This window comes from Tursiops truncatus, chromosome 20 (assembly GCF_011762595.2).
Source record: "Tursiops truncatus isolate mTurTru1 chromosome 20, mTurTru1.mat.Y, whole genome shotgun sequence".
Classification (NCBI taxonomy): Eukaryota; Metazoa; Chordata; class Mammalia; order Artiodactyla; family Delphinidae; genus Tursiops; species Tursiops truncatus.
The window spans coordinates 31,809,885-32,386,600 of record NC_047053.1 but is presented as its reverse complement, the minus strand read 5'-3'; the positions used below and the strand labels follow the sequence as shown (position 1 = coordinate 32,386,600).

The 576,716-nt window shown below is 43.7% G+C and overlaps 7 protein-coding genes, 1 long non-coding RNA gene and 1 pseudogene across 40 annotated transcripts in view; 2 read left to right on the top strand and 7 right to left on the bottom strand.

The window, feature by feature from the left end:
* SYNRG (synergin gamma) overlaps positions 1–2,296 on the top strand; it is a 92,801-nt gene extending 90,505 nt beyond the window's left edge. For 7 of the 9 annotated variants that reach the window (XM_019945381.2, XM_019945380.2, XM_073797155.1 and 4 more), the window contains 3 exons: positions 105–215; positions 570–605; positions 1,618–2,296. In XM_019945381.2, the coding sequence (XP_019800940.1) occupies positions 105–215; positions 570–605; positions 1,618–1,749 (279 nt within the window). In that variant the 3' untranslated portion in view covers positions 1,750–2,296. The remainder of the gene's footprint in view (positions 1–104; positions 216–569; positions 606–1,617) is intronic. The other 2 variants (XM_073797157.1, XM_073797156.1) reach the window with 1 other exon arrangement.
* A 3,541-nt stretch (positions 2,297–5,837) lies between these two features.
* DUSP14 (dual specificity phosphatase 14) lies at positions 5,838–31,759 on the bottom strand. 3 transcript variants are annotated; one of them, XM_004310334.4, is made up of 3 exons: positions 31,602–31,759; positions 8,226–8,308; positions 5,838–7,144 (listed from the first exon to the last, which is right to left on the bottom strand). In XM_004310334.4, exon 3 carries the CDS (start codon positions 7,050–7,052, stop codon positions 6,456–6,458), a length of 597 nt encoding a protein of 198 aa, XP_004310382.1. In that variant the 5' UTR covers positions 7,053–7,144; positions 8,226–8,308; positions 31,602–31,759; the 3' UTR covers positions 5,838–6,455. The 3 variants fall into 3 exon arrangements, with proteins under 3 accessions (XP_004310382.1, XP_019801069.1, XP_073653260.1); XM_019945510.2 differs by lacking the exon at positions 31,602–31,759 and adding an exon at positions 31,037–31,055; XM_073797159.1 differs by lacking the exon at positions 8,226–8,308 and having other exon boundaries at positions 31,602–31,748.
* An 11,455-nt stretch (positions 31,760–43,214) lies between these two features.
* Positions 43,215–90,363, bottom strand: TADA2A (transcriptional adaptor 2A). Of its 5 annotated transcripts, none has more exons than XM_033848210.2 (16): positions 90,238–90,363; positions 88,100–88,227; positions 79,624–79,730; positions 78,173–78,232; positions 69,375–69,466; positions 66,447–66,604; positions 65,163–65,251; positions 63,529–63,601; positions 57,298–57,361; positions 55,913–55,956; positions 52,570–52,680; positions 50,775–50,846; positions 48,626–48,758; positions 47,792–47,835; positions 45,584–45,657; positions 43,215–44,055 (listed from the first exon to the last, which is right to left on the bottom strand). In XM_033848210.2, the coding sequence occupies exons 2-16, from the start codon at positions 88,122–88,124 to the stop codon at positions 43,870–43,872; spliced, it is 1,332 nt and encodes a 443-aa protein (XP_033704101.1). In that variant the 5' UTR covers positions 88,125–88,227; positions 90,238–90,363; the 3' UTR covers positions 43,215–43,869. The 5 variants fall into 5 exon arrangements, with proteins under 5 accessions (XP_033704101.1, XP_033704102.1, XP_073653928.1 ...); XM_033848211.2 differs by lacking the exon at positions 90,238–90,363 and adding an exon at positions 89,871–89,889; XM_073797827.1 differs by lacking the exon at positions 50,775–50,846.
* A 12,746-nt stretch (positions 90,364–103,109) lies between these two features.
* C20H17orf78 (chromosome 20 C17orf78 homolog) lies at positions 103,110–121,131 on the bottom strand. Its single transcript, XM_073797893.1, is given in 7 exon segments — positions 103,110–107,461; positions 110,441–110,558; positions 111,158–111,282; positions 112,257–112,406; positions 115,132–115,210; positions 115,212–115,417; positions 121,047–121,131. Coding segments are annotated over 7 exon segments (840 nt in total). The 3' UTR covers positions 103,110–107,384.
* Positions 121,132–124,017: 2,886 nt separating this feature from the next.
* LOC141277364 (uncharacterized) lies at positions 124,018–129,315 on the bottom strand. Its single transcript, XR_012328640.1, has 2 exons — positions 124,523–129,315; positions 124,018–124,137 (listed from the first exon to the last, which is right to left on the bottom strand). It is a non-coding gene; the product is annotated as an uncharacterized lncRNA (long non-coding RNA).
* Positions 129,316–129,476: 161 nt separating this feature from the next.
* ACACA (acetyl-CoA carboxylase alpha) lies at positions 129,477–407,331 on the top strand. Of its 14 annotated transcripts, none has more exons than XM_073797819.1 (56): positions 129,479–129,603; positions 151,021–151,067; positions 154,072–154,324; positions 179,447–179,579; positions 180,893–181,031; positions 189,801–189,910; positions 190,885–190,966; positions 192,123–192,221; positions 194,310–194,416; positions 197,528–197,638; positions 203,462–203,671; positions 207,174–207,344; positions 208,343–208,504; positions 209,150–209,313; positions 213,088–213,238; positions 214,456–214,559; positions 216,362–216,443; positions 216,904–217,049; positions 218,422–218,572; positions 218,748–218,882; positions 219,236–219,382; positions 220,176–220,364; positions 220,909–221,009; positions 221,768–221,856; positions 226,629–226,753; positions 233,912–234,025; positions 235,308–235,421; positions 236,676–236,765; positions 238,676–238,794; positions 249,654–249,677; positions 252,315–252,458; positions 253,236–253,332; positions 254,232–254,339; positions 259,323–259,379; positions 259,626–259,670; positions 266,263–266,304; positions 267,617–267,832; positions 269,539–269,694; positions 272,042–272,245; positions 276,800–276,955; positions 278,511–278,657; positions 293,494–293,763; positions 298,859–298,956; positions 303,281–303,401; positions 303,970–304,080; positions 321,036–321,179; positions 321,766–321,886; positions 325,050–325,146; positions 328,266–328,362; positions 329,585–329,720; positions 336,473–336,650; positions 338,365–338,477; positions 350,680–350,834; positions 351,495–351,665; positions 358,402–358,538; positions 406,918–407,331. In XM_073797819.1, exons 3-56 carry the CDS (start codon positions 154,098–154,100, stop codon positions 407,114–407,116), a joined length of 7,116 nt encoding a protein of 2,371 aa, XP_073653920.1. In that variant the 5' UTR covers positions 129,479–129,603; positions 151,021–151,067; positions 154,072–154,097; the 3' UTR covers positions 407,117–407,331. The 14 variants fall into 14 exon arrangements, with proteins under 14 accessions (XP_073653922.1, XP_073653920.1, XP_073653919.1 ...); XM_073797818.1 differs by lacking the exon at positions 129,479–129,603 and adding an exon at positions 129,805–132,248; XM_073797820.1 differs by lacking the exon at positions 129,479–129,603 and adding an exon at positions 150,062–150,777.
* Positions 158,434–159,289, bottom strand: LOC101322403 (non-selective voltage-gated ion channel VDAC2 pseudogene; annotated as a pseudogene).
* On the bottom strand, positions 375,885–478,763 carry AATF (apoptosis antagonizing transcription factor). Of its 6 annotated transcripts, XR_004523969.2 has the most exons (14): positions 478,528–478,763; positions 477,309–477,500; positions 476,536–476,607; positions 474,447–474,872; positions 473,852–473,989; positions 440,954–441,068; positions 439,206–439,410; positions 438,493–438,657; positions 436,390–436,473; positions 414,274–414,341; positions 411,964–412,044; positions 403,778–403,849; positions 379,256–379,473; positions 375,885–378,192 (listed from the first exon to the last, which is right to left on the bottom strand). XR_004523969.2 is itself a non-coding variant. In XM_033848207.2 (13 exons), the coding sequence occupies exons 1-13, from the start codon at positions 478,616–478,618 to the stop codon at positions 379,410–379,412; spliced, it is 1,773 nt and encodes a 590-aa protein (XP_033704098.1). In that variant the 5' UTR covers positions 478,619–478,763; the 3' UTR covers positions 379,185–379,409. The 6 variants fall into 6 exon arrangements, 5 of the variants coding, with proteins under 5 accessions (XP_033704098.1, XP_033704099.1, XP_033704100.1 ...); XM_033848207.2 differs by lacking the exon at positions 375,885–378,192 and having other exon boundaries at positions 379,185–379,473; XM_033848208.2 differs by lacking the exons at positions 375,885–378,192; positions 403,778–403,849 and having other exon boundaries at positions 379,185–379,473.
* Positions 478,764–483,883: 5,120 nt separating this feature from the next.
* LHX1 (LIM homeobox 1) lies at positions 483,884–489,482 on the bottom strand. Its single transcript, XM_004310339.4, has 5 exons — positions 489,313–489,482; positions 487,223–487,449; positions 486,849–487,126; positions 485,322–485,487; positions 483,884–484,926 (listed from the first exon to the last, which is right to left on the bottom strand). The coding sequence occupies exons 1-5, from the start codon at positions 489,480–489,482 to the stop codon at positions 484,547–484,549; spliced, it is 1,221 nt and encodes a 406-aa protein (XP_004310387.1). The 3' UTR covers positions 483,884–484,546.
* Between the last annotated feature and the right edge of the window lie 87,234 nt (positions 489,483–576,716).

Genomic DNA, 576,716 nt, shown 5'->3' with positions numbered 1-576,716 from the left:
GTGGACTGAATTTGCTGCTGGACCTGTTGGGATGTTTGATCAGGGAGTGAAACCAGCAGCGTGTGGAATTCCTGGCTTCTTACCCGTTTATCTTGTCCTCACAGCCTGATGAAAATTCACTGGATTTTTCCTCTTGTATGCTACGGCCCGGGATTAAAAACGCTCAGGAGCTTGCTTGTGGGGTGTGCCTTTTAAACGTGGACTCCAGGAGCCGGGTAAGTCACCTGCCTTCCCCCCTCCCCTGCACGGGCTGCTTCCCTGACCGACCCGGGAGGCAATCCCATCTGGCCCTTCTCCGCAAGGTCTGTGACCAGAGGAGGGGAGTTTATCAGGCCCTGAAATCTGACCACAGAGCAGACATGTTCTTTCAAAGGGGCAGCGGGGGGGAGCTGTCGAGGGGTGGAGGCAGCTCCTGCCTTTCTAAGGAGTGGGCTTGTTGGCACGTGCCTGCCCACCCTCTGCACAGTGGGTTGGCAAGGAGAAAAGGTTAAACCTGTAAGGACTCGTTTGGAGGCCAGAGGCCCTGTTCTGGGAATTTTGTTGACCTTATGGTTTCAACGTTATTTCAGAAAGAAGAGAAGCCTGCAGAAGAACATCCTAAAAAAGTATGAACCAGTTATGCGTTATCTTAGCGTCTCCATCTTAATTTTGAGTGTGGAAGGCAAATTCGATGATTCCACTGCCATCCTGAGCTGTTCCAATCATGGATCCTTTGCTGAGTCCTTTTCATTCCCATAGTGTTTGATTCGGTCAACTAACATGTCCGTGCGGGTCCACTTCCGTCTGCTGTGCATGCTTGTGGCTCATAGCTGGCTTCTGGTGTTGCGGTTATTTTCCTCTGGGATGAACAGGGTAACAGGAAGAGCAGCTTCTGGAAGATGAAGTGGTAGTGACACACAGAATGAGATCAGAGAGCTTCAGGACTTGGCCGTTAGCAGACAAAAACAAATTGTTTGGGGTTTAGAGCTTTATTTATTTGTTTACTTGTTGAGCTTTACAAAACACCCCGGAAGTGATTGAGGTTAGGCCTGGCTGACTGTAACTTACTGGTAAGCATTATTCATCTGGAAATCATTCTGCTGTGTTTAACATCTTTATTTTTTACAAATCCTATACCTATTTGGACTTTTTAATGATGTCAGTTTGGTTATCAGCTCCGAATGGCATTAGACCCTAAGAGTCTTTAATCTTTCATTTGCTTTCATGATAGGACTGTAATCAGCCTCAGAAACGTAAGGGATGGCATGTTATAGTCAAATGCCAGCCTCAGGGAAGGGCTGCTTTCTTCACAGAGATCAAAATGATCCCCAGCCCGTGGCTGTTTTTGTCCAGTGTCAGGACCCCTGCCGACCCTCACAGCCTCTGTCTGCCTTTTCTGGGAACAATTTGGCCTCCTTTTGCTGAAACTGGGTTTAACAGTAAAGATATTTTTATACCTTTAATTAGCGGCGAAAAACTTTCTCGCTTGAATTCCTGTAGCCACCTGCTCAGCTTTTGTGTGTGCGCCAGTTTGGCCTCAGCCTCTGTGAGCTGGAGAGGGGTCCGTGCCGGCTGCTGGTCAGTGCCCAGGTGTGGAGGGAGCCTGACGGGCCCCCCATGTGTGTTTCTTCCCTGTAGGCGTTCAACTCGGAAACGGACAGCTTCAAGCTGGCGTATGGAGGACACCAGTATCATGCCAGCTGTGCCAATTTCTGGATCAACTGTGTCGAACCAAAGCCTCCCGGCCTCATCCTGCCTGATTTGCTCTGAAATTTCCTGAAAGCTCCTGTGGGAAGTACTGCCTGAGTTTGTTTATTTTCCATCACACCCCTTGGGGTGACAGGGACCAATAAACAGAATGCGAATGCTGCAGAGCTCCCCCCACCGCCATCAATCTACGTGAAGAAATCCTCAGGAGGTGGCGGGGGAGGAAGTGCTGCAGAAGTTCCCAGTCTTTCCCCCCAACGACCTTTGCCCCCAGGTTCCCACAGCCAGTCTTTGGTATTCGAGGTAAAACTGCTCTACCCAAACTGCACTGGAAGTTTGCTGACTTATCTCTAGTTCTCTTAAGATGTTTTAAAACATGGACCACAATTTTCTTTATCTAAGGAATATTTGCTGCTGCAGTATTGAAACTGTGAAGAATTGACATTTGAAGAAAAATAAATTATTGCTATAGGACTGGAGTTGGAAGGATGTTTTGATCCAGTGTTTGTGTGTATCTAGAACACTTACTGTTCTGTGAAGTAGAATGCATTTATCCGCATTTAGTTTGTTAATATCTGAAATGAATAAAAAGGGGGAAACTGTGATTAAACTGGTATTCTTTTTATAGAAAAAATTCTGTTTCTCTCCATTGGACAATGGCAGGTGAGTGAGGGCAGACTTACCAGCTTTACTGTCGCAACCGACCCAGTTCTCTACTCTTTTCGTTCATTTCTAAGACTGTCAACTTATAAGAAAACTTTCTCAAAACATGCCTGGGAACTTTGCAGTGAGAAGAATGTTCGTTTTGACAGAGGCCTGAACCTCAGTGTATCAGGGTGAATATCGTTGCCCTTAGGCGCCTTCAGTGAAAGCCTTGTTTTACCTCACACACAGACTGTGAACGTGATACTTTTTTCAGATGAGATTTGGAAAGCCAGCTGAATGAAATCTCTTTGCAGAGGCCTCTAGCCAAATTTCCAGAAATGACTGCACAGGGACCAATACCGCAGTATCTCTGTGAGAGACCGGGAAATTAATTCAGGGTTAGAAGGTGGAGCTCCTGGCCTAGCAAGGAGAAAAGTAAGGTGTGTATTTGTGGTAGAGGCACATGACTTAGAAGCAAAGGCAGGAAACTGTTCAAAAACAGCACTGAATTTTAGAAGGAAAAGGCTTATGCTCTCTGGTATAGGGAATTTTCTTTGCCACTTAAAATGAATGCATAAAATCAGGGGGAAAAAAGCCAAGTGGTTAAAGACTGTTATTCCTGGGAAGAACCCGCCAAACTAGGACACGTTTCTCTCAATTGTTAATTACGTGCTTTACGAAGAGATTTTGAATCTTGGGTGTTTCACTTTGTATGGCTTAAGCTCTCTGACCTAGACTTAGTTTTTATTTGTAAACTGGAAGAGTTGGTTTTGTCTGTGTAATTGCTGCTTTACATAATTAATTAGATCATTTTCCCTCCTGAGGACAAAACTTGAGGAAATTGTTTTGTTCCACCTTACTACCTCTTACTTCCATCCGCTCCAAGAAAGGTAGACATTTTCATTCCCGAGCTCCTGAAGAGGCTTCTGCTTCACCTGGCTGCGCGCCCGAGTGCACAGAGAACTGTTGATGAGGTAAATCTGTTTTTCTCATTTGCTCCAGGTGATACCATGTCCAGCTACTAATGCCTGGGACAGCTGTCTCTGAATCGTTACCTTTGCCCTCCACAGAGTCAGTGGGTGTTAGTGACAACACAAGTGGGCTGGTTTCTAGCAGGTTTTGCCTGAGGCCTCTGGGTTCCACTTCAGCCTGTGCAGCACCTAGGGTTTCAACACGGCACCAGATTTCAAGCAGCCTTCTAAGTGGTCTCATACATTCCATGATAGACCATGATAAGAAAATCTACCTTTGCGACAAGAAGTGTCTCGCAGTTGGACAGAATTTACATTGCAGAGACATTTTTTGGAAATGCTGTGTGGACTACTGTTCTGTCACAGTGGTCCATATTGATGACATTTCAAAAAGTATGCTCACCTGTTAACTAGATTGGCTTCCATTTCTAGATATATTCCAGAATGCCTCAGATAAAATTCCTAAGTATAATTACTGCTGACCTTACCAAGTATGATAGGTTTAGTCACTCCATGGGAGGTGCCAGGGGAAAATACAGCAGACATCAATAAAAAGCCTTTGCTATAAAGAGTATTCACTACTTTCAGTATCTGTTTAGTACTGGAAATGTTTTATTAGATCCACCAGTAAAGATTTGGGGAGTGTGGAATACCGTTGCATTGATTTTCTTTATGCAGGTTTATTAAAATGAGTCAACACTGCATGCAGCTTCACCTCAGCGCTTGCTAGCCAAGAGCCCAGTGTCCTTGGAAACAGTAACCAAGGTTACTTACTTGCATATAGTGCATTGTGCAAGCTGCTTCACCCCCTTCTTGAGTGGCAGTTGGTAAGCAGTTTTGGTGTATTTTGCCTTTAAATTTTTTATGGCTTAGCGTGTCATTTTTGTCTGGACATGCTCGAGGTAGAAGCAGCACAGGGTATATTAGGATATTATCCATGCTTTATTTTTCCTGTGGCTACTAGTTAGTTCATATAGGTTGCATATTTTAAATTATTTGAGTATCTTTTGTGTGCATATGCATAATTCTTTGCTGATTTACAGATGCCTTCGACTTGCCTTTTATTTAATGACTAGCGTGTTCTTAAGATTTGAAATTACAGGGCCTTTATGTTATAGAAATCTGAAATGTTTGCTCTGCACTGGGGATCACTACAAAATATCCCGTCACACCTTGGAGGTCACGTACCTTCCTTCGTGACCTTTAGCTAATAAACTCCAACATTTAGATTGGAAAGGTGTTAGGCTTCCCAAGTGCCAAGTTACATCCCAGTAGCGGCATTTGCCAGGATTTCTGCAGGAACTTTTTCTTAATTACCAAGAACATTCTCTTGCTGTGTACAATTTGAGTTTTGCACATTTATCCAGAGACTACCAGACTTACTAGAGTTTGCCTCCATACTGTAGAAGCCGTAGCCTCCACAGCCAGTTTGTTTTTTCTGATTGATTTTTGATCATGTGCTGCTGAGGCATTTATGGGGTGCTCTGATTTCCCATAGAAACTATTAATTTCATTCTAATTTTCCCTTCTAGACAGTAATGGTGCATGCTTATAAAAGTGGACAAAGTGTATAAAATAAGAAAAGGTGGAATTTAGAGGGAAACCATTGCCACAAACCAGGTAAAATCTGGAGGATATAATGTATAGAAATATGTGGCCACTGGCATTATATGTAGGGCTTCTTGCCAAAAAGACTGAAAATCTAGGAAATTTTTCTACAGATAAGCAAGGAAATGAAGTAAAACAAAGCCGTTGCTGGGACAAGCAGCTCCCCTGTAAAAAGCAAGGAGCAACCTGCTAACACCCAGTGGTTTCCCAGGAGCGTGCAATAGAGAAGAGCTAATAGAAACTTCTACCAAGTCCCAGCCAGTTTCTGGGGGCTTCCCTGGCGGCGCAGTGGTTAAGAATCCGCCTGCCAATGCAGGGGACACGTGTTCAAGCCTTGGTCCGGGAAGATCCCACATGCCGGAGAGCAACTAAGCCCATGTGCCACAACTACTGAGCCTGCACTCCAGAGCCCATGTGCACAATGACTGAAGCCCACATGCCTAGAGCCCGTGCTCCGCAACAAGAGAAGCCACCGCAATGAGAAGCCTGTGCACCGCAACAAAGAGCAGCCCCCACTGGCCACAACTAGAGAAAGCCTGCGCGCAGCAACGAAGACTCAGTGCAGCCAAAAATAAATACGTTTTTAAAGTTTATAAAAAAACAAAAAAAGTTCCTTTGATGGAGGACTCACTGCTTTGGTGCCCTCCAGTTCCCAAGAGACAACTGAAAACTGTACCTTTTATTAGAGTGTACACTGTGCTGTTTTCTACTGTTCCAACACTGTGAATGAGGTTAATACCTGCCCATCTGCAAGGATGGGCAGTGCTGACATGATTCAAGTGGGATGTCTGATTTAAGGAGTATTCATAATTATCACAGGAGCCGTATTTTAATAGCTGTTGGAGAGCATCTTTCTTCCCTCATCCACACACATACACACACACACACACACACCCTGAAATTCTTATCAGTAAAAATTCCAATATGTTAAGCAGATATATTTATTAAAAATAATGCTAATATAGTCCTGGGGCACACTGATTCCAACAGAGTGTTTGCAGATTCCATTATAATTAACAGCTAAATAATAAAGGCTTGTTTTTTAACTTACAGAGTCACTAAATAATAGGAGGAAAGGAAAGAGGGCTGATCCAGTAGAGACTGACACTGGTATCAATGTTCCCTAAGCATTTGTTTGGTCGGCAGCCTTGGGCAAAGCTTGTATCTAAAGGGTTAATCGGGGCCCAAAGTGATTTTTTGCACTGAGCTCCTCCCATGATGCCAAAAGGCATGGGATTGAGAATAGAGCAGAACCAGTTTATTAAACTGTTCAAATTGTTAAAAAGGATTAAAAGCCAGTTAAAGATTTTCATAAACACTATTCCAAAATGTTAGTTTTAAAAATGTCAGTAGCCATGTAAGCATTCCCCTTACGTTCCTCCCCTCCCTCCTTTCTCTCTTAAGATAGACATGAACACCCAGTGTAAAAAACACTTCAGGGAGAACCAAAAGTCAACCGTTTGGAAAGAAAGGTGAAGAGGGGAGCAGATGCGTGCAGCAGATGCTGGTACTGCTCAAGGGGCTGCTGATGCAGGCTTTGGTGACTTATATCCCCCAGTAAGGCATCAGGTGTCGGGACTCCTTCTCGTAAACGTCTGGAACTATGCCATAAGGTGTCTGTACCATTTTAACTGTCGACTTCCCAAAGAGCTGGCGCTCGTAGTCTATCAGCTGCCTCCAGAAGCCCACGTTGGGCCTGATGACGGGCCTCCGGGCTTTCACCCAGGTGTACGCCTCCAGCAGGCACACGTTGTGGTATTTCATCAGGTATGCGATGCAGAGCGTGGCCGAGCGGCTGACCCCTGCAGCACAGTGCACCAAGGTGGCCCCGTGTTTCCTGCTCACGCTGTGGATCTTGTCAGCCACGGTGTCAAAGTAGAGTCCAATGGGGGCATGAGGCATGTCAGCCAGAGGCACTTTAACATATTCAAACTGGGGCCAGTTGAAATTGGGGATCTCGATGGTAGCATTAACAATGCAGGTGATGCCACGAGCCTGGAGGAGGTGCCGGTTGGAGGCTATACTGCCTCTGCCCAGGAAGAGCGAGGAAGTGATTTGAGCAATGCCTCCTATGTCTCCCTCAGAAATCATCCGAGGGGCCATGAGAGTCCGTGGTAGCGTGCTGTGACCTCTGGAGCTCATGAAGACGCCAGCAGTCACACTTGCATCATTGGAAGTAAGACCAGAGTGTTTTGTTTTCCTCCACCAAGGAACTGGAAATTACAGTCACTTTCCTGCAAAATACAGGTATATATCAGTACTTTAAATGCTACTGATTCATCACAGCCTTCTGCAGTGTTTGTGGAATGGGAAGGTAAAAGGATTAGAAATGCTTATTTTCTATAATAGTGTGTGCTTTCCAGGACGTAGACAAATCATTTTCATCGATTAACAGTTAGGAAAAGTAGTCTAAGATGCCAATATGCAAAACCAATGTAAAAGTCAGCACTCTGGTGATTTTTTTTTTTTTTAAAGGCACTAAATAGAAAGTCATCCTATTTTAGGAAAAGTTAAAGACAGAAAGAAGCCCAACTACTCCCTGAACAACAACCTTGCAGGGTCTTGCTCTTATTGAAGGGAGTGGTGTTCCCTGGTAATCAGGAAGAAATCAGAACTTGTGATCCTTTCTGTGGCCATGTTCTTTCATATACTTCTCTTGCCTACCTCCACATCCATGATGGCCATATTCTCCTAAACCTAAATCTAGACATAGAGATCGTACATAGATTATACTTACAAAGTATAAAAACGATATCGCTTTAGGTAATACATCCAATGCGTGGCCTTTGCAGACTAAAGAGATACTGAATTGGGTCAGTTACAGAAAAGCCAGGACATATGGTCACCTTAGCCCTTTATAATTTAAAAAACAGCTAACTATCATATTTGTGACATTTGAATACCTGTGCTATGTCATTTCCGTGGAAACAATCCTAGGCAATTTGAAGGCCATGGTCTCAAAAATTCATTCGTCTAAGTTAATGAGCATTTTAGCTGACCTGACCCCGGGTGTGGCTAAATTACTTCACCTTCCTCAGCCAATTCTAAGCTCCAAGATGTATCCCACTGGCTTAAGATGTATTGGAATTAAAATTTAACATTTGAACATCGATATTCTTTCATTAGTACAGTAGTTATTATAAAAGACATTCAATATTATATAATCTCTATGTAGTCTTTCATACCACTTTATAGTCTGTGCCCTCTGAGAAGTGTGCTTATCCCCACCCAGGGTACCGTAGGGATGCCCACGGTGATTTCAGTTAGACAGGAACATCCCCGGTTCCGCAGACTGGTGATGCTGGGACTACTCACTTGAGGAGTCTGATTACTCTGGCGTCCTGCGTCTGCAAAGTCCTAAGTGAGTGAGTGCTGATGAGAGTGGATACAACTCAGATCTGCAGAAAGACAAAGAGGCAAGAATATGGTCAATCAGGAAGTTCAAAAGAATTCCTCCTGGGTTTTGTTTGTTTGTTTACGGTACGCGGGCCTCTCACTGCTGCGGCGCACAAGCTCCTGACGCGCAGGCTCAGCGGCCATGGCTCACGGGCCCAGCCAATCCACGGCACGCGGGATCCTCCCGGACCGGGGCACAAACCCGCATCCCGTGCCTCGGCAGGCGGACTCTCAACCACTGCGCCACCAGGGAAGCCCTCCTCCTGGGTTTTTACTACGAAATTGGGTTTGACTGGAATAAATCTAGGAAGTGGAAAGCATGTTAAATATATCTCCATGTGCCTGTAAAGAATGTGCCAGTAAGAAATATCAACCCAAGTCTCAGATTTCTGTTAATGACACACAACCCACGGTGTGAAAAATATTAAGTGCTGTTTTGGCCACAACCGAGATGAATTTGAGAGGAGATTCAGAGACTACAACATGCTGAAATGTAAGGCTCTGCTCACGGGGCCAGCAAGAGATGCAGAGCAAGCTGGACTCTCTTCCCTGTGCCCACAGTCCACCTGGCAGTGTGGGACTGTCTGCAGCGTGCTAGATGCTACAGTGGGCGCAGCAGCCAGCCAGCTTTGCGAAGAGCCGTGCTGCAGAGGTGGCTGCAGCTCTGAACGTCAACTACAGGAGGTGCTGGTGGTGGACAGCAATTTGAAATTGCTTTCATTTTGTATTCTCTTCCAGGTTGGCCCTCTTATTTACTCATTTATGTAACGATATGAACACCAATCAGTATCATTAAAAATGTGTTCCTTCCCCAGTGGCATGCAAATCAATGAAGTTAGAACACACCCTCACAAAACATAACTCAAAATGGCTTAAAGACTTAAATATAAGACATGACACCATAAAACTCCTAGAAGAGAACACAGGCAAAAACATTCTCTGACATAAATTGTACCGCTGTTCTCTTAGGTCAGGCTCCCAAGGCAACAGAAATCAAACAAAACCATAAACAAAACAAAACGACAACCTACAGACTGGGAGGAAATATTTGCCAATGATGCCACTGACAAGGGCCTAATTTCCAGTATATACAAATGGCTTATACGACTCAACAGCAAAAACACAACACAACTGAAAAATGGGCAGAAGACCTAAATAGACTGCTCCAAAGAAATACGGACGGCCCATAAGCACATGAAAAGATGCACAACATCGCTAATCATTACAGAAATACAAATCAAAACTACAATGAGGTACCACCTCACACCAGTCAGAATGGCCATCATCAAAAAGTCTACAAACAATAAATGCTGGAGAGGGTGTGGAGAAAAGGGAACCCTCTTCCACTGCTGGTGGGAATGTAAACTGGTGCAGCCACTGTGGAGAACAGTGTGGAGGTTCCTCAAAAAACTGGAAATAGAGTTGCCATATGACCCTGCAATCCCACTCCTGGGCATATACCCAGACAAAACTATAATTTGAAAAGATACATGTACCCCTATGTTCATAGCAGCACTATTTACAATAGCCAAGACACGGAAACACTCTAAATGTCTATCGACAGATGAATGCATAAAGATGCGATACATATATACAGTGGAATACTACTCAGCCATAAAAAAAGAATGAAGTAATGCTATTTGCAGCAACGTGGATGGACCTAGAGATTCTCATTCTAAGCGAAGTCAGAAAGAGAAAGACAAATACCATATGATATCACTTATATGTGGAATCTAAAATACAACACAAATGAGCATATCTACAAAACAGACTTACAGACATAGAGAAAAGACTTGTGGTTGCCAAAGAGGGGTGGAGGGGAAGGATTGGGAGTTGGGGATTAGCAGATGCAAAGTACTATGTACAGGATGGATAAACAATGAGTTCCTACTGTGTAGCACAGGGAGCTATATTCAATATCCTGTGATAAACCATAATGGAAAAGAATATATATAATTGAAAAAAGAAGTGTTCCTCCCCCGTATGTCCCTCTGCCTTTCCCACGTAACCACTGCACTTAAATTTTCATTTTTTTACAGCTCTGTTGAGACACAGCTGACATACAATTTGATGTACAACTTGATGAGGTTTAACACATGTATACACTCAAGACACCATGACCTCAAAATGATGAACATATCCGTCACCCCCAGAATTTCCTCATGCTCCTTTATAATTCATCCCTCCCTCACCCTCTAGCCCCATTCCCAAGCAACCACTGATCTGCTGTCACTACAGTTTACATTTTCTAGACTTTTATACAATGGAATCATACAATGTAGGGTTTTTCTGTTTGGTCTGGCTTTTCACTCAGCATAATTATTTTCACATTCATCCACGAAGCTGTGTCTATCAACAGGTCATTCCTTTTTATTGCTGACTAGTATTCCATTGTGCAGATACAACATGGTTTATCTCTTCACCTACTGATGGAAATGGGTTGTTTCTAGTTTTAGACTAGTACAAGTAAAGTTGATGTAAACACTCATGTGTGAGTGTGCATATATGCCTTCCTTTCTCTTAAATACCTATAGGAGTGGGAGGGCTGAGCCCTATGACGTGCATATTTAACGTTTTTAAATAGTTTTTAAAAAATAGTTACAGCTTGCAACCTAAGAGGCAGGCTTCTAATTAAACACACATATAAGGGTCTACTGTAATCCTCTCCAGAGACCTCACAGGGCAGGCACTGTCTTTGTGCTGTCCCTCTGCTGTGTTCCAGAGCACCAGTGTTTCTCAGAGAGTAGCTTCTATGTGTGTCTGGTGCCCTGGCTTTTGTGGCTGCCACCCAGGGGACACCTCTTGATCACCCAGCTCTGGGGGCAAACACAGTTCTTGGCTGGCTACCAACCCTGGGGCACAACACAGCCAGCCAACTGAGACACACCCTCAGTCTTTCTGTGAAAGAGGCCTATTTGCTTTTCCTGGAGCTTCAGCCTAAGGGGCCAGCTTCTGCTTTGGCACACTCTGGGGACAGAAGCCAGTGGATGCCATCTGTGTGTTCACCCTCTGCCTCACTCCAAGTCTCTGGTATCTTCCAGAAAGGAACTTGTATACTCATCTGGTATCCTGATTTTTGTCACTGCTGCCCAAGGGACACCTCGAGATCACCTGGCTCTGGCAGACAGTGGGACTTACTGCTAGTCATCCCACAAGACTGTATATTTACATACTTTAAAAGCTGGTGACTGAGACCCTTCCCTATAGAATACTGACAGGTCTGGACCCACCTGCAACTACTGGAAGCCACTAAAAATAAAATAGTCTGGACAATCACAAAGGTTTGAGAGACAACCAAGATTAAGGCAGGGCTGAATGGTAAGATCCATCTCCTACACAAGGTCACTCCTCCAAGACTGGGAGAGGTGGCTCTTTTATCTAATGCACAGAAACCAACAGGGAGAGTCTAAAATTAAGATGAAAAAGTAGAGGAATATGCTCCAAATGAAAGAACAAGATAAAACCTCAGAAAAAGTCGTTAATGAAATGGAGATAAGCGACTGACCTGTTAAAAAGAGTTCAAAATCATGGTCATAAAGATGCTCACTTAACTCGAGAAAAGAATGGATGAACACAGAACTTCAACAAAGAGACAGAAAATATAAGGAAGTATGAAAAAAGTCACAGAGCTGAAAAATACACTAGAGGGGTTCAACAGCAGAGTAGATGACAGCATAAAAAGGATCAGTGAACCTGAACACAGGGCAGTAAAACTCAAACCACTGGAGCAGTAAAAAGAAAAGAATGAAAAAAGTGAAGATTGCTTAAGAGACTTATGGGATAACATCAAGCAAACCAACATTTACATTATAGGGGTCTGAAAGAGAAGAAAGAGAGAGAGAAAAGGGATAAAAACGTCCCTGACCTAAGGAAGGAAACAGACATCCAGATCCAGGAAGCCCAGAGAGTTCCAAATAAACCAAACCCCAAAGATACCCACACCAAGACACATTATAATTAAACTGTTCAAAGTAAAAACACAAGAGAATTTTAAAAGCCAGAAGAATACAACTAGTTATGTACAAGAGAACCCCCATAAGACTATCAGCAAGTTTTTCAGCAGAAACTTTGCAGGTCAGAAGGGAGTGGCATGATATATTCAAGGTGTTGAAAGAAAAAACTTCCAGACAAAAATACCAGCAAAGTTGTCATTCAGAATTTAGAGTTTTCCAGACAAGCAAAAGTTAAACTGGCCTTACAAGAATGAACGCAACTTTTTAAAGCTGAAAATAAAGGCCACTAATTAGTAACAGGAAAACATATGGAAGCATAAGTCTCACTGATAGAGGTAACTATAGTACACTTTAGAAAAATATAACGTAAAGGTGGTATGGATTAATTACTCATACAGCTAGTATGGAGATTAAAAGATATAGTAGTAAAAATATAATAATTAAGGGATATACAAGATAAAATGGTGTAAAATGTGACATAAAAAACAAAAATGTGGGGGATGGAGGAGTAAAAATGTTGTGCTTTAGAATGAGTTTAAACGTAGACTGTTATAAGTTGTTATGTGTAAGCCTCATGGTAATCACAAAGCAAAAACCTATAGCAGATTCACAAAAGATCTAAGAAGAGAAGAATCTAAGCATACCACAAAGAAAATCATCAAACCACAAAGTAGCAGAGCAAGAGAAGAAAGGGACAGAGGAATTACAAAACATCCAGAAAACAACCAAATGGCAGTCAATAATTACTTTAAATGTAAATGGACTAAATTCTGCAATCAAAAGACAGAAAGGGCCTGAATGGATTAAAAAAAAAAGAGACATGCTGCCTACCTCAGATGTAAGGATACACACACTCACTTCAGATGTAAGGACACACACAGACTGAAAATGAAAGGATGGAAAAAGATATTCCATGCAAATGAAAACCAAAAGAAAGCTGGGGTAGCTATAATTAGACAAAATAGACTTTAAAATAAAGAGACAAGGGCATTACATGATGATAAGTGGGGTCAATCCAACAAGAGGATATAACAGTTGTAAATATTTATGCATCCGACATAGAAGCATCTAAATATATAAAGCAATATTGGGACTTCCCTGGAGGTCCAGTGGTTAAGACTCTGTGCTCCCAGTGCAGGGGGCATGGGTTTGATCCCTGGTCAGGGAACTAGGTTCCCACATGCTAAGATCCTGCATGCTGCACCACACAGCCAAAATTTTAAAAAAGTAAATTAATTAAAGCAATACTAACAGACCTCAAGGGAGAAACAGACAACAGTACAATAATATGGGACTTTAATACCCCATTTTCATCAATGCATAGACCATCCAGACAGAGTATCAGTAAGGACACATCAGCTTTAAACTACACATTAGACCGGGTAGACTTAACGTATATATACAGAACACTTCATCCAAAAGCAAGAGAATACACATTCTTCTCAAGTGCACATGGAACAATCTCTAGGACATATATTAGGCCACAAAACAAGCCTTAATAAACTTAAGAAGATTGAAATCACATCAAGCATCTTTTCGAACCACAACAGTCTGAAGCTAGAAATCAATACAAGAAGAAAACTGGAAAATTCACAAATAAGTGGAGATTAAACAACATGTTACTGAACAACCAATGGGTCAGAAAAGAAATCAAAAGAGAAATCAAAAAAATACCTGAGACAAATGAAATTGGAAATACAGCATACCAAAACTTATGGGATACAAGAAAAGCACTTCTAAGAGGGCAGTTCATAATGATAAATGCCTACACATCAAGAAACAAGGAAGATCTCAAATAAAGAACCTAACTTTAGGGACTTCCCTGGTAGCACAGTGGTTAAGAATCTGCCTGCCAATGCAGGGGATACGGGTTCGACCCCTTGTCTGAGAAGATCCCACATGCCGTGGAGCAACTAAGCCTGTGTGCCACCACTACTGAGCCTGCACTCTACAGCCCTCGAGCCACAACTACTGAGCCCACACTCCACAACTACTGAAGCCCGTGCGCCTAGAGCCCGTGCTCTGCAACGAGAAACCACCACAATGAGAAACCCACACACAACGAAGAGTAGCCCCCGCTCACCGCAACTAGAGAAAGCCCACACACAGCAATGAAGACCCAACGCAGCCAAAAATAAATTCTTTTTTTTAAAAAAAGAACATAACTTTACACTTCAAGGAACTAGAAAAAGAACAAACAAAAACCCAAGTCAGTAAAAGGAAGGAAATAACAAAGATCAGAAGGAAAATAGAGACTAAAAAGACAACACTATAGAAAAGATCAATGAAACTAAGCGAAACTCTTTGAAAAGATAAAATTGGCAAACCTTTAGCTAGACTCAAAAAAAAAAAAGACAAGAGGACTCAAAATCAGAAGTGAAGGAAGAAATTTTTACAACTGATACTACAGAAATACGAAGGATCATAAGAGACTACTGTTAACAATTATACACCAAGGCTGAATCATGACGAAAATCTGAAGACCAATAACTAGGAAGAACATTGACTCCATAATCAAAAACCCCTCAACAAACAAAAGTACAGGACACAGTCAGCTTTTCTGGTGAATTCAACCAAACATTTAAATAATACATACTAGGGACTTCCCTGGTGGTCCAGTGGTTAAGACTCTGTGCTCCCAAGGCAGGGGGCCTGGGTTCAATCCCTGGTCTAGAACTAGATCCCGTATTCCTCAGCTAAGAGCCTACACAACGAAGATCCCATGTGCTGCAACTAAGACCCAGCACAGCCAAATAAATTTTTTAAAAAAAGAAAATACATACCAATCCTTAAACTCTTCCAAAACACAGAAGAGGAGCAAACACTTCCAAACTCATCCTACAAGGCCAGCATTACATTACTACCAAAACCAGACAAGGGCACCACAAGAAAAAAAAATTACAGGCCAATATCTCTGATAAACATAATGGAAAAATCCTCAACAAAGTAGCAGCAAACTAAATTCAACAATATACTAAAAGGATCATACACCATGATCTGGTGGAATTTATCCCATGGATGCAAGGATGGTACAACATCTGCAAATTAATCAGTGTGGTACACCACACTAAGAAAAGGATAAAAATCACACGATCATCTCAATAGGTACAGAAAAAGCATCTGACAAAATACAACATCCCTTTATGATAAAAACTCTTAACAAAGCAGGTATAGAGAGAACATACCTCAACATAATAAAGGCCATATATGACAAGTCCACAGCTAACAACATATTCAGTGATGAAAAGCTGAAAGCTTTTCCTCTAAGATCAGGAAAGAGACTGGGATGCCCCTTCCTGCCAGTTTTATTCAACATGGTATTAGAAGTCCTAGCCAGAGCAACTAGGCAAGAAAAAGAAATAAAAAGCATTCAGATCAGAAAGGAAGAAGTAAAACTGTCACTATTTGCAGATGACATATTATATATAGAAAACCCTAAAGACTGGACACACACAAAAAAAGTTAGAACTAATCAATGAGTTCAGTAAAGTAGTATACAAAATCAATATACAGAAATCGTTGCATTTCTATAGACTAATAGTGAACTATCAGAAAGAGAAATTAAGAAAACAATTCCATTTAAAACTGCATCGGGGGCTTCCCTGGTGGCACAGTGGTTGAGAGTCCACCTGCCGATGCAGGGGACACGGGTTCGTGCCCCGGTCTCCGAAGATCCCACATGCCGCGGAGCAGCTAGGCCCATGAGCCATGGCCGTTGAGCCTGCACGCCCGGAGCCTGTGCTCCGCAACGGGAGTGGCCACAACAGTGAGAGGTCCGAGTACCACAAAAAAAAAACAAAAAACAAAAAAAAAACTGCATCAGGAAAAATAAAATATTTAAGGAATAAATTTGACCAAGGAAGTGAAAGACCTGTATACTGAAAACTGTAAGACATTTATAAAAGAAACTGAAGAACACACAAATAAATAGAAAGATATATTTGGTGCTCATGAACTGGATTAGTATTGTTACAGTGTCCATAATACCCAAAGCAATCTACAGATTCTGTGCAATCCCTATAAAATTTCTATCAAAATTATCAAATGCCTATCAAATGGCATTTTCACAGAAATAAACAATCATAAAATTTGTATGGAAACAAAAAGTCCCTGAATAGCCAAAGCAATCTTGAGAAAAAAGAACAAAGCTGGGGGGCATCACACACCCTGATTTCAAACTATATTACAAAGCTATAGTAATCAAAACAGTATGACATCAGCATAAAAAAAGACACATAGATCAATGAAACGGAATAGAGCCCAGAAATAAACCCATGTATATATGGTCAATTAATTTACAACAAAGGAATCAAGAATATACAATGGGGAAAGGACAGCTTCTTCAATAAATGGTGTTGGGAAAACTGAACACCACAAAAGAATGAAACTGGACCACTATCTTATACCATACAAAAAAAACCTCAAAGTGTATTAAAGAGTTGAATGTTAAGACCTGAAACCATAAAACTCCTAGAATAAAACATAGGAGGTGATAAGCTCCTTCACACTGGTCTTGGTGGTGATTTTTTGGATTCGGCAACAAAAGCAAAAATAAAAATGTAGGACTAAATCAAACTAAAAAGCCTTTGCTTTTGTTTAGGAAACTAAACAAATGAAAAGACAACCTATGGAATGGGAGAAAATATTTGCAAATGATATGAACAATAGGGGTTAACATCCAAAATACATAAACTGTGTATAATTCAATAGCAAAAAAGAAACCCCAAACAATCTGATTTAAAAATGGGCAGAGGATCTGAATAGACATTTTCCCAAAGAGGAAATGCAGATGGTCAACAGGTACATGAAAAGGTATTCAACATCACTAATCATCAGGGAAATGCAAATCAAAACCACAATGAGATATCACTTCACTCACACCTGTTATAATGGCTATTATTGAAAAGACAAGAAATAAAAAGTGTTAGCAAGGATGTGGAGAAAAAGGAACCCTTGTGCACTGTTTATGGGAATGTAAATTGGTGCAGCCACTACAGAAAACAGTATGGAGAGTCCTTGAAAAGTTAAAAATAGAATTACCATATGATCTAGCAATTCCATTTCTGGGTATTTATCCAACAAAAACACTAACTCGAGAAGATATATGCATCCCCATGTTCACTGCCAAGACACGGAAACAACCTAAGTGTCCATGGATGGATGAACGGATAAAGAAAATTTGGTATATATACACACCATGGAATATTAATCAGCCATAAAAAAGAAGGAAATCTTGCCACTTAAAACAACACAGATCTTGAGGGCACTATGCTAAGTGAAGTAAGTCAGAGAAAGACAAATACTGTATAGCATCAGTTATACATGGAATCTTTAAAAAAAAAAAAGCTCATAGATATAAAGAACAGATTGTTGGCTGTCAGAGGTGGGGACTAAATGGGTGAACAAGGTTAAAAGATACAAACTTCCAGTTATAAAATAAGTCATGGGAATGTGATGTACAGCATGGTGACTATAGTTAATACTGTACTACATATTTGAAAGTTGCTAAGAGAGCAACTTAATCTTAAAAGTTCTCATCACAGGAAAAAAATTCTGTTAACTATGTATGGTGACAGACGTTAACTAGACTTACCATGATGATCATTTTGCAATATACACAAATATTGAATCATTATGTTGTGCACCTGAAACTGACACAATGTTCTATATCAATTATACCTCAATTTTAAAAAATTAAAATAATTCCAGCTTTATACTGCAGTGGTTCTCACACTTGGCCTGCATCAGAATCACCTGGAGGGCTTGTTAAAACAGATTGCTAAGCCCCGCCCCCAGAGTTTCTGGTTTAGTAGTTCTGGAGATGGGCTCTAGAGCTGCCACTTATTTCCCACGTGATGCTGATGCTGCTGGTCAGAGGACACACTTTGAGAACCGCTGCAGAGGTGGATGCTGTGGTGTGCCACCCAGATTCCCCTTCAAGACTGAGGCACTCAGAATGCAGGTGCCGACGGATCACAAGTCTCTCCCCAGAAACCGCCCGTGCCTGAAGGGAGCTGCCTTGCCCAAGCTTACCACCCCCCTCGTTTGGGGAGCACACCTGCTGACCAATGATACAGAGGTACACAGACGTGAAACTGCATCATGAAGACGAACAAGGAAGTAGTCGCATAAGGAAATGCATGCGGATGTGAGGGTCAGATATGCATGGAAACAGGCAGAACTTTAAAAGAACAGCCTGTCCTGCAGCAGAGCACATTCTCATGCCACTTCCAAGTCTTTCCCTGGCAGAATCCTAAGAGTTTAAAAAGCAAAGTCACCGTGGTAATAAACACACAAAGTTAGGCTTTTGAACTGCTGGTGATAACTCCATCCTCAATGTGGAAGATGCTAATCAAATTTCCAACCAGGTTATCTAGTTACTGTCTAATTAAGAGGGACTCAGTCTCGTGGTCTCCCAAATAATTATACTTTTGGGAAAACCACTTGCCCTCCTGAGGCATGTGTCCCAGGCTCACTGGCCTTTTCAGCAGAAAGGTCTTCATCAAGGGCCATGGGTAAGTGATGGGTGGGCTGAAAGCCTAGCTTACTCAGTTAACTCCCATTCGTCAGGCAGTGATAGGGTACTTGGTGCTGCAGGGAAAAGAACGCAGATTGTGAGTCCTCAGGGCAGAATCCAAGTGAGACAGACATGATGCTCCCTCCCTGCTGCTGCTAGTCAGTCTCGTGCCAAAAACCTGTTTAAAATGCCAAAGCTGAGTCCAAGGTTTAGAAAAACAACTTCTGCCAGAGAGCACTCAGAGGGCACAGATGCTCCTCTGACCAACACTCCCGACCCCTTTTACAGATCGAAAAATACAAGGTTCAGAAAGGGGGAGATGATTTCAACTTGGAGAAGACAAGTCACAGGGCCAAGAGAAGATCCAAGGTGTCTGGATCCCTTGCTCAAGCCCACACACAGCTTCTCTGTGCCTGTGCGGGGGTGGCTGTGGCCTCACTACCTGCCCTACAGGACTCCCGCCCCACCAGCACCTTCAGTGCACGAGGGGCCTTAGATCTGCCTAAGCAGGACATGTTCAAATGCTACACACAGAGAAGAATGACCCCAAATGGGCTGCCCCAGTTTCTCCTATTGCCCAGAAGAGGGAAATACTGCCACAGACAGGTACACCTTTCAGGACCCAGAACGCTCTCCTGATAGCAGGGGGACCTCAGCAAGGAGCAGCCCCAGAGCAGGCACAACAGGAAGCCCTAGTTTGCTTCATTTCTAAGATTAGCAGATTCTGATCATAATGAAAAAAAGAAAACATGCATATTACATCACAGGTGTGTCAAAATCAACTTAATAAATGTGTACAGGAAAACGGAGAAGGATATCTATTAGGAGAGTAAAAGACTGACCATGTTTGAGGGATCAATGATTGCAAGATGCCTTCTGAGTGACAGCACCACTCCCATTGCAGCACACTGGTCTCTGGGACAAGGATGACCAGAGAGAACACCAAGGAGTGTCCATGTCGCTGTCCATGGTGTTCAACTCAGCCCTCCCAAGCTGCTCTGGCAGCTGCATTTACTTCTTGGAGGGAAAAATGCTTTCCTGGCCAGGGGAATGGGGGTGGGGTGAGGTGAAAGACAAAAAAGAGGAGGTGTCCTAAACCAACCCCAGAGAGGTGTTTTTGTTGTTGTTGTTTAACAAGTTATAAGAAATGTCAGGGACGATGCTGGTCTCTTTGAATAACGAACATCAAAGTGCTAAATGCTAATAAGTAAAATGCAGAATTAGTGTCTACCCAGTGGGCCTGTAATCTCAATAATGCATTAAGCTATTAACAACAGCCTGCTCCCTGCACTGGAGAGCTCCTGGAATGTGGCACCAGCGTCTATACCGGCAGCAGATGCAGAATTGCTACCTGGTGTCACAGCCTATTCAGAGCATCCGTCCCACTGCCACAGAAGCTACTTTTTTTTTTTTTTTTAATGACAAAAATCACTAGAATCAGGAGTTAAAGAACTGAAATTCTATCTACTGCTTTTTCTCCTCATGTTGAATAAGCAGAAAAATGGCCACAGTGGTGCTAGAGATGACCATGTAAAATGATCTAAGATATTTTTAGCTTTAGGGATTTCAGAGGTTTCCAGTATATACTGGAGGCCTACATTGTTCTTATTTTTTTTTAATACATGAAAAGCCTACGTAATCACATTTTCTTTTTCCATTGAAGTAAATGTTTATCTAGTTCTTTCAAAAAAAAAAACTCTTAAAAAAAAAAAACTCTTAAAGTCACCCTTTTTAAAAGAGAGGTGGGCTTCCCTGGTGGTGCAGTGGTTAAGAATCTGCCTGCCAATGCAGGGGACACGGGTTCAGCCCTGGTCCACAACTATGAGCCTGCACGCCACAACTACTGAGCCCGCGTGCCACAACTACTGAAGCCCACACACCTAGAGCCCATGCTCCACAACAAGACACCACAATGAGACGCCCGCGCACCACAACGGAGAGTAGCCCCCACTCGCCACAACTAGAGAAAGCCCACGCACAGCAACAAAGACCCAACGCAGCCAAAAATAAATTCATTTTAAAAATAATAATAAAAAATAATTAAAAAATAAAAGAGGCATTTTAGCCTACATTGTTGTAAATAAATACTACTTTTCTCATTACATTTCGTTATTAAATCAGAAATGTGTTCCACTGGGGAAAGAAGTTAAAATACTCTTAAAAATAAAAATCACAGTGTGGCAAAATTCAAGGGAAAAAACTTTCTGACAAAACATTAAGAATAGGGACGTCCCAGGCTTCCCTGGTGGTGCAGTGGTTGAGAGTCCGCCTGCCAATGCAGGAGATACGGGTTCGTGCCCCGGTCCAGGAAGATCCCACATGCCGCGGAGCGGCTGGGCCCGTGAGCCATGGCCGCTGAGCCTGCGCGTCCGGAGCCTGTGCTCCGCAACAGGAGAGTCCACAACAGTGAGAGGCCCACGTACCGCAAAAAAAAAAAAAAAAAGAATAGGGACGTCCCTTGTGGTGCAGTGGTTAAGAATCTGCCTGCCAATGCAGGGGACACGAGTTCGAGCCCTGGTCCAAGAAGATCCCACATGCCGCGGAGCAACTAAGCCCATGCACCACAACTACTGAGCCTGCGCTCTAGAGCCCGCAAGCCACAACTACTGAGCCCACGTGCCACAACAACTGAAGTCCACATGCCTAGAACCCTTGCTCCACAACAAGAGAAGCCACCGCAATGAGAAGCCTGCACACCACAATGAAGAGTAGCCCCCTCTCCCCGCAACTAGAGAAAGCCTGCACGCAGCAACGAAGACCCAATGCAGCCAAAAATAAGTAAATTTATATTTAAAAAAGAATGAAATTCAAATACTGAGTTATATTCATGTTAAAATAAAATGAAATAAAAGATATTCACAAATTGTTCTCAGTTAATCTGGAAAGCTTTAATAATTTGCTGAAACACCTCAACATCTTACATTTGGAGAAGGGGTTGTTTTTGCTTTTCCCACCATATAATTTAACTGATAAGATGGCTGGGAAGAGGATAAATACACATAATACACATAGAACTAAAGAATCTGAGAATCACCATTTTAGTTTGGCCACCGATATTCCCCCAGTGTGTAGCTGTAGAGCAACTGCCTGTGTAGTCGTGACCTGGCTGACACCTTGATATCCTCATGTGGACCACTAGCCCATGAACTGAGCCTAACAAAGGCTGATCATTTTAAGACACTAGCCAGCTGCTGGATGGAGAATATACCACAGTCCAAAGGAGGACACAGGCAGTCCACTTGATGAGAGCAAGGAAAAAAAGCATGCTAATAGTGACAGAGATGCACGTTCTTTAGAAGTTTAGTTCCATACGATAAATTCATCGATTCTCATGTTGGAAACAGAATAAGTAGAGAAAAGAGACTATAAATATCTATAAAAGGTGAACATATGCATTTATTTGGGTATCAGGGGGCAATCTGTTTACATTTGGAATTGAGTTTTTTAGTCTGGTCCTCATCCACCTTGGTGTTTAAGTTACTTGTCACTCATTCACACAACAGTACTTACTGAGTTCATGCCACGTGTTCAACACTATTCTAAGTGCTGTTGGGGACTGTGGCAGAATGTATTGGCGAAAAATGGCCATAACAATACCCTGCACCCCCCATGACCTTCTTACAACGTGACCAACTCAACCAAAAGAGAACAGTAGAAATGACGCTTCAGAGGCTAGATCATAAACATGGCAAACACCTCTCCCTAGTCTCTTGAGACTTGCTCTTGGAACCCAGCTGCCATGCTGTGAGGCAGCCCAAAGAAGCTGGGCAGAGTCACCATGTGGAGAGGTCATATGTGGGTGTTACAGCCAGCAGCCCAGCGGAGATCCCAGCTGACAGCCAGGATCAACTACTAAATATGTGAGTCAAGACACTTCAGTGATTCTAGCTCCCAGCCATTAAGTCACCCCCAGACACTGTGGAGCAAAGACAAGTTGTCCCCACTACAGGAGGTTCAAATTCTTGACCTACAGGAATCTGTGAGCAAACACAGATTCCTGTAGGTCAAGAACAAAAATGATTTTTATACCACTGAGTTTTGAAATGGTGTGCTATGCAGCAACAGTCACTAGAACAGGGATATAAAGTAACAGAAGACATCACCCTGTGCTAGGATTTTATCATCTTCAAGAGACGACACAAGATACACATATAAAACAGATGAGGACTTCCCTGGTGGTACAGTGGTTAAGAACCCGCCTGCCAATGCAGGGGACACGGGTTCAAGCCCTGGTCCTGGAAGATCCCACATGCCGTGGAGCAACTAAGCCCACGCGCCATAACTGCTGAGCCTGTGCTCTAGAGCCCACGAGCCACAACTACTGAGCCTGCATGCCACAACTACTGAAGCCCGCATGCCTAGAGCCTGCGCTCTTCAACAAAGAGAAGCCACCGCAATGAGAAGCCCGTGAACCACAACAAAGAGTAGACCCCGCTCGCCGCAACTAGAGAAAGCCCGCGCACAGCAACGAAGACCCAATGCAGGCAAAAATAAATAAATATTTTTAAAAATGAATAAAACAGATGAATAACAATTAGAGATAGACTAACAATAAGCGAATCAAATGAGTGGTGCAAACAGCAGGTGCTGCAGTAATGCAGAGAAGGCACAGGGTTAAGACAAAGTAAAACAGTCAGTGGTGCTGAAAACCTGGGTTGTTTGTTTCTTGGGGAAGTGTCTCATAGATTACAGTATCATGCTTTTTCTCCAATCCATTTAAAACATGCTGCCATTCTTGCCTTGCAAGAGCCTCCTTATTTTTGAGATTCCAAATGAAGAACACCAGCCTTTTTCTATAGCCCCTCACTACTCACAAAGTGTGGTCCAAGGCCCAGCAGCATCAACCTGGAGCTTGAATGAAATGCATAATCTCAGGCCCCATCCCAGACCTCCAGAATCAGACGCCACCGCTTAACAAGATCCCAGGTGATCTGTTTACACATTAAAGGGTGAGAGACACAGCTCACATTAATCTGCCTCGGTCTGTCCCACTGGACTTGCTGAAGCCAACTCGAGCGCCTGTTTTGTTTAAGCCACACGAGCACGCTCAGCCTCTCACAGATCAGCGTCATTCTGCTGTCATGGTTCCCAGATGAGGAATCAGAGGTAAATGGAGGTTAAGAGGCTTTTCCAGACTCTACACAGAAAATGAGTAACCCCACTGGGACCAGAACCCCTTCTCCATGAGTTGTCCATTTGTTGATTAGTCATACAATCTGACCACAACAGATCAACTGATCTAAGGACTACCAAAATGTACACTTCACTGGGGAAGAAAATAAAAACTGAAGAGACAGAAATTAAGGAACATAAATTTAGTCTGTACTTTATCTATAATCTGGATATTCATCTAAAAAATCCTAAACTGCTAAGTGGTATGAGATGGTCTTTGGGTGTGAAAAGTCTGATCATCCTGAACCCAGAAAATGCTTGCAAAATTCCACAATCACATTTAAGCTTGTTTGGTGACAACTGGAAGCCAATTTGTGCCACAGCCTATACAAATCATACTTTTAAATCTTCAAAGAGTAAGTGGTAAAAATTAAACATGAATCACAGACTCCTGGCTAAGTGGTGAACTTTGATTTGTATAGGTCAGAACATCTAGACCCAGAGTACTTAAAAAAAATCACGTCAGCAATTAAACCCATGGCACGTATAAGTTTGCCTCAAAATTGCGAAAGTCACTACTGCCCTCTGAAAAGCAGAATCATGAAATCTCAGGACCTTTCATAAAGAAGATCTCAGTCCTTAGAAGTTCATTATTACTTTAAGGGAGACAAAAACGAATTTATAAATTAGAATAAAGTTCACAGGACTAAGACCTCAATGGTGAACAGTTGAGCACTCCTTGAGCATCTAACCATTTGATGTCTCACTAGATATATCAACATTTTTAAAATTCAAGCAGTGAGCCTCAGCCTTCTCCCTGCAGGGCTTCTATATCATACCTCTGGCCGCTTCCACATTTTTGGTGCTTTTACACCAAATTAACCTCATTTGTAAACTACTGATGAATTAACTTCCCATTTTTCTTTATAAACCAAAGGCATCTATAATCATCTATGAGAGTTTCTGAGCAGAATAAGATAACCAGGTAAGTCTCTTGCATTAGCTGGATGCTGCATACCCCTATCCTTGCTGAGGGACAGCAGGCCTCCCGAATTCTGAGGGCAACTGGGTGTATCTGAGCCTCCCTGGAGCAAAGGAAGGAATCAAGTTTTTAGCTAAATAGGAGTCAAAGAACATAGCATCCTGAAGTTATTCCCTTGGCTTTAACTGTCTCCTAAAGAAATAGTCTTATACAAAGAGATAATACACATAGTTCTTTGTAGATTATACTACTAATTACTAGTCATATGCTAAACGAGAATGCAATGGTCTCTGAACCTCATTCTACTCTTGGTCAAATCAGGGGCCGACAAACTATGGCAGGCGGGCCATGTCTGCTTGGCCACCTGTTTCCGTACAGCCCATGAGAGAAGAATGGTTTATACATTTTTAAATGGTTAAAAGAGAATTCAAAAGAAGAACACTGTTTCATGGCACATAAAAATTGTATGAGATTAAAATTTCAGTGTTCATAAATGAAGTTTTACTGGAGCACAGCCGTGCTCATTTGTTACACATTAACTGTGGCATTTTCATGCTACAAAGGCAAGCTTAAAAAGGCAAGTTAAATAGTTGCAACAGAAACTGTGGACTTCCCTGGTGGCGCAGTGGTTAAGAATCCACCTGCCGATGCAGGAGACACGGGTTCGAGCCCTGGTCTGGGAAGATCCCACATGCCGTGAAGCAACTAAGCCCATGAGCCACAACTACTGAGCCTGGGCTCTAGAGCCCGCGTGCCACAACTGCTGAAGCCCCCACGCCTAGAGCCCGTGCTCCTAACGGGAAGCCACCACAATAAGCCCGCACACCACAACGAAGAGTAGCTCCCGCTCACTGCAACCAGAGAAAAGCCCGCGTGCAGCAATGAAGACCCAATGCAGCCAAAAATAAAATAAGTTAAAAAACAAAAAAACTGTATGGCCCACAAGCCTAAAATATTTACTACCTGACCCTTCACAGAAAAACATTTGCCAACCACTAGTTGAAATTATGTTATAAAGCCATCATAGTATATGGCAAAGGAATATTTTTCCAAGCGGTTCTAAGGACCCTGCATGAGAATCCTGCATGAGAATCACTGGGCTGCTGGTCAGAAGGCTCTGTGGCTCTATCTGCCACATCACTGTTTACCAGTTAACAGAAGCAACACCCTCTTGTTCAAGAGTCTTCTCCTGTGGCTCTGCAAACTCAAAGACCTAAGGAGTCAAAAAGGCCTGCCATGCTCCACTGATGCTGAAACTGTTCTGGGACAAGGCACCAAGCAGTTGCATATAAATTTCAGAAGGGCCTTTTTGTCCACTGAGACCTCCAGATGGCAGGGGAAAGCTGACCAAACTGGATAGGAGGTTACTCTCTGTCAGGGTAAAAGCAAGAATGGGAAGTGCTGAGGTGAGCGGGGAGGGCCATGGGCTGCACGTAACAGGACACGGCCGTAACCTTGGCACCAGGGCTCCCCGCTCTTCCCTGCAACAGGTGGAAAACAAAGCTCCTCTGTAAATTACAGCCTTTGGAAAAGGATACCACGAAACAAAATTTCTCCCCCCATCACTCAGATTAAGACGTTCTGACACTACTTTTCATCCTCCTACTATGGGTATGTTTTCTTAAAAACTTCTAATTTATACATATGTAGTTTTTAAAATTATGGTTATTTTAGAGAATCTGAAAAAAAAACCTTTAGTATATGAGTAAAAAAGTATTCATGATTTGTAAAGACTGAAAATAGAGCAATTTAGCCATTTTCCAAGATGCCTTACAGAAGAAATTTAAAGGAATTACAAATCTCACGTTCTTTAGACTACTGTTCTTCTATCAGCCCTCCAACTAAGAAAAAGATCTACTTAAGGGTGGGGTTTTTTTTCAGATGCTAATTTATCTTATTATTCAGAGATAATTTCATGATGACAGTTGAAAAGTGTTTTCTAAACGTACAGAATTGTATTTCTGCCCTTAGGATAGAAAGAGACTGTTAGCAGATAACACCAGGCACAGTAGATGCTCAACAAACACCTGAACTTAATAATTTAGTAACTGTCCTGACCTGACCTTCCCATCCCTCCCTATCCTCTCTCCCTTCCTCTTTCTCTTTCCCTCCCTCCCTCTCTCTCTCTCACACACACCCCAGCTTTAAATCCAGCTAGCAACACCAAACACAGGCAATTAAAGTTACCCTGGCAACTGTCTACTCAGAAAGCAGGAACTCTCTATCAAACCCGGTACTACCTCTACTGTCGAGTATAAAGGAAGACTTGGAGAAAAGGACACTTCAAAGATTGTAAAAGAAGCATTTATTCCTGTAGCAAAGAAGCTGTGGTTCCTTTGGAATTGCCAAGGAATTCCTGTGCTGGTGCCTCTAAGGGATCTGCATGTGTACACAACCATGTGAGTACCGGTCCTTAGAGGGTATTTTCACAAGTACTGGCCTGGGTTCCTGCACACATCACACACTAAAGCCAGCACTGCTGGCCTGCACATTCAGAGCTGGGCGCAAGGCAAGTATTCTCCAGCACAATGCAAATCACCACATCAAGGCATCTGGTGGCCCAAGAGGTAAAATTCTTCCAAAATCTTTAAAACTTCCAGGTACTAGACATTTTAATTTTTAATACTTCATTTTGCATATTTAAATTTCTCTATAACTACACATCTGTTTAAAAAAACAAAATCAGTGGAAGGATTCTATTGGGTACCTGTCAGCCACATAGAGTGGAAAACCATCTCTGGCTTTCAGTGGTATGTAGTCCAAACCATACAAACTTAAGTGTATAAAAATACAGTGGCACATGAAGGGCCAGAGGTCAAGCCACCTAGGTGAAATTTATTCATTCATTCAAGAAATAGCCAGACAGGGCTTCCCTGGTGGCGCAGTGGTTGAGAGTCTGCCTGCCGACGCAGGGGACACGGGTTCGTGCCCCGGTCCGGGAGGATCCCACATGCCGCAGAGCGGCTGGGCCCGTGAGCCATGGCCGCTGAGCCTGCGTGTCCGGAGCCTGTGCTCCACAACCGGAGAGGCCACAGCAGTGACAGGCCCGCGTACCACCAAAAAAAAAAAAAAAAAAGAAGGAATAGCCAGACATGTTGTGGTTAAACAGCAAGTACAGTGGATTATAAGTTCAAGGCTGACACCACTGGAGGAATTGGTACAACCGCTTTGGAAAATAGGCATCAGCTAGTAAAGCTGAGGATATGCACATCTATGACCAGCAGTATTCATAACTGCCCTGGGCCAGAAACAACCCAGATGTCCATCAACAGCGGAAGACAAATAGATAACCTGTGGTATATGCATACAAATATGAACTAATTACAGTTACAGGTAACAACATGGATAAATCTTAAAAACCATAAATGCTGTAAGAATTTGAACCAAAAAATTATATATGTGTGTATATACATATATGTATAAATACCCACACTTACATACATATACAGATATATGATGTTGACCCCCCCCCAAAATGGATTTACAAGAATACCTACATTAATTCCATTTGCATAAAAGTGAAAAACAGGCAAAATGAAACTATACTGTTTAGGGTTAGTATTTAGGTGATAAAGCCTGTAGAAAAGAAAGGAAATGACTTTCACAAAAATGAAGCTATTTACTGGCTGGGTTACCTCTGGGGTAAGGAGAGAGGTGGTCATTGGGAAAGAGTGGAAAGAGGGTACTTCTTAACCTGCAAGATGGTTACAGCTGTTTTCTTTAAAATAATTAAGTTATCCATTTATGTTTTATACCCTTTTCTGTGTGTTATAATTCACAATAAAAAAGTTAAATAAATACAATGTTGGTTTCCAGTAATTCAGAACCCTTACAATTCTGGCCTATCTGGGGAAAGAACACTTCCTCTCTGAATATCATTACTGGCCTGTCAGCTTCATGAGGCAAGGACCTTATTTGCCTTCTACCCCACTAGTCAGCACTGAACCTTTCGCATGGCAAAAGTCTCAATAAATGTCTATCTATAAACACTTTTTTTTTGGCTGGGCTGCACGGCTTGTGGGATCTTAGTTTCCCAACAAGGGATCAAACCGAACCCGAGCCCTCGGCAGCGCAGAGTCCTAACCACTGGACCACCAGAAACCCATACACTCTTGATGTGAATTTTGTTTTAACCCACCTCTCTTCTGAAATTACTGATTTGAACTGTGCCCACATTAACATTTCCCTTTCTGTCTTCACCCCAGTCAGGCTTTCATAAATAACTAAAGCTACCATCTTAAATATTCGCTCTGTAAGTTTATACTTAGGTGCTGTTGCTTTAGCAACTCTCCCTGCTTTCCACTCCCTTTTATGCCTCCTCACAAACAAAGAAAAGACGAATACAGTAGATTTTTGTTTTTAATGGGGGATGTTTTCATTTGCAACCAAGAGTAACACCAAGGTTCTTAATGATTTAACTGTTTTGAAGTTAAGAAGGGGTTATTTCTGCATTGCCTGGAGAAATACTACCATGCTATCAGGGTTAATACAACTTTACGACCAGCTGTATTTAAAACACATGCTACCTGTTCTAGACAGAAACCCAGTCTCTATAAACAGGATTGGTTAATTTTATAATAATCTATTTCAATTTAAAAAGTCACTCAGGAAAAAAATAAGCTAGAGGTTTTCAGACTATGCAAACCAGGAAAAAAAATCACTTTGTGCAAACAGACATTTATGAAAATGCTTAGAAAAGTCTAAAAGAATACACACAGACCAATAAAGATACACGCAGCAGTTACTTTTGGGACAGATGCTCAAAAGAAGGTTTTAATCTTATCTGTGAAGTTTTAATATTTTTCCAAACAGAGAATGATTAATTCTTGGTATTGGGAAAAAGTATTTGTAATCCACCTCGCCTTAAAATAAAATCCCAATTGCTAAAGAACCTACCAAACACAGTTCCTTCCCTAAGGAGCAACATTTTAAAATGCTAAAGTTTTAAAGGATTTCCTGTACTTACACACCTGGCCAATTTTTTTATGGTAAGAATATAGATTTATACCATTATATTAAAGAATATTACACAAATCATACCTGCATTCAACCAATGTGAGAGATTTCAGCTAAGAACACAGCATAGATACGTTGGACACTAACGTTAAAAAGCCTTCGAATGAAGTAAACTGTCTCCCATTTTATGGGGGAAAGCCAAAAATATCAAGCATCTACCTCTCCTCCCCCAAGCGTCAGAAGATGAGTCAGAGCTGGAGGCAGGAGTAGGGCCCATGTGTCAAGCCGCCTGTGCAGGGCTCCTTCCTTCCTCCACCAGGCAACCCTCTGCTCCCACCCACGTCGGGGTCCCTGCCTCAGCCTGTCCCTGATGTGAATTCTCAGGTGCCTCTGGTGAAGATGAGGCAGTTATTCATTCTGGGGGCTCCTCCTTCCCTGCATTTCTAAAGGGAACCTGAGAATGGGGGCCTTTAAGAGTCCACAACAAGTTAACAGTCACCAAATGCAGCTCAAGGAAGTGGAGCTTCCAGATACACAACTTTGCAAAGAATACAGCACCTTTGTTCCCCTCATTTTAAAAACTAGGAAACACGCAGAGAGCAGCTGTGACTTGTTCAGTATCACTTAACTTTGTGACAGAGCTGAGTCCCAAGCGTGGAGCTGCTGGCAGCCCCATCCCGTGACTTGTAACTTATCTGTACAGTCTCAGGGAGTACGTTCCAACATTCCATGACATTTCTGAGTGGCCTCATGGACTAGGAATTCCAGGAACTCTGGTCCATATTCCTTTCAGGTGAGTAAAGAATCAGGACTTGTCGTTTTGCCTCCGTTTTCAAATCCGTAAAATGGGAGGTAATGCTTTCTACTTACCTCTCTCTTAAAACTACATTGAACAGCTAGTTAACACGTGCTAAACGCCCTGAGGTCTTGCTGGATGAAAAGCACAAGGCACTTAAAAAAAAAAAAATCCCTACACAGTAGAACTGCATTTTTAAGTCACTCCTCCTTCCCTTGCCTCTGGGATGCCCAGTTACCATAACACTGGCTGGCACCACTGGAAACATCCACCTAAATAAAATATCGTTATACAATCCACTTAAGGCAACTACATACAGCATGCAACTCCTCTCGCACACAAACAACGACTCAACTTCGCTGTGGAGCAAGGGTACTTAGGAGAAATAAAAAGACATGTTAGCACTGTGCTCACCAATCCACCACCGTAGAGAAATACTCAAGTTGAATACTTGGCATTGCTGAAAGTCAAGTTGCTTCTACCAACGCACCAGAAACCTTTGGAAGACGCAAAAAGCCGCCGACGCTCCCGTGGCTCGGAGCGGGCGAATGGTGGCGACGGGGTGAGGAGGCAGAGAGGCCATGGCTGGACCGCAGAGCAGAGGGGTCAGGGAGGGGGAGGGGAACAGAAAGGATGCTCGCGAAGGAACCAGAGGGCTGGGACCCCGGCCCAGGCGTCGCCGCAGTGGGGAAGCAGCCGGGGTGGCGGGGCGGGGGGCGGGGAATGCGCGCCGAGAGCCGGCGAGGCAGGGTCGGGCGGTGAGGAGGGGGCGCTGCGTTGGGCGCCGGGCCTCTCCTCTCCCCGCCGCCCAAAGGATGCGAGAACCGCCCGAGAGCAGGTGGGGGACGCCGGCACAAAGTTTCCAGAGACCACGTTCGCGCAGGCCCTCGGCCATCCGGTCCGGCCAGGGCCCCGGGGCCCGGTCGGCGCCAAGTCCCGCCCGCCCGCTGCCCCCTGCCCGAGCCCGCGGGCCCCATACCGGCTCGCCCGGGCTCGCAGCTGACGCTCTTCCCTCCTGCGCTGCTCCCGGCTTCTGCCGGTTATCCGCCGCGCGCACGCCCCTCCTTCTCCCCTCCGCCCGCGCCCGGGGCGGGCCGCGCGCACGCTCCCTGCGCCCCACCGCCCTCTCCCCAGGCGGGGCGGGCGCTCCGGGCGGGGGCGGGGCCTCGGCGCTAGAGGCAAGCTGCGCGTAGCGGGGCGAGCCGGGGGGCACGCGCGGAGCTGCGGACGGCGCGCGTGCGCATTGTGCCCTCCGCCGCCGAGCGGGGAGTCCGGGGCGCGACCCCGGCTCGCACCGCCCCAGCTGCAGCGGCAGACCTCTGCTCAGGGGGCTCTTGTTGTGTCCTCATCTGTGTCTCAACATACGCCCCCGCTCCTTCCCCACTTCAGCGTCTACCTACAAACTGGGTTTGGGCGTGAGTGCAGGGATGATGAACTAGGGTACTTTCTGGATGTGAGAGGGTTAAAGGCAAGAAAGCAATACAAATGTAAAGGGTGTGAAGAGTGCAATTAGTGACTAATCTCCGCCTCTCCCCCCACCCCACCACCACCTTCGGTCCTGCAAGGGAGAGCCCAGGAGCTGGGACCAAAGAGTGAAGGGGAAATAAATCTCATGGCAACTGTTGGATGAATTTTGCTTGGGCAGGTATGGGCAGTTTCTAACGACTGTGGGAAGCTGTGTTGTCTGAGACTCAAAAGTAGCTATAGATATGGCCATCTTCTGCCTGCCCCGAGACCATCATAAACCACAGGTGACACCTGAGTTTCAAAACACCAGGTCCACAGCCCATGCCTCCAAGGCAGAACTGTAGGGTCTCCGGAGCCCAGGCTGAACGCATGGATTCGTGAAAGGCTTATTTGCTGTGTCACGCTGAGGGTATTTTTTTTTTTAAGAAGATGTTGGGGGTAGGAGTTTATTAATTATTTTTGCTGTGTTGGGTCTTCGTTTCTGTGCGAGGGCTTTCTTTAGTTGTGGTTAAGCAGGGGCCACTCTTCACCGCGGTGCGCGGGCCTCACACTATCGCGGCCTCTCTTGTTGTGGAGCATAGGCTCCGGACGCTCAGGCTCAGTGGCCATGGCTCACGGGCCCAGCCGCTCCGCGGCATGTGGGATCTTCCCGGACCGGGGCACGAACCCGCGTTCTCTGCATCGGCAGGCGGACTCCCAACCACTGCGCCACCAGGGAAGCCCGAGGGTCTTTTTTTAAATGTAGGTTTGTCCATCTATAACATGAGTAGATGCAAAGCGGACTTTTTTCAGCACAATCTTGCCCTGTAAACAACTTTCTCGAGGCTCTGCAGTGAGTCTAACACCTAAGAGTCCCGACTCCACGCCCAACCCTTTGCTCACCAGCCCCAGCTACGCATCGTTGTAAATCATTGGCATCAGAACAGCTGAACACTCAAACGAGTAATCATAGTTTTAGGGGGAAGGATTGGTGAGGGAAGTAAAAACAGCGCTTTGGGTTTATATCCCACCCCGCCACATCCCCCCGCATCTTCAACCACAAGCTTTGGGGATTTTTCATGCTTTCTGGTCTCCAACCGGATTCCGAGTCATCCCGTGGGTACAGGAATATCTAAAAGTTCTGTCTGCTTCCCAGACAAAAATATAACATCAAAGCCATTTTAGTGATAATCCTAAGGGAGTTGAAAAGGCCTAGAATGGAGAGATTTTGTTTATTTTTCCCTTCATAAAGAGAGAATCAAAGCTTTAAAATTAAGCAAAATTAATCTTTCTGCGAGAGAACAACGCAGAATCTGATTCAGGATAACATATTAGGAGTTCAAATCTTGCCTGGGAAAGGCATCTTCCCAGCGCCAAATTGCTCCACCATCAATTTATCTAGTGACTTATTTTTGACATGCCAATACCAAAATAGCAAAATCTCTAATAGAAACGATTGTATGCCGCTTTATTTCTGTTTCTCCCCGACCCCCCCCCCCCACCAAGTCTTCCTTCAGTCAATTCAATGACTCAGCAGCACAAAAGATACATCCCTCTTCAGATTCAAGTTTATTTGTTACACAGAAGGCAGGTTTCCAGAACAACACTTGTTAGTGACAAGGAACTGGGCATTTTCACGCATTCTAGAACTAAGCCTACCATGAAGAATCAAATCCTCATCAGCGAAGAGGAGGGAGAAGGACTAAAATAGAGTTTGTATTGAGTGTGATGTATGTGTGAAGATCTAGAGATTAAGGAAAGTAGGAAGAAGTGCTAAACTCAGTAAGATCATATAGTGACTGTACATATACGTCTGTGGGTAGGGAGGTGCTTTATGCCTTTACAGAATGTGGAAGTGTGGGCTTATAGGTATCTCTACAAAAAAAAAACAAAGGAAGAAAATGCAATTTGAAGGTGTTATCTTCTAAACCAGCACTGTCTGATAGAACTTTGGGGGCTGGAAATGATCCATACGTGCACTTTCCAACACAGTAGCCACTAGTCTCATGTGACTTTTTTTTTAAGGGTTTTGTTGTTGTTGTTTATTTATTTATTTTGGCTGCGTTGGGTCTTCGTTGCTGCGCACGTGCTTCTCATTGCGGTGGCTTCTCTTGTTGCAGAACACAGGCTCTAGGCACGCAGGCTTCAGTAGTTGTGGCGCACGGGCTTAGTTGCTCCACGGCACGTGGGATCTTCCCAGACCAGGGCTTGAACCCGTGTCCCCTGCATTGGCAGGCGGATTCTTAACCACTGCATCACCAGGGAAGTCCCTCTTGTGACTTCTGAGCTCTTGAAATGTGGTTTGTGTGACTGAGGAACTGAATTTTAAATTGTAATTAATTATAATCCATTTAAATGTAAATAGCCACATGAGGCTAGTGGCTACCTTACCGGGCAGCACATTACTAGACTGTAAATAGGTACCTTTAAAGGTGTCGACTGCTTTCGATGTATTAACATCTTAGAGACCGTCTGTTACAAAAGTCTGACTTGTCTATGCCCAGAGAAGGTGTGGGTGCTCCTGACTATGTCTAAATAAGCAGTGCTTTAGAGCAGTGCAGCTTCTGTGCAGAATAAGAGCTGATCTGATTAGACACAGTAAATAGAGGGTGGAAACTTCTACTCTGCTTAGCTTCTGATGTCTGCCTTTCCAAAAATATTCTCCTTAATTGCTTGGGCAATGGCTTCTCCTGAGACTAATCAGACCTTGATGAGCCCCTCAAAGAATAGCTGCATCTTCCATTTGCATCATTTCTTCTGGTTAACAAATTGGCAACAGATTTGATATATCTGTTAGAATTGGGAGACAGCTGTGATCAGGGCTCCCGGGTCTACAGAAGTTAGATTTCAGGGTGCCATCAGGTCCCATGGCTCTGGAACACCTGCTTGCTAATGCCTGTAATTCCAGAGTATATGCCATTAATTGCTACAAAAATGCAAATCCCCCAGAGAAGTAAATCTTTAAGCTATCTTAAACTTACACACGTTTAAGAGGGATAGTGGACACCAGGTATCTGGGAGAAAACTCTACAAATGTGGAAAAGATAAAAGAACTAGGGGGATAGAAGTCCAAACACATATTTCATCTACTATTCAAGCTTGCCTAATGCTTGCACTATTTTATAAGACATAAGATAACACCTTATATAGCTATCATAAGGATTAACTAGATATTATTAATTGTAAAATACTTTAAACTTTTATTTGTAGAGTTTTACTTTATTTTATTTATTTATTTATTTACTTTTTGGCTGCATTGGATCTTTGTTGCTGCTTGCGGGCTTTCTCTAGTTGTGGCGAGCGGGGGCTACTCTTCGTTGTGATGCGCCAGCTTCTCATTGCGGTGGCTTCTCTTTGCTGTGGCGCACAGGCTCTAGGTGCACAGGCTTCAGCAGTTGTGGCTCGCAGGCTCTAGAGCACAGGCTCAGTAGTTGTGGCGCACGGGCTTAGTTGCTCTGTGGCATGTGGGATCTCCTTGGACCAGGGCTCAAACCCGTGTCCCCTGCATTGACAGGCGGATTCTTAACCACTGTGCCACCAGGGAAGTCCTATCTGTAGAGTTTTAATAGTTCTCATGTAATTTATTTTTCCATTAATAAAAAAAGTCACATTACAAAACAAAACAAAACAGGAGAGAGAGAAAGCATCACCCCTAATTTTACTACTTAACGAAACAAAAATTAGCACCTTTTTCTTTTTTTTTTTCTATGCATGATTTTTTTTAGTTTTCTTTACACAATTACAATCATAGTGTGCCTACAGTTTTGTAACCTGAGTTCAAGCTTCTTGAGCTAGGCTTTTATAAGGGAATATTACAACATATCTAGGATGACTAGGTCATTTAATATCTATCTGTCTGAAATTTTCTGCCCTTAATTCAACCCTGGGGCTGTGGCAATGATGCACAGTGATGAAGATTCCAATATAAACAACAACATCCATGAAAAATGCACCTGTGCCTATTTTAACATTTGCTCTGTGTCCTTCAGAACTTAGTGTCCCTCTGTGAGACTTTATCATGGTGTGAATGTACCATTTACCATGGAAAATCAAGGGCTTGTTCAGACCTGGCTGGAGTTAAATGAAAATATCAAAGGCTCAATGAGAAGGGAAGGGAAGGGAGGTGTCAGGTGTAATATATACCTTATCCCATTTATCTTCATCAAACACAGTCAGGTAGGTTTTATCAACCACAGTTCAGATATGAGGGGTTAAAAAACTTGCCCGAGGCTGTATCATTATTAATAGCAGAACAAGGATTAGCACTTAGGTCTTTCCAGTACACCAGGCAGGTAAACAAGAAAGCATATACACCCTTTATTTAAAAAGGAAAAGAGAGGGGTTCAAATTTTTTTAAAAACTAGAATATATTCATGTATTTCTTGAGGAAAAAATTGTTTTAAAAGAAACCTTTAAAGAATGGGGAAATGAAAAATTAAAATATTTCCCCCCAAGAGTTAGTAACCTCTGGTAATAAACAATAATGAAATGGTAAGAGACGTAACTTTAAGGACTTTCTAGGTAATTAATGCCACTTTGCATAATCTCCTACAACACCAAAGAGAAAAAACCTGGTCCCACTAAAAGGAAGTAGATGTCCATATCAGCCCAAGAGCCTGAAGACCGCCTCTCTAGTTATAAATTGTTATAATATTCTGATGTCAAGCCTCCGACTATGCAAATGAAAGAATGGAAGGTGAGGCGTAGGGTGTGTAGCAGTTTCCCAGATTGGTTAGGAGGCAACATCTAACCTACAGTGCTGCTCATCTGCTCTCTGCTTTGCCAAATAGTAGCAAATCTGTGTTACAGGAAGTTGTAAGCCTCAAATAAGTCTTCACCCACCCAAAATGTACACATTGTTGCAAACATATCCCCTGCCGCGTGTCTCCAGAGCCCTGGAAAATGTCTAGCTACATCCTGGATGCTAATCAGGGGTACCTCCTCTCAACAGAGGGCCTCTAAGCTCCCAGCCCCTACATCCGCCCCCTCTTGCCGCATCTGCTGGAAATCCATGGCTTGCCTTCCCCCGCCCCCAGTTTCCATGGAGATGAAACAGTTTACTTTTTTCCCCCCAACTCTAAGCCACGGTTATTTTTAACTGTAAAACTCTGAGCCAGGTCACAGCTGGGATCTGGAAGATGTAATGACGTCTATAGCCACCCTTCTCTCCCACCAACGCCTTCTTTTCTGCAGTTGCTGGGGGCGGAGGCACTCCTGGGAGATTTTGCTCTCAAAAGCGTTTTGCTTTGCATCATTGAAGTTAAACCTGTGCTCACTTCGCTCTGACAGGTGTCTTGAATCTGAAACTATGCACACCCCAAACAAGGCAAAGATCTTCTTGCTGGGGCAGGGGCAGCCAGGTAAGGTTGACATTGCTGTCACCTCCCTGTGGCTAGAGCTTAGATAAGTGCCCTTTGGTAAAAATATATCAAGGTGTCATCCTCTAGGCAAAAAATAAGGGTTCTGGCTCCTGCCCCAGTAGAGTGGCTTTTTCTGCTGCAGCTTGACTTTACTTAAAAAGAGGCTCCAGACAAGATACTGTGTGGGAAAACTGTTCCACCTCTCCAAAGCAAAGCAAGTTCCCATGGGGTAAGGGCTGGGACACTGCTGCCCTCTCTTCCTTTACTGAAAGTTCCTATCAGTCCCCCCCCCCGCCATCTCTGAGGCTCCTGGTACTTGGGAGCTCGTGTCTTCATGGCACTTTGGAACTTTTCACCCTTTTTCAATAATTTTTGGGGAAAAGCTATTAAATTACCCTGAAAATTGCCTTCTTCATCTTAGACAACATCCTAAGATTGGAAACCGAAGTAAAAACATCAGACAGCCTCAACTCAAAGTCAGTTTTCTGATAGGGTATATTGTAGGGGAACATTAAAATTAAGCTTCACAGTGCAGGTCCCATTATTTTTTTTATTTCTTAAAATAATATATATTTTATGTCATGATAATGGGGAGGGTAGGGGCGGGGGATCCAAATCGTTAGCTATCTATCATTTAATGGGAGAAAAGAGGTCACTGCCAGCAATTCAGATAAAGGGAGTGTACTTGGCAGACAGCTCTCTGGGAGGGAGAGGTGCATTGGAAGTGTCATGAGTTGGCACTTGGCTGTCAGTTCACTGAAGTGTGATTTCAGCGTTTTTGCTTTGATTAATAAAGTGTTGGTTTCTTAAAACAATTGTGAGGTCTTCTCCTTTCCACACTTCCTAAGATGCTACTTCTGTTCCACATAACTCTGGACCAAGGCAAGATTATTAGCAAGCTACCTGGAAGCTTTCTGCCACATAAGACCTCTGGGGAGACCAGAGAAAGCTGAAAAAAAAGTGTGGCTTGGTTAAGAATGTGAGATTAATTCAACCAAATGATTAGTTTGGTGCCATAGAAATCCATCCCCTGTGCTCCAAAGTAGAAAATAAGTGCATCAGACTTAACTCTCCAGTCCTGAAAGACACAAATCTGGGCTGGCAAAGGTTAACTAGAGCTTTCAAAGGCAAGGGGAGGTACGGCGATATTCAGGGCTGCATCTATCAAATCAAATTTTTTGTAGCTTTCAATTTGGGGTTTTAAACCTTTTAATGGTCCCTTTCTGCATTCTTATCTCAATTTCCTTATTCTTACTCTTAACTGGGAAGGGGGCCCAGCACACAACGCATACCAAGCAAGTAACTCCTAGTGACAAAGGAATTTTTTTCTTTTTTTGCGGTACACGGGCCTCTCACTGTTGTGACCTCTCCCGTTGCGGAGCACAGGCTCCGGACGCGCAGGCTCAGCGGCCATGCCTCACGGGCCCAGCCGCTCCACGGCATGTGGGATCCTCCCGGACCGGGGCACGAACCCGTGTCCCCTGCATCGGCAGGCGGACTCTCAACCACTGCGCCACCAGGGAAGCCCGACAAAGGAATTTTAATGTCAGATTCAAGACATTCATCCTTCCTTTAAATACCTATGTCTCTTAACTTGTAAGTCTGGTCATTCAAATCAAACGGCAGTTAATCTCAGTGCATCTCAACTGGTAGAAGCCAAGGCAGCAGGCAAACAATGAATAGAAAAATAACTCCCTCCCATTAGATAAACTGGCTTTCCAAGCTTCTCAGAAATGATTCACCTGTCCCCACCCCCTAGCCCTCAAAAGCAGCATACAAATGAACACTCAGTGCCAATGCGTATTTTGTGGATACTTAGGTTCCAAAATACTCCCTAGTTAAGTGCTATTCACTATTGTTCTCTCTCCCAAAGCAAGTATTTGTCAGCACGACCAATACTATTCTAACCAGGCTGCTCTGACTCTCCTTGCGCCCTGAGATCCTGCTCAATATCACTTACATTTCACTAAGAGGGCTGGTTATTGTGCCTGATTGAAGGGAAATTCTTTATCTTAGCTGGACTACCTCTTCTACACAGGGCCACAGACGTAGCAGTGTCCCATTGTACCAGAGGTGGTCCTTTCTGACAGATCGGAGAGGTTACCCACATTTGGCTAAACACATTGGAAAGGAAAGCAAAGCTTCCAGATCAGTACCTCTGGAATAGAAATTCAAACAAATAAAAAGCCAGGTACATGTAAGTTGTGGAAAAGCTTTTTGTGTTAACAATAACAGTGTATATCTAGAAGGTATCTATAAAGACATCTTTAAAAATGAATGGGCAAGTCATCAAAAAATCTACAAACAATAAATGCTGGAGAGGGTGTGGAGAAAAGGGAACCCTCTTGCACTGTTGATGGGAATGTAAATTGATACAGCCACTATGGAGAACAGCATGGAGGTTCCTTAAAAAACTACAAATAGAACTACCATATACCCAGCAATCCCACTACTGGGCATATACCCTGAGAAAACCATAATTCAAAAAGAGTCATGTACCACAGTGTTCACTGCAGCTCTATTTACAATAGCCAGGAGATGGAAGCAACCTGTGTCCATCATCGGATGAATGGATAAAGAAGATGTGGCACATATATACAATGGAATGTTACTCAGCCATAAAAAGAAACGAAATTGAGTTATTTGTAGTGAGGTGGATGGACCTAGAGTCTGTCATACAGAATGAAGTAAGTCAGAAAGAGAAAAACAAATACCGTATGCTAACACATATATATGGAATCTTAAAAAAAAAAAAAGTTCTGAAGAACCTAGGGGCAGGACAGGAATAAAGACACAGATGTAGAGAATGGACTTGAGGACACAGGGAGGGGGAAGGGGAAGCTGGGACGAAGTGAGAGAGTGGCATGGACATATATACACTACCAAACGTAAAATAGCTAGCTAGTGGGAAGCAGCCGCATAGCACAGGGAGATCAGCTTAGTGCTTTGTGACCACATAGAGGGAGGGGATATGGGGATATATGTATATGTATAGCTGATTCACTTTGTTATAAAGCAGAAACTAACAAACACACCATTGTAAAGCAATTATACTCCAATACGGATGTTAAAAAAAAGAAAATGAATGAGCAATATTCCAGAATGCTGTTTAGAACACAGTACTGCTCTCCTGGCTAGAGACCCGTCGAAGTGTTTTGGAGTAAATATGAATTAGTTTTTCCAAGCTTCTCTTTGCAGTTTGGGCCTCTGACTTATCACACTGGACATTTTAGTTCTTATCACATACCTACATATTTCCTAAAGCTGGAATGACTTCCCAACTAGAACTTTGTTATTGATGAATGTCATTGGTCTTCTCCCCTTTCCCGCTAACTACAAGCTGAGGATCTCAATACTCAAAACTGGGAAACTTGTTATCACTCAGCAGCGACTGGTTAATTAACTAAGTTCAGATTTAAAAAGGGGGTTTAGGGTGGGGGGAGTTGTAAACGATAAAAGGATGAAAACTGGAACCCAAGAAGAGATAAATCATAAATAGTTGGTCTCAACAGAGACAGTTGAGGTCTTTGAGCACAAGAAAGGATCATTATAAATTTATTTACTTATTTATTTATTTATGGCTGCATTGTGTCTTCGTTGCTGCACGTGGGCTTTTCTCTAGTTGTGGTGAGCAGGGGCTACTCTTTGTTGCGGAGCGCTGGCTTCTTACTGCAGTGGTTTCTCTTGTTGCGGAGCACGGGCTCTAGGCGTGTGGGCTTCAGTAGTTGTGGCTCGCGGGTCTAGGGCTCAGGCTCAGTAGCTGTGGTGCACGGGCTTAGCTGCTCCACAGCACGTGGGATCTTCCTGGACCACGGCTCAAACCTGTGTTCCCTGCATCGGTAGGCAGATTCTTAACCACTGCGCCACCAGGGAAGCCCAAGAAAGGGTCATTACACGTAAAGAAATTTGTTCTCTATCCCCCACCAGGACAGAGGAGGACGATATGCATAAAATTCCAGCAGAGGGCTTCCCTGGTGGTGCAGTGGTCGAGAGTCCGCCTGCCGATGCAGGGGACACGGCTTCGTGCCCCCGTCCGGGAAGATCCCACATGCCGCGGAGCAGCTAGGCCCGTGAGCCGTGGCCACTGGGCCTGTGCGCCCGGAGCCTGTGCTCCGCAACGGGAGAGGCCACAGCAGTGAGAGGCCCGCATACCGCAAAAAAAAAAAAAAAAAAAAAATTCCAGCAGAAATCTTTAAATTGTAATAAAGTTCCTAGCAGTTAAAGGTCTTTATTTCATAGTTCATTGTTGTTGAGTTTCAGAGTAAACTCTCTTTCTTCTGAGATGATCTGCACCAAGAAGGACCTAAATTAGTGGAGTTGGTTTATGGCCAATCCCATCTAGTTGAAAAGGGGAAGGATGGAATTTTCTTTGGAACATCCTTGCTAGCTCTGGATTTTTAGTAACAAGAAGGGCCTTCCTTTGGTGACAAGAAGATGGAAGGAAATAATGTACTAAGCTAGTGATCGACATCAAACCTAAGCAAGTGCTTTTCTAACGACGCCTTTCAAGAGTACTCCTCACCCAAAATTATGGCTTGATCTTTGAGAAACCCACTAGGATTCTAGGTCTTAAATTTTGTGAAGTTGGGCTTACCAACACCATAGTAATCCTCCTTTCTAAAATCCAGTCATTTGAAATTATAGCCTTATTTTTCTGTCACTCTTTTCAACAATGCCACTTTCTTCATCCAGTCTACTGATTCGCCAGTTTTTCAGACTTCAACTTGTTCCAGGGCTTCTATCAGACTGTCCTGCCATCCGCCATCCTCCCAGCCCTAAGCACCGCAGCTGCTCCTTGTGTACTAGCCAGCTAAATCTCTTGGCACTGTTTTCCTTACTCATCACCCTCCACCTACTACGTCTGGAACAGTCTCCCACTTCCATCTGCCATTTTATTTCTCTCATCTCCGTCTTATCATTGCCTCAGAAGTGCACCTCTCCCAGGAAGCCTTCCTTAATCAAGATCAAGGACTCCTCAGACTACAGCAGACATCACCTGACACAGACGTCTAATGCACTTTTAGAACAGGACTTGCCTTCCAAGGATAAGAGGCAACCCCTTTATAAGCAACTCAGGGGGATGCTGGTGGTAGGATAACGTTTTCTAAGAGACAGGACTATATCAAGAAAACCACAAGCCGCCCTTTTGAAACACTGAAGTCCTTTATTCTATTTCCCTCAGATCCTACGCGTTTCCTTTTCATTCGTTATCCCCTAGATGAAGTCTATTAGCAAACTGCATGCATATTTTCAGCAGTCAAGAAGTTTGAGCAGATACTTCCAACAAAGCATATAATATTTGAATTAGATATTTTGAATGTTGAAAGAATTAAAGAAATCAGTCAGCTACTGGAGGTAATTTGTGCACATTCTGAAGTATTTCTATGTAACTTTGCTTCTAACAGAAAAGGGAAAAACCCTGACTCTGAGTTTGGCTTCTTATTGTGCAGAAAGATTTGAGGACCAAGTTTCAGATGTGGTGGGGTCACTCACCCTCATATCTAGTGAGTTCCATATATGAAAAGGCTTTCCTTTTGTTTTACAAGTAGCTCTTATTGTAGGCTAGCCTTTCACCATTGAGAAATTAGGGTTCAGGTCTTAATCTAAGCAACACTGAGGTTAATTGCATCACCTCCATCCTCAGGGGTCTGGTATCCAGGGAAGCCAAGGGTTAGAATAGGGTGAGCCCAGGACACACGTTACCAGAGACAATGCAGCGTGATGAGGCTTGCATCCAACCCCCTAAGTGTGCTTTAGTTACCAGAATATTTGACACACCCACAAAGTAAGTAGCAAAACATTTTTAATCCATTAATTCTAAAAATAAGAGACATTTTATATCCAGTGCCACCTCCTCAAAAGTCTACTGCAGATTAGACAGCCAGACTTCAACTTACAAAGCCAGACATTAAAGTTGAAGATGCAGTTTGGGACAAGACCATCACGGGGAGATTTTCCTTCTCTTTGCTCATAAACATAAGTTGTCAGCTTAAAAGAATCCTCAGACAGAAAGAGAAAGCTTTCTCTCTCTATAACCTCTTTATTTTAAATCTGTCTGTAATGTTTGAAGGCAAAACAGATAATCAGAAAACCAACCTCCCAAGTAAGTACAAGGATCTGAGCTGGACTCCTGGGACTAAAGACTGGTTTAGTTCTATTTCTACCAACACTGTGATGTGAGGTACTATGGTTCTTGTTTTAGTTACAAGAGGTGTTAGGAATGAATGCCCACACACAATTAATAATAGCTTATCTAGCACATAACTCTGCAGCACAATACCAACAACAGGAGTATTTTAAAGCCGGGTGGAGAAGAAAGTAGACATTAATACAACTTAAGGTTTCCTTTGTTCTTCCCCTCTTTTTACAAGGAGAATTCAGCTCAGAAACAAAACTCCACAATGCCCGTACTGTCCTTTGGCCCACCAGGCCCGGAGAGCCTCAGGCTTTAGTGATGTACCCTTCTCGGATGAGGAAATCATAGATTTTCCGGGTTTTGTTCACGTCTATCTTGATGAGTGCTCTTGCCTGTGCCAGTCGCAAGCCTCCTTGCTTGTTACATTCGTTCAATAGAGCAGATTTGTATTCTAAATAGGCTCCTGGGACCAATCTCACCATCTGACAGAGCTGCAAGACATGGCAAATTTAATAAACATTAACATCTGTCATTCTCATAATTTAATCCAGCAGGTATAGCCAAAATAAAATTTAAAGAGTGACATCAACCTCCAACTATTTATAGGAGCTGCTGGTGGCTAGATCACATTCCAGTTTGTCTTTTCTTTGGAGAGAATACTCTCTAAAGACAGACAGAAAAAGGCAGAGTGTGATGCCGGGAGAGCTCCAGCACCTACCGGCTGGCTCACCTGGGTTTGTCAGGGATACAAGTCTGTGTGCTGAGGAGCGGTGTGGAGTAGAGGCCCGGCACCTTCCAGCTCAGCCAGTCAGGGAGGAGCCACAGGGCACCGTGCGGGTGAGGCTGCTGATACTTGGGTTCCCAAGTATGAATCGCATTATTTTTAGTATCGGCATTAAATCTTTAGTCCCTGATTTTGTGATTACATTTCCTACTCTGGAGGGAGAAGAGATATAGAGACCTTGCTAAGAGGTCGCTTTAACTGCTAAAAAATCTAGAAACCTGGCTCGATTCCAGTTCACCTGCCACTATCCAGAAATGAACAGCCTGAGGTTACCACTTTGTGGGTAAGGATAAAAACTGCTTGAAACTCCAGGCCATTCCACCCTTGATTCAGAATGGCAATACTTCTTCAGCAATACTTGGATATAACATACACCTCCTTCTACTCCCAAACTAATCTTTACTGTTCCTACCGGGTAAAATAAAAGACTAATACTAGCGCCTACTCCATGACTTTTCCTTACTGTCTGACCTGAATTACTGATACAGAGTGGCAGCTGAAGACACTGATCTTGGGAACCATGAAAGGAGCACACAAGGAACAAAAGAGGATCCTCCCTTGGAATGGACTTGAGAGCTGCGGCACATTCTTTTGAAAACGCTTGATGATGACCGTTGTGAGGCTGGATTTAAAGTTTAGAAACGGCCAAAAGTAATATGAAGAAGACACATCCGGTGATTATAATGTAAGAGAAAAGTAGGTCATGGCTTTTTTAATCAAAATTAATGTGTGACTATATATGACGATGAATTCCTCTTTTATGCTTATACACATACTATGGAGACAATTCAAAAATCTTTTAAGTGATGGTCATATTGTTGGAATAACAGTAGAACATCTGAAAATGCCCACTCTAATAGGAAATAATCATTTTCATATACCAGTTATTTTAAGTTTGAAAAAAATTAAATTCACTGACATAAAGCACAGTACAGTATCTAGTACATGGTAAATGCTCAATAAATGATAGTTGCTATTATTTAGATTTACATCTCATATGTTCTTCTCTCAGGAGATGAATGGTGGCTGGGTGATACGGAAAGGAGTCCTTGAGACCTGCTGAGGTCAGCTCTTTAGCACCTAGACCTCTGGGATGGACTAGAGCTGTTACACGCACACGTGTGACATGAACCGAGCAAAACGGGTTTGATCCTATAACATGCTTTTAATGACAACTCAATGAATAACCAGCCCCTACTCTCTTTCTTCTAACCAGCTCCCCTTCTTTTTGTTACCTCCTTTTCTTTTTCGTTCAACTTCTCTGTGCCAGGGAGGCCAGTGAGGTTCAAGGGCGGTGCACTTCGTCTACCTACAGATATAGACAGAAAAAGGCATATATTTCGTAAGAGTGACAGTCCCTCAGGTGTAAAGTGTATAACAAAGTTCACCACAGTCAGGCCAGTTAGGTACAAGATTACTATACACAGCTGTATATATACTCCTCAGGCCTCAGTTTATCTGGCAACACAGGTATCCCAATGTTCACTTGAAAATAAAAACGGTAAGCCACGTGCCCTCTGCTCTGATAAGATACACATATAACCACACATACCTCGGTGTCAAATATGGCTATTCTTCCTGAGCCAGCAGGAGATTCTAAAATCTACGGCCCAGATGTCGTCCAGTTAAGAAAGGTCATACGCTGCCTGCCGTGACAGCTGATGAATGGAAACAACAACTCTGCGCGAGAGACACTTCCTAACCCCTGCCACTCTGCCGGCAGCGCAAGGCAAACATGGTAATTAACCACGTACCATTCGCCTTGAGATCAAAGGCAGAGTGTCAGGCCAGCAAAAGGCCCTTATTTATTACGTGAGGGAATACCTGTTCCTTCCAAAGTAGCCCTGTTTACCTGAAAGATCTGAACAGAGGAATGAGCCACTTATATGGCAAAGTAGAGGCTGAGGTGAACTCACATACCTGAGAAAGAAACCCAAGCGTGAGGTCACTGCCCAGGATAGGAAGCCTGATGTGCAAAACCTTTTGGTTTTGTTTTGAATGTATACTTGAATGAATGGACTGCGTTAAACAAAAGAAAATTCAGGGCAATACGTTACATTTCATGGGGGTTGCTGGTTTAGGTGGTGGAGAGAAAGGGGATGGACTGTTGCAGCCTGCTGTACTGCAAAACAGACTTCTCTGTAATATCAACAAAGGGGATGAGGACTTCTCCATAACTGACAGGCCTAGCCATACCCTAAATGCTCAAAAAGGGAGACTACAGTCATTTGGTGCCTCAGCAAAGTTCCCAGAGGCTGGGTTACGATCAGGGATCCAGGCTTCCAGCTCTGCACTACTTCAGGAGCAACTCAGAGCGTGAAGAGGAGTAAGGGGTCGCCTCAACCTAAACACAGGGCGTGAGGAAGGCAAATGCCCACCTAGGACGCAGCAAAGAGCAAGTGTGCATGGTTCAGAAAACACAAATACCAGAGGAGCTTGGTCACGTCCATTCATTCATTTTAATTAGCCAATATTAAGTTATTTGTATATCTGTATTTAGATTGGGGAGGGGTTGGATGTAAGAAACTTAAAAACTTGGATTTAACTGTCTTGGCTATTCCCTAAAAGACACTCTTTTCTCCTTTAAATATTAAGAAATTATTACTTGAAACAAAGGAATAAATGAAAAAAAAATTATCATCCATAAAGCCGCCTTTTCTGAGCCCTGTCTAGATCCTGAATCTGAGAGATTATGAATGGGATCACAAGGTCTGTTGTTCCAAGCTTCCAAAAAATGGTAAAACTGCAAGTGGGTCATCTTTTTGCCAAGTCCAATCTGTAATCAGTGGAGCAGCCTGTATGTTCTGACCAGGGGAAGTGGCTAATCTACCATATGGAGCAGGGGTGAATGATAACCAAGAAAACAGGCAAAGAAACACCATGATCTTGGACCACAGTTCTACAGCTAATACCACCCCAAACTACCATTCACTGATTACCAAGAACCAAGGATTACCAGATAGCATATGGCTTAATCTTACTCTGTAAACTAACCTCAAAAGACGAAATACCCAAAGAGATAAGAAATAGAAATACCTGAAGTCTCCAACTTATAAAGAAAGTCTTGCTTTTCTGGCAAGTAACATGTTTCTTTGCTCATATAGGATACAAAGCCTCTAATTATCCCCTATGAGACAAATCTCAAAGTTTGTGGTAGACAGCGTCATAGTAAACTAACTGCCCATGAACATTGGTAAAATAGAGAAAACACCTGTCTGGAGTTCTTTCTTCCCCTGTCTTTGTACTCCAAACCTGAGGAAAGTCCTGTTTGGCCATGAATATTCTAAAAACTTGCTTATGTGTATAAATTGGGATAACACTTAATTATCATTCCTCTGCCTAAGCGCCCAGCTCCCACACAGCTGAAGGGATTGCTGGGTTACCATAACCCCTAGAATGAACACTTCACAATCAAGACCTGCTCCAGCCTAAAAAATAATTACCTGAATTCGAAGCCATTGGTACGGAAGGACTCAGGCCAGAATCACTACAGAGAAGAAGAGGAATTTAAACTTATATCACATCAAAGAAAGCCATTTCCAAAAGCCCATGTGAGACTGGGTGACACTTATCAGGTCAGTTACTTTGAAGAGAAGTAATGAGACAGACTGTGTTATGTTTTACAGGATATCCCAACTGTACTACCTAGGAGAGGAAATCTGTTCCAGAGAAGGAAATTGCTTGGATTTGTTAAGAAGAGTTCTTGGCCTGGCACATCACAAAGACCATTCATGGGGAAAGGAGAGGAACATGATTCTCCAATGAAAATCATACCAATAGAAACAGAGGGAGAAAGAAAGCATGGGGAGGGAATTTACTAATTAAAAAAAATAAGGTCAAAGTAGCAAAGTAGGATTCTAGGAGGCCAGTTATGTTTCTCAAAACTGTCAGTATGGTACTGTTTCTTTTTTTTTTGCAGTACGCAGGCCTCTCACTGTTGTGGCCTCTCCTGTTGCGGAGCACAGGCTCCGGACGCGCAGGCTCAGCGGCCATGGCTCACGGGCCCAGCCGCTCCGCGGCATGTGGGATCTTCCCGGACCGGGGCACGAACCCGTGTCCCCTGCATCAGCAGGCGGACTCTCAACCACTGCGCCACCAGGGAAGCCCAGTGTGGTACTATTTCTGAGACTGCCTGCTAAAATTTTCTGAATTCTTCTAGTCACCCAATTATTACTGCCCTGCCGTGTAGGATAGGGTGCCCACAGAATTCTCTGAAAATACAGGTAAAGGCCAAATCCTCCAAGAGGTTGCTCCTTCCCCCTGGAGTAAGTCCTCACATGTCAGCCTGCCGGCGGAGCCACTGCTGGCAGGCGCTACTGTCCTGGATGTACTGGAGAACCTCCGAGAGCATAGTGCGTTTGAGGCGTTCCTCTTCTCGAGTCTTCTTGAGGTGATCATAGGTTCTGGCACCTGGAGGTATTAAAAAACACTGTGACTACAATGACAATGCAGCAGAACTAACCGAAGGGTTTCCTAACTCATCAGCAAACTTCATCTTTTTTAATCTTTAATTTAAAACTTTTTTTGGCCGTGCCGCAAGGCTTGTGGGATCTTAGTTCCCCAACCAGGGACTGAACTCCAGGCCCACGCAGTGAAAGCGCCGAGTCCTAACCACTGGACCACCAGGGAATTCCCAGTCATTTTTAAATTTCCTTTGCAAAACTGCTTCCACATTTTTCTAAGAGCAAAGTCATTTCCCCTAGTTTGAAATCCCTTTTTTGACAAGAAATAAAAATATTTTTATTCCTTTTCTACCTTTAAGACATTTTGGGGAAAAATCCCCAAAACAGAAAATTACAAGGAGTCCCTCATATTTCCATCCCCTAAAAGTAACTTTTAACACTGTCGTATTTACTTCCTGTTCTGTATTTTTCAATCCATATATTTTTCCAAGTCACACTAGTGCTATACACATACACTCTTCCTTAAAAACCAGTTAGAATTACAAATAAAAATAAATCCTCATTGACCAGTACCATTCCTTTCCCCTCTTTCCCAGAGGCAACCAATATCAGGTAGCCCAAACCTGGTATCAGAGCCTTTATATGCATCTTGATAAACAGTTGCATAGTGTTTTCTACATGTTACAAATGTATATAGGATCCAAAATATCACACCAGTGGGTTTCACACAGTGTTCCACAGAGGCCCAGGATACCATGAAAATATCTCAGGGATTACGGGGAAGAGCAAGGGCACCAGCACATACCAGTAGTCCTGTGCTCCACACATGACCTGAACCATCAGACTTCAATCAAAGTAGTTCTACTTTTATCTTATTTATGGATTAGTGCCCCACATAAAATTTCATTTTGTAAACTGTTTCCATTGTTAGAAATAAAGAGCCATTACAGTAGGCTGAACTTATACCCACAGGGCTACTTCTTGTGAGCAGTGGGTGACAGCTTTCAACCAACAGCAAGGAGGAGGAAATGCCGAAGATCATTCCAACAATAACAACAAAATGACAGAAACTGCCATTTACTGAGGATTTACTGTGTGCCAGGTACTGTGCTATGTTTTCATGCATTATCTCTAACTTAATCTTTTAAAAAAAAAAAAATTATTTATTTGTTTGGCTGCACCGGGTCTTAGTTGCGGCACGCGGGATCTTTAGTTGTGGCATGTGGGATCTAGCTCCCTGACCTGGGATCGAACCCGGGTGCCCTGCATTGGGAGCGCGGAGTCTTAACCGCTGGACCACCAGGGAAGTCCCTCTAATTTAATCTTCATACTAACGCTAAGAGACTTGGAAAATTGAAATGAACAGAATTATAGATCTGGTGAAAGAACAGCCAGAATTCAAACTCAAGCTGTCCAAGTCTAGACCTCAGCTCTTAACTACTAACACACACTACCTTCCCTTATGACCTGGCTCTACTACAACTAGCTCCTTAATCACTTTAAACTTTAGTCTCTCCATTAAATGAAAATAACAATAAGTTTGTAACAAGAATTAAATGACACGATCCAGGTGAAGTGCACAGGGTAGGGCCTGGTGCATGGTAAACTGTTACTGCTATGAATATAATTATCACTACCTCAAGTAACTGGGATGCAAGCGCCTAGAACCAGTTGAAGGTCCCTTAATAAGAATGATCAGACTATGCATCACTAAATTTAAAAAGGCTGAGGCTAAAAACTGGAATACAAAATCCTTTTTTTCAGAGGCCACAACGGAATCCTAAATCTAAAACAGCATCTCTCTTTTCTCTGTGTCATAACTTTTATTTCACCTCAGATAATCCATATAATGGTATTTTATAAGGATTAAATAGGTGAAACTTTATGGGAAAGATTGAAAACTCATTCTGAAATGTGAAAGCTTGTTTAAAAAAAAAAACTCCATGGCACCTCAAACAGAGACACCCTCTATGTGCTTGGAAGACTTGCCCTCTGATTTAGCGTGTAGCTTAAGCATACTTACTACAAAAATTGGTAATGCCTGCTGTCCTGTATTCCTGGAGCCTCTTGATTTCCCTTCGGAGTTCGAATTCCACTGTTTATCCCCCCGAAAACAACAAAGGAGAAAAATTGGAAAAACAAAATCAACATTAATGAGCACTTTTACTGTTGAATATTTTCAGTAATTCTGCCTTCTATAAAAGACTGGGTAATTCCATTTGGGGAATCCTAATTGTTGCTAATATCTCATTAGAAATTTTACCCAAAAGCTGACAAAAATGTACTCCAGCTGTCTTTTGGCTTCTGTCTCCAGCTGCTTCCTAGAAAACTTATAGTGAACTGGTTGAATTCATTTAGCTACAGAAGTAATGAATATAATTTTTTAAACCACCAAGTTTCCCTGCTCTATTTATTCTCTGTTAAAAGCTCTAGTCACAAAACCAAATTCTTTTATGAAACCTGTCTCTGGTATTACTTGATGTGGCCCTTTTGCAAGGGAAGGACAAAAGCTCTGGGCTTCAAGTCCTGGATAGCTTCTTTACAGCTTTTCTCCTATAGGAACAAAAGAGCATTGTGTTTTCCATAAATCAAAGATTTCTGCCTCCTCTGAGCACATAGATCAGGTTGCACCACTTGGGTTATTATGTGATAGAACATTCAAATTTGGGTGCTTTGAAACAGAGGATGAAGGAAGAACCTGGACAATCCATGGGGTGTTGTTCTTTGGAGTGACACATAAACCAGGGATGGCACAAACTGGGACAGGAAGTGAAGGATAAATCACACAAAGAATGCCAACCAAACAGGGTGTCTGGTGAGGACAACCAACCTGGCTCAGATACGTGCCTACAATGTCATGCAAGAAATGTCTGCATGATGGGTACACGATAAGAGCCTTCATGAAGTACCTTTCCAGAACTAAACTTGGGGGTCAAACACCTGACTCTCATGAGTAAAGGTATAGACTTAGCCCCCCAGTCCAGATTGTTTTATAGTCTAGGCCTTACTGCCTTAACAACTTCAATTTTTTACAGGGAGAAATCAAATGGTAACTAGATAGAGCTCTCTCAGGGAAAAACGCAAGAAAATGATGGAAGTACTATATACTATCTTGATGAGTCGTCCAACTCTGTCCCCACTTAAAAAACTAGTTTTAATACTAAAATAATTATGAACAAAATAATATGATTTGCTTCAAGGGCTTCCCTGGTGGCGCAGTGGTTGAGACTCTGCCTGTCAATGCAGGGGACACGGGTTCGTGCCCTGGTCCAGGAAGATCCCACATGCCGCGGAGCAGCTGGGCCCGTGAGCCATGGCCGCTGAGCCTGCGCATCCGGAGCCTGTGCTCCTCAATGGGAGAGGCCGCAACAGTGAGAGGCCCACGTACCGCAAAATAATAATAATAATAATAATGTGATTTGCTTCAAAATAATCCAGTTGAGGATGGGAGGGGAGTGGGTGGTAAAGATGAAACTGGATTGGCCATGTGTTGATAACTGCTGAAGTTGGGTGATGGACACATGGGGTTCATTATACTATGATCTCTATTTTTGCATGTATTTGAAAACTCCCATAATAAAAAGGGGGAAAAACTACTAAACTATTGTTTATCTGAGGGGAAAACAAGCCACTAGGCTTTTTAAGCTCTTTTCTCCCACCCCCAAAGTCCCAAATTAATCTCATAGTAATAAAGTGGAAGCAATACAAAAAAATCCACTTATTTATTTACAGAACTTCACATAAAACACACCACTATCTCTACTATTTATATAAAAACACACACACAAATATTTGCTCAAGGTTAAAAAACCACCTACATGCATGGCTTTCAATGAACTTGTCATGTTCCACTGGCCCCACTATCCTTGCAAATCGCCTCATTGTTTCATAAAGGTCTTGGACTTCCTTGGGATACCGCCGTTCCATTACTACAGAGAAAGTAAAGAATATAAAGATCTCTAAGTTTTCTGCATTTTTTTTTTACAAGAAGTAAAATGGAAGAACATTATTCCTAACCTCATATGACTAACTTACCAATGACAGGAAGCAAACTGGAAAGCTAAGAACGCAGCACACTAATCATAATGATAAGAGAATCAGAGTGACTATGACACAGAGAGGTTGTTATCACTGGAGAGCATCTGCACTGCTGAGCACCCTGGAGACCTCCACACCTTGCTGCCTCTTAATCTATACAAGGGCAGGAAGTACTGGCAGTAACGGGAAAGATGATTAGGTCGTGTGTTCTCAGAAACAATGTGGGGCAAAATCTCTGGTATTAACTTCTGCAGAGGGCTTCCCTGGTGGTGCAGTGGTTAAGATCCACCTGCCAATGCAGGGGACACGGGTTCAAGCCCTGGTCCGGGAAGATCCCACATGCTGCGGAGCAACTAAGCCCGTGTGCCACAAGTACTGAGCCCGTGCTCTAGAGCCTGCGAGCCACAACTACTGAGCTCACACGCCACAACTACCGAAGCCCACGCGCCTAGAGCCCGTGCTCGGCAACAAGAGAAGCCACCGCAATGAGAAGCCTGCGCACCGCAACTAACAGTAGCCCCCGCTCGCCACAACTAGAGAAAGCCCGCACGTGGCAACAATGACCCAATGCGGCCAAAAAATAATAAACAAATAAAATAAATTTAAAAAAATAAAAAATAAGTTCTGCAGAACAAGGGAAGTGCAGACATACTAATTCATCTAGAAGAGGTAGATTAGCCTGGAAAAAGTGTGATCTCCTGCACGCTCCACCAAAAATAAAAATCTCTGTAACTACATATCCTCAAATGAGGCATTTATTTCTTCACTTTCTACATGGGTCATTTTGCCTTTCTCTAAACTTAATTAGGTACCACAACTTAATGTACTACTAATGAAGTTATATTTTGATAACTATGATGGAAGCGAAGGGTCAAATATGCCATTTGGGATACCCACATGGGTCAGCAACTTTGAGGATCACTACTGACCAAATTTCTAATAAAAAGAGCTATCAGCAAAAAAGATGGGTAGTAAAACCCACCAATAGTAACTGGTAGGTTGGAGTGGCCAGGAACTCTCGAACTGCTACTCAGTCATTTCAATAAAAGTAACTAGGCTAGTTTTGTCCACTCTCAGGCTAAAGATACAGGCTATCACTTATGACAGTTACTTAAATCAAGTCCTCTTTTCAGATGAATCTCTTTCTTTGCAGGAGAAATTCTTGCCCACAAATTCTAGGAGCTGATTTGATGGGCAGCCACAAATTGATTATTTTCACCACCAAACCCCCCGTCCCCCTCTATAGGGATAATACAGAAACATTTGGAGTAAAACTTTTTAATTTGATGAAAAAAACTCCTATGCCTACATATTAAGGTCACATGTACATTCAGTATAATGGCAACTGAAGACCTCTCAAACCACAACGCACATACCACTTCTTTCTTGGAAGCAACAGAGCTTCCTCTCAGCTCTGTATGTAAGAAATACAGTTAAAAGAATAAAGAGGCTAAACTGACCTCTGTCCACCAGCTGAGAACAGAATTTATACAAGAGTCAAGGTCTACTATGTAATGGTTAAAATCAACTGACCTATCGTGGAAAGCCCAGGAATTCAGACAAAGGAACCCACTACTGTGGCTATCAGAATGTGACCAATTATTGTCTACAGAAAGGGCAAGGGAGATCTGACCTTGGGTTATTTTTGCAAACCCACAGCTCTCGATGAGGACGAGGTTAAATAGGCAATACTGCATACTGCTAGAAGGAATATAAATTGATAAAACCATCTTTTAGGAAACAATCTGGCAGCATGTGTTAAGCATTTTTAATAATCATATTCTTCGACCTATTTAATTCCACTTCTGGGAATCTATCTTAAAAAAACAATTCTAAATACAGACAAAGCTCTATTCACAAACAAGTTTACCTTAGCTTTATTTATAATGATTAGAAAAACACTGAAAATAAGCTAAAGATCTAATAATAAAAGACAGGTTAAGCACTTCATTATATATTTATGTATCTATACAACATATTATGTAACTATTAGAAGTGACATCATCAAAACACCATAATGTGTGTAATGGAAAGTGAAAAAGTAAAGGACATATAATGTAACCTACTTATGACCATGACTCTATTAAATGATACTTAACCCAAGACTGGCTGACCTGAACCCTCCTGGCACAGACTGTCAAACCCTATAAGATTCTATCAATTTAGCATGTGAAGCACAATCATTAGGCACTTTTACAAAAAAAAGTCTTGTGACGTATAACTATTATAAACATATATAAATATTGCAATTATTATGATATCATCATTCTTATGTTCTGAACAAACTCTACAGTGTAGAAGAAGAAAAAGTACAGAGACTCTTTCCGCCCAGCATAGGTTATCGCCAAATATTTAAAAGTAAGGTCAAAGTTAGCAATCATTTAAAAATCATAGGTTTATTTCATCATCATACAATGCTAATGTCTTTTCTGGTTTGTTTGCCCCGACCATGCAAAATAAAGCTATCATTTTCTGTTAATTTTTTTCCATAAAAATATTTTCACAACCTGATGGTCAAAGTTATTTTATGTTTAACATATAATTCCAAAACACAACCCTACCCAGTTCCAGAAAATGATCCATTGATATTCATGCTTTAATTACTATACTAATTTAAAAAAAAAGAATTCTCATGCTAGTGTTATTGACCATATATTAATGGCTTGTAACTCTTACGACGCAACAGAATTGCCCTGAAGACTTTAAAAAAATACAGATGCTGTAGTTCTACCTCCAGAGATTCTGACTTAATTAGTCTGAGGTGACTGTCAGGCATCAGAATTTTTTTTTTTTGCGGTACGCGGGACTCTCACTGCTGTGGCCTCTCCCGCTGCGGAGCACAGGCTCCGGACGCGCAGGCTCAGTGGCCATGGCTCACGGGCCCAGCCGCTCCGCGGCATGTGGGATCTTCCCGGACTGGGGCACTAACCTGTGTCCCCTGCATCGGCAGGTGGACTCTCAACCACTGCGCCACCAGGGAAGCCCCAGGGATCAGAATTTTTTAAAGATTCCTAGGTGATGCTAATATGCAACTTTGATTGAGAACTACTGTCATAAATGATTTGTTTAAAACTATTCAATAATATTGGGAGAAATTTTAAAGTAAGGAAAACTAATACTTACACTGAAACTTTCTAAGGTTGATTAATCCATGGTCTCTTATAATTCTAGAATGAAAAACATATATATGATAATCAGTTTCACATTTAACAATGTTTTCCACACACAGCTTTCATTAGACATCCTAAACACTGCAAGGGGGAATCTTGAGGTCCAGAGAAGTCATTCCCCACAAAGTTCTGCAGGTCAGTAAGTCTCTAGCACAATTTTAGGCTCTCAAGCATCATATATTTTTCCTCTCCTTGGGCACTGCAGATTCTCAATAACTATCTGCTGGATGAATGAACAGATCAATAAGCACTCAAATAGTGAAAAACACGTCTGTAACTTAGATGAAACAGAAGGGAATCTGTGTCCATATCATAAAAATCATCTATTCAGCTTAGGGAAATGATAATTGAGAACAGCCGTTTAAGGGAAATCTGTGATCACACACTCAACATTTACAACTGTACATTCACAGAATGCCTTGAAGCTATTTGAAATAAATCTTGTGCATGTTTAATGGAAGGTCATCATAAAACAGAAGATCTAATAGCGACCTCAACTACTGAGTTCTACAGCACTGTCTAGTTCTAATTCCATGTTTTAAGAGAAACAGAATTTAGGTAAACCATGCAGAGTTACGTGTCTGGAACCTCTGATTTATACCGGAGGTATTCATGACTAGCAATGAAACTTCTCACAAGAACAGCTGGGTAATCTTCTTCAGCGCTTCTTGGAAGCTAACTCCAGACACGCAGAGAGTAAGCTCTACTTCAGATCATGTCTTGGTCCCTCCAGAGTGCCTCCCAAGTCCCATTCCTTTTTCTTGTTGTGATGCCACTGTATCTCTAGTTATTAACACCATGGTAACATGCCTACACATACATACACATCCTCCGCATACCCTTCTCTGAACTGTTAAAGTCTCTGTAATCCAATAGGGGTTTGGGATCCATAATTTCTCAGCCTCAATGTATGTTTTTTGTTCTGTTGCAAAGAGAAGGAATAACCAAGAGTGACTGAAACTTGTTCATAATTTCTTTGAAATCCTTGTATATAAAAGACTTCTCATAAAAACTGAGCAGTTAGAATAGAGCATTATTAAGTGTAACAACTTAATAATATCTTGAATTTTTCTTGTTCCTTTTTTCCTTAAAACACCGTGTCCATATTATTCATTGGTCACCAAAACATCAAGAAAGGGTAAGGAAGGAGGAGGTTAAAAAGCAAGAAAAGGAGAGGTATTATTATCTCCTTTTAACAGATGGAAAAATTGAGATCCAAGGAGGTTAAGTGTATTCCTCAAGGTCCTAAGATGAGCCACAAGTGGAACTTGCTCTTATGGGCTATATGTGGTCAATAGTCCAAAGCCAAAAGAAGGCAGGATGGTTTTCTAGACTTACTTTTTTCGTCTTTGTCTCTCCTTTAACCTGGAATGATAGATATCTACTACAGCCATCTTCAGAGCTATAAACAAACAAACAAACAAACCCTTACATATAAATAAAGCCAAGACAAGAAGAAATCTTTTGCCCAAGCTGTCCTAAACTTTCAACCTCATACTGCTAACTATTCCACACGCACTGGTCTAGGAAATCTGTCTCTTGGAAACAAAAATACCCTAGGATAGTGAATTTCTGTATCAGTAAATTACAGTAAAGTTCTTTTTTCCTAAGTATATGTTTATATGGGATTACGCTATAGATAACAATTTCTGCTTTTTCCTGAACATCTCTTTTGACCATGCTTTCCTATGTATATTATTAGCTTTCATAAAACAGTTCAACAAGGAGTCTGAACTTTAGTAACACATGGACTAGAAATTACATCTGTCAGAGTTTCAGATTAGAAGAAAGAAATACCAAAATCTAGCATGCTGAGCTATGAGCAGATGCACTACATCTGTATATAACTTCAATCACTGGGAAATGACCAGGAATACTTTATCCAGGCCATTCTCCCTTGGGTCTGAGATAAAAATAACATAAATTCTAGCTGGATGACCTGAAGAGATGAATGACCGCAATACTTTTTAAACTTTAAGTATTAAAAAAAAAGTATTAACTATCATGGATCTTTTGTTCATTTCTAACAAGTTCAAAAATTTAAACAACATTGCTTCATTTTTCCTCATAACTGCCCACAAACTAAAAATAATTCAATAATATCAGGTCCAAGATTTAAGGCAATGGTTTTCAAACATTTTTTCAGGTTGCAGAACTCCTTCTATAAATGAACTCTTTCTTGATTTACATGTGTTCCATACAGAAGCACAGGTACCACAGAATGCCCCATACCCTGCCAGTGTTTCCTAATAAATGCTGGGGAATGATAGGCTCTAGAACGCTGTGCTGGTGGAGATGCGCTTTACATAACTATGTGGTGGGAGAGGAAGGAGGCATGGGGAGAAGAGGAACTGTCTCTGACATGCAGTACAACCAAGTACGAGTTTTATAGTGGACTCTACCTTTACTTCTTATGAGAAAGAGAAATTAGGACGTCAACAGTTCAAGGCAGAAAGAGAAGCAAATAAAATAGCTAAGTAAATAGTTAACATCCACTGAGTATTTATCATGTTCCAGGATCTTTAGGTGCCTTATCTCGTTTATCTACTCAATAATAAGATGAGTTCAACATGAAAGAAACTACCTGAAGATCCAGTGGAAGTTAGTGCTAATTTTGACAAAAGATTTCGGTAATTTTTCTAAGACACTAACTTATCATGTTGTTTCTTGAGATTTGTGTGGGAGTGACTTAATTAAACAGAAAAAAAACTGAAGAGACTGTGTTACAGAAAAACTCTATAAATAAATCCTGCTGATAAATGGTTCTGGTGCTTGATCATTTCAGTAGTTTAAACTTGTACAACTGGCCCTGGAGAACAAAGGGAAGGAAGGGAACACAGAGAAACAAATGGGAGAACTGGAATTCTCCCAGAGAAAAATTCACAGTTGAAGCTCTCCCTTGTCTTTATGAAGCACACTCCGATAGCAGCAACTGATTATAAGATCTTAACTGCACGAATAACCCAGGGAGGACCACAGCACAGCAGGCAGAACAGAAATGAGAGGGAGACGCTGAAAGAATGAGAATCACAGGTTCATATTCTACTTAAAGTGAGTGGAGGGTCTAGTAAAGCAGGCAAAGACCGAGAGCTCCTTAGAAACAAACAAACCCAAAGCACCCATAACCTCTCCACCGATGCCAGGCCTCTGAAATCTCAGTTTCGGGGGATGACTAGTCTCCCTGTGACCACACTGGGGACTGATAACAAAGTTTCCAAACGGCTGGCCTTAAAATATTTCAAGAAGTGGGCAGAAGTCAGAGGCAGCTCCTTCCCACTGCAGTGTATTTCTAACATTGTTCAAAATAGCTGGCAACATGTTTCTGTTTTCCTGACAGAAGGCACCTACTGCTTGCTTGGCAAGAAAACCTACTCAGAGGCCTTAACTACAGGGAAGCCAATCAAAAGCCCTACTGCAAGCGCACAAGCACAAACCTGTGACTCAGGTATTCCCCAGAAGCAAAGCTTTTTAAAAGTCATTTCCCCCCAAAGATTTTGGCCGAGATGTACGCAAGTAGTGCTATGAAGGAAAGCCAACCAAGTGACCTAATGGTTGAAGTCAGCAACTAGGAAGCCTTAGCCAAGTCACTTCACTCCTTTGTGCATTTCTCTGAAAGTAGAATGGGAAAATATCGATTTCCACTTCTCAGAAATGTGGTTAAGCTATAGAAGATTAAAAATGTGAAATCTAAAAAGAAAAAAAAAAAGGTTCAAGGTTGTAGAGACATTAAGTATAGCACAGTATTAAGAGCATAGACTCAAGATGGCCCTGCCACTTGCAGGTTACCTCTTGACCTCAGGCAAGTTACTTGAGATTTCTACTCCTCAATTCTCCCATCTATAAAATGGGGGTAATAGTAATAACACCTAACCCAGAGAGTTTTGTGCGGATTAAATGAGTTCATGTGTGTCAAGGACTTAAATGGTACCTGGCAAACAGTAAGTGCTATACGTATTAGCTATTATTATTAATAGCATTCATGTCTAAAAAGTCCTAAACATGAAGCAGCCAAATCACCATCAAGGGAAGGGCACTGCCAATAGGCAGGTAATAGGCACAGTGACCAGGCTGGACCTCTGACTGACTAATTGTTAAAGGCTCTAAAGGCTGACAATACGGACCCAAGAAAGAAAATTTGGGGGGAAAAAGTGGGGGAGTATCCACATCTGGCCAAGAAATTTTACTGAAATTGGCTTTCCAAATAGAAGGAGAGTAAACTGCTCTAATGTGCAACCCTGAGAAGTGCTGAAAACACAGGCCCAGTGCAGAGGAAGGAGCTCTTGATGCCTCTTGCTTGCCTGGGTTATGGGCCAGCGATGATTAGAAGATGCTGCACGCAGGGCTTAGCACCTGTGAAACTCTGAGAAAGAAGAGTCCACAAATTTAGGAGAGATTTCCCCAAATGAAAGCAGATGGAGAGCGATGTTCCCTAAGGAAAAGGAAACTATGCTGTGTGTCTGCACTGACATCCCACAACATGCCACAGGGAGCGCCGAGTTATGTCTTTTGCATCTCTCTCTCTGGACCAATAATTTCTGCTTATTTCAATAAAATACGAGGAGGTGTCATTTAGGGATCTCAGAACCTCCTTATTTTCTTCCTTAGACACTACTTCACATGCAGTATCTTTTGGGGGCTCATTCTGAAAGACTTCTGGTATGGTGGAATGTAATTACATGTCCCTCCATTGTGTCCCAGGCCTCTATAATGGACCATTTAAACCCCCTTTATTAGACAAATTCCGTGAATCACAGCAAAAGTCTTGGGTGAGGAAAAGAGCTTCCTGGCATCACCCAATTTTCTAGATGTAGTCTTTGTAAGGGATGGGATACAAAGCCCAGCCAAACAGTTTACTTCCTTCTAGTAGTTGTAAGTGAGGAAACGTAAAAGGAATGTTATTAATGCTCAGTAATATTAGGAGTATAATGGTATAATGGAATGGCAATAACACCAATCTGAATTATGTACCACGTTTCATTGGAGACATTCACCCTGACTAATCAGCATCATCTGTTCTTTGCTGGCCAGGGACACAAAGAAACAGCATGCAAATTTCCAAGGACTTGCCCAAGATCACAGTGACTCAGAAGCAAGCCTGAGGTTGAATCACTGTCCTGATGTGCACAAAATATGTGCCCCTCTTTCTGTTCTAGGTGTGCATAGAAAGCTCCTTCTCATTCCCTCCTAGTTTCCTTGGGCTCCTAGTCCCCTTCACTGAGAGTTCCAGGAGAAACTGCTGGAACAATATGTGCCCAACTGGACAGTGGGTCATACTGCCAAAGGAGCTAATATGAGAACTTAGAACCATAAACAAAGCATCCCTTTGTGGCACCAGCAAGTCTTCCCTTTGATCTCCAGTCCTGCCAAACCTCTTTATGACGCTATCACCTTTTAAAAAGCACCCATCTAAACATCTTACAGTTCACTACTAGACAGGGAGGGAAAGGAGAGGCAGGGATTATTATTATATAAGCGCTGTTAAAACTACTTATGGGGCTTCCCTGGTGGCACAGTGGTTGAGAGTCTGCCTGCCAGTTCAGGGGATGCGGGTTTGAGCCCTGGTCTGGGAGAATCCCACATGCCGCAGAGCAACCAGGCCTGTGAGCCACAACTACTGAGCCTGCGCGTCTGGAGCCTGTGCTCCGCAATAAGAGAGGCCGCGATAGTGAGAGGCCCGCGCACCACGATGAAGAGTGGCCCCCGCTCGCCGCAGCTAGAGAAAGCCCTCGCACAGAAACGAAGACCCAACATAGCCAAAAATAATAAATAAATAAATAAATTAATTAAAAAAACAAAAAAACAAAAACTACTTATGTATAACAATCAATAACTGATTCTTAGTTCAAATGAATTAGAATCAAATAACTTAAAAGGCTGTAGAAACTGTAGAAAGAACACAAATAACTAAAGTATGTTATAGGTTTGAAATGCTAACTGAAATAAAACTTGCTAATCAATTGCTTCTTTTTGATTTTTTTCCCTTTTGCCCTCACTTAATTACAGAAGGGACCATAAGTGTACCAGCAGAAATTGCAAATCATGCTTCCACAAAGGATGAAGAGTGAAATTAAATACCAACCATTACTACAGTTTTCTTAATAATGTTGAGGCTTAAGAATGAAGACCTTGGATTAGGGCCTGGAGAAGTGATTCAGCAAGTCCCTTACATAGTTGAGCCATGACTGACATAAGAGATTTTGACTTTCAAAAGTTCAGTACTTTTGAGTACTATCTAAAAGAATGATATTTATGAAACTGCTTTTTTGTATTCTGGATAAGAAAGATATAAGCCAGGAAACAATACCATTTTAATTAAAGCTGGTGTGTATGATGAGGAATACTGAATGGCAACCTGCACACTGCCTTCAAGAGAATGACACACGAGGTGAGAATAGACAATAACGTGAATTATCAGGGTTGAAAAGCAGAGATTGACATGGAAGACTGAACAAACACAATGGCTCTAGTGAACGCTAAAGCAGTTTGCTTTAAAGCTTTCCTCTTTTAGTTCAATCTACGTCACTTTGACTTTCCTTAAAGTTGTGTGGGAGAAGAGAAATGAAATTTTGCAAAGAAAAAAACTGCTCAAGAAATATGTAGAGAAAAAACTCTAAAGGTAAAATTTTTATGAGGACTCTTTCTTGGTCCCAGATCTGATGTAACAAATATCTAGTCAGCTCTTCTGCGGAGAGAAGAATAAAACTCCCCTTCAAGTGACAGAGGACCAGTTAATGCAACATGAAAACTTGATTTAAAATGCAACAAGGATTCTAACTTGCCTTTCCTACCTGGGATATACATTTAAGAAAAGCAATGAAGATGTTGTTTAGGAAATACAGAATCCAAAGGAGCATTATTCACCTACTGCATCACCCTCAATTCTGGGCTGAAATGAAACAGAAGATTGGGGATTATTTTAAATATGTAGTTCACTGAAAATGGAAAGAAGGAAAAAAAGACATTCACTGAAAGTCTAACCATCCACTTTTGAAAGCCCTGTTGGCATTAGCCATTTACGTTATAACAAAAGAGTTGACATAAATCCTTAGAGGGTTAATCTTAGATGAGAATTCAGAAGTGCTAAAAATTCAACAGTTCTGAGAAACAAGAGATTTCCAATCTTGGTCTAAAAACTCTTGAACTTCCATTCTTTTCCCCTGCTATGGGAAATTTTGCATAATAAATTATAGTGAACATCTAGTATCAGCAGTTGTTATTGAAGTCCCAAGGTCTTCACCCTGATTCCCTTTCTTTTAAGGAGGCAGTGAGGGCCATTTAACCAATTACCTCAGTGTAGGCTTATCTCAGCCAAAAGAAAGCTTACACAGTCCAAGGGATGGGATATTCCCAACTACCCTTATGTGATCAACATTCTCACCACCATCACAAATGATCTTTCTCATTATGGTCAAATCCCAGCAACAGGGTAAGTTCAGCAACTTAACCACTGTAATTTGGGTCCCATAAGGGGCAGGAGACATGTTTTATTCATTCTTATATTTCTAGCACCCAATACAGTGTCATCACAGTTTGCAATCAATAAAAACACTGGCTGTAATAAAATGTTACCGTGTAAAATGTCCGAGTCATCTTCAACAAAATCAATGTCTCTCAAGTCCCACTCTGCATAATTGTCAAACTCCTGTTTGGGGAAAAAAAATTCCCATCTAAAATCCATCAGCTTTGAGTAATGCCTTTACAGGAGCCATGCTTTAGAAGCAAATACATAAACAAACACTTGCTAAAAAGTACTGAATGGAGTACAAGGCCAGGACAACTGCCATAAGTAAATAAGTCATGGGAGAAAACTGAGAGGCTTTCAGGCAGCAGTGACAGCAAAAAATGAGAAAGTTATGAGTCCAGGAATAAAGCCAAACATATTGTTCTAAAAACTAAAAGTAGTCTGTTCATGAAATCTAACTAAAGAAAACTTAACTCCTACTAGCCCTTCGAGCATTGGGTTGGCCAGAAAGTTCGTTTGGGTTTTTCTGTAAGATGTTATGGAAAAACCCAAACGAACTTTTTGGCCTAACCAATATTGAGGTAAGAAAATTGCCTGCATTAATTCATCTACCTTTTTACCACCATCTAGGGCTCTATTTATCCCATAATATTGCTTACCTAGCTCAGTGGGTAGATTTGTTCATGTTCTATTCAATGACTACAATCTGTAGGGGTAGTGTCTCTGAGGTAGCTCTACAATTGCAGCTGCCATGAACAAAATGCTGACCTGGGTGTGGCTAGCAAAATTGTCTGTAGTTTGCTGAACTTTAATTACCTCCACGAGTACTAGAATTGCGGATTAGGTGATAAATCAAGAGACTTGTGACTACATTCACATGGCTTTTAACTCCAGGGCTGAATGAAGAACATGTAGTTTTTAGACACATTCATCATTCTTTAAAAACTTGTGAATATAGTATAGAGGTCAGCAAACTACAGCCTATAGACCAAATGCAGCCCACTGCCTATTTCTGTAAATAGTTTTACTGGAGCACAGGCCTGCTCATTTGTTTACTATTATCTATGCTGCTTTTGCATAATAATGGCAAAGTTTAGTTCCAACAGAGAATTTATGGTCTACAAAATCTAAAATATTTACTATCTGGACCTTAATAGAAAGTTTGCCAACCCCCGATATAGTACAACCTCGAAACCCCCTAGATGTGGAGTGAAACTTCAGAAATAGGTTTTTGGGGCTTCCCTGGTGGCGCAGTGATTAAGAATCTGTCTGCCAATGCAAGGGACACGGGTTCGAGCCCTGGTCTGGGAAGATCCCACATGCTGCGGAGCAACTAAGCCCATGCACCACAACTACTGAGCCCGCGTGCCACAACTACTGAAGCCCAGGCACCTAGAGCCCGTGCTCTGCAACAGGAGAAGCCACTGCAATGAGAAGCCCGCGCACTGCAACGAAGAGTAGCCCCCGCTCCCCCCAACTAGAGAAAGCCCGCGCGCAGCAACGAAGACCCAATGCAGCCAAAAATAAAAATAAATAAAATAAAATAATTTAAAAGAAATAAGTTTTTGCTCTGAAGAACTTTTACCTTTCTAAAAGAAATATTTACAAATGAGAAAAAGGCACTCAAATGGAGAAAATGTGGCTCCACAAGTTACAGTGCTAGGAAAATCTCTTTTTAGTGGTATGGAACCTATAGGTAAGAGAGATAGCCTCATCCTAAACAAAAACAAGTTTCTCTTACCTCAATGAAATCTGCTCGAGCTGGCATGTATCCCGCCATGTCCCGAGAAAGCAAGGAGTCAAAGGTAGGTCGGGGAGGGTCATCTGTAGCTGAAAGAATTTAGTTTTTCTTAGTTACTTAATAAGATACTAGCATAAAAAAGTGACACAAAGCAAGTCCTAATTTAGACTCTGAAATATTTTTGTTTGGAAAAAGACAGCGTCTGAGAGGATAAATAAAATGCAAGAGATTTTTATAAAGAAAAAGTAAAGAAAGATAAAGTATTAATGGAAACAAATTGATTTCTTGAAAAGGAAACTAAGACTTAGGGAATCCTCTAAGTAAATACAGAAATTCCCTCTTATTTTTGCTTTCCTAATATGAAAGAAAATCAAGGATCTTTTCTTCAGTATTACAGAACTTAAGTATTTACCCTGTCTGCTTCAGCTCCCTTACCCCTTAGGACCAATCTCAATTTACAAATCCCATCCAACTGACAGGCAAAAAACCCCACTGGATTTGGAGTAAGCCAGAATTGAGTCCAGGCTCTACTGTAACATCCACTAGTCCCATGACCTTGTACAAATTATTTAACCTTTCTGAATCTCAGTTTCCTTGTGTGCAAAACAAAAGCACTTGCTCTGCCTGTCTCACTGGGTTGCCATGAGGAAGAAATGGTCGAAGGCATTTGAGAACAAAGTGCTAACATCCAAAGGGCTATCCAAATAGGAGGTATCATCAGGTTTTGAGTTAGTCACCTATGAAACTGTTTCCAGAGAGTATGAGGAAAGAGGCGGGGAAAGAAAAACATTCATATTTCATTACTCGTGCTCTGGGAGTCATTCAGCAAAGATGTCCATTTATAATTCATCATGGGTTTGGTTACGTTTTGTTAGAAGACCCATGAGTCCCTAAGTCACATAAGATTTAAAAAAAAGAAAACGATGGGCTTCCCTGGTGGTGCAGTGGTTGAGAGTCCACCTGCCAACGCAGGGGATATGGGTTCATGCCCTGGTCCGGGAGGATCCCACATGCCGCGGAGCGGCTGGGCCCGTGAGCCATGGCCGCTGAGCCTGCGCGTCCAGAGCCTGTGCTCCGCAACGGAAGAGGCCCGCATACCGCAAAAAAAAAAAATAAATTAATTAAAAATAAAATAAAATTTAAAAAAAGACAATGAAAAGTTTGCTATTATTACCACAACCAAGTGGACAAAAATAACAAATTGCTTCTTGGACTTAACACTGAGATGATTAATTATAATAAGCTAAATACTGAACTCTCTTACTGATACAGGGAGGTACTTACAGTGAAATGGAATGGCTGTGTCAGCAGTTTTTGCCTCCTCTGCTTGCTTCAGGTTCAGCAGGGTAGATGCAAATAGAGGGTTATTGATGAAATGCTTCATGTAGTGCTTCTCACACTCCTCCTTGGTCTTGGTGCACATTTGATTGGCTACATCCTGCCTAGAGTGTGGAAAAAGAGAGAAGGAAGTAGTGCTTTCATTTATACATAATGGTCAAAGCATGGTTTGTTCTTTCCATATTTTAAGTCCTACCTATATAATGCCTGGAACTTGACACCTCCAAACTGATATCAGGGAGCTATCAGCAGAACATTGAGACAAATATAAACATAGTACTAGTGCAATCTGATGTTCCAAATCCTGCTATTCCGAGATACGGAAACAATATTTAAAAAGCCCTTTCCTGGACTTCCCTGGCGGTCCACTGGTTAAGACTCTGCCCTTCCAATGCAGGGGGTGCGGGTTCGATCCCTGATCGGGAAACGGAGATCCCACATGGCCAAAAAAATAAAAAGCCCTTTCCTTTCTACCAAAAGAAAGGAAGACCACTAGAAAATACGTAAGCTAGGCTCCACCGAAAGAATTGCTATAAATAATAATAAGCCACTTCAGAACATTTAAAATGTACATAAGAGTAGTTTTTTTTTTGTTTGTTTTTGCGGTACGCGGGCCTCTCACTGTTGTGGCCTCTCCCGTTGCGGAGTACAGGCCCAGGACGCGCAGGCTCAGCAGCCATGGCTCACAGGCCCAGCCGCTCCACGGCACGTGGGATCCTCCCGGACCAAGGCAGGAACCCGTGTCCCCTGCATCGGCAGGCGGACTCTCAACCACTGCGCCAGCAGGGAAGCCCCAAGAATAGTTTTATATTCACATGTTTTATAGTTTACAAAACACTTCACATGAACAGACATTTCTTTACTACAGCTCTCACGACAGACCAAGCTCTCAGCTAGAAATATTCACAACATAATTTAAATAAATCCTAGTATTAACTATGTAGTGTATTTACTATCTCAATTTCACAGATGAAAAAATGAGGCCCAAAGAGATTAAGAAACTTGCTTAAGAACACAAAGCACATAAGTGACAAAGCCACTTAATTTTTACTTAAGACCTCTGACTCCTGGCCCAGATGATGGAAAGGTAGAGGTGAAATCTCTCCAAGTCTGCTCTCAACTTCTCTCTTCCACAGTACTTCACTTGTCCTTTTCCTAAGCCATTACTATGCTCTGCTTTGTGCACTTCAATCATCTGTACATATATTTTGATTCCCCTACTAGACTATAAGCTTCTTGAGGTCAGGATACGTGTCATAATTCTTGGCTCTAGCATCCTCACCACCAAGCTTAGTGTCTTACTTACTTAATAGTATCTTAGCGGATAGAGAAACAATGGTCTTTTTGTGGTCTTTGCTGAGAAGGAAGGGGGACAAAGAGGATTAGCCTATTTTACAGTTAGAATGGTAGGCAAAAAGTGAAAAACCAGGCCAAAGATAACTAGCAAGCGAATGATCACTTTTCCTATCTTCTTTGGTATTCCCATAGTAAACAGTATTTTATTATACTTAATAAATGTTGAATGAATGGATACGAGCAAAATGTGAACTGAACTCAACTCTCCTTCTTCAAGGCCCTGGACGTAAGGGAGGCAGCACAGTATTATTCTATTAACATCAGGATAGATTATCTACACTAGGAAGTCAGGACAAGGAAGAGCTAGTTAAGGGCCCTTCACTAATAAACTATGTGGTCGTAAGAAGTCATTTTAACTCCCTAAGCTTCAGATTCTTCATGAACAAAATATATTTAAAAATGCCTCCGGGGCTTCCCTGGTGGCGCAGTGGTTGAGAGTCCGCCTGCCGATACAGTGGACACAGGTTCGTGCCCCGGTCCGGGAAGGTCCCACATGACACGGAGCGGCTGGGTCCGAGAGCCATGGCCGCTGAGCCTGCGCGTCCGGAGCCTGTGCTCCACAACAGGAGAGGCCACAGCAGTGAGAGGCCTGCATACCGCAAAAAAAAAAAAAAAAAAAAAAAAGCCTCTGCTGGGACTTCCCTGGTGGTGCATTAGTTAAGAATCCGCCTGCCAAGGCAGGCGACACATGTTCGATCCCTGGTCCGGGAAGATCCCACATGCTGTGGAGCAACTAAGCCCATGAGCCACAACTACTGAGCCTGTGCTCTAGAGCCCACGACCCACAACTACTGAAGCCCGCGTGCCTGGAACCCGTGCTCCTCAACAAGGGAAGCCACTGCCATGGGAAGCCCGCGCACCACAAGAAATACCCAACTCAGCCAAAATAACTAACTAAATAAATAAAATCATTAAAAAAAAAAAAGCCTCTGCTATCTAGTTCACAAAATGAAATCATCGGTGTGAAAATACTCCCAAAAGGTAAAAATGAAAGTGGTGGTATTATTAGTAAGCAGTGTCACCTCACATGGCAACAGCCATGAGTGCTATTCAGTTCTTGCAGGTATCTACAAGCTAAAAACAGGCAATGAGGATAGGCAGTCTGTCAAACTTGAATCTCAGGTAAGCCATGGTTGTCTAAAGTCTGACTCACTTAAATGACGAGGGCATCTACAGCCAAGAAAAATTCAGAGATCAGAAAGGAGCAATAACTAATAAGTCTAAACTTCCCCACTATTCAGAAAGGAATAACCAACCTTCCTTGTGTGGATATGTCCAAAGCAGCCCTTTAGAGCTATCGAGTCATGGACCACTAAACATCTCATAGCCGTGTGAGGCATTTAGGCCTTGGAAAATAATGTGCAGAGGGGAAGAGGACTTGTCTCTAAGTCATGGGTCAATAGAAAAGCAACATATGGCCCCCAAACTCCTTTTCCTGAGGCTCCTCCTTTTACCCTCAACAGCACCTTCTTTTTGGAGCCCACTAGCGCAGGAGAACCCTTATTCCCAAGCTCTTACCAATTTCCAAAGCCACAGTCCATCACAGCTTCTAAAAGGGCCATTTCTTCTTGAGCAGTCCAGCTGGGGTCAAGAACAGGAAAATCTGAGGTCTAAGGAAGAAAAAGTTTGGCCTAAGAACAGACACAGAAATGGAACCCGGCAACCCCAAATGTAATCCTAATTATAGTCAAATGGCTGTCATTCTCATGGTATTGAGAGGTGCCTACAGTACATTCTTATTAGCTGTCCACACCCCCCCACCTCTACTTCCACCATTAGCTACAATAAATATTATCAACCATAAATGCCACTGTAACTCAGGCAGAAATATATGTTTTTTAAACTTAGCAAAAAGGTAAAGATAAGTATTATAGTATGTTCCCATTTAGCTAAGAAAGAGAGGAATACAAATATGCATATTCCTATCATTTAAAATGCAAGAATAAACCATATATTAAAACCAAGTTTACCTATGGGGGAGGGAGGGAGGAAATAGGGTGGAAAGGACAAGGATAGAAGCTGGACCTCTCTGAATATTCCTTGTTTGTAGACTTGACTTTGAAAACATAAACACTGTACATTAACTATTAAATTTTAAAATCACAAGAATCAAAAGCAAAATGACATAAACCTGTGAATTAATTTTAAGGCATAATCACACAGGAAGAAACAATCCCAAGTGACTAAAACACAGTAACTTGACTATTTATTTCTAGTAGAATATACCTTAAAAGTAAAAGGAACTGCCAAAAAAATCTTAAACTGTTTTCAAGTAGTGTTGGTACAGTTGTTCTGAGCTTATTACATGTTGATATGCTGTGGGGTAAAGCAAATAAGTAACTGTATTGGTGTCACTGCACAGTGGGACTTGGAGCTTGGGGAAAAAAAAGAGATGTAAGATCTATGAGGCTATGTAAAACCATGTACTCTTGTTATTTGAATTGAAAGTTTTAGTACGGGGACTTCCCTGGTGGCACAGTGGTTAAGAATCCGCCTGCCAATGCAGGGGACATGGGTTCGAGCCCTGGTCTGGGAAGATCCCACATGCTGAGGAGTAGCTAAGCCCGTGCGTCACAACTACTGAACCTGTGCTCTAGAGCCCACAAGCCACAACTACTGAGCCCGCGTGCCACAACTGCTGAAGGCCGCATGCCTAGAGCCCATGCTCCGCAACAAGAGAAGCCACCGCAATGAGAAGCCCGGGAACTGCAACAAAGAACAGCCTCCACTCACTGTAGCTAGAGAAAGCCCGCGCGCGGCAACGAAGACCCAACGCAGCCAAAAAAATAAAAAATAAATTAATAAATAAATTTAAAAAACAAGAAAGTTTTAGTATGAACTCATGATGTATTTGTCTTAAAACAATAATTTCCTATATAGAGAACTAGTGATTACCAGTCGGGGAGAGGGGGGCACAATACAGGGGTGGAGAAGTGGGAGGTACAAACTACTGGGTGTAAGAGAGGCTACAAGGATGTATTGTACAACACAGGAAACACAGCCAATATTTTGTAATAACTGTAAATGACGTGTCACCTTTAAAAATTGTACAAGAAATTAAAAAAAAAATTCCTATCACTGTTCAGTGAAAAGGTCTAGAAAAAATGACAAACCCAGTAGCAATTAACACTTCTAGTACCCAGTATGTGGTCTCTAAATACAATTTCCCACTAAAGGAACCAGGGCTCCTTGAAGAAAAAGGCAATTCCAGGTTTGGGTAGGAAATGTACAAGATGAGACTGGAACACTTCATTACACTGGAAATCAAAGAAACTCTCAAAGACGAAAAGAGTCCTGTCAAAAGGATTCAGAGGTCAACTTGTAGAGGCTCCCACTGACCAAAAATGGAACATTCTGAATTAATAAGAACTGCAAAGGATTACAACACATTAAACATTCTAAATATCTAGAGGATGCCAGGGAACCAACTCATACTTTGAAAACTAGTAAATAATGGAAATAATTTATCCTGCCCTTCTGTACAAACTTTACCTCAGGGTGACCACATAGATAATAAACTTTCTTTTTATAGAATTATTTAATCTCATAAATTAAAAGGAGTGATAGAATTGAAAGATAACTATGTATTTTGCAATCCCAGAAGAAAAGATCTAAACAATGATCATGAATGAATCTGATATAGCCAGTATATATTAACTACTAATTTATAGGAAACACAGAAGTCAGAGGAACACGTTAATCAGCAAAATCTAGACTGCAGTAACATCCATAAGATAAACCCAGGTTTTTAAACAATCAAACTATATGAGACAAGAGAAAGAGTGAGAGAAGGAGGGGAAGGAGAGGGAGAACCCACAGGATAAATATATGAGGCAATCAACTGGAATGTATGGACCATATCTGAATTCCAAATAGCACTGTAAAAGGTAAAAGAAAAATGATGACACCACTACACATTCACCATGCCCACTAGAATACTAGGATGAAGAAAATGACAATAACAAAACTTGGCAAGCATGTGGAGCAATCAGAACTCTCATACGCTGCTAGCTGAGGTGTAAAGTGATACAACCATTTAAGGGAACTTTTTGACAGTTTCTTAAAAGTTAAATAATCATTTATTTTATGACCCAGCAATTCCACTCCTAAGTGTTTACCCAAGAAAAACGAAAATATACGTCCATAGAAAGCCTTATACAAAAATGTTCAAAGCAGCTTTATTCTTTTTTTCTTTCTTAAAGTATTTTTTAAAAATTAATTTATTTATGGGCTTCCCTGGTGGCGCAGTGGTTGAGAGTCCACCCGCCAATGCAGGGGACACGGGTTCGTGCCCCAGTCCGGGAAGATCCCACATGCCGTGGAGTGGCTAGGCCTGCTCCACAACGGGAGAGGCCATAACAGTGAGAGGCCCGCATACCGCCAAAAAAAATAATAATGATAATAATTTATTTATGTATTTATTTTTTGGCTGCATTGGATCTTCACTGCTGCGTGTGCTTTTCTAGTTGCGGCGAGCAGGGGCTACTCTTTGTTGCAGTACGTGGGCTTCTCATCACGGTGGCTTCTCTTGTTGCGGAGCACAGGCTCTAGACACGCGGGCTTCAGTAGCTGTGGCATGTCGGCTTAGTAGTTGTGGCTCGCGGGCTCTAGAGCACGGGCTCAGCAGTTGTGGCGCACAGGCTTAGTTGCTCCGCGGCATGTGGGATCTTCCCGGACCAGGGCTCAAACCCGTGTACCCTGCACTGACAGGCGGATTCTTAACCACTGCACCACCAGGGAAGTCCCTTTCTTTTTTTCTTTTTTTTTTTGATGTGGGCCATTTTTAAAGTCTTTATTGAATTTGTTACAATATGGCTTCTGTTTTATGTTTTGGTTTTTTGGCCCTGACGCATGTTGGATCTTAGCTCTCCAACGAGACCCCCTGTATTGGAAGGCAAAATCCCAACCACTGGACCACCAGGGAAGTCCCTCACAGCAGCTTTACTCTTAATAGCCCCAAACTAGGCAAAGCCCAGTGTCTATCAACAGGAGAATGGATAAACAAACTGTGCTATACTCATACCATGAAATATTACTCAGTAACAGAAAAGAATGAACTATTATTATATACAACTTGAATAAATCTCAAAAACATGCTGAATGAAAAGAAACCAGAAACAAGAGTACAGACAGAATGAATCCATTTATATGCAGTTCTAGAATATGCAAAACTGATCTATGGTGATAAAAATCAGAATAGTGATTGTTTCAGGTGTGGAGAAGAGAGCAGAGTTTTTTTTAAAAAAGCTTTTTTGAGATGACTGGAGAAATGTGAACTGAGTTACTTTAAAATTTTAAAGTGACCTAATGAGACATTTACAGATGAAATGATATGATATCTAGGGGATTTGTTTCAAAATAAGCTGGAGGGGTACGGGTTTAGATGAAACAAGATAGGGTATGAGTTGGTAATTTTAAGAACCAGTGACAGGTATATGGGAATTTATTACACTATATGTGGTAGTTGATTACAATGGTGGCCCCCAATGAACTTCTAGAATTCACATCTTCACGTGGTCCCTTCCCATTTAATATGGGTTGAACCTGTGACTTGCTTAAGAAGGCCTGGCAGCTTCTACTTTTTCGCCTTTGGTAGCCCTGAACCACCACATAAGAATTCTAGCCTCCTTTCTGGAAAGACCACGTGGAGAGGCCACATGGAGAGGGAGAGGCCCTAAGGCTACCTGGAGAGGAACCAAAGGCCTCAGGCAGTTAAGATATTCCAGTTCAACCAACTCAAGCCATTCTGAGGTACTAAAAGTGAAAAAAACCCCTTGGACTTCCATTCCCAGCACACCATGTGGAACCAATGGAAGCTACTCTCATGGTGCCAATCTGAATTCCTGACCCACAAAACTGTGAGAGATAATAAAATGGCTGTTATTTTAAACCATGAAGCTTTTTCGTTTGTTTGTTTGTTAATTAATCTTTGGCTGTGTTGGGTCTTCGTTGCTGCGCGTGGGCTTTCTCTAGTTGTGGCAAGCAGGGGCTACTCTTCCTTGCAGTGCACGGGCTTCTCATCACGGTGGCTTCTCTTTGTTGCGGAGCATGGGCTCTAGATACGCGGGTTTCAGTAGTTGCAGCACGTGGGCTCAGCAGTTGTGGCTCGTGGGCTCTAGAGCACGGGCTCGGTAGTTGTGGCGCACGGGCTTAGTTGCTCCACGGCATGTGGGATCTTCCTGGACCAGGGCTCGAACCCGTGTCCTCTACATTGGCAGGCAGATTCTTAACCACTGCGCCACCAGGGAAGTCCCTAAACCATGAAGTTTTGAGGCAGCTATTAGAGGCAACAGATAACTGAAACACCATTTTCTGTATTTTAGTATATGCTTGAAATTTACTATAAGTTAAAAAAAAAAAATGACACAAGAAATCCTCAGATCACACGGGTGTTTATAAATTGTTCTATCTTTTGTTAATGGCAAAAAAAATCTGTGATCTGTGAAATTACATTACTAATAAGCAATACATTTTATCTGAGCACGTACTAGGAATATGCCTCACATGAGATATTTCAGATACGAGATCCTAAAGAGAAATTTCAGAGTCTATGTCTGTATTAAATTCAAAATAATCACTCAATCTGGAAAGTACCATGAATACAGGTAAATATGACAACTCATAGTTGAAAAGCCTGTTATTTCTAAAAGAGTATTTTAGAATATTAATTAGTCCTCACCAACTTTACTGTGAGATAAACCAGAAAGACTTCCTACACCAAAAAAGAAATGGGCATGTCAGTTTTTCTTAAAGTTGAATCAATATTATTCAATTTCTGGACCCAATCTTGGCCCTACTGAACCAGAATTTCTAACAGTGAGGCCCAGGAATCTATAATTTTAAGAATCTCCCAGGTGATTCTTATGCACTAAAGTTTAAGAATCACTGGTATAAAGGGTGTGGCTGAAAGAGGTGCCTTGACTTGTTTAAGGTTCTAAGAATTATAAGACAAAAATAGGCAAAGAACTCAGAAATCTTGATTAATGCACCACCCACTACAGCATGAGCAACTTCCAAAAATACAGCACTGTGAGATGGCAAAAGTACTGAAAACCATTTAAAGTTTTCTGAGGCTTCATATGCAAAAAGAAAAAAATCAAGTTTTTAGTGGCTTCGTGTGTAGAGGAGCAAAATTTGGTCATCATTCCTACGGAAGGAAAGATTCTTCTTTTCCTTATCTGGGAATAGATAAAGACTAGCAGAAAAAAGAGGGTATTAGTAACCTCCAAAAGCTCTACAAAATAAAGGACAGAATTCTGAAATGTGTTTGTATGGGTAAAGAATATGTGAGAAAAGGATGAAGTAATCTGAAGAGTTAGGTGGACTTGGAGTGAAACTTCGTGCCGTCAGCATTATGCAGAAGGGATGGTGCCCAGAACAGCTGAAGAGAGCTCATGGTCAGCTTGCCGGCAGTGGATAACTTCAATCTACCCAAACTATACTGAATTATCCTTTAAGGAATTATTTTCACAATTCAAATGAATAAATTTGTATTCTGGTTCTAGGCATTCTTGTGTGAATTTAGGAAGAATAAGCCAACTTTCTGAAGATCCTATAACCCTGGTGAAATGAACTCAAAGCCACAGCTACTTTGACCATATACTCTCCCCCAGCCCTTCATTCATTCTGCAATTAACAAAAGGGAAAAAAAATTCATATGAAAAGATGTTCCACATCATATGTTGTCAGAGAAATGCAAGTTAAAACAACAAGATAGCGTTATATACCTATCAGAATGGCCAAAATCCAGAACACTGACAACACCAAATGCGGACGAGGATGTGGAGCAACAGGAACTCTCTTTCACTGCTGGTGGGAATGCAAAATGGTACAGCCACTTTGGGCAGTTTGACAGTTTCTTACAAAACTAAACATACTCTTACCATGTGATCCAGCAGCCATGTTCCTTGGTATTTACCCAAGGAGTTGAAAACTTATGTCCATAGAAAAACCTGCACATGGATATTTATAGCTGCTGTATTCTTAATTGTCAAAACTTGGAAGCAACCAAGATGTCCTTCAGTAGGTGGATGAATAAATAAACTGTGGTACATCCAGACAACAGAATATTATTCAGTGCTAAAAAAGAAATGACCTATTAAGCCATGAAAAGACATGGAGGAAACTTAAATACATATTACTTGGTGAAAGAAGCCAATCTGAAAAGGCTACACGCTGTATGATTCCAACTATATGACATTTTGGACAAGGCAAAACCATGGAGACTGTAAAAAGATCAGTAGTTACCAGAGGCTGGGGGGAGGCACGGATGAACAGGCAGAACACAGAAGATTTTTAGGAACATGAAACTACTCTGTATGATACTATAATGGTGGGTACACGTCATTATGTATTTCTACAAACCCATAGAATGTATATCACCAAGAGTGAACCCTAATGTAAACTATGGACTTCGGGTGATAATGAGGTGTCAACGTAGGTTCGTCAGTGATAATGTATGTACAGTTCTGGTGGGGGATGTTGATAATGGGGGAGGTTATGCATTTGCGGGGGCAGAGAAATTTCTGTACTTTCCACTCAATTTTGCTGTGAACCTGTAACTCTCTAAAAAACAGTCTAATATTAAAAAATGTATTCCAAATCTTACAATTAGTGAAGAAATTACTTAGAAGACTGAGGGTGTTTAGAAAGAGGCAGGGGAAGGCTAGACAGCTGGCTGCTAAGAACTCTTACTAAGGAGCATTTCTTTGACTAATTCATTATGGACCAGGATCTGACTCTCAGCATTACAGGCCCAGAAACTCACTTAAATAAGACTTCATAAATCATCAGACTTGGAGATGCTGAGTTACCCTTTCTAAACTTTTAAGAGACTGAAGTAGATATGCTACAGCGCTGCGGTATACAGAATTCTAAAGATGTCCCCCAGTGCCCCCAAGATTCCTGTCCCCTGATTATTCAATCAAACACTAACTAGATATTACTGTGAAGGGACTATGCTAATGGGATTAAGGTACTAATCAACTGACTGTAAAATAAGGAGATTATGCTGGTGGGCCCAATATAATCACACAGCCCTTAAAAGTAGAAGAGAGAGGCAGAAGAGTCAGAGAGATTCAGCACAGGAGAGATGAACCAGGAGAGGTCAGAGAGACGCCAAGCATTTCATCAGTAACCCTCAAGGACTTCCTGCCATTGCTGGCTTTGAATACTGAGAATGAGGGCCAGGAACCTCTAGAGACTAAGAGTAAGCCCTGGCCAACAACTAATAAGGAAACAGTAGCATCAGTCCTACAACCACCCAGCAGTGAATTCTGTCAACAACTTGAATGAGAATGGAAGTAGACTGGAAGTGGATTCTCCCGCAGGGTCTCCAGATAAAAACCCAGACAGGTCAACACTTTCATTTCAGTCTTACAGAATCTGGAGCAAACCACTGAGTCTAATGGTCTTCTGACCAACAGAATTGTGAGAGGATAAATTTGTGTTGTTGTTTAAGCTCCTTCGTTTTTGGTTAAGTTGTTATGGCAGCAAGAGAAAACTAACACATGTATCAATGGATTAACCCATGATGTGAAATTACTGTCAAGTAGATGCCCAACCAGCATTCCTTCCTGTAAGAAGAACAACATGGGAGGCCAAATGTAAGAAAACTACTTGGTGACCTAGGAGTTAGGCTCTGATAACTGACAAAGGTACTGTATATAGACCTGTCAAGCATACCACATATTCACTTTGGCTTATTAAAGTGCCCGTTCCTCTGGCTAGATATTGGAAGGACACTGCCAACATCTGCCTCTCATTCCTTCTTTAGAGGCGGCAAACAATCAAATTACAGCCAAGTCTTATTCTGGCCTATAAGTCAGTCTACCTCTTCAAAGTGATTCTGTATATTACTATGTTATTCACCCTACATCCATTTTACAACTTAACTCTCTGAGGGTAACTAATTTTCCCGAGGCTGGGGAGGTTGAGTGCCAGAGATAAATATCACCACTGCCCACACAAACCACATAAAAATACCATTAGCCAAACACAGCGACAACACATTTACTGCATGTTTATCAATGAACTTAGAAAACCACAAACCTCTGATCCTTATATTAGTAAATCTCAAAAAGCACTTCCTTTAAATTCCTTCTAATTTAAACCAAAAATCTGAGTATATAAAATGATTTTTTGGACTTAAATGCCTTAGAAGATCCATAAAACCCTAAAAAGCTTATTGCGCAATGATTACCTAATCCAGAAGTGGGCGAAAGAAAAGTGAGATACTTGCAGATGAAGAAATAAAAAGACTAATTCCCAGTATAATACTTGAAAATGAAGGGAAATTCCTACAACTTCATCATTACCATTATTTCGTAAGTATGATCACTTTGATGTTTCTTGTACTCAAATCCTCGAGTGAAACACTGCAAAAGAAAAGAAAATTAAGTTACCAAAAAGCTACGTTTTGAAATGCTTTCTTAAAGGACAGAAGATGGCTTGGGGGTATTTTACTCTTGTGATGAGTTTTTAAGAATTCATTTAGTCTTGTCTGCAGCCACAACAGGAAGGTTAAGTTCATGATCGCAGCCTTTCAATGGCCCACATAGAGAAAAACAATGATCTGAAAAAAAGAGTTTTTCCTAGGACAACTCCTCCTTTTATAAAAGCATAAGCCCTGGAAGCAGACTGCCTAAATTTGAATCCTGGCTCTTAGCTTATTTCAGCGATTCTAAGACATGTATTATTTCATATTTTAAAACTCTGAAATGTGGATTCATCTTACAATGAAAAGTATATTACAACTTCCATCAGCCATTTTTACACTTTAACATTTCTGAAATTGGGATGTTTCTTTTAATCAACAGCATCTTGGATCTGATAAAATATGGTATTTGCTGTGTGACCCTGAGCCAATTATTTAACCTCTCTTTGCCTGAGTTTCCTTTATAATATAGGGATACTAATCATAGTTACTTCCTAGGGTTGCAGTTTTGATTTAAAGGTTAATTCATGCAAAGTACTCAAGATAGTGCCTGGCACAGAGTAAGCACTTATCATTAGTATTTTTTTTAAACAATTTTTTAAAATTTTATTTATTTTTGGCTGCGTTGGGTCTTCGTTGCTGCGCACAGGCTTTCTCTAGTTGCGGTGAGCGGGGGCTACTCTTCGTTGAAGTGTGCGGGCTTCTCATTGCAGTGGCTTCTCTTGTTGCGGAGCACGGGCTCTAGGTGCATGGGCTTCAGCAGTTGTGGCACGCGGGCTCAGTATTTGTGGCTAGCGTGCTCTAGAGCGCAGGCCCAGTAGTTGTGGCGCATGGGCTTAGTTGCTCCGCAGCATGTGGGATCTTCCAGAACCAGGGCCCAAACCCATGTCCCCTGCATTGGCAGGCGGATTCTTAACCACTGCGCCACGAGGGAAGCCCAGCACTTATCATTAGTATTGCTATCACCACTATCATCGACGAAATAGTTTGTTCCCTGGTTTGTCACCTGCCCAAACATCACTCTTCAGTAAGACAAAAAACAGTGTCATAGGTGCTATCAAAAGGAATAATCCTCCAATTCTATTTCTTGTAGTCCCAATACTTGAAATTTACTGGTAAAAACAGCATTAGGTTGATACAGGGAAGTGGAATATTCAACAGTCTATCTCATCCATCCTGCTCTGTTCCCCAATTTTTCACTGGTAAAATGTGTAATTCAATATTGACTGGAAAAAATAGACTTAAAAAGGTATGGTCCTTCTGAGCAATTGATAGTCATCTCTGAATTTACTATATCCATAAAACTAGGCAAGCCTCCCCTTAAAGAGTTACCTGCAAGCACAGGAAAAAAGGAGGCGGCCCACATTCAGCACACTTGATATAAGGCTCCATGAGGTAGGAGGAGCAGCCTCGGCAAGGTGGCTTATCAGAGGGATCATCTATAACAAAAAGAAGAAGATACTAGCTTCAAAACACCTTATGATTATCTTAAATGCGAGAAGGTGAAAATCTGCAAATGATTACACAAGGTAGTAAGCTGTGCTGAAAAGTTCATGGAGACAAGATGAGCTCATTCCAAGTAAGAAAAAACAAAAATTATGTTCCTTTTTATTTCAGGCCAGCTTTGTTCCTACCTACAGTATATCTACTATTTTAAATAGCATTTAAGTAGATATTGCCCCTGCAGAGAAATTTACAAACACAAGTTTTAACTGGAAGTTTCATAATGCCCACAGTTTATTTTCCCAGGGGAAAATAATGTCACATACCTACATAACACATCTATAGTTATAGATAAAGCCAATCTGACAAAATGTTAATAACTGCTGGGTCTGGGTAATGGGCAATAATTGCTGTACTGTTCTTGCAACTTTCTATAAGTTTGAAATTTTTCATAATAAACAGTTGGTAAAGAAAAACCCTTTAAACATGTCTTGGGATGTACTACTTCATATTTGATTTGGGAGTTAAACTCAGGACAGCTCCCTCCCTTTCTCCCACAGTAAGTAGAGAACAGAGCAGACCTTCCTCCAGTTCCAATGACAGTACTGTCTCCGCAATATCAAGGCAAGGAGTATAATCCAAACTCTCTAAAGTCATAAAAATGCAGATGTGTGTGTGTCCCTGGCTGTCCCAAACTCTGCCACTCTTGAGTCAGGGCAACCTAGCAGAGTTGTTCTCTGTGATCAACAGAAGTCTAAGAAAACAGGCTCTGAAGGTAGAGAAGGGATTTAATCTGTTTGGCCTGGCGCAGAATTTCTCACATTCTGCAATAGCATTTTCCTTCCTAAAGTCCAAGAAACACTCTTCAAGGCACCTTTCCCTCCTGTAAGTGGTGATTATTTTTCTTTTCTTTTGCTTCTAAATGAAGACCTGGAGAAAAAAATGACAGAGGAAAGAAAGGTAATCTTTCTGGCAGTAGCTTCAAATAAACATGTGGAACAGCAACTACCCCATTTCTCCCATTTAAAATTTTGAAATGGAAGAACAAAAATTATTTTATATTAAATGTCAATTTTTACCAAATTACCTTCTTCCTCACATCCTTTTGTTTCTTTTTTTTTTGCGGTATGCGGGCCTCTCACTGTTGTGGCCTCTCCCATTGCGGAGCATAGGGTCCGGACGCGCAGGCTCAGCGGCCATGGCTCACGGACCCAGCCGCTCCGTGGCACGTGGGATCCTCCCGGACCTGGGCACGAACCTGTGTCCCCTGCATCGGCAGGCGGACTCTCAACCACTGGGCCACCAGGGAAGCCCTCGCATCCTTTTCTTTTAATGATATGAGCTTGCTTTTCTTTCCTCAAACTTTCTTCAACAACAAAAAATTGGCCAATGACTGACCTAAAGAGTTTTTAAACCCTCATGTCAAGAAGTAATTGTTTTTTAGAGAAATGCTAATCAAAACTACAATGAGGTATCATCTCACACCAGTCAGAATGGCCATCATCAAAAAATCTACAAACAGGGGCTTCCCTGGTGGCGCAGTGGTTGAGAGTCCAGCTGGCAATGCGGGGGGTGTGGGTTCGTGCCCCGGTCCGGGAGGATCCCACATGCCACAGAGCGGCTGGGCCCGTGAGCCATGGCCGCTGGGCTTGTGCATCCAGAGCCTGTGCTCCGCAACGGGAGAGGCCGCAGCGGTGAGAGGCCCGCGTACATCAAAAAAAAAAAAAAAATCTACAAACAATAAATGCTGGATAGGGTGTGGAGAAAAGGGAACCCTCCTGCACTGTTGGTGGGAATGTAAATTGATACAGCCACTATGGGGAACACTATGGAGGTTCCTGAAAAAACTAAATATATAACTACCATAGGGCCCAGCAATCCCACTACTGGGCATATACCCTGAGAAAACCATAATTCAAGAAGAGTCATGTACCACAATGTTCACTGCAGCTCTCCTTACAATAGCCAGGGCATGGAAGCAACCTAAGTGTCCATCAACAGTTCAATGGATAAAGAAGATGTGGCACATATATACAATGGAATATTACTCAGCCATAAAAAGAAATGAAATTGAGTTATTTGTAGTGAGGTGGATGGACCTAGAGTCTGTCATACAGAGTGAACTAAGTCAGAAAGAGAAAAATACCGTATGCTAAGACATATAGAATCTAAAAAAAAAAAAAAAAGGTTCTGAAGAACCTAAGGGCAGGACAGGAATAAAGATGCAGACGTAGAGGATGGACTTGAGGACACAGGGAGGGGGAAGGGTAAGGTGGGACGAAGTGAGAGAGTAATATGGACATATATACACTACCAAATGTAAAATAGCTAGCTAGTGGGAAGCAGCTGCATAGCACAGGGAGATCAGCTCAGTGCTTTGTGACCACCTAGAGGGGTGGGATAGGGAGGATGGGAGGGAGACACAAGAAGGAGGAGATATGGGGATATATGTGTATGTACAGCTGATCCACTTTGTTATAAAGCAGAAACTAACATACCACTGTAAAGCAATTATACTCCAATAAAGATGTTAAAAAAAGATAATTATTTTGTAAAAGTTCAATTTATAGTTTCAAAAATTTTAGACAATAAAAAGTATAAAGTATGTCATCCTCTATTAACATTCTGATTTCCAGCCTTTCTTCTATGTACATGTGTGTATATTTTAACAAAAGTGGGATACCACACATTTTATAGCCTGTTTTTTCACTTGATAATATATTGTCAACATCTTTCATGATGGTACACATAGATCTTCCTCACTCTTTTTAATGGATGAATAATAGTCCATTATATCTATTTAATCTAACCTAATGGTTTTCAACTGCCTCCTAGGAAGGCATTATGGAAATCTGAGGAGATGCTTTTTTGTTGCCACAATGACTAGGGAGCACTACTGGCACTTAGCAGGCTGGGATCAGGGATGCTAGATATCCTTCAACACTCAAGATATTTTCCTACACAACAAAGAATTGGCCAGTCTCCTGCACAACTTTCAAATGTCCCGCCAGACATTCAAGTAGGTGAAAACTTGCTCATAATGACATGACCTGGAACATAATTCCATACTAAATACAACAAAATGTTTTTGACAGTTTTAATATGTATTGAATTTTCCAGGAAGGCAACTGCATTACGTCAAGAGGAGATTCTACCTTGTTTTATTCAGAACTTCACTAAGAGTTATTCAAGCTTGTGGTATTTGAGTCACCAATACAACACACGTGAATCACTGTGCATTTGTAGTTGTAATATGCACAGTGATTTGACTTACGGGTACAAGCATCTGACTAAAGGCATTATGTTTTCCACTGTAATGTCTAAACATATTGATACATATTATTAAATTACATTATTTATTACAAATCACTTCTCTTTTATTTATCTTTTATAGTATAGTTAGGGCAATATTATTATTTTTTAATTACTTAATTTAATTATTTTTGGCTGTGTTGGGCCTTCATTGCTGCGCACAGGCTTTCTCTCGTTGCGGCGAGTGGGGAATACTCTTTGTTGTGGTGTGCGGGTTTCTCATTGAGATGGCTTCTCTTGTTGCGGAGCACAGGCTCTAGGCGCTCGGGCTTCAGTGGTTGTGGCTCGCGGGCTTACAGCACAGGCTCAGTAGTTGTGGTGCACGGGCTTAGTTGCTCCATGGCATGTGAGATCTTCCCGGACCAGGAATTGAACCCATGTCTCCTGCATTCGCAGGCAGATTTCTTAACCACTGTGCCACCAGGGAAGTCCTAGGGCATTGTTTTTATTTCTTTGAAATCATGGGCATAGTTATGTTATATTATCTATGTATTTCATTTCCAAATAGTAAAAGGGGCTTTAAAAACATTATAAAAAGAAATCACTGGGTCTCATAAGACTGAGAACCACTAATCTAACCAGTTTCCTATTGGTGGATATTTAAGTTGTTTCCAATTTTTCACTATTATAAAAAATGCTGAGATCAACATTCCTGTACACGTAACAGTTCACATTTTGTTCCTCAGGATTTCTATTTTCCTAGAACTAGAACTGTTGAGTGTACAAAGGGTTTCTGATACACATAGCCAAAGTGTCCTTCACAAAGGATTCCAGAACTTTTCTGTAACCTAAGAGTAGGGAAAGACTTTTTACCATCATTCAAACTTCAGAGGCAATAAAAGAGTAATAAATTTGACAAAACAAAACAAACAAAAAGCTCTTTTTTGGCAAAGAACACCATAAGCAAAGTTAAAAAAGCAAATAAACTAGAAGAAAATACTTGTAAACATATCATAAAGGGCTAACATCTTTAATATAGAAAGAACTTTTAAAAATTGAGAGGAAAATAAAAGACCAAAAATCCTACTGTGAAAGTCACGAAGAGATAATTAGGAAAAAAAGAGAGAGATAAAATGGACCTTAAACATGAAAAGACATTCAACTTCACTCATAATAAGAGAAATCTACACTGAGATATAAGTTCTTACCCATCAGATTGGCAAAAATTCAAAAGCTTGATAATATACTTTCTTAAGAAGACTGTGGGGAAATAGGCAACCTCATATATTGCTGACGGGAATGCAAAATGGCACAACTTCTATAGAAGGGAATTTAGCACTATCTAAATAAATGCATCCATTTATCTTTGGACCTAGAAATCCCACTTCTAGGAATTTACCCTGAATATACACCTCCAACAGTATAAGGTTATGCATTAGAACATTATTTATAACTGCAAATACTACTTTGATGTCCAAGCACTAGACAGTAGTTGAACAAACTATGGTACGTTCACATAATCGAGTACTATGCAACTATAAAAAAATAACAATCTCGGAGGCTTCCCTGGTGGCGCAGTGGTTGAGAGTCCGCCTGCCGATGCAGGGGACATGGGTTCGTGCCCCGGTCCAGGAAGATCCCACGTGCCGCGGAGCGGCTGGGCCCGTGAGCCATGGCCGCTGAGCCTGCGCGTCTGCAGCCTGTGCTCCGCAACGGGAGAGGCCACAACAGTGAGAGGCCCGTGTACCGCAAAAAATATATATAAATAAATAAAAATAACAATGTCTATAAAGCAGCATCGTATTTCCACGAGATACTATTAAGTGAAAAAAACAAGGTGCAAAAGAGCATACATAGTATGCTACGTTTTCAGGAAAAAATTAGGGAAAACAAAAGCAAAAACATATACACGTCTGTCTTTGCAAAAAGAAATAAAGGACAGATAAATTAGAAAACAATACCTACGAAGGGTTGAAGGAGGGGGAATGGAAAGGAGTGGAAGAGACCTAGGAAGGAGCAACAATTCTCCAAATATACCTTTTTGCATAGCTTTGACTTTTGGAAGCATACTCATGTTCTGCAAATTAGAAAATTAAACCACTAAATATGGGAAGGGAAAACTGAAAGCAGAAGGAACAGATGAACCAAAAAGTATTTCAAAGGAATATCACAACCACAATGAGGAGGGGAAAAAAAAGAACCAATCCAAGTAACTTATGAACATTTAACAACAGACCTTCAGTCTTGGGTGATGCAGAGAATTGCAAACAAATCCTGAACTTGTTGAAGTGGGTTTGTGTTATGTAGTGGTATGCACCAAGCAATTCTGAAATAATTCTGGATGTATTAAAAGACTGAGCAAATGAATAATCGTGCTAATGCTGGGAGCCAGGGTTTTCACTGAGGAAAGGACACACAAACAAGGAATGTGGTGGGGGTGGGGGGACAAAAAAAGGGCCTAGGAAGGTGAACTGGAGGTTATCAGTGTGAACTCATGATTTCTAAGAAAGTGCATCTATGGATATACGCATGTATATGCAACTGTGTACATATACTGGTATATATGTACGTAGTGTATACCTACCATGTATTTCCCAGCGCTGTGGGCCAAAAAGGCCCAGATGCCAAGATACTCTAGTAGAAATAAGCAATGGCCATATCTTGGTCTCTAATGTCACTCCTTTCTAAAAGGACCAAGGGCTCCTCAGAGAAGTGGCTGATTCTAGGGCTGGGGCATGGGAGGTAGAAGATGCACCTCGAACATGTAGCCATGCCAAAAAGTAAGGAGATGCTCAAAAAAGCGATGGGGCATGTCACAAGGTTGCAAGAGCCGGCTTGAAGGGGCTCACAGTGTTCAAATTAGGACAGTCTGAGAACCAAAGTAAGTATGATAATGAATTATAAACCACTGAAAATAAAGGAATTCATGCATGCATACTTATAATAAATAAGTGAAACAGGAGGTCTCTTGATTATAGTAGAATGCTAAGTGCTAACTAGTAAACATGGAGAGAGTGCTGGATGCAGGGGGAAAAATCATTTTGCGACCATCGTAGTAAAGACTGGATCAGGCAAAAATCATCAATGGATGCTAACTAGGGAGAAATTCTGATGAGGAACAGGATATTTTATGGCCTGAAAGTGTCTCCTTATGGGTTGCTTATTAGACGCAAGAGAAAAAATAGACATTAAACAGTGAAGAACTCAAATGCACACCTTGACTGGGTTTTCTTTTTTTTTTTTTTGCGGTATGCGGGCCTCTCACTGTTCTGGCCTCTCCCGTTGCGGAGCACAGGCTCCGGACGCACAGGCTCAGCGGCCATGACTCACGGGCCCAGCCGCTCCGCGGCATGTGGGATCTTCCCGGACCAGGGCATGAACCCGTGTCCCCTGCATCGGCAGGCGGACTCTCAACCACTGTGCCACCAGGGAAGCCCCCGTTGACTGGGTTTTCAAAATTAACATCGCTAATGAGGAACACAGCAAGACCAGACAAACCCAAAATGAGACACCTCTAGTTTTAAAAAGGGGAGAAAGGGGCTGTATTCTTCAAAAGTGTCAATCACTAAAGACAAAGGCTGTGGACATGTTTCAGTTTAAAGGAGGCTAAAGAGACACAGCAACTTAATGCAAGACCTGAACCCTGACTGTATCCTGTATGGGAAGGAAAAAAACATCGTCAAGGACATTATTGAGTCAGCTGACAAAACTGGAATACAGACGGCAGGTTAGATAAAAGTATTTTATCAGTGTTATACTTACTAAAGTTGGCAACTCTACTGAGGCTAGAATGTACTGAAGTTAGAAGAGAATATCCCTAGTCTCAGGAAATAAACACTAAAGTACTTAGGGGCCATGATGTATGTCCCTAAGCCCTCAAATGATTCTGAAAAAAAAATATGGGGTATGTATATCTACCTATAAATACATATATATGTGAATAAATATGTATATTTATAGATAGAGAACTATGAAAATAGAGTCAAAGGTTTACAAAAGGTGTATGGATATTCTTTGTACTATTCTTATTCTTCCAACTTTCCTGTTTGAAATTGTTTCCAAATAAAAATTTTAAAGTTTAGCTTAAAAATATTAAAAAAAACACTTTTTTAAAATTTTTTAATTATTTTGAAAAGGGGGAGAGAGTGGTTTCAGTTTACACTCCCAGCATGGGGATAATTCATTTAGGCTCTTTCTCTGTGTGAAAAATGAAAGATCTGAACTAGATGTATTGGAAGATTCCATTCTGTCCTAAATATATATAGGGAGTCTGATAAGAGAGTAAATTAGAGCCCCTTTAAGAAACTGCTGAGGGACTTCCCTGGTGGTCCAGTGGGTAAGACTCGATGCTCCCAATGCAGGGGGCTCGGGTTCAATCCCTGGTCAGGGAACTAGATCCCGCATGCATGCCACAACAAAGAGTCCACGTCCCACAACTAAAAGGTCCCACGTGCTGCAACTAAGACTGGCGTAGCCAAAAGCAAAATAAGTAGATGGGAGGGAGGGAGAGAGGGAGGGAGAAACTGCTGAGGAGGATACACCCCAAAAGTGACTTTCTGATTCTTCTCATTGGGACACTACTAACATCTAACAATGGATTTCTATTTCTGCCAAATCTCTTATCTTCAGAAGAAAAGAAAAAGTGTATTTTTTCCTCCATAGTTGTGGCTGCCTGGATTTACTTCACATGTACGCCATAAATCTCTGCACTATTACTGTACTATAGTTTACTCTTAGAATACAAGTGCCAAGAAAGCAGGGGCAGGAGCATTTCCTTTATTCTACCACTCACATTAGTTCTTACCAAGGCGCCTGAAATATGTTATTGATTCTAAAGAGAAATTCAACTGCTTTTTTAAGTCGAACTACGGGTTAATCGTATTATGAATGGTCCACCTGAGCTTAATTTTCTTATAAGACCTTGAGTGTCATGTGCTCAGTTTTGTATCATGTGTTCAGTAGTAGTGGTTGATTTTATTCTGATTTGATACTCATTCCTTTAGGATCAGATTCACATGGCTTCATCTTCAAAGTGCTTATTTTTCTTCTTTGATCAACTTCCACTTCAGTTTGCTATTAATATTCACCTGGGACTTGTTCCCATGGTACTTACTGCTAAAGGAACTCAAACGGTCCATTCCCCAGTTGGCAAAGACTGCTGCTTTGATCTTCCTCAATGCAGGGCTCCTTCAAGGAGATTTCAGAACTGGCCAACACAGACACCAAAGCTGACGACCCCCCCTATAAACAAACAAAAGTGGCACATGGATGAGGAAATACTTTAAAGGGACAAGATAAAGAGAACATAATGTAACTTACTCAACTGTACCACATCCTAGCTTTGTAAGGCTAAGCAAATTTGTTTATCTCTACAAGCTTGTTCCCTCCTCTGTAAAATGGATGATACAATCATATCTACCTTCTAGAGTTGCTGAAGATTAAATATCAAAATCCACATAGATAATGTACCATAGCGCCAGGCCCATAGTAAGCCCTCTACAAAGGCTACATATCTCTAATAAACAACAACTGATTTTCTCTGCCAGGCCTCACTTTTCTCCTTAGCCCTCCTTCCTTTGGGAAACTGACTTTCATATGGCTTTCGTGGGGTTACGAATCCCAATACTCCACCCCCCAGCCCCACAGCAGCTAAAGCAACCAGATCTGTTCTTACCGAAAGCTGAATCTTGAGTAAGGTATCCAAGGACAGAGGGCAGGTTAGAGCTCATTCACTAGCCAAAGAATCTGGTCCAAGAGATCTGGCTCTTGAGATCCCCATCCCCAAGGGTAGCCCAATGGTGTAGGTTTGTTTGTTTGTTTTTTCTCATTTCTCTATCGTTCCAGTAATACTTTAATCTGAATGAACGTCTATTACTAGAAAACTAAGGAATCCTATCTATTACAACGTACATTTTGTTCACTAATTTATTCTTTGAACAGCTATTTAATAGGTATGTACTATATACAAAGTTATCTTTTTGAAGACATAAATGAACTCATATTTCACACGAAGTCATGAAAACATCCCCCCCTCCCTCTATACTCCCATATCTTTTTATCTATCTCTTTTTTTGGCATTTTTCACATTCCACTTTGTGAGAATCACTTCTGAATGCATATTTTCCCCATTTCTAGACTAAATGAAAGCAGGGACTACATCAATACAAATTTGTATGTCTTAAAGCACCAAGCACAGTGCCAAGAGGAAAGAACTCAATAAACACAAATGTAATGGACATATAAATGTTAATTCTACAAAAAGGTTAGTTCATCATTAGTTCTCCTGCAGTGACTTCTTTCACCTGATAGTTTTAGCTTGGGGAATAATTCATCGTTAACTGTATGGGACACTCACATAAAACTGTCAATGAACTTGTCTTTTCCAGGAATGAACTGGAGTGGTTACCCCTCTGCTCTGGTCCCAGGAAAATGAGTTTGAAGAAAATGCGCTTAGTAAGGGGTATTATGCACTCAATAATGAAATAATGGCCAACATTTACTGAATATTTTTCATATGCGAGGCACTGTAGTATCACTGTATGTGGATTGTCTCTGAATCCTTACAACCTTCTGAGGCATGCTGCTTTTTTAAGAAGGGAAAGGAACCTCTGAAAGACTGTCACTTGCACAATGTCTCACAGTTAGTCACTTCAACAGAGGTTAGTAGAGATGGTCAAGTAAAGGATGTATACAGTCTCAAACACTCCACGTTGTAAGCGCAATATTGCAATAAGCGGAATCTTCTTTTTTCCTCTTTCTTCACACAATAGACATTTCTGACGCTAACATCCATGAAAGGATGGATGCTAGTTCCACATTAACATCTGCCAAATTCCAAGAAGTTACCTACTGGAGCCTCAGACCACCTCACCTCTAAAACTGACCTGAAATATCTACTTGGAAGGCCTTCTTGAAAACAAGGGGTAACGTCAGCTAAGAACGGGATTTCGCGTTCCCTTGCAGCAGAGGCAGGAAGAGCCAGGCTGGGACCCAGCGGAGCCGCCCAGGGGGCGGGGCGCGTCAGGCCGCGGCGGGGCGGGGCCCCAGGGCTCAGGCCCGCCCCACGCCGCCCTCCCCCACGGCGCGGCGTGGCCCGCCCCCCTCGCCCCCCTCGCCCCCCTCGCCGCCGACGCCGCCGGGGCCCGCAGTCCGCCCCCAACCCCGCCGCACCTCACGATCCCTGCCTCCCCCTTGTCCCGAGACTGGGGCTCGCGCCCCGCCGCCGCCCGCCCGCAGCGCCTCGTGCCTCACCTCACTTCGTTCCCCTCCTCCGCGCCGAGGAAACGCCAGCAGCGCGCGCGCCCTGGGCTTGCGTGCTCGCTCCCGCGCGGCGCAGGCGCGAGCGGGCCGCGCGCTCGCCGCCTCCGCCCAGTCCCCGCCCCGGCCGTCGCGGCCTTGCCGCGTGCGGCTCATCAACGGCTGCCCCTCCCTCCGTCCCCGACCCTTCCCTACCCGTGCGCTAGCGTCTGGCCTCTAGCAGAGGCCTTGGAGGGTGGGCCTTTGAGCAGCTTGTCTGAGTTTTGAGTCGGACCAGTAATCATTTTTCCCTGGGGGCGCGTTGCTGGTTGCCGCAGGCTTGCCGGTGCGTGGTGCCGTTTGAGCCGCTCTAGAGTGCGGTGAGCTGGAGCGGGCCGGTACTGCCCCGCTTTTGTGTTTTCTAACATTCCCACCCCTCACCTCTGTTGCAGCCTTGAACAAAATCAAGGCTAAGGGACTGGGCCCAAGGACGGCGAGCGGTGGTCGCCTTTCGAAGCCGGGTCTTGCAGTGCTGCTCATGGATTAACCAGACTGCCTGAAAGGTTTAAGGGTTCACAGGGTACGTTTGATTCAGATGCTTCTGGAACGTCGAAATTATCTTCTTTGGAAAGAACCATCTCCTCTTTGGGCTTCAGGGGCCCAGACTGAGGCGCAATGATGAGAGAATGTGGTGGTCCACTCTGATGTCAATCTTGAGGGCTAGGTATGTCCCAACATCTCTTGTTACTACTAACTATTATAATAGCTGCCATTTGTCGAGTATTTTCTGCATGCCAGGCATTGTACAAAGGGGGTTACATACATGGTCCCGTTTCATCTTCAAAAACCACCTTATGGGGTAGACACTAACTATTATTGTCCCCATTTGACAGGTGAAAGCCTTTAGACTCTGCCTTGTGAACAACTTGGGATCACACTGCTAGACCGTGTTGGGGAAGGGGATTCAAACAGTAGTTTAGCTTAACCATCATGCTAATACATCTATTTAGAAGTTTTTCATAAATTTGCTCAACCTCTTATAGAATTCATTTACACTTTATGCCTGTGTGGCCTCTTTACTCATTTTTTAGTATCTGAGTCATACAAGTTCATACTAAAAAAAAAAAAAAGTTAGAATGTTTGCATGAGCAAAAATATGTGAAAACCAGCTCCCACCATGATAGTTAACATTTTGCTATACATTCTTCTAGATATTTTTCTATGCTTCATGTCAATAAATTTAGAATAGTTTTACATTTGATGTATTCTGAAAATCTATTCGTTTATCAAATATTTGATGAGAAGAATGTTCTAGGTGCTGGGAATTCAGCTGTGAACAAAACAAAGTCTCTGTCTCATAATAAGGGGGGAGATTGACATTAAGCAATACACATAATATTATTACTAAATAATAGCTAATGCCCAGTAATGTGGCAAGTTTTTAAAAAAATTAGGAGAAAGGGGATGCTTTATTAGATGGGGTAGACAAGGAAGTCCTCTTAATTGTAAGCAGAAATCTAATCATTAAATGAGGGAGGCAGCTGTGTGGATTTCTAGAGAGAAATCGTTCCAGGAGAAAAGAAATGGCAATTAAAATAGCCCTGACTGCTTGGCATGTTGGAGAAGAAGCAAGGAGAGCAGTGAGGCTGGAGCACAGCAAATTAAAGCAATAAGTTGGATAACAGGCAGAAGCCAGATTGTATATCTGGTAAGCCATGTGGGACTTTAGATTTTATTAGAATGTGATAGAATACCATGGAAGGGTTGAGAACAAAGGAATAATCAGATTTGTTTTAAAAGGATCTCTCTGGCAGTTGTGTGAATAGATAGTAGAAACATAAAAATTGGCCTTTAAATCATTGATCGTCCAGCAGTTGTTCAACAGGTAGTTTATGAACATTGATGTTTCAGCTACACCTTTACAACACCTTCACCTCCGCAAACAGAAAATGGGTTCAAACCTTTAGGACTCATCTTCATGTCTTTCTCATCTAAACTGAAAGTTTTTGAGTCTGGCTAGGGCATATATCCAGATCTGGACGTCACGATTGTCAACAAACTGAATATGAGTCATCAGTGTTGTACTGTTGTGGAAAAACAGTCCCACATAATACTGGGATCTATTCATTAAAAACACAGCATTCATCTGGAAATTACCCTTCCTCTTCAATTGACGTTAGGCCCTCATTAGAATTCTAAGCCCCCATTTAGTCATTCATTGTGCTTAAGAAAGATGTGGAGAAATGAAAATGCACCGTGTGGGTAAGGGTAACAGTGATTAAGGCAGTGTTTTTCTGGGTTTTTGCCTTCAGCAGTGTGGTGGCATCAGGCAAATTTGGAGGAGAAATGAAAGGTCTGTCTCAGATATCTGTTTTGCAATCTGAGTGAAATGACATAAATGAATTTAGAGCTCAGAGAGGCCAGGGCTAAAATGCTATAACCATATTAGAATTGTTTCTTTGGTTGTGTGTCTTCTTTGTAACCTCAGTGCCTGGACAGAAGTGCATCCTGGACAAATATTTGCAAAATGAGCAGGTAAAGGCAAAGGTATGGATGAAGTCACTCAGGCAAGGAAAAGAGCTGTCCAGGCTCTGTAATGTGGCTGCCATTGATTGTCTCCAAATATCCCCACAGGCTCCCCTTGAGCTGCTTAGCTGCTGTGGTTAGAACCAGAAGTGCAGTTTCTGAGCCTTCCTCCTAGTGGAAATGACTATCTGCCATTTCTAGTTACTTGCTATGTCCTGAGTACTGAAAGACTTTATAAACTTTACCTCATCTAATATTTATTTTTCCTGTATCTGAAGTGGCTCTTTGTAGTTTGGTATACAAATACTTTTAAATTAAAAAAATTTTTTTAAATTAATTTATTTTTTAAATTAATTTAATTTTGGCTGCGTTGGGTCTTCGTTGCTGTGTGTGGGCTTTCTCTAGTTGCGGCGAGCGGAGGCTACTCTTCCTTGTGCGTGGGCTTCTCATTGCGGTGGCTTCTCTTGTTGTGGAGCATGGGCTCTAGGCATGCGGGCTTCAGTAGTTGTGGCACGTGGGCTCAGTAGTTGTGGCTCGCGGGCTCTAGAGCGCAGGCTCAGTAGTTGTGGCGCACGGGCTTACTTGCTCTGCAACATGTGGGATCTTCCCGGACCAGGGAATCGAACCCATGTCCCCTGCATTGGCAGGCGGATTCTTAACCACTGCGCCACCAGGGAATCCCCTTGGTATACAAATAGATAAAAACAAAAAGTCTAAAAGTCTAGCCATGCCTTCTAGGTTTCAACTTCCTCCCCTTTAAACTCTAAGATAACCCCAGTCAATGTAAATTAGCCAGAGATTTATGTCTGGGAGCAGAGCCCTTTGATTTGCCAATTGCAGGGTCTCTTAAAGGCAAGGAGTTTCCTGTGATGCACTCAGTAGAGAGGACTTCATGCCACAAAAGGCCTGAGCCTCAAGGATTGCAGCTCTTAGGGCTCAGCCCTTTGAGTTCACACACTAAGGCACTTTCACAGAAGCCCTGGGTCCACCATGGCCCAGCTCAGGACTGGTTCCAGCCTCCTCAGCCTCTGTTGCTGTCTCTTGCATTCAGAAGCATTGCCATCCTCTTGTCCCCATTTGCTCCCCGCCCCCCATATCTTTCTTCTTTTGTGGCCACCCTAGTCAGAGGAGATAGGAAATCAATCCTATTCTTTCCAGGAGTTTCCTAGATTGCTCTTTTAACTTGATCAACCTCAACCATGACCAGTCTGCAGAGGAAGGGTTGAAGTACTCTTGCTAAGCTACTTAAGGAAATGTAAGGTCTACATATAGCTACTTCTCCACACAGTGGCTTGACTGGAGTGCTTCTGCGTAAGTAAGAGGGCCCTAAACATCTCAAAGATGAACAAGAGGGGCAAGAATTCTGCCAAAGGACCTTACTGCATCCCATTTTACAGATAAGGAAAAACAAGGCTCCGAGAGGTAAAAACCACTTGCCCTAAGTCATTCAGTTACTAGGTAGTACAGCCAGAATTAAAATCAGGTCTGTCCAAATGTAACTAATAAACTCCCTCTGGCTATTCAAAGTGAAAAGTTAGCAAGTATTAGGATTTTCGTAATGCCATGGCCATTATGCCAAATTTTCATGAATCCAGCCCTTTGCTACCCATCTCCTCTGCCTCTTCCTCACCCTCACCTTACTGACTTTCTTCTTTTTGGCTGCTCCGTGCGGCTTGTGGGATCTTAGTTCCCCGACCAGGGATTGAACCCGGGCCCCGGCAGTGAGAGTGCCGAGTCCTAACCACTGGACTGCCAGAGAATACCCTCACTGACTTCTTTTTGATCTCCACAAAGCGCAGGATGTCTGTCTGTTGAAACAGCAGGCTTGGGGTAGAATCTAAAAGTTAGGTGAACCAGGAATGTATTGTTGCTGAGCGACTCCTGTTTATCAGGAAAATTTTAAATGCCTGCTAGGCAGCCTGGCTGCATGCCTTTCAGCCTGATGAACGAGGCCTCCACCTTTTGACCTTCAAAACAGGCTCCTAAAGTATTTTGCATCATTTGATGACAGGCAGTCTATACTCTTTTGCAACCAACAAGTGCCTAGTAAGTGTTTGAAATATGAATTGTAAGAAACCTGGCCCAGTTTAATATAATTGAAAAAGCATGTACTTTGAAGCCTTTCCTGAATTTGAATCCTAACTACCTTCAAGAATTTAGCAAACTATTATCTTTCTGTGTCTCTTTTCTCTTCATATGTAAAATGAAAATAATAATACCTAATTTATAAGAGTTTTATAAGGATATGATGATGTATGTGTAGTACCTAGTTCATGGTGGGAGTCAAATGAATTATAATTGTAGTTTTAATGTTAATTCTAGAAGTGCTTCAGAGTATGACCTTGGGGCTTGCTTAGAAGTGTTCTAGGCTAGGTTGGCCAGTGCTCAGCTTTGGAATATTTTCATTATTTTAACCAAGAACTATCTACTGGAAACCTGTAGGCTTCCAAAACACCAAATTAAACAGAATTTTCTTTTGCTACCTGCTTCTTTAGCACCTTCCTCACTATACAAAACTAAAGAGAGTGTACATTATCTCACAGGTCATAGGGCAAATGCACAGTTGCGATCAAGGATGAATAATCCAGGCTTACGTCAAATGCAGGACATGCTCAGGAGCTCTGTCTCATTAAATTGATGTAAATAGTGAACAGACTTATGCATTATGAGCAATTAACTGTAAGACTGTTCTATAGAGTGCTATTGTAATCAAATAAAACTTACAAGGTTAATCTGATGCATATTTAATGATATATGTAATTGTTATTGTGCTGCATGATAATCAGGCCTTAAATGTTAAGCTGTTTACATAAATGGCTGTAACTGGTTATTTTTACACAGCCAAACACATTTTTTAGTGTTTACTCACTTTACTAATTTTCCGGAATCTATAATCATGCCAAGGACAGCAGTTTTCTCTGAAGCCCTTTACTATTTAATCATGCGCTCACACACACATGAACACACTCTTCAAAATGACACAGCAGTGTTGTCTCCCACCTTGGCACTAAAAACAGCTACTGTGCAAGGCTCTTTGTGTACACTTTCTCATTTTAGTCCTTAAAAATCCCTCAAGGGAGGTGTTGTTACTCCCATTTTACTGATGCAGAAATTGACGCTCAGAGAGTGTAAGCAGGCAGCATAGTAGTCATTCAAACTTCTATCCCCAACCTCTAAACTTTATACAACCTCAGAAGGTAATGGATCCCAGCAGAGATATGTCAAGTTTTTTTAGGAAATAGAACGGCTCCTGAGAAATACAGAGTATGCATACACATCCAAAGGAAGAATGAGTCAGCCTGCAAGAGGGCGGGGTTAGTTAGTAATGGAAGAGTTGGAGCCTGTTGAAGCTGACTTTCTTGTGCCCATTCAAGGAAGAGGCTCGGCCAATGAATTTCAAGCACAATCGCTCCAGTATTGGCTATTATAGAGATACTATATCAACCTAATGCCACTGGATATCTGAATTTTAGAAATAACTCCACTTGTTCTAATTCCTTAAGAAAGAATCATACAGAGGTTAAACTAGTGTTTCTCAACCTTTTTTTTTTTTTTTTTATCATTATTGCCAGCCCTAAAGAGCCTTTTTAGACTTTTTTTTTCTTAATTTGCTTTCCCGGATGAACTTTTAAGACCACAGATATGCTAGCTGTATATCTGTTTATGTACTGTATGTATATCTGTACTTTTTACATAGAAAGTAAGATTGTTTTTGCTCCTCGAGAATAAGATTTTTTTTTTTTCCTCCTTCATTGAGAGTGCACAGGTTAAACAATGATGCAGGAGTAATGCAGCTTCCTATATAGGCCTACCTTTAGGTTCGGGATAGTTGTACAGAAGACAGTATTTCTATACATGTGACTATTGTATTTCTCATTATAAATAAGTTGATAATTTTACGTATGAGCGTGGTTAGTATGAATCTACTCCTAAATAATGGAACCATTCTCTATGCGTGGAAAATTTGGGTTTCTAAGCTTGTAAAACAGCCTGAGAGGTCTTCTGACAGACAGCCTGCTAGCCTTCCACAAGTCAACCTCCAGAGCAAACCTTTTTATTTGAAACTTCTAGAGCATTCTTATGTGTTTATTCCTTCATTCCGTAAATATTTATTGAGTCCTACTGTAGGCCGAGGTAGTAGGGATTCAACGACTAATCAAATAATCTCTGCCCTCAAAAAGAAGCTCAGTGACTAGCGGGGGAGACAGATGGGCCTGCAGATAATTGCGATACAAGGTAATATGTGCTGTAACAGAGGTGTGCTAGGTACACTGTGGGCTCCAAGAAGAGACTGGCCAATTCTAGGGAGAATAAAGGGGTAGGTCTTTGGGAAGTGATGAGTTAAGTCTTGGAGAAGAGTGGGAAGGAAATTCCAAACAGAGATCAAATTATTCAAAGGTCAGAAGCATGAGATAGCATGCAGTTTGGTCTGTGTGACTGGAGTACAGAGAGCAAGAAAGGAGGGCCACTGTCCATGAAGCTACAAGGTACACAGAGGTCAGACCATAGCGGGCTTTGGACGTTACTCCAGAGGCCATGGAGAGCCAGTGAGGCATTTTGAGCTGGGGAGTGGTGATATCACTAATCTGGTTTTAGACCTATCTCTGGCAGTGATGTGGACTAATAAGTGGCAAAAGGAAAGGCCAGGAGTTTCAGAAGTCCAAGTAAGAGATGATGAAGGCTTGAGCTAACATGGTTGGAATGGGGAATGAGGAAAAATAAATGGATTTAAGCTGTTTAAGAAGTAATTGGGGGGAAATCCCTGGCGGTCCAGTGGTTAGGGCTCCACACTCTCACTGCTGAGGGCCTGGGTTCGATCCCTGGTTGGGGAACTAAAATCCCACAAGCCACGTGGTGTGGCCAAAAGAAAAGTAATGGAGGAAGGGGAGTAACTAAGGTGGTAGAATTAAAGATGGTTCTCAATGTCCAGCTTGGTTGACTGGGTAGATGATGGTGTCACCAAGACAGGGACCATAGGGCTAAGAGCAGACACAAAGTAGAAAAGAGCAGGTTTTGTTCTGGATATGTGGAGTTTGAGGTGTCTGCAGGTTGTACAGGTGACATTCCGTAGGCAGATTCAAAAGCTAAAGGAGAGATCTGGGACAGAGACACAGATTAGGAAGTCAGCGCAAATCTCGGAATTTTGAAACCGTGGGAGAGGATGAGATTGCCTGAGCTCATTGAATGGAAAAAGAGAAAAGAAAGGTGAAGAGTAGAAACTTGGACGGCAACAACAGGTAAGATACAGAGGAAGACCCCGTAGTCCAGAAAGGGAGAAGTAGATTGAAGAGACAGAAGTGGTAGTAAAGATGGGGGTGGGCAGTAGTCAACAGAGCATTGAGACCCTATAGGACCTAAATAACTGAAAATATAGTGCTTCGCATGTAGTTTAAAATAAAAATATTGGGAGTTCCCTGGCAGTCCAGTGGTTAGGACTTGGTGCTTTCATTGCTATGGCCCCGGGTTCAATCCCTGGTCGGGGAACTAAGATCCCGCAAGCCGAGTGGCATGGCCAAAATAAGTAAATAAATCTTAAAAAAATATAAGCTATAAAATATGTGTAAGGGAAGTCCAACAAAGTTCTGATTTTTCTATGGTGACCTCTTTGATTATATCTTCTTTATTATCATTATTTTGGTGCCACTGATTGCTAGTGCCCTAAGTACATGTTTATTCACCTTCTCAGTAATCTAACAATATAGCACTGAGAGTACATCAAGGAAAATGGATTAGTCAACAGTGCCAAGTACTACAGAGAAGTCAAAGATAAAGGTTAAAAAGTGCTCATTGGAAAAAAGAAAAAGTACCAATTACTCTAGCATTTGGATAGACTTACATACTAGTGGAAGAGGAGCGAACGTTCAGAAGTAAACCAAAATACATATAGGAATTAGTGTATGATGAAGATGGACTACTCAATAAATGGTGTGGACAATTAGATAACCATCTGGGGAAAAAATAAACGTCGGTCTATATCTCACACCAGGATAAACTCCAAATGGATTAAATATTTAAATAAAAATATAAAAATTGAAAACTATAAAAGTACTAAAAGAAAATATGAGAAAATTCCTTTATAATCTTGGTATGGGGAAGGAAAATCTTTCTAACTATGACTCAGAATACAGAAGGCATAAAAGGAGAGGTTAATACTTTGACCACACAACACTCAAAATTTCTGCAGAGTGAAATAACATCTTAAGCAATGTCAAAACATAAATATAGGACTTCCCTGGTGGCGCAGTGGTTGAGAGTCCACCTGCCGATGCAGGGGACACGGGTTCGTGCCCCGGTCCGGGAAGATCCCACATGCCGTGGAGTGTGTGGGCCTGTGAGCCATGGCCGCTGAGCCTGTGCGTCCGGAGCCTGTGCTCTGCAACGGGAGAGGCCACAACAGTGGGAGGCCCGCGTACCTCAAAAAACAAAACAAAACAAACATAAATATAAAATGGAAAAAAATGTTTGCAACTCATATCACAAAGAATAATCCTCCTAATACAAAGAAATAGATAAGAAAGAGATCAGCCACCCAAGAGAAATATCAATGAAGGATATAAATGGACAGGGCTCGTGTGTCGTGGTTAAGAGCATAGAGGTTAAGGCCAGTGACCTATAGTGGAATCCTAGCTGTGTCCACTTCCTAGCCCTGTGACCTCGGGCAAGTCTCTGATCCTCAGTTTTCTCTTCTATAAAATGCAGATAATTACAGCTACTTCCGAGGGTTAAGTGAGCTGAAGGCCAGGCTGGTGCCTCATGGTAAAAAGAAGGAAGGACACAGAGAAGATGGGTCCTAAATTTCTGGTATCTGGGATCCTTGAAATAAAGAGATTCAGGGAAGAGAACCAATTCAACTCCCATCTGTCTCTTCTTTCATTAAGGGCAGTTATTTACTAAGTCCCTCTAAGTGTCAGACACAGCCCTAGGCTTGGGGACATAATGTAAATGTAAGCAAGACAGACATGGTCCTTGTCCTCAATGTAGCTTACCTCTGTAAGCGAGGTGTCAATCAAATGCCACAGAAATACATTACAAACAGATGAATACCATGAAGGAAATGTGCACTATAAAAGGGTATAATGGGGGATCCTGGTGGAGTCTGGGAAGTCAAAGGGGACTCTTCTTTTTTTGGCTGTGCCCCACGGCTTGCAGAATCTTAGTTCCCTGATCAGGGATAGAAGCCTGGCCACCGCAGTGAAAGTGCCGAGTCCTAACCACTGGACCGCCAGGGAATTCCTAAGGGGGGGGGATCTATTAAGGAGGTTCTTTTGAGCGAATATCTGAAAGATGAGTAGGTGTTAAATAGGCAAATAGTGAAGGAAGGGGAGGGTGGGATGAGGGAGTGGAAACAGTGTTCCAGGCAGAGGGGACAGTGTAGACCCTGAGAGAAGGAAGAAGGAAGCTAGTCCACTGTGGCTGAAGCTAGAGTAAGGGAAAGAGTGAGGAGAGATGAAACTGGAGAGGGGGCAGGCTAGACTAGCGAGGGCCTTGACAGTCTTTAAAAATTTTTTTTATTGTGGTTTAGTTGATTAACACTGGCAATCATATTAAGCATTTTGGGTTTCGTCCTGATAGCAGTAGGAAGTCACTGATGTTTTTTAGCAGAAGAGTAACGAGATCTAATGTGCATTGGGGAAAGCTCATTCTGGCTGAAGGGTGGAGAACTGTGTGCAGATTGAAGCAAGGTAGGAGAGTTGCCGCGGGGAGACAGGTTCAGGGGCTGTGGTAGTTCAGACCTGTGAGATGCTCCCTGGCCTACCTGCTTCCCAGAGTTACTTTAGCAGGAGACAAAACTTTTATTCTTACTGTACATAGTAGATGTGCATTATGTGTTAGCTCTTAGTATTATCTGCAGTTAGAGATAAAAGGCTTAAAATTAATCCACCAGGAAGAACGAGTATGTTGGAGTGAAAGGATTTCATGGAAAGGTATAGATACGGGAATCAGATGATTTCCTTTAGATGGGAAGGAGGGAGCTAAAAGGGTAAACAGTGATACCACAGCAGAAAGGAGAGGAGGCCAGACAAAAATCTCTAATGTGATGCTGCTCTGGCACATGGGCTGTCTGTTCTGCCAAAGTTCATCTTCCCTGTGCTTTAGACACTCCTTTAGACAAATAAATATGTTAGGCAAAGGTACTTTATGGCTTATTCTGGAGAGCTGGAAAATAGGCCCAGGAGTTTAGATATTGCTACAGGTTGCACTTCTTTTCAACACCATGGAGTCATTATAAATGCTTAGGAAAGCAATATCTGAATAAATCACTCTGCAATTAAACCTGTGCATTACTTAGCTGGTTTAATTTCAGAATAAGACAATAACAGATACTAGCAGTTTTTTGAGAGCTGCTCATTTCTCTTCCTGCCATAAAGAATTGAATAGCGTTGGAATAGGCTGACAACCCAGCTACCTTATTTTGTCACGTATGTGTTGACAAAGCAGAGTCCTTCAAGGTGGGAGTCCTTGAAGTCCTTCTAAGGAATAGGTTCAGTTTCCTGGGACTTTGAAACATAAGTCCAGTAGCTTTTTAGCCATAGAAGTCAAAATGAAAACAGAATCTTGGAGCCAGAAGGCACTCCCAGAGCTTCAGAGCCTGGCAGGTGTTTATTTATGTGTAAATCAGCTTTGAGGAATACGTTTTATATTAGAAATATACTTTTGATAGTAAATGTTTCAAAGACAGAGGATTCGTATTCAGGAATATCGCCAGGAATACAGGACTTCTACAACTCAATAAAAAAGGCTAACAACACAATAGAAAAAAAGGGAGAGGTTATAAGCAAGCAAGAGAAAACCTGAAGGCAAATACATATATAGAAAGATGCTCAACCTCACCATTAAGCAGGAAAACGCACATAGGAACAACAATGACACACTACTTCATAGCCATCAGACTGGCAAAAATTTTAAAGTCTGAGATTTCCAAGTTAGGGAGGAGGTGGAACTATAGGGACTCTCTTTACTGCTGGTGAGAATGTATTTGCTACAACCAATTTGGAGGACTATATGCAGTCTAGCAAAGTTGATGGTGTATGTACCCTCCAACCCATGAATTCTACTCCTTGGCATATGTCCTAGACATAGACATGTCCAAAAAAAGTTCATTGTAGAAGAAATAAACTGCTGATATTATATGTATAGTTTATAAGTCTTCAAAATAGTGTCTCTCATGTTGGATGTTTGATTCCTCAAGAGAGCAATAAAGACTTTACCCTATAACCTGTGCTGTTTATTCTTCTTTTCCAGTACATTAGGGAGCAGAAGTGACCTGAATAAGTCCTTGGCGAGTCTTGTGGGCATCATCTTATTCTGTGGAGTCCATGACACTATACCCCTAAACATATTCTTTGCCACCCTAGTTCAAGTATTAGAATATAGACTTTAAAATAGGACAGAATTTGGCTGCTATGAATTATTTTTTTCCTTTGGGGCAATATTACAGGCTTCACATTTGTTTATATTTAATTATTTATATGCACTGCTTTTTTCAGAGGATGACTTTAGCAACTTTAGCCACTGGGTGGCGCAAGTTCATAAGAGTCTGGTGAAAGTTTTTGTACTACAGACGGAGGTGCACCAAGTAAGGGAGGGTCAGCCTGTGAAAAGCCTTCTGGAGATTGAAATTTATGTCCTATAGACATGGATTCAAGGAGTGCAGATTAAGAGACATTTTTTGTGTTGGATCACTGGCAAGTCGGGTCAGTGAAAAAGGGAAAGAAAAAGAAGGAAAGGAAAAAGAAAAGTGTTGGGAAAAAAAAGCATTGGAATAAGGAGAAGGAAGAGAAAGATGAAGAGACAAAGAAACATGAGAGAAAAGAATAAGTCTAGAGAGATGAATTCAAGTGTTATCAACAATTGCAGGTTGGGCCCTCATTGGTTTGCATGCACCTGGTAACCAATAGCAACTTTGATGTAAAAGTAAAGGTTACCTCATTTTCTTCTAGAAAGTCAGTTATGCTACCCTCAGCTATCCATTTAGTGGTGTGACATCGTCAGTAATTTCTTTGAATGTCTACTATGAGCATGGTGCTTTGTTGAGTACAAAGTAATGTAGAGAAATAAAAGTTAACACAGACCGAACAGGCTTCAAGCAGAAGAACTAGGAAGTGTACATAAAAAGAGCAACTTGAGGCAGCATGAGGGCCAGGTGTGAACTCTGGGAAAGGAATCCTTTCTGAGAATGCAGGGGAAGAGTGGAGGCAGGAGGGGAGGATCAGAGTGTAAGGGGAGGAAGGCCCATAAGACCATCAACCTGAACAGGGCAAAACAAAGAAGGGCTCCTGACTGCTAGTCCTAAGTACACATAGCCACTCTTCCTTGGAAAATGGCTAGTGTGGGACATAATGTAGGAAAAGTGCTCTAGGTCAGAATCTACTGGACTGTGCTTAAAGAGTCTCCAAAATAAGAGGGAGGGAGGGGTGGGGAGAAAAACGTGTAGGGCTAGAACCACCTTAGGTCCCTCTCTGGTTAGTAACCCCTTGCACTAGCCTGGGTGTGCAGAGAAAGAGGGTTGCTGGCAGCCTGCTCAGGCCTGTCAGAGACCCAGAGAGGCCTAGGTCACTTTGCTTTTTTTTTTTTTAATTTTATTTATTTATTTTTGGCTGTGTTGGGTCTTCATTGCTGCGCGCGGGCTTTCTCTAGTTGCGGCGAGCAGGAGCTACTCTTCGTTGTGGTGCGCGGGCTTCTCACTGCGATGCTTCTCTTGTTGCAGAGCACGGGCTCTAGGCACATGGGCTCAGTAGTTGTGGCTCGCGGGCTTAGTTGCTCCACGGCATGTGGGATCTTCCCAGATCAGGGCTCGAACCCGTGTCCCCTGCATTGGCAGGTGGATTCTTAACCACTGCGCCACCAGGGAAGCCCAGTCACTTTGATTGTTGAAATCACAGGTAGATCTTAAAAAATGAAGAAATGGCAAAACAGAAATATAAAATTGTGTATTTTAAGTGCTTCCTTTGAATAAAGTCATGCTTTTAACACATGCACAAATACAACTATTTACTGAATGTCATTTTGCAATACCATCACAAGTTTAAATTGCAGGTGTCTGTGAATGTGCTTTCTCTGCCCTAAGCAGCTACCTCCTTTAATCTTTGGGCCTATCAAAAAGTACTGGGGTGACTCAGACTCTTAAAAAAGGTAGAATGACTTTCAGTCCTCACCAGCCTAAGACTTGAAAAAAACACAACTTCATACTTGTGCTAACTGGAAATATGATAGTAATATATTAGCCAAAAGAGGGAGACAGGTTTAAAATGGTATGAAGAGTATGGTGGTGTTTGTGTAACATATGTAGCTTTTTATGTATACGTGTATATATTTATAATCTGTAAAGAGATGCATCAAAGTGTTAGTAGTGGTTATCTCTGGGAAGAAGGATTAGCTATAATTTTTTTCTTTTATTCTTTTTACTTTCCAGTATTTTCTAAACATTTTGATAATGAGGATGTACTTTAATAATCAGAAACACAATGTGTGGTAACTTAATGAGAAAGAATTTGCAGTTAAAAACCTTGCTGACTAGTCACTTCCCAGAGGAATAATTGGCTCCCCATAGAAATGGCGTTTTATCAAGTTGAGTCTATAGCTCAGTCTATAGTGGTGACAGGGAGTATTGTGCCCTGCTGTGAAGTGATCTGCAGAGAACAGACTTGAGGACACGAGGCGGGGCAAGCTGGGACAAAGTGAGAGAGTAGCATTGTCATATATACACCACCAAATGTAAAATGGATGGCTAGTGGGAAGCTGCTGCATAGCACAGGAAGATCAGCTCAATGCTTTGTGACGACCTGGAGGGGTGGGATAGGGAGGGTGGGAGGGAGGCTCAAGAGGGAGGGGATATGGGGATATATGTATACATGTAGCTGATTCACTTTGTCGTACAGCAGAAACTAACAACATTGTAAAGCATTTATACTCCAATAAAGATGAATGAATAAATAAATAAATAAATACAGAGGATGCCTATAGGGAAAAAAAGAATAAAGGTCACTTCCCAAGGTCCACGTGGGAGTTCTCCCTTCTCTTCCGCTCTCTCTCTTATCTTTTAGTTTTCAAAGATCTCCACTGGTAAGAGAATACGATATTCAAAATTGTTAACTGATTAGGGAGTCAGAAAATCCTCAAAGGGACCTTGCTTTGGCTGGGGAAACAAGTCCCCAAAGCAAAATAAACAATTTCCATTCCATTGGTGAATCTCTATAAAGAAAAGTCACTGTACATGTTACCCAAATTATATTCTTGCAGTAGACCTAATGAGTGTAGACTCTGCCACAGGTTTTATCTCCTGTTTCTGGATTAAAGGAAACGACATTCTCTGGTGGGTAAAGCCTGGGAAGGTGGGGATGAATGTAGGTATCAGTCTTAGACCAAGAACTTTAAGTATGGAATGTTTTCAATCATCCTCCCTAGTGGTCTTGAGAAGGAGCGGGTTTTCTTCCCCCTATTTCATGGTTAGACTGAGCCACAGATGGCAGGATAAACTGGAGGTGATGCTGTGAATCAGTGGAGGGTGATACTCATTTATTCAAATGCCAGCCTCAGTGGTCTTTCCTCTCCGCCTAACATATTTTCAAAGCATGCTCTGTGGAACTTTGGGGCACCTAGAGGATCTCTAGGGCTTCCTTGAAAATTATCATCATCCATGCTTGGTTCCATCTCTTCTAGGGTTAGCTTGAATATCAAATCAGGGCTTAAGGCTAGATGTTGTACCTTTTTGGACAGTACTTAAAGTGAAAGAAAGGAGGATATGATTTGTATATGTTGTTGTTGTTACCAGAGGATTAAGAAAACAATTACTTAGGAATAGGCACATTTCACCAAAATGAAATGGAATGGTTTCAGACGCATGAAAAGAATCAGGACAACACCCTTTGTATCCCTCATGCCAGTCCCTTTTTCACTGAAGCTCTATTTTAAGGTCAGCTGTTTCATGCCACCATCATAATAAAAACATTTCCAAAATGCAGTTTTTAGAACACAGGTTTGAGTAGTAATTTTGAATTTGTAGGATTAGTTGGGGACTTCCCTGGTGGCACAGTGGTTAAGAATCTGCCTTCCAATGCAGGAAACATGGGTTCAAGCCCTGGTCTGGAAAGATCCCACATGCCGCGGAGCAACTAAGCCCGTGCGCCACAGCTACCGAGCCTGCGCTCTAGAGCCCACGAGCCACAACTACTGAGCCTGCGTGCCTAGAGCCCATGCTCTGCAACGAGAAGCCACCATGGTGAGAAACCTGTGCACCGCAATGAAGACCCAATGCAGCCAAAAATAAAAAATAAATAAATAAATAAATAATTAAAAAAAAGATTAGTTGTTGCAAAAATTCATTGTTAGGTAATACTCAATTAGCTTAACATTGAAAGTATTGATATATTAGTTGACAGTTTTTTACTTAACATGTTTAGAAAATTTCGCAAGTAGGACAATTTATAATGGTAAAACAAGTAGAATATTCTTTGATACACAAAATAGATTGTAGATGTCTCGTTTCATTGTAAAAAGTCATATGCATTGTAATCCATAGTTTTGAGTTTTATGAAAAATTACAATGTATAAATAAAAATCTAATTTCATAATAAATTCTATAAACTGAGCCTTTCTTAAACTGTCTCTTAGCTGAGGTAAGGGAAAGGAAGAAACCACAGCTAAGAAATACAGTAAAATATTGCATTGAGTATTAAAATAAAAACCAGCTGTTTCACTTTCTCACCATACTCATTTAAGTAAGTCAGACTTGACTTACAGCCATGCCTCTGTGAGAAAGAGCACATAATCATGTTGCTCTGGAATCCTTGTTCAGAATGTCTGCGGCTCACTGTGATGGTAAGGTATAATGTCAGACCAACTTTAGGAATTCTGGATTATCAGCAGACCTTGTCTGGATCCTATTTGATTTTGTTTGTTTGCTTTTGTCTTTTGGCTGTGCTGCACAGCTTGCAGGATCTCAGTTCCCCGACCAGGGATTGAACCCAGGCCACAGCAGTGAAAGTGCCGAGTCCTAACTACTAGACCACCAGGGAATTCCCAGTCTGGATCCTATTTGTACGCAGTCCCTAAGTGCTTTGGGGATGAGTCACGAGGAGGACTTTTGGAACGCTTAGGGTCACGTTCCCTTTCCCAGTGTGTGGAGGGCTGCATGTAGTGGCAGAGGCTAAGTCATAAAGCCCTATGAATGCCAGCCTGGGAAAACAGGAGTCCCACCCTCAGCTGGCTGAGAGCCAGTGCGCGTGAGGTCAGCAGAGAGGACAATTGAGGACTTGGTGAATGTGCCACACCAAGGGCTGCTTTGCTCAGTTCCTTGGAGGCTGTGTTTAAACCTTTTGTCAAAGAGAGTAGTGGGTCCATTCATAGTGCTCAGAGGGAAGACTTTTTGTTTTCATTTGATGGGGTGAAAAAAATATCCATTTTTTGTGGGATTACCAAGTGAATTTCAGAGGCTTGTGGCTAAGTCAGTAGCAAAGGCATGAGAGTAACTCTGGAGCCCAGGCTTCCCCCTCATTGGCCTGGCATTACTGTCTGATCGTAATGTCCCTGCTGAAGATACGAGGGTAAGATTAGCAAGAATCTGCCCATACTGATTAATAGTAGGGAGAAGACAATGTAGTATCTTTCATTCAGTGTGTGAGGCAGAGCAGAACTTTTCAGAAGTATGTCTCATGGACCACAGTGATCTCTGCAGCTTTCTTGGGGCTTGATGATTTGGGAGCATCTTGTCCAAGATAGAGATTGAAAGGAAATACGAAAGATAAAGAAGGATGCAAATGGGTATTTCTTAATGTACCAACGAAGAGATAGCTTAGTACTAAACCCTGTGCGCATCATTTCGCCTTTGTTACCCATCGATTCTAGGAAAAGTTATTGTGCTTTACACTGCGAAAGTATCAGCAAAGTGCACTTATGTATGAGAACCTACAGTTTGTTGAAACCAATAACCTCCTAATAAACAGCCCAGCCATCCCTTGTTTGACCGATTTGCCTTGAATGGAAAGGGCCCTGGATGTGCAGCTACTTTGGATCCCAGATGCACAGGGATTCGACTTCATTCCTGGAATCAGGCCCAAACAATCTCACTCTGTTTGAGAAGGGGCAAAGATCTGGGTCAATGTGGACCAAATATTTTTTACTAATCCCATTCCACTCTCATTATACCGTGCCCCACCTGATTTTGTATGTACTTTCTAAATGCTTAACTGTTTATGAACATAGACTCTAAGCCTCTTGAAGGCAGGGAACTTCAAGGCTTTCAGTAAAATTTTGTGGAAGAGATGAATATGCCAATAAATCCAGTATAGGAATTAAAAGACCTGAATTTTAGTTCTGTTTCCACTAGGTGTGTGACCATGGGAAAGTCAATAACCTTTCTAAGCCTTAGTTTAAGTATCAGTAAGATGTAGATACCCACCCTAGCTACTTCCCAGGATTTTATGAGGCTCAAATGAGGCAGTGTGTATAAAATTTCTTTTTTAAAATTAATTCCTTTATCGTTTAGTATCTTATTTTGTTCATGGGAGAAATTCAATCAGAGTTGCTGTTACGTGGCTTCTTCTAATTCTGGACTAGACTTTTTAGTCCCCTTCAGGCCTATTTCTTTCAATGTTCAGTAGAAATGATAATGTTGATTGGATTAAAGAACTAAAAATACACTAAATTATAGAATTATACTGATTTACCTGGGCTCATCATCTAACATTAGCAGAAACAGGATTATAGAAAATATTAACCTAGACCAGAGATGACAAATAAGTTGGCATTGGATACCTAAAGCACTGTGATAAAAAAGATTGATGCCATGCCTGGGTGGAAAGAGTGCCATGCTTGATTTTTTTTTAAAAAAAAATATTTATTTATTTATTTATTTATGGCTGTGTTGGGTCTTCGTTTCTGTGTGAGGGTTTTCTCTAGTTGCGGCAAGCGGGGGCCACTCTTCATCGTGGTGCGCGGGCCTCTCACTATCACGGCCTCTCTTGTTGCGGAGCACAACAAGGCTCCAGACGCACAGGCTCAGTAGTTGTGCCTCACGGGCCTAGTTGCTCTGCGGCATGTAGGATCTTCCCAGACCAGGGCTCGAACCCGTGTCCCCTGCATTGGCAGGCAGATTCTCAACCACTGCGCCACCAGGGAAGCCCCATGCTTGATTTTTTTTAATTGAGATTTAATTTTCATATAACATTGTATAAGTTTAAGGTGTCCAGTGTGTTGATTTGATGCATTTGTAAATTGCAGTGTGATTACCACGGTAGCTTTAGCTAACATCCCATCACGTCACATAATTACCATTGCTTTTTTGTGGTGAGAATGTATAAGATCTAGTCTCTTAGCAATTTTAGAGTGTACAATATGGTGACTGTAATCTCTATGCTGTGCACTAGACCTCTGGAATGTATTCATCTTCCAGTTGCACTATGCTTGATTATTATTATCATTATTATTTTTTGGCTGCATTGGGTCTTCGTTGCTGCACAGGGGCTCTCTCTAGTTGCGGTGAATGGGGGCTACTCTTAGTTGCGGTGCGCGGCTTCTCATTGTGGTGCCTTCTCTTGTTGTGGAGCACGGCTCTAGGTGCGTAGGCTTCAGGAGCTGCAGCACATGGGCTCAGTAGTTGTGGCTCACGGGCTCTAGAGCGCAGGCTCAGTAGTTGTGGCGCACAGGCTTAGTTGTTCTGCGGCATGTGGGATCTTCCAAGACCAGGGATTGAACCCATGTCCCCTCCATTGGCAGGCGGATTCTTAACCACTGCGCCACCAGGGAAGTCCTCTGCTTGATTATTGATATGTGCGGTTGACATGGAACTAAAGAGTGTGTCCCATCCTGGACTATATAATCTTTGAGACCCATTCTCAGTGCTGTAATTCTACAAAAGTGGCCACCTTCTTTAATTTAAAAAAGTATTGGAGACCTCATCTCTTTGTTTCAGTGGGTTTTTAGATGTAGAGAAGGCACCCATCACTTTCTTGTAGTCAAAGGCTGAGTCCATTCCTGGTGGGAAAACTATTTAAAGCAGCCATGCTGAGCCGGTGGTGTGGTGTCTGACTTACACACTAAAGTGCAATATGGATTTATAATCCTGCCAGGAAACCCCAGGGCAGGGAAGAAAGAAGGTGCTTTGCCAAGTATTCAGGCTGTGTTCAAGTGTGGTGGTTCCTGAACTGTGTTGTATGTCAGGGTTACCCGTTGTATGTCAGAGTTACCCAGGGGCAGGGATGGAGACGTAGGTTGTGGGCTCTGAAGCTCTTACAATTTCAGGGACCCTTTTTAAAGAAAAAGAATACAGATTTTAAAAATACAAAATTGGATTCAAAGCCTTTGTGCAGGTCCCGTGGGTCCTGAGTTTAAGCTTCATTAATTTCACAGTAAAACCACCTCTACTTAGGGAGCTTGTTAAAAATCTAAAATAAAAAAAGACTTCTCTGGTGGTCCAGTGAAAAAAAAACTTAAAAATAAGATTCCTGGTCCCACTCTAGCCATTCTGATTTATTATATCTGATGCCCATAAATAGCTATTTTCAATAAGTACCCTATTGTATTATGACCCTGCAGATGTTAAGAAAACAGTAGTACAAATACCTGCCCATTTCCTGACACATAAAAGAATTACCCACATTTGCTGCATAGTTCAAGCAGCTTCCTGTCTCCCAGGATTTATATATTAACCCCATTTTCTCTAGGCAAATGACAATAGCCATACAGAGAACACTTTCCTTTTTGGGCTGAGAGTCAGTCTGGGATTCAGCTACACCAGGTTGCTGGCCTTCCTTTCCTTGCCTTCTCCACAACCTCTGGCATTGGCATAGCTCTCTGGCTCCTAGGCATTGACTCTGAAGGGAGAAAATGACCTGGTATTAACTTCAGGTGGCTGCTGTGCATCTGATTATCTTCCAAACCTCACATCAGGCCATTTAAAGAAAATCATCTCTCTTGTTTTTTTTGGCTGTGCCACACGACTTATGGGATCTTAGTTCCCCAGCCAGGGATCGAACCCGGGCCTGGCAGTGAAAGCATGGAGTCCTAAGCACTGGACCTCCAAAGAATTCCTGAAAATCATCTCTTCTAAGGAAAAAGAAAATATACATTCCTATTGGCTCTATCCTCCCTAGAGAATGCACAAGTACAGCAGAGGAAAGGAACTTGCATTTAGCAAGCACCTCTACGTGCCAGGAGCCTTTCCCACAGAATCTCCATTAAACTTCATAACCACCATGAGAGGCAAATATCATTAGTCCCATTTTAAAGATGAGGCAGCTGCAGTTGGAGAAGGCAAACAACCTTCTCAAAGCCACTCAGCTAGTGAGTGTAGAGTGGCAGGTGTGTCCAGACTCCAAAGTCTGTGCTTTTCTCATTATGCCAGCCTGCCTCTGGGACAGAAGGAGGTCTATTATAGATCAAGCCCAAGGACCCAGTACATCAGCAAACTTACAGGGCATGGGACTTCAAAAATGATGAACACTATAATGGCAATTCCCCTGAACAACAAGGTGACTGCAATCAGAAATTTGACCACGATGCTCCATTTCTGCCTCTTCTCTAGGTCCTCATCTGTGTCTAAAAAGAGAGAGAGGAATAGAAAAGGGAGAAAAGAGAACTTGAGAGAAGGAAAAGATTGACCTTTTGATTTGAAGGTCTCCTGGCTCACAAGACGAATAGAGGCCCAGCCTGATTCAGAGACAGAGGCTGAACTTCCAGTTCAGAGTCAGGAGTGGAGTAGGCATCATGGGCTCTGCTCTAACCTCCTTTGCAGTCTCTTCCCAGAGTCACCTTTACTAGGATTTGGAATTTTTCCATGATCAAGTAGGATTGATTCTTGCACTGCTTTCATGGAAAGAAAAGTTACGCGAGGGAGTCTGTCACCAGCAGCCCTCTCAGGGTCTCTGTCCTTGTGCCTCGACACACATACTGTATGGGATTAGCAAATCACATTTCCTGTGCTCTTCTCAATTTAGTGGGGCATGTGAGGGACAGAGGTAAATTGCCATTGTTTTTGGGTCATAAGCCAAATTTGGGGACAAATGGCTCATGTGCATCTTGTTATTACTAATCTCCTATTTACGTTTCTCCTGTTGGAACTGGGATGTAACCCAAACTGAAATCTTACAGAATTTGAGTCCTGGCCAATTTAGGGAGGGCTCTTTGTAAAAACAATGCAGATGAAAACATGCTTCTTGGTTGTTGTCATCACTGTAACGAGTGCTTAGAGTTTAAATGTCGCCTCTCTATTCACACGATGGCTGGAATTACCCACCACACCAATACCCTTTATGCTGTCCCCGAATCTGGCTACAAGGTGAGCTCAACTTGTGTGGAGGTGAAGGATTATTAATAGTGTCAAGCTACAAACATTTCTGGGACCTTCTTTATAGAGACGCTGATTTTTTTTCCATAAGAAATGGAGTGATTTTCTAATGCAAACTGTGTAACTTCTCAACCTCCAGGAAAATCCTAGGAGACCCAGGCAGGTGTTGGGACTGAAAATGTTTCTTTTTCTTTCCGTTCTTGTCTTACCTCTACTTATTCTGTACCTTGTTTCAGAGGACTAGAAAAATCATCAATCCTTGTAGTTTTCTCTCCTTTTTTCCCAGGAGTTACGAAGGTGGTAGTGGTGGGAAAAGTCTCTGATGAAGCCCCCATCACTGGGTAGACCTTACAGTGGGAGATCCCTGGTAAAAAAGCTATAAAACAACAAAGAAACAATGAAAGGACAACTGAGAAAACTTTATCCTGCCTTTGATTTTACCTGACAAAACCCTAGCTCTACCCAGCTGATATGAACTTATAACTGTGGCCCCATCGATCTGTCCATAGGTTTAAAGTGTGGGCCTTAATAATGCCAAAGAATAAATGAGGATAGAGATACTAATAAGATATGGATTAAATTCCCATGGCGCCTTTGACTAATGTACGTTCAGAGTGAAGGAGTATGGCCATACTCGTAAGGGCATAATGATAATAAGGATGGAGGGTGTAGCACCACTGAAAGTTTCCTTCTTTAAAAAAGATGGCTCCAAAGTCCAAGGAAGAACATGAAGTAGCATAATTTGCCTTAATGACTGCAGCAGGTCTGTCTAGTGGAGTCTTAAGTCAACGACTTTGAGAGAGGTTTGGGGAAAGGGGGCGCTGGAAGAAGGGGAGAACTCCCAGCTTCATGTACCCCTCAATTTCATTCTTTCAGCAAATATTTAAAAATGAATATCTAGTATGTGCCAGGGACTGCTTCCGTACTTTGGATGTATCAGCTGGGTACCTTCTACCATGGGAACAAGCAAGGGGGAAGGAGGGCTGAGGGGGGACTGGGGGAAGCAGACAATAAGTACAGTAAGTTTTATGGTTTGTTAGAAGGGGATAAGTGCTACGAAAAGAAACAAAGTAGAGAAAGGTAAGGGGGCAGTCGGAGGGGTGCGGGTGGGCAGTGGTTGGGCGACCTACAGGATAGGCTGGTTTCATTGAGAAGATGAGAATTGAGCTGCGACTTGAAGGAGGTGAGGGGATTAGCCAAGCAGATGCTGGGGGACTAGGCAGAGGGAAGAGTGTAAAAGCCCTGGGGCAGAGTGTGTCTGGCATGTTTTAGTTTTAGAGGAAGAGCGCAGAGGCCAGAGAGATTGCAGTGGAGTGAGCAAGGCGACAGTCATAGGAGATGAGGGAGTTTCTGAAGGAAATGGGTCCATATCACTTAGGGCCTTGTAGGCCAGTTTGAGGACTTTGGTTTTTGTTCTGCTTGAAGTGGGGATCCGTTGCAAGTTTTTGCGCAGAGAAGTGACCGGATGGCTTTGTTTTTAAAGGATCAGTGGGTTGCTGAGTTGGAAACAGACTGTAGTGGGGGGCCTGGGAGAAGCAGAGTAACCTGTTAGGAGGCTCTCGCAGAATCCAAATGAGAGGTGATGGTGACTCAAACAGCTGTGGAAACGATGGGGTGCAGATGGATGCTGGCTGTGGTCTGGAACCACCTTCACGAGCCTCCCAAATTGATCTAATCCAGTTCCAACAGTGGTTCCTATTCTATTTTTAATGGCCTCCTGTCATTGCCTATTAAATTGAGATCTGTACGTCCTACTTGACTTTTCTGAATTATTCTCCCAGGTCTTAAGTCTGTGTGAAAATGACAGTTCTTTACTTCAGAGGCCAGTGGGCACAGTACCAGGTACTGTACACAAATTATAGGGGAAGTAGTCCTTGATTTGTTTAATCAGGAAGACAGTGTTGGCAAAGATAAGCAGAGACAAAGAGCCAACAGGCTCAAAAGGAAAAACAAGAGAATTATGTGGCATTTTTTTCAGCATAGTGCCAGTCAGTTCTCTGAAGTGACAGCATATGTGTTTCTGGGTCAGATGAGATGAAGATAAATCTCACTCTGGAAAAGTAACATATAAGTTCTCTGAGTTTTGGTTTCCTTATCAGCAGGATGGTTATAATAAAATAATTCTTGGTCTACCTATTTCACAGGAGTGATGTGAAGATCGGAAACAAAAATGAGAAAGCAGGTGTGAAAAACACTTTGCAAACTGAGTGATATTATGATTGAAAGAGGAGGCAAAACCTAGAGATCCTGTCTCTGCATAGAAGAACTGTGCCCTCTAGCCACAGGGATAATGGGATTTCAGTGTGGCATGTCTTCCCACCTCCGGGGAGCCACTGTTTCAAAATCTACTTAATAGGCTTTTCATCCGTCAGTGTAGTTCCAGTTCTGCCCAGCTTCTAAATTAATGTCCATCCCTGTTGGCAGCTCATCTCTTAGGTCTCATCTGCTAGGTAACTGAGTATTAAGGTGGGGCAAGTTTGTAAATACAAGCAGTCTATTCCCAGTGCTGATGGAATTGCAATATTAGCTTTTCTTTGGCTAAGAATATTTGAGCAAGAATTCCCCCACTTTAAGGAGGTCTACAAGAAATGCAAAGTTATGAAATGGATAATTTAGGGGATGATGCTTTATTGCAAAATAATTCATTTTAAATAGGGAACATTAGGTACATTATATTTAAGTGGAAATCTCCTTTAGAGATTATTCTGTAATAATACTAGCAGGTTGAAAGGGCTATTTGAGAGGCCTTACATATTGATGTTGGGCTTACATATCTAGAAATTAGATCATCTTGTCAAATCTCTCATCTGTAGCTATGGAAACTGAGCATTGGAGAAATAAACACTTGTTTGATGTTATTTCTCTTGTATGCCACAGTTTCTCATGGGGTAAACAGACCATAGGAATCAGTTCATACTAATCAAATTCCAAAGAGCCTAATCCATGCACTAAAATGACATTTTAAAAATTTACATAGATTTGCCTAAAGAGAGAGAGGCTAATCCATTTCCTTGAGGCTTTAGCTGCTATTAAGCTCTACCTGCCTCCAAGGACGTCAGCCAGAAGGCAGCGCCTACCTCCATCGCATTTTCCAAGCTCACCTTTGCCTGTCACAAGGGATCCAATCTGAACCTTGGATGTGAGGGTTAGGTGACAGCCCGGGGGGGGGCAGTGCTGTTTCTGCGGGGAACAGCACGACTCTCAGGTTCTTCTGAGTGTGCTTGACCTTTCGCCTTTTTTCCAAATATACAAGGTTGACTTTCACTTTGCTCCTAGAACCAAGACACTGCAAGGTAGCCACAGCCTGATTTAGGATGAATGTGGGCGATTTGGCTTCTGTCCGAGCTTCTGGAAGGAGAAAAGCCAGGTAGGAAAATGAAGCCAGTTCTTAATCTGAATGGTGCCCAGCCAGCCCACTTCTGTTCATGGCCCACTGCTGTACTTTCTTCTCTTTTTCCTTCAGTTCTTCCTCAGCATGTTTCTATGTACTAAATATACAAGCCCTGCCTTTCCCCCTTCCTGCCGTGGGTCCCATGAAGATTGGTGACTGCAGTAAATGCAGCCCAGAGAGATGCTCCTAGGTTGTTTTTTCTAACGCAGAGCCGCTTGAGTGCCGCCTCCTTCTCTTTCCTCACCCCGTCTCTTTGATTTATGCAGCCACGGCTTAGGTAACAACAGTTAATTAATTTATTTATATTGTATAAGTGAACATTTTAGTTTTTAATTTATTTTTTGTTACATGTATCTATTCTTTTTCAAATTCTTTTCCCAATTAGATTGTTACAGAATACTGAGCAGAGTTCCCTGTGCTATACAGTAGGTCCTTTTGGTTATCCATTCTTTTTTGTTTTTTGAAGAACTTTTTGTTTCAATTAATCAATTTATTTATTTTATTTATTTTTGGCTGCATTGGGTCTTTGCTGCTGCATGCGGGCTTTCTCTAGTTCCATTGAGTGGGGGCTACTGTTCGTTGCGGTGTGAGGGCTTCTCATTGTCGTGGCTTTGGCTTCTCTTGTTGCGGAGCGTGGGCTCTTCAGTAGTTGAAGCACACGGGCTCAGTAGTTGTGGCTCGTGGGCTCTAGAGTGCAGGCTCAGTAGCTGTGGTGCATGGGCTGAGTTGCTCTGTGGCATGTGGGATCTTCCTGGACCAGGGCTCGAACCCGTGTCCCCTGCATTGGCAGGCGGATTCTTAACCACTGTGCCACCAGGGAAGCCTGGTTATCCATTTTTAATCTAGCAATGTGTACATGTCAGCCCCAAACTCCCTAACTATCCCCCCTCCCGACACATACACCCTTCTCCCCTGGTAACCGTAAGTTCGTTCTCTAAGTCTGTGAGTCAATAGCAGTTCATTTAAAAATGGGTTTCCAGGGACTTCCCTGGTGTCGTAGTGGATAAGACTCCGTGCTCCGAATGCAGGGGGCCCGGGTTCGATCCCTGGTCAGGGAACTAGATCCCACATGCATGACACAACTAAGAGTTCACATGCCACAACCAAGGAGCCTGCAAGCCGCAACTAAGGAGCCCGCCTGCCACAACTAAGACCTGGCGCAACCAAATAAATAAATACATTTTTTAAAAAACACAAGATAAAAATGGGTTTCCAGAAAGCCTCACAGGGGGATACATAGCTTTTAAACAGGATATTTGAGATCTGGGCTCGGACTGGGGGAGACAAGCATCTTTTAAAGGTAAAACTGTTCAGGAATGGCAAAACGATTTTTCAAGGGCCCATTCCCTACCTCGCATTAGCATAGCCCTTTGAGAGGAAGAGACCAGGCAGCAGTTCCACCTGGCAGCTGCTGTCTCTGAGTTCTGGGGGAAAAAAAAGGTCAGGGTTGACTGGGTACTTCTGCTTGAGAATTCCGGGCACTGGAGAGGGAGATACAGAAGAATGCAGCTCCTTCTCATACAACTTGCACTTGGGGAGATCAGACATTCCCTCAAAAGGACTTCAAGATTTATGCAAGTGGGAGTTAGCCTAGTACAAAGAAAACTGGGTACCAGTCTATTATCCTTAGGGAGAAAGAAGGTAAAAGAGTTAACTAAGTTAATGAAAGACTAACCAACCCATTCCTTCAAACACTGCCTATTATTTCTTCTCCTTCCTATCTACCTTCTTGTATTAAAACTTTTGAAAGTTTAATAAGTGTATCGTTGGACAAGATATCTTTCCAGGTTCCCATAGAATGATAGGTTAAATGATAGGTTATAGTTATTTATGCTTTTTGGCACATAACTCACAGGGTGTTGTGAGTTTTCTTCATTTGTTAAATTTGTTGCTGCTGCACCTTATGCTGTTTGGCCTTAACTTTGGTCAGCTAATTTTAGAGATGAACTGTTTAGGACACTTTGAAAAATCATGTCTTTTTTTTTTTTTTTTTTTTTTTTTTGCGGTATGCGGGCCTCTCACTGTTGTGGCCTCTCCCGTTGCGGAGCACAGGGTCCAGACGCGCAGGCTCAGCGGCCATGGCTCACGGGCCCAGCCGCTCCGCGGCACGCGGGATCTTCCCGGACCGGGGCACGAACCCGTGTCCCCTGCATCGGCAGGCGGACTCTCAACCACTGCGCCACCAGGGAAGCCCAATCATGTCTTAAATAAACAGTTATCAAAGAGCAGCAAGCGGTGCCATTCCACCCTCAGACTACTCTTTCTCAGCTCTTCCCATCCACGAGCATCCCCGTCTATTTGGATGTAATGCCTTTAAAAAGGAAGACAACATCTTATGAGGGGTTATGAATTTAGGAGTCTTAGGTGATGACAATACTGAAATTCTGACAGTACTTTGCAGGAAAGAAAGCCATCTAACAGTGAAAGGAATTTTAATGTTAGTTACGTGAACAAATGGAAGAATGCGTCACACTCTCTGAAGACTTCTTACCATGAAACAGCTCTCTCTCTGAGTTGAATAACATGGAGAAAACATCATCTGCTAAGTATTGGCTGTATCTCTATCTGGCGGAATAGACCCCTAAACACTTGCTAGGCTTCTCTTTGGATTTCCCAGAATACTAGGCTAGAGAAGTACTTAACCTTTCTTGTTAGCATCGTAGGATGTAATGATTAGGCTGAAAACCAAGACGGCATCCGTGTTAGCTTGGGCACGTTCTCCTTGTAGAGACAGTACACTGCTGGTCTGTCACAGCCACCTATAGCCTCGTCTCTAAATTCTTGCACTGCCTGGAACCAAGTTTGACCCTGGGAGAGTCTGGTTCCACCCTAATTATTTTGCCACATTTCCTGACAGGAGACAGGACCAAGTTTGTTTGTTAATGATTGATTCAGAAGATCTTCACCTGACTTCACTGCTGGTGCCGACGTAAGGAGCTGTAATTACCTAGAGCTTTCCCCGGGAGAAAGGATATAAACACCCAGTGATATGCTTTACAAATACTCGCAGAGACACGTAGACATTCGCATACATGCTCACTGACACAGGCACGGCTATTCACACACCGACATAAAGAGATGGAGAGATTTCTATTAAGGAAAGTGATTTCTAGAATAGAGCAGGAAACTAGGACTGAGTGAGTCAGTGAGTTACACTGGCGAGGGCGCTGGACTAGGAATCAACAGAACTGGCTTCCAGTTCAGCCCGTGTGGTTAAGTGCGGCACAGTGAGAAAAACTTCTTGACTTCTATGGATCGCAGTTTTCCCCTCTGTAAATGGAGCGTTCCAACCCAGCGATCTCTAGAATCCCTTCACAGTTATAAACATAAACTTACCTTAGTACGGACATACCTGTCTGGTTTTGCACATTTTCACACTCCCGAATAGTGAAGTGAGTGTAGGTGGACCACATTCCTATGACTGCTGGGCTGAGAGGTTGTGAGGAAGAGCTAAGTACACTAGGTGAGTGATACTGCCTGCAGTTTGGGAAGGCTTTCCTACACAGATAACTGTTGTAGAAGATTTTTCTAAAATTGTATCCTTTAGATTTTTCTAAAATTGTAGACTTTGTGATAGCATAGCTAGGGGGATCATAGCAATAATGAAGATCTACTAAGACCCTCTGAAGTCTCTTTACCCACTGTGAATGTACTTACTCCATTGGAGCCATTATAAGTTTGATTATGGGTAAGAAGGTTCTAGAGGCTGATGCTCTGATAATGATGTAAAGGGAGCTTGATTCAAGGGACTTTCCATAGGATATTTCATGAGGTCTGAGTCAAAACATAATTTAAATACTACCCTGTTTCCTGACATTTTAATTCAGGTTGAAATCTGGCTAAATTGAGCATGAAGGGAAATCTTGGGAAAACAGAAAGGACAGAGGTGTCACTGAAGGACATGTTTCCTGAAATGTGGACGGAGGGGAGGAACTGCTGAACATGCAGCCACAGTGCCTTTCATTCCTTCCTTCTGCAAGTCTTTTTTTTTTTTTTTTGTAGTACGCGGGCCTCTCACTGTTGTGGCCTCTCCCGCTCCGGACTCACAGGCCCAGCGGCCATGGCTCATGGGCCCAGCCGCTCCGCGGCATGCGGGATCTTCCCAGACCGGGGCATGAACCCTTGTCCCCTGCATCGGCAGGTGGACTCTCAACTACTGCGCCACCAGGGAAGCCCCTTCTGCAAGTCTTTATTATGCACCTACTGTGTGCCAGACACTATTCTAGCAGTGAGCAAGGCCAAGTGTGAGTTCATGTGAAACAATGGGAAGCAGACCGTAAACATGGTTGAAAATAAAATAGTACAGAGGGCTAACAATAAATAATATACAAATACACATACAAGATAATTAAAGATTGTGACAATCATCATGAAGCAACAAACAGGTGATGAGGTGAAGGAGGAATGACAGAGGACACTTTATTTATTATTATTATTATTTTGGCAGTTTGCAGGATCTTAGTTCCCCAACCAGGGGTTGAACCCGGGCTCTCGGCAGTGAAAGCACAGACTAACCACTGAACTACCAGGGAATTCCCGGAGGCCACTTTAAGTAGGGTGGTCAGGGAAGACTTCTCTCAGGAGGTGGCATCTGAGCTAAGAAAACCAGGAGAGTGGATGTTCTAGAAGCCAAGAAAGGAGGGTGATTCAAGGAAGGAATGGATTTGTCCACTGGACAAACTGTCCGCTGGATTTGACAATTCTGTAAGAGCAGTTCCAGCGGCATGGTGGAAGTAGGAGGCGGCTGAGAGGGAATTGGAGGTGAAGAAGTGTAGATCATCTTTGAAAGACATTTGGCTATGGAACGGAGGATAGAAGTGAAGCCAGCCAAGTAGAGGTAACATCAGTGCCTCAAATCTTGATTGGTCCAGACCAGCACTGTCTCAGTTGCCTGATTGTCCTAGCAGGGCTGGTGGGCAGAGAATAAAGGGGCTCCACTGCCTTTCCTGGGCTTCATGGTTTTTGCTTACTATCTCCTTAACGTAATTGCATTGTTCTCTTTTCCCTTGTGGTGTCAGACATGTTCCCCTGCTGTCTCTCTGTCTGAAATTTTCTGTAGATTAGTTCCTGGATGCCCTGTTACAGTGCTGCCACCTTGGAGCAGGGGTAGGAAAGGCTGTGAGGGCTATTCTCATTCTCTGTCACAAGGTGGCAGAAGAGCTCACTCTTCCCAAAAGAGACCTTGTGCTTGTACAAAATGAAGCAGAAGTTTTCTTTTACCCGCTCTCAGACCCTTCCCAAAAGTCAGCCTGCAGGTTGGAGCAGCCATACTGTGGGGTACAGAGAAGTGGGAGAGCTTCATTAACGAGTCAAAATATCCAGTAGTAGAAAAAACAGACCCAGAACTGTTTCTCTACTACTAGACATTTTTTTCTTTCCTGTTACAGACATTTTGACTGGTTTTCTAAGTGTTTGCAGTATCTGTGCAGGAGAGGATTTCTCTCGTGATCTCATTTCCCCACAAAAAAAATTTCAAATTTAGGAGGAAAAAAAGCTATAACATAGGTGAGTTTTATGTTGCGTGCAGGTGAGAGATGTAACTCTGGAAGATAGTAGGAAACAGGGTGGGTCTGTGGGAGGAGTACTTAGGCTCTGTAATTGAATCACTTTGAGGAAGTCACTTACCTTCTCTGGCCTCTGTTTCAGTTCCTTTAATGAAATGGTTGGACAGGATGATTTCGGAGGCCTCTTCCAGCTCTAAAATTATCATCTCAATGCCACACTCTGCTACTCTGTCTTTTAAGGGTGTATGTTTTTTATTTGTTCGTTTGGATTTATTTTAAATTCTTTTATTGTGGAATATAGCATACATATAGAAGAGTATATAGGACATAAGCATATTTGTAATAATAATAATAATGTGAACATTATGTAATCATCACCCAAAGTAAGAAATTGAACGTTGCCAGTAGCTAAGAAGCTCCTTGTATGTCTGTCCCTCTGGTCACACTCCTTTCCCTTCTCCCAGTCATTATTTTCCCATGCTTTTTAAAAATAGTGAACTATCGGGGCTTCCCTCATGGTGCAGTGGTTAAGAATCTGTCTGCCAATGCAGGGGACTCAGGTTCAAGTCCTGACTGTGGAGCAACTAAGCCCGTGCGCCACATCTACTCTAGACCCCGTGAGCCTCAACTACTGAGCCCACGCGCCACGACTACTGAAGCCCACGTCCCTAGAGCCCGTGCTCCACAACAAGAGAAGCCACTGCAACGAGAAGCCCGCGCACCGCAACGAAGCGTAGCCCCCGCTCGCCGCGACTAGAGAAAGCCCGCGTGCAGCAACGAAGACCCAACGTAGCCAAAAAATAAATAAATAAATAAATTTATAAAAATAGTGAACTATCTACATATGTATCACTAAAAATACTTAAACATTTTTTTACCTGCTCTTGCACTTACATAAATGGATAGATCATACCCTATGTTTTTTAAAGTAAACTTTTTATTATGTATAACACAAAGTGAATACACCTCTCTTTATGTTGTCTCCCAGTCACTACCCACCATCAGGAGTAACCATTATCCAGATTTTTTACCACCACAGATGAGTTTTGCCTATTTTTGAACTATGTATAACGGGAAACACACTCTTTTGTGTCTGACTTTCTTTGCTCAACATTATGTCTGTAAAACTCATCCATATTGTTTCGTGTACCAATAATGTGTTCATTCTCATTGCTTTATAATATTTCACTGTATGAATGTACCATAACTTATTTATCTGTTCTACTGCTGAGAGACATTGGGTTGCTTCCAGTTTGGGGCCATGAGGAACAGTGTTCCTGGGCACATTTGAAAGTTTCTCCAGAGTATAAACCCAGAAATGGACACTGGGTTATAACATATGCAGGGTTCAGCCTCACTAATTAATGCCAACCTGTTTTCTAAGATGTTGTCCCCATTTACTCTCCCATCTGCAGTATATGAAAGTTCCTGTTGTCCCAAAGGGGCCGAATTGCCTTTTCAGTGTGGTACAACCATGGGACCTAGCAGGGCCAGGCATACCCTCACAGTGCCAATCCTTTGATTGATGCTTCAGCCACAGCCAGTTCTCCTGTTTACTTGCTCCCTACAAGTAAGGGTAAAGGATTCAGATTAACCCTAGGTCCCTGATCACATGCTCTGTTACCCTGCGAATATTGGCCTGGGGTAGTGAATTTAATAACATAATCATTCCTGAATTCATTGAGCGTCCATAGGATATTTTGTTCTTAACTGAACACTAGTGGAAATGGAGAGGGGCCCAGAGAGAAAGGGGAAAGTAATATTTTCAGCATGCCTACTATGTTCCAAGTTTTGTACTAGAAACTTTACATTTTGGTTATAACATTTAATCCAAAACACAACCTCACAAGGTATGTGTTCTACCTCAGTTTTATAGACAAGGAAACTGAGGCTCAGAAAGGAGGTCATTTGCTCAAAGTCACGGAGCTGATTAGTGACAGAGTCAGGATTTAAAGCCTGGTTTACTTGATTAAAGAACTCAGCTCTTTACAGTGCAGAACACAGAGAAGGCTGTGTCCCTGCTGCTCTGTTGGCTAAGATTGCCAATACCAAGAACCAGTTCTTCTCAGGTCTGCTTGCCTGTATTCACTCCCAGAACTATGCTAGTCAATTGATATGGCCATCTCATTCATTGATTTAAACTACATTTTATTTTCATTCATTTTGGTTTCCTTTATCCTCTTTCTTCCTTTTCGGGTTTTTTTTTTTTTTTTTTTTTTTTTTGGTACGCGGGCCTCTCACTGTTGTGGCCTCTCCCGTTGCAGAGCACAGGCTCCGGACGCGCAGGCTCAGTGGCCATGGTTCACGGGCCTAGCCGCTCTGTGGCACGTGGGATCTTCCCGGACCGGGGCACGAACCCGTGTGCCCTGCATCGGCAGGCAGACTCAACCACTGCGCCACCAGGGAAGACCCCTTTTCGTTTTCATTAAGAAATTTGGGCACATCAGCGCAGTAGTTCCACTATAGACAAGACTTGTGTTGCTCGTTCTACTTGCTGGTCTAGTATGTTAACCAGAGGTGAGATTTAAAAAGACAGGGATGGGGCTTCCCTGGTGGCGCAATGATTAAGAGTCCATCTTCCAATGCGGGGGACATGGGTTTGAGCCCTCGTCCGGGAGGATCCCACATGCCGCGGAGCAGCTAAGCCCGTGGGCCACAAGTACTGAGCCTGTGAGCCACAACTACTGAGCCCACATGCCACAACTGCTGAGGCCCACACGCCTGGAACCTGTGCTCTGTAGCGGGAGAGGCCACCGTGGTGAGAGACCCGTGCACCGTGGCGAGGAGTGGCCCCCACTCGCCGCAACTGGAGGGAGTCCGTGCACAGAAATGAAGACCCAATGCAGCCAAGAATAAAAACAAATACATATGGGCTTCCCTGGTGGCGCAGTGGTTGAGGGTCCGCCTGCCGGTGCAGGGGACACGGGTTCGTGCCCCGGTCTGGGAGGATCTCACATGCCGCGGAGCGGCTGCTCCCATGAGCCATGGCCGCTGAACTTGCGCGTCCGGAGCCTGTTGCTCCGCAACCGGAAGGGCCACAACAGTGAGAGGCCCGCGTGACGCAAAAAAACAAAACAAAAAACAAACAAAAAAACAAATACATACATTTATTTTAAAAAATAATAAAAATAAAAAGACAGGATGGGGTCTTCCTTGGCGGTCCAGTAGTTAAGACTCTGCGATCTCTGGTTGGGGAGCTAAGATCCCCCATGCTGTGCAGCCAAAAATAAATAAATAATAAATAATATAAAAACCTGTCTTTAAAAAAAAAAAGACACTGAAATCTTCTGGCACAAGTTATGATACAGGGAAACTTTAAGACTGAAGGGATGAAAAGGATAAAAGGAAGTTGAGCAATGGCTCAGTTTTCCTTTAAAGGCTCTACAAAAATTATTAGTGTATTTTATTATTTACTGTGTTTCATATATAATAATAGTAGTGGAGGGTGAAGGTGTTTGTTTGGGGTAGACAGGTGAGAAGGAAGGAGGAGAGGTAGCAGGAGAAATGCAGCAGGAGAAAGCTAGGTCGGACACGGGAGAAATGGAGACGCTGGGGAAGCTGAAGAGAAGGTGAGGCAGGAGCAGGGAGTAAGCTCACCGGGAGCGCTCTCACAGGCCTGCAGGAGAGTGAGGTCAGAGATGAGAAGGTTTAAAGCTGATCAATATAAAGTGTTAGGGGCTTCCCTGGTGGCGCAGTGGTTGAGAGTCCGCCTGCCGATGCTGGGGGATGCGGGTTGGTGCCCCGGTCCGGGAGGATCCCACGTGCCGCGGAGCGGTTGGGCCCGTTAGCCATGGCCGCTGAGCCTGCGCGTCTGGAGCCTGTGCTCGGCAACGGGAGAGGCCATGGAAGTGAGAGGCTCGCGTACCGTTAAAAAAAAAAAAAAAAAAAAAGTTAGAATCCCAGGGTCGGGCAATACCTCAACAAGTTATTTTCCCTGCCTTCAGATAAAGGTCCCCTTATACTTTCTTTAGGTATTTAGTTATGAAGTGTATAGGACTTAGAAAGGGCTTTTTTTAAAAAAAAGATGCTGGAGGTGTCATGTAAGAGGCAGCTAGGCTTTGGTGACTGCCAATTATGGATAGCACAGATAGGGACTGGAAGTGTCTGGGATTGGATAATAAGGAGGGAGGGAGAGCTGATATGCCTTGTGAAAACCCAAGTGTCCATGTGAAAACATCGTGGGGAGTCTCCACTGGGAACACTGTCCTTCGTTGTGTAATCCTACCTTTCATCATCAGGACCAGACTTATAAGGTGGCCTCCCTGAAGACATTTTCTGACCTTATGGTGTGAAGTTCCCTCAGGCTTTTAACCCTGGACAAACCTGAACGGTTGACTAGAGCAAAGGAACATAGTGTTCTGATAAGGCCTTAGTGTCTTCTTTTTCTTCTGTCTTGCAACTGGAGCCTCAATTCTGCTCAAGGCACTGACTTTCTTGATGAAATCTGTCCGTCTGTAAAGCAGCTAAGTATCCTACTGGAGGTTTTGCCTCCCAGAAGTGACCTGAAGACGGACAAGCAGACATCAGGAGCAAGTGGCCTCTCAGGTACAGAGCCAGCCTTTATTTTAGTCAATGAAGCCCGTACGAATATCTCTACCTAGCTATGGAGGGGGAGTACCACACTATAAGACATGCTCTCTGCCTTTAAGATTAAAATTCAGCTGGAGAGCTAAAACCAACATAGACACAAAAAATTTTAGCCTAATGCTGAACCACGTGGTGGTGAACAGATTGCTAGAGGAATTCAGAGGAAGGATAAATCAGTAGGAGCTGGACATGTAAAAGAGATCTTCTTAGAGAAAATGGGCTCCTAAGGACTAGAAAAATTCAGAAAATTAGGAAGGGGGAAGGATGAGTTTGCCAGCATAAGCAAAGGTAAGAGTAAGCATGGCAAGAGCTGGAAGCCGGATAAGAGTATATGTTCTATATTGGGAACCAGTGGGAAATAACATCCCAGTGTATCCCCTATCCTCTGTCTTAAAGGTCCATCACTGACATTGCCACTTAAGGAATTTGGAACCATGGCCAGAGAGCCACCAGGACAGGGTGCTCTTCATGGGTCCATTTTCTATTCGGGCGCTTTCTTTCCTCCTTTGGTTCAACTTTGGCCTGACCTGACAGACTTTCCTGTCCAGGAAGTACAGGTGTGTAGGACACATTGCTGTTTATCAGAGACATGTGGTAGCAAAGAGGGGGACAATAATGATAAATCCTAAACTGTTGTTCTTAACTCCAGGGTGAATAATTACTGCTTTAAGAAGAAGTCTACAGTGGGGCTGGGAATCTGTATTTTTAACAAGCACCTACTGATTCTGTTTCAAGATGGTCTGTGGAACATACTTTGAGAAACACTACCATAAACTAAAGTAGAATTGACAATGAAGTGCTAAAATGTCCCAGACAATGACACACATACTGTTATGTATTTCTGGGCTTACTCAGATTTGAGAATTTATTCTCTCCTATCTATGGCTCTTATAAAACTTACATGGTTATCATTTAAGGAATAAGATCTAGACGCTCTGTTTTGGTGTTTAGTTTTGTCTTCCCAACTAGATTGGGATCATCTTAAAGACAGGGATGCCCTCAGGCTTTTCTTATTTTCCCTGTAGTAGGGTGAGAGACCATCTTTTTTTAAAAAAATTTATTTATTTATTTACTTATTTATTTATTTTGGGTGTGCCAGGTCTTAGTTGCGGCGTGCGGGATCTTTTAGTTGTGGCATGCAGACTCTTAGTTGTGGCATGCATGTGGGATCTTGTTCCCCGACCAGGGATAGAACCTGGGCCCCCTGCATTGGGAATGCCGAGTCTTACCCACTGGACCACCAGGGAAGTCCCGAGAGACCATCTTTAAGGTTGGAAGGTAGCTAGAATTCTTAGGAAAAAGTCCCTGATAACTTTATCTAACCTTCTTGAAACACCTGAAGGCCATTTGATATTTGGGAACTTTTATTAGTTTTCTAGGGCTGCCATAATAGAGTATTACAGACTGGATGGCTTAAACAATAGAAGTTAATTTCTTCACAATTCTAGAGGCTGTAAGTCCAAGATTGTGTCAGCAGAGTTGGTTTCTTCTCAGGCTTCTCTCTTTGGCTTGTAGATGGCCATCTTCTCCAGCAAAACAGCCACATTCTGGTAAGTGCTTCATCAACTGTGATTCACAGATGGTCTTCCCTGTATGTGTGTCTGTGTCCTAATCTCCTCTTCTTATAAGGACACCAGTCATTTGGAATTAGGGCCCACCTAATGACCTCATTTTAATTCAATTTCCTATTTAAAGAAAGAGCCTATCTCCAAATATACTCACATTCTGAGGTGCTGGGGGTTGGGACTTGGACATAGAAATTTTAGAACACAATTCAGCCTAGAACACAATTCAGCCCATTACAGCCTCTAGTTTCAGCATCTCGAAATGTGCCACTCACTCCCTTCTGTCACACCTGTTAGTCTTGTATAAAGTTCTCTCCACCCTTTAGCTTTCCTCCTCCACTTTTTACAGACATAAGCTTGTGTGGCAAGTACCCATGAAACAGCTCTAAAGAGCCTGTAGTAGAGATAGGCAGGTTGTGGCATGCACCAAACAGCACAACACTTAGGAGGTGTTAAAATTCCAGGTGTACTGTCTTAGAGACATACCTCTCTGCCCAGTTGTCTTACCGTTTGATAACAATAATTAGATTATTATATCATATGTAAGTGGTGTATCCTAACTCATTCTTCATTTTCTTTCACGGCAGCTCATTCATTAGGCCTTTCCTTGGCTAGTTCTTTAGAGAGCTCAGTTACTTCAAAAGTTCAGTGAGGTCAAAAAGCAGGCCATGTAAGGGCTTGCTGAAGTTTCCCATAAGGACAGTTTTTGAGCACCACTCCCTGGTTTTGCAGTGCTCCTGAGGCTGATAAACAGCAACACCGCTAAGAAAGAACCTATTATACGTAATAGGAACTAGGAAAGGTAGATGAAAAATAAAACAGGCAACCTCAAGATTTCTGGATCTTTACAAAGTCACTTCTTTCATAGAGCACTATCAGGGAGAGGCAAAGCTTCCCTCTTCCCAGGACTTTTTTTTTTTTTTTCTGCGAGTCAGTCAAGTCAAACATCTTGTTAAACCTTGAGGTTTTGCTCAGTTATCTTTACATCGTGATTTTCCGCTCTTTGTTCAACTGACAGATGTACCTAATGACAGTTATTGTGAAACATGGGTCACTTCTCTGTAAAGTTCACATTTTCTTTCTAAATTTCTGTTTCCAGTCTCTATTGTTTTAAAGTAGGTTGGTAAACTCTTGGAGGAGCCAGCACCTAGTGGTATGACGAGGGCTCCTAGATGAATACTCTTTCCTGTTGACCACCCTTTCCATCCTCCTGCTTCTGCTTCCACCCAAGAACTTCTGACCTCAGGTGGTGTATCTATACCCTATTCACTTTTCGCCCTCTGGCACAGAACTTCTTCTGGCACCAAACTGTCATCCTCTGTGCCTCTGGACCTTTAGCACAAGCTTGTGCAAGGATCAGAAAAGTACTCTGGGCAGGGTTGGAAGGAGTTAAACTCACCCATTCTTCTGAAGTGCAATTTTCTCTAATTTTCTTTCTCTCCTGCCCTATAGTTGTATTATATGTTGGGACTCTTTCCAGTTACTATTAATTTTCAACACACAGCCACCATGAAAGTCCTGCTATAAAATAACTGGCAAAACTAGAAAAATTGGTTGGCTGCTTCTCAAAGGCCTGGTGTAACCACCGTGGAGGTGGGGAGGCACGCTCCTTTCGGAGAAGTCAGGAGTTGACTGCCATCACTTTCCGGGCTCGGGGCAGGCACAGGAGCCTGTCCTTTGGCACCCTGCTCTTCTTACAGAGCTTCCTTCATCGAGGCTTCCCCTCAATGCTTCAGGATCCAGCCCCTCAGACTCCTTTGGGGCGGGCAAGCCCAGCGAGGCCGGTTATGTTGTCCCAGAACAGGCGTTAATTTGCCTGCACTAACTTGGAAACCACGCTGTGTGATCCTGGGCAATTCACGGATGCGATACCCACCTCTTCGGGGCGCTGGGATTGAACACGGTGAGGTGTTCACGCACACCGCCAGCCCCAGTCAGTCCTGATCCCTTCCGGGCTCCGTTCCCGCGCAGCGAGCCGGCAGACCCCCGCGTCTCTCAGGGGTGGGAGGGGCGTGTGGGGCCAGTCCCCCATTCCCCCATCTGCCGGGAGGGGGAGGCGCCCGGCCGGCCGCACACCGCCCCCGGAGAAAGGGCCCGCGGCCACCCGGGACCCGCCCGCCCTCTAGCCGCTGGGCCCCGAATGGCAGAGCGGCGCTCGGACCATCTGCATCGCCTCACGTCGCCCCGCCCCGCGCCTCTCTCCCATTGGCTGTCGCCGGGCCCTCCCGGCCCGCGCCTCTCCTGGCTGCCACCCGGACCGCGCCGCCGCCGGGAGCGGGGTCGGAGGTGAACGGCCTCGAGTAACCCCGGACGTAGTCACCTCACGGGGCTCGCCGGCTGAGGTGGGAGCGGGGGCGGGGCGGGGCCGGCGCCGTGAAGCCCCGCCCCTCCCCCGTGTGCCGGGCCGGCCTGGTGCTGCGCGGCTGTCAGCCATCGCCGGGGCTGCCGGCGTCTCCTCCCGCCCAGCACCGCCTCCGCGCAGGGGCTCCGGCACCGCCGGACCTCGGACGCCGCCGCCGCCTTGAGGTGAGGGGAGGGCCGCCCCGGAGCCTGCGATCCGGGACCGGGAGAGGCTGGGCCCCGGGGAGGGGCGGCGGCTGCGAGGGGCCGCCTCCCATCTTCCGCTGCACGCGGCCCGGACTCCATCCCGTCTGGACCCGGTGCTTGGCAGCCCAGCCCTCCCCGCAGTTCTGGGGCCTCGAGTTCCCCTCTGGGGAGACCTGGGGGGCCTGGGGTCTCCGGGCGTGGGAACTCAGACCCCGGAACTGGGAGGTGTACAGCCCAGGGCCTCTAGGAAGGGGCTGGTGAGACTGCCTGGAGCGGGTCCCCTCATCCTCCCGCCCCAGCCCCGGCGTGGTCTGATCCCTTCCAGACCCCTGTCTCTAATGGGACCCTGCGCTCGGGAAAAGGAGAAGGACCCACGTGGGAAGGGGATGTTGAGGGTTGGGTTCAGTTGCGCTGGAACTCTGCCTCTTTTGCAGAGTGAGGTGTGGGGTGCAGAGACCCGGGCTTCTGTTGCTCTCGCTGTGTCTTTGTATCGTGGTGGGAGCCAGGGCCGGACGAGGTGTCCCTTGCCAGTTCCTGCTCCCAGGGTTTTATTATGTTTTCTGTGTGGGACGTAGTAAAGGTACATGCCTGCTCTTAACTCTATCCCTCACCTTTGCCATACTTACCAAGGGAAGCTATCGGAGATAGGACGTCGCAAGGTGGTGTGAGGCTAATGATTCCAGAGGAAAACGTGCCTGAAGGTCTTGCCCGGGTCAGCGCCAACATTATTTTTGGATTTGGACGCGGGAAGGTGGCCGCTAGCCGACACTTGGAATCAGCTCTAAATATCAGGGACTCCAAGTAGGCCTTGTGGGTTTTATAGAAACAAGTAAGAATAAGCTAAAAACTGCTCAGGTTGCCGAAATACTTTAACTTTAGGTGTTTTTGTTTGGGGGTTTAAGATTGAAATCAAAAGACCCCAGGAATTCCTGATTCCATTTCTCCTTAAGCAGTGTTTCAGTAATTTCCCAATATGTGAAACAAACCTAATAGCCTAGTCTTGAGTCTCAGAAGTTGGTCCCCCTTGACTCTGTTTTCATTCTTTTTTTTTCTCCCAGTCCACAGTGCAGATTGAGAAGCATGCTTTGGTTACATGCTTTCTTCTTCCTGGGGGGTGGGGGGGGGGTAGGAATTCTCTGCTTTGTCTCTTGCTTCTTGGTGGGGATGCCTTGGATGTCTGTGAGGAGAAGGCTTTCTGTGCTGCCTATTTGATAGGCACTTTTTTTGTGTGTGTGTGGTACGCGGGCCTCTCACTGTTGTGGCCTCTCCCATTGCGGAGCACAGGCTCTGGACACGCAGGCTCGGCGGCCATGGCTTACATGCCCAGCCGCTCCGCGGCATGTGGGATCTTGCCGGACCGGGGCACGAACCCGTGTCCCCTGCATCGGCAGGCAGACTCTCAACCACTGCGCCACCAGGGAAGCTCAGGGAAGCCCCTTGATAGGCACTTTTAAAAAAGCACTGTGGTCTAATAGAGCAGGATGCCTGCTTACTACAAAATAGCAACTCTCTTCTCCTGCCTCGGTTTCCTCATTTCCAATAACAGGAGGACTCTTGTGACTCCAAAAAAATTACCAAACATTGGAAAATGGCATATGAAAGATGTCAAAGGCAAAGAATTTATGAAGTCCCTTGTGTTTACATGTTGTAGAAGTTTTGTTTTGAATTATCAGTGCAGAATAGAAATACATCTAGCATAAGATTTAATTATTTTTAAAGTTTGAAGAAATACTGAGAAATTGTGACATTTGGCTTAATGATCTTATAGTTCAGATGACTAGATTATGTCAAAGAACTGGCATTGCGAAAGCCAGCCTTAAAACTCTCTCATCAGATCCTTACCTTTTCAAAGTGCTGTGGACATGGTTCAGGTGTAGATCACTACGTAACATTCTATTTCCTTTTCAGTCAATGACTAGGAAACTTTTTTAAAAAAATTATTTATTTTTGGCTGCGTTGGGTCTTCCTTGCTGCGCGCAGGCTTTCTCTAGTTGCGGCGAGTCGGGGCTACGCTTCGTTGTGGTGTGTGGGCTTCTCATTGCAGTGGCTTCTCTTGTTGCAGGGCACGGGCTCTAGGCGCGTGGGCTTCAGTAGTTGCGGCACATGGGCTCAGTAGTTGTGGCTCATGGGCTCTAGAGCACAGGCTTGGTAGTTGTGGCACACGGGCTTAGCTGCTCCGCGGTATGTGGGATCCTCCCGGACCAGGGCTCGAACCCGTGTCTCCTGCATTGGCAGGTGGATTCTTAACCACTGTGCCACCAGGGAAGCTCTAGGAAACTTTTTTACCTGTCACACAGACTGGTTTAACAGGTCAGGGGCTAGTGGTTTTTTTCTTAAAAAAAAATTTTTTTTTTGATAGCTAATATCCTAAAAGTCTTGGTTTAGAAAAGAAGTAAATTAAAATAAAAGTTATTGGAATAATACATTGGAATTTAGTATTTCTAGTTGGAGGAGTCTTTTTACAATTCAGAAAAAGTTTTTATATCATTTCTAACATGTTCTTAAAGATTAATAATAACAGCAGATACACATCAAGCGTCTTTCCAAGCCCTTAAAACAATAAGATTGTGAAGAAGTAAATGAACACCAAACACTCACTGGCCAAAAAAAATTTAACTATTGAGGTGAGTAACATTTTTATTTATTTTATTTTATTTATTTATTTATTTTGCGGTACGCGGGCCTCTCACTGTTGTGGCCTCTCCCGTTGCGGAGCACAGGCTCCGGACGCACAGGCTCAGCGGCCATGGCTCACGGGCCTAGCCGCTCCGCGACATGTGGGATATTCCCGGACCGGGGCACGAACCCGTGTCCCCTGCATCGGCAGGCGGACTCTCAACCACTGCGCCACCAGGGAAGCCCGTGAGTAACATTTTTAAAGGAAGCCTTCATTGATCTTCCACTTTAACAGATTATTGCTTAACTCGTTTTTTGTTTGTTTCACTAATTTTAAAATTTAGTGAGTATTCACTACTTTACTTGGATCTAATGGACTGTGTGAGATGATGTTAAATAGAGGAAACTATGACAAGTAGTGTCATAAGGCCACTTCACTTACACAAAGAGTATGAATCTGATTGATAGGGCATGGGTTTTTATGAGTTCAACAAGTCAATCTTACTGTGTATGCTCTAATGATACCCAGTTCTCTTACCAGTTTGTTATTTACTCACGCTACCATAAAGCCATTTAGCCTCTAGTCTCAGGATGTTTAAGGAAGCAAGTGAAAAGAGACTTCAACAACAAGGGATGTTAATGCCTTACCCAAAGGTTGGTGGTCCCAATTGGTTCGGCCTTCCAATGATGTTATTTGGGATTTAGGCTTATTCCATCCTTTCAGCATGCTGCACTCACCCTCCTTTATATAAGGAACCACAGTAGTGTTTACCATCACATGACATCAGGAATTGAAATTGCGTGGCAGAGTGGTCATCCCAGACAGAATAAGCTTGTATAATGATTTTCATTTTTGGAAATGGTAACATGAAGTTTGAAAATTCTGAATGAATTCATGGAGTTAAGTTTGAAAAGCAGACTCAGTTTTAGAGAATTTTTTTCAAGAAGTATAAGGTTTCATTTATGAATATTTGGCTATCTCTTATGGTAGAACTAGAGAGTGCACTCATTAATGGAGTTCCTAGAAATTACCCTCAGTTTTTGTAGACTGCTCAAATCTGTCCTTAAGTCATATAAGTTGGCACACATGTTGGGGGGTTAGTAGGTTGATAGGAGCTTGATTAGTTTTTAAGTTTACTAGGTGTTATATCAGTAAATTGGCATCAAGATGACAGATAGCTGGGTTGTTTGTGTTTTGTGCTTCAGCATTTAGTAGTACCTGGGCCTGACAAGGCAAGCTGTTTAATTTCCCTTTGATTCCATTTTATAAAAATCCGAGTACTGAAGAGAACTTTTAGTTTTTGAATGTACCTTAGGATTTTTCTAGTCCAGCTTTACACTTAATATGAAAATATTTTATCTGATACTCCTGTTGAAAACTTCCAGCTATTCATTGAGGAGACGACAGAGTCAGTTACACAGTAACACATATTAATAAATGAGTGAATGACGTGCCATTTGTCTACTTAAATGCTCAGGCAGATATGAGATGAGTCAGAGTAGCATGAAACTAATGGGTAAAGCCTTTTATTAAACTTATTTAAAATCTTTAGTTATGCTAACACATAAGTAATATGTTCACATAGTTCAAAATTTTAAATGTACAAAAGCGTATACAGTGACAGGCTCTGTCGTAACTGTCTTGCAGCCACTCAGTTCCCCTTACCAGAGTCAAGCAGTGTTATTTATTTCTTATTATAATTTCTTAATAGTAATTATCAGACATGTTAATTTAAATTTCAAGTTAATTATTTCTTAATAATTACCAAAGATTTTATTCATATTCAAACAGGTGCTCATGTATTCTCTTCCCACTCTGCCAACTTTTTAATACAAATTATACTTACTTTACACACCATTCTTCATCTTTGGCTTCTTCACTTAACATTATAGGATGAACTGTTTACATTTTTATTTTCATCAAAGTGATATGTGTACATAGTTTAAAAGTCATATTGGGACTTCCCTGGTGGTGCAGTGGTTAACAGTCTGCCTGCCAATTCAGGGGACACGGGTTCGATCCCTGGTCCGGGGAGATCCCACATGCCGTGGAGCAACTAAACCCGTGTGCCACAACTGCTGAGCCTGTGCTCTAGAGCCCATGAGCCACAGCTACTGAGCCCGCGTGCCAGAGCTACTGAGCCCGCGTGCCAGAGCTACTGAAGCCCTCGCACCTAGAGCCCATGCTCTGCAACAAGAGAAGCCACCGCAATGAGAAGACCGCTCACCGCAATGAAGAATAGCCCACGCTCGCCTCAACTAGAGAAAGCCTGCGGGCAGCAGCGAAGAACCAACACAGCCAAAAATAAATAAATAAATAAATTTATTAAAAAAATAAAAGTCATATTGTTCCACAAAGTTTGTTACAATAAAACAGCAGTCCTTAGCCCCTTCCCACTTTCATTTATTTTAGCTGATATATTTCTTACACCCCTTTGTCTGTAAATAAAAAACTGGTCTTCCTACATCTTGATTTTTCATTTTTAGGTATTAATTGGATTCCTACTGTGGAAGATGAGGATTTGGTTCTCTTTCCTCTCCTTACCCTCACTGTTCACCTTTGCCTTTCCCATCTCCCACTATCAACTACCCAGTCAAGTTATGTTGTAACTTTTGTTCTATCAATATTCAGTCTTTACAGTTTTATGAATGTGTAACTGCTATACACAATTTGGTTGCATAAAATCCCATGATTTCTTTCCTGTACAACTCTTTCCTTGGAGTTAATAATGGTCTTGATTTTTTTTCTTTTTGCTTAGTTTTCTCTGTACCGATCTGTCATTTATTCAACCTTACTCTTCATCATTTTCTAAATCTCTGAGAATGTTGAGATGATCAGCTATTCTATTAATTTTTATCTTCTGTAAAATCTTAGAGTCTTCTGACTGGCTCCAACCTATAAATTGTCTGCCTTCTACTTCCAGTACATAGCTGTTGTCCTGGCTTACTCTTCACTGTCATTCTGGGGGTTCTCTTTATTTCTACTCTGCTATGAAGAAATTATTTCCCATGTTTTCCCCATTATTGGTTTATTCCCTCATTTTGGTGGAGAATATTCTCCAGTGGCATCCTGAGAAAGCGTGCATGGGAGGTAAATATTTTTCCACTTACCATTATAGATTCCCCAAATTTAACGTTCATATATCTAATATATAGGCATACAGTATCTAATATATATGTGTATATATATATATATATATATATTTTTTTTTTTTTACATTTCTGCACTTGACCCAGTAATGTCCTTTATAACTGTGTATGGTTTTTTTGTTTGTTTTTGTTTTTGGCCACGCTGTGCAGCTTGCAGGATCTTAGTTCCCCGATCAGGGATTGAATTCAGCAGTGAAAGTGCTGAGTCCTAACCACTGGACTGAGGGAATTCCCTATAACTGTGTATGTTTTAATTAATGATCCAGTCAAGAGTCATTTATTACGCTTGGTTCTCAAGTGTATTTAGTCTCCTTAATGTAGAACAGTCACCCTACTCTTTTTTTGTCTTTCATAGCATTTATCTTTCATTGACATTTTTAAAGACTCCAAGTCAGTTGTCTTGTAAAAGTTCCTATAACCTGGGTTTGTTTGACAATTTCATCATTATTAGATTGAAGTTAACCATCTTTGTCAAAAATACTACATTCGTAGTATCGTATACTTCTAACTGCATCACACCAAGAAGCACCTAATGTCCATTTGTCCTGTTATTGGTGAAGTTTAATTTGAACACCTAGTTATGATGGTGTCCACCATATTTCTTCATTGTAAAAATCCCTGTTCCCTTTTGTAATTAACATGTAATCTGTGAGGTGACTTTCCAGTTTTTTTTGTTGTGGTAAAATATATATAACAAAATTTACCATCTTTTTTAAAAATTATTTATTTATTTTTGGCTGAGTTGGGTCTTTGTTGCTGCGTGGGGGCTTTCTATAGTTGCAGTGAGCAGGGGCTACTCTTGCATGCGGTGCGTGGGCTTCTCATTGCAGTGGCTTCTCTTGTTGTGGAGCACGGGTGCTAGGTACGCGGCCTTCAGTAGTTGTGGCTTGTGGGCTCTAGAGTGCAAGCTCGGTAGTTGTGGTGCACAAGCTTAGTTGCTCTGCGGCATGTGGGATCTTCCTGGACCAGGGCTCGAACCCGTGTCCCCTGAATTGGCAGGCGGATTCTTAACCACTGCGCCACCAGGGAAGCCTGAGGTGGGGGGCTACTCTTCATTGCTGTGAGCGGGATTCTCATTATGGTGGATTCTCTTGTTGTGGAGCACGGGCTCTAGGTGCGTAGTTGTGGCATGTGGGCTCAGTAGTTGTGGTGCACAGGCTTTGTTGCTCTGCGGCACGTGGGATCTTCTCAGATCAGGGATTGAACCTGTGTCCCCTGCATTGGCAGGCGGATTCTTAACCACTGTGCCACCAGGGAAGTCCTAAAATTTACCATCTTATCCATTTAAGAATGTACAGTTTGGTATTAAGTACATTCATAATGCTGTGCAACTATCATTGCCATCTATCTCCAGAACTTTTTTCACCTTGTAAAACTGAACCTCTATACCCTTTAAACAATAACTCATTTTCCTCTCCCTCAGCCCCCATCAACCACCATTGTACTTTCGGTCTATGATTTTGACTACTGTAAGTACCTCATATAAGTGGAGTCATACAGTATTTGTCATTTTGTGACTGACTTATTTCATCCTCAAGGTTTATTCACTTTGTAGCATATTGCTTTTTAAGGTTGAATAATATTGTATGTATATATCATATATTGCTTATCCATTCATCCATCAGTGCACACTTGGAGTTTTTTCCAAGTTATAGCTACTCTGAATAATGCTGTTAAGAACATGGGTGTACAAATATCTCTTTCAGATCCTGCATTCAGTTCTTTTGGGTGTATACCCAGAAGTGGAATTGTTGGATCATACGACAATTCTATTTTGAATTTTTTGAGGAACCACCATTACTGTTTTCCACAGTAGCTGTACCAGTTTACATTCCCACCAACAGTACCTGAAGAGTTCTGATTTCTCCACATCCTTACCAACACTTGTTTTCTGTTGTTTTATTTTTTTGTGATACGCGGGCCTCTCACTGTTGTGGCCTCTCCTGTTGCGGAGCACAGGCTCCGGACGCTCAGGCTCAGCGGCCATGGCTCACGGGCCCAGCCGCTCCACGGCATGTGGGATCTTCCCAGACCTGGGCACGAACCCGTGTCCCCGTGCATCGGCAGGCGGACTCAACCACTGCGCCACCAGGGAAGCCCAGTTTTCTGTGTTTTTGATAGTAGTCATCCTAATTACTGTGGAGTGGCTTCTCATTTTAGTTCTGATTTGTATTTCCCTAATGGTAAGTAATTTGAGGATATTGATGTTGTGCTTATTGGCCATTCGTATGTTTCTTTGGAGAGAAGTCTCTTCAAGTCCTTCACCCATTTTTGAATTGATTTATGTTTTTTAAAATATATTTATTTATTTATTTGTTTATTTATTTTTGGCTGTGTTGGGTCTTAGTTGCGGCACATGAGATCCTTTTTTTTTTTGGTCACGTCATGTGGGCTGTTCACTGTGGTGCACAAGCTTCTCTCTAGTTGTGGCGCACACGGGCTTAGTAGTTATGGAGCACGGGCTTAGTTTCCTTGGGCATGTGGGATCTTAGTTCCCTGACCAGGGATCAAGCACGTGTCCCTTGCATTGGAAGGTGGAGTCTTAACCACTGGACCACCAGGGAAGTCCCTGAACTGGGTTGTTTTTTGTTGTTGAGTTTTAGGAGTTCTCTATATATTCTGGATATTAATCCCTTATCAGATATATGATTTGCAACTATATTCTCCCATTCTTTGGATTGCCTTTTTACCCTGTTAATAGAGCCCTTTTTTTTTTTTTTTTTTAGCGGTATGCGGGCCTCTCACTGTTGTGGCCTCTCCCGTTGTGGAGCACAGGCTCCGGACACGCAGGCTCAGAGGCCATGGCTCACGGGCCCAACCGCTCCGCGGCATGTGGGATCTTCCCAGACCGGGGCACGAACCCATGTCCCCTGCATCGGCAGGCGGACTCTCAACCACTGCGCCACCAGGGAAGCCCTGATAGAATCTTTTAATGTGCAAACTTTTTTTAATTTTTAAGAAGTCCAATTTGTCTATTGTTTTTCCTTTGTTACCTGTGCTTTTGATGGCATAGCCAAGAAATTTTTGCCAAATCCAATGTTGTGAAGCTTTTGTTCTATGTTTTCTTCTAAGCGTTTTATTGTTTTAGGTCTTACGTTAGGTCTTTGATCCATTTGAGTTAAATTTTTGTATATGGTCTTAGGTAAGTATCCAACTTCATTTGTTTGCATGTGGAGATCCAGTTTTCCCAGCACCATTTGTTGAAAAAAAGGTGTCCTTTCCCCATTAAATGGTCTTGACACCCTTGTCAAATATCATTTGACCAAAAATGCAAGGGTTTATTTCTGGGATCTCTACTGTATCCCACTGGTCTTTACGTCTGTCTTTATGCCAATACCGTATGGTTTTGATTATGGTAGCTTTGTAGCAGGTCTTGAAATCAGAAGCGTGAGTCCTCCATTTTGTTCTTTTTCAAGATGTTTTTTGGCTATTCAGGATCCCTTGAGATTCCATATGAATTTTAGGATAGGTTTTTCCTATTTTTGCAAAAAATGTCCTTGAGATTTTGATAGGGATTGCATTGAATTTGTAGGTATTAAACCTTTTATTTTTCTTTTGTATTTTTGTGGGGTTTTTTTTTGGTGTTTAGTTGTGTTTTTATAGTGAGATGTTTAAATTTCTTTCTCATTTCCTTTTGTATATTTTCTGTAGCTATTAGTGGTTACCATGGGTATTATGTTTAACAAATGCTAAAGTTATAACACCATAATTTGAATTTATACTAGCTTAACTTCAATAACATACCAAAACTCTGCTCCTTTACAGGTCTGTCCTTACCTCTTTTGGTCGCTGATGTCACAAAATTACACCTTAATACATTGTGTGCCCCAAAGCATACACTAATAATTATTTTAAATGCATTAGTCTCTTAAATTATGTGAAAACAAGATTTGGAGTTACAAACCAACGTAACAATAATACTAGTTTTTAGATTAACGATTGTTGCTTTTCTTTAAATGTATTAGTCTCTTAGATCTTGTAGAAAACAAAACATAAGTTATAAATCATTATTACAATAATGCTAGTTTTTGTAATTACCCATATATTTACCATTATTGAAATCTTTACTTCTCTATGTGGGTTCGAGTTACTGTCTGTGTCCTTTCATTTCACCTTGAAAGGACTCCCTTAAGCATTACTTGCAGGGGAAGTCTAGTGGTAATGTACTCTCTCAGCTTTTGTTTATCTGGGAATGTGTTAATTTCTCCCTCTCTTTTGAAGGACAGCTTTGCTGGATATAGGATTCTTGGTTGATAGCTTTTTATTTTAGCTCTTTGACTATATTGGCCCACAGCCTTCTGGCCTCCAAAGTTTCTGATGAGAAATCTGCGTGTAATCTTACTGAGGTTTTCTTGTATGTGATGAGTCATTTTTCTCTTGCTGCTTTCAAGATTCTCTCCTTGTCTTTTGACATTTAAAAGTTTGATTATAAAGTATGTCTATGTTGCTCACTTTGAGTTTGTCTCACTTGGTGTTTGTTGAGCTTCTTTTATGTTTATATTCATGTATTTCATCAAATTTGGGAAGTTTTCAGCCATTATTTCTTCAAATATTTTCTGTTATTTTCTCACTTCTCCTTCTGAGAGCTCACAATACATATTTTGGTTTCTTGATGGTGTCCCACAGCTCCCTTAGTCTCTGTTCACTTTTCTTCAATCTGTTTTCTTTCTGTTCTCAGACTTGATAATTTACATGTTCTGTCTTAAAGTTTGCAGATTCTTTCTTCTGCTTGCTCAAGTTTGCCTTTAAGTCCCCTAGTGAATTTTTCATTTCAGTTATTGTACTTTTCAGCTGCAGAATTTCTTTTTGGTTTCTTTTTAGGTTTTCTAGTTCTTTATTCATATTTCCATTTTATTTAGACATTGTTTTCTTGACTTTCTCCCCATCTTCCTTTAGTTCTCTGAGTAACTTTTAAACAGTTGTTTTAACATTTTTGTCTAGAATATCTGCTTTCTGGTATTTTTTAGGAACAGTTTCTGTTGGTTTAAGTTTTTTGTTTTTTGTTTTTGAAATGGCCATATTTTCCTCTTGCTTTGTATGCCTTGTGATCTTTTGTTGAAAACTGGACATTTGATTCTAATAATGTGGTAACTCTGGAAATCAGATTCTCTTTCTTCCCAGAATTTGATGCTTTCTTATCATGATTTTTGTTTTTTTGACTGTTGTAGGCTGTCTCTGTGTTGAAGGTCAACCTGAGGTATAAACTTTAGGTCTCTTCAAGTCTTTTCCTGAGTCTTCCTCTGGGCATGTTAAGTCACTTTCTAATTTTTCCCTGTATATGCAGTAGTTTTTGAATGTACTAGTGTTTAGTGTCTGGCTCCCAAACGGGGGAAAAAGGAAAATGAAGGGGACATAAAAAGGCACTGGTTCTTTAAGTCCCCTAGAAGTCACTTCAGCTAGAGGAGGAGGGACTTGCAACAGTGAGAGGAGGTGTAACAATTGTGGCTGTCTACCTCTTTGTCTCCACCTATGTGATCAGAAACAGCAATCAGTGATCAGAGCACAGATCCCCAGTGTTTGGAAGACAGGGTTATTTTCTCCCACTTGGCTCCCGCAACCTGCATGTGTGTTGCTCCAGAAACATGTACACAGTTGGGTGATAACTGCCATGTAACTGAGGGTGGTGGATGGATAGCTGCTGCTATACTAAGAAATGCAATTGACCATAATTAACCACAATTAACCTCCAAAATCTGCCCCTGGAAGTTGCAAGCTTTCAGTAGATTCCAGTATTCCAAAATAGTTACATCAGACAGATTCTGCCGGTGCAAGTGTTGTCTAGGTAGGGAGACAGAGTCCTAGTACTTCCTACTATACCATCTTCCCAGAGTCTTCTTCTGTAAGGTGATTTTTTTAAGACCACAGGAATATCCTGTTTTTGAATAATCTCTTACCCAGTGGTTTTAACATACATTTATGATTCTTGGCTGTATCAATTATGGCACTGCCGTTTGTAAAATGAAATATGTTTCTAATTGCTTCATTCTAGGAGGTAATTATTTTGAGATTTTTCTGTCTAAAACTATCTTTATCCTCACAGTTGTTGAAACATTGCTTGGATCTAGAATTTTAGGTTTGAAATAATTTTCCTTCAGAATTTTGAAGGCATTGTTTCACTACCTTTAGGCTTCCACTGTTTTTGTTGGTAAGTCTGAAGGGCATTCTGATTCTTGCTCCTTTGTACGTGGCCTTTCTTTCCTCTCTGGAGGCTTATAGGATCTTCTCTTTGTCTTCACTTTTTTAAATTTCAGTGATGTCCCTTGGTGTCTGTTTTTGTTTGTTGTAGTATGCCTTTGATGGACCTTCTTAATCTGGCAATTATGCATTTCAGTTTTAGGAACTTTATTGAATTATGACATCAGTTAAAGGCTTTCCACTATTTTGTTCTGTTCCTGCTTTTGGGAACGCCTCTTCTTCATATGTTGGACCTTCTGAATAAGTTCTCTAATACTCTCATCTTTTCTCTCTTATTATTCATCCTTTTCTCTTTTTTTTTTCCCCCTGTTTTTCTTGATGAGTCTGGCTAAAGGTTTATCAATTTTGTTTATCTTCTCAAAGAACCAGCTTTTAGTTTTATTGATCTTTGCTATTGTTTTCTTTGTTTCTATTTCATTTATTTCTACTCTGATCTTTATTATTTCTTTCCTTCTACTAACTTCGGGTTTTGTTTGTTCTTTCTCTAGTTCTTTAGGTGTAAGTTTAGATCATTTATTTGAGATTTTTCTTGTTTCTTGAGGTAGGATTGTATTGCTATAAACTTCCCTCTTAGAACTGCTTTTGCTGCATCCCATAGGTTTTGGAGTGTCGTGTTTTCATTGTAATTTGTCTCTAGGTATTTTTTGATTTCCTCTTTGATTTCTTCAGTGATCTCTTGGTTATTAAGTAATGTATTGTTTAGCCTCCATGTGTTTGTGGTTTTTACGTTTTTTTCCCTGTAACTGATTTCCAATCTCATAGCATTGTGATCGGAAAAAATGCTTGATACAGTTTCAGTTTTCTTAAATTTACCGAGGCTTGATTTGTGACCCAAGATGAGATCTATCTGGAGAACGTTCCATGTGCACTTGAGAAGAAAGTGTAATTTGCTGTTTTTGGATGGAATGTCCTATAAATATCAATTAAATCTATCTGGTCTATTGTGTCATTTAAAGCTTGTGTTTCCTTATTAATTTTCTGTCTGGATGATCTGTCCTTCGGTGTAAGTGAGATGTTAAAGTCCCCCACTATTTTTGTGTTACTGTCGATTTCCTCTTTTATAGTTGTTACCATTTGTCTTATGTATTGAGGTGCTCCTATGTTGGGTGCATATATATTTATAATTGTTATATCTTCTTCTTGGATTGATTCCTTGATCATTATATAGTGTCCTTCCTTGTGTCTTGTAGCATTCTTTATTTTAAAATCTACTTTAGCTGATATGAGTATTGCTACTCCAGCTTTCTTTTGATTTCCATTTTCATGGAATATCTTTTTCCATCCCCGGACTTTCAGCCTGTATGTGTCTCTAGGTCTGAAGTGGGTCTCTTGTAGACAGCATATATGTGGGTCTTGTTTTTGTATACATTCAGCAAGCCTGTGTCTTTTGGTTGGAGCATTTAATCCATTCACATTTAAGGTAATTATTGATACATATGTTCCTATGACCATTTTCTTGTTTTGGGTTTGTTTTTGTAGGTCCTTTTCTTCTCTTGCGTTTCCCACTTAGAGAAGTTCCTTTAGCATTTGTTGTAGAGCTGGTTTGGTGGTGCTGAATTCTCTTAGCTTTTGCTTGTCTATAAAGGTTTTGATTTCTCCATCAAATCTGAATGAGATCCTTGCTGGGTAGAGTAATCTTGGTTGTACAGATTTTTTTTTTTTTTTTTTTGCAGTACGCGGGCCTCTCACTGTTGTGGCCTCTCCTGTTGCGGAGCACAGGCTCTGGACGTGCAGGCTCAGTGGCCATGGCTCACGGGCCCAGCCGCTCCGCGGCATGTGGGATCTTCCCAGACTGGGGCACGAACCCGTGTCCCCTGCATTGGCAGGCGGACTCTCAACCACTGCGCCACCAGGGAAGCCCGGTTGTACAGAGTTTTTTGCTTGTTTTTCTGGGGTTTTATCTTGTTCCTTCATCTGGTACTTCCTTCATCTTGTTCTTCCCTTTCGTCACTTTAAATATATCTTGCCACTGCCTTCTGGCTTGTAGAGTTTCTGCTGAGAAATCAGCTGTTAACCGTATGGGAGTTCCCTTGTATGTTTTTGTCCTTTTTCTCGTGTTGCTTTTAATAATTTTTCTTTGTCTTTAATTTTTGTCAGTTTGATTACTATGTGTCTTGGCATGTTTCTCCTTCGGTTTATCCTGCCTGGGACTCTCTGCGCTTCCTGGACTTGGGTGACTGTTTCCTTTCCCATGTTAAGGAAGTTTTCGACTATAATCTCTTCAAATATTTTCTCGGGTCCTTTCTCTCTCTCTTCTCCTTCTGGGACCCCTATAATGTGAATGTTGTTGCATTTAATGTTGTCCCAGAGGTCTCTTAGGCTGTCTTCATTTCTTTTCATTTTTTTTTTCTTTTTTCTGTTCTGTGGCAGTGAATTCCACCATTCTGTCTTCCAGGTCACTTATCCATTCTTCTGCCTCAGTTATGCTGCTATTGATTCCTTCTAGTGTATTTTTCACTTCAATTATTGTATTGTTTATCTCTTTGTTTGTTTTTTAATTCTTCTAGGTGTTTGTTCTTTAAATCTTCTAGGTCTTTGTTAAACATTTCTTGCGCCTTCTTGCTCTTTGCCTCCATTCTTTTTCCGAGGTCCTGTATCATCTTCACTACCATTATTCTGAATTCTTTTTCTGGAAGGTTGCCTATCTCCACTTCATTTAGTTGTTTTTCTGGGGTTTTATCTTGTTCCTTCATCTGGTACATAGCCCTCTGCCTTTTCATTTTGTCTGTCTTTCCGTGAATGTGGTTTTTGTTCCACAGGCTACAGGATTGTAGTTCTTCTTGCTTCTGCTGGTGGATGAGGCTGTGTCCATCCTTTTGTCTTTTTATTCTGATTTATGAAAGATTTTTCTTAACTTTATCTTCTAACTCTGTTTTGAGTATTTTCATTGCTGTGATTGTATTTTTAACTTTTGAGAACTCTTTCTTTTCTTTAAATGTTTCTTTTAAAAATATCCCATTGTGTTTCATGTAAGTAATATCTTCTCTTAGTTCTCTCAGGATAATGATAGTCTTTTAAAATTAAAATTTTTAAATTTTTTTGAATTTTGAAGTGACTTTAGACTTACAGGAAAGCTGTAAAGAGAGTACATAAGTTTCCTGCACACCCTTCACCAGCCTTCCCTTAATGTTAATATCTTATATAGTTGCAGTACTTTTGTCAATACCAAGAAGTTAACATTGGTTCAGTACTATTAATTAAACTATAGACTTTACTCAGGTTTCCCCAGTTTTTTTTAAAACTTATGTGTTTTTTTAATTGTTGTTGTTCCAGGATCTAATCCAAGAAACGGCATTGCATTTAGTGGTGATGTCTCCTTAGTCTCCCCTGATCTGTGATAGTTTCTTAGTCTTTTTTTTTTAATGACCTTGACAGTTTTGAAGAGGACTGTTCAAGTATTTTGTAGAATGTCCTTTAATTCAAATTTGTCTGATGTTTTCTCATGATTATACTAGGGTTATGTGTTTGGAGGGAAAATACCACAGAAGTCAGGTTGCCCTCCTCCCCTCCCCTCCCCTCCCCCTAATTTAAAATTTTTTTTTTTTTTGCATAATCTCTTCAAGTTGCATTTTTTTTTTTTTTTTTTTTTTTGTGGTACCCGGGCCTCTCACTGTTGTGGCCTCTCCCGCTGCGGAGCACAGGCTCCGGACGCGCAGGCTCAGTGGCCATGGCTCACGGGCCCAGCCGCTCCGCGGCATGTGGGATCTTCCCGGACCGGGGCACGAACCCATGTCCCCTGCATCGGCAGGCGGACTCTCAACCACTGCGCCACCAGGGAAGCCCAAGTTGCGTTTTTTTCTACAGGTAGTCATTACTTTTTAAAAATTCTTTCATGTTGGAGGTTTTTCTTAGACATCTAGTAATCCTTAATTGACTGCTACAATTTAGAGAGGATTGAAAAGCTGATTCAAGATTATGAAAATATAAATGAGGCTTGTTGACTGTTAATTTCACTGTGGGTGATCTGATTGGGCATCTTAATTTGGGATCTCTAATGTTCTACTTGAGGCTTTTTTTCGTCGGTCTGGTTAGATTCTGCAAAGAAGGATCCTTCAGTTTTCCTCCTGGAGGGTGAAAATTAGGGAAAGAAGGCTGGGAGGTCTTACTCAACATGTTTACTTAATCTCTCCATTTTCAATATGGTGCCTTCCCCTTTACTGTTGCTGGCATCCCTCAGCCTAGAAACCCTCCATTTAACCCTCTCTAGAGTATAAATCTTCAGTCTCTTACCAAGATGGTAGAGCAGCAGGCACCTGGCTTTACAGCTGGGAAGAAAATCTAAGGATCTGAAGCTTCTGAAATGGAATTTCAGCCAGTCCTCTTTATAGTTCCATCTTTCACTTCCACTTCCTGGACATTTTGGAGATTCCATGATGTAAATTTTATTTATTCTAAGTTTACCACAGATGGCTCATGATTTAGTTTTCTTCGGTTTGTGTAGTCATTTATCACTCTTCCATCTGCCTTCTAAGAAAATTATCTTGCTATTGTCTCCCCTGACTTTTTTGGGGGGAGGTGGGAAGGAGTGTCTTTTTATGGCTTATGGCTTTTAAAAAATTCCTTGATTGTTGTTTTAGTGGGATTTCAGGCAGGAGCAAAAGTGGATGTGTGTTCAACCTACCATCCTTATCCAAAAGTTTGGCAAGACTTCATTAAAGATTTCTTGAAAGGTGAGAAGTTTGTACCAGCTTCCTCCTTGATAAATATTCTATATCGCTGGACTGAGAAATGAGGAATAGGACAGATAAGTACACCATGTTATTTTCTCTGACTATTATACCCTAAAGAAATACGTTGCTGTTTTTTTTTTTTTCTTTTTGCCACCCCGTGTAGTTCCCTGAGCAGGGATTGAAGAATGAATCCAGGCCCTGGCAGCGGAAGCGTGGAGTTCTAACCACTGGACAACTGGGGAAGTCCCTCTACCATCTAGGTCTTTTTAAAAAAATATTTATTTATTTATTTATTTTGGCTGTGCTGGGCCTTAGTTGTGGCAGGCAGGATCTTCATTGTGGCATGTGGGATATTTAGTTGCAGCATGCGGGATCATTTAGTTGCAGCATGTGGACTTCTTAGCTGTGGCATGCAGGCTTCTTAGTTGTGGCATGCATGCAGGGTCTAGTTCCCTGACCAGGGATAGAACCCAGGCCCCCTGCATTGGGAGTGCAGAATCTTACCCACTGCACCACTAGCGAAGTCCCCATCTAGGTCTTTATTCAGTGATTTCTTCTACATGGAATGCTCCTTCCTCTCCCTCCTTGCTTTTCTCCCTAGTTCTTCATTGCTAATGCCTTCCCACTCCAAGCAGTCTTCTTTGATCTTTGTCTTCACCATTACCACCTCCAGGTTTGGATAATGTACCCTTCTTTTATGTTTCTACACGTAGAAATTATTATAGTACTGTAATTGTTTATTTAAGTGTCCACAGCCACTTAGCCAGGGACCAAATCTTATTTATCTTTGAATATACATTATTTATCTCACAAGTTGGAACACAAGTCCTTGTCATTTTAAAATTCAAAACTTGCAGGAAAGTAAAATATGGCTTAAGAAAAAGTGTATAATTCTCTTATGGATACTGAATTAATACCAAAATCCATTTAAGAGTTCATCAATAAAATGACAAAAATGAAGAGGAAAAGTCAGTGATTCTTTCTGAATAAATTTCAATGAAGTTACTATGGCTTAAAGAGCAAGGATATGTTGTGTTAGGTTGGATACTTTTATCAGTGGCTATGAAGACTAATTGCTGCCTCTTTAATTAGAATTGCTTGGAAAATACCATGTCATTTGAATTCAAGGAGAACATGTTTACAAAGTTTGGTAAAATCTGTTCTATTTTATTTAGAGAAATATCTAAATAAATAAGTGCATTATCTATAATTAGCTTTAACTCATTTTTCAGGAACATGGAAAGCCTTCTGCAGATATTTTCAAGAGTCCCCAAATAAAAGTTCAAGAACATATATAGTTGATCTTTAAATAACAGGGGTTTGAACTGCATGGGTCCACTTAAACGTGGATATTTTTTTCAGTAGTAAATACTGCAATTACTGTAGAACCAAAGGTTGGTCACATCTGTGGATGCTGAATCTTGGATTTGAAGGAACTGCATATACGGAGGGCCCAGTCTAAGTTATACACGGCTTTTTGACTGTGTGGAAGGTCAGCACCCCTAACCACTGCTGTTGTTCAAGGGTCAATTATATGTATTTTTAAATAAAAGAAAATTTGACATTGGCAACATTTGCTATAATGAAGGAAATGTTTATTTGACTAAGCAGAATATCCTACAACTGGATCTGTGGAAAGGCCTTCTTTTGGAGGGGATAAGACAGCAGCTATATGAGCCTTCCCCAGGGGTCAATTCCATTATTTGTCCACTTAGAGGAAAAGTCTTAGCCTAATTCATGGCAAGGCTTTAGGGATACCAAACTTGTATGCAAGCAAAATGTTTGTGAGGGTACATTTTTGTCAGGACAGGGTCCATAGCTTTTATTAGATTTCTAGTAGTGTCTTGACTTAAGAAAATTTAAGAGCCATTGGTTTAGGTACTTAACTCACTGTGCTTGTTTGAGGGCATAAAGTAGGGGGGGGGGCAGAAGAGTGAGGATTAATTGTGGCTTTAAGACTTAACTTTTTGGGACTTCCCTGGCAGTCCAGTGGTTAAGACTCCGAGCTCCCAATGCAGGGGGACATGGGTTCCATCTCTGGTTGGGGAACTAAGATCCTGCATGCTGCATGGAACAACCAAAAAAAACCCAAATACACACACACACACACACACACACAACACACACAAAAGACAACTTTTTGGTATGTGTATAACTGATTCACTTTGCTGTACACCTGAAACTAGCACAACATTGTAAATCAACTATACTCCAATAAAAATTTTTAAAAATTACTTAACTTTTTGGACACAATAAGATGACATTAATGTCATGACATATATATATAACTGATACAAAATTTTACAAAGCAGTATTTATCCTTATGAAGTATGGTGAACTCTTAACATTTTCTATTCTATTGAATATTTAATTTTTAAAATGTTGGTTGTAACCCATTAACTTAATTTCTTAGTATTCTGATTATTGGTAACCCATAGTTTGAAAAACACTGGTTTAGTGCTTGTAAAACCCTTTCCTGTACTCTCAGACCTCACAGCAGTCCCATGAGGTACATATGACCTCTTTTTATTTTTACAGATGAGGTGACTCAGAGATGGTAAGTGACTCGTTCAAGTTTGCACTGCCAGTAACGTGTCAGAGTCAGAGTGTGATCTTGGTCCTAGGTTTTGACTCCAGCTCCCCTGACACCTTTTGTTACATCCCATCCAAACTACATACTTTTCCCTTCCTCTTCTCACTCCCTTCTCTACCACAATTGTAGGGAATAGTATTAGCTCAGACTACACAATTGGTTACATCCTAATTTGCCAGTTGGCATGCCTGCACTGTCCCCAGTCTTGTTGCTTGTCATTTGGGGTCCCCTCTCTTAGAAGTTCTGGATTTCCCTATCAGTGTAAAGAAGTTCTTTCCTTCTTTTTTCTTCTCCACCCTAGACCAGTGGTTTTCAAGCCTGGATGTAAAGAGGTTCAATCAGTTGTGGAACTTAATATTCAAATATCTGGGTCTCCAGCAGGGATTCTTTTTTTTTTTTTTGGCTGCATTGGTTCTTCGTTGCTGTGTGTGGGCTTTCTCTAGTTGCAGTGAGCGGGAACTACTCTTCAATGCGGTGTGCGGGCTTCTCATTGGGGTGGCTTCTCTTGTTGTGGAGCACAGGCTCCAGGCGTGTGGGCTCAGTAGTTGTGACTCATGAGCTCTAGAGCGCAAGACTCAGTAGTTGTGGTGCACGGGCTGAGTTGCTCCGCGGCATGTGGGAGCTTCCCGGACCAGGGCTCAAACTCGTGTTCCCTGCATTGGCAGGCAGATTCTTAACCACTGCGCCACCAGGGAAGCCCCCAAACAGGGATTCTGATTCAGAAGATCTGGAATGGAGTTTAGACATTTTTTTTAAATAATTTTTTTAATTGAAGCATAGTTGGTGTACAGTATTGTATGTTACAGGTGTACAACATAGTGATTTACAATTTTTAAAGGTTATACTCCATTTATAGTTACTATAAAATATTGGCTAGGGACTTCCTTGGTGGCGCAGTGGTTAAGAATCCGCCTGCCAATGTAGGGAACACGGGTTTGAGCCCTGGTCCGGGAAGATCCCACATGCCGCGGAGCAACTAAGCTCGTGGGCCACAACTACTGAGCCTGCGTTCTAGAGCCCGTGAGCCACAACTACTGCAGCCCGCGTGCCTAGAGCCTGTGCTCCGCAACAAAGAGAAGCCACTGCAATGAGAAGCCTGCACACCGCAACAAAGAGTAGACCCCGCTCGCCACAACTAGAGAAAGCCCGCGCACAGCAACAAAGACCCAACGCAGCCAAAAAATAAAGTAAAAAGTATATATATTGGCTATATTTCCTGTGTTGTGCAATATATCCTTGTAGCTTATTTTATACATAACAGTTTGTACCTCTTAATCCCCTACCCCATTATTGCCCTTCCCCCTTCCCTCTCCCCGCTGGTAAGCAGTAGTTTCTTCTTGCTATCTGTGAGTCTGCTTCTTTTTTGTTATATTCACTAGTTTGTTGTATTTTTTAGATTCCGCATATAAGTGATATCATACAGTATTTGTCTTTCTCTGTCTGACTTATTTCACTAAGCATAATACCTTCCAAATCCATCCATGTTGTTGCAGATGGTGAAATTTCATTCTGTTTTTAATGGCTGAATAGTATTCCATTGTATGTATACACCACATCTTCTTTATCCATTCATGTGTTTTTAAAAAGCTCCACAGGTAATTGTTATACGTAGTCAAAGTAGAGAAACTCTACCCCAAATACATTATAATTGTTGGGCATAGAAGGAAAACCAGGATTTGGGAAGTAGCTAGAGATTCTTTGGTTCCTTAGAGTTTAGGGACTTAATAATGAGAGACCTGTCCTCTCCTTGGCTCCCAACCTTTGTGGGTGGGTATAAACATTTGGAAACATAATTAGAGCCTGACTGAGTTGTTGAGAATCTTGTGGTTCTCTTCTCCCCACTGCCTACTTTTTGATGAAATATTGGAAATCATAGGGTCGGAATGTGTCCATCAAAGTATACAATTGGAAAAGGCACCTTGTGAAATGGTAAGCTTGGATTATTGTTTAATACTTTTCATGAATAGTAAAGTCTTTGAATGTGTAACGCTTTTGATTTACAGATTTAAACCAATAGTTAAGCAACTGAACTTTATACTTCAAGTTAAATAGTATATTTGACATAGAAATGATACTTTGACTAGTTTTGTACTGTGATGAGCAAAACGGGAATTGATAAAATTTGGGTTTCTTAAAAAAAGACATTTCAAATCTCTCTCTTTCTCTCTTTAGTTCTTTTTGGAGGTGGATATCTGCTCAGACAATAAGAATTTTAAGAGGTCAGTTACAAATAATGCTTCTTCATGTTTACAGTGTGATAAAAATTTTATGTTCACGTGCTAAAATATAAAACTGTAGGCTTTTATGTTAAAAGTTGCCTTCCGCAAAAAAATATAGGCAGACTGGAGGTGGGAGGTGGGTTACCTGAAGTGGTTGAGACTGACAGTGGTAGTAATCCACCACCTTTTCTCTTCAGTTCAGGCCTGGAATCAGTGGAAATGGGACGGGCTGTGGAGTAGCTTCTAGAGTGTCTGGACAGCTTCTCAGTGATTTTCCATACACGACCTCTCTTTTCTGTGGTTTGTAGGCTTGTGCCTGGGAATACCACTCAGTGGAGCTGCCGGTTGGTGGACAGGCTCTTTAGCTGTTGACACTTTGCTGCTTTCAGTCTCTGGAACCTATAGGTTCCTTCATGTTCTTCTTGGCTAGGAAAGAAAAATTTGAAGTTGACCTTATGGAACCTTTCATTTATTCGTTAATCCTTTTTCTTTTCCCATGGAAGAAAGGAGAATTGCTCCTTTCTCAGTGAGTTCTATTTTTTAGTGTAGTTATCTAATTTTGCTTAGACTATAGACTAGAATCTGTCCCTGAGTGCCTTATTTCTCTTGTGAAGAAGGTAGCTATTATTTTCTGTTAGTTGAGATGAAATTTGGAAAAATTTTTTTTAATCTATTATTTTTAAGCTTGATTATTCACTGCTCTAAAATGAGAAAGAAGTAGCCTTTTCACTGCTGTACTTTTTGGTGTTCTTCAGAGTGGTAAATCTGTTAGAACTTTTCCCTCCCTACCTCCTTCTTTTCTTTTTTTCCTTCCGTCCTTTTTTTCTCTTTTTAATGATTTGGTTTTTTTGAAAGTTCTGGAAATGAGCCTCTTTATAAAATTTGGAGACATTAAAAAAATTTTTTTTAAAGAAACCTAATATTCCAAGGGAGAAATGTATAGTGAATTTATTTCTTTTATTTAATTTATTTTTTTGGCCACACCGTGCGGCATGTGGAATCTTAGTTGCCCCACCAGAGATCAAACCGGGCCCCCCCGACCCTGCAGTGGAAGCGTGGAGTCTTAACCACTGGACCGCCAGGAAAGTCCCCTGTATGATGAATTTAGACGTCAATTTTTTCCTTTCACATGATACTTTTATATTTGATTCCGGTTTTAAAAATGAAAGTTAGCCTAAGGAATCTCCAATTGGCTTTTAGGAAATGTCTATGGGTATTTTTAGCATTCCTGGCAATTTGTTATTACTGTTTTACTCTTCTAGCACAGTGGTTCTCAAATTTCAGGACTTGTTAAAATATAGATTACTGTGCCCCAACCTGTAGGTTCCAGTACAGTTCGCTAGTCTGTGGTAGAGCCCAGGTCATGCGGTTGCTGTGGCTGCTGCTGTGGTCGGGCAACCATACTTTGCGAACCACCGCTCTAGGGTTTACAGATTCTGTTGTGTTTTTGTAAACGCATAAGCTCTGATTCATAAATTACACCGAAATTATGGTGCATGTGTCGTTTTTAACACATTTAGTGATGATTCTCAAATATTTTAAAATCTTGATGTTTTATTATCAAATGTCAAAGGACATTACTGTTTACTTTTATACATCAAAGTGGTTTACAGCATATACAATTATTAATAATAAGTTTATTATTTATTTATAACCTTCTCTGAAGGCACCTCAATATCAGGACTGGGAATCATTACTCTGAATTAAAATCGTTGGTCAGGCTACAAGCTTTTTAATACTAATTTGATGTGTAGTTTTGACTTTTAAATAGCATTTTTGAAACGACAGAATAAATATTGTTTCATTTAGTTTGGGTTTTTATTGTTGTTGTGAGCTTTGAACTATGTTTTGGTCTTTGTTAATTAGTTTGCTAGCGGTTGGCAACATCTAATCCTGACTAGTAAGGCCCTGTATCTAGAAAACTTGTACTTAATTGAGATAACACCTCCATAATTTTAATTATAAATTTAAAATTTGATAGTAGATTCACTTTCTCCCTATCAATGTCAGCAATCAGCATATTAGAGTCCAAAACAGACATTTTGGGGTGAATTTTTTTGTTTTAGTTTTTAAAAAAATAATTAATTAATTAACCTGGTTATGCCAGGTCTTAGTTGCGGCCCATGGGCTCCTTAGTTTTGGTTTGCCAGCTCCTTAGTTGCAGCACATGTGCTCCTTAGGTGTGGCATGCAAACTCTTAGTTGTGGCATGTGTGTGGGATCTAGTTCCCTGACCAGGGATCGAACCCGTGCCCCCTGCATTGGGAGCGCGGAGTCTTAACCACTGTGCCACCAGCAAAATCCCTGGGGTGAATTTTTAACAGATGTGATTTAAGAAAACACTCATGGGGACAAGTAAAGATTTTTTTTAATTAAAAAATACTCATCTGGAGTTTGTTTTAAAGCAAGCTGTGTATGTGTGTAGTATATGTATACACGCATTTAGTTTGCCTTATATATGTATGTACATATGTAAATGTACTTCATGTGTGTATATTTATATGCATATACACTTATGTAAAATTCATAGCCTCTCATAGTATAGTGTTTGGAACCAGATGATAGTTACGTAACACCAAGTTTCAAATGACCACCGCTCTCCCCAAACCCTTACCCTGCATTCTCCCCAGTGCTAACAACTGAAATCGCAGTATCACAACCAGCAACTTTCACCTACTACAGAGATTTCTCCACTGATCGTTATTATCTCTTGGACTTCACCAAATTGATAGATATTGGGAATGGCTTATAGTTTTTAGAGAGAACGTTCTTTGAGGAAAAGGGAACTGATTTTAATTTTTTAGGCATAGTTCCCATGATCTGGATTTTCTTTTCTTTTAGAAAGCAAAGGCCTTGAAAAAGAATAGCCAAGTAAACTAGTTCTCAAATTCTGCCTTGCTTCCAAGTGCCAGCTGTGGTGTACTAGGTCTAACCTGTGACTTTCCTCAGATACAGGTTATTATCCATAACCTGCTTTTCTCACTTACCCTTCATCTTCTCCATAGCTCTGAGAGATCATTTTGAAGGAATAATGGATGAACCTTCTTCCTTGGCCAAACCTGTGGAGCTCAACCAGCACTCCCGATTCATAATTGGTTCCGTGTCTGAAGATAACTCAGAGGATGAGATTAGCAACCTGGTGAAGCTGGACCTACTGGAGGAGAAGGAGGGCTCTCTGTCACCAGCCTCTGTCTGCTCAGATACGCTCTCTGACTTGGGGATCTCTAGCCTACAGGATGGCTTGGCCTTACACATGAGGTAAGTCAGAGAAGTTTAATGTTTTACTTATTTAATCTGTCCTGTTGGTTTCATTGATCTTGTTCTGAAAAGAGCAAGAATAATTTGAGCCAAGATTTTTTCACCTTTTTCTGTATCATTGGACTTCTTTTTTTTTTTTTTTTTTTTTTTTTTGGGGTACGCGGTCCTCTCACTGTTGTGGCCTCTCCCGTTGCGGAGCACAGGCTCCGGACGCGCAAGCTCAGCAGCCATGGCCCACGGGCCCAGCCGCTCCACGGCATGTGGGATCCTCCTGGACCGGGACACAAACCCGTGTCCCCTGCATCGGCAGGCGGACTCTCAACCACTGCGCCACCAGGGAAGCCCCCTTGGTTTTTTTTTGATATTTTTCATTGGATTTTTTGATAAGTGGGAAATGATGTATTTTGCCTGGAGTGCAGGTTTTGAAAGTGTCTTTTCCTAAATGTTCCTCTAAATTTTCTCCCGTTCCTCCTACATGCTAGGTCTTTTAGTGAGACCTAGCAAGTAAGAGTGAGGAATTTCAGTCTCCGTACTACTTTGACTAACACTGTTATAACTGTCTGAAGATTGATAGGACTTTTGCAGGGGTGGGCAAATTTGTAGTAATCTTTCTTTGAACTGCTTTATCATGTCAGAAAGTTATATTCTAATTCTGGCAGGGCCAGACTTTATTGAGGAACAAGGGGTTGTTGTAGAGCTCTCCTTTTTCTCTAGAAACACGATTCTCTACATGTAATTGAGAATGTCAGTAAATAGTAACACTAGATTATTCTTATTTATTGATGTTTGATTGAACAACCAGTGTGTGAACTTTTGGTCATTTGCTTTGCATTTCTTGGATTGAAAAGTCTGAATTAGTGGTTCTTGGTTTTTACTGTACATCAGAATCGCTTGGAGGACCTTAAGAAATGAGCCCCATCCCCAGAAATTCTGATTCAGGTGATACTGGCCTGGCTTGGAGCTGGGGCATTTTTTTTAAAGCTATTTGAGTGAGTGTAATATACAGCCAGGGTTGAGATTATTGGTTAGCCTAGATAAACATAAATTAGGGTGACTATCGCTGCTGTGATTATCTTGGTGCTTCTGTAATTAATGGATCATAAAATAATCCAGCTCCTTTTTATACACCCAAGATACAGATTCTGTAGTAAAATCCTGTACTGGGTCTGGCTGAATGCAACTGTCCTGCCTATGGTTATCCCTGGGGATTTGGGGTCCTTGCTTCTGAAACATGAAGTAGTGAGTGTCAGTGGTCACCCCTGTTTGGCTACGTGGAGGTTGAAAGAAAAGAGTTAAGCAAGTTATTTATGTTTTACTTTTCCTAGAACTGCAATGAACCAGTGAGATAATTTAGCCTAATGCTTTTTATTTAAATAGATGAGAAAACTGAGGTCTAAAGAGGGAAAATAACTTGCCTAAAGGTAAATAGCTGGAAGACTGGAATTCAAAGTTAGATGCCCAGATTCCATTGAAGTAACTTTTCTCCCCTATTTCCCTGACCATACTAAGTGTCTTAATTATATAACTAGTGCAGACAAAGTTGGTGTTTAGGAGTTAGTGAATAAAGTATTATATCTAATCTCTGGGCTAAAAAGAGGAATAGAAGTCAGTATTTAGTAGCAGGGAAAAGAGGTCAGGTTTTTATCTTTATGTAAACATTTTTTCTTACTTAATAGTTCACTTAATGGTTGGCCTGAAGGCTAATACTGGGGGCGGTATCCCTGAGGTCATTTGTAAATGAGTGGGGGTTGTGACTGGTGGGATTACTTGCATTGAGGCCAAGGACCAAAGATTCTAAACCTTCTGCAATGTACTGGATAATCACACACAACGGAGAATTGTTCTCACAATGTCATGGTGCCCCTGTTGAGAAAGACTGGGTGAAATCTAAATCCTTAAAGCCACACAGCACTTGAGAAATTTGTCCAATTTGAGGCCAAGTGAAGCAGAATATCCATTCATTGGATTATGAAATTGTGAGTTTGGCAATTGTGAGATAAATACCATTATAAGAAATTCAGCTGATGATATTACAAGGCAGTTTATAGTTGCCAAATCATTCCCAAAGTTGATGGCTCTTACTGCAAAGTCTATGGGGTCAGTGGTATGAGCACTTGAGAATTTCTTTGCATGCCCTTCTGTTGCAAAACTCATGCCTGTAGCTTGTGGAGGAACCACGGATTGAAGTGTGATCAGCAGCCTGGGAAGGAGAGAGTGCCAGTTTCTACTTGCTTCTCAGATAGCTAATGTTCCAAAATAGAACAAAGGTTCTCCATTGATTCATTTCTTTTTTTTTAAACTTCCATCACTTTTTTTTTTTTTTTGGCTGCATTGGGTCTTCGTTGCTACACACGGGCTTACTCTAGTTGTGGCGAGCAGGAGCTACTCTTTGTTGTGGCGCGTGGGCTTCTCATTGTGTTGGCTTCTCTTTTTGTGGAGCACGGGCTCTAGGCCCCCGGGCTTCAGTTAGTTGCAGCACATGGGCTCAGTAGTTGCGGCACGCCAGCCCTAGAGCGTGCGAGCTTCAGTAGTTGCGGCGCATGGACTCAGTAGTTGTGGCTCGCAGGCTCTAGAGCGTAGGCTCAGTAGTTGTGGTGCACGGGCTTTGTTGCTCTGCAGCATGTGGGATCTTCCCAGACCTGGGATCGAACCCGTGTCCCCTGCATTGGCAGGTGGATTCTTTTTTTTTTTTAACATCTTTATTGGGGTATAATTGCTTTACAATGGTGTGTTAGTTTCTGCTTTATAACAAAGTGAATCAGTTATACATATACATATGTTCCCATATCTCTTCCCTCTTGCGTCTCCCTCCCTCCTAGCCTCCCTATGGCAGGTGAATTCTTAACCACTGCACCACCAGGGAAGTCCCCATTGATTCATTTATTAAGTCACTTGTGGATACGATGTCCTTGGGGGGTAATTTAAATTGTTCCAGATTCATTTTATATATTAGAAAGGACTCTTCTGACATTTGCCACCAATTAAGTAGGTGACCACAGACAATTCATGTTACCTCTTTGGACTCATATTCCTCATCTGTGAAAATGATGATATTGATTCAGATACTCCTTTTCGCCCTTTGAACCCAAATTAAATAGAGACTGGCTGAGTTTAGGATTAGCTCCCAGAATGAATGGTCTTAATCCTTCACAGGTGATACAGATTAAAAAGGCAGGTACATTCTTAAAAGATGCTAACTGGAGATCATCTAAAACCAAGTGAAGTAATTGCCATAGTATAGGATGAGAGTGGGCCCCTGTCTCAAGTTGGGGCTTTGTTTTAAGTGCTAAATGAGAAGTCAAGTGGGTGTGATGGATGAATAGGCAGAAAAAGAAAACAGACTTTTCCAGAATTGGAGATGACTTGCATCACATGTTCTCTAGAGTGCCAGGGTAAGATTGGATTAATCACTCTCTAAGCTTTATGACCCAGACATTTGAAAATAATACCCTAAGAAAGTAGTTGTAGCTTGGTGGGAATATATAGGCATCATTGTAGATGACTGTGCTTTGGCTTTTTTTTTTTTTTTTTGCGGTACGCGGGCCTCTCACTGTTGTGGCCTCTCCCATTGCGGAGCACAGGCTCCGGACGCGCAGGCTCAGCGGCCATGGCTCACGGGCCCAGCCGCTCCGCGGCATGTGGGATCTTCCCGGACCGGGGCATGAACCCGTGTGCCCTGCATCGGCAGGCGGACTCTCAACCACTGCGCCACCAGGGAAGCCCTGGCTTTTTATTTTTAGAGATGATCGGCTAGGGTTTGTGACCTGTATATCAGCTAGGTTGATACGTTTCTGAACCTTACTATTATTTTTTTTTTCAGTTTTCATAAAGGTTTATTTCATTATTGGTGGGTAGCGCATTTAACAGTTAAATACATTTAAATAATGTGTAAGTGACTGCACGACTGCAGCATTGGTAACTAGATAGATAACCAATTCAACTAGAAACCAGCTAACAAGTAACTCTCTAAATATTTAAAATGCAGCTCTTGTTTAGATCATCCTTTGTTTTGATCACCTTCTGGGGGGCAGGGAAAGCCGGCTGGTCACACTGGAAATATATAAGGCCAAATCTTCTGATATCCATTCCCAGAGGTTTCGTTCAGCTGGATTAAGCCTCCAACTCCAGGGCAAGCCCAAGCTTGTGGCCTCCAGCATTAATGCTCTTCCCATCTACCAGAGCAGACAGTGTAAGCTTCACACCAGGCCTCAGAGTCTGAGTGTAGCACACACTCCAATTAAACTAGAGTTGTTGACTTTTGCAGAAATGGAAGCAGTGGGATCCAACTGATATTTAGCTGCAATGCCAAAGCTAGTGCAGTTGGTTCCTGCAGTGCCAAAGCTACTGCAGTTGGTTCCAAGCAGGGTTTACTGAAGTGTCAACATCTTCACATACTTTCTGATAAATTGACCCTCCAAATTCTGTCCCATCATTGATGTTAGTGTGTAGCTGGAAGTCCCCAGTCCTGTAGCCCACTGCAAAATTATTCCTTGTCAGCTTTGATTTGGCACTGTCAAAGGTCATCTGGTGCCCAGCAAGCCAGCCCTCATAACCAAAGACCGCTGAACTGTGGATTGCAGGTCCAGCAAAATCAAAGCCAACATCACAACCAAGGTTTATACACTCCCTCTTGTAAGAAGACTTGATTTTACCTCTTTTCTTTCCCGTGTTTGGTGAAAAGGTGGTATCGGATGTCAGTTTCAAACCTTGACAAATCTGGTCTTCAATAGCGATTCCTGTTCCCAGAGTGTTATCAGTGTTCCACTTTTCTGTGAAAGTCAGACCATACTCACACCATTTCTATTTGGTCTCCAAGGTCCCAGTAACTTTACCAGTGCCTGTGTTAGATTAACCAGATGTTGAGAATTCCACCCCACTGCATGACTTTGTTTTCACATCTAGTTTCACCAGCCCAAAACCAAATCCTTTGTTGAAAATATCTCTGGCAGCTTTGCCAAGGTACATTGGCCTCGGGCAGTTCTGTCGGTAGACCTCGGGTAAAGGTGATCTCGTGGTCTCCTGGGGGTAAGGGGCTGAGGCAGGTCACTCGGGGTCAGGCTGCAGCTGCCAAGGTTGGAGGGCGAAGTTCATTATTAATATTTAATTGAACATTTGAGGAGAAAAACCATTAAAGACTGAATGTAAGCATCTCAATTTTGATACCTAATGTATGATTTGGTGGCATATAATAGAGCCATCTAGTTGTATGGATGCTGACATTTTCTCTGCTCCTTGTGGGATGCCACTTGAGGTCAGATTGTTCTGCATACTTACAATGCTGTGCAAATCCAGATTACCCCACAGTATCACACTATCAAACAAACAAAGATAGTAATCAGTTTTGTCAACTAGCATGCTGATTTTCTGGTTGAAGTCCAGTTGGAGACAGGTTAGCCTCACAGTTGGATCTTTTACCTCTAAGGTACTGTGATTTCTTTAAATCTTTTTTATACTATAATTCATGTGTTTGAAACTCCATCTCAGTTTTCTCTTAAAGTTCTTAAAAATGTATACTCAAAATATCAAAGGGCCAACATTTTATGTTTAGCAAGCATGTTTGGTTAATGACTTTATTTGAGAACAATCTGTAAATGCTGTTGTGTGTGTGTGTGTGTGTGTGTGTGTGTGTATAAATATATATATATATGTGTATATATATATATATATATATATATATATATATCTCAAGCCTAAGATGTCCTGTAGCTGGGGTTTAAGACAGTAGTTGCTGCTGTGGAAGGAGAAAGTCATTCAGTTCACTCAGGAAGGGCACCTTGAAGGTGAGTTATATTCCTATCTCCTTTATGGTCTAGAAAAAAAAAGTACTTTACTAATATTTTAGAAAATTTAGAGTTCACATATGAGATTGTCTATAACGTGTTTGACTCTACAGAAGAATCTAACTAGAGAGTTTTGTTTTTTGTTTTTTGGGTTTTTTTTGCGATACGCGGGCCTCTCACTGTTGTGGCCTCTCCCGTTGCAGAGCACGGGCTCCAGACGCTCAGGCTCAGCGGCTATGGCTCACGGGCCCAGCCAGTCCGCGGCACGTGGGATCTTCCCGGACTGGGGCACGAACCCGTGTCCCCGGCATCGGCAGGCGGACTCTCAACAACTGCGCCACCAGGGAAGCCCATAACTAGAGACTTTTGATGCCATTTTCTAATTAGAAATAATCTTTAAAGTTTCTCCAGTGACGCCAGTCATGGAATGCAGACAGGTAATATACCGAATTTGGGATCAGCTCCTAGATACCGTACTTCATGGTCATATTAAAAATTTCATATAGGGGCTTCCCTGCTGGCACAGTGGCTGAGAGTCCGCCTGCCGATGCAGGAGACACTGGTTCGTGCCCTGGTCCGGGAGGATCCCACATGCCGTGGAGCGGCTGGGCCTGTGAGCCATGGCCGCTGAGCCTGCGCGTCCGGAGCCTGTGCTCCGCAACGGGAGAGGCCACAAGAGTGAGAGGCCCGCGTACCGCAAAAAAAAAAAAGAAAAAAGAAAAATTTTCATAGAGAGCTGTACCGAGCTTCATCCATAAGAAATAAGGTGATTCTAACCTTAGTTAGAATCTGAGAGAATCTGGGAGTGGTTCTCAGCTTCCATTCCCATTGACTGGGTCAAGAGGGAAGTTATAGCGAACAAGAATAGTAAGAGAGAGAGCTGACCTATTCCTGCTACATCCTATCCTATTTTTCACATTGTCTGTATGAATTAGCAGTCCTGTTTTCTCAGTGACTAATCAGAAAAATAATAGTAATGATTGGTAACATTATCAAGTGCTTTACTATATGCCAAACTCTCTGCTGTGCTTTATGTGGAGTGTCACACTTAATCTCCACTGCAGCAAACCCACAAGGTAAGTAATATACTCTTATTACCCATAATTTATGGATGGGGAATTACCCAGTCAGAGCACATACTGTCAGCCACTACACTAAAACAAGAACCCTGGTTGTGTCCTCTTTGAGCAATTTTTCTCTAATTAAACGTCAGCCTTATTTAAAAGGGACAGAAGTTAGAAAATATATATATATATATTTTTAGAATTTTATTTTTTTTGATGTGGACCTTTTTTTTTAAAGTCTTTATTGAATTTGTTACAGTATTGCTTCTGTTTTGTGTTTTGGTTTTTTGGCTGTGAGGCATTTGGGCTCTTAGCTCCTGGACCAGGGATTGAACCTGTACCCCCTGCATTGGAAGGCAAAGTCTTAACCACTGGACTGCCAGGGAAGTCCCTGAAAATATATTTTTACATAATGCTTTATTAAAGAAGCAGTAAGGAAAATTAAAAACAAAATACTAGAAAGCAAACATAAAGCCTTGTATATCCACCACCCAGAGATAACTCCTGCTAATACCCTATTGTATAGTCTTCTGGATCCTTTTCTGTGCATAGGTGCATATGCATTTCTTGCTACTGAGATGAGATCATCCTGTATACATTGTTTTACAGTCTCTTTTTTGTCAAAAATTTCCACTTTTATATTTCAATAAATTTTCATCTCATCTAATATGTATACCATATTCAAGTTTCTCCAGTTGACTCTAAAATCCTGTTTCATCCAATCTGGTATCAAATCCAGGACCATACGTTGTATATTATATCCCTTAAATTTCTTAATCTATCGGTACCCTCTTTTTTTTTTGGTGACAGTGACTCGTTGAAAAGGAAGGTAGCAAATCATGAAAGTATATGGCTACTAGTGATAGTTTGGTGGTATAGAGATAAATGGAAGGAAAAATAAAGGATAATTTACCATTCCACACTTTTTATTGTTATAGCATGTGTAGCACAACAATTTGGTGTTGCACTAATGATGATATTTTAGTGGATTTTACAATCATAATGAAAGTGACCATTATCAAATATTGTATGATTTGACCGAAAGCTATGAAGAACAAGAGCTTTCTAGTTTTAGCTGTATATATTTGTGTTTGACCTGGAAAGAAACAAGAATTCTCTTTATTTTTTAGTCTCTCACTTTTAAACTCCTGAGTCTGAAGTGATTTCATTTAAATCTAGTGATGGAGGTGAAAATAAATAGCTGCAAAAGCCCTTGGAAAAGTAAAATGTGCCATACTGGTATAATATATTATTTATTATGGAGGAGTCCATTTGTGAGGTAAATTTTCATATTAGGGCTTTTGGGAATTTAGATCTGAAAGGCTTTTTTTTTTTTTTTTTTTTTGCGGTAGGCGGGCCTCTCACTGTTGTGGCCTCTCCCGTTGCGGAGCCCAGGCTCCGGACGCGCAGGCTCAGCGGCCATGGCTCACGGGCCCAGCCGCTCCGCGGCATGTGGGATCTTCCCGGACCGGGGCACGAACCCGTGTCCCCTGCATCGGCAGGCGGACTTTCAACCACTGTGCCACCAGGGAAGCCCTGAAAGGCTTTTGATTACAGCAAACATTTACTGTCAACGTTATAATTTATACGTTGAGAATAACCATTATTGAGAGGGCAGGAAACTTCATTTCCCCTTCCTATCTTTTGGCTCTTCTCTCTCGAGCTGTAACATGGGGAATAAGGAAACTGGCTCTAGTTTTGAGTTTATATTATGGCTTTGCTTGCAGATGGGCCTGTGAGAGTGTTCTTATGTTTGGCTTTCTTAGGATTTCCCATTTAGCTTCCCTGAGCTTCCCCCCTTCCCCCAGCAGCTCTCCAAACTCTTTACTCTCAATACTTCTTCCTTGATATTCTGAGGTTCCCAGTTGCCATGGTACCTCAGAAGTGGAGTAGACAGAGAAGGTCATTATGAGATCTGCAACGTGGTACTTTTTTGCTGAGGGCAATAGTTTCCTGTCTCTATCTCCCACTCATTCCTTCTTTCCATTCAGAAAACAGGAGCTGTCTCTGTCTGTGTGTGTATTATAGTCTCCAGAGTTTATTCTACAAACGTAGTTAATTGGAGGCATGAAATTACAAATGTTCTAATGTTCAGGACAGTTGCTTGAAAGTGTTTATTCCTTTTAGTACTTCTAGTGTAATGCATACATTTTCCCCCTCTGTTTTTCCTGTTAATATGAATTTAAAAGTGAAGTTTGCTTTTACTACTTGATTTTTTTTTAATTATGAGATGTACGCTTATTAGAGAAAATTTGGAAATCCAAAAAGTATAAAGAAAGAAATAAAAAACAATCCAAGATATGACCATCCAGCAATAACTGCTGTTAATATTTGATATGTTTCCTTTCAGTGTTTTTTACCCCTTAAGGATAAATTTCATCAAAAAGTATATACATAGGTGATGTTGTAATGAATACACAGCTCTGTTTCCTGCTTTTTCCCCCCACATAACAATATTTTCTCATGTCCTTAAAAATCTTTCATAAACGTGACTTTTTCAGAGTGCTAAAGTAGGGTTATGCTTGTTTCTAAGTGGCGTTCCCTACTATGGGCTCTTTGGTTTCTGAGGCAGTTTATTACTCCTTGATGATCTACTTTTTATTTTCCAAAAAATTTTTTGACATCTATAATCTGTTGGGGGGGTCTCTTCCATTCTCTTTGTCCTTATATCTTTATACCTCTTTTACTATTTTATTGTCATTTTTGTGATTTTGGTAGGGAACAGTAATAAACAAATGCTCACACTTTCAACTGGTAGTCCCATTCACTTCTTAATCTAGCGCAGTTGGGTTTCTGCATTTACCATTTCTTGTAGCTACTCTTAGAAAACTCTAAGCTACTTCTAAGCTACTCTTAGAAAACTGTTGAAACTACTCCTTATGTTCTACGAACATAATCTCCCAATTCTCTTTTCTGATCCTTCCCTCTTAGGTGCTTGAATAGGCTTGTTTTTTGTTTTTATTTATTTATTTATTCATTCATTCTTGGCTGCGTTGGTTCTTTGTTGCTGCGCACGGGCTTTCTCTAGTTGCGGTGAGCAGGGGCTCCTCTTCGTTGCGGTCCACGGGCTTCTCATTTGCAGTGGCTTCTCTTGTTGCGGAGCACAGGCTCTAGGCACTCAGGCTTCAGTGGTTGTGGCGTGTGGGCTCAGTAGTTGTGGCTCGTGGGCTCTAGAGCACAGGCTCAGTAGTTGTGGTGCTCGGGCTTAGTTGCTCCGCGGCATGTAGGATCTTCCTGGACCAGGGCTCAAACCCGTGTCCCCTGCATTGGCAGGAGGATTTTTAACCTCTGCGCCACCAGGGAAGCCCTACGTATTCTTGTTGATCCTATCCCCCAGTAATTCTTGAATTTGTCCCCTTCTTTCCATTGTTACTGCCATTGCTCTTGTTCTTATTTCTTATTTGGATTATGGCAATAGTATTTTAGCGCTTCTCCAGTCTCTTTCCCCCTACAGTATAAGCACCACATGGCCATTGTCATCTCTCTAAGGTAAACTGATCATCTCACAGCACTATTCAGTGGGTCCCCATTATCCATAGGATATTTTAGTGTCTAGCCAAACACTGTGCCAGGGTCCTCATGTTCTTTCTTTCTTTTTTTTTTTTAAATTATTTTAAAAATTTATTTATTTATTTTTGGCTGTGTTGGGTGTTCGTTGCTGCATGAGGGCTTTCTCTAGCTGCGGTGAGCGGGGGCTACTCTTCGTTGCGGTGTGTAGGCTTCTTATTGTGGTGGCTTCTCTTGTTTCAGAGCACGGTCTGTAGGCACGCGGCTTCAGTAGTTGTGGCTCGCGGGCTCTAGAGCACAAGCTCAGTAGTTGTGCAGCACAGGCTTTGTTGCTCCGCGGCACGTGGGATCTTCCTGGACCAGGGCTTGAACCCGTTCCCCTGCATTGGCAGGTGGATTCTTAACCACTGCACCACCAGGGAAGTCCGCTAATGTTATTTCTAATACTCACAACAGCTGTAATCATTATGATGGGCTTAATGAGATCTGTAAGGGGCCCACTAATGTCTCAGAGATGTTTGAACTGGGTTTTGAAGGATGAACAGAAAACAGACAAGACAAGCTAACAGAGATAGGTGTGTGTTTAGTAGGAAGGGTAGAGATGGTGAGGTTGACAACATGTGTAAAGGTGCCAGACTGGAAACATCCAGCATGTTCAGGCAGTTGTAAGACATGGAGTATCACTGGAATGTAGGGGGGACAGGGTAGTTAGAGCAGTGGAAGAAGAGGCTGGTGAGATAAAGTTCAGATGGTTAAGGGTCTTGTATGTCATACTAATGTTGCAGGAAGAAGGACCCCTGCCAGGGCCCGAGAGTGGGCTCCTGTTTAACACTTGGAAGTGAATTGTCCGAGGAGACACATGTGCTGACAAAGCAAGAGACTTTATTGGGAAGGAGTGCCCAGGCGGAGAGCAGTAGGGTAAGGGAACCCAGGAGATCTGCTCTGCCACGTGGCTTGCAGTCTCGGGTTTTATGGTAATTGGATTAGTTTCCAGTGGTCTCTGGCCAATCACTCTGACTCAGGGTCCTTCCTGGTGGTGTGGGCATCACTCAGCCAAGATGGATTCCAGCGGGAAGGATTCTGGGAGGTTGGTAGGACATACGGACTGGCGTCTCCTCTCTCCTTTTGACCTTTCCCAAATTCTTCCAGTTGCTGGTAGCTTGTTAGTTCTGCGTTCCTTACCAGGACCTCCTGTTGCAAGTGGCTACTATCTTGCCTGGCCAGGGTGGGTGGTTTCAGTCACTAACACTAAGACATATACAAGATGGAAAACATGGGGACTTCCCTGGTGGCACAGTGGTTAAGAATCCGCCTGCCAATGCAGGCGACATAGGTTCGAGCCCTGGTCTGGGAAGATCCCACATGCCATGGAGCAACTAAGCCCGTGTGCCACAACTACTGAAGCCCATGCACCTGGAGCCCATGCTCCGCAACAAGAGAAGCCCATGCACCACAGTGAAGAGTAGCCCTCGCTCGCCTCAACTAGAGAAAGCCCGCGCACAGCAACGAAGACCCAATGCAGCCAAAAATAAATAAATTTATTATTTTTTTTAAAAAAAGATGGGAAACAGTATTTAGGTTTGGCTGTACAACAGAATCATCTGCAGAGCTTTATTCCTGAGCCCTGTCTCAGACTGATTAAATTACAGTCTCTGGTTATTCTGCTACTCTCCAGGTGAGTCTGATCTGAAACCTGAGCTGAGAATCACTTTTTCAGAGTTTAGAGCAATGCCTGGCATATAGTATATGCTTAATAAATGTTTGTTGCATTGAAATTAAAGTTGTGCAAGTAGATTTGATCACTGTGAGGAAGAGTATATAGGTAGGAGGGAAATGTATCTTAAGGAAATGTCTACCTTCAGATGGAAGGAGGGGGAAAAAGGAGACAGGAAATGATCGGTGAGGTAGAAGGAGAACCAAGAAAACCAGAGGAAAGATGATTTAAAGGTAGAAGATGTGACATGAAGTGGTGAATAGAGATGAAAGATGGAGAAAAAGCCCTGGAGTTAAGGGTCAGAGAAGCCTGAGGTGAACAGCTTTAAGTAGATGGCAAGAGATAAAGTAATGAACAAATGGTGAAAGAACAGGAATTTCAACAGTTCACCTCTTAAGAAGTTGATGGCAAGGAAGAAAATACAATAATTACTTAAGGGCATTATAGGATCTGCTCACTTGCTGCCTCTCCCACCCCTCTCCTCCCCCTCCCCCTCCCACTACTCCCCCCACCCCTCTTTTGTCTCCTCCCCCAAGCTCTCTCAGGTTTTCTTATTGGAATGCCCTTCTCCTGACTGTTGAAATTCCTTTCATACTTTGGGGTCCTCACGTTTTAAGGTCCTTCTCAAATGCTGGCTGTGCTGTGAAATTCTTGTTCTTTCTCCTATTTTGTAGTTCTCTTCTGGAAATTTGGCCTTCCATTTTTTTCCACAACAACAGTTTCATTCTTTTCCATTGTCCTTAAACCAGCAGTCTCCCTTTCTGCTAGTCCCTGCCTCCTCTAGACACACTTTCAGTTCATAACTTTGCCTCATATTTCATGGAGAAAATAGAAACTATCAGACCAGAAATTCTTCCTCCAGACACTTAATTTCAAGCTTACTTGTATCTGTACTCATATTCTTATCTTTGTCATTGATTTTTAGTTTAATCCATTGTATTCAGAGGATATACTCTATGTAATTTCAAATTTTTGAAATTTGTTTATACTTTATGGCTTAGCATATGGTCTACTTTGGTACAGTTTTTTTTGATTGGTTTGTTTTGTTTTCGTTTTTTGGAATTTTTTTGGCTGCGCCGTGTGGCTTGCAGGATCTTAGTTCTCTGACCAGGGGTCGAACCTGAGCCCTCAGCAGTGAAAACGCGGAGTCCTAACCACTGGACTGCCAGGGAATTCTCTGGTAAAGTTTTATAAACACTTGCAAAGAATGTGTATTTTGTATTTGTTGGTTATAAAATTCTATACATGTCAATTAAGTTGAGTTTTTCAATTGTGTTGTTTTTCTGTATCCTTGATGTTTTTTGCCTAATTGTTCTCAGTTGCTGAAAGAGGAATATTAATTAATCTCACTGTCAGAATCCTGAATCCTATAAATCAATGAGAAAAAGATATTTCAATGTCTTTTGAAGACATTCAACCCAATAGAAATATAAGGAAAAGACTTGAACTTCACAAAAGAAGGTGCCTGGACGGCAAATAAGCTTATGAAAATAAGCTGTTTAATATCATTGATCATCAGGGATTTGCAGATTAAAAATCACTATGAATTAATTGCCATCCCAACCAAAAAGGCCAACACTAAAAGACTGGCAATGTCAAGTGTTAGCAAGGGTGTACGACACATGGAAGTCCCATACATAGCTAACGGGAATAAACGTAGGCACAACCACTTTAGAAAAGTATTTGGGCAGTATCTTTTACGGCCATAAACATACATATACTCTGTCAACAAGCAAGTCCTTTCTTTGCTATTTACCCAAAAGAAATGAGTGCATTTGTCCACCAAAAACCAAGTTCAAGTATAGTCAAAATTCATAAAAAAACAGAATGTCCACCAATAGAATAAATAAATCATGTAGTAGTCACACAATGGAATGCTACATGCAATGAAAATGAACAAACTACTGCTATGCCACAACATGGATGAATTTCATGGACATAATATTGATCAAATACATACAGTACGGCACTATACATATGAAGTTCAAAAACAGGCAAAACTGATTGATGGTGATAGAGTTCAGAATAGTGTTTACATTGGGGAAGATATTGACTGGAAAGGAAGCACACTGGAGCCTTCTGAGACTGTGGAAATAATCGGTATCTTAATGGAGTGGTTGATTATGTGCATATGTACATATGTAAAATTAATTGAGTGTATAATTAAGACTTTGCACTTTATTGTATGAAATTACATCTCAAAAAGTAGATAAAACAGGCAGGACTTCCAGCTATAACTTAGTGAGGAGGTGAACAAATCCTTAATCCCAAAAAGCAACTACGAAGCTTGACAAAACCATTTCAGCCTTAAAATAAACTATAAGGCATACAACAGTCTGAGAGAAGTTTATATTTGAAAAACTGCTGAAATTCAATAAGAACAGTAGGAGTCTGTGGTGTTCTTGTCAGGACTTCTCCCATTCCCTTCCCTCAGCTTGGTTGGCATGGAGGTTTTGCCTCTGTGGGTATGCCATAAGGGCTGGAGTTTTTGATGCTGCAGTTGAAGGGAGCATACTCCTTTTGGGTAGTGGATGATGCCCATGCTCCCCAGTGACATTGTCAGTAGAAGTGACCATCTGGCAGGGGATGAGAGAGGTGGGCCAACCGCTCTACTAGCCTGAGGTGTGTTTGTGGTTGGGGTGAGCATATTGCTGGTTGAGCCTGCGTGCGTGCACAGAGTGGACATGACAGGGCTCAGCAGAAAGTTAAAGCCAGGACATACTTGAAAATGTCCTGAACTTCAAATGTGGTACTCTGCCTTACACACAGACACATGAACGGAGCACAAAAGCCTTACTGGCCTCAGGTGTTTGGGTATAACCCCTGCCTAATCACTGGCTGACATTTAAGTTTTGCAGACATAGAGGTAACACCTTAGGAAGGAGGTTGAAACATAAAAGCACATGATAAGAAGAAATTGAGCTGAGGCATCAGTGATTGTACTCTCTGGGGGAGAGAGATTTCACAGATTTAGCCCAGGCAAATTATTAAGCCAAGAAAGAAAAACAAACAAGCAAGCATTAGTAACAACAACAATCTTCATGGGTAAAAGAAATCAGAATCCAGAGTTGATACAATAAATTGTTTAATATGTTAAGTTTTCAACAAAAAAATAATGAGATGTGAAAAGAAATAGGAAAGTTAGCCCATATTTAGGAAAAAAGTCAATATAGACTGTCTCTGAGTGTCTAGATGCTGGATTAGCAGACAGAGTCTTCAAATCAGGTATCATAAATGTATTCAAAGAACCAAAAGAAAGCATGTTTAAAGAATTTTTTAAAAGTATGACAACAATGTATCAATAAATAATATTCTCAGTAAGGAGAGAGAAATTTAAAAGAAGCAAATGTCACCAAAGAGGATATACAGATGGCAAATAAAGATGTGAAGAGATGTTTAAAATCACTAGCTATTAGGGAAGTGCAAATTAAGACAGTAAGTATTACTATACAACTGTCAGAGTGCCTAAAATAAAAACTAGTGACAACACCAAATGTTTGCAAGAATGTGGAGTAATTGGAAAACTTGTACATAGTTGGTGGGAATGTAAATGATACAGCCAGTCTGGAAAATAATTTGGAAATTTCTTATAAAACTAAATATTTACCATATGTTCCAACAATTCCATTCCTAGTTACATACCCATAAGAAATGAAAGCATATGTTCACATAAAAACTTGTACATGAATGTCCACAGCAACATTATTCATAATAACTATAAAGTGGAAATAACCCAGTATCCATCAACTGATAAATGGATAAACAAAATGTGGTATGGCCATACAGTGGAAAATTATTTGGCCATAAAGAGAAATGAAGTATGGATACATGCTACAACTTTGAAAACATTATGCTAAGTGAAAGAAGCCACATATGATATCATTCCATTTATATGAAATATCTGGAATAGGCAAATCTATAAAGACAGAAAGTAGATTAGTCATTGCCTAGGACTGGGGAGGGGACTGGGGGAAATAGGGAGTGTCTGCTATTGAGTACAGGGTTTCTTTTGGGGGTAAGGAAAATGTTCTAAAATTGATTGTGATGATGGTTCACAACCATGTGAATATAATAAAAACCATTGAATTATATACTTTAAATGGCTGAAATATATGGTATGTGAATTATATCTCAATAAAGTTGTTAAGGATTTTAAAATGAGATTAGCAAGGTCACAGGCTATAGGATCCATATACAAAAATTAGTTGTATTTCTGCATACTAGCTAGCAATGAACAAGCAAAAAATTAAATTAAAAAAATTTTATTCACTATGGCAATGAAAATAATAAAATGCTTAGGAATAAATTCAACAAAAATAGTATAAGACTTGTACATTAAAAATTATATTACTGGGACTTCCCTGGTGGTCCACTGGTTAAGAATCTGTCTTGTAATGCAGCAGATGCTGGTTTGATCCCTGGTCGGGGAACTAAGATCCCACATGCCACCGGGCAACTAAGCCTGGGCGCCGCAACTACAGAGCCCACGTGCCACAACTAGAGAGAAGCCTGCACACTGCAATGAAGCAAAAAGGCTGTGCACTGCAACTAAGACCCAACGCAGCCAAAAAATAAAAATAAAATTAAATTATATTACATTGCTGAGAGAAATTGAAGAAACTTAAAGTCTAAATACAGGCATACCTTGTTTTATTGCACTCGCTTTATTGCACTTCACAGATAATTGCATTTTACAAATTGAAGGTTTGTGGCAACCCTGCATTGTCAGATGATGGTTAGCATTTTTTAGCAATAAAATCTTTTAAAATTAAGGTATGTACATTTTTTGGTAGACATAATGCTATTATTGAACACTTAGTAGACTATAGTATAGAGTAAACCTAACTTTTCCATGCATTGGGAAACCAAAAAATTCATGTGACTTACTTTATTGCAATATTCACTTTATTGTGGTGGTGAATTGTGGAACCAAACCTGCAATATCTATGAGGTATGCCTATAAATGGAGAGACAGTCCATGTTTGGGAATTGGAAAACTCAATATTGTCAAAATGGTGATTTTCCCTAAATTGATCTTTAAATTCACAGTCCATGTCAAAATCCTAGGAGGATTTGTTTTTTCTTTCTAGAATTTGCCAAACTCATCCTAAAATTTACATGGAAACCTAAAGGACCTAGAATAGACAAAACAATTACGGAAAAGGAAAGCAAAGTTGGAAGACTTACACTACCTGATTTCAAAAACTGACTGTAAAGCCACAGTTATCAAGGCTGTGTGGCATTGTTAACGGGGATAAGCATATAGATCAGTGAATCACAGTTAGGAGTCCACAGCTAAATCTATTTATATATATGGTCAGTTGATTTTCAAAAGAGGTACATCCTTGATTCAAGATTTCTTTGCTTGGAAAAGCCCCAGTGTAAAACAGTCTCTCACAGTGCGTGCTGCAGTGTCACTCAGACTGCCTTGCAGTCAGGCTAGCTAATGCATCACAGTCTGCCGGATAAACTGCTACGTCATCCTTGGTGCTTGGCATGTTACAATGTTGGGATCAGTGTGGGCTTCTAGTTGGATTTTGTGCCAGGTACGTGTCTACTTTGGACACTCTCTTTTCATGTTAGATTAAAATGAGGATGCTTTGAATTTGGAGGAATGAATGTGGCTTTTTCTTTCTTTTGTTCTAATATTACAGGAGGATTGGGAGCAGCATCCATAAAAGATTAGAAACACTAGCTTTGTTTTGGATCTGGGTGTGCTGCGTTAGTGTTTGGTTGTTTTAGAAAGATCACTTTGGTGAAAAGGAAGCACAAACTTGATTACTGAGAGTGACTCTGGTATATTTTCTGATATAATCAAGTGAAAAATAGCCTGCTTTATTCTATACGCGATGCTTTGCTTTTTGAATGTTGAACTTATATAACAAAGGCAGAGAGTGATTCTCTTTTGGGAACTGCCTACATCTGGCAGTTAGATGTGTGTAAAATTGAGCTGCTTCTACATCTGTGGTCACTGTAATTGTTCTGAACAAAGGCTTCAGTGCTCTGTTTTTTGAGACATGTTATCCTGAAGAGACATAAAGATAGGAGGACTCCTCTGCATCAGCTTCTTTAAAGGAGGAAGCAAACTTGACTGACTTTATCAGACGTTAGCATAGTATGGAAGGAATGATGCAGAGTGGTACAGGCCAGAAGCCAATCCAGGACTTCCATTTTTTATTATGCCTAATGGTCATATTGAGCGAGTGTCCTGATTGAGTCTTTTCACCTTGGGTCACCTGAATGTCCTAAGATCAAGGTTTGTCTTAATCATTTATCTTCTATTTGATTTTTCATCTTTCATCTGTGTTCCAGGTCATTTGTGTACTTCTGTTTTGGAGGGTTTCCCTGGAAGGTTAATAGGTTCTCAGCATAGTTGGCGTTAGATAAGAATTAACCATTTGTATTCAACACTTTGGTGAGAAAGAATTTTTCTGTGGTGCATGAATCAGGTTAGATATGACTCTGGTGGATTAGACCCTTCCTAATGGCTTATCTCAGGAAATTGTGATTCTGTAGATTCTAGCTGTTGCAGTCTTTTCTGCCATTACAAGGGAGCAATATCCTGAGCAATATCTACTTAATTAAAAGCTAAAACAGGACTATGTTAGTGTATAACATTCAGCCACCATTTATTTATTTAAGTGATTTGTCCATTTGTGGCAAATTTGCTTGCATAGCAATAGATGTGTCCCAGTAGTTTTTTAGGCAGGGTTTTTCTTCCCTGCTTAAACTGGATTAGACCTCTGTGTCTAAAATATTTTTCTGGGCCCCTTTTCCTTTCAGGGGTTTTATCCACATCTTCTCCTTATCCCATTTGTACCAGCTCCAGTCTTATTCTCAAATTTTAGTGAATAAAATCTTAGTTTTTGTTGTTTTTTAAAAAGGTGTGTGTGTGGGTGTGTGGGTGTGTGTGTGTGTGTGTGTGTGTGTGTGTGTGTGTGTGTGTGTGTGTGTGTACACCACTACTCTGGCCTGAGAATTAGAGTTGTGACTCCCACATTATTCAAAGTTCCTCAGTAGTGGCATGTTTCGTCCTTTTGACTGGCTTGCTTTCTCTCCTGACCTGCTCTCCCCACTCTTGGAGTCTGAAAATCAGTATTATTTGTTTTGATTGGATCTCAGAAATTACCTATTTAGGCTGTGCTGTTCTCCTCCCTCTGGATTTCCTGACCCCATTACTTTCTTGGCATAGTTGTGCTTGTAAACTTTGTCTTCTTTTTGCCCTGGGCCCTCCCTGTCATGTGCTCCTGGCAGCCTGGAGGGGCCGTGGAGCTTTTCTCTGGTGACTGTCAGAAGAAAGTGACCGTTGTTGAAACACGTTTGCTGCGGCTAAGGCAGAGCTGCTGAGATCTACTTTCTAGTTATACAAGCTTTTATATTTCTCCCCCTTTCCTCTCAGTCCCCTTGGGAAATCAACTAATTCTGTGTGTGGGCCCAGGGTAGGGAGAAAATGCAAACAGGAGGGGAAGTATGGAAATTGGGGACAAAGTACACAAAAAGACTGTAGCTTGAGGCCATCAGGAATACTCTACTCTGACTGAAGCAGGGCCAAGAAGTAGGCACAGTATGTCTTGTCCTCCTGGGTTTTAAGCACCTGCAGCAGGAGGACAAACTCCGGCTTGTGTTTACAAGGCCGACATCTGAAGAAAAAGCCTCCATTCCTTTGCCATCTTGATATGGAGGGTTCTGCGGAGGAAAATAAGGAGATGAGATATTACATGCTTCGAAGGTAAGTTTTAGAGTGCCGTATCTGGGCAATATATACCTTTAAAAAACAATAAGACATTGACAGCTAAGCCCTGGAATTTATGGGCAATCTGATTTGATGATTTTCTTGTGTCTGTAGGAAACTTTTTTTTTTTTAAGGAAATGAATTAAAACGCTCATATTTGCTCCTGGATTTCTAAACCTTTATTTTACACTCAGAATTTGAACCAAAGATACCCGAGACCATGTGTGACATTGTAGCTGCGTTGAAAACAAGCACCCGTGCACAGACCTTGCTGTGTGCTGGTCTTTCGTTAAGGAATCTCACTTAGTCTGTGCCAAAGTTGCTCACTGTTCTTGGCTGGTTTTTCAAGAGTGAAGTCTCTTTATCTATTTTGAAGGAAAATATCAATTCTGTGTGGTAGGTAGCATCCTGTTGAAGGTAGTTTTGCAGAAAACTTTTTTAGACTCTGTCTCTTGGACCAGGAAAGGTGGCTGCTGTCGTCGTCCCGGCGTGTGACAGTAGGCAGCCAGACTGGAGGTGTTGAGAGTGCCAAGCTCTCCTATCCCGAATCTTTCTTCTTCCTGCTGTTAGAACTCACGCTGAAGAGGAAATGAGTCAGGCCTTCTTCAGAACTCTTACAGGTCTGTGCCTCTCCAGCAGAGGGTCGACATAAAAGACCTGAATGATTTGCTGGATGGCAGTCATTAAGGGTCGCTTGCTTGTATTTGCAAACTGGAGTTTTTATTTTGATAAAAATTACCTGAAAATTAAATAGACCCTGGAAAATATAGAAACAAATGAAAAACACTGATTTGGCAAAATGTGTCTTTAAAACAGTCATCCTTTCCTTTTCCTTTTTACTTGACCTCTTCCATCCTTTGGGGGGTAAACCAAGCAAATCTTCCACTGAGAGTCAAATAAGTAAAAACCAACTGGTATATTTTAAATATACATATTATATATTGTTTTATATATAATATATACTTATATATTTTGTATATTTTAATATATATACAGTAAAATGATTTATATATGTATAAATATAATAAATATATATATAACTTTGGTTTATTATTTTATATATGTAAAACAAACATATATACAAACAGAATACACATACACATATATATATTAATTACACACACATACACAGTTTTGTTTTTCTGTGGTTAAATACAATAGGTGATCTGTCCATTTTTTTCAAGGAGATATCCCTCCTGGAGCAGTCTGTCCTCCAATTTGAAAAATCATCTAGAGAATTCCCTTCTCTTCTGTGTTGGATCCTCTATTTCTTGCATTCCTTGTCTTCCTTTATCTTGGTTTATTTCATCTTTTGGGAAGACAACATTCTCTGGTAGCTTCCTGAGAAAAGCTAGGTGAGAGGTAAAGATTTTGAGATCTTTTCTATCTTTCCACTTGATCCTCTTGTTTTTAGCATGGTGCCTAGCTTCTGAACGTGGCTATATGAAGGATCCCATCTATTTTTTTAAAATCTTTTTAAAAATAAATTTATTTTTGGCTGCATTGGGTCTTTGTTGTTGCACGCAGGCTTTCTCTAGTTGCAGTGAGAGGGGGCTACTCTTTGTTGCGGTGCGCGGGCTTCTCATTGCGGTGGCTTCTCTCATTGTGGAGCACGAGCTCTAGGCATGCGAGCTTCAGTAGTTGTGGCACGCAGGCTCAGTAGTTGTGGCTCACAGGCTCTAGAGCACAGGCTCAGTAGTTGCGGCACATAGGCTTAGTTGCTCCGCAGCATGTGGGATCTTCCCAGACCAGGGATCGAACCTGTGTCCCCTGCATTGGCAGGCGGATTCTTAACCACTGTACCACCAGGGAAGTCCTCATCCCATCATTAAAAGTAAGGTATATTTCTGTTTTTCTCCCCTCTTTGATTACAAGTGACCCTCAGGGCATTCCTTTGTTATCTCTAAACTATTGATTAAAACGTATGAACAATCCCTTCCCCACCTTAATTTTATCGATAAAGATTTTGCTTCCCTTTTTGTCTTATACTCGGGCATCTCCTTATTTATCCTAGGTTTATATCTTCTCTGTCTCTCTGTCCCTAAGAAACTGAAAGTTGATCTCTAGGGAGTATATGTGTGTGTGTGTGTTTAATCTCAGTGTATAGAATTATATAACCATAATTTTTGGTTCAAGACACACTCATTCGTCCATATGTAACCCACTATTATTTATTTATTTGGTTACTTATTTAGTAATTTTAAAAATAGTGTAAAAAGGAATTTGAAAACCCACCACTTAAAGGTTGATCCTTGGCCATCACCTACATCTTTCTAACCATATGGTCTCTCCTCCAGAAACCTTCTCCCTGCTTTCCCCACCCAGGTAGTCATTTCCCTTGATCACATGTTCATCACATTATTTTGTTTCTCTGTTTACATAGTTTTTTTGTGTCTATATGTATGTCTTAAAAGTATGTATATTTTAGTTTTTAACTTTATGATCTGTTTTTTGTTTTGTTTTGTTTTTTGCGGTACGCGGGCCTCTCACTGTTGTGGCCTCTCCCGTTGCGGAGCACAGGCTCCGGACACGCAGGCTCATCGGCCATGGCTCATGGGCCTAGCCACTCCGTGGCATGCGGGATATTCCCGGACCGGGGCACGAACCCGTGTCCCCTACAACGGCAGGCGGACTCTCAACTGCTGCGCCACCAGGGAAGCCATTTATGATCTGTTTTTAATTTTATAATCTATATATAATATTTGGGAGCTTCTTATATATTAATCATATATCTATACACTTGACTAAGGCCTCCTATTATTTCTAATAATTTGCAGAATCTTTTGTTTTCTATGTAAATTACATCATTCACAAATAAATATAATTTAACTTCCTCCTTGGCAGTCCTCAGGTCTCTAATGTACTTATTAATTTTTTTATTTTATTGCACTTGCTAGGAAATCTAACAGTTTTACATTTATGGATTTTCTAAAATTAAACCATCCTTGCTTACCTGGGACAAACTCAAGTTGGTTGTGGAGTAACATACTTTTTAACTAATATTTTGCCTATCCTTGACCCAACACCTATTTAGAATATCGTCTTTAGGAATTTTGCAACTGTGGTCATGAGTAAAGCGGCCCTGGACTTCCCTTTCATGTAACATCTTTGTCTGGTTCTGGTATCGGTATTACTCTAACTGGGGAGTTTTACTTCTTTTTCTACTGTCTGGAAGTTTGGTAGGCTACGATTCTTGAAAGTTCAGTAGAACTTGTCTTTTAAAACCATCTGGGGCTTCCCTGGTGGCGCAGTGATTAAGAATCCACCTGCCAATGCAGGAGACACGAGTTCGAGCCCTGGTCTGGGAAGATCCCACATGCCGCGGAGCAGCTAAGCCCGTGCACCACAACTACTGAGCCTGCGCTCTAGAGCCTTCGAGCCACAGCTACTGAAGCCCACAGGCCTAGAGCCCATGCTCCGCAACAAGAGAAGCCACCACAATGAGAAGCCTGCGCACCCCAACAGAGTAAACCCCGTTCGCCGCAACTAGAGAAAGCCCGCACATAGCAACAAAGACCCAACGCAGCCAAAAATAAATAAATAAGTAAATAAGTAAGTAAATAAATAAATAAAATAAAAATAAAACCATCTGGACCTGGTGTTTCTTTGTGGGAAGGTTTTAATCATACTCTTTTATTTTGAAGAGAGAAATTACTTGAGTGCAAGGTTAGAGTGTAGGAGAAAGGAAGGAAAAATAGAAATAGAAGAAAGCAGCTGTCTGTTAAATAGTGTATAAAGGAGTTTATTTACTATATCCATTATCTCATTCAGTCCTCAAAACACCCTTTCAGAAGGTCTGTCAGTGCTGAGTCAAGGTCCAGTCAGGGAAAGAGAAACTGCATTAGGTATTATAAACAAAAGACATTCAATTGTGAAAATTGGTTACTTGGGTGTTAGAAGAATAAAAGAACAAAAAAGACATGCTGAGGTAACCCAAGGTTAATATCTGCAGGAAGCAGCTACCACGCCTCAGGAAGAGGTAGTATTCCCAGAACCTACAAGCTTGGTGAGGGCCCAAGGTGCTTGGAGAGGGGCTGGTGCTTGGACCTCTGGGGGTAAGCTTTAAGTAGCTGCTGCTCAGATCCCTGAGGAGGAGGCCTGGCCTGACAGGTGATTGATAGGCCCAGGCCGGGTAGCCCAGAGGATGAGTGAGCATGGCAGGGCTGGTACTCTGACAGCCAAGGAGCCACAACCCACTGCTCCTTGTCCTTCTAAGGGCATGCACCACGGCTATTCCTGAATGCTGAAAGATGCTAGAGACTGGAATTAACTCTGTTTTCCTGTGGAGCAATGCTGATAATAGCTGGGAAATAAGAAGAAAATCCCTTTCTCTCTCTCTCTCTCTCTCTTTTTTTTTTTTTCTTAAACCCTTCTGCCTTCCTATTGGCGGAATCAAACAAGTTTGCATGGTGTTAAGCCCTGTTGTCATAGAGCAGAGCATAAAAGGGTGGGCTTGGAGCTGAGAGACAATAGCTAAAAACCTAGAACAGTGAATACCATACATATTTACAAAGAGAAAAGTGAAGCTTAGCAAGTTTAAGTTATTCGGTGAAGATCTGGAATTTAAAGCAGGCCTGTGCTGTTTCCACCACTATCTAATCTAAAACATCATTGATTGTTAGAGGCACGATTATTGAATGTACCACTGAGAAAAAAAATTCTGCCAGTTAAATAAAGCACACCATCAGCTGTAAGATACATACCAATTTCAGAGATTTTAAAAAGCTAAAAAAAAAGTGTTATCTTAAGGTCAATGAAATATGGTTTATAAATAAATTGCCTTGTAAATGCCTTGTAAATAAATTGTTTTTGGAGTTGTTGATTTTGAAACGTCTATGGCATATCCAAGTAAAACATTTAGTAGGCAGTTAAAAATGTGGAGTTACAGCTCATAAGAAAAATGGAGGTTAGAGATACAGAGGTGAAGGTCATCTGTGTGTCAGAATCATAATCCAGAAACAGGTTTGCTAACTGTTGTGGGTTGTGTTTTTAAGTTTTAACAGTCACTCTGAGTCTGTTATTTATACCATCTCATTTTAGTCTGTTCTTTGCCTATCTCTTTATGATGGCATCTGTTGGTAAATCTTAATATTGTCTTTTATTATTCAGGAACACTTATTTTTTTTCTTGAATTTCCACAAGCAAAGATCATTTTCTTTTCTCTCTTCTCTATAAAAACTATGTTGTCTGCCACCATGCAGTCTTCACAAGGGTGCAATTGGAAGTGCTCTTATAAGTCCGATAGTGAAAAGTAGGTCTCCAGGGGAGATAGATGATGTGAAGAAATCTTATCTGTAGACTTTCATGATTTCTCTATTTTTACAGGTCGAGCATGTCTGGTTTGCACCTAGTAAAGCAAGGTCGAGACCGAAAGAAAATAGACTCACAGCGAGATTTCACTGTAGCTTCTCCAGCAGAATTTGTTACTCGTTTTGGTGGGAATAAAGTGATTGAGAAGGTAAGTTATAACCTGCTAAATTATTTTTTCAAAAGCACATGAGATTTAATGCCTAGATTTGTTGTCTAGATTTGCTCAAAACCGATATTTAAATTGAATTTCTGAGACTGCAGAATTATCCTTTCTGCCTCCCTAGCATCCTATTAAATAATTTCACTATTTTCTGTAATATGTATTTACCACTGGCAATTTAGTCATAACTAAGTAAGAAGATGAGGCAGCACCCATAAAGCGCTTTTAGAAAGATCTTGCTGTTTTTATGGGGTTGAGTTGCACTGATCTGAGAGGGTATGAGAAATTGATTAGCTTGTGGGGTGGTGGTGAGGAGGTAACATGTCATAACACTGGGTTTAGAACTAAGGGAATGGAGAGAGTTTCAGAACAGAAGGCTTCAACAAGTTTGATACAGTGTAACCTACTGGGTTCCGCCAGGAATTTGAGATGTTTAGAGGGAATATACCACATGAAATACTTAAAGAGATTACAGGTGTTTTGAAATGTTGTGAGTTAATCTGTGTCACTTTTATCTAAACCATATGGGAGCTGAGAGAATGACTTGGTTGAAATAGCTTGCAGTGATTAAAAGATTAAAGGATGGGGACCTATATTCTCTGTGCTAAAAATGTTGCTTTAGCGGTGCACTCCTGTTAGTCTTCCAGTGAGTAGAGATTACATGTCTCCCAACCTATGTTATCCTCAGGGTGATGATTGCAAGACAGGCAAGGAGGTGAAAGGTTTGTTTAACAGAGAAGTCTCAGGATCATTGATCCTTCTACGCTTTTTCTTGTGACCGTTCTTTCTGGGGCGGTCTGTACAATTCTAAGGCGTTTGGATTCAGCATTTTGGAGAGAGGTGGTGGTTAGTTTAGGCGTTCTTATACATGTTCAGGACTCTGTGCCTTGTTTCACTACAACAGAGAATAGTGCATGACACTACACTGTTGAATCTTCCTCCAGCCTTATTTATATCCATCTTCCTCCTGACGTTTGTTTCTTCTATTCCCTAAAAGTAGGTATGGTAGAATAATTCACAAACTCATAAGATTTGAGTAACTGATTTTCCCCTTCAAGAAATGAAGTTAGAAAGGAGTAAGTTTTAGCTGGCACATACTGAAGTATTTGCTTAGCTAACATCTTAAAATATCCCTTGATCATGTGGGAGTTGGTTCCTAAATGTCTAGACCAACAATGCAAATTCCTAGTTGAAACTCTGGCTTTTCAGAGGAAGATCTACACAAGTGATTTCATCTCTTTTCCTCTGTCTTTGCCTGTCTATTCTACCTCTCTCCAATTCCCATGTTCCCACTCTACCAGGTTCTCATTGCCAACAATGGCATTGCAGCAGTGAAATGCATGCGGTCTATCCGCCGGTGGTCTTATGAGATGTTTCGAAATGAACGTGCAATTCGATTTGTTGTCATGGTCACACCTGAAGACCTGAAAGCCAATGCAGGTAAGTTATGAACATTAAGAAAGCATCATCCTCAAGCATAAAACATTGAATGGCACAGCCTTTAAGGAGAAGAATGTTAACTCAGGGGGATTCCCAAAGCCAAGGATTTCTCTTTTAAAAAGTGTCAATAGTAGGCATAGACAGGATTGTATTATATTTAACCTCAACGTAGACGCCTGTGTTCTAAGTAAAAATAGGTAGAAATTTAACCAAAGTGTCGATATGGGTTTTCAGTGTTATTTGCTAAGCCACATTCTTTAGCATGTGTCAGTAGAAACGTTTGGAAGGAAATGCTATTTACCTTATGAGTTACATTGAATTTTAGAGCATTTTAAGGTTAAGATTGTTTTTTCCCCTCCTCCTGGGAGGGGGAGACCTCTTGGGACCCAAACAGGTTTCACTCTGCAGGCTCTTTGGCATATTCTCTCTGCTTAGATGGTTTTCCATCTGAGAGAGGCAGATAAAGACTATTGGTGTAGCTGAGAGGTCGTGGCTAGTCCTTCCTCTTTATACTTTTTATCACTAAAGTATAATCTCTAAGACAGAGTACCCACAGATAACATTAGCTCTTTATTTTATTTTATTTTTTAAAATTTATTTATTTATTTTTGGCTGCATTGGGTCTTCGTTGCTGCATGCGGGCTTTCTCTAGTTGCAGCGAGCAGGGGCTACTCTTCATTGCGGTGCGTGTGCTTCTCATTGCGGTGGCTTCTCTTGTTGTGGAGCACAGGCTCTAGGCGTGTGGGCTTCAGTAGTTGTGGCACGCGGGCTCAGTAATTGTGGCATGCGGGCTTAGTAGTTGTGGCTCGCAAGCTCTAGAGCGCAGGCTCAGTAGTCGTGGCACATGGGCTTATTTGCTCCATGGCATGTGGGATCTTCCCGGACCAGGGCTCAAACCCATGTCCCCCGTATTGGCAGGCGGATTCTTAACCATTGCATCACCAGGGAAGTCCAACATTAGCTCTTTAAAGGGCTGTCTTTTTAAAGCTATTTTGGTCTTTATATGTACTCTCTATATTGAGACAATGATATTAAGACTATTCCTAAGGAGTAAGGGTTATTATCTTTAGAAATGAAGAAGGCACCAATTTATTGGAAAATAGATGTTATATGAAATCATTTAGATTGACCCTTCAACACCTCTCAGCTGCAGTTTCGTATATGTGAAAGGAAAATCATGTCTATTTTACTGGATAGTTGTAATGATGAAATTGTGTATAATAAATGTAAAGTACCTTGCATGATTTCTTTTTCCTTGTTTCTCCTTGGTGCTCCTATTAATTCATTTATTCATTCACTCAATGAACATGGAGACCCACAGTTTAATAAGATATGATCTTGCTCTAGGAAACAAATAATTTCAATACAATGAGGTAAGTGCTATAATAGAAATATGCACAGGGTACTGTGGAACAGAGATGAGCCATCGTAACTCTGGCCCCTGCTCTTGGGTTAAGGGTTAAGAGGGGTTAACAGGGTTAAGAGAGCTTTCTGAAATGGGTTTTACCTAGCCAAGAATGAGTAAGAGTTAGTGAAGCAATTAGGGGGAAGACAAAGGTATTACAGGCAGAAAGAACATATATGCAAATGTTTGAAGGTGTGACACAGTGGTTTCTGGAAACTGCAAGTGTCTTGTTAAAGTACAAGACATGATCTAGTATTTGTCAAGGATGGTCTTGTTTTTCATGTTAGCACCATCAACAAAGGCAAAATAATAGATAATATAGTAATAAGAGCAAGGTGGGGGTTTTTTTTGGTGGGGAGACAGGTTTGGAGTACATGTGATACAAGGAGATTCTAGAAGTCCTACAAAAAATTGAATATATCCTTCTAGAACTTAGAAATAATGAGAACTAGAGATTAAGAGTGTACATTATCAGCAAATATGTGATAGTTAACACTACCTCCTGAAAGATCAGATAGAAAATGAAGAGAAGAGAGTTAAGGATGAAATTTTATAGAAGGACAAAATTTAGGGATAGACTCAGGAAGATAGGCCCATAAACAGTGTTGAGAAGAAATGGTCAGAGAAACAGAAGAGAAAAGCAATGAGAAAAGAGAACTTCAATAAGGAAGGCTCAAAGGTGTCAGTAGTCCAATAAAATAGGAATCAAAATCTGTCTGGCGATTAGCTAATCATTGGTAACCTTTGCAGAAATAGTTTTGGTGGAACAATGTGAGTATGCAGACTAATACAGGAAGATAAGGAATGAATGGGATGAGACATGGAGACAGCCAATGTGGACAAGTTTTTTGAGAATTTTGGATGAGAAGGGAAAAAGGAAAGGCAGTAACTAAAGAGAAATTTGGGGTCAAGAGATAATTTTTATTTTTCAGAATGGAAGAGACTTAGAAATGTTTCTGAGAGGAAGGAGCCAAGGGCAGGGGTGGGGGCCGGGGGGTAGCAGTACACAAGAGAGCTAGAGGAGATGGAAGGGGATGGGATCATGAGCACCAGTGGACAAAAGTACTCATATCTTTTGACTAAGAAAGTCTATTTCCTGGGGTTTATTCTGAGGAACAAAAATCAGTAATGGGGCAAATACGTTCATACAGGGATATTCATTGCACTGTTATTTAAAATAACAAGAAATGAGGAATAACTTGTGCCCACCATTAGCGATTAGTTACGTAAAATCTGTTGCACCAATTCTATGAAATACCATGCATCCATTAAAAAATATTTTGTGGAGAGGAGCTTCAAGATGGTGGAAGAGTAAGATGTGGAGATCACCTTCCTCTCCACAAATACATCAGAAATACATCTACATATGGAACAACCCCTACAGAACACCTACTGAACGCTGGCAGAAGACCTCAGACCTCCCAGAAGGCAAGAAACTCCCCACGTACCTGGGTAGGGTAAAAGAAAAAAGAATAAACAGAGACAAAAGGATAGGGATGGGACCTGCACCAGTGGGAGGGAGCTGTGGAGCAGGAAAGGTTTCCACACACTAGGAAGCCCCTTTGCGGGCAGAGACTGCGGGTGGCGGAGGGGGAAGCTTCGGAGCCACGGAGGAGAGCACAGCAACAGGGGTGTGGAGGGCACAGTGGAGAGATTCCTGCACAGAGGATCGGTGCCGAGTGGCACTCACCAGCCGGGGAGGCTTGTCTGCCCACCCGCCGGGGCGGGCGGGGCTGGGAGCTGAGGCTTGGGCTTCCAGATCCCAGGGAGAGGACTGTCGGCGTGAACACAGCCTGAAGGGGTTAGTGCACCACGGCTAGCCGGGAGGGAGTCCAGGGAAAGGAACTGCCAAAGAGGCAAGAGACTTTTTCTTCCATCTTTGTTTCCTGGTGTGCGAGGAGAGGGGATTCAGAGCACTGCTTAAAGGAGCTCCAGAGATGGGCGCGAGCCGCGGCTAACATCGCGGACCCTAGAGACGGGCATGAGACGCTAAGGCTGCTGCTGCCGCCACCAAGAAGCCTGTGTGCAAGCACAGGTCACTATCCACACCTCCTCTCCTGGGAGCCTGTGCAGCCCGCCACTGCCAGGGTCCCGTGATCCAGGGACAACTTCCCCAGGAGAACACACGGTGCGCCTCAGGCTACTTCAACGTCATGCCGGCCTCTATGATCATCTCTATAGATGCAGAAAAAGCTTTCAACAAAATTTAACACCGATTTGTGATTAAAAACTCTCCAGAAAGTAGGCATAGAGAGAACTTACCTCAACGTAATAAAGGCCATATATGACAAACCCACAGCCAACATCATTCTCAATGGTGAAAAACTGAAACCATATCCACTAAGATCAGGAACAAGACAAGGTTGCCCACTCTCACCACTATTATTCAACATAGCTTTGGAAGTTTTAGCCACAGCAATCAGAGAAGAAAAAGAAATAAAAGGAATCCAAATCAGAAAAGAAGAAGTAAAGTTGTCACTGTTTGCAGATGACATTATACTATACATAGAGAATGCTAAAGACTCTACCAGAAAACTACTAGAGCTAATCAATGAATTTGGTAAAATAGCAGGAACCAAAATTAATGCACAGAAATCTCTTGCATTCCTATACACTAATGATGAAATATGGGAAAAAGAAATTAAGGAAACGCTCCCATTTACCATTGCAAGAAAAAGAATAAAATAACTAGGAATAAACCTACCTAAGGAGATGAAAGACCTGTACGCAGAAAACTATAAGACACTGATGAAAAAATTAAAGATGATACAAACAGATGGAGAGATATACCATGTTCTTGGATTGGAAGAATCAACATTGTGAAAATGACTATACTACCCAAAGCAATCTACAGATTCACTCCGTATCAAACTACCACTGGCATTTTTCACAGAACTAGAACAAAATATTTCACAATTTGTATGGAAACACAAAAGACCCCAAATAGCCAAAGCAACTTTGAGAAAGAAAAGGGAGCTGGAGGAATCAGGCTCCTGGACTTCAGACTATACTACAAAGATACAGTAATCAAGACAGTATGGTACTGGCACAAAAACAGAAATGTAGATCAATGGAACAGGATAGAAAGCCCAGAGATAAACCCATGCACATATGGTCACCTTGCCTTTGTTAAGGAGGCAAGAATATACAGTGGAGAAAAGACAGCCTCTTCAATAAGTGGTGCTGGGAAAACTGGACAGCTACATGTAAAAAAATTAAATTAGAATATGCCCTAACACCATACACAAAAATAAACTCAAAATGGATTAAAGACCTAAATGTAAGGCCAGACACTATCAAACTCTTAGAGGAAAACATAGGCAGAACACTCTATGACATAAATCACAGCAAGATCCTTTTTGACCCAGCTCCTAGAGAAATGGAAATAAAAACAAAAATAAACAAATGGGACCTAACGAAACTTCAAAGCTTTTGCACAGCAAAGGAAACCATAAACAAGACGAAAAGACAAACCTCAGAATGGGAGAAAATATTTGCAAATGACAAAGGATTAATCTCCAAAATTTACAAGCAGCTCATGCAGCTCAATATCAGAAAAACAGACAACCCAATCCAGAAATGGGCAGAAGACCTAAAAAGACATTTCTCCAAAGAAGATATACAGATTGCCAAAAAACACATGAAAGAATGCTCAAGGGCTTCCCTGGTGGCGCAGTGGTTGAGAGTCCGCCTGTCGATGCAGGGGACGCGGGTTCATGCCCCGGTCCAGGAAGATCCCACATGCTGTGGAGTGGCTGGGCCCGTGAGCCATGGCCACTGAGCCTGCGCATCCGGAGCCTGTGCTCCGCAACGGGAGAGGCCACAACAGTGAGAGGCCCGCGTACCGCAAAAAAAAAAAAAAAAGAATGCTCAACATCATTAATCATTAGAGAAATGCAAATCAAAACTACAATGAGGGCTTCCCTGGTGGCGCAGTGGTTGAGAGTCTGCCTGCCGACGCAGGGGACACAAGTTCGTGCCCCAGTCCGGGAAGATCTCACATGCCGTGGAGCGGCTGGGCCAGTGAGCCATGGCTGCTGAGCCTGCACATCCGGAGCCTGTGCTCTGCAACGGGAGAGGCCACAACAGTGAGAGGCCCACGTACTGCAAAAAAAAAAAAACTACAATGAGATATCATCTCATACCGATCAGAATGGCTGTCATCAAAAAATGTACAAACAATAAATCCTGGAGAGGGTGTGGAGAAAAGGGAACCCTCTTGCACTCTTGGTGGGAATGTAACTTGAGACAGCCACTATGGAGAACAGTATGGAGGTTCCTTAAAAAACTAAAAATAGGGGCTTTCCTGGTGGCGCAGTGGTTGAGAGTCCACCTGCCGATGCAGGGGACACGGGTTTGTGCCCCGGTCCGGGAAGATCCCACGTGCTGTGGAGTGGCTGGGCCCGTGAGCCATGGCCGCTGAGCCTGCGCTTCCGGAGCCTGTGCTCCGCAACGGGAGAGGCTACAACAGTGAGAGGCCCGTGTACCACACACACACACACAAAAACAACTAAAAATAGAACTATCATAAGACCCAGCAACCCCACTACTGGGCATGTACCCTGAGAAAACCATAATTCAAAAAGAGTCATGTACCAAAATGTTCATTGCAGCTCTATTTACAATAAGCAGGACATGGAAGCAACCTAAGTGTCCATCAACAGATGAATGGATAAAGAAGATGTGGCACATATATACAGTGGAATATTACTCAGCCATAAAAAGAATCAAAATTGAGTTATTTGTAGTGAGGTGGATGGACCTAGAGTCTGTCATACAGGGTGAAGTAAGTCACAAAGAGAAAAAACAAAAACCATATGCAAACACATATATATGGAATAAAAAAAAGTGGTCATGAAGAACCTAGGGGCAAGACGGGAATAAAGATGCAGACCTACTAGAGAATGTACTTGAGGATACTGGGAGGGGTAGGGTAAGCTGGGACAAAGTGAGAGAGTGGCATCGACATATATACACTACCAAACTTAAAATAGCTAGTGAGAAGCAGCCGCATAGCACAGGGAAGTCAGCTCGGTGCTTTGTGACCACCTAGAGGGGTGGGATAGGGAGGGTGGGAGGGAGGGAGATACAAGAGGGAAGAGATATGGGGACATATGTATATGTATAACTTATTCACTTTGTTATAAAGCAGAAACTAACACACCATTGTAAAGCAATTATACTCTAATAAAGATGTTAAAAAAATCAATAAAAACATAAAAAAAATTTTGTGGGATAACATTTATTGGTCTGAGTGCATTCTGACAAATTGTTACACTGTTTATCTATTACTGTGTAACAGTATTACCACAAATTTAACAACTTAAAACAATGGACATTTATTACCTCACAGTTTCTGTAGCTGGGTCTTCTGCTTCAGGTTATCACAAGGTTGCCATCAGCATTCAGCTGGGGCTGCAGTCTCATCTGAGGCTTGACTTGGGATGGATGTGTTTTCAGACTAACATGGTTGTTGACACCATTCAGTTTTCTGTTTGGACTGAGGACCTGATTGTGTTGCTGGTTGTTGGCTAGAGACTGCTCTTGGCTCCTTGTCACGTGGACCACCCCAAAATGACTGCCTACTTCTTCAAAGCCATCAAGGGAAAGTGTCCCAGTAAGATTGGCTACATTCTTACCCAGTGTTAGTTTGGAAGTGACATCTCCTCATCTTTGCCATATTCTCTTGGCTAAAAGCAAGTCATAGATTGTGCCCACGCCCAAGGAGAGGGGATAACTTAAGATATGAATACCTGGAGACTTGGGATCATGGGTCTGTCCATCACAATTGCTTAGAAAAAAGTTGGCTGTAAGGAGACTGATAGCATGATATAATAATAGAAAGAAAGTACATTGTGTAGAGTCAGAGAAAAAAAAAAAGGTGTAATGACATATACCAAAACAGCCATCTGGTTACCTCCATGAGTGGTAGTTAAAGACAAGCGATAACCTAGAAAAACATGTGAACAGCAAAGAGTTTCTACCTGTAATATGAGCACAAGACACCCTTCAAAAGAAAATGAACAGAGAACATGAATAGATAGTCCATAAAAGAAGAATTTAAAAGGAACAATAAACACATGAAAAGAGATTCAATTCCAATGATAATCAAAGAAATGCAAACCAAAACAATAATAGATTGCGATTTTTAAAAATTTATAGGACTGGAAAAATTTCAAATTGATAATACCCAGTATAGGTGAGAGTATAGGCAATTTGGCACCCCCATTGCAAGTGAGAGTCTGAAGTGGTTTGGTTAGTATGGGAAGATATCCACAATATATTAAATTGGTTAGCAGTTTATGGTTTCTAGTATATCAAAGCATGAACTGATTATCTCTGAGTCGTGAGACAATGGGTGGTTTTGACTTTTAAATAACAGCACATCCTGATATAGTTTCTAAATTTTTAAATAATCAGCACGCTTTCCCTCATAATCAGAGAGAATGATACACCTGTTTTTATTCTGAACAAACTGTTAGGGCCTCATATCTTACTCTGAGTGGAATTTTTTAAAGAAGGACTTAAAACCCTTAAAAATTAAGAGCACAAGATAAGAAACATAATAAATATGGTGGAGATGGACCTTGAGAAAGTTATTTAACTGCTCCAAGCCATAATTCCCTGTAAGTGGTTGCTAATAATACATGTTATATATGATTCTTGAGGATGAAATGAAATAATATATATAAAGTGCTTAGTACAGTCCCTGCACATTGTAGCTGCTCTGCCACAGTTACTGCCAGAAAAGGAAAAGAGAAACATCAGGTGACAGATTTGAAAGGGGATACTGAGCCAAAAAAAAAAAAAAAAAAAAGTAAGGAGGGAAAAGAAGTTATCTTTTTAAAATATCTTTCCATCCAGGTAAAGGTTTTTCAAGCACTTGATAGACTCCTATAACTAACCTTTCCTGTTTAGCCAGTCTACAGACCCTCCAGACTCTACCCTGTTTCCCCATTCTGTCCCAGCTTTACACCAGGAAAAGGGCTTTCTCAGAATATAGTTCAAGTTAAAGATAAAAGGTGTCACTGAGCTTTTTCTCAGAATATAATAATGGGCCTCTTAAGTGACAGATACATCATCCTTGATATAGGGATCATAAAAACCCTTTGAAAAGGTCACATGGTGAAAAGTTTGAGACCTGCTGTTTTAGTAGTATAAGAGCTCCTAACTATGAGATTACCATTTTTAGTACTGTGACTTAACAAAGAGCCTCCAGATAAATGGTTCTGGGAATTACCCCATTAATACAGTTTGTCCTGTGGTTACGTATGATGGTACCTGTCCTTTACACAGTTTTTGCTCTGCTGTTACGTTTCTGAAAATAAAGCATGTGTTCTCTGTTAATTTGCTTGTGTTTTCAGAATACATTAAGATGGCAGATCATTATGTGCCAGTGCCAGGAGGACCAAACAACAACAACTATGCAAATGTGGAATTAATTCTTGACATTGCTAAAAGGATCCCAGTACAAGTAAGAGAGGCCAGCGTCTCCTCGAAATCCAAATTCAGCCTTTTTTTAAAAAAAAATTTTTCTGGGAGTATAGTTGATTTGCGATGTTGTATTTCTGTTGTACAGCAAAGTGAATCAGTTATACATAAACATCTATCCACTCTTTTTTAGATTCTTTTCCCACAGAGGCCATTACAGGGTATTGAGAAGAGTTTCCTTTGCCAAATTCAGCCGTTTTACAGTTGGGCACAAGGGGATAGCCAGTGAAGAACTTTTAATTTTACATAAAGCATCTTTGTTGAACGTTGGTAAAAGCCTTTATATGGGATATAACAGACAGGGAAAGGAAAGATGGAAAGAATGGAATGAGCCAACATAAAGTATATGTAATCCAAACAAGAGGTTTGTAAGGGTCTTTCAGAGATTATTCTATCCATTTCACCTTCAAACCTCCTAGTAAGTAAAAGTTGCCTGTTTCCAGTGGAATACTTTTAGTCCAGAATATGGTAGAGTAGAAGGAGGTTGTTTCTTCCCTATCACATTGTGTTAAGGAGTTTAGGGTAAGTGTCTTAAAGCCCAAAGAGAAAAAAACTCGGGATTTGTATGGCAGTATAGCCAGTAGATATAAAGGTGGAGTTGGGTGGCCAAAGTAATTCAATCTGTGGAAGAAAACCAACATTTCTACAAGAGGCTCTATAGAGTCTAGTTGAAAGGCTATGAACTGAGTTTCCTAAAGAGCAACAATACTAGCTGGTTCTTAATATCAGTTTCAACCTGTTTTTGACCTCTTCAGAGGTTTTACCACAATGGACTGCTTATTGTTGTTCTGTGAAAAGTTTGCCAAGAATCAGGCATAGAAGCTGAATTAGGCATTAGGCTGCCATGGAGCTATTGTACCTCATGGAGCAGGGCCAGTCTTGGTAGAAAGTAATACAGTTTATCATGTTCTTTTTAGTATGAATTTTAAGAATGAATCATATTGTGTTCCCTTGTAGGCAGTTTGGGCTGGCTGGGGTCATGCTTCTGAGAATCCTAAGCTCCCAGAACTTCTTTTGAAAAATGGCATCGCCTTCATGGGTAAGCCTTTCTGACATACTGTTCCTGCCTTTCTGTTCCTCTCTGTCATTTTGGCACTGGGCTCTTCGTTTTTTATCAGTCAGCAGCTCTCCGAGTAACCCTTTTCTTCATTTCTTTTTCTTTTTTTTTTTTTTTTTAACCCTTCATCATTTCTTACATCTTGCATCTTTTTTGTGTGTGTGTGTGATACGCGGGCCTCTCACTGTTGTGGCCTTTCCCGTTGCGGAGCACAGACTCCGGATGCTCAGGCTCAGCGGCCATGGCTCACGGGCCCAGCTGCTCCGCGGCATGTGGGATCTTCCCAGACTGGGGCACGAACCCGTGTCCCCTGCATCAGCAGGCGGACTCTCAACCACTGCGCCACCAGGGAAGCCCACATCTTGATTGTGTTTTTTGTCCCCAGATTCTTTTCTATGAGATATGGAGGAGGCTCTGATTTCCAGAACACTGGCTTTTAAAAACTTGGCCATTAACGTTAAGAAAACATGTGGAGAAATGACCTATTTTTATATAGAAAAGATAATTGAATACTTAGGATACGCTGGCAGTGTGCCCTTAAATATGAATCATTTCTTTCACATTTAATCATATAGATTATATTCCTATAAGAAAGCTATTTCTTCTGACTTTTCTGCTATCCTATACGGAGAGAAAATTTGAGGTTATATGGCTCAAAGTGTCTCTATCTCTGCAATGATGATTATGCTTTGTAAAGCCTATTAAAGGTAAATCTTCCGTTTGGGTTTCCATAAGACCAAGGAGAGTATAATATTTTAAACTTGAACACCAAAACTTTATTGTCCTTACTTCAGGATATTGGTTAAAAAAAAAAAAAAGAAAGACTTTGTTAATATGGTAAAGTTGGATCATGACAGATGATAAAATCAGAGTTACATTTGTCAGGAATTTAATTCAGCATATATTTATATATATTGAATTCTCCCTGAATGCAAAAATTTACCACATTAGGTTCTATGAAGGGTACAAAGATGAGCCAAACCATAGTAGTCCCCATAATCAAGTTTCTGATGTTGATGATATGTGCTGTAGGGGATACAAGACAAATACAAAAATAATTATATGGAAGACAAAATACATGTGACAGAAACGAGGCGAAAATGTTACAGTCAGGGTTCTTTCCTTGTCTTGTTTTCAGGTCCTCCAAGCCAGGCCATGTGGGCTTTGGGGGATAAGATTGCATCTTCCATAGTGGCTCAAACTGCAGGTATCCCAACTCTTCCATGGAGTGGCAGTGGTAAGAAATTATTTGTTTGTATCTTGAAGTGTAGAAAAGCTCGGTAGAATATTTGGGACTGTGGCCTTGGGGCTTAAGCCTGCTTTAAAATGTGTTGGATATTTGACAGAAATAGAATATACATTAATTAATGGTATCTTGTATCTCCTGGCTTAATTGTTGTACCTGTGATTTTATCTTGTCTTAAGAATGTAAATTTTGTACCAGGTATGTAGATGCTAAATTGTAATGTAAATGATCTTGGGACTTAATTTGGAGAAACTCTGAGAAAACTCATCTGGTTCTGTGGATTCAGATCTACTCTGGGTAGGCTAGAATCTTCCTCAGAGATGGACTTCTTAGATGGAATAGGCCTTTGAACCTGCCTGGGAGGTGACTGGAATCACTAAGAAAAAACTAAAACCCACCTACTCAGATGCTTGCCTGCCAGTATTCATTCTTTCTCTTTCTTTCTTCCTTCCTTCCTTTCTTCCTTTCTCCCTTTCTCCCTTTCTCTCTTTCTCTCTCTCTCCCTCCCTCCCTTCCTTCCTTCTTCCTTCTTTCTTTCTTTCTTCCTTCCTTCCTTCCTTCCTTCCTTTCTGTCTCTTTCTGTTTATTTAATCTTTATTTTAAAAATTTTATATTGGAGTATAGTTGATTAAAATGTTGTGTTAGTTTCAGGTGTACAGCAAAGTGATTCAGTTATGCATATACATGTATCTGTTCTTTTTTTAATACATTTATTTATTTTATTTATTTATTTTTGGCTGCGTTGGGTCTTCATTGCTGCACACGGGCTTTCTCTAGTTGCGGCGAGTGCGGGGTTACTCTCCGTTGCGGTGTGCAGGCTTCTCATCGCGGTGGCTTCTCCTGCTGTGGAACACAGTCTCTAGGCGCGCGGGCTTCAGTAGTTGTGGTACATGAGCTCAGTAGCTGTGGCTCACGGGCTTAGTTGTTCTGCGGCATGTGGGATTTTCCCGGACCAGAGATCGAACCTGTGTCCCTTGCATTGGCAGGCGGATTCTTAATCATTGTGCCACCAGAAAAGTCCCTCTATTCTTTTTTGCCAGTGTTTTCTTGATTTGAGCCCACAGTCTATTGATGGTTTGTTTTGCTTGTTTAATACCATTCAACCTCTCATTTGCCCTTGATGCAGAAAAATGAGGTCCATAATCAACCTTTCTTTTAGACATGCAGAAGGATGAATTTTTTGTAAAAATGATTTATTCTTGACGAATCCCTTGAAGAGTGCGTTGTGAATTATTATAGCTGATAACAATATGAACTTCTGTTTTTTGGTACTGAAGCACAGAGAGCAAACATACACTAAAACCTCTTCCGAATAGGAACTACCATTGTCTTGAGTCAGAACAGATGTGAACTCTTGTTACTCTGGCTCTCCAGGGGGATTGCAATATCCTCTCCAGACCGGCTGGGTCAAACAGTTTAAAATAAAACATTGAATTTGTTCTTGTTTGAGTGGAGAGGCTATACCATTCCCTTTGTGGCTGAGTACAGGGACATTCAGGGAGTATGGAATCATGACTCTGCTGAGGCCAATAAAACCGCCATTTTCATTTCCAAGAGCTCATAAAGATTGAATTATTTCTCAGACCTCTGGCCCTGAAGCAGCCCTGAACACACACATCGAAGGTATTTTGCCTGCTGAGTTTATGTGAGAAGTCTGACGTGCTTTTTTTGTTCGTTTGTTTTGTCTTGTATGTCCTTGCATTTTTTTAAATTGCTACTTGTTAGCTCTCTTGGCTTTCTCCAGCAACAGAACCCAAGTGGCCAGGTGTTGCTATAGATAAATCCTGCTAACTCCAAGGACTGATCAGGGTTTTATGGTATCCTTCTTTCTCCCATCTACCCTCAATTTTGGATAAATATGATAGCATTTTAAAGAAGGTACTGGTGGTCCAGTGGTTAGGATTCGGCACGTTCACTGCCATGGGCCTGCGTTTAATCTCTGGTTGGGAAACTTAAGATCCTGCAAGCCATGTGGCACTGCCAAAGAAACAGTGGGGGGAAGTAAAGAAGGTATAAGCAGAAAACTGACAAAAACAGAAGCTTTTGTAGCTGCTTTTAAGTCACTGTTATCTATTGCAGGTCTTTGTGTGGACTGGCACGAAAATGATTTTTCAAAACGTATTTTAAATGTTCCTCAGGAACTATATGAAAAAGGTTGTGTGAAGGATGTGGATGACGGGCTGAAGGTAAGTTACTAACTCTAGGGAGTGATGTTTTTCAACGGACCACTTACAGTCCCAAATACAGGAATTTGGAGCCTGGTTCATGATATACACCCATGATGGCATTAGGGTTGTAAGACCAGGAGGTATAGTTTATAGAATGAGGAAGTGACCTACGTTTCACAAAAATAATTTAAATTTGTTTTGAAGCAAGCCGTTCACCTGGACAGAACATTTCTTAGGTGGTTAAATCAGAGCTTTAAGGAGGTTCTGATTCTATTCTCTACCACCTGTTAGTATTTGTGTGCATGCAGGGGGAGTTGGGGGCAAACAACACTTTTTGCCCTACTTGAGTTCAGAACCAAGAAGCCGGGCAGAGAGGGATCAAAATGTCAGCTTTATTATGAATAGAGATGATGGTGAAAACGGTTTAAGTGTGTAGCAACAGTCAGATTCGTAAACTGAATGTCAGTTAAGCAGGCTCGCTCACTGGTTACTGGTGGTGTGCATAACCACAGAGGCAGAGCTTTTGCCATTCAGTTTATTGTATGACTGAGAGCTGGCAAAGAGCATATGTTCTGTGTATGGGCTGATCCCAAAGGGGAAAAGGCTGAGCTATACATGCTCAGTTTCTCCTTCCAAACTGACCAATCACAGAATTCATTCTTTTTCCCTTGAGGAGGAGTGAGGGAGGGAGCTGATAGAGGCTGAAACTATTACTCTAATTATTGTCTGTCCATGTAGAAACATGAACCCAAGCAAAAGGAGGTCGGCTCTCTAACATTACTTTTTCTTTCTTCATAGTTCTCTCCAGTTTGTTCCCCTTTCACTTTTTAATTAGTTGGAAGTGTCAGCTATGCCTCCAAGGAGATAATGAAAGAGACTATATTTTAGAAAAACACACTACTCTTGTTTGACTTGTATGTTATAAATTCAGGAGGAACACTGAATGCTCAACTAATTTTGCTCTGTTGTTTGCATTTCAAGTTAAGCATCCTGTAATCTCCTTAATAAGAAGAATTAATATTTCTAATTGAATTGCTAATGCTATGTTTTATTTGATATAATTTGCAAACGAGTAGAAGCCCTTTGTAGGAAATTAGCTATTTTGCTTATCAGTTAAAATTCCTTTTTTTCCTGGTTATAAACAAAATTTTCTGGTAGAAAATTTGGAAAGTAAGAAAAGAGATGATAAAACCCATAAGCCCAGCATCCAAAGATAAGTCTTGTTAACATATTCATATATTTTCTTCCAGCCTTTTTTGATTCATATAATGATAATCTTTATTAGTAGATTCCCATAACTATAATTATTATGATAATTGTAAAATTAGGGTCTTACTATATACATTGTTTTTGTAATCCTAGGTTTTTTTCTACCTATACATAAGCATTTTCCTCGTGGCATTAAAATTCTTCTAAAATATTTTAAATGGATGACCTGTGCCTAGAGCTTTTATATATTTTTAAAAGGCCTGCCTTTTTCTTATATCATGTGGGCTATGTATTTATTATTATTATTTTTTGGCTGCGTTTTGTCTTCGTTGCTGCTCACGGGCTTTCTCTAGTTGTAGCGAGCGGGGTCCACTCTTCGTTGTGGTGCATGGGCTTCTCACTGCGGTATCTTCTCTTGTTGCGGAGCCCGGGCTCTAGGTGCATGGGCTTCAGTAGTTGTGGCACACGGGCTCAGTAGTTGTGGCTCGCGGGCTCTAGAGTGCAGGCTCAGTAGTTGTGGCACACGGGCTGAGTTGTTCTGTGGCATGTGGAATCTTCCCAGACCAGGGCTCGAACCTGTGTCCCCTGCATTGGCAGGCAGATCCTTAACCATTGTGCCACCAGGGAAGCCCCCCCTATTTTTTTTTAAGTCTTTCTCACAACTGTGGCTGTTTCTTCATTTATCACCCAGTGATTGAGTTCATCATGCTAATTTTGTTTATAAGCATAGAAGTGAATAGTTAAGAGAGTTGAGAAGAGATGGGACTGTGAGTGGAGGATTTTCATGCGTAATCTACTGACAAAAATTAAAATGTGAAATGGTCTTTTTCTGGTGACACGTTTTTTAGATATTGTTACAACGTAAACCGTGAAAGATTGGAATGTTTTGACAAAGGAATGACTCAGTTATTTTAAACTTTTGGTTAACTTTTCCCCAATTTACTTTTTGCCTTAACTATAATATGGACATCTTCCATATCGCTGCATGTAAAGGCTACCTCATTCCTTTAATAATTGCATAGTAGTCTAGTAAATAGGTATATCTTGATTTAACTGGGTCTTTACTTAATGGATATATAATTGAATATTCAAAAAGTTTTGGGATCGTCACCTGATCATTATAAAATACTGTAAATGTGAAAAGCACATTTAGAGCATGTGTTGAAAATTAGTTTTCTGACTACTTTCATTAATATTTTTGTATCTTGCTATTTTTATCTTTATCAAAAAGTTGAGTGAGAAAAATTTCTGGACATGTGAGATTCCTGATTTGTTGAGTCTTATATGTTGTCGGAGGGTCAGAAGCTGTGCTGAGGCCATCAGCTTATAATAAGTGAACTGTGTGTGTCTTTTTGTCTTTTTTTTAAATAAAAATTATGGAATAAAGACAGAAAGTGTATACTCTGGTAACTTGAAAATAAAATAAAATAAAATAAAAATTATGGGTAATAGACAAATTCCTGCATCTTATGAGAAATTCTAGTAATACAGAAATATATACAGTAAAAAGTGAAAGTTTATATCTACTCATCTTCCTTTTATAAATCACTGCTGGTGGATTTTCTAGACTTGTTTTTTTATACTTACATAGGTAAGTGTGTGAATGCATACGTAATTATACATATAGTTTTACTTTGTTTTTGATCTATATGGGATTATCCTAGATTGAAACATACAAAATTGCCAATATTCAACCATTTTTTTACCTACCAAAAAAATGCAATTTCTTCTTGTTCAACCCAATAGTACAAATATTACTCAGGTACTTTTTTTTCCCACCTAATAGTATATCTTCAGAATCTTTCTATTTTGCTATATATAGACCTACCAAATGACAGCATTTTTAAAGGGAGAAAATGCCAGTTTTCTCCTTCCCTACTAATACCATTCTCACTTCCATTTTTCTCTTTCTTCTTGAAGGCAGCGGAGGAAGTTGGATATCCAGTAATGATCAAGGCCTCGGAAGGAGGAGGAGGGAAGGGGATCAGAAAAGTCAACAATGAAGATGACTTCCCTAACCTCTTCAGACAGGTAGAGTACAAGCTGTCGTTATTTATTGGAACTAACGTGTATATCAGAGATGCATGTAATTTGGATGTCCAGAAAATATTTAGATTTTTTTGTCTACAGCTAATCTTGTCTTTCTTTCTAGCCTCTACCTGCTTATTAGCAGGGGAAAAGAATTAATAAAATGTCCAGTTCAATTTAAGGTTTTATTCATTTACGTAATACAAGCAGTAGAGTTATTCTGTCTTATATAAAATTGCTCAGTTTCTCAGATAGCTCTTCTGCATATGGTTTGTGTGGCTCATAGGAACTCATAGTAACAAGCAAGAGTCAGTACCTTTCTGCATTTTTGTGTCCCTCTTCTGCTGGCACGTTAGACAATGTATGTGACACGGTTAATTCCTGATCTGGATGCTCTTGGTCTGGCCTCACTCAAGCTCTTTGATTGACTTCACCTCACTTCAGTTCAAATTGGCTGCAGACTCCTGAGTTTCTGTCATGTGTTCTGTCCTGTACTGCATGGTCACCACACCCTGGCACAGGGACCCTGTGGCAGGCGCATGTTCTATGAGAACGGAGGGTGGCCCAGGAAAGCTAAACCTAGGCTTTCTCTTTGCCTAATCCTCTGATTTGCAGCCAAGGATGTGGCCATACTACAAGTTGGTCGTGGAGGCCAAAGAAATGATTTCTTTTCAGAATCTTAGAGAAAGAATCCGAAGACAGGAGTCTCTTTTTCCTGCCCTCAGAGTTACCATTACATACTTGACTCACTTCTTTTTTTCTCCTACCAATACCCAGAAAAAGGAAAATTGGGACACCTTCTGGCCTTTTCACTTTCCTAGCTTCCCACTTTTTCTTATTTTTCCCAGCATCTTTTACTTTGTACCATCTTTTACTAGTACCCCTAGCTGCATATTATTTGCCCTTTTTTTTTTTTTTAAAACCATTCAGCACCAAACTTTTTGCTTCATTGTCATGAGCTAAAGAGAAAAACTCTGTGAGCTGGGTCTTCCATGATTTGATATACTAGACAAAGAAAGTGATAAACGTATTGTTTTGCTGCATTATTCTATTTTGAGTGTCAGTATTTGAATATCACCTGTCATTTACTTTATATTCTTTCTATAATAATTCTAATTTCATAAGCAGGTCATGCCTCATGTTAATTTTTTAAAATGTTAACTCCTTTAGATAATTCAAAATTACTTATTACTGTGGAATCAAGTAGTTGAAATATCTAGAATACTAAGATTAGGAAGTTTTATGTAAAAGTCCTTAAGTTCCAATAATGATTAATTAAGTAACTCAAATCAGTCCTCCCACTGAGCGCAAACTAGAAAAGGTGGCCAAATTTAAAAAAAAAAAAAAATCTGTTTTAAGGCACTAGAGATCTTTCAAGGCAATGAAGAATTTGGGGGCTAAGATATAGGAGAAGAATGAAACCCAGAGAGGTCTCATGTTTGAGGCCGTTTTTTCCCTAGAGATATCCTTTAGTTTGAGAAGAAGCAGTTGAAAAGCTGATTAGATTTTTCAACAGTCTTCTAAGACTAAAAGGACAAAACTTAGACTGTAGGGTTTGCTGAGGAGGGTTCCCTGGGAAACCTCCCACATTTTAGGTTGGGATCTTGAAGGAGTAAGAATGAACTAGAAATAGACCAGTTCTCAAAGGGACTAAATCTCAGCTTCAAAATGCTTAACTCTTGATTCTAGCATGGTGTTCTAGGGTTACTAGCGTCCCTAGCTACCAGCAGGAAGCAAATATAAATTCTCTCTAGAGAAAGGTAACATCCAGAACCTCAAATTATTTCTATTAATGTTTCAAATGCAGTTTCAAGCAGCCAATTAAAAATAAGCAGGCATCACAACATTGTAAATCAACTATACTTCAATAAAATAAATTTAAAAAATAAGCAAGCGTATCAAATTATGTGATTGAAAATCAAGAAAAATAAAAGCCAATAGAAACAGACCCACAGAGGGTTTAGATAATGGATCCATCAGGCAAGGACTTTAAAGTAACTATATTTAATGTATTCAAGGAAATTAAAGATAAGATTGAGAATTTGGGCAGACAACTGGAAACCATAAAGAAGTAGCAAATGAAAATTCTAGAACTGAAAATGCAATAACTAAAATTAAGTCAATAGAGGAGTTTAATGGCATATTAGATGCAGTTGAAGAGAGAACTAGTGACTGGATGATAGGTCAGAAGAAAATTCAGACTGAAGCATGAAGAGACAAAAAGGATGAAAAATACAGAAAAGAGCATGTGAGAGAGTATTTGCAAAGATGACCATGTTAACTCCTCCCATCCCCTATATACATACCTTTTTTTTTTTTTTTTTTTTGCGGTACGCGGGTCTCTCACTGTTGTGGCCTCTCCTGTTGCGGAGCACAGGCTCCGGACGCACAGGCTCAATGGCCATGGCCCACGGGCCCAGCCGCTCCGCGGCATGTGGGATCCTCCCGGACCAGGGCACGAACCCGTGTCCTCTGCCTCGGCAGGTGGACTCTCAACCACTGTGCCACCAGGGAAGCCCTACACACCTTTTTATAGTATGATTTTGCCTTCTTCCCATCAAGAAATAGAGTCTTTTTTTCCCATCCTTTGAATTTTGGTTGGCCTTGTGACTTGGGTTGACCAATAGAATGTGGTAGAAATGGTGTGCAAGTTCCAAAGCCTAAACTGCAAGTGGTCTTGTAGTTTCTGCCCTTTGCCCTTTTGGAATGAGCCTTAGACTTGCCTTGTTAAAAGCCCAGTTTAGCCTTCTGGAAAAGAGAGGCCACACAAAGCAAAGATGAGTTATCCCAACTGAGACTTCCTAGGCCTGACAGTCACCAGCACCTTTGAGACATGTAAGTGAGGCCACGTTAGACCATCCAACCCCAGTCAAGTTGCCAGATGACTAACTACATGAGTGGCTCCAAGCCAAGATCAGCAGAAAAACTGCCCAACTGAGCCCAGCTCAAATTTCTGTGAGCAAATTAAAAAAAAAAAGAAAAAGGTCAGCGTCCTAAGTCACTAAATTTTTGGTGGTTTGTTAGGCATCAATGAATAACTGACCCAGAAATTGATAGCTAAAGGTGTAATACTGCCCTAACAAAAAAGTAAAATATGTGGCATTGGCTTTGAGACTGGCTCATAGGTGGAGGCTGGAAAAATGGTAAGGTGGTTGTTAATGAAGGCTGGAAGAATGGTGAACAAACTTTTAGTGTGGGATGGAAAGGCAGTGAGGGAAAAGGTAACCCATGTTCTGTAATGATGGAACAATTACCTGAGGTAACTTGGAAGGTAGAGACTGTATTTAGTGAACTTGTAGACCTAGTTAAGGAGATCTTTTTAGATAAAGTGTTAACAGTATCTGTTGAATGCTTTTGGTTGCTTTTGCTAAGGAACTATAAAGAGGGACGAACTAAAGAAGGTGTTTCAAACTTGTTGAGTTTGAAAATAGAACTGTTTCTCATTCCCAATCTCTCCAGCTGGCAAAAGATTTTCAAAGTAAAAAATGACTTCAGAGTACAGACCAAATCAAGAGTGCCTGGAAGATCCTTTAAGACCTCAGAAATACTTAAGACAGTACCTGGTAGATTACTCTCTCAGCTAGAAAAAAAGGGCTTCTAAGAATTTTAAAGATGTTGTCCCACAGCAGCCTGACAAACCCGAGGTACAGAGAGGTCTGTGCAGAAAAGTTATGGATATGTTTTTGGCGCAAGTAGTGAATTTCCAATATGATTCATAGGAAAACCACAAAGTTTTTGAGAGACTTCTGTTGATAAATGCACCAAAGGGACTAAAGGGACAGAGACAGTTCAGACTTCAAAGAGGCCTCTGGGACTTTGATTTTCTATGAATAGGAAGCAGACTGGAAAAATTGTTCAGCTGTAAACATTAGTAATTTCTAATAATAAAAAGATTTTTCAGATTGTGGAGCCAGGAGCCCAGAGGGCAGCTAAGAGCAGAGGGGACCCATGGATTAGGAAACCACTCACAGGGAGCAGAACAAGACCGTAGTAAAAAACAGCAAACAACAACAAAAATTCCATGCCCCTGGAGTAAGGGAACCTCACAACATCTGCCCGTCTGGATTTCAGAATTGTTGTGGACCAGTGACTGCTATGTACCTCCTGTCCTTTCTTCTTTGAATAGGAGTATCTTTTACAGTTATTCTCTCCCCATCTCATCATTAAATGTTGGGGGTGTTGGGGGCAGATAACTTGTCTTTTTAGTTCCCAGATCTTTGGATAAAGAGCACCTGAGGAGCTGCACCCAAGGAGTCTCTTTTGCTTGTGGACATGACTTATGAGAAAATGGACCTCAAGCCTGATGCCATGATTGGATGACTTTGGGGGTCTTGGGAGGGGGTGAGTCTATTTTGCATGTGGGAGGTATATGAATTATTGTGGCCAGAGGGCGGACCATAGTAGATTGTTTGCAGCGATGGCCGCAATAACCTCTCCTGTTCTTGAATGTATATCCCTTTGCAATGTGACTTTACCTTCCTCCCATTAAGAGGTGGCATCTCTTTTCTCACCCCTTGAATCTTAGCTGGCCTTGTGGCTTGCTTAGACCATTAGAATGTGGCCAAAGTGGTATTGTGTAAGTTCTAGAGGCTAGTGCTTGTGAAGCCTTGCAGCTTCTGCCCTCACCCTCTTCTTGGAACACTGCATTGAAGAAGCCTGGTCTAGCCTGCTGGAGGATGGAGGCCACATGCAATAGAGATGAGCTGTTCCAGTCAAGGCTCTGTAGACCTACTGGCCAACAGTCAACACAAGTCAGCAGACATTTGCATGAGACCATTCAGCCCCACTCGAGCCACCAGATGATGATATGCACATGAATGACTATAGCAAGACCAGAAGAACTGCCCAGATGAGCACAGCATCATGAGCAAATAAAATGGTTGGTGTCCTAAGCAAGCCACTGAGTTTTGAGGTAACTTGTTATATAGCAAAACAAAGCATAAGAGATACAGAGCATAAAAGACAGTGAAATGATCTAACGTGTACTTTGAGTCTCAGAGGAGAAGAGAGAGAAAATGGAGCAGAAGCAATGTTTGAAGAAATCATGGAGCAGAAGCAATATTTGAAGAGACAATGGCTAAGAATTTTTCTGAACTAATGGCTAAGAATTTCTTGAAAAGATACTAAGCACAGATTCAAAAAACACTATGAGCCCTGCAAGGAGAAGTACAGAGAAAACCACATCTAAGTTTATCAGAGTAAATCTGCCACTCCACTCCCCTAAAAAGACAGAGAAAAGAGAAAATCCTAAAGCAGCCGGGAAAAAAAGATTACTTTCAAAGGAGTAACAGTAAGATTGATAGCTGACATCTCAGTAGAAACAGTGGAAACCAGAAAACATTGCAGTATCTTTAAAGTGCTGAAAGAAAATAATTGCTAGTGTCGAGTTCTGTATCTAGTGACAGTATGCTTCAAAACTGAAGATGGAAGTCCTTTGACTACAACAATACTGTATATAATGAAATGTGAACCAGGAAAGTATCTAGAACAAGTTGTACATTTGTTGTTTGGAATTGATGGCAGTATTTTGCCCTTTTGTGGAATTTGTGTGTGTGTGTTTTCAAAATATTTGTTCTTTGCCCTTGTAACACACTGGATGTTCATACATTTTTGTATTTATCAGTTAATATTGGTTATATAACTAAGAATGCAGTATCTTTAAGAAGGATGAGAGCATGAGCTATATTTTATTTATTTTTGTATTTCTAATGATTGACATGGTCCCTGACACTTCTAGGCATCTGCCTGTTGAAATGGAAGGAGCTTATCAAGATAGAAAAAGTGCTTACCACTTAAGAATTTGTTCTATTTCCTCTTCTAATATAGGTTCAAGCTGAAGTCCCTGGATCTCCTATCTTTGTGATGAGACTAGCCAAACAATCTCGTCACCTGGAGGTGCAGATCTTAGCAGATCAGTATGGCAACGCTATCTCTCTGTTTGGTCGTGACTGCTCTGTACAGCGCAGGCATCAGAAGATTATTGAAGAGGCACCTACTGCTATTGCTACTCCAGCAGTATTTGAGCATATGGAACAGGTATGTATATGAAAAGCTCTAATTTTTGTTTTCTTACACAAAACTACTACTCATTTAATTCATATGCCAATCTGAGAATAGTGGAATTTCAAGCGGTGATTCTGGATAACTGATAAGATTATATCCTTTTCCTAGAGGAAAAATAAAATAAAAATTCTCCTATTCTCCTTCTAGTAGAGATACCAGTGAACACTTCAAACTCTAAATTAGTTAATGCTTTTGACAAAAAATCAGTGTACTATTTTGAGTAGGGATAATGAAGAGAAATGTTTTGGGATTTTTTAATCTTACTGTCTGGTTCTTTAACAAGCTCATGATAAGCAGGTAGTTGCATTTTCTAGATTGATTATCCTTTAGTCTTCAGATGAATTTGTTCAAGTCCATTGTCTCTTAAAAGTTCCTCTAAGTATCTTTAAAATTTACATAGCCTATATTTTTGTATGGAAAATAATCTCTCAGCAGTTTTACAGGGTCCCTTGGAAATAGCTGTAGTTTAGGAGTCTGAACATGGTCTTTTCTGGAACCTTGACTCAATCTTCATCTTTTTGGAGATATGTTTTCCATCTTTTTTCTCCCTGATTCCAAAGAAGCTGAATATATGGTCATCTGTGTTTTAAGTTTAATTTCTACATGTGTTTGTGTGTGTATTAAGATTGATTCTTTAACTACTGTAGTAAAGAGGCCTCCAAAGTACAGTGGCTTAAATAAGGTGCAAGTTCTATTTCTCTCTCTCATCATAGTTCAGAGATGAGCTGGTGCCAGGGACCCCGGTTTACTGCTTTGCTATTACTAGGAGGGGAGTCAGCAAACCACAACTAGCAGGCCAAATCCAACCTGCCACCTGATTTTGTAAATAAAAAATTTTTTTTTCTGTTTTTTGTTTTTTTTTTAATATTTATGTATTTATTTTACTTTTGGCTGCATTGGGCCTTCATTGCTACGTGTGGGCTTTCTCGAATTGTGTCGAGTGGGGGCTGCTCTTGGTTGCGGTGCGTGGACTTCTCATTGCAATGGCCTCTCCTGTTGTGGAGCATGGGCTCTAGGTGCATGGGCTTAAGTAGTTGCAGCACGTGGGCTCAGTAGTTGTGGCTCGCAGGCTCCAGAGCACAGGCTCAGTAGTTGTGGCGCTCGGGCTCAGTTGCTCCGCGGCATGTGGGATCTTCCTGGACCGGGGATCGAACCCATGTCCCCAGCACAGGCAGGCGGATTCTCAAGAACTGCACCACCAGAGGAGTCCCTGTAAATAAAATTTTATTGGAACACGGCATGCTAATTTATTTATGTATTATCTGTGGCTGCCTTATCACTGCAGTGACAAAGTTGAGTAGTTGTGACAGAGACTATATGGCCCACACAGCTGAAAATAATTATTATCTGGCCCTTACTGAAAAAGTTTGCCAACCCTTGTTCTAGGGTGTCATTACCTTATGATTGAAGCTAGCTCGCAAGAATATGTTCACACTGTAGCCTGTGGGAGGGGGAAAGAGAGGACTTGGAAGGCAAGCATATAAAAATATGAGCCAGAAGTCACACGTATTACTTCTGCTCACTTTTCACTGGACAACATTCAGTTACACAATCACACCTAGCTGCAAGGGATGTTAGGAATTGTAGTCACTAGCTGGGTGGCCATATGCTCAGCTGAAATTCAGGAGATTCTATTACTAAATGGATGACGCAATGAAAAATTACTGGAGGGCATTTAACAATCTGTGTCTGCTCCTCTGGCTACCCATTATCCTTTCACACCCTTTTTGTCACTCTTGGAACATTCTTAGCCTTTCCCCAAAGAAGACAGCCCAAAGTCCCACCTAGTTGCTATATTCAGCCCAAAGTCCAACTCTCTAGGTAATGTACAGTCCTCTCTGTTATATGTACATGTGGCTTTGTATGGGCCAGTGACCTAGAATACAAGTTACCTACCCCTTGTGATTCCTCCTTTTGCTATATACAGTGGTGGAGTAGGAACAGGATAACTCCCATTTGGTAAAAAGAAGAATGAAAAAGAGGCAATAATCACTGATCCATAGCAGTTATCAAATTCTTCTAGGTAGGAATTGTGGTGATTTCCTGTCATGTGGTGGAGTAATACCTCCATTAGCCCTCTGGCTGCCCCTGGTTCTGCTCTCTGGAAGTAAATTCTTTGCCTGTCATTCCTCAAGGCACCGTTAAGGCCTTTTTCTCTGGGAAGTTCTTCCTTGTTCACGGTCCTCTATGACTGAGCTTTGGAGACCATGCTTTCTTTGGCAGAGCTTTCACCGCTCACTTCCTGCTGGTGCAGGGTTGGGGCCACACAGATGACTGTGATTATCCATCATGGGTTTTGAAAGCCAGATTTGTGGTTTGTTTAGAAATACAATTCCGTCAAAACTTAGTACGTTTCTGGACTCTTTGCTTCTATTCAGCTTTAGGTAGGAGTAACCACACTCAAGATTTCTGGACATCGTAACTTTTCCTCTTTATTTACTTCCTTCTGTGTTCAGCCCTCTTTCTCTCCTCAGTTCAGTACTGACTACCTTGAGGCCAGCTGATACTAAAGCAGCCCCCTTGACTTGATCTTTGGCACTGGGTTGCTTCAGGGTGAGAATCTCATCTTCTGGTTTGGGGATACAAAGGCATTTGGTTTTTTTCACATTCTGACTTTTTCTAACCACTTTTCTCAGGGCTTAGTTGGTGTTTTGTCCGCATTCCTAGTTATTGTAGGAGACCGTTTCCCAAATGTTTTCTTATGCCTAACAAGGAGGCCACCAGTTTTCCAGTCTGCAGCATCTGTTTCCTTGAGAGCTGCTACCCTGTTGTTAAGTCAGCATCACATGCTTTAATTTTTTTAAATATCAGCATCCTACCTGAATTTAATAGTTTCTGTATTGATTAGGGTACAGGTTAAGCTATTGTAATAAAGAGATCCAAAAAAGTACAACCACGCAATAGGATAGAAGTTTATTTTTCCTTCCAATCATAATCTGAGGTGATCTCTCCAGGACCAGTAGGACCATGCTGCTCCATGAGACCATCTTGGGATTCAGGTTCTTTCTGTTTTGTTTTGTCATTCTTAGTATGTTCTCATCTGCATGGTGAAACGGGCTTGCACTGTCATGACCATGTTCTAGTCCATAGAAGGGAAAAGCCAGGAATAGAGGACAAGCAATTCCTTTTCAAAACATGATTCAGGGATTATGCATATCACTCACCAATGCTGACGTTGCATTGGTTAAAACTTAGTCACTTGCTTTAAGGGAGGGTAGAAAATCTAGTCTCTAGCTGGACAGCCATGTTTCTAGGAAGAATTTCTCGTATTCTAGGAAGAATACTAGAAATACTAGGAACAAGTGTACAATGCAGAATCTCCCATGGTGTTTTAATCAGAGAGGGTGAAATTCACTCACATGGCTAAAAGCCTTTATAAACACTGGCTCTTTGAGAGGGAGAAGGTATTGATAAGTAGTAGCCCATCAGCTGGACAAGGTGACATACTTATGTTGCCTTACCTTTCTTCTTTGAGTGTGCGGTGAAACTTGCCAAAATGGTTGGTTATGTGAGTGCTGGGACTGTGGAATACCTCTACAGCCAGGACGGCAGCTTCTACTTTCTGGAACTGAACCCTCGGCTACAGGTGGAGCACCCTTGTACAGAGATGGTGGCCGATGTCAACCTCCCTGCGGCACAGCTCCAGGTGAGTCACCCTGCTCTTGATCAGAGAGTTGCTTACAGAAGTTTGGAATGTCAGAGATACCTGCAAAACTGGTTCAAGCAACGTCTGTTAAGAGAAGACGCCCCTTATCTGAGTCTCGTGTGATGTTCATCTCTTGCGCTCTATGGCTTGGGATGTGTGGGTTGGTTTTCCTGATATGGTACAAATCTAGGAATATTATTATTTTTTAGCCAGATACATCTGATATAAAATGTCATATATCAGAAAGAAACTTAACAAATAATATGCTTTACTCAGTTGTTTAAATTGTAGGAAACCTTACAAACATCGTAATGGTCCTCTACTCCTTTTTCCTAGTGTTCTAAATTGAAGCAATTCCACCTTAGAGTGGTGGCTGAGGTTGTTCACGGCAAGAGTGTGGCAGCACACATTCATTTTTATAATGTTTAAAGTGCTGGCTGTCAATATTATTTTCTCCATTCAGCCCAGGAAACAAATGCTATGGGAAGCAGTAATAGTTCACGATGAAGTTTGATATTATTTGTAAATAACATATTCTTTGCCCACATTGAGAACCCCTTCTGGTCCCCAGTGGTCCCTGTTAAGGAACCCAGTAAATAAAGATTTACATACTTTCTCCAGTGGTTTGTGGCGATAATTATGAAGTAATTATGACATAGTTAGGACTTCTGAGCTGTCTGAACTTGGAGAGCCACTGACACTGACTCTTCCCTTGGATATTTTCATTCTGATCCCTTGATGGGGAAATGACAATTAGAGGGAAGCTCATGTCTGTTGCATTAGGGATTTGGGGACTTTTTAAGGAGTGGGGAGTATTTAACACCTTACGTGTGTTTTGTTTCAAGTAACTTAGAGTCACCTATTCAATGATGTAGGATGCAGGCTATAAAAATAGGGTGTTTTAGGTGGTGGCTACTGAAATGAGAAATCTGATAGCTTCCACATTTTAAGGCAAGTAACTGTGAAAAATGAGTGATGTGTGTTTTATTACCTTTCAGATTGCCATGGGGATCCCTTTGTACAGAATCAAGGATATCCGTATGATGTATGGGGTATCTCCCTGGGGTGATGCTCCCATTGATTTTGAAAATTCTGCTCATGTTCCTTGCCCAAGGGGCCACGTTATTGCTGCTCGGATCACTAGTGAAAATCCAGATGAGGTAACCCATCACTTAAAAGGTTTACACTTTTTTTTTCCCTGTGAACTTTAATATTAAGATGCTATCTGAGGGCATATCTGAAATATCTTGGGACTTCCTCTGGAGAAGGAAATTCATAGAGGCTTCATAAGAGCAGACAAATAAGTAATCACTGTTCCATTGGTCACTTAGACCTATTTAGTCACTGTAGAGTCCTTAGTGGGTCGGTAGCACTGGACATTGGCTCGCAAGCCTTTACGATTTTTGTGTATCATTTCTGCTTTTGTGTGTGTGTGATTACACAGAACCTGAACAATGAGTATATGAACGTTCTCTTCCTTGGAAATATAATATCATCTCATATTCTTCATTCTCTAACAGGGTTTTTTTTTTTTTTTTTTGATTTGAAAAATTTATTGCATGTAGTTAATTTACAATATTATATTAGTTTCAGGTATACAACATAGTGATTCAGTATACTCCATTTTAAGTTATTATAAAGTACTGACTATAGTCCCTGTGCTGTACAATACTCCTGTAGTTTATTTATTTTATATATAGTGGTTTGTATTTCTTAATCCTCTACCCCTATATTTCCTTTCCTTCCTTCCCTCTCCCTCTTGTTAACCACTTGTTTGTTCTCTATATCTGTGAATCTTCTAATAGGGTTTTAAGCCCAGCTCAGGAACAGTTCAGGAACTGAATTTCCGCAGCAATAAGAACGTTTGGGGCTATTTCAGTGTTGCTGCTGCAGGGGGACTTCATGAATTTGCTGATTCTCAGTTCGGTCACTGCTTTTCCTGGGGAGAAAACCGAGAGGAAGCAATTTCGTGAGTATAATAGCATTTGATTGCATTTCAGAGAATAAACTTGTGCTAATCTTCAGTGAAGGTGTGAGCATGGGAATGGGAATCATGTATTGCTATAAAAGTACTAATATGAATAACCTTCTTGAAGAAATATATCTTTGACTGTACTTACATTCATGTTGTATTAAATTTATTCAGTGTTTGGCAGATGTTTTTCTGTCTGTTGCCCTGAGCATTTTCAAGTATTTTTGCTTTCAATGTTTTTAATAAACTTATAAAATTGATTGCTTTAAAAATATCATATTTTTCTATAGAAATGGTGTTGTCATTTGGGGGTGGAGGTAGATTCTTGTCCAAGAACTTGACATATGTCAGAGATAAGACCTGTTATTTGTCATCAAAATAAAGGTATAGCTGTAAATGTCCCGTAGCCATTTAAAATAATAAAATGAAACTGCTTATTACATGAAAAGGGCATAAGGGGACTGTCCACATTGCTTATATGAGAGACCTCAGTGAGCTATGAAATATACACACAGCGTATAATATAACTGGTATATCATAGGTATTAGTTAATATTCTATTGAGCATAAACATTAAATATTTAATAGCAGTTTTGCTTGCCTGAAAAGTAGGGCTCTAGGAGGTAATTTTGACAGGTTAGATATTTTAGAAGATCTATCCAAAATTGATCTAGTTCTATTTTTTAATTGTCTATTTCCTTGAACCAAGCATTTAATACTATTCCTTTGACCTTTAAACTGCACACATAGATTGTGTAATCAGTAAGTATTTATTAATAATGTTGGTTTTTAATAATGTGTTTAGAAGCTGGGAAACCTCAAATTTTCTCTATTTTGTCCTCTACAACTCTTCCCACTTATTCAAAACTGTAAGTGGAGTTTTCAGAATTAAAGCAATGCTACCAGAAAAACCATCTGGTATAAAAGTTGCCTTTTTATTTTTCTTTCAGTCCTATCCTGCTTTGCCAAAGTGAAGAAGGTTTACACTAGAGCTTGCAAATTGGTGGCTTTCCGACTAGTCACAGCCACAGATGTGTTTTGATTGTCTTGTAGAGTGTTAGTTTTTTTAAATCACCAATATTTAAAAATTGGGAGATTGAAGTAAATACATGGATTTCTGTCTTCCCTTAAAAGAACGGGATGACGGTTGGTTTTGTATTCCACTTGGCAAAAGTTAACTGAAGCTTTGTGTGACTGCTTCCTTTAGAAGAAACACGAACTCTCTAGTCCACACAGCTGCCGTCCAGTCTGCCTCACTCATTTACATCCCCAGAGTGGCCGCTATTGGTATTTAGGTTTCCAGTCCTGATTGGCACGCCACTGAGCATTCTCTACAGGACATGTCTTATGACCTGCTCCAAAAGCCTTGCTCCTTACTTCCTGACCTGCTCTGTACATTTCTCTACAGTGTAAAGCTACCAGGTTAATGTTTAGCATATGAAAATTATGGTCTCTACAATAAGCTTGCCCTTCTTTTTTGGCCGCGCTTTGTGACACGTGGGATCTTAGTTCCCCGACCAGGGATCGAACTCACACCCCCCTGTAGTGGAATCGCAGAGTCTTAACCACTGGACAGCCAGGGAAGTCCCTAAACTTGCTTCTTAATACCATGCTAAAGTTCATTCTTCAGCTCAGAGTTTGTTTCTTCTTTCTTCATTATATTAGGTCTATATTCTTCTGCTTGGTGTTCATATTCTTCTCCAGAATAGCCCCAACCCATATTTCCCGCAGACTGTAATCTAAATACCGTGAGAACAAGACCGTGTCTGTCTTGTTGCTGCTGTGTCCCCTGAACATAGTAAGCACTCAGTAGATGTTTGTTGGATGAATGGACTTGCCCCTCATTCCTGTCCTCATACCCTCTGCTTCAATCATAACATTCCCTGAACACAACCCCTAATTTATTTCCTTTTTCCCTTTGTTCTTGCTACTCCCTCTGTCCATCCATTCACAAATATTTACTGAATATCTGATGGCTCTGACAATATAATGAGGATCAAGATAGGGTCTGTGCCCTCATGGAACTTTATGATCCAGAGTACGAGAGGCAAATAAACAATTGAACACAGTGTAGGAAGTGCCGTCTCTGATAGTGGGATTACATAAGGGTGTTATAGGAGCGTAGAGCTGAGTCAGCTAACTCAGTCCAGAAAGGGTCAGGGATGTTTTCGCAAAAGGAAGTGACCTCTAGATTGATATCTGGAATATGTATAGGAATAAGCCAGGCTGAGATAGGGCATAGAGAGGAGGGTAGAGGTGGGAAACGGAATAATGGTCTAGGCTGAGAACTCCTGGACCACTTGGAAGAATATTTCTGTCACAGTCATAATCCCAGCTTAACTTTTATCCCATTTCAGATCCCACATTCTTTTTCTTTTTTTTAATTGAAGAATAGTTGATTTACAATATTGTATTAGTTCAGGTGTACAGCAAAGTGATTCAGTTATATATATATGTTCTTTTCAGATTATTTTCCATTATAGGTAATTACAAGATATTGAATATAGTTCCCCATGCTATTCAGTAAAAGCATGTTGCTTATCTATTTTATGTATAGTAGTTTGTATCACTTAATCTTATGTTCCTAATTTATCCCTCCCCCCTCCCTTTCCCCTTATGGTAACCACAAGTTTGTTTTCTATGTCAGATCTCACATTCTTTATGAAACCATAGGGAGGTGGATTTTCTCCCCTCTTAGAACCGCTCCACACTTTGCTTATCTCTCTCTACTGGTATTTATGATATTATGTCATATATATATATATTTTTTAATTTTTTGCGGTACGTGGGCCTCTCACTGTTGTGGCCTCTCCCATTGCGGAGTACAGGCTCCAGACGCGCAGGCTCAGTGGCCATGACTCACGGGCCTAGCTGCTCCGCGACATGTGGGATCTTCCCGGACCGGGGCAGGAACCCGTGCGTGTCCCCTGCATCAGCAGGCGGACTCTCAACGACTGCGCCACCAGGGAAGCCCTGTCATATATTTTTAAAGTGATTATTGTCTCCACATTCTCTCTCCCTTAAGAGTCTAGTATGTGTCTTGAGTCTGTGAGATGCATAATAAATATTTGTTGAAGTAGGGACATGCCCTGTTCAGCATAACACTGGGCAGAAGTATACAGGGAAAAACCCCATGGTATTTGAAATTTTGTTAAAGTTAGATCATTTAACACTTAATTGGAAAGTAATCAAAGTAATGAGCAAGTCATTCCACAGATGGCTAAAATGCAGCTTAAAAAAAACCACCACTCTCACATGCAGTGTCAGGCTAATAATACCTGACTTTCCCCAGCCAGTTACCTCCATTGTATGGAAACCTTTAAATTAAGGTATTAGTGTTTGTAAAAATTCACTGAACAATATACTTAAGTATATTTTATTAAATGTAAACTTTACCTAAATAAAATAAAAAAGGTGTAAGGAGGGGGGAATTATGCCCTAATTCTCGTTAGCCAGCAATAAATGAATGGAATGATGGGAACAGTGAAAACTGGGTGGTTTGCAGATAATTTGTTCTGTATTCCATGTAATGAAATGTATGTGATCTGCTGATGCTCTTATGGTAATATTAATCAGACTCATAAGTTTGCTGACTTCTTGAAAATTCTATCTGGAATAAGCACATATATATCTGCACCCTCATTTGTTCTTGGAACTGTCTGTCTCTCTCCCCCGCCTCCTGAAACTAAAGGAATGAAACAATTCTTGAAAGTTATTGAAAAACACTAGAACATTTGTTGCTGAAACAGATCTGCTTCTATCCTTCTCCCAGAAACATGGTGGTGGCTTTGAAGGAACTATCTATCCGGGGCGACTTTCGAACTACAGTCGAATACCTGATCAAATTGTTGGAGACTGAAAGCTTTCAGATGAATAGAATTGACACTGGCTGGCTGGACAGACTGATAGCAGAAAAAGTACAGGTGTGTATTTCTCCACTTACACAAACAACTTCTGGGATTGGGTTTTTATAGGCTTGTGGTGTGATCAGTCCATGCTGCTAGATAAAATTTATTTGATTCTAATCTGAATCGTTCTTGGTCTATGTGGAAAAATCTAGGTGTCAGTGTGATTTTAGCACTGTAAGAGTTCTTGTGCCTGTGTTACACAGTCACTTTATAGGTTGTAGTATTACTTCCAAGGGTATATTTGAAGAGAGGCACGCAGGGATTGAAATACTTTCTCTTTCCTCACTTGATGTTAAATCTGGTTCAGAGTTACCAACTTCTACATCTATCTACCAAGCACTGATGAGAGGGGCCTCATTTTAATCAACAGAAGTTACCCTTTGTTCCTGAATCGCTGGGCTAATATAAATTACTCAAGATTTTGTATAAAATTGTTAGATTCATGTAAATTAGCTGGAGGTCCAAAGTTTGGTTATACACCATTTTTCTTTGAGATTATCGGTAGCCAAATCTTTGTACCTTTTGAAGTTTATTTGTGACAAAAGCTTGTTTTTGAGCTACTCTTCGATTGGCTCAGTGGAAATCTTGGGAGGGTGGAGGGAAAGGTGTTTTTTATTTCTATTCAAATGAGACCTCTATTCAGATTCTAAAAATAAATGTGTTTTTGTCTCAAAAATCAGTTGGGGGCTTCCCTGGTAGCACAGTGGTTAAGAATCCGCCTGCCTATGCAGGGGACACGGATTCGAGCCCTGATCCTGGAAGATCCTACGTGCCACGGAGCAACTAAGCCCGTGTGCCACAACTACTGAGCCTGCGCTCTAGGGCCCACAAGCCACAACTACTGAGCCCGCGTACCACAACTACTGAGCCCGCGTACTGCAACTACTGAAGCCTGCATGCCTAGAGCCCGTGCTCTGAAACAAGAGAAGCCACCACAATGAGAAGCCCGCACACCACAATGAAGAGTAGCCCCTGCTCACCTCAACTAGAGAAAGCCCACGTGCAGCAACGAAGACCCAGTGCAGCCAAAAATCAATAAATAAAATAAATAAAAATTAAAAAAAAATACTTTTAAAAAAGAGTAAATGTTAAAAAAAAATCAGTTGGACAATAAGGATGGAGACTCTCAATGGTAGCTGATTCTTCACAGCACATTTGAGCCTGATTAAAATTGAGGGGCCATGGTGCCAAGTGACCCTGCTTTTGATCTGCTCTCTTTTCCTTCTTTTCAGGCAGAGCGACCTGACACCATGTTGGGAGTTGTGTGTGGGGCTCTGCACGTGGCAGATGTGAGCCTGCGGAATAGCATCTCCAACTTCCTTCACTCCTTAGAGAGGTAGGCTTTGCTTCTCATAGTCTGTGCAAGCTAACTAGTGGTCCTGAGTGCAGGACTGAAGTTCAGAGGCCCATTTATTCTTCTCTCTGTTCCTGGCAGCTTGTGAGTGCTACTTGTTATTCACTGACCGTGGAGGCAGGGGAGAGAAGGGATATAGGAGTTTATGGCAAATGATTTTGGGGCTCTAAGGGCAGATTCTAGAAATTGGTTTATACCACAGTTAGAATAGGTTGCTTTTTAAAAACTGGAGTCCAGCTGAAGTAAACATTCTGTTCTGTACAAGCATCAAATCTCTCCAAGCCCTGGTGATGAAAATCTGGTGTTTTACTCTAGCAAGGAACCCTGAATATTTCATATATGACCTGTAAAATTTCAGGAATTAATAATTGAGGCTGATATTCAAGATGACCTCATGAGTCTCTCAAGTATGTGTGGGGCTAAACTCATTTCCAACACTGGTTCTGAAGACTGAGCTCTGCCTTTGAGACCCTGGAGGAATTGTCCACAAGGCTAATCATTTGATAGCACTTTAATCACAGGCACTTTAATTCTTTCTGTGTTGTTAGACTTACATCAGCTCCATTTTGAAGTGTCTGAAAGGAAGAAAAGAAACAAAATTTTAAAAATTGAACTGAGATTTCAGTTCAAGTCTTACCATGAAAATCTTTCGCTATGTTACACTTACACACTAAAACCTTCATCAGCTCACATTTCCCTTCTGTATCAGATCTAAATCCCTCAGAGTGACTTCCAACTCCCTATATACTATGGCGCCTTTTTACCACTCGAGCCATACTCATTTCTGTTCTTCAACATGCAATCTCTAACCTAGTTAAATGGTTTCCCTACTGGTGTACAGATATGTCACACGTAATCTCTCCTCTACGAGCTCCCCTTACCTTTTTAACGTTACTTTAAATTTATTTTTAAAACTTGTGTTTTGAAATAATTTCAGATTTATAGAAGAATTGCGTGAATAATACAAACAACTTCTATGTATTCTTTGTCCAGATTCACCCATTATTAACAACTTGCCTCACTTGCATTTTTACTCCCTCCTTTAATTATTATCAAAGTCTTTCTTAAGAGATAGTGTTTCTTTCCTTCCTTGGCAATGTCCTTTCCTTTCCCCTCCACCCAGCCATGGCCTACTGCCTTTATTTTTTAAGACCCCAAATAAAATTCAGTTGACAGGGGTAGAGGAGGGTTGATTGCACTGGAGCTTTTCTCAAAATTTTTTCAAGTTTTAATTTTATTTATTTTTAAGAACAGATAATATATTCACATGGTTTAAAATTCAAAAGGCACAAAAAGGTATGTAGTGAAAGGTCTCCTTCTTACCTCTGTTCCCTGGCCACCCAGTTTCCTTCCCTGTAGTCAACCCAAGTTACCAGTTTCTGTCTGTAGTCTTTCAGACATATGGTAAGTTATATAAGCATATATATGTAATATTTGTTTCTTCCTACCACCTATTTTTTTTAAGCACAAGTGGTAGCATACTCTGAAGCTGTCCTACACAATTTCACTTGCTTTTTTCATTTAACAGTGTATTTTAGAGAGTATTTCATGTTAGTGCATAAAGGGCTTCATCTTTCTTTTTTAATGGCTGCATAATATTCCATCATATGACTTTTTTGTAATTTATATATCAGTCCCTTAATGATGATGGTCCTTTAGGTTGTTTTCAGTCTTACTATTCCAGGAAATGCTATAACTGAAATGCTATAACTGATAACCTTTGAGATTCCCTTGTAAACTTCTAGAACTTTCTAGAAGCGTCTCTCACATTGTTGTTCTTTCAGGGGTCAAGTCCTTTCTGCTCATACACTTCTGAATACAGTAGATGTTGAACTTATCTATGAGGGAGTCAAGTATGTACTGAAGGTATGCTGAACCCCACTGAAGCCAATGTTGTACTCTTTGCCTCTCTCTTTGTCAGCCTGCTTCCTTTAGGTCAAGAGATGGGGTGAAAGTTTGGTTTACTGCAGGGCTGGGTGTTAGTGAAATTATAGTCATTATTAGTGTCAGTAGCCTTGTGTCAAAGCAGTATTTTATGATTCTCTGAAAATGTTTTAGCTGTTGCTTAATTTCACATATGCAGCCAAGAGATAAAGGAGACAGAGAGCAACCAGAGCAGGGAGATGCATCTAAGGTCCCCCCTCTTTGCTCGCAGCAAGGCTGAGCCATGCCCACAGACACTAGTGTTCAGAGCACCAGTGCCATGAATTTCCTTCCTCTCTGGCAGAGCTTTCTTACCTAGATCTCTGAGATACCGAAATTTTGTCTGGGACTCCCCCTGGAAGGGACACACTGACTTGTCTCTTCGGGGTCTCATTTCCTACAGGTGACGCGACAGTCCCCGAACTCCTACGTGGTGATCATGAATGGCTCATGTGTGGAAGTAGATGTGCATCGGCTGAGTGATGGAGGACTGCTCTTGTCCTATGATGGCAGCAGTTATACCACATACATGAAGGAGGAGGTGGATAGGTGAGTGGCTGTTTAAGGTCCATTTGCTGGTCATTGTATCAGTCTTTTCTCTGAGTAGTCACTAACTCTTGGGATTTTTCAAGGTCTTTTTGTGGATTCTATTCTAATTAAAAAAAAAATAGCACATGCACTTAACAAAAATTTCAAGAGTATTAAGAAGTATTTATAATTAAAAACATTGACTCTGGGCTTCCCTGGTGGCGCAGTGGTTAAGAATCTGCCTGCCAATGCAGGGGACACAGGTTCGAGCCCTGGTCCTGGAAGATCCCACCTGCTGTGGAGCAGCTAAGCCCGTGTGCCACAACTACTAAGCCTGCGCTCTAGAGCCTGTGAGCCACAACTACCAAAGCCCGCATGCCACAACTACTGAAGCCCCGGCAATGAGAAGACTGCGCACCACAACAAAGAGCAGCTACCACTTGCCGCAACTAGAGAAAGCTCGTGCTCAGCAATGAAGACCCAACGCAGCCATAAATGAATGAATGAATGAATGAATGAACGAACGAATGAATTTTAAAAAATTGTCTCTCGGCAACTCCTGTTTGGGCAGACAATGAAAAATAAATTCCCCTTTTTATATGCTACCACTGTTAACAGTCTCATATGTTTTTGCAGAAATTTTGTATGTATATACAAGTTACATATATGTACATACTGTTTTTCTTTTAATTATATTCACAAATAAATATAACATTTAGTTCTGTACCTTATTTTTTCCTTTAACATCTTTTATACTGTTCAACACCAATCATGCAGTGTGGCTGTGGTAATTAACTGAATTAACACATGGAAAGGTTGTAGAACATTGTCTGTGATATAATAATAGTTCAAAAAATGGTAGCTATTACATCAGCATCACCTTCATTTTTTCTTCTTGATGGAGGTACCTATTCTTTTTAATGGTCGTATATTATTCCATTATATGGATGTATCATAATTTATTTAATCTGACCCTTATTGAAGGAAATTTGGGTTATTTGGCATTGTAAACAAAGATGCAAGGGACTTCCCTGGTGGCGCAGTGGTTAAGACTCTGCACTCCCAATGCAGGGGGCCCGGGTTGGATCCCTGGTCAGGGAACTAGATCCCACATGCGTGCTGCAACTGAGGAGCCCACCTGCCACAACTAAGGAGCCAGCAAGCCGCAAATATAGGAGCCCGTGAGCCGCAACTAAGACCCAGTGCAACCAAATAAATAATTTTTTTTTTTAAAAAAGGGATCCAATAAATGCTGTGTGTGTGTGTGTGTGTGTGTGTGTGTGTGTGTAGAATGAAGTTTTCAGGGTTTTTTTTTAAGATTGACATTATCCTACCGTTATCTTTTACAATTTGAGGTGCTTTATTGACTTACATACTCCCATGTATCTACTAGGTATCGCATCACGATTGGCAACAAAACCTGTGTGTTTGAGAAGGAAAATGACCCTTCGGTGATGCGCTCACCTTCTGCTGGGAAGTTAATCCAGTACATTGTGGAGGATGGAGGCCATGTGTTCGCTGGCCAGTGCTATGCTGAGATCGAGGTCAGGGTGGTGATTGGGCTTCCGGGCCATGGGAGGGAAGGTGGGACAAGAGTTGGCTGGAATTGACTAGGACTCAAGAGTAACAGAAAGGAAGTAGAAAATAGAAAGGGGAAGTGTCAGTAGCTGTCATTAATCCCTAAAGCTAGGTCCTAAGAGATTTTATTTTTCACTGTAGGTCATGAAGATGGTAATGACCTTAACAGCTGCAGAGTCTGGCTGTATCCATTATGTCAAGCGGCCTGGAGCAGCTCTTGACCCGGGCTGTGTAATAGCCAAAATGCAGCTGGACAACCCCAGCAAGGTCCAGCAGGTGAGTAGGAAGATACTTTTAATATTGCTCTCCAAGAGCTGATTACACGGTAACAGTAGTTTGGAAAGGCAAGTGATTTCAGTCCTTGGTTTTCCAGTTTTTCCTTAAGCTTTTTAGCCCGATCTTATGGCTTGTATGTGTGCCTTTGGTATTATGGAACTAGAATTTGTAAGAGTTATGATACTAAGATTCCGTGATTTTCCTTATGATGCTTCCTCCGTTGACTTCTCTCCTTGTAGCTGGGTATGGTGAAGAGGAGTCTTGATTTTGCATGATGAATCTAAGTTGCAGTGGTGTGTTTGTACCCTGAATAGAAGGTAGTGGATGACTTGACCTCTCATTGGGATTGACAGGCTGAGCTTCACACAGGCAGTCTGCCGCGGATCCAGAGCACAGCACTCAGAGGCGAGAAGCTCCATCGAGTATTCCACTATGTCCTGGATAATCTGGTCAACGTGATGAATGGATACTGCCTTCCAGATCCTTTCTTTAGCAGCAGGGTATGAATCACTTTTCTTGGGGAGGTGGTGTGGGGGAAGGCGTATACATAATAGGGTACCTGTTCTCTAAGATCGTTTAAAAGTCACGTAAGGATTTTTTTTTAAGAGGGAGAAAAAGAAAGCTGTTTGATCCGAAACTCTCCCACCATTAGCTGTGGGATTTGAAGTCTTTAAATCCTTGCTTCTTATCTCTGTCATTGACTTCGCATGTAATTGGGATTTAAACCAGAGAATAAGGACAATGTTAGGTGCTTATATTGCAATTTCAAAGTAAGTACAGGCATACCTCGGAGATATTGTGGGTTTGGTTCCAGACCACCGCGATAAAGCATGTATTACAAGAAAGCAAGTCACATGAATTTTTTGGCTTCCCAGTGCATAGAGAAGTTATGTTTACACTATACTGTAGTCTATTAAGTGTGCAATAGCATTATGTCTAAAAAAATGTACATGCCTAAATTAAAAAATGCTCTGTTGCTAATAAATGCTAACCATCATCTGAGCCTTCATTGAGTTGTAATCTTTTTGCTGGTGGAGGGTTTGAAACAGTGCAAGAATTACCAAAATGTGACACAGAGACATAAAGTGAGCAAATGCTGTTGGAAAAATGGTGCTCAACACAGGGTTTTACAAATTGAAATTTGTAAAAAATGCAATATTTGCGAAGTACAGTAAAAGCAACACACAATAAAACACGGTACTCCTGTACTATATGGTAGTGAATTCAGATATTTTATTTGGGGGATTGTGTTAATTTTGTTTGGTTCCTGTTTTATTATTTCCTTCTTCTCAGGTAAAAGACTGGGTTGAACGGTTGATGAAGACCCTCAGAGATCCCTCCTTGCCTCTCCTAGAACTGCAAGATATCATGACCAGTGTCTCTGGTCGTATCCCCCCCAATGTGGAGAAGTCTATCAAGAAGGAAATGGCTCAGTATGCTAGCAACATCACATCAGTCCTCTGTCAGTTTCCCAGCCAGCAGGTATTTATAGAGTAACACTGTCATTTTCTACTGGCTGCCCATGCTAGAGTTCATGTTGTAGGATTCCTTCCTGTTTGGATCCTCCTTACTGTCTGGATGTTGTGCTTTTGAAGTTTAATCATTGTGCCCTTTACAAAACTGCTTCATGATACAAGCCCAATAAGGTAAGTACTGTGTGTGAAATGTAAAGTATCTGTGGTTAAGAGGAAAGCATATTGGCCATGTATCCCATAGAGTTTTGTTCGTGGGGCTGTGCCTTAATTAGAAGTATTTTTGTGAATTTAAAGTAGGCGGATATTTGTAGTTCTATCATCAGAGACTTCCTTACTATCTCAGCAGCATACTTATTACCCTTTGCTTTCCTGTTTATCATGAATGGGCCCCTAAACTATACCAGGTAACTTGCAGCTACTCTCAACATGTGAAAGATAGAAACTGTCATGTTACAATTAAGAAGATTCCTAGTGTTGATGCTATGCAGGCTAATGCTTTGGGTCCTTTTACTATGCTGGGCTTCATTTTTTTTCCCTTTCTTATACTTTAGATTGCCAACATCCTAGATAGCCACGCAGCTACACTGAACCGGAAATCTGAACGGGAAGTCTTCTTCATGAACACTCAGAGCATTGTCCAGCTGGTGCAGAGGTAGTTACATGGAACTCCAGATTCCCAGACCTGCGCATCCCCATACCTTCCTTTCTTCTGAGTAGTCACAAAGAGGTTTACTTCAGGTTTGACTTAGAGAAATTAGAAAGCACCTCTATCTTAGAAAATCTGTTATATCTACTAAATATCTTAGAATCGTGAGCTAGCTCTCATACTCAGTGTTTCTGATGACTTTATTCTGCATCTTTCTGTCAATTATTAAGGCACAGCAATCTCATCGTTTTCTTTTTCCTTGCAATTTCCATGAAACTCCTAATTTTTCTTCTGGCATAGGGCCCCATTTGATATTTATTCTCCTTAGCTTATGGACTCAGCTGTTGGATTAAAGGAACCTTCACAGGACATTTTCAACTTTAAGATATTCATAGACTTTTCAGATACCTCTTAACCACTTCAAGGGTGTGGTGATCGTTTCAACTTAGCAATGGGGGCTGAACCAGGGTGTTGGTAGGTAGGGCTATCAAGTGGTTTTTGGTTTTGCTTTGCACTCTTTTTTTCTTGATTCCTTTATAAGAAAAAAAAAATCTTGTCTGTAGCCATATTTCTTTTAGACTTGAATTTAAATTGATCTGGTTAGTTGATCCTACGCTGTCTCCTGTCTTGTCCTATATTAGAAGGAAAGCAGTTCAGTAGAAAGTCTAGTAAATCTGGGCTCTGGGTTTATTATGTAATAGTCTGTTATTTAACAGTGTTAGCCTGTCAGGATTTTCAGTGGGGACCTTTTTCTGTTTGCCCAGGTACCGCAGTGGTATCCGAGGCCACATGAAGGCTGTGGTGATGGACCTGCTGCGGCAGTACCTGCGAGTAGAGACGCAATTCCAGAACGGTGAGTTCCTTCCTGAGGACTCTGTATCTGGGAACATTTCCCTCGAGGACTGAGCAACAGCTGAGCCAGTCCATCCTGTCACTAACACTTGACATTAACAAACTCTTCCTCCTTTCACCAGTCCCTTAAAAATTAAACCTCTATATCTCACTAGCGCCAAAGAAAGAACAACAACAAAACACAGCTTGATGAGATTGTGAATCCAGTGTGCTTCTGGGAGAGGGCTGAGAAAATTTTTCTAGCAGAAGATTGGCATCTTCTTGACCTTGTACAGTGAGAGCTGGTTGAGTCATGACCAGGCTGAAATTGAGAAACCCTATCCAAAGAGCTTGCCTCTCAGCAGCTAATCCATGGATTGAACCACAGGCCTCTGAAAAAGGCTCAGATTTTCCAGTGCTTTTCAGTGTATCAGTTAGGTGGAATTTATCCCTGGCTTTCTCTGTAGAGCTTTACTAAATGATGTACAAAGTCTCTGACTAAAATACCCTGGCTAAGATTTTAAAGCTACATACTGCTGATACTGCTTTCTGCCACAAGATGGCAGTGAAACACCATAGAATTTGAAAGATTACCTAATATTTTCTTTCATCAGTCTTGCTCCCTTTTCCAGTCCTTAAAGGATGACTCTCCCACTCATGACAAGGAGAAATACTCAAGTAAATATTGCAAACTAAATGCAGCAATGTGTGAAATAATAGATCACAACGCAGTTGGCTTTATCCCACTAGTGCAAGCTTGATTAATATTTGAAAAACCGGTTAATGTCATTTATCACGTAACAGACTAAAACAGGAAAAAACATGGCCATCATCTTAAGATATGGATGATAAAAGTATCTGACAAAATTTAATATGCATTCATGATAAATTCTTAGCCAACTAAGAATGAAATGGAACTTTTTATCATGTAAAGTTCTCCTACAAAAAAATCTGTAAGATGCATCATACTTAGTGGTAAGATGTTGAAAGCATTCTCTTTAAGATTAGGAATAAGACAACGACACATACTATCATTACTGCTATTCAGCATCATACTGGATATCCCAGCCAGTGCAGTAAGACAAGAAAAAGAATGAAAAGGTATGAGGATTAGAAAGGAGTAAGGAAGTAAATCAGCCACTATTAGATATGGTATGAGGTCTACCTAGAAAGCCTCAAAAAATCCACATATTTATTATTAGAATTATTTAAAATCTAACAAAGTTGCTGGATACAAAAGTCAATATACAAAATTCAAGTTTTATAGTGGAACAATCATTTAGAAGAGCATTTTGGAAAAATAGTCCATTTAAAATAGCAACACAAAATATGAAATTCTAAGGAATAAGTCTAACAAAAAATGTGCAACCTCTTTTGGAGAAAATTATAATCAGTAAAAATAATAAAGAAGATCTAAATAAATATCATGGCCTTAGGTTGGAATATATATTTGCAGGGTTGATTCTCCCTGAATTCATCTGTGCATTCATTGACATTCCGATAAAAATCTTACTAGTGTATTTTTGTGGAATTTGTCAAGCTAATTCTATAATTTACATGAAAGGAAAGGTAACCAAGATTCTTCTAAAGAAATACACTGTGGAGGTATTTGTCCAGTTAAATGTCAAGTTTTAATATAAAGCCATATTAATGAAGAGATTGTGATATTGGTGTAGGGGCAGATTAATAGAACAATGGAACACTGGTTCTATTAACCCAGAAGCAGATGCAAGCATATATGAAAACTTACTTTACAGCAGAGCAGGTATTGTAAATCAATACCTGAGGAAAGGATAGACTTTTCAATAAATGATGCTGGGACAAAGGATTATTCATTTGCCAAAATAAAAGATCCCTAACCTAGACGATACACACAAAAATCAATTCCAGATGAACTGAAAACTTAAACATGTACTAAAGAGGCAAAGCTACTAAATTTTTAGGAGAATATCCTTATGACCTCAGGGCAGAGAAGATATTGTCATATAAGACCAGTAAGTACAGGGATTTCCCTGGTGGTCCAGTGGCTAAGACTCCACACTGCCAATGCAGGGGGCCCAGGTTCTATCCCTGGTCAGGGAACTAGATCCTGAATGCTGCAACCAAGATCCTGCATGCTGGTAACGAAGATCCCACGTACCGCAACTAAGACCGGGTGCAGCCAAATAAATAAATAAATATATTTTTTAATTACTGGTAACTTAAAAAAAAAAAAGACCAGCAATATAGACTATAAAGGATAAGTAATTTGACCTCACTTAAGAACTTTTTTTTTGCTGTGCGTGGGCCTCTCACTGTTGTGGCCTCTCCTGTTGCGGAGCACAGGCTCCGGATGCGCAGGCTCAGCGGCCATGGCTCACAGGCCTAGCCGCTCCGCGGCATGTGGGATCTTCCCGGACCGGGGCATGAACCCGTATCCCCTGCATCGGCAGGCGGACTCTCAACCACTGCGCCACCAGGGAAGCCCTCACTTAAGAACTTTTGTTAGTGAAAAGATACCATAAAAAGACTGAAAATACAAGCCACAATGTGGAAGAAAATATTTACAAATCATGACGATTAAGAAAGGATTAGTATCTGTAATCTATAGAGCACTGCTTTGAATCAATAAGTAAAAGACAACCTAATAGAAAAATGGGCAAAAGATATAAAAAGATAATTCACCAAAGCGGAAGCATAAATAATCCAAAAACTCATGAAAAGATGTCCAGTCTTATTACTAATTAGAGAAATGTGAACCAAAACCACAGTAAGATTGGCAAAAATTTGAATTTCACATCATCTTCCACCACTTCTGTAAGCAGAAATGCAAATTGGTACAACCACTTTGGAAAACAGTTTGTCAGTACCTAATGGAGTTGAACTTATACTCTTCAACCTAGCAATTTTATTTTTAGATGATATACTCTAGAGAAACTTTTACACATGTTTATTAAGGACACATATACAGTACTGTTTGTGGCAGTGTTATTCACGAATAGCAAAAAAGACTGGAAACAACCCAAATATACACAAGTAAAATAGATAATTGAATTTTAGTATATTCCTGCAATGGATTACTCTACAGCAGTGAAAACAGATGAACCGAGGTACACACATGAACAAAAGATGAATCTCAAAAACATAATGGTGAGGGAAAGAAACAAGTTACAGAATGATCCATACACAATGATTCCATTGTTATCAAGTTGAAAACAGGAAGAATGAAACTATGTATACATGTGTGATAAGTGTAAAGAAGAGCAAAAGAATGATTAACCTAAAATTCAGCTTAGCGGTTGATTTTGAGGAGGAGCACACTGGATCCTTCAAAGATACTAAAAATCTTCTGTTAAGATAGACGGTAGTTACTTGGGTGTTTATTTATTCTTTTGTATGTATACTTCACAATAAAAAGTTTTTAAAAAGAGGCACTTGGTATCATTGCTTTCTTTCTGCTTAGTGTCTCCACTGCCTCTCCTTGGGTAAATATTCTTTTTATTTCCCCCAGTTCTAGTGATTTCTGTTACCAAGATATATTTCTGTTGTCACTTCAAAGCTAAGTTTTGGTCAGGAGAAATATGAATTTATATAGGACAACCAATTTTTAAACAGCTTCCATGTTGTTCTAAATGGGTCTTTTATGACATTGGCAGCTCTCTAAATATTGTAGTCCACTGTTTTTCAAATATATTTAGTTTTATTTTGAAAAGAAATCTTATGTCAATCTCTAATATTTAAAATAGATAAAAGCAGAGTTGCCTTGGTTGCTTGTATTCAGTATTTGAGGAATCCATGGTAATGCAGTTTGAATGCCACTGTTTTGGTTTGGAACCTAACCTGCAGGCTGAAGTAAGGTGATCATCCTTTACTATTTTCATAGAATTCTGACCCTTGAGACTATTCAAACACTAATTCTCCTTTGCTTGGAAATTTAATTCTGAGGTAAGCTGTTTTTAAGGAACTGAATATTACTTGTATCCCATGGTAGATATCACTACAGTGTACCTGAAGCTTATGCTTCTGTTGCAAAACATAGCTCTGCTAGGCAGAACTAACCAGCCCCTGGTGGCCTTGTGAAAGGCCAATGAAAATATACATAACTGTACTCTCCCCACAGACCTTTTGACTTCATGCAAGGTTCTCCCTGATCTATGCCTTAGTATGGATTTGGAATTCCTAGGCATTGCTTAGCTGCTTCATGGACTTCCGGGGGAAAATGTTGATTCCAGAGGTAGCAGCCATCCTTCTTGTGGACATTGATAAGTTTGGTGTTTTATTTTTGAGCTAAAACTGTTCCTCCTTGTTAGGGTGAAACATTTTCAGTGAGTCAGACATGGAACCAGAATCTCTAGCTGGGGTTTAATGGTATTGACGTTTCTTTTTAAGCAGCCAAACCCTCTCTTCTAAGGAAATCATTCCAGGAAGCTAAATAAGAGAGTTTAGAGTCAGGGTAGGGGGTTGGGGTTATCCCCAGCTCCTCAGTAAGACGCACCCTTCCCTGATCTGTCAAAATTTTTTTTAATGAAAATAGGCCTTAGAGAGGTAGTGATTTGCCCAGGAGCATACAGTAAATTGGTAGCAGAGCTAGGCTTTGAGCCCAGGTCTTATACCGGATTGCCTGACTCTTAGCCTCGGGTTGCTTTTACTAAACAACAGTGCCAATTCTATACAAATCCATCTAAGAAAATTCTTACGGTATTTCTTCTCACTTCTTATCAGTTTTCTAAGTAGAGACATTAGAAAACAAACAAATAGCATGTAAACGTGAACATTCATACGTGGGTGAGGATCACTTCTTTTTGCTGCTTGCAGGCCACTATGACAAATGCGTGTTCGCCCTTCGGGAGGAGAACAAGAGTGACATGAACACTGTACTGAACTACATCTTCTCTCACGCTCAAGTCACCAAGAAGAATCTTCTGGTCACAATGCTTATTGTGAGTACCATTTTTCAGAACCTGTAAAGATGGTTGATGATATGAAAAAAGCATTTCTCCTTGTGACGGCTGTGGTCAGAGGAGAAGCTCCTGTCTTTTGTGATTGTGGGATGAGTGGGGCTTGGGTTGTAGATTAACAATTTCTCCTATCTGTCTTTGTCCTTGACCTGAAGGAACCTGCTCCAGTCAGAAAAGGACTGTTCTGCCAATTGTGCATATAATCTTACATGGGAACTCAAATCTCTTCGCTCTACTTAGAGATGCCCCATGCTTCCTTATTCCTCTTGTCACTAGTGACAGTAGCTTTAAAATTTAGTCTTATCTAGCCAGTGTACTTTTCTGTTATAACGCTTGTTTGTTCCATGAATGCTCTCACATCCAAAACTGAATAACAAAAAACAACTGTTAGAAATGTAGTACTGTTCCTCCCCCACCAAAGAAATTTAAATGTATTCCTCATTTTCTGTGGTCCCTTTCTGTCTTATTTACATGGACATCTAAGCTGGGATTATTGTATTGGTAGTAGATACATGCTTTTGTCCCTATAACCTAGTAATATGAGAATTAGTAGAAAGAGGGAAGGAGAGGTGAGACCAGTAAACGTGAATAGGACTGATGTACATGTGACCAGTGGGTAGAATTTTTGTGGACTTAAGGATTTTTGAAGATGATTTGTAAGTTCTCTACTCCTTGGTTTTTCTGGTTGGGTTAATTCTAGGAATCAGAGAACAATAGGACTATTCTTAGAGCCCCTCTACCCCACGAGCAATTAATTGCCTTGCTGCTGCATGTTTGTGCTTTTTGGAGACTATAGTACCTTTTTGCTCCTGTGCTTTTCTTCCTTGTCCCTTTGTGGAATTGGCATTCTTGGTACCTTAATTCCCTCATTTCTTCTTGGAGGAGAAAAAAACTATAAATCTTCACTGCTGTTTTTTATTTCATGGCTCGGAATGAAGGGAAACTATCTACCTCACATCTCTGGTTAACAACAGTGCCACTCACTCAGTTATCTGCCTAGCTGGCTAACTCTCGAGGATGTAACATTTTTTAGAATAGCCACTTAAAAAAATATGTAATCACAGGGAGAGTTCATTACCTTTGCTACCCTAGAATGGCTAGATGGTGGGGAAACCAGAAAATGCATTTGAAAGGAAAAAACAATAACGGCGCAATGTAATATTTCAACTTCTCCAAGTGATAGGTTTCGGCAAAGAAGTGATATTATCTCTGGCAACCTGCTGATTTTCTTTTTCTCAATCAGAAAAGGGAAGAAATCTGACTAATTAGATTTTTTTCCTTAAATTTTAATAAAAGGATTGCTAATTCTCATTTGGATAAAGCCAAGACTTTCTGGCAGAAAAAGGTAATGAGGGTATGGAAGAATCTGTCAGTTTGGACCTAAAATGGAGTAAAATTTGCCTTTTTAAGAAGGTAGTTATGGTGAGTTTTCATTTTATTATGATTACCTTTTTAAGGATTTAACAGTTTTTATGCACTAAAAATAGGCCAAAGTCCAGAATCCTTGGAGCTGCAGAAGAGTAATGATCGTCTAAGACTGTCGCTGGGTTTCTTAAATTCTAATTTGTAAGATATAGGGGCTCGGCTCGCTCCTTTTGCGGAGTGATTGTAAGTAACGCTTGCCTTAAGAATCTCATTATTGGAACACGGAGCCATATTTCCTCTGAGAATTCTGGAGTAGCTTTGAGCTGGGGCTGTTCATTTCTCAAGTAATCACGCTGGTGTGATGGAGAGAGAAAATGGCAGCTGTTCGGAGCTCAGGCCTTCAATTTTCTTCAGAGTCCAGTCACTCAAGTGTGTAATTACACGGGGGTGCTGCAGGGGCGTTGGGCCCTGTCAGAGAACTGGTTTGAGGCTTTGCTTTCTGCTTTTGCCAGTCAGGACAGGCATATGCCAATGGGACTCTGACTTGCTGCTGTTCTTATTTTTCCCCACCTTGTCATCCCGATTACTTCTTACCTGCATGGATAGTACCCAGACTTTCTTTCCAACAGGCTGAGCTCTTTGGAGAAAAGAGCTGTTTGTTAATGTTTGGGTTTAGATGAATAGGACGGGGAGGGGTAGCGAGAGAGGGAAGGAGGGAGGAGGGAGGGGAAGGGGAGGGACGAGGGGGGGTAGAGAGAGGAGGAGGAAGGTTGAAGATGTGAACCAGAAAGATGGATTTGTCCTTTTCTTTATTTTGGCATTTCACATTTATCTTTAAAAAACAAAGGAAAACTTCGTAAACATCTCTAGGCTTTTATATCATTAAATTGCATTTGAAATATCCATTATTTTGCCCTCATCTCAGAGATTTGGAAATCAAGAAGTTAACTGCTATGCTTGAGCTGAGGGCCAGCTAGCAGTGACTTCGGGAGCAGGAACGAAGGCTGGAAAAGTGCTCCTTTCTGATCTGCCTTCTTTGGCAATGGTCAGGTCCTCCACCCCACATCTGCATTAATGGTGGTAGCTGGGAAAAGCCATTTTACTTGTTTGGATTTCTCTTTCTGTAGGTCTTACTCTCTTTTATGGATAACAACTGGATATGGTAGCATTCGATTCCCCCAGCTGTGTTCTCTGCTGGTTCCCCTTTCTTTTGCTTACCTTGGCTTCCTGATCAATGTTATGTGCCCAGCATTCCAATCTCTGCTTTCTAGAAGTGGGACTGTTGATGGTGTGCTTTGCTGAACTAGATGATGATTTCTGGGGCTTTGGAACCTAGGGGGAGGGAATCAAGAAAATCAGGCTTCTGTGAATCAGTGTTGCAGGATGTGGGCTGCTCTGAGGAAGCCTTCCTCCCCTCTGGGTGTTAGCATAACTTGCCTGCTGGTAACTTGCCTCATAGACTCTCTACCAAATTTCTTCTAATCTTTTGCTGTATCTGGAGAGCAAAATATCAAGTAAAATGTTAAAGTCCTGTCAAGTTTTCTCTATTTGGAGGAACATTGTGCCACATTGAAAACAGTCAGTAAGTTTATTTTTTGAAAGTTCTTCTTATCTCTTAATTTTATAGAAAAAAGCTTAGAACATTGTTTAAGTTTACCTAAGAGATATTTAAGGGACTCTTTAGCCAAATTGAGCAATTTTGTATCAATAAAAAGTATCAACATCCTCACAGCTGTCTAGATGGCGAAGTATGTATCCTGTAGCCACCTTGATTCTGAGTGGTCTTCCCCTCACTACTCCTATCTTATTTCTGGTGTGGTCCACACGAATGTAGTATAATCCATGCTTCCTTAGGAGTAATGCCATGCCTGTGAGCCTCTGATTTGGTTCAGACAGGGAGCATTTAAAATGCCTATCAGGGGCTTCCCTGGTGACGCAGTGGTTAAGAATCCGCCTGCTAGTACAGGGGACATGGGTTCTAGCCCTGGTCCGGGAAGATCCTACATGCTGTGGAGCAACTAAGCCCGTGCGCCACAACTACTGAGCTTGCGAGCCACAACTACTGAAGCCTGCGTGCCTAGAGCCCATACTCCGCAACAAGAGAGGCCACCGCAATGAGAAGCTGGTGTACCGCAACGAAGAGTAGCCCTGCTTGCCACAACTAGAGCGCACAGCAGCGAAGACCTAGCACAGCCAAAAATAAATAAATAAAATAAATAAATAAATAAAATGCCTATCAGCCTCCTTCCTTTTTCCTCCCAACATAACTGCAAATAATTTCGTTCAACGTGTAAATAATGGAGAAAAGTCCCAGTAAACCCAGGTTTACTGAATAAGGGTTATATTAACATTTCTTGTTTAATCTGTCCCACAACATCCTTGGAAGGTCAGAAATTCTAGCTGTGACTGGAAGAAGCTTCCAGTCCATTTTTGATATTGGCATTGGTGCCTCGTCCAGCTGAACAGTAGTTAATGTCTTGAGACTATTACCCATTACGTCACATCTTTTCATTTTGAATTGCCTTCAGATCTTAGAATGCTAAGATCAAGTTGGCTATATTGGGCTCTCCTGGCAGTCAGCTACATAACTTTGGCTACGGTTTTGACTCTGAAGCCTGCTTGTTATATTTCTGCAAATCTGAACTATTCCTTATGGTTAGCCACCATCTAGGTTAAGAATGAAAACAAGAAATAACTGTGTGGTACCAATCTTAACCATTATTGAATAATTTTCACTTTGGCTTGCAGATTTATGCAGGTAATCCCCAAATCAGGAGGTAGGCTCATTAAATGAACCTGCCTCTATACACTGAGGAAACATAGGCTGACACCATCACCATTTAATGTTACTGTTACAAAATGTTCACCAGAGTTAGATGGTGATGTTGGGCTGTCCAGTTGCCCAAAGGACATCTGTCTCTAGGCCAGAGGGCTGTAAACTTCCTCTTGGATGCTTGTATCTTAGGGTGGGTGGTTCTGATGAATGGAATCATCTTCCATCCCTGGTGGTTTCTTTCACAACTTGAACACTGTGTTCAGGTCAAGGACAGGAGAGGGTTGAGAAGGTTACACTACACACAGTTTTCTGTTGCACATCTTTTTCCTAAGTACTAATGATGACAATAGAGAAAATAATATTTGAATGGGAAATTTCCAAGTCAGGATAATTTAATGGAAGTAGTGGTTTATTCATACTGTGTTTGATATTTCACATGCCAAAAAGGTCAGGTTTCTGTACTTTATCACAAGGAGTCCAGGAGGATTGTCAGTTGCTGATCGTGAACGAATAATTACTTCCCTATTATTTTTTCTAGTCTCCATAGTTCACTTTTCTTACAGAAAAGAAGCTTCTCTACCCCCTTTCTCACTCCCTCTCTCTCATAATGGAAAGATGAAATGAAAAAGTTTTTTTTTTTTAAGTAGTTGTGTGCATGTGTTTTAGTTAGAATGTGATCTGTAGTTAGGCAAGATGGCAACTCCATTTTTTAAAATCTATTTATTTTAATTTAATCTCAAAAGGTAAACCTGGGTTTCCTTTCAAGGGAAAACAGTCCCTATCACATCTGATATGGGTTGGGTAGGTGGCCAGTGTTCTTATTTTGTTGTGTTGGCTTTTGCTGTTAATGTTGAGACTTTAGTCTGACTATTTGCAGAGCAGCTGAGTTCTATTACCCAGGACATCTCTTAGGTTTTTGAACCTCTCAATGGGTCCATTCTGATGACTGAAGTGAGTACCTCAGAAAAGAGTATATTTTCTCTATTAGGAACATTAGGTAAAGAGGGATTTAGGTAGGAAAAGCTTATGGTTTCCCTACCCACCGTTATCTACCTATTCTTTCCTTCCATCTTGTTACGGCCTTGTCTCTGGTGATTTGATTTGATTTTTTTTTAATATATATCATCATCCCATTTCTTTTCTTTTTTTTAAACTATATTTATTTTTGGCTGCATTGGATCTTTGTTGCTGCACGCGGGCTTTTCTCTAGTTGTGGCGAGCAGGGGCTACTCTTTGTTGTGGTGTGCGGCTGGTGACTTTTATTACAATTCTATTTTGCTCATAAGTTATCAATAAAAGGTGAGACTTGGTTGCATTTTCTCCCTCCTCTTTGCTTTTTCCCTGGGCTGGGAGGAATAGGTCCTTCAGTTTGTGACTACGTGCTCAGGCGAGCCCTGGATTTATAATCACTTTCTTCTTCCACTCAGATGAGTGAATCCCCTGCGTTAAACAGGTGAAAACAATACTTGCACTTCGTTAACTATAAATACCATCATGCGGTTTACGACTCTGGCGCACACCTCTGGTCGTGGATTGGGGAACCAGAAAGTATTTCCTGCTTTAAAATGTTTGAGAAGCCGTCTTTCCAGCATACCAGTGTTGAGTACTCCAAAACCGTTTACCCTGTGATGCGGAAGGTGGTAGGGGGTTGTAGGAAAAGCGTTTGGGGAAATGTATATTTGCCCCCAGAGCCAAAAGCCTCACACTTCTATTTGTGCTGCACTGGTAAAGGACTGTACGGAGTATCCCTGAGATGGGGAGGGTTGAAGATGAAATGGAGATTCTTCAAGAAAAAGGCTGATAATCCAGGAAGGAGAAAGATTAAAAGGCAGCAACAGGAAGCATTTTGGGATCTGGTTGTCTTTCATGTCCGATTCAATAGTTGGGTGGGGGAGAGTAGAAGTTCACTAAAATATAAAGGCAGTTGTTTCAAACTCCAAGTCGAGGGAACTATGTGATGTGATATTAAGAACTGCTATTACAGATAACTCTGTAAATTTCAGAAAGGACATTTATAAAAGTGCATTTGCAGTTTTTTCAGCTTAGATGAGAATTACATGGATAATGGATGAATTTAGGGAATAAACTGATACTGCCCTGGAGAAGAAATATTTTTCCCAATATATGAGAGTTTTTTTCCTTAAAATTTTTTAATTTTTTGGAGACAAAGGACCCAAGTCTGAATTACACCATGGATTGTATAGTAGGAGCTTGGTTTTTCCCTCTAACCCATCTAAGGAATCTCCATGTTTAGGTATCATGGAATGATTCGTGGTACAGCAAGAGGATAAATGATTTGGGGTATAGAATTGTCAGAATATGAGATGGTGTTTTTATTTAGCATGTATTTATAAATGAATAATTTGTGCTTATGTTTCTGTTTTGCACCCTCCTGGGATGCTGAACATTTGGTTTGTGGAATGAAAACCACCAGGAGTGTTTCCTTTTGCCTTATTCTGCCTTCTTTCCAAAAGTGGGAGAGGGAACAGGAAAGCTTTTAGTCCCTATATTATTTAAAACCTCTTAAAACTTTGAGACATCCTTTGTTTTTTCTTAGCTAGAATCCCTTGACCCCTTTTAATGGTCTCTAATGATTTCTATTGTTTAAAGTCTGGTGTTGATTTATAAAGAAATACATTAGGAATTTAGAATCTGAATGGCTGAGGAATTGGGCTTCTCCTTGGCAGCAGCTTCCTCTGGGATCTCTCTCTTTTTTTTTTTTTTGGCCATGCGGCATGTGAGATCTTAGTTCCCTGACCAGGGATTGAACCCGCGTCCCCTGTATTGGAAGCGCGGAGTCTTAACCACTGGACCACCAGGGAAGTACCCCTCTGGGATCTCTTTACCACACTGTTTAGGATAAAGGTAACAGGACATTTGCATCTTAGTAATCTAGCTCTGTTTACTTTGTTTTTATTCCCTTTTCCCATTTCAAAGTTCTCTCCACCTCAGTTCTTTTTAACATGGATATGTATGTTCTTTGTCACATTAACAATTAGGATCAGTTGTGTGGCCGGGACCCCACTCTCACTGACGAGCTGCTGAATATCCTCACGGAGCTAACTCAACTCAGTAAGACCACCAATGCTAAGGTGGCACTCCGAGCCCGCCAGGTAAGGACATGTGTTGGCTGTCCGGAGGGAGGAATGGTTTTCATAGACTGGGCAGTCCTAGATGCAATGAGCTCTTCCTCCAGTACCTTCCAAAGGTCATGCAATTTCCCATGTATGTCTCATTGCCCTCAGAACAAACATTCTCACGTGGTATATGTTTTTTAAAGAGAAAGGAAAAGATTAACGTTAAGTTTCTTTAAAACAGGAGCCCTCTAGAAGGTAACACAACATTGTAAAGCAACTATACTGCAATAAAAATTAATTTAAAAAATAGAAGCCCTCTCCCCATTATAAAATCCTGTTATTATTCCCTACCCTTCCTAGTAAACCAGGGTCACATGGAGGAAAGGAGACTGAGGGAAAGCAATAGGTTTAATATTTCTTACTTTCCAAAGGGAGCTTAGAAGCAGGTGAAAACTTTTAAGTGTATAGGAAAAAGTCAAGTGTGGAAAGCAAGAAGATAATGAAATGAATCTTTGGTGCTAGCAATCAGCACAACCCCAGAGCAGCCCAGTTTCACCCTGTAGTCTTCATTTCCATTCCAAAAGGTTTCAGCAGGGAAGCCAGGAGTTGGCACTCCCTTTGTGTTCCAGCGCATGGGCATCGACAAGGAAGCAGCATTTGAAGCTGTTCAGTGACCTTCTGCTTTCTCTACAATTGTATCCATGTCACTGAATTACTCAAAGTTATTGAACCTCTCAGTGACCTGCTGAGGGTATTCAGGTCCTACCGTGTCCCTGTTTTTGTTTGTGACACTGCTTTCACTCTCTCTGCCCGTCACATGCATTGGTGTTACATCCTGACACCTCCTCTTTGGGACTGAGTACCTGGGGCTGTCGGAGCAGCTTTTCCTAGTCTTTCCCCTTCAGAGTTGCAAAAGGCTAGCTCTGCTGCACCAACCTTCCCCACAGCTGTTGCCTGCCAGACCTGATTCCCCATTAACAGCTAGTCATGCAGTCCCCAGGACTAGCAGCTCTGCAGTGGTAAATCACATGCACTGATGGAACTTGATTGAAGCTGTTTTTTCTCCCTCCCCCTCCCTCTGCCCCCATGGGAAATTGCTCACAAGCAAATCATGGTAAGAGTCAACTGAGATGCAGTATTTGGTGGCCTTGGCTTTATGTTACAGGACCCAGAAGTTGTTTTACTTGGTCTCTGTTTTATCTTTGATGCCTGCACTTACAGATTTATATTTATTGCTTTTGTATCAGAGCTGCCTAATAGGAGCCTAGAATAATCACTCCCTCAGGAACTTACGCCTTTTATTTTGCTCTCACTCTAGGTTCTTATTGCCTCCCATTTGCCATCATATGAGCTTCGCCATAACCAAGTAGAGTCTATCTTCCTATCAGCTATTGACATGTACGGACATCAGTTTTGCATTGAGAACCTGCAGGTATACATTATAGCCCTTTTCTGCCACTCTGCACTCTTGTCCCCTTTATTCCCAAGCATAGTTGAAGTAATCAGTCAGTCAATTTTGATTTTCTGTGTAATGAAGTTTCATACCTTGAATTTCTAAAATGATTTATACTTACGTGTTTTTTCTTCATAAAATGCTGTTAGAATTGTGGCTTAGCTTAAAAATTGAATAGGCCTGCCTTGATAGAAGTGTCCTAATGAAGTCTTCACCTCTTGCGCTTTTATCTAGAAGGTATTCTAGGACAGAATGAAGTGGTAGCACTGGTTGATTTCTGATATTTGAATCAGATGTATAAATAGGTAGTCGTTAGTCTTCTACAGGCAAAGCTACTTAAATAATCATTTAATTTTATTTTAATGCTTACTATTAAGCTTCATACAGGGCCAATTTTATTTATTTATTTATTATTATTATTTTTTGCGGTACGCAGGCCTCTCACTGCTATGGCCTCTCCCGCTGCGGAGCACAGGCTCCAGACGGCGCAGGCTCAGCGGCCATGGCTCACTGGCCCAGCCGCTCCGCGGCATGTGGGATCCTCCCGGACCGGGGCACGAACCCGTGTCCCCTGCATCGACAGGCGGACTCCCAGCTACTACGCCACCAGGGAAGCCCCAGAGCCAATTTTATAAAAGAATATTGGCTAATTTTACTGCTAATTCAAAGAACCTTGACTATTATTTTTAAAACAACACCATTTTGTCAGGAATGACTTCTATTTTTCTACTTGGAAATAATGATAATATTATTATACCTAGCCAAGGGAATCTTCAGGGTTTCTATCAGATTTCGTTCTGGGGAAACTAAAGAGGGGGGAAGGATGTTTTTGCTTATTTGGTTCATAGTTGAAATAGAGGGTTCAAAAATCAAAAATCTATGGCTTACCGTAGTGGAGTAGTGAGACAATATATTAAAAGTTAAGTATGGATTTGTGTCAGAAAGGATAATAATAGCCATAAACACCTATATTAGCATATAATTAATGCACTGTTAATGCATTAGTCTAAGAATTTTATGTATATTAACTCTTCAACAGCCCTGTGAGGATAGGTATTCTTGTTTTCCCCATTTTGTAGCTGAGGAAGCTGAGGCAGAGAGAAGGTAAGATCATACATGACCTTCATAGACAAAATTCTTAAGTTTCACTAAATGCTTCAAATGCTAAATATTATCCATTGGAATTGTTCTCTTATGGATGTAATGGTTTAAGCTTGTCTTTGTACCTTCCAGAAACTCATCTTGTCCGAAACGTCAATTTTCGATGTCCTACCAAACTTCTTCTATCACAGCAACCAGGTCGTGAGGATGGCAGCTCTGGAGGTAGGTTCTCCTAGTAACGTGACATGACCTTTTTCTCAGTTTCTGGCTGACTCCTTTTGTCCATTTGGCTATTGTTATCTGTCCTTTTTCTTTGGCCTTAACGTTGGTTCTCAAGAGTAGAGAACCTTCCTCTTTTCCTCTGAAACAAATGGTCTTGCTTTTACTCAAGTGTGTCAACTCAACTAATCACCAGTTTCTGGGCTCCAATCACAGGAAAATAGCTGCTAGCATTTTTCAATTCTACTTACCAGGTATTTGAATTCTTCCATTTCATAATGATTAGGATTCCCTGTTAACACAATAAGTGAAAAAATATGTGGCTGATCAGAACAGTACCATTTTGTGATTTGGGCCAAATAAAATGGATTTTAGTTATATTCTGAATTGTCAAGCAGTTCTTATGAACTATTTCGGCATGAGAAGGAAAGTAATAACATTTAATGAACTGAGTTTTAGGTGCTTTATTTTTCTCATTTAATCCTACAATTACTTCATGAAGTAGAAGAAGGTGAGCCTCTGAGAGGTTAAGTGACTTGCCCAAATTCATGTGGATAGTAAGTGGAAGAGTTTGCATTTGAACCCAGGTCAGTCTGACTCATGACTTTTCTGTTTCCACTACAGCACACTACCTCATTAAGCACAAAAATTGCAGGCCCCAAATACTGCTGTAAAGTTGCCAAGTAGATGTTTTTTTTGAACATGAGGAAAAGGAGTGTCTTCAATGATTTTATGTGATATGATACCACTACAGCCCTTTGCGAGCTCTTTTGGGTTACTTTTTATTTGTATTCTGTGGGGAGACTGTAATGTGTGCTACTCAGTAAATATCAAAATTTGAAAATATCTAAGTGTTCTATAGTGTTTTTATGCCATTTAATGCAAAGTCTCCTGACATACCTCCCATGCTGATGTGTCTCATTTTATGTGCATGGCAAATCAGCTGTGAAGTACATGAGGTTGGACTGACGGGTTTTCCTGGGACGTGGCCTGTTGCTGTTTCTTTGAGTCAAGTTAGTGTATTTGAGAGATTATATGTCAACTTATGCCTTCCTGATTTTGCCTAAGGTTTGGGGGATATAAACACTGTAAAATCGATTTGGGCCAGTGGGAAAACGAAACAAAGATGCAAGATAGTGAAAGAGTTAGACTGTACTTCAATTGTTTCTGTCTTCTATCTTCACTCCTCAGGTGGCCCAGAATCAGCACCTCTCATTTTTCTCCCTGTTTGCTTTTATTTTAATTAATTAACTAATTAATTAATTTATGGCTGTGTTGGGTCTTTGTTGCTGTGCGTGGGCGTTGAGTGGGGCTACTCTTCACTGTTGTGCGCGGGCTTCTTATTGTGGTGGCTTCTCTTGTTGCAGAGCACAGGCTTCAGTAGTTGTGGCTCGTGGGCTCTAGAGCGCAGGCTCAGTAGTTGTGGCGCACGGGCTTAGTTGCTCCGCGGCATGTGGGATCTTTCCGGACCAGGGCTCGAGCCCATGTGTCCTGCATTGGCAGGCAGATTCTTAACCACTGTGCCACCAGGGAAGTCCCTCTCCCTGTTTGCTTTTATCTTCTGTTGAAATCATCATGTGTAATGAATTAATAGTCATGGTTCTATATACTTTTGTGCTAACTGATGAAACTTTCTCTCGAGTTTAGGTCAGTGTGAAGGGTTTATAGCACACCTAGAGGTGTCCAGCAGAGGAAGGCTAGCTTTGTTTCCATTTATAGTCATGGGTATAGTTTTAAGACTCCAGCTTTATTAATTAAAGCAAGGTATGTATGTACGGGGCTTTGGGACTTGTCACCACAGACCACCTTCTTCTGCATCAGACACCTCTTTTCAAGACTGTCTTTTTCCTGGGCTAACCATCTCTTAGTTTCTGTTTTTGAAGTGTATTTACTGAGGATTACTTTTTAACCAGGTGTATGTTCGAAGGGCTTATATTGCCTATGAACTTAACAGTGTACAACACCGCCAGCTTAAGGACAACACCTGCGTGGTGGAATTCCAGTTCATGCTGCCCACATCTCATCCAAACAGGTGAGTTTGAGCTGGTGTGTGCACCTGAGCCAACCAGAGCTCTATCAGAGTTAAAGGGAGGGTGGGGGTGGGTAATATGTGTGTGACCATTCTGTATGGTTTTCTAAGCTGGAAATGTAGAGCAGAAAATGAACATGTTTAAACCATGAGAAGAAGAGCCTCTTGGTGTCCATTTCTTTTTTTATTTTTTTGATCTTTGATCTGGAGAGAGAAAGTATGGTCTAATTAAGATAGAAATTTAGGATTACTCCATTCATTCTCTTTTGTTAGAAATTTATTTATTTATTTATTTATGGCTGTGTTGGGTCTTCGTTGCGGTGTGCAGGCTTCTCATTGCAGTGGCTTCTCTTGCTCTGGAGCATGGGCTCTAGGTGCATGGGCTTCAGTAGTTGTGGCACACAGGCCCAGTAGTTGTGGCGCACGGGCTTAGTTGCTCCGCAGCATGTGGGATCTTCCCGGACTAGGGATTGAACCTGTGTCCCCTGCACTGGCAGGCGGATTCTTAACCACTGCACCACCAGGGAAGTCCCTTTGTTCTTTTTTTTTTTTTTTTTTTTTTCAGTACGCGGGCCTCTCACTGTTGTGGCCTCTCCCGTTGCGGAGCACAGGCTTTGGATGCGCAGGCTTAGCGGCCATGGCTCACGGGCCCAGCCGCTCCCTGGCATGTGGGATCCTCCCGGACCGGGGCACGAACCCGTGTCCCCTGCGTTGGCAGGCGGACTCTCAACCACTGCACCACCAGGGAAGCCCGTAATCTCATTTATTTTTAAAGTATTCTGAGGCAGTGAAAACTTAGGAATTTCACCCACACATATGTTCATCTCCTCCCGTATTTTCATTCTTTTCAGTAATACCACAGGAAATACAAATAACCACAGCCAATCTTAAGCTCCATTTCTGCTTTATGGGCTTGGTTCTTCACTTTTTATTTCAAAGTACTATGTCTTTGGGGATCCTTAGTTATAGACAACAGAAATGGTTTTGTTCCAAATTGCCACTTCACCCAAAGCAATAGAAACTCTTCCTAGAGACAAAGAAGTGTGTGCTGAGACTTGCAGCCACTGGATGCCACTGTTGATACAGGAGAGGTCAGCAGATGAGCAGTAGCATCTTCAGAAAAAGTACTTGTCTTCTTTGTCTGAGAAGGTCCTTTCACTTCTCTACCTCGAAAATACCTTATGGCTGGCAGAGAAAAGCATATATCCTTGATTTAGCAAGCATCTCTCGGTACATTTTTGCCTCCATGGATTTCAGAATCTCATTTTCTAGAAACGAATGGCTGTCCTTCAGCGAGCAGCGAGGTACTCATGGCACACATGGGCTCGGTGCTCAGGCTTCTTTCTTTTCCTGCGTTCCTTGAATAATTGTAGAGAACTACATGCTAAACTTAATGCTCTTTGTAATTCTTGGAACATTCTCCTTTTCTTCCTGCTTTCTGCTACCTCATCCCTTTGGGCAGTGATTTGTAGTCAGGCCACAGAGCTGCTTGTGATTTCCTTCCTTCCCTCATTGCTCCCCTTGCCTTTCTGAATTGCTCTCCCTGTCCTACTTTTAAATTTGAGGATCTGTGTCCAATTTGGTGAGGGAAAGTCGATTGGAAAATGAGAGACATGCTTCTTAACTGTTTGTTAAGAAATCTTATTCACCTTTCCATCTCAAGGGTGGTTATTGGTTATTGCTGATATGGTTTCAAAACTTGTATACGTGTCCCTCCCAACAACTGAGGTGTACACATTCCTCTGGATAAAGACCAGACCGGAACAGAGCAGTAATCCTGTCATCTTTCTAAAGTCTTCCTTGGTTGTATGTATACAGAATTATAAACTGCTGGATTATTATTATTATTAATGTAGATGTAAAGGTGAAGATAGGGAAAATAAAGGAGGAAAGAGAAAATAGTCTTCGTGGAAACCAGAAAACTAAAATTGCTTTAATGCTTTTTAGGTCTAAAATCCTTTTGTTAGTTTAGGAATAGAAGATGTATTATCAGATTTAATTACAGAATGCTATATTTAATTTTAGAGCATGGCTTATTCAGTTATTACAGATTTGCTACTTGGATTTAGTTTTGTAAGATTTTATATTTTCTTATAAATGTTTTTGTTACAATTTGGAGTTATGCCCTTATCCTGACACCAGTTGGTGTACTGCAATTCAATTCTGACACTTACCACCTGGAGTTAGATCAGATGCCACTAGTTAACGGCTCAGTTCTTCACAAAACTACCTCTACTTCAGATGTGGCCACAAGTTGGGTTCCCAGGCCACCCACACTTCTGACCAACTGGCTACAAATTTGGGGGTTCCCATGACCCCTTCAGGTTCAATAATTCACTAGAACAACTTAACAGAACTCAGCAAAACACTATACTTACGATCACAGTTTTTTTAATAAAAGATACTGATCAGGACCAGACAAGTGAAGAGATACATAGAGTAAGGTCTGGGGGGTGGTGGGTGGGTCCTGAACACAGAGTTCTTTCCCTGTGGAATCAGGGTACCTTGTCCTCCCAGCATATCAGTGTGTTCACCAACCAAGAAGTTCCATTGAGCTTCGGTGCCCAGAGTTTCTATCAGGGTTTCATTACAATGTCACGATTGATTGACTCATTGGCCATGTGATTAAACTCACTCTCCAGCTTCTCTTCCCTCCCCAGAGGTCCAGCTGACCCTCTCATCACATGGTTGGTCTTCCTAGTGAGTAGCCCCTGTCCTGAGTTATCTCTTAGCATAAACTCAGGTGTGATCCAAGGGGCACATGAATAATGAAGGCACTTCTATTACTTGAGAAGTTCCAAGGATTTAGAGTCTCTCTCCCAGGAACCAGGGACAAAGGCCAAATTCTTTATTATATCATAGGCCTGCAACCCTTACAGAAGAATTCTAGGGTATCTTAGTTTTAGCTAGTTTTGAGTCAAGTTCCAACCTTTTTTTCTAACCTCAGTACTTTTGTTCTTTTCTGTTCTTACTGTTTTGAACAAGCAGGCCATAAGCATTATTGTTTCTAATTCTACAGAAATAAATTACAGGAGACTGTCTACCAGAGTTTATTCCACTCTCAGTTCCTGTAAGGCTCAAGGACACAGTTATGTCCACTAACCTCTAGATCAGTGATTCTCAGAATTATCTGCAAAGTATTTTAAGAATACACATATGGGTTCCTGGCTCTTAAGATTCTGATTAATTTTGAACCAGAGTCCAGGGGACCACTTCTTGAAAAAGCTTCTCTGATAATTCTGTTGACCATCTACAATTGAGAATCACTACTACTAGACCAGCACTGTCCAATAGAAATATAATGCAAGCCACATATGTAATTTAAAATTTTCTAGTGACCATATTTAATAAGAAACAGACAAAATTACTTTTAATAACATTTTATTTAACCCATTGTATCCAAAATACCTTTTATTTTTCTTTTTGGCTGGGCTGCCTGGCTGGTGGGATCTTAGTTCCCCAACCAGGGATCAAACTCCTACCCTCTGCACTGGAAGCGTGGAGTCCTAGCCACTAGACTGCCAGGGAAGTCCCTCAAAATACCATTTTAATACGTAATAAAAAGTTATTAATCAGATATTTTCCATTCTTTTTACAAAGTCTTTGAAATTTAGAGTGTATTCTCTACTTCCAGCATGTCTCAATACAGGCTAGCCATATTTCCAGCACTTCCTAGCCACATAGACAGCTCAACTGTAGACCAAGAATTAATTAGGACAATCAAACTGAGTCCTCTTTGTTTTATGTTAATGGTAGTATCCCTAGGAGAGATTTTTTTTTCTTTTTACAAACTTTTATTCTTATGTTGCTTATTCTTGGTAGTTACAGCAACCATCCACTTCTGATACTGTAGCTGTACTACAGTATTTTACACATGCTTTAAAAATTGTTCAGTGAGAACAGAGAACAGGCATATGAATATACATATTTTACATATCTAATGCTAAACAGAATTTTATATTTCCCCAATATTATATTTCGGGTTAACAAACCAAAAATTCTTGGGGGAGAAAACATATACATTCTTTAACCAGTTTTTGCATTTTCTTTCCTGGTACTTGGTCTTCCCATTTCTAGCCAGACATTCTTTTTTTTTTTTTTTTTTTAAATGTTTATTTATTTATTCATTTGGCTGCGTCGGGTCTTAGTCGCAGCATGCGGTCTCTTCGTTGCTGCGCATGGGCTTCTCTCTAGTTGTGGCATGTGGGCTCCAGAGCGTGTGGGCTTAGTTGTCCTGCAGCATGTGGGATCTTAGCTCCCCGACCAGGGATCAAACCCACGTCCCCTGCATTGGAAGGCGGATCCTTCTTTTTTTTCTTTTTCTACATTTATTCTTTTTTTTTTTTAACATCTTTATTGGAGTATAATTGCTTTACAGTGGTGTGTTAGTTTCTGCTGTATAACAGTGAATCAGCTATACATATACATATATCCCCATATCTCCTCTCTCTTGCATCTCCCTCCCACCCTCCCTATCCCACCCCTCTAGGTGGTCACAGAGCACCGAGCTGATCTCCCTGTGCTATGCGGCTGCTTCCCACTAGCTATCTGTTTTACATTTGGTAGTATTTATAAGTCCATGCCACTCTCTCACTTCGTCCCAGCTTACCCTTCCCCCTCCCCGTGTCCTCAAGTCCATTCGGAAGGCGGATTCTTAACCACTGGACCACCAGGGAAGTCCCCAGACATTCATTTGAAGTAGACTAAACTTGTCCAGCAAGTCCTTGGGAGTATCTTTCTAAGCTGTATTATCAAAGCAAGACTACAGTCTCTTGTTGTGTATGGGGTCATCTGGTGGAATTCTATTCCTGTGGTTTGTTTTTGACTAGTGATTTAGCCCCCGTGGCTTGGGATGAAACATGGCTCTTTGTCTGTAAACTGACAATAGCAGAGTATTTTTTCAGGAAAATGCCTCAGATGCCACTTGGATTGAAGACCGTGTCCCATTTGCACGTTTTGATTTTTAGAGAAGCAGGCAAAGCACAAGCAGCTGCCATTGCAAATAAGTGGAGCAGCCTCTGAGAAGGGAGAAGAAACACCCTTTTCAGCGCATTTGGGCAATTAGCACATGGCCAACATGTTTGGTACCTTTTTGTTTAAATTCATTGTGGAACTTTGTATTGCTTGACATTTTCTTATACTTAAAAATTTTTTTAAATTTTATTGTGGAAAGAACATTTAACATGAGATCTACCCTCTTAAATTTTTAAGTATACAATGTATTATTGTTGATTTTAGGTACACTGTTGTACAGCAGATCTGTGATGCTTATTCATCTTGTGGACTGAAACTTTTGTTTGACATTTAGTTACTCTGTGTTTCAGTATAATTTGCCTGTTTTTTTCTAATACTCCTCACAATATTTTCTTTTTTAAAAAAGGCAGCAGATGACTAAACAATTTCTTACCTCTGTGACTTTCTCATCATCCTTCTTGCTAGGCAGGCTTCAGCCAAGGTATGTCATCTACTTCCTGATCTTCTATGTAAGACTTTCAAATTTTTATGGGAACTGTAGTTGCAACTTATTCAGTGTCCTCAGGTCTTATGCACCAGAGGATCCAGATATTAGAGCTTTACTAAAGGAAGCTCCTGGCCTAGATATACCCTTTTCTTCTTAAATTCCTTTCGCTTGAACAGCAGGTACACTTGACTTAAGCATAGTAGGAAACCTCTATATTTATATATGGAACACCTATATATATGGGAAATGTGTGGATTTTTTTTCCTTCTTTATCTTCTTAGCGTATAAGGACTATGTCCTATTGTATGTGAATTTTTTTGAGGGGAGGGGATTTTTGCTGTCATTTTTTAAAGGTGATTTGTAGCCAGTTAGCAATTGTCCTTAGAGGAGAAATGAGGGAGTTTCTTCAGTCTTTTTCTTGGTGCAGGAGTAGTCAGGATAGCTGGTCTGCACTAAGAGGACATTTTATTATTATTCAGACTTTTAGGACTTAATTCTTTTGTCTAAGATTCCATCAGGCCAGCTCTTTAGTGAGTTCAACCAGTATTTTACATGGATTAATCCTGGAGCTCAGACTGTTATCATTCAGCATTCCTTTTTCTCTGTCTTCTTCCAGGGAGGCTCAGGGTTTAGAGCCAGAGGTGGTGTGTGTGTGTGTCTTTTTTCTCATTCTGAAACCCTACTTTTAGCACTCTGTGGTGCTGGTGATGGAAAAGCTTGTTACACTAAAGCCTCTTCCTGAATGTATTTTTGACGATTCATCAAATCATTTGACATTCACGATTTTACTTAGCTTTGGACATATTAAGTAACTCAGAATAATCTGGAAACAAATAAGTTCTTTAGTCAGCCTTTGTATTTGATCTTCTAAAATATTTATACAAACATATGTAAAGTATATTATCCCATAAACTCTGTGGCTATGCATATGGCTGTGCATATTATGACAGTCTGGGAGTATGAAATTTAAAACTCCAAATGATTTTCATAAGTAATACATATTAGTGAACATAGTCCATTTTTTTAAACTTTTAATCTGTGATGCAAATGAGAAGCACTACAATTGATGCAGAAGATGGAAGTCCATTTTGTTGTATATTTCTGTACGTACATGATGGGTGAAGACTTACTGGTGTTTATTTCCACCTATTTCTTACATGGAAATCCATACTTTAGTTAATTTGAGTTGCACTGCACTTTCTCTGCTATTTGCTCCTTGTGAATTTGGCCTTCTATGTTATAATGTTTTAATTCAAGCATTTTCCTCTTCTCCCATCTCGCATCCAGAAGAGGTCGGCTGTGTTCTCCCCTGATACCACATGTTTTGGCCATGACTGAGTTTGGGCTGCTTGGCACCTTCAGAGTTTAGCTGTTGGTGGGTGGCCTCTGGGCCTTCTTTTCATGAAGAAGGTTGTGAGGAAGTTTAGAAATCAGAAGCCGTCTATGGGGCTAATCGGCAGCCCATTGCCATTCTTGAGGATTCTGATCATCTTTGATACCCAGAGATTAGACCCTTCTTTGGCTCGTACTGAGACACTCAAAAGTCATACAACTTGCAGCATTTTTTTTAGCAGTGGGAGCATTTGGTTGTAGTTAGCAGGCCAGAATGAGCTATAAATAAATAAAACTCTACAGTGCTTGCTTCCTTCATGCAGGCTAGTCTGCTGCTAAGATGCAAGCATCTGGCATAAGAGAAGATTCTCAGCAGGTTTAAGTGCTTTCCTGTATCCATGGCTCAGCTTCTGGTCTCTGCTGTGTTATTTTGGCACTCTAGCCTTGGAAGATTGGAGAGTCGAGTTTAAAACTCTCAATATATCATTAGGGTAGCCCAAGGTCCCTTCTTGTCAAGGAAGACTAGCTGATTCCAGGGGGAAGGAAAAGCAGAATCTAGGGCACCTGTAAATCCCTGTAGTTTTGTGCTGTGGGTTTGTAGCTAATTATATAGCAGGCAATAGTATATGTTGTAGCTCTGTTGGCATACTTGTTTCAGAAAGAGCAAAATCTTCCAGCAGAGCCGAGAAGGGGCTTTAAAGGGGCTGCAAATGAATGAAGCCACGATCATTTTATTGTAAACGAAAGCTCTGCAGTGGAGTCCGGGCATCTGAGCTGCAAGGAGGTGGTGGGGGAGATGCCAGTAGAAATACATGGTTCAGATGTGTTCTACAGCTCTTGATCTGGATTCTCCTGCAGAAGCATAGTCACACAAGGAGACCACCACTGGTCACAGCCAGTCAAATTGCTGTTTCTCCTATGGTACTGCTGTTAGTGACTGCCAGTAGGTTATTCAGTCGACCTCTTCTGATTCTGCTTTGCTGCCTGATTTCAAAAGATTTGCCCTATCCTGGCTCTCAGTTACAGCTTGATGTAACCACTGCTTGTTTGCATGCATCCCCATCATTTTCATATAGGGTCTTTTTTTTCCCTTCCAGTTAGAAGGCAAAAGAATCAGGAGCATTTTTATATGATAAAAGATTTATGTAGGGCCAGCTAGAATCAAGCAAAATGAAATTCAGCTGGAAGGGATGGTAAAAGGCTCGGAGAACTTGTGACAGCCAGAGAAGTTGGTGTTCCTTAAGTAAAGAGGGTTCAGCCAGCAGGCAGCAACTCTGACTTTGCTTTCGTATTGAAGCAGGCTCTCCAGCCATTCTAGGCAGGCAGGTCAGTAAAATCAGAGGTGACTTAATGCTGAGCACCTCAAAATTCAAAGGATTTCTCTTGTCCTTTTTTAAATTTAGTCAATATTGATGTGGAATGCTAGCCTCAGGAGCTGAGATGAGAAAATGCCAGGTCTAGATTCTGGCTTTTGACACCATATTTAGCAGTGTCCTTGGAAAGCTTCCCCTTTGGTTTCTCAGTGATCACATTTGTAAAATGGAGCTAATCTACTGGAAGGAAAATGATTCTAATATTTTTCACAACATTGTGAATGAAGATTCATCATCGTAAGTGCTCTGAAGAGCCTAAACAGGTGTCTTACAAGTGAATTTATACTCTTTTTGTATTTGAAAATGCAATTGATTGCCTTATCAGAGATTGAGAAATTTGATTATTTTTGCGTGATGAGTATGCAGTGAAATGTGGCAGATTTTATTTTATTTTTAGCTATATAAGTGGGATATTTGACTCATACAATCTCTACGTTTGTTGGTTATTTATGTGCAGACCACTGAGCTAGCTTTCTACTGTATCACAATTGTGTGCAGTATGCCACATCGGTCATTTTCTTAAATTGATCAAATAGCCCCTGTATAGAGTTACAAAATATATAGATGATTGTTATGGACGTGGCTAAGTATTTACCTGGTAGTAGAGAGTTTAACCTTCCTTCTCTGCTATACCAAAGGGGATAAGCTGACTCTAAACTTACCTCTTAAGTGATTGATTTGAGGCCAGTCCTTTAAAAACTGGAGATGTTGGGAGTTTTGTTCTTATCCCATACTGTGTAGATGGTGCCTAATTCCTATAACAAAGCAGCAGGGGGTTTCCCGTGAGAGCTTGAGGATTGCTGATGGAGAAGGGCTGGCTTTTTGTTGGTGGTGTTCTTTTCAATTCAGGCCTTTTTCTGCTGAAAACTTGGCCCTCATCTTGTGAAGACTCCCTAAGGGATTAGAGTAGTCACAGAAGCAGTGAGACCATTTTATTAGTGTAAAATATTGGTTAACAGTTGAGAGAGACTATACTGGTTTCTAAATTCGAGAAACCTGGATGGAAGGAGCCTGAGATTGCTTTGGTTGTAGGGTTCTTCTCTCTGAACTGAGGCTTATAGTTTAGAGACTGCAGGTGGCCCTTTTCTTTAGACTCCTTTTTATATCTTAAAAGGAAGACTTTCCTATATTTTCATTAGCATTTACTGTTAGTTTTCTGCTTCTGCTCTAGAACCTCTGCGTACTTTTTGTTTGTTGATGAGGGCCAAGTGCATTATAACTAAGGACCTCTTGTAAAATGAAACTCATTCCCCTGAATGAGAGGCTCAAAGACTCCAAACAGCAAAGGTGCAGGTTTTTGCACTCGGAGGTGGCTCTTGCTGCCTTATGAATTTGCTCTGTGATACAGGTTTGATGCAAAGAGCATTGCTACTCACAAATCACACGAGGTATACAGTGTGTGTGCAGCGATATGTCATAGTTCTTTATTTATATGGCCGGCTCAGTCTGTTCTGCTCCTTTCACTGCCATGGAAAGTGCATCATTTTCCTCCCACTCTCCTCCTTCCATATACCATCAGCACCACCCACTATGTTCTGCCCATTAAGTCCCCTGTGTGCCAGAAAACCCCGACAATGATTAAACGCTGATAAAAGAGTGTTAGAAGGTTAAGATAATCAACCCATCAGCCCCCTTATAGGACTCCTAAATCGTGGGTGGTAAGTATAACTTTTCCCTTTTAACATTGAAAATAAGGGTTTGATTTTTTTTTTTTTTTTTTCAGTTGAGGAAGTGACTGAGGTCAAATTAAAGGGGGGAAAAAAGCGTTGGTGTCAAAGACCAAAGAGAAGGCAGGAGACTTGCTTTTCACTTTCCATTCTTATCCTAGTCTTTCACGATTTGGAAATATTCTTTCTCAGGAAATTCTAGGGCTAGCCAAATTTAGGTTAAGGTTTTATTTATGGAAGGCCTAGAGATTTTAAGCGTACAGCAATTTTTAAAAGTCATTATTTCCCTAAATTCATTTCACTTAAAAATTATTAATTAATTCATTTTTAACAGTCTATACCACTCTAGTCATAGAGTCATGAATCATCACATTCCTGCATGCTTTTCAGTTCCTTTAAGCTCCTATGGCACAGAGTACACTCCTTTCCTACACCACCTGCTACCCCCATCCCAGCCCAGTCTACAGGAGGAAGAGCAGGGTTAAAGAGAATTAGAAAAGGGAGCTGGGAGCCCAGGTGCCCGGCTTCTTTTCTCTAGAGGAGAGTTTGTAGGTTCATCACACATCCTAGAAAATCAATTAAGGTGGGAGAGGCTGTGGAATCAACTTCTCTGAACCTCCTTATTGCATTTTTAGTAAAATAGGAACAAGTTAAGAAGATTCTCTAAGAATTTTGTCGAGAATTATATTTCTTGTTGAAGCTTAAGATAATATACCATATTATACAGCTTTAATTTTCATGAGCCTGTGGTTTATCCTTACTCTGAATTATTATTTTGTAATAGAGCTATAAAAAATACTCCATGGTAAATACATTTTGACCCTTTCCATCAACAGCTGCTGTGGTGAGGTAGGTCAGGAGGCGGAAGCACCCGGGGGGTTGAAGGGTAATGAGCACTTAATTATGTCTGCCGAATGCCAGAGCTGCCACGCTGGGGCTCCTCACGACTGGTCTGTATCTGCTCTGACAATTCTTTTATTATGGCTTGCACTAACCTATCAATAACTAACTGTGGTTGTTTAATTACAGAGGGAACATCCCCACGCTAAACAGGTACCGTATATTTAGTTTTTTTTGTTTTTTGTTTTTTCTGCAATTAAAAGCACCTTTTAGGAAAATCAGGGGAAAAAATAACACTACACTTGACAAGCTAACATGTTATCTTTCTGCTAGGGAGTCCTGAGCTCCCCTTTGGACATACTAAATTATTTTTTCTGTTTGGAAAACATGTCTTCAGCTTTTCTTCAGCCATTCAAAAAGCAGTGCTCGAAAAGCCTCAGTATGGAACAGCTCCCGTCTAGCTGTGTACAATAGGGGAATCCTCTGCCCCATGTTCAGCTTTGCTGTAAACATCTCATTTTGCTAAGTTCTCTGTTTGGGGCTTTCAGAGGAGAAACCCTTACAGTTACTCCTATCCTGGCAAATTGTTCATCAGTTTTTCAATTTATATTTTCTCTAATTTGCTTCTCCTTTTAGAGGAACACACATGCAGAAATAGCTGATCTCATGTTTCATCAGTTTGTTAGCTGTTTTTCTATAAAGTGTTATGATGCTATGAAAGTCAAGTTTTATTTCAGACATGTAATGAGATTACATTGGAAAGTGTATTTGAAGTTTTGATGTGTGTAGCCCTGTGAAACGTTTCCAGACCAGTAATAACACAAGTGGTATTTTAACATTTTGATTTCCTTCTGCTCCTGAGCCAAGCAAGGCAACACAATGCAAGTTTGAGAGGATAGCAGTTCTGACTGGAATCCACAAAGTGCTTAAAGCCGTAACATGTGGGTGCTGACGTCTTTGTAGATGATCAGTTATTTGTTGAAATATTTATAGGCTTATGTTTATTTTGTCCCTCTCCCTTTAAATATTAAGTAATCAAAACTGTGTATAGCTTTTGGCATCCAATTTGGATGGGGAGAGGAAAGGGAGTGTTTTGTTTGGTCCTCTTGTCTGCTCTTGAAGAGTGGGCTTGCTTCACTCCTGCTTGCCTTTAGCTGTCCTGGTCCAAGAGCATAGCAGTGGGGGAAACTGAAATGTGGGTATTTCCGATGGGGTTCAGTTGAGTGAAAAAGATTCTTAACCCCATGTTTGCCGCAAGCATAGACTGTTAGCATCTTCAGAGGGGGTTCCCTTTAAGGGTTATCTGGATTCTCTTTCCTGTCTAATGCCAGGCAGGAAGAGAAGATACAATGCCTCACAAACTTGCTTCTTTACTAAATATATTTGGTGATCCTAGAAAAGGATGATAGCACTTCTGAGTTCATACAGCTCTGAATCCCAGTTTCTAGTGAGCACCATGTGTAAGACTTGCTTGATGTGTGTTTCATTTGTCTGTTTCATTCATGGTATCAATGGTTTCCTCTTCCACTCTACCTTCTAGTCCCTGGTACTGTCAAAAGTTGAAGTACTTTTTCATAGTCATCATTTACCAAAGGAATAAAAACCGGGAGTGTCAGTCTCTAATAGTCTGTGTGAGCAGCACTCCCATTCTGTAAAAAATTCCATTGCCTTTTATAATTACAGTTTGCAATAGAGTACGTTTATGTACCCAGATCTATAGCCCACTTTGCTGGCTCTCTTGCCCCCTGCAACACTGCAGGCAGTGCACTTCAAGGAGACTTTTGAGCAGCTCCCCAAAGTTCAAGTGCCATTGCCTTGCTCTGAACGTGCTTCAGATCAGTATGCCAGTAACATGTTGGGCAAGTCCTGGAGGCCTCCTTTAGTTTGGTCCTTCCTAACAGACTGTCTTGATTGACTGGGCATCACAAACACTTTACAGTAGTATCTATCAGTACCTCCTGCTGAGGTGCGTCAAGGAATATCCAGATTCATTATGTTTTTAGATTGAACAAATCGGTTCTCTTTGTGCATCTCCGTTTACACTTGTTTGTCATGCTTACACGTACTTTGAAACCCATGCTCTGCCCTTTTGTATCTTGCTGGGATTCATTAAGGGCTTTCAATGAAGATATGTTTACTTTGGTATAGAAATGTGTTTAAATATAAAAAAGGAAATTTTGCAAAACTGTCTCTCTTTCAAAAAGGGAGAAGCTATAATCCTCATAACTGCGCTCCCCGTCAGCCCATTCAAGGAAAAAATAGATACCTCAGTAAAGTTCCTTTTACAGATTGTTACTTGTTTCTCTCTGAGGAATTGTGTTTTTTATGATTTACTAAGCCATTCCAAATGACTTAGAGTTGTTGCTGATATGCATATATCTATCTGTGAATACTTAATCTATTACAATTCCTAGAGAAAAATGCCTTAAGTGTTGCCTAGTTACAACTCACTTGGCTTGTTTACATCCTTTTAAAAGAGGAGACGTTTTAAGGAAGGGGAAGATGCAGGATGGTTTTTAACCCCTATATGCTATTCATTCGTTAGACATGTCATGATGTCATGGTATTAAAACCATCATGATATTCCTGACAGTCCTTAGATTTTTATGTGGAGAAGTTTGGGGGGGGGAGTGATTGGTAAAAAATATGGTTTGTGTGAGGGGAAATTCCAGTGGAAGGGTTCATGTGAATCTAGCAAGACAGCCTTATCTATAGGTGGGTAAAAAACCAAACCTGCTCTGCAACCTGACCCTACTTCAGTTTCCTCCCAGCTCCTTTTCCCTGTTGTGACTCTCCCAGTCCTTGTTCCTACTCTCCTTGTCTAATGCACTTGATTGAATTACCATTTAGAATGTCCTTCTCCTCCAACCTCAACCACTATGGCATGACTCATGTAGCTAGTGTCAGCGACGTGCTGCTGGACAACTCATTCACTCCACCGTGTCAGCGGATGGGCGGAATGGTCTCTTTTCGGACTTTTGAAGATTTTGTCAGGTAAGGCACCATGGAACTGTGTCTATACAAGGGGAGCCTTGGGCATCTCAGCTTTCTTCCAAATGAATAGAGGTCCCCTGATTAGCCATGGACCAGCTAAGGAGATGTAGCCCTTGCGGTATATGCTCTGGGAGAGGTGTAGGTCCTTCCCTTTCCACCTCTGTGCAGACTCTACAAGCCTCTACTTGTTATATGAGCCTGGTCAGAAAAAAAGAAACAAACAAGAACCATCTTTTCCTTAGTAGCTAACACAAGAAACTGTCTGCTCTGTGATGAGTGAAATGTCAGGAGAAATTAAACACAACACTAGAGTGAGCCCCACCAGAGACGATACATCTTTTGATTAAATGCATTCAGCGTCTATCTCTTGATGTATACTGATGCATTACCCTAGGGGGAGGGGTAATTACGTTGGTGTGTCACTGCTCTAGTCCCAGGCTCTTTCTGTTACTTTAAGACCGATGATGACAGCAGCACTGCTCATATCTTACATATGAAAAAAACAAAACAAAAAAGCTTCAGATCATTCTTTTTTATAAAGAAGAAATATATATGGTTTATTAAAGTTTAAACAATCCATCCTCCTAATTTCTGCCACTTGGTGAAATTTTGCATGTCACCTCTAGCCACTGGTGATTCTATTCAGTTGACAATTGAGTGCAGGGTAGGATAGATTATTCTTTTAGACAGAGCTGGCAATGGCAGCGTTAGTTTCCTGCCACTTAGATTTTCTGCCACTTGGGTTTTCATCGTGGGTGTTTCTTTGGTATTTTTCAGGATCTTTGATGAAGTGATGGGCTGCTTCTGTGATTCCCCACCCCAAAGCCCCACGTTCCCTGAGGCAGGTCACACATCTCTATATGATGAAGACAAGGTATAGTGTCCCCTTTGGGAGACTGCTTTGCTCCTTCAGATACAGGATTTGTACTATATACTCTCTTTCTGATTGTAGAACATTGTAGGGAAGAATTCATCTTTTTACCCTACTTTATATTATTTAATTTTATATGCATCATCAAAGTATTTTTAGAAACAGGTGGAATATATATTCTAACCTAAAAAATAAAAACCACTGTATTAATCATGGAATCCATAGCGTAGAATGAGGCTGTCTATATCCATTGCAGCTGCCTCTAGGTCTCTGAATGTTGTTTCAAAGACTTGAGCTTTGATTGCTTTAATTCTTACTCAGTAATGGCTTGTATATTTGCAGAGCAATGCGTTCGTAGTCTTCAAGGAATTGTGGACTTTAGATAGTAGAAAAAATCGATATTTTGTTTAAAATTTTGTCCTTTTATTAAACCCTTCTTTCCCTTCTTTTCATTTCTCTGCAAACACATCCTGTTTTTTCCCTACCAGGTTATTTTCCCATGGTTTGATACTTCCACTGTTTAGAAATATGTTATATGGGAATATGTTCAGATGGTTTCTTTCACTCATTTTCCTTTACATTCTGTGAAGAGATATTGCAAATGGTTTCATTCCCATTCTATTGGTGAAAAAGTTGAGACATAGTGGTCTTCAAGTTCATATCAAGCCAAGATTTGGGGCCGCCTTTAGCTAATGCCTTTGCTGCCTTATTTTTTTAAAGTTAGGTGTCTTTATTTAATCTCCATTGTGGGTGTTGGGCAGTGGTTTCATTTTGCTTATTCATACTAGCAGAAAGTGTCCTGTGGACCATATCTGTTTTTCAGGTACCAAGTACTATAACTTCTCTCCATCTCTGTATTAGCCAGCCTCCTAATTTCCTTGCCTTGTGTTCTTGGGTTACAGATCCCCAGGGATGAACCAATTCACATTCTGAATGTGGCTATCAAAACTGACTGTGATATCGAGGATGACAGGCTAGCAGCTATGTTCCGAGAGTTTACCCAGCAAAATGTAAGTCCTCAGTTGGATGGAAACTGGTGATGGCCACTTTCCTTCTCGCAGTGTGTCATATCCATCCTTTTATCAGTTGCTACATATAAGGCCTATCACTGATAACGGCTATGTCTTTAACATAGTTCTGCTTGTAGGGGTAAAATTCCGAAGTGATTCAAAAGTATAAAATGCATGTATTTTTTTATGTCAAGAAATTTAGACCTCAAATGTTTAAAATGTTTTAAGGAAGGGAAGTTGTATTCCTGAATCTTTTCCAGAGCTCCAGTCTGGAACTTCCAGTCACCTGCTGAATTCCTTTTGGTGACTTAACTCTGCATGTCTAGGCCCAAACTCCCTTCAGGCACCCTCTGAGCCCTTCCATCCCAGCCTTGGAAATATCAGTTATACTTCCATCCTCCTTGCAATTTTATGTCACTTGGATATCTTGTGTTGACATCAAACTCCATATAGTTTAAATGTAAATTCCTATCATTTTCCTTCACCTCTTCTGGTCCCCCCTCTCCCCTAAACAAAAACAAAACAAAAACAAAAACAAAAAAACCAAGTAACCAAACCCTTTACCCCCAGTCATGCAGAAATCATTGACTTCTTCCTTTTGTTTGCTGTTCCATTATTCTACCCCTCCTTTCCTACCCACCTTTCCTTCCTCCCCCTTCTTTTCAGGTTTTAAATTTCCACTGCCATCTTTCTAGTTTAGACCCTTCCTCACCTTATACCTGAGACACTGCGACAGGTTTACTTGTGATCCTCACCCTTCCCCTCCAGATAGTTTCCATTCTGCTCACTACCACAAAATTAAATGTCTAAAATGCCCCCTTACCAAGTTACTCTCCCACTCAACAGTGACTCTCTCTTGCCTTCAGGATACCTCCTTACCTTGATATTTGACATCAGCCTATTAATGAAGGCTAACAATCTAGCCTTTGCTGTTCCATGAAAAGACCTAAGTCTTTATCTCATCTACCTTGTTTGCTTGATCTCTTCTACTGCCCCTTATCTGGAATGTTTTCCTCTTTCATTCTTTCTTCCCTCCCTCCTTCCCTTCTCTCCGCCCCCCGCTTCTTTCTAAATCCTGCTTGTTTTAAGAACTGTCTCAAAATTTCCCTCTTTTATGAGGACTTCTCTGCGTAACCCTAACTAAAATGTATTCTTCTCCCTTGAATTTCTAATTGGTCAGCATAAATTGATTAACAATAATAATACTTTTTATTTTTAAAGACTGTATAAATTTTTTTATTTGCACCTTACCACAGTCCCACGGGGTTAGATTATTCAGGAATTATTTCAATTGTACATCTGGGGAAAAGCTCAAGCTCGAGAGATTAAGGCCCTTTAATCACCAGCTGGTAGATGATAGAGCAAAAACTAGAACTTAAGGCTTTGATGCCAGCTCTAGGGGGCACAGATCTAGGTGCTTTAGTAAATAATACATTCCTAGCCCTGAAGATGCTTAGAGTCTAATGTTCAAAATGATCATCTACAGTTATATTTCATTACGATAGTTGCCAAAGTACCCTTCCTCAACTGCCCTTAATGACAAGACCTATGTGTGTTCTTTGAATGGAAAGCACCTAGTCTGTAGTGCTTGTCATAAAGAAAGAACTCAATAGATTTTTTTTTTTTTAGATGTTGGGGGTAGGAGTTTATTAATTAATTAATTTATTTTTGCTGTGTTGGGTCTTCGTTTCTGTGCGAGGGCTTTCTCTAATTGTGGCAAGCGGGGGCCACTCTTCATTGCGGTGCGCGTGCCTCTCACTATCGCGGCCTTTCTTTTTGCGGAGCACAGGCTCCAGACGCGCAGGCTCAGTAGTTGTGGCTCACGGGCCCAGTTGCTCTGCGGCATGTGGGATCCTCCCAGACCAGGGCTCGAACCCGTGTCCCCTGCATTAGCAGGCAGATTCTCAACCACTGTGCCACCAGGGAAGCCCCTCAATAGATTTTAAAAAATTTAATTCAGCAGTATAAACAATTAGTGCCATAGACATTCACATCATATAACGCTAATGGTTGATACCCAGGAAAAGATGGTAATTTTATGCTTAATGTGTGTCATAGCATTTTCCCCATGATGCTGTCACAGCACATGAACTGACTGTGGGATTGTGGTGAGGAAAGGTCCTTCCAGAGAAGTAAAAGTAGGAGTCATGCCTCGGAATTTTTCTTTAGAAGAGAAATCTAACTTCCTTCTTGCCCTTGACTCATGCATGACCACATAAAATTAACCTGAGACCAGTGACCAAGGTGACCTTACTTGGAAGAGTCCTAATGTTGTGCATGGCTACTAATGCTGTTGCTTGATGGAATAATCTGTGAGAGTTCCTTCCCAGGTTTTGAGGCACTAATTGATTGTTTTGACCTCAACTTTAGGCTTTTTATTACCCTCAGTTCTAAGTGACATATATCATCACACTTTGATTTAAAGAGGCAGTTTCTTCATTTTCACTATGTATATTTGTAACATTAATTGATGATAAGAAATTACCTTTTTCCTTTACTGGACTTGTAAACTGAGGCATAGAGAAACCCAGAGTCTGCCTGTGGCTGTTCAGTAGGGAAAGGGTAGACGGTGCCAACATTCCAAGCTTGAAGAAGCTATTTAGTGCATCACGTGCCGTGCTTACCCAGGCATATTAGGCATTTTCACCTACTTGTTGTGAAAAAAATATAAAAAAGAAAAGGAAGCAAAAGCAATTTTTAAAAAAGCTGAGGTGATAACTAGTTTTGTTTTTCACTTCATGATCATGCTCCTAGCAGTTTAGAAAAAGTTTTTTTTTTTTAAGCACACATTAAACTATCAAATAGGTTGATCCAAATTGTCCAAATAATCTTCTAGTCCCAGCATGTCTTTTTTTCTCTCATAGAAATTAGGATCATATATTTGTAAATGACTTGTGGAGGAGATTGAAGCAGCCAGTGTAAATGGAGTTTCTCCAGGTGCTGACGCCTAATCGCTGGGTAATAGCTGTGGACTTGCTGTGAGACCCGCATTATTACAATGTAATCAGAATCCTGTTGCTCTGCTGTTATTGTCAGCCACTTGTGGAATTTTTAAAGCAATAACAATTTTGATTTTAAATTATGGCATTATTAAAGTTATTTTCTTCCCTGGCCAGAACATAGCTATTGATGCTTGTCTCTGAAGGACTTGGCTGTAGTGGAATTCTTTGTTGGTGTCAGAAGAAATGTTTCTGTTCCTTGGCACACTGAGAGTCAGAGAACCACCAACCGCCCCACCCCACCTCTTTCTTCCTCCCTCCCTCTCCCTTCCCTCCCTTCCTCCCTCCCTCCCTCCCTTCCTCCCTCCCTCCCTTCCTCCCTTCCTTCCTTCCTCCCTCCCTCCCTCCCTTCCTCCCTTCCTCCCTTTCTTTTCTTATACTACAAATACTTGGTTATTTACCCTAATGGGTATGATACCAATCTTTTTTTTTAAATTAATTAATTTATTTTTGGCTGCACTGGGTCTTCGTTGCTGCACGCAGGCTTTCTCTAGTTGTGGTGAGCAGGGGCTACTCTTTGTTGCGGTGCGCCGGCTTCTCATTGCATTGGCTTCTCTTGTTGCGGAGCACAGGCTCCAGGCACACAGGCTTCAGTAGTTGTGGCACATGGGCTCAGTAGTTGTGGCTCGCGGGCTCTAGAGCACAGGCTCAGTAGTTGTGTCGCATGGGCTTAGTTGCTCCGCAGCATGTGGGATCTTCTTGGACCAGGGATCGAACCCGTGTCCCCTGCATTGGCAGGCGGATTCTCAACCACTGTGCCACCAGGGAAGTCCCCCAATCATTTTTAAATGTAGTTAAACCAAAATTTATTTATATATGACCTGGGAATTTATTATTAGGAAATTAATTTTTTCCAGTTATCTTTTGCTTATCCTGTTAATTTTGTTACTAAGCAATGCCATAGTAAAAAAGGAAAAATAAGAAGAAATGGTCCAGGGATGTGCTTGTTTATGAGGGGTAGCCAAATTGGATTTAAAAACTATATAATATCAAGAAAGTTAAGAATTGGCTTATGGATATATCTCTCGGTTAAAGAATGTGATAAAATTAAAGTCCGGGTGTAGGTTGTGAAAGTCCACATATTTTTTCTATTTGTGTTATTCATGTATGTTTTCAGGTCATTCAGTGGGTGGGATTGCTTTTCTACTTGCTGCCATGTAGCCCCTCTTTATTAGGGACCTTTAAGAGCATGTCTTTTACTTAGCTCATTAATCTGTTTCTTTGTCTCTGCCTTTTGAGATGAGAGAGCAGTACAGGATAGAGGAAGGCTTAGAGCCAAAGGCCCAAGACTCACGTAAGGGGCTGTCTTGAAACTGCTGGTCTCTTCTAATATACTGCTTGCCTGTACCAAGCGGAAGTATGAATAATCACTAAATTTAAAAGCCTGTTAGACATTGTTTTTAACAACTTTTAAAGAGAATCTTTTTTAAAATACCTTCATATAAAGTAGGGAGGAAATGTTTTAGAGCTGAAAAGGTTAGGATTTGTTAGGTCGAATTCTGGGAATGCTGTATCAGATGGTAGGTGATGTCTATAGTCTAAGTAACAGTTTAGTACTTGAATTTTCCGTTTTATGGAATTTCTTCTTTTCCCTCTACCTGATTTCGTTTAGCTTCTATATCAGTATTGATCTTCACATTTAAATACAAGCCCACCAGTGTAATTTCTATAAGCAGAAATTGTGTTAAGATCTACCTTGATATGTATCAGTCCTTAGAGAATTTAGGTGGCCTCATGTGACCTTTTCTCCTCCAGAGTTCTCTTTCAGTTTTGTCCAGGTCAATATTTAAAACCTATTCTGTAAGTCTTATTCCCAGGAGCCGGGTTGAGATTTGTTTACGTGCAAATTTGAAGATACTGAGTCAAGACATAGATACCCAAAACAGCGCTTAGTGCAATCACAGCCTTCTGAGGACTGAATGGGCTAAAATTTAGGATGAATGGAGATCTCATCTAGCTTCTGTTTTTGCATGTTTGTTTGTAGAAAGCTACCCTGGTTGAGCATGGGATCCGGCGCCTTACTTTCCTGGTTGCACAAAAGGTACTGGCATGTGAATTATGCATCTCTTTAATATTTCTTATGCTGCTGCTAGAACTTTAAAAGTGAAAAATGGAATTATAATCATATGCTTACTTGTAGAATTTATGCAAAGAAATAACTGTTTTGGTATAAATTTAATCAAGAAAAAGCATTAAAGTCATCACCTTTTCCTCAATTGGTTTTTAATTTTATTACTAATTGCCCTCTTCTTCTGTTTTTCCTTCCTTTCTGTCTTTTATTTGAAAGGATTTCAGAAAACAGGTCAACTATGAGGTGGATCAGAGATTTCATGTAAGTAAGAGCAACAGTGGTGAAAGATTACTTACTGTTTTATCTGTTACCTGCTGATTATTTAGAAGGGCTGGTCTGATGTTCGGTCCCTCTTCTTTGAAAAAGTATTATAATGAATATTCAGTTCTTCTATAGCGTATTCAAACTAAAGGGTTTTTTTTCTCCTCCTTTTCTACCCTATAATGAATTCTCAGTATATGTCTGAGAAATAGTTAAGAATGAGCACATGCATTTATCCAGACGAATAAGGTAGAAGCAGGAGCTAACTACTAATTTCTTCTGTGCACACAGCGAATCAGTAATCAAGGACTGCCAATTGTACTTGGGGTCTTGGCTTCTACCAAAGATGGATTCAAGTTCTGCTATTGAGAACTGTCAGTTCTGAAGAACAATCACTTATTATTTAAAATGCCTTAACAGAACCCAAGTTGGTGTTTTCATCTTACATTAATTCTAGGAGGAGGAAATAAATAAAAATTAAGTTGCTTTTTCTCCCATTTAACTGAATTAACTACTAATATTTATGAGTTTAAAATTTTTATTGAAAAATTTTAATAAAGAGAGCTAAGTTAATAGCCTGACATCTGAACTGTGGTGTATATGTGTATGGTCATACGCAATGTGATTATACCAGTGAGGTCAAAAATCCAGTTTGCAGTCAAGATGTCATTCTCCAGAATGGCTGATTGGAGTCACAATATTTCTTTAAAAATTGATCCTAATGTGGTGAAGTAAGATTCCAAAGGATATTAAGAAGTCTTAATATTTCTGATGAGAATTTTATTTTGTTTTGTTTTTAGCAATTAAGATGATTAAGTTAGTTTTCAAGCCCTGCTCGATGGCAATGATGAAGAGAACATTTGGGATGCTGGAAGGGACTTCCTAAGCTCAAGGACCTGTGTGTGATTGCTTTTATTGCCCTTTTGTTTATTAGGTCTCTAGCACTTGACATTTTGTTTTCCTTCTCACGGTTCACCTTGTTGGTCTAGTCTATAGAGAAACAAGAGAGCCTAGCCTGCAGGCTAAAGAGCTAGGATTTTCTAAAACGCTTTAGGAAATGTTGTGGACTCCACAATGCCCCTGTGTCATTGATGTCAGGAAATCAAGCAGAGTGCAGATATATATCAATCAATAACTGTAGATAGGAAACTGGAGGCCGTGGAGAAGTATGAGGAGCTTAAAGAGAACCCTGCGGCTTTAGGAAAAAAAATAAGGAGCTTAGAGAATAAAATTGATACTTGGGGATAGAGTATGAGAGCCCATGAATAAAAACTATAGCTGGTAGATGCTGATCAGAACTCAGGTAGACATGCTGGATCTGGGAAGAGTATTGGGCTAGGTTCTTTAGTGTTAATGTGATTTTTTTTCTTTTGTAACTGACTTTGGAATAATGCATTATTCTGGGGAATAATACTGAATTTGTAAAATTGTTTTCCTTTTCCCTAATGGTTCAGACACAGTCTCTTTGTTTCTATAGCACATGAACTGGTTTTTTATAATAAGCATTCTATGATAAATTAAAACTCTCCACTAAAATTTTTTTAAAGCCAAAGCACTTAATTCTCACGGACATTGTTTTTTTTTGTTTTTGATGCTTTCTATCTTTGAATCTATATCCTGTCCTAGAATACATCTATAGACTTAAAACATTTTTTCTCCCTGCTCTCTTAATATTTCTGGATTTAGGTTGAATAGGGACATGTCTAAGCAAAATCTGCTAGGAAATGAGCCCAGCAGGGGGTCTTTCTGGGACTCATCGTACAGTTTCTATTTGTAGTGGCATCAAATGGGAAATCAGTTAAATTATCAAGTGACTTGATTTGTCATAAGTGTAGGAAAGGTTGTTTTAGGACATAGAGAACATTAAGGTTTTAGGTATGGTCTGGATTTGCTCTGAAGAATTGGATGGCTGAGGAGTTGGGGTGTTTTTATGTTAGGCCCCTGAGAAATGATTAGCGGTTACACATGGGGCAAGGGCAACTATTACTGAACTCTGGCCAGGATCTTCAATATCCAGGAATCCTTGGCAGGAGTTGTACAAATCTGGGGCTCACTGTCCTGGTGCTGCTCTGAGTTCCTCTGCTGGTGGTAGCTTGAAGGACGCTTAGTCTCTGTCATGTCATCTTGTGTGCTTCGCCCATAGTTAGTATAGTGTGAAAAAGTGGAAGCTTTCTGGAAGTGTTAGAGATGAATCCCTTGACCTCTCTGGCTTCTTGGTAATCCACTGTGATGTATGCAGCCTCCCCTGTTCTACACTGCGAAATCCCTATATTATTGAGTAGAAGAGGGAATGTGCGCAGGAAGGGGCAAGGAGAGGAGGACGGTTACCAAGTTTGGTTCAAGAACAACATTGGCTGGTGTGGAAGGAGGCAGCCGTGCTGTTACATAATCATCGTCTCTCAGACTGCTTCAGAACCAGAAAAAGGCAAAAGAGGGCCAGACCGCATGGGTGTTCCTAGAGAGTGTGTTTATTGTTAGGTGTTTATTCACATGCCAGCGAAGGCTGGAATTATTTCCAAAACTTCATTGTTTAATCACCACAGTCCCCAAAGAGCTGTTCAGCTGAATGTCTGCTGCTGCCTAAGTCTCTTGGTTCTACGTGGAGACTGTTCTGAGCGGGCAGTAGTCACCAGCATTAAGGAGGCTTGGTGTTGAGTCTGTTTCCATAACCATCTAATTAAATCGAGTACCCATAATGGGACTTGCGTAATTGCTTAACATTGATTATTTAAACAGAAAGTTTGAGGAAAAACAAGTCTAGCCTTGTAAATATCTTCTTCATATTAAAAAAAAAAATTGTAGCCTCGAAAGCAAAAGAACAGGCTCTTTGAATTTCTGCAGCTATTTAAGCTGCAGTTCTCTAGTTTTATGAGTATTGTCTTTATCCATTTCATTCACATTTCACATCTAGAATTCCAAAAAGTGCAGCAGGAGGCGTTTAATTGGAATATAAGTATTACTTCAGGAAGCTTTCCATATTTTTTCCAGCAAAGTTTTGTTAAGGATACTAAAATGCATATTTCTCGGATTTCTTACCCTTTGCCACCTAAACAAAGCATTAGGTCTAAACCACGTGATGAGATTCCAAATCACTTTTTCATCTGTAAGTTTCCTTTTGTTTCTTGTTTGTAAGATTTCATGAAATTTTAAAAAATTCTGCTGTAAATCACCTAGGAGATACTTGCAGTTTTACTGATTTTATGTGAGTGACTCCCACTTTAAACGTTTTGGATCGTTTGTGCCTGTAGGAAGAGCCCGCTATTGAAAACAGTTATCATGGTTAGTAGTTCATTTCTTTAAAAATAATTGATATGTCAATTATATCTCAATAAAGCTGGGGAAAAAATGGTAGTTCTGTTTGCTAGTGGATCAACTATTTGTTTTTCAGAAGGTTTGGTTTGAGATTTTGTTTTAATTACAGTCTATATAATTAGTTCTCAGTGTGTTGAGGTAAAAGAGAATTGCACCAGCAAGCTTCCAATTTCTTCATCTCATTAGGTTTTTAACACGATTATTAGTATCATAATCAGCTATGATGTTTTCTGTTGCAGGTTTTCACATTCTCTGATTTGCAGGGTGTCTTGATTGGCTAATTTAGGCAAATTATTTTGATTGTCCTGATGATGGTTGGCTGATTAGAACACAGCAGGGGTATAATTTCTTCCCGAGAAATGTTGCATTCTTTTGTTTTTTGGTACCAGCACACTAAGAGGGTTTTTATTTGTGTACATTCAATTATGATATTTGCCTATAACACTAGTAGAATGCCTGGAAAGCAATTACATTAGTGATGGAATAAGCATGAATGCTGTTAGTGGAAAAATTGGCCGTGTGAGGATGTGGTAGGATGAAGGAATTTATTAAAACTACAGAATCAGACTTTTGGATTTCTTCTTTTCTGTGTTTTCTGTATTTCTGTGATTTTTGAATGCGAAAAAAAAGTGACTTTCTATAAAAGTCCTCAGACTTCCCTATCTCTTGAAGAATTGTTCATTAATCCTGGTTTCCCGTTGCATGGAAGTTCTTGCCATCTTCTGTTCTGAATGCTTCATGCTAAATTGAGGACTTTACTGTGGAGCTAAAAATTTATTCAAAAGTTTAAGAACATTTGTTCATGTCATCTCATAACACCTTTTTTCTTTTTGGCTGTGTTACGTCTTCATTGCTGCACGGGGCTTTCTCTAGTTGCGGTGAGCAGGGGCTTCTCTTGTTGCGGAGCACGGGCTCTAGGCGCGCGGGCTTCAGTAGTTGCGGCACGTGGGCTCAGTAGTTCTGGCGCACAGGCTTAGTTGCTCCGCGGCATATGGGACCTTCCCAGACCAGGAGTTGAACCTGTGTCCCCTGCATTGGCAGGCGGATTCTTAACCACTGTGCCACCAGGGAAGTCCTCATAACACCTTTTCTTAGCTAACCTTAATGAAAGTGATTTTTCCGATTGGTAGTCTTTGCCCACCTCTGCCAAGAATTCGTCAGTCTTTTTCATTATTTGTAGTAAAGATATTTATTTCCATTCACTTGTTTGCTTTTTGTGCCTTTCAGTTACTATACATTTTCTTAATTGCATTAGTAGTAAATAAAATGTTTCTTGCTTACTTTTGTTATGTTTTTGAAGGAAAATCATTTTGTTCCTACCACTGTACACACTTGAGTAAATGGTATACTAAATAACTATTTTAGTTAACTAATTAAAGTTATGGAGGAATAGAGGAGTGTGTGCTTGAAAGATTGTATCATTACTTTTCTTGACTTTTCTTTCAGAAAATTTCATGGAAGGACTTTGTTACCCTTCCTTTTTTGACTTGTGTTACTTTTTAGCTAATGCTCTGAAAGCCATACCTCTTGAGAATAAAACCAAAACAGAGACTGTATAAAGCCCTGAGCATGAAATCTGCTGACAGCTCAGCTCAACATCTTCCTGCTTAACCTTGAAGTCATCCCCATGCTCTTCATTATCATTCAGGGGGAATTAGAGAATTATTTAGGACAAAACACCATCAGTAAAAGATCAGTGCTGTGTAAATCCACTTTCAAAGGGCTTTTAAAGACCCAAGCCTGGACAAGTGGTTTCCCAGCCTTGCTCAACAAGCTCCTAGAAGCCTATTGAATGCCATTTTACAGTTAAAATGCCAAGGAAAATGTAAAAAGATTTATTAACTGTGCAAGCTTTAGTTAAGGTGAAGCCTAAGACCTGTGGAAAGTATTCAAGAAGTTCTCCATCAACTCAAGAGCCACAAGTTTTGCTTTGTTTTTTGCTTTTTTTCTTTAAAGTTTTAATTTCTGGGGTTTTTGTTTTTTGTCTCATGAAAGAGAAGTCCTCTAAATAAGGAATTTGGATTAAAATAAGAATAGAGAGACTTCCCTGATGGGAAGTAGTGAGGACTCCGCACTTCCACTGCAGGAGGCTCGGGTTCCGTCCCTGGTCAGGGAACTAATGTCCTACAAGCCGCATGGCACAGCTGGGGGTGGGGGTGGGGGGGGGAGGAGACAGAGAGGGGAAGAATAGATAGGTGACACCCTACACTTAAGAGGTAGAGATGAAAGGGCACAGGCTCTGGCATTAGACAGACCCAAGTTCACCTTTGGGGGTCACAATACTTTGCTAAGAAGTTGTTGAGAGCATTCGGCGGTCAACACATGAGAGCGCCTGCCACCTACAAGGCTTTCAGTTCATGTTTCCTTCATGGTTCCTGAAGTTCATTGAGGGGTATGTAGGCAGCTAGTCCTGGTCTCTCTGCCTTGTACCAATAAGTGTTTGATTACATTGAACTCATGATGAAGAAGATGCCTTAATAAAACCTCCTATAGAGGCAAATAGTAATGACTTGATTCCAGCACTGCCAGTAGAGCTTCCCATCCGAGAAACAGGGGTATTTGGTGTTAATAAGTTAGATTTCAGAAACTAATGGACTCTGCTAATTGAATTCATCTTTGTTAATTAATAAGGTTCTAGTAAATTGGTTGCTTTCTTGTGTAATGCCCTGCAAAAGAGCAGTAAGACCTAATGATTACACGTTCACTAGTTCCACCCCATTCTTTCCTATACATATAGTGGTATGAACCAAAGTAACATCTTGCGCTTTTCTTTGTCTTGAAATGTCATTGTTTAAACCTTTGAAATTATTGACTTAAGAGTGAATGAGGAAAAAAAACATGGATTGGGGATTCTATGCTGTCTGGCTAGTTTACATTTTAAGAGTTTCTTAAGGAGAAACTTGGGAAATCAGTCCAGTAACTGCTATTGCAGTGCTGCAGAATTCAGGTGTATTGGTCTTATTTGCCAGGTTCTGCCAAGAGCAACACCCAAGAAGACTTTTTCCACTTGGGAGATGAAAAAATACCTATTTTTTCTTTCCCTAGAAGAGGGTAGCTATTAAAGTTAGGTTAATAGTGTGGTGGTTCTCAAATTTGTAAGTGGGGTCAAAGTGATGGTTACCCAGAGGATCGTGCATATTCCCCAGGCCAAGCCCAGGTAAGGAACATGTTTTCTAGGCACTTGTTTTCTAGATGCTTGACAGTTTCTGTACTATGTATTTATCCCCAAAGAGCCATATATATGAAGGACTGACACATTTCCCCCACTTCTTTAACACAGAGAGAATTCCCTAAGTTTTTCACATTCCGAGCAAGGGATAAGGTAAGAACTGATTTTTTTCCTCTTTTTTTTTTTAATCTTTGTTTTTTTCCTTAAAAGCCCAAGAGTAGCTTATCTTTGCCGTATTTCTTGCCATTCTCCTTCCTCTAATTGAACGTATGCTTCCCTTTGCCTTACATCTGTCTTAGAACTAATAAAGGCTCCCTTCTGAAAGAGTTTGGTTTAGGAAACAATCAAATGTATTGACCTACCCAAAGAAAGTGATAGCTTTCAAAATCATCTCTATGCCTTAGGATAATCCTGATGATGTAATATTAAAGGGCTACTGTACTTAGTAGGATTATTCTTGTCACCCACAGACAGTTCGTTTATCCTCAAGTCTTGTTTATGAGCATTTGTTTTTCAATTTTAAAATATAAAATTTCAGACCATGTTGCTTTCTTCCTACTACCAGCTTATGTTTTTGGCTCTCTCTCTCCATTCACTCAATGGACATATACCCTTTACATGTCTAGTTTCAACAAAACATACAGTAAATGTCAATAAAACTTTTTAAAAAGGTAGGTAAATAATTATGTATGGATACAGGATGTCTAGAGCCAAATATCTCTATTTTAAAAAATTGTATGATGTTTGTTTTCCAAGTATTTACTATGTCCTTTTTACTCTGCCAGAAATGATAAGAGTATAAGACCTGCCCGTAAGCGTTTTAGACTCGTTGGGTAAAACTGACCCGTAAGCGTTTTAGACTCGTTGGGTAAAACTGAAATATTGGTATGTGAAATAGACATTAATGTGAAGCAGTCTGGTTTACTGTTTTAAAAAAATGAATTATGAAGGCTTTAAATGCTACAGGAAATCTGAGGGAATTGGTGGTTTTTGTTTGTTTTTAATGGAGAGCATCACCACTTGTAAAAGCATAAATGATGAAAGCTTGCAAAGTAAACAAGGACTTTAGTGCCTAATCCTATGTAAGCGCTACCGTTTTCCTTGTATGTAGCTCCTTTTTTTTTTTTTTTTTTTTTTTTTTTGGCGGTACGCGGGCCTCTCACTTTTGTGGCCTCTCCCATTGCGGAGCAGAGGCTCCGGACGCGCAGGCTCAGCGGCCATGGCTCACAGGCCCAGCCGCTCTGTGGCACGCGGGCTCTTCCCGGACCGGGGCATGAACCTGTGTCCCCTGCATCGGCAGGCGGACTCTCAACCGCTGCGCCACCAGGGAAGCCCCTATGTAGCTCCTTTTTTGACTCATTGGCACATCATGGCTTATGTTTATATTTTTAAGCATCCCTTTTACATACACTTTCATAATATAATTTTGTAACTGCCTCCTGTAAGCTGTTTTTCTTGCATTCAGTTTGAGGAAGATCGAATCTACCGTCACCTGGAGCCTGCCCTAGCTTTCCAGTTAGAGCTGAACCGGATGAGAAATTTTGACCTTACTGCCATCCCCTGTGCTAATCACAAGATGCACCTGTACCTTGGAGCAGCCAAGGTGGAAGTGGGCACAGAAGTGACAGACTACAGGTTCTTTGTCCGTGCAATCATCAGACATTCTGATCTGGTCACCAAGGTGGGTGCTGTACTTTAATGGGAAGTTATCCCTGAGGAAAGGGACAGAGAAACAGGCATGGGTCAAAATCAGGTTTTCCTCTTTGGAATCAAGGCTCTTGTTCCCTTTCATCCTACTCTCCAATAACCAGCAGAAGTCTGAGAGTCATTTCTCTCACAGAAGTAAATATTCTATGTAATGAAGGGCTTTTTCCCCCTTTAATTTGTTGTCTTGGTAATGGAAGCATGATAGTACTCGCTTGAGAAAATGAAAAAGCATGCTAACAGAGAAATCACAGGGAAGGTTAGATGATGATAGAGGATAAGGAGAAAAGTTAGAGGTGACCCCATCATAAACCTATCTAGAGGTGGGGTGCTTTCTGTACATAGCAAGGTGCTTGCTGGTGTGTTAGTTGTTACTGCATCCTATAGCTATAACCTTTCTGCAGCTTTTCCTTTCTAAACAGATTTCCTTTCTAAACTGCTCTGTTTGCCATATGTGAGATATAACCCTAGTGGGGTTGCTGCTCTGGGGATGCCCAGCATCTCCACCTGTTGGAAGGAAAGGATACATAAGAGGCAGGAGGAAGGTCTGGCAGGTCTTTATCTGACCCTTGCCTGCCCCTGCTGCCTGTAGTCATTGGGTTGACCCTAGGGAGAAAGGTAATAACATCTGCAGCAGATGCCTTATGGCTTGTGACATGCTACTGCTTAAGTATGTAAAACAGCTGTTTCTTTTTTTTTTTTAACATCTTTATTGGAGTATAATTGCTTTACAATGGTGTGTTAGTTTCTGCTTTATAACAAAGTGAATCAGTTATACGTATACATATGTCCCCATATCCCTTCCCTCATGCGTGTCCTTCCCACCCTCCCTATCCTACCCCTCTAGGTGGTCACAAAGCACCGAGCTGATCTCCCTGTGCTATGCGGCTGCTTCCCACTAGCTATCTATTTTTACGTTTGGTAGTATATATATGTCCATGCCACTGTCTCACTTTGTCCCAGCTTCCCCTTCCCCCTCCCCATATCCTCAAGTCCATTCTCTAGTAGGTCTGCATCTTTATTCCCATCTTGCCCCTAGGTTCTTCTGATCATTTTTTTTTTCAGATTCCATATATTTGTGGTAGCATACGGTATTTATTTTTCTCTTTCTGACTTACTTCACTCTGTATGACACACTCTAGGTCCATCCACCTCACTACAGATAACTCAGTTTCGTTCCTTTTTATGGCTGAGTAATATTCCGTTGTATATATGTGCCACATCTTCTTTATCCATTCATCTGTTGATGGACACTTAGGTTGCTTCCATGTCCTGCCTATTGTAAGTAGAGCTGCAATGAACATTTTGGTACATGACTCTTTTTGAATTATGGTTTTCTCAGGGTATATGCCCAGTAGTGAGATTGCTGTGTTGTATGATAGTTCTATTTTTAGTTTTTAAGGAACCTCCACACTGTTCTCCATAGTGGCTGTATCAGTTTACATTCCCACCACCAGTGCAGGAGGGTTCCCTTTTCTCCACACCCTCTCCAGCATTTATTGTTTGTAGATTTTTTGATAATGGCCATTCTGACTGGTGTGAGATGATATCTCATTGTAGTTTTGATTTGCATTTCTCTAATGATTAATGATGTTGAGCATTCTTTCATGTGTTTAACAGCTGTTTCTTTATTGCCTCTTTTAAAACACATTAATGTTGGTGGTGATTTTCTTTCCTGCATAGGAAGCTTCCTTTGAATATCTACAAAATGAAGGGGAGCGGCTGCTCCTAGAAGCCATGGATGAGTTGGAGGTCGCTTTTAATAATACAAATGTCCGGACTGACTGCAACCACATCTTCCTCAACTTTGTGCCTACAGTCATCATGGACCCTTCAAAGGTACATTTCTCCTTAGCTTCTCTGCCAGCACTCGCCAACACAAGCAGAGAGATTCATTCATATTTCTTTGCACTTGGACCTGGAAACAGGTACTCTCGGTCAGCTGATTGAACCCTTGATCTTTAAAGTTTACAGAATGGTTGTAGGACTGGGTTTCTGGGATGGTGTCAAAAATGTGCTATAACCATTGAAAGCAGACCCCCAAACTGAAGGTGGTACGATGTTAATAATGCTGGTCAGTTATTTGCAGTAGAAAAATGCAAAACTTCTTCCTCTTCTTCTGTTGGTACCTGTTTTATGATATTTGCTGCGATAGCAGTCCTATTTTATTTAATTCCCTAGGATTTCTCATCTGGAATAACTAAGTTTGCTATTATAGGGCATTTTGGCAAAATGACTGCTTCTTTTCACAGGTTACCTGGTGGCCTTAGGGAAGTAATACACCTTCCCAAAGTGTCTAACTTAGTTCTCTTTAGTATTTTTCCATGGAAAGAGAATTTGTTTGGTATGGAATTCCACATATATTTATGTATGTTTTCTTCCCTGAGGCTCTATTCTAAAATGCATTCCATATAATTTAAGGAAGGAAAACAAGGTGATTCTGTACTTGACCTTTTATCTCAGGTGTAATAAAGACAGGTTGCTCTCTGTTTCTGTTCTAACCTTTTCATGCTGTTTTGGAATTTGAATAGGAGAACCCTTTCTCCTATTGTAGGCATGGACTTTTGCTTTTTGAACTTAACATCTAAGACCTGAGAAATCGTTTTCTACTTTTTTTCTTCAAGACTCCAAACTACTGATTGGTTGCTTTGTCTGTCAGGAAAGCCAAGGACAGGACTACTCATTGAGTTTCATGAAGTCTCATCATCCAGTTTAAGTAAAGGTTCTCCTGAGCATTCTGGGACTGATGAAACTAGAAGACTTAAAACGTGCCCTGGACACTATATAACTATATATATTTGTAGATATGACCTATCATTTCTCAATGAGTTTTTGCTATCAGCCTCTCTGTTTCCACTCCAAACACTCATATGCCCTGGCTCTGTCTTTCTAATCATAGATAGCTGTCAATTTCCTGTATATAGAGATGTTGACTTTTGTTCCCTCGAAAATAGAATGGATAGATATCTCTTGGTTAACAAGCAAGTGTGGGAATAGAGACGTTAACTCCTTGAAATCCATTCTAAGAGCAGAAAAAAACTACAAGGTAGCACACACTTCTGAAGAGCCACAAGAGAAGGGTGGTATGAAATTTTTTAAAAAGATGTTCTGGGCTTCCCTGGTGGCGCAGTGGTTGAGAGTCCACCTGCCGATGCAGGGGACGCGGGTTCGTGCCCTGGTCTGGGAAGATCCCACATGCCGTGGAGCGGCTAGGCCCGTGAGCCATGGCCACTGAGCCTGCGTGTCCGGAGCCTGTGTTCCACAACAGGAGAGACCACAACAGTGAGAGGCCCGCGTACCGCAAAAAAAAAAAAAGAAAAAAAAAAAGATGTTCTAAGAACTTGAGAAAGGATTTTAGAGAGATACTTAATTTAAGAAAAACATTAATTTTGAGTAGTATGTCCTAGCTGCCTGTAGCGCTATTGGAAAAAAATTCTTTTTTGCTTTAGTATGTCAATAAGGAAAAATCACATCTAAGGCCATTTGGTTAAAATAACTCGCCAACCCCTGAAAACTAGGGGCACTAAGCTATCTTGATATAAAGCTTAGAGCAACGAGGGAACATCTGCCCCATCTACTTAAGTCCCAGTTGGACTTGGCAGTGACCAAGTTTCAGAGCTCTGTTTAGAGAGAACATTCTAGCACCACCTACAACTTGCCTTTCTTTAATTTGTGCAATTTACCAAGAAGCATATATTATAAAGTTTAATAAAATTGTATGGAAAAAAGCTCATGGTGGTAATTGCTATGCTGATTTAAGGTCCTGAAAGTGCAATGAAACATAGTTACTGTGCATATAAATGCTACTTAATAGCTGTTTAACTAGAGATTTTATTCTTATTTGGGGCTTTCTCTTAAATCCCATTTGTAATTTTAGATATCGCAGATCTTTGACCTACAATATGAATATAATTGGGAAAGGGGAAGGGAGTTGCGCGGATTTGGGTGTCGTGAGCCAGAGAAAACCACTCAAATGCCAGGCCAGCATGAAATTGTCCCTGACTTGTTCTAAGCAAGAGTAGGGTTGGGGAGAAACTCTGTGACTTTTTGTAAGGAATGCATGGAGGACACATCTCCGGAAGCCAGCATCTTTTCCCATTCCTCCCTTCCCAAAGATGGGCAGACCCAAAACAGGTCCTAGTTACAAGGGATTTAAGTTTTGTGCTTGGCGTTGTGTTTGTGTCAGATTGAGGAGTCTGTGCGGAGCATGGTAATGCGCTATGGAAGTCGGCTGTGGAAGTTACGTGTCCTCCAGGCAGAACTGAAAATCAACATTCGCCTGACACCAACTGGAAAAGCAATTCCCATCCGCCTCTTCCTGACAAACGAGTCTGGCTATTACTTGGACATCAGCCTGTACAAGGAAGTGACTGACTCCAGGACCGCACAGGTACAGTAGTCAAGCAGGCTCCTCAAAGTTTTGACTTGGTCCTAGAGAGAAGCCACTTGTCCTTGTTACAGAAAGACCCAAACTCACAAATCCCATTGTTTCACCTAGTGGGGTTATCCTCTCTTAGCTTAAAGGGTTGCATGAATTTGAAACACTTCATTTGCCCCATAAGATGTGCCACTGTCCTAATCATGGATGTTATGAGACCCTTAACCTTTTGTCATGTACTGGTGAGCCCTACAGGTGCCAAGTGAACCCGACTCCACAGGTAACTGTGCAGTTCAGGGCTCTGTTTTAGAGGGCTCTTCGGCTACTTGAGCAGTCTTGTCTTTTCTGATCTGATTTGTCCTTGTTCCCATTTTCAGCCTATTTAGACCACTCATTGACAAGTAAAGGAAGGGGAGTTGTTGAAATGTGAAATATCTCAAAGAAGGAAAGTTTCAACGTAATATAGTAATAGCTTTAGCAATATCAAGCAGTGACTTTATCTTATTTACCCTTTATTCCATTTACATACATTATCTTTCCTTCAAAGAGTTCAGAGTATCATATATCTATAAAAGAGCAAAGTGGCAAACTTTAACCCATTTTTTCAGATAGAAAAATTGAGAATATGAAAATGGAAAGTGACTTTCTAAGTAGATTGGTTCTGTGATAACAAAGAATTCCCTTTTAATCTGTTTTACCACCTTGGTTTCTCAATATTTGGGCCATTTGCTATGATACAGGATTTAGGTCAGTTCACCGTTGCTCACATCTTTTTAAGAACTGGGATGTTAATTGTAGGTCTCTGGCCTGAACTTGGGAAGTGCCTCTCTTCTCATTAAAGGATGAACTTGCTCCTTTGTATGTGTACACAAAGGTCTCATTCTGTTCTATGCATTGGGTGACAGAAAGAGATTATGTGTCTCTTGTTTTTATATATGGCCTTTTAAATCTGGGAACAGCAGTAAGAAAAGATATTTTTTGCCGGTGTTTTGAAGATGAAAATTCTAGGTTTGGACAGTTGTCAGAGCGACCTTTCATTTTGTGCTTTGATTCCCAGTTAGATGGTCAGAGAAACCTATCACGTGAGAAGTGAACAGTTAAAACAGAGAGAAAGTGTGCACAAGAGTGCAAGGGGTGAGCAAGAGAAAGAGTATTCAATAATTTTTTGCTGCATTTGATGTTTTCAGGACAACCTTAAAGACATTTTCAGTCAAAGCTTTCCATGGGCAGGGATGTTTTTAATTAACTTCTGCAGTGGCTTCAAGGCAGATCTATTCTTGTGAAAAATAAGATGGCCACTTGAGATTTTAATGTTTTTGATAAATACGTTTGTTCTTCATAACTATTCCCCCCGCCTTTCTTTTGTTAGAAAGCTCTTAGATTTCCCTCATGCTGGGTAGTTGTGACACAGGGGCATGAAAGGAGCAGATGCCTTCAATCAGGGCTTAGTACTGTGCCTGGCACAAAATAAGCACTCACTAAGTATCTGAAAGAATGAATGAGCTGCCTTTAGCCTGAGGGAGCACCCCTCTTCCCATGGGTCTGGCACGTTTAGTAAGCCCTGAAGGAAGGGGGTCTCCCTGAGGCTCTTCAGTTGAGATTCAACAGCCATTGCCGAGCGGGAACTCAAGCCCACGACTAGAGGAGGGAGACCACAAAAGGAACAGCTTCTAACTCAGTTCTGGCACCCTGAAAGCCTCCTTGATGCTTCTTGCCAATTTGTCTTTTCCCTTTCTTTGCTCTAGTGAGTCATTATATGAATTTAAAACAATATAGAACCATGTGTATCATTCATTCATTTGTTCATTAATTTAACATTTATTGACCACGTATAATGTACCAAGCAGTGGATACAAAGATTAAAAAGTGGTCTCTCTTCTCAAGAAATTTACCTCATGATGGAAGAAGGTGGATAATTAGTTTCTCTCTTGTATGATTATGATTTGTGCCATCATAAGTAAGTACCAGGCTCTAAGGGAGCAGATTAGAAGGGATCAGAAATTGTTTTGCAAGAGAAGCCCTTTTGATGGCCTCTGGTGAAAAGTGTGTGATAAATAAAATGTGTACCTGTTTTCATGAACTTGTAAAACATATACTTTACCAGTTTTAATTACTATGGCCATTATAGTAGAAAATGGAATTAACATAGACAACGTAGATAGATAAGTGACCATTCAGAGGCTTCCAATGCTGTCCATTGCTATCAACCTCTTGCTCCAGAATAATTTTTTATTCTTTCTGCCAACAAGGAGCAAGGTTGACTGGCTTGAGTTTCAGATTGTCTTATTTCCCTTGTATAGTCTTTGTGGAATTAGCTGTAGTGAACACTGATGTCAGGCAGTCATAGTAGAGAGATCTGAGTAATCCACTGCATAAATCAGTTGATTTCCAATGTGTAGTGTAAGAGGGAAATATACATTTCAAAATCAACTTTGTTGAGATAGAACTTACATGTAATAAAATGCACTCATTTTATGTGTGCAGTTTAATTCATTGTGAAATTGCACACACCTGTGTAACTACCATCACAGTCATGATAGAGAACCCTTGACACCCTCAAAAGTTTTCTTATTCTCCTTTGCAGCCCCAGCCCTAGGCATCCACTGATCTGTTTTCTGTTATTATAGTTTTGCCTGTCCTAGAATTTCATGTAAATGAAATTAGACAATAGGTACTATTTTGTGTCTGGCTTCTTTTGCTCAGCATAGTGTTTTTGAGATTCATCCATGTTGCATGGATTATGGGTATGTTCTTTTTCATTGCTGAGTAGTGTTCCATTTTGTGAATATACCAAAATTTTTATATCCATTCACCTGTCAATGGACATTTGAGGCTTTATTTTTCCAGTTTGGGCTATTCTGAGTAAAGCTGCTATGAACATTCATTTACAAATATTTGTGTAGATATGTTTTCATTTCTCTCGAGTAAATATATGAGTATAATTATTGAGTCATAGTAAGTGTATGTTTAATTTTATAAGAAACTGCCAAACTGTTTGCCAAAGAGGTTGTACCATTTTAAATTCCCACCAGCAGTGAAAGTACCTACAGTTATATTGCTTAAATGACCAGCCTGACTTTATTCCAGACCTTGCAAAACTGTACCTATCTTTCTATCTAATAGAAAGATAAGACCTATAGGTATGTGCTTGGAATGTAGTTCCAAGAACCTACTGCTTTGGCTCCTTTTTTTCTTATTTTGATTTGGGTTATCTCCTCTTAAGTCCAGTTTTCACATACTAACACCCTGGCCTCACGTAACACTTTGAATCTCTTGAAACATTACTATTTCTACCTCTCACATTACTAAGACAATGCTAATTCTACCTCCCACCTGGTGACTTTCTTCATTGGTCATGTGCAAGAGGATTGGGAGCTCCATTCTGGTGGGCTTTAAGCAGCCCAAGACAAGTTTTGCCCAGAATAGGACCTGATTAACGAGTCAGTAGAACACATTTGTTCCTCTGATCTAAAGGGCTAAGCATTCACTTAACTGAACTGTACCCAGGATATAGGAGAGTACTTAATTCTCTTCTAATGCCTGTTTAGCAGATCTGCAAATCTATTCATTAGTGGTAGACTTAAGGCCTGAATAAGTATGTGGGTATATACACATACCCTCACATCCCAATCTGCATTTGTATTCACTGCATTGGGAATCTATGTTTTGTGTATTCATGCATAAAGTGCCTAGTTTAGTGTCATACAACCTCTGGGCACTCAATAAATATTAATTGAATTGAAATAATGGCATCCCTTATAAATATTCATAAGCAAATAAAACTGTCTAAATATATGAAATATGAAATACTCTTCTAGAAATATTTGAGTTAAAATAATTAAAAACTGGTGTAGTGATTTTATTATGTGACAATATAGGTATTGCAGGAGCTATTCACTAGTTGTAGACATAGTATACTGGGGGAAATATGTATGTATATTTTATATATATATTTTAATAATTTTTTTTTTCTTTTTTACTATAGCCTGTGTCTTATGAGCTAACAAGAATTAGCTAGCTAGATGGATGGATGAAATCCATTTGTGTCAGAAATTTTTGAAGCCTTTATATAGCTAATCGTACTTATGAAGCACCTTCTAATCAAATAGACTAAAGTGTAGGTGACCTGGTAGAGCCTCAACCTGGCCTTCTACCACTGGGGAAAGAACAGAATTCTCTTTAGTGCTTAGCTGTTCCTCAACTTAAATACTAGAACTGCTTAGCTGGTTAGTTGACATGCTTTGTTTTTGAATATATGGGATTCAAGTCACTTTAGAAGGCAAGCATTGTCAGTCTGTCTCTGAAATGTGAAACTTACACTGTGCTTTCTTGTTGATTTCAAAAGTATGATGTGTGGTTGGTTACATACCATCTTTTGGAGTTGGTTAATCTGTAGAGAGGTGAGAGCACCATGTACCCAATGTTAAGCGGCATATCTTAGCTACTCAACCCACCAAAAATGTGTTTCAAGAAATAACATTTGTGAAGAAAAGTCCCTCTAGGCAGCTGATCTGACTTTTTCCCCCTGTCTTTAAACTCCCCATGCCATCCTCTTTTTTCCTGCAGATCATGTTTCAGGCATACGGAGACAAACAGGGACCATTACATGGAATGTTAATCAACACTCCATATGTGACCAAAGACCTGCTTCAATCAAAGAGGTTCCAGGCACAGTCCTTAGGGACAACATACATATATGATATCCCAGAGATGTTTCGGCAGGTAAAGGTGGCTAACGGTGGGGGAGATCTGACATGTGCCAAAGAGGCAAGATTTTTCCTGAATTTTCATCAGATGCAGCTTAGACTGGAATAGGGCGCTTCCAAAAGGCAGGAAATATCTTGACACTGTTCTCACTTCTATCTCTTTTGGGATTGTGACTGCCGACTCAGATGTTGGGTGGTTCTTTATGAATTAACAGGAAGAATGGTGAGAATAGAGGCCTCTGTTGAGTAGAAAAGAGTAAACTGAGACCACATGCCTGCGATGGTAGTTTACGATGACCGGTGTAAGGAGTTACATTTAGGTGTTTATTTCCAAAGCCTATATTCAAATCAAAAAGAGATTTGAAACTCGAGTTCTCGTTTTCCTATTTTCCAAGATAACCCAGGTCTCTAACTGATAACCTAGGTTAATATGATGAGAATCAATGTATAACATATACAAATAGATATAGAGTTCATGGTACACAGTTTAAATTATCAGTTCTTTTGTGGGAGATTTATTATAGCTGAATAAAAACTAGTGTATCGAAAGAATACTGAATTTGTCCTTAAAAAAATCTGTGAACATAGGATTTTTCCAAGTCTCCTAGTCAAAAATACCATTGTTACCACATTTGAATTTTAATAAAGTAATACATGCGGTCTTAGTAAATAGTCTTTCTGTACTTCCTGTATTATTCAGAAATACAAGAGATTTCCTTTATGTAACCATTTGTTTACAAGGTCTCTCCCTTGAAACATAGCTGCCTTCGTTCAGTATTACCGGCGTTGTTAGCCTAGAAGTTGAGTGTTGATTCTGTTCCCCAGTGCCAGTGCCATAAAAAGAAATCACATCCTATATAATTCTTCCTATAGAATAGACATAAACACAGTGATTTGGACTTGTAAATATGAATGAGTCATATTGGTTTGAGATGTTGCTTTGAGGCAAGCCGAGAAACAACTAAACTAGCTCCCACTTCATGCAGCAATATTTTTGGTAACATGAAGTTGGGAGTGGAAATTGAAATGGTTTTAAAATGATAGGTGTGTCTCTCTGTTTTCTCAAATTTGAGCAGACTTGATTTGCACATTTACAGTCATACACCTCTAGTGAGCTAATTCCCGTGTATGGGCCTGTAGCTTTGAAAAGATACTAGAAAGAGGATGCTTCCCCTGAACCTCTAGTAGAAACTCTATTCTTGTGTTCTTGGGTTTACTTTGTATTAGCTGAGTGTCATGTCACTTTCCTGGTTATTCTTCTGTAGCCAAGTTTCTCTAGGATTTCTCTTTTTTAAAGAGGGACTGATTCATTCTGATTCATGATCACTCAGTAGTTTGATGTTGTTGGAAAAGTGCCTGATTTTTGGCATGTAAAAAACATTATGTTAAAGACAATTACAAATCTATTTCAACTGAGAATGAGAGCTCTAGAATTTGGTCTAACGTTTAGACACTCAGCAGAACATTTGGAAAAGAAAGAGCAAAACTAGACTGACGATATTTTAATATTTATTTTGTTCATGTTGAAATGCTAATTGTTACTGATTAGTCAAACTTTTCTCCTCCTTTAGTCCCTGATCAAACTCTGGGAGTCTATGTCCACTCAAGCATTCCTTCCATCACCCCCTCTGCCTTCAGACATGCTGACGTACACTGAGCTTGTGTTGGATGATCAAGGTCAACTGGTCCACATGAACAGGCTTCCAGGAGGAAATGAGGCAAGTAGTTGCGTCCCCCTCTCCCCTTTCTTATCTTTGTGCCCACTAGTACCAGCTTTCCATGGGAGTGGTCATTAAATAGTATTAAGATCTGAGTAGCATAGGCAGCATAGTAGTCCTATTGGTAGAAATAGTAGTCCTGTTGGTAGAATTCTTTAGCCAGAGAACATTGACTGGATAGCAAGGAATTATCAGTAGTTTTTTAAGTGTGATAATGGTATTACATGTTTTTAAAATGCTATTACAATTTTGCTTTTTAAAAAAGTATTGTTTTCTGTTAGAGATACATACTAAAATAGTTATAGATAAAATGATCTAATCTCTAGGATTTGCTTCAGAATAATGAGGGGGTGTGAATGTGGGAGTACAGGTGAAATAGGATTGAACATGAGTTTGTTAACTGAAGCAAGGTGATAGATACATAGGACTAGATTATTTTCTCTATTTTTGTATATGTTTGAAATTTTGAGAGTTTTCTATAATAAAAGCATTTAGAATGTTTCTTGATGTTTTTCCTTATTTGGATACTTACTTTGCATACTGGTGTACAGTTTTTGATATGTTTTTTCGTGCTCAGGTAGTTTCATCTGGTACTGTCGTGAGCATGGTAAATGTTTTCTTCTTAAAGGGGCCCAATCAGAACCAGGGGTTTAAACATAAAAGGAGGTAACAGAGAACCCGTGTCTGACGGTTATCCAGGAGTGCCTTTTCTAGCTTTGGATTCCTTTCTCCTGTAGTACACTGTTAATGATGTAAAGTCGTATTCTGCCCTATACCCCACATCCTCCTCAGTGCACTGAGATTCTTCCTGAGTCTAACTATGCTTCTAATGTACAGTTATAACAACAGTGATAACAACAGTAATAAGCCTCAAATGAGATATGTTTTTATTTTAACCTTAGATGTAATCCCTAGATAAATCTCGTTCTTAGAAGGAGTAATCTCTATCTGAGTGTTCACCATAAACAGACTGGGTAGACCTTTGGGGATAAATGCAATTTTTTCCCATTTTATGCAATATCTTTTTCAAAAAAATTTCCTATATGTACAAGGTGCGTGGTTGTTCAGCAGGTACACCAGTGGCTGCCAAAAGTAGATGGTTTGGTATTAAGATGGATGCAAGCATTGGACCCGATGGAGAGTATCAGACTTGTAGGAGTTCTTCTAATCTAGTAGCAAAGGCGAGAGGCTGGGGAGAAAGGATGCCTAGAATTTTGACGAGACTAGGTGTATGTATACTCATTAACACACAAAGTTGCAGCAGAGGTTTATGCCACTGTGTGTAGCATCTACTTAGTGAACCCCTCAGCAGCAAAGAAAAGCTTCATTGTGCTAGACTTAAATTCTGATTCATTGAACAGTGGAGTCTTCAGGAGTGGAAGGCACCCTTGTGAACAGGGGACTGCGAGAAAAACGCTTTTAACTAATGTAATTAAAACACAAAATGAGATTTTTGGCCACGTGAAAGCTAGCTGCAGTGCTGTGTGAAACCTCTTGCCATGATCTTTCTGTCCTGCTTTCTCTCTGCTCTCATTCTGTTTGAGCGAATGGAGACTAGGGGAATAGTGAAGTCCCAGAGGGACAGAGCTCTGTTCTTGCTGAAATTACAAGCACAGAGCTGCCTGGGCATGAACATGTAGTGTTTACTCTGCCAGTATGAATACAAATAGTCTTATTATACGGGACTCTGTACCCAAAGACCACACACACACACACACACACACACACACACACACGAATAAAAAAAAAATTAAAGGTTTTTTTTAACCCTTTTAAGACCCAACAAACCTTGGTGCAAAAGGATGTCTTAAACAGCAGCATAGGACTAGGGCTATGAGTAGTAGCGTCAATACAGGGACCACATGTTTTCCTTTGCCCAATGCTTTAATAATAATCTTGAAATCTAGAAATCTAATAGTATTTGAAATTTTTTTTGCTTTTCGTCAGTTCTTACTTTCTTCTTGTCCTCCTCTTTTCCCTCCTTAGTTGCCTGTTTTCTTTGTTCTCTTTTCCTTTCCTTCAAATGGTTGACTAGGATTGAAGCTAAGTGTCAGCTTGCTGTTTCTGAGTCTTTGAGCTCAGGAGGAGTGAGACTGATTTCTTTTGTGAGCACTTAGTGACTAATGCCCGGCATGGCTGGTGAAGTCAGTCAGTGGTCTTAGCTAGATTATAGGGTCCTGCACAACAGGAATGAGGTTGGGGTATTAGTATCCAACTCGGTTACCAAGAGCTTGAACGTACAATGAAGCATGTCCACTGAGCGACTGACCAATCTAAAGATGGAGTTTCAGCAGTCAGAACTCTGAGGGACAGCTGTGCCTAAGAGATGACGAGGTGTCAGAAGGATGTATTTCCTTGTGCTGAGCCCAGTTTTATCAAGGCAAGTTGACTTTCAGCAATTGCCGTTTAATTTTCTTTGGCCAAAGAGACAAGTTTGTCATGAGCTTGGCACTCTACATATTACCCCAAGAATGATGTGAGGGGAAGGAAAAGAGCTCATGTTGATGAGATTGGGAGCAAATCAGTCCTATCCCAAAGAGAATGGGCATCTAACGGAGCCTTGAGAAATAGTTTTATTAGAAAAAGGAATAAAAGATTGACCTGTTAACGTTCTGAGAGCCGAGGCTCAATGTAAATGCGTCAGTGCTACGTGGCCATTAAATCATCATAATGTGGTGTTCTCCAAAGGTGACAGCTCCACCAGGTCATCGTGGTGGGCGATATTGCATTACCTTGAAGGATTGGAGTTTCTGGGTTTCAAAGCTAGCACATGGATATAAGGAATACAGGTAAAACAAGAGATTCCTGCAGAGTTTCCCCGTGAATTGAGATGCTTCTCCCCGTAATCAAAGGCAGAAAGCCTGCACTTATCATACCATCGGCTGTGTGGGTAACCAGTCTTTCTTCCCGATTTTTTTTCCAGGACAGTAAATAGGTAAAAAGGTGATGGGACGAGGACTTGGAACAGTTCAGTTCCATTTAGTTTTAGGTAACTTGTTTGCCATTTGAGGAAGAATATTGGCTGTTTCAGCAGAGATGTGACCTGCATTTTGAACATTGTGGCCGAGTTAAAAGCCGGCAAAAGAGAGCTTTTCTGATGTGATGTTAGCTACTCTCTCCTTTCTATTTTCCTAGTTGTCCCTTCCCCACTGAGAGAGATGTAACTGAAGGAATGCCACCTTATGTGTGATGAAAGGTATAGGAGAACACATTTTTCTCATTGTCAGATTTGAATGGCATTGCATTTAGTATGAATTTAGAGTAGGAATAAAAAAGATGTACACCAAATCTGTGAACTGCGCTCCTTGCAAATAGCTCCAAAGATAAGTTGTCTAGGATTTTTCTTTTTAATCATTTCAAGTAAAGATGAAAATTGAGGAAAATGTGATTGCAACGTAGACTAAACTGATTTCATGCTCCTGTGATGGGCACTGTATGTAAATACACAGCTAGATGAATGTATGCTGTTGAGCCTGGATATAGAAGAAGCGCAGCTAACCAACAGTTCTACTTTCACCGCTTCTCAATTTGGGGGGAATTGTTTTCATTTTCCTGCCAGTTCGCTAACCTGTTTTGATCATTTGGTGGAAGCTGTAATTGTAGGTGGGAACACTTTGAGTAACAGTTCACAATCCAATGTAGCTGCTTTTCGCACCAAATCCTGTTATTAAAAGGCTCAGGCTAAGATCAAGCCAACGTCTGTAACCGACTTGACGGAGAACAACTTAACTTTGCCTGGTAGGACAAAGAAAGCACTGGCCTTCTTGAGACTGTGTTCTTATATATTCTGAAATGTTATTAGCATTCTTTTATTATATTTCCTTTAACTGCTCTGTGAACTAGATGATGAATCTCCAAATTGGGCAATGCTGAAAGATACGATAGACAGGCATCTTTTATAGCAAAATTAGTGTGGATAGAAATGAGGACCCTGTTTTCCTTGCTGTTTCAGAACATGGGCTTTTTAACAATATGAGTCTATCCATTCCCTCTCATTGCTCCTGTTGTAATGAAAATCTGCGATGAGAAGATGCTGTGTCTAGAAGCAGATATAATAATTAGGTTTAGGATGTGTACTCCAAAAAGGATTGGTAGTTAGAGACTGGAATTCTTGCATGGCATTACATTTTTTTCCTTAAAATTTTTCGGAGAGTTAAGTATGTTCCAGATTGAATGCAATTTGATGATCACCTCCACACACACTGCCAGGCTTAAAATTGTAGTGGCTCCAAGACTTCGTTTTTTAAGATGGGCACTAGGTGTCAGGGTTTTTCCTTCTCAGCAGCCTAGCCTTCAGATAAGCCTCTTGAATTGCCCTGTTTGGTGAGGCAAATCCAGCAGTATCCTTCCCTTTTTTTTTCAGTTGGTATGGTAGGCTTTGCCTAGTGTTCCCACAACGTGCAATTGCTCTCCTAACCCTTTGGGTAGAGATCTGTTGAATCTTACATCATGATTGCACATTTTTACAGGAAACATTTTTTAGAAAGAGGATGATCGAGGAGGGACATAAGTAGTGTAAATTAAATTTCGAAGGCTAGCTGCAGTTATGACTGGTATCTTGGTTTCAGTTCTGCTTTATGTTCTGGGGGATGAAATGGTGGGGATTCAGAATTCAGTTCTAGAACTGCTCAGCCTTGCCTGTATTTAACTGTCGTCTAATTGTTGGCAAGGTACTGTTGTCCAGTTCCACGAGGGAACTATCTCTTTAACTTTTTTATTATAAAATATTTCAAACTTATAGAAAAATATGGAGTGATATGACAAATATCCCTGCATCTATTGACTAGCTTAAATAAATCTTACCATTTTGACACTGCGTCTCACTTATTTTTGCTATAATCCTTTGAAATCTCTAATTTGAGTATAAAAACAAAAATAAAATTTAGGAGTTGGATAGGGAAAGGAGGTTGGTAAGCTTATGTAAGCCTGAAAGATTGGAAGAAATTAATTAGTAGATCTATTTTGACAGTTCTTAGGCTGGACCTCTTAACCCAAAGGACCTCTTATTTTAGAAAAACCACCATAACCCTCTGTCTTAATTCACTTGGTTGACATTTTCCATACTCTCAAAGGAATTGCTTGGGCTATCCTGGACTTAAATTCTAGTGCCATCCATGATGCTTTGAAACTGACTGGAGAGAGCGTTTGTGGGCTTGAGTTGAGTAAGGAAAGGGTTGACCATTTCTCATGCGAACAAAACCCAAATATTTTTCTAGTTTAACATTAGGCTTTTGCCTATTGTTTTACTCGATTTAACCTCAGAATAGCTCCATGAATGGGAAGCTAATTTAGATGTATTTTACTGTGCTTTTGTTTCGTTCTTTTGAAATCAGTTTACCTTTTCATGCTGGGTGTGGAAATTGAGTCCATATCAGTCTTTAGATGTGTGTTGGAAAAGAGGCATATTTGTATTGTAGCATGCTGAAGGTGAGCTGTGAAATAGACCCAAGAAAAGCAGATCTGAAAAACAGGATCATGGTCTGTGCACTGACTGTTCAAGTTATAAAAAGAGACTAATGGTCCTTGCCACCAATCTGTCCCTGAAGATGGGAGAATGTTTCTAAGTGCTTTGAGATCCTCGGCAGAAAAGTATCACATTCCACTGATTATATATAGACATTCATAATTTGCACTTACCTTATTTTTCATCAAGGACTTTAAAAAACCAATTTTGAATCTTCTTAGCCTAGCAAGATAGGAATTTCAAGTACAGAAAAAGACATATTACGGAATACATGGTAAGATCGTTTTATTTAAAATTATTGTGCACTTTTCTTCTTTTAGCCTCATTCTTAGTGAGTGTGTTTGGCTACAAGTCTTTGTCTGAAATGATCTTCAGAACCAAAGTTGAGTCCCTCATTAGAAAAATATTGAGGCTACTTTTGAAAGCTAGGTCTTGCTGCCGTGGAATTACTTCTAATGAATTCCTAACACTGTTCTTCTGGGATGTATATATTTTTCTTCAAATTCCTTCTTAATGTCTGTTATTGGAGCTGGAGAGTTCTCATCGGGTCGATTAGTTGATTTTGACTTATTTCATTAGTAGCAAACCAAGGCCCAATGAGCTTGACTGACCTTGAAAATCCTAATGCATCCCTTGGCCAACCAAAGCAGCACTTGCGGAGGGCTCCTCAGTGCCTTTCAAAAGTAAGTCCTTAAAGTTAGCCTTTAAACAAAAGGATGAACTTGCCAGCATTTTCATACATCTTAATTTTTAAGATTTTACAGAAAAAGGGTGTGATATAGTACCCTATGTCAAGAAATTTTACAGCTCCAACCAGAGGCAATAATGAACATCAGGACAGCAACAGATGACACCAGAGGATGAAGTGTAGCGTGGAGCATCAGAGTTCAACATTCGTTTACATGATTAATGGGGGAGGCTTTCTGAACTGTGGTAGGCCAGCTTGGTTAATTTCCCTATCAACCAGTCACTCCGGCACCCCATTTCTCAAATACCACTGGCTTGTATGTGCTCCATTGCATGTGTTTTTAAAAATTGGTATGTTTGTTAAAGCATTGTGTGTACATGTGTAAAATTACTGTGGTTTCAAGCATATAAATAGTACAGGAAGAAACAATTCCCCTGTTTAAAATTACTATTTCTAATCTTTGGTAACATTTTCAAAGAATTACCTTTGGGAAGAAAATTTTTTGCTCTAAAAATGATACTTTTCTTATCCTTTTATCGCTTTTTAGTAGGGTTGAGGTAAGTTTGTTCAGCCATTTTTGAATTATCCAAGCATGAAAAAAAGACTTTTTCAGCTGTTAAGAAAATTGTTTCCAGCTCCTTTATGTGCTCACACGACACTAGGCAACGGAACATGATATCCAGAAGATAATACAACATGGAAGGCATTGACATTTTTTCAGCATGTTTTTTCTGAATGGCACAAATTAAGTCAAATATTGCATTGCCTTATGGTTTAAAAATACACCTTTTAAGACCTATACAGTATTTTCTAATATTTCATGATGTATTTTTTTTCCCACGAGGTTCTAATATAAGTTAAAATTGTAATTATTTTTTGATAGTATCTAATTAAAAGTGAAGTATTCCATCCAACATACAAAAGGAAGGGGGAAAGGTAGCATTTTGTTATCTGTCTGAAAAGGAACTCGAGTTCATATTTCTTCTCTCTGGATCTTAGTGTTTTCATCTTCATGATGCAGATGCTGCCTGGGTCTGTTTCGGCTCTAACGTTCTAGGATTCTTTATATTTCTGCCCCAGAGCCTTGTCGGATAGTCATCTTCCCAGCATTAGCAGTAGTAGCACGATAGCTACTGGAGGCTTTGCCAGAAACACTCAACTTTTAGACTTTCAGCATGGAAAATAAATAAAGCTTCGACATCTCAACCACAGTCTAACCTGTGTTTGGGTCCATATAGAAAGATATTATTACCGATGAACTCAAAGTGTGGAGATACAAGAAAGGCAGCTGTGGCAAAGATACTCCCTTTCTACTTCCCACGGCATAGCTAGACTTGAATGCTTCTTACATCCTTGACAACAAATTCCTGTCCTGTTGTGCCCCTTAGCTTTCCCTTCAGATTTCTTTATTGAGCTTAAATATTGTTGTTTTACTTTGTGGTAGCAGCAGCTTTGGAAAGTGCAGGTGTATACATGTGCATATGTACACTTGTACCTTCTATTCACACTGATAGTACAATTAATGTTGATGTCAATTTTGGTGTTAATTTGGGGTCATGATTAGTGTTGACACTTTGTGTCAGACTAATGGCATTTATGGGCGTCATCAGAATAAATGTTAATATTATCATGTTTTTATTATCTGTTATAGTAACATTAAACCGAGGTCCTCCCAGGAGAAAAAATACACATATGAATAGATAGATAATGCCTTTCTGTATCACTGGTGTTACTCAGCGAGAAAATGACATCTCAGGGCAGAATCCTAATCACTGTTTGGAGCATCAGAAATAATGATCACCTCTGATCGGAGGTTGTGAATAATTCATTCGGTTTGATTTTCACGTCCTGTCCAGTGATACTTTTCAAACCAAATGTGTTTCTACAGGAAAATAATGGTCCCACTTCTTATGGAAATACTGTAGCACAAATCATTTTACCCACATAAAAACAGTTAAATAAGACTGTTCTCTTCTGCTTGCCTTCTCCGCCCCATCCCCTCCTCCCTTGCTTGCGCGTGTTTATTCCAGGATCAGACTGTGGCCAAAGAAATATCTTCTTCCTTAGAACTTGTATAAGGAAAACAAATGTTTATTTCTGCTGATCCTTAACTTATTCACGGTAACTCTTTTGAACCTCTTCCCTTTCTCACTTTAAGGTAATTAGTTTAGGTGGATAATCCTACACCTAAGAAGCCTGCTAATTGGAATGCTCTGTTATCAAAAATAATCTGAAATTAGATATTTTAAAAACTGATTTATGGCTATATTAATGAAACTATAATTGGCGGTAAGTCCCTAGAACCACCTGGTTAGTCCATGCCTCTCTCGGCAAGACAGTGGTCAGGGAAGAAGTCAGTGGCATTGCCAGGGACCAAAAGCCCGAGTCTGACACTCGTTAGACCATAAACCCAGCCACTCTGACAAGCCCCTTTCAGGCTACATGTGCTCACTTTGTTGCTTCCTTAGCCCTTAGTCCTGGAGTGTCATTTTCACTAGGTTTTATTGCATAGAAACGTTGGAGGGAGAGAGAAGCTGAAACAAGAGGATCCAGTGATGGAATTTCCTTCGGTTGTTATTTTTAAGTTAACATACAGGGCAGCTTGGCTTAGGTGAAGTCAGTGAATGTCATATTCCTGATCACATTGTCACACTTGTGTATGCTTTTATATAGTGATTGCAGAATTTTCAATATAAAACCTCCATTGTATGTATAATATAGATAGACCCCATCCATATAAAGTAATTTGACTGAAAAACTTACGGTGTCCTAATTAAATGGGAGGAAAATATGACTGTCTTCTGAAGTAATGACCCAATCCTCTGAGACAAAGCTATTCTTAGATAGAATATTTTGAACCATTTCTCCTGAATGTTGTGACCCCCTTTTTTTTTCCCTAAATCTAACAAGGGCAGAGGAAAGCGTTTTTCAAACTAGTTTTCATCATCAGACAAAGTACTTTGCATTCAGAAACCATTTCCAGTATCAAATTCAATTTTGTCAGGTGATTAGTTGAGTTTGGTAGAGAATAATTTAAAAACACAAAGCTGGCAATGGCCGTGGTGCTTCTGCACTGGAGGAGAGCAGTTGCTGTTCTCAAGTTGCAAGCCCTCTTTCCGTGACTGGGTATAGTGGATTATTGTGTTACATGTCTTTGCAGCTGTTACAGACCTGCATCTGTTGACACCATGTGTTCCTACCCCAGACTGCTGGAAGAAATAGGGGAGCGGGTGAATTGATATCTTGCCTGCCTATCAGTGCAAATGTCCTTTTATGTACATGTTTGTAAAGCTCTTTAGCCCCCTTCAAGATGAAAGGCTCTGTATAAATATAAGCTTTTGATTTTAGTACATGTTTGGAGTACATGTGGTACAGTCCTAAATATGTATTTAGCTGATAGGCACTGTTCTTGTCTATTGTACAAATATTGACTTTAAAAGTATAAATATGTATTTAACTATCAGACCAGAAAAACACTGAGGCAGTACTTCTAAGGTAGAGATATTAATATTGTATAAACCTATATATACATATGTTTACATTATACCACATCATTGCAGAGCATTTCTTTTTAAAAAAGGAAATGATAGCCCCAACAGACTAAGACAGTTCTTGAGACTCTTCTCCCTTTAAGGTGAGTCTTGATTTTAAGTTTTCATATGTTTATTCCTCTCTTTAAATTTTATATAGATGTGATCTGTTGTAGTATAACTAAAACTTAGAGTCAGTTCCTCTAAAACATGAGAAATATGTTGGGTTGGTGAGATTTTTTTTTTCTCCTTAAAATTTTTTTTTTCACTGTGAAAATGTTCAAATGTGCACTAGAGATAATAATATAAGCTCCCATGTACCTGTTACCTAGTGAAGAAGTATTTGGTAGTTTTTTCTCCCTTTTTATTTATTTATTTTTTAATTTTTTTTTGTGGTATGCGGGCCTCTCACTGTTGTGGCCTCTCCCGTTGCGGAGCACAGGCTCCGGACGCGTAGGCTCAGCCATGGCTCACGGGCCCAGCCGCTCCGCGGCATGTGGGATCTTCCCAGACCGGGGCACGAACCCGTGTCCCCTGTATCGGCAGGCAGACTCTCAACCACTGCGCCACCAGGGAAGCCCTCCCTTTTTAATTTATAAAATTTTTAAGTTATGAAGGCATAAACATATTAAAGAAATTTGGAAAATGGGGAAAAAATTCACAGTCCCATCATCCTAAATAATTATCATCCCATTTTGCTATGTTTCTTTATTTCCCTTCCCCCCAGCCCCCAACAAGCTTTTAGATAGAGATAGTGTGTGTATGCATGTGTGTGTGTGTTGCAACACTTACTATAAGATTTAACATGTATTTAGTCTTCACAGCAGACTTAATACAATAGGTTATTATTACCCCATTTTACTGATGAGGAAACTCAGGCATATAGAGGTTACTAACTTACCTAAGGTTGTGTGGCTAGAAAACTGACTGAACCTCTATTCTGTCAGAGTCAGACTACATTAGATTCAGATTTGTAGAATATAGTTTCTGAGTCTGTGCCCTTGACTACCACACCGTTTTGCCTCTCAGAGTTATTATGGTATGCATGCAATTTTGTTATCCTGCTTCTTTAAATTTAGCATTACATCATGGGCATTTTAAAATACTGTTCATAGTCTTCATAGCCACCATTTTATAAGGCTGAACAGAACACGAACAATGACATCACTAGTCAATATACTCCCTCTAAAAAAGTTTTTATCATGACATTTATTTTTTCAGCTTTTTATCTTAAAATAATGTTAGATTTACAGAAGAGTTACAAAAATCATACAGAGTTCCCATTTAACCTCCATTAACCTTCACCCAGCTTCCCCTAACATTATTCCGTTATATAACCATGTTATAATTATAAAAACTAAGAAATTAACATTGGTATAATACCATACTGTTAAATAAAATACAGACTTTGTTTTGGATTTCACCAATATCTCTACTAATGACCTTTTTCTGCTCCAGGATCCGATCCAGGGTACCACATTGCCTTTAGGTGTCAATGACATTTATGTTTGTGTTATAATTGATGTTCATGTTTCCATATTGTTTCAGCTAAGTGCAGTGGCAGTAGTCTGGAAATACTTCCTTAATTTCTCTAGTAAATGAAATTATGTGAATCATACTTTAAAGAATAAATCATTCACACTCGGTATAGGACAAGTTACTTAAGTCCTCTGTGCCTTGGTTTTCTCATGGCAATAATAACAGCTGTTTTTAAAATTAATAATAATAATAGCTACTATTGGAGGACTTTTATATGCCAGGCTCTGTACTAATTTAATGTGGTGTTCCTCTCAACAATCCCTCCAGAAAGATGTTGTTATCCCCATTGTATAATCGGAAAAATTGAGGTTAAGGTTAAGGTTAAGTGACTTGTCCAAGGCTATACAGCTCATATAAAGCTGAAATTTGAACCAAGACAGGCAGATTTTCCAGCTTAACCTCCTAACTATTATCAGTATTTATTAACATTTATAGTACAGTACAGCATGTTATAAGTGTGCAATTAATGGTAGCTATTATTCTTATTATTTTTTAAAAATAAAATATTTTAATGATATTTAGTACTGTTATTCTGTGATCCCTAGAGATAAGTCATGCACGATGTTCTAAGCCTTTGGTGTTGACTATTTTCCACTTATCATTTAAAAAATGAAATGACCGTGGAACCAGCAAGTATTTATTACTCCCATATTATGTGTAGAAATGTGTAGGAGTCCTGCTATGCACTGGAATAGATGATATGATGGTTCAAGCTGGCAAGCTAAAAGCTGTCCTAGGCCATATGTGATTAATTATCAAATGAATTCTCTATATGAAGGTCTTAGTAGGTGATCAGAAGAAAGGAGTCACTTTAGACTAGGGGAAGCTTTTCTGAGGAAATGGAATTTGAATGCACCTTTATGGAACGGGTGAGATTTGGATAGGTTGAGAGGAGAGACAAAGGCAAACTTTGTATGTTAGAGTTAATATAATAGATTACTTCTTCTAATAGTTTTTCATCAATCCCATAGGTAATATTTTCTTAATTTTGTATGTGGGGGCATTGAAGCTCGATAAAGTTAAGTGAATTTCCCAAGGTCACACAGTTAATAAGTGGTAGGGCTTAGATGTGGATCCAAGTTTGTTTGACTCTCAAGCCCATGTTCACCATTATGTATCCCGTCATTTGATTAGCAGTAAAATCTAATTTTTAATATAAATTGAGCAACAGATTCTTCCTTAGAGATTTATCCATTGTGCTTATTCAAAACTTAATCTCTTCCAATGAGGAATCTCACTGTACCAAGACTCACACAACACCCTCCATTCTGTACTGGTACTTTTTAAGTGGGGAGGGGGACAGTTGATAAGGGACACATTTTAGAAAGGCATTAAGAGTAGTGTGTTCTTGGTGCTGCTGTGTTGACACCTAATTAGAAGTCAAGGGACTTCCCTGGTGACACAGTGGTTAAGGATCCGCCTGCCAATGCAGGGACATGGGTTCGAGCCCTGGTCCGGGAAGATCCCACATGCCACGGAGCAACTAAGCCCATGCATCACGACTACTGAGCCTGCACTCTAGAGCCCACGAGCCACAACTACTGAAGCCCATGCGTCTAGAGCCCGTGCTCCGGAACAAGAGAAGCCACCGCAATGAGAAGCCCGCTTACCGCAAGAGTAGCCCCCGCTCCCTGCAACTAGAGAAAGCCTGCGCACAGCAACGAAGACCGATCGCAGACAAAAATAAATTCATTAATTAATTTTTTAAAAAGTACTACTAATAATTAGAAGTCAATATTGCAAGCATGATGACCTGGCCAATTGCTGAACTGACTGCCCAAGTGACACAGAGTCCCCAGGTAATAGCAAAAGATAAGAGTGTTATTTGCTTGCCCAGTGCCACATAGACACAGTGTTTGCATTCGCATGCAAATGCTAAAGTAGATTCTTCTGGGCTTGTATCTAAGCTACTCTGGCCTAGGTGGCTAAAGTTAATATGTCATAAAATTTGGTGTAGAGCCCAATCTTCCTAACTACAAGTGCATTTAGAGGAAATAGCTTTTCCTTCCTGAAAAACAAAAGCGATGCTGGATTAGAGGGCCACGTGAGAAGGCAGTTAAAATATTTTTCCCCACGTGGGCACCATATTGATCAGCTTCTTAAAAACTATGACCAAAATTATCCTGATATTTGGAGTTTCTCTGTGCTGTTTTTTGGATGATCTGTTTCTTCTTCCTTTTCTCTGTCTTTAATGAGCAGATAGAGTAAAACTGCCTTACCTCAGAAGGTGACTGGATTTTTTTTCTATGTATTATATCGATTTTGATTTGTATTTGGCCAGTGGTATATATTAAATAGCTTATATTTATCTGTAGGTGTTTCATATATATATATTTCTTAATGCTGAGAATCACAAATAGCTGTGTGGAAAGCTTCAACCAGCCTGATTACAGTGGATGTGCAATTGGATTGAGAAATGTGTACTCAGAGCTTATGATCACTGGCCCGGTTGAGTCTGGGTGATGCATGTGGCTTTCCAGGGATGCTGCTATTTACATCTGTTCATGGCCCTTCTTGGTGGCTGGCTCCGCAATGAGGTGATATGCAGCAGCCCAGGGATGAGGGACCAAGGCTGCAGATGTGGCTGGGCTCCATTAGGCAGGACCAGGAATGCTCGTCTGGTAGGCTTTGTGTTTGGGGGCGAGTGGTGGTGGTGGGAAGCGGGGGAGACAGAAAGAAACAGGAAAAAAAAAGAACGGAAAGCATTACTTATCTAGGTATAGGGAAACAGACAGGCAGACATGAAAAACAGCCGTTAACTGGGGAATGAGTGAGTAGAAAAGAAAGGGCACTAGCGAACAAACAAGTAGAAGGAGTGACTAGTTCTCATACAGAAGGGGATTAAAAGAGGAGAGGGCTGTGAGGGTTTGGGAAGAGACATGTCACCCCTGCCTATTAAGTCAGTATCATTTATTTGTGTGGCTGGCCAGATGCTACTGAACAGTGCGCAGAGATTTATATATATCATAGTGCAGCAAGAGGTTGGTTACTTGCATCCTTTGGTTTTCTAGTGTTGGGAGAAATCAGCAAGAGATGGTCACAAGGATGCAGTGTTGAGCTACAGCAAATTCTTGCAGAAATGGAAGATACCTGAAGCAAGCCTGTAAAGAATGTTGCTATTATTTCTGTCAAATATTAGAGGACAATAAAAGGACCCAGGGTTGTAAAAGTTGTATAGTCCATGAGAGGTAGTCCTCTTTCTGTTCTCCTGTGTGTTAAAGATTTCTTGGAAAGAATCTCACAAGCGATATCTTAGTAGATAGGGTAGTAAGGTAGGGCATCCCGGATTTAATTCCCAGTGCCCCAGTATTCTTCCACACATAGCCTGAGTGCATTTAGACTTTGGTTTTTCCATCTTCTTCGAACAGACCCAAAGAAGAAATTGAGACAACTGTGAAATACATATACAGTAAACCAGCTATTCTCAACATAATCTTAGAGAAGTATGCTAGAATATTTGTTCTAGTTTCCCGCAGGGAGCTGGGCTCTTTAGCAATGCATATCTTTACCTGCAGGTTGTGTCTACGTGCAGTCTGATATCTTCAAGTAACCTGAAAAATAATTCTGCATGTAAGAAGCTTGTATTTATTTGTTTGTTTGTTTATGCCTTTGCAGATTGGCATGGTAGCTTGGAAAATGACCCTTAAAAGTCCAGAATATCCAGAAGGCCGAGATATCATTGTTATTGGCAATGATATCACATACCGAATTGGGTCCTTTGGCCCCCAGGAGGATTTGCTGTTTCTCAGAGCTTCTGAGCTTGCCAGGGCAGAGGGCATCCCACGCATCTATGTAGCAGCCAACAGTGGAGCAAGAATTGGACTGGCAGAGGAAATTCGTCACATGTTTCACGTAGCCTGGGTAGATCCTGAGGATCCTTACAAGGTACAGACTAAGAAAAGATAATACTTCAAGTTACCATACGGGTGTGCGCGCGCGTGTGTGTGTGTACGTGTGTAGAGAGAGGTAGAAGTTTTTTTTGTTTTTATTTATTTATTTATTTATTTTTGGCTGCATTGGGTCTTCGTTGCTGCGCGTGGGCTTTCTCTGGTTGTGGCGAGCAGGGGCTACTCTTCATTGTGCTGCGTGGGCTTCTCATTGTGGTGGCTTCTCTTGTTGCAGAGCACAGGTTCTAGGCACACGGGCTTCTGTAGTTGTGGCGCGTGGGCTCAGTAGTTGTGGCTCACGGGCTTAGTTGCTCCGTGGCATGAGGGATCTTCCTGGAGCAGGGCTCGAACCCATGTCCCCTGCGTTGACAGGTGGATTCTTAACCACTGCACCACCAGGGAAGCCCAAAATATATACCTTTAAATTATTCTCCTTTGGCTTCCAAGACTTATGGTCAGTCATCAGCAAAATCTCTCATATCCTCAGCTTCTTCTCTGATTGTTCTCTAATCTTGCTCTACTTGAAACCTGCCTGTCCTCTGAAGACTCTTCTTCCCCTGTAGCCCTCTTAAATGGTGACTGGTTTCTCTTTCCCTTGTACCACTGAGCCTGGAGGAAAATAGCTTCTTGCTAGTGCCTCACTGCTACTTCCAGACCCTTTTCCCTCCCTTCTCACTGAAAACCCCTGTCTTTGAATCTCATGGCATCAGACTGTGCCGCACCATCACTGCTCCTTATTATAGTGTTCCCTACCCTTTGGCCACTCCCTCTTCTTTGCATCTTTTAGTTGCTGGCACATTGTCACTCCCTCCAGTACTACTAGTCCTGTTATCATTCTTGACGATTGCTATATATACATAGATGATTCATCCCATTATCTAGCCTCTTGGATCCTTGACTTCCTCTCCCCCAGTGGTCCTATCCTACATCCCAGATCAGCCTCTCATTCCCCATAATGTCAACTTCAAGCATCCCTTCCTTTGCCATTTCTCTGTCCTATCTTTCCAGCTCACTCTCTTTAGTACCCCAAGTCCAATAATCCTTTGCACTCACCAAGACCTACAACTATTGATCCTGCCACCTTTCTTCTGCTCTTCACTCCCTCCTTACATACTCATTTTATTCCTATCCAGCCTTAAATCCAAAGTCTACCATAGGCTAATGATCGTAATCACTACCTTTCCCATGCCTTCAATTTCTTTGCTTTTTCTCTTCATTCCGCTTACTCCGTGTCTGTACAGAAACCTTGTTTAAATCCAACTCTCTCCATCTACTCCTTTTCCCTCACCTGCATAGCTGAACACTGATGGAGAAAAATACACAGTGCTGTTGACTGGTCTTTAAATTCAAGCTTACCAACCTCCTGATTGACAGTTTGACATCTCTCTCCTCAAACCTCCAACACCCTCTTCCTTCATCCTCACTCTTAGCTGATGATGTTGCTTCCCAATTCACTGAGAAAATGGAAGCAATTAGAAGAGAGCCTCCACGAGCTCCTGTATATCTGCATCTGTGCTCTTATTCTCCGCCTTCTCTCCTGTACTTTGATGAACGGTCCCTGCTTCTATCTAAGGCCAATCCCGCTATGCTTGACCCTTTTCCTTATTGCCAACTTAAGGATGTAGATCAAAACTTCTCCCCCTGGGCTTTCCTGGTGGCGCAGTGGTTGAGAGTCCGCCTGCCGAGGCAGGGGACACGGGTTCGTGCCCCGGTCCGGGAAGATCCCACGTGCCGTGGAGCGGCTGGGCCCGTGAGCCATGGCCCCTGAGCCTGTGCATCCGGAGCCTGTGCTCTGCAACGGGAGAGGCCACAACAGTGAGAGGCCCGTGTACCGCAAAAAAAAAAAAAAAAAAAAAAAAAAAAACTTCTTCCCCTTCTTTCTTACCTCATCACTTTTTCCCTCTCTATTAAATATACTCCTTTTTTAGCACACAGACACTTACCCCTCCAGTCACTAACCCTACCCATTTTTTCCTTCCCTTTACAGCAAGACTTCTTAAAAGAGTTTCTCTTCTTGCTGTTTCCAGATACTCTTCTCCCTCCCATCCCCTCTGGAACCCATATCAGTCCCCCTTGCACCCTCACCATTCCATCAGAGCTGCTTTTGTCAAGGTCACCATTGATTCCATATTGTTAAAATCTGAATCTCACCTATTTGACATTTCAGCAGTATTCCATGTGGTTGGTTACTGCTTCATCCTTGAAATACTTTCTCCTCTTGGTTTCCAGGAACCTACAGTCTCCTTTTTACCCCCCGCCCCCCACCAGCCACTCTTTCTCAGTTTCCTTTGCTGCCTTTTACATCTTTAAATGTAAGAGTGTCAGGGGATGATGGAAATATTCTATATTTTGCTTGTGGTGGCGATTACACACAAGTGTATACATTTGTCAGAACTCATCAAACTACAACACTTAAAACTGATGGATTTTATTGCACGTAAATTATGCTTCAGTAAAATTCATTTTAAAAGTATATGGGAATTGTTGGTGACCTCTAATAAATACAGTATTTCTTTTGGGGGTGATGGAAATATCCTGGAATTAGATAGCGGTGGTGGTTACACAGCATCTGAATATACTAAAAACTACTGAACTGTACGCTTTAAAATGGCCGGTATTATGTTATGTGAATTTTATCTCAATTTTTTTAAATTATAAAAAAAAATGTGAATGGAGACACATGTCAGTGCCACAGAGGCTGTGGCAGGACCAAGAAGTCTAGGACTCCCCAGCCGCAACCCCACAGGGCCCAATGCCTCTCACCTGGTGCTGTGGCAGGATAGCTTGTATGGAAGGTGAGATAAGAAGGAAAACAAAAAGGTGTTTTAGGGCTTGGTCCCTGGACCTCTCCTCTTTTCTATATTCACCTTCCCTTGGTGATCCAGTCTTAAAGCTTTAAATTCCATCTATAAACTGATAAACTTCCAAATTTATATCCTGCCCCTGAACTTCAGATTCATGTATCCAGACTCAACATCTCTACCTGCACATCTGCCTAAACATAGCTTCTAATCTTCTTCCTTAAATCTGTTCTTCCCACAATATTCTCTGTCTCAATAAATGATACCTCTATTCCTCATTTAAGTAAAAGACCTTGGAGTTATCCTTGACCTCTCTTTCTCATATCCCACTTCCTCTCTGTCAATAACTCATGTGTACATCCTGACCTTCAAAATATATCCAGAATCCAACCATCTCTGAGCACTTCCACTGCTACACAGTAGTCCAAGTCCCTGCCACCTCTTACTGCATTTATTGCATTGTTTGCTAATTGACATTCCTGCTTCTGGCCTTGCCCCTACCCCTACCCAAAGTCTACTCTCAACAGAAAATGGAATGACCCAGTTAAATGTAAATCAGATCACAACTCAAAACTTACCTCTGATTAAAACCCTTTAAAGGGCTTCCCTGGTGGCGCAGTGGTTGAGAATCTGCCTGCCAATTCAGGGGACATGGGTTCGATCCCTGGTCTGGGAAAATCCCACATGCCGTGGAGCAACTAAGCCCTTGCACCACAGCTACTGAGCCTGCGCGTCTGGAGCCTGTGCTCCGCAACAAGAGAAGGCCGCGACGGTGAGAGGCCCGCGCACGGCGATGAAGAGTGGCCCTTGCTCACCGCAACTAGAGAAAGCCCTCGCACAGAAACGAAGACCCAACACAGCCAAAAATAAATAAATAAATTCATTAAAATATATATATATATCTTAAAAAAAAAACAAACCCTTTAAAGGCTTCCCAGCTCACTCAAGTGAGGGCCAGGAACCATATAGTTACCTGCAAGGCCCTCCCTAGATTGGCCTTCCAGTACCACTCCGTCCTTGTTCTCTTGCTGCTCCCACCTGATTCCACACTGTGGCTCTACCAGCCTTTTCACTGTTTCTTGAGCCTGCTGGACACACTCAGCAGCTTCACACTTGTGGTTCCTTCTGCCTGAATGCTTTTCCCCCAAATATCCTCATGTCTCATTTCCTCAGCTCTTCAGGTCTTGGCTCAAATGACATTTTCATTAAAGCCTTCCCCGGCTATTCTTCTAAAAGTTCAACTCTGCCAACTCTCCTGTCTCCTTCCTCTATTTTATTTTTTCCTTAAACATTATTCCCATTAACACTGTATGCTTAACTTATTTATTTTGTGTATTTTCTGACTCACCTACTAGAAGATGAGTTGTACAAGGCCAGGAATTTTTGCCTGTTTTCTTCCTTTCTGTTTGTTCTGTGTCTTAAACAGTATCTTGCACATAATAGGCACTCAGTAAATATGTGCTGACAGACATACTACTGACACTCAGTGCTACGGGGCATTCTTGTCATAAGTCAGGCAAAATCAGTGGCAAATTCAAATTCATGTCTCTGGCATGTTGTGCTCCCTGTGGGACAAATTCAGTTAAATGGTGGACATAATTTCTCATAGTATTTTAAAAGTTTTTCTCTGCTTCCTTTTTTTTTTTTTTTCTGAGTGACTGATTCACTTAAGGTGAACACACATATTAAATAACTAGTTTCTATGTGAGTGTGTATATGAATGTATAAAAATAAGTCAGTTATGAAGTGTTAGTATAATTTTTTAATGTACATAGGGATTAGAATTTGTTTATTTAGAAAAGCAAAAGGTATGAGCTCAGTGATTACTGATCATTAGCACTGCATAGACTTCTGATTTTAAGATTGAATAGCCTAGTTTTGTGATGCTCTCAATTATGCTTGACCCGTCTATATGTTGACGGTACTATGGATTTGAGAAAATGAAGGATAGTAATTCATATAATTCTTTAATTTTGTGTTGATATCTTTAATAGAGGTGTCAGTAAAGATTAGAGAATGACCCTTTAACCTTGATGAAAAGGAAATGAGTGGAGTATACCTGGAGTTGTAGCTACAAGATATCTTGTTTCAAGGACACAGTCAGTGACTGCAGAAATAGGCACTTCCGTCTTTCAAAGAACTGTCTATGGTAGTATTCTATGAGACAGTAACTCTGAGACACGATTTGGAGATTTAAAGCCAGCTTTGGAAGAAGCTGCATTATGCATGCCTTGCTGGGTCTTCTGTGGTGATGGCAAATAATGAGTTGAAAACTATTTGTGTTTCCCACAGGGATACAAATATTTATATCTGACCCCTCAAGATTATAAGAGAGTCAGTGCTCTCAACTCTGTCCATTGTGAACACGTGGAGGATGAAGGAGAATCCAGGTAGGTATTATGTATCAGAATAATTTGGCTGTGGATTAAAGAAAGGAGAATATGATCATTTTTTTCTCACTGTCCTGCTGATCATGACCTTGAAGAGCAGTGAAGATTGCTTGTTGAGTAATCTCGAAGCCTTAGGTTTGTATCTCAGCTGTACCACTTACTAGCTGAAAGACCTTATTATTGATTAAGGTTTTTAAACTATATTTATAATAATTATTCATTTTGAAAAGTTGGAACATATAAACAATTATGAAGAAAAAGTAAAAATCAGCTACAGTCCTACCAAGAGATCACAGTTATTAATGTATATTATATTCTTTCTGTCATATATATATATATATATATATATATATATATATATATATACACACACACACACCTTTTTTCCTACATAATTGGGATCATAATAGAAAAGGGCTTTTGTAATTTGTTCTTTTTACTAAATATTATTTAGGGAGAAATTTTATATATTCTTACAGTATTATTTGAGAATATGATATTTAATGGCTTCATATAAATCATTATAATGAATATATCATATTTGAACATACAGACTATCCCGGTTTTTACTGGTATATCCCTGGGCTGGTCATTCTTTTATGTAAACTTTGAAGAATATCTCTGGCTATTCCCTTTGGGTTAATCTCTAAAAGTGAAATTACTGGTCAAAAAGTATGTCCATTTTTGTTTTGTTTTGTTTTGTTGTTGTTGTTTTGTGGTACGCGGGCCTCTCACCGCCGCGGCCTCTCCCGTTGCGGAGCGCAAGCTCGGGACACGCAGGCCCAGCGGCCGTGGCCCACGGGCCCAGCCTCTCCGCGGCATACGGGATCCCCCCGGACCGGGGCACGAACCCGCGTCCCCCTCATTGGCAGGTGGACTCCCAACCACTGCACCACCAGGGAAGCCCAGTATGTCCATTTTTTTAAAGATTTTTTTGGATAATTTCAAATTGTCCTCCCAAGAGCTACACTCCCACCAGCAGTATATGGTAGTGCTTGTTTCCCCTCTTTAATTTTTTCTCCACCCTTGCCAACACTGTTTACTGTAAATTAATAAAATAGGATAAAAACAGCAATTGTTATTTTAACTGGTATTTTTGATCCCCAGTGAAGTTGAACATTTTTATAATCTATCTGCCAGTATTTTCCAGAATGTTAATAAGTTGCTCCAATACCATTTATTGAATAATTCATACTTTCCTCACTTTTATAATAATCTTAACTCAATTACCAGGCTTTATATTCTGTTTTTTGTTCTATTCTTGGACTAACGCCACACTATTTTAACTACTTTAATGGGCCAGAGTTCCTCACATTCTTAATTTTTCCCCAAGTTTTATTAACTATTTTTGTCTTTTTACAGATAGGCTCATTTTTTTTTTAATTCCCCAAAACTTTCCGTAATGATTTTGATTCAGATTGCATTAGGTTTATAAATCAATTTAGGAAGATCCGAGAACTTCATAATATTAACTCTTCCCAACAAGAAACATGGTATGTTTTTCCAGTTATTTAAGTGTATTTTTTAAAGTTTTATAGTTTTCTTTATATAGATTATGCCAGAAATTCCCACTCGTTCTTGGTTCACAGCACCTTTACTGTCTCTGTAATTTTTTCATAACACCTTTAGGCAAAAAGATATGCCTAATATTTCTGATTATTAAGGAAGCTGACCCAGACAGCTTCATAAGTATTTATGCCACGAACAACGTGGGTTTGAACTGTGCGGGTCCACTTCTGTGTGGACATTTTCAACAGTAAATACAACAGTACTATACCATCTGTGGTTGGTTGAATCTACAGATATGCATCCATGGATATGGAGGAACCATATATATGAGGGCCAACTACAAGTTACACTCGGATTTTCAACTGCTGAGGGTTGATGCCCCTAACCCTGGCATTGTTCAAGGGTCAACTGTATAATACACATAACTGAAAAAATTTTATTCTATTCTTAAATAATTAGAGTTACTTACTAATGGGATATTTGCACCCATACGACATTGCAAACCTTGGAATCAGCTTGGACATAGCCACCCTCACGTTTTGTTCTGCACTGATTTTTGTGTAGAACTTTTTTTTTCCCCACAGAAACTGAAAACCCAGCTTTGCAAAGATAGGACATTGTCAGAAGGAATGTAGCAGCACCTCATGTTAAACCATGAACTACTTAAAACTAGTAGTTTGCGAGGCATCCAACAGATATCACATATCATAGTGTTTCTCTCAAAAATCTGAAATATCCTTCAGTGCACCCGACAGTTCACTGTGGCATCCATCCCAGGATGTCTTGGTCTACAGTATAGGTATGGTGGGATTTTGCCAGTTTTTAAATATTCCTATATGTTTTGCATTTTTCTTGCTACTCTGAATGGGATTCCCACCCCACCCCCGCCACTATATTTTTCAACTCTTTATTACTGGTATCTCAGAAAGCTATTGATTTTGTATATTGCTTTTGTTAAAGCAAGTCAGTTTTCTTCTCTGAGCTTTAGTTTCCTCATCTGTATGATGAAGATCAAGTTATCCAGTATATGTAAAGCCCTTAGCACAGAACTCAGCACATAGTAAGCAATCAAAACTCCTGGGTATCATTATCTATGATGATGGAGATGATATTCCCTATCACACTGGACTGCTGTGAGGATCAAAAATGATATACATGAACATGTTTTGTTAATTATATTACACTACACGAAGATTTTTATTATAAGTAACATTAAAATTTGGTACTACTTTTTTTTTTTTGGCCATGCCATGCAGCACGAGGGGATCTTATTTCCCCCAACAGGGATTGAACCCGTGCCCCTTGCAGTGGAAACGTGGAGTCTTAACCACTGGACCACCAGGGAAGTCCCTGGTACTGCTTTAAAGAATGATACTCTTAAAGGTAGAAGGCTCAGATCACAGAGCAGAAAATGGGAAATTTTTAATCTTTTTCATATAATACAAGGGGAGAAGATGCCACTTAACAAATCACAAACACCTGTGAAGCAGTAGGCACTCCTGAGGAGGGAAAACATCTGCTTTGCAAAGAAGGCTGACTGGGCCCATGAGTATTTGTGACTATATGGCGTGTGGGCCTTATTAAAAGGACACGTTCCCCCCCACCACCACCAAATTAATGTGGCTCATTAACCCCTTAAGGGAGATGAGCTTTACCTGTAACCTAACTATACTAGAGTCTAGATACAGAGCAAAAGGAAGAATTGGGGAATTATTGTGAGAAGGGATTATTGGGAATCTGGGAAGCAGAAACGCAAAGCCCCAGACAAACAGCAAGGGCAAAGAAAAGGAATTGATGGAAGGCTGGAAGTAGGGAACAGAAATATGGGAGCAAAAAAATAAATAGTTTAAGAGGCACTATGGGATATTTATTTATTATTTCAATTTCTAAAACTGTGCCCAGTGCCAAGCCTTAAGGGTACACATGGAACAATAAATAATATATGTCCATCTCTACTTCCAACTTTGTATTTTTCCTTTCTTTTATGAGTTGCATTCCCCATCTCCCATTTCCCATTATCAGCTATCACTCCTAATCCCCTGCCGAGAAGGCAGATGGGTGGCTCCCTCTGGATCCCCAGGATGCTTTCTGTATAACTTGTCCAGCATTTCACTTCTACACACATTCCCCCTGCCCCTCCAGAGGACTATGCCAGGAACTCTCGTGTATACACTTGATACTTACAGAGGAGCAGGGATAGAGTGCACTATGTTGACCTTCCCCTTCCATCCTTGTCTTGGAAAGAGAGAGGATTTTTGACTCGAGAAATTGGCCTGAGTGTTCTCACTGTGCCTCTGGATTTTTTTTATTCCTATGTAACATTTATCTAAAATTGTTGATTTAAAAGCTGTTGCTTATTAGAGATAGATACACATTGACCCTGCTTTTAAGAAACTTGTCCTAGAAAGTAAGAGAGGGTATCTAACATCGGAGCGCCACCTATGTGTCAAACCCTCTCCTTGCTGCTTTAACTTTCATGTCAACCCGTAGAAGTGGATACTATAAATCCCATTTTACACAAGTTACTATTATCCCTAGAGTCACACTGCTGTATGTGTCAGAGCAGGGATTTAAACCTGTCTACTTAGTTCCAGATTTTGCTCTTTCTGCTATACCATATTGCTTCCAGACAAAATAGGCACCAGGCTAAGAAGGAAAGATATATGAATGAAGAGTATAAAAAAAAAAGTACAGGCCTGGTATTAAATATAAGCTTTCAGTATGCTTGTAGCAGCCTATTAATGGTGGTTATTCTTTTAATGGATTGTTGTTAACGTGTCTAACCTGTATAATTTGGCATGGCTGTATCCACTAGGTACAAGATAACCGATATCATTGGGAAGGAAGAGGGACTTGGAGCAGAGAACCTTCGAGGTTCTGGAATGATTGCTGGAGAATCCTCGTTGGCCTATGATGAGATCATCACCATTAGCCTGGTAAATCTTGCCAGAGCATGAGATGTTTGAAGAGCTGACTAGGGTTTGTTTTTGCTCCCATCCCCACTACTTAGTCCCAAATGGGAGCATTTCTTAAAAACTGTATATCTACAATTTGATTTTAATTGTGCACGAAAGTAGGAAGGCAGGATAATGTAAATAATTGAATTTCCCAGCTAAACCTAGCACCTCATGTTAGCCTTTAGCTTAACTTCTCATTTCTCTAAATATTCTACCAGAGTATTAACAGCTGAAATCTCTTCTCCTCTTACTGTTTTCCTTGTTCATACCTCTAGTGTAGATGCCAAACATCTGTGAAATAAACAAAAGTGTAAGAGAAGTAAAGGGCATATGATCCTTTAACTGTTACTTGAATCATTGAATGAATTCTGTACCTTCTTTGCTTTAACCAGGAAACTGTGGTTTTGTATTGTTATTAATCAAACAGATTTCCTAAAAAAGCAATATTTTTTTCCTGTTAATGTGGATTTTACATATCTGTGCCTTAGTTATTATAGCTAGGGAGGGAACATAAATATGTGACATGTCGAATTTATTCTTTTTTAAGGTTACATGCCGGGCCATTGGGATTGGGGCTTACCTTGTCCGACTGGGACAGAGAACCATCCAGGTTGAAAATTCTCACTTAATTCTGACAGGAGCTGGGGCCCTCAACAAAGTAAGTTTCTAGGGTTTGGGAGAAGTATGTGAAGCTTTTGGAGGATTATTGTGAATTCCTAGTTCTAGATCCTGATTGGGGGAAGGCTTCCTCAGTCTATCTCTTCCCCTCCCCCTCCATCTTCCCTGCCTATTCATTCATTCATTCAACAAAATGAGTGTTTTGAGTACCTACTATGTGCCAGGCCCTATTCCAAGCCCTGCTATGTAGTAAACAAACCATATAAAACTCCTGCTGTGAGGAGTTTACGTTCTGATGTCCTTCTAGAAAGACAGAATTAATTGAATGCTTCTGTTCCGCCCTCCCTCCCTTTTTCTCATCTGTGAGCGAGGGATGTGAGATCTATTCCCAGACGTGGAGCTACCTCTGAAACATCCCCTGAACATGCTGAGGGTATCAAGTTTTAATGTTTTGAGAAATTTGTGAAAGCACCTCTGAAAAGGAGCACATATGATGGTCCCTTGTACATAAGGAAGTACTTGGTAATTATTGAGTGGAAAGATGGGTGGATGGATGCATGGATGGATTGTTGAGAAAGACTATGACATGGAGATTTATTTTCCCTGCAAAAGAAAAGCTTGTGCCTTTTTTTTTAAAAGAAGGTTCAACTTTATTTATTTATTTATTTATTTTTGGCTACGTTGGGTCTTCGTTTCTGTGCGAGGGCTTTCTCCAGTTGCGGTGAGTGGAGGCCACTCTTCATCGCGGTGCGCGGGCCTCTCCCGTTGCGGAGCACAGGCTCCAGACGCGCAGGCTCAGTAGTTGTGGCTCAGGGGCCTAGTTGCTCCGCGGCATGTGGGATCTTCCCAGACCAGGGCTCGAACCTGTGTCCCCTACGTTGGCAGGTGGATTCTTAACCACTGCACCACCAGGGAAGCCCTGCTTGTGCCTTTTCAATCCAAGCTCATAGTGGCTTTTCCAGAGAGGGAAAAAAAATGGATAGTGAGGTCACAGCTTGCAAGAGTGAAAACTATCTAAGAATACCTGAATATACAAAGGGCAGTGTCGTTCTTTTTTATTTTTGATTTTTGATTAATTAATTAATTTAGGCTACATTGGGTCTTCGTTGCTACGAGCGGGCTTTCTCTAGTTGCCGTGGGCAGGGGCTACTCTTCGTTGCGGTGCACAGCCTTCTCATTGCGGTGGCTTCTCTCGTTGCAGAGCATGGGCTCTAGGCATGCAGACCTCAGTAGTTGCGGCACGCAGGCTTAGTTGCCCCGCGGCATGTGGGATCTTCCCGGACCAGGGCTCAAACCCGTGTCCCCTGCATTGGCAGGCGGATTCTTAACCACTGCGCCCAGGAAGTCCCCGACAGTATAGTTCTGACTTCTTTGCAGGCATAGGAAAATTATTTTCTCTCCAGAGCCAGGAATATGTAATTGTCTGAGGCTGGCTGGCTGGCTGGCTGACTGACCTCGTACAACTCGTATAACCCCTCAACTCCTCAGCTTTCTTTATCTGTCAAAGGGGGATGATAATTTCCACCTCTAAATGATGCTGTGGACATCAAATGAGAAAACATAGGTAAAAGCAGCTAGTAGTTGGCACAAAGTGTTGGCTCACATTACAGTTTCAGTTTCCTTTTCCTCTCCCTTACACGGTTTGGTGATTGTGCTTCCGGAGCTATATGCATGCTAAGTTGTTTACTAGACTCACGCAAACTGTTTATGAAGCCTTGGCTTTCAAGTGGAAGGATGGGAATTAAGTGTCCTATCCTATCATTCCCATTTAGAATAAGTTGACACTGCCATCAATCCAATTAGCTTTTGGGGATGTCAGAAATGAGAATGGCGTGATGTGATAAGTTTGCTCTCTGCATTTGTATAAACTTCATGTCCTTCTCTGGGCTTGCCTTTCTCTCCAAGGAAAGGCAGAGCAGTGCTAACAAAGGCAAACTTGGATGTCCTGCTCTCTTTTTGGAGAGTAGCCTGGAAATAAAGATTGTGAACTGCCTCTACTGAGGGAGGTTATTGCTGCGGGAGAAACTTACTTTATTTTTAAGTTGTTCTTTTGGATACCTTCTTAGGATGAGATATTGAGGAATGCTGAAGAGAATTGTAGATACCATTATCTGTGAGGATAGAATTTAAAGAAGACACCTGCATTTCCATAATGTTCCCGTACCTGAACAAAGAGCTGATTTCTGAAAAGTATCTTGTTACATTGAGTTTTTAATTTTCTCCCTGATATCCAAAGAATATCCTGAAAAGCAAAGGTGGTGGTGGTGTGTTGTTGTCGCTGCTGCTGGGGTTTTTATTTGTTTGTTTGTTTTTCCTAAAAACTTGCTAGTTGAATTTCAATCCTGCCACAAAGAAAGCATTAGGGATTTTTTTCTTAAAACCCGGTTGAATTGTTGTGATCAAATTCATTATATTCATCTTCCTCCTAGCCTGCAGGGCTCCTTGTTAAAGAAGTCTAGTTGTAGGGAAAAGACAGTAAAGCTGTAGCTGTAACTTACCCCACAATGCTCATTTCCAGAAGGCTGCGATCATTTGTAGCTGAAGGGAGTGATCAGTTATAGGGGTTACTTAACCCTGCTCTGCCCTCTTCACTGTCTTCATGTCACTGCCTCTTATGTGCAGCGTGGTGCTGGAAGACCCCCGATTTCATGCAAACTGATTAAGAATGTCCTGTCTGCCCCTTTGCCTCTCAGGTACGAGAAAGGAAACTAGAAAGGAGCCACACGCTCAGACTGCCTCTTCTGCCTCCCTCCTTGTGCACGTCCTGCCTTTGTCTGCACTGGTGTCTCTTTGCACATCTGCCTTTTCTTCCTATAGGAATCTCTGTCTCGCATCCTCTGGGCGTGTGTCCAGGTCACTTTGAGTGCATGCCTCTTCCTGTGTGAGTGCTGGTCTCTTTCTCTTTGTGTCTGTATCTTGCGTCTAGATCCCTCTTTCTCTGTCTGTGTGCCTCCCTGAGTCTCCAGGTGTGAGAGTCTTTGTGTCTGAAACCCTGTAGAGACTCCACAAGCCCTGACCATCTAGCTTGTCGTACGCGTGTACCTGTGTAAAGCGGGAATGTAGGCGGTGTATGCGAGCTTTTAGACTGTAAACATTTGACCCCTACCTTTTTAGTCTTCATCCTTTACGTTAAACATTAGGGTGAAGAATAAGAAGGGAGGTGGTTGTGCAGAGGTTGTAGGGGGAAAAAAAAATCTGTGTGTGCAAGTGCCGATCCCGTTGACCCCTTTGAAAATTGAAATAATGATAATGCGTGTCTCCTGACTGCATCAAAGTATCAGCACATCAAAAGCCAGGAGGCATGAAATGCAAATGATAAAGTGAAAGCAGATGGATTGTGCATGATCGCCTGATGCCCAATGAATTTTAAAAGGTGCCGGTTTGCAAGGGCGGGTGGGGGGACTGAAATAAACACGTTATCCCTGCAATTCTTTTTTGTTCTTGACGCTCACTCCTGACAATATTTGTTCACACTTGAGTGAACACCCACTTCATCTTTCTCTCTCTCTCTCTGTCTCTCCCTTCTTCCTCTCTCTTCCTCTCTCTCTCTCTCTCTCCTCTCTAACTCCACCCCCCAGCCCCCCACCCACCTCTTACACGTCTCAGGTCATGTCTCACTGCAGCTCTGGTGGAAATAATAAGATATAAACCACGAGGTTGTTATTTGCATAGAAATAGCATGGAGCCCCAGGCAGCAAGGGAGAAGGACACAGGGATCATTTGTCTAAAATTTTAATGAAAACTTTTGCTGAGGCAGAGATTTTTTTAAAACTTTCTTTCTCCCTGCTTTTCTCCTCCCCTCCTCACCCCCCTCCACCCCATCTCTGCTTTGACTGAACATAGTTGGATGTGAAGAGAAAGGTTTGTCACTCCACATATCACACTCCCATAATGCAGCCACATGTAAATTGTTTGTTCCTTTAATAGATACGAAGCTGGAGAGACACGTATTCCCAACTTAATACACTGAATGTACGCATCAAGCTTTTATAGCTACTCTCCATCTCAGTGCTCACGTGATGTTGCCTGTCGTTAGCCGACCTGGTTTTAATTAGTTTAGACCTTCTAACCTCTTGCTTCCAAAGACTCTTACTTTTTAAAGGATTTCTTTTTGTAGCCAACAGTGGTCACCTGCATATAAAATATAACCATCCTGGCGGTTTCCTGTTTTTCTCTTTCAGTGATTTCACCGTTCACCTACACATCTTATTTACGGGGCCCCATCCTTTGCCACTCTGTCTTTTGTTCCAAAACCAGAAAGTGCTCGGCATATGCGTCTTTTGATCCCTTGTCCTTGTGATCTCATTATTTGTGTATGCTCTTTCCTTGAATGTCTTGCTCTCTGTTGCCTGCAGTTATTTGTAAAATACTCAAAATATTACAAAGGTGTGGAGAAATACAGGATCCAGGTTTCCTTAAGTGTTGCAGAAGCAGAGTTGACATTTGAACTCAAGGTAATGAGATGGTGATTAGAGGCAGCCTGCATGACTTTATTTGAAACTTAAAATCAAGAACATCTATCTGGTTCCTTGCTACCTTCTGGGTGGGCTGGCGGCACCAGGGCCATTTTACAGATGGAAAGACAAAAACAGCAAGAGGTAAAGTAACCTAGTTCCACTGACAAAGACTAGAACGAGCAGCAGAACATGAACTTCCACATCCCCGAGTTTCATTTAAGATGCGCTCAGTCCCCTGGGCTTAGTGTCCACAAGACCTGAGAAGAGAAGGTAGTCCGGTCATTTTATTTTTTGTCCAAACATCATGAGAGTGATGACATTAGGAAGAGAAGCTTCTAAGGGCCTGCTCTTTCATGTCACTCCAGGTAGTGGATCATAGGTTCCCAGCTCTACAAACTGTAGACTGTTGGTGGGCAGATCCCTCAGAATGCCTCACTGAGTGGTAAGGGCGGACTTGATGGACATGACAGACTACCTGCTCAAAGTGAGTCATGCTGGCCTGGCAAAGGCAGCAATCTGTGTGTTTGGGGAACTGAAAAGATAGTCCCTTGAGGGACTGTGACAATTTGTAGAGTCATAAACTCCTAAGTCAAGGTGCCACTGGACGTTTGCAGTGACTTCCGGACCCACTTCCTCTCCCCTCCACTCCCCTTCTCTGTTTCTGTGTAATATGTGTACTGTAACATCAGGTGGTGGGTAGGCTGGGAGGACCTAGCATGATAAGGGAAGTAGACTAGAGCCTGCCAGTTCTCAATCCACTGCCCCAGGCTTGGTGAAAGCTCTCTCTGTGTACCAAGAAAGCAGAATTGCAGTTTTTGACTTGTCCTCTGGACAGTTACTGTCTATGGAGGTAAGGCATGTGCCCATGGCCTGATAGATAGATTATAGATTCATTCAAGAGGTGATATATGATTTTCTTGTGATAAGCATTTTAAAGCTTCTGGTTTAAGGCAAAAAAAAGAAAAAATCCAATAATCTCATTCCCCTTAGCGAGAGCTGGCCCCTATTTCCACTGAATCTGCCAGGAAAAAAACAATTATGTGATGAGTGTGGCTAGGGCTATATGTTAGGCCTGTAGGGGGCTAATTCTGCTAATCTTGCTTTTGAGACTTGGTATCAGTCTTTCTCTGGACCTTAGTCTCCAAATACATATTTTTATGTGTCTGTACAATGTGGAATGTGACTCTATTGGGTACAGTATCAGAGTTCCTCCCAGGAGCTTGTAGCACCAGGGGACTGCATTATGCATCCTCCCTCCTCACCCATGACTATGTGACACTCGCTCAACGTGAGAGTCAGTCCCAGAGGTTCGAGAAAGCAAGGGGGCAGTTCGTTAGCTCTTTTGTGAGGCAGCATTGTAACTGTCACATAACTGAAAGAGGTGGAATAGTTAAGACTGGCTAATGTTTGAGTACAGGCTCTGCCGCCTGTGAGTTGTGTGACCTTGGGCAGTGCATTTAACCCTTCCAGGTCACAATTGTGTTAATTGTAAAACAGGGATCGTAATAGTACCCATCTACCAGGCTCTTGTGCGGATTATATGAGTTAATACTGGTAAATCACTGGCACTGTTGTGGTCTTCCCTGTGATGCGGTTAGAGGTCTTTCTCATTGCAACTCATTATCCAGGCCCTGGAAGGGAAATACAAACACAGCATTCTCTCTATTTTCTGACCCTTTGAAGGCAAAAATTCCTTTAAGAAAATGTTAGATGTCAGTCCTCACTGTGGCGTACATTCGTGTATTGACTTCCCCTATAGATGTTATCTAAAGACAATCACACACTTTGGAAAGCCATTAATGTGAGAGGCCCCATGTTCAGTCCTGATAGGGTAGTATATGTGTCACTCATCTGTCTGCAAGAGTCCCCAGGGACTTGTTGATACAATAGCCCATAATCACTCTAAGGATCAATCCAGCAATTTGCATTTTTAAAAGTCCCTAACTACCTATTTTCACAATAGACAGGCCCTGTGCTCTGAAGCTCCAGATGGGATCGCTCTCCTTTCTAAAGAGGGCATTTGAGCTTCCTGAGTAAGCCTCGCGTTAGCATTATGAACGAGTTCTCAGAAAGGGTTGCAGTGGGCACATCCCCTTAGTTTTCAAGCCCTTCCCCCTGCACACACAAAATCTGGGCACACCTGACTCTGTCTGGGGGGTTGTTTTATTTGTCTTTCGTTTGACGTTCCTTGGGTTTGGTAGGAAACTGTACCAGGTATCTTGGACTCCATTAGTGAGTCAAGGTAATATACCAGAAGTCTGATCCTGGGCTCTCTGGTAGAATTGCTGTTCAGAGCTCCATTGCCTCTGGCTCTCTAAGACAGCCCATGTGGGCATGGTGGCTTAGAGACTCAGGACGGGAGACCCACACAAGCATCAAGTCAAAGCTGAGAGTCTCTGCCTGGGCATTAAATAGAGACTCAGGAATTATCATGTTTGACAAACTACTGTAAATGTGCTCAAACTTTTTGAAGTTTCAAAGCCTTTAGATTATTTTTTTAAAAAAAAGCAAATGAAAAACTTTTGATTATTCCTCTCCTTTCCATTTACTAGGTAAAGCAACATTGGGCTCTAATCTCTTTGGGGCTCAATTTCCTCTTTTTAAAATACATTTCCCACCTTAAGGTGAAGGCCAGAGGTTCTCTTAATCTTAAATTGTCTTTAATTTCTAGTATTCTGTTACGCTATGAAGATGTATCTTGATTTGTAGCCAGGGAACCGTGTTAGGATAGATGAGGGGGAAGGAGTTGGAGGGGATCAAAAAAGTGACTCCATGTGAGAGAATTTTATGTTAGTGAGATTACATATCAGTGATGTGTAAAATTATTACATATTAGCAAGATTAGGAATAGGAGTTGTAAAGCATAACAATTCAAAATTTTTTTGTTTCTTATCCATATTATGGAAGAATAAATGCCCCATGGTGGGTGGAAGGGGTGATATCATTCATGATGACACCAAGGGGCCATAGAATTATAATCGTTGGGAGTGGAAGGATCCTCAAAAGTCCAACCACCCAACTGTTGTTTGAATTTCCTCTGTGACTCCGTTACCAAATAGTCATTCAGTTATGCTTGAAAAACTCAACTGAAGGGGAGCTCAGTACTTTTTCAGCCAATCCCTTTCATCTGTATAAAGTTCTTCCTTATATTTGGCTAAAGTCTGTTTCTCTGTAAGACAAACTAATACCTCTTAAAAAGTAGTTCAAAATTAACAAAGCAACTCCCAGTTTGATGGTCTGGCTTATGTAGAACTTAACAGAACCAAACTCTTCCCCATGTATTTTTGCTTTCAGAGTCTGGTCTTGTCTCAAGAACAAATGTAGTGAAGATGAAAATGCTCTTCAAAGATAGAAAAGAAATTGGACTCATAAATAACATTCTTGCCATCTGAAAATATGAAATACTTAGTAATTACTAGAGAAACAGCTAAAACTCACCACTGTGAAGTAGTACTCTATGGAACCGTAGGAGACTGCCACGTGGCATCACGCAAGGCTTTTAGACCTGCCCATCACCTGCTGTATCGAAAGTCAGGATCCTAATACATGACTGAAAGATAGGTCTTTCTGAGTGCTACATATTTAGGTAGTGGTTAAAACTCATGGTTTGGTGGTGCTTATTTCAGGAATCAATAAAAGTGCTGTAGACTGAGGTAATCTTAAGCTCTATGGGCACACAAACCAAATGTAAAATGCTAGAGCTTATTACCCTCTCAGCTCAGGGAGCAGTCTCTGGCTCACTTCATACGTGTGGACCTCCATAACATCTCTACCCTCTCTCTAGAGGGTCCATTCCAGCCTCCCGGACTGGGATGCTTCCCGAGTATTGGAATCAAGAGATGCCTCCACTTCACAGGTTCTGTGGCGTGTAGGGTCTCTGCACGTTCTGCCTCTAATAAAACCTTGTCCCTGAACTCAAGCTAAGTGCCCCCTGAGGACTGCCAGCACAGTGCCCTAAGCAGAGCAGCTTGGCGTTTTCATCTTCCAGTCAGATGTTACGCCTTCTTATGCTGGATTTTCTTCACCTTTCTTTCTACACATGTTCATAGCTCTGTCTTTGCAAATTAGTGTTCAGTTGAAGCTTTGCTATTCCATCTTTCCCTCTCCTCTCCCCTTAACCTTTCTTCTCCCCCAACCCCAGCCTGAAACCCAAGTAAATTAGCTTTTCACCCCTGCCCCCCAGTTAAAAAAAATCCCATACTCCTCCAACAGTGTCTGTTCTTGGATTTGCAGTCAGCAGCCATCTCCAATAACCATCCAGCTGTCAGCTTCACAGCTCCCCACTACCTCCCACCTCCCCCATCACTCACCAGAGGAAAAAGAGAGCCAGAGCCAGAGCTTGAAATATATCATGCAATAGTGTATCATGAATTTGTTGTGAATCACAGCGGTGAAGCAGGTTTATTTATTTCTGAGACCTTAAATCAATACAAAGTAGGTCTCTTAGTTCTGAAGCTGGGATGGAGTGTGAAAAAATGAGCCCATTGTACTCTTAAAACTTTGGGGAAAGGAGATGACAGCTATATAATTCCATTTACCAGGCACTAGGGGCTTTAATGTGAAGGTGACAGGGAGCTCTTTGTGCATTTAGAGCACCATATCTTCTAAATAAAAGATCTGTAGACTTGATAGTGGAGCATAGCTCTGAGTTTAATAATCTCCAAGCATTAGACCGAGCCAATATGTTTCCAAGTCAGAGAGGTCCCCCCCACACGCTCATAAATTAAAAGTGCAAGAACTGCACACGTTGGTAGATTAGAAATGCAAGGACTTCAGTCTTCCAGGGGGAAGACAGACCTGGTCCCTGGCTGTGCACAGACTGCTGTGTGAATATGATAAAGACGCAGGAAGCGAGACTGTTTAGAAACCTGACTCCTGGCTGTTCATCATTCTCGGGAATGTCCCCTGTGCATGGATCCAAATCTGGCTATGTCCCCTCTCATTCAGAGTGGCCATCTTCACACAGTCTAATCAGCTGATGTACACAGTCAGGGGTGTTGAATTATGAAAGGAGAAGCTTTCAGAGCTGTTTAGATTGAGCTGTAGATTATCATGCCCAGGCTTCAGGTTTTTCTGGTTGATTCTTCACTGGTTCCTAGTTTTTTAAATGTCTCAGAGTCTGGAATTTAAGCCCTTTAAAATAGTTTGCACATAAGAGAAATTGAGAAATCGGTGTTTATTAAGGAAAAGAACTCACCCAATTTTTGTTGTTGTTGTTGTCGTCATACATGGGCCTCTCACTGCTGTGGCCTCTCCCGTCGCAGAGCACCGGCTCCGGACGCGCAGGCTCAGCTACCATGGCTCACGGGCCCAGCCGCTCCGTGGCATGTGGGATCCTCCGGGACCGGGGTACGAACCCGTGTCCCCTGCATCGGCAGGCGGACTCTCAACCACTGCGCCACCAGGGAAGCCCCTCACCCAAATTTATCCAACAGCATAAGATGCAAATATGAGAAGTCAAGACCATTGGAACATATAATCAAGTTTTGGGTATCTTCATTTTCTATCTAACCCTCTGATAAAATGTCTTCTCAACAGCTAAAGCAGGTTTATGCGGTTCAGTAGAGCAACGCTAGTATAATATGACTTTATAGTACATAGAGTTACTAGCTTAATTCTAGCCCAGGTAAAGAATTTTGAAAGGAAAATCCAGTGTCTACACTGGGGAAAACTAAAAGGAGAGGAAAATTGAACCACTCATTTTGCTTAAAGAATCTGCTACACATTATAACACTAATAGGAAAGACTTCATTTGCTTATAGTAGTTCAGCTTGCTGAAAATACAAACCAGAGCTGAGTTTTGATAGAGCAGTGAGAATTATGGCAGTTCACCTGCATTTATTGTGTGCCTGTTGTGTGTAAAGCTCTGTTCTTATGCTATGGGTGTACAAAGATGATTCCTGCTCTCATTGAGCTTAAATTTAGGCTAAAAGACAATAACAAGCTTTTCATGTGTTCTAAGGGGAAAACATTAAATTGCTTCCCATCAGATGTAAATGAGAAAACACAAACAAAAAGGCTGCAAAGATGAAAGAAAGGTCAGTGTTACTCCCCAAGAAGCCAGATCCCAGCAGGCACCAAACTGTGCCTCGCCACTGGTGGGCACAGGCAGACAGTCACACAGCCATCTGCCTTCCACCAACCTCACATCCAATATCCTATTCAGAAAAACCACTGGAGGTGACTGGAAAAAAAAAATATGTGTGTGTGTGTGTGTGTGTGTGTGTGTGTGTGTGTATACACACACACATACACACATATATATAGTTCTCACAACTCAGTAATAGGAAAACAACCCAGTAACTTTTTAAATGGGTAAAAAATTTGAACAGACATTTCACCAAAGGCATAAGGATGGTAAATAAGCACACAAAAAGATATTTATCATTAGTCATTAGGGAAATGCAAATTAAAACCACAATTAGACACCACTTAACTGAAATAAAAAATTCTAAGCAGACAGTACTAAGTGTTGGTAAGGATGCAAAACAACTAGAACTCTCATGTGTATTGATGGGAATGCAAAATGGTACAGCCACTTTGAAAAAGTTGAGCTTTTTTAAAAAAATAGAGTCAGTTATCCACTTACCATATAACCTAGCAATCCTACTCCTAGGTATTTACTCAACAGAAATGAAAATGTCTATTCATACAGAAACCTGTACGTGAATGTCTCTAGCAGCTTTATTCATAGTTGCCAAAAACTGGAGACCACCCAAATGTCTGCTAACAGGCAAAGAGATGGACAAGGTGTGTTATTTCCATAAAATGGAATAGTACTGTGCAGTAAAAAAGGAACTACTGCCACCTGCGTCAGCATGAATAAATCTCAGATGCATTACGCTGACTGAAAGAAGCTAGACTCATAACGTTCTAGAAAAGGCAATATTGTTGAGACACAAGGATCAGTGGTTGTCAGGTGGGAGAAGGGAATTGATTACAAAGGGAATGAGAATACTTTGGGGGCTGATGAAAACTTTTGGGGTGATTGTGGTGGTGGTTATATGCCTATGTGATGGCAAATTTCATGTACACCTAAAAATGGACAATTTTACTATATGTGAATTATACCTCAATAGACCACACTTTAAAATTTTTTCTATTTTTGGAAGAAATTTATTGTCAGTATGCTCAAGTCTGTAGCTAAAGGAGCAGTTGATGGATCCCTGAGGTGAGTGATTTCGTTTGACATCAGTTTTGACTCCAGAAGCCTATGCCTGTTCTCATACATTTAACAAGTAAACTGTCACGTGGCTCTTCTCTACCCCAGTTACATTAAAAATGCGTCTCTGTTCCTCACCAGTCTGTCTTCAAATCCTTACCATCCTTCTGCCGTCTAACTCATTCCTCTGTTCTCCCTACATCTCAGTAAACAGAGATCTTCCCAGTGTCAATTCTGGCCTGTATCACCTCAGTTTCTCTTTGGCTAAATATCTTTTCTACCACTGGTAGCTCCGTCCCTTTACTCCAGTTTATCCATCAGCAAACCTGATCACTTTATAATTTTGCTGCTAATTGAGAGATTTTTGGTCTTGCGGTGGACAGTGTTGAATCCAGCCGTGGCTCACACCAGAGCCTTTCCCATTCTGTGCCAGCAGTGTGTTACTGTGCCCCTTCTTGGTCCCCAACCCTAGCCTTCCAGCTGCCAACCAGCTCTGGAGGGTTTGCCAGTGACAATAGTGGCAACAAAGTGGGGAGAGGAACTTGTAACCCTGAGTCTTTGTATTCAGAGACTGTGTTTTGGAACCCCCAAGTATTCTTGGTCTCATAGGCACTGGTCCTGTCTCCCTAGAGATTTAGTTCCATTCACCCTTGGATATATTCCTGGAGAAACATTTACACAGTAATATGTGCTGCACCACTTAAAACTGTTAATTGGAGATTGAATTACTTGTCAGCTTTTAAAAATGTAGTCCTGTCAGGTCAAGGAGGAGGGTGTTAGCAGCATGAGTAGATGAGCTATTGCATATTTTCTTCCCCTTCCTCTTTTTTCTCCCCCCTCCCTTTTCCTCTCTCATCCTTTCTCCTTTCTTTTGTTCCCGTTTTAATACTTCTTCCGTGTTCCCACTTATTCTTTCTCATCTCTCTCTTTCTGCCTTAGCCAAACCTTTATTGATAACCTGACAGGTCCCCAGAATGACTTTAATATCTAGAATCATGGATGAAGTCCAGTGATGACAGTTGCTCAGGAAATTTACAAAACCCCTCCTCACATCCTCTTGAGAATAGAAATATCGTAATGAGATGGAGTATCGCAGCAAGGACTCAGCTCGTGTAGCCTAATTCTCAGATGCAGGAGGACTTTTGTACCCCCTGCTTCTTTAACTGACCCATCAGGAATGTTTAAAGGGGGAAAGGTTGGATAGAGGGAGGAAAGCAGCAGAATTCATTTTTTATTCCATCGATATGCATCATTATTTTTCACATCTTCAGCACATGATTGCAAATATTTGCTTATAAGTCGAAAGGTCTCCAACATAATGTATATATCAGGACAAAAGCAATTTTTTAAAAACAATTGAGCTAAGTTACATCTATGAAACTTGGAAATCTCAGTGCCTGTGTGCTGACAAACATCCTGACAAGTAAATACTACATTCATTCAGTATTACACAGTGATTTCATTTGCACAAAACCTCACAGTGCTCTGCCACTTCAGTCAAATGTCTGGAGCACTGGGGAAGGGAAGAACGTGTTTATCTTGATCTCCAAAAAGGGATTTAAGGGCGAGAGCAGGCGGTCTATTAGACTGTTTTCATTGCCTGTCAGCTGTGGTAAACCTGAGCTGTCTGCAGTGTCTCTAGATAAGGGGCAACAGCAGCAGTGGCTAAGGCCTCTGCATGTATGTATGTATAGCTGCATTCATTTGTACTTCCTGTGTATCTCAGAATTTCTAAAGGCTATGCAGCATCTTTCGTGGAGCCTTTAACATTTGCGTTCTGCTAATCACTGGCTGTATGCAGCGCTCTTAATTCCCAGGTCTGCCAGCTGTAAGTGCTGGATGAGGCTGAAGTTTATATGGAGAGTGAATGGAGATCCTCTTTCAGGCTCAGCTCTGCGGCGTGGGCACTCTTCAGCGGGGGACCTGAGATGGTGCCTGTTCCTAGTATCGCATGGCACTGCCTCTCCACTTAGACCTGGGGGCAGCAAAGTGGGGCCTCATCAGAGTCACCTCTGTTTGAGTGGTTCCTGTGTTTAAGTGGTTATTGATGCTTGTTGCGCAGATAAACTAAAAGTTTGTATCATGCAGTATAAAATGTGAGAGGAATAATTTCGGAACTGGAACATGGCAAGCAACTTGACTTATACAAGAATGCATATGTCCAAGTTGGAAAAAAATTGGTGAATGAATCTTGCCCACTTCATGAAAATATTATGTAAATGAGGGTTGTTTATCCCAGGTTTTTCTGTAGAAGATTGGTAGGGCAGTAGATGGAAGAATAAAACAGTGGGTTCTTTACTTTGCCTTCCTCAGTGCTCATCAGGGTTAGTGTAACTGTTCCAGCGCAATCATTTCAGAGTTAGGCAGAATGGATTTTGTCCTCGCCCAGATTCTGCTTTTGCAGTTGGAGCTTTTGTTGTGAAGTATTCTAAAATCATTAAAACCACTTGAGTCAGCAATGACCCCTATAAATCAGGAGCTATTGTGTGTGCCCTCATTCTCCTGGTGCATGCTCCAGGCATATGGTCATTGAAGATGACCTGGAGGCGCCTGCTTTCTCTCCGCTGATTGTTAAGTAGCTATGATTGTTGGCATTTGTTTGTGGTTAGTGAAGCAGGTTTCATTTTTGTGTGTCCTTCCCCTCTTCACCCCCTACCTCATGTGATAAGGCTGATCAGAGAGAGCTCTTCGGATACTCTGTTAGTCTGTCCTATAATTTTTGTCTTTAATTCCCAAATTAAATGAATCCTCTTACATGACAAACATTTCTTTAGCCCAGGGTAATGTTCTTCGTTGTGGTAAGCCCTGGTTTTCTTTCTGAACCCAGAGGAGAAGAAATGTATAAATACTGCCGCCTTTTCAGAACAATGCCAGCACGTCAGAGCCTGAGTTTCCACTTGTAAAGGGAAGACATACCAAGTTATTAAACTCTTGCTCCTTCCAAGTCTGTCTCCTATTAGTTTGTAAGAATATGGGGTAGAATGGGGAGATGAGGGGGCCTCCAGGAGTAGCCCAGTTCTAGAGGCTCTCTTCCTCTTTGAAATGAAGGGGCAAAGACATCCGAGGAAGGTGTATTTGAACAGCTAAGCATCTCTTGGTCTGGTTCAGTCCCTTTTTCTGAAATTGGTCCTCGATGGGTTCATTGCTGATTTTGGAGAGGTGTGAGGTTCTAAGTGGTTGGACATTATCAAGTACTAGAGACAGTGTTTCATGGGAAAGAAAATAGCGTTTCTGAGCAGAAAATAGCCCCAGCTCTGTCTTCTAGGCAGTAAGCAGTTCTGGGCTCCTGTCATAGATTGTGGGTATCAGATATTCAGGGTCAGCACAGTGTCTCCTTTTTATTTCGTTTCCCCCTTTCCGATTTTATTTTAATAATTAAAAATACTGCTGATCACACTGAATGACTTCTGGCAGAGAGGCCGTCTGTCCCAGAAGGACCAGTTGTGGGCCATCAGGTTTATGACATCCATAAAACCGGAGCCAGATCAGAGCACGGCCTCCCTGAGTGACAGGGTTTCTGCCTCCACCAGGGTCCCCCGTCATCTGACTGCTTTGGACATTTGTTTGGGGTTGGTTTTTCATTCTGTTTTGCTTCCTGATGCATGTGCGAGTGTGCCTGTGCACACATTTAAAGATAGAAATGAAACAGGTATGTAATGCCCTCTGCCTGTTAGAAAGACTAAAGCCATAAAAATAACAAATGGCGAGTATTTGCTAGAATGTCAAAGTTATGAGTTTATTTTGTAATGATGTGCTCCTGCCTTCATGAGGTAAACTGGCCGTGGCGGAGGTGTTATTAGTAATATGGACTCAGTGGAGCAGAAAGCTGAGTGACCGAGAGATCAGTGTATCAGTCAGGGAGAGGGCAAATGGAAAGAGACAGCAGGAGAATGAGAAAAGAGCCACAGCGCCTGGGCTGAGATGAAAGACAGACCGAGAGGCGGATGGGAACCCAGTGGTCAGATACGGCCTCCCTGGATCTGGGGGCTCCTTCAAAGGAGCTGCTGCTGTGTTACTCAGCTCAGGGCTGCCTGCAAAGGCTTGTTCTCTGTGCTTCCTTAGCGAGGAAAGCAGTAATCCGAGAGCCATTTTGCTTCCCATATTCCTTTCAGAAGAGTGTTTTCCATCCTTCCTAGCTGAAGTTAAATGGGACCAAGGCCAGCTGGGTCACATGGAGGTCATTGCTTTGGCCACCACCTTCCTCAGCCTTTGGCAGGTCTTGATGTTGGGGCTGACCCAGCATGCAGAGGAACCAGCTCCTAACAGGAAGGGGCAGGATGGGAATATACAGGTAGAATTTGCTGGTCTTTCATTTATTCGCTTCTCCCCAGAGACTGGAAATGAATAAAAGTAAGGAAGAAATTTTGTGTTATGGTTATTTTCTAAAGAAGGAAAGGGAAGAGAAAAGGTAAAATACAGTAAGCGCTCTGCAACCGTTAAGAGCTCTCCAGGGCTACCATAGATGACTGGCAATTACTACACACTCAGAAGTTTGCAGTAGTCAGTGATCAGGCCGCCCAGCTTCCATCTGCTGGGTCAGAAAACCTCCCTCCCTGAAAGAAATTATTAACCAATCTTCAAGGGAAAAAGAAACCCTACAATTTCCAAGTCGAAGAATATTTTTTCTTCCTTTTTTTTTCTTTTTTAAAGGAAACTTTATGGTTCCCAATTGCAGATGCCCTTCAACCTCACAAGGGTTAAACTCCTCTAGGGATGGATACACCAGGGAATTGAGGCCCTGAATTCCCTGGAACCTTGGGAGGGAAGGACGCAGGAGAGGCAGGTTTGGGTATAAATCACTACCCTGCGCCCAGCACACAAAGAGGACTGTCGGCTCAAGGGTTCATTCATGTATGTGTCATGAGTTGCTTCAGGATTTTGCTTTAAAAATCCAATGTAAAGGGGAAAATTAACCCTTAAAAAATGAGGCATCCAAACCTCACAGTGTTTCTATTTAACTGAGACTCATCACTTGAGGTTGTCAAAAGACAGGCACATTCCCTCTACTGTGCCTACAGGCAGCAGCTCGGCCAGGCCTGCAGGCGATGACGTAGCCTGTGTCTCAGGGTCCAAGCTTGACCACTGCCATGATTTCAGCTCAGAGTCAAGTATGCCACGCACATCTGTGGCAGCTAGTAGAGAGAGAGAGAGGCTTGCTGGTGTTTAAATTGCAACAGAATACGTGATTGTTTAAAAGCCTTTTGTGTTTTCCAAGTTTTCTTTTTAGGACAAAGGTCCAGATAGTCCCTCAGCACAACCCACGGAGGCTGGACTCTGTCTTGTGGAGAAAAGAATCCATTTTCGTGGGAATTACGAAATAGACTTTGCCTTTCTCTCTGTCTGGACGGATGTCTTTTCCCTTGTTTATTTCTCTAGGTCCTCGGAAGGGAAGTATACACCTCCAATAACCAGCTCGGGGGCATCCAGATCATGCATAACAATGGGGTGACCCACAGCACTGTCTGTGATGACTTTGAAGGGGTGTTCACTGTCCTGCACTGGCTGTCCTACATGCCGAAGGTAAGCCCTCCCCCCTTCCTTCCAGCACCGAGGAAGCCCATAGCACCCAGCCTTTGCAGCAGAGTTCACTGCCTCTGCGTGTGCGACTGTTTTATAGTAGAGGGATTTTTTTACGATATGTTCTCTGGAAGCCGTTGATTTCTTTTTTTTCCTTAAAGCCATCTTTTACCTCCTACCTTTAAAATGCCTTTGGATTTCATTGGTTAGGCCCCTTTCTGATGATTTCCAGCCACAGAAGCCTTCGTGTCCTATCTGGGCTCAGATCCCAGCTTATTAAGGCTTCTTCCTCATTGTGGGTCTTCCCCTTTGTAATCGGTATCCACCCCTCTGGGGAGCTTGTCGGAGAGCCTGGGCACACTGAAACCAGGAGTCAGAATGCCCTACTTTCTGCCAGGCTCCTACATGAGACTTGAGAGCTGTACATGTTCCTCAGGGCTTGGCTCGAGATTAGGGTTCTTCTAGCTGATGATTGGGACTAACGGGTGTGACTCCATATGTGGTCCCTGCTGTCTTTGTCCATAACGATTGTTGCTGAGTTGGAGTTGTTCACTGACCGCTGTGCTCTTCCCCCCCAATCTCCTTTCAGAGTGTACACAGTTCAGTTCCTCTCCTGAATTCCAAGGATCCTATAGATAGAGTCATCGAGTTTATTCCCACAAAGACGCCATATGATCCTCGCTGGATGCTGGCAGGCCGTCCCCACCCAAGTATGTACACATTTGAGGGTCTGTGGCACCCTGGCCCTCAAACTTCCAGTCTTCCTTTCAATCACTAACCAATTCCTGCACAATAGTATATGACAAAGAAAACAAAGCCACTGAAGTACCTGGAAATGAGGGAAATCTGAAAAACAGCTCTCTGAAGAAAAAAGTGGAAAATCCTTCAAGAACAAATGAAAAATGAATGAAATCAGCCATTGAGTCATAAGCACTGGAGTCATTAATACATTTCTTTTCTGTTATTAGAGCACTTATTATTTAATGGGCTCAAAGACTTTAAAACAGTTAAATATAAGCCATAAAGTCATAGAATTACAGGACCAGAATCTTTGACCATCTAGTCTCTGTAAACAGAGATTGATCAGCTAAGTTCTGGGAAAGGTCTTTGAGACCCTCCACTATAGAGTGTGACTACACTCTTCCCAGCAAGCTGTTGCTGGGCACCCACCCTGCATGCGCCCTTCTTCTCATATGATTTTGGTAATAGTATTGATCTGTGCCTTAGTTATTAATGTAAGGTTGCTTTGTAAGATTATTTATTCATGAAGAGACTGTGCAGAACTTTTAATGTGATAACTGTATCGAGTAAGAACAAGCCCTCCCTCCATGTTTATCTAATGTATCCCTCTGTCTTGGGGCTGATTTTACCAAACTTAAAAAACAAAAAGAGGGGAAAAAAGAGGCAACTCCACGTAAGGCAAATGTACATTCTTGTTTGTCTGTCCATTTGGCGATTTTAACAAACCTTATTTAGTGGGAAGTTCTTTTGTGAAGCCCCAAACCCCCCTGCTACATTTTGAATCTATTTTTTTTAGGCTTTTTGAGAAAGTGTTTGTTCTTTTTTCCATGTTTGTTGCAACTATTTCCTCCCAAAGAGGCTATATCTAAAAGAAGAATGGAATGCAGAAGATAATTCCTTAAACTTAAGAGTCATTGTGATTTTGTTGAAAGAGAAAGAAGTCTTCATAAGGAAGACTTAATACACCTTTGTGGGCACCCACTAAGCCACGTGGGCCTGTAAAGCACTTCCATATACACTATCTTATTTGGACTTGCTACTTCTCAGAGATAAGAAGAGATGACCGTTTTACAGGCTCAGAGAAGTTAAGTGATTTGGGCAAGGTCTCACAGCTAATACGTAGGAGTTGGGCTTAATCTGAAGCCTAACTATAGATACTGTAAAAAAATCACCAGAGGAGGGCTGACTTTAATTTAAAATGTTACCTGTTGTCTTCAATGCCTTTTCTTGTTCATCTTAATAAAACTAAATACTTTTTCTTACATCACCAGAAAAATCACCATAGTAATCTTTTTCCCTACCTCTCATTTTTATACCAAGATTTATAATAAGAACTATGAACCTAAGATACCTGTCAGCCTTAAAATACAGGACTTTTCTGGCAGAATTCAGAACAAGACTTAGCGAGTGTTCTCCTGGGAATTACGGGATGCCACGTTAGCTGGCTTCTAAGTTCTGCATCTGAATTGAGCATGACCTGCTCTTCTTTGAGGAGGCCCAGTAAAGCCCACCTGCAATGGCCATAGCCCACCAATGACTCCCCTCTGTCAGTCAACATATAAGACAGGAGGGGTTTGAAAGAAAAACAATTTCCATTTTGAAATGAATTCTGTGGTTCCAAATCATTACTATTGAAGTAAGAACCATCAAATGATCCAAGCATATAAAGTTAGAATTTCAATATCCTGATGTACTTAGAAGTTTGGTTTAGAACCTTTATCCAAATTTGAGCCCTCTTTCATGGGGTGAACAGGTGTGTGTGTGTGTGTGTGTGTGTGTGTGTGTAGATGGGCATTATCCTGGCTATTATTAATGAGATCCACAGAATAAAATGAATTTGTGATAAACTAAGTTTTCTGGGTTTTGGATAATATTTTTTCATCGACTCCCTAGTAATTCATCCTGCTGTCTCTTGTGCAGCTAACACTCGCTCCCAAATCGAGTGACTTCAGATTTTAATTTAGTGGAAGCGTTAAAGAAAGCAGATGATTCCCTGTGATAAGTTAAAGCAGATATCTCCTAGGTGAAAAGTTAAAGTCATTTATTAGAGGAGATAGTGCCGTGATATTCTTCAAACTGATGCCCAACACGAGACCAGAATCTAAACGATCGGCTTTGGGCTCATGATAGAGAGATAATTTTGAAACGGATGATCACATTTTACACTGGGGCCATAGAGGCAAGGAATGTAGAACACAGTAATTACAAGTTGAGTCTTGATAAAACACTCTCCATCCTGTTTAAGTCAGCAGAGGTTAGCTTGCTCGGATCTCCACTTTTAATTGGTTTTGGGCTTGAGTTTTTAGGGGGCGGAGGGCCATGTTCAAATTAGAAGACTTGCTGAGAAACTATGAGCCGAGAGGGCAGCCGGGAAACAGTTATTTGCAGAAGCTTTTATGGGGCCTTGGTCAAACACGGATACCTGTGGAACAGAAGTTATCTTAAACTAAGATGTTGAAAGTTTATGTGTCTTGCCAGTGAAGGAAATTCTATGCACAAAGGAGGTTAATGACATAAAGTGTGTTCATCTGAACCATTATATTTTTGATTCCTATCAAGAGTATACAGGAATGGCCCTTTCTTGTAGTAAGATTATACTTTCTGAGCAGTAAATAAAGCGGATGTATCTTGTTGCTTTTCTAGCAGAGAAGCTGAGTCCCTTTTCTTTTCCTCAAATTTGGGTCCTCATCTGATCATTAGGCTGTCTTCAGCTTTCCATTAAAAGAAAATCATTGGAATCAAACAAAATTGTAAGCTAAGTTTTAAAATAGAAATACACTTCTTGAAAACATCTTCAATGACTTGGCTGCCTTTTGACAAATGTTTGTGGTGTTTTGAAAAAAGCCAGGTTATTTATTTAAAAGACGCAAACTCTCTCTGCTAGCTGAACCCCATCGTTTAACAATAAATGATGCTTTTGCTGATAAATGATTCTTTTTATTCAGACTAGCAAATGAAATAGGAGAGGAGGTCTGAAGGCAGATGAACATTCAGGGGCCTAATGTTTCCATCTATTATAATACGTTTAAAAACAAATAACCCCCCAAATCCAACCTCCAATTTGCCAATTCCAGTGTATTTTGAATGAATTGACCGTTTTAATTTTCTGTTTTCTTTGTTTCCCTTCTGTAGCCCAGAAAGGTCAGTGGTTGAGTGGATTTTTTGACTATGGCTCTTTCTCGGAGATCATGCAGCCCTGGGCACAGACTGTGGCAGTTGGCAGAGCCAGGTAAGAGCTCTTTTGTTTTGGAAGCTCTTTTTCCTCCCAACTAAAAACAAGAAAAGAAAGGGCTGTATAGGTTTTTTACCAATAACGTTCTCTTTGTCTAAACTTTCTCAGCATACTGGATTATAGTCATGCCCGAGGCAGCATAACTGGAGCACTGGTTCCCAGTGGCCATTTAGCGTGTCACTCTAATGATGCGTTTAATCTGAAGTCTGGTTTTGGCAACACTTCCTTTTCATAATACCGAAAGAAAAGCTCTCTGGGGCTGTACAGCCCAACCACAAGAGCCATAGCTCACCAGTGACCCCCACTCTATCCCCCAAAGACCATTTTCTTTCAGGAGTAGATGGCCAGTGAATCAGACTCATCTACTTCTCTCTGTAACCCACCCAAAAGATCTGTGTAACCGGAAGAAGTTCCTTCATGGCATTGAGATTATTCAAGTAACAAATGCACTGTACTGGCTTATCATCAGATTTGAATTGAAAAAAAATTTACCTGAAACAGGAGTGGGTCAAATAAGCTGGAATTGGTTGCAGGGATACCTCTAGTTTTCAAGGGGGAAATTGAAGTTTCTATTAAATTTTAATACCCACTCTAAGAAGTGCTTCACTCAACAGCGAGCTCTGCTCGAAATAATCTGCCAGGCTCGCCGTAACGAGCACCGCCGAGGCTGATCTTAATCTGGCTCTGCACCTCGGAGACTCGCCGCCCCGGGGACCCACGTCTGGAGCTCACCTTCCTCTCAGGGGCAATCAGGTTTCCTTATCCTTGTGAAAAGTGGCACCTGCCCAAGATTCTCAAACATGCCACACTGGGTTGAGATTTAGATTCCAGCCTCGAAAATAATTCTAGGCTTTGTGGTGCTCTCCGTCCAGCAGGTCAGCACGCCTTGTGCTGCCAGTGACCAGGAGCCATCAGATGGCAAATCCCACCAGGCGGGATCTTTCACTGGGGCTCTGAGTAAGACTCAGCCTGGAGTCTGCCCGGACCGAGACTCCCGGGGACCAGCTCCCATCTTCTCCGGCCTCCCAGGCTTCTGCCGCACCGCAGGCTTCCGAGTCCCAGTGAGGGTTATTCTTTGTGCCTGGCAGAACTCCCACTGGGGAGGAGCCCCCCCACTCAGGACCTACTGGTTTGTTAGTCTTCACAGGACACTACAAGCAACTTTTTTGAGACTGTGTCTCTTATCCATTCTGCTTCAGTTTTCCCGTCCTTAAAAAACATGACCGAGAAAGCCAGACCTTTGTTAAGGTCTTTAAGATCCTCCCATAGGAAACAGGAGAATAATGCTTTACACTTATGATTGGAAGAACAGGACTGTTCTGTGAGCAAGTTCAGTCAAGCTTGGCTTTGGTTAGCTCTGCCGTTGTTTATTGCGGCACTCACTCTGACTTCTTTCTTTCTTTCCATCTGATGAGTTCTGGGGCTTCTTACTCCAAACACATACACATGGTCACAAGTATATAAAGCACAAATGGAGCTAGCTTCTTTCAAAAGCAATGGCACTTCGCGAAATAAATATAAATGTATTCTTCTGGGATTGTTACTGTAAGTGCTGCCAAAACTCATCTTTGGTATGTATGTTTGGAATATGTGTGCTATTGGCTGTAAATTGTCTTTTATTATTCCATGGCACCTTGTCCAGGGACACACTATAAAACAAGATGCAGCATCTTCATGTGCTAGCCTGATAAAATTTATATGTAGTATAATAGAAAACAGAAGTTGTTCTGAGCTGTTTTCAAGTTCAATAAATAACTGTAATACTCGGATAAAGATGTTCTTTATTAGGTCACGTGGGCCCTAATATATAAGTTATAAGTTACCGATTTAGGGTGGCTTTTGCAATTACAAGTTTCCAGTTGGATTGTTAATCATTGTGAACAGAAATATTTCTAAACCCTCCTGTGTACCTTCTGCTCGTTGTCTGATTGTCTAGAGAGCTTTTGATTCTGATTCAGTGCAGGCAAGTGACAAGGGGGTGGGTGGTCCCCCTCAGGCCCCTGTCAGGCCTCTTGTGATGACAAGGATCCATTTCCAGTAGCCAATATAACAACCAAAGACCATCCTTCATGGAAAAGTTTGTTATGGAGATGCTGTGGGGAATGAGAGACTATAACCCGTTCTGGCCCCAAGCCCAAGGAATGCAGCTGAGAAGGTAAAGACTGAATCACATTTTCCAGAGTGAGGACTCACCCTGTACCTTGCAGGCTCGCTCACACTCACTTTCTCGATCTCCTCCTGACTTTTACTAGGAAATCTTTATGAGGACCAAGTGTGGGAGGGTATCATGGAGTACAGATGCAGAGGCTTTGAGCTCCTGAACAGTTTTTTAAATTAACAGAGCTTGGAGATTAAATTTATCCTTCCAGTATAGATCACCTATTCAACCAAGATGACTTCTGAAGGTTAACCCTGTCCCGTTGCTCTTTTCCAACGGAAGAGAAAGTTAAGGGCTTGTTCAACCACCTCCCTACACTTGGCACACGTTTTTCATCATCCCCGTAACACACCTGCAGACTCCCCATCCACACACCCAATGGTAAGACCTACTGTACCCTCAGATCTTACCAGGAACCACGTTATCAATACTCCATAGAAAACTACAGGTCTGTTCCAGCAATGAAGTTTCAGGTTCCTACTGCCTTTGAGACTGTTTCCCTTCATCTTCACCAAAGACATGCTGTAGGGTGAACTGAGAAATTTCACTTGGCAACCACAGTGATGGTGTGTGTGTGTTCATTTGTGTGTATGTATACAAGATCTCACACACGTACTAGGCTGTTGAGTCTAAATGCAGAGGCTCCCCTGGTACCACCCTTGGTTTGAATTTATCCTGTGGTGGAGAATAGGAGTGATCCTGAGGGCAGAATCAGTTACCAGTTATGATTTACCAATCATATTTGGTAAACATGCAGTTTCCCTCCATATTTACCAAATTTACCATTTTTACCACATCTGTAGAGTAACGTTTTACCCCCAGAAAAGTCAGATTCCCCCTGACCCTGTATTTGTTTCCACATCCCCCTCCATCAATGTTTTGATGTAGGATTGGAAAATAAATGACTAGCTGTAACGTAGACATACATTGGGTTCTTACGAGGCTCATTTTTTATCAGGCTAGGAGGAATACCCGTGGGAGTAGTTGCCGTGGAAACCCGAACCGTGGAGCTAAGTATCCCAGCTGATCCTGCAAACCTGGATTCTGAAGCCAAGGTAGGTCACCTCAAGTACCCTGAGCGCCCATGCTTGGAGCTGTGTTTCCGCCTCTGCAGAGCCGTGGATATATTGGGAGCATTGCAAACCACCAATTTTAGAGGAAAGGGCAGCCAGCAGCCTTTAATGATTTCAGACCATCACGAGCTCACTTTTAAGATGACTCGAAATGGACCGCAAGCTAAATTCTGCCTGAAAAATTAAATGGGCCTTTACAGTGGTCTTGTTGTTGCTAGAAAACAGTCTTCTTTTGTTGGGTATGTGGTCTTCTAGAAAGGCAGCTGAGATGATGCTGAGGGCCCACTGGTCCTGGTTGTCCAAGCACTCGTGGAAGAGCTCCTACTGGAATTAATAAGGAAGTCTGCCCCGACACCAAATGTGAAAGCCACAGCCCATCCTTTCTTTTTCTTTTTTTCTTTTTGGCTGCATTGGGTCTTCGTTGCTGCACGCGGGCTTTTCTCTAGTTGCAGGGTGCGGGCTTCTCCTTGCGGTGGCTTCTCTTGTTGCAGAGCACGGACTCTAGGCGCGTGGGCTTCAGTAGTTGTGGCATGCTGGCTCCAGTAGCTGTGGCTCATGGGCTCTAGAGCGTAGGCTCAGTAGTTGTGACGCACGGGCTTAGTTGCTCTGCGGCATGTGGGATCCTCCCAGACCAGGGCTCGAACCTGTGTCCCCTGCACTGGCAGGCGGATTCTTAACCACTGTGCCACCAGGGAAGTCCCATCCTTTTCAAAAGGGTGGATTAAGTCTTCACAGCCTGACAAAGGGTCAGGGAGATGAGAGGAGCTTATGCAGCAGGGCTACCTCAAGCGCCGCTGACTAAGCACAGTACAGGGAAGCTGCACCAGGCACAGAGGTGAGAGCACGTGGAGACTCTGACCAGGGGGCTTGCTTGGAGCTGTGTGGTCGAGTCACTTAAAGTTGCCCTGGGAAGCCTGGAAGGAGGATGCCTCAGGCTGCATCCTTCCTTTGGAAGCAGTGAGGTTTCCCCCTTTGGACTAAGGAGGGGTGGGTGGTGGAATCGAGACTTAGGAAGAGGAGTATTTAACAAAGTCAAAGAGCCAGGATCCTTTCTTCTTTTTTATTTCAAGGATGATCTTGATGAACAACAACTTTGGTTTGGTTTGATTTTGAGTTTTTAACAGTAAAACTTTATTCTCCCGGGAGAGATTCCCCTTCAAACTGTGTTGTTAATTGTGTCTTCTTCTTTGGCTTTTCCTAATAGATAATCCAGCAGGCTGGCCAGGTTTGGTTCCCGGATTCTGCGTTTAAGACCTATCAGGCCATCAAGGACTTCAACCGTGAAGGGCTGCCTCTGATGGTCTTTGCCAACTGGAGAGGCTTCTCTGGTGGGATGAAAGGTAATTGGCCTGGCCCTGGGCTGCAGGGGCATCACTGATTCCCTTGAACACTGCAGCGGGGGGAGGAAGGGTTTATGCTGGGTTTATATGAGTGTCCTGATAGCACATCAGCCTAGGTTTTTGGGCGATTATGCTCCCTCTGAGATATCTTCTGAGTTGTAACTTGAATGGGAAAATTCGAGTTTTACAATTCCATACAAAATTTCAGAGCTATCTAGGCGTTATGTAGGTGGACTGCTGATTCAGCTTTCACGGCTTAGTGATGGACTGTTCTGATGGTCCTGGGGAAATACAATTGTCCTAGTCTCTGTCCCTCTTTTCTGGGCATACTCTTTGTTGGTGTTTGTCTTTGATGCTCTATGATGACCAAGATAGATACTGAAATTAGCTGTCACCAGAAGAAAACGAACAAATTCTATACTGGAGGCTTTCCCTTTGTGGCAGTTCGTGATATGTTTTATTATTATCCAACAACAGCCCTGGGCCTGTGGCTCCAGCATATTAGACCATTATTGTAAAGGCTCTGCTCAGTGCCAGTCACTGAGAATCCTCCGTGTGAATGGTTCAGGGAAACACCCGCTACCTCTCAAGGGTTGTGAAGCTTTCTCCCCAATGGCCAGAGATTCGTGGCCAGGCGGAGGCCAGAGACCACATGCCGGGAGGGGATGAGTATGCTGATAAGTGTCAACTTTATTCCTCAGGGAAAACCCTAGAATGGATTAGGGGAATAGACGGAGGGAGGAGTTGGTACTGCTGGAGTGAAAGGAGTGATCAGAGGTAGGACATGTAAAATGTGAAAGAATGAACTCTCAGTAAGGCACCCAGAAGTAGCTTGGGGCAGGAGCATCTCTAGCTTTGAGGGAGGAAAAGCTTGGGGAAGTTACCCTTTTATAGGTTATCAGCTGTGCGTGGAGAGAGGTTAGAGCCTTATGCCAGCAACTTTCCCTTACCTGGCTAAGAAAACCCCTGCCTGTATGGCCAGCCTCCCTGCCCAAATGTAGATGAGTAAGGCGATTTTTTTTGTTTTAGGTGAAAAGGTCCCCTTTGTCTGTATTTACTGGACAGCTACCACATTTTGCACTTTCTTTGGGGAGACGTGGACTGTACATGCAAATTAGGGTTTGTATACTTTCCTAAGCTATTCCAGGTGAATTGCTTTTTGACCAAGATAATAAATCAGTGGAAATACCATGAGATGTTGAGAGTATAGGTTAAATAAGTCAGTCGTACACATTTTTATTGAGTCCCTATGTGCAAGGAGCTATGCTAGCTAGCTACTTCACAGAAAACAAAAGTAAGTCAGAAAAGAGTCTTGAAGCCTGAAGGAGTCAAGAAGAATGTCTTGTGCAGAAAGTTAGACCCATAATGTATAAAGTATAAACAAAATACCACAGTGTTTCTACCAGACGTAAAATAGATAGCTAGTGGGAAGCAGCCGCATGGCACAGGGAGATCAGCTCGGTGCTCTGTGACCGCCTAGAGGGGTGGGATAGGGAAGGTGGGAGGAAGGGAGACGCAAGAGGGAAGAGATATGGGAACATATGTATAGGTATAACTGATTCACTTTGTTATAAAGCAGAAACTAACACACCATTGTAAAGCAATTATACTCCAATAAGGATGTAAAAAGAAATACTAATAACCACAGTGTTCAAAGGAGGATGATACTGTATGGGGGCAGGGGAGGGGGTGGCTGGAATCCCTTTCATTTATGTATATGAGATGCATTTAGCATCAGATTTCACTCGATCCCAGATTCCCTGGCTGTGAGATTTACATTGACTTGGGAGAGAATGCAATGCTATGACTCCTCAGTTACCTCTCTTCTGGGGAGCCATTGAGAATTCACTCATCCTGACATTACTTAGGAGACGTCAGCCTGGCTACTTTGTCCTAACGAATTTAGAGCTCAAAAGTTTGCGATGTGCCGCTTGTAGGGGAAGCTTTAATTCTGCGGCGTATTTTGGCTCAGGCCCAGATTGGTTGCCCGCCCTATAGCCATAAGAGCATCAACAATTCAGATGCATTGGGCTCTTTTCACCAGAAACTGCACTAACCATTTTACATGCATTATCTTACATAATCATCACAACAAGCACCTCTAAGGGGTAAGTTATATTATTATCCACAATTTGCATAAATTGAGACTTAGGTTAAGTAAATTTCCCAAGATCATTTAGCTAAAAAATGAGAACACAGACCTGTCTTACTTCCTGTAGCACAATTTAGAGCCTAGGGCCAGAACCAGATCTACTAGAATATCCCAAGAATAGAATATCTAGGTTCCTGAGAAAGTAATTATCCACCTACCGCCCCTCTGCTTTGGGGTTATTGTGACAGGAAACTGCAAGAACTCAGAAATGAGTTATGGGTTTTTAATTGTAAAATATACATAATATTTCTCCTATTAACCATTTGTAAGTGTACAGTTCATCAGCATTAAATACATTCACAGTGTTGTGTAACCATCACTACTGTCTGTACCCAAAACTTTTTCATCATCCTCGACATAAAGTCTATACCCATTAAATAGTAACTCCCCACCCCCACCCCCGTCCCTAATCAAAAACGAGTTGTTGGCCTGATGTGGAGCAGGACCAGCTCTGTCTTCTGAATTTTGGTGCTGCTGCTGCATCCGTTTACACGTCACTTAAGACAGATAAGCTTTGGGGAAGATGGAGATCAGTGTGAAAGTAGGAGGGGAGGAGCACCCCCCTTTCATAGTTACATGCAGGCCAGGATGTTTTCTATGTATTATCTCATGTAAAGGGACCAAAGCTGAGAGTCATTCCATATCCCTTGGGGAGATGTTTGCAGTTTTGGTTTCAATACTGGCTGGGGATTCTGCAGGGAGGGAAAATAAACAATTATGCCATCCCTGAGTGCACACAAACACACAGCCAGGAGCCGACTGCACTGTGGGTAAAATGACTCCAAAATTGTGTGTAATGAGTAGGAAAAGATTAGAGACAGCTCTTGCTATGCTGAAAATTGACATTAGTGGAGGGGGGAAAAATAACCTCTTTACTAGTCGGCCTAGGAGGTCTAATTCAAGCAGTAAAAATATAAATAAATAAATAAAAGCACGTCAAGATGGTATTGGTGCTTTTTTTCCAATGAGCTCTATCTGGCCGGAAGGCTATTCAGCATAATGCAAAATTAAATTATAAAAACTGGCTGAATATTTAGATGGAAGAGCCATTTGGAAGCAGTTTATTTAGACGAACCGGCAATGACCCACAACAGGGAGACATCAAGCATGAAATTTACTAGAAATTAGCACCAGGGTCCCAGCCTCAGCATGAATAGCTTGATAGGATGCAAATCCCAGTGATATTAAGCTGCCTCACTGCTGGTGCTACAGGGTCACTCTCAGTTGGCTTTTCATGTTATACTTATTATTTTTTCCTGGGACAGGTTATAAATAACAATAAAAAACATTTATTGAAAACTTTAACTGGAATGAAAGTCTATTATAAAGTCTCTGATTACTTGGATGTTGAAATGCAGTGTCAGCCGGCCATAATGAACTCATGAGAGACATTATGTGTATGCAGCTTGTGTATGCCTGATGTCTACCTTCAGCTTCTAACAGATAATCTCGCCTCAAGCCAATAAGATCTGTTCCAGTTTTGAGAGAGCAGAGCACTGTGGAAACACCCTACCGCCCTGCTCCCTTGTTTGGTACGTGCGGCTGCTGTGGTGTATCCCTGTTGTGTAACAATGAAGGCTCCAGGCAGGGTTGGCGCCTGGGTGCTAAGAACAGGCTGGAAAGGCTATGTGCTCACCGTTCATGCAGATGTGCTTTGCTCAGAATGCTTAGAAAGCTGCAGGCTCCCCCCTCTCTGAGGAAGAACCTTTTAGTATTTTCCATTCCCATCGCATTTCTCAGGGCCTGAGAATTGACAGTCAGCATATGCATAGCTTTACAGTTCCCTAGACTGATGTCTAGCCTAAACCCTTGGGGATCCCCCTTCCCCTGCTGCTCTTGGCTATGCTTTTGCTCTGTCTCTTAAATATGAAGGGATTTCAAACAAATGTGTGTCAGATTGTTGCCAAGCGCTTCAACCTGCCTTTCAGGAATGTGTGGTCTGGGGCAGCTGTGAATCAGTACAAGCATGTCGATTGTAGAATTTGTGTTTGTTTATATTTCAATAGCCTTTGTTGTCTTTGGAGTGTTTTGATGATTCGGATAGTGGGGTGTTGACGTTCCAGGTTAGATGGAGGCGTTTTTTTCAAGTCCCAAGCTTGTCAGCTTCAATGAAGCTTGATGCCCCTTTTCTACTCACAGTCTTGGGGCCTGAAGATAATTGTTTGGCAGTCGGATCCATGCCCTTCACAGAGCTGCTACTATAAGTTCTGATATCTCTGAACATACCAAAAATCCAGGCAACATTTAGAAATACTCATTTATTTAAGTGTCTTTTCTGGCTTCTGTTTTACTGAGCCCTTGTATCAGATGCTGGAAGGCAGATTACTTCAGCCTCCTGCGCTTTCCTCGCCTTAAGAGGGATGGGTTAAGAATGTGGACTTAAGAGACAAAGAGATCTGGGTTCAAAGTCTCAACTCTGCCACTTACTCACTTAAGCCTCAGTTTACTCACCTGTCCCTTGGGTATGAGAAAAAGAAGAGTTTTCTGATGATTAAATGATTTACACGTGTGTGTGTGTGTGTGTGTGTGTGTGTGTGTGTGTGTGTGTGTAATCATGCTCCCTCGTATACAGTAAGCTAGCCATGAAGATGAAAAGAGGGACCAAAGTCCATTTCACAAAAATAAAATGCACACATACTCAACTTTAACCCAAACGATTTGCTTATACTATGAAATTAAGTTTTGTTTTGTTTTGTTTTAATTAAATACATGGAAGTACATTTTTAATAAAGTCCTCTCCGTTTTTGGGAGCTGAGTCCGTTCATCATAGTACAGAGCTGGATTTTGACGTAGACATGTCTTTAACAAACACAAGTGAGTGAAGAGGCTGGAAGCGCTGTCATTTACCTCTTAACTTACTTTTTTTTCACATAGGATGACTTTTTGGGTGCCATTTGCTATTGTTTCACTTTCTCCTTTTATCTCCACCTCCCATTTCTTCTCCGCGCATGATACGGTTGAGAGCCACTCCTTCCTGTTACTCATTCTGAGACTGTACTCTTGGCAGCACTGAAAAATGTACTGCTAATTACACAATTATTTTATTATGTCGCACTGGTTGAAATATCCACTAAAGAATTAATTTAGTTAAAATAATTTGAACTGAGCAATTATTTTCATAACCACGGAATTAGCGTAAAGCGCTTAACGTCCTTTATTCCCTGCTCTTCATACAGCAGTTGTGTAATTAGCAGTAAATTTTTTTGGTCTTTGCTTTCCTCCCAAAGGAATAAATGTCTTTGTTCTGATCATATATACAGAGTGTGTGACCATTCACATTCTACATAGAGTAGGGAGTTTTTTCCTGGGGCAACTTCTGAGTTTTTGGAATTCCTTCACAGACCCGCCAGCCAGGTTGGAGCAGTGGAGAAAGGCATAGGCCTTGCAGAGAACTGTGCTCACCCGTGGCTTCTATACAGAGAGCCATTTTTACTTTGGAGAAGGTAGAGGTTTAATTTGCCAGTAACTACAGTGAAAGCAATTTCTCTTTGGTTTGCTCTTAAGTTCCCGAAAAATGCCTCTTTGCTTTGGGTTTCCAGATTGATTTATTCTAAATTGAGATCCTCTCTTTGTTAGGAAAGTTTGAACTCAGTTGAACCTGTTATTTGGTGTTTCAAAAGGATCCACTGTGGTTCCACTGCAATACTCATTAAGCATCTGGAATCATAAACCTAAAACTTCAGCAGTGTTTAGACTTCAGTGAGCTAGGAAATGGGAAGAAGTCATAAATTATTGGGAAATAAATAACTGATCCTGCTTTCCAAGGACTGACTCTATTTATGCCCCAAGGGTCCCTTTTCTTCAGGCTGCACCTGACCTTGGGGGGATTACAAAGCGTACTCTTTATCAGAAGAAAGAGGTGGCTCCTCTTTCTGTGTGGCTGTGTGATAGTTCCAATAAATACATACGCACTTAAATTTTCTTCTCATTGGTGCCCTGATAAAACGCAACTGATAAAGAATTAATTTTTTCTTTCTCGCTGTGTTCTTTCCAAAGCATGCGTGTGCTCACCCATTTATTCAGCAGACACTTACTGAACACTAACTGTGTTCTAGGCACTGGACAGGACCCTGGGGATGCAAAGATGAAAGATGCAGTTTTTGAAGATAAAATTTTTGAAGGATGCATTTCCATTAGCTGTGCCTTTTAAGGGCTTATCATATGCTAAGTATCATGAGAAGAATTGAAAAGAGCTTGAATAGTTCCTTCAGAAAACTTAATGTAGTGAGAGAGATCACATATTGACATGAAAAATACTCAACATTTGTAGAGCGAGTGTGAATTAATGTGGTGAAACCTGACTACAGAAATTCAGGGAAGATGTAAAATGGATATGCAGTCCATAGGGCCTGCACCCTGAATCTGGTGAAAGGCAGTGCACTTCTGTCATACTTTTGAAGATCCCATGGAGTCTTAAATAGAATACAGATGGAGACACCAATTGCTTTAGTCTTCAGGGGGGCCAAACGGGACCTGGGGCAGATGCACCCCCAGACCTGTCACCTCTGGCCATGAGCAGCCTTATTCCTCTGTGTGTCACGATGTGAGCAATGTTCGGAAGCACTGCTTCATGGTTTCTAATTTGTCTCAATCTCCACAGATATGTACGACCAAGTGCTGAAGTTTGGCGCTTACATCGTGGATGGCTTACGGGAGTGCTCGCAGCCTGTGATGGTTTACATTCCTCCACAGGCCGAGCTCCGGGGTGGCTCCTGGGTCGTGATTGACCCCACCATCAACCCGCGGCACATGGAGATGTATGCTGACCGAGAAAGCAGGTAGTGCTCCTTCCTCGTTTCCACTCACTGCCTCTGGGGGATCCTCTAGCTGTTGGTTTCCTCCTGGAGAGCATTACAACCAAGGGACCTTTATTTGAATCTGTGTATCCGCAGGGGGCTCCAAGGTCAGAAAAATAGGCTTTCTAGAAAGCATCCGCCAGCATGAGAAGGGAACCAGGCTGGAGTCAGGCTTTCCCGGTGTGATCCCCACCCCAGATTCTTTTACCATGAGGTCCTCTATCCAGGCACCCCCAGACTCTGAGAGACCCTCTCCTGTATGTTGTTCAGATATACCTATTCATCATCTCTTTCTTAGGTATGTGGCAGAGGGAGCTTAAAGCAAGGTGGAGAGGAAGGACCGAGTTGTTAGTCTGGAGTTCTGGGGGCTTCCCCAGGCCCTGCCGCTGACTAGTGAGGAACTTGGAGCGGTCCTCGCTCTCCCTGGGTTGCTTCTCCTTGTCTGTGGAACGACCTGGGTGGCCATCGAGGTGCACCACGGCACCTGCATTCTGTGGTTCCAACCAGAGCTTCTCCCACACAGCGCAGTGCCTCACTCTGGCATTTGGGGAGGCCTGGAGAACACAGTGTTTGCAGCACAAAGAGAACTGCAAGGGAAAATCCCAAGCTTCTGTTAGGCATTGGCACCTGCAACACTTAAGTCCAGCTTCCTTTCATAATCTGCTTTCAACCCTTTTGTAAATCTCACATCATATCTCCTTGACATTTTCCATGCCAGTTCCTACATCCAATCATTTTATTAGAGCGCCTATGTCTCTCTTTTCCCCAAAATTTCAGCCTCTTATTTCAAAAACTGCTTGAGAGAGTCCAGTGGTTTTATTGTCAAATCACTAGGCTAGCGTTCTATACTTAGGGGCTTACTTTTAAGTGCTAACTTAACTCCTGATCTGATATCAGATGGGAGACAAGTCCTCTGCAGACTTTAGAACAAGACTGTATGGTTTTAAATCCAGCTCTGTCACTTGTTAGCCTTGGACAAGTCTCCTAACATCCCGTACCTTAGTTTCCTCCTCTGTGAAATGGGGATCATGGTACCTTACTTCATAGTGGATATAGACTGGGCATGGGATTGTCATAAAGATTTTTACATTGACCTTAGAACAGTGCCATGCACAGAGTAAGCATTAGCTGTAATTTTTTTTTTTATGTAGAAAGTCTTTAAAAAAAAAAAAGGTGTGTAGGGTAAAGTTCCTGGTAATAGAACATCATTAGTATGCACTAGAAGTGACCCTGAAACCTATGTCATTTCCATAGCAGCAGGGTGCCGTCCGTGTGTAGGACCAGTCAGCACCCCGCCACTCCCTCATTGCGTGGCCTGAGTGATGGAGACTGTTCCTCTGCCACGGCGGCTACATCAGCTTTTTTTTTTTTTCTGAAAAACATGATTCCTGTTACCCTTATCAGCTGTAGGTGGTGGAATCTGTATTCTTCTCCCTTTGAGATGGAAGTAGACCGATGTCATAATAAGAAGTATTTTAATTGCTTTTTGCCAGGCCTTTCTCGTACCCCACTTAGACTCTTCTCTGGTGCCTGCTTCTCTCCCTGGGGTTCCCTCTGTGAACTGTGGGTGGGTAAAACCATAATGAAGCTATTTCCTGGTCCACAGATTGTAACTGGCCTCATTCTGTTGTCTCCTTCCTTTAAAGTGCCTCTGTTTCTGTTTTGTTTTGTTTCCTTTCCTTTCTCTGTGATCCAGGGGATCAGTTCTGGAGCCAGAAGGGACAGTAGAAATCAAATTCCGCAGAAAGGATCTGGTGAAAACCATGCGTCGGGTGGACCCCGTCTACATCCACTTGGCTGAGCGATTGGGTATGTCTGCTTGTCCTCCTGGCAAATCAATGAGCCGTTCAGCTGATTTGTAATGAGTGCATTCATAGGCCAGGGGAGGAGGCACTGAAGCATTTGATCAAATTCATGATCATCTTTATTTACTGTCCTCTCTATGGTAAGAACCCTGGTAGAATGAAATAGGGTGTGTAATAGGAGGGAAAGTGGGCCCTTAAAAAAGCAAAAGTCACCCGATTTTTTTCTTCTGATATTTCCTTACAGTTCAAACAGTCCATCTTTCTAGGCTTGTGGATGTCCTTGTAAAGAATGATTAGCTGGAAGTTGCTGTTGGGGGCAGGCTGATCAGGCAGAGAACATGCTAGGCTTAAGTATCCTGTTTCTGCTTGTCTCTCTGGACGAGCCTGCCTTGTTTCTGAAGAGTCAGTGTCACAGGATGGAAAAGCCGGAGACCTACCCAGGCGGCATCCTGGGGCCATCCTGAGCTGGAGAAATGGAAGTAAAAATTGTACACTGTGCACTTAGAATAGAGGCCGAGCCGCAGACTCCCTGGGAGCATTTGCACTCCATGCTTCCAGCCGTTACTGTGTCGCTCATTTGTTTCTGGAGCTTTTGGAAGGCGCTTGCAATTTGAACATTGGACTAAACTGTGGGGGCCCTGTGTCAAGTCCAGAGTCTGAATGAGTTTCAGAGTCTCTTAAAACACTGATTTTCTGCCCAGGTCTCCCATTGAGCCCTCTGCTCTGTTAGTAAAGATAATGGCTTAAGGGTCTTTTGTTTGTTGGTTTGTTTTGTTTTTGTTTTTTAAAGACAACAGGGAGATTGTCTTTAAAAGGTAGTGAAACTCAGTGAATGGAAGACATAAAAAAGAGATGCTAGCTCATTTCTGTTCCAAGTAGTAAGTTAATTAATAAAGTACCATTTGTGAACTCTTTACATCCTCACCATCCAGAGACACAGAAACTTCTGAGAGTTCGCCTGCCCTCACCCTAGAGACCGCACGTCCTGGCATCAGAGGCCTGAGCCGTGCGCAATGTTGCTTGCCATACACAGCGACTCGGGTTACCATAAACCCTGTTTGTGTCCCATTGTTTGCCGTTAGGAAACAACCACCAATAACTCTAACCGACCGCAGCCTGATCCTTTTATAGGAAATGCACACATACAACAAGAAATTGGCAAAGTTGTTTCTAAAATCTATTGCCACCCAGAATTGTTGAGGTGGTTTTTCTTCCTCTTTCTTCTCCAAACAGGATAATTACTTCTGACCAACCCCATACACTTTAATTAAAGTAACTGCAGCTCAAGAGCAAGTTACTCACAACTGTACACAGAGAGAGCTCTAAAAGCTTCAGCCACTGATGAGCATCTCACTTAGATGCCTCATAATCGCTCCCAGCATCCAGCGATCGCCGCCATCGCCGTTTTTACCACTAGTTCTGCACGAACGCAGCAACGCCACAATTTCAGAACACAGCGAATTGCATAATTTTCTTTTTTTCCTCTTCTTCTTTCTTTTTTCTTTTTTCCTGATTTTCTTTCTGGCCAATTTAAAATTTGTCAAAGTCGGTCTCCTTCTGGATCACTGCCCTTTGATATTTCGCGCACTCCATTTGCCACAAACAAGCCGCAGGGCCGCAGTTCATGCTGACTCCAGCAGAGAGAGAGCTCCATTTATCTTACACTGCCTGCTGAATTCCTGCTCATTACCTGGGGGTTCACTGCCTCTTTTTAACCCCCCAGTGGCTGTCATCATCCCTTCAGAGTAACTGGCTGGTAGGAAGAGGGATCCTCTCTAACATCTGTTTGTCGAATGACTGGATGGTGAGGGGTGTGGGGCTGAAGCTTCTTTCTCTTGAAGGAAAGTGATATCGCTCCCACATTCACCCAGCATCCTTTAACTTTTGAAACACGGAAAGGGGAGAAGGAGGAGATTCCCAAGGGATGGCCGTTTAATCATTTGTTACAAATCATCTTATAATCAATTTCCTATCCACATTGAAGAAAACCATATTTATTTAACCTTGACCAAAATGGCTCTAGAGGAAGAATCCTTAGTCGGCTAAATGTGAAGCAGGCACTGGCCCAGGGCAGCTTGGGGCATGAGCAGTGGAGCTGGAGTAAAAATAACTACGTACAGGTCTTGGGTATGTTGCTTGCAGGTAAGTTGTTTAACTTCTCCAAACATCAGCTTCTTCATCTAGAGAGTGGGGGAGTGATGCTCCCCCCTAGCCAGCATGGGGATCAGATGAATGTGCGCTGTCTTTGAATCTGCGAAGCATTGTTCAAACATGGTGATTGGCATCGTTTCCTTTCCATCCTAAGAAGAAGAAGCAGTCTTGTCTCAGGTATTCTCAGTCAGTCAGGGAGACCATAGACGTCCAGGTGTGTTCGTGACAGAAGAGATCAGTGGGGATGTAACAGAAGAAACATTTGTGAACCTGGCTCCTTTTGGGTTCACATTGGCTTTCGGCTCCTTTCTCAGTGCCTAGAAGCAGACTGCCAAAATGCTTTTTCACAAAGTGGGTAAAAATGACCTCAGTTTCCAGATTGGGAGATCGAGGCAGAAGGAAGAGTTAAATAAGTCATCCAAGGTACAAAGTAAATGTACGCTAGTGCCCAGAAGGGAATCCTGGTTCCCTGTGTGCTACTTTTCTCAGGATTTCCTCAGATAGTTACCTCAGCTGAATACTAAGCCTGATCAAAAGTAAACAGGAGCTCTTTTTTTATCAATTTATTTATTTATAAATTTATTTATTTATTTTTGGCTGCGTTGGGTCTTCGTTGCTGTGCGCAGGCTTTCTCTAGTTGCAGTGAGTGAGGGCTACTGTTCCTTGTGGTGTGTGGGCTTCTCGTTGCGGTGGCTTCTCTTGTTGCGGAGCACGGGCTCTAGGCGTGTGGGCTTCAGTAGTTGTGGCTTGCAGGCTCTCGAACTCAGGCTCAGTAGTTGTGGCACACGGGCTTAGTTGCTCCGCGGCCTGTGGGATCTTTCCGGGCCAGGGCTCGAACCCGTGTCCCCTGCATTGGCAGGCGGATTCTGAACCACTGCACCACCAGGGAAGTCCCTAAACAAGTTCTTTAAACAAGAGTGCTTTCCCTTTGTGATCTGAAGCCAACTCCACGGAGAGGAATCTGACATAGGAGGACGTCTGAGGAGTAGATGTTGTCCTGTGTTCCCAGTCTCTTCCCAAATGGGCCTCTGCACGGGGGAGCATGCCATCAGGTCACTTAGACAAACCAGTGCATGGTGATCGACTGTGCTCAAAATACTCTCTAAGGATAATGAATAATATTTAACTTCTGAACAGCTAACGTCATCTCTTTCAGGATTCTTATTTTTTTTAAATGGCCTTTAGTCATTTTATATAGTTAGTTTGGGTAGAGGTGGTGAATTACTAGTTTACAGTTCTGTGATTATAACAGAGAGTATGAAAATAGTACATAGATTGGTCCCTCATAAAGGTAAAGGGAAGAATTACCCCAGCAAGGAATGTGATATCAGACCAAATACCAGAGTCTTGCATTGCTGGACCAGTTCTGACCCTGGGTTCTCGGAACCCGGGCTTGGGAGAGTCAGTGCAGAGAGGAAAATGTCCTACCATTCTGGTTGCCTTAAGGAAATTAAATTCCTTCTTTGGAAACAGAGCGCAGCCTTCCAAGGCTTCCCTGTCTCTCTCTGATATCCTTTTACCTCCAGGACAGGGAGAGCGGCCTTAGAGCAGGACAGCCTTCCCAGCCTGGCCTCATGATGCTGTGATGTGAGATCCTCTTCTGGATCCTCATCCTCCTCTTGTGTTCCGAGGGAAGTGACAAATCAATTTAGGTAGAGAGAGAACCCTCTGGCCCAAGCGTGAAGCCACTGTAAGCTCCCCGCCGTCCCTCTCCTCGGTACAAAGAGCACCTGGGCCAAGGAGCCGCTTGGTGGAACTTTATTCTGCTCCAGACACACGTCTTGGTCGTGGCCCTGTTCCCAGACAGCCGGGCAGCCTGCCATGCAGCGCACTGGCCGTGCCCACGTGGACGGAGCGCATTCTGGGAGTGGCGGTCTGACACGGGCAGCAGCGAGCACCACTGCTGGCCCCTGCTTGGCCGTAAGGCCCTAGCCCACACCCCACACGCCTCCCGGCCTGAGGCACCCTGGGCGTAGGTAGATGGAGTATTTTGGCTGCAAGTGAGGATACATGTGTCTGAAAATCCTCAGGAATGCCTCAGTCCCAAGCCTTCTCTTTAGCCGGCGGGATGACAGGAAATGGATACTTCCTTGAGTTAAGGGGACTCAAGGGTTAAGCTGCTTTTCTGGCAGAGGTGATCGAAGTTTCTGCGCTGTGTGTGCTTTTCTGTCTCTTGTGCCCTCTTCAAGATGCTGTAAGCTGAAAAGAGCTCAGGTTGCTTATTTGAGGCACAAAGCAGTGTCCTTACCTGGAAAGTTGATCATGGGAAAGAAAGAAGTCCTAATACTCAGCCTGGGGAGTGGCCTCTGGCCCTCTCCCCTGTTGTACACAGAGTGTCCTCCCTGGCACCGAGGTCCCCAAACACTGGGCTCCTTAGTAGGTAGGCTGCTGAGGAACAACGTAAGACTTTCTATCATGAAGGTAGAGATGATGGGATCCTCCCTTAAGTTAGCAGCAGCTTAAAACCCACCTGTCACACCGATTCAGAAGCTCTTTGGCTTGATGCAATTTAGTGCAGTAGTGACAACATTTTCTGGGAAGGAGAAGGGGGTCGTCCTTTTGGTGTGATCTGATTGTATTTATAGAAGCATCTGGGCTTGCCTCTTCCCAGGAAGGAGTGAGTCACAATTCCCTCAGGCTGGAGGGACCTGGCAGGCATTCTGTTAGACTGTAAAACCTAAGCTTCTGCCTGCCTGAGGCTGTCATGAGAACTTGTCAGAGGGACCCTCTTCGCCACTTGGTCCCAGATGACCCAGATCCTTGTCCTCCCTCCTGCCAGACTGAGGAAGAGCAACTTAGAGAAAGAAAATAGTACAGACTGCCAGGCTTAATTGCCACTAGAATTCAGAGAATTCTGTGCTTTTGTGTGGGGTGTTTGCATGGGGGCACAGGGGACAAGGCTGCAGGGGGAGTAATGTATTTAATATATTTTTTTAATCCCCATTTGGAAATCTCTGTCTTTACTATAATGATTTTTAAAAATATGAACAGTAGAACACTAACGCCATCGCAAGGAACCTCAGGGTTAAACATCCCTTGAGAGGATTGCTGTTAAAATCAATATGCATATACAGTTGTATTTAGATAGTTATGGCCCCCTTTGAAGAAAAGCAGATATATGAAAATGGGATTTAAAAAAAAACTAGATACACTGGGAGAAATTATTCCCATTACAAAAGGATTATTTGCTTTACCAAAGGATTCACTGCAGGGTTCCTTCTAAATAGCTCCCTTAAGGCATTTTAAAACAGGATCTGATTTCTGCAGTTTTTCAAGAATGCTTTTGTGTAAAGAAAGGCACACCTGTTATGGATACGGAAATAGTTTTGCAGGTTTTTTTTTTTTCCACCCTATCTTACTGTATTTTAGAGAAATTTCTTTCAACATAGAAAATGTGTTTACATAGATCTTTTAAACAGCTACTTATGTTTGTACTTCTGAATCTTAATAAGATTCCAGTCTTTTTTATGCTGATTTTTCAATCTTAAGGTTGAGGAATGGGTATGTGTTCTCATATCTGAGATATTCAGGAGCTTAGTGGGGAGGGTGATCTAGTTCTTTTCTTTAGCATCATAAGTATTTAACCAATCACAGCAAATTGCCTTCTTCTTCAGAGGAGGAGGAAGGGCACATGAAAGTTAAAATTGGGTTTATATTTACATAGGCTTCTTGATAGAACTAAAAAAAAAAGTTAAGAATCAAAAGAACACACACTTTAATATCACATCCTTTTTCCTGTTTGCCAGATTAGGATGGTTGTTACATAAATGAGAAACAGCTCAGAAAGAGATTTCTGCAAGGTCACCTCGTGCCTTTGGCAGAGAATTTTTAGCCACCACTCTGATTTTTATTCTGAGCTCTGAAGGTCTCACCCTCCCCCCAGATCATACTCCGTGGTCTGCTCATCCGTACGGTAAGGCTGGCCACCTCCCGCCCTCCCCCAGGGTCAAGGCTGGGTCAAAGCACCTCCTGCCGCAGAAATCAGCGGGCTCCTCAGAAGCTTCTCTTCAGCTTTGACCCCATGGAGGAGAGATGTGGCTTTTCATTATGTCCTGGCCCCTGGAACACCTGACAGGCTGCTGTCCTGTGGACACGTGCAGGTCAGTTTAACTTGTTTCATTTAAAAAGCATGGACTCTGAAGCCAGACTGCCTAAGCCCAAATCCCAGCTCCATCATTTCCTGGCTTTGTGGCCTCGGACAAGTTACTTCACTTTTTTTGCGTGCCTCAGTTTCCCCAACGATAAGATCACAGCAATCTTTTAGGGTTGTCGTGAAGATGAAATGAGATGAAAAGTACTTAAACAGTACGAGTGTATGGTAACATCTCAATAATGTTAGCTTTCATTTGGTCACCAGTAATACCTCTTCTTGCGTCTAAGCCCCTAAACATTCTTAATTGTAAGGCTGGATTTTTAGGATCTCACGGGGACTCTTTATTTTGGGAAAGAAGGCATGGGAGTGACCGACCTCTCTTTTCCCTTTTCCCATTTCAGCCTTTTCCTAAAGTAGGATTCTAGAAAGAATGACTTTCCTCTCTGTAGCATATTCTTAAACACACTCACACATGCACACACACTGGCTTGCTTTCCTAAAAACCCTGAGGCCCTGCAATCTGGCTAGAAAAGAAAGAAAACCATTCCAAGATATTTAATTGTACAGGGAGCTTATAGGATTGATCGAGAGCTTAGCTTTTTACAATAGTCCAGTGAATAAGAAATGCTCCTGACAAATGATCAATGATGGGATAATCACTCTTTATCCCCCTCCTCATTCTTACCTTCTTTCTTTCAGGAGAGCAGGGTTCAGAAGTCAAAAATCTTTATAGACGCTGCTTTTAAATTAAGCAGAAAATAGACATTGACATATGTGTTAATCTCCCCTAAATCATTACTGGGGCTGGCTGCTTTGCTGTACAAGGAGAGGGGCCCTCGCTGTGCTACAGAAGGGTGTAAAACTAGCTTAAGAGCAGCCTCTGATTTTTAGAAAATAAAATGTAGAAAACCTTTTTTTCCCCCTTAAAACAGAGCACACAAATCTTTCTCTTTCTCATGGGCATTTAAAATTACATACATTCTCTACTTCTGTCTTTTCCTTGCTTTGATGCTTTTTTGAGGTAGGTCTTGAACGGCAATCAGAGGCATCACCGAAGGAATCAGACAACACGGGCTTTGGGGGAATGTTCTGGGATCTTCCTAGTCTCACTCAGGAGGGCCAGAGTATTGTAGGTGTTTATTTTGGTATTCTTTCAGAGCTCTAGGATAGCTTGATTGGGTGGATGAGAATTTTGTTAGGGGAATTAGCCTCCTCTGTCCCTCCAACTGGGTAAAGCCACGGTCTTATTCCCCCAGTGCTCTGTTCCTAAGGGCAGAAGTCCCCCTGCTCTGCACCCAGTGCTGAGCTGTGCTCTTAACTCCTCCTAACACAATGAACCAAACTCTCCAGCTAATTGCCCTTCTGTGGCCACTGCCAGGTCTCTTGCTTGGCCACTTTCAGTACCATTTAATGTAGAAGAACACAGGCTTCAGGGACAGCCAGACCCAAGGGTAAATCCTGACTTTTCTACTTAAGAGCTGGGTGTCATTGGGTAAGTTACTTTTACGTTTCAGAGCCTTGGTTTTCTCATTTGTGAAGCAGAGACCCTGTCTGTAAGGTTGGGTTATTATAAAGATTAGAGATGATGTATCTGAAGCAACTTGGAAAGCGTTCAGTAACTCTGAGGTGTTCCACTTGGCAGCAGTGTTAGCAGCTGACCAGACCTGGGTCTGAACTGCGCGTGGTGACTTACGAGCTGTGTGATCCTAAAATCATGGAGTGCAGTGCCTGGCGCATAGGAAATGCTCAGTAAATGGCGTGTGTTGTATACGGAGCGCATCTATGTATATATGTTGTTGACCCTGAGGGAGAACGTTGTGAGAGTCTGGAAGTCCCTGTTCAGCCATATTCACGGTCCTGCCACCCCCCGCCCCCCAGCAGGGCTGTGATTTTACCTGATGATCTCTCAGTGCCTCAGAGATACCGCGAGTTCACTTCCAGACCACCACAATAAAGTGAATAGCGCGATAAAGCGAGTCACGTGACCTTTTTTTTGTTTCCCAGTGCATAGAAAAGTTATGTTTACACTATAAGTGTGCAAGAGCATTATATCTGAAAAACAATGTACATACTCTAATTTAAAATACTTCAGCACTAAAAAATGCTCACCATTATCTGAGCCTTCCGCGAATCATAATCTTTTTGCTGGTGGAGGGTCCTGCCTCGACGTTAGTGGCTGCTGACTGATCAGGGCGGTGGTCTCTGAAGGGTGGGGGGGATGGACGTGGCAATTTCTTAAAATAAGACACCAGTGAGGTTTGCTACATCGATTGACTCTTCCTTTCACAAACGATTTCTCTATAGTGTGCAGTCCTGCTTGATAGCATTGTTTGATTTCCCCATAACAAATACAGTACAGGTATAACTCGCTTTACTGTGCTTTCAAACTTTTTCATTATTATTCTATTTCTTATGGTGATCTGTGATCAGTGATCTTTGATGTTATGTTTTGATGTTTTTATACTTGTTTTGGCATTTTTTAGCAATAAAGTATTCTCTAGGTATGCCTGTAACAGGAGGCGCTACCCTAGAGACGTGCATACAGAATGGGAATTATTGGAGATGCCGTCTCGGTCTAGTCGTGGGGTGGGACTGAGGTGGAACCTCAGCTTTATCAGGCAGGAGTCTGCCATCCTCATTTAGCCTTTTCTGAAGTTAAAGGGATACCAGTACCGAAACGCTTGTACACATAAGCCAGAAACACACACAACACAGTGTTCAAAAGCTGTGGGAGCCAAGCTGCTGCATCCGGGTCCTGCCTCTGCCCCTTTCTAGCTTTGTGACCTTGGTAAGTTACATAAATTCTCAATGCCTCAGTTTCCTCACCTGTAAGAGGAGGAGAATAGGAATACCAACCTCATAAGGTTGTCATAGAATTAAATGGGTTAATAGATGTAAAGCACTTAGAACAGTGCCCAGTGCCCTGTAAATATTAGCTTTGATTACTGATTATATGCACTGGGGAGCCAGGATACATTTTTTTTTTTTAGTTGTACTTATTTTTTTAACTTTCCATCTGATATAATTTTACAGGAAAGTTACAAGAATGGTACAAGGAACTTCTGATGCCCTTTTCTCCAGTTCACCTACTGTTAACTTCTTCGACTTGCTTTAAAATTTTCACATGCACAAGCTCCCTCGCTCACTCTCTCTGCACACATATGTGTTTTCTTTGAACTGTGTGAGCTAATCTGTAGACATCACGATCCTCTATCCATAAATATTCAGTGTGTGTTTCTAAGAACACAGACTTTCTTTTACATAAGCAAAATACATTTATTAAAATCAGAAGCTAGGGGCTTCCCTGGTGGCACAGTGGTTGAGAGTCCGCCTGCCAATGCAGAGGATATGGGTTCGTGCCCCGGTCCGGGAGGATCCCATATGCCGCGGAGCGGCTGGGCCTGCGCGTCTGGAGCCTGTGCTCCGCAACGGGAGAGGCCGCAACAGTGAGAGGCCTGCGTACCGCAAAAAAAAAAAAAAAAAAGAAAAATCAGAAGCTATAACATTGATACAATACTGCTGTATAATCCATAATTCATATTAAAATTTTACCAGTTGTCCCAATAATGTCCTTTATAGCCTTTTTTTTTTTTTGGTCCATATCTGAGATCTAATCTCAGAGCACATGTTGCAATTTGTTGTCCAGTATTTTGTCCCTTTTAATCTGGAATAGTTCTTTGGCCTTTCTTTGTCTTTCATGATCTTGACAGTTTTTGAAGAGTCCAGGCCACTTTTTGTAGCGTTCCTTAGTTTGAATCTGTCTTATATTTTCCATGGTTAGGTTCAGATTATGCATTTTTGGCAGGAATACTGCAAAAGTGATGTCATGTCCTTCTCAGGATGTCGTATTAGGAGGCACGTGATGTCAGCTTGTCCTGTTCTTGGTGCTGGTTAGCTCTGATTACTTGTTCTAAGGTTTTGTTCACTGGGTTAATCCACTGTAAAGTTGCCATCTTCCCCTTTGTAATTAGTAAGTAATTTGTAAGGAGCTGCTTTGAAACTATGTAAATATCCTGTTCCTCCTCAAAGGCTCACCCACTGGTTTTAGTATGTGTTGATAATTCTTGGCAGAATCAATGACTGTGATGGCTGTAAAATGGTGATTTTCTAATTCCATCATTCCTTCTCTATTGTTAGTCTGGGGAGAGAGAGGGCTTTCCCTTCCCTTCTCCCTCATTTAATTATTTATGTCAGGGTGACTCATGGGTTCTTATTTAATTCCATAAATATTCTATCTGATGCTCAAATTGTCCCAGATTTAGCCGGTCAGAACACCTTCACACTGGTTCCTGTGTCCTTTTAACATGTCCCAGTCAGTTTTTGAGTACTTCCCCGCTTTTTGTGACAATACACTCCAGGCTCATCTTATATTTCTCCTGCCCCAGCCGCAGAATAAACCATTTCTCCAAGGAGTCTTGGTTCCTTTTATTGGAGAAGGAAAAATGTTTGCTTCCCTGTCAAGGGTGTTATACTCGAGACCATCTCATCTCAGAAGAAGCTGGTCAGCTCTCCTCCCCGGAACCCTCCAGGCAGGTCCACCTAGAATGAACGGGCCTCCGTCTCATCCCACAGTGTGGTGCCCAATGCTGTTTACCTGGTTTGGAAAGAAGGCTGCTGGGGAGTCAGGGGCCCAACGCGATGGGTCAGTGGTTGCCTCTGTGTGAGAGCCCAAGGAAAGATAGCCCTTTGTACCCTTCATCACAGTTCAAAGTAGTGATGGGGTTTTTTTTTGTTTTTTTTTTTTAAAAAAGGTGGACTTGGGCATCCAAAAACCTCATAAGACTGAAGCTAGGTACTAGAGTTATACACGTGTTTGGGTATAATACGGCTCACTCAGCAGCCCAAGGCTGTTTATGGCATGTGATTCATAGTGGCATAAAAAGCAAGGCCCGTTCCAGACAGACATGCTTGAAATAGACCTTTCTCTATTGCATCCCATCACCTGTGGTCATGTATTTATTTGTCAGCTTTGGTGACAAAGCACTTCAAGTTGTCCCCAACCCCAGGGGCTGTCACCTATTGCTCTTTCAGTTAGACTTACTCCTCCTTACTGGGCAGGCAGATAAATTCTCGGTATTGATTGCAAGTTCCATTCTGAGAGTAATTAGGAAGAAAAGCACAACGTAGCAGCGCCTCTCCTGGGACACTGTTGAGTGGGGGTGGGAGGCTGCTTGTGATAAGGAGTCCAAGCTCATCTGTTGCGTAAGGGCGCCATGTGCTCATAAGCTTGGGGATCCAAATGGGGTTTGTGGACTGCCTTCCTCTATTTCCCTCCTCCTCTGCGTTTAGCCCAAGAGCTAGAATATCTTTGTCACTGTGGTCAGGGGTTGGCTCTGGCAGTAGCAGCCCAGGTAGGAGACTAGGAGGCTGGCCAATCCCCCGAGCTGGCGTGAGACACATGCCTCTGGCTCTGATTGGATCGGATTCTACTAATTTCAGGTTAAGAGTATGCAGACCTGAGATTAAAGCTGTGAAGTAAAGCAGCTTGCGACCTGAGGAGTCATCAGGTCCTGTCCAGGCGGACAGGTGACTGGTGTGGACGTGGGGAAGAAGAGCTGCTGGTCTGTGTGCGGAGGCACAGGGCGTGTCCCCCCAGCGTGTCCCACACCCGGAGCAGCCCGGCCGCTCTAGTGCTGGTCAGCAGGGCATGGCACGGTGCCCTTCGTGGGGATGAGGGGCCCGCTGTCAGTCAGAGCGGTGGTGAGGGGCACGGGCTGGCACCTGCTCGGGGCGTGGGCCCCCCCCCCCCAGGGCTGCTTTCTTAGTCGTCAGCCCCACAGGGAAGGGAGGGCACGGGAGCCCCGTGGCAAGACAGGGACAGGTCTGGCACCTGGCAGAGTCCGGTTGTCAGCAGAGGCGATGAAGACGTTGGAGAGCTGAGCCTCAGAGCTTCCCGTGACTGTGGCTGCTTCTGAGCAGAGGCTCCTGGTCCGCCTGCGCCTGACGGTGTGTCTCCTTGCAGGCACCCCCGAGCTAAGCGCAGCTGAGCGGAAGGAGCTGGAGAGCAAGCTGAAGGAGCGGGAGGACTTTCTCCTTCCCATTTACCGCCAGGTGGCCGTGCAGTTTGCTGACTTGCACGACACACCGGGCCGGATGCAGGAGAAGGGTGTCATCAACGTAAGTACGGTGGTCGCCGCTTCTCCTGACTTGTCAGAGACCCGCCACCAGCCCGTGTGTGTCTCGTGCCCACGGGCTCCCATGCAGGGAGCTTTCGGGGCTGCATTAAAACAGCGGGTGCAGATCAAACCGTGTTCAGTTCTTCTGGCGAGACTTGTCCCTTTTTCTGTGCCCACTACCATCCTCAAACAGCTTATGAGTTAGGTTCCCGGGGACTCCTCAGGAGGCAGGCTCCATTTTGCTGGCGAGAAACTGACTCCCAGGCACTCCACTGGGGACAGCTTCCCCGGGGTCCTCAGGCAGTGGGTTACCCCAGTGTCAGGGTCCCGGCAGCGGCTAGTTCACACTTGACCTGCGTGCGAGCTGTCTGAACCGCCTGCTCAAAAGCAGCCCCGTGCTCTCTGCTACCCGGGAGTCTGAGCCCTGCACCCCCGAACATCTCAGCTCCGTGTGGGCCGAGCGATGGCCAGGCCCCTCCCTGTGCAGTGCTGCGGTCGGTGGGGCGTGGGGCTGCGCTCTGAACTGGGCAGCCGTCTACAGGGACTGGGCTCGTGGCCACTCTAGTCTCTGAGGGACTCGCTGGAGGGTAGGGTTTGTGCCCGTGGAGTCCCCTCTGGGCACCGAGCTGGGGCGACTAAGCTTATTGTTGTCTGGGTGTAGGACATCCTGGATTGGAAGACATCCCGTACCTTCTTCTACTGGAGGCTGAGGCGTCTCTTGCTGGAGGACCTGGTCAAGAAGAAAATTCACAACGCCAACCCCGAGCTGACCGACGGCCAGATCCAGGCCATGTTAAGGCGCTGGTTTGTGGAAGTGGAAGGGACAGTGAAGGTAGGTGGCCCCGGGAGGAGCCTTCACATCCTGCTCCTCACCCGCCGCCCGCCCGCCCCTGGCACCGCAAGAAGCCTTGTTGTCTAAGAATCCCCGGGCCTCGGGAGTGGAAGGGAGATACGGGCCTCGGCCTGTGTCCTCCCCACAGGAATATGTCCTGACGGCTTGTGAGAGGAGGTGGTAGGGCGTTCTTTGCAGCTCATTCCATCATTCAGCAAACCTTTCTGAATGCTTCCTATACACCAGACAGTGAAGGAGGCGGGCATATGCTCCTGTCCTCGCAGAGCTCGCCACCAAGGCAGGGAGACAGATTCGTCAAGGGGTCACGTACAACAGTGAGGCCAACGTCAAACATGGCAGGTCCAGGGCATCGTAGAGCACAGAGAAGGGCCACCGGACCCGCTGTGTGGGAAGGGAGGGCAGAGTCTGGGAAGACTTCTAGAAGTAATGTCTCAGCAGAGACCTGAAAACATAGTAGGAATGAACCAGAGGAAAAGGTTGGATTAAGAGACAGGAGGAATGTTCCAGGCAGAAGGAACCGCATGTTCCAAGCCTGACAGCAAGAGTACCGTGCACCTGAGGCACTGCAGGAATTTCAGGATGGCTCAGAGCCCGGGATGGTGTAGGGCCAGGAGAGCCACGTGGAGGGGCTGGGACTTTGTCCTGAGGCCTGGGAAGCCACTGAGAATTTGAAGCGGCAGAGGGACATACTGTGATGCGTGCTGTAGAGAGACGGCTCAGGGGCTGCGAGGAGGGTGCGCTGAGGGGGCACGAGCAGGAGCCTAACGGGAGGGGATGGTGATCCAGGCGGCAGACGCTGTGACTCCAGCTGAAGGTCTTCTGATTGCAAATCCGAGCTGGAAGGAAACGTCCACCCTGCGGGGAACTACGGATCCGCCATCTCCTGGGGGTGATCTCACTGGGAAGGTGCACACCTCGGAGCAGCGCCCGCTGAGATGGTGTCCCTAGTGCTCCTCCCCGGGGCTGAGGCCAGGACAGCCAGGCACCAGCATTTGCTTCTGGAGTCCTGGGCTACATGAGACAGTCCATGGGAGGATGGGAAGGAAAAGGTGGGACTTCTATTTCTGTTTTTACTAAGAAAAAGAAAGAAATCAACCTTTATTCATAGTTAGTATCTGGATTTAATCATATACATCATATATACATTTTATCAGAATGTGGGTAGTATGTGCTGGAAATACACGTGTCTCTTTTCCTGATAGCTATGTGATCAAAAACAGTTGGTGACTGCCGGCTTAGAGAAGTGCTGGAGGGCCGGATGGAGGGCACACCCGCCTCCTCCTGGGAAGTGTTGCTTGAGGTCTCTGCTGACTGTTCCCGGGAAGGAACCCCAAGATTTGCTATAAGTTTTAAAGTCAGTGAGTCGGGTTGCTTCTAAGATTCACCTCTGTGTTAAGTCTACCCGTTTCTTTATGACCGAAAAGCTTCCTTGGATAAATATTTCAGATGTGCAGCCTCATGCGACATGTGGTTCAGGTTAAGGTCAGTCTTTGGCATCATAATTGAGTGAGACAATTTTGTCAGTGGCCACTGGCAGCTTGCAGCGGAAGTTGGCATTGAAAGTCACGCAAGTGTAAAATAAGAGGCTGTTCTCCAGTTAGGAGCGGCCAGCCAGGTAAACGGACTCTGCGTGTGCGGCCAGGAGAGGCCCGCACGCCTTCTTCCGCCATTAGTCACTAACGGACGGACACGGCCTCAGTGGGCACAAGGATGCGGGGAAGGACGGCTCCCCTCTGAGCGTGAAGCCAGCGCACAGGCCCTTCAGTTGTGCCTTAACATCCCACTCCCAGGGGACAGCGTGTCTGGAGAAGCAGGTCATCGCCATCTTGTCGACGGAGGAAACAGTCACCTGTGTGCACAGACTCCTGGCTGGAGATCAAGTGCAGAAGACAGCCTGGCCCCATGGCTCAGGAGGGGAGGCCAGAGGCTCTGGGACCCAAACGTACCCAAGAACGAGGCCGTCTCCCCTGCCCCCCATCTACAGAAGAGAGCGCCCCCCTGAGCACTCAGTCCAGGAGGACAGTCGAGGGGAGAGAGGAAGGGCAGGTGGTCCCACGATGTGGCTTTGAAACCTCCTTCTGGATTCTGCGGGCTCAGCAGGACCCGGTTTAGCGTGGGGCTGGTGATAAAATCTGCAGCGCCCTTGAGAGAAGAAAGTGTTGCCGTGTTCAAGGCCGAGGGGCTGCCTCTGAGGGACCAAGTCTGCGCGGTGCTCGGGAACGGCCTTTCAAACCCCCAAACTGGCGCCTTTCCTCGATTCTTCAGTCAGGGATGGATATCGTACACTGTCTCTCGCAAGGTCTAAACCCTGGCTTTGCCTCAAGAAGTGACCCTCTGGTTCTTACTGTGGTTACTGGTAGGGAAAGACAGTGATAGGCATCTGTTAGCCGTGCTGTGTGTTTTCTTCATAGTTTTGTTTTTTTTTTTAATCTTAATCCTGAAAAAAGAGATTGACACTGTGATGTTATATAACTGAGCAGTACAATTCTTTTGTTTCCCTTAGAGGAGTCTGTTACCATGAGTTATGGGGTTCTGTTTGAGTCCACAGGGACAGACCCGTTGTAGGGGACAGGGTTTATGGTTCACAGTTTCACTGCAGGCAGAAGAGAAGCATCACCAGAGCTCCCTGAAAACACAGCGAGAGCTTAGATTTAAACTGGGTCATAGGAACAAGGCACACATCTGTTTCACGGGCACGTTTCTTCTCCTGATTCTTAGATCCATAGTTTAAGGTATGCAGTTTTTCAGACAAGCTGATTTTCCCCCCAGGCCCAAATTGAGAAGAAATTAGAAATTGAGAAGAATGTGGAAATTGAGAAGAATGTGGTATTTGGAATCTCACACTTTTTGGATCCCAGCTTTACAATTTACTGGCTTAGACATACTTAAGCCTCCCTTTCCTCATATGTAAAAATAGGGATGTTTATTTCACGAGGTTTATTGCGTTTTAAAGGACATCGTAAGTGTCGGGCACCATGTCTGGCGCTCAGTTTCCTCCTCCCTCAGCACAGCACGTTAGAAGGTGGGCTGAGAGTTTCAGTGCAGCTGAAATGGTCTTGGTGGGAGCCATGTGCCCAGTAGATTCTCAGTCGGTGTTCTCTGACTTGGCGTGCTCTAATTTATCCATGATCTAGGATGCCACAGTGAACCCTTACTGTCCAGGAAGCTACCCATTCACTCTTTTTTAAATTTTTATTTTTTGGCTGCGTTGGGTCTTCGTTGCTGAGCATGGGCTTTCTCTAGTTGCAGCGAGCGGGGGCTACTCTTCGTTGCAGTGTGCATGCTTCTCATTGCAGTGGCTTCTCATTGCAGAGCACGGGCTCTAGTCATGCAGGCTTCAGTAGTTGTGGCATGAGGGCTCAGCAGTTGTGGCTCAGAGGCTCGAGCGCAGGCTCAGTAGTTGCGGCACACGGGCTTAGTTTCTCTGCGGCATGTGGGATCTTCCCAGACCAGGGCTCGAACCTGTGTCCCCTGCATTGGCAGGCGGATTCTTAACCACGGCGCCAACAGGGAAGTCCCAGCCCGTTCATTCTTAGTCTGGATTTCCAAATGAGATGAATCGTCAGTGGAGGCCCTTGTGAGGAAGGTAGAGGAAAAAGCACCATTGATAGGGTTGTTTGACTTCCACTCTCCTCAAGCTTCCCGTGGACAAGTCTTATGCACCAAACTTCTGATCTAGGGCCAAGGAGCGAAAAGGTGAGGCAGAACCTGGGCAGCATGCCTTGGGCCTGGGGCTGAGGCTGGAGTGGCTATCAGGAGATGGGGCCAGCAGGCCACCCCAGCCCACATGGCTGTTTGCTACTGTCCGCCAAAGCATCAGAAAACATCACTTTGCTGAGGTATCTCCAGGCAGCTCGCAAGGTGACTTATCTGCAGGGCATGGTAATCACGGCTCACATCCATCAGCCTGTGCCCTGGTCACTCCCAGGCCCTGCTGTACCATTGAGTAAGGAGGGCTTAACAGCAATCCGATACATTAGAAAGGAAACTTTCCAAACAGGTCATTTAGATTTTGTGAGATAGACTAATTACTACATACAATTAGTGAGCTGAGTAGTGCCAGGGATACTGACCCACTGACGCAGAGCGGGATATAGTGCCAGCTGAGCACGTACTGTAAGGCCACTGTTGTGACGTTTAATTATTGATATTTTATTGGTATTATAATGTTCTGACTGGGATGAATGCAGGCAGGTGACATAGGGGCCCAGGCCTGTCATGAGGTTAGCACCCAGCATGTCACACGTGGTTAAAATCCATGGTGGGAATAATCGGCCACGTTCTCATAAATTTAAGGAGGGAAATGTAAACAGCATAGGGTTGCTCGTCCTTCTAGCCGGAATGATGATTCCTACAGCTCCGTTCCTGGAGGGCGAACGAGGAACTGCAGACTCGCCGACCCTCATGGGGGAAGCACGCTCACACAGTAGAGGAAACCCTCCCAGGTCTGTTGCAAAAAACCTGTGGTGCCGCGGCGCCTGCATTTGTTGATTCTTGCTAAAAACGCTGTTGGCTAGGATTGCGACCCCATGGCCTTCGTGTGCTCTGTGCTGTGGTCAAAACTTGACCAGGGTTTGACTTGGTGGTCATCACCCAGTCGTATTGAGTGAACAGCAAATCTTTCATATAAGGGGCCTATATTTTCAAAAACTTGGAATGTGCTGCTTTACTTCCGTCTGGGAACTTTTTCAATGTTTAATTTAAATACCTAGTGTGTTCTGGCTACAGGAGGGGACAGCAGAAGAGTTTTCTCTGGAGGGCAGCTGGCTTTCCAGTGCAGGGTCTGAGCATCCTTAGAAGCAGGCATCTCGTTAGCTAATACCTTACACCAATCAAGGCGAGTTATCTTAAGCCACAGTTAATCTGCTCCCTGGCATATGTTGATAGGAAAGCATCATGCTGTTTCTTAATTAAAAGCAAACGGATTAAAAATGATTAATAAGAGTATTAAATATTCTCTTAAACTAAAGGCTTTGGGATTCTTGGGTAAATCTAGTTTTTTTTTTTCCAAGCAGCACGCATTGTTTTCTTTTTTCCTCACCCCAAATCCTCATAAGTAAGGGCATGTGCAGAAGTCCAGATTACCATGATGGAGATGGAAATGTCGGAGTTCAGGGGCCGTGCTTAGGAGTGCAGGCGCACCCATCCACATGTGGGGTGGGCAGGAGCTGGCACGTGGGAGCTAAGACAGCCACGCTGTGGGAAACACCACCACCGCCACCCTTGTCAGTAGAGACTGATGTGCAAAACGCTTGCGTTCAGCCTCGAAGGTGCTGGGCAGGACGCGCAGCACGGAGAGGTGGGAAGGCCCCCTCAGCTTCGCACTGTCCGGGCCGCACCACCCTGACCAGGAGAGCTGATCTTTTTGTCAGTGATTACAAACAGATGGACAAATTTGGAGCAAGAAAAAGAACTGGACAAAAGAACTAGAAAAGGCACGTTGCTGATCCTTAATCCTGGGGCTCCTTAATCCTTCAACTGTGAAGGACTCCTTAAGGGTTGTTAGAAACGTGGACGTCAGTTACAGGACATGTAATAAACAAGCAGCCCCGGGAACTCGCTGGCCAAGGTGGAGATGGGGAAGTGAGAGTCTGAAAAGAAACCATTATTTTGAAAGGCCCGAAGTAGAACCTTAGGAAACAGCACAGCGCCCGGTCTCCTCCTGCGTGACGACTCTGGCGGGCACTGAGAACGCAGCTCCGTGCTTTGCAGGCCCTGGGGTCCCAGCCGTGGCTCGGGCGCCTCTGCTGGAATCCAGCCTTCCTGAGCCACCTGCCGAGCTCCCTAACGCACCCACCTATTAAATTACAGCGCCAAACTCATTGGCATTCTGACTTTGACTCGGTTAGTGATAACAGAGGAGGACAGCGCACCTTTAAATGACGAGCTTTGTGTTTAATTACCCAAACAAAATGACATAAATATGAATGAGCCCTAATGGCGGTACTTGGTTTTCCGGAAACCATTAACAAAACGATTCCTAAATGATTTGTAAAGAAAATGAGCGGAGACGAGAGCCAGGAGAAGGCTATTAGGTTCCTAACACACTCCTGAATTACTATGTGGTCAACTACCTGGGAAATGCTCAGCTAAATGATCTTGAAAGGAGGAGGTGAGAGGTGGTTTGCTGAGACTTTCAGGGTGATGGACATCCTGACCCTTCGGAAAACTCTCACAGAAAGCGAACTGGGGTTTAGGTTTCCGACCCGCGGCAGGACTCCCTCACCTCTGGCCTCCTCCAGCTCTATGGCAGGAGGCCTCCACAGCCAGGCTGCTCACCTGCCACACACCCTGCTGGGACGACAGACTGAAATTTAGGAATCGTGACTCAGTTCCTCAAGAAGCACACATTTCATTTAGAAACACCAGGTAAACAGCATTTCCCTCTCAGTCTGCACTTCACTAAACAATCGGTCAGGGGACTAAATTCCCGTAGCCTTTGTGGAACAGGTAGGGGGACGGGACCAGCGTCCGTGTGAGCACGGATGCCTCTGGGGGGCCCAGGTGGACACTTCAAAAGCAGGGCAGGGAAGACGAGGAAGGCTCCTGCCTCGAGGCCTGCTTCCTCCTCCTGCAAAGCCAACAGTAATGGAGAGCTGGGAACGGCTTCTTTACGTTGAGTAAGCTTTTGCAGTGCACTTTCCAGATGCAGACTAGTCAGGGTGTCCAGCCTGGCCTGGGCCCTGGTGTCCAAGCAGGCGTCGTCTGTTGGCAGGCCTATGTTTGGGACAACAACAAGGATCTGGTGGAATGGCTGGAGAAGCAGCTGGCAGAGGAAGATGGCGCTCGCTCGGTAATAGAGGAGAACATCAAGTATATCAGCAGAGACTACGTCCTCAAGCAGATCCGCAGGTGAGAGCCGCGGGGGCAGGTGGGGGTGCTCCTGGGTAGAAGTGGGGCTCACTTCTCGGGGATGAGCGGCTCAAGGACAAACGGTGAGGTGATGATGCCTCATGGTCTTTGTGGTCCCTTTCTGTTTGAGACGGCTGTGGTTGACCCACAGATCGGAGGAGCCCTGAAGCGCAGTTCTTGCTCAGCTGCTGGTCCCCAGGGGCACTTAGTAACGACGGCTTAGTTCATTGTGCCCAGCTATTAGCTCCAAATGCAGATACTCAAACCGGATGAATGATTCTGTGAGGAAAAGCTGATTGCATCATAGTTTCCTGGGAAACTACCTCCTCCCCTCCCCCAGCCAAGAGTTAGTTGTGTTCTAGAGGCTTCCGTCTTCTCCACAGGCTGGGTGGTGGAGGCTGCTGGGGACATTTTTAAAACTTTTTATTTGGACACATTTCATTTACAGAAAAACTGCAAAACTGAAAACAGTACAGAGAACAAATCTGTACCCAAATGTGCCTGGTATTTACATTTTACCCTTTTTGATATATCATTTGTGTGTGTGCTTACTCTTTTATATAAGAGTAAGCATACGCATGTGTGTGTGTGTGTGTGTGTGCGCGTGCGTGCGCGTGTGTGTATATTTCTTTTTCTGAACCATTTAAGGGTAAGTTACATATGTCATGGCCCATCATGGCCCTTTACCCCCAAATAGTTCAGCATGCCTTTGCTAATAGGGATATTCTCTTACATAACCAGAGTAAAATGATTAATTTTTATAAGTTGAACATTTTATCTAAACCACCATTTGCAGACCATTGCTCCTTTTGAGTTTGTCTGATGTTACCTCACGATTAGATTCAGGCTGTGCATTTGCAGCCAGAATATTACATCCGTGACGATTTGGCCTTCACAGGGTGCCGTATCTGGAGGCACGTGATGTCATCTGCCTGTCCCAGTGTTAGTTTCCATCACCTGATCAAGCTGTTACTCAGCTTCTCCACTGTGTAATTCCTGATTTTCCCACCCCCTTGAACCTAATAAGCAGTCTGAGGAGAGACACTCCAAGGCCATGCAGATTCCTGCTCATCAGAATTTCCACCTAGATTTAGCATCCAGGGATGATTCTTGCCTGATCCAGTCTTTTTTTTTTTTTAATTTATTAATTTATTTTTATTTTTGGTTGCGTTGGGTCTTCGTTGCTGCACGCAGGCTTTCTCTAGTTGTGGCGAGCAGGGACTACTTTTGGTTGTGGTGCGCGGGCTTCTCGTTGCGGTGGCTTCTCTTGTGGAGCCCGGACTCTAGGCGCACGGGCTTCAGTAGTTGTGGCACGCGGACTCTAGAGCACAGGCTCAGTAGTTGTGGCGCACGGGCTTAGTTGCTCTGCGGCATGTGGGATCTTCCCGGACCAGGGCTCGAACCCGTGTCCCCCGCGTTGGCAGGCAGATTCTCAGCTACTGTGCCACCAGGTAAGTCCCTGATCCAGTCTTTACAGTGAGGTTGCAAAATGACAGTGTTCCAACTCCTCTGCACAATCACATCTCACCACCCCAATTCTCCTGTAAGCAAAAGTCCTCTCTCCTCCTCCATTTATTATATATTCGTTATTGGTGTAGACTAGTGAATGTCTTTTTTCAATGATTTGTAATTCATTATTTTGATGCCTCACATGTCCCAGATTTAGCCAGTGGGAGCACCTTCAGGCTGGGTCCACTATCTTTGTGACATGACCCCATCGGGGTTTTGGGTTTTGCTTTTTGAGGTTACTTCCTCACTTTCTGACATAACAAAATGTTTTGGGTTCGTGTGGTATCTTGCTGCTGGGGACATTATTCACGTAGGAAAATGAATCAGGTGAGGCAGGGACTGCAGGGTCCGCAGTGGACTCTGGGAGCAGGTTTCTTGGGCAGTTCTGAAGCTACCCTGATCTAGGCACTGCTGCCTCTCTCTCATCCTCACTGTCCCGAATCTTCCCCTCCAGCTTGGTACAGGCCAATCCAGAGGTTGCCATGGATTCCATCGTCCACATGACCCAGCACATCTCGCCCACTCAGCGAGCAGAAGTCGTTCGGATCCTCTCCACAATGGACTCCCCGTCAACGTAGGAAGAGCTTCCTGCCCACCCCTGCCCTGCCTCCGGAGAAAAGGGCTAGAGCTGCCTTTCACACCTGAAGCCGCTGTAATTAGAAGGCACACGAGACCAGCACTGGAATCAAAGTGGCATTTTGCTTCCCCTCGATGTTTTCAGGTTACGCATGACATACTGGGACGTAGGGTCACAAGCCCCCACTCCAGCCCACCAATCACACCTACCCTGTTCAGTATTTATTATTACCCTGGCTGTGACGGCAGTCCTCTCTCCCTGCCCAGGACCTAAGAAGGCAATGACGGGTACAAGCACCTACCAAGAGGTCTTACCACACGCCAGCAGGGCCACCGTCCTGTCCTGACCGCCCCTTGGTCTGGCCCCGGGAAGTGGGAGCTGTTGCCAGGCAGTCAGCAGCCCGCGCTCGCCCCTGGCCCTGTGAGCCTGCAGCCACCGGCAGCAGAGGAGGGCCAGGGCTGAGGCCATAGGCCCAGCACCAGGCGTGGGGAGAGGAGGAAGCCTCGGGTCTGTTGCTTCTTACCCCACACTCAGCCCGGTCCACACCAGGCACCCAGCTTGTGAAGAAAAATTAGAGCATGAACTCTGCAAGCTCCATGGAACTCAAAGATGAGGGCAAAACCACGACCCAAGAAGCAGAGAAAGCAGAGACCAAGTCACTGTCGTCGATTTAGGGGCCTCGCCCTGGGGCTCCCTTCTCAGAACAAGCGCAGAGACGGTTGACCTGCCACTGCCCCGTGTGCCGCTGCTCGGCTAGCTGAGATGCCCGGGGGTCCCACTGGCAGTACCGTAGCCCGAGTGGGCAGAGGAGGACCCAGGGGAGCTGCCCTTCCCGTCACTGATGGAAAGTAGTCACCATGCGACAGCGAGAGCGGGCCAGCCAGTCTCCCTTTTTAGGACGCGGGAGGTTGTTACTGTTAAGCCTGGAGCTTTGATAGTTACAGGAGGTTAACGGTGCCTACAGGGCCATCGTCTGTGTTTCTGGGGCCACTCTTCTAGCAGCTGACACTCTTACTTACTTTGGGTCTCGTCTCTTCCTTGAATGTACACAGGCACAGCCGGTCTCCCCACAGCCACGGAAAGGAGCCCTGGTGACATCAGTGCTCTCGGCGCTGGGAACTGGCCTTCCCCGCTTTGGGGAGGCTTCCAGGGAACACAGAATCCATGTGACCTTAAGGTTATCCACAACCCCATCATGGTGCTGCTGTCTTCCAGGCCCACGGGTCCCTCCCTGGCCTCCTCATGGGTGATGGAGAGTTTATTTTCAACAACCAGTTTATTCAAGGAGAGAGCTTTCTGATCCCCCCCCGTCGGTGTTCCTAAAGCAAGAGTGGCAGGTGATCAGGGCTGGGGTAGCATCCGGCTACCCCAGTGCAGCATCCGGTTCCTACAGTGCAGCTAATTGCATTTAGCAGCATTTGTCACTGATGACCAAGGGGGAAATCACTAAGACGTCTGAGAAGCAGCAGTATGAACACTTCCGTACGAGCTACGGTTTTGAGCCTTAACCCTACAGTTCACGCACAAGAAAGAGCTCCACTCCTCTCCTCGGGAACTGTTTGTGCAGATGGGCACCGTGCGGCTGGATGGGTTGCCACCTGCCCCCAGGAGCCTGGAGCCTCGGCCCGGCTGCCCTGCTGCGGGGGTTCGGCGCCATCCAAGCCGGGAAGGGCGGGAGAAGGTGGGGAACAATTTTCAGTCCAGGAAGCACGTCCACTGTTGCTGGTGTTCGCTTACCCAGTAAGCGTGGACTCACCTTTGACCAGATAATTCCTCTGCACTTTTTACAATAAATAAAATTCCACACACCTGCAGGTGGTGTGGAGTCCTGTGCTTGTCCTGGCATTCCTTCGGGGCAGAGGGCGGGTGACACTTGTTTACCTCCCCCCAGCCCCCAACAAAATTATGACACATTAAAGGAATACATTTAGTCTCTAGAACTTGGCCACGCTCACCACCCCCCCATCCCCAGGGCGCCTCACTTTAGGTCTTACCTGGACAGGGCCCTTTCCTATGGAGAAGTCAGGAAGAGACACGGCCCATCACACACACGAGGTCACCAAGGCAGGAGGAGGGTGAGCGATGTATCAGCTGAGACTCGCCTGAGCTAGGATCACCACGTTGTCCGCTCACTTCGGTCACAAAGCAGCCATCACTTGTCTTACTGAGCATTCGATGTACGCACAGCCTGATGAGCAAGGAGCTTCAGTCAAATGTATTCGTTTCATGTTTTATTGAAATAAACCTCCACGTTTGTAGATGAGTCACTGTGTGTCACTTCAGCCCACGCCCAGCACCTCACTCTGGTTCTACTCTGAGTAGGGGAGCTTTGTGAGGGTGAGACCTGCCCCTGCCGAAAGTAGAGCCAGTGTAAGGACCGTGGTGCACGGTGCTTCTGCAAACGATGCCATTCCCAGTTTTCGGGTCCACATACCCTTGATGGGCTGGGCAGTTTCATGGGTCTTGAAGTGAACAGGAAGGTATGAACCTCTGGGTTTGCATGATTTGTGGCATTTTCCGGGTCAAGTGAATAGCAAACCATTTTCAAAGACCACTTCGCGCCCCCTTCATGGAGAGGTTTTAGATCCTCTGAATAATTTAGCTACTTCATGGCTTTTGAACGCTAACTTTGGGCACAAAAAGGCACTAGGGGCAGGAAACTCCTCAGGCTTGTGTGCTTTCAACCCTCTGCCTCAGTTTCTATGAATCCATGTGGTTGAAGCAGGAATAACATCTGCAAAGAAAGGCTCGGGCCACAAGAGAGGAGGGAGGGGAAGCACCGGCCTTTGCTGACTATTAAACTTGGTGCTGTGTCCGTCTCTCTTTAGGATGTACAGCAAAGCAAAGGGTGGCTTTTGGCAATTTACAAAATATTTATCAGTTTGAATCACCCTAAGCTAGATGTTCTAGAAAGGGGAGCAGGAAGGGAGATACAGGATCCAGGGGAAGGTGCCGCTTTTTGCCTCCAGCTGCTGCTCTCCATGGGCGGGGGATGCTGGGTGGCACAGAGGCCTTGGGCCTTCTCTCCCCGCTAAGCAGGCAGCCGAGAACCAGACCCCAAGTGTAAACTTGGCGCTATCCCTACTCTCAGCCAGCACCCGTTGGTGGTTCTCAGGAAGGTCAGCAGGATTAATGGGAAGATTCCACTGCTGCCTCTGGGAACTTGCCTGATACGTACAGTGCTTTCATCTGCTGTTGGGGAATGCCATTTCCTTCATCAGTCTTTTTAATAAAAGAAAGTTTAAAGCTTTCATTAGTATTACTTTGGGGTAACAAGGAAAAGATTGAACAGCGAGGGTTCAATCTTTTGGGAAATGGGATTCAAGCTGGGCCCACACATCTTTCCCCAACTGAAAAACAAGAACATAGTGACAAATGCCAGTGCCTCATGACCATCATAGGGAGGACCGTTTGCATGGTGAGAGGCCTGGAGAGGTGCTGAGCTGGAGGTGAACCTGCATTCAAATGCTGGCTCCTCAGCTTGGGCACAAGAAGGGTAAAGCCCAGGCCTGCCCTGATCCACATGGTGAGGCGGAGCGTGCTAAGGACCACACGAGTGTGCAGACAGTGAAGGGCTGAAGCCTGTGGGCAGAGAGGCTTCCAGCTGGGAGAGTAAGGCAGGTGCCCCCAGTCAAGCACTCGCATCTGCAGTTATTCAAGAGACACTAGGAATGGTGGCTAAGAGCACAGCAGTCATCTGGGAGAGGAGGGACAATGAAGCGTGAAAAGGCAAGTAGGCAACAGAGCATGATGAGCTTTAAGTGCTCGGCCAGGAGACAAGGTATGTTCCTGAAGAGAGTGGGTCACCTTTGATGGTTTGGGGGCATGGGAAGATTGGGTAAAAAGGTTTAGAAATCAGCCTAATTAAATGAAAAGAGCACAACCTTGGGTACCAAGAAGTCTGGCTCCAAGCTTAGCTCCACGTGTGTATGTCCCTGAGCTGCAGGGGTCACCCAGGAGAGTAAGCCCAGGCCACCCCAGGAAGCACAGAAATAGTAATGGGCGACTGTCCACTATTTTCAATACTCCACAGATCCTACATATGCCTCAGTCAGGTGGCAAAGGCTCACCATGCTGTTGTTTTTCCGGTAACTGAGACATTTTCCTACCCAGGAGGTGGTACTGGCTTCCTCATGCTGGCCAAAAGCTCCACTGGGCAGTTAATACTAATAAATAATGAAAACAGGACATCTTCATAAATGCGGTATTTCAGCAAGCAAAATCTTCCAAAACACAGGATTCCCTGTGGTTGGTGGAGGGGTGGAATAGTTACGGAGCCTCAGCTCTGAGGGGACTTGGACCCACCCAGTGGGCTCAGCCCATTAGGAACTGTAAGGAGATGAGAAAGATGGTCGGACGATGGGCCTAATCCCAGAATCCCCTGATTCTATGACTGGCCTTCTGGGGTGACCAGGAAGGATTGGGGTGGGGAGAGACGGAAACAAAGACATCCAGGCCCTGAATTAGGAAAAAGCTAACAGCATTTTTGCCCATACTAACAAGTACTTTTGTAGCCACGTGGGGATACAACAAGATGAATGCAACCTAGAAGAGAGCTTTCACCCTTGAAGACATTATGCAAGTGACACATTATGCCAGATACAAAATGGGAAATATTGGGCAATTCCACTTATATGAGGTATGGAGAATTATCAGATTCACAGAGACAGAAAGTAGAATAGGGGTTACTAGGGGCTGTAGGGAGGAGGAAATGGGGAGTTATTGTTTAATGGGTGTACGGTTTCAGTTTGGGATGATGAAAAAGTTCTGGAGATGGACAGTGGTGATGGTTGCACAACAAAGTGTACTTAATACCACTGAACTGTGCACTTAAAAACTGTTAAAACGGTAAAGTTTATGTATATTTTACCACAATGAAAAAAAAAATTCTGGAGTTGTAAAGTACAATAACAAATGAAAAATTAACTAGAGGGACTAAATAGTAGACTCAGGAAGGTAGAAGAAAGAATCTGTGAACTTGAAGATAGAGCAATAGAAAGTATCCAACATGAAGAACAGAAAGAAGAAAGAATGAAAAATGAACAGAGCCTCAGAGATCCATACATCATCAGGTATAACAATTGATGTGCAATGGGAATGCCAGAAGGAGAGTAGAGAAAGGGACAGGAAAAATATTTGAAGAAATCATGGCTGAAACCTTCCAAATATGATGGAAAACAACCTGCAGATCCAAGAAGCTCAACAGATCCCAAGGAGGATAAATACAAAAAGATCTATACCTAGACACTTCATAGCCAACCTGTTAAAAGACAAAGAAAGTCTTGAAAAAAGCTAGAGAAAAACAACTCATCATATATAGAGGAACAACAAAACAAATAATAAATAACAGATAACACCAATGGAAGCCAGAAGGCAGTGGGCTGATATACTCAAAATGCTACAAGAATTTAAACAAACAACTGTCAACCAGAAATCCTACATCCAGCAAAACAAAGATGAAATAAAGATATCCCCCACCACCACCAACAAAGGGGAAGAATTCAGTGATAGAAAATTTGCTTTATAAGAATTAAAGGCAATCATTCAGATGATTCCAGATGGTAATTTGAATCTACACAAAGATAAGGAGAGGCACTTGAAAAGGTAAATATATGAGTAAATATAAAAGACTGTGTGTGTGTGTTCTCTTTTAACTTTGTAAAAGAAATAAAATTATGTAAAACAATAATTATATTGCTATATTTTGGGGGTCTATAGCATATATAAATGTGATATGATAATTAGACAAAGGGGAAGAAAAACTGAGCTATATCAAAAACAAATTCCTATATTTTACCAGAAGTTAGTATTTATCTCAAATAGATTGTAATGTAATCCCTAGAACAACCACTAAGAAAATAACTTAAAAATATATAGTAAATGCAAATGATATATCTAATAAGGGGTTAATATGCAGAATATATAAAGAACTTCTACAATTCAACAACAGAAAAACCCAAATAACTTGATTTTAAAATGGGCATACAACTTGAATAGACATTTCTCTTAAGATTATATACAAATGGCCAAAAAGCACATGAAAAGATGCTCAGCATCACTAATCTTTAGAGAAATGCAAATCAATCACAATGAGATATCACCCCACACCCACCAGGATGGCTTCTATCAAAAAACCAGAAAATAGTGTTGGCAAAAATGTAGAGAAATTAGAACGCTTTGCACTGTTGGTGAAACTGTAAAATGGTGCAACCACTATGGAAAACAGTATGGCAATTCCTCAAAATAATTAAAAATAGAATTACCGTATGACCCAACAATCCCAATTCTAGATATATATCCAAAAGAATTGAAAGCAGAGAATATTATGCTTTGTGAAATAAGCCAGTCACAAAAAAGACAAATACAGTATGATTCCATTTATATGAGATATCTCAAGTAGTCAAGGGATTGCCCTGGTAGTCCAGTGGGTAACACTCTGCCCTTCCAATGTAGGGGTCATGGGCTCAATCCCTGGTCGGAGAACTAAGATCCTGCATGACGCATGGTGTGGCCAAAATTTTTTTTTAAATAAAAAATAAAGTAGTCAAAATGCATGAAAAAGAATGTACAATGGTGGTTACCAGGGGCTGAGGGAGAGGAAAATGGGGAGTTATTGCTTAATGGGTATAGAGTTTCAGTTTTTGCAAAATGAGTAAGTTCTGGAGATCTGTTGCACAACAATGGGAATATACTGAACATTACTGAACTGTACACTTTAAAATGGTTAAGATAGTAAATTTTAAGTATTTTACCACTATTTTTTTAAAAGGAATACATAGTAAATACAACAATGGAATTAAAATGGCATACTACTTAACACAAAAGAAGGCAATAACGGAGGAACAAATGGACAAAAAACTTATCAGTAACTAAACTAAGTTTGAAAGGACTAAACACTCCAATCAAAAGGCAGAGACTTAGGGCTTCCCTGGTGGCGCAGTGGTTGAGAGTCCGCCTGCCGATGCAGGGGACACGGGCTCGTGCCCCGGTCCGGGAAGATCCCACATGCTGCAGAGCGGCTGGGCCCGTGAGCCATGGCCGCTGAGCCTGTGCGTCCGGAGCCTGTGCTCTGCAACAGGAGAGGCCACAACAGTGAGAGGCCCGCGTACCGCAAAAAAAAAAAAAAAAAAAAAAAAAACCTTCTCACAAAGAAAAGCCCAGTCCTGGAAGATTTCACTGCTGAATTTGCTATCAAATATTTAAGGAAGAAATACCAATCTTTCACAAACTTTTTCGGAGAACAGAAAAGAACATTTTCCAATTCATTCTAGAGGCCAGTATTATCCTGATACCAAAGCCAACAAAGACATCGCAGAAAGGAAAACTATAGACCAATATCTCTCATGAAGATAGACAGAAAAATCCTTAGCAAATACTAGCAAATTGAACCCAGCAACATATTTTTAAAAAAATTATACACCACAGCCAGGTGAGATTTGTCCCAGGACTGCAAAGTGTGTTAAAATATCCAAATGAATTAATGTAATACACCATATTAATAGAATAAAGGGCAAAAACCACATGATCATCTCCATAGATGCAGAAAAAGCATTTCGTAAAATCCAACAGCCATTCCAGATAAAAATTTTCTGGGCTTCCCTGGTGGCACAGTGGTTGAGAATCTGCCTGCTAATGCAGGGGACATGGGTTCGAGCCCTGGTCTGGGAGGATCCCACATGCCGCGGAGCAACTAGGCCCGTGAGCCACACTACTGAGCCTGCGCGTCTGGAGCCTGTGCTCCGCAACGAGAGAGGCCACGATAGTGAGAGGCCCGCGCACCGCAATGAAGAGTGGCCCCCGCTTGCCACAACTGGAGAAAGCCCTCGCACAGAAACGAAGACCCAACACAGCAAAAATAAATAAATAAAATTAATTTTTAAAAGGGCAGAATAGGTGATAGTGTGCCCCAAGCACACTATTTAAAAAAAAAAAAAATTCTACAAACTGTGAAGAGAAAGGAATTTCCTCAACCTGACAAAGGGTATCTATGAAAAACCTCAACTAATGTCATACTTAATGGTGAAAGACTGAATGTTTTTCCTCTTAAGATCAGGAATAAGGCAAGAATATTAACCCTTGCCACTTCTACTCAGCATTGTATCAGAGGTTCTAGCCAGTGCAATAGGCTAAGCTAAATAAATAAAAATTAAAGGCTTATATATTGGAAAGAAAGGATTAAAACTGTCTTTATTCACAGATGAAATGATCCTGTGGGAAGAATCCATTTTTTAAAACTAGAACCACCAAAAAAATCAACTGCATTTTATGTACTAGCAAGAAACAATCCAAAAATGAAATTAAGGAAAAACATTTCATTGACAATATCATCAAAAACAATAAAATACTTAGGAATAAATTTGACAAAAGTACTGCAAGATTTGTACACTGAAAATTATAAAACACTGCTGAGAGAAACTGATTATAAATAAATGAGGAGATATTCCATGTTCATGGATTGGAAGACATTGTTAAGATGGCAGTTCTCCTTAAATTGATCTATAGATTCAATGTAATCCCTATGAAAATCCCAGCCGGCATTGTTATAGAAATTAACAAATTTATCCCAAAATGTACATGGAAATACAGTGGACCCAGAATAGCCAAAATGATTTTGATAAAAATTTGGAGGACTGAAACTACCCAATTACGAAACTTTCACTGGTGTAAAAACAGGCAAATAGAATCCTCACGTTTATGGTCAATTGATTTTCTACAGAGGAGTTAAGGCAGCTCAACAAGGGGAAAAATAGTCTTTCCAACAAATGATACTGGGACAATTTGATATGCACATGCAAAATTATATTTTTAGACCCTCACATCATATGCAAAAATTAACTCAAAATGGATTATAAACCTAAATGTAAGAGTTGAAACTATAAAACTTCTGAGGAAAACAGGAGAAAAATCTTTATGACCTTGGGTCACGCAAAGATTTTTTAGATCTGATACCAAAAACAATCCATAAAAGAAAACACAACTGATAAATCAGAACATCGAAACTTTAAGTGTTTGTGATTCAAAAGACAACATTAAGCAAATAAAAAGGCTCACTATAGACTGGGAGAAAATATTTGTAAATCATCTTCTGATAAGAAATCTGTATTTAGAATATATAAAGAATTCTTACGACGTAATAAGACAAGCAACTCAATTAAAAATGAGCCAAAGATCTGAAAAGACCAAAGAAAGCAGATCCATGAATGGCTAATAAACACATGAAAAGCTGTTCCACATCACTAGCCATTAAGCAAACAGAAAAGCCACAATGAGAGCCCACTGCTCACTAGAATGGCTATAATCACAATACAGACAATAAGGAGTGAGGCTGTGAAGCAACTGGAACTCTCACATTGCTGGTGGGAGTGTAAAGTGGTGCAGCCACTGTGGAAAACATTTTGGCCGTTTCTCAAAAGCTTAAACATAAACTTACCATATGACCCAGCAATTCAGAAACAAACACAACACTGTAAAGCAACTATACCCCAATTAAAAAAAAAAAAAATTCCACACCTAGGTATCCAGCCAAAAGAAATGAAAACATGTTCCACAAAGACTTGTGATTGTTTATATCAGCTTTATACACAATGGCCCAAATCTGGAAACAACCCAAATGGTCATCAATAGGCAAAGAGACAGATAAAATATGGTGTATCCATACACTGGGTGCCAGTCAGCAACAAAAAGAAACAAATTAACCACATATGCTCCGCCGGATGAGCCTTAAGCTCAGTGAAAGAAGCCGCACACAAAGACTACATATTGTACAATATGATCTTATTTAAATGAAACATCCAGAAAAGACAAATCTATAGCTACAGAAAGCAGATCAGCCATTGCCCTGGGGAGGGGATGGGATGGAGGATGGACTGCAAACCAGCACAAAGTTATTTGCTGGGGTGATGAAATGTTCTAAAAATGGAGTGTGTTGATGGTAGCACAGCTCTACAAACTTACTAAAAATCCTGGAATGGGGCTTCCCTGGTGGCGCTGTGGTTGAGAGTCTGCCTGCCGATGCAGGGGACACGGGTTCGAGCCCTGGTCTGGGAGGATCCCACATGCCACGGAGCAACTAAGCCCGTGCGCCACAACTACTGAGCCTGCGCGTCTGGAGCCTGTGCTCCGCAACAAGAGAGGCCGCGATAGTGAGAGGCCCGCGCACCGCGATGAAGAGTGGCCCCCGCTTGCCACAACTGGAGAAAGCCCTCGCACAGAAACGAGGACCCAACACAGCCATAAATAAATAAATTAAATTTTAAAAAAAATCCTGGAATTGTACATTTACAATGAGTGAATTTTATGTTAAGTGAATTACACCTCAATATCAAAGCTGCAAAAAACTGTAACCAGCAAGGAGTAGGAGTGCACTAACCTTACCACCAACACCCAACAGCCTGCCCTCCTGCCTCTGCTGCTGTTTCCACAAACCCCTCTTCCGACACCCACTGTTCTCTGTGCGGAGACCCTCGCAGACTCCCCAGGGAGTGGTTTATATTCAGCTCACAAAATCGCTTGTGCAATGACTGTCTTCCTGTCTACCCTCCCATAGGATGCAGATCCTCCTCCAGGTCCAGAGCAGTGCCCACTAGCTCTTCCCTCCCAGTTCCTTGAGAAAGTCTTGTTGAGAGAAAAGCAAGACCCCTGGTGATCTCTCATGCAGGAATAAAGTTTAAACTTCTATTCAGCAGCTAAACACAGAGACTGACCCTGGTACCTTTCTAAGTTAATCGAGTTACAAAATGATCTTTTTAGGATCATTTTCCTTCTATGATCCATTTTATTACTACTTTTCCTCCAAATCCATCTGGTCTACCACCCTCTGATCTCACCCAACCAAGCCCTGCCTGTGTCTGAGAAGGCCTTGCTGGGACCCGGCAGGGGCCCAGCAGGATGACACCGGGGGTGAGGGCTCCAGTCACCTGCAAGCAACTTGGCCGTCACAAAACCTGGTACTCACATGCACGTTTCACAATAACCAGGCAGAGTCCTGCACTTTGTTTCTGTGACCTCAAGTCCCAGCAGAGCCCTAGCTGATGCTCTTCCCTACAAGCCACAGCCCTGCTCCAGGCCCAGGCTGGATTGATTTACTCAGCACCCGACAGGCATGTAAACAGTATTACATCACAGGTACTCCTGCTGGTCCAGACGCTGGCTGAGTGGTGGGGAGACCCTGAAGAGGGAAATTCGGGCTTGGCCGGCCGTCAGGGAGCTCCGCCTGGCATCACAGCCAGCAGTGAGGGGACTTCACACCTAACCCTGGGTCACAAGCGCACAGGCTCAACTAACCACCAGCGGGGCCTACCTGGGGCAGAGCAGGTGCAAACACTGCCCGGGTCGCCGACCCCTGTGAGCGGCGCTGCCTGGAGGGAAGGTGCCTGCCTTCCCACAGGGTCTCCCAGCCGCAGGAGCTGGACTGATTTGGCCCTGGGTGCTGCAAACACTACCTCCACCGCCTGATACACGCGCATACAAAAGTCAGCCACCCAAACCACGTCTAGGCACACACAAAAGCGCAATTATGGGAGGCAGAAACCTCTCAACTCCAGCCTTGCGTCTGAAACTCCACCCTAAAATATCTGCATGTTAAACGACCAAGGACAGTTAAGCTTTCAAAGGGAGAAGATCAAAGTGCTGTCATCTTTTAATTTAATCCTTTTGTTGCATCAATGGTCTTAAGAGGATGAGAGCGATCAGAAAAAAAATGGAAACAAACGGTATCTTTGTGGGTGTTGTGTTTTAGGCTTTTTTTTCTCAGTTTGGGCCACAAAATAGGTCAGCTCCATTACTGATCAGCCTTCCCACAAATATTTAAAACAAATTGAATTGCACACCCAATACCCATCACAATTACACCAGGCACAATAACTAAATTAGCAATTCAACAAAATAATTGGAAATGCGATTCTCTCTATCCCACCAGTCTCCCTCGAGGGTTTAGCCGATCTATGGGGGAAAACTCAGCTTTCCTAATTCTGCAGCTAATTAGAGACACACTTGTAAATGAAGTTGTTTGTCTTAAAGTTGAAATTCTCTTCTGGGGGTGGGGGAGAGGGAAGGAGAGAGGAGGAGAGTCCTTCCAGTCCGGAGCAAGTAGATAAACAGGTATCAAGAGCGCACGCCTGGGTTCTCAGGAGCAGCCCTGTCTACAGTTAATAAAGCGTCACTGTTTCGCCGTCACTTATGTGGTAATGAACGACTTCGTAACAGCCGGCCTGGCCGACGGCCTCGCTGAGAGAGGCGTGCCTTTTAAAGGCCCTCGAGACCAGTCGGGGGGAGCTGCAAGGCACTGCTATTTAGGGACCCTCAGGGCGACAGGAGGGTCAGCGCCGAGCCCAGGCGGCATCAGCGCGGCCAGTTCCCGTGTGAACCTCCCCGTTGGGACCCGAGGAACCAAAAGCTCATCCTCCCAGGAAGCGGAGGCTCTGGTGCCAAGCGAACCCCGCCCCCCCCCCCCCGCGTGGACGGCACCTGCGGGGTCACGTGGCCCGCCAGCCAGACGGTGACAGTCGGCCTCGGCCCGCTTGCTCGGGCCACTCCTGGAGAAGCAATCTTAAGGTTTCAATTAAGCTGTCCTTGGCCTCTTTTTGTTCCTTCAGAAAGGCACATCTCGGTTTAATTACATAACTGAGAACTAGGCATTGCATTCGTCCCCTTACCCTCCTCCACGAAGACCAGGATGTGAGCTTCACACGCAGACTCTCTGCAAGGCTGCGCTCCCCTCCCCTCGCTTCGCCTACCCTCCCCTCCGGCAGGCGCACACCTGGGCCCGCGCTCCCGCCGCGAACAAAGGCCTGACCTTAGCAGCGAGGTCAGCAGATGAAAAGCCTCCGCTGCCTAGACCCTCCCGGAACATCACAGCGCCCAGGTGGGGGGCGAGGCGGCGCGGAGGCTGCGCGAACGCCGATAAGTGAATTCAAAAGCACCTGCTCCTACGGCTTATCTCCCCCAACAATATGAACTCGGAGTTATCACATGGAAAGTGTTCCGCATTAGCCTTACGTTTAGCTCTTGAAACCAAGTGCAGTGCGCTACAACTTTAAAGGACACAAGAGTCAAACCGGCAAATAATTTTATGGCCTCAGGGGGTCCGTTCCCGGCCTAAACCCTCAGGAGGAGAGCGGGGCGGGTTCGCTCCCAGGCTCCCCTCGGCCACGCTGGGCACCGAGGCGGGAAACCCCTCGCTTCCTGCCCCCTCGTGAGCCCCAGGTCACACTCTCGGCCGCCGCCCGAGCCTGGAACAGGGCCCCCGACCCGGCTGGGCCCCTCGGCCTCGGGACAGCGGCAGCTCTCGCCGCCCCACCTGTTAGCACTTACCCGGCTCCAGCTCTGCCGTTTGCTGTGACTTGTGAAGGGCTAGGAAGTACCCGCATCGACCTCATCTAGCCAATCCGGTAGCCACCAGCCACGCTGCAAGGGCTCAAAAGCCATACGTGGCTGGTCAAATACTGACTAGACTGGGCTCCCATCATCCCCGGAAGTGCTACTGGGCAGCTGTGGTCCTAGACCCTCTGGACGCGCGTGGGGTTAGAAGAGGCTACCCAGGAGGGTAAGAGGGGAAGGCAGCTGGCCACGAGGGCAGCCCTAGAGCCCGGAGCCGCCCTCGCCGTGGAGGCGCGGGAGCCACCGAGCAGCGGCCTAGGTGCGGGGCGCTCAGCGTCAGCCCCACCTGCGTACTAACGCCCCTGGCCATCCCGGGGTCGGCGGGCTCTTGGAAGCCCACGAGCACCAGGGCTGCTGCCCTCCTGCCGGGCCGAGCCCTCGCCCTGTAGAACCGGAGCCCTGGGAGAGTGATGCTGAGCCTGAAAAACGGCCACAGCCTGGGCTGCCAGGAGTCCCGCCAGGACTAACAGAGGCAACTCCAGCGCAGGTAATGGGCTTGATCAGACCGAAGTAAGAGGATTCAGGACTCACTCGACTGAAGAGGGGCACAGAGCCCCACTAGAGACCAGGTCACCTGCCCAAACAACCCTGTGCTCTGCAAACCTCCCCCAGCGCCTGCCACACAGCAGGAGGTCAACACATACCTGAATGAATGGATGGGAAAAACATTCCTGCATCGGTGCTAGACCCAAGCTGCCTTTCCATAGAAACAGCTGCTTTAGGACGAGGAGGTCCTCAGGAACCAGCGTGGCTGACCCTCACAGTACTGAGGAGGACCTCTGAGCCCCAGAGGTCAAAAGACTTCCTCAAGGTCACACACCCTGGCAGGTCTCATTTCTGATCCAAGGTTCTTGCCACTACGCCACCTTCTGTTCAAATCTGTCCTTGACTCAGAATGTCACATCAGCCCCCTCAAGGATGAATTCTGTGCCCCCAAGTCTCTGTGAGAGCCGGGTAACACACCCCTAAACACCTCGGGGAGGGTAGATGAGGGCGGCAGAAGCAGCCAGCACCACGTGGTGGGGAGCCTGCCGGCCCAGGGCAGCATGAGCTCATTTCCAGCCCAGCCATAAAGAGGAAGACAGGGATGGAGGAGGGTGGGCAGGAATCTTAATGTGTTACTGTCACCGTGCCTATTGGGGACCTTATATTCTTCTTCTACCCTATCGGTAATGTGGGATTGTTTTTTTTTTTTCTCTCTACATTCTTTTAAATTCTCTTTTCTGAGAATTCAGTGTCCTTGACCTCAACAAATGAAATGAAAACCCTGAACCAAGGAAATAAACCAAGCAAACTTCTCAGGAATATAAATGCCGCTGAGGCGATGACCTTATTAACAGACCCCACAGGATGGGCAAGGAAGGCCCGGTAAAGGAAATCTACAGATATGCAAGAAAAACGAAGTTAGATAAGGCATACTCACTCTGCATTTGCACCATTCCCCTCCTCTCCAGACAAGGAGCAGGTAACGAGGGCTTCATCAATACAGCTGTTGGACAAACTGCACATATGCAAATCAGCGGGGCGATATGGATCCCCTGGACGTAAGAATTAGTTAATGAACTTACCAAATTACTGGCAATTATTTTTGAAATGTTATGAAGAAAGACAAAGCAAAAAAAAAAAAAAAGAAAGGAAATGAGGTAGATAAGATTTAAACAAACAAAAAATGAATGACCAAGGCAAACTCAACTTAATGCCTAGCACAACCGCCCCCCCACCCCGGTACACAAACACACACATAAATCAAAAAGTAAAAACACAAACTCAGATGCAGAAAACAAGGTTCACTCACTTTAGACAAGGCTCACTGCTTGTATTTGCCTTTCTTAAACGCCACGTGCACAGGGTAGCCTATCAGGGTATCAGCAGACGGGCGCCAGCTGCCCTGGCATAGAACACCCACATTTCTGCAGCCGCAGCCTCAGGCTTCTCCATGACACCCTTTACCTCCACTCTCTATATTTCTGCTGAGACGCAGCTGCCTCACCTGTGAGCCTGGCCCAGGGAGACACAGATCTTGGTGTCCCACATACACAGTGACCCCTCCGTGGTGGTGAAGGTTGACGAATGTCCCATTTGGATCCATTGAGCCTCAAACTCAGCTCCCTTCGGATGAAATGGTAAGAGATAAAGAGGCAATAACCTTGGAGAAGTCATATGCGGAGACCAGGAAAATCAACCACTGAGGAAACTACTTTTCTAAACTGGAGGTGCAGTGTCTGTTGCTGAACTGGTCGGAGCTGGCTTTCCCTGGTGTTCTGTTGGCTCTCAGGGTTTCCAAATGATGCACAACAAGCGTTCTTGGTCGGTGACCTGGAAAGAATGGCTACGCACCAAAGACAATATGGGGAGAAACATAAACCCATACAAGGCAAGGAAAACCCACCGGAGAGATCCCCAGGATGAAGGCACGGAAAGCAGCAAGAGCATGAAAACCAGTGGGGAGGGTGGAGAGAAAATGATATGCGATCTAGCAGCCAGAAAACAGACAGGAGGGTCGGGGAGGGAGAGGATGGTGTCACTTCCTATTTGTCCACCACCTTTCATTGGAGCATCTCAAAGCACATTACAGGCAGCAGCTCTTTAATCCTCCCAGAGGAGGATGCTGATTTGAAGGGTTCCCTGGGGAGCAAGAAATAAACCACAGGATCAGACTCCAGGGCCAACCTCCTCTCTGCCTTTCAACACCCTTTGTTGCAGATGGTCCCGCCTAGGGCAGGTGAGAAGTGCACGGGCCCTAAAACAAGCCTCCGTCATAGGGACCAAGAGCCTTTGAAATATTTGGACTCTTTCACTCGGTTCACTTTACTCCCAAAAATCTATGCCAAAAAACCCAATAATTTTCAAAGACAACAAACAAGCTTTATGCACAAATATTTTCCTATAACATTATTCATAATAGCAAATAATTATAACAATTTAAGTGTTCAACAAGAAGGGATCTGGTTCAGTACTGAAGAGACACGCCCCCAATGGAATTATCAGTTAGCAGTTAAAATGCTTCAATGAGATCTGCAAAAACGTGGAAACAACCTTCCCCTCTACTATTAGCATTAAAATGCAGAATACAACGTACCACTGGTTCTCAACGGGTGGTATACGTGTGTTATGCGGAGGGGGACATGCTGCACAGACATTTTGTTTTTACTGTTTTTAAAAGGGTAACATTTCAAACAGTCCAGAAGGAAAAACGAAGTCTTCCACCTGCACTGCTCCCTGGGCCCTCCCCCCAGAGAGGAGTCTACTGGGTATCACAGCATCTACACTGAAGTGGGCTACGAAGGAATACAGGTTAACTACGAGAAGGGGATCTTTCTGAGTGGTGGAGTTACAGCCAAGTCTTATTTCCATTTGTTCCTTCCACTTTTCTGTAATTAATTTTTGACGTAAAATAAACTAAGATGAGAAACCAGCCTTAACTTCTCTATCCCGAAGGGCAAAGCCCACGGCCTGCTTCCGGCCCCGGGTGCACACCTGGGCTGGGTGGGCCCTGCGGTTTCCTCGCTGCTCTGATGGTGTCTTCAGGGGCTGTGGTTTAGGAGGGTCATGCGTGAAGGAGTCAACTGGACAAAAAGAAAATAAGCCAACTCCGCACAAAAGGGAGGAATGCTTCAGTCAACACTGAAAAAGGGCCCTGGATTGAAACTCTTGATAACAGTTCTCAACTCATTTCAAAATCAGCATTAGCCACCAAAATGTAAAGTATTCGTTTTATTAAAATGCAAATCAATCAACTAATCTGTCTTTCTAGTAACAGTTGAATTGCAGTATCCGTGTCAATTAAAATAGTTTCCAATTTACTCTTGGCTGGAAGGAGGGTGGTCCTCTGAATTTTAAAATGCAAGCCTCCCTTTACTGAAAATTCTATCCGTTCTTTCTCATCTCTCCTGATTTTAATTCATTTTAATTAAACATGATGGACTCCAAATATTTTGAAGTACCTGCTTAAATTTTTTTCTTCATCAGGTAGAGAGTGACTGTGACAAAGGTTCCATCTCTTTAGGAATCGTGGGTCTGCATCATGCTCACGGGAAGTGCCGCGTTAAGAGGTTACTTACTTGCTGTTCTAACGTGGGTTTATCTGGGATCCTCAGGCTAGATGGATGGGGTTGGATGGTCTATATTCGAGTGACTGTAGGGGAAATCTTCTATTTCCGTTGAGTGATCTTTTAGGTAACTGGAGACACACTGAAAATTAAACGTTTCCCTGACAATCAAGCCCAAGAGGTTAACTTACCAAGACAAGAAAAACAGAGCAGGATGTACCAAGGTCCAGTTAGTGTGAGATGGAGAAATCCTCCTCCCCTCATTTGCCCCGTCCGAGCCCAGCAGACACACTCAGATGTTAATACTAAACTGTGATGCAGATTACATTCCAGACTCACTTCGTTTGGAACCCAGCCTCTGGGCGCTGTGTCGCAGTCCACAGACACCACGTCAATGACACGTGGGATTCCTGGGCACAAAAATCTGTCACTTGGTTTTGACATTTTAAAACAATACCAAAACCTGACTCTAAAAACAATGACTAATTATTAACTACAACTGCCCTCAGATGCCTGTACGCAACATTCCTTTAATTCCATAGCTCAAAATACAGATTTGGGCAAAGGACCCGGGAGACGGTCGGCCTTGAGTGCGGGCACGCACACATTACTTATGCAAGATCATCTCATTGCATACTGACCACAGCAGGCCAATAAATCCCCCTTATGGGGATTTAATTTCCAGCTTTTGACCTTTTGGATGAAAAACAAGTGAATCATTTCCCCCTGCTAGATTTACACCACAGCTAATCTCAATAAAGTGATTTAGGAATGGTGAGAATGGAAAAGGACTCTGGAAGAATCTTTATGGGTGAAAAGAGGAAACAAGAAGTCAGAGATCTGTATTTAGCAACAAGTAGGCAGATGCCTCCAAGCTCCAACGCCTCTGGGGCGCAGCTGACAGGTTTTGGGGGGCTCCCTGCTCCTCACAGCTGTGATCAGTCGCTAAACACGACTCACCCCGAAAGCCACATCTACCCTAGGATTATTCCTTCCATGAAGTATTTTATATTGTGAAAGAAGGCCATTTGGCTGGGAAAACAATGAAAACCCTCCCAAAGAACCTGTCACCCTGTGGGAACGCTATATCACTCACTCTGTGCTGCTTAAGGAATCGAGTGTGGCAGGGGCGGCGACAGTAAAAACACTCTTTATTTGTGGTGGTTCAAGGCCGTGGGGGGCGAGCCCTTTGCACACGGACGCACCGGTGACACAGATGCTGGATTCCAGGTTTCCGGGCACTCGTCAGGCCCGTGTTCTGAACAGCACACGTTCCCGGGATTTCCCGAGTTCCTCTATGTGGGGCTGGGTGTGCGGAGGTCCCGCCTCAGGCCCCGGGCCACAGGGAGATGGGCGCCGTCAGTCCCCGTGGCCTTCGTCAGGGGGGTTGAGTTGGCCAAAAAGAGATCGATACAGCTCTGTCCTGGAAGACAAACAAAACAAACTGGTTAACACGTTGGTTAACTTTTCAAGCTTAAAAAAGGGGCTTCCTGGTGGCGCAGTGGTTGAGAGTCCGCCTGCCGATGCAGGGGACACGGGTTCGTGCCCCGGTCTGGGAAGATCCCACATGCCGCGGAGCGGCTGGGCCCGTGAGCCATGGTCGCTGAGCCTGCACATCCGGAGCCTGTTGCTCCGCAACGGGAGAGGCCACAACAGTGAGAGGCCCGCGTACCGCAAACAAACAAACAAACAAAATAAAGAACCAAGAAGCTGGGAAATACCCCAGTCTGATTCTTCAATTGGAAACACAGCCACATAATTAGAAATGCATCCCACAGCTCTTATTCGCAAATACGAAGGAGGGCAGGAACCTAGAAGCGGCCAAACAGCAGAATATGTAAATAGTCCAGAGTGGCTGGATACCCTGTCTCCAGGGAACGAGTTTTCTATAAGTTTGCCCTTTACACACAGGCTCTTCAAGTAAGAAAACAAGATTGAATATTTTAATAGGATGTATGAGACTGCCACATGAGGAGGATTCAATCAGACATGGGATGTAGGGGATATAATTCAGTTTTCATACATTTTCTTGCACTTGGCAGTACTTGAAAAACAATGAAAATGACCCAGCAACAAGATTCCAATTACCAGCACACGTGCAGCTGCTCGGGCGCCAAGGGTCTTCCCCACGCCCCGGCCCTTCCACTATTCTCCATCTAATAAATAATTCGATTGGCTAATTTATTTCTAAAGCTGGGTCTGACATTAAAAAAAAAAAACCCTAACATGCCAGGGTCTTGCGTCCCTGAAAATGAAGTAAATGACCACCTGCCGCCTCTGTTTCCACCACCACCTGGCCAAAGGCACCTGTCGGGGCGGGCGAGGCCCTCCCAGCACCAGCACCGAGCCCACAGCTCCAGAGCACTTCTCTGGATGGAGGGCAGTCTCCCTGCACAGATGCCAGGAGCCAGGAGGGTCCAAGCAGGTCAAACCCACAGGGAGGCGGGGACCACGCCCGTGCCCTCGGGGAAGGAGGGCAGGCACCTGGGCGAAGGCCATGGACCAGCGAGTAAACGACCTCCTCGGAGAAAGCTGTGCCTGCTCTGCTTATGTTTTCAAGGTCTACAGCCTCCCCTCCTTGTTAGGGAAACAGGCCTTTCCTAACAGAACCGCTCTCATCATCTGAGAGTCATCATCAGCAAATCTGATTTTCAAAACAAAACAGAAGACAAAAAAAACCCCACCTTCAAACAGCTATTTTTGGTCCAGCCAGACTCGAACACAAACACTTACAAGTCTGTTTTTGAAGTCACCTTACTACAGTGGTGTGTACCAAAAGAGACATTATAATTAGAAAACCCAGCAATAGGAATAGCATATTAAAACTTTTTGAAAGGGAAAAGTCTTAAAGAAGGAACCGCAGAAGCCATGGATATAAACAAATCTTATCATGCTGGGTCTCCTGTATTATTACAGGAATTTTATTGCAAGAATTTGCTGGTGCCCTCAGCCGACCACGGTGCCCCTGGACCTATAAACAAAGGATGCAGGTTCACCCGGAGCCCCAGGGTCTCTTTTGTTCCCGAGCTGTACACATCTGCCTGGCTCGGCCTTGGCCAGGCCCCGGACACGCGCGTACTAAGGCAGAAGGCAGCTTCAGACCACATGCAAATGAGAGGCAAGCAGCCTCCCTTCCAGAGGCAGTGGCTGCCAAATCACCAGCCCCATCACATAAAGGACTTTATCACGCGATGGCCCGCCTACTTGCCAAAAAGTACAAGTCTCTCTAGCCATTTCCACAAAGAAATTAAATGGTGTTAAGGGGAGAGTCGCCATGACAAAGAGGACAGTGTGGCTTTAAGGCTGCGACATCTGATGAGAGGGAGCTGCAGAGGCACCATGCCATTTAGCCCTTCACAATCATCCCTTCCCAGCCTCGCCGTGCTCGCCTGCACCAGAGCCCATCATTACCACTGAGCAAATGCTTCCTCTCCGCGCGGTGACATCAGCAAACCGCCTGGGCTAAGGCGGCAGTTACTGCCCGCAGCAGGGTTCACGTGTCGGGAGCAGAGAGGGAAATGCTGAAACCCATGTTTTGATAGAACATCATTTCACACTCAGGTGGGCAAAGCTGACAAAGATGCAGCTGTTCATGGCAAAGCAACCTGGAAAGCCGAGTGGTCTGCGTTCTTAAAGTAGCTTTACAGAAGAGAGAGAATATGAGTAAGGGATTATTCCAATCTAAGAATCCCCAAGCAATTTCAACTTGAAGTCTTCCTCACCCATGACCACCAATCAGTGACCATTTTTACCTTCAAAGTATCTCAAACTTGCCTGCTCCTCCAGGCTCCATTATTTCAGATCTTACCATCTCTCACCCAGAATGCAGCGCCAGCCTCCTAAGCGACTTTTCTGTTCCCGTCCCCTCTTCCCCCGCCTCCATCCCCCTCAGCCCCAACTCTAAGGACTCTAGAGATGGACAAAGCAGACCCTCCTGGGGTCCAGGAGCACCACCAGGATGAAGACCCCCAGACTCCGGCTGCTCAGCTAGGCCCCAGCCCCTCTTTTTCCCTGCGGAGGACCCGCCGGGGACAGAGCTGGGAAAATGACGGCCACGAAGGGTGGGGTCCAGGGTCTGGTCCTCGAGCCTCTCTGCGTACCCCCTAACAGAACTCTACAAAATCCCGCAGCCCCTGCACACATTTTTAAGTTGATATATGAAACTTTTCTTGATGAAGTTAATAGTCACAAAGGATATAATTACCACAAATCTGTGAATACCAGCTTTTAAAATACCTCTTACATCCCTTTTGTAATACACCCAATGGAATCTATATGCCAATACTGATCTGATACCCATCATCACTCACTTAACACATAAACAAACTCTTTAATTTGGAAAATTTATAGCATCTTTCTCTTTTTAAACTTGTATTTCCATTTGATTTTTCCGTACAGATTTTTGTCCTAATATAATTGTTTTATGCTTGAAAGTTTTTTATTGATCACACACTTCTTGGCCACAAAAATAAGTATGCAAATTGAAACACTTTTTGAAATTTGAAAAGTTGAAATATTTTAATTTCTTGGGACCATAAGGCTCTAAGTAATTTTTTAAAATTACTTCTGGACTGTGTTATCATTACAATTATTATTAGGATACAACTGATATATACAATAACAATATAATAAAGTGTAGTATAATTTTGGTAAAATTTTAATATACATGAATATGTAAAATGTTACTGGAAATGATCTCTCAATGATATGGATGCGGCTTTCCCCTCCATTCCCATTCCATGGATGAATATAATTTATTGCTAGAATGAAAGAGGGTTCAGCACCAATTCTATTCCTATTTTTTAGTTCTTGTAGACAGAAGTGATGAGAAACCTTGCCACACAAACAAGCAGACGTGGGAATGGGAGTTTTGTTATAGCAATGATACTCAATTCTTTTAATTCCTTCTGAATTAACCGCCCCCCCCAATCACAGAGTGATCTACCACCAAAACTTAGTTTTAATGATCTACCAGGCTTACAACTCAATTAGGTTCTCCTGCAATTTTGCTGAGAATAAAGACCTGGAAGCCACCTGACCGGCAGGGCTCTGTTACCCAGTCCTGGGTCACAGCCGGTCGCAATCCTTACACCGTATTTTGACCGGTCCTTCTGTGAGGTTCCCCACTCCAGAGTAACGTCCCATGTCAGGGTAAGGAGGGGCTTCGTGTCTGGAAAGGACAACCTGAAAGGCGAGGGAGAAGGAGAGCTGGCAGCTCCAGCTCGGGCAGGCTCTCAGGCAGGGCTGCTGAGAGCCTCTCAGCAAAGAGCTGGAAATTTGATTCCTGCCGCCTCTCTGTGTCTCCTTTCCGGTAGGAAGATCTCTGCACGGCCCAGGAGAAAGACTGAGGCGGAGGGCGTCCTGAGCGTTGCCCCAAACCCAGACAGATGCTAGACCTGGGGTCAGTGCTCAGGGGAGAGGGAGGCACCTGGAAAGAAACAGGATGCGTCCATATCCCTAACCCATCCCAAGGCAGGAACACAAAACTAAAAACAGAACTAGGTAATGAGAAGCCACCATGGGACAGAGGGTCGGATGCCTTCTGCTGCACAAAGCATTCTCCCTGCAGCACCCTTCCTAACCGGGATTGAGCCACCCAGAGAAGCTAAACTATCAGTCCTTCAGGTTAACCTCATCTCCATCCGATTCTCCAGGGTAAGTGTACAGTTTAATACCTGAGGTGCCCTTAAGGCTATGCATAATGAAGTTGGTTTTCTAAATATATAATTCCTGCTCCCTATCACATTAAGAATCAAGATTTGAATCACTGAGCTGAAAGGCCTTCCCCCCCACCCGTCACCCTCCCCCCACACTCCTGGCCTCAATGTAGAAAATGTATTAATGTGGGTATCATGCAGGAGAATAACCTACAGAGTAATTAACAGGACTTGGACCTAAGGTAGAAGGTCGATAGCAGGGGCTCTTCCTTGAATTAAAATTTAACTTACCCTTTATTGCAACCTACAAAAGCAAGTAATGAGCACTAACATTTTTATTTCTTTTAAACTGTCATTTAGGCTATAGAGGGGATAATTACCTATCTCTAATGTAGTAAGGTTTTATAACCCTTAGTGAGGCATTTTCTAATTTAATATTTTTACTATATTATCATAAAACCTGTTTCTGGAAAAAAATGATCATGGATTAGCAGCCATCTTCCATAAAGACAGAGAGTGTGTGTGTGTGTGTGTGTGTGTGTGTGTACTGGGATTCAGCTTATTTATTATGTGACTCTTGTGAAGAGACTTAAGCGCGCCCAGTAGAGCTGGCTGTGAGATGCCATCACTTGAGTGGTGGGCGAGGTTTGAAGCAGCCCTAAACGAAACGCGGTGGACGTGTGTCACGGTGCCGTCCAGCCATGCGCACTCCTCACTGACCGCGACACAGACCAGGGGCTTTCACGCCATCATCGGGGCAGACACTACAATGCAGCACCTGAACCCTGCAGAGGACCTGTGCGGGGGGCGTGGGACTGAAGGAGCCGCGCAGGCCTCGCCCCAGACACCCCACTCCTCCTCCCCCTCCTCTGGCCCGGACACCCCCACACTGCACCCACCTGGCCCTGTGGCCAAAGGCGAGCAGACAGCAGGGAGAAAGCAGCCAGGCCACCGCTCCCTAAAGAAACCTGCACAGCCTCCAAAAGTACATCCCATTCTCCAAGCAAGTACGATATGCAGGGATTTCAGCATGTGCCCGTAGAAACAATATCGCTGCTTTCCTGATTAAAACTATACACAGAATTTGTCCTTGATTAATTTGAGATTGTTCATTAGTTGCTTCACTGGGGGGGTGGTTGTCCTCCCTAAATATACAAGACGCATCCCAGAGTGTGCGGGGGGAGGGGCCTCCCTCCCCCATAATCCCCTTCCCTTCCCTGCACACCTGAGGGCCCTGTGCTGCGTGCTTCTGCGGAACTTGATGTCTTAGACATACATTTGAGAATCCAAGGGTGACGAAACACACAAAGGGAAAGTGAGACTAAGGGCTCCAATTCCAGCAGCACTCGTGTCCAGCAGAACCTTGACGAAACCCGAATACCTGGGAGTCAGTACAGACACAGCAAGAACAGAAACTCACACTGACCACTGTGGTTGCCGACTGCAGATGTACTTTTGTTTTCTGGTTTTTTTTTTCGGTACGTGGGCCTCTCACTATCGTGGCCTCTCCCGTTGCAGAGCACAGGCTCCGGACGCGCAGGCTCAGTGGCCATGGCTCACGGGCCCAGCCGCTCCGCTGCATGTGGGATCTTCCCGGACTGGGGCACGAACCCGTGTCCCCTGCATCGGCAGGTGGACTCTCAACCACTGCGCCACCAGGGAAGCCCTGCAGATGGACTTTTAAAAATCACTGGCAATGTTACTGATGCATGCTTTTTTTCACGTTCGTGTTTGGAAAACATTTTACTTATTAGTGCTGTAGAAGCTTATGTGTATTAGGTGAGGATGGTCCCTGGCCTCAAAGTATAACACAAAGGTATAATAAATTCATAAAATACACAGGAATGCCTATTTGCTGTGCTAGGTTTTCGTAGGATTACAGAGACAAGAATGACGCGGCAGAACCTGCGTGGGGAAGGTGAACGTTATCAGTTAACTCTGTCTGGACAGCCCCCTCCGCTCGGAGAGGTGGCAGTGTCCTCCCTCTCGCCGGGCACCCCTCTGCTGCTCTGGGACCCCTCCCACAGCCCAGTCCTCCAGAGTTAGGACGGACAGCTCCTTGATCCTCCCCGTGGCAGCATTTCAACCACTGCTGCCTTCCCCTGACTAAATCTGGTCTCTTCTGGGTGAAAAGAAACAGTTCACTCCATTCCCGCTATGACAGAGCTGGAGTTCTCCTGCTGGCCCAGTGGAATCCCTCGGAGCCCTCCAGGTTGCCGAAGAGCTGACGGGGAGGCCCTCGTTCTCCGAGCCCACACCCACGTGTCTGGACGGTCCAGGCGGTCCAGGTGCGTGGGGCGAGCTCTACCACCTCCTCTGTTCTCAGCCCGTCCTTTCCTGCCCTCACAGAGCTTCCAGTCTCTCTGTTCTGCCTGCCAACGTGCCCAGGGCATCCCAAGTGCCAACTGAAAAAGATATCTTGCCAGTCATCACCTGGCACCAAACCAAGGGGTCCTCCCAACCTAACCTTCTGGCTGCTTTGAGGTCCGCTCCCCAAATACCAGAGATGAGACAGCACCTCCCTTAATCTTTCATTCCTTCTGCTTCCTCTGACCCCAATCCATTCTACTCTGTATCAGAGACTTTACAGGCGAGACAAAGATGCCTGAGAACTGTTTCTATGACCTAAGAGGGGAACTACATTGGTCCAGGTGGCAGGAGGCTGCCCTGCGCTCCTGGCGGCCGCATGCACATCACAGCAGCGGATCAGAGGCAGGGCCCCCCACTCCGGGCCTTCATCTCTCAGGAAGCCTGCGTTGTGAGGAAGACAATGCAGGCGAAGGGACAGAAGTACGTCCTGTAAGGAGGGAGCATCACATAGGATGACGTAAAAAAAAAAAAACTACGAGTAGAAGACTCAGAATTCTTGAATGCAGCCGAAAGGCCAGCACTTAACAATGAGTGGGTCTCGGGCTTCTCTCCCGAAACGCCGGCACAACTGCATACCAAAAAATCACACACACACACAACACCAAGAAACGTGAAAAGAGAAGAAAGCGACCTTCTCTTACTGAGGTCTTATTTCTTAACAGGATCAAGTTAGCAAAGTAACAGTGACTCAGAGAATGCCCTCACCTATCACTAATTACCTAAATCTGGACGCAAGGCAAATCTCCCATCAGAACCAGGCTCAACTCTTCACAAGCTCCAAGGCAGCCCACCGCAGCTGCCCAAATCTGCCACAAGGTGGCAGCACACGATGCATTTCTCAGTGGACCAGGCAACTAGCAAGGCTCCCAGCAAACTGTGGCCATAAATTACCTAGAGTGTCTGCTCTCCTTGCCATCCTCCCCAGTGCTTGAAGGAGACTCGGGAGGGTCTGTTCCATTTCGCTCCTTTGGTCAGGTCAGAATCAGGTCCTTCAAACCTCTGCAAATGCTTTTAGCCCTACAGCTTTAAATTACAGATGATGACACGGCCTCTGGCCCATCTCCTAAAGATCAGACCGACTCAAGATTTATAAATGTTCAAAGATGCAGGTTCAGGCCCCAAACAAAGGAACTGAACGGCTGGGAGGAGGAAGGAGAGGTGAGAGGGAGCGAGGGGTGAATCTGTAAAGGTTTGCTCCCCACTTGTGCTCCCTCCTTGCTCCCAAGCCAGTTAACAAATTCACTCCACTTACACAAGGAAGAAAAACACTTGAAACTTCCATCATCCCTACCACTAGTTTCAAGTCTTTCAAATTCTTTTAAAGAAAAATAATTTACCTTGGTGGGACTTGCAAAAAAGTGGAGGGGGGTGGGAGGGACTACTGACAAAAGGGATGTCGCCTCCTCTCCTGTGCATTAATATTCCATATTCCTGGGATGATTTCCACTTTCACAGTTTGACTGTTTTATAACAGATTTGACGCGAGAGAAGACAAATGGCCTCACAAAGGAAAGACGACAAATCATCTCACCGCTTTTAGCGGGGTCTTCTCTTTACTTTTATTTATTTTTATTCTGTGGCTGGGCTGCGGAGCTCTCTGCCTTGCTGGCGATGTTTAATATTAACGCCAAGCCCCCGCGATGCTGGCAATAGAGTTGGCCCGTGTTGTGTTTGTGGCTTTGTGACTGCTGGCTTCAGGAAGATGAAGCTCCTTGTCCAAACAGCAGCCCCTCTAACAGCTCCTGTTAAAAGCCAGGGGATGCTTCGCTGCTTAGACGTGAATCACTTCCTTCAACCCCAGGGAAAGGGAGGCTGACACTGAGTTAAATTTGTATCCTTATCAGGACCTCTGCCCATCGACGCAGGGCCGGGCGGGAGCGGGCGTATGACGCTCCAGTTTAAGGCTTCTCTCAGCTCCAGTTTAAGGCTACTCCGAGGGGGTCAAAACACACAGAAATCAACAAGGATATCTGTCCTCAACCCACAGAGTTTCAGCAAGGCATTCCATTACTTCTGGTGATATATTGGAGGACTAACCTTACCAAAAATACCCAGTCCTAATCCGAACATAAAAGCAGCAACTACCGAGCACACAAACACTGGCAGTACCTCTGGGCGGCCGCGCCCCGGGCTGGGCTCAGCCTGCAGGACACAAAGGCCACCATCCACACACTCCCCCCAGGGTGCGATCGCCCCTGTTCTGTTTCTGTTCTGCCCTCTTGGTCTTTTTTATCTTCCTCCCATAGCCCTTGTCCTGGGTTCTGTTCTAGGCCCTCCTCCCTTCTCTCTCGACCCCTCCCCTGGCCAACTCATCCACGCTCTCAGTCCTGCCCGTCTCCTGGGTGCAAAAGCCGCCTACAGCCGGAGTGCCCACGTCCCACCTTGGCACTGCGTCCAACTCCAGTAAACTGGCCGCTGACAGCACCAGGCCCTGCAGGGCGATTCTGCCGCCTAAACTACCTTTGTTAATCATGGCAGCAGAGTCTCTGTCTTCCATGTCCAACACTTAACTGTTTAATGGCAGGAAGCTACAAAGTTATAGGTACCAACATCACATTTTCTGATTAAAAAATAAAATCCTCCCTGAGATAGGGATCTTGTTTGGACAGTTCACTTACATTAATTGACAGAATGCAAACTGGTGCCCTCCATCTGTCACTCTTTCTTGGTTTTTAATGGTTTCCTTCAAAGAACTTCCTCCTCTCCACCGTAAATCAGAGGAGAGAAATTTGGAAAAAAGGTTTCTCCCAGACACCTGCCAGGGCACCTGTCCCCAGGAGGAGTGCCCAGGAGCCCTCAGCTTCCGGGTGTCTGCAACAGGGCCACCCCCCACCCACGCACCTCGGTTCACCAGAGTCGCTTCAGTCAGCAATCTGATGACCTCGGCCAGTTATGGGACTGGTTTTTAAAAGCCTGGCTGCTCTGTGCAAAACGAGTGGTTTGCGTTTCTGCCCCTGGAAGCTGGTGACTCTGTTTTGCTGCCCGGCTATGTGCCTCCCCTGCAGGATGGAGAGCTGGGCGAGGACAAGGAGGCTGAGCGCCGCCAGCGCCGGCAGGAGAAAATGTGTATTGATTTGTCCCTCCTTTTAGAGGAGCACGGAGCGTTGAAGAACAGCTGCTCCTCTCTGCAGCCTTTCACATTACACGCGCCACAGAAGGCCCAACCCCCACCCGCCTCCGGGAAGCAGAAAGGGGTGGCTCCTGGGTGCCAGCGGCCACTAGGCTGCCTGGTCCACTGTGCGGACTCCCAACACCCCAGGCCAGAACGCCTCCCCTTCCTCGGATCCAGTAATTTCCCTCTCTGGGCTGACGTTTCCTCATCTATATTGGAGAAGAAAGAGCCTTCAGTCTTATTTACCTTTTAAGTGGAGGTACCCAGAGGGTAAAACAGTTAATGTTTACAAAGTGTTCTGCTCCCCAGAGGAAGACAATGGATAAAACACAAGGTGTGGTTGGCTCATTCAAGACCTCGTTTCCAGGGTAGTTAGTAACAGCTTCCCATTACAAATGCCCCCGCTTCCTAGCACCTGGAACTCAAAGTACACTCAGGCAATGCCCTTTATCTAAATATCCTTTTTTGCTGTGACACTTAATACCAACACTAAAAATAACAAAAGGAAATCAAGGACTATTATGCCTTGTTAATGCACATACAGGAGCCATTCCAGAAATGTCTTCTTCTTAAACCAAACAAATCCTGAGAGCATTCCAAAAATGCTGACCTACAATGAGAACTGGTCATCACAGAGCCCTGTCTGAACACTCCATGTTTCCACAGTAACTAAAAATTTGTAGAAGGGCCACCAGAAACCAAACCCGGTATGGTTATCACAGCCAAGATGGGCAGGAGAAAACCGACAGTATGATACAAGTTTGTGGTGTACACTCTTGGGAGCAACTGCAATACAAGAGTGTTCTTGAAAGACCTTTTCCCAGGGTTCATCCTAAGTTAAAAGACCTCCAAAACTCTCTAAGTAAAGGATTGGGCATGACAAGTCCCGGAGCTGGACTCTCCTTATTTCTAGGGCTTTTCCAACGTGGCCAGGAGCGAAGAACAAACTATGGCGCCGGCTCTCAGGCGGTGCGACATCCTCGCGGGGAGACAGAGCCCGCAGAGTAATCGATTAGGGTCTGCACTGCCGGTGAAGTACCGTGTACAGGGTGCCGTGGGAACAGAGCAAAGTGCGGACGGTCCCTGACTTACACCAGCTCGACTCAAGATGTTTCCACTTTACGATGGTGCAAAAGCAATGTGCACTTATTAGAAACTGTACTTCCAGTTTTGAACTGTGACCTCTCTCTTCCCGGGCCGGGGATGTGCGGCAGATCCCCTCTTGTGATGCTGGGCAGGGCAGCCCCCAGTCAGCCACACGATCACAGGGGTGGACAACCACTCTGTGCCCAGACAGCCCTCCCGTTTTTCACTCTCAGTACAGTATTCGATCAATGACATGAGACACTCAACACTTTATTATGAAATAGGCTTTGTGTTGGATGATTCTGCCCAACTGTAGGCTAATGTGAGTGTTCTGAGCACGGTTAAGGTGGGCGAGGGTCAGGCGTGATGTCAGTAGCTTAGGTGTATTTAATGCATTTTCGACTTACATTATTTTCAACCTGCAATGGGTTTATCGAGATGTAACCCCACTGTAAATCGATGAAGATCTGTATATTAGAGTTAGATGACTTGGAGAGATTTTAGTAAAAGAGGCAAGAAGCCTTTGTTCATTCATCTTATAGGAATTGTTTGCAAAAATAATCTTACCAGCAAATTGCTTACAAGCAACAGACTCATAAGCTGAAGGCCTTTAAAGGCACTTCAGACAGGAGACCTACAGCCAACTCTTCTCAGGTTTGCACAGAAATGGGTATGTCTGCGTTGCAGGCAAAGGGACAATGACATAATATGTACACATGGGAAAATGTAAATTTTGTTTATTTACCTATTTGTACAGATATCATTAAAACAGTCCTTCTCAGAAACAAAAAAATTACAAAGAACATTTCATTCTCAAGAATCTAATGAGCAAGAAGAACTATTTTCACTTTATAAAGAAGGAAACCAAGGCCCAGAGACAAGATTTCTTCAAGGTCACATTGTCTGTGAGCTGGGGCAGAACAGGTGCTCAAGGATCCCGAGTCAGTTCTCTAGCCCAGAGAAGGCTGACATCAACTGGGAAAAGACTTAAATTGTTTTGCAAATAAAACTTCTGCTACAAAAATGCTATACAGTAAGTAAGGCAGGATTCAATTGGAATCAAAATATATTATTGCAAATGTATGAGTATAATACCATACATTTTTACTAAAATCTCTCCAAGTCATCTAACTCGATAATACCAAACACAGGATTATAGTAAACATACGCATACTATTGTACTTTGACATATAAATGAAGCATTCTTAGCAAGAAAAAAACCCGAATAAGTGTTTTTGTGAATCATAATAAGTACTGTTAGAGAGTAACAAATAAAACAGGGGTTCCCTGGTGGTGCAGTGGTTGAGAGTCCGCCTGCCGATGCAGGGGACACGGGTTCGTGCCCCGGTCCGGGAAGACCCCACATGCTACGGAGCGGCTGGGCCCGTGAGCCATGGCTGCTGAGCCTGCCCGTCTGGAGCCTGTGCTCCGCAACAGGAGAGGTCACAACAGTGAGAGGCCCGTGTACCGGGGAAAAAAAAAAGGGAGGGGGGTTCAAGGACAAAAGAACCACACCTCAGTCGGGGGTAGGGAACCATTAAAGGCTCTCTGAAAAGGCTGATGTGTACCAAGGACTACAAACCCTGCAACAGGAAAGGATGCAGACAGGGCAGGGGTGAGGAGATGCTCCAGTTCCCATGAGCAGAATTAAGAGACACAAGCGGGAGGAGGAGGGAGTGTGTCCTGGGACCTCAAGGGCCGGCAGGACAGCACAAAGAAAGTGCACACCAAACCAGGTGATGAGGAGAGAAAGGTATCAGGGTGACAAATCACTGCAGGCCTTGAGTGGCAGGTTCGAGTATGGCTTTTACGCTGTAGGCGACAAGGAATGGCATTTCCTAAGTGGTATTTTAGGAAGGTGCAATCTGGCAATGATGCACAGAACTAATTAAATCAGACGGGGGGGTCAAGAGGCTGTTGGTGTTAACAGTCTATGTGGGAAGAAAAAAAATCTGGGCTCACAAAGAAGCCGTAGGACTGGAGAGTAGAGACCACTGAATGATATACGAAAATAAAGTGCCAAGCAGACCAAAAGTAAGAAATCAGAAAAAAGTAGGAGAAAGTATCAGCGAACAGCTCATCCTGGGATCCAGGAGGGAGTGCCTAAGCATAAAAGCAATGAAAAACACTCCTAAGAAACAGGTGTTATATATTAGATCACATAAAAAGTAAAACTTACATATGACCAATAAAGATCGTTAATACCAACAGGTGAGCAAACGGGGAGAGCTACAAAAAATAGGAAATATGGTATATAATCATAATATGTAAAATTCACACAAACTGCAAAGAAAAATTAAACCCAAAGAAAAAACGGGACAAAGGATAAAAACAGCAATACAAATGACTAATAAATATACAGACTCTTCAAGGCTATGATTAAATGCGAAAATAAACATTAGATACTTAGCCCAGTGCCTAGCACACTGCAGGGCCTCAATAAAGGGTCACTGTTATTGAACTCTCCATATCAGCAAAGGTAAATGACATGAGCCTCAGGTGGGGGGAGGGGGGATGTTAATCAGTACAACCTATCACGAACCACTGAAAGTACATATATAACTGAATCACTTTGCTATACACCAGAAACTAACACGACATTGTAAAACAACTATACTGCAATAAAAAAAAATTTTTTTTAAGTTTTTGCCTTTGACCCAGGATTACCCTTCTACTCCTTAGAACCTATTCTAAAGATACAAGCAAAACCTAAAACATGGATTTCTATACAAATATGTTCACTGCAGCATTCCTTAAAGAGAAATAAAAACAATCAGAAATAACCTAAACGTCCAAGAATAAATATTCCATAACTGAATATTATAAAGTCATTAAGATGTCTTTAAAATATTTAATGGTATTAAAATGCTTATAATATAAAGTTAACTGGAAAAAGGGATTCAAACATATATGAATCTATCTTTAAAAAATATACACATAAAAAGTTCTGTAAGAAAATATATTAGTAGTAGTAATAATATTCAATTCCCAGTAGCAGATAACATGAACTTCCTTTGCGCTTTCAGTATTTTCCAAATTTTCTTCCATAAGAATTTGTTTTTGTTTTTAAGATTTTTTTTAAATACATTTATTTATTTATTCATTTTTCGCTGCATTGGGTCTTTGTTGCTGCACGCGGGCTTTCTCTAGTCGCGGAGAGCACGGGCTACTCTCTTCGTTGTGGTGTGTAGGCTTCTCATTGCGGTGGCTTCTGTTGTTGCTGAGTACGGGCTCTAGGAGCATGGGCTCAGTAGTTGTGGCTTGCGGCTCTAGAGCGCAGGCTCAGTAGTTGTGGCGCACGGGCTTAGTTGCTCTGCAGCATGTGGGATCTTCCCGGACCAGGGCTCGAACCCGTGTCCCGTGCATTGGCAGGCGGATTCTTAACCACTGCGCCACCAGGGAAGCCCAAGATTTTTTTTTTCTTTTTTTTCATGTGGACCATTTTAAAGTCTTTATCGAATTTGTTACAATATTGCTTCTGATTTATGCTTTGGTTTTTTGGCCTTGAGGTAATGTGGGATCTTAGCTCCCCAACCAAGGATCGAACCCACATCCCCTGCACTGGAAGGCGAAGTCTTAACCCCTGGACTGCCAGGGAAGTCCCTTTTGTTTCTATTGTACGGGAAAAATGTAGTCTCTAAGGAAAGAAGGTGACAGACACCTGAACCTGGAAGAAAGAGAACTGTCAAGAGCAAATGGACTGAATACACTGGACCAGGTTTCAAAGCTAATTATGAGGTTTAGGGTCTTTGGAATCAAAGAATGGTGTAACCATAAGAGCAGGCCTGGAAATTCAGTGATTCACACTAGCCCCGTGCTCCACAACTACAAAGCCTGCGCTCTAGAGCCCGCGAGCCACAACTACTGAGCCCGCGAGCCACAACTACTGAGCCCGCGAGCCACAACTACTGAAGCCTGCGAGCCTAGAGCCCGTGCTCCGCAACAAGAGAAGCCACCACAATGAGAAGCCCGCGCACCGCAACAAAGAGTAGCTCCCGCTCAGCACAACTAGAGAAAGCCCGCGCGCAGCGACGAAGACTCAACACAGCCAAAAATAAATAGAATAAATAAGCTTGCTGATTTCTTGAAAACAGAGGCAGGGGTCAGAAGCCACACTCCCAGATGCATAAACCAGCTCCCCTACAAACTTGCTGTTTGTCTTGGGCAAATTACTCAATTGCTCTCTGCCTCAGTATTCTTATCATAGAACACAGATAATGTCAACCACTTTAGTGGTTTCTCATCGGACCGAATGAAAATACATATGAAGAGTTTAGAACACTGTCTGACGTACAGTAAACGTTCAGTAAGTGGAATGGGAGGGAGTTCCCTGGTGGCCTAGTAGTCAGGATTCTGGGCTTTCACTGCTGTGGCCCGAGTTCAATCCCTGGTCAAGGAACTGAGATCCAAAAAAATAATAATAGGGCTTCCCTGGTGGCGCAGTGGTTGAGAGTCCGCCTGCCAATGCAGGGGACACGGGTTCGTGCCCCGGTCCGGGAAGATCCCACATGCTGCGGAGCGGCTGGGCCCGTGAGCCATGGCTGCTGAGCCTGCACGTCTGGAGCCTGTGCTCCGCAGCGGGAGAGGCCACAACAGTGAGAGGCCCGCGTACCGCAAAAATAAATAAATAAATAAATAATAATAATAATAAGTGGAATATGAAGTTATCATTCCATGCCATTTCACTGCCAATCAGAAATAGGGTGGCAGACTTAGGGTGGATAAATCAGAGCAAAGGATGAACACAAAAACTGAGATGATCTGCACATCTTAGCAACCCAAGCTGCTCAGGTGGCTCAGTGAGCACTGTGGGAAATGTATTCATAATATGAATGGACAACTAATCTAAATTCAGGTGAAAAACATTAGCTGCTGCCTACCTCCTTGCAATTTACTTCACTGTGACTAATACAGTATAAGATATTACATTTCAAAAGACAATAATAATAGAATACAAAAACTTAAAAATAATAATTCCTTAAGAGAAACATTTACACTCACTTTAATGAATGTGAAATATCCCTTTGGGAGAAGAATAAGATTCACAATCTTTTGAAGAAATGATGGGAATTTGCCTGCAGAAATGAGCACTATAGTTAAGAAACCCTATTCTGAGGAAAGATTTATCTGTTCAGCATCTACAATCTCTTTCTAGAAAATGTGCTTTTCTCTCTCTACAACCTGCTTGGAACCAAGCCTTGAATTTGAGAATGCAAATTCTTCAGAACTGTGTGAGGACTGCAAACCAGCGAACCAGGAAATATGGAAGAAACGAGAGCAGTGCTTTCTTTGCAATCAAATTTTAAAACTCTGGCCCAAGTGTCAGGTTTGAACTTGAGAACGTTCTCTTTGTCCTTTCTGACGTTTCTGGAGGAGGAAGGTCCCAGGCCGCCTCGCTCCGTGCTGGACGCCATCTTTAATGATGATATATGGGGTCCTTTCCCTTCAGCACTGCTGGGGGGTCAAACGTGGGATGCCGCCCTCCCGAGCATCAACAAGCAAATTATAAACTGTGTCAATCCGAGTTAATGCAAAGCTGTAATCCTCTTTAACAAGAGATCAAATCACTGCCATGAGTTATGTTCATTCTGTAATCTGATAAGGAAGAGAGGGAACCTCTAATAAAAGAGTAATGGGAGCCTTTAATGACGCTGGGGAAAGACAGCACCAGTGCAAGTTTCCAGCTCGTTCCTGCTGATTAGATCAATGTTGCATATTTGCTCGGGCTTGTTTCACCTGTCAGAACAACCTGTGTCTTTTTAGGAGATAAGAAGCCTCAGAGAAAACATCTATATCTTAACCATTCTTGCTCTCAAGTTTTTAACCAACGAAAAATGCTCTGTGGAGGGTAGTTCTGGGGTTATTAGCTGATGTGTTCTCAAATGCTGAGCAAACTTCCTCAGAATATCTCACCACGATTCAGTGCATTATGGCTAATAATAATAAAAAAGGGTTTGTGTGGGGGGGCGGTAAAGTAGGTAACGGGGAATCAAAAATGGTCTAAGTAACCTCTGGATTACCAATTAGGGAGAACAGAACACCATCAGGAGAGTGGTAGAATGTGCCCGTACTTAGGGTACAGACCCACACACAAAAATGGCACGCGGAAGATAAATTGCCTGTACAAATTCTATTATACCGCGGCACCTCAAGAACAACGTGGCAGTGATGTTGACAAAGCACTTTACAAGGCTGGATTACATTTGTACATTTCTAAAACTCCAGATGTAAAACAATAATGTATTTGGTGCTTAGCAGTTATCATTAAAGGATTCTCTCCTTGTTCTTTCTAAAGCCAGTAGCTTTACAAAAGGAGAGGGGAAAGTGGTTTTTTATCTGGGGGCAGAGAGTGGGGGTTAAAATGAAAATTTTTGCTGTTCCTACTGAGAATTTAAGTTCTTTACAAAGGAATGGAGTACCTACAAAATGTTGATATTGCTATCATTTTTGTAATAAGAAAAAAAGCTTCTTAGGAAAGAAAATACAATAACCTACCCTTTCAACGAACAGTACCAGAACTGGGTTTATCTAATAAATGCTCTCTGAAGCAGCACTAAATGCAAGGCAAACACCAATTTTCTTAGGCACCAGGCTGACTGCTGCCACTTAGACCTGTTCTGTGCTGACTACAAAACCCACGCTGACAGAGTAAGCATTCCCCATCCCAAATCTGGGGTGGTGGCCAGTTTTGAGGAACACATCTCGACCTGTCTCAGAGTCTTACTCAGAATTTACTTCTCCTACTTGTCACACTAGCATTTTATTATCTGACCTACATCTACCCAGCAAACGAAAAAGAACGAACTTCTTTAAAAGTCTGCCTCAGAGGGTCTTTCAAAAACAGAGGCAAAACCCCAGATGATTATTTCCACAACCGACAAATTCATTTTGTTAGAACCATAATAAAAGATCACCTGGATTTTCACTTCACCCTCCCTCTAGTCTAACAGCACTCCAGGGCTTTCACACCATGTAAAGTGAGCTCTGCTTCTAAAATGTCCTTGGTAAGCTTAGAATAACTTCAATAGTCAGAGAAGTGAACAGCAATCCTGTAAATCATGCAAGTAACACACTGACCTGTTCTCAGTGGTGACAATATGCTTAGAGGGATTCTCTGCCAATGAGACATCAAGCCCTTTGTCCTCCTCAGCCCACTGATAACTCTGCCTCTACAGCATCACATGACACTTCTGCCCTCTTCGCACAGATGACTCTGAAGGGCAAACAGGAGCTGCTCTGGGAGATGTGCTGCCCCGTGCCAAGAGTACCTGAGGGTCCAGCAAAGCCAGCAATCCTTTGTAGACTCGTGGTAACTCCTCTCTCGCACGCAACACATGATACAGGGGCAAAGTTGAATTTCTTTTCTTTCCTCCCAGTACTGAAAGGCAGCTATGCTAACCACCATACCACCAACCCCTCTCCTCCCAGTACTAGGAGTGTTCATCAGGCCTGCAATAGAAACCACCTGCCTACCTCCTAATACCAGACCAGCAAAAGTGTCAGGGGTCACATGAGACTTTCACTAGCAAAGGAAACCTGAGGGCCTGTAAAGGCATTTAAATCCGTATGCAAAGCTTACCTAGAGACGCCCCAAAGGGAAATCTGTAATACAGGAGCAAACTGGGCTACTCTGCATTTAAAAAGACTTTTTAAAACATAGATTGCTTGAAGAGAAAATTTCCTAGCATGAGAAAAGAATATGTATCAGCAGAAATATGAAGATGCCACTACCTTTCTAAAGATCCTTTTACAGACAGTACTTCTTCCTCCACTAAGGGTATTTTAATACCCTGTGTTAAAGACCTCTGCTCTCTCTCCCTTAATGAGAGCTATGTTCCAGTCTCAATTCAATTTGACCAAGTCCAAATTTGAGCTCAAACTGGACAATGGACATGGGGGATTCAAGGATGAGTAACCATACTGGGATTCCCCCCTTCTCCTCTCTTTATTAATACTGGGTATTAATCCAACTTAGGCACATGCGTGGAACAACAAATTGGACCCAAGACACAGAAAGAGAAGGGCTTCTCTCTCCAGACCTGGGTATGTTAGGAACCACAGGTAGAGTGGCCTCTGAGAATAAGAAATCAAAAGGGCTGGAGGGGCTTCCCTGGTGGCGCAGTGGTTGAGAGTCCGCCTGCTGATGCAGGGGACACAGGTCATGGCTGCTGAGCCTGCATGTCCGGAGCCTGTGCTCCGCAACGGGAGAGGCCACAGCAGTGACAGGCCCACGTACCAGAAAAAAAAAAAAAAAAAAGGGCTGGAAATTTTGTTATGTAATTTTTCGCCATGATTAAAAAAGGGGAGGGGTGGGCTGGGACAGAAGCTACTTGGGTATTCAAAAGCCAGTTTTATCCAAATGGCTCACAGGGCAGAAGCCTTAAGGCAAAGAAGCTCTTTCATTTATGTAATACTTCAATAGAGAAAATCAGGACCTTCCCACCTCCTCTTTATATTATAGATATAATTTTCAAAATGAACATGTCCTATTCTGTTGATAAAAAGCAATACAAATTTATTGTAAAAAAAAAAATCAAATACTACAGAAATAATAAGACTAGAAAATAAAATGTGTCTTCTACTCCACCCTGCCCAGCAATAAACATGTGAAGAGTTTGGTGTACACTGTTTTCAGAGTTTCTTATTTTTTTTAGTGACACTTAATATGAATGCATCCTCATGGCAGGAAATTAGAGCAAAACAGAAGTATGAGAAACAAAAAAAGGTGGAAATCTCCCTTTGCCCCTTCCTCCTCCCAGTCCCTTCCCTGTAGGTAAACATTTTAAATATTACTGATGTGTAACATATCCATACATACGTATACATACACAGCTGTTTAATATTTATTTTAAAAACATAAATGGATATTACATAAATGGATGTTTCTTTTTCTAGTTAACAAAATAACCTGGAGATCTTGCCATGACAGTATAATATATTTTTTTGTAAGGCATCACTTTTTCTTCAATCGTACACGTTTATTTACTCAAAAGCAGGATTATGATATAGTATTCTGTAGCCTATTTATTACATCAAACATTATGTTAATACGTACAGCTCCACTTCCTCCTTTAACAGTTGCTTATAACTTCAATGAATGATTTTCTGTGATTTTATTTTAACTAGTTCCCTATTGATGGTCATTTGGATTGTTTCTTATTTTTCCCCATTATAAACAATGTTGCAATAAAGATCCTTGATACAAAAATATTTGCTAACTTGCTATTTCCTTAGGTCTCCTTAGGTCAATTCCTAAAAGTGAGATTTCTCTGGGTCAACAGATACATTTACATTTAAAATTTTGAAAAACATTGCCAAATAGCCCTCCAAAATGATTTTGCCATTTACATTCCTAACAACAGTAAATGAAAGCGTCTGTTTCCTCACACCATCGACATTAGTGATTATCACTCTTTTAATGTTTTCCAATTTAATAAGAAAAAAATGAAATCTCATTATTTTAATATCCATTTATTTGATTAACGAGATTGACAGTCTTTATATTTTTTGGCCATTTGCGATTTTTCTTTTACGATCTCTAAGTTTGCTTGTTGACACGCTTTACCCATTATTTTTATTGGGATATTCTTAGAGATCTGTAAAAACTCTTTCCATAGCATTCTTACACAGTAATGTTACATTGAACTTTCTCTTCCCAGTTTGTCATTTACTTATAACTTTGTTTTTGGTATCTTTTTCACTGTGACTCTTATGTAGTCATAGCTACTAGTACTTTCCCCGTGGCTTCTGGCCTTCGTGTCATGCTTACAAAGCCTTTCTCTACTTCAAAATCATAAAGAATTCTCTATTCATACATGCACACCAAGAATGACATATCTGTAACTTTGTTCTACTCTACCATAGATGCAACTATAAAAATGGGTTGAATTTTCCCAGAAGTTTACCTTCAATAAATCTATATCATTGTTTAAAAAAAAAAAAAGAATGATATATCTGTAACTTATCAAAACCAGAACTATTCACTTGGAGAAAAGTATCAATAGTATGCACTGATGCTGAAATGAAAGTTTCCCATTCCTCAAATTTTGTGGCATACAAAGTGAGAAACCAAATAGAACAGTGCTAGATTATTTCCAGTTATGGAATTACCTAAACAAAAAACAAAACAGGCCAAGCTATGATGGGCTCCTTCTTAAGATATAGTTTTAAAAAAAAAGATACTACCTAACACTACCTATGGGCCCTGGAATATTTGATACCAGAAGCAGAAAGAGCTAATACTCACTTACTCTGTCTATAGTTAGTCTGGCCTATTCAGACTCTGGAGCACAAGCAGTAACGTGGATGTCTGCCTCTGTGTCCTTAAGAAACACAATGCAAAGGGAGCGTACTTGGTAAAAACAAATGCTCAGTTCTCCAGCTGTAACACTCTTATTAAATTCCTTGTTACAAAGTGGCTAAACCAGCCGGAGAACAATGCTGATAATTAGCAGCGTCTACAAGGGATAGCTTTTTCCCCCACTAACACCAAATGCCACACAGTTACCCAGCAAACACATTCCCAACCCCTCCTCCCTTGCCTGCTCTACCTGAAGTGGCAACATAACAGAGTTATGACCAATGAGATATGAGAAGTTGTTTTTGGAGGGCATTCTGATAAAAGAAAATCAGTATGGCTGACACCACTCCTTTCCTCTTCTTCCTGCCTGGAATGCATACTTGATGGCTAAAGCTGCAGCAACCACCTTGCAACCACAGGGGGAAGACCAAGGTATGTTGGCCTTAATACTACTGAGAAGGGAAAAGCCATTGCCAGTAATTACCTGCCACCCCTAGGAATATTCTGTTAGAAAAATAAACTCCCATTTGCTTATACCTCTGTAGTCATATTTTATGTTTCTTGCAGACCAAGCCCAACATAATCCTAAATAATAAAGTCGTTTTCAAATAAACTTTATGTCTAGCATATAGCAGACCCTTAAAAACTATGAGTGAATAAACAAGATTCTGGGAAACTAAGTGTCCGGGGGTATCAGGTGATTCAAGAAAAATCCCAGCTAGGAATGACAATCGATTTCTAAATGATCTAGTAGTACTATATTCAAAAGATGCCACCAATACTTAAACTAGATTTCACTTTATGCCTGGGATAATAATGTTACCTTAATGGATTTTAGTTTTTAAGTGCCTAGTTTTCCTTTTCTATTGAAGTAATTTTTTCATGTCATCCTGACAGAGAACCTAAGAAGCATTCATTTTACTCTATTATTTTTTTAATTTGTTTTTTCTCTTGCTTTTATTTATATACTTATTTACTTATTTATTGGCTGCGCTGGGTCTTCGTTGCTGCACGGGCTTTCTCTAGTTGCGGCAAGCGGGGGCTACTCTTCGTTGTGGTGCACGGGCCTCTCGTTGTGGTGGCTTCTCGGTGGCTTCTCTTGTTGCGGAGCATGTGCTCTAGGCGCACAGGCCTCAGTAGTTGCAGTATGCGGGCTCAGTAGTTGCGGCATGTGGGCCCTAGAGGGCATGGGCTTCAGTAGTTGTGGCGCGTGGGCTCAGTAGTTGCGGCGTGTGGGCTCAGTAGTTGTGGTGCATGGGCTCTAGGACCCACAGGCTTCAGTAGTTGTGGAGCGGGGACTCAGCAGTTGTGGCTCTTGGGCTCTAGAGCACAGGCTCAGTAGCTGTGGTGCACGGGTTTAGTTGCTCTGTGGCATGTAGGATCTTCCTGGACCAGGGCTCTGAACCTGTGTCCCCTGCATTGGCAGGTGGATTCTTAACCACTGCACCACCAGGGAAGTCCCTCACTCTATTATTTTTAAAAACAGATCAGACCCAGAAATAAATGGAAAAACAAGCAAACAAAACCCAGCCAGACAAAGGCATTCATTTGCAAAGCACAGGAGAGTGCAGGAAGTCACAAAGATATGCGTATAAATGGACTCAGCGCCACCCGTAAGCTATTTTGTACTCAAAGCACTGAACAAATGCAAACAAAAAATTGATAATCATCGTGTTCAACTAAACTTGCACATCTACTACTTTTCAAGCAAGGGGGGAAATCTGATGGGGTTTATTAGCAAACTAAATACTCTCAAATAAAAAGGTTGAATGTAGCTTGAGGGATAAAGCTGGCAAAACCCACATGTGCCTACATTATGACCAATAATTTCACTTGGTGAAGACTTATGTTTTAAAGTGTCTATCACAGCATTACAACAATGATAATTAAAAACAATTTAAATTTCCAACAATTAGTGAATGGCTCAATAGGTAATATAAAAATACTACACAGTCACTTAAATTTTTGAATAATTTTAATGACATGAAATGGTCACAGTATACAAAATATTTAAAGAAAAAATCACAATACAGAATATAATTCTATATTGTTGAATATAATTTTAATTATATAAAAATAAAAACAAGAACATACTAAAAGGGGACTCAAAGACTGAAAGGAAATATTCTGAGATACTAAAAGTGGTTGTCTCCTATGTATGGGTATGTGTATATACACACATTTCCAACCTCTATACGCTGAGAGAGCCTATGAACAATGACACCCAGAACAATGAGCACCCCAGCACCCAGACCTTAGGTTCTAAAAACCACAGTTCACTAAAAAGAGTGAGAACTCCCTGGAGAAAGACTGACTCCAGGGCTGGAACAGAGAAAATATAAGATGAGCCTAGAACACCTAGCTGTGGTGGAAAGTAAGGAAGCACTCAAGGAATAATTGGGGACATCTCAAAAAGATGCAAGCCAGCTTGAAGGGGCTTCTGTTAACCTGAGATAATTTTAAATCAAAATAAATAATGACAGTAACAGATCATAACTAACTTGAATAAAATAGGAGAGCATGAATCCATACTGATATAAATGAATAAGTAAATGCTAAACAAATCAAGGAGAAGGAATATGGATAGATAAATAATATTATAAAAATATTATGATGTAGTAGAATGCCAACTAATAAATACAAAAGGAATGATTCTTTAAAAAGTGGTTATCTCCAAATTGAGTACACGTATACATTTTCTTCTGTACACGTTTCTAGTTTCAGCTTTGTAAAATGAGCATGTACTTCTTTTGTAAAAATACTCAAAATAAAAAAAACCTCAACAGCAGCCTGAACAAACACAACATAATGCAGATCTCTAGAGCAATCTCTAGACCCATTTTTAAAAGGAGAACATATGCATAAAACCCCCAAACACATGAAGCAAGTGTGTGTGCTGTCCTAACCCATCTGTCTAGAGAAGAGCTCCGATGTCCTAGGCAGGTGGCTAAAGTTAAAAACAAAACAAAACAGCAAAAACAAACAAAAAACCCACCAGAGGCAGCACTGAGATTTACGGGAATTTTGTTTTGGTCTTACAGTAATGATGGGAGTGAAGAGATGTGACGAGGACCCTTGCTATGATGCCAATGACAAATGGTTCACTGATAAGAAGAAATGGAGAGGGCGACAGGCTGTAGAACAGGTCAATATCGGGCTGTCATGAAGCCATTTGAGACATATAATTAAATCTATTACTCACCTGGCATCATCATTCATTGTGGTATGGTCAATAGGTGCCATGAAGCTCAGAAGCCTGCTAAGGACGTGAAACCTAATAAAGTAGGAAACAAACAGGCAGCAACATCAGTAACTATTAACCTAGAAAAGGAAATACACCCTACCAGGTAACAAACTCCAGAACTGATCACAGGTATACCTGGCTCCAGAGTGCAACAGGGAACAATTCATAGGCACGAACCACTCACGACCATAAAAACACTTTTTCCTTAAGACTACAGGAGAAAAGTGTGATAAAAGCACATTGTGAATGACAGTAGCTCAACAGAGCTCCAACGCCCAAAAAATGAGTAGATAGACCTGTGCCCTTGAGCAATCTACTAGCCCTTAAACATCACTCCAGACAGACAATGAGGAGATGACTACCTCATCTTCCCTCCTCTACACACATCTTAATCATTTTTCAGTGTCATTAAAGCTACCTACTGGCAGTAGCACAGGTAGTGGCATAACATTCAAATGGAACACCTCACCACCACCATCACTCACTAGCTCCCTGAGTCAGAAAAGGCTTCTAGAATCACCTTCACTCACTAGCTCCACCAGGTCTTTCATTTCGCCCTTTTTTTTTTTTTTTGGCTGCGTTGGGTCTTCGTTGCTGCACGCGGGCTTTCTCTAGTTGCGGCGAGCGGGGGCTACTCTTCACTGCGGTGCGCAGGCTTCTCACTGCAGTGGCTTCTCTTGTTGCGGAGCACAGGCTCTAGGCGCGCGGGCTTCAGTAGTTGCAGCACATGGGCTCAGTAGTTGTGGCTCACGGGCTCTAGAACGCAGGCTCAGTAGTCGTGGCACACGGGCTTAGTTGCTCCGCGGCATGTGGGATCTTCCCGGAGCAGGGCTCGAACACGTGTCCCCTGCATTGGCAGGTGGATTCCTAACCACTGCGCCACCGGGGAAGCCCCTCACCCATCTTCAAATGACACATGCAACTGAGTACATAAAAAGTCTGATCCTTAGATCTTCAGTCAAGGTGTTACAGAAATTTAAGTTATGTCACCTCCATCTCCCACCAATAGAAAAAAAGGGTATTTTTGTACAAAGTGCTTTGAGATCCTCTGGTGAAGGGGGGCTGAACAAATATTTGACCTTATACAGAAGAAATTACACCAAAGAGAATTCAAAGAAGGTATCCCTTTCTGTTCATTATAAAAGGAGAAGCTGAAGGACAATATGCATAGTATATTGGTTGGCCAAAAAGTTCATTTGGGTTTTTCCATGTTACGGAAAACCCAAATGAACTTTTAGCCCAGCCCAATAAAATTCTAACCAGAAAAACTTGTTCTTGGGCAAAACACTATCCACAAAAAAATATGATATAAATATTTTCACATGTCTAATGTTTTACAGTTTTAAAAACATTTTTACACACATCAAAGAATTTGATTCTCTACTACACCACCAATAGCCAAGCCTCCCAAATTTCACTCATTTTTTTAACAAATGAATTTAAAAGAATAATAGTGATGAGATTTTTCCCATTATAAGAGTAATACAAAAAGCATAATTCATTACAGAAAATTTAGAAAACAAACCAACTGGGCACACACAAAAATACATACATAGGGGCTTCCCTGGTGGCGCAGTGGTTGGGAGTCCTCCTGCCGATGCAGGGGACACGGGTTTGTGCCCCGGTCTGAGAGGATCCCGCGTGCCGCGGAGCGGCTGGGCCCGTGAGCCATGGCCGCTGAGCCTGCGCGTCCGGAGCCTGTGCTCCACAACGGGAGAGGCCACAGCAGGGAGAGGCCCGCATACAGCAAAAAAAAATAATAATAATAACATACATAGTTCTTCCACCTAGAGAAGAACTGTTATTAATATTTATTATTATTATGAGTTTAATATTTTGGTTAATTATGTTCATTTTATTTACTTAATTAATTAATTAATTTTTTTTTTTTTTTTGCAGTACACAGGCCTCTCACTGTTGTGGCCTCTCCTGTTGTGGAGCACAGGCTCTGGACGCGCAGGCTCAGTGGCCATGGCTGATGGGCCCAGCCGCTCCGGGGCATATGGGATCTTCCCAGACCGGGGCATGAACCCGTGTCCCCTGCATCGGCAGGCGGACTCTCAACCACTGCGCCACCAGGGAAGCCCAATTATGTTCATTTTATATAGAAATCCATACACACACATAATTTCATATCTTTTTTTTTCACTTAGCATTGTATCTCAAAGCTATATACAAAATTCCAGGAATGGAAGTACCATAACTATATTTTCATATACTTGAACATTCATATTGCTTCCAATTCTTCACTTTTTATAAGATGCAACAAAATATCTGTTCACTGTACATTTTTTAATGTCCCTATCTCCTAATTATAAAAAATAATATAAAATTTCAAATTCCAAAATGTATAGAGAGCTGACAAGTTCCCTGTAGTCCTATACCCCAGAAATAATCACTGTTAATTAAATCACTGTTAATCATTGTTAAGTTTGTCTGTGGCATTCTCCATATATAAGACAAATATAAACTTTATATATTTTCACATAAAAATGAGACTGTAAGATACTTAATATTCTGCATTATGCTTTTTTCCACTTTGTCATATTCTATTCTTTTAAATAGTTACAGGATATTCTGTCGTGCCAATATAATTTATTAAACCTCCTACTGATAGGCATTATACAGCCTATCCCCTTTAAAAACCATATTAAACAGTGCGAAAGTGAAGACTTTTCAAAACTTTTAGAAATTTATTTTATTGACACATAGTTGATTTACAAAATTGTGTTAATTTCTGCTGCATAGCAAAGTGATTCAGTTACACACACACACACACATTCCTATTCATATTCTTTTCCATTATGGTTTATCGCAGGATATTGAATATAATTCCCTGTGTTATACAGTAGGACCTTGTTGTTTATGCATTCTATATATACTAGTCTGCAACTGCTAATCCCAAACTCCCAGTCCATCCCTCCCCCACTGCCCCCCATTTGGCAACCACAAGTCTGTTCTCTGTCTGTGTCTGTTTTGTAGTTCATTTGTGTCATATTTTACATTCCACATATAAGAGATATCACATGGTATTTGTCTTTCTCTTTCTGACTTAGCTAAAGCGAAGATTCTTTTTTTTTTTTTTTTGTGGTACGCAGGTCTCTCACTGTTGTGGCCTCTCCCGTTGTGGAGCACAGGTTCCGGATGAGCAGGCTCAGCGGCCATGGCTCACGGGCCCAGCCGCTCCACGGCATGTGGCATCTTCCCGGACCGGGGCACGAACCCATGTCCCCTACTTCGACAGGCGGACTCTCAACCACTGCGCCACCAGGGAAGCCCGAAGATTCTTATATATAAATTATTGTATGTTTGTTCACACATTTCTATGAGATAAATTTTGAGATGTGGAATTGCTTTGCTGGTGAATCGAAAAGTATGCATATTTAAAATTGAAAAAGTAAGCTAAATGCCCTCCCCAAAGGTTACGTTAATGTACAAGAATATAATTATTTACATAACCTTTTTATTTAAGTATAAAGTGTAAGTACAATTAATAAATGTATTTTAATGTCTTTAGGCTTCGCCAAACTTCACTGTTCATCTGAAAAAATGAAAACTGTTCTTGGCTGTGTCCAAATACTGTCTAGACAAAGACTATGAACTACACCTTATAGTTGTGTTGTCCAATCCGGGAGTCACTGGCCACACGTGGCTACTGAGCACCTGAAATGTGCCAAACTGAGATGTGCTCCAGATTTTGAAAACTTGAGATGCAAAAAATGTAAAATATATCACTAATAATTTTTAAAACAATAAATTGTTGAAATAATATTTTTTATATATTGGGTTACGTGAAATATATTATTAAGTTCACTTGTTTCATTTTTTCCCCTTTTCAATTGTGGCTACTAGAACATTTAAAATTACGCAGGTAAGGACATTTTTATTGGATGGCACTGCTCTGTGGAATACCTTTACACTTTAGTAAAATATAGTCAATAACTATTAGCTGCATGATGAAAGACAGGCTTTAAGAAGTAATCAGATTTAGTAATGTGTACTTAATACAATGCATTTTACCTAATCTCAGTGCTACTGAGGATGGATGCATGTTTTAGTATTAAAATACCTTTTACCAACCATACTAAGAAGAGATAAATATAATTTTGTTGCAGAAAAACAGACAAACACAAAACACAGTATGACACCTCATTATTAAAGACCCGAGAGCTTCATTCATTTACATTATGAATTCTGCTTAAATCATGATCAAATCCACTTACAGATAATGCTGAGTAAAAGACTGATAGTCAATAATTATAATTACTTCCCAAAACCAAAACATTTCTTTTTTTTATAAGTTATTTTCCAGCATCCAACTAGCAAATTGCCACACCCAGTCTGACCAGGATCATGCCACTGACCTGCTACCATTTAAACTAAGGTTTCCACAAGGTGATGTTCATCTTTGCTAGGACATTTCTTCTCTCTCCAACCATATCACACAAAGCAAAGCTTGCTCACTGGTGGAATCTAGTACCAGTGATGACAGTTGGCACATCCCACCAGCTCTTCTGGGGGTCTAATTTAAGGAAGTTATTTATGCTATTCTCATCTAGCCTGGGCCCCTTGTTAAATCCATCATGGCAGAATTCTAATGTAGCCAAGGTACCATTTTGGTGTCTGCAAAGGTCCTGGCCAGAGAAACAACTCAATAGCCACAGGTTAGAAGCATGGGCTCTGGAATCAGACCAATTAGCTCAAATCCAAGTTTGTGCTTGCTAGTTCTGTAACCTGGGCGAGCTACTTACTTTCCGAACTACTTTACATGAATTAGCTAATTCAATCTGCATAACAATCCTATGAGATGTGCCTTTTATCACCATGCTAGGTTGACAGATGAGGAAACTGAAGCACAAAGATGTAAAGTATCTTGCCCAAGGTCTAAAGGCCAGTAAGTGAAGTGTCAGATTTCAAACCCAGACAGTTTAGCATCAGAGCCTATGCCTTTTCTACCTCGGCATGTAAATTGCTTTGCAGTGCCCAACAGAGTTTTATAAATGTTAGTTGTTGCTATTGCTAACAAGATCACTCTGATTCTGACCACATCCCGCACACTGATGTTCACAAAGAGAGCCAGGTGAATACTGATGATAAAACTGCAAAACAATTCAAAGCACATGACCTTATTTATTACTTTTCTTTTTACTTCTTATTTGGCAGTAATTTTAGGCTTATAGAAAAGTTGCAAAAATAGTGCAGAGAACTCATGTATATCCTCACCTAGCTTCCTCTAATGTTAACAGCTTACACAAGTACAGTGTAATTATCAAAATTAGGAAATTAACATTGGTACAATACTATTAACTAAACCATAGACCTTATTCAAACTTCACCCATTTTTACCCTAGTGTCCTTTTTCTTTTCCAGGATCCAACCTAGGACCCCACATTGCACCTAACTGTGGTGTCTCCTTAAGTCTCCTCCAATCTGTGACAGGTGCTCAGGCGCCCTTATTTTTCAATGACTTGCTACAGTCTTTATAGTCTGAATTCTGAGCTTGACCACAATCTAGCGCTCACTTATTCATACAGCCTCATCTCCTGCCATTCCCCCATACTCAGTTTAAGTCTCTGTCAAAACAAATGCAGTTCCCAAAACGGACGTGTACACTCTCAGGTCTGTATTTTGGCAAACATTATTCTTTGTGGCCTTTCCCTAGGCTCACTCTTCCTAGTCTGCTCACTTCACACTGTGAAGTGTGGATGCTGCATCTTACAGAAAGTCTTACCTGACAAGCGTGTTAATTTTACTGTTATAATCATCCAAAAACATGTCTACGAGGCACTACGGTAGACGGTTACGGTTGGAACTGTCTTGAAAAAACAGTGCAATACTTGCCCTCAAGGGACACACGATTATAGCTACTTGCCCTAACAGTTTTAAAACTCATAAACATATGATAATGTAAAAAAGGCATTTTTGGCCACTCTCAGTTCTTTTGAAGAGCGTATATTTGCAACAGCAACGTCAACAGATAAACACAAGAAACGAAAGAAACTAATATTTTCGAATGCTTCCTACGTACCAGACATATTCACCTTGTTTTAATCCTCAAACCAAATCTATAAAGTAGGGATTAGTATCTCCACTTATTAAATGAGAAAAGTGAGGCTCAGAGAATAAAGAGCAACCAAAATCATAGAGCCAGACAGAGCCAGTCTCCTGATCTGAAATCCCGGGCTCCTCCCTCTAGAGAACATTTAAAGCCTCACAAAGCTATTAAATTAATTAATTAGAAGTACAGTTGATCTACAATATTATTAGTTTCAGGTGTACAACACAGTGATTCAATATTTTTATAGATTATACTCCATCTAAAGTTATTATAAAATAATGGCTATATTCCCTGTGCTGTATAATATATGCTTGCTCCTTATTTATTTTATATACAGTAGTTTGTGTCTCTTAATCCCATACCCTTATCTCGCCCCTCCCTCCTTCCCTCTCCCCACTGGTAAGCACTGGTTTGTTCTCTGTATCTGTGAGCCTGTTTCTGTTGTGTTAGGTACATTCGTTTGTTTCATTTTTTAGATTCCACATGCAAGTGATAACATAGAGTATTTGTCTTTCTCAAAGCTATAATTTTAAAAGCACCGTACTGGAGAAAAGTCTAATCTCAAAATTAAAGAGTAGGTATTTAATCAGCCTGGTCAATTACAAAGTACTAGTAATAACATTCTTCTTTAAATCCTTCCGGGTGGGGGGGGTACAGAAGAGACAGGTACAAAAGAGGCATGTATGTGAGTGAGTAAGTAAATGAACGTTCCAGGAGGAGACTGATCCAGTCTTGGAATAATAACAGCAATAATAATGATAGGAATGATGGCAACAGACACGTATATAGTGCTTGCTGTGTCCCTGGCACTGTTCTAAAAGCTGTATATATACTTACTCATTTAAACCTCACAGCAACCCTACAAGTCTTGTACTATTATCATCCCCATTCTACAGATGAAGAAACTAGCACAGAGAGTTTAAGGGTCTTGCTCGGAGTAACTACTAGAGTGTCATATCCCACACTGTCAAAGCTGGGATTCAAACTCAGGCAGTCAGGCTCTTGAGACCATGCTCTTAACCAGTACACTGAAAACAAACTTGGAGAAGTATGAAGACTTGGAAACTTCAACATATGAAAAAACATAAACAAATTATAACAATTTAACCTGAGATTTAAGAAAGTGACTTTCAAGCACAAGATGATGAAAAGCTACTTTGCACTTCTGCAAAGTTAAAGAAAAATAAGCATTTCCTGATGAGTTTTGTTAAATACTAAAACAGGTTAATTGAAGCAGTGAAATCTGCTTCTCTGAAGATATTTAAAAATGAGACAGATCCACATTTGTCTAAAGGGAATTTAATGACAGGCAGGCTCTAATAAGGATGTGGGATTAGCTATCTGCCTAAAACTGTCCTAACACAATGAGTTTAACATTTTTTTTTCAGTGTGCACCTGAATTACAAGTAGTTTCTTTGACACTGAGGCCCTGTGAGAGTGATACTATGTAATATATAAAAATAGTTACAAGGAATCTAAGTCTGAAAGCATAGCAATGTCAATTCTACTCTTGCCCCATCTTTTGTCTCCATACTTTTAAGACTCCTTCAAGGGCTCACAGGGTTGAGGGCTTTCCTACACTCAGAAATGTCTCTCTGTTCTCATACAAATTATATTCCTCATCTCATTTAAGCAGTGTTAACATTCTCTGGAATCCTTCATTTTTACCTTTTTAGCATATTGCGTACATGTATGGCATCATGAAAATGGACCAATATAATTCTATGTCTAAACAAGACTCCAAAATACAATTTTTATATTGTTCTAAAGAAATCATTTTTTAAAACTAAGGCAATTTCAACGATCTTGTCTTATTTCCTTATTATTTCTCTTTCAGGGAAATGCAAATATCATTTAACCCATCCATTCACAACAGTAGAACAAGAAGTAACTATCTTTCCATTACAGAGTAAAAAAAAAAACCGGAGTCTCAAAAAAAGCCTCAAATATTGCTTTAGTTATTTTTCTGCTCCTGAAAAACAGAATCATCAAAAGAAATAGAAAAATGATGTAATAGCCAACATGCAAGAGAAGAGATAAGGATAACAACACACAAGATTAACATTTTTTCTAAAAAGTAACTCACCGAAGTTTCCTTCCTTTGCTGGCTTTCCTATCTACTTTCTTGTGGATTTTGCTTCTTAACTTCTGGATTGCAAGCCACTGCCTAGGAAATTCACAAGTGATGTTATGCATCATCACTAATGGAAATAGTTACATGTATCGACAAATCGGAATTTTTCTCACTAACAACACTGCAGAAAGAAATCATCAACCTACATCAACTTCCTCAAGACAGTCTGGGGCCACAGAGACTAATCAACAGACGAGGATTTGTGCAATGGCTTAAAGAAACAAAAACAAAAACAAATGGCAGCTGGGAAATTCTACAGCAAATTTGGTTAACAATGCTCCTTAGTATTTGGAGTTACTGTGACAAGCACTAAATCTACCAGTCTGCAGGAAAACCCATCAAACTGAGTATAGCTGCTTGGGTTTGCTTTTAATGTTTTAGCTGTGCGGCCTGTTCTATGACTAATATTGCAGCTGCTGTTTGGTTTGAGCACGTGAATTCTTTAAATCTAATTTTCCCATTGTTAATGCCCAACTGCTTTTTCCTGTGCTTTCCACTTTTTGCTAAGTGTTAAGAATTATCCACTATCGATACTAGTTTTACAGTCATTTTATTTATTTAATTTGCATTTCAGCTATAATATTTCAGAATGTGTTGTTCAAAGGTAAGGGCTTTTTTTCCCGCAATATAATCTCAATACCAAGAGCCCCAATATAATCTCAATACCACTGTCACACCTAAAAAAAGTTGACAATAATTCTTTACTATCAAATATTCACTCTAAATTTCCGAGGTCATCTCAACTTTACAGTTAGTTTGCTTGAATCAGGATCCAAACAAGATTCATATATTCTGCAGTCATTTTATTTTACTTTTATTTTTTTAACATCTTTATTGGAGTATAATTGCTTTACAATGTTGTGTTAGTTTCTGCTGTATAACAAAGTGAATCAGCTATATGTATACATATATCCCCATATCCCCCCTCTTGATTCTCCCTCCCACCCTCCCTATCCCACCCCTCTGGGTGATCACAAAGCACCGAGTTGATCTCCCTGTGCTATGCAGCCGCTTCCCACTAGCTATCTATTTTACATTTGGTAGTCTGCAGTCGTTTTAGATTAAAAGAAATTAATTTTTCAAATAAAAGATACTGGGCTAAGAAAATCTTCATATATTGCTCATATGAACAAATGTGGGGGGAAAAAAGGAAAAACAGCAGCAGCTACTCATCTTACCTGATTTACACAATGAAAATTTAACATCAAAAAAAAAAAATCCAGGGAAATCCAATTACTGTAATCTTAATATAATCTTAATTACCATAATCTATTTTATTGTAAAGTCAGATAAATGTACAATATAATCATCACTTAAATGCAATTTGCTCTATCACATTAAATTTATGGTGAACAGCTCTCTATAGCATTCCAGAGATATACAAAATATCAACATCCTACCCTAAAATTCATGTTTTACTCACATAAAATTATTTCATCAACACAAATTTTTCATTGTGATCTCAAAATGCTGCTCTGCCCCAGAATCCCATTCTGATACTTGCAGCTTTTGTTTCCTTTCATGCTTTTGCAAATTATGGCTCATGGCTATTTAAATGTACACTATTCATTAGGTAGCACTCTCAACGTCCTTTTTATTTTCCAGCCACAGGATGAAGCATACACAAGGGCCTTCCTTCACTACTTTCCATTCTACCCTGACATCTGGGTAATGCCGCCACGTTCCATTTCTAAATGTGCCACAGCTTTCACTGAAGGGGTGGAGGTCTAAATTAGGGCACACTCTCCCAGAGCAAGGAACCTGTTGTGCACAGTGCCACGTCCTGACAGCGGAGAGCATGCATCTGGGTGGATGCTTTTTACCCACTGGTCAGAGATTGATACAGATAAAATCACAGCCCAATCCAGAGAGCAAAGAGATTAAGAGGGACTTTGTGAAACAAACCCTAAAATAAACACCTATAGGCATTTTATAATCTCTTATTCAAACTGCACTTAAGGCAATGTAGGTAGGGTAAACAATTTCCATCACTCTGCCTGTCTAGTTCTTGTTATCTTGCTTAACTTTTTTTTTTTAATTTGGCTGTGCGGCATGACTTGTAGGATCTCAGTTCCCTGACTAGGGACTGAACCCGGTCCACAGCAGTGAAAGCCCGGAATCCTAACCACTAGGCCACCAGGGAACTCTCAACTTTTATAATTATAGGACCAATCGTTGCCTTGGAGGCTGAATTAAGGAGATTCAGAGGGAGAAACTATTATACAGGCTACTTGCATGAATAGAAAGCCATATCTAAATTACCTTCCCATGGCCACCTGATCATTGGGATCCAAGGAGCTGGTCTTCCGTTCTATGAGTTCTCGAAGGAGCTGGGGAAAAAGGAAAGCAAGTGATTTATTTATCATCTCCCAGCACCAACTGACTTTAAAAGGGCACAGGAGGAATTCTGAACGGCATAGTGACAGCTCTAAACTACAATCAATAAGGGACAACTCAGTGGCAAGAGCATGACTGAATTCCCATTAACCCTTTCATATTTATATATCTTTAAAAAGAGCTATAAGCAATAGCTGAGAACAAAGTCCATTTGAAAGACTTATTGTACTGCAGTTCATTTCAAATGGATCAATGAGTATGCAACATTCCCTTCATTGTTTTTATGATTAGTTTTGTCCACCTCATCGATATCAGTGGAGAATCTATATAAAAGGTCAGGTGGGAAGGGCTGGGTGGCAAAGAGGAACACGCATCAGCTTCTCACCAACAGGATAATGGTACATGGTTAACTTCTGACCTATAACCTCCGGCAGTCAGGAAGGTCTTCCTTAGGCAAAAAGCCTTTATTAGATATAACTAAAAGTGTGGACTTCACTCTCTTGCTTTCCACAGCTGGTACCCTAGCATGCTTACTAATAAATAACTTAACCATATATGACACCAACACATTCACAGCCACAACAACTTTAATAAGGAACCTAAAGAAAGTCGTATGTGCATACTGGAAACACAACACAGACAGCCAGTCTCTCAGCCCCACAATTAACTCCATGGGAACTCTAAATCACTCTCCTACTCTCCTCTTAATACTGGGTATCCCACCGCATGCAATCAAAGCCTAAATCTGTATCTTACACACAGACTGAAGAATTTGCATTGGATCTTAAAGTCCCACGTGAGAAGAAGCAATGGATTTAAAAGTTAAACACTAAAGAAGGAGAATTTTAAATTACAATAATAAAACTAGATATCATCTCTCCTACACAAGTGCTATATACAGGGAAACAGCAACAGAGATTAAAATTCCAAAAATCTTCTGAGAGGGACTTCCCTGGTGGCACAGTGGTTAAGAATCCATCTGCCAATGCAGGGGACACGGGTTCAAGTCCTGGTCTGGGAAGATCCCACATGCCTCAGAGCAGCTAAGCCTGTACGCCACAACTACTGAGCCTGCACTCTAGATCCTGCGAGCCACAGCTACTGAGCCCTCGTGCCACAACTACTGAAGCCCACGCGTCTAGAGCCCACGCCCCGCAAGAGAAGCCACCGCAATGAGAAGCCTGCGCACCGCAATGAAGAGTAGCCCCCCCCCACCGCAACTAGAGAAAGCCTGCGCACAGCAACGAAGACCCAACGCAGCCAAAAATAAATAAATAAATAAATAAATAATCTTCTGAGAGAAATCCAAGGGAAGACACTAAAATAAACTCCTTCCTGCTTATCACCTGTCAATAACACAGGTTTGACTTTAAAACTTGTTTCTTCACAAAAATAAGTAATCATTTTGTAGGTAAGGCATGGGAGCAATACAGATAGTTCATCAAGTTAAACAGCCAAAGTCTGTGGGAGGATAACGAAGGAGGGATAAATTCCTACGAAAGCAGTTCACTCTCTAATTGTCATTTGTTTATGTAAGTAGGCACTGGAAGAAGCACAACAAATTTGTAAAAATACTCATTTCCATATAGGACGAACCTTTATTGCAAAAGGGAAAAGGATATCTCAATCGCAAATAAAAAACCTCCTGTGATGTTTTCTCATTTGCTTATTTTAGACATTATTACTACAATGGCAATTACATTTAAAAATGCGGGGACCAGAGGCCTCTGGTTTATTATCACTAGAAAACAGCAAGCTATTTCTCTGCCCTGTTTATCTGATTGACTCCCAACATCTTTCTGGCAGCCAATCTATCAGTTTATCTCCCCTACTTCATCACAGTCACTTCTGGCAGCTAAATACAAGATCCAAATCCAGTGTTACACAGACATACGACACAGGAACCCTATGTAACACCACTACTCTGTAAACAGCTGCCCTTAAGGCTAAGCCAAAATGGGCTCTGGTTCCTAGTCAGCATCCTGTCAAAAGCAAGGTTAGGGGAGGCGGGGGGTGGGGGGGGGGAAGAGGTTAACAAAAAGAATCTTTTTTTCTTTTAATAAAAAAGAAGAGAAAACAAAATAAAAAAGAAGGAAAATAATGGGATCACTACATCTCATTGCCCTTACCTTGTTCCAGCCACATAAGAGATAACAGCCACGATTCCTGGTTTTCCTAATGATCTCTGATCCCTTGAGACTGGGGCCATCACGGCCACTGGGAAGGAGCGCTCAGGGAAGGCTGCCCCAGCACAACGTGGGAGGCTGGAAACGGGAGCCGCATGACCGCAGTGGGTCTGTTACACTCGCAGTGGTCTCTGCAGTTCCAACACCAAGCTGGTGCAACATTTACTCTCAAGCACCCTGTGTACTTTACATATTCTGCGTTGCATTTTCACTACCCAAGTGTCTCACAGCTATTCTTAGTCATTCATGGTTAGGAAGAGAGTTTTATTGGTCTATCTGGCCGAGTCTAGTTTATTCAGTCCAATGTTTCAGAAGACCCTGTTGTGTGCAAGGCAAGAATAAGAAAGTAGCAAGAAAATAAGTAAACAAATGCTCCTCGTGGCTATTGCTATTCCCCACAGCTCTATCACTGGGCTTAAATTTAATTAGGAAAAATGCTTTCAAAAAAGTTGCCGAATAATGAAGTTTTAGGAATACTGCTGAAGAACTTAGCTTTGCTTCTCAGTTCAATTTTCAAAGCTTAACTTTATGACCAAACTTTTCCATTAAAATTCCAGTTTCTGTTAGTTTCTGGAGCTTTTTATTTCAACAATAATGATACAATAGTCCTAATTTTCTATGTGATTTGGAAAATGGAGAGATATATGAAATATTTTTGTTCCAGTCTGTTATAATTCCTCCAGAGAGTCAATTCAGAAAGGCTTGATTGTTTCTCTAGTTCTAGGGGAAAATCATAGATGTAGTTGGGTTTCCAGGCCAGCCCACAAAAACCTATTTAACCCATAACAACATATGTGAGGAATGGCACCGACAGTACTATTCAGAATCGAATCAACATTTATAATACTCTGCCTGGAAAAATGCACGCCAGAATCAGTTAAAAATGGCAGTTTGAACACATTAGTCTATCTCTTCTCCCTTCTCAACTCCTCTAAAAGACAGTAGAGGGAAAAAAATAAATGTATTAACCCGCAAGAAAGAAGAGAAAAGGGAGAGCTAAGGAGAGTAGCTTTTCACAAAATTTTCAAAGACAGTCAGGAGATGAAGGAGTAAAAGGAAGTTATCACCCAAATGTCCAGAGGGAATAAAGGTGAGGGTGGAGCTAGTGAGGCCCACAGAATCCCTGTGAGATGAGCTCTTGGCGGGCAGTTACCCTGAAAGGTGGAGAAGGGGAAGGGGGCAGAACCATGGGCCTTCTCCATTATCCCACACAACCAAGTGACTACCCCAAAGGGAGAAAAGAAGCTTTATTCTCTGCAAAAACTGAGCCACAAAAGTTCCAAACTGAGAGATGTGAGGCACGGAAGGCTGAGATGGGGCATAAGGGAAAGGCTCGATGCTCAACTCTAGGACCTTCTGTCTCCTTCCCCCACCCTCTACACAGAACACTAGCACCATGTGTAAAATTTCCAAGGCAGGAGAGGAGAGGAGCCTTTTCTGGAGAAACTGCATGGTCGCCCCGTCTCCCCGGAAAATAAGATTTCCAAGTTCTAACAACCAAGACATTAGTTCACAGCAAAATTATATATAAAGGAGCCAAAAAGCTCTGCCCAGGTTCCAGAGATACTTTTGAATGCCTTACTCTGAAACACGAAGGAACAGTTAAGGATCACCAACATCTGAGGAAAGCCTCAGACACAGACCAAAACAAACAGAAAAAAAAGGGACTCAAGAAAGCAACACAGAGAACAAACGAAACAAACGCACACAAAAAAAAAGAAGAAAGAAAAAGAAAAGAAAGAGAAAAGAACTCACGATGGATGACCTCAGAGAAGTGAGAGAAGACACATTTCCACAAGAACGGGATGCTATGAGAAAAGAGTAAAACAAGAAATTAAACGCAAAACAGAAATGTTTAAAAATTTCAATAGAATAACTGGAAGATAAATGTACAAAAATCTCTTAGATATAAAACAAGAAGGCCCAAAGATGATATCCCCTTGATTATTTGTGAGAAAAGAAAGAAACTTAGAGGATAATCCAGAATGTCAAACACCTGCCTAACAAAGGCTGGGAGAAAATTATTAATGAAATAATTTTAAAAACTTCCCCAAATCGAAGGACAAGAATGAACCCACCACAACCTAGTGCAACCTAGTGCAATGAAAAAGGACCTTTTGTAAGATACATCATCATGAAATGTGGAACTCCAGAAGCAAAGAGAAGATCCTAAATGGTTAGAGGAAAAATAGGTCACATGTAAAGAGGGTGACCACATGGCCCCAGCTACCCCAGAGAGTCCTGGTTAATGCCTGCTGTCCTGCTATTCTTTCAGGCTAGCACCTCAAGGGTTCTAGTTTTGACAATGAATTATACAGTCACCCTAAATATTAAGGACTGTAAATCTAAATGGGATTAGACATCTCAATAGCAATAACAGATGCCAGAGGACAGCAGAGCAAGGCCTTCAAAATTCTGAGGAAAATAACTTTCAACCTCAAGTTCCATACACAGCCAAAATATTAACCAAGTATGAGAGTTACATAAAGCATTTCACATAGGCAAGGACTCAACAATTTACTTTCCACACGCTCTTTCACAGGAAGATGTGCCTCAGTAAAATGAGAGCACACGGCAAGAAGGACGAAGACAGGAGATGTTAGAAAACAGGTCTACCTCAGGAAAGAAGTGAGGCAAGTCCCAGGACTACAGATGGCACAGCCCCAGAGAGCCTGTTCCAGAAAGGAAGAGTCCAGGGAGCTCCAGGAGCAAGCGCTCCAGGAGAAAGGGGGAAAATGATAGGTTAAGTACATCTTTTAAAAGCGGGTATTATTCACTCTAGGAAAAAACAAATTTGTAAGGAAATGTAATCACAGTACATCACTTGTGAACATTTATTTAATCATATATTGGAAACAATTGTTTTCACAAAACTGCGACAATAAGTACAAGAGAAGAATGGAGAACTGAAGTATTGGGAGTGAGGAGGGAGCAGGGCCTCACTACCACAATGGGAAATCAAGAGAGGATTTCAAAAATGATGGACATCAATAAATCAACAGTCATATAAACACGTTATTTAAAACCATGCAAAAAAAAAAAAAAAAAACCATGCAAGTAGGACTTCCCTGGTGGCGCAGTGGTTAAGAGTCCGCCTGCCAGTGCAGGGGACACGGGTTCAAGCCCTGGTCCGGGAAGATCCCACATGCCGCGGAGCAACTAAGCCCATGCGCCACAACTACTGAGCCTGTGCTCTAGAGCCCGCGAGCCACAACGACTGAGCCCGTGTGCCACAACTACTGAAGCCTGCACGCCTAGAGCCCGTGCTCCGCAACAAGAAAAGCCGCCGCAATGAGAAGCCCGTGCACCGCAATGAAGAGTAGCCCCTGCTCGCCACAGCTAGAGAAAGCCCAAGTGCAGCAACAAAGACTCAACACAGCCAAAAAATAAACAAATAAATTTATTTAAAAAAAAAATCTCTTACGAATATTTTTCTGTTCCGTAAAATAAAACATGAAAACATACTAGAAATAATACAAATAACATTTATTTTGATTTGCTGCAGATAATGCCAAACAACTGTTTATAACTTTATTGAGCTATAATTCACTTACCATACAATTCACCCATTCAGAGTGTATATAATTCAGCACTTTCTAGTAAATTCAGAACTGTGCAATCATATTTAATTTTAGAACACTTTCATCCCACCTAAAAGAAACCCCATACTAGCTGTCATCCCCAGTATCCACCAGCCACATACCCCCAGCAGCCCTAAGCAACCACGAATCCTTCTGTCTTTATAGACATGCCCATTCTGGACATCTCATATAAAGAGGATCATATAATATATGGCCTTTTATGACTGGCTTATTTCACTTAACAGATTTTCAAGCTTTATTCACATTGTAGCATATGTTGGTACCTCCTTCCTTTTTATGGCTGAGTAACATTCCTTCGTGGATGCTGTGGCATCGTCCATCGCTGCATGGAGCCACAGATGCAGAAAACAAGCTTACGGTCACGATAAGCGGGGGGTGGCGGATAAACTGGGAGACTGGGAATGACACATACGCACTACTATATATAAAGCAGATAACTAATAAGGACCAACTGTATAGCACAGGGAACTCTACTCAATACTCTGTAATGGCCTATATGGGAAAAGAATCTAAAAAAAGAGTGGATAGATGTATATGTATGACTGAATCACTTTGCTGTACACCTGAAACTAATACAACATTGTAAATCAACTATACTCCAATAAAAATTCTTTAAAATTTCATATGTTTGTAATAAAATTGATCAGAGTATTTTTGTATGATGTGCATAAAAAATATTCCTTTGTATGTATATACCACATTATGTTTAGCCATTCACCATTGAGGGACACTTGGGTTACTTCCACTTTATGGCTATTATGAATAATGCTGCTATGAACATTCACGTACTACTCTTTGCGCGGACATATGCTTCCATCTCTCTTGGGTTTATACTTAAGAGGAGAATTGCTAGCTCATGCAGTTAACTCTACGTTTAACGTTTTGAGGAACTGCCAGACAGTCTTCCAAAAATGCTGCATCACTTTACCTTCCCACTACCAGCATACGAGGGGTCCAACTTCTCCACATCCTTGCCAGCACTTGCTATTACCTGCCTTTTTCATTATAGCCACCCTAGTGGGTGTAAAGTATTATCTCATTGTGGTTTTGATTTGCATTTCCCTGATGGCAAATGAAGTTAATCATCGTTCTGTGCTTACTGGCCATTTGCATATCTTCTTTGGAGAAATGTCTATTCAGATGCTTTGCCCATTCTTTAATTAGGTTGTCTTTTTATCATTGAGTTTTAAGAGTTCTTTATATACTCTGGATACCAGTCCCTTATTAACGCCCATTCTGTGGACTGTCATCGAAGTTTTTAACTTTGATGTGGTCCAATTTTTTCTTTTGTCATTGGTGTATTTGGTATTGTATCTAAGAAGCCACTGCCTAACCCAAGGTCATGAAGATTTACTCCCATGTTTTCTTCTAAGAGCTTTATAATTTTAGTTCTTGTATTTAGATCTAGGATACAGTTTGAGTTAACTTTTACGTGTGGTATGAGGTTGGGGTCTGACTTCATTCTATTGCATGTGGATATCCAAAATGCACCACTTGTTCAAAGACTATTCTTTTTTTTTTTTAAACAGCTTTATTTTTTTTTATAGATTTACTTTTATTTGAATACATTGTTTTTTGTGCTTTCTTTTTGTCTGCGTTGGGTCTTCATCGCTGTGCATGGGCTTTCTCTAGTTGCGGCAAGCGGGGGCTACTCTTCGTTGTGGTGCGTGGGCTTCTCATTGCAGTGGCTTCTCTTGTTGCGGAGCACGGGCTCTAAAGCGCAGGCTCAGGAGCTGTGGCGCACGGGCTTAGCTGCTCCGCAGCACGTGGGATCTGCCCAGATCAGGGATGGAACCCATGTCCCCTGCATTGGCAGGCGGATTCTTAACTACTGCGCCACCAGGGAAGTCCCTTCAAAGACTATTCTTTTCCCCATTGAATTGTTTTGGCACCCTTATCAAAAATCCAAGTAATTTTTAAAGCATTTGGTTTTATAGCCTCATATTCCCTGGCTTTCTGAATTTGTAACACAGTTACTGACTCCTACCTCTCAGGTTTCCATGGTTCATAGCCACAGATGCTTGAGATGGAAAAAAGGTTGGGGCAACCCTGTATGTAACTTACTTAGCCTCGCCGAGACAGGATTTTTCAAACTCCCTCCCCAATACATAGAGAGCACATGAAAGAAGGGCAGTCAACCCCTCTTACATGTGTTTCAGCCCCTCCCTTAATGATAGATATAAAAAGTGGCTTCATAAGGCTTGGGTTTACTCTCCCCTCAGCTTCCTCTCTAGCTCCCACAAGAATTCTTAGTGAAGAAATATTTCTGCTCTAACTCCTGCTTTACTACCCGTTTTTTTTTTTAGTTCTCAGATCTCCAGTCTTTCAAATTATACCCAAAAGGAGTCATTTGCAATTTTCATACTATATTTGAAGCATACAAAAGATAAATCCACATATACTATATTGTCCACACCTATAGTATAAAATCGCCACAAGGTGACCCACTGTCCGTAGGTAACTATTTTTTCTCTGTCCCCTTTGCACATTGCCCAATCACTCCTCAACCAACTCTGCACCACCCAACAGTTCTGGCTCCATTATTCTACTGAAACACCTCAGGCCCAGGTCTCAAGATGCCAGTGTCTAATGAACATCTGTCACGACTCAACCTTCTAGACTTCTTGAAGCAGCAAGTGACGCTGGACATTCTCACCTTCCTGAAACACCCTTTTCTTGGCATCTTTGAAGCACCTCCTTCGTTTTACGCCATATTCAGCCAGCTCCTCTACCCAAACATTAAATGCTAACATCCCTCAAGACTCAGTTCCAAGCTTTCTTTCTTTTTTTAATTAATTAATTTACTTATTTATTTTTGGCCGTGCTGGGTCTTCGTTGCTCTGCGCAGGCTTTCTCTGGTTGCAGTGACCAGGGCCTACTCTTCATTGTGGTACGCGGGCTTCTCATTGCGGTGGCCTCTCTTGTTGTGGAGCACAGGCTAGGCTTCAGTAGCTGTCGCACGCAGGCTCAGTAGTTGTGGCTCACAGGCTCCGTTGCTCCGCAGCATGTGGGATCCTCCCGGACCAGGGCTTGAACCTGTGTCCCCTGCATTGGCAGGTGGATTCCTAACCACTGCGCCACCAGGGAAGTCCCAAGCTTTCTTTTCTTCTCACTCCATATGCTCCCCGCCAAGAATTTCATTCTATTTTCAAGGCTTCAATGACCTAAGAGTTATCCCTGGAATTCCTTTTCCCTTACACTCAATATCTAATCTATCTCCAAGACTTATATATGTGATCCACCAATTCATGAACCTGTCTATTTTTCTCTGTCTCCATTGCCTGTACCCTAGTATAGGCTGTTATCATCTTCATTCACTCCATAAACATTTAGCACACTGGGGAAGCAATGAAGAATGAAACAGACACGCTCTCACCTGAGTTAGTGTAGCGGGCTCCTGGCATCTGCACCTGCCCCTCCTTCATTTTGTTCTGCTCTGTACAGTCAGAGTAATGTTTTCAAAATGCACGTACGCCAGAGTATACAATTCTTATTGCAGCCTAAAGGCCCCTTTACCTACCTCTCCAGCCTAACCTTCCACCTCGGTGCTCCAGTCCCACCAGCACTCCTTTTGTACCTGAAACGCTCCCAGGCTTGCTCCCACCATGCAGCCCTTTTTTGGACCTGCAACTGCTTGGAACATGCTTCCCTAGCCATTAACCGGCTTACATCCCACCTTCTCTCCTCATTCGCTAATTCTCAGCTCAACCACCTTTTCCTCAGGAAAGCCTATCTTAACTGCACCCCTCTATACATATTCACATGATGTTCTTGCTGTACTTAATTTACATTTTACTAGCGGATTACGTGCCTATTGTCTATTTCCTCCACTGGCCGACTGTCTACCTCACAGAGCAGAGAATGTATCTGACTGCTCACCACTCTATCCTGTCCACTGGCCATAGAAGGAGCTCAATAAATATACATACACACAGAGGGGGAAAAATTGCTTCTGGCAGAAAATACCAAATTTTTGTTTATTTACCACACACACACACACACACACACACACACACACTCCTTTTGTTTTTAAACAAAAGAAATACCCTGCCTCTAATCCAGAGCACCACTACCTACCCAAGCAACTGAGGAACCGCCTTGTTTTTATCACTACCGATTACCAGCACCTCCTCCTCCTGAAACAATATTCTCCTTCTCTCACAACTCACACAGGGCCTAGAGAACTGGGTGGTTTAAGTGGGTAGGAATTACCCTTTTTTTAACCATCCCAAGAGTACCTGAATTAACAAAAACAAAAAACTATTTAATCCAAATGAATGGAAAGATCTTAAACACCTCTCATTATTTTACTGTTAAAATGATGTAGATCTAGCCTCCCTCTTGGGTCTCATTTCCCAAAGGAAAAACTCGGTTCTTCTCGGGAAGAGAAGAGAGGAAACGGATCTTTTGTGCTTCCTCTAACCACTCCCCCACACCGTGACCCCTTCCTGTAGTAACTTCAAGTTGGTTTTTTACTACAAGAAAGGTGTCTTGACATCTTTATAATAAAGATCTGAATTAATTTCAGTATAGTGTTTTCTATTTAAATATCTTTTATCTATGAAATAGGTTTGTCAAATCTCAGTTGCAGGTTTCCATCTCCCATTTTCTAAGATCCATGCTTCCGGATATGAGCTTTCAATTCCGTGAGTGAGTGCGCCCCATGGTTCAATGTAACTGTAAACATTTGCCAATGAGTCCGTAAAACGCCAGGGCTTTGGAGTCTGACACATCTGGGTTCCGAATTCCAGCTATGCCCGTTACTAGCTGCGTAGTTTGGGACAAGTTATATGACCTCTCTGAGTGACACTCAGTTTCCTCATAATAACTGTACCTCAACAAAGTTGATCTGTGATTTTAAAAGATGATAAAAGTAAAGCACTTAGCAAAATGTAAGTATTTCAATAAAGAGAAATACTGTCAACATCAGATAACGATACTCATCAGATAATCACAAAATGCAATTTGGGACAAAAAAATTCAACACCTTCCAGAGCTGAATCACGACAGCTGCTAACAACAACAATGAACAAGTACAGTAATTCAATGTTTCTTTCTACTGGTTGTCAACAGTGGATAACAAATAAGATATGAAATGAAGGAAAAGCAGAGTGGAAGGAAGAAAATGTAAAAAGCACAGAAGATTCACAAAAAATAGTGAGTCAATACTTGCAAAGTAGGCTATTTACTTGCAGAGCTTTCCCAAACTAGGCCATGCTAAATTGGGGCAAAAGCAATGCTCTCCCTTATCATTTATTCTATTAGGACAACTAACTGCTCTTCCCTTTCCATGACCTGTGACCACACCCCCACCCCTGCTCCCACAATCCCCTCCTCCTCAGCCTGCCCCTCAACCTCACCCTCCAGATCACCCTCTCTATCCTTTTGCAAGGGCCTGGATCAAACGCCATCTCCTCCCGGCAGCCTTCTCTAATTCTCCCAGACTGTTATTAATCTCTCCCTCTCCTGAATTCTTTATCACTCCCTGGCCAAGCACTCTGGTTGTCTATGTTCATGTCGTCTCCCGTGCTTGGCTGTAAGCGTCTTGTAAGCAGGGTACGCTCTCACTCAAATTCTCTCCTCCCACAGAACTCCGCGCACAGCCTTGTACACAGTGACTATTCAATGATATTTCTAAAAGGAAAGAGTTGAGTTCTAGATATTGTGATCAAAGATGAAAAGCACCCAACTTCTGCAGTGGCAAGTACAATATTTACCAGAATAATAACACAGGGAAGAATGGAGAGAAATCAGGGTGTATGAATAAAACCGAAGTGCACCTTACTACTGAAGTTATAGATAACCCACCTTTGCTTACTAAAATCAGAAAATGTACAGCTAGAGGCTACCACTGAAAAAGTCAGCCTAACTCCGCCTCACTGTCCTTGGTCTCTAAGGATTTGATTAGTTTTTCCACTTTCTGATTCAGTGCTGCCTCGTGCCTCCACTCCAGAGCTGGCGCTAAGGCCTGTGATTTGGAAGGGATGATAAATCCATTCACTGAATAAAGTCACACTGTTTTCTCAGCACAGTTCAAAAATATTTCAAAGCCCATGATATTTCACTTGGCTTGGCCATTTGGGTTAAAATTTATTAGTCGAAACAGAAAACTTTCTCATCAGACCCCATACGTTCCATTAGGTGTGATATATAGTGTCTCCCAATGTCTAATTATTAACTAGAAGTGTAAGTAAATCACTATCAGTATTAGGCTCTAATGTGTGAAGACAGAGTAAGAATTAGGCAATTCGACTGCTAAAGAACTTCTTTTTGCCAATTTGCTTTTCCTTTCTTTTTCCTACACATAGAAAGAATTGTACAAGGACTAAGTGACTGCATTAAGCCACTCTTCCTAATCTATACCAAAAGTAACAATGTGCCAGGAGTGCTATTGTTTAGAACTTCCAACAGCCCCCATTTCCAGTATTCTGTCCCTTGGTCACCAGGCAGATGTCCTGGTGTGTGTGTATATATATATTTATTCTATCTATAAAAAAGGTGAGGAGAGGGCTTATATATCCTTTGGGACACCAGCTCAATCACTGACTATTTCTGGGCATTCTTTGGCAATGATTCTTTTTTTTTTTTTTTTTTTTTACAATCACTGCTAAATAAACATTTTTAATATAGTAATGAGTCAATAAGGGAACCGAACCAGATTCAGGACTGAAATAATGCAGTTTTCCATGAAGATATCAAAGCCATATTTTTCACCTCAACCTCCAACATTTCACGTAGGTTAAGGACGTCCCTCAAGCATCTCTAAGCCCTCAGTCCTCCAACTTCTAACTCATGGCATTCTGCATGGCACCCAACTTCAGGAAAGACTGAGACGCCATCCTTCCGGGGAAACACAAGGCCGGATCCAGGGCTCAAACCAAAGCCTCAGGCAGGGGGTCCGCAACCCACTTTGGGAACCCCCAAAACTCTTACGCCCTAGACTCTCAGGAGGCCTGCTCAGGCCTGCAGAGGCTGACCGCAGCCCACCCGCCGCCGTTCAGTCCCAGAGGTACGGGCTTGGGGCTTCCCACCGGCAATGATTCTTTTAATGAAAGAATACAAACAATATATCGTTTGTACCGAAAGAATAAAGAGGGAGTCATTCAGAACTAGAGAAGATCTTACTAAAAAGGATTCACAAGTAAGAAACCAAAAGGGCAGTACTAACTTGTATTCTGTAATTATGTCCTTTAAGGATTAAAAGCCCAGCTGAAACAAACCTCAACCTCTCTTTCCGGGATTCAGACTCCAATAATTCTTCAGCCCCACCAGGATCGATAACCCATTGATCCTGCCACCTTTTCAGCATGCCTCCTCCTCTCCTCACATGCTCCCTTCTCTCCTTACTCAGGTGCACGTGATTCCACAGTCCATCAGGGTAGTCACTCCTGGTCAACATCCTCGACTCCCCTGCACGCTGTCCCTTTGTCATACAGATTCACAATCCCTTGAGGATTGATGTGTCTTGGAATCCAGAACTTTTTCGATTTGGGGGAAGGTGATACAGTGTATATACCATAAACGTCCCAGTGAAGCCTGGGGCAGCAACCCGAAGTCAAACACATTAATATATTTATGCATGGGGCTTCCCTGGTGGCGCAGTGGTTGAGAGTCTGCCTGCCGATGCAGGGGACATGGGTTCGTGCCCCGGTCTGGGAAGATCCCACATGCCGCGGAGCGGCTGGGCCCGTGAGCCATGGCCGCTGAGCCTGCGCATCCAGAGCCTGTGCTCCGCAGCGGGAGAGGCCACAACAGTGAGAGGCCCGCGTACGGCAAAAAACAAAAACAAACAAACAAAAAAAACCAAAAAAAAAAAAAATAATTAAAGACAACACAGTCCATGGGGGGAAAAAACCTAGTATAACCAAAGCTGAGTTCCAGATTTCTCCTCCAAACTAGCTTCTCTCACTGTTTTTCCCCATCTCAGTAAACAGCAACTTCATCTATCCAATTGCTCAGACCAAAATCCTTAAAGTCCTGGACACCTCTTTCCACACTCCACACACAATCCATCAACCAATCCTGTCAGTTCAACTTTCAGCATAAATTCAGAGTCCAACCACTTCTCAGCAGTCCCTCCAAAGCATCCTAGTTCCAGCTACCACCATCCCCTACCCAGACTATCATGAGGGTCTCCTATTTCCTGTTTGCCACCCTGCCTCCTTAGAGTTTATTCTCAACACAGTCCTCAGAGTGATTCTTTAAAAATATTAGTCCAATCTTGTCACTCCTCTGTCCAAAACCCTCTAGTGGCTTCCCATCTCAATCACAGTGAAAGCCAACGCCTTACAGTGGCCTACAAGGTCCTTCAGAACCTGGCCTCCCATTACCTCTCTGGCTTACTCTCCTATCCCACTCTTTCTTACCTGCTCACCCCAGTGGCACTGGCCTCCCCGATTTTCCTGGAACATGCTAGCCTCCGCAATGTCTCAGAGACTTGGCACTTCCCATTCCCTTTGTCCCCAACGCTCTTCCCCCCAATACCTACATGGTTCTGTTGCTCGCTGCCCTCCCGGCTCTGCTCAAATATCACCTTATCCCCGGACCACCCTATGTGAAAACAGTAACCATCCCATCCCTACCCTAGACCCCCTTCTTTCATCATTTTCCACTGCAGGGTCACACTATCATCCTGTCTCTAAGCTAGAATGAATGCTCATGAGGGCAGGACTTGGCTTTGTTCCAGCCCCTAAAAGAGCTCCAAGAGACCTTCCTGTGATGCTGGGAATGCTCAGTGTTTGCACTGTCCACTGAAGTGGCCACTAGCACATGTGGCTGCAGCACTTGAAATGTGGCTAGCATGACTGACAAACTGCATTTTCAACTTTAATTAATTAACTACAATTTAAGTAGCTACACGTGGCTAGCGGCTACTGCATTAGGCAGCACAGCCTAGAACAACAGTTACTCAATAAACATACAGTAGGTACTCACATATTTGCTGAATCAATTAATGGAAGAAAGAAATCTGAAGGCTTTTCTTCTCCTTAACTTTTTATTACAGAAAACTTCAAAACTACACAAAAGTTGGCTACAGCAAAATGAACCCTCAAATACCCATCACCAACCTGAATATGCTCTTTTTTTTTTTTTTCCTTTTTTTGGGGGGGAAGAAGGAAGGATTTATTATTACTTGCAGCAAGTAAGGAGAAGACCAGGGATCTTTCCCAAAGCAGTGTCTCCCTGAATGCTCTTCTTCTTCTTCTTCTTCTTCTTTAATATTTATTTATTTATTCTGGCTGTGCCAGGCCTCAGTTGCGGTGTGCGGACTGCTTAGTTGCGGCCTGCGGGATCTAGTTTGCCGACCAGGGATCGAACCCGGGCCCCCTGCATTGGGAGCACGGAGTCTAACCCACTGGACCTCCAGGGAAGTCCCCTGAATGCTCTTCTAGTCTGAAATAGGTTTCAGTGGATACCGGCATCTCAATACTGGCTTCTAACAATGACTATATGCCTGGAAAATAGTGAATTTATACTATTATCCAGAGTTTATATCTAACAGCATCTCTTAGAGTCTTTTACAGGTTATTGAGACATGACTTTAGGAATTAGATCAGGTGTCTGTTGAGGGAAAAACCTGTGTGCTAACGAATGTCTGAGGCACATTTGTGATAAGACAACACTAGGCAACTACATGTACGTTTTTATATCAAGGACCTGATTGCTCTCTTGCACCATTTATTTTCTCCACTTAAATTTTACCAAAGTCATACTTTTCAAGAGGAGCTGTGTGACTATACAAAATTGAGGAGAATCTTGCTCTTGTTAGATGACACAAATTCCTTGGGCAGGGGTTTTCTCTTATTAGTCTTTGTAAACCTAGCATCTGGTACAGCAGTTGTTAAGTGAATGAAGTTCATAATTGCACAAAAGTGGTAACATGTGAACTGTCAGAATGCAAACAGATACACTGGATCTCCAATTTCCTAAACAGATACAAATCTGAAAAGGAAACGCTCAAGTGGATTTTTAAGTGTGTCAGATCAAAAGGCGGCAAAATACGCTAGAAAGAAAATCAAACTGGGAACAAGAGCACATGGGTTTCAATGTCCTAAATGAGGTGATCGTATCCCAGTCACTTACTTCCTCTAGGCCCTAGTTGGTAAAAAGTCAGTTTGGCATTGATGATTTTCAAAGACGCTATCTAACTTTACAGCAACTAGGTTCTATTCTAGATCTACAATACACATACATATTTTAAGATGCTTATTAACTTCCCCTTTCTATGCTAAGTCATGGTCCCTATAATTTACTTTAAAGGAGCTATACATTGAATATAATTTCACAAGGAGACTTCATGCCCACTTTAGTAAACATGTAGTGTTCCCCATTTCTAAAGTGCTAAATTCTTTACTTGGGTCTACTAAAATACTGCTAGAGTGCTGTGTTTAATTTACACTCAGCCAGCTGATATTGGGCTTATTAGTAGTACAGAAAAGGCAATTTTGGCCACATATTTGCCTAGTAAACTGCCAAGGTACCCCTTGTGTTCGAAAAGTTTCTTCGAGAGTTCTAAGCCAATTCTTATCTCTTTCCTAGCTGGCTCCATCAAATGAACTATTTTAGGCTTTGTCCTGAGGTTTTTCTACCTTTGTCTAAACGAAGCAGTAGTACTGAAGTCAGGCTCTGGTGTTTTTTAAAGCAAAGTCGTGTGTGCCTTCCCCTGACGCTGCCGTGTGATGAAATTTCTCAACCTTGTATTTAAAATGTGGCTTTTGGGCTCCTGTTCTGTGCAGCCTGCACAACTGTGAGCCCACGCTGGCAATCCAATGCCATCCGATGCCATCCAATGACGATGCTGATGCTGTATGGGGCCTAAACACTGACAGATCAACAACAGCAGCACAGGAACTAGAATGCATCTCAAATAAAATTCTTACACATGGTCAAAAAATAATCTTGTAATTATTAAAACTGAGGTTTAATTGGACAATGATATTGGTTTGGAGTTTGTTTAACACCTTTATTATGTCTCAAGAAATCTAACTGATTAACTCTCTTCTGTAACTTTTTTTTTTTTTTTGGCTGCGTTGGGTCTTCGTTGCTGCACGCGGGCTTTCTCTAGTTGCAGCGAGCGGGGGCTACTCTTCATTGTGGTGTACAGGCTTCTCATTGTGATGGCTTCTCTTGTTGCGGAGCACAGGCTCTAGATGTGCGGCCTTCAGTAGTTGTGGCTCGTGGGCTCTAGGCGCGCAGGCTCAGTAGTTGTGGCGCACGGGCTTAGTTGCTCTGCGGCATGTGGGATCTTCCCGGACCAGGGATCGAACCTGTGTCCCCTGCATTGGCAGGAGGATTCTTAAACACTGCACCACCAGGGAAGTCCCTCTCTCCTATAACTTTAACTGTAACTTCAATCTTCAAATCTGTGTACTTCACATTCACGTCCTCTCTAAAGTCACCATAAAGGTCTATATGTAATAAATGTTATCAAAATTTTAAGAAACATCATCCACATCTCAAATAACAGCAACATTTCAAAGTCAACCTAAAAATGAAATACTGCTCTGAACAGAAGGAATCTGTTTTCCAACAACAAATTAAAAGCAGGAGGTTTAAATCAAACTTTAAAGCATACTCTTAGCCATCAATTGAACCACTGGAAAGATACATGCCAACAAGAACACAGTATTGCCTTAACCGTAGGAATGGCTTCACACATCCCTTATTCACACTACGACCTAAATGCATACTATTAAAGCCACGACATCAGCCGTCCGTATTAATCACTCACCAATTTAATTAAAGTAAACCAGCTTGTCAGAAAGCTTGCCTCTTCTCTATTTCTTAACATTATTGACTTTTAATAGTTCACTGAATTAGTAATTACTTGTTTATGGCATTATCAAATGTCTTGGACACAAAAGTCCAGCGTGTGGCAGGGTCAGTTACAGACATGTCCTGATGGCAAATGAAAGGAGAGATTTAACCCATCAAAGTGGCCATCTAAAGAACAGAACCTATTATGCCTTTCTCCAGACGCTCCTGGTTAAATTCAAAGTGACAGGACAAACCAGATCAAAACTAAACAGAGCTAGAAGCAACATACAAAATCCTAATGAACCCTCAGAAATCCAGGAATCAATCTGTCAATATCTAAGCTCAATTAGTCCTTTCAGAACAAAATACCTCACGAGGTAACAAGAAACTAGTTTGAGGTCTTGGCTATGAAAAGAATAAAACCAGTCACTTTACTGCACAGCATATTGCTAAGTGCAGTCATATCTCAACATGGAGATCTTGGGAGGATTAAATAAAGACGTGAGTCAAGTACCTGTCTACTCAGTCCAGAAGCTGGCACATAACTAGTGTTCAGTAAACGTTAGTCCTTCCTCGATCCTTTAAGAACTCAGGCCTATCAAGTCAAAATCAATGGATGGTTTAAAAAAAGCAAATCAAAACAAACAAAAACTTTAAATGGAGATATAGACAACACATCTTAAAAGCACTTAATGTGGGCTTCCCTGGTGGCACAGTGGTTGAGAGTCTGCCTGCCAATGCAGGGGACACGGGTCCGTGCCCCGGTCCGGGAAGATCCCACATGCCGCGGAGCGGCTGGGCCTGTGAGCCATGGCCGCTGAGCCTGCGCATCTGGAGCCCGTGCTCCGCAACGGGAGAGGCCACAACAGTGAGAGGCCCGCATACCGCAAAAAAAAAAAAAAAAAAAAAAAAAGCACTTAATGTTAAAAAAGTAGCAAATGGGATCGTGAAAATGAAAAATAGATACTGAAAACATTTCTGAATGGCTCATCCTTCATGGTCATTTGCAACCTTCATATTTTGTGAAATCATCTTCAGGGATGAGCTCTGACAAGAGCTAAGCCAGATGCAAACTGATTCCATCAGGGGGTGAGACTTGGCAATGTTTGCAGCCAGTGAAGTTTCCCTCCTGAAACCGTCACCACTGGGCACACTTAGGGCTTTCAACAACTCCAGTTTCCAAACAAACCAGTAACACAACTAGAAGGCTAATTTTTTCATTAGAATTGTTAAGAAACCAGGAGTTTAATAAATCATTTGCCTTCAAAGGGAAAAAAATTACTTTCTAACACACATAATATTTCTTCTGGTTCTAAGAAAATGAAGCTTAGCTATTTACTGAAAACTGTAATACTATAGTGAAGTCTTTTTATGGCTCACGAATGAAACGTTTAAGAAATAAAGGTATGTGAAGAACGGGACTTGGCCTAAGCAGTCTTGAGGTCAAGTACTAGTGCTGCCATTTACTATATGACTTGCAGGAAGTTACTTAACGTCTCAGGGACTCAGGTTCTTGTGTGGTTCTTTTCAGCTCAAAAGCGGTATGATTACTTACAATATCTGATACTCCTCAGTGCCCCTCTCTCTCTATGTATATGCTTACACACACATACACATATACATGTACCTTTATTAAATAATGCAGACATATTTTTTAAGTTGTAGTAACTTAAGGCCCACTGTGAAACAAAGAGAGTGTGTTCGTGTTGGGTGTTCTGACCCTGAATACCATTCTCAATGGTGAGGGCATTTACAAAGGCTTGTGACACCTGAATTAACCAAGTAAGCCTTTAAACCCTTACAATGAAACATTAAAATTCAATGTGGCTATAATCTCTTCCTTATAAAACATGGACCCAAAGAGTCTGGCTTCAAGTATGGTTTCAAAAAAAAAAAAAAAGGCAGATGTATTATATTCACCACCCAGCTCTTCCCTATGACCACATAAAAAAACACAAATGAAAACTCACAGGCCCATTGTAATACATTGTACCACTTCTGAATGCAACACTTAGCTCAGGCTTACTACCCTGACAAATAAAGGAAAGCATTTTATGAAGCCAATTTAATTGGGAGGTGACAGAAAACATACAGCCATTTTCTTCAGCCTTATCATTGAACTGGCTTCAGCTCCAATCTCTGGCAAATCCCACTCAACAGAAGAAATTAACCAGGTCAGCAGAACAGGTGCTACGTTGTGTCTGTCAAGGGCCTGGCATCACCACAATTACTTGCACACAATGAAGCAGTAATCTTTACAGATCATCTCTCCCAAGAAGCATACTGGGGAGGGGGAGAAAAACTGAAGGGAGGAAGGCAGGGTCGGGGCAGGGGGGATGGTAGTGGGAAGAAGAGGAATAGGAGGCAAAGAGAAAAGGCAAGAAAAGAAAATGAATGTGCAGCTGCCCTGCGGCTCAGCAGATGTCGGGATGTGATGTACGAGGCTAGGATAAGCTGTCGCAGCCTGCTGCCAGAGAGTGGTAAGTGATTAAAGCCTGCACACTTCTAAGCACCATATTTAGAATCTGCAGGGTTTCGAGACTTGCACCCATTCCTTGCTGTGCTGCCAGATGTTGGCAACTGGTCCAGTTCCTACTGACTGTGCATGGATGGCAGCAGTTGGTACGGCAGCAAAGCAATCTGGAATGCTTCCGGAGATGCTGTACGTTAACAAGTGTCACCCATCATTCACCTTTACAGAAGGCTGAAACAACTCCAATTTGCTGCCACTTCCCTCTTGGGAAACAGCCAAGATAAAGTTGCACCTGGCAGCCCCATTTGTTTCACTCAGGTGTTTCAGCTGCCTTGCTGACCTCTATTAGTTTAAGTTTTAATTTAGATTAACCCCAGCACCCCAATTAACCAGCAAGGGTAAAAGCTAAGATGTGACTAGTCATAACTGAAATCAGAATTTATCAAAGTTAAAATTATTAATTGGGATGAAGGGCCAATCAAGTAATGCTATTTCTTTTTCAGCAGACCTCCAGGCCTAAAATATATATATATATGTAAATATATATATCTTTCAGACTAAGGATTGCCAGTAGAAGCAACTTCCCCCCCAGTAATTTCAGTTTATTTTATTAAGCCTATTTAATTTATGATGCACTTCCCATTGAACAACGTACACTTCAATTAATGAAGACTGGAATATTTTTGATTGTCTCCCATGATCTCCCACAATTATACATCATTAATATCCCACATCAGGTACTTCCTTAAGACACTCTAGAACAAAACAGAATCCCCTACTCTTCTGACAAATGGATATAATAAGAGAAGAAAAGGAAAAAAGAATCAGGACCTCTGACTAGGAACACCTGGGGCCACATCAATCCTCTTTCCTATACCCTCTCATCATTACTTTTGAGACTTACAGCAGTAATTTTATTGAACATCACAGAGTGAATAGCAAGATTAATAAAAAAGTCTCTCTTTTTTTTTTTTTTAGGGCAAAACCAGAGGCATCCCCAATATAGAATCACTTGTCCTACTTGCTTCACAGGGTAATTTTCCTAAGTTCCTTCCTTCGTATTCCATATACTACACAGTACTGTCATCATAGCTAAACCTCCAACAAGCACCTGTAAATTCTTCGGCAAAAGTTAACACTAAAAATTCAGCAGAGGAAAAAAAAATCACCTTGATAAAATAATGGCTCAATCAAAACTGGTTTATCACTGCTGAGCAGCATCCTCAACTCTCCAGAGCTAGAGAGGGTACATCCTGAAGCACATTTCATTAAGAAGTATGACTTAACAAGAGACCCAGGATTACAGGAAATTATTTTAGTTCTTTAGAACAGCCCAGATGTTTAGTCTACCTTAACGGTCACCACCATCATCAAAAAGAGCAGCACGACAGCAGATCACAGCGTCAGGGAAAGAACGGGGGAAATGTTTGTGAAGAGATATTGAGAACGGGACTAGATTTCAACCTCTAGCAATTCTTTCTGTCTTCAAAGCACTACACTATTATTATAATCAACAGTAGCAGACAATCTCAATAAATATAAATACTTAACTGATGTGAACATGCACACATACACAGAAGTTTTAAGACTTAATAGGTTAATAGAACCAGAAGTGCAGTTCAAGAATTCTGGGATCCCAGCCCTTCAGCTCCATATCCTTATCTAATAGTAATAGGACAAGAAACCAACCAACCAAACAAAATCCTCCATTAACATCATCAAAAGCTGCTGAGAGAGAATAAACCACCTGATGCAAAGAAGTTGAAACTGTTTTACAAATAATTCACACTCTGCATCAACTAACAACATAGCTGTAGCTATATTCATTTCAAAAGGAAAAATATAAAAGTAAAGCAATAAATCCAGAACTACACAGTAAGTCAATTCTGAACACTAGAGTTCTAACTCCCTATCTGACTCTATCCTTCCAAAGTAAGCTACCTTTTGGTCAGAGAATTCTATCAGCTGTTTTAAAATGCTAAAGCCTGATTTATAACAAAAGAAAAGAGTGTAAAAATCATACCTGGTGGTAAAAGTCATCATCATCAAAGATTTCTTCATCCAGGTCCTTCAGGTGGGCACTGGCAGGGGCTTGAGGAAGGATCTCCTATATCAATGAGAAGGAGTGAATCCCAATGAGGTTACCAAAGTAATTCAGCTACTATAAATAATGTGTATAACAGCCAAAGCACTATTTTCCTTAAGATATAAAGAGCTCTTCAAATTAAAGAACAAGGACTTCCCTAGTGGTGCAGTGGTTAAGAATCCACCTGCCAATGCAGGGGACATGGGTTCAAGCCCTGGTCTGGGAAACTCCCACATGCCACAGAGCAACTAAGCCCGTGCACCACAACTACTGAGCCCTCATGCCACAACTACTGAAGCCCATGTGCCTAGAGCCCGTGCTCCACAACAAGAGAAGCCACCGCAATGAGAAGCCCACACACCGCAACAAAGAGTAGTCCCCGCTCGCCACAACTAGAGAAAGCCTGCGCACAGCAATGAAGACCCAATGCAACCAAAAATAAATAAATTAATTAATTTAAAAAAATTGAAGAACAAAAACAATGCGATTGAAAAATGGGCAAAACATTAATAGGCACCTGACAGAAAAAAAACACAAGCAGTCAACAGTTATATAAAAATATGTTTAATCTAATTCTAATTAAATACATGCAAATTAAAATGAGAAGACACCATTTTTCACCTCTAGAACTGGCAATCTTCAGTAGGAAAACACAGCTGGTAGGATTGGAAATTAATGCAGACTTTTTGAGGCAATTTTACATCTATCAGGATTTAAAATGCATATTCTCTTTGATTTAACATTTCCACTTCTAGAAGTCTATCCATATGTTCACACAAATACAAAAATAAAAATGCTCAGGAATGTTTCCTATAGCACTGTTTCTAAAACTAGAGACAACATAAATATCCACTGTTCAAATAAATTATAGTACACATCCATACAATGGAATACTCTAGCCATTAGGAAAAATGAGGTAGATCTCCATGTAATGACATGGAAAAGTATCTAGAATAATGTAGAAAGTTGTAAGATTTTACATATAGTTTATAACATTTTATATATTTATACACACACACATATATATATCCAACCCATTTAGTTAAAAAAAGACAACCATATTTTTGTAAGTGCTTACGTGTTATATGCATGCGTGTGTGTGTGTGTGTGTGTATTTATATATATAAATAGAAAATACCTGAAAGTGTGTTACAACTATGAACATTGGTTAAACCTGAGGAGTGGAGTTTTTAGACTAGGGGGAATTTTACTTTTCATTTTAAATTCTTCTGAACTTAAAAAATATATTAAGTATATATTCCTACTATAAATAAAAGAGTTTCCTTTAGACAGAAGAATCTGCCTATTTCAATTCTGGATCCTCTTCTGGAGCATCTAAACATCCAAAGGAAAGCCTAAAGTACACGCTTGCTTCGATACTGGCATTTCTAAAGAAAAAATTTTAAAACTGAATTTAAAAAATTGGATTACAGGGCTCCCCTGGTGGCACAGTGGTTAAGAATCCGCCTGCCAACGCAGGGGACACGAGTTCGAGCCCTGGTCCGGGAAGATCCCACATGCCGCGGAGCAACTAAGCCCGTGAGCCACAACTAGTGAGCCTGCACTCTAGAGCCCGTGAGCCATGACTACTGAAGCCCACATTCCTAGAGCCTGTGCTCTGCAACAAGAGAAGCCACTGCAATGAGAAGCCCGCGCACTGCAACGAAGAGTAGCCCCCGATCACCACAACTAGAGAAAGCCCGTGCACAGCAACAAAGACCCAACACAGCCAAAAATAAATTTTAAAAAAATATAAATTTATTTTTTTTAAAAAATTGGATTATAAATGCTTCCATGACCAGACTCAGATCAAACTCAAAATTAAGAGAAGGCTACACACAATAATAGCTTCATTTTTAAAAAACTTTCCCCTCCCACATATCCTCAGTTTCTCAACAATCTAGGAAAATAGTGCTTTTTTCCCTTTCTTTCACTGACTTCTTATACCCAGAGGAATACCTACAAGGAGATGATAAGATTTTTCAGTTAATTAGCCTCCTAGAAACTGCTCCCATAATCACCATGCATCACAGTTCTTACCGGCTGTCCTGGCAAACTCTCTGGGACAGGCTGGGCTGCCGGCTCAGGTTTGCCAAGAACTCGGTAGATAGAGCGCTTGGTCTGTGTCCTTCGAAGTAATCTTTCTTTGTCCATCAGAATATGATCAATCTGAGTCAAGACTGAACGTTCAAAGGCACCAAAACCCTGCAACAACATTAACCAGTGTCAGATAACATGGAAAGTCTCTGCTGAAGGCAGCTACGTTGGTTTCCCTATTTTTCTGTGTCAGCAGAGAAACAGACAATCCTCCTTCCAGGAGGGACTTTCTGTTAAAGACCGAGTTTGTGAATGGCTCTAACTGTTCTCAGAAAAAAAAAAAAAAAAAAAAAAAAAAATTAGTCCCTAAGCAGGTCATATTAGTTTCCTATACCCAGAGATTAACCTCTGCTCCTTTAATAGTAATTGTCTTAAAGTCCATTTCTTTAAAGTATTTGTACCTCCAACACTTACAAGACCACAACTTCTAGAATAAAATACTTTTTCTAATAAAGTTGAAATCCCATGCCTGAATGGTATAAACCCCAATGGATTTGGGTTAGGGTTAGCGTTAGGGTTCAGTAAATTTTTCTACAGAAATGACTGATTACTATGACACTGAGGCATCATCCATATAAGGGAGCTGTACTTCCAATTTCTCACAGCTGCTTCAGGTTGCCATGACCTGCCTTACACACATGAGTGCACACACTTGCCTTCCCCAGTTTTCCAGAAGCCAGCTTGGTCTTATCATGCCACTTCTGGAGCGTACGGTTCCTGTAGACGGTGAAGTCGGCGAAGCGCTTCGCTATGAAGCTGGGGTAGTCCTCAGTCTCCAGCTTCCTCTTTGCTGGGGCCCTCCTCTGCTGCTGCTGCTTCTCTTCTACGAGCTCTTCATCTTCACTGGAAATCTCCTCCTCACTGGAAAACCAGTAAGAACACTGAGTCCAATGTAAATAAACGTTACCTAAATAAAAACTTAGGCGTGGGACTTCCCTGGTAGTGCAGTGGTTAAGAATCTGCCTGCCAATGCAGGGGACACGGGTTCGAGCCCTGGACTGGGAAGATCCCACAGAGCAACTAAGCCAGTGCGCCACAACTACTGAGCCTGCACTCTGGAGCCCACGAGCCACAACTACTGAGCCCTTGTGCCACAACTACTGAAGCCCACGCACCTAGAGCCCACGCTCCGCAACAAGAAGCCACCGCAATGAGAAGCCCATGCAACTGCAACTAGAGAAAGCCCACACGTAACGAAGGCCCAATGCAGCCAAAAATAAAATTAATTAATTTTAAAAAAACAAAAACAAAAAAAGCCTAGGCCCACATGCAGTCAAGAGTATTTGGGCTTTCCCTATGCTGTCTGCATCTTAAATAGCACGGGAGACGTGAGGACGGCTTTTTTGTTGCTGTTGGAAGAAAACGTTCGTGAGGTCAAACAAAAACTCGTGTATCTTTTAAAATAAATATAAAAATAGATGGTTTCAAAATATTTTTTAAAAAGTAAGCCAACTATAAAAATAAATGAGGTTGTTAAAAACATTATTAGAAATGCACATGAACCAGGCCTATACTGCTACAGGAGGGTCTTTAAAAATTAAACATATAATCATACTTTTATGACCTCAATCCCCAAATCAATAAGGGAACTATGTCTCCCTGTAACCAACTACTCAGGAAAGCTGAGTAATATTGGTTGAACCAAACGAAGAGAAGCAGAATGTGAAGAAAACTCAAAGGGGTAGGCCACAGAATCCGAGCTAGGCTGTAATATCCTCAACTGTGTGAGAGAGCACTAGAGCCTACAGCTACGGAGCCAGCTACACTGCCTGCACTACCGACCCCAGTGCACAGGAAGTGCTTACTAAATGTGAGCTCCTCTCCTTTGTCATTCCAACTAATTCAGCAGAAAGGTATGGAGCAGAGGGGAAGCCCAACGGAAAACAGCAGGCAGGTACCCTATGCAGCAGGCTCAAACAAAGCGGGGAGGTAGAGGAGAACCTTCATCAACTGTGATAATTTCAGGAAGGGAAAAAATGTTTTCTTCTACTATTTCCTGAAATTTTTCCACCCTTCGCAATAACTGCTTCTTCCTTCACTGAAAAGTCGACAGTTGTGACCGGTAATTCCATGTATGGGCAACAAAGTGCTTCATAAACATTAATTAAGCGTTCATGTTAAAAATGTGCTTTCACCTATAATCTCACTAGATCTAAAAAGAAGGCAAGATTTTTGCAGAAGCTTACAAAGAAGCTTAGGCACAACTATGCATAAAAATCCAAAACCTAATTCCCAATTTATGTGTCATCCTGGCCACCAATTAAACATAAGAGGCTCTTTCTATTTTACTAACATTAAGTCCGGTATCTGCCTGGAAAGGACGTGACTTTCTTTTTCATAAATAATGGGAAACCATTCAGATGAAAAGAAAATAAGCAATTCCATAGTTCCATTCCCTCCTTACCTTTCTGCTTTGGGCTTTGTCCCATCTACTAGATATCTAGTGTCTGGATACTGGAAAAGCAACTCTTCCTGAAGATCTACCAATGACCTCAACAATGCTTTAAGTGCCTTGTGACCTGGGAAATAAAGCAGAGGGAAGGAACAGTTAATTATCTACAGTTCTCCAAAGTAGGTGATGCCTATGACGCTGGACTCCTGAGCAGTACTGGCTGAGGGGGTGCGCACAGGGTACGCCGGGACTGAAAACTCTCCGAAATACAGAATTCCTGAAAGGAAATAATAACAGTGCCTACCTCATAGGGTCGTTGTGAGGAACAAGCAGGGTAACAATGTGTAAGGTACTTAGAAGAGCGTCTGCAGTAAACTGTGAGTTCTTAAATTTAATAAGTTTGACACACTCCTTCCCTGCCTGTCATCATAACCAATAATTTTTTTCCTTTGGTGTTTCTTTCTCAGATATTTTTCTACAGGTTACCCATTGACCTCTTGGATTATCCCTTTACTGATCAACTCCTTAAGCAATTCCTTCTCTTCTGAAGAGCACAGCTTAGTCCTGGGGTCCCTACCACCACCACCACCACCACACCCTCCCCCAGGAGATCTCCTTTGCCTCTGGTGTGAGCTACCACCTCATTCATTCAATCTCCCAACACATACCCTTAAGGAAGGTTCCAGTTCACGAATAGAAACCCAAGTTAATGACTTTCTGTTTGCAGTACAGTCAGCCCTCGGTATCCTCAGGGGATTGGTTCTAGGAGCTCTCCCCCAGGATAACGAAACCCATGGATGCTCAAGTTCCCTATATGAAAGGGCCTAGTATTTGCATGTAACCTACACGCATCCTCCCACATACTTTAAATCATCTCTAGATTACGTACAACTAGTACAATGTAGATGCTATAAAAATCGTTGTGAATACTACGTAAATAGTTGCTAGAGTGCTGCAAATTCAAGTTTTGCTTTTTGGAACGTTCTGACATTTTTTCTTTCCAAGTATTTCTGATCCAAAATTGGTTGAATCCACGGATGCGGAACCCAAGGATATGGAGGTTCCATTGTACTGAACTGTGTATTAAAATTCTGCACACCAAGAATATGTTCTCACCTGATTCTCCTCACGACCAAAAGGATGCACGTGTAATAAAGCTGGTCAGGATTAAGTTTAAAGTCTATGACCAAGAACTTTCAGAATAAAATCTGGCCCGCTGAGAACCAAACTCTTACCTTCTTTATCAGCAAAATCCTACTAAAGGGGCTAAATGGACGTGGATAACTACTAGTTAAGTTTTGACAGCACTCAGACATCTCGCTTTATAATCAAAACTTTCCCATTTCCAGTAACTGCCAAGAAAATCTTCACATGGATGCCCCATCACTCCCTCAAACACCATGTCAGAAACAAAACTTTTTTCTTCCAACCTAATACTTCTCCTTTGTCTGATTCTCTCACCTCTGTCTAATGTTTTCACAGGAGATCACTGACATTTTGGAGCCCTTATTCAATATGTTCAGTCAGTTGCTAAATCCTGTGGTTTCCATACTTCCTATCACTAACAGTTGTCCATCTGTCTCTGGCTATGCTTCGATCACTCCTTCCCACTTTCCTTTAAGTAACTGTAATCTTCTCACAAGCATCCTTACTCTCATTTAGCAATCCCTACATTCATTTTTATTTTATATTCTAGACTAACCTCAGCCCACACGAACTTCAGTTTAAGTGATTTTTATGAATTTGATTCTATCTCTTCGGCTTCTACCTTGCGCAGCATGAGTAGCTTCCTCACTATTTTACATCTCAACCTATTTCATCAATGGGACACCAACACATGACTCAGACAAGTTCTCCAAACAGATCACACTGCAGCATTCCATTTCAACATACGGCTAAGAGCTTACCTGAGAAAGCCTCTGCAGATTGGTCAGAAGGAACTCAATAACCCAACAGCTACTTTGCATTCCTCCAATAATCTCCGTATAAGACTATACAGGGACTTCCCTGGTGGTCCAGTGGTTAAGAATCCGCCTTCCAATGCAGTGGACCTGGGTTCGATCCCTGGTCAGGGAACTAAGATCCCACAGGCCTCAAGGCAAGTAAGCCTGCGCGCTGCAACTACCAAGCCTGCATGCCCTGGAGGCCACACGCCACAACTAGAGAGAAGCCTGAGCGCTGTAACTAGAGAAGCCCGTGAGCCACAATGAAAGATCCCGCATGCCACAAATAAGACCCGTCACAGGGACTTCCCTGGTAGCACAGTGGTTAAGAATCCACCTGCCGGGCTTCCCTGGTGGCGCAGTGGTTAGGAGTCTGCCTGCCGATGCAGGGGACGCGGGTTCATGCCCTGGTCCGGGAGGATCCCGCATGCCGCGGAGTGGCTGAGCCCGTGAGCCGCTGAGCCTGCGCTCCGCAGCGGGAGAGGCCACAACAATGAGAGGCCCGCGTACCGCAAAAAAAAAAAAAAAAAAAAAAAAAAAAGAATCCACCTGCCAATGCAGGGGACACGGGTTCAATCCCTGGTCCGGGAAGATCCCACATGCCGTGGAGCAACTAAGCCCATGCACCATAACTACTGAGCCTGCACTCTAGAGCCTGCAAGCCACAACTATTGAGCCTGCGTGCCACAACTACTGAAGCCTACGCTCCTAGAGCCCGTGCTCCGTAACAAGAGAAGCCACCGCAATGAGAAGCCCGCACGCAGCAACGAAGACCCAACACAGCCAAAAAAAGAAAAAAAAAAAGACCTAATGCAGCCAAAAAAAATTAATTAATTAATAAAAATAATAAAATAAAATATTGTTCTTGTAGCCAAAAAAAAAAGGACTGGGGCTTCCCTGGTGGCACAGTGGTTGAGAGTCCGCCTGCCAATGCAGGGGACATGGGTTTGTGCCCTGGGTGTGGGAAGATCCCACATGCCGCGGAGCAGCTGGGCCCGTGAGCCATGGCTGCTGAGCCTGCGCGTCCGGAGGCTGTGCGTCGCAACGGGACTGCAACGGGAGAGGCCACAACAGTGAGAGGCCCGCATACCGCAAAAAAAAAAAAAAAGGACTATATAAATACAACTTGCTTATTTAAATGTAACAGAAGATCCTTGACCACATCTTTTCTAAATTCCACATTCTAATACTTTTATAATCAGTACATATCCACACCACTTGGGAGGACCTGCAATACCTAAATATTACCTGAAAAAAATCCAAAATGCCTTGTGTTCTAAACCCAGGTTCTCCACCTGTTACTCTGAATCTTAACAAAACAAACAAACAAAAAAACCTTTCCACCAAATATAAAAATAAAAAGTTACTCTCATGAAGAAGAAAAAAGTATCACAGAATTATTCTTCGGACAGTTTTGGGGAAATGGATTAGGCACAAACAAGATGAGAAGTAGGCAAGAAGAATAAAAAGAATAAAGATATAATAATTTTTTTTTTTTTTTTTTTGCGTTATGTGGGCCTCTCACTGTCGTGGCCTCTCTCGTTGCGGAGCACAGGCTCCGGACGTGCTGGCTCAGCGGCCATGGCTTATGGGCCTAGCCGCTCCGCGGCACGTGGGATCTTCCCAGACCGGGGCACGAACCCGTGTCCCCTGCATCGGCAGGCGGACTCTCAACCACTGCGCCACCAGGGAAGCCCAAGATATAATAATTTTAAAAGAGAAGAATTACTTTAAATGTGCTAAGTGTGTAACTAGGATAATGCAAAATTATGTATATAAACATGTAAATTTTTAAAGTAATGAGGAAAGCAGAGAATACAAATAACTACAAATATTAGGTTACCACAAATGATCATCTATGAAAAGAGCTGAATATTATAAACAGAGATTCCATATAGCTAAGGTTCTGAAAGTTATGTTACAGCCAGAACCTTAAGAAAATAGAAGAGACACTAATACTTGGAAGGAAGCCCATGAAAACGCCGAAATCTCCTCTCATCCAAATTCTGTGCAAATATGAACCATTGTTTTTACCTCCTTTTCTAGAAACAGCTACATCTTAAGAGAGCCCATGTTCTCCAAAGTGAAACTACAAATCAATTTTGCATTTGCAAAGTAGTCTTCAAAATTCCCAAGCCTAAACCTTGAAAATATTAGGCTATGTGAAATAAGTCAGTTGCAAAAGGACAGATATTGTGTGATTACACTTATATGAGATATCTAAAAAAATGGTCAAACAGAAAATAGAAGGGTGGTTACCAAGGGCTGGGAAGAGGTGGGAATGGGGACTTATTGTTTAATGGACACAGAGTTTCAATTTGGGATGATGAAAAAGGTTTTGAAATGGACAGTGGTAATGGTTGCATAACAATGCAAATGTACTGGCTACTGAACTGTACACTTTAAAATGGTTAAAAATGGTAAATTTTATGTCATATCTATTTTACCACAATTTTTAAAAACACCTTAAAAAAACCCTAAGACCAAAGTAGTAATAATTCTACCATCCCAGTCTATCTCTCTACAGAAAAAAATCGTCTACATTCCTTCAACCTGGAGCCTGGTCCAAAAGAACAATGGAATATTATTCAGCCTTAAAATGGAGAGGAGGAAAAAAAAAAAAAAAAAATGGAGAGGTGGGCTTCCCTGGTGGCGCAGTGGTTGAGAGTCCGCCTGCCGATGCAGGGGACACGGGTTCGTGCCCCGGTCCGGGAGAATCCCAGATGCTGCGGAGCGGCTGGGTCCGTGAGCCATGGCTGCTGAGCCTGCGCGTCCGGAGAACAGGCTCCGCAACGGGAGAGGCCACAGCAGTGAGAGGCCCACGTACCGCAAGGAAAAAAAAAAAAAAGGAGAGGAATTCTGACACATGTTACCACATGGATGAACCTTGAGGACATTATGCTAAGTGAAATAAGCCAGTCACAGAAGGACAAATCCTGTATCATCCCACTTATATGAGGTACCTAGAGTAGCCCAATTCATAGCAACAGAAACGGTGCTTGCCAGGGGCTGGGGCAAGAGGGAAATGGAGATTTGTTCTTTAATGGGTATAGAGTTTTAGTTCTGCAAAATCAAAAAGTTCTGGAGACTGGCTGCACAACAATGTGAATATATTTAGTACTACTGAACTGTACACTTAAAACAGGATAGTAAATTTCATGTTACGTGTCTTTTTACAATAAAAAATTATAAGAACAGGAAAATCAAGTGCCTGTCCCTTACTTCCTCTAGTACCATGTGTCCATGATCTAAAATATGAGATCAAGAACCATGCAGGGAAGAAGCTGCAAAGCAGTTCATAATGTTTATGGCTGCTTGCCCCCAACAAGCAAGTCATAATTTGACTCTCTAATGTAACATAACCAAGAATTCTGAAAACGTCCAACAAAAAGACTACTACTTTTAAGGGCCACTTTCAAGTAGCTACACAAGCCCTTTTTTTTTTGTTCAAGTCAGTTTTTAAAAATCCATCGCAGATATATTAGACAGCATATCAATCCAACAAGAAAGCAGAGAGCCAATATCAGTAAATCAAAGTGTGCCTTTCTGTTAATACTCTCTCATATGTTCTCATTTTATACACCCCTTCACCCAGTCAGAAAGTAGCCCTAAAGTATTTAAGCTCCATTCAGGGATAGCACCACCATGCATCAAAGTGTCAAGAGACCTACCAGAGGTGAAATCTGCAATTCTGTGCTGCTAACCACCAAAAAAAAAAAAAAAAAAAAAAAAGTTTATCAAAGTCAAGGCACCAGTGGCCAACACATGGACAACCTCCTGCGAAGAGATTTAGAAGCCAGAGCCCAATTCTTGTTTCTCTGTGATATTAGGGCCACATCTCCTTCTAGTAAAATTTTATGTAAAACCTGAAGAGACGATGAGCAATCCTCTGCTGGTCGCAGTAGGCCTCCTGGAAGCCACAGCTGACGAGGATGAGGAAAGACTCTCTCCCAGAGGCTCAAATCCAATAGTGAATTCTTCGCAGCCAAAAACCAAACCAAAACAAGCAACTCTCTTTAGCATTCATACAGGGCTGAATTCTATTTGTTCAACCCTATGAATGTGAAAGGGAATGGAATCAACAGTTTCTAGTTCACCTCTAGCTTTTCTCCCAATTAGCGTCAGAGTTAAAAATTAACAAAAGCTGCAGATACTTTCTTCTTGTTCAAACGAACAAGCCCAAACAGTAATACTGACAGAATTCGGAATTATGATACAGTGGAGCCTTCACGTAGTTCTTTGTTGAAGAAGTTAGGGCACCTGGCCACAAAACAAATGGCGACCGTCAAGGACATATATGCTTATTTTGTCTTACATGGTCCATTTCCAGAGGCTTTTCCCTTAAGAGGAGATTAAGAAGGACCTATGCCTCACCTTATTACCAAGATTCAACCCAAGCACCTGGGCACTGGCTTTAGGAATAATTTCCCAAGTAGAGAATAAAAAAAAAGAGTACTTTACTAAGGGTCAGGAGCCCTGTATCCTAACTGACACTATCACCAACTAGTCATTTTCCACTGAGTGGACCAATTTAATCTCTTCAAGTCCCAATGGTCTCATCTATAAAATGTAGATAATCCTTTGCCTGCTTATCTTACAGAATTAAGGTGAAAAATAGCAAATGCTTTTATATATTAAGGTATTCTGCCAATTTTTTTAATGCTGTAGAAAGAGAAAGTACATTACTATCACAAAATCAGCGTCTTTCACATGGTGAAAATCTCTAGCTCTGCCTGTTCTTATCTACAGCAATAGGACTGAACTAGTATATTCATACATTCCTATATTAAGTATTCATTTACACACTACCCATATGCAAGCATTCTATATATAAAATGTCACCAATCTAAAAACCATTTTCACTTAACAGCTTTATTTTTTTCCCTGATTCATCTAGGCTGTTCGATGTAAACAAAACTGTAGGCAGAGAATAAGTGTGGACATGGGCACACAGTTCATTAATTAGATTATAAGCCAATAAGTAAAACTTCTGGCAAGGGGATGGAGGGCAACGGGAAGAGCAAATGTATAAAGTAAAATAAAGCTCACCTTATCAGTTTTTAAATATCCACACCATTATTTTTTAAGTAAATATGCAAGCATACAATTATGTATGTGCAAGTAATATAAACTCCCACATTCCTACTACCCCAGATATATACATTGAGGTAGAATATACAGATTCCAAGAGCATTTTTTTTTTCTTTCCTCCTTCTAAAGTAACTCTAGGACTGCAGCTAAACTATAGGTCAAAAGGACACACGATATACTGGCCTGAGAACAATACTTTTCATTCAAATCCATACAAGCCTGCCACTTGCAGCAGTCATCCCCGGCAATTAATCCCCCAAGAAAGACGTTTGATTAAATCTTTTCAAGCAAATCCTTTGCTTTGCTTTTGTTAGTTCACTTCTTGTCAACATCCATTAAAATATGCCTTTAATTCTCCCACAATCTTAAAAAACACCGATTCCACTGTCTTCAACTTTAATCAACTGTATGGCCGGCATTTTTCATTTCATAATAATGTGCTGCTTGGAATTCAAGAGGCAGGCTCAGCATCAATCATCTGGTAAGAATTTTTCCACTGCAATAAATATGCAAATGAGGAGAGCCAGTCAGTCGTATTTCAGGCCCGACTTGCTAGTGTTTTAAAAAAGACACAAATTTATTAATTGCCGGTGGCCAGAGGAATCCTATTACTTTGGGCATTGATTACAAAGCTGTGTGAGTGATTATTGTGCAACTCGCGGGCTACCCAGGCATGAGGAAAAATTATTAAAGCAAGGCAGAGATTATCAACTCGGAATAACAATAAGCCTTAACATTTAGGCCCTAACTTCTTCAACAAAGAATTACGTGAAGGCTGCACTGTATCATAATTCCGAATTCTGTCAGTATTACTGTTTGGGCTTGTTCTATATTCCCCAAGCAGGATGGCGTTACCAGTAAGAAAGAGCACTGCAGGTTACAAATTCCTTAACACCCACTGTGTGGATGAGTCGCTATCATTTCCAGTGTGGGTGCAACTAGAATTTTTATATATCCATGTAGGTATACACATACACAGGTGTGGGCATGTATATAACCCCCCGATTTATTAGAGAAACAGATGTACTCTTAGGAGGACCATATTTCGACTGGAACAGTAGAAGTAGTTCTGTCCCACTCTGTTGGTTGGTTCTGTGAACCAAAAGTAGGATCTTTTTTTTTAATGGTACAAAATCACCACCAGGATAACTTTTCCAAAGCAGAGTGTGGGGACTTATATTCTAAAATCATGACAACTAATCCAAAAGCAGACTTGGGTTTTCCGACCTCAGGGAGCCCCATGGTAGAAGGCATGCAGTCTGTGCAGGGGTCTATGAGGAAATGATTTGATGGGCTAATTCTGAATGCAAAGTATTTTTGTGAGAAACATTCAGCCTAAGACATATTAAATCAAGTAAGAAAGAGGACTCAGTGGACAAAACTTATTTTTTCTCTTAAGAGAATGATGTAGGGAATTGGGGAGTAAGTGGAAGTTGAAATAAGGGAGAGGTGAAGAGACATAGGATAAGATATGTTGGGTGAGCCCCCTCACAGAAAGAAACCAAAAGGAAAAATCCTTCCCATTTTACATTACTGTCGCACTAAGTAACATGATAGATAGTGTGCATTTGAGTTCTGTGGAGGGACATCCCACTCAAGCTGTAATTTCTGACCAGGTATGAATGTGTAAGGAAGGGAAAAGAAGTGCAGAATTTCTTAGGTTTCCCTGAATACTCTCTCAAATACCTTGATGAAGTGTGTCAATAAATCCTTAAAAAGCCCTACAGGACACAGCAATCTAACTGATCAATGTACTTTCCGAAATCCACTAGCTACCTTCCCTTTCACAGTTCCTAGACAACCTCCATTGTTCCAGAGTACTTACCTGAAAAGGGAAATTTATTTTTCCCCTTTAAACAGAAAGGGTAAATGCTCAGAGCACTGAGGTACTTAAAATCCAAGTTTATTTACCACAGTAATTGCTTAAACTGTCTAATATAGGAGTTACCCTGGGAGAGTGGAGATACTTTCATTTTTATTTGATATACTTTTGAACTGTTTGAATATTTTATAAGCACATATTACTCTTACAATTTAAAATGCTATAAAGTTTAAACTCTGAAGTAAGGGAACTTGTTAAAAATAAAATTAAAACCACAATCCAAGTAACCTTCTGATTCATATAAAATAGTCTGATCCTTTCATATTAAAAAGCCTTTAAATAAACAGGTAGTGAACTGTCCCGAACCAAGTGCCCAAATTCTCTATACAGTATGGGTCTGGAAATGGGGGTTCCCATGCAGTTAATCCTTCCTCTCTCAGTATCCTTCACAGCATTGCTACAACACATATTGTACTGTGCATGTTGTAAGCAGCTTGAGACACAGACCTTGTCCTGCCACTCTAGCAGCCAACACATCACTTGGGCCATAAAAAGTACTCTACAAATATTTCAGTTCCAGAGAATTGATGCCCAAGTCACATGACAGAACATCTAACTACACTATCATTTCCAAATCTAAATGCTGACAAGCAAACAAAATGTGGACTCCCTATCTGCTACCTTCAACAACTGTGTATCCTCAACAAACTGACCTTTTGTTAACAGAAGCAAGGTAATCAAGCTTAACTTTTTCCTTATTTGAACACGCCAACTATAAGATGTATAGGCTACTCCTAAGAGTCTCAAAACCACTGTATCAGATTTAAGAACTTACAAACATGAAAATAATTAACAATTTTTGTTAGGCATGTTACAATGCATTCTCATGAAAAGTCATTATCGCCACTTGGATAAACTGAGGCTCAGAAAATAAAAGATTATTTTATTTGCGTTCCTTTTAATATTAGCGAAGGTAAGCACTGCTTATTCATCAACCCAAAAATGAAACACGTTGAGATGCTGCTTTCATGTAAAAACATTTAAATGATGCTTAAAAAGTGGTTTACCTATCTCCACACCTTGCTGTGAGCATCCTGAGGCAGGGACTGAACCGCTCACCTTGGTATACTGGGTGTTGGCAAACGGCAGACTCCACACTGTTGAATGAATAACTGAATAAAAATGACATCCTAATATTCTTCCTGGCATGTGCTTTTTGTGTGTGCATTTCAAATCTCCAAAGAACTAACTATAAGTATAGTACCAGTATTTATTTATATAACCCCTTTAAGAAGAGGGAAACAAATACTGTGGCCACAGAGCTATAGCCTAAGAAAAAAACTATTACCACTATTAAGATTAATAGCTAACACTTATCAAGGACCTACTAAGTACCAGACACTAGCCTGAGCACTTTTCATGTAGTAACTCATTTAAATCCTCACAACAATCCTTTCAGGTACATACTATTATTATATCACCGTTATACAGATGAAGAAAATGAAACACTACTACAAGCTTTAAAAAAAAACTGCACGTTTTTCATTTTCTAGATCAATGTACCTTTATGGGATATGTATCAAAACTACCTGGAAAACGAAATGAAATTTTCAATTCCAAAAAAATGACAAAACTGCCCTCCTCAATACCATGACACAATAAAAAGCACTAGTGAGGGGACTTCCCTGGTGGTCCAGTGGTTAAGACTCCATGCTCCCAATGCAGGGGGCCCGGGTTCGATCCCTGGTCAGGGAACTAGATCCCGCATGCTGCAACTAAGACCCAGCACAGCCAAATAAATAAATAATTTAAAAAACAAACAAACAAAAAACAGTAGTGAGTTTCTGTTAAAATGCTATATCTAAATTTGGTCCTCACACTTGAAAAAACAAAGTGGAGAAATTAAAGAAAGCCCAAATCATACGGATGGTCCTGTAAGACAAGATAAAAGAATATTTGCTTAACCCGAAAAAGAAAATGTTAAGAAATGGATTAATAGTCTCCAAAATTCAAATGGCCAAATACATCCAAAAAAAGATGCTTAGCCTTACTTAAAAAAAAAAAAAATTAAAGCAATGTGATACTTTTCTGATAGTGCTTGATGCTGGCAAGAATGTGAAGGGGCACTCTCCATACACAACTGATAAGAGTTAATTAGCTCAACGGATCCTGAAAGCAATCTGGCAAAAAGTATCAAAGTTTTACAAACGCATGCCTCCTGACCCTACTATTCCACTTCTAGAAATTAATTCTAGAGAAATAATCAGATAAGAAAGCAAAGAGGTGGCTACAAAAACATTAATTTTTAGCATTATTTATAATAGGTAAAAACAGCAAACATCTTAAGTGCCCATTTATAAGGTATTTAGCCAAATAACTTTCTGGGCAGCTGTTGAAAAGGATAAGTATAAACAGAATTTGGTCTGAATACACTAAACCATAAATACTTTGGGGGATAACTGAAGTAATCTGAGTATGGAGTGGACATATTACTTAGGACTGTTAGGAAGTATTGATTTGGTTAGAGGAGATGACCGTGTTACATAGGAAACACTCTTACTTTTTAGAGCTATTTATAGAAGTATTTAGAGGCAAAATGACATGATGATGAGTACTTTAAAATACTTCAGGAAAAAAAATGAAAACAAAGATAGCATATTTTTTTTTTTAAAGAAAGAACAGGTGGGCTTCCCTGGTGGCGTAGTGGTTGAGAATCTGCCTGCCAATGCGGGGGACGTGGGTTCGGGCCCTGGTCTGGGAAGATCCCACATGCCACAGAGCAACTGGGCCCGTGAGCCACAACTACTGAGCCTGCGCGTCAGGAGCCTGTGCTCCGCAACAAGAGAGACCGTGATAGTGAAAGGCCCCCGCACCGCGATGAAGAGTGGCCCCCGCTTGCCGCAACTAGAGAAAGCCCTCGCACGAAACAAAGACCCAACACAGCCAAAACTAAATAAATAAATTTTTAAAAAATCTTTCCCTAAAAAAAAAATAACAGGTAAGACATATTTATTAACGTGGGAAGATGGTTTTAGGTCAACGTATCCTTATGATCTCATTTACAGTTTAAAAAAAGGTTAAATTGACATAAATACCTAGAAGAATATACACCAAACTGCTAGAGAGAGTTCTCTCTGAAGAGCACTATTAATAGAAAGGAAAAAGAGGACTTTCACCATCCATGTTACATATTTCAGGATTAGGTCAGGGGGAGGGGGATAATTAGTACTGTTTGAAAAAGAATTTTTTTTTACTACAAACTTCACTTTAATAATTTTTTTAAAAAGCTGATTAAGATTAAATAAATATATTCAAGTACACAGAGAGGTCTTCTGAAGTAGATATAATTCTTCCTGTCAACAGAATAATCAAACAAAAAGACAGATTAAAATAAAAGCAGGAGAAATTAGAAGTAGCCATACATTTGATTGACAAGAAGATCACCCATCCCTAGAACTAATTTAAAATTTTCCCTGTATGGTCACAAAAGAAATATGAAAGACCAATAAATGTAAGGAAAAAATGTTTACCCTCGTTAAACGCTGGGGAATGTAAATTTTTAAAAAATGCAAATTAAAAGAAGCAGAAACCATTTTCCACCTATCAAAGTGACAAAGATGAAACAAAATTATAATATCCAGGGTTGACAAGGATAAGGGAAACTGACATTCATATAAAGAAGATGAAAATGTAAACTGATCCAGCTTTTCTGGAGGGCGACTTGGCCATACAGATCAAATGCCTTAAAATTGTGCATATCCTTAGAACACATACTAATTCCACACCTAGAAATTTATTTTATGAAACAAAGTTATCACAGATGTGAGTAAAGATTTAGTAACAATAATGTTTACTGCATTATTTATAAAAATGAAAAACTGGAAACAATCCAAATGTCCAACAATAAAGAACTAGTTAAACTACCCATATGATAGAAAGTCTCTGCTGCCATTAAAAATAATGCTGTAGAACAATATTTAATGACATGGAAAAATATTCATGATCTCTGTTAAGTAGAAAAAAGCACACTGCAAAACAGAATATAGAATATGGTTCCATTTTTGTTCTAACTACACACCCACAGAGGGAAAGAAAACCAGAAAATATTTATACCATATACCAAAATATTAAAAGTACATAACTCCAGCTGCTGAGATTGAGGAAGATTATTTCCTTACTTTCCCTTGGCCATTTTCTAAATTTTATATAATGAATATGTAGCACATTTATAATAAGAAAAACACATTTTTATCTTTTTCTTTATCACTTAAAAAAAGTCTTGCCTGCCTAGGGGAGGGACTAGATCATCTGATCCCCCAAGGGCCCTTCTAGCTCTCTTACTGAAAAAGCAGTACGAAGGAATGATCTTTAGAAAAACTGAAGGATGCATTTACGATTCACACTCTAAGCCTTCTGTTTTACAACAAATTCATCTCCATCTCTCTCCTGCCTTCATTCCTTTAAGCTTTGGCATTTATTCCATTTCTTTATTCCCTCATACTTTCTTTAAAGGGAAGATTAAAAAAAAAAAAACACAGATTAGAGTAGTTCAGACTATGTGCATAGTGATGGTCTAGAGCAGTGGTTCTGAAGCAAAGCAGACGTCATACTGGCCTTGCCTCTAACTGTGTGGCCTTAACCAGGTTACTTAACCTAAGACTTGATTTCCTCTTCTGTACAACATAGTTATCAGCCAGCCCCTATTTCACAGGCTGCCATGAGAACTAAATGAGACACTCGTAAAAACTTAATACAGTGCATGGGGAGTAGTGCCAACTAACAAATGGGAGCTATTTTTATTATTTTTAGAGGATAGTGGCATCCTGCATTGTACTTGCTCAATAAAATACCAAGATAGAAGTAAATTAACCAACCCAATTCTCAAAAGGTCACTTCTGATTTCTTTTCCCTCGTGTTCTTCTACCGCATGAGCCTTACTGAGGACACGGGAAATGCTTTCTAATCACTCGAGTTAGCACATTTGTCTCTGCCCTCTTCCAAACCCCCACCACTGCTGACATTCACGTAGCATAGATTATGTGCCATCTTAAGGACGAAAGAATCTTTAAGATTATCTGAACAGCCCCTCTACCTATAAAAATTTTCCTTGCATGAAACAATATGAATAGCTAGTAAAAACTCTTCTCAAAATAGTAGCATTTTGGACTTATACAGAAGCAAATTTATTCAACTGCCTCAAGAAAAACAGAATCTGGGAGATTTGAGACTAAACACCAAGCAAAAACAATCAATATTACATGAGAGCAAATGAAAAATTACCAAAGAACTCAAACGAAAGTGTAGTCCAAGCACAACAAACTTTCAAAGCAAGTAATATGGGCAAATTTATTTGGGGATAGGTAATAAATTTAATAATTATAATAATCAAGAGAGAATTGTCTAAAGGTATCATGACATACTGACTTTCTCTAAGATAATTTATAACTAACATAATAATAGCCTTTGCTTTTATTCCCCACACCTCCCAATCTCCTCTCCTTGTCAAACTTCCATTAAAGCTTAATGGAGGGCTTCCCTGGTGGCGCAGTGGTTGAGAGTCCGCCTGCCAATGCAAGGGACACAGGTTCGTGCCCCAGTCCGGGAAGATCCCACATGCCGTGGAGTGGCTGGGCCCATGAGCCGTGGCCGCTGAGCCTGCGTTTCCGGAGCCTGTGCTCCACAATGGGAGAGGCCACAACAGTGAGAGGCCCGCGTACCGCGCAAAAAAAAAAAAAAAAAAAAGCTTAATGGAAAAATATATATAGTGGAAGAAAATATATATTAAATATATTAAAATATCTGGAAGAATACATTTCCATTGTTTTCTCTGAGAAGGAGGTATGGGAATTTGGGAAAGTGGAAGAACTTTCACATACACCTCTACTGTTTATGTATTTTTTTTACCGTGAAGATTTTATATATACCTTTATATATAAAGATATATGTAAAGATTTTACATATATATTGTAATGGAAGAGTATAAGGACAAATTAAATTAAGTCCCATAAAAGCCCTAGCAAGTTTCATAAATATCAGGGGAAAAAAGGTCTCCACTCTTTCGAAAAATGCTTTGCAGCTTCTCATGGTATTTTTAAAGATGGACTAGCTACTGTTGGGAAAATACATTATAAGTAGGTAAGCATTAGCCATGGTTGAAACTGGAAAGCAGGAACCTGCTAAACCAGTGATCTGATTTCACATTTCCAACTGCTTTTATACCATCTAACATATCAAGATGGAGACCACCTCCAGCTTTGACCAAGGCGTCCAAAAGAAATGGTAACAACCCAAACACTTTGGAAAGTCATTTCATGAAAAAGAAACTCACAAAAGGAATATTATGAAACAGCATACTTGACATAAGCACAGGGGTATGTTCTTCTAGATGTCTGGGGTTATTTGGATTATGAAAGGCAACCTCATTTATCAGTACAACTACTATTACCAAGAGGAAAAAAAAATCTGCAAATTCAGAGTAAACAGAATTAGGCCTCCTACATTTAGCCAAGTGAAACAACCAACAAAAACCAAACACATAAATTCTCTATGTCTTTCAGAGGTTTTTTCCCCTTTAAACAAAGGATTTACTTTCTGCTCTTCCTGTGGCCCCCTACATTTGGATCCCTCTTTCCTACTTTGGTACAATGTATCCCTAAGTAGTTTCAATGAGTTGTGAATTAATTGTCATTCACAAGCCAAAAAAAAAGAAGAAGAAGAAAGAAAGAAAAAGCAGGATTAACTGCAATTGCCACTACAACGGAGAAACTTGCATCTTGCACTCTTACCATGTAAATAAGGCACAGATCCTGCAGGAACATGCCAAACACCAAGATTCTTAATTAATGGAGCTCTTTAATGTGCAAATCAGGAACAAATTGCAAGTTCTGACTTGCACTGATTATGAAAACATTAATTGAATGAGCAAGACCCTAAAAAAAAGACACAATCCTAAGTCTTCAAAGAGACCAAAAGAATACAAAGCTCTGGAAACCAGACAAGTCTGACCAATGTGTAAAATGTAAACCTAAAACTGAGGCCTGCTCACTAGTACACAATGAATTTAAAAACAAGAAACAAAAACCTCAACAGTTTAATCAGAAAGCAATCACCATAAAAGCGTCTATTCCACCAACATCTAGCATTAAGCAGAAAAATGACTGTTCACTCCAGAAGCTCACAGACACTGCTTTAATGAAAAAAAAACCCTTTATATATACACACACTTATATGTATATAGGTATAACAAAACAGTGCTGTCTCTTTAAAAAGAAATTCATCCTATATAAATTATAGCCATAAACTTTTCCTGCAGTGCAGTCTAATTAATTCTTGTTCTATACACAAAGGGAAATGCTGGGTGACAAATGGGTGTGAAGCCAGAAAGCTGCCAGGTCTGCAAAACATTTTCTACTTCAATTTATAAGCAATTTTGCAGTAAATCATCAACCAGAACCTGGAATCTCAGGAATCTCTGAGTGTCCAAACCACATTATATCACTTATCAAAGAGAGAAGGAAAAGGAGTTTAAAGACATCTCATTTTTCAGTTCTAACCCACATCAAAATCTAGAAGCTCTGCATAATCTATTATTCTCTTCTGGGTAAGGTTTTAGTACCAGAGATATATTTTTCAAGCAAAAATGACACTATAGGTTGATGTAGCCCATTCCTCCATCCCTAGAAGTACTGTATCATGTACCCATTACCATAAGAAATATTCCCAGAGTTATGTGGGAATAACCACATAACTATTTACACCCCTCCCTCAATCTAAGCAAAATGTTCACAATCAAGCCAAGCGGAAGGGTTCAGAGGCAAGCCAGCGGACAAAATTTAGGGATGAAACACTCCAAGGAAATGAGTCTACCGAAGAGGAAAATAGAAACTTACAGGAAACAAAGAAGAAAGCAGGGCTGCCCCTTTGTAGTCAAACCCTTCCCCCACCCCTAACCTCTGCCAGCCACTGATCTATTCTCCATCCCTTTAGTTTTACTTTTTCCAAAATGTCATATAAATGGAATGTTAAAGTATACATATAATATTTTGAGACTGGCATCTTTCACTAGCATAGTATCTTTGAGATTCATCAGTGATTCTGCATTTATCAATATTTTGCTCCTTTTTATTGCTGAGTAATGTACCACAATTTATCTGTTTGTCTACTGAAGGACATTTGAGCTGTTTCCAGTTTTTGGTGATTATGATTAATGCTGCTATAAACACACACATACAAGTCTTTGTGCGGACATATGTTTTCATTTCTCTAGGGAAAATATCTAAAAGTAGGACTGCTGGATCATCTCGTAAATATATGTTTAACTTTATAAAAAAACTAGCTTTCTTCCACAGTGGCTATACCATTTTGCATTCCCACCAGCAATGCATGGAAGCTCCAGTTGCTCTGCACCCTTGCTGACACTTGATGTTGTCAGGTGTTTGTTTTTGGTCATTCTAATAGGTATATAGGGGCATCTCCTTGTGGTTTTAATTTGCATTTCCATCAACACTAATGATTATGTTAAATAAACATCTTTTCATGTGCTTATTTGTCACCATATATCTTCCTTGGTAAAGTTTCTGTTCAAGTATTTTGCCCTTTTTTTTTAAAGGGTATTTTTTATTGTTGGGTTTTAAGAGTTCTTCATATATCCTGGACACAAATCCTTTGTCAGATGAGTGATTTGCAAATATTTTCTTTCAGTCTGTAGCTCTTCTTTTCATTCTGTTAATGCGTCTTTCACAGAGCAAAAGATTTCCTTCTGATTTAGTCCAATCATCAGTTTGTTCTTTTAAGGATTATGCTTTTGATGATCTAAGAACTCTCTCTAACCAAAGGTCATGGAGATTTTTCTCCCATGTGTTCTTCAAAACACTTTATAGTTTTATGCTTAACATTCAAGTTCATGAAGTATTTTGTTAATTTTTGTATGAAGTATGAGCTGTAAGTTGAAGTTCACTTTTTTTGCAAATGAATGTACTATTGTACTAGCACCATTTGTTGAAAAGACTATCTTTCTCCACTACCTCTGCACCTTTGTGAAAAGCCAATTGCCTATATTTGTGAGAATCTATTTCTGAACTCTCTATTTTATTCCACTAGCTAAAATAAATTTAAAAGGAATAAACCCACAAAGGAAGGACAAAGTACAAGCATACCTTGTTTCATCGCACTTCGCAGATACCCTGTGTTTTACAGATTGAAGGTTTCTGGCAACGCTGTATCGAGCGAGTCTATAGGCACCATTTCCCAACGCATTTGCTCACTTCATGTCTCTGTGTCACAGTTTAGTTAGTCTCACAATATTTCAAACGTTTCCATTATTATCATATCTGTTTCGGTGATCTGTGATCAGTGATGTCTGATGTTACAGTTGTGACTATCTCGGGGTGCCACAAACCATGCCCATATAAGACGGTGAACTCAAAACTGATTGTTGAAATGACAACAAAGGATTTAGAACATTACATGAACTTAGCTGATAAAGCAGTGGGAGGGTTTGAGACGACTGACTCCAATTTTGAAAAAGGTTCTACTGTGAGTAAAACACTATCAAACAGCATCACCTGCGACAGAGAAATCATTCATGAAAGGAACAATCACTGTGGCAAACTTCACCGCCCCCCGCCTCCAGCAAACACCACCCCCCACGCCCCCACCACCCCGCTGCCTCCCCGCAATCAGTCAGCAGCCATCAACATCAAGGCAAGACCCTCCACCGGCCAAAAGATTACAACTCACTGAAGGCTCAGATGACAGTTAGCATTTTGTAGCACTAAAGCATTTTTTAATTAACATATGCAGATTTTTTTTAGACATAATGCTATTGCTATTATACACTTAATAGTATAGTGCAGCCATAACTTTTATATGCACTGGGAAACAAAAACAGTCATGTGAGTCACTTTATTGAGATATTCGCTTTATTGCAGTGGTTTGGAAATGAACCTGCAATATCTCTGAGGTATACCTGGATAAGAGAGATGACAGAAACCAAGTTTTGCAAGCTAAAAAGCCAATGACTACACGGTTATTAGAATGTCTGAAATTAAAAAGACTGACCATGCCAAGTGTTAATAAGGATGTGAAGCAAGTGGAACTTTCATACACTGCTGGGAGGATTATAAAATGGTATAACCACTTTAGAAAACAGCTTGGCAGTTTCTATGAAAACTAAACATATTTACCATGTGACCCAGCCATTCCGTTCTTAGTTCTTCAGGAGGCATGAAGTATATGTCCATACAAAAGCATGCACACAAATGTTCACGGCAGCTTTATCCATAACAGCTAAAAACCAGAAACAAAACAAAGCAAATGTGCTATATCCATATACTACTACTACTACTACTCAGCAATGAACTGCTGACATAGGCAAAAACATGGCTGAATCTCAAAATAATTACACTGAGTGAAAGACAGACGAGAAGAGTACAAACTGCATGATTCCATTTATATAAAACTCTAGAAAATGCAAACTAATCTACAGTGACAGAGAGTAGATTAGTGGTTGCCGAGGAATGGGGAGGGACAGAGACAGAGATTACAAAGAGGCTGAGGAACTTCTGGGGATGAGGAATATGTTCGTCATCTTGACTGTGGTGATGGTTTCACGTGTGTACACAGAGGTCAAATTGTACAGATGCTGCTGACAGGTGAAGTAAGATGAGGACTGAGAACTGACCATTTAACTCAGCAACATGGTGGTCATCTGTGACCCTGAGGAGCAGTTTTGGTGGAGCAAGAGGGATACAGGCTTGACTGGAATGCGTTCATGAGAGAACAAGAGAAAGGGATTCAAGACGGTGAGTACAGACAACTCTTTCCAGGGATGCTGTTTACAGGGTTAGGGTTACAGAAATGGGACCTATATGCAGGTTACTGTATGTCAATTATAGCTCAATAAACCAGCTTTTTTTTTTTAAGCAGATGGACAAATAACTGACTTAGCAAACCTGAGCTAGTTGACCTTGGTGCTGGCAGTGAAGAAAAAGAAGCAATCCCCTCACGGTCCGCAAATACAACCCCAGAAGCTTCAAGAACTAGCAGTGCCAGGCACCTCCAGGAGAGGAGAGGAAGGTAGGGCTACAAAGAGTCAACACACCTCTTTACTCAGGCAGACGTTTAGAGGTTTATCCCTTGAAGAGAGGTAAACATAGGGTCTCTGGACAGGGGGACACCAGACACAGTTGAGGCAAGGGCATAGTTCTCGAAATGGGGAATAAGCAGAAGTTCACAGACTGAATGCTGAGACCCCCAGCCTACCCACCTCCTACAATGCTGGCAGCCAGGCAGGAGATTAGAAGTTCTCTAGCAACTAAGATCCCATAAAGAACAAAGATCTAAAAATACTGACATGCGGGTTTCCCCACATGGCCCAGATAGAGCACTCTACAATGGAAACCACAGACAAAGAGCCTCATCCAAACATACAAAGCTGCTAATCAGCTTCTGAGTACCCAACTCTTGAAAGTCAACAGTGGACAAGAGATCACCAAATATTTGAAGAAAGCATCTAACATATTACACCCAGGTTAAAACAAAAGAAAAGAAAGCAGCTTGGAGGAAACACACTACTCAGGAAGAACTCTTAAGACTATACATACATATATACACCAGGTATACCCCCAGAGAAATAAAATGTATGACAAGAAATAAAAATACTCAACAGATGAGAAAATAAAGCTGAGGAAATGTCTTAGGAAGTGGTGGGGGGGGAGAGAAAAGAAAAAAAAGACAGAAAGAACTGGAAAACTGAAGAGAAAAAAAAAGAAGAAAATCAGACGAAAAGTCTAACACCAAATGATAGGCCTTGCAGAAAAAGAAGAGAAAAGAGAGGGTAGAAAAATCACTAACAAAATAATTTCAAGAAAATTTCCGAGGAATGAAAGATACGAGTCTCCAGCCTGAAAAGGCCTGCAGACACTCTGCACAATGATGAAACACATCCACAACAAGGTGCAGCATCATGAAATTCCAGAATTCTTTGGACAAAGAATTCAAAACAGGGAGGAAAAAACATTAAGATCAGGGATCAGAATGGCTTCTGACTCACCAACAGCAACTTCAGAAGGTGGAAAGCAAAGGAATATTCTGTAGACTTTTATACACAGTCGGCGAGTCAATCAATTGTGATGATAGAGTAAAGGTACTTTCAGACAATCAAGATCTAAAAAAGTTTCCCTCTCATGCATCCTTCCTCAGCAAGCTATTAGAGGGTGTGCTTCACCAAAATAAGGGAATAAGCCAAGAAAGATCCTGACAAGGAGATCCACACAAGTGGGAAGTGAAGGTAATCCCTAGGATGGTGGTGCAGGGAGATCCCAGCATGACGACCGGGCACCAGAGAAGGCTAACAGTCCAGATTAGAGCAGGCCAAAAGGTTCTGGGAGACGGGGCTTCCCTGGTGGCACAGTGGTTAAGAATCCACCTGCCAATGCAGGGGACACAGGTTCAAGCCCTGGTCCGGGAAGATCCCACATGCCGCGGAGCAACTAAGCCTGTGCGCCACAACTACTGAAGCCTGCGCTCTAGAGCCCACGAGCCACAAGTACTGAGCCTGTGTGCCACAACTACTGAAGCCCACGCGCCTAGAGCCCGTGCTCCGCAACAAGAGAAGCCACCGCCATGAGAAGCCCGTGCACCACAACGAAGAGTAGCCCCCGCTTGCCACAACTAGAGAAAGCTCACGCGCAGCAACGAAGACCCAACGCAGTCATAAATAAATAAATAATTTTTCTAAAAAAAAGGTTCTGGGGGCTTCCCTGGTGGCGCAGTGGTTGAGAGTCCGCCTGCTGATGCAGGGGACACGGGTTCATGCCCTGGTCCGGGAGGATCCCACATGTCACGGAGCGGCTGGGCCCGTGAGCCGTGGCCGCTGAGCCTGCACATCCAGAGCCTGTGCTCTGCAACGGGAAAGGCCACAACAGTGAGAGGCCCGCGTATCACACGCACAAAAAAAATAATAATAATAAAAAAAGGTTCTGGGAGAGACTTCTTTAGGAAGGTAAGCTGGCAGAAGAGCTGATGCAACTGATTATCTTGAGGGGAGATTTAGACAACTAGAGAAAAGTTCATGCTTGAATTACAGCATAGAAAACAAAATAAACAAAAAAGTAACAGTTATTAACTCTAGAAAACAAAACGATGTGTGAGAAAGGAAAAATAATCATGGCATATATATTACCCGGCTGAGCTGTGAACAGTGTTTACACAGACATAATAATGTAAACACTGACTCCTGATCTAACCAAATTACAATATAACCAGGAAGGGACAGAAAGTGTGCGTGAGTGTAGCAGGAACAAGGGCTAAATCCTCATTTTCATAATGAGGAGTCAATAAATAATGCCTTAAACTGAAAAATATAGTAGAAATGAAACATGTCACTTAGAGATACAGAGATAAATTCATGAATTCAAAAAATAATAGTAATAATTTAAAATATAATTGTTGCTTTAGGAGAGTGGGTTATGTATGGCAAGGTAGTGGAGTGTACAGTCAGCATACACTAGTTTTCATAACAAGCTCTGTAGAATTATTTGACTCTTTAAATTGTATACATGTGTGCTTCCCTGGTGGCGCAGTGGTTGAGAGTCCACCTACCGATGCAGGGGATACGGGTTCGTGCCCCGGTCCGGGAAGATCCCACATGCCGCAGAGCGGCTGGGCCCGTGAGCCATGGCCGCTGAGCCTGCACATCCGGAGCCTGTGCTCCGCAACGGGAAAGGCCACAACAGTGAGAGGCCCGCGTAACGCAAAAAAAAAAAAACAAAAAAAAAACTGTATACATGTTTAAACTTGGATAAAAATGTAAAAGAGAGGAAAAAAGTCCAGAGTAAACAAAAGCTGGTGGAGATAGGGATACTTCTAAGAACTAAAGTGAATATAAAACAAAAGCAAAAGAACTTTAAATGTACATAATATACTCTAAGTATATTAATTATATAGAAAAGGAACACTCAGAAAACAAAAGATCTTTTAGAGATTAAAAATATGATTGCGGGCTTCCCTGGTGGCGCAGTGGTTGAGAGTCCGCCTGCTGATGCAGGGGACACGGGTTCGTGCCCGGGTCCGGGAAGATCCCACATGCCACAGAGCGGCTGAGTCCATGAGCCACAGCCGCTGAGCCTGCGTGTCCCCAGAGCCTGTGCTCCGCAACGCGAGAGGCCACAACAGTGAGAGGCCCGCGTACCACAAAAAAAAAAAAAAAAGAACTAGGAAATTAAACTCAAAATTTTTCTGAACACAGATACAGAAAATCACAGAAAGATGGAACATGTCAGAGAAAAAACAACACTAATCCAGTTTAATACCTAAAAGAGAGCAGAGATGATGGAGAGAAGGAAATTAGCGAAGAAATATTAGAAGAGATCTTCCCAAAACTGAAAGACCACACAATCTTAAGATTAAAAGGGCCCAGTAAGTACTCAACACAATGAATAATAAAGGACCCATACCTAGACATAGCTTCGGGCAATTTCAGAAAACCAAGAATAAACAGAAGATCCCAAACATTTCCAGAGAACAAAAACAAGTCACCTACAAAGGAATGAGACTCAAACCAGCAACCACCTTGGACAACATCTGGATGACAGAAGACAATAGGGCATGTGGAAGGCTGAACAATGGTCCCCAAAGAGGTCCACATGCCATTCTAATCCCCAGAACCTGTGAATACCTTACTTTACAAGGCAAAAGGACTTCTTCACAGGTGTGATTAAGTTAAGGCTCTGCAATGGGGAGAGGATCCTGAGTTAGCCAGGTGGGCCCAATGTAAACAGGAAGTCCTTACAAGAGAGAGGCGACAGGGTCAGTCAGAAAAGGAACACTTGGTGTGATGGGATTGCTGGTTTTGAAGATGGAAAAGAGCCATGAGCCAAGGAATGCAGGCAGCCTCGAGAAGCTGGAAAAAGCAAGGAAACAGATGCTCCCCCAGAGTCTCTGGAAGGAGCACAGCCCTGCTGACCACCTGGATTTTAGGATTTCTAGCCTCCAGAACTGTGAGACAATAAAGTTCTGCTGTTTTAAGCCACCAAGTTTGTGGTAATTTGTTGTAGTAACAATTGGAAACTGGAACTTCCCTGGAGGTCCAGTGGGTAAGACTCCAAAGCTCCCAATGCAGGCGACCCGGGTTCAACCCCTGGTTGGGGAACTAGATCCTGCATGCATGCCGCAACTAACAGTTCACATGCCACAACTAAAGATCCCGCATGCTGCAACTAAGACCTAGTGCAGCCAAAATAAATAATTAAATATTTTTTAAAAAACAATAGGAAACTAATACAGGGCAGTACTTTCAAGTTCTGAGCGAAAGTAATTTTCAACCCAGAAATTTATACCCAATCCATGAAGAATATATTGATATCAATGACAAATGAGGCAGAGCATTTTTAAATCTGCAAAAAATCAGATCATTTACTCCCCATCCATGTTTGGCACCAAACTGACAAACTGAGATACAGGAAGAGCCAGAACACAGCTCCACCCTAGAAGAGCAAGGAAAGGAAGTCCCAGGAGGACCCAGTGCGCCAGACCCAGAGAACAACCCACTCAAACCGGGAGAATGTAAGAGGAGAGACCGCATGATTTAAAGTTTGGGGGAAGAAGGATTGAGATGATAAAACTGAGCCATCAGGGGAAGAAAAGAATATCTAGAGACCTAGGAAAAAAATGATATAATAGATAAACAGTTCAAATGTGAAGCAAAAAACAAACAAAAAAAAAAACAAAAAAATAAAAAGAAGAAAAAAACAAATCTGAAGCAAACTAAAATACAGCATGATTTTAAGCAACTGATGGAGGGTTATATAAATCTACTTGAACTAGGAACTAGGCACTTGTACTGAACTAGGAACATACTCCTACAGACAGGCCTCTGAACACACAGGAAAGAAAAAGTCATTTTCCAGTCCCTCCCTGCCCTGGTATTACACCCTTATTTACATGATAATAATACACTGTAAATGCAGTTGACTGGTTTTCAACTCCCAGGGTCAACATATGGATAGAGTATGGGAATCTTGGTTGCAGTTGCAGGGCAGAATGTAAAAACGTAGTGGAAGAAGAATGGAATGACTACCTCATACCTCTTCCTCCCAAATTTCTACCACCTCCTTCCTTACTCCTCATTCACAATTTATGACCTTGGTTTCTATTTCAAAGAAAACAGAACGATGAAAAGAGAATTTTCAGAGACTCCTACCTATCTGTGTCTACTCACATACTGTCTTCCCACCTGTCACTACGATTAAACTGTCCCCACTATCAAAGGTCACCATTCCCTAAGGATGCCCTAGTCCCATCTCACATACCTCCTCAAGGACATTGCTACAGATATCCACCCCCATCACCATCAATTTCCCTTCTGCTGCATCATTCTTGCCAACATACAAACATGCTGTTATTGCTCCCATCTCAAAAACAAAACACTTCTCTTGACTCCACATCCTTCTCCATCTAACCTCCCATTTCTCTGCTCCCTTCTAAAGTAACATTCCTAGAAAGAGTTGGCTATACTCACTACCTCAGATCCCTTTTTCCCGTCCTCTCACAAACCCATCCCAGTCAAGCCTGCATCCCTCCCACCCTACCAAAACTGCTCATCAAGGTAGAGGATGGCCACCATGTTGCTAAATGAAATGGTCACTACTCAGTCTTCATCTTAACCTGTCAGTAGCATTCTCATCTTTCATACCAGAGGATAAAGAAATCAAGAAATAGAGATCTAAACAAATTATTTAAAATTATAAAAGGAAAACGAAATAAAATGAGACTGAAAGTAAGGCAAAGGACTGTTGTCTTCCTGAATGCTTCTGTATTATTTATCATATTCATGTATAATTTTAATAAATTGATTTAAGAATAAGTGTTAAGACACAAATAACAATAATAGAGTAGCATCTTTTTGCAGTGGTCAGGTTATAAAGTCTGAGCATAAAGCAAAAATCAAGTTCTCACAAAACTGCTTTAAAAATCCCGAAAATTGCCCAGAAAGTACAGCACCACAGTCTCCGTGCCAGTTCAACATGGTCAGTTTCTCCCCTCAAACACTACAGCCGCTTCGTCGATTAAACACAAGATGATTACATTTGGGGACCGTGCTGGACAAAGACTGCAGGCTGTAACTGTAACCACTAGATTCGCAGTCTGTCTGACGAGATGCTCACTGGAGAGGTACCCGGAACAAAGAATAACTACGGCAGCCACAGATTCCACCTGCCACCCATGCTTACTCCAGGGCATGAGCACACTGAAAAAGATGGCAGGCAGAATCACTGGCACTACTTAAGCTGTTTCTCTCTCCCTCTTTTTCTTTTGGCCAGGCATATATGGTTAAAGGTGAGTTCATAAAATGTCCATATAAAGAGACTCCAACATACACTGATGTGTATGACTTCACTGTGAATCCAGCGGATAGGGCAATCCTACTACATATGTTACTACTACCACTACGACGATGATGACGACTACTACTTACTACTAGTACTACCTACTACTACTACTGCCTACTACTAGTACTACTACAAGTCCGGGTTGCTTCCTTATGTAACTCATCACAATTAAAGATTGTTTCAGGCCTGAAGACAACCTTAATTCCTAAGAAACCCAAAACAATAAAACAAATGTTCTGATGAGATTGGCTGCGGTAGTTTTCAAGCTTCCACAGCTCTGCGAGCCATCTAGGGCCCATCTTTTCAGAGTGGGTGAAAGAATCTGACACTCTCCTCCTGGGTCCCCCACTCAGTTGCTTTGGAAAAGCACTTGCTCTGTTGACCCTACTTTACTTTCTACATAGTATAAATGCCTAATTAACCACGTTGGACAAATTAGGTAGTAGCTCAACAGGGACCAAAAGTCTTCCTACATAGAACTCATTCTCTAAGAAACAGACCAAACATAGCATAGATTTCAAAGCTGACCAAACATAGCATAGATTTCAAAGCTAAGTCAAGAGGTATTATGTAAATATCAAACAGAAAGTTATCAAGAAATGATTGCCTTCATTTCTCACCTACAGTTTAGGAAAAATAAGAGGATCAATAATACTCTGTGGTGGGAGTCCAGGAAAACAACTGCTACAGATGAGAATTAAATGGTTATAATTCTTCTAAGGGCCAACTTGGCAGTATCTTCCAAAAGCCTTAAAAAAGAAACAAAAGTACGATCCCTTTGTTCCAGCAACTGAATTTCCAGGAACGTAGGTCTGTGCTGTCCAATTCAGTATCCACTAGTCACATGTGGCTACTGAGGACTCGAAATGTGGTTAGCCCAAATCGAGATGAACTGTAAATGTAGAATACACTCTGGATTTCAAAGACTTGACATGAAAAAACATACATAAGATATCTCATTAATATTTAAATATTGACTATATGTTAAACTTTTAATATTTCTTATATACTGCATTAAGTAAAATATGTTACAAAAATTAATTTTACCTGTTTCTTTTTACAATTTTCTAAAAATTTGATTACTAGGAAATTTAAAATTCGTATGTGACTTGAACCATATTTATACTGGACAGTGCTACTTTTAGGCAAAATGCTCGAATATGTATGTACAAGAGTGTTTATCAAAGCATGCTTTATAAAAGTGAAAGGCTGAAATAAACCTGAGTATCCATCAATACAGATTGGCTAAATAAACTGCAGTAAATCAATAAAATGGAATATTCTGTAGCCACTGAAAATGCTGACGTACATCTAAATATACTGACATGAAATATGTTAAGTAGAAAAAAATAAGCTTACAAAATAGTACATACTTGTAAGATTCCATGTTTGTTTAAAAAAGTGTGTGTGTGTATGTGTGTGTAAACACGGAAAAAGGTCTGAAAGGATATTCATCAAAATGACAACTGTTGGTTACCTCTGGGTAGTAAGATTACAGGTAATCCTTATTTTCTTCTTTATGCTCTTATGTATTTTCTGAATTTCTGAAGTAAGCATGACATGATTTTATAATTAGAAGAGTAAAGCTATTTAAAAAAATAATAGCCATCAGCTGAAACAAAAAGATCAATCTTCCTCACACCATCCTGGCTAGATGAAGTCTACAGTAATAAGAGTCCTTAATCTTACACAATGCTACACTTGGAGAAGCTTGCAAGTGCCTTCGTCCCAAGCAATACTTAAACCTATCCCAAGTAATTACGGATATTCCAGGGTTCTACAGATCATTTGTGAGAACTGTGTCATGAACCCACAAAGCATTAATCGAGCTAACACTGAAATAGATGTTCATGGATTTGTCACCTAAGGCAACTAAGTAATAACAAAGGGGGAACTTCCCTGACAATATTGGTTGCCTATGGGATAGGGGACTGGGTAGCAGGGGTACGGGGTGGGAAGGAGGATTTTCTCTGCAGAGTCATTAGCATCTTTTGAATTTTGAGCCATGTGAATACACTGCCTACTTAAAAATAAATAAAATTTAAAAAACAAAACAGAAACATTATCTATCAAGATTCCGATTGCCATGACTTACTCAAAATTTTAAAAGTTGTTCTTTAAGGTGTGTATTAGTGCTGTGGTCAAATTGGCATTAAAATTTTTAGTCTATTCAAGTCAAAATAGTTGAGGGGCTGGGGGAAGGGCCACAGAGGGATGAGAGGGTGAACTCGAACTAGAAGTGGGAAGATGGGGGGCGGGCACAAACAATACGTAACTTCTTAATAGTGGAATTTGTGTTTATACTCTTAAGCAAGTAAAAAATCTCAACACTTCCTCTATATTTATATTACATTATACTGTGTTCTTGGGGGGATTTTGCTTATAGGAAATATCAAAATGTCAACCATTGTTTCTATTAAAGGTCTTCAATGATATTGCATTTTAGACCTATAATGAAACATGGTGCTCACTGCAATCTGTACTGCATCTCATTAAATACATTAATAACATGCATTTCACTAAAAGGTCAACTTATTATGGCTGAAGTTTGGCTTTCCTTTAATCATTTCATTTAAAGCTATAGAGCAAACTCTGAAAAGACAATAGAGAGCGCCTGTTACAAGAATGCTCCCTCAATTCCCCATCCATTCAAACCAGTTATGTTTATTAAGAAATCACTATTAGTGTTTTTGTGTGGGATGATATTGTGATTTTTTTTTAAATGCTTTTCTCTTAGAGATCCATGCTGATTTACTGATAAAATGATAGGATGTCTGGTGTTTGCTTCAAAATAAAGCAGAAGTAGGGGGTGAGTTAGTATAAGTAGATGAAATAAGATACGCCGTGACTTGATAAGTGTTTTGCTGGTAAAGGTATATGGGTTCACTATACAATTCTCTCTACTTTTATATAGGTTTGATATATTCCATAATGAAAAGTTTTAAACAACTCATGCTGAGGTTTCCTTAAATAACATGCCTTTTTCCTTATATACTGCTGCTACCAACATAAAAGAACTACCTCCTAACGCTACAGAAGTTTTTAAAAGAAAATCAGAGAGGAAAAAGCTAACCTCTTCAGAGGAATGGTTTTGTGCATGGAAAATCCCTTAATTTTGCTAAGGTTACTTCATGACTTACCACTTATGCAACTACTAAAATATCAAAAAATGCCTCTGAAATTATTTCACATCGAGAGGTATCCAACATGTATTATCAGGGTGATTTGGGGACTAAGTGCGTTGGGGAAGAAAGGAGATATTTGTTTAGTTTCTGAAAAGTAGAGTTTAAGGTGCTTAGGGTACAAAGGCATGCTGCTCGGGACTTAACTGTGGCTGAAATACAGCTGGAAGTCTGCTCTGTTCTAGAGGCTACTGTTAGGACTATGAGAGTAAATGACAGAGCCAAGGAGAGAATATGCCAAGAAAACACAGCCTGAGAACAGGATCTTAAATGCAGTGAAACTGACACTGAGAGGATAAAAGAGGAGTCAGAAAAGCAGGAGAACCCACACATCACATGCAGTAGCGCCAAAATCTAAGGGAAAAATTTCAAGGAAAGGTTGAAAGCTTCACGGAGGCAGCAGCTGGGTCTGGCAATAAGGAAATCTCTGATCACCTTCTCACAGTCATAGAGGCCAAAGCTGAATTCTAAGTATTACACTAGAATATAACACTACTGGGCTTCCCTGGTGGCGCAGTCGTTGAGAATCCGCCTGCCAATGCAGAGGACACGGGTGCGAGCCCTAGTCCGGGAAGATCCCACATCCCGTGGAGCAACTAAGCCCGTGCACCACAACTACTGAGCCTGCGCTCTAGAGCCCGCGAGCCACAACTACTGAGCCTGCATGCCACAACTACTGAAGCCCACATGCCTAGAGCCCATGCTCCGCAACGAGAAGCCTGCGCACCACAATGAAGAGTAGCACCCGCTCAACACAACTAAAGAAAGCCTGCGCACAGCAATGAAGATCCAATGCAGCCAAAAGTCAACAAATAAATTTATTTTAAAATAATAATAATAAAAGAATATAACGCTACCCGTTTTCCAGAACAAATGGTTAATTTAAATTATATAGGGAATCTGAACACTAACAAAAAGTCAAAAAACACTGGAGACAGTGGGAACGGTGGTTAGTTACAGTGACGACCGTCATTCACAGGGCTGAACACTGCCAAATGCCTCTTTCTGCAGAAGAGGAGAACACATGTACGTAACATTTGTGGTGTGCAGTGTGCCAGACACTGTGCTAATGCTTTATATCGATTACGTCCTTTAATCTTCACAATCATATTATCCCCATCTTACTGTGAAGTTAAGTAACTTGCTCCAGGTCACTCAGCTAATCCACTGCTGAGATGGAATCTAAACCCAGGCAGTCTGACCTTACTGTAAGACCAACCACACTGAAAAGAGATTTAATTAAAGAAATTAAGTTCCAGTGTTTGTTCTGGGGTCAGTACAAATTCAGCCTATGTTCCACACCAGCTATATAACAGTATAAATTGTTCATCCACAGTAACGTAACCAAGAAGTTTTTCTTAAACTCTGCTCACCAAGATAGGGATACACAACATATTATATCATATTGTCATAAAGGTAGAAACAAGAATTAGCTACCCTTCAGATGCATAGAAATTCTGGTAACCAGAAAACGCTCCTAGATAACTAATAAGGACCTACTGTATAGCACAGGGAACTCTACTCAATACTCAATTCCACAATGGCCTATGTGGAAAAAGAATCTAAAAAAGAATGGATATATGTATAACTGATTCACTTTGCTGTACACCTGAAACTAACACAACATTGTAAATGAACTATACTCCAATAAAAATCTCAAAAAAAAGAAAACTCTCCACCCTCCCACCTTAGAATATGTGATACCAAATAAACATTCCTTTCTTCTCCCTCTTCCGCTGCAACCCACCTAGTCAGATTAGGAGGCATCTGTCAGATTAACTGGAATTCATCAACGAGGCAAAGAGGCAATTGGTTAAGTACAAAAAGAGATGGGGGAATTCCCTGGCGGTCCAGTGGTTAAGGCACAGCACTCCCAATGCAGGACACGTGGGTTAGATCCCTGGTGGGAGAACTAAGATCCCACATGCCACATGGCACGGTCAAAAAAATAAAATAAAATAAAAATGTTTCTTTTTTAAGTGTTTAAAATGATCGGAACTGTTGCAAAATAAACGTTAAATAACATTAAAACAGCTAAATAACTGAACTGTATCCAAGAGTAAGAATGCGTCCCTTATACCGAGCACTGATAAAACCTTAAAATATCTACATTTTGAGATGAACCCCCAAAAAAGCGGGGACAGGGTTGGCTCAAGCAAGAAGAGTAATGAGTAACAAAGTGGAAAAGGCCTTATTGTGAAACATTTAAGACATTTAATCTAGAGTAGTCTTGGTCTAGGTCTCATTCCAAAGGCATACCGGAAATCAGGGCACTAGGGCGTTAAAAATAGCAGAGAAGTGCCCCCAAAATCTCAAAAATGCTGAAAACCACCAAGCTACCATTTATCTGAGGGAGGAAGCGGGGAAGAGCTGGAGGAGGGGCTACAAAAGACCCACCCTCACAGTAACTGCAGGGTTCCTGACTTCAAGTGTGTCAAGACACACAATCTAAAGACTGGCCCTTGGGAAGTAATTCCTAATTAAACCAAGTAGTCCCCGTCAAGAAAGGTTCACACAATTCCTTACCCTAGAAATCCTACCCATTTATCTTAAATGGCTTAAGGTGATTCTAACCAAGAGGCAGAGCCAAATCAGACTGATGTCCTCCTCAGGCCTCTTTCTCAGGCCAACTCCACGATATTATAAAAACAAGTTTGAAAGAGCAAATGACAACACTAAGTCTCAGCGTGCAAGTAAGGGATGGAGACTCCAGCCTCTGTGCGCTCACCCCGCATCTCTCTCCTCGGCCCCAGTCCTCTGGTGCCACTGGGCACCCAGGAGGCAGCCCCTAGATCGTAAGGCAGAAAAGCTGGGGGAGGCTGTCTCTGCCGTGCATGATCGAGCTCTCTAACTTTGGGCGACTCATTCCCTTTGGGCTTTGGCTCTCTCCTCTGTAAAATGAGGGAGTTGGGAGCCAAATAATTGCTAAATTCCTTTGCTCTTCTAAAATTCTTGGACTTTACAGCCCAGCAATTCTCTTTCACAACTTTTTCCTCCCTCTGCGGTCACCATCCTTCATCACCCTCTGTAACCCAAAGGGAGACAGGAGTAAGGTCATCTCAGCATTTTGTTCTAGAAACCACCCAACAAAGAAAGGCATCCTTTAAGCACGTGATATACAAGTTAAACAAACTGAGGTTAGTCATTCACTGTCTCCCTTTCGTTCTATGCCAGTGGTTTTTCCCTGAGCACTAAAGCAGTAGCTCAGAAAGCCAAGAGGAGGGGGAGGGGAAAGTGAGAGCAGGGCTGGAAAAAAGAGGAACAGGCATGACTCAAGCACCCAACCTGTTTCGATCAAAGTTGCCTTCATTTGATAAGAGGGTTATACTGCGATTTTTTTTTAAGTTAAAAATCGCCATTTTATACCATATTATGACTAAAGCCAAGTCTTCTCAACTCTGTGGTGCTGTGAATACAATCCCAGTATATCCCAATGAACCCCAGTGGTTCTAAGCATCCCAATATGCGATAAGTATTCTTACTGTTTTTCAAGGCGCTGGCAAATTCTGGGCCACCTTTGTCCTTGAAAATAGGGAAAACATCTGGTTGAGGAAGCTGATTGGTGGTCAGCAGAGCTTTTTGTAGCTTTATCCTTCCTTCCAAGAGCTGGTCCCACAGTGCTGAGAAAGAAAAAAGAATTCCATTCCTCAGTTAATAAAATCTTCCTGGGGCAGGGAGACGGGGAGGGACTGGAAATCAAAGCAGTCCCTAAGCAGCATGCCTTTACCAGCTTCATGCCATGGAAACACTCTATTTATTACAGGAAATAAATCCGGTGTCTGGACGCAAATTGACTTGCTACATGAGAGAGAGAATGCTACAGCCCAACAAGAGGAGACGCCGCCCTTCCCTTCAACCTTCCACAGCTGCCAGAAGTACTAGAGCAGAACCAGCAAAGCAGCTGAGTGAAGCAACAGCAGGCCAAGCACAGGGGAACAGCGCTTTGGGCCTCTAGGTAAGTGGGGCACGTCACCAACTAATTGGAAGGACACAGGAGACAGCAAACAGCCACAAACAAACAAAAAGGAGATCAAATGTGGACACTCAAAACAAGCAAACAGCAAGCCGTGTACAAACCTATCTGGTTCTTCACAGCTTGGCCTTTCTCCACTTCCTCGGAAACTTTGACCTCGGAGAAGGTCATCACCACCCCGTCATCCTCACTGGTCCTGTCTTCGGCCTTGTCTTCCTCACTCTCACCTTCAAAGTCTTCCTCACCACCCCCTTCCTCCATACCACTCTCCTGCTCTTCGTCTTCCTCGTCCTCACTGCTACCGAGGTCATCCATTCCCTCGGTAAACTTTTCAAAGTCACTGATGCTCTGGACACTGAAGCCCGACGCCTTCCTCGAGTGGCTTCTGCTCCTCTTTTTCCAGGCCAGGCTACTGTCACCATCAGCACACTCCAGTTCCTCAGCACTCACGGCATCCTCACCGGATTCCTCCAGGCCCAGACCCTCTGAATCTCCATCTCCAGACCCTTCCTCATCAGACATTTCTTTATCTAAACAAGGGAGGGAAGAAGGAAAAACAGAAAAAAAAGTTACCTTAAAACAAACACTAGGCCATATCTTTCATTTTAACTAAAGTATTATGACACCTATCCAAAAAAAAAAGCATTACCGTATTCAATGCAACTCAACAAATATTTATTACACATCTACTATCTCTAAAATGCTAAGGGAGAAACAAAAATGAATAAAACATGGGTCCTATGGGATTTCCCTGGCGGTCCAGTGGTTAAGACTCCGCGCTTCCAATGGAGGGGGCTCGGGTTCGATCCCTGGTTGGGGAACTAAGATCCTGAGTGCCACATGGCGCGGCCAAAAAAAAATAAACAAACAAAAACAAACAAACAAACGAAAAAAAACATGGGTCCTATCCTACTGAAAGGCTCTAGTGGGAAAGGCAGACCCATAAAAACTATAATACAGAGAAGAATTAAAAGCACTTTGACAAAAGTTTTGGTAATCAAGAGGAGGAAGAGATTTTAGCTGTGGAGCAAGTGAATTTAAGCAAGGTTATAAGAAAAAGGCAGCCTTTGACCTGGACCTTGAAAAATGGTCAAATTTCATCTGGTGTGAGGGAATTACTGGTTTCCCCAAACCTGCATCTGAGAAAACAGAGTTTATCACTAACTGTCCCAAATGCACAATCTCTGTCACCCTAGTGATGCCTATTAAACACTTATTAAGCACCTATTATGAACCAGCCATGGATAAAAACTAGAGACTGACAAACAGAATGTAATATCTGTGGGGGCGGGTTCACAGTCTGCTAGGAGTGGTGGATATGCATAACCAATAACTACATTAGAAAAGCATTAGTACAGTGTATAGAGAAGGGTGAGAGATGGCTTCATGTGAAGGACACATTATAGTTTTACTTATTAAGCATAAGTAACAGGTCATCAGACAGAAAAGAGGGAAGGAAAGGAAAAGCAGCAGATGCAAAGGTCCAGCACACAAAAGTGCACTGGGGTACAGAATGCTGGGATATGAGGCCAGAGAGTTGCTCAGGGACCAAATCAGAAGGGGTCTTGTCTTCCATGGTAAGGAGTCTGAACTTGATCCTTCAGTAAATGGAATATTAGTTATGGCTCCTGATTTTACTTATGCTTGGGGTATCCTGACACTTACAGGTCTTTAGTGATTATCCAATCTCTTCCATGGTAGAACACAGGAAGCATAATCATACAGGGACCTGTTACCAACAACTTTCTTCATAAAATAAAGATTTTTATGAAAACATGATCTCTTAAGTACTTCTTTAAGTAACGATATATAAACTCAAGACAGAGAAGGCTGTCAAAAACATATATACAGAAACTAAGTGCCAAATAGTAAAGAGAAATAATCCTTTAAGTTCTTTAAATGTATGCCATTTCTCAGATAAAGAAATATTCACAGAGTAGTAGTTTAAAGTATAGATCTTAGAGTCAGACCGCCTTATTTGAGTTCCAGCCTGCACTTACTTGATATATGACCTTGAGCAAGTTACTTAACCAATGTGTCCCTCAATTTCCTTATCTGTAAAATGGGGATAAACAGTACCAACCTCACAGGGCTGTTGGGAGGATTAAATGAGATAATACATGTAATGATATGGTGGTTAACATTTTCTGAGGACTTACTATGTACCAGGCTCTTAGAATTTAAAGGACTTACCATAGTGCCTGACACATGGTGAGAGCTCAATAAATATTATACTGGTCCCAGGACTGGTCTGTTTATCATTCTCTAAGCAAAGAATATGAAATGAGCTTATCATCTGGGAGCCCCAAGGACTGTATCAGGGACTAAATCATGGATATCACAGCATGAGTGATTGTTTCTTTTATATTATCTGTGGATTCTCAACATGGTCCCTCTGACCTCTCTAAAGGAAAGCAAATAGCATCCACTCAATAATCACCATATCCCGCCCCCTTCTTCCACTCTGAGAAACTCACAATCTTTAGAACTATAAGCTCACATCCTCCTAACTGTTGCAGGGAACAGGGAAAGACTATGAAATTTCTACAGTGGCAAAAAAATGAGTGTCACAAATTAATATTATCCAGTGACTTGATGCAAGGCTTGACAAACCAAAGGAAAAGGGTCAAAATCCATGAGTAGCGTGCTCATCAGACACAATGCTTTTTCAACACATAGCCCTCTCCAAATCCAAATATGCAAGGCCTTTTCTCTCACTCCATTTAGGGTGAGCCATTAGTGCCAACATTAGGAGTATAGCTGCTTAAGAGCTCCAGACTTCAGATTCCTTACCAAGTGAAATTCAGTACTTCAAAGGGCCCTTTCTAATGTCAAATCAGTGGTTTCTCCTAAGACAGTAAGTGGGGCATCCGGACTAGTTCTGCAGAGAGCATCAAAAAAAAAAAAAAAAAATTTACCCCCAAAAATCAGGAAAGAAAGAGTACCATAGAAATACATCTACTCACCAGATGAACCTGGCAGAGTCTGCTCCCAATGGTCTGCCTTCCAAGCTCTTCTAGAGGTGGTCTTGCCAGAATACCTCTTGTCTGTGTCCAAGAGGGAGGCTGATGCCAGCTTTCTAATGCTACCCACCGCCAGGAAATCATCTTCCCCATCTTCCCCTTCATCAAACCTGTCAATCACTTTGGCAGCAGTGGCTGTCGGGGGAGGGGGAAAAGTAATCAGAATCTCCTGGTTAGAACATACTTTAATGGTAACCCTGTTCAGCCCTTTAAATTCACGCTTGAACGTCCTCTACAAAATCCCCACCAACTTCCAAGAACAGGGACCTCATCACCTCCCAAGGCAGACCACTTGCTACCTTGCTGCTACAGAAAGCTTTCCTGTACAGAAAGCTGACTCTCTGCATCTACTAGAAGGATATATTTCCATGCCTTGGATCATAGAAAACTAGTCTAATCCCTCTTCCATGTGTGACAGTCAGCTCAAATATTTTAAGTCAGCCATCATCATGTTCTATCCCACTCCAGCCCATCCCTCAGGGAGGTTTTTTTTTTTTTTTTTTGCGTATCCTGGCTAAACAGCCCCAGTTCCCTCAACTAATTATGCCTAAGAAACGGTCCAGCACTCACATTTATCCCTCCGTATTCTCCCTTCCTGACACTTCTCTGACTCAAGCCTAAAGGAGGATTACTCCCAACTAGACCTTGAACATCAGCTTACAGATCAGAAATATCATTCGTCAGCCGCTAAGCAAGTGTGCAGAAGCCTGAAAAGGCTGAAACGGCACCATGGAAGCCTACTTCTTCCTTCATCCTCCAAGTAGGTTCTCAGGGACAGGCAGAGTTTTTTTTAAAAAAGGATGAGAATTTTTCTTCTCATTTCTAACGCAATGCCAGTAAGGGCATCCTGAAAGATAACCTCCAACCTGCTACCAGACTCTGGCTGCCCGCAACAGCACTGGATCAACAGTTAACCCAAGCCTGAGTCCTCCGGACGCTCCGCCCACCCGAGCACCAATCTAAAACGCGCGTCCGAAGGATTCCGAAGCCCTCCTCCCCTGCCCCGGGGGCCACCCTCCCGGCAAGCAGTTTTCCTCTGCGCAAGGGGAAGGAGAGTAGGGTAGGCGGCGAGGCCCAGCTGCCGGCCCCTCACAAACCGCCCGGGTCCGCACTGGGCCCGGCCCACGGCTCCGCACGTGGCCTTGCCCCCAACAGGCCTCACCCTCCTCCGGGTCGGCCTCAGGATCCGCCTCGCGCGGTCGCGGGTTCAACAACCGTTCCAGCTGCAGCGCTAAAGACTGCGGCCCCGCCATGGTCACCAGGTCTCGCCCTGCGCCGCGCTTCTGAATGTCGCTCTCCCCCTTCCGAGTCCTCTCGCCCAGAGACTGAGCCCCAACACATCCAGGGACGCCCGGAGTCGTGCACCCTGCTCCCGGCCGGCAACTTCCGGGAGGCTCCCGGGAGGGGGCGGGGCTTGCGTCCCTACGTGCGTTACTAAGATGAAGGCGGAAGCGCCCGGAAGGCTGTAGCGTGTGCGCGTGCGCGTGCGCCGAGGGGGTGTGTTGAGCAGCGCGGGAGCGCGCAAGGGCACGGCATCGCCGCTGGCCCGGAACTGAGACATCCTTGCGTGCAGCCTGTGTCCTCTTGTATAAAGTATGTCACAAGATTTGTCCGAGATTTGCTTAGAAATAAAGTGTAGTGTAACCGTGACCCGTGGTGGCTGATTTGGGAAGGAGGAGGAGTAAAGGGTAAGCGTCTCGAAGCTTACGTGTGCTTTAGGGCACGCACAGACTGGGACCAAAAGAAGGTTTGGCATTTCACAATTTGGAGGAGTCTGGGGCCGGGCACATGCCTCTGGCCCCGCGATGGCCACGATTTGGAAATCGTGCCTCAGGGATGGGCATGTGTAAGTGTGCGGTGCACTGCTGGCATTTTTATTAATAGGAATTAGCAAGTGCTATAGCTGTGCGTAAATAAAGATCGATTCTGTAGCTTCTGCAAGTAGCTTTGTCTGTGCAGGGAAAAGAGGTGGAGTGGGGATTACTCTACTGCACACCCATCGGTATTGATATCCTTGCTGTTCAAGGATGAGGGCATACTCAGACACTTGAAAGTAGTGCACAAATGCGGGAAAACTCAGGTCTGCAGTTAGAGGGGCACAGGTAGACTCAAAATATAAAGACCCAATAGGATCAATTTAACTGCACCCAGGCACATAGAAAAATACAATCCCTTTATATGCTCTTTCCTTCATCAAGCATTCCCTGACTGCCCGCTATGTGGCAGGCACTGCTAAATGAGATACAAAGATGAGTAAGTTAGATTCTCTTCTGGCAGTGATCAGCCTAGGGGGGCAGACAAACATGTGAACAGAAACTGCAAAAAGGGATGATCAGGGGAGCAGAAAGTGGTCTATCCTTCCAGTATCTGTTTGAGGTCACCTGTAAAGACCTAGAAGCCCCTAAACGGACACTGCCTCAAATGGATCCAGGAAACAGGGTCAGGGGTGCCCTGTGCCCTTCCTGGGAACAGCCCAGGCCGGTTGGATCCCACAGTTGAACAGCCTGGGGAACCCTCAGTTCTCCAGTGTCTCCTGTGGAACCCAAGGGACATGAGGGTCCCTGAATTCCCTAGTCTCCATACGCGTCCCCAGCGTCAAGAGCAACAAGAGACCACTTGTTCCATGTCCCCTTCCTAGGTGGCGGCAGGAAGCCCTCAGGGTAGATGCCCACAGACACTGGGAAGGGAAAGCTCTCCAGCTAGGATGGTGGCACCGTAGGCAAGGCACTGAGGCAAAGAAAACTGCTTTTTACCACCTGCAATAGAATTCAGTCGAAAACAGCTTTAAAACAAAAACAAAACGAAACAAACCATATCCCCTGTAATTGCAGTCTGGTGCCTGCCGTCTGGGGCCTCCAGAGTAAAAGCAGGCTCCACGGACTGGGACAGGCATGGCCCCGGGCTTTGAAGGACAAAAATGTTTCCCTCACCCCACATTTAGGAAACTACCTCCCCCGGTCCTCTTCCCTTCCTATTTGGGACACTAATAAGGCTTAGGAACCTAGCCTTGGGGTAAAGAAAGGGGAGAAAAGGAGCCGGGAGGTGAGGCAAGGCAGAGAGCACCTCTAGCTGTCATGCAAACAGGACACTGCTGGATAATTCTGGGCAGAAAATGCCTGCTTCCCTACTCTTCTGTCTCTGTCCAGGCACCTACTGACTTGGGAAGCCTTTTGAGGAAGAAATCAAGACCACTCTACTGCTGTTGCACACAACCCAGGGCCCCCAAAATGCTTCCCTGGCTTTCTCACCCCATCCTGAGAGTAGGGAGGGGCCTCCAGGAGTGGAGGAAAGAAGAAAGAGTTCTAGGACTTAAGATGCAGCTCAGAGATGTGGAGGCAGGAGGCAGCAACCTCCTAAATCCCCTCTCTGGGGGGTCCTCCCTACTTGATTCTAGTTTCTTGAGAAGGGAGGAGGGTTTTCCTGATGGGAGTGGGAGTGGAGATGGACGGTGGACTATGGGAGGGGCTATTTCAAAAACTCTACCTCTTAGAAGAAATGTAAACCCTGACTGCCCTTGTGATGTGAGCAGATGAGATGAGGAGGGGGATGGGAATAAATGCGAGCATGCTCCGAAAAGAACAGTCCTCTCCAGAGAAGGTCAGAAGGTCTCCCAGTTCATGGTCCCTCTGCCTAAGGGCTGCAAAGTGGCACACAGATGTAGCAAGAGCAGAGGATAGGCAGGGGTGACATTGGATACCACCCCCCCCCATTGTCCCAATCTCCTGTCTGTTCAGGTGACCAGGAGTTTCAAGAGTTTAGGGAAACCATGTTCTTACCTTTCTCTCTTCTCACATACTATCAAGGGTCCCAGGCCCTTTCCAATGCCTGTCCTGGCTCTCCACGCATCGCCCTCCCCCACCTTGTCTAGCCCTAAAGCAGTTCCCACTTTACCCCATCCTGGAAAAGAGAGGTGGGTGAGCTATGCCTCCCTCGTCCAGGGCAGATGGCAGCTCCCAGTCGCTGGAACCCTGAGGGCAGGTGGCTAGAGGCACAGAGGTGGCAGCTTTGAGATGGCTGCGGGGAGAAACCAGGCAGCCAAGCCCAGGCAGGAGAGGAGACTGCGTTGGGGGTCGGAGGGGACGGCCTGGGCGCTCCCCTCCCACCCTCACGCCTCTCCGGGGAGCGCCCAGGCGCAGTGCGATGGTGCAGCGCTCCTCGGTACCTCAGGGCCAGAGGTGGGCAGCACAGCTCTGATGGGAACAAGAACAGTCCCTGACATCCCTAGACCTCCCCGCCTCGGGCGACTCCACATTTGACTGCTGAAGTTTGCCACCTGTCCAGGGATTCGTTAGGGCTCTGGACACAGCTTCCAAGGGGAAAGACCGAGCTGCTGCCAGAGAGAAGTCAGAGAGAAAAACTGCGTCCACACCGAGCAACCAACTCTAAAATGCTTATCAAGTACCAGATTCCACAATAAGGCTGCTAAATAATTCAGCAGCCTTGATAGGAAAATGTGGCTTCCCAATGAGCATACGTTCAGTTAAATGAATGTCTTTAAAGGAGGCTGGCTACAATGAATAAGTTGGCTATGATTTAATGTATATAAATGCTAAAAGGGCAAAAACAAGGCGATCTGCATACAAAGCATGTAAATGTGCTGCATGCAGAGGCTAGGAGTTTCAAAAGTCTCCCCAGTATTTCATAAATTTGGATTTCTGAAAGAACACTGTCACATTCCACCCCGATAGTCCTCCCCATTGAATAAGCTGTCATGTGGATGCAGGGAAATATTTATTTTAAACCCTTCTTAGCAAGAAAGATACACTTGGTCGTGTCTTAACAAAATATAAAAACAACACTGGAAATTGCATACCATTTCATGTAAAACCCTTGATTTAAAAAAAAAAAAAAAGGAAATAAAGAATCCAGACTGAAATGTAGGTGACATGGAAAAGAAATTCTGGAACTGTGGTAGTGTCTGATAGTAAAACACACACATGTATTTCACAGCAGATAAAATATTTAAATTCCTTCCATGTTTAATGAAGACTTGGAAGGGACTGAACTACTTTTCAGAACCTTATGGCAACTCTCAGTTGAAATCTGATTTCTATATTGGTTATTTTTACTCCTCTTTCAGAGAAAGTAATATGTATCTTGTGCCAAGCAAAATCGTTTTCCTTCTGGGAAACTTCAAATGAAACAAATACTATAAAACAACTATTTCACATCAGTTCTGTGAAAGGGATTAAAGTATTTCATTTATAGCTGTGCTGTACATTCATTTTATGTTATCTTTCAAACCACCAAGTTAGAAAGCAGGATTATCTATGGGAAATGAATTGAAATAGAAAAGGACCACCTCTAACTACCTATTTATAGGTAACTGACGTTCAGAAATCTGGTTTTGCCTGTTTAGAGGGGAGAGGGAGAGAGTGCATGGGGTCTCATGCTTAATGACAGACTGGGACCACTCATTTTTAGCCATGGATTTGATTTCTATTTCCAGTTCTATATTAACTTATCGGCAAACATCTCCTCAATTGTATCCGTTAAAATTCACAGAATGCAAATCTGTAGTTAATAACAGCAGGAAGGCACAGAGAAAAGCTTGGTTGGCATTAGCAAAGGGGTTCAACTACAGCCAAGGTAAAAACAGATCCACCAGTCCTGTCTCTCTTCCTCCTGGCTTCTGAGAGGTCATTCGGCTCCGTCACAGCTCAATTCTAGTTGTTAAAACATCAAATAACACACCAGTTATCTAAACATCAGATTTTCTATTTTTATTAAAAACTCACAAATTTATTCAACATGTTTTCTTTCATACAGTGAATGGTCTAATATGCACTGGAGGTCACACAAGCTTAGGTTTATCAGAACAATAAAAGACATACGAGAAATTTAATATATAAAGAAAAAAGTAGCAGCTGTTGACTGCATATTTGACCATAAAATTTAAATATTTTGGACTTTTATTTTAAAGACACAAAAATAAAACCTGTGTGGGTCTATATAAGTCATATTAACAATTCCATGAATGTTCAACAGGACTAAAAATTAGCAAAGATGGTTTTTTTTTCCAACCTTGTAACACTTTTTTTTTTTTTTTAACACTTTTTCAGGTTGCGGTGCCAGGCACCTTTACAGTATTTGTGCTATAATTACTCTATTTGGCAAGTGTCTGAATATCACGTTTTCTCTTTGCCTTGTGTAAACAACACCTTTTCACATACTAGCACAGTGAGCTGTAAGCCCTGTAAATCTGTCAGAACATCTACAGGAAAAGAAAATGAACAATTTTGGTTGATTGCTCAAAACATTTTGTTTCGAACAAGAGGTTTCAAAACAGGATATATTAGTAAAACACTGAACTCCTGAATTTAACGTTATACGTAAACAGTTGACTGTTTTTAGTTCAATAGTTTTTTTTTTTTTAATTTTGTGTGTGTGAAGGTAGAATACTTTTCTTGTACAGCTGATGTTCAAGTCATTTTACTAAGAGGTCTGGCTGGAGACCATCCTATTGTGTGTGTGTGTGCGTGTATGTGTAGAGCTTTGTGAAGGTAGAAGAGTTGATACTGAGGGCTTTACATTTAGAATTTTGCAATTTTGGCAAAAACAAAAAAAACCAAAAAACCCAGAGAGACAAAAAATATATATATATATAGTCCCACCTGATGCACAGCAGGTCGGCGTTTCTGAAGCTATAAGTTTGTTGTCGCTGTTGCTGAACTCTGAGACAACACTAATAAATTTCCCAGAGCCAGAACCCTCCTGGCTGGCCCGGGAGCTCCCCGGCCGCTTCACCGTCCTCAACCGGCTGCGGGCGCAGCCTCCCTCCCCGCGGCTCCTGGCGTCACCACCGACTGGCCGCCTCCCGCGGCTGCCGTGGGTGTTTTTATGCAGCCCGCCGGGCTCTCGCTCACGCCGGCGGTGTCTGTCCAAGAATCCGGGTCCAGGTGGGAGGTGGGGAGAGGTCTGCGTTTCCCGGCGGGAGCCCCAGTTCTGCACCTTGCCAGCCAGCGCACGGATCCCAGTTTTACCTCCAGGCGGATTTGGATTCTATTTCGTGTCCCCCTTTCCCATCCGGTCTCCCCAGACGGAAAATGACCCCCCAAGCTGGAGGAAGTGGGGGGGATGACTTGCTTTTATGTTTTTTTTTCTTTTTTTTTTTTCTGTTTTTCTTAAATAAAGGTTCGTTTCTGTACAACCACGAACTCCGCGTATCGTGCGCGACTCCGCTACCACACGGCCGCCTCGTTCATTTCGGGGGGGTGAGACAGGTGGTTTCCGTAGCTCGTCCCGCCGTTGACCGACAGCGACGAGAAGGGTGGGCTGGGCCCGAAGACCTCGGCCGACATTGAGTGGAGAGGCCCGGGCAGGCTGGGCTCGGGGCTGGGCGAGTCCCCGGGAGGATGCGCCAGGATGTCGGTGAACCGCTGAGCCTCGCTCGACGGGTGGTGGCCGGGCAGCGGGTGCTCCAGGCCACCCAGGGGTGTCCCGGAAGGCCCGGACGACGGCACGAAGGGCAGGTCTACTGGCGTCTGAGCCTGCGAGGACGGGGGGCCTTGCGGGAAGAAGTCGTAGTTGCCTCCGGGAGCGTAGTACTCGCTCTGGTAATCTGCGGAGCAGCGAGGAGGCTGTCAGGGCGGGGCCCTGGGTGGGGCAGGGTGACAGGGCGGGAAGGCGTGCCCGCGAGCCGGCTGGGGAGGGCGACTCGGGGAAGTCGCCACTCGCCCGGCTCCCCTGCCGGGCCGGAAGGACGGACAAGGCTGGGTGCAAACGCCGGAGCTGCTCCCTACCTGCCCATTCGCCTCATTCAGGGTCGGGAATTCGGTCCGGTCTCACTACCTCCCCCTCGATTTACTCCCCAGCCTCCACCCATCTCTTCCCTACTCTCCACTTCTCTATAGAAAGCCAGAAGCGCCTCCGCGCTGCCACCCGCTTCCGACGAAGCCAACCCCGCCCGCCCCGCCCGCGCCCTGCCCGCGCCCTGCCCCTAGGCAGCGCACCCACCTCCATAGAAGGAGAAGGGCCCGTTGGGGATGAGCTCGCCCGGCTCCAGGCGGTCCACGAGCGGCCGCATCCGGCGCGGACTGCGGAAGAAGGCGTGGCGCCTGGCGCCCAGCGCGCTTAGCTGCTTCATCCTCCGTTCCTTGGACCGTCGGTTCTGGAACCAGACCTGAAGCACACACGCGGGGGGGTGGTGAGGCCCCGGAGACGCCACCTCCACCTCCGACTTCGGGTGCGCGGCCGGACCTGGCCCCTCACCGCTTATCTCGCGGATTCCGGGCCGTGTGGTGTGTCTGTGTGTTGTATATGGGGGCGGGGGGGGCGCGGTCTCTGAGTAGGACCGCGCAGGGTGGCCCTTGAGCCCATGGTGAACAGGATTCCCGTCAGAGGAACTGGGCAAGCCGCCCTGCTCAACATGAGGCAGTTGGAGTTGTTTCTAATAATTCCACCGACACAGTTACAGTTTCCCGGGGGCTGTACACACCGAGGCTCAACCTCCCCAAATAGTATCAGACACATAGCTTCCCTTTCAGGGACCCTGGCAGCCCCCTCCCCCGCATGATAGTGACAGAGATCCAAACAGCCTCCTGTTGACACTCAGTCTCCCAAAGATAGTGACACCAAAACCCACAGTCTCCTTTTCCACCCACGTACAATCTCCCAGTGCCAAACGTACTTATCCACAGCCTTTCACTGGTAGTGACACAGACACGCAGCCTCCCCTTCACCTGCGCACGAGATCGCACAACCTTTCAGAGGCAGAGGGCCCCCGTGGAGGGCAGCCTGAATAGTGTGCCCATGCACACAGCCTCCCAGGCACATCCACCCATACCCTCGCAGAGCCTCCAGGCACCGGACACCTAACCTTGGGCCCAAGACTCGGGCCCGGTTCACACGCAGTCTCAAGACCTCACAGCGGGCACCTGCGCAGCTGCCTGGATGGCCACCTCCCATCCCATGCTACTCTGGACAGGCCGAGGTACAGCTGACTCCCACCCCGACCACCTTCCCTTTAAACCTGGACAGCCCACCTCTCTTTGGAGGGGAAGTCTCTGCTCTGGGGCTTGTTTAACTGGGGCAAGAGACCCACAAAGTTGGGGGTGGGGACCCGCAGAGGGAGATCACGTTGTGCAGAAGCCAGCGGAACCGATTAATTCCGAGAGGCACAGTGACCTCTTAGCTCCTCCCGAACAGAGGTGGCAGTGCAGACAGATAGGTCCCAACTCCGTCGCAGTGTCCGACAGTGTCCCCTCCTCCAGCCTCATGCTCCCCGTCCCTCCCCCACCGTCACCACTCTCACCTGCGCTGGACCAGGAAGACGAGGAGGTATAGGGAATTCCAGATGCTCTACGCATCTGGCGATGCTTTGAAGTTCGAACCGGGTAGGGTTGTGTCTGGGCCTCTCCCTCCCCCTCCGCCAGCCTACAGGGACTCAGTCTCCTCCTCAAAACAGCCCCCCGCCCCAGCTCGGCCTGCACGGAGTAGCTGTGTGGGCCTCTAGAGAACTGAGCGGCACGCTCGGGCCCTGACCTGAATGACACGCATGTTGAGGCCAGTCTCCTGAGCCAGCTGCTCGCGGATGTGGCGCGTGGGCTTGGGTGTAGCGGCAAAGGCGGCCTTCAGCGTCTCCAGCTGCTTGGCTTTGATGGTGGTGCGCGGCCCTCTCCGCTTGGCCCCCAGGTTCTGGTCGTCGTTCTCATTGCTGCCGCCTTCCTTGTCTGACACATTGGCGCTCTCCGAGTCCTTGGCGTCGTCCTGCGACGGGTCTTGGGAGTCCGGAGACAAACTGGGGTCACTGCCCGTGGTGGCTGGGGAGAGGGAAGGGACAGGTGAGCAGCACCCTTGGCAGGCCTTCCTCCCCCAGGACCCACCCGCCCCTAAGGAGCCGGGAATTAGGGCCTCACCTGAGTGGAGGCTGTTCTCTTTGGCGACGCTGCTGTTGCTTAGGTAATCCTCTTTGCAGACGAACTTGTTCTCATCGATGATGTAGAGCTCCTCGCCGGTGGAGAGCTGCTTGTTACACATCATGCAGGTGAAGCAGTTCAGGTGAAACACTTTGCTCCGGGCTCTCCGCACCAGGTCGCTAGGGGAGATGCCCTGCGCGCAGCCCGCGCATTTGGTACCGAAACACCTGCAGGCGGGGAGGTTGGCGAGGGCCAAGGGAAGACAGAAACAGGGAGAAAGGCGATAGAGAAAGAAAGTGGAGGAAGAAGAATAGGGAAGAGGAAAAGTAGAAAGAGAGAGAGAGCCAAAAAGAGAGGCAGAATGCCGATTAAGCAGGCAAGAAGGCAGGAGAAAGTGCGGGGCACCAGTGAAAAGTCAGGGAGAAGATACACATGGTTAGAATGATGGAGTAAGGAGCTCAAGCTGCCCCCACCCCTAGCCTCACGCCCAACGTTGTCCCAGAGGGAAAAAGCGCTGCCGAAGGCGGCAAGGTGGCGACGGGAAGGGAGAGGGAGGCACCTATTTTCCGATTAGATTCAGAGAACAAAATTAGAGTGCCATACAAATGCGTTTCGATCACCGCTTTTCTCTATATTGCCTCTCCTTCGTCGAAAAAGAAGGCGCACACGGGCTCGGGGTTGGCAAGGTCCGGTCCAGCCGCGGGTAAACAAACAGCCGCGGAGAGCCCGGATGGCCACAGCCAGGCCGTCGCCACGTTCAAGCCCAAAGCCCAGCAGGTTGGCGCAAGCTAGACCGCATGGGGGCTCTAGGTGCCGGGCCGCGCTTCGCGGGAGCCAGGCTTCTGGGGCCCACTGGCAGTCGGCACCGTTCGCCGCTCCCTGGCTCGGCTCCCGCCGGTAGCGGGAGGCCCGGCAGCACCGGCCGAGGCCCAGAGGCTCAGCCTGCGCTTGCTCTCGGCAATACCAGCGGACAGAGCTTTGCTCCATGGTCCGCCGCTACCAGAGCCGCGCGTCCCGGGGATGCGCTGGGGACAGCGCGTCCCAGGCCTCTGAGCAAAGCGACCCGGGTGGCTTCGAACCCCCACTCTGTCCCCCAGTTTGATCTGTTACCACAAACTCAGAGAAAAGCAGAGACCAAGTCAGCCAAGTAAACTGGGAGATTTCAAACGGGCACAAGGGAATTTCAATTCGAGTTTGCTCCAGTTCTCTGTTGACTTGTGTGTTGTGTGGATTTGGTGGCAAGATAGTAACTTTAAGAGGATTCAATTAAAATGCTAAACGGAGGAGGGTTGTCTGGAGAAGTCCCCCGGCTCCGACGACCCGGGTCTCGGCTTTTCCCAGGTTTCGGCAAGGAGGTGGCGGGCTGTGGCGGGCAGAGCCTGGGAGGGCTCCGAGCGGAGCCTGCGCCTCAGAGCTGAGGTCGGCGTTGGGCGGAGGCCGAACCTCCCGCCAACCCAGGCAGCCGGGCAAGGTCTAGGCTACCGTGCAGCAGTGTGCCCAGGTCGGCGCTGGGAGGCCCAACTGGGTTTCAGGAAGACTCTGGGGCGTGCAGGATAGGCACCATGGCCGAGCGCTTCCCTGCCGCTGCCACCGCAGGCGACTCAGACACTCCGTGCAAAAGGCTCGGCGGTTCCCGCCAAGACTTCTCGGAGACGGAAAAGACAGTGGCATGGAGCTAGCCTGGGCTTCTAAGCTCAGCCTGGAGGACGAGCAAAGCCGGGAGGCCCGGAGGATGCAGTCGCTGGAGAGCTCTGCGAGGGGAAAGGCAGGAGCCGGGGCTACACCTCCTGAGGCTGAGCTACCTCTTTCCAAGCTTGGAGAGGCTTCTGGCTCAGAGGCGAGCTCAGACCCTTTCTTCCCAGGCACGTGCAACCAAGCCCGGACCCACAATTTCCAGGACGAAAGCAGGCCGCGTCCCGGGGAGCCCAGCGCGCCAGCTGGTGAAGAGGCGGGAGCCCCCGGGACTTGGCTGCCCTCTCCAAAGGCAGCTCCTAACGCGGCCGCCGCGGCCACGCTGACCTCTGATCCGAAGCTGGCTGGGAAGGGCCCGCGGGGAAGGAGCAGCAGAGGCGCGCGAGGTAAGTACTCACCGGAAGAAGTCGTTTTTGCAGTAGAGCTTGCCTTCCCGGGAGAAGCACTTCTCGGTCAGGTTGCATTTACATTCACAGCACTGGACGCACTTGACGTGCCAGGCCCTGTCCAGCACGTTCAAGAGGAAGCGGTCCAGGATGGGCCTTTTGCAGCCGGCACAGTGCACCATGGTCTTTGGTTTGGTCGGGTGAGGCCCGGAGAGAGAAGCGCAGGTAGAGCCGAGGGGATGATTCACCAAGACGACCGGCAGGAACTCCCCAGCCCCTCCAAAATGGGGAGACACACTTGGCAGTGCAAACCGAAACCCGCGCCGGAAAATCAGAGAGAGGGAGGAGGCTGATGGGGGTCGGGGGGCGCCTCGGTGGAGTGTGCAGCCCGACAGTCCCGGGGCCCCGGGGCACAGCAGCGCCGCCGCCGTTCCTGGGGCGAGGAAAGAGTCTCAGGCGGGCGAGAAAGCGACTCTTCTGCCCAGAGCCCGCGAAGGAGTGAAGGTCACCGAGAACGGCGACGGGAACGGAAATAAATAAATAAAACGGAGTCGGAGAAGGAAGAGGACGACACGGCGAGCTCGGCTTGCAGGGAAAGCGCCGCTGAGTTCTCTCGGGCTTGAGGTAGAGCTGTCAGAAGTCAAAGTGCATCTGCTTTTGTCGGGGTATGAGGGCGGGTGTGTGTGTGTGCAGGGCTGCCCGTCACCGGAATTTCCCCTCCTCTTTTTATAAAAAGAGAAGAACCAAACGAGTAGGGAAGCTTTGGATCCTAAACTGTCGGCCTCGCGCAACGGGTCGGGACGCCCTGGGAGCCTGCGGTGGGCCTGGGGGAGGGGGCGGGGGCAGGCCGCGGGGGAAGGGAGGGAGGGAGGAAAGGAGGAAGATCTCGTTGTTGATTGTTGTTGTTGCTTAGGTTTCCCCCCTTCTGGAGAAGTGTTTGTGTCAATCGAGAGTGAGAGGGACAACTCCGGGCGGACGCAGCCAGGTGCGCGCGCCCGCTCCCCACCGCCCCAGCCCCGTCACCTCGGCCCGTGGCCTGCCTGGCGGCCTCCGTCTCCTCGGGACGGCCCTCCCTGCGCCTGGACTCCTTCGGGGAGGGGGTGCCGTCTGGCTCCTCACCGCGCCTGGCCGTGCATCGTGGCTCCAGTAGCAACTCGCGGCCGCCTGGGCGCGCAGCCCCACATCGCTCGGCCCACGCTCCAGCTGCCTGCGTGCAACCCCACAGTCTCTCGACTTTTCTTTTCCTTTTCCCCTCTTTTTTCGTTGTGATGGCAAATCTGGGTTTCCTTTCTAGCCTCTTTCCTTCCTTCCTTTTTTTTTTTTTCTTTTCTTTTGCAGCGGGAGGAGTCGGGGGGAGGGGAGTAGCTTGAAGAGCTTTTTAAAAAACGTCCTGGTGCAGCGGCTACAGTTCTGTGCGGCTGGAACAGCTCGGCACGGGCCGCCGCTCTCGCCTTCCGGGCCGCAGTTCGTTGTAGGCTGTCCCCGGACAAGCGTCCCTCTGTCCCTGGTCTCCTGGCCCAGTCCGCCGCCCCGGCGCGTCTCTCCCCAGTTCCGGCGGCTCGGTCACTGCTCCTGGCTGTTGGCTGGGCTCTGGAAGCCCCCTCGCCTTAATGCAGCGCCCGCCGACGTCACGGCGGCCTGCGACCAATCAGCGGCTCGCGGTCCCTCTGTAAACCATTCTGCATCCCCCGGCTGGGGAGAGTGCCGGGAGACCGCGTTTAGAGGATCAGTGGCGGCGGCAACCGCGGCCCGGCGCGGTGCGGGCGGCGGGCAGCGAGGTGCCCGGGTCCCCTGCTGCTCCGGTAAGGCGTCGGTTTCGGTGGGAGAGACTGAGAGCGCGCGGGAGTAGGCGCAGGCCTGCTGGAGAGGGGCAGTAACCCAAGATCGAGCCTTGTTGGAGGTTGGGGTGCAGCTGGGTCCGGGAGCCTCGGCGGCCCAGGTGCACTCTTTGGCTTTGCAGTTCAGCGGGTGCTGGCTTTTTTTTTTTTTTTCCTCTTGCTTTCTTGGCCTAGAAGTTTGCCCCGGGCGCAGCGCTTGTCTTTGGGGGAGTTGGGCGGGGGAGGGCGTTTGGCAGCAGAATCTCCTTCCTCCGGTCCCTCCTTCTGTGCCCCCTCCTCCAATCCATCCAAAGTCCACAGGGTCCGGGTCTCTAGGAGATCTGGGTGTCTGTTTCCCGCAGCGCAGTCTTGGAAAGTTGATTCCGGAGGTTTCCTGGTGGGGCGGGGGAGACCGGAGGCGCGGCGCCGGGGCGGGGTAAAAGAGTGGGTGGGGAAGCGCCTCGGGTGAGGAGTTGCAACCCCGGCGAGAAGTTGTGAGAAAACTGTGATCCGGAGACACCTTTTCCATACAAAAACAAAAGACTAGGCGGGAAACCGCGGGGCAGTAGCGGCGGCTGGGGGGTGGTGGTACTGACGGTGGGAACGGGGACGTCCTGGGGGCTCCACGGCGAGGCTGCAGGGGATTGGGGTGTGCAGAGTACGGGCCTGGCCGCCCTGTCCCCTTTTCCAGGCTCCGGGCTGGCACCAGCTTCCCCGGACAAGCGCAGAACAACCTCCGGTAGTTCACGTCTTAGGCAGCCTATACTTCCCTAATTTTCCTCAGGGTATAAACTAGGGACCACTGCCCACGGGGGCAGATTTTCCTAGAAGTAGGGGTCGGGTCCGGGTCCTGAGACTCTTAGCCTCGAAGAGTCACTCTAGTTCCGCGGCCCACACCCATCAAATACCAAATTCCGTTTCGACAGCACCATTTCTATGCCTAACCGGGACTTCTCCCCAAGTGAAATCTGAAGGTGGCAGGGCCGGGCAGTCCCGCATTTGCTCCTTGTTTTTGTTTTGGGGGGACAGGGGTGTTAGAAAGGCGCATTTGGCCCTAGTGTAGAAGGAAATAAGGATGGGCAGCCAGCCAGCAAGGTCTAGCCGGTATTTTGAGAATGGCCTTTTGACCCCCCACGCGGTGCTGGGTTCAGACATCTCACACAGGGCCGGAGCTAAGTTGGGGGAAATGCGCCCTGCAATGCAATTGTTGTGAACGTGGCGGGCAAGGAAGCCAGTTCTTTGCAAAATGGAATACCCTCTTCGAACGAACCGGTTAGCCACTACAGCGAATTTGGTTTGCGCTCCGTGGACTGGGATTTTAGGACTCTGCCAACACGCTTTTCCCTCCTCTAAGCCTCCGCCCGCCCAGCCCTGCACCCCCGAGGCCCGCCGGCAGCCCCCGCCTTGCCGCCCGCGTCACCTTTTCATTGGAAGCCGAAGCCAAGACCGGCAGTGAGGCTCTTTGGCGCTCCGCCCATCTTGACCTCTGGGCGCGAGGGCCCTTTCGCCTTCTCCGCACCCCCTCCACACACACCTGGCCTCTGGCTCCCCACTGCGGGGAGGGCGGCGTTGGGACTGGTTGTCTCTTGCAACAGCCCCCTACGCGGCTCTCTCCCAGGCCGGGGCTCAGGGCAGAGCTGGGGATGCGGAGGGCGGTTCTCCAACCCAGCAGGCCGGCTTCGAAGGATGCGACTTGGCTTTGTGCTCCTCCCGCGGACCCGGCATTTCCAGGAGCCAGCCGACCCGTAGCCCGCACTCCAGGACCCGGGGAGGCGCTAAGAGCTCCGTGGCGCGGGGTCCTCGCCTCCTCCACCCTGACCCGGAGGCACCTCCCCAGTCCGCCGCGCCGGGTGAGGCCCGCAGAAGGGGGTGGTCCTGTGAGCGGTCTCCACGCTCTCCCCACCACGCCCCCACACCCCCAGCTGTCTTGGTTCTCGCCGCCAGCGCCCTCAACTCAACCGCCCCTTTCTGGAATCTATAGCGGACCCTGTCCCGAGTGGCTCCACCCCGCCCCCGCCCCAGCTGGGCTCCTTCTCATGCAAAGCAGAGGGACCGCGGGGGTGGGGGGCAGTCGGCGGGGACTTACGGGGCGACAGCTGGACCCGGCTGCCGGCCCTTCCTGAACCCGAGGCCTGCCGCCTCCTTTCAAGTGGGCTGGAGGAGGTTTGCTGCAGCCGTTTGGGGGTGCGGGGACCTCGATGTGCGGACAAGAGGGTTCCCCCCTGCGGGCGGACTAGCGCGGTAAGGGAGTTGAGGGCGAGGGCAGGACGCGGACTCTAGACCATCGGGCTCCGAGGTCCAGATGGCTCAGTGTACGGGTCCACGGGAACTAACCCCGGTGTCTCGCAGGGCGTCAGGGAGAGCAACTCGAAGCGCGTCTCCTGGCTCCTGATTCTAGAAATTTGAGTCCAATTTTAACACCTCCAAGGCGACCGCACAGTAGATTAATATGTTTTTTTCCCCATTTCCATTGAGCTTTTATTTTAAAATGTAATTGGTCGCAGAGACATGGAGAGAAAACTGACCGTCTCCGAAGCTTCTCAGCTCAGCTCTGCTTTTAAATCCATGTCTGCTCAGCCAGGAGCACCAGCCTTGCCTCCCCGCCCTCTCCGCCACCCTTACTGCCTGCGTCCTGAAGTCCGCAGGCGCTTTCTCCCCAGAGCTCTCCACGTCTCCCACACCCACAACCACGCACAGCGCCCGGCTGCCAGGTGGTGTAAGTCCTGCACCGGGTGCCGGGAGGGGCAATCTGCCGCCCAGTCATCGCTCAGTGGCCGCAGAATCCTCTGAACCTCATCCCAGGCGCTCTTGGAAAAGACCCCAGAGGGCCCTGGAAGCGGCTTTCACATCACAGGTTTCTGCTATGAGAATCGCCTTGAGGATCAGCCCAAGAGGAGGGACCTGGCCCGGAAACGGGCCATGGGAGGGTTCTGCCAGCTCTTCCCAGACGCCCTGCAGTTGGGGGGCTGTAGGGTCCCCCTCCTGCACCCGCTTTCTTCCCGCCGCCTCCTTGATTCCGAGCCCTACATGGCCACCCTCCCCGACGAGTGGCTTGGGAGGCCCAAGGACCCGAGCTTGCCGACAAGGTCGGCTGCTGTTGGTCCCGATAACGCCCACCGCCCCGGCCGCTTCCCTCCTCGCCCAGGGCGCTCCTGTACAGCCCGCGGCCTCCAGAAACCGGCGGTGAGGCCGCGAAAGGGGGCGCCTGGGGGCGGAGCGGGCTCTAGATGGGTACCTGCGCCGGGCCGGCAGCAATAGGGCGCGACCAGCCGCCACCTTCCAGGAAGAGGGAGGTGGGAGCGAGCCGGGCGCGTCCGGGACCCTTGCAGTACCGGAGGCCACGCAAACTCCGCACAGACTCGGTGAGGACGCCACACGTGCGACGCAGGAAGCTGGGATCTGATCCGACCTCTCCCCGCTCTCTCCTTGCCCTCTCTCATTTGCTCCTGCCTCGGGTTGCCTTAATCTCACTCCAACACTCTCTCCTGGAAATGATCTACTTGCGCGCAGCACTTAACAGTTTTTATCGCAACCTGCCCAGAATCACATAGTAAGAGGGGGGATCGGTATTATCTCCTTCCCGGGGAAGAAACCCAAGTTAGGGGGTTTGCCCGAGATTCCTGGGTCAGTGCGCTACTGAAGGCGAGAAGTTTGGGGGTCTTGTCACCCTGCCCCTTTGTGTACTTGGCCCGGCCACGTTTCCAAGGCCCGGGTTGGGGGAGGTGGGGGACCTCGAGGCCGGTAAAAGGCAGCATCCGGCCGGGCCTTCACGGTGTGCGCTCGGGCTGGGTAAACAACGCCAGGCTTCCCACGAGGGCTTGGAGGCACCCTGGGCACGAAGGGGGGAGCCAGGTCGAGCGTGGTGATCTCAGATGCAAGTCAGCACCGCCGCGCGGAGCAAAGACAGGACATGGAGAGTCTGGGACGGGGAGTCTGGGCGGGACAGAGAGAGAAAGACAGAAGTGAGGGCAGGGGGATGGGAACAGCGAATAAGGGCAGAAACCCAGAGGAAAACAGAGAAGGACTGTGGAAAAGTAAGCGGGAAATAAAAGGAGGAAAGACATACTGGGGGAAATGCGTGGAGGAGTGGAGGAAAAGAAACCCAGCGACAAAAAAGGCGGCGGGGAGAGGCTCAGAGCCCAGGACCCAGCAGGTGCTGCGGGCGGGTCCTGGCAGTGACTGGAGGGTGTCTGGTGTGTGACAGTCGGGATCGCGGGCAGGAGAAAAGGAGGCAGCCTTTTTGGTGGGAGACTCAGAGCCCGTGGAAAAGCGTGTGAGCGGCTCTGGGCAGGAATCCAACAAATAAATAAAACGTCTAAGACAGCGTGACAACAATGTGTATTTGGGTGCGTGCCCGTGTTCCTCTGTCTGAACACACTCACACCCGGTAAGGAAGACAAACGGGGCTCGTGCCTCTGAGTAATTAATCCTCTCACTAATTGACTCTCTCCCCTTACCTAATGGTGGTGGTCACTGCTGATATCTGGAGAGACATCAGGTGGGGAGAGAGAGAGAGAGACACCCCAAAGCTAACCATCTTTGGGACTGGGATTGAGTTCTTTCTGGACTTGGCAGCTCTAAGCCCCCCCTTTTGGGGGACAGAGTTCCATAGATGTTGCTGCCTCACCAGCTCCTCCATGTTTGCATTAATAAAGCTCTCCTCAGATTAGGGGTGCCCAGGAGCCCTACACACACACACACACACACACACACACACACACACCCTTCATCAGTCTCAGAGGCTGAAACCACCCACTGCCCCTCTGCTGGACATCGCCTACCTCCAGGCAACACCAAAGCTCCCCCCTCCCTGTTGTTCCCCCAGGAGCCCAGATCCTGCACCCCCTTCTTTCAGTCACTACTTACTCTTCCCCGACCTGGGGTGTGTCCTGCAGCCCCTAGCAGAGCAGGCGAGGTTTCCAATGAGTTAGGAAGCAGCAGGAGGGATGAGGTCAGGGCAAGGATGGTAAGAAGCTTCTGGGGACAAACCCACTCAGACTTGGGTGGAGGGACACAAGAGGGGAGCGACACACACCTGGCAGGAGTGGGGCCTCTGGGGACAGAGGAGAAAAAAGGTGGCCACTATGTACCGTGGGAGAGAGTGTCAAGTGTGTGGGAGGGCAGGAAGGTGACCATGTCTGTGACTACGAGGGCGACTGTTCTGTCTCTCTGTGTGAGCACAGGGAGGGGCCCCTCTTATTTTCCCCACAGCACCCTCAGTTCTCAGGACTGGGGAAAGAGGCAGGGGAGAGAGGGTTGCACTGGGACGAGACCTCTGGTAGCTGAGTTGGCCCGAAGGGGCCCGAGGCCCACAGTCTGTCTGACGATGCAGCTTTGAGGCTTGGGTGTGGGAGGTGAATGTCAACTCTCACCCCTTCGGGGTGGCAGCTTTGCTCTGTTGGCTCTTTAGAGGCTAAATAATTGCTGAGATCTATAAACCACCCGGTCTAGGGAGAGGAAAGGGGGGAGGGCTGTTCCTCAGGAAAAAAAAAATGCACTCCCCCCACTAAATACATTTTTAATTGTCCCTTGGGAACATTTGTACATTTGACCAAAGCAAATCCCCAAGCAGTAACAGCAAAATCCATTCTAGGGGCTGGCAGTCCGGAGAGAGTTGGGGGTCTGGAGAAGAGGGAGGTGGGGAGAGATGGCGGGCATGTAGTTGAGAGAGTGAGAAACTTGGCTCTTCTCTCCCTGTTGCCCTCATGCTTTAGAAAGAAAGTGAACAAGAGGAATAAAGTTCCAGAGGAAAGAAAGAGAGGGCATATAAAAGGCACATGCAAAGCAGAAAGGAAAGAAAGTGAAGAAGAAAGAAAAAGACAGGGAGGTGGGGGGCAGAGACGATAATAAAACAGGGTGAAGGCGGCCCCAGGAGGCTGGGCCTCAGTCCCAAACCATCCGTCTTCATTGTCGCCGTGTGTGCAAAGGCAACTCCGGCATAAGGAAAAGCCACCATTGGAGCTGTGGCTTTATTTTATATCCTATACATCAGGAGGGAGGCAAAGCTTTATTTTCGCCAAGAGACAGATATTTTATTTCTCTTACGGTTTTATGTGTGAGAGATGTCAGGTTGCCACAATGGATGGCTGATGCATAAGCAAGAGGAAGCCGTGTTGGCATGCTGTGTGTCATGGGGTCTTGTGGGGGTGAGCGGGCCTGGGATTTAGGGCTGATGGGCCACTCTGGGGGATTTCTGCTAAAACATCTCTCTTCATAAATCCAGAAGCATGGTCAGCTCAACAGGGAAAAGAAGGAGTCTTAGAGGGAAAAGAGTTGGGCTTAGTAATAAACGGAACACACAAAGGAACCGCTTACCTTCCAACAGGGGCAAGGCAGCCCCGTGGAAATGCCAAGACCCACGTCGAAATACACACGTGCCATTCACAGGGAAGTATTCTCCTATAGAATCCAATGTTGGTTTGCTTCCTTGTCCCATTTGATATTTTCCCGCTCTTGTTTCTCCCTTCACCAGAAATCTTTTTTCACCTCCTCAGAGCCTGGAGTGGGGGGAGAACGATTAATTTGCAAATCATCTGATCTGTGAAAGGATCAAGATGCCTGTTTTTCACCACTAAATCCAATGTCTTGAGTGGACACACGTGTGCACACATTCGCCCACCGTGCTGTGAATCCTGGGAGTGTAGGTGCCAGAATTGAACCCAAGGAAAGCACCTCCCACCCCGGCCGCCTCCCCTGGGACCTGTGGCCAAATTAAGCCTTAGATCCCAAACTGCATAATCTTCATATTTGTAAACCTGGAGAGAAGGGGGAGCGAAGAGACAAAGACAGCGGGGAAGCATGTTCACTAGTCTCCTCCACTCCCAGCCTCCACAGAGCATTTCTTGTGAGAGTAGCTTTTACTCATTCTCATGTCCTACTCTTGTAATGTTTTGCTTTCTTGGTTGACATCCACAGTGGAGCAGAAAGGTGATCATGCCATTTCCCTCTTTTCAGAGGATGGGAGGGGCAGCACAGGGTCTCTGGACAGTGAACATGAGGATCTGACCACACTGTCCTTAGCCGTTACCTTTGGGGAATACATTTAACCTTTGGGGGCATCAGTTTCCCCATCTGTAATCCGAGGGAATTTGGCTACATAATTGCTCAGGTCCCTTCCAGCTCCGACCTCCTCTGACCCAATGAGATAATGTGTGGAAACATTTTGTAAACGCTAAAGCTGGAGGAACGCCGGGGATTATTATTACGATTCTAATCAATCCTCTTTTCTCCACGTGCATCTTGGCTGGTTAGCGCCAGCAAGCAGGCTGAAGAGGACCGATGGCGAGAAAGCGCGTAGCAGAGGTGGAAACGCTCTGTGCCATGGACAGAAAAAAAACCTCTGTCTCTAGGCACTCCCACCCCCCAGGCTTGGTGGGAAGGGGTGGGGAGGGAGAGGAGGCCTCACTTGGTAGGACCCATTTCAGTTTAAATGCAGGCAGAGAGTGTATTTCTTCCAAAGCATCAGTTTTGTCTCCAGGTAACTGACATAGGAACCTGATGTGAAGGCGATTTGCAATTGTTTGTTCCAGGAAGAAAGGAAAGAGCAAGGTGTAGCTGATTAGCAAGTTAATTATTTCAGTACCCCAAGGGTTCCAGCGTGGTGGTGGTAAGTTGTCCAGCCCTGGTGTAATTTCACAGTCCGTGCATTTCCTGGGGAGCACCTGGGGTGCCCAGGTCTGTCTCTCTCTCTCCATCCACCTGCCTGCTTTCTTTCTGACACACCTGGGGAGCTGAGTAGGGGCTGGGTGGTAGATGGTGTGGCATATATATCTGGCCTAGGCTGCAGGTGGGGCGCTGGACAGAGAACGGGGTGGAAGCTTCGACCTCTGCCGAGTGTTTAATTATCTGGCCCTTCCTTCTTCTTAAAAAAAATATCTGTTGTTGAATAAATATTAATGAGGCAGGTTATCAGAAAGTGGAGTTGCTGTGAGGTTATTTCCCCAGACTTAGCATGGAAAGAAACTGGGTTGGAGGGGCCCTTTTTCCTCTTACCTCCTCCCAGCCCTGGATCACTCTCTGATGCTCATCTTTGCTTTCCCAACTCTGGCCACCACTTGGTCTGCAGTGGTTTCCTCCAATCTCCCTTTAAGATCTGATTTCCCCTTGGGGGAGGGGAGGGAGGATTGTGTGGTCAAACAGGACACCTCCTTCAGAAAGATAAGTTGGGGATGTGAATATTAGCTTCAAAATGAGCAGCTTCTGTTGATCTCTGCTCTCTGGGCTGGTAGGGCTGGCCCCCTGCTGCTCCTCAAGAGATGGGGAGGGCTCTGCAGTACTTAAGAGTGGTCCCATCTGCTCAGACTTGCCTTTCATAAGGGGAGGGATTTATGCAGTATCCTTGTGCACAGACCTGGGATTTGCCTGAAAACCATGGGCCTCTGAGAATATTACCGAACGCTAAAGTGTTCAGCCACGGAGATGATTCATGATTTGTCTGCATGGACGTGTGTGCGTGTGTGTGTGTGTGTGTGTGTGTGTGTGTGTGTGGAGGGGCACACACATTGATGGATGCTTTTCCCCATTCTTACTTCTAATCCAAACATTAGGAAACTTTCTTTTTTCTATATTCACTCAGGAGCCAGCCCACAGCATCAGGCTCTGGAGACGTCAGCGTGTGAAGATGATACAGTACTCTTTGGTGCTGGCACTGAAGCAGGTTGGCTGATATCACTGCTGGCGGAGAGGGGCCGGGGGCTGTCTGGGAAGATAGTTCTGATGACTGCTTTGCTGCAGGTGGCAGAGGATTTGGGGAGTGCGGGGGGTGGGGGGCGGTTCTAATCGCTGTTCCAATTAGGCTACTTGTCTTTACCTTACAGGCCTCTGGAGTCTCAGTCGGAGGGAAGTCACACAAACTTAGAACACAGGAGGGCAGGTGTAGGGAGTTCCTTGTCTCAATCTTGGTAGGGCCAAGCCAAAATGAAGCCCACAGAGGGTAAGAAGAGATCCCAGAGAACAGGGCTTGGAGGTTCCACATGGGATCTTGACCTCTTTTCATGGCCCAGTGGCTGGGCAGGGAGCATTTCCCGCTTGGGTGCTCCTCAGTGGTGGTTCTCCCATTTTCTTGCTCATGTTCTAGTTTGGACCCCAGCCTTCCCAGCTCTTGAGATTTTCTTTTCTCTCAGGCCATTCATAATTTAGCTGACGTTTTAGGCCATCAGTCAGCCCACGTTTTTAAAGGGGAGCTGGTGGGCCTGTAACTATGGGCAAGGTTGTTCTCCTTTGGGCTAAAGAGAGGATATTGTTTCTCCTTAAGAAAGAGAAGCAGGGAACCACTTCTATGAATCTCTTAATGAAGGATTTACTTCCAATTTGATAAGTTCAATGCTCTTTTTACTCACTCTGAATGAATAACTTCGTCAGTCCACCCGAGGGGCTGCAAAACCTACCAAGATGCTTTCTTCGGCCTCCCTATTTTAACACATGCTGGGGCTTGAGCCTGCCTCTGACAGACTGGGGAGGAGTAGAAACATTCCAGAGACCAGGTCTTAGAGTGTTATCTCTTCCCCCACCCCAAATCCTCACCCTTCATTTTATCTCTCTTCACCACAAATGCAGAGACCTCCTAGGGAAGTGTGAAGGGATGGGTTTTAATCAGGTTTGGGGAAGGAAGGGGACTAAGTTGAGCCCAAAGAAAGATGGGGACTGTTGGAATTTTTAGATGATGCCCCTCTGTTACACTTCTCATATGTTGTATATTATATCCTACAAATTATGAATTTGTGGCGGTAATCTACAATGTGTACGTGGCGTTTGCCAAACCTGCTTGGCCGAAACAGTGTTAAATAAAATTGTAAGAAATGCTACCGGGCCTTGCATGGCTTATTTAATTCTATCAATGATAGATTCACGATGTTAATGTGTAGCATCTCAGTTGGCACAATATCATGTTTTGTTTATATATGCCAGATACATCTAAGCATGAAAGATACAGTTTTTCCACACATACATTTCCCAGTGACTCCTTAGGAGAAATGTGATGAAAACAGCAGAAACCTTTTCTCTCCACATAAACTTGTACCGCAAACACACAGACGGCCCGTCACACATACTCATATGGCCAGCTGGCCACGTACCTATTGTTATAGACAGGCCTCCACCAGGAAATGCAAATGTAGGTTCTGTAAACGTAGATGCAGCTTTATACACTAGTACACAATTACAGACACATATACCAGCATTTTAGACTCTCTGGTACGTTTACGCGTATCTCCTCCCACAACCACCCTGCTGCGTAGACAGATGCTGATGTGAACATGTGTACCATCCCGCACGTGGATAGTTACATGTCCACATGCAAGTGTTCTCAGTGAGAGTGCACACATGCCTGGAAGGACGCGTGCCCGCACGCAGGAGAGTCCTCTCCACATAAGTGTGAGTCTATGTATATGTGCACATTTGCACACACACACACTCCCACACCCCTGCTCCTGGGTACACACTGACACTCCATATGGCCAAGGGGCCACAGCTGCCCTGTTCCTCTCCAGACCTGGTGGACATTGTCTGAATTGCGTGTTTGCCTTGGATGAGCCCTGAGGCCTTCAGGATGGGAGGCCAGGAGGAGTAGGGTTAAGATGCCAGCCCGCCCGGCCTCTGATGAAAATAATACGAAAATGTGGGGCTGGCATGAAGGGGTTGGGTAGCTGGTCTCTGCAGAAAGAGATGCCTCCAAGAGAGGATCAATCTGTTGTTTGCTCATTTAACAAATGAGGCAGATATCTGATTGGCTTCTGTGGTCCTGGTTCTGCTGCCAGTGATCTGTGTGAGCCTAGGTAATCTGCTCGCTGGGCCTCAGTTTCTACATCTGTTAATTGAAGTATTGGCGTAGACCAGTAGTTCTCAACCCTGCCTACATAGTAGAAACATCTGGGGAGCGTTTACAAAATAAAACAGCTGGGCTCCACCCCGACCAATTAGATCAGAATCTCCGGAGATGAGTACCTGGCATTTCATTTTTTAAAAAGTGCCCCAGGGAATTCCCTGGTGGTCTAGTGGTTAGGACTCGGTGCTTTCGCTTCTGGGGCCCGGGTTCAATCCCTGGTCAGGGAACTAAGATCCCACAAGCCGAGCGGTGCGGCCAGAAAAAAAAAAAGAAAAAAAGTGCCCCAGGTGATTCTATATTCAATCAATGTTGGAATCCACTGGCCTAGATGCTCTCCAAGGTCCTTCTAGCCCTAAAACTCTATGCCATGGAGGACCATTTAATTTATAAAGCACTGTGCTGGGCACCAGGGTACTCTGCCGAAAGTTCTAATTCACTTGTATAAGATCATAAAAAGTCATTAAAATTATTCTTCTTTCTGTTTAGGAAGAGGATAATTTTTTTTTTTTTTTTTTTTTTTTTTGGTAAGCGGGCCTCTCACTGTTGCGGCCTCTCCCGTTGCGGAGCACAGGCTCCGGACGCGCAGGCTCAGCGGCCATGGCTCACGGGCGTAGCCGCTCCGCGGCACGTGGGATCTTCCCGGACCGGGGCACGAACCCGTATCCCCTGCATCGGCAGGCAGACTCTCAACCACTGCACCACCAGGGAAGCCCAGGAAGAGGATAATTTTTGAACAAATTCTATTTATGCTGGAAGAACTCAGGACTGCGTTTCCAGCTCCCTCTTTGTTCCCTTCCATCTTTGTTCCAATCTTCCATATATTAATTATCTGCCATAGATGCAAATAGTATAAGCGGGTCCCTGATAAATGTGATCGATACCTTGTTAACTGCACGTATTTCCTGTCTAGCTCCTCACCCAACCTGTCAGGTAGCATGGTATTTTTAGTAGGGTAAGTGACGAGGCACAGGTCTCCTGGGGAAAGTCCCCCTGCCCCAGCCCTGATCAGAGAACACCAGCCCCTAGGCCCATGCCCCAGTTCTGGAGGCTGGTGTGCTAGCTGAGCCTTGAGCTGCGTGTCCTAGAAAGCTGCTCTCAGACTCGGGCCTTTGGGACTCCTACCTTAATATTCTGCAACCACAGCTCCCCAGGCAGAGCCAGTCCCTCTCGAAAACAAATCTGCTCACAGCCACACCTGCTGGAAGAGGCGGAGTCCAGCTGAGGCATCTCAGCCACATGGCAAGCAGGAGGCAGAGAGGAGGCGACAAGGGCTGCCGCCTGTGGGCCCCTTTCTCAGTTGGAGGATGCTTAACAGAGCGTAAGGGAGGGGCTCTGCCTTTCACCTGGGTGGGATGGAGGAGGAGGTGTTCATTCTGGACGCAGAGCTCCTACTCCTTCATCAGTGCTGTCGTTCACTCAAGTCCGGGTTAGGGGTCTCCCGGAGAGACTCAGGACGGAGTCTGCTTCTTGCTCTTTCCCACAATCTCCCTCTCTCTGTAGCTCTGCTGGCTGGCCCAGGAGGCAAGCCAGGCTGGGTTGATCTTTCTCCTGAAGGCGTTTGGACTAGTTTTCTTCCTCCGGAAAGTTGTCCCAATGCACCTACCGTTGCTCTACTGTCCAGGTGAGCACTGGAGGCCGTGATGGGCCCAGAGAGCCCTGTGGTTTGGGCTCTCACCCTCTCACCCGCTCATGCTTGTTTTTTCAATTGCCTCGATTTTTCCGTCTTCTTCATTTTGTCTCCTTTCATTTTCTCCCCTGACGACACACCAAATCTGGTCTCGGCCCCCAAGGGGGGCGTGCACACAGGGCAAGAAATGTTGCCGATCACAGTGGACATCTCAGGTCCTGCCCAGTCCTTTCCCCCTTCTCCTCACCTTCCCTCGCAGGGAGGCCGGACTTGGTGCCAAGGAGGGAGCCCCAGACGCAGCTCAGGATCCTTGGATTCTAAATCTAGATCCAGAGCCCAGCTTCCCACGCCTGTGCCCCTTCCCAGGGCCCACCTCCCATTGGGCCTGGGGAGCATCACACCCCAGGATGTGATGGATTCCCCAGGCACCTTCAAAGGGCTCCACATTTGTTTGCAGTGCAGACCTTGAATCCTGCTCTGGTCATAAATGTTGTTTATTTTGACTAGGACCTACTGAAAGGGGACTGGGGGTTAGGGAGGGCAAAGAGAGGATTCCATAGGGAAGATCATAAAACCATTAGCAGGGCAGGGCTTTCAGGGGTCACAGGATCATAGAATTTTCTGGCTGGAAAGAACATAGGCCATCGGGAAGGTCAGAGAAGGCCCCTTTTTCAGCAAAAGGCCTCTAGGGGCCATACAGGGCTAGGGTGGCGGGCTTTGGGCCTCTTTCTAGAAAGTGGACACAGGGTGTGGAGGCATGACCCCCCAATAACCTTACACCAGGTGGGGGAGGCCTCTAGTTGCTGAACATGATGGATTTGCCCTCTCAGTGGGAAGAACCCGTTGCTTGAATGCTCATTGGAGCCCCTTGTTCCGGGGAATGGGCACAGCTCCGGGTAAAGGAAATAAAATCACCTCCCATTCTGCTCCTACCATCCTTTTGAGCAGCTAGTATGTACCAGGTGCTATGCTTGATGCTCTTCCAGTACCTTCAAAATAATTCTGAAAGAGATGTTATCTCCATTTTGCAGATAAGGCAGTTGAAGCTCAGAGAGGGGCGCTGGGTTGCCCAAGGTCACACAGCAATTTGGTGGTAAGACTGGGATTAGACCTGAAGAATTCAGATTCTTTAAACCTAATCGCCTTTCCATTTCCGCTCCCCTCCCCTCCCCTCCCCTCCCCTTCACCATCTGCTATGATCTGGTCCCCTGCAGCCTCAGAGATGGAATGGGAGCAGGGCTCCGTTCCCTTTCAAGGTGATGTTGGGGTTGAGGAAGCTCACCTCTAGTAAAGGAAGAAGAGCAGCCTTGGGCTCCTTGCAGTCCCTGGCACAGACCTGGCTCACTCTACAGAGAACACGCACCCATAAATCCAGCCACAGTCAGGAAACCATCTTGATTGCCCTTTACGTGCTGTGAGGCTTCAAGCAAGTCACTTCACCTCTCTGAGCCATACTTCTGGATCCATCTCCAGACCTGAGGTCTTCATGGGAGGTGAGGGTTGGCAGAGGTGTAGCAAGCTGTTCCCCTTTGAGCCCCACTTTGGTGTAAGAGCTCTGGGGGGGGTGGGGGGAGATGAGACTTGGTTTTGCCCTCAAGGCCGACTCAAATCACAAAAAAGGCACCTCCAAAGCAGGCAAGGCAAGGCTCACTGAGATCCCTGCTGAGAATGCAGGAGGCTGAGAGCCAGGGCAGAGGCTGGGCTGTGAAGAGGCAGCTTAAGCAATGAGTTCTCCCCTGATCCCCTGCCTGTGTAATCCAGTTGCTCAGAGAATGGAAAATCCCCTTCCTCTAACCCTGCCTCCTTCTCCACAAAGGCCTCCTAATAGGGCTGCCAGGTTTGGGGTGCTAATCTGCTCAGACACCACTCTGGGAACAGGTTGCCTGGGCTCCCAATCCCAGCTGCCCCTCAGTGGGAGATGGGGAAGGCTGGTGGAGGGTCAGGGGTCCTAGCACTTGGGGGAGGGTCTCCTGCTGTCTGGCCTGTCCAAAGGATCAGGGACACTCATGGGCCTCTGTGATGAGGGGACTTCAGGGATGGAGAAGGGAGGTGGGCAGGAGGGCTGGGTCCTGGGGCAGAGGTGCCTTGGGTGGGACTTGTTATTAGACAGCCCCATTATTTCACCCACCACACTCCTTTCATTTTTATTTGAAGACAGCTCCCTCCCCAGCACCTTCACCTCCCCACCCCCCTACACTTTCACTCATCCATCCCCTGAGCCGCTGACAGCTGCCCTGCGGGTGAACTCCAACCCTCCTTCGGCTGGAGAGATACTGGTGGGGGGCTCAGGCCAGAGCGTGGCCCTTCCAGCCCCCCCTCCCCCTACACACATACTCACTCCCTCTGGGTAGTGCCACCTTGGCTCCATGAATCAGACCCAGAGAGGAGAAAATGAAGGAGGCGAAGAGTAGGCAGGAGAGCCGGGAGAGGACGGAGAGAGAAGAAATGGTGCAACGGGGGAAGGAGAGGAAGGAAACAGAAAACAGAGAAGCAGGAGTGAAAGAGGAAAAGGGAGGGCATGGAGGAGGAGAGAGAGAGAGGGAAAGAAATCAAGAAGGCGGAAAAGGAGGAGGAGAAGTGAAGGAAGGATGAAAGGAGGGAGGGCAGAGGCCGGAAGACTGGGAAGAACTAGGGCGTCACCCTGCATGGTGGGGGCAGTGGGAAGACGGACAGGGATGCTGGACGGGGCGGAGGGGGCTACACAGGCAGGAGGGAAGCCAGGGGTCTCTCCACAGGCGAGGGAGGAGGCTGGCTGGAGCCTCGCCCACCAGCTCCCACCTCTGGGTGAAGCTTAGTTACTGCAATGCCTCTGACCACATCAGTGGCTAGCCAGACCATAATCACGGGGGTCTCTGGCTTGGGGTGGTCAGAACTGTGAGGACCATCCTGTCCCCTCCCAGGATGGTGACGGCTTCTGCCCGGTCAGCATGGCCATGCCCACCTCATGCCTGCAGCCTCCATCCTGCCTGCTCCTCTTTGGTTACAGTGCCCATCGGGAGTTGGTCCTAATTTTGGGTTGTTTTTTGTTTTTTGTTTTTTCTGTACGCGGTCCTCTCACCGCTGTGGCCCCTCCCGTTGCGGAGCATAGGGTCCGGACGCGCAGGCTTAGCGGCCATGGCTCATGGGCCCAGCCGCTCCGCGGCAATGTGGGATCTTCCCGGATCGGGGCACAAACCCGTGTCCCCTGCATCGGCAGGCGGACTCTCAACCACTGAGCCACCAGGGAAGCCCTAATTGTTGGGTTTTATGATGTTATGAGGGACTGAGCCTTAAAGACTTTCCACCCCCCTCACTTTACAGGTGGGGCACTGCAGCCCGGAGAGGGGAAGAAACCTGCCCACAGTTACACTGTGAGCCCCGCCTTTCTAACCTCATGCCGAAACAGCCAGAGAGGAAAGGGGCAGCGTGGCATCTCTGTAGAGGGCCCGGCTCTCTGTCTTCAGTCCTCTCTGCTGGGAACACTACTACAGTGTTTTGTGTCCTAGATGAGGGGAAACGTTTGTGATTATGAATAGTTACCTTATCCTGAGTACTGCTATATGCCAGGCACTTTGGCATACATTATTCTGTCAGGTGGATATTCTATGTCCTGCCTTTACAGAGAAGTAAACCCAGGCCCAGAGAGGTTAAGCAACTTGCTCAAAGTCACACCACTAGGTACTGGAGCTGGGATTTGCTCCAAGCCCACGCTGAATCTCTAATGCCTCGCTCTCTCTTGGGTGATGACGGCTAATGCCCTCTACCCTCATTCTCCTCCTCCTCATACTCTAAGGATTAGCGCTGACCCCCCCCACCCCCACCCCCCCGCCATATGGGACTGATGTTGTCATGGAGAATGAAGCTGGGTGAATCCCTCTGACCATGTACTATTGACTCCCACCAAAGACCCCACAAGGACAAGGGCAAGGCCCCTTGAGACTCTGTGTGATTTATCTGCTGGTACTGCTATTATATGGGATGGGCCAAAGAGGTGTCAGGAAGCAAGTTTGCTGTAAATCTCCTTCTGCTGCTTCCTTTCCCTCTGTATGTTCCCTCCTGGGATTTACGGTGGAATATGTTCAGAGCTAGGGACTTGGGGCTTGGGTTCAGGCTTGGGGTGGAAAGGCAAGGGATAATACATCTTCCTGCTATGGGATCTCCTAAACGCGTGTGTGTGCGCATGAGCTACCCACGCTCCATCACAAGCCTGCACTGTGTAGTCCACAAAACCTTTATTAAGATCTCCACGGTGCTCCAATAGTTCTGCAGACAGCACGCGGCCTGCACTAGGGCTGTGTTGTTGGGACCAACCCATAGGCTGGTGCCCCCTGCGTGCCTCCCTCACTGGTGGGCGTTGAGTTTCTGAATCAAGCCAGGAACCTGGGAGCAGAGCCCACGTGGGAACAGATGTGTGACCCACATGCAATGCCTCTGAGGATGGGAAGAAGGGGGTGCTCCCCACGAGGTGGTAGGTCATGGGGTAGCTGGAAAGGGACCTGCTCGTGGGTGCCTTTTGAGATTGGTGGGACGGGCAGGGCAGGGGCAGGTAGGAGGGCTCCCTAGTTGGGCTATTGGGGAAGCCGTCTTGGCCTCCACTGCGGACACTGCACTCCAGCCGAGAGAAATGGAGCAGGATGCTGCAAATCTGACTTCTCACGTGTGCAGGGCCTGGAGTATCTACATCTCCTGGCTGGGGGTGTCTGTACCAGGGGGCGAGCCCAAGGTCACATACCAAGAGCACTGACGGAGACTGGTGCACCATCTCCCCCTTCACACCTCTCCCCACATCAAGGGCTTTCAGGGCTCTGAATACTGGGCTGTTTGTTCTGAGCTAAGCTTGGCCAGCTCAGGGGCCAGCAGATGCTGGCTGCAGCCAGAAGCCTAGAGACAGCTCAGCCCAGGGAGGGAGGAGGAGGGGGAAGGAGAGGGAAGGAAAGAATTGAGTAGGGGAGGAAAAGAAGGGGACAGGCTAGGGAAGGCCTTTCCTGACTTGTTTCCCCCAACACACAGGTCTTTCCCTCTGCTGAACCCCTTCCCCGAGCACAGGGCTCCTTATGTAGGTTCTGGTGGCCTTCATTACTGTCCCCCTCCTTTGCAGGGGAATCTCTCCAAAGAGTCTATGGCACCTGGAGGATAGGCCTTGGGCATCCCATAACTCTCCATGGTCCCAAGTCCAGTGTGCAGGACCTTGGGCGGGCTCAGTGAGTCCTGGCTAAATGAACCCAGAAGAAAAGAGGAGATGTCACCCTTTGAGTGAATATCAGGTCACTCTCCCACCCATCCTTTCTCTGCTCCTCTCCTGGCTGCCCAAACCAGGGCTGCACTGTGTCTCCCGTTAAATATATGGAATTATCTATTACAATACTTCAATATTTATTACACTGATTTCACTTTAAATGCTTTGTAAATCATAGCAAAAAATAATGGCCTTCCAACAGAGAGTCACATACCGTAATCAACTGGAAGAAAGTCGGCATTGTAATTTAAAATAAAAAAATCCTTATGTGAGTCTCTCGTTTAAATTAAGAGACAGGACGTGATTCAAATAATAAGACCCAAGTGAGGCTGGTTTTTCTCGGCAAATTAGTAGAGGTTTTAACTGGAACTGAAAAGGTGTTAAGGTGGAACACTGACCTTATTAGACCTTAATTATTTTCTGTTGTTACTTTCCTGGAGCACAGGTGTTTTTTTTTTCCCCGAAGTGGCCATGTTAAGCTTCATCTCAGGAACTTTGTCTTTAGAGAGATATCACTTATCAAGAGGCATTAGTGGGATAAAGAGCAGACACTTCGCCTGCGTTCCTTTTCTCCATCCTAGAGTTTCCTGGGCACCTACGACTCCTGGTTTGCAGGCAACATTCTTGTCCTTGAAAACGGAGGATTCACCCCGCTCTGTCCCCAGCTTCTTCAGCGTCTTCACCCAGCCTTCTTAGTGGCAGCCTCCTCCCGCTAGAGGTATCCTCTGCCAACTGGTAGCGCCAGCGTCCATCTGGCCGGGAGAGAGGAGGGGACATGTGCATGCACGCACAGTGCGTGCGGGCGCATGTGTGCGTGCGCGCATGCGCCTGCTGGCGGGGGGCGGGGGTGGGTGGGACGCAGCAGGTGGTGTTTTCCTCATCTTTCAGTGCAACCTTCCTGCTCTACCTTCCATGGCCAAATGCGGCTGATCATCGGTCCCAAAGCTAGCCAGGCCCAGCCCAAGATGTCCACGGCACCTGGAGATGAAAATGGAGCAAATGCCATCCCCTCTAAACGGAAATAATGCAAGTTAATGGCCCAGCACTGTGACTGGCACGTGGTGGGCATCCGGTAGTGGTGGTTCTCTTTTTGCTGGAAGGATACACAGTCAGAAAAGGGTCTTTTCCGCTTGTTTCCAGACCCCCCTCAATATCTCCTACTGGCCCTGGGGTGGGGTGCAGAGGTGGGGAAGAAATATTGAGCCCCAAGAAGGCCCCATGCAGACATCCATGACACAGCCGCACACCCCTCCTGGAAGATAACCCAGCTGAGCTCTTTTTATTAAACACAGCCCTCTCCGTTCCTCCCACTGGCCTCCTAATCAACTGATTTCATCAGAGCAAGGAAAAGCTTTTCCCCCGGTCTGGCGTCTTGGGGACCATGCCTCGTGGTTCATCACTATCCAGGAGAAGGTTGGAGTAGGGCGGAGGATGCTGTCAAGAGATAGGAAAGGACCCAGTGGGACCCATTTAGGCCATCACAGGTGGAGGGATCCCCAAAGGAAGAGGGAAATCAAGGCTTCTTTTGTTGCCTGTCAGCTGTGAATGTCGAGACAGAACCTGTATGCTTCGGAGGAGATCCAAAGTCCTAGAACATAAGGTCTGAAAAGGGTCATCTAGGCAGGCTCTCTTGCTTTATAAAGGAGACAGTAAAGCACTTTGAAATGATTGAACACCCTGCCCGTGGGTCCATGGGGGGGCCAAGTTGAGATGGTGACAGAGAGGACAGAAGCTGCAGGGATGTGGTCTCTGGCCTGAGGGAGGCCTGCATGAACTGAAGGGGTCCTGGAAGCCTGGTGTGCAAAGCTTCACCTTGGGCCAGGCTCGTCCTGGCACACGTGGGCCAATCCCAGCTTCCGGCCAGCTGGAGTGACCCTTTCTGGACCCTACTCATGCCTCTCATCACAGGCCATGGATGGAGGAGGAGACACCAAGAGGAGCAGAGGTCAGGGCTCAGCAGCTGCATGACCCAGGAAGCACTTCCCTTTCTGAACCTATTTCCTCCCTGCCCTACTTACTTAATAAGGCATGGGGGAGATAAGGAGATGACTTGATGTAGAGTTAATCAGACTTTCACTTGTGGGCTCATATTGAGTTTTGCCTTCTTCTGTCCTACCTTCCCTGTGGCTTAACTCCATATTCTGCCCTGCCAAGGAATGGGATGGGAGGAAGCTTAATCCTCCCAATAACATGACTGTAAGATAGGTAGATCGGTATATTATTGTACCCATGGGACAGATAAATAAACTGAGGCCCAGAAAGATTAAGTTCCCTGCCCTCCCCTCTCCCCAGCTGCTAAGAGGCAGAACTGGGAGATGAACCCAAGTCTCTCTGACTCTAGATACATCAGATCAATAATCAAGGGGCTTCTCTGGTGGCGCAGTGGTTGAGAGTCTGCCTGCCGATGCAGGGGACACAGGTTTGTGCCCTGGTCCGGGAAGATCCCACATGCCGCGGAGCGGCTGGACCCGTGAGCCATGGCCGCTGCACCTGCGCGTCCGGAGCCTGTGCTCCGCGGCGGGAGAGGCCACAACAGTGAGAGGCCCGTGTACCGCAAAAAAAAAAAAAAAAAAAAAAAATCTAGATACATCAGGGCAATAATACATGAGGGAATGTGAGCACCACGAGTGCGGGGATTTGTAGATGTTTTGTTCACTGCTGTCTCCCCAGCCCCTGGAACAGTACCTGACACACAATGAACAACAGATATTTTAAAATAATGAATGTCAACTTTAATGGAAGGTAGCAAAGTGTAGCAAAGTGAGTTAGGAATGACCACTTTATTGGGAGCTAGATCTTATATCACAGTTTCATGAAAGTTTCTGTGGGTGGAGAAGTTGGGGTAGCATTTCACTGTCCATGGTAGCTCCTTCTGGCTGTTTTTATATCCAGTTACCACCGTGACAGTGGTTTAGGCCCCGGGTAGTGGTTAAATAGAAAGGAAATAAAATTAGGAAATAGCAACATTAGCAATAAAGCAAAATCTCCACAGACATACACAGATTGCATTAAAATGATGTCATAGAGGTAAACAGTGTCTTGCTCCTTGATAGAGCTCTTGGGAAGATGTTATGGAGAAGAGAACCCTGCATGTTTTCCTGGTCCACACATCCTTTAGTTTTATACCTAAAGGTATTGGCCCTTGATGCAAAGGAACCAACTTTTTATTCTGCCAATTTTTACTGAGCACCTACTATATTCAATGCACTGGGTGAGGCCCTGGCAGGTACAGAGATGCCCAAGGGATGGCCCATGGCCCTCGGGAGCAAAGTCAAGGCCTGGGGAGACTGCCGTCAGGGCAGCCAGACTTGTCCAATAGCTTGCTTGGCCCAACTTGCCTCTTCCTTCTCTCCTCCCTGGTGCATGGAGAGTCAGCCTCTTGCTCCAGGAGGTCAGCCCAAGGGACTCTCTCTTTCTCTCTCCCCCCCACCTCACTTCTCACCCTCTACCCCTACCCCAATCCCTGGCTGAGTGAAAAGGTGCAAGAGGGAATCTGAGAGATTCTGTGCTGTTTGTTTTGGGTTCAATGAAATCTCATTTACACATGTTAATTGCAACTAATTGGCACTAATTGGATGAACAGGAAACCCTCTGGGAGCACTCATACCTTTAATTTGTAGTAAATATCATTAATTAACATATGCTAATTAGAGCCAATTAACATTGATTAAGGGTTTCCAGCTACTTGGAAAGTACAATTCTGTGTCCTCCTCTCTTGGTTGCCTGAAGTCAGCACAAAATATGACACATGGAGTCTGGGTGGGGAGAGGACGACCCTTCTGGCCGCATCTCCAGATGGGGGCCGTCACAGCCTTAGCAGCCCTGACCTGAACTGGGTGCTTGGAGGATGGCAGCCTGCCCTCTCTCTCCCCAGGGCAGAGGGGGCTGCAGGGGAGGGGCTGCAAGGTTAGCGCTGCTTCTCAGGGAGTCAGAGGAACAGGTGGGGGATGTCCTGGGTATTGGGTGTTCTTTCCTTGGCCTGGCTGAAAGGGCAGGTTGAAAGAGAGCTAGAGGTCAGCCTGGCAGGGAGGGTGGGGGGCTGCTCAGGCCAAGCAGGGTTTGGACTCCTCTTCCACAGATGACGGGAGGGTGGGACCGCCCCCCCATTGACCTGAGACCTGTTTGGCGCATGTGTGTGCACCTCTGTGTGGCATGGATGTGTGAATAGGACACCTCCTCGGTCTGACAGGTGCACAGATGGTGGGACCACTTTTACCTGGGAACTGGAAGGCATTTACGTCTACTTTTAGTTCTATTACTAACTAGTTATGGGACTCTTGGGATTAATTTAAATATTACGTATATGTATATATATATATGCACACACACATGCATATATAAATTGTCTTATTTTAGTCCAATTACAAAAGAAATAAATGTTTCTTGCAGACCCCTACCCCCACCCCCAGGAGTGCCCTTTCTGTAATAGGCTGCAAGGCCTGCCTTTCCTTTTCTGGAATATTCACCTCATTGTTTCATGTCCAATGTCCATCTTTTTTTTTTTTTTAATATAAATTTATTTATTTATTTTTGGCTGCTTTTAGTTCTTCGTTGCTGTGTGTGGCTTTCTCTAGTTGCAGCGAGCGGGGCCTACTCTTCGTTGCAGTGTGTGGGCTTCTCATTGCGGTGGCTTCTGTTGTTGCGGAGCACGGGGTCTAGGCGCGCGGGCTTCAGTAGTTGTGGCACGTGGGCTCAGTAGTTGTGGCTCACAGGCTGTAGAGTGCAGGCTCAGTAGTTGTGGCACACGGGCTTAGTTGCCCAGTGGCATGTGGGATCTTCCCAGGCTAGGGCTCGAACCCATGTCCCCTGCATTGGCAGGCGGGTTCTTACCCACTGTGCCACCAGGGAAGCCCTCCAATGTCCATCTTCACCAACAATTTGTAAGTTCCCTGAAACAAAGTTCGAGTCTGGCTTGCTGATTGTGGCACTTCATGGGCACTAAAAAAGCTGCTGTTAAGTTAAATGACATGAAAAAAAATTTGTTGAGTGAATAAGTGAACGCATAAAACCATCTGTAATTTCAACCGCTACAAATTTGATGTGTGTATATTTATATATATATATACATATTACATAAATAAAATATGTTATATATATATATAACACACCTATATAATATGAATATCTATCCCAAAAGGCTTAGTGCAGTTTTTGCTTTAATAACTTCAAAAATATAAGTCCTACAAACTTTAAAAACCAAAGAAATCATTCAAAACCTGATTTAGGGGCTTCCCTGGTGGCGCAGTGGTTGAGAGTCCGCCTGCTGATGCAGGGGACACGGGTTTGTGCCCCGGTCCGGGAGGATCCCGCGTGCCGCGGAGCGGCTGGGACCGTGAGCTATGGCCGCTGAGCCTGCGCGTCCGGAGCCTGTGCTCCGCAACGCGAGAGGCCACAACAGTGAGAGGCCTGCGTACCGCAAAAAAAAAAAACAAAAACAAAAAACAAAAAACCTGATTTAGATTTATTATACACTTACTTAGTTTTATGAATGTTGAATAATAAATTTAAAATTTTAATTTTCTGTTTTAGTCTCTCTGAATGAAGGTAGCAAAGAGTGACTCAAAAATGGAAACTAAAATTTTATTATTCAAAATTCACAAGACTAAATATGTGTATTTGTGCCAGCACTGAGAACTGTTCTTTCCTTTCAACCACTGGCTAAGTCATTAAGCCAATTTCCTCATCTGTGGAAAGAGGCCAGTGGTCCCTACATTACCTTGACTCTCAGGTTTCTCATGTGGGAGGATGTGGTGATTTTGCAACCCAAGAAAAGGAGTATTTCCCAGGCCACCTAGGAATAAAAAAACTTTATAGCTCCCAGATCTGACCTTCTGGCTCTAATGGAAAGAGATGGGGCCAGGGTGAGACAGAACCTGGTGGAAACCTCACCTGCAAGGGGACCTCTGTGGTAGATCCTTACTTACCTAACTCAGAGGAACAGGGCTGCCCTGGAGGGGCTTGGGGGTCAGGACAATGCGAATTGCAAGGTTGGAAAGATCACCCTGTGAAGGGCACATGGCCCACTTTTCCATAAAGGGAAAAGTGGATTAAAAGCCCTTGCCGTGGGGACTTCCGTGTTGGTGCAGTGGTTAAGAATCCACCGGCCAATGCAGGGAACACTGGTTCGAGCCCTGGTCCGGGAAGATCCCACGTGCCGTGGAGCAACAAAGCCTATGCGCCACAACTACTGAGCCTGCATGCCACAACTACTGAAGCCCATATGCCTAGAGCCCGTGCTCCGCAACAAGAGAAGCCACCGCAATGAGAAGCCCGTGCGCAACGAAGAGTAGCGCCCGTTCGCCACAACTAGAGAAAAACCTGCTCGCAGCAACAAAGACCCAACGCAGCCAAAAATAAATAAATAAAATAAAGTTTTTTAAAAAGCCCTTGCTGCGGGACAGGCCCTCTTCTAAATATTTTATATGCACCATTCACTTAATCCTCCCACAACCCAACGATATAGGCACCATTATTACCCTCGTTTCACAGATGAGGAAACTGAGGCTCAGAGAGGCCAACTAACGTGCCCCAGCTCACACAGCCAAGTGGCAGGGCTACAACTTGAATTTAAATTTAGCTACTAGGTGCTGCCCCCTCCCTCCCACCCACATTTTTGGTGCCGGCAGAACAGCTCCAGGAAGCTGTGGTTCCTGGAGTGGATCCCCCAGGGCAGGGAGTTCCCGGCTCTGCCAAGGCCTCCTCAGCATTGCTGAGCGGACCCCATTCCCAGCCCCCTCCGCGTGGATATCTGAAGTCTGAGGGAGAGCTGCTGGCGAGGTTCACAACAGCTTAATTACCAAAGTGATTTTAATTTGTTTTTGTTAATTGAAATCTCATTAAGCAAGTAATTTACTCCAGCACAGCTCAGGAGTGCACGATTCTACGGGTGAGGAGGCTAAAGGGGTTTTTAGAACTCACCTTAATCTGGGGACTGTGCTTCTGACTTTATCCTGTGGCCTGTGTGCGTGTGAATGGGTGTGTACACATGCCTCCCAGGGACAGGCCCTCCCAGCTGGCCAGGGGCCCCCTTTCTCCTTCTCGGCCTATACTTTCCTGTCCTACCACCCTTGGCCCCCCACCTGCCTTGCTGTGTATTCTGGAACGATGAGAAAAAAGTGAACCCAGGGCATCCCTCTGTAGAGCACGTGTGCACCCAGGTGTGTGGCACGTCGTACAGACACACGGCTACCAGTTGGTATTTGTCCATCTTTGTGCCAAGCATTGCACTAGGCATGAACTGGAGATGCTGGGGAGACACATGGTGCTTTTTAAGGTTTTTTTCTGAACGCTGGACTTTGTTAGTCCACCGGCTAAATGTCCTGAGCCCTCTTTCTTTCTTTTTTTTTTTTTTTTTTGCGGTACGTGGGCCTCTCACTGTTGTGGCCTCTCCCGTTGCGGAGCACAGGCTCCGGATGCGCAGGCTCAGCGGCCATGGCTCACGGGCCCAGCCGCTCCGCGGCATGTGGGAGCTTCCCGGACTGGGGCACGAACTCGTGTCCCCTGCATCGGCAGGCGGACTCTCAACCGGTGCACCAGCAGGAAAGCCCTTGAGTCCTCTTTCTTAATCACGTCTCATGCATTGTAATCCCTTGCCATCATGGTCCTCCCCCGACTGTAAACTCCAAGAGAGCTGGGGCCCCTTGTCTTCTTCATGACTGTGGCCTGGCTTAGCTGGGGGTTCTCAGATGGGTTTGGGGTGGGCAATTCTTTTTTTTTTGGCCGCGCCGCAGGGCATACGGGATCTCAGTTCCCCAGCCAGGGATTGAATGGGGGCCCACGCAGTGAAAGCACCGAGTCTTAACCACTGGACCGCCGGGGAATTCCCAAGGGTGGGCAATTCTTTATCGAATGGGACTGTGCTAGGGATTGCCAGCCACTTAGCATTCCTGGACCTGGCTTATGCAGTACCAGTAGCATCCTTCCAGATAAGTGTGACAAACCCAAACTTGCCCTCTGAGTGTTCCCAAGCTCTCTGAGTGGGGTGGGGATTTGAAATCGGTGCAGGTGTCCACACACTGCCTGGCATGTACTAGGTGCTCTGCGAGCATTTGCTGGGTCGGTGACCGAGAGCATTCATGATCTGTGCCTCTGACCTGGTCCGTGTTTCTCTGCGATGTGTGTGTGTGTGTGTGTGTGTGTGTGTGCATGTGTGACCGTGAAATGCGTGTGCTGCCCCTCTGACCCGTGCCCCTTGGTGAGCTGGGCCAGCAGAGGGTTCTGGGACCTACTGCAGGCTGGAGCCCCAGTTCTCCAGAGCTCATCTGCACCGGGCATTTCCCCTCTCCCCTGGTGGCCTCATTGTCCCCTGGCTGCCTCTCCAAGGCCCCCGTCGCCCAGCTGCCTCCTCCTTTTGCCCCTGACTATGGCCACTTGGTAGTTTTCCAGGCCTGACATTTCGAACATGCAATGCCATATGTATCGCCACTCTCAGGTAATTATCACGTAAAATTAAGCTAGTCTTGTGCATGAAACCAGCAATTAGCCAGGGATTGAAGGTCAGGGAGAGCTCGTTTATAGAGTCGCTAACAAAATGTTAAGTGGAAGTGTGTGTCAGATGGGCCAGGAGGCTGGATTAGCCGGGGTCGCAGCGGTGGGACTGGAGAGCCGTCGAGACTCCCGGCTCCGCAGCACCAGGCACAGGAGGAGGAACTGGGGATTTATGGCTCACACTTTTCTCTTCCAGCTCTCAGTCCGGGGCACGGCTTTGAAGGAAGATTGCTAAGCCTGCTAAACCCTAATGCGCACCAACGTCGTCTCCCTATTCATCCGGAAACCTGGTAGGTCCTGCCTCAAAGGCTGTATGACATTCTACCTCCTACCTGGCTGCCCACCACCCCAGCATTTTACGCTCTGCTGTGGATCTCTGAAGGTGACTCAGAAACTTTGCACAGGCCATTCCCTTCGCTGGGAACGCCTTTCCATCTCTCTCAATTCCCTAATTGTCAGCCTGGAAATTTTCTATTTCTCTCCCCAGAATCTCAGGCCTCACTTCTCCAGGAGCCTTCCCAGGCCCCCGCCCTGTCCTCACTTTACTCCAGAAGGAGTTACCTTCGCTTTTGCACCATGAGTGTGTCTCCACTGTTGAATTTACACTCTGGCAACTTATTGGCACTGTGTCTGTCCGCACGACTGCACTGTGAACTGTTCATCTCTTCCTGGCGACCTGGAGCTGCTCAATAAATGTCTGTGGAATGAATACAGAAATGATTCTCTTTTGTTTTTTATTCTTTTACATATCCTTCAAGGCTCTGCTCAGATGTCACCTCCTCTGGGCAGCTTTCCTGGATTGCCTTCCCGGGTAGAACTAATCATGTCTTCTATGTTCCCGTAGCACTTTGTATACACATTTTTGTTAGAGCACTTACCAAACTGCCTCTTATTTCATTATAGCTCCACCCAGGGCTACCACATTGCACAACTCCAGAGGGCAACATTCACATGGAGCCAGGCAATGCAGAGATGGTGACTGTACTTGCTAAGTAGGCAGTGATCTTCTACAGAGCAAAGACCCTGTGACTCTGCTTATAACTTGCATATAATGTGCTCTCATTGGCCACATTAATATTCATTCAGAGTATGTATGCAATAAACATGTATTTAATTTCGAACAAGAACAGATGATTCAGTGGAGAGAGCTCTAGATTTGGAGTCTGGGGACCTGGGTTCCAGTTCTGCCTCTGCAACTAGATTGCTGTGCAACCTTCAGTGAATCACTCAACCTCTCTGGTCCTTATCCTTTTAAATCAGGTCATATGTGTCAAAGTACCTGGCACAAAGTAGGTGCTCAATGCATATTAGTTTCCCACACCGCACCCCTGCCTTTTTTCATCTGTAAAGTGAAGAATTTTAAGATTCCTTGTCTTGTAGAATTATAGGCTCTCAGGATTAGAAGAAGTCTTGAGAAGGCATCTGATCTAACCCCTGGCATCTCCGGTAGGTGGTCATCTAGTTTTGGCTTGTATATCTCTAAAGACGAGAAGCTCACTTCCTCACAAAGTAGGCCATTCTACTTTCAGACAGCTCTGCCTTAAAAAGAGCCCCATTATCTAACACTCTGGCTTCCCAGAGCTTCCATCACAGGCCCTGGTTTTGCATAATGTGGAAAGTCCCATTGCCCAAGATGATATTCATAGACAACGACCTGCTCCAAGGTCAAAGACACAGTTCCATCACCATCCCTTATGTGACTTGATTTCAAGCCTATTTACCCTCTTGGTTACCCTCCTCTGAGCTTGCTCCCCTTTGTCCAAAGATCTCTTGAGATGGGGCATCAGAACAGGATAGGACTATCACCTTCCTTTGTTTAGAACCTGTGCTTCTATTAAGAACCCAGGTTGGAACCCAAGGTCATGTTATTGTGACCTATATCTCTCTCTACCCTAGCAAGCATTTCACCAAAGGAGGCAAAGCTGGGAATGAGCAGAATTCTTCATAAATTTTATTTTACATTTTAAAAAGTCTGCATTTAAAGAAAGCACCATAAATCGAGTCCAAGTACAACTGACAAGCTAGGGAAACATTTGTAACTCACACCGTTGGCAAAGGGCTAATTTCCTTAATAAAGAGAATTCACAAATCAATATGAAAAAGCTCCACAACCCAATAGAAATATAAGCAAAGGGTAGTCGAGAGCTGCCAGAAAAGGACTTGAAAATTGTTCTTAAATATACGAAAAGATGTTGGACCCCATTCATCATAAGAGAATTGTCAATTAAATGTATCATTTTCACCTGTCACATCAGAAAAGATCAAAAAGTTTGATAACATTTTGTTTTGAAAGAGTGAGGAAACAGACACTCTCCTACGTTGCAAGGGTAAATTGGTACCACCTCTCTGGGCGGAAATGTAGGTTTATCTCCCCCAGTTTAAAAATGCACAGCCACATTGATTTGGTGATTCCACCTCTAGGAAGATCCTGCAGATCTACTCACACATGCACATCAGAAATGTACCCCGGACGAGGGCAGGGACTTTTGCCGATTTTGTTCACTGTTCTATCTTTGGCACCAGCACAAGGTAGGTGCTTAATAAATGTCTACTGAATGAATAATGAATGAATGAATAAGTGAATGAATGAGTGGATGGGTGACTATGTAAAAGGACATATGTTCAAAGTTATTCACCACAAAATTTTTGGTAATACCCAACGATCAGAAATGACGTAAGTGTCCAACTATAATGGAATAGTATGCTGTAGTTAAAAAGATCCAGGCAGCTCTCCATGTACTGATGTGTAAGGATCTCCAAGGTATATTATTAAATGAGAAAAGCAAGGTGCAGAAAAACATACATAATAAAAATGCAGCTGGACATTTGCTTGTCCATGGACAGAACATTTCTGGAAGGAGACTCCCAAAATGGCCAGTGTGCTTGCTTCTAGGTGGAGTAACTGGGGGCCTGGAGCATGGAGTGAGGAGTAGCTTTATTTTTTCAGTGTATTCTCTTAGATTCCTTTTTAATTTTAGGTCATGTGAACGTATCACCTATTCAAATCAACAAAGACAGTTCAAAATTTAAAAAGACCTCGGCTCAGGAATTAACCCTATGCTTTTGTGTACACGTGTATCTACACATCTCTGAGGATGTACATGTATACATATGTGTGCATGTGTGTACATTTCCAATTTACTTTGCTCACAACTGCAGATTAGTCTTCCCAAATGAAACACAATCCCTGAGGCCTTCCTCTGATCAGCAGTTTTTTTAAAAAAATTGAAGTATAGTTGATTTACAGCATTGTGTTAGTTTCTAGTGTACAGCAAAGTAATTGAATTATACATATATATACATATTCTTTTTTATATTCTTTTCCATTATGGTTTATTACAGGATATTGAATATAATTCCCTGTGTTATACAGTAGGTCCTTGTTGCTTATCTGTTTTATGTATAGTAGTGTGTATATGTTAATCCCAAACTCCTAATTTATCCCTCCTCTACCCCCTTACTCCTTTGGTAACCGTAAGTTTGTTTTCTAAGTCTGTGAGTCTGTTTCTGTTTCACAAATAAGTTCATTTGTGTCATTTTAGATTCCACATGTAAGTGATATCCTATGGTATTTGTCTTTCTCTTTCTGACTTCACTTAGTATGATCATCTCTAGGTCCATCCATGTTACTGTGAATGGCATTATTTCATTCTTTTTTATGGCAGAGTAGTAGTCCATTGTGTATACTTTATCCTTTCATCTGTCTATGGACATGTAGGTTGCTTCCATGTCTTGGCTATTGTAAGTAGCGCTCCTATGAACATTGGGGTACACGTATCTTTTTTTTTTTTTTTTTTTTTTCGGTACGCAGGCCTCTCACTGTCGTGGCCTCTCCCGTTGCGGAGCACAGGCTCCGGACGCGCAGGCTCAGCGGCCATGGCTCACGGGCCCAGCCGCTCTGCGGCATGTGGGATCTTCCCGGACCGGGGCACGAACCCGTGTCCCCTGCATCGGCAGGCGGGCTCTCAACCACTGCGCCACCAGGGAAGCCCCACATATCTTTTTGAATTACAGTTTTCTCCAGATATGTGCCCAGGAGTGGGATTGCTGGATCATATGGCAATTTTATTTTCAGTTTTTTGAGGAACCTCCATACTGTTCTCCAGCGTGGCTGCACCAACTTACATTCCCACCAACAGTGGAGGAGGGTTCCCTTTTCTTTACACTCTCTGCAGTATTTATTATTTGTAGACTTTTTAATGGTATCCATTCTGACCGGTGTGAGGTGATACCTCATTGTGGTTTTGATTTTCATTTCTCTAATAATTAGTGATGTGATCAACAGTCTTTGATGGTCCCTGTTGTCCATAAAGTCCAAACTCCTTGTCCTTGGTCTTGGAATCATCTGTTCTCTGACCCCAACCCACCTTCTACCACTCCCTCCACCCAGTCTTTGCCCCAGAAAAATGGAGCTACGTGTTCTCTCCATGCCCATCTGCCAGTCTCCCCCCTGCACCTTTGGACGGTGCTCCTTGGGAAACCAAGAACCCCTTCTCCTCCCTTGTCACACCAAGTCATCCCCACTCTTCAAGGCCCATCACACACCTCTCTCTCCAGGACAGCAGCCTTGATTTCTCAAGCTGGAAGTGATCTCTCACTTTTTTTCTACATCTCTCTTAACAGCATTTAGGTTTCTTTAAAACTTATTTTAAAGCTATATCCATCCCTGAAAACTGTTCTCCTAAGCTATTGGAAGGAAAGCAGAGTTCAGTTTTGATTTCTGTTTGCATTGTCCTCAAAATAAAATGCCAGGCACATAGTAGGTATTCAATATTTAAGAGATGCTGAAGGAACGGGTATACTGAAGTCTAGGTGGTGGGTGATGTCAGTCTGGGCTGTCATTATCGTCCTCACTGTCACCGGGAAAAGGCTTTTACGTACCTACTTGTACACGGCCTGTGTGGGGCCTTCTGGAGAGTGGCTCGGCCTGAACCCACAGCAGCCCATCCACGCCCACCAGCCTGGCTGCAGAAAAAGGGCCCAGACGTGACCAGACGGTGAGGCAGCCGCATTCCAGACGGATGAGGCACGCCTGGGAAATCACGTCTGGCTCACCAACCCACCTGCAGCCACTGAAGCTTTGCAGACCCTCAGGCTGACCTGGGGTTTGAGTCCTCTCTCTCTCTGTGTGACAGCTCAAACAGCCACTTGCTGGGTCTTGGGGTCCTCACCTGCAAAACGGGAACGGGAGGACCTGCCTCAGGGCTGCTGGGAGGACTGGCAAGAACGTCTGGTAGGTGCCTTGCTGAGGGCCTGGCATCTGGCAGGTTCTCAGGGGCAGATTACGCTGGAACACGGGGCTGCCAAGCCGCAGACATGCAGGAGACCACATCAGCCCAAGCTAAACCTAGAAAGGTAAAGATATTGCCAAGAGCCCCATATGCCAAGCAGCACTTTATCGCAAAGCCAAACAGATTGTTTTTGGCTCGACCATTGTTTGGGATTATTTAGCCACAGTTAGCACTCTATTGGTGAGAACACTGAAGATCTACCAGGGCGTGGTCCCTAATGTGGATACACGGGTGAACGGACCTGCGCTCGTATATGCGGACACACGTTGTGCGTGTTACTCATGTAGAGGGGTGCGCATGCGTTCATGGGCATGCGAGGTCATGCACGTGGGTGTCCATGTGCATGTCCCTGTGTCCACACATGTATGTGTTCGCATAGGTCAATCATGTGCTGGTGCTGGCCTGGGACCCCGGAGAGAATGGAACACGCTACCTGAAGGAATAAAGACTGGTTAGAGAAATACTGAGAAAAGATAGGGCAAAGAGGAAAAAGAAAAGTAAAGACTAGGGCTTCCCTGGTGGCGTAGTGGTTGAGAGTCCGCCTGCCGATGCAGGGAACGTGGGTTCGTGCCCCGGTCCGGGAAGATCCCACATGCCGCAGAGTGGCTGGGCCCGTGAGCCATGGACACTGAGCCTGCGCGTCCGCAGCCTGTGCTCCGCAACGGGAGAGGCCGCAACAGTGAGAGGCCCGCATACCGCAAAAAAAAAAAAAAGGAAAAGGAAAGGCTAAAAATGTTGGGATGGGGTGAAAGGCAGTAGCGTGGGGGAGCTCAGAGCATGATCTTTGAACCTCCCCTGAGTTTGAATCTTCCCTTTGCCAACTCCTAGCTTGTGACCTTGGGCAGGTCATTCAATCCCTCTCTGCCTCGGTTTCTCCTCTGTAAACTGGGGATCAGAATAACAGCCCCTGCTGATTAGGACTGTTGTGAGGACTGTGTTAATTTGTGTCAAGGGCTTAATGGGGCCTGGGGCAGAGTGAGTGCTTGCGTCATGGGGTGAGGGGGGGCTAGCTCCCACCAGGCCTCTTCCGTCGGCTTCCTTTTACTCCCCTCTAGGATGTGGCCTCGCGGTTTGCCCCTCCCTCACACTCACATCACGCTGCACGGCATCCGGGTCTTTGCCAGAGCCAGGCTGGGAGCAGGCAGTGTGTGCCATTGGCAGGGAAAGAAAGCCAAAGCGAGAGGCAGGAGGTGGAGACGCTGGCCTGGCGGAGAGGTTGCTTCTTTTTTCCCTGTTTCCCCAGCCATGGTCCCAGGGGCGGGAGGTTTGGGCGGGGGGGGGGGGCAGTGGGAGGGCTCACAAGAACAGACAATCCCAGCCATTCCCCGGTGGGCCGGGGGTCAGGCCCCCTCCTCACTCCATCTGCCTCTGCTGCAGCCTGTGCCATCCGGCTTGCCAGCCCAGCCCAGCCCAGGCCAGCAAGCTGAGATCCCAGGCTGTGCCAGCTACGGCCCGCATAGGGGTGGGAGTGGGCTGCAGCGCGGGGTCTGTGAAAGGTTCTGCTGCTTTGTTTGATTTTTCCGTAGTTCCTCTTTGCCTGCGGAGCTCTGGTCTTTCCCAGCCCTGGGGTTTGACTCTGCCCTGTGCCAGTCTCTGGCTGTCTCGTCCATCCCTGCATCTCTGCCACCACCTGCCCGGGGTCTCCTGCCAGCTCTGGGCTCAGGAAGCATCAGGCCCTGTCAGCCTCAGCTCCTGCACACACCCCTCCCCACCCCCGAGCTGAAGGCTGGCAGCCCCAGCATCCGGATGGGCTTGCTCTCTGCTCTGGCTGCCCCGGGCCCAGGGTCCCCCACCCTGTTCCCCACCCCTCCTTTTCCTCACCCCTCTCCCCAGTGACTGGAGTCCTCTCCCCACCCCTCTGCCTCCTCCCTGCCCAGGACAGCTTGCTTCCCTCCAGGCCTTGGCTGGAGGCTCACAATGAAACTGCTTCCCCCCACAGACTAGGAGGTGGAGAATCACCATGGCAACGAGGCAAGCCTCCCCTCCCTTCCCTCCCCATCCTCTCCGGGCTTCACTGAAGGGGCTACAGGTCTGGTGGGGAGTTCATGCTCTCAGGGACACAGGATAGAGAATGACAGGGAGACAGGAGTAGCTGATGGGACATCTGTAAGAGAGAGGGGCCGTGAGGACATGGCCAATTGTGGGACCACAACTTTTGAGGGACAAGGTCCAAGTGTGTGGCTAGTGTGGCCTCAGCCACCAGCTGAGATCCCACATGTGGCTGTGATTCATCTGGGCAGCCTGTTCAATACCGAGCCCCAGGCACCATCCTAGACCTACAAAAGCCCGGTCCCCAGAGGTGGGTCCTAGGAATCCCTATTTTAAAGATTCTCCCCGGGTGACCCTATACGTACCAAAGTTGAAGACCCGCCGGTTTACAGAGTGCTGGAATACAGCAGACCTACATTTAAATCCCAGCTTGGCCACATGAAGTCAGGTGGCAAGTCTTGTAATCTCTCCAAGGCTCAGTTTTCCTTCTGTAAAATGGGATAATAGTACCGTCTCCATAGGGTATTGTGAGAATTGGCCCTCACGGATAAAGCACCTTACACAGAGCTTGACTGCCACTGCCTCCTGCTCTAGGCTCTGTCACCTCCAGGGGGACAGGCAGCGTCTGTGGGGAAGCATGACCCCCCTCCCCCGGGGCCTGCCACCACCTGGGCCTACTCTGCCGTTATGTGTTACAAGACACTGTGAATTCTCCATACTGGGTCAACACGAAATCATTAAGGCAAAACAATAAATAAAGGCCTAGAAGTTATTACAGAGCTGACAGAGCACAACGCCATCCTGCAACACAAATATGAATTATTTCCAAACATTTTAAAATGAGAAATCCTCTCTTCTTCCTTCCCAGCCCTGTAATCCATTAACTCCTCTTTTCACCCCTGTCACCCGAGTGAAGACTGGCCAGGCCAGGGGGTCCCAGAACAGGGCTTTCTGTGCCCTGGGTGGGCCTGGCCTTCCTGCCATGTCAGCCTGGAAGCCGGCCTGCTGCTTCTTTGGCCTGAATGCCTCTGGGTCACTAAAATCACCTCCTTGGTTGAACTTTTCCTGCCTGACACTGTACACAATGTTTGCAGTTTACCGAGAACCCCCAAAGGCTCCTGGAAGATGGGCTATATTCTTCCCATTTTCCCGATGGGGCACCAGGTTCATAAGGGTTCAGTGACAGGCCCCGGGGCTGGTAAACGGTGGAGCTGGGACTCAAACCTGGGTCTTCTCGCTCTAGGTTTAAATGAGATTAAGTGAGACAATGTATGCGGAGTACTCGCATGGCATTCTCTAAAAGCTATTGTTATTGTTGCTCTTATTGTTATTTCTAAGTACTCTTTCCCACATGCCTTCGTTATCCAGAACTATGATGGCACTGCTGTGGCCATCTGTCAGGTTTGACTGCTCAGCATACCTCCCCTGTTCTGCTGATAATAGCGCCCCTTTCCTTTGGAGTAGCGCCCTCTCCTTTCCTCGTCACTTGATGAGCTGCGAGTCCGTGGATGCCCCCTCCTGGCCTCTGGCACAGACATGGGATCCAGACCTGCTCAAAGTGGCCCATCCTTCTGACCACAGGGATTGGACGTGAGCTGGAACCATCAGAATATTTAGCTGGGACATTCTATACAGACTCTCAGAAAGGCAAGTTCCCTCCCACTCCCTTACTAGCTCGAAGGGCCATACCCCATCCCTTCCCATGGCCCCCGACCCAACATGGAGGAAGCCAGCAGGAGGAAGATAGAATGTGGGCAGAGAGAAGCAGAGGTGAGAGATCTGGCGATACTGCTTAAGTGCCTAAAACTAGCTGCACCCAAAGGCAGCCCCACCTGCGCTTCCCAGTGACACAGGCCAAGAATCTGCTCTTTTGGATTAAACCAAATTGGGTTGAGTTTCAGTCACCTGCTCTGGTGGGTACAGGTGCTACGTGTACGTGCATGTGTGTGTGTGTGTGTGTGCATGTGTACTCAGTACATGTCCTTTAGCAATGAGGGTGATCTCGTCACTTCCTAATTCCTCCAGGGGTATAGTGGACAGCATCTAGAAGGAGGCTGTAGCTCTCTCTGAGGAAGCCATAATTCTTTAACGCAAGCCTTGAAGGTTGAATAGGAAATAGTCAAGGGAAAGAGGGGAAGAACATTCAGGCAGGTGGCACAGCATAGACTGTTAGGGTTGAAAGAAACTCGTAATGGAAAGTGCAGAGTCGGCAAAAAGGGAAAGGAGCGTACTCTGTGGTCAGAAATGTTGGCAGGAGGCAGGCAATGAGAACGAACCCTTTGCCACTCTATCTACATGACAAACTCCTATTCATCCTTAAAAACCCTGACAAGATACCACCTCCTCTAGGAAGTGCTCTCCGTGACCCTAGAGTTAATACCTCTTTCCTCTGCGCGTGGCTGGTACTCCTGTAATTGCACCTGTTCTCTTGCCTGATAATGACCTCTTTCCATGTTTGTCTCTCCTCTTAGAATATATGTTCCTTTAGGGCATGAAGCTGTTTGTGGTTGCAGTGCCTGGCTCACGTAGGTACTCAATAAATGCTTTCGGACTGAATGGAATCATACGGTGTGTGCGTAGCCATGAGATAACTATGTTTGTGTCTAAGGAAGGGACGGGAGGAGTGACGGGCATGTATGTGGGTATCTCTGTGTTTGGATTTAAATTCAACAACATTTCTAGAGGGCTGTTTGGAGTCAGTGGTCTGTGACAAGCTGCTGATCATTTTCTCAACACCAAGAAAACTCACTCGGCTGGGGGATGTGATGCTCCCTGGGCCCGAGGCTGGGCCTGAGGCTTGCTCTCCTGCCCCCTCTCGACACGGCCCACTTGGGGGCCCTCAGCTCTGCAGGGCTCTGTGGCCCGTGAGGCGGTGGACTGGGCCGGGCCCCCACCTGGGGGGACGGTGGCCACCGGCCAAGCTGACGTCTTCAGTCAAGAAGCTGATCAATGGCAGCCCCAGACCCCAGGCCAGGGGAGGCCCTTCCTTCTAATCCACATTGACTGCTCCCTCCTTTGCCTGCCAATTCGTATCCGGCTCTTGTCTGTGTTGGTGATGGAGAGCCTCGCCCCCACTGCCGGGGATCAGCGAGGGGGATCAGAGGCCTCTGTATGGCTGGGGTGGGGTGGGGGTGGGGCTAAAGGAACAGCCCGACACAGACTGTTTCCCCAGCCAAACTCCACCAGAAAAGGGCCGCCTCAATGTTCTTTATCTTCTTTATCTATTTAAACTGAGGGGACTGGTCCTTCCATGGAGCAAGAGAGGACAGCCAAGGGGAAGGGAGGAGGAGAAATGAGCTACTTCCCTGCCCTCACCCAACCATGTCGTGTGCAAGCCAGGTCAGAACAGAGCCCCTTCTCAGTCCCAGCAACCCCAGGATGTGCTACCCCACTCCAGCCATTTCCATTAATCAAGAAGCACGCAGCCCATCCCATGCTTTCAGGTCAGGAGGAAGCTGCTGGCATTTGTGGGGGGTCTGCTACGTGCAGCCTCCTGGCAGAGTCACTTTCAATTCAATCAACAGTCCTGGACAGATATTATTATTATCCCCATTTAGGAGATGGGAAGACTGAGGCTCCAGGAGGTTCAGAAGCATGATCCAGAGCCCAGAGCCTCTGCTCTCTCCTCTCCTTTTCTGCCTCCCTAAGGCGCCGATACCCAGCATCCAGGAGCCACCCCATCAAGGCAGGAGACCAGACAAGCCTGAAGATGTAAACAGCCACAGTGGCCTGGCACGGCCTCCATTTATGACCATGTGACCCACAAGCACACCCTCCCCCAACAACTGCCCTTGGGCTCCCCAGTCCTCAGCCAGGACTCTCCACTTCCGAGGATGCCTGGCCGCTCTTCTTCCTCTTCCTCTCTCTCTCCTTCTGGCCACTGACACCCCCGAAACCCACTCCTTCTGCTCTTGCCTTGGGGCAAGGATGAGGGGGGAAGGCCCCTGTTCCACTGTCATTCTGGGGTATGAGGGAAGAAAGGAGCCCGATCCTTGCCTGGAGGCTCAGGGTGGCCCTAGAATGATCTCTCCCTTAGCTTTCCCAAGGTGACAGTGACCTTAAGCAGATCATTTAAGCTCTCTGAGACTCAGTTTCCTCACTAGTAAAATGAGGCTACACCTCTCAGAATTTCATAGAGGAAATGAAACAAGACCATGTGTCTATTGCTGTGTTGCAGGCACTCAAGGAATGATTAAAATAAAAATTAAAATGATGGGGCTTCCCTGGTGGCCCAGTGGTTGAGAGTCCGCCTGCCGATGCAGGGGACACGGGTTCGTGCCGCAGAGCGGCTGGGCCCGTGAGCCATGGCCGCTGAGCCTGCGCGTCCGGAGCCTGTGCTCCGCAACGGGAGAGGCCGCAACAGTGAGAGGCCCGTGTACTGTAAAAAAAAAAAAAAAAAAAGAAAATGATGAGTTAGAGTTTGGCTGGGGGATGGGGGACTCCGGGTGGGATGGGGCTGGTGTGCGTGGAAGGGGTGGAGGGAATGAGAGGAGTGGGGTGCTCGGGCCTGTGGAGGGACCATCGGGCTGCGTCACAGGAGAAAGGCTGGCGACGGAGAGGCTGGGAGGGTTCTGAATGCCAAGCTGACTTTGGACTTTGTCCTGTGGATTAATGGTTTTCACACATGGAGTCCTTTGTTCAAATGAGGTCCTGTTTGCAAGTCCAGTAGGGTGAGCAGATAAATGGTTGCCTTGAGCCTGGGGGGTTCCAGACTCCTGCTTTCAACCCCCTCGTCTCCACCCCTGGTCCTAGGAAGGGCTCCCAGGAACTCAGAGAACTACACTGAGCAGGTTTTCAGGGGGGAGGGCTGGGGGGAGGTTCAGTGTCCCTGTCCTCAGGCTTAGTGGGCACTGCTGTCTGTCCCCCTCATGAGCCCCCCATCTTCACCCTGTGTGCAGGTTGATTGTGGTACCTTCTGGGAAGGCTTGGCCCAGCTATCAGTTCTCTCCCTGAACAAATGCAAGGGTCCCTAGGGAAACCCTGGGAAATGAAATTGGGTGCCCCAGTGGGGTCCAGGTGAGGGGGTTCACTGGGTCTCCCTGCTGGCATCAAGTCCCCAAGGTGGGTGCCTGTGGGGTGCCGTACGTGGGGAAGGGCCCCCTCCAGCACTTACCCACTGCCAACGACACGCCATGCCCAGGGTAGGGTGTGGGGAAGTGGGGTGGAGTGGGCGCTTCCTCTCTTCTACTCCACTTCTCCACCTGGCTGGCTCCCGCTGGCCATCAGGCCTCATCTGGGACATGGCTTTTTCCAGAAAGTCTTCTTTGTCCTCTTCCACACTGGATGGGGTGCCTCCACGGCCCTGGGCTATAGCCTCTCTTTGCAACAAGCTGTAATTGTGTGCTCATTTCTCTCCCTTCTCCGCTAGGTTTTCAGTCTGAGGGCAGGGATCCTACCGCCAGAGCCTAGCACAGTGCCTGGGACGGAGTAGGTGCTTAATAAATGCTAGTGAATGAATGAGTCTGACTCCAGCACCGGTGCAGGGAGAGAGCAAACAGTGTGAGCTCCTGGCAAAGGAGAGACGGACTTCTGAAGGAGGGCTGCTGAACCGGAAGAGGACCCAGCGGGGAGGGGTAGGGGTGTTGGGAGGAGAAACCAGGCGGTGGGACCCACTAAGCATGTCCACCTCTCCCTATTCCCCTCTCTCCCTGTGGGGCTTTGGCCTCCGAGCTGTACTTGCCCTGGGTGCTGAACAGTCTACCCACTACTTCGCCTGCCCACCTGTGTGTGTGTGTGCACACGCGGGGTGTATTAGATAATCTCTGTGTCCCTGGTGTGAACGAACACGGGTGCAGAGCTGCCTCTGTATGTGTGTGCGTGTGAGAACACGCATACATGGCAGCAGTAAGTTGGGTGTGCCCCTGTGTCATCGGGTATCCAGGTGTGGGTGTGACACCTTTGCCTGCACGGCTCTGTATGCAGACCATAGGCAGGCGTGATTTTGTAGCTGTGAGTGTGTATATGCTTGCACAGACATGAGTGTGCCCACTGGGGCCAGGTGGGGCCGGGTGTGGTCTGTCACTGTGCCCTGATTAGCCTTGGCTTGGAAGCATTTAGGTGACGATTTACAGCTGCACCTGACCCTGGCCTCTCGGTCCAGTCCCGCGTATGCTGCTGAGGCTGCCCCCTGGCCCCTGCCCCCCACCCGCCCCCGGCCACATAACTGTGATTTATGGCTGACCTGTGGGGAGCGGTCCCCCCCCTCCACTGCCCACCTCTCCACGGCTCCTGGACCAGATGGGCCAGCTCCACCAGGGAGGGTTATGCGATGACCGCCGCCAGGCTGGCTGGGACCCCTCCCTCACCACTCCTCGCCCCGCTTTCGCGCGGTCCCTGGCACCCCGTCTTGGGCTGGTTCTTGGCTGTTAGGATTGACAACTGAGACGGGAGGCTGTGGAACAGAAACCACCCCCAGTGCTCCATTCATCTCTGCCCCAGACACAGATAGACAGACAGATGGACAGACACGCACAGATAAAGGTACCGATAGGCCCTCACGCAAGGATGCTCACAGGGTCAGGTCTGACAGACGCGTGCGCGTGTGTACACAGGCACGCACATGTGCACACACACACCGAGTGAGTGTTCGTGGGGAATCTGCATGCGTGGGGGGGCTGGGAAGCGAGCCAGGCCCCCTGCAGCCAGGCCAAGCCTCCCCTGCAGCCCACCGGGTCCCTGCCTCCCTTCCCTTGTGTCTCTGTTCCCTGATGCCAAAGGGTATCTTCTCTAGCTCATGCCAATCCATTATGAAGGTCCACTCAACCATCCAGGGCATTTCTGGGGGATGGGCCTTGGGGGTCTGTACCCCCAGGCTGGCATTGCTGGGTGCAGGGCGGGTGGTAGAGAGACCCCGGGCTATGTCAGGCTGAAGGTGAGTGCTGGAAACAAAAAGATTGGAGTAAATTATTATTCCCCCCATGGCTTTTCCAAGGAAAGTGGAAGCAGCAGCCTGAGGCCCGTTTTCCTATTTGATGGGGAATCAGATAAATGGCAGGCAGCTTGCTCTGATAAGGCCTTGCTCTGGGCATAACCTCTCTCTCTGAAACCCTCTTACTATGCATAGAGGAAGGCTATCTGTGCAGCTGCACCTTGACACAAATATATCTGCACCCGAGATGAAGCAATTCCCCCAGAAATTACAGCAGGGGGATTGCATCTGAGGAGGGGGCCCTGGGGAGGGGCAGGGGCTGCGAGGGAGGGAGGGGGAAGGGAGGAAGGGGAGAAGGAGAGGCCTGGGCAGGCAGGGAGGAGAAGAGGGAGGCGGCTGGGAGGTTGGGAGTTGGAGGAAGAGGTCAGGAGGACCGCGCCAGGGAGGGGCTCGGAAGCATCTCTGTATAAAATTTATACTTTTTTTTTTTTTTCCGTCCAAGCAGCTTTCATGGAAATATTCTTTTCCTCCTGCAACCCTCACCCCCCTCCATCCACCCCCCTCCACTGCTGCCCTTACCATACTCTCCTCTGCCCGTAGAATTAAAAATAAAATATGTGGACAATAAAATAGATTTTACAGTTAGTCGCCTAAATAGAGGAGTCTCTGCCGCCTTAAATTTTTTTTTCTTTTCAGATTGGGAGTGGGGTGACTTAAATAAGTATATAAGTAAATAAACATTTTTGAAAAGTTGGAGAGCACAGAACGCTGACTGTTTGGGCATCTGAAACACTTTTCCAACTTGTCACAGAGCCGTGTGTGTGTGTGTGTGTGTGTGTGTGTGTGTGCGCGCGCAAAAATGGATGAGGATGAATACGCCTGTGTATTTGGGTGTGTTCTCACGTGTGTAACACTAATGCACAGACACACACACTCTGCTCTTTTCACGTGGTCTGACGATATGTGTCTGCCCACCTCTGTGAGCTTGTGTATCTGGCCTTCCCCCTTCCCTTCTTCCCAGAAGAACCAGAAGAACTGGAGCCTCCGGCCTCTTAAGAGATCTTCAGGAAGCCCCCGACCCCAGGCAGAGAACCTTAAGGGAGAGACATCCCATCAGGCACAAGGTCCCGCCTCCCACCAGACACCCCCTCCTCTGAGCTCCTCCTTGGCTGGGCAAAGGCCCGAGGGTGCTGGCAGCAGGCTCGGCCGGACAAGTATATGGGGGAAGGGCAGTGAGCCCGCGTGGGATGGGAGTCCTCTCCCAAAGTGCTGGGTCTCGGGGGCACAGCGTGGGCTTGTTGGGGTGGAAGGGGCAACAGGAGGCATTGCATGTGTGGGGTGGGGGGTGGCTGTGAGAGGGGGTATTGGGGTGTGAGTGCACGCAGCCATGTTCCCCTCCCTCCCCAAACTGGCACCTGCCTTGGGTCTGACTGTTGAGCAGCTGTGAGACACAAGAGTCAGGCGACAGATGCCATGGCTCGGCCTTTGTCTGAGCAAGAGAAAAATCACACCCTCCCCTTAAGCCCCTGCGGGGGCCGAGGCTGGGTGGTTTACCCATCTCATGCTCCAAGTCCATCTCCAATGCTGGAAAGCAACAGGGGCCTTCGTCCTGTCCCCCAGCTTCTAGGAATTGGAGGGGTCATGGGGAACATGCAGGAAAGTGAAGGTTGGGTGGAGAGGTGCTTTCAATTCTCTTTCCTAAACTGTGTGATAAACTCCCAGAACCCACCTATTTTGGGGGGGGTTGTTGGCAGGGGGTTGGGAGGGGTACTCTGTCATGTCAACCTAATGCAGCTGGAAAAGGGCTGAGCTGGCAAGCTGGAAACCAGGCTTCTAGTCCTATCTCTGCCACTTCTCTGTGGTCAGTCAGTTTGCTCTTCTGGACCTCGCTTTTCTCATCTGTTAAATGGGGAGAAGCAATCATTCAAATGACAGGTGTAACACTAAAAATCACGGATGACTGGTTTTTAGATGCATATCAGTCCCGTGAGGCAAGAACCAACTGGCTGTGACTGTATCTTACCTGCTACTGGTTTGTGCTGAGCCTGGGAGAGCCCAAGGCCTGATCTCCCTGCAGGAAATAATCCCTGGAAAGTAAGTAGCCTCTTCCAGGCTGGTGGGATTCTCTGGACACACTTGCAAGCTGGCTCTGGAGACAGGCTAGGAAATAGAAGCCTTCCAAGGGGAACTGCTGTGGAAAAGCAGGCTGGGCCATGTTGCAGGCAGAACACTAACCCCATCCCCAATTTTTCTGCAGTGGAAGACTTAGCTAGAGGGTCAAAAGGGCCAGGGAGTCTGGGAATTGTCCCTTTAGAGCAAATAAGAGAAGCAAGAGCCCCCTAGGGAAGCCTAGAGGGCATGGATAGCTACCCTACTGTTCTCCATGTTGGCAAGCTGGTGTCTATGCTGGGACATAAACCCCCATCCATCCCTAGAGTGGAACTTTGGCCATGATTGATCTCATTGGGACATTGTCTCACTCACCTTTGTATAACATTGACTGCCATTGATCCTGATATTGGGGCATTGATTCCCCTTAACTGACTCCGAATTGGAACATTGATCTCTATATTGGGTTGTTGATTCCCTTACCCATCCCTATGGTGGAATATTGGTTCGTCTCAACCAACTCTGTATTGGGACATTGATCCCCACATGGGACACTGATTACCTCAACCAAATCTTCATTGAGGTATTGATCCCTCCGTTGGAATGTTGACACCCTTTCCCATCCAGCTCCAGATGGGGACATTGATCCCACATTGGGGACGCTGATTTATTTTTCTCTCTCAGTATCTGTACATTATCCACTACCCAATGCTGAATAAAGACACTGATTTTTATTTTAGGGCTTTGGTCCATTCATTCCCTCAATCATTCATTTGTTGTATCTACTGTGTGTCAGTTTTTGTGCTAGCGGTTGGCATCTTTGTTTTTCTTTCTCTGCCTACCATCAGCCCCCACGTGAAGACCCTGATCCCCCTTCAATCTTCATAGTTGAACATTGACCCACTTTCCTGCATCCATCACCCCATTCTTCCTCCAGCAGTGACTTCAGCTAGGGTCACTTGTCAGATGAAGAGAGCCTAGTGAAGTTGGGGGTCATATGTAGCACTTTGGAAAGAGCACAGACTCCGGAATCATGAGCTTGAACGTTGGGCTTCACCATTTGTAAGCCTCAGTTTCCTCATCTTTCAAGTGGGGATAAAGATACCTACTTTTCAGGCTTCCTGTGCAGATGAAGGGAGAGGATGTATGGGAGCACTGGGTGGGACCCGGAACATAGACAGGACAGTGCTTTATAGCAAACCTTTCCCTTCCCTGCCCTCCTTTCTCCTGGCCCAGGGAGGTGGCTCTTAAGTTGACAGACACATCCACGTGTCCCCCTCACATACTGCTGATGGGGCTGAGACCCTCCGTCTTCCCAAATCCACCACAGGCAGCATCCCTCATAAAGTAGGTCCTCAGAAAATTCCAGATCGAGCTCTCATTTTTAAAAGTCCATATTATAGAGATAGGGAAGAGGAGTGACATTGCCAACCTGAGCCTGTGTGTAATTACATATTTTGGCTGCGTGCTGGGCCTGGATAAATCTGTATGGTAATGTGGGCCAGGGGCTTACGATGTACGCACACATGCTAATTTTTAAACCACAAAATCGCGGCTGCTTTCATTTTCATTTCCAACAACGCTGGCAGAGATTAGGTCCTATTAAGCACCATGGGGCCTGTCCTCCCCCTGGCCACCTGCCGGGCTCCTCATGGCTTTCATGGGCTTGTTGGGCCCGGCGCTGAGGGAAACACAGCCTTCCTAATTGTAGGGCACAGCTCTGCCCAGAAGAAGGCAGCCAGGTTGGCAGACTGAGGCTGTCCGCTCCCCTTACCTGGGGTTGTCACTCCACCTGGGGAGGGGGGACTCAGAGCTCACAGAGCCCATGGGTATGGAAATTCCAGGTTGATGCTTCTCCCTCCTGGGAAAGAAAGTCGGCCTCCCTCCCAAAGGCCCAGACTGTCCTCAGGACCCCAGAAGAGCAAGGGCTTGGGTCACTGACCCTGTCAGTCTTAGCCCAGCCCCAGCTTGATGTGTGACCCTGTACAAGTCACTTCCCTTCCCTGGGCCTCGTTTTCTATCTGTCCATCCCATGAGAGTGCAAATGAGGTGATTCGGACTATCCTTTCCGGTTCTAATGTTTTGCATTTGAACTTCCTGTTCCCCCCATGAAGGGCAAACAGAGCAGGGATGCCAGCAGCTCTGGGTTACATATGGACCATGGGTTAAACTACAGACGTTCACTGTTTCATTTCATCTTCCCCTTGACTCCCGAAAGCAGCAGAATGTTCAACAGCAAATCCCATATTCACCGCTCACTGGCCAGATGACCTGCTTTCTCATCTGTACAATGGAAGTGTAACTGATAACAGTACCACCTGATAAGGTATTTATTTATTTGTTTATTTATTTATTGTGGTACGCGGGCCTCTCACTGTTGTGGCCTCTCCCATTGCGGAGCACAGGCTCCGGACGCGCAGGCTCAGCGGCCATGGCTCACGGGCCCAGCTGCTCCACGGCATGTGGGATCTCCCCGGACCGGGGCACGAACCCGTGTCCCCTGCATCGGCAGGCGGACTCTCAACCACTGCGCCACCAGGGAAACCCAGGTATTTATTTCTGAGATCGAATGAAGTGCCACAGAGAATACAAGACACTTAGAACAATGCCAGGCACATGTTCAACATCATATATATGCTGGATGTTAATATTATTTCACAGGTAAGGAGACAGAGGCTCAGAAAAAGATAAGTAGCTCACTCAAGGCCACACTGCTGGAACCCAAACTGGAACCTAGGTCCCCCTTAGCTCTCCAGTAGATGCTTTGTCCCATTCACCTCTTCCCCACCCGGAGGAGGGGGCAGATTCTCTGTCTCCCGATTTCCTGGGCACTGAGCAAAAATGGCAGCAGAGAGATGCTGAGATAAGCAAGAAGGTCTGAGGGGCCTCCTGAATGGGGTTCCTGCCTGGCCACAATCCCCCACCTTGATTCCCAGGGGTCCTTGGGCACAAGGAAGCCAGCCCAGGCTCAGCCCCATGCTGGGGTCTGGCAGACCCTCTGCTTGTCTGAGGGGAGAGGAGGGTGGGGAGGGGCCGGGAGGAGGAGCTGGCCCAGCCCCCTTCCATTCTCCCTCCATCTGCACCCAGGAGCAGCCGGGCGTGGAGCCCGGCCACCCCTCCTGTTCCCGCCCCCTCAGCATGCTCCCCGCCTGGGTGAGGGCTGCCCTGTCTCGGGGCGGGGGCTGGGGAGGGGGGAACCTGGTCTGTGCTCAATTTCATGCCACTTAATTCACAAGTCTGCCCGTGAAAATGGCAACAAATCGGCCCCAACTGCCCAAATATCCCACCCCATCTCGGACGTCTCTCTTGCAACCCCTCCTCGGTCTGACAGCCCCCTACCCGTCAGGCTGGAGAGGGAACATCCATGGCACCAGCGAGCTGAGAGAGCCTTACTGCCGACTCAGATTCACCGGGGTTCTCCTCTCTGGGCTCCCACGCACATCCCTTCTCCTCCAGGGCCAAGCCCTGGACCCAGAGGTGACCCATGTCATGCTCCCTCAAGTGCATGGTCAATGTCTGGGCACTGTTTTATTCTGAATTTTAATATGACTGCATAACGCTTGTTCTCTTACTTGTTTGCACATTTTCTTGAGAACAATTTGGTTTATTTGCGAACAGGTAACACATTCACACGATTCAAATTTCAGAGAACATAAAAGGGAGTGTGAAATGGCTCCCTCCCATCCCCCAGGGCTCCCCCACACCCCAGTTCCCATCCCAAGGACAATCAACATCCCCAATTCTTGGGTATCCTTCCAGACATCCGTTATGCAAAAATAAGCAGATACACATTCATAGCCTTTCCTGCCTTTCCCACCAAGGGCGGTGTACTGTTCACGCTGATCTGCACCCCACTGTCTCTGCTACTATGACTTGGTGACCAGAGTCTCCTTTTCCACTCTTAGCCCTCCACACACGGGGGATATTTGAAATTCTCATCCTCTCCATCCACCTGCCCACCGTAAAGATTCTGAAACCATAGAGACCAGCATTCAAACTTACCTGTGTCGACTACTCTCTGGGTGACCTTGACAAGTTCATTTTCCTCTTGGGCCTCAATCTCCAAATCAGTAAAATGGGAATATTAAGGTACACCCACCTCACAGAACTATTGGGGTGGGTGGGTAATAAAGAAGATAATGAAGACCAAGCGCCAGGAGGTGAAGCGTAACTGCCAGTTCCTTTCCCCTTTCCTCTCTGTCCTCCAGTCAGATGAATGCCTACTTGTCCTTCAAGCCCTGGGTCAATGCCACCTCCTCTTGAGCCCCCACTCTGAAGGAATTGAGCCACCTCTTTGCATCTGTTGTGTGTTGGACCTGCCTCTCAGAGAGTGTCCCTGTGTGTGCTGTAACCGTCTATACTCATCTTCCCCCTACAAGGTTGTGAGTGATTTGAGGGCTTCTGATGAGCAGGAACCAGTATATTAAGGTGTACCTTACCTTTAAATACTTACATTCTCCTCCAATCCTGCCCCGACGTTCCCACACCTGAGCTGATCAGGGGATAGACACAGATTCCCATAGAGTTCCTACCCAAAAAAGAGCATAAAGTTATCAGCAGTAAAAGCTGGATCAGAATAGAATCCATGTGGTTGGTAAGTGGTGGCGGCCAAAAAGAGTAGAGTTGAAGTTTTAGGAGAGACAAAGGAAAAAGGCGTGTGAGACTTTGGGGAAAGACAGGACTAAAAAGGATTTGAGAGAGTTTTGCTGTATGCTGTGTGATGTAATTTCTTTCTTCACTTTACTGCTTGTCCAAGCGAGTTTGGTAAATATTTTGTTGCGAATCAGTGCTTTTGGAAGCTCTTTGGGTTCCTTTTGGATATGACCCAGGCTGAGATTGACCTAAGAACTATCCAGGTTGCATTGTACATCCTGGGCCTGGCTCAGCAGAAATATTGAATAATAGAAAAACGAGAAGGGCAGATGGAGGGAGAAGAGGCAGAGTGCATACAGGCTGTGACTCTCAGTGCCTCCTCTAGGCAGCCCACGTGATGGACAATGTTCACGTGTGCATGGCAATACGTTTCCCAGGAGCCCCCAGATTTTGATGAATCACCTATCCACCCACCTGTTCCCGCAAATTTGTAGATAAATAAAGCCCTAAGATTTGTAATTGGCAGAACTACTAAGGGCATATCTGAAGCACTCCTCCCAGGTGTTGTGGTGCAGATAGGAGGGGATGGATGTGGGGTGAGAGTCTCTACCAGCCTCTTTCTCTTTACATCTCTAAAGAAATTTATGAGAAAGTAGGTGAGCTAGATACCTCAAGATAAATATTACCTCATTTTATTCCTTCCAGCAATCCTGTGACGTGGGATTAACGTCCCCATTTTAATTTCAATTTCCAATTGTTTTCTGTTAGTATGTCAAATACAATTGATTTTGTATATTGACCTTGTATCCTTCAACTTTACTAAATTCATTAGTTCCAGTAGCTTTTTTTTTTTTTTTGGTGGGGAGGGTTGGTTACTTAGGGTTTTCTGTGAACATGATCATGTCTGTGAATAAGATGGTTTTTCTTTTTCTTTTCCAATCTGTGTCTTTTTTTTTTTCTTTTTCTTGTCTTACTGCAGTCTAGGGTCTCCAGTAAAGTGTGAAGTAGGGGTGGTAAGAGCAGACATCTTTGCCTTGTTCCTGATATTTTGGGGAAGATTGTTCCCATTTTATAGTTGAGAAAATTGAGTCACAGATGTTCAGTAACAAGCCCAAGGGCCCCCAGCTAGTCAGTGACAGTGCCAAAATCACAACCCAGATCTGCCTGGCTCCAAAGCCTTTTCCCTTTCTACTGCTCCTAGCTTTGCAAACAGTAAAGTGCTGTACAGAACTATGGAGTTATAATTTCCTGTTTTAGCCCTTTTCCCACCACCCAGTTCCCTGCCCTGTCCCAGGTGCAGAGCAGCTGCTTGGTGACAACTTGCTGTTTGATTGGAAGTGGTGAGGCCCAAGCCAGAGAGTGACATGGGGTGATCTCCCACCTTGATGTGGGGATGCACAGTGGGTTTGGGGATGGGGAACTTTCCATCCCACTCTGGAGGCTCATTTCAGGAGGAATGGTCCCTTGGCTGGGCAGAGAGGACGTTTCTTGGAGGCAAATGAAGGATTCAGTTTAGAAGATTCTGAGGAACAAAATGGAGGGTGAGAGTACAGCTGGATCTTTAAGAAGAACAGGTGGGGCTTCCCTGGTGGCACATCCCTGGTGGCGCAGTGGCTGAGAGTCCGCCTGCCGATGCAGGGGACACGGGTTCGTGCCCCGGTCCGCGAAGATCCCACATGCCGCGGAGCGGCTGGGCCTGTGAGCCACGGCCGCTGAGCCTGCGCGTCCGGAGCCTGTGCTCTGCAACGGGAGAGGCCACAACAGTGAGAGGCCCGCGTACCGCAAAAAAACAAAAAAAAAAAGAACAGGTGGTAGATTAAAATGAAGATTGTGAAGACAGACTTCCTAGCTTGAAGCCCCGTTCTACCACGTACCAGTCATGTGACCTTGGACAAGTTACTCGGCCTCTTTGTACTTTAGTGTTCTCATCTGTAAAACAGGGATAATTGCATTTCTACCTCATAAACTCAGGATGAGGATTATAGGAGTTAATATACAGTAAATGCCCCATGGTAAGTGCTATACAAGGGTGAGCAGCTGTTATTTTTATGGAGTCACAGGACTGTTTGGTGGGGGACCTCCAGAAGCCACCAGGAACTATTTTCCTCCCTCTTTGAAAACACACACACACACACACACACACACACACACACACACACACACACACGACCCGCTTCAAACCCCACAATTGTATAGAGAGAGCTGTGTCTCAACTGACCAAGTTACTTAACGTCTCTGAGCCTCAGTTTTTTCAGATGTAGAATGGGATAATGAGCCCTGTCTCACACTGTGAAGGTAAGGCATGGTAAAGCACTGTCAACATCGGTAACAACAAAAATGACGGCGATTCCTGAGTGCCTCCTCTGTGCTTAATCTGTGTGTTCTCCCTTATCCCTGTGAGGTAGACAGGTCACCCCGTTTTCTGCACGAGGAAACCAAGCCCCAGAGGTCAAATGACATACGGACCTTCAGCCAGGATTGAACCCAGGTAGGCCTATCTCCAAAGTCTGAATCTTTATTATTTTTGCACAGTTCTCCTTTTGGGACCAAGGGGCTGGAGCCACAGCATCTGGGTACAGGTGCCCCCTCCCCCAGGCATTCCCTCCTGGACCCTCCCCTTGGTGAGGGGCTGCCCTTCAGTCGCTCACTTGTCCAGCCAAATGCTGATGGGCAGCGGGCGGCTTTGGTGCACGAGGCAGATGGGACCTTCACAAAAGCCCCCGCACCTCTCCAAGCTGGTGCCCCCCACACGCCTGATTACCCCCCAATACCCAAGTTACCATTGATACAGTGGTGCCGGGTGATTCAATTAGTGCAGCCGGCATGAAGGCAACAGCACAAAGAGCTGGGTAGTTAGAAACTCATTTTCTTTTGATTATTATAGCATCTCACACGTGGAAGCAGAAAATTATAGGCTCACATGTCTTTGCTTAATATCCTCTGGGGCCAGATTTGTCGTCATGTTGAAGTTAGCTGTCAGGATTGACAAAATCATGTGGAGTTGACGGATTTGCAGCGCCTGGGCCCAGCCAAGCTGGAGAGGTACAGACCCACACGGATACACAGAGCTAGAGACACGCACGCAGACACTCACACGCTCTGATACATCCCATTCAGACACAAAGATACACGCTCCCCTCCTTTCCAGAAATGGATACACAGACACTCTCACAGTGATTCATGCACAGATATACACACTCCCACGCGCTGAAACATACCCATTCAGACCCACACAGAGGTATGCTCACTGTGGGATGTACTCAAGGGCACACACACACCCCACACACTGCTACACCCACACACATATACACATACCCCACATACTACTATACACTCACCTGGTCTCACATAGGATATACAGTCCCCACACATTGGCACACCCCATCTACACCCACACCGACGCACGTGCACTCTCATACCCTACACCGTGTAAACAGATGAGCAGATACACATGGTGATATGCACGCATATACTCACCCTCCAAGCTGCTAACCCCACCTAGACACACACCCAGAGATTCGTGCCCTACCACACACAGATACACGCCCACCCCCCCCCCACAGATACAACCAGACACACCGATATACACCCACACCGATGTAGACACGGATACACACAGGTGCTGATGCACCCCAGTCAGACACTCGTCCTCCATACTAATACACACTCGCCTGGACACACACTCAGATCCTCACCCCCACTGTGATGTGCACCCACGCAGACACATGCAGAGACTCACACCCATACCTACTGACACACACTCACTTGAACACACACGTGTGCACACACACTACACGCTATACACTCCCGTTCAGACACACACGTACATAGAGCCGCTCCCCGCCGGATTCACACACATATCCAGACCCACACATGCATTAGGCACAGAGACAGGTGGGCACACACAGAGCAAGAGACACGCGGAGATCTATGACAAGCACAGGCAGGAAGTCACAGTGATACACTCACGCACACGCACGGGTGCCCAGACGAGCACCCAGCACACATGGACGGAGACAGACAATATAGTGTCGAGGGCACAGAAAACAGAGAAACCAGTGAGCCCGTAGGCAGCTGTTAACTCCCCCGCTGCGGACCCTTTCCCTTCTCTTTCTTCTCTTTCTCTCCTCGCCCACATCCTCACTTGCCCTGGCTGCTGGGGGAGATCCTGGGGAGTGATGCGGAGATAGAAACCGAATGAGGACTAGGGTCATCCACTGCTGGCTACCCAGGGCACCCCTGCTCCAGGTCTCTGTTTGTTAGAGGACCTGGAGGCCAGGGGTGCTGGGTGCGGTTGGCAGTGAGGGGAGGTTGTAGGGATGCAAAGCCAGAGGGAAGTAGGCAGGGATTGAACCTTCATGGAGCACCGTTACTGGCTGCATTTTGCAGACCGGGAGACTGAGGCCCATAGAAGTAAGTTCTTCCCCAACGACACACGGGGTATTTTCGTGACAATTAACAAAAGAAGCACAGGTTGGTGAGCCGATCAGGGCCTGGATTCCTGCCCCACTTGGTCCCTGGTGAAGGGTGCAACCCTACTCAGCAGTCCCGGACACAGGACGGTTCTCCAAGGCAAATTCCTGGGAGACGAAAGGAAGGCTGTCTGGTGCTGGAAGGTTCCTTGGAGACGGCCCAGGTCCACTGCCTCTCTTTACAGGGGGGAAGTCAAGGGCCAGAACTCCCCCACCCCTGCTCACCAGCAGGTAATGGGGCACCTGCTCTGGGAGAGGTGCTGGGGGCCATACCCCAAGTTTCCTTGGGGAGGCAGAGGAGACCTGCCCCTGTGGGCTCCTGGGCAGAGGGTCCAGTCCCAGCCATTCGTATTGTGGAGATAGCGGTTACAAGTCCAGATGCGGCTCAGACAGCCTGGGGTTGGGCCCTGATGCATCACTTGCAAAGCACTGGGTTCATGTCCGTGTTGGTGTCGCACCAACTGAGTGGAGGAGGGGCCTGTGGTCACTCGGCCAAGGCTCTGGCTCTCGGGCTTCTGAGGATGGCAGCGAAGAGTCATGAGTTCTAGAACCTTTGAGCCTTGGCTCAACCAGCTTCCATCCCCTCGCAAGGGGAAAATCTACTCTGTCCACTCGTGGGTCCACTTTGTCCACATGTGTCTGCTCCATGTCACACACGTGCTAGCTGACCTCATCTCCTCTCTCGGCAAGCCCGGAAGTTGATCCCATGATCCCTATTGGGCCAAGGAGGAGCCTGTCTGTCACTCAGAGAACGTAAATGACTCGCCCAAGGTCACACAGCTCTAAGGGAAGGATTTGAACCCAGGGCTGTTGACTTCCAAGCCCTTGCTCACCCACCTCTACCACGTGAGGTCGGCCTACTCCAGGCAGAGCTGGCAGAGTGGGAGCCCCCTGGCTCAGTCAGGCCTTAGGGCCCAGAGGCCAGCCGCTAACTCCCTTGGGTCAGGTGACCCAGTGAGTGGGAGGCAATGGCTAGAGTAGAAGGAGCATGGGGCTTTGGGGGTCAGACAAAGACGGGTTCGAATCCTGACTCTACAACCTTGGGAAAATCGCTTTGCCTCTCTGAGCCTAATTTCCTTATCTGTCAAATGGAAATGATAATGTCTCCACTTAAGGGCTGGAGAGAATACATGTGTATATATAGTAGAATATATGTAGTAGAGACTATATGTGTTGTATCGGGTAGGTATTTAATACACAAGGGCTGATTTTGTCAGTTACCATCAGGGCTCCCCAGCAGGCCCAGGACAGTGTCCTCGGCCCATCCCATGCTGGGTTACTCACCCCATCTTCAGTCCCTACGTCTTCCACGGCCCTGCCCACGTCTGTGACTTCCGAGGGTCTGGGGGCATGAGGGTCCCTGGAGACTTGGAATAGATCCACAGACTTCTCATGAACCCAGGCATCATTCAGGCCAGAGGTTCTCAACCCTGGTTGCCTATTAGAATCATCTTTTAAAAAATACCAGCTCCCAGGCTCTCCTCCAGGACATTCGAATTTAATTGGTCTGCGGTGGGCCCTGGGCATTGGCAGTTTTTTAAATGTTCCCCAAGTGATTCTAACATGTCACTCAGTGGTGAGGACCACTGAGCTGGGCCCTCTAAGGTGTGGCCTGCAGACCAGCAGCGTCAGCATCCCCTGGGAGCTGGTTAGAAACGCAGACACTCACCCCAGTCCCACCGAATCAGAACCAACATCTCCGGGTGATTTGTATTCATTCTAAAGTTTGAGAAGACCTGCTCTGGAGCGCTCTGTTGTTTCCAGAGCAAGCTGAGGTCCAAAGAGTTTCAATGGACACAGCAGGGTCGAGGCTCTCGTTAAGGTCTCCCCTGACTGAAGCCGAGTGTCCTCTTTTCCAGAAAAGGACATCAGGGAGCAGACGTCTCTGACCATTTTCTTCGAGCGGGATTCCTGGTCAGCGCATCCCTAAGTGCCCACTTCTGGGTTCTCATCTCCCCATCTCGGTCTGGTCTTGAAGATATGCTAATCAGTGTGAGAGTCCACCCTTTCCCGGAATTATCATATATGAGATGTGCCTCATCTCAGGATAATTTTCTCATCTGCATAATCGTATTTGACTTCCTTATGGATGTAAAACCCCCTTACCTTCGGTGAGTTAATCTCCATTGATTGAATATCAAACTCATTCGAATGTGGGAGAAGAGGCTTTTCTCCCTCAGCAGCAGGATGCTAGAGTCTAAAAGCCTTGCTCAGCTTGGGGCCGAGGTGGGTAGCTTTGTCCCTGTCCTGGCCCAGCTGCTTGAGGGACCCTTCCCTTCCGACTCACTTTTTCTCCGGCAGCATCTTTCTAGCTTCGGCTACTTCTCTCTCTTTTTGCCCTTTCTCTGTTTTGTCTCCATCTTTCTGTCCCCGTGGTGTCCGTTGGTGTCTTAGTCTTTCGATTCTGGTCTTTTTGTTTTGCTTTGCCGTTTTACCTCAATTTTCTTTCCTTCTTGGTATCTCTCTTTTTCTTCCCTCCTTTCTCCTCCCCTCCCCCACTTTTCTCTCTGAGTCTCAGACCCTCCCTTTACCTGAAACCCCAAGTGTCTCTGCTATGTCACCACCCACAACTTGGTGGAAGAAAAAAATCTAGCAGGTGCTCCCTTGCAGAAGTGGCTGAGCTTCTCAGGGAGACAGAGGGGACAAAGGGCCCCACAAGGGGTGGAGGTGGGACAAGGAGGGAGGAGGACGGGTTGCGCTGGGACCTGTGATACCTTGGCTGGGAGGCCTGTTCTCAGGCTAGAAAGTGTCAATCCTACCCAATAAGGAATGCTGCAGATGTTCACAACCATCCTGTGAGTTGGGTAGCATTTTCCCATTTCACAGATCCTTGTAGAACCCAGAACTGCCTAACCCTGCAGGCTGCCCATGATTATGCAGGAAGAGACCGAGGCCAGGCCTTCTGCTCCCAGTAAGTCTGGAAGCAGGTGAATGAATCAGCTTACTGAGTCTAAACTTGTCACTCCTCCCCACGGTTACGTTGTCATTCTGAGTGCTTAGCAAACTGTCTGGTCCACGGAAAGTGCCCAGTATGTGCTAGGCAGTGGTCGCCATCGTTGTCATTGTTATTCAAAACAGGCAGGGTTCAATTCTTGCTCAGGTGCATGAAATCTGTGTGACCTTAGACATCTGAGGTCCCTGAGCTTCAGTTGACTGATCGATAATGTGGTAATAATAATTCTAAATGTCCATTGACAGATGAATGGATAAAGATGTGGTATATATAGACAATGGAATATTACACAGCTATAAAAAAGAATGAAATACTGCCATTTGCAGCAACATGGATGAACCTAGAGATTATCATACTAAGCGAAGTAAGTCAGAAAAAGACAAATGCCATATGATATCATTTATATGTGGAATCTATAATACAACATAAACGAACATGTCTATGAAATATAAACAGACTCACAGAGATAGAGAACAGACTTGTGGTTGCCAGGGAGGGTTGGGTGGGGAGGGAAGGATTGGAAGTTTCGAATTAGCAGATGCAAACTATTGAATATTATATAGAGAACGGATAAACAACAAGGTCCTATTGTATAGCACAGGGAACTATATTCAATGTCCTGTGATAAACCACAATGGAAAAGAATATGAAAAAGAATATATATGTATAACTGAATCACTTTGCTGCAGAGCAGAAATGAACACAACAGTGTAAATCAACTATACGTCATTAAAATAAAATAAAATAAAATAGAACTGCCTTGCAGGACTACTATGAGGATTAAGGCTCTGCATACAAAACACCTAGCTCAGTACCGAGTACATAGTAAGAGCTCGGGAAATCTCAGCAACTGCTGTCACATTATTACTGTCATTAATGTTGCTGTTATCATTGATGCTGTTCTCATCACATCATTGCTATCTCTGAGTGCCCAGCACCAAGGAGGCGCTTGGTAAATATCAAATGAATGAATGAATGACCTCCTGTAGAAGCTCCTTTTATACCTTCACTGCAGTTCCCGACTCCCTGACTTCACTTCTCCTGTATGGAGAACTGAAGAGTCTGCTTTGTGGCAGGCCAGGGTCACAGTGAGGTGCTGGGCTCCGGAGTGAACAAGATATCGTTGTGCATCCCAGCTCTGCCACCTGTCAGCTGTGAACCTCTCTGAGTCTCAGTGGCCCCATCTGTAGAATGGGACGACCAGCAGTGCACACCTCATCAGGTAGTGGGAAGTAGAGCTGAGGCTGGAGGTAGGGGGCAGGGGGAGGAAGGGACAGAGGTTTCTTACAAAAGCAGGGTAGGAGCAAGCTGTGAAGGCCTTGAATGTCAGGCTAGGTGCTTCGTGAACTGGGCCTGGCTTCCCCTTACCCAGACTGCGGGAAAGGGGCGCTGGTCTGAGGGCTCCGCCTGCAGACCCTTTGAGACAAAGCCAGGCTACGGGCATCCCGCAGCGGCAGAAACACATCTTCACTGGACTCCGTCCTGGCTCCAGCTGGAGCTGGAGTGGTGGAGAAGGGAAGGCCATTTGCAATTCAGATCTGGGGCAGATGGAAGGACATCGCTGAAGGAGGTCGGGGGAGGTGGGACACGAGTGGAGTCAGCTGCCTCACTTCTCACACACATCCCAAGCCCAGACCAGCCCCTCCGGCCCGATGTCCCTCATAAAACCACTCAGGCACTGACCTGTACCCAGCAACGCTCTAGGTGCTTTACATGAGCTAAGTGGTAATCCTATGAGGGAGATACCATTATTACCCCGTTTTACAGGTAAGGGAAGTGAGGTCCGGAGAGGCAAAGCAACTTGCCCAAGGGCACGTGCGTAGTCAGCGGATTCACACCAGGCTGCCCGGCGGAACCCGCGTTCTTATTCATGCATTCGCACCACCTAAAACCTCCTCCCAATTGCAACCCCTCCACCTTCTGCCCCAAAGCCCCAAGAGGCTGTTGTATGAAGTGTGTTCAACACGCTTTGCTGAGTTTCTGCTGTGAACCAGACCTGGGGGCGTCTCCTACCTTCTTCACAGCTCATGCAGCTCTCTGGGGCCGCGAGGCCACTTTAGCAGACAGGTCATGGGGCCCAGGCCCCTCTTACTCTCTGGGCCTCACTGGACCTCTGGATCATCAGAGGGGACCCCGGTGATGCAGCAAGTGACCAGGCAGGGTGGGTGCAGGGACTCACAGGCAGGTGACCCCCGGACATACAGTTAATCCGTCTGGGATAAAACAGCTCAAATCGTGGGGAACTACTGGTTCCTTCTCCCTTTCCACAAACAGAGAAGAAGTACCAGGTGTGAAGCACCTTCATACACATACTCAACCCCCCTCTCCAGCCACCCTGCAGTCCCGGGAGGGAGGCACTGCTGGTTCCATCTTACAAAAAAGAGAATGGCTCTGCCAAGAAGGACCCCAGTCAGTCTCTGCTCTTTGATGGAAAAAAAGGTCTACCCCCCTCCACCCTTTTCCTTCCCCGTCCACTCCTGTCCCCTGGGTGGGTGGTAGCTCCCCGACCTGGACGGTCCTTCCCCTCTAGGGTCTTCCATTCTGATGAAAGCGCTCATTCATCCAGGTGCAGGTGATGTAGTGAGTGTCAGGAAAGAGCTGGTGATGGTGCTGGACAGACCCTCCCGCTGAAGCCAGACTTCAGCCCTCACCAGCTGTGTGACCTCGTATAAGCCCCTTTCTCTCCACCACCGCTACCGCCTCATCCGTGAAATGGGTGGCAGAGTCCCTCCTTACAGGATTGTTTGCGAGTCCAATCGGCTGGCACCTGTGTAGGCCCCATACAGTTGGTGCCTCGTGAATGAATGCCCCGACCCCTCCCCCCAACACGTCCTTGGTTCCCTAGTGGATGGAGCCTGTCCTCCTCCCTCTGTGACCTCTGACCCCTCCCCCTCCTCCCCTCCATTCCTTCTCAGCAGGGGCTGTGAGTCCCTTCCCCCAACCAGGCCCAGGGGGCCCAGGGAAATTAGATCAAATCAAAGCAGAAAATGAGTTTTCATTCATCTTGGAGTGATGCGAGAGGTTACGGGCAAGACAAATAGCAGCCTCCCCCTCTTCCTTTATCACTGTCACCGCAATTAATAGGCTGTGGCCTTCGTTATCCAGGCCCCTGCTAAGGAGAGCGCAGGCCCCCCGGGCGACGCTAACGAGGGAGAGGAAGCAGACCCGTCTCCCACCGAGTCCTGTCACGAGGCTGTATGCTCACCTGGTTCCTCAAACTCGCTGCCGGGGTGTGGATGAGCAAGGAGGGCGTGAGCACGTGGGGCAGCCGAATAGGACCGAACCTCCACCTGGGCCAGAGGGAGACCACAGTCCCCCGACACCCCTGGGAGCACCTGCCGGTCTGTGATTTGATGATCGTTACAGCTGCTGGGCTTCCTGAGTGTTTCCAAAGTGTCACCACGATGAGACACGTGTTATTTCTGCTTTATACAGTAAACTATAAGCGAGGCATCTGGCCTCCAAATTCTCTGATGAGAAACCGGGATTCAGAGAAGTACAGCTGCTTGTGTGAGGTCACCCAGATTTGGAAGAGGAACAGCCAGGATTTGGCCACAGGACTGCTTAAATCCCAAGTTTGGGGTCCTCATTATCATGTTCTACCACCCAATGAGGTAGAGGGATCAAGAACTGGGCGATGGCTTCCTGAAAGTCTCTGATTCCAGAGTTTTAGTAGGAAAAGAGCTGTAGAGGTGAACTGAGTCAGCAATAGCTCCCCACCCTGGCCCAGTCCTGGGGGCCTCAGACCCTTGAGGTCATTGCAGTCCTTGGCCTGACCAAGTCTTTGTCATGCATCAAAAGGAAGGCCCTTTGTTCAAGTGTGAATGGTTACTATTAAGATAATTTTAAAAAGGGATTCCAGGGCTTCCCTGGTGGTCCAGTGGTTAAGACCCCGTGCTTCCAATGCAGGGGACGCCAGTTTGATCCCTGGTCGAGGAACTAATCCCCACATTCCTTGCGGCGTGGCCAGAAGAATAAAATAAAATAAATAAATTTAAGAAGGGATTCCTTTAAAGGGTTCCTGAAAGCCTAGGAGGTTTGGCTCATTGGGTATTTGCTCAGTCAATGAATACCGCATTACTTATCTTTTGCTGTCAACAAATTATGCCCCCTCCCCCCCAAAATTAGTAGCTTAAAATAATAATAAACATTTATTAGCCTTCACAGCTTCCATAGGTCAGGAATTCAGGAGTGGCTTGGCCAGCAGTTCTGGCTTAGGGTCTCTCACGAGGTTACATTGTATGTTGGCCTGGGCTGTAGCCCTCTGAAGGCTTCACTGGGGCTGGAAGATCTGCTTCCAAGATGGTACATTCCTATGACTGGTATTGGTGCTGGCCGTGGGTGGGAGGCCTCAGTTCCTCTACGTGTGGAGCTCTCCACAGGATGACTCACAACATGGGGGCTAGCTTCTTCTGAGCCAGTGATCCGATAAAGCAAGGCAGAGCCACTATGCACTTTATGACCCAGCCTCAGAAGCCATAGAGTGTCACCTCTGTCATACTCTACTGGTCACTAAAATCACCCTGATTCAGTGTGGGAGGGGACTGCAAAGGGTGTGAATACCAGCCGGAAAGTATCGTTGGGGGCCACCTTAGAGGCTGGCTACCACAGATACTGAAATCAAAAGAGCATTTTGTAGAGGTTAAAAGCGGATCCTTGAGTTGTTCAAAGACAGACCAAATATGACCTATAGCATTAAATACCAGGAGAGTCTCTGCCTTTGGGGGAGATAGGAACTGAGAAAGGGCCCAAGGAGGCTGCTGGGGAGCTGATCATGTTTATTACTTGATCAGGGTGCAGGTCACATGAACATGTTTACTTTGTGAAATATCATTGAATACGATGTGTGTACGTTTCTGTACGTACATGATGCTCCAATACAATACTCTGAAGGGGATCCTCATACTTGAAAAGGTTTGGAGTGATTCGTGTGTTCAAATCTTCTCATTTTATGGAAGAGAAAACAGTAGGACTCAGAGAGGGAAGGTGACTTGCTCCAGGCCCTTTGGTGGGTCAGTGGTGGGGTCTTGTTTTCTTCCCCATGTTATTATGATTTTCTTTTCAAAACATTTTTATTGAAATATAGTTGATTTACAATGTTGTAGTAGTTGCAGGTGTATAGAAAAGTGATTCAGTCATATATATACTACAAGATATTGAGAATAGTTCCCTGTACTATGCAGTAGGTCCCTGTTTCCTTGTTGCTTATCTATTATATATATATATAATACATATATATATATAAAATATATATATATATATAAAATATATATATATATTAGTTCCCCAACCAGGGATCGAACTCGTGCCCCCTGCAATGGACGTGCAGTCTTAACCACTGGACTATTTTACACATATCAGTGTGTATATTTTAATTCCAAACTCCTAATTTATCCCTCCCCAGAGGTGGGGTCTTGGACTGGCATTCGAGCCTCCTGGGTCCTGGGAAGGGCCTTTTGCAGGCACTGTGGGCACAGGAGCAGCAGACATCAGAGGGCTGGGGGCTCCATTTCCTTGCTCCTTCTCCCCAGCTCCCCCAGTGATGTTCCGGACTGAGAGACTGCGCCAGGGCTGTGCCAGGGTCCAGCTCATACAGCCCCTCCCAGCTTGCCCGCCCTGGGGCCAACTGGGGTGCTCTCTGCCCGCAGCCGACAGCCTGGGTGTTCAGGGAGAGGCTGAGTCTCAGGAGAGGACCTTGTCCTGAGGCGGGGAGGGGACGAGGGCTGGGGTGTGTGGCTGCTTCTCTGTATACACACGTCTGGTAAAAACCGCCTCTCACTCAGGAGATGGTCCCTCTGCCTTGGCTGGACCTCAAGGCCTTTCAGGGCTGGGACCCAGCCTTATTCAGCTCTGGGTCTCTTCCATCCGCCTGCTCATCCCCGCAACCAGCCATCTAAGCAGATCTTTCCTGAGCATCTATTATAGGTGCTAGAGATACAACAGTGAACAGAATCGGCAAAATCCCTGCCCTCAGGGAACTAACACTCTAGTCAGGTAGACATAATAGGTAAGATACAGAATATGGGCGGCGGGGAGTTCATAGGAGCGCGAGTGTGTGTTTGTGTGTGTGTGCAGTTGTGTCAGGGAAGACTTTATTGAGAAGATGACATCTGAGCCAAGACGTGAGGGAGGTGAGGGGCTGAGCCTAAGGTTTTCTGCAGGAAGGGTATTCCAGGCTGAAGGAACAGCAGCGACGAGGCTCAGAGGCAAGGACATGCTTCGCGTGCCAAGGAGTAGCAAGGAGGCCAGTGAGGCCTGAGCAGGGTGAGCGAGAGGAAGCAGATCGTGCAATGGAGACCCCGTGGCTCAGGCGCCCGTCAGAGCTGGCCTTGAACCTCAGGGCTGCAGTTCTCCAGCTAGGTGACCCAAGGACTCCTGGCTGTACAGGCAGGATGATACCACCTCCCTCACAGGGGCTTTTGAGGCTGAAACTCAACTTTGGCTTTAGTGACACATCCACAAAATTTGAACAAGACAGACGGTCCCGTTTCACCCACCTCCACTGGCATGTAAGCTCCATGAAGGCCAGAGATCTTGTCTGTTTTGTTCACCATTAAATCCTCAGACCCAGAATCACAGACCTTACAGAAACACACAATGACAATACACTGTGATGATATAAGGCTTGGAAGGGCAGCGCGGTCAGCTGAGGGCGCTCTTAGCAAGGAAGCCTAAGGTGTACCTGGAGAACGGCAGGGAGGGCTTCCTGGAGGAAGTTACAGCTGGGACCCGCTGATGAGTAGGAGTCAACCAAGGCGTCTTCCAGGCAGAGGGAACAGCACGCACGAAAGCTCAGAGGCTGGAAAGAGCAAATTATTTGGAAGAAATTCGATATGCTAGAACAGAGCATTAGGAGGGACAAAGAGGCAGTGTGGCAGAGGGCTGTGGGGCTAGAGGGACCAGAGCGGGGATGGCTAGGAATTGGGTGAGCAGAATACTGTGTCCTAAGAGCAATGGAAGACCCTGGTACCCATGCTGGATGTAACAGAGGACTTGGCACATAAAAGTGAGATGAAGGGGGAAAGAGGGAGGAGGGAGAGAAGAAAGGAAGGAAATAAAATGAGAGCCAACCACAGCCTAGCCTCACACCAGTTTTCAATAGCACCTGCAGCTCAGTGGGACTCCTGGGAAATCCAGCCCATGACCCCTTTGCCAGCCAACAGTCCCTAAGGCCTCCCAGGACCAAGTCTGTCCTGCTCCCTCCCTCTCTCTGCGCTCCTGGCCAGGGAGGGCAGGGTGGGGCAGACGGGCCACAGGGTCCCAGCAGTGGACAGAGTGTTCTGGTTCAGCGGAAGGACCTTAAACTCGGAGACAAGGACACAGCGGTAAAGGATGATGTGACTGAACCCCTGGTTCCGCGGTGAGCAGACCCCAGGTGCGTGAGTGGGAGCAGTTAAATGCCATCACTACCCTTTCTCCGATGGTGTTTTTTATAGTCTTTTTTTACTACTGGCACTAAAGGTTCTGGACTCATCCTGGCGGAGTGGAGGACATCACTCGTAGGGCTGACTGCTCTTCGTGATATAAAAAAATGACAAGTCCCGGCTTAATCTTTCTGATAACTGTGTTCCGCGCCCCCATCCATCTCCACCATGGGGTTTGGGTGAAGCTAGAAGACAAGAGCATCCCAGCATTTAAGAAGGAAAAATTAAGTGCCCTTTTTAAGCCCAGCGTGGAGCTCCTGGGCTTGGTGTTGTTCTGGAGGTGGGGGGTTGTCAGGGGTGGGGCGTGAGAGGGGGTGGAGTGAGAACAAGTAAACAGTGTCACCTCCAGGTCCTGGGGCAGGGGAGGAGGACAGTGGGTCCCATACAGTGTCATGGGAGTGTCAGCCTGAGCGTGTGTACTTAGCAGTGTGGGTGAGTCTCCTGCCCACCTGGGTGGGCCCTTACTTGTGCATCTGAGTCTCCATCCATGAGGGTCTCTGGTTATGTTTTTGTGTGAATGTCTGCGCCTCGTGGTGAGTGACTAACACAGGAGAGTGGAAACGGCCCTGCGCTGCAGATCGATTCGATTCCCAGCTCTGCTTTAGTTACCTACGGAGCCCTTTGTAGGTCATTCCCCATCTCTGGGCCTCAGTTTCCTCATCTGTAAAATCAATGAGTTGGGACCACATGAAGCCAGAGTCTTCAAACCAAGCACTCACTCCCTGGACGCTCCTGGGCACGCCGCATCCCTCCTTTTTGCCTCCATTTTCCCATCTGTCCTGTGAGACCCTTGCTCTAGTGGACCTCCAGGGCTGTTTGTGCCCTGGGATGTGAAGACCTGAGAGTTGGGGGGCCAGCTTCATGAGGCCCAGGTTCCAGCCCAGCACCCCAGCCTTGGCCCAAAGCCAGCTCCCAGGTGTGGCTTAGAGTTTCCTGCTTGTGCCCAGGAGAGCGGCCACCTTTTCCTCTCTGTGCCCCAGAAATGGCCAAGCACAGGGCCGACTCTGGGAACAGGGTGCAGAGGGCAAGAGCACAGGGTTTGGAGCCTTCAGCCGTCGCCTTCGTTTCCAGATTTATTTATCAATTGTGTCTGTGACCTGAGCCTCAGTTGCCTTACCTGTGATGGAAACAAAGGAGACAGTAGGCCTCTCCCACGGGATCTGATGAGCTATACCTCACCCATAGTTAAGTGCTATCACAAGGGCACCCCACTCACGCAGACCCCTAAACAGAACTTGCCTGTTTGCCGCTGCCTAATCCCATCTCTGATTGCCTTCTTCTCCTTCTGTGGAAGGATGACAAAGGGGACAAATGGCCCTCTTGCGAAGATGTGACGGAGAGGGAGGGGAAGCTGAGCTGGGAGACTTTGGCTGCCAGAGGACTGGTCTGTCCCGGAAGAGGCCAAACATTTGTCGTTAATAAGAGTGAGAGAAAAAAACCCTGTGAGAAGCTCCCTCCTGGGCCCGGGCAGATGCACAATCCCTTTATCACCAGCAACGTGGTTTGGAAAACAAGATGACAGGCTGATAGGCCCCGGTTATCTGGGGTGGCAACATTTATCTGGGAAGTTTCCACAGGGTCCCTGTTGGCGTGTGTGTTATCTGGGCTCGAGCTGCTGGGGACTTGGGGCCCCTACTCCACTGGGCAGGATGGCAAGGGAGGGGCAGATGAGGACCTCTTGTGTGGCTAGGAAGATGTGTGGTTAAGAGTGGCCAGGGCCCTGGGGCAACTTGTCCCAGAGATTTGGTGTCACCGCTGGAGCCCTTGCCAGGCATAGATGGCGATCTCATTCGCCCTGAATGCAGGAGAATCCATTCCATTTTACAGACACTGAGGCCTGGACAGGTATGTCACTTGCCTAAAGGTGCCCAGGCAGAACCAGGATTTGAACCCTGGTCTGCTTGATTCCAAAAGCACTGGCCTCCAGAACAAACTCCATGACCAGGGCAGAGTGGACCTCAACCCTTTGCAAAGGAGTGACACTTAACATTTCCAGAGATGGTTTGGGTCCATTAACCCTGTTGATCCCACACTGGCCTGGGAATAGATAGCTTGAACTTTTTGCTTGTTCCTATTTTACAGATGAGGAAACGGAGGCCCAGAGAGATACAGCCCTTTGGCCAAAGTCACCCACGTTAGGGCACAGCTGGGACTTTGAACCCACTGCCCTGGCTCGGAGTCATCCAGCAGCCCTGCCCTTCTTCATTCCCAAGGCCTTAACAAGGAGGGCTTTCCCTCCTCTCTGACCTGCTGAGGTCATTACCATCTACACCACTCATGCGGCCCTTAATCATTTACTGCCTTTGCAGACAGCCTTGGTCAAAAGCAATAAAGTTCTGGCTCAGACCAGACCTTGTGTTGCTGCCATTTGTGCACGTGGCCCACCTCCCCTGCTGACTGGAAGGGCCTGGAGGGCAAGAACCAGGTGGCTGGATATTTCTGTGTTTTCCCTGCACTGCTGACATGCTGAGGATGTTTGGTAAGCAAAAGCTCAGACTTGGATCTGATGCTTGGAGCACTGGGCAAGGAGGAACCGTAGGGGATAACCGTAGGGGATAGGGACAGTGGGAGGGGTCGGCACCTCACATTCTCCAGGACCAAAGTTGAACCCAGATTCTGCTCCATCCACGTCAGCCAATGCTGCTCACACCCTGCTGTGGTGACTGAAACCACAGCCATGACTGGGCCAAGCAGACCCCTGACTCCCTGCCTTGGAACCACCACCAATTCTGCATCTTACGCATTTCTTTTAGAACCGGCCGCCATCTTGGACTACTGCAACAGCCTCCTACCAGGCCTCCCTGCCTCCAGTTGCAATCAGAGTCCTCTTCTTCAAATGCAAACTGGAGCTTGTCCTTCCTCTGCTTAAACCCTCCAGGGCCTCCAAGGCCTTCAAAATGAAGTTCAAATGTCTTAACTCCCCAAGAGCTGGCTCTGACCCACCACTCCAGCCTTACCTGCCGCCCTTCCTGGCTGCACTGAACTCTGGGGTCCTCAGAATGTCCCCCTCACCCTGCCCTGGGCCTTTGCACATACACATCTCTGTCAGGAGTACTCCTCCCTGCCCTGGCTCCTTTCATGGTGAGTACCTCCTCATCCTCCAGGTCTCAGTTTGGGGTCGCTTCCTCCAGGAAGCCTCCCCCGATCCCTACCAGTTAGGTGCCCACTTGTCCACGCAAGCTTTTGCACACACCTATTATGGCCCTTAAAACTCAGACTGGGAATCGCCTGTGAACTTGCCTGCTGTCTGTCTCTTCCATTAGACTCTGAGTTCCGTGAAGCCAAGGCCCGTGTTCCCGTTTACGGAGGCTGGTTCTCAGTGAGTATTTGTGAAGAAACAAGTGCTTGACAACACCCTCGCTCTTCCTGAGTCCCTTTAACTCCTCAAAGGGACTTGAGCAGACAGCTCTAGGGTACAGGGAACAGAGGTCAGGGAGCCCACCCTGGGTTTTTCTTCTTTCTTTTTTTTCTGCTTTGTTAATTACCTTTTAATGTTTGTGATATTTTTGATATACAGTTTAAGCCTTTAACTTTCATTTTTAAAATGAAGCGTATCATTTGTACAAAAGAACATGTAAATAACATACATATACTCTTTGAATGATGACAATAATAATAAAACAATAACCCTGTACCCACATACCAGTTTAAGAAGAGTTTATTTCCAAAACTTTCAAAGCTTGTTGAGCTCCTACCATATCACATTAACCTTTCTCTCCAGAGGTGACCAATTTTTAAAATTTCGTTTGCATTTTCTCTATCGTTTTATCACATATGGACAAATCCTAAACAATATACAATTTAATTTTTTATATTATTGAACTAGAATCATACTTTCCAGATTCTTTTGTGACTTTCTTCTTTTTAAAACTAAACATCATCTATCACCCATGTTGATACATCCTCCTTAATGCATGTGTGGTATTATATGCTGTTTCACAATTTATGTATTCATTCTTCTGTTGTTTCCAGTTTTGGGCTATTACAACTGGGTTGTTCTTAAAGATTACCTTCCCCACTCATTCTTGGGACCTGTCCTGTCCTGTGACCTCCTATCAGCCTCCTGCTGCCACACCGCAGCCCACTCCCCAGAGATGGAGAGTGGGGAACGAGCTTCCCAGTCAGGGCTGCCTCTACAGAACCCCTAAATCCACCCACGAGTCAGGGTGTGGTTGCCTGGGGGAGACCTGGGGCTCGGGGGCTGGCTGAGCACTCCCCAGGCCTCCCCTTCCCCTCTCCACCCTCCCCCCAGCCTCATGAGCTGCTGCACTGCCCTCCCCAGCAGCTGTCTGGATCCAGGCCCTCCCCCTGCTCTCCAACTGCCCAGCCTGGCAGAGGGCGTGGGACCGTGCATCCTGGTGTGTGTATCCAGCTGTTGCTTGCCACAGCTGGCTGCATCGGGCTCTGCAGAGCCGGGGAGGGCAGGCTGTGCCCTCCCCTTCCTCCCACTCCATTTAATGCCCGAGACTGGATGAGGGTGAAGAGAACCTGGGAACGTTCCTGGCTGGGGACAAGACACATTTGTTCAGTCCTAGGCCTGGACTGATGGACTGATGGCGTCCCCTCCTCCCTTCCTTCTTGCATTCCTGGGCCCTGACTCTGCTGGATGCCTTCACTCAGGACTGTGAGAGGTGGTACCATTCCCCCTTGTAGGGCCTTCATTTTCTCTTCTGTACAATGGGATGTAGGCTGCTTCAGGAAAGCCCTCACCTTCTGGGGAAGGGCCTTGGCAGGCCGAACAGGAGTGGAACCCTGCTTGGAGATGATGCCTGAATTGGGTAGGGGAGCAGTCAGGGGCTGGGACGCTAAAGGGAGGAGGCTGTGGGAAGAGTCTAGAAGGGAGGGAAGCGCAGAGCACCTGGCCCACAGCTGCACTGTGAGACCCGCTCCCCAGGGCAGGGCAGGGCGGGGCTTTCCGTGGTGCTGCAAATAGCACCGGCCTTAAGGAACCAGGAGGGCCAAGGGCTGCAGAGGGTGGGCTGAGGGTGCCGTCCTGCAACCCGTCCACTCTGGCAGGCCGGGCACCGCCCAGCCACTCATCTGGCCAACCAGCCAACAAGTGTTGATCACATGCCTGCCTGCCTAAGGTATGCCAGGGAAGGGGCAAGCCTCTGCCCCGACCATCGGAGAGCCCAGCATAGCAACAACAGGAACCACCACGGGGCAGAAGCAGTTGAGTGGCCTGGATATGTGGACTGCCTGTGTGCCACGCCCTGTTTCCTGCACTTCCCAGATATTAATTCATTTTTAACCCTCACAACACCCCTCTGAGGTAGGTACTCTTGTCATCACCCCCAATTTACAGATAAGGAAAATGAGGTACAGAGAGATGAGGTTGTTTGCCCAAGAGCATCCAGTTGAATTCCCAGGGGAAGAGCTGGCATTCAAGCTTGGTCCTCTGGCCCGGGAGGGCCCTTCCAACCCCTGTGCCATCCTGCCTCTTCCCCAAGGAGTTCCAGGAAAGACACCTCAGGGCCACTGTTTCCTCAAATACATTCTCCACATTCCACAGGCGAGGGAAGCAGAGCTCAGAGTGGTTAGGCGACATGCCCACCAGAATTCCATCTCATGTCGATCTGACTTTAAGGTCATATGTAAATGCTATACTGTAAATAGAGCTGCAATGAACATGGAAGCAACCTAAATGTCCATCGACAGCTGAATGGATAAAGAAGATGCGGCACATGTATACAAAGGAATATTACTCAGCCATAAAAAGAAACGAAAGTGAGTTATTTGTAGTGAGGTGGATGGACCTAGAGTCTGTCACACAGAGTGAAGTAAGTCAGAAAGAGAAAAACAAATACCGTATGCCAACATATATATGTGGAATCTAAAAAAAAAAAAAGGTTCTGAAGAACCTAGGGGAAGGACAGGAATAAAGACGCAGACGTAGAGGATGGACTAGAGGACACAGGGAGGGGGAAGGGTAAGCTGGGACGAAGTGAGAGAGTGGCATGGACATATATACACTACCAAAGGTAAAATAGATAGCTAGTGGGAAGCAGCCGCATGGCACAGGGAGATCAGCTGGGTGCTTTGTGACCACCTAGAGGGGTGGGATAGGGAAGGTGGGAGGGAGACGCAAGAGGGAGGAGATGTGGGGATATACGTATATGTATAGCTGATTCACTTTGTTATAAAGCAGAAACTAACACACCATTGTAAAGCAATCATACTCCAATAAAGATGTTAAAAAATAATAATAAAATAAATAAATAAATAAATATACGCAGGCTATACTGCCTTCTGTAACCCAGGGCACACCCTAGCTTTCATGACCTGAAGGTCAGGGTGGAAGCTTTCTTCTGGAGGGGCAAGTTTTCTTTGGACAAAGTTTCCTGAGCCAACTGAAACAAGGCTATCAGAAACACATAGAACATACAGGTGCGTGAGTGTGTGTGCACTGCCTCGTGTGGGCATCAGCCAGCCAGCAACCTGGAGCCTCATTTAAGAGGGAAACAGGATTAGATACAGGGCATTGAGCCACAGTGGCTGAAAATGCCTCCAGATTGACCCTTACCCGGTCGTGGGATCTTGGGCCAGTGTCTTTGCCTCTTTGACCCTAAGTTTCATCACCAGAAAAATGAAGCAAAATAGCACTTACCTGACAGGGCACAAAGTAAGGGTCCAATACTGTTTCAGTTAATCCTCACAACAACCCTCTTCTATCACTAGCCCATTTACAGATGGCAAACGAGGCACAGAGAGGTTAAGTCATTTGCCTAAGGTCACACAGCTGGAAAGTGATAGAGTCAGGATTTGAATGCAGGCTATCTGACTCCTGAGTCCACAATCTCAACCTTTGCCCTGTTGTGAAGTAATAACAATAATAACACAGGCACTGAAGACTTCTTGGGCTCCAGGCTTCGGGCTAACCATTTATTTCACCTGGGTAATCAGATAAATCATCTAGGCAACCTCTTCTTTCCCAGACGAGGAACAGACTCAGAGAAGGGAACGGATCTGCCTGGGAACTCCCAACTCCCATCTCACACTCTTCTGGCAACGACATGGGGAAATCTTGAAGCCCAGCTTTGTCATGAGGAGGTGGCTGCCCCTACCCTGCCCACAGGCATCCTGTGCTGGGGACAGACACAAGCCCATCTGTCTCAAGACCTGGGTGCCCAGATCCTGTAGCCTGGCCTAACCCCCCTCACTCACCCCCATGCCCCAGCCTCTGCTGGTACCATCTGGTGGGTGGCAGGGTGCCCGCTCCCAGGGTTTGGGTGCCAGGGGCCAAGAGGGGAGCAGCTGGGGGGCTGGGCTGACCCCACAAGCAGCAGCCCAGCCCCAGGGCTCCGTCTGGGGAACTGCAGCAGGGTCACTGCCTCTCCCAACCCCTGGGCGACAGTAAGGGTCTTCCCCTACCCCACCAGCCATGCCAGATAGCCTGAAACCAGCTCGAACTTTTTGCCATTGGGAATTCCTATCTCTGGGAACTTATCCCTGCCCTACAGTTTCCTCCAGTGAAGGAACATGCGGTTCAAAGACTTCCCAAATGTCCTAACCAGAGTATTGAGCTCGCCGAAATGCCATGGGCTGTTGAGTAATAGCAACTCACACATCTGGGCTCTTACCATGTGCCAGGCTCTGTTCTAATCCCTTTACAACCATTAACTTTTTAATCTTTGCACAACTCTATAAGGTACCTGTGATGATTATCCGCATTTCACAGATGGGGAAACTGAGCTACAAAGTAGTTAAGTAACTTGCCCAAGACCACACGGCTGGCACGTGGCAGAGCTGGGTTAGAACCCAAGCAATCTAAGTTCTGAACATTGATTTTGTGCTTCCTACAAGCCAGGTGTCGTTCTAAGGGTTTTTTTGGGTATGGATTAGTTCATTTAATCCTCAGAATGTTGTTATTATCATTCCCATTTTACAGATGAGGAAACTGGGGCCACTGAGAGGTTGTGTAGCTTGTCTCAGGGCACACAGCTAAGAAGAGGAGGTGGTGGGATTTGAACTCAGGCAGCCTGGCTGATCACAAGGATCCCGAGGGCTGTGGGTGAAAACACTCGTGAAGTGTTATAAGTATAGCTGGACTGGGTTGTTTGTGTTTTTGATATTGAGCTGCATGAGCTGCTTATATATTTTGGAGATTAATCCTTTGTCAGTTGCTTCATTTGCACATATTTTCTCCCATCCTGAGGGTTGTCTTTTCGTCTGGGCAGAAGACCTAAAAAGACATTTCTCCAAAGAAGATACACAGATTACCAACAAACACATGAAAGGATGCTCAACATCACTAATCACTAGAGAAATGCAAATCAAAACTACAATCACCTCACACCGGTCAGAACGGGCATCTTCAAAAAATCTACAAATAATAAAATGTTGGAGAGGGTGTGGAGAAAAGGGAACCCTCTTGCACTGTTGGTGGGAATGTCAATTGATACAGCCATTATGGAGAACAGTATGGAATTTCCTTAAAAAACTAAAAATAGAACTACCGTATGACCTGGCAATCCCACTACTGGGCATATACCCTGAGAAGACCATAATTCAAAAAGAGTCATGTACCACAAAGTTCATTGAAGCTCTACTTACAATAGGCAGGACATGGAAGCAACCTAAGTGTCCATTGACAGATGAATGGATAAGGAAGATGTGGCACATATATACAATGGAGTATTACTCAGCCATAAAAAGAAATGAAATTGAGTTATTTCTAGTGAGGTGGATGGACCTAGAGTCTGTCATACAGAGTGAAGTAAGTCAGAAAGAGAAAAACAAATACCATATGCTGATACATATATATGGAATCTAAAAAAAAAAAATGGTTCTGAAGAACCTAGGGGCAGGACAGGAATAAAGATGCAGATGTAGAGAATGGACTTGAGATCACAGGGAGGGGAAAGGGTAAGCTGGGACGAAGTGAGAGAGTGGCATGGACATATATACACTACCAAAGGTAAAATAGATAGCTAGTGGGAAGCAGCCTCATAGCACAGGGAGATCAGCTGGGTGCTTTGTGACCACCTAGAGGGGTGGGATAGGGAGGGTGGGAGGGAGAAGCAAGAGGGAGGGGATATGGGGATATATGTTTATGTATAGCTGATTAACTGTGTTATATAGCGGAAACTAACACAACAATGTAAAGCAATTACACTCCAATAATGATGTTAAAAAGAAAAAAAGAATATCTGGAAGTTGGGCTCCTTACTTCCCTCTCCAGTCCAGCGGCCTCCTTCTGCTTCCCCTCTCCCCTCGCTCCCCTTTTCCCCAATATCCCACCCCCAGCGGTCACAGCCAGGGAGGCAAAGCACAGGAAGCCAAGAGCATCTGTGAGCCAGGCAGGCGGGCGGGCGCAGGCAGAGCCTGCACATGCTCAAGACGTCTCTTCTGTGGCCAATTAAACAAATTGCAGCAAAACAGCATTTTATTAGTATTTGCCCATAGCAGTCTGGGGCTGCAATAAATTTCCTCTGGCTGCAGCCCTGGAGAGGCGGGTGGAGGGGGGTTGTGTATGCAGGGAGAGATCGGTGCCATTGATGGGGGTGTGGGGAGCAGGGTGTGAGAGACAGAGCTGGCGTGTTAACCAGGGGATGGTGGAGGAGAAACGTCAGGACCAGCCCTGGGGGTTGGTGGGTATCAGAGTGGCTGTCTTCCCAAACAACCGCTCCGCTTCATCATAGACACGGTGAGTTATGAGGTGGTGGTGCGCGCTGCACACCAGCATCGGTGCCGATGGAGCTGCCTGCCCGGGTGGTGCTGGGGGTGGGCAAGTGAGGGTGGGCTCGGAAGCCCGGTGCCTGGCTGTGGGTCCCACCCAACTGCATGGCACCTGCCCTGCGTCCAGCCCTCTCCATGGGATACCCGGCTGCTGAGGCTGTGTCCTCACTGGTCCCTCTTCCTCCAAACTCCATTCATTCATTCATTCCTTCAAGAAATATTTATTAAATGCCTGCTGTTTGCCAAGTCCTGGAGTGAACTGTCTGTAAAGCATGCCATTCTTCTGTTTAAAAAATCTTTATTGCCTCCTTGCTGCCTTCAATCCTGAGCTTCTGAGCCTGGTGTTCAAGATGCTTCCTGGGCTTCCCTGGTGGCGCAGTGGTTGAGAGTCCGTCTGCCGATGCAGGGGACACGGGTTCGTGCCCCGGTCCAGGAAGATCCCGCGTGCCATGGAGCAGCTAGGCTCGTGAGCCATGGCCACTGAGCCTGCGCGTCCGGAGCCTGTGCTCCACAACGGGAGAGGTCACAGCAGTGCGAGGCCTGCGTACAGCAAAAAAAAAAAAAAAAAAAAAAAAAAAAGATGCTCCCTGAGCAGACTCTGCTTCCCATCTTAGCCTTTTCCATGGCCACCCCTCTCTGCCTCCCTAACAAAACTCATGATGAGAGCAGCTCACATGTATGGAACGTGAAATGTCAGTGCCATGGGTCCCATGCTTTACCTGTACTAGCTCATGGCATCCCGGTCACAGCCCTCTGTGAGCACGGGCTAAGTTCTCCTGTGGTGACAAACACCTCCCACGTGTCAGTGACTTAAGCAACCAAGGTTGTCTAGTAAAGTACGTGTCTAGTGTGGGTGCTCAGGGATTCTGCTCATCGGAGAGACTTGGAGATTCGGACAGATCGTGCAGTCACATCTCTAACCCCTCTGGGCACTGCCCTGGGCCAGAAAGAAAACCAGAATGTGCTGGAGGCCCTCCCGCCGACCGTGAAACATCCAGGTCTGGAAATGATACTTCTGCTCACTAGCTCGTTGGCCTAGACTAGACACATGACCCCACCTAACCACAGCGGGGCCAGAAAATCCCTCCCACCCGTGCCTGGAAGGGGTGAGAGCCGAGAGTGGTAAATAGCATTAATGACTGCCACAGCTATTATTAACACCTGTAACAGATGAGGAACTGGAGGTACAGAGAGGGCAAGCAAACTGCCCAAAGTGACCCAGCTAGAAAGTGGAGCTGGACTTCTAACACGTGCATTCGGATCCGGCTCTGCAAAGCGGCCTCAGTTTCTCAGACCCAGCTTCCCTTACCCTGCATGCTTTGCTCATGCTTCGCCTCTGCAAAGGATGCCCTCCCACCGCTTCTCTGCCCAACCAACTCCTACTCAACCATAAAGACCCTTCTGGATACCCCCTATTCTCTCTGGTTCCAGGCAGAGGGAACCGTTCCCGTCTCTGAGCCTGCACAGCACCCACATATGCCACCACTACGGCACTGACCGCACAGTCTTGAGCAGTTCCGGTGCCCTGCTGAGGTCACAGGGGACAGGGCCTGCTTTATTGTCCTGGCATCCTTAGTGTCTCACGCTGGCATTGAACTGGCCTGGGGCTGCCTGGCAGAGGTCGGGAGCAGTAGGCATTGAGGCCTAGCTGGTACATGTAGTGAAAGCTCACCACCCCTCCCCTTCTGGAATTTTCTATACCTAGGCCCTCTCTTTCTCGAGACCCCAGACTAATGAGACATGAGGCTGGAGGAAGAGAGACAAGGTGGAACTCGGGAGGCTGGCTGGGGGAGGGGTGGGCGTGACGGAAGCAGCAGTCTCCCCCTCCCCTGCCCAAAACCTTCCTGAGGGCACCGAAGGGTCACCAGATCCCGGGACCTGCCTGTAGCCCTACCTCCTGGCTTTGGGCCCAGCTGTCGGGCTGTTCCAGTTGAGAACTCTCAGTCACAAAGGTGTTTTTTTGTTTTTTTTTTTTAATTACATTCCCTCCTCTTCCCCCACCTATCTCCCGGCCTTGAAGGGGCCAGCTCAGATCAAACCAGTCCTTTCCCACCCTCCCAGCAAGTATCACTGGGTTTCAGGAGCTGGGTGCCAAGGGGCCCCCGGACCAGCCCTCCTCTTACCACGGCCTGGGTGGAAGGTGAGCAAAGGGAGAGGAAGGTGGGTTAGGGAGGCTCAGGCCAAACGCCCCTCACGCTCAGTGTCAACCGCAGCACCTGGCCTCGCTGCTCTGCACCTGCTGGAAAGAGCCAGCCTCAGCCCGTGTCCTGCCCTCCCCACCCCACACCTCCACTCGCATTCCTTCTCCTCCAGGAAAAGGTCCTGATTTTTTAACAGCTGGGAAGCCATGTTTCCTTATTCGAGTGGCCTTCCTCTCCATTGCTGACATCCCCCTCCCTGGGCTGGCACACAGTAGGGATTCAGTGAGTATTTGCCGAGGGCATGAATGAATGAAAAAAATTCCATTCAAGCGAGACAACATATCACTTGCCATGTCCCGGTGGAGAAACAGGGCCTGAGAATCCCCATCTTCATCTTGTCATTAGAAGGATCATTATTTTGCTGATCATGAGTCATCCCACCCCACATCTTAATATCTGAACCCCTAATGACATCTAAATCCTGCTGGTCCCTCAAGAGCAAGGCAACTACGGTCTCACTGCTCTCAACAGGGTTATACCAAAGGCCGAGGAAATATGCCCTCAACTGGTCAGCCAACAACATTTACTGAGCACCTACTGGGTGCAGGGCATGGCTGCCTTGGATGGGCACCCTAACTTGGAGTGCATGGGATTTGGGGCCTGGGATTCTCACAGCAAGGCAGGGAGGTCAAGGCTCAAGGCCTTGGATGCCTTGGGCTGGGGTCCAAGGTGATGGGCCAGGGCCACTAGGCGGGAGAGCAGGGCTGGAAGCTTCATCCTGGTCTGGCTCAGCCACAGGGGGTGAGGGAACCCCAGGGATCGTTCGAGTCAGTGGGTGAAAAGCCCTATTCTGCAGTGAATCGAGTGTAGTACGTCTAGGGCAGGCTCCAGCACTGACAAATGTCCTGGGGGTGGGGTGGGGTAGAGGTGTCAACAGAACAAGGCTAGGGATGGCAGTAGGACTGGGGGAGACTCCTGTGACTGGCTGGAGGGAGGAGGGGACCCATAAATCTGTATGATCACGTGTGCAGCCCACTAGGTTAACAGAGTACTTTCCTAAGCACTTGTCACCCCTAGCCCAGTGAGATGTTATTTCCATTTCACAGATGGGAATCCTGAGGCTAATTTACCAGAGATCACACTAGCGATGAGATGACTCTCAACCCAAGTCTTCTGATTACAGAAGGTCTTTTTTTTATGATGCCAATTTGTCTGATACTTCTGGTTCACGAGGGAGACAAAGGAACACCCCAAGGCAGCTTCCAAGCCCCCTCCCAAAAACAGCTGTGGGAGGAGAGCAGGGAGAAAACAAGGGCCGCCATCACTTCACTGGTCCTACTGCGGAGCCCACTGCTCCCAGGCTGTCCTCCAGGACGCGCTGACTCATAGCCCTGAACAGGAACGGCGCTTCGGGGCCTCCATGATGCTCTCTTGGGCTTCTTGTGAACCTTAAAATGTACAGTCCTGAGAGGCGCATGGCTGGTAAGACTGTCCCACCTGAAGAAGCTGAAACTCAGAGAGGTGAAGCGATTGGCCCAAGGTCATACAGCAGGTAAAGGTCTGAGCTGGGGCTAAAACTGTGTGACTCGGAGACCCTTGCTCTCTGGGTCCTCTCTGTGTCCCCATCTACCTTCCCACCCCCCTTCTCATATGGAGAGATGCCAGGGCCTGGAGCTGGAAGTTTCTGGGCATCAGACTCTGCCACTCTCCTCTACGATAGCTGGGCCTTTATGAGAATTCCCAACCTTCTCCCCAGAGAGAAACTCCAGGAGTCTGGCCCAGGCTCCAAGTGGCAAGGCTCTGGCTAGGAGTTTGGGCTAGAAGTGGCAGATTTCTCTAAAGACCCAGCTGGGTGAGTCCTCCCTTTGGGGCCCCCAATCTCACCTCCCTCCTGGTTTGAATAACCAGTGGGATCTTGGGCGCATGAGTGGACCCCTCTCCCCACTGCGGTGCTCCATGTGGAGGAGACAACAAAGCGGGTGCTGGGCAGGGGTGAATGACAGCCGCAGGCCCCAGTGGTGGACGATGACGATAACTGCTCTCGACAGATGAAGATGCAGCCCAGGCAAAAGCTACATCCTATTTGGCTTTTAATTTGGAGGCCCCAAGAGTGAATTCTGAAGCTCCCTGCTCTCGTCCTCACGTGCAAAGTGGATCTGACTTTCAGGAAATGACCTGAAGTGAAACCACATTACTTATCAGAGTGTCTCTGGGATTCATCGCCTTCACGCTCCCTCCCCCAACCCTGAAGGGATCAGGGCTTATGCTTGGGTCCCCTCACACACACCTCTATCTCTTTTTGTTTTTTTGGCTGCGTTGGGTCTTTGTTGCTGTGCACGGGCTTTCTCTAGTTGCAGCGAGTCGGGGCTACTCTTCGTTGTGGTGCGCGGGCTTCTCATTGCAGTGGCTTCTGTTGTTGTGGAGCACAGGCTCTAGGTGCGTGGGCTTCAGTAGTTGTGGCTCGCGGGCTCTGGAGCGCAGGCTCAGTAGTTGTAGCGCACGGGCTTAGTTGCTCCTCGGCCTGTGGGATCTTCCCGGACCAGGGATTGAACCCGTGTCCCCCGCACTGGCAGGCGTTAACCACTGTGCCACCAGGGAAGCCCTACACCTCTATCTTACTGAGGGGCAGTTAGCATGGCCCAGGTCCCTGGGAACCTCAGAGGTGCGTGGGTAGACAGCAGTGTTCAGCTCTAAGCTTGGACTTGGGAAATCACCACCAATACTGTCATAGAAATCAGATGGCATAGATGTCATTTGTCATCTGCAAATGACAGCCTGTTGGCTAAATCCAGTTGGCTCCACCCTGGTTTTTTGGGGCCACAAGCTAAGAATGATTTTTAAAATGTTGAAAAAATGAAAAGAAGAAATTCTGTGACGTGTGAAAAAGATATGAAATTCGAATTTCAGCATCCTTAAATAAGGTATAAATGGAACACAGCCATGCCCGCTCGTTTATGTATCGTTCGTGGCTGCCTCTGTGTATCACAGTGAAGTAGTTGTGACAGGGACAGAATGGCCCACATAGTTCAAAATATTTGCTCTTTGGCCCTTTACAGACCTAAACTCTCATTTCCCCCAGGTGAAAGCATTTAAGAGTCAATCAGGGGACTTCCCTGGTGGTCCAGTGGTTAAGAATCTGCCTTCCAATGCAGGGGACATGGGTTTGATCCCTGATCAAGGAACTAAGATCCCACATGCCGTGGAGCAACTAAGCCCGCATGCCACAACTACCGAGCCTGTGCTCTAGAGCCCGTGAACCACAACTACTGAGCCTGCACACTCTGGAGCCTGCGAACCACAACTAGAGAGCCCATGCGCCGCAACAGAAGATCCCGCACGCCTCAGAGAAGGTCCTGCGTGCCACAACTAAGACCAAATGCAGCCGAATAAATAAATAAATAATTTTTTTTAATTTTAAAAATTGTTAAAAAATAAATAAAAGACGATCGGTGGTGGTGGCGATGGTGGGAACAGAGGAGGCATCATCATGAAGCCCCCTCCCCCTCCAACCGTAGGCAAGATGAGGGCGTGTCTGCTAACTCTTCCACGTGCCCCCATCTCAGAGGCGGAAACTGATCCTCATGCAGCCAACGCACAGGTGTCCCTTTGTCGGGCACTAACTCTAATCAACCCCTGCGACAGAGAGCGATAGAAAGATGACCAAGTCCTGCTTCCGTGCTTGGGTCTTCAGGGCTGTGTGTATCGACGGTCCACCACTGCAGGAAGAAGCCCCGGGGACAATGGTGAGTGCCCCTTGCCCCGACATTCAGGTGTTCACAGTCTGGGGTGGAAGGTCTAGACGGACAAGTAAACAGAAAACCAGCATGTGGTGGGTGTGACTTGTGAAGATGTGCCCCAGGGAGTGGAGGAGACAGAGGGGGTGGGAGCCGAACCCAGCCTGGCCTGAGCGAAAGCTTCCTGGACAAGCATCTCTTAACACCGGCAGCTCCTCAGACTCACCAGAGGGCTTCGGAAACCGTGCCATACCTGAGCCCCCCAGAGCTTCTGGTTCCTTCTGTCTCAAGTGGGTCCTGGGCACGGCTAAAGTCTCCCCGGTGATCTGAAGGTTCAACCAGGGCTGTGAACCCTGAACCAGGATGAGTAGGAATTGGCTGGGTGAAGTGGGCAGAAGATGGTCCAGACAGGGCAGGGGACAGACACGGACAAAGGTAGGGATGGCAGCCACAAGGGTGGCTGCCCCTGCCCGCAGGCCTCGGGGTCTCTCCCCGCAGCAAGTCCCCCCACACATCTCAGGTCCTCAGGCAGCCCTTCTCCCTCAAGGAAGTACCGCCCCCATCCCGATAACCCCCTTATCTCTTCAGGAAAAGTGCTGATCCAATCAGACTCATTCACAAACGGAGCCAATTCCCTGGGCTCAGTAAAAAGAATGTCCCTTGGTGTTAGATAAGGGAGGAAATGATACTCCACACATCATTAGGTCCAGCGCCCCCGGGCCCCCGTTCCCTCACGCCCCAAACATGCTGTGATTTAATCCTGGGGCGGAGATCTCTCCAGGCCCAGGTGAGAAGAGTTTTTGAGCCTTCATTTCCCCTTCTCCCCGGCCAGGCCCCGTGGAATTCCCTCAGGAATGAGGCCTGAAGGAGGGGGCGTGTTGGGGGTCGGGGTGCTGGTCCGGGCCTCCCTCCTCTGGCCGGTCCAGCCTCTCGGTCCTCCAGGCTGGGCTCCGCGGCCCTATCTTTGATCGCTCAGGTGATGGCTGGGCCTGCACCGACGCAGGCAGGGAATAGAGTTAGCACCCACGCTCTGGGAGCCCTGACAGCCCGTTTAACAAGGTGTCCAACACCCCATTTCCTCTGCACTTCCTCTCGCCTTAATCCTTTTATGCGAAACTCACTCAGGAGCAAGCCCTGTGAAATTGAGGCCTCTCTGTACACACGGCCTGGCCGCTCCCTGCTCTTCCCCGAGCCCGGGCCCCTCCCATCCCAGGCGCCTGGGAAAAGCAGGGCCAGGCAAGGGGAGGGGACCTGGGTGCCCCAGAGGGTCACCTCCAAACCCTGGAGGGTGGGCACCAAAGAGGTGGCTTAGAGTCGCTGACCCAGAGGTGGGGCTACTGGAGCTGCCTCTCGGGCCTGACACCCAGGCCACCCTTTGCTCATCCTCCTTCTTCCTCCCCGGGTCACGCACCCCTCTGGGCTGGAGGGCCTCAGGCGCAGAGTCCGAGTTGGAAGAAGGAAACCCCTGGTAGCTCCCAGGAAACCCCTGACCCCACACCCTATCCCTTCCAAGAAAAACAAATCATTAACATTTTAGCATTAACACCCAGGGGCAGGAGATGAGAGTCCTCCAGGCTACCAGACAGGGCGCAGATAAAGCCAGGTTATCTTGGACGAGGGTGGTAGGGAACCTAAAATGTTAACGCTCCAGGAGAGGCAAGTGGAATAAAGCAGGGGCCCAGGCCTCCACCTTCCCTGACTTGGCTTCCTTCTGGCCTTCGAGGTAGCGCCCTTCCTGCCATGGACTCCGCATGGGTTCCACTCGCTTGCCATTTGCCATGTGACACTGGGCAAACATCTCAATGTCCCCTGGGGAAAATGGGGCTGAGACTCCTCCACTCCTGTGGGGAGAGCACCTGGCACACTGTCCACACTCCACCCAGGCTGGTTCCTCCCCTCTCTTGGACAGAGACTCTCTGCTTGACCAAACTTTAGTCAGCCTCCCGAACCTTCTCCTAGGCCCATCTGTGCACTTCATTGTGAAATCCAGTTTTAGCAAGAACCCTATTAAGTCAGTTTGGCAAAAGCTCCCTCACCCCGTATCTGATACCCCCAGGGGATGTCTGATCGCCCTGGCCTGTTTTCAGCAAGAATTCTGGTGGGTCGGTAACCCCCTTTACCCCTGATGTTTCCTCTTAGTAATTTTCCATCCACTGACCCCCACCTGGCTCCTTGGCTACAAAGTCCCACTTGCCGATGCTGTATCTGGAGCTGAGCCCCAAATCCTTGCAAGACCCCATTGCAGTGGTCCCTATGCTTACTGTGATGGCCCTGATTCAAGACTGCCTAACCAGCTTTACCGAGTGTTCGGAGTATTTTTTTCTTTAACTAACTCCCTCCAAGCCAGCTCCTGCCATCCACCCCCTCTGAGGCCTGCTGGTGAGTCCAGGGGGCGGAGGATAGCTTCTCCTTTCGCTCCTCAAACCTGCCTTTGCCGTGGACACAGGGCAAAGGTGAGAGTCACACCTGGATAGTGGGCCATGGTGGGAAAGCTAGCTTTGGCTGGAGTGGTAGTGGTGGCAGGGAGGCTGTCCCCACCCCTTTCTTCCCTGGGACTCAGGACCTCCTAGCTTGGCCTAGAGCACATCTTCCTCAGGAGAGGCCGGTCCCTCTCTGCCCCAACCTCACTGTCTGAAGTACAGCTCGAAAGGGGGTTTTGTAGCTGTGACCTTGGCTCGCCCATGATCTCTAGGTTTGCTGTGTCCTGGTGGGCTGTGCTGGATTACACAGCAGGCAGGCCGAGAGCACCAGCAAGGTAGGACCACCAAAATATGGTTTGGGGAAGAATTTAATATTCCTAAGAAAGCATAAAAGTAACATGGGGGAATCATATTTGTTGGCCTTCCTTATACCTATTTATCGCTGAGTTGGTGGGTTTTTCAATTACATTTGGAGAGGGGCACCTAAAAGTCTTCAGGTAGCCCTGATGCCCCCTGCCCCCCATCACAGGCCCAGACCTCTCCCTTCCCCCTCCCCGGGTGAGGTCTGGAGGTTAGCCAGCACAGGACTGTAAGACCCTGGGCAGCGCCCCGCCCCAGGACCTCATTTGGTAAAGGAAGTTAAAGGCGCACCTGCTCTAAGGCATCCCCTCTCCTGGACAGCCACAAGGCTCTCCCCGCCTTGAGGACTGTCATACCTGCGTACCCACCACCTCAGTCTTAAGGGTCACAGCGTCTGACCCTGTCCATTTATAGAGGAGGAAACAGAGGTCCAGAGAGCTTCCATGGTTTGGCCAAAGGAGACATACAACCTGGAAGGAGTCTCTGCCAGCCTAGGCCCTGCCCGCTGCCCTCTCCGCCCCACGGCCCCCTTGAGATTCTGAGGAGGGCCTGGCCTGCTGTCAGCCAGCAGCGAGGCCGGGCAGAGAAAGATGGCCAGGGTTCCCAGGACCTGGAAAAGAAGCACAGACAGAGATAGACACCGGCCGAAAACGGGGACGTGAGCTGCGAAGGGAGCCAGAGGGAACGGGAAAGGAGGGTAAGACAGAGAGAAACGAGGGAGGGGAAGAGGCAGCAGCCTCTGAGGAATCCTGATCTTTAAGGCTGACTGATAAAAAGCTTGTTCCGAAGACAAATTCTTTCAAACCAACAGCTCCAATGAGACTTTCCGTCATTCTCCCTATCACAACCTGGCCCCTTCTCTCCAGGAAGAAGATGAAAGGACATCTTCATCTCCTTCTCTGCCTCCTGTCCTCCCTCCCTCCCTGCTCCTTCTGTTCCAGCACTTGCTACAGTCAAACCTCCCCAGGAGGCTCTTCCCCGACCCCCACCCCTCTCTGCCCGGCCCCTCGCCCCTGCTGTCCCATCTCCCATTTCCCACTCCCTCCCCATAGTTTCCTGTTTCTCTGGATGAAGAGCACTTCCAGCACCTGACTGGATTCTCTTTTCGTTCCCTCCCCTCTCCTGTTTCTTTCCCTGTCTCCACCGGCCTTCCACCCGCAAGATAGCTCATGAGCGAGGGCCCCAGGCTTTCTCCCCTGCACATCAGCCAGAGCTTCCGGGATGGGGAAACTAAGGCCAGGAGGGACTCCTCTTCTCACCTCCTCCTCCTCAGTGGTCACTGTCTTGGCCCCGGGCCTAAGCCGGCTTGGGGGGTAGGGCAGGTGGGCATCCTCTCCCTGCTCCCTCCACCCTTTCCTTGCCATTTGCAATTAGATCTGCCTAGTGCCCACATTTGGGAAACACCCCCCAGATGGGTCCCATCCCACCTCTAAGAGGTGGTCCAAAACCCAGAAATGAATTCTACCTCTTTTTGTACTCATTCAGGGTCTCTCTTTTGTCAAATTTTCACTCCTTTCAAATTCTCTCCCTCTTTCTCTGGAACAGCGCCTACTTATTCTTCAAGACACTTCTCAACTGTCACCTCCTCTGGGAAGCCCTCCTGACTCACCCAGCTGCCCCTTCCAAACTCATTTTGTATGTGGCCAACAACTTGTATGTGGGTCCATCCCTGCCGAGATTGTGATTGCCTTGAAAGCATCAACTTCATCATTTCACTTAGCAAACATTTGTTGAACGCCTACTGTGTGTCAGGCTGGGAACAGAATGATGACCAGAACAGACACTCTTCCTCTCTCCCCCTGGGGCTTACACTCTATATGGCATATGGACCCGCAAAAGGGTTATCCTACAGGGTGGTAAGCAGTGTGGTGGAGTGAAGGGAAGAGCGCACCTCACCTAGCTTGGAGAGTTGGGAAGTCTTCCTGGAAGAGGTGAATGAGATTTATTCAGGTGAAGAGCAGAGGAGAGGAGGTCCTGGACTGAAGGTATTGAAAGTAAGAGAGAGCATGGCTCAGATGGGGACCTGAAGAGGTAGGTCAGATGGGAGTCTCTGTGGGAGTGGCAGGTGGGTAGAGAAGAGGGACCAGGCCTCAGTCATCATCTTTCTCCAGGGCCTTGGGCCATGTCCATAGTCCAGAGTAGGAGCCAGGTGAATTTCCCACTTTTTTTTTTTTTTTGGCCTCGCCGCGCAGCTTGTGGGATCTTAGTTCCCTAACCAGGGATTGAACCCGGGCCCTCAGCTGGGAAAGCGCAGAGTTGTAACACTGGACCACCAGGGAATACCCCAGGTAAATTTTTTGACATCGAATGAATGGGGAGTCCAGCTAATACACGCCAATCAAGTGTCTACCATGTGCAGGGCACTGGGGCTTGGCATAGAAGACAAAATGTACAAAGAAAATAATAATAAACAAGAGCTAACATGTATTAAGTTGCTCAACTACTGTGTGCCTGGGACTATGCCTGTGTTTTATAGGTGTCATCTCATGGATACCTCATGCCAGCCCTGGATGGGGTGATTATGATGATGCCCATAGCCTGATAGGTGTCCTCTGGCACAGAGAGGCAAAGTGAATTTTCCAGAGTCACACAGGAACCAATATTTGAATACTGGCTTAATTGCAGCACAGTAGCCTCTCCCAAGACTGAGAAGGGACTGGCCCTGCCAAGTTTGCTGACTGCCATCTTGCAGAAACCCTGGCCCCATCCCAACCCCCTGAACTGCAACCTTTCCTCCCTCGGAGCCAGCCTTCCCAAGGAACCCACTGCGTCCTCCCTCCTTCCTCTTTCTTTCCTCTGCCCCCACAGCCTGGGTACTTCCATTCCTCCCTGGCCTGTCCCCTCCCCGCAAAGAGAGAAAACATGGAGAGAAAATGGATCTCTAAAGATACACGTCTCCATCACTATTATTTACACTCTAGTGTGCTTCGATGGCTCGGCTCCAGTGCGGAAAATGTAAATCAGGTGGACACGGCTCCTGAAAGCCCTAAAGAGTTTGGCTCCCCCAAATTAGAATAGAAAACGCTCTTCTAAAATGCACCTTTAATATGTAAAAGCCTGCCAACTTGGGCTCTAAATAAACCGAACTTGAACCAGATGCCAAATAGAGTAGATGAAGGACAGGTGCACAGAGGGTCCTGGGGTGGGGAACGAGGCCTAAACAGCTATTTATATTAATGCAAAGAAAGTTCAACACTCTTCGCCTTGATATATGCTGCAGTGGGAGGTGGTTTTTGTCCTACCAGCGAGAATAAAACGCACAGCTCAGGATGGGCAGGGTCACGTGTGCGAGATAAAAAGCTCTGGGTGTAATATATGTCCCCGCCGAGTATTCTCGGCAGACTTCGAGTTAGATCTGCGGATGACAACAAGAAAACACTTACTCAAGGTTAGACTCTGCTCGCCAGGCTCCCCATCACAGCTGCCTCTCCTGGGGAATGTGGCTGCCTCAAAATGCGCCCAGCAGAGCCCTGGGCTGGGGTCCTGGGGCCCCCGGCCTACCTTGGTGTTGAGCTAGCAGGAATCTCAAGGGCTGCTGGCTCAGGTCAGGAATGCCTGCGTGTGCCTCCTGGGGGGCCCGGGAATGCATGTCCTTCCCCCTGGGGACACCCCTGCCCATCCACAGACTCCCTGGTTTAAAAGTGCCTGGGGAGGGGGTGGAGTGGGGGTGGGAGGGGGGATGGGGGGAGGGTCGAATGAGGAATGACTGCTTCAAAGGGTACAGGGTTTCCTCCTGGGGTTATGGAAATGTTTGGGGACTGGATAGAGGTGCTAGTTACACAACAAGGTGAATGTACCAAAACCCACTGAATTGTTCACTTTGAAATGGTTAAACTTTGTTGGGTGAATTTTAGAAATTCAACGAAAGAAAATCCCAGGCAAAAGAACAAAACAAACAAAAAAACCCAGACAAGTGAACAGCAGCCCGGGCAGTTTGTAAAGCAGGCCTATGTGACTCGGGGAGGAGGCGGGCTTTCCCAGGTATGTCCCACGAAGACCTGGCCTCTGTGTGTGTAAGTCAGAATTCACTTATTCATTCATTAATTTCATGCAGGCAACCATTCATTCATTCAACAGAGTATTATTGAGAAATTGCAGGACCATAAGGGGAGGCCGTAGGATGGAGAGGTTCTGGAGGATGTGAAGTGAAGATGATGATAATACTCATTCAAGGAGGTCAGCTAGGTACGATGTGTAGCGGAGGTGGGGCAGTGGTAGGCAATCAGTAGACGCTGGCCTCGTTGTGCTGGTCGTTGGCGTCAATGTGTGGGAGGGAGGGGCAGGCCCAGTGATGACTGAGGAGCTAGTCACGCTGCGAGGACCTTACCGTCTAGGGAGGACTGAGCACACGGACAGATAAGCAAATAAGTAAAAGTTCACGTGAGAAGTCTACGATAGACGTATGTGCCATGAGGGGTACACGTCAGGATGGACCAGGGAAGCCTTCAAAGAATAGATAAGACTTGACCTGGGACCTTAAAATACTTAGAATCTCCTCAGGAGGAGGTGTGACTGGAAAAGCATTTTAGGCAAAGGGAACAAGCAAGTATAAAGAGATGGCTTGATATGCTGAGGGGATAGGAGGAGCTTGGTGTGTCTGGGCCTTAGATGTGGAAGAGGGCTGGGAGTCGCAGGAAATGTGGTTGGAGGGTAGGCAGGGGTCAGCCCACCGAGAGCCTTGCAAATAAGTTAAATGTTTATTCTGCTGAGAATAGGAAACATGAATTGAAGAACTGTTTTCCCGGATTGAGGCAAGCTATGCATTTGATCCAAAGGCAACTAACCCCCCACACTGGCTCAGGTAAGGTCTTAGCTGGACCAGCCAGAGGCTCTTTTTTGGTGGATTAGTCAGGACAAGCTAAGTTACTCTGTGGTAACAAACATCACCCAAATCTCAGTGGTTTAACACGACAAAGATCTACTTTTTGCTCATGTGAATTCTTTGCTGGGTCTGGGCAGCTCTCCGGAGCAGTTGCCACCACGTGTGGTTTGAGCATTTCGGGCCACTTCCACCATAGCACCTCCATACCAGCAAGTGCTTCCATAGGGGCCGGGTAAAAAGACACACAGAACTGAAGATGGGCTCTTAAAGACTTCTACCGGGAAGCGACACATACCCCTTCTGCTCACCTTTCACTGGCCCATGTAAGTTTCATAGCCTCGTCTAACCTCAGTGGGGCCAGGAATACAATCTTGCCCAGAAGGCAAAGCAGAACCGAGAATACCACTGAACACTAGCAATGTCTATCGTACTTGGGAAATGCGGAGAGAAAGAGCTGGTTCTCAGTGAGAAGAGAAGCTGACAAGAGATTGAGAAGCAGAGGAGCCACCGACCCCATGGCAGCTGTGAACAAGAGATGGTCACAGTGGTTGGCCGCTGAGCAAGCAGGTCTTTTGTTCCTGACCTCTTGCTTGG

What these genes read in the sequence shown, in the direction of transcription:
- TADA2A (XM_033848210.2), bottom strand. Translation starts at nt 88,124, where the DNA reads ATGGACCGTTTGAGTTCCTTTAGCA. An exon ending in CTTTTTTCCTGTGCTTGCAG is followed by an intron (nt 78,233 to 79,623) that starts GTAACTCTTTAA and finishes TTTCTTTTGCAG; the next exon opens with TGTTTCACTCGAGGATTTGA. An exon ending in AGGCATTACCAATTTTTGTA is followed by an intron (nt 48,759 to 50,774) that starts GTAAGTATGCTT and finishes TAATACCTCCAG; the next exon opens with GTGCCAGAACCTATGATCAC.
- LHX1 (XM_004310339.4), bottom strand. Translation starts at nt 489,482, where the DNA reads ATGGTGCACTGTGCCGGCTGCAAAAGGCCCATCCTGGACCGCTTCCTC. An exon ending in TCAACATGCGTGTCATTCAG is followed by an intron (nt 485,488 to 486,848) that starts GTCAGGGCCCGA and finishes TGTGTGCTTCAG; the next exon opens with GTCTGGTTCCAGAACCGACG. An exon ending in GCCCTTCTCCTTCTATGGAG is followed by an intron (nt 484,927 to 485,321) that starts GTGGGTGCGCTG and finishes GCTGCTCCGCAG; the next exon opens with ATTACCAGAGCGAGTACTAC.
- DUSP14 (XM_004310334.4), bottom strand. Translation starts at nt 7,052, where the DNA reads ATGAGCTCCAGAGGTCACAGCACGCTACCACGGACTCTCATGGCCCCT.
- AATF (XM_033848207.2), bottom strand. Translation starts at nt 478,618, where the DNA reads ATGGCGGGGCCGCAGTCTTTAGCGCTGCAGCTGGAACGGTTGTTGAAC. An exon ending in ACCATGTGTCAGGCACTATG is followed by an intron (nt 474,873 to 476,535) that starts GTAAGTCCTTTA and finishes TCCCTTGTTTAG; the next exon opens with ATAAAGAAATGTCTGATGAG. An exon ending in ACAATGAATGATGATGCCAG is followed by an intron (nt 379,474 to 403,777) that starts GTGAGTAATAGA and finishes TTTGTCTTCCAG; the next exon opens with GACAGAGCTGTATCGATCTC.
- ACACA (XM_073797821.1), top strand. Translation starts at nt 154,098, where the DNA reads ATGGATGAACCTTCTTCCTTGGCCAAACCTGTGGAGCTCAACCAGCAC. An exon ending in ATTGTCCAGCTGGTGCAGAG is followed by an intron (nt 221,010 to 221,767) that starts GTAGTTACATGG and finishes CTGTTTGCCCAG; the next exon opens with GTACCGCAGTGGTATCCGAG. An exon ending in AAGTGGAAGGGACAGTGAAG is followed by an intron (nt 351,666 to 358,401) that starts GTAGGTGGCCCC and finishes GTCTGTTGGCAG; the next exon opens with GCCTATGTTTGGGACAACAA.